At 48.9% G+C, this 489917-nt stretch overlaps 24 protein-coding genes and 1 pseudogene across 57 annotated transcripts; 12 read left to right on the plus strand and 13 right to left on the minus strand.

The window, feature by feature from the left end:
* The first annotated feature begins 784 nt into the window (after window positions 1-784).
* On the plus strand, window positions 785-3102 carry CTRL (chymotrypsin like). Its single transcript, XM_087420077.1, is given in 10 exon segments — window positions 785-949; window positions 1565-1686; window positions 1778-1862; window positions 1972-2053; window positions 2220-2365; window positions 2367-2398; window positions 2485-2517; window positions 2520-2617; window positions 2708-2800; window positions 2802-3102. Coding segments are annotated over 10 exon segments (816 nt in total). The 5' UTR covers window positions 785-893; the 3' UTR covers window positions 2871-3102.
* A 22-nt stretch (window positions 3103-3124) lies between these two features.
* PSKH1 (protein serine kinase H1) lies at window positions 3125-30149 on the minus strand. The gene is made up of 3 exons (XM_004431746.3): window positions 30039-30149; window positions 20320-21346; window positions 3125-5364 (listed from the first exon to the last, which is right to left on the minus strand). Exons 2-3 carry the CDS (start codon window positions 21274-21276, stop codon window positions 5047-5049), a joined length of 1275 nt encoding a protein of 424 aa, XP_004431803.1. The 5' UTR covers window positions 21277-21346; window positions 30039-30149; the 3' UTR covers window positions 3125-5046.
* Window positions 30150-34708: 4559 nt separating this feature from the next.
* Window positions 34709-36362, minus strand: NRN1L (neuritin 1 like). 2 transcript variants are annotated; one of them, XM_087420086.1, is made up of 3 exons: window positions 36139-36362; window positions 35232-35343; window positions 34709-35100 (listed from the first exon to the last, which is right to left on the minus strand). In XM_087420086.1, the coding sequence occupies exons 1-3, from the start codon at window positions 36245-36247 to the stop codon at window positions 34815-34817; spliced, it is 507 nt and encodes a 168-aa protein (XP_087276212.1). In that variant the 5' UTR covers window positions 36248-36362; the 3' UTR covers window positions 34709-34814. The 2 variants fall into 2 exon arrangements, with proteins under 2 accessions (XP_087276212.1, XP_014644076.2); XM_014788590.2 differs by having other exon boundaries at window positions 35232-35364.
* Window positions 36363-36628: 266 nt separating this feature from the next.
* Window positions 36629-47919, minus strand: EDC4 (enhancer of mRNA decapping 4). 3 transcript variants are annotated; one of them, XM_004431744.3, is made up of 29 exons: window positions 47641-47918; window positions 45165-45321; window positions 44649-44760; window positions 44248-44347; window positions 43801-43990; window positions 43545-43692; window positions 43351-43455; window positions 42911-43020; window positions 42743-42826; window positions 42554-42649; window positions 42353-42455; window positions 42056-42236; window positions 41889-41961; window positions 41691-41782; window positions 41423-41610; window positions 41215-41330; window positions 40969-41122; window positions 40199-40632; window positions 40009-40113; window positions 39769-39921; window positions 39648-39684; window positions 39336-39513; window positions 39066-39221; window positions 38843-38958; window positions 38578-38743; window positions 38304-38490; window positions 37994-38213; window positions 37412-37575; window positions 36629-37175 (listed from the first exon to the last, which is right to left on the minus strand). In XM_004431744.3, exons 1-29 carry the CDS (start codon window positions 47723-47725, stop codon window positions 36983-36985), a joined length of 4203 nt encoding a protein of 1400 aa, XP_004431801.1. In that variant the 5' UTR covers window positions 47726-47918; the 3' UTR covers window positions 36629-36982. The 3 variants fall into 3 exon arrangements, with proteins under 3 accessions (XP_004431801.1, XP_014643978.1, XP_087276204.1); XM_014788492.2 differs by having other exon boundaries at window positions 40969-41137; XM_087420078.1 differs by having other exon boundaries at window positions 39066-39513; window positions 47641-47919.
* A 1801-nt stretch (window positions 47920-49720) lies between these two features.
* On the minus strand, window positions 49721-67124 carry NUTF2 (nuclear transport factor 2). Of its 2 annotated transcripts, none has more exons than XM_004431745.3 (5): window positions 66999-67124; window positions 54674-54801; window positions 52208-52279; window positions 52025-52123; window positions 49721-50234 (listed from the first exon to the last, which is right to left on the minus strand). In XM_004431745.3, the coding sequence occupies exons 2-5, from the start codon at window positions 54770-54772 to the stop codon at window positions 50121-50123; spliced, it is 384 nt and encodes a 127-aa protein (XP_004431802.1). In that variant the 5' UTR covers window positions 54773-54801; window positions 66999-67124; the 3' UTR covers window positions 49721-50120. The 2 variants fall into 2 exon arrangements, with proteins under 2 accessions (XP_004431802.1, XP_087276214.1); XM_087420088.1 differs by lacking the exon at window positions 66999-67124 and adding an exon at window positions 58214-58362.
* A 2776-nt stretch (window positions 67125-69900) lies between these two features.
* THAP11 (THAP domain containing 11) lies at window positions 69901-71913 on the minus strand. The gene has a single exon (XM_004431743.3). The coding sequence runs from the start codon at window positions 71522-71524 to the stop codon at window positions 70610-70612; it is 915 nt and encodes a 304-aa protein (XP_004431800.1). The 5' UTR covers window positions 71525-71913; the 3' UTR covers window positions 69901-70609.
* A 3885-nt stretch (window positions 71914-75798) lies between these two features.
* On the plus strand, window positions 75799-81499 carry CENPT (centromere protein T). Of its 7 annotated transcripts, none has more exons than XM_087420085.1 (13): window positions 75799-75959; window positions 77088-77178; window positions 77319-77406; window positions 77514-77610; window positions 77734-77870; window positions 78002-78038; window positions 78259-78407; window positions 79072-79272; window positions 79568-79894; window positions 80141-80231; window positions 80826-80993; window positions 81082-81186; window positions 81267-81499. In XM_087420085.1, the coding sequence occupies exons 1-13, from the start codon at window positions 75847-75849 to the stop codon at window positions 81388-81390; spliced, it is 1728 nt and encodes a 575-aa protein (XP_087276211.1). In that variant the 5' UTR covers window positions 75799-75846; the 3' UTR covers window positions 81391-81499. The 7 variants fall into 7 exon arrangements, with proteins under 7 accessions (XP_087276211.1, XP_004431799.1, XP_087276208.1 ...); XM_004431742.3 differs by having other exon boundaries at window positions 79111-79272; XM_087420081.1 differs by having other exon boundaries at window positions 75810-75959; window positions 77124-77178; window positions 77487-77610; window positions 79111-79272.
* Window positions 81500-81598: 99 nt separating this feature from the next.
* TSNAXIP1 (translin associated factor X interacting protein 1) lies at window positions 81599-96311 on the minus strand. The gene is made up of 17 exons (XM_087420089.1): window positions 96049-96311; window positions 92893-92992; window positions 87901-87903; window positions 87593-87705; window positions 87319-87445; window positions 86089-86182; window positions 85053-85249; window positions 84485-84620; window positions 83876-84045; window positions 83641-83800; window positions 83434-83564; window positions 83146-83271; window positions 82855-83007; window positions 82642-82751; window positions 82303-82429; window positions 82106-82212; window positions 81599-81896 (listed from the first exon to the last, which is right to left on the minus strand). The coding sequence occupies exons 1-17, from the start codon at window positions 96093-96095 to the stop codon at window positions 81662-81664; spliced, it is 2136 nt and encodes a 711-aa protein (XP_087276215.1). The 5' UTR covers window positions 96096-96311; the 3' UTR covers window positions 81599-81661.
* Window positions 96312-96539: 228 nt separating this feature from the next.
* On the plus strand, window positions 96540-160749 carry RANBP10 (RAN binding protein 10). Of its 2 annotated transcripts, XM_004431740.3 has the most exons (14): window positions 96540-96948; window positions 97732-97843; window positions 120586-120638; window positions 143241-143408; window positions 148737-148759; window positions 150713-150897; window positions 152563-152675; window positions 154147-154255; window positions 154366-154514; window positions 154708-154912; window positions 155633-155754; window positions 156260-156405; window positions 156715-156826; window positions 157270-160749. In XM_004431740.3, the coding sequence occupies exons 1-14, from the start codon at window positions 96543-96545 to the stop codon at window positions 157398-157400; spliced, it is 2034 nt and encodes a 677-aa protein (XP_004431797.3). In that variant the 5' UTR covers window positions 96540-96542; the 3' UTR covers window positions 157401-160749. The 2 variants fall into 2 exon arrangements, with proteins under 2 accessions (XP_004431797.3, XP_087276205.1); XM_087420079.1 differs by lacking the exon at window positions 143241-143408 and having other exon boundaries at window positions 96673-96948.
* A 2506-nt stretch (window positions 160750-163255) lies between these two features.
* On the plus strand, window positions 163256-209784 carry GFOD2 (Gfo/Idh/MocA-like oxidoreductase domain containing 2). Its single transcript, XM_004431739.3, has 3 exons — window positions 163256-163436; window positions 196841-197186; window positions 207713-209784. The coding sequence occupies exons 2-3, from the start codon at window positions 196928-196930 to the stop codon at window positions 208609-208611; spliced, it is 1158 nt and encodes a 385-aa protein (XP_004431796.1). The 5' UTR covers window positions 163256-163436; window positions 196841-196927; the 3' UTR covers window positions 208612-209784.
* A 3525-nt stretch (window positions 209785-213309) lies between these two features.
* Window positions 213310-215080, minus strand: C30H16orf86 (chromosome 30 C16orf86 homolog). Its single transcript, XM_087420090.1, has 4 exons — window positions 214976-215080; window positions 214528-214757; window positions 213935-214167; window positions 213310-213858 (listed from the first exon to the last, which is right to left on the minus strand). Exons 1-4 carry the CDS (start codon window positions 215078-215080, stop codon window positions 213422-213424), a joined length of 1005 nt encoding a protein of 334 aa, XP_087276216.1. The 3' UTR covers window positions 213310-213421.
* Window positions 215081-215293: 213 nt separating this feature from the next.
* On the plus strand, window positions 215294-219426 carry ENKD1 (enkurin domain containing 1). Of its 2 annotated transcripts, XM_087420098.1 has the most exons (8): window positions 215294-215366; window positions 215600-215699; window positions 215796-215990; window positions 216592-216764; window positions 218332-218457; window positions 218560-218723; window positions 218824-218960; window positions 219052-219426. In XM_087420098.1, the coding sequence occupies exons 2-8, from the start codon at window positions 215615-215617 to the stop codon at window positions 219210-219212; spliced, it is 1041 nt and encodes a 346-aa protein (XP_087276224.1). In that variant the 5' UTR covers window positions 215294-215366; window positions 215600-215614; the 3' UTR covers window positions 219213-219426. The 2 variants fall into 2 exon arrangements, with proteins under 2 accessions (XP_087276224.1, XP_014643969.2); XM_014788483.2 differs by lacking the exon at window positions 215294-215366 and having other exon boundaries at window positions 215478-215699.
* A 125-nt stretch (window positions 219427-219551) lies between these two features.
* Window positions 219552-221483, minus strand: PARD6A (par-6 family cell polarity regulator alpha). 2 transcript variants are annotated; one of them, XM_004431736.2, is made up of 3 exons: window positions 221336-221413; window positions 220728-220950; window positions 219552-220490 (listed from the first exon to the last, which is right to left on the minus strand). In XM_004431736.2, the coding sequence occupies exons 1-3, from the start codon at window positions 221396-221398 to the stop codon at window positions 219736-219738; spliced, it is 1041 nt and encodes a 346-aa protein (XP_004431793.1). In that variant the 5' UTR covers window positions 221399-221413; the 3' UTR covers window positions 219552-219735. The 2 variants fall into 2 exon arrangements, with proteins under 2 accessions (XP_004431793.1, XP_014643970.1); XM_014788484.2 differs by having other exon boundaries at window positions 219556-220487; window positions 221336-221483.
* Window positions 221484-221829: 346 nt separating this feature from the next.
* On the plus strand, window positions 221830-224940 carry ACD (ACD shelterin complex subunit and telomerase recruitment factor). 2 transcript variants are annotated; one of them, XM_087420099.1, is made up of 12 exons: window positions 221830-222287; window positions 222370-222506; window positions 222644-222737; window positions 222825-222901; window positions 223031-223075; window positions 223187-223227; window positions 223372-223523; window positions 223602-223698; window positions 223781-223867; window positions 224060-224433; window positions 224568-224659; window positions 224740-224940. In XM_087420099.1, the coding sequence occupies exons 1-12, from the start codon at window positions 222189-222191 to the stop codon at window positions 224816-224818; spliced, it is 1374 nt and encodes a 457-aa protein (XP_087276225.1). In that variant the 5' UTR covers window positions 221830-222188; the 3' UTR covers window positions 224819-224940. The 2 variants fall into 2 exon arrangements, with proteins under 2 accessions (XP_087276225.1, XP_014643966.1); XM_014788480.2 differs by having other exon boundaries at window positions 221832-222287; window positions 223187-223221.
* On the minus strand, window positions 224893-237275 carry CARMIL2 (capping protein regulator and myosin 1 linker 2). Of its 9 annotated transcripts, none has more exons than XM_087420092.1 (40): window positions 236872-237275; window positions 236708-236755; window positions 236538-236632; window positions 236393-236443; window positions 236086-236148; window positions 235859-235983; window positions 235632-235723; window positions 235355-235425; window positions 235165-235238; window positions 234946-235021; window positions 234778-234866; window positions 234557-234651; window positions 234387-234473; window positions 234192-234304; window positions 234008-234085; window positions 233803-233879; window positions 233612-233716; window positions 233355-233424; window positions 233138-233219; window positions 232941-233037; window positions 232801-232858; window positions 232490-232662; window positions 232134-232296; window positions 231948-232049; window positions 230788-230916; window positions 230591-230704; window positions 230264-230424; window positions 230090-230177; window positions 229720-229875; window positions 229536-229602; window positions 228875-229110; window positions 227904-228004; window positions 227459-227822; window positions 227252-227374; window positions 226354-226390; window positions 226125-226196; window positions 225791-226012; window positions 225552-225599; window positions 225150-225227; window positions 224893-225061 (listed from the first exon to the last, which is right to left on the minus strand). In XM_087420092.1, exons 1-40 carry the CDS (start codon window positions 236909-236911, stop codon window positions 224949-224951), a joined length of 4233 nt encoding a protein of 1410 aa, XP_087276218.1. In that variant the 5' UTR covers window positions 236912-237275; the 3' UTR covers window positions 224893-224948. The 9 variants fall into 9 exon arrangements, with proteins under 9 accessions (XP_087276218.1, XP_087276217.1, XP_087276220.1 ...); XM_087420091.1 differs by having other exon boundaries at window positions 225552-225632; XM_087420094.1 differs by lacking the exon at window positions 236708-236755.
* Window positions 237276-241076: 3801 nt separating this feature from the next.
* CTCF (CCCTC-binding factor) lies at window positions 241077-289110 on the minus strand. Of its 5 annotated transcripts, none has more exons than XM_087420103.1 (13): window positions 288882-289110; window positions 284729-284845; window positions 272992-273212; window positions 261125-261914; window positions 260604-260774; window positions 256519-256652; window positions 253896-254016; window positions 253161-253310; window positions 248847-249007; window positions 248151-248333; window positions 247435-247570; window positions 243536-243697; window positions 241077-242575 (listed from the first exon to the last, which is right to left on the minus strand). In XM_087420103.1, exons 3-13 carry the CDS (start codon window positions 273073-273075, stop codon window positions 242397-242399), a joined length of 2271 nt encoding a protein of 756 aa, XP_087276229.1. In that variant the 5' UTR covers window positions 273076-273212; window positions 284729-284845; window positions 288882-289110; the 3' UTR covers window positions 241077-242396. The 5 variants fall into 5 exon arrangements, with proteins under 5 accessions (XP_087276229.1, XP_087276227.1, XP_087276230.1 ...); XM_087420101.1 differs by having other exon boundaries at window positions 241077-242581; window positions 288882-289108; XM_087420104.1 differs by lacking the exon at window positions 272992-273212 and adding an exon at window positions 282911-283020 and having other exon boundaries at window positions 241077-242581; window positions 288882-289108.
* On the plus strand, window positions 286686-299058 carry LOC147913114 (uncharacterized). Its single transcript, XM_087419629.1, has 3 exons — window positions 286686-286696; window positions 288043-288338; window positions 289987-299058. The coding sequence occupies exons 1-3, from the start codon at window positions 286686-286688 to the stop codon at window positions 290079-290081; spliced, it is 402 nt and encodes a 133-aa protein (XP_087275755.1). The 3' UTR covers window positions 290082-299058.
* Window positions 299059-301978: 2920 nt separating this feature from the next.
* Window positions 301979-310285, minus strand: RIPOR1 (RHO family interacting cell polarization regulator 1). Of its 3 annotated transcripts, none has more exons than XM_014788468.2 (21): window positions 310169-310285; window positions 309898-310050; window positions 309650-309728; window positions 308921-308944; window positions 308772-308825; window positions 308476-308628; window positions 308325-308388; window positions 308186-308229; window positions 308039-308104; window positions 307401-307549; window positions 307197-307326; window positions 305572-307113; window positions 305366-305487; window positions 304359-304491; window positions 303954-304089; window positions 303669-303830; window positions 303269-303427; window positions 302928-303124; window positions 302754-302837; window positions 302547-302637; window positions 301979-302404 (listed from the first exon to the last, which is right to left on the minus strand). In XM_014788468.2, exons 1-21 carry the CDS (start codon window positions 310270-310272, stop codon window positions 302307-302309), a joined length of 3744 nt encoding a protein of 1247 aa, XP_014643954.2. In that variant the 5' UTR covers window positions 310273-310285; the 3' UTR covers window positions 301979-302306. The 3 variants fall into 3 exon arrangements, with proteins under 3 accessions (XP_014643954.2, XP_087276226.1, XP_014643953.2); XM_087420100.1 differs by having other exon boundaries at window positions 305366-305484; window positions 307979-308104; XM_014788467.2 differs by having other exon boundaries at window positions 307979-308104.
* On the plus strand, window positions 310276-311406 carry LOC147913115 (uncharacterized; annotated as a pseudogene).
* Window positions 311407-343712: 32306 nt separating this feature from the next.
* AGRP (agouti related neuropeptide) lies at window positions 343713-344482 on the plus strand. The gene is made up of 3 exons (XM_004431727.3): window positions 343713-343839; window positions 343999-344084; window positions 344300-344482. Exons 1-3 carry the CDS (start codon window positions 343713-343715, stop codon window positions 344480-344482), a joined length of 396 nt encoding a protein of 131 aa, XP_004431784.1.
* A 791-nt stretch (window positions 344483-345273) lies between these two features.
* On the plus strand, window positions 345274-384267 carry ATP6V0D1 (ATPase H+ transporting V0 subunit d1). Its single transcript, XM_004431726.3, has 8 exons — window positions 345274-345499; window positions 369474-369645; window positions 378016-378194; window positions 379582-379661; window positions 382987-383064; window positions 383189-383365; window positions 383475-383552; window positions 383651-384267. Exons 1-8 carry the CDS (start codon window positions 345370-345372, stop codon window positions 383810-383812), a joined length of 1056 nt encoding a protein of 351 aa, XP_004431783.1. The 5' UTR covers window positions 345274-345369; the 3' UTR covers window positions 383813-384267.
* A 39-nt stretch (window positions 384268-384306) lies between these two features.
* HSD11B2 (hydroxysteroid 11-beta dehydrogenase 2) lies at window positions 384307-390640 on the minus strand. Its single transcript, XM_004431725.3, has 5 exons — window positions 390277-390640; window positions 386436-386648; window positions 386134-386319; window positions 385889-386026; window positions 384307-385680 (listed from the first exon to the last, which is right to left on the minus strand). The coding sequence occupies exons 1-5, from the start codon at window positions 390539-390541 to the stop codon at window positions 385265-385267; spliced, it is 1218 nt and encodes a 405-aa protein (XP_004431782.1). The 5' UTR covers window positions 390542-390640; the 3' UTR covers window positions 384307-385264.
* Window positions 390641-402410: 11770 nt separating this feature from the next.
* On the plus strand, window positions 402411-422520 carry ZDHHC1 (zDHHC palmitoyltransferase 1). Of its 5 annotated transcripts, none has more exons than XM_087420106.1 (12): window positions 402412-402699; window positions 409088-409134; window positions 410529-410771; window positions 415446-415621; window positions 417262-417363; window positions 417746-417870; window positions 417967-418125; window positions 418394-418506; window positions 421330-421412; window positions 421653-421746; window positions 421868-421946; window positions 422021-422520. In XM_087420106.1, exons 3-12 carry the CDS (start codon window positions 410529-410531, stop codon window positions 422272-422274), a joined length of 1428 nt encoding a protein of 475 aa, XP_087276232.1. In that variant the 5' UTR covers window positions 402412-402699; window positions 409088-409134; the 3' UTR covers window positions 422275-422520. The 5 variants fall into 5 exon arrangements, with proteins under 5 accessions (XP_087276234.1, XP_087276232.1, XP_087276233.1 ...); XM_004431724.3 differs by having other exon boundaries at window positions 402414-402699; window positions 422047-422520; XM_087420108.1 differs by lacking the exon at window positions 421653-421746 and having other exon boundaries at window positions 402411-402699.
* A 904-nt stretch (window positions 422521-423424) lies between these two features.
* On the plus strand, window positions 423425-427222 carry TPPP3 (tubulin polymerization promoting protein family member 3). 2 transcript variants are annotated; one of them, XM_004431723.3, is made up of 4 exons: window positions 423425-423586; window positions 426084-426277; window positions 426392-426545; window positions 426661-427222. In XM_004431723.3, exons 2-4 carry the CDS (start codon window positions 426090-426092, stop codon window positions 426847-426849), a joined length of 531 nt encoding a protein of 176 aa, XP_004431780.1. In that variant the 5' UTR covers window positions 423425-423586; window positions 426084-426089; the 3' UTR covers window positions 426850-427222. The 2 variants fall into 2 exon arrangements, with proteins under 2 accessions (XP_004431780.1, XP_014643960.1); XM_014788474.2 differs by lacking the exon at window positions 423425-423586 and adding an exon at window positions 425937-426005.
* Window positions 427223-431360: 4138 nt separating this feature from the next.
* Window positions 431361-485278, minus strand: LRRC36 (leucine rich repeat containing 36). The gene is made up of 14 exons (XM_004431721.2): window positions 485209-485278; window positions 468189-468316; window positions 464971-465163; window positions 464085-464181; window positions 461979-462067; window positions 450118-450245; window positions 447841-447892; window positions 443996-444436; window positions 441221-441510; window positions 438036-438201; window positions 436938-437083; window positions 436011-436134; window positions 433655-433769; window positions 431361-431706 (listed from the first exon to the last, which is right to left on the minus strand). The coding sequence occupies exons 1-14, from the start codon at window positions 485276-485278 to the stop codon at window positions 431481-431483; spliced, it is 2265 nt and encodes a 754-aa protein (XP_004431778.2). The 3' UTR covers window positions 431361-431480.
* Window positions 485279-489917: the final 4639 nt, after the last annotated feature.

Below are 489917 nucleotides of genomic sequence, written 5' to 3' on the forward strand. Positions count from 1 at the left end.
TCACACACACACAAAAAAATAAGAGTGTGGGCTTTGGGTCTGGCCTGGTGGTGTAGTGATTAAGTTTGCATGCTCTGCTTTGGCGGCCTGGGGTTCACAGGTTCGGATCCCGGGCATGGACCTATGCACTGCTCATCAAGCCATGCTGTGGCAGCATCCCATATACAAAATAGAGGAAGATGGGCACGATATTAGCTCAGGGCTAATTTTCCTCAGCAAAGAGGAAGATTGGCAAGAGATGTTAGCTCCAGGCCGATCTTCCTCACACAAAAAAAATGGGCTCTGGAGCCAGAAAAATGAAGGTTTGGGCTCAAATGCACCACCTGCTGGTGGGAGAGTCACCATCTCTAAGCAAACTGTCTCCTGTTCCAAGTTGATGAGGAATCAGTGAGATGGTATCTGTTAGGATTCACAACCTGCCAGAACCCCTGTCCTGGCCACATGGCCCTGGCCCTCCACAGCAGAGTTGGCACAGCTGGACATTCTCTTCACCAGTCAGTCATACCCCTGGGTGCTGAGCAGGCTTCTCTGAGTCTGGTACCCCTGATAGCCCTGGAAGACTTCCATGATCCCAGCCACCAGGTGGTCACTATAGACCTAATTTAACCTAAGCCCTTGGTACCCAGTGCTCAACACTTGGGATGTGAGGTAGTTCAGGGAGCCAGAGGCTAGGCTTTGGAGGGCGGAAGGAGTAAGAGCCTCACACCTGGGCTCTGTCTCATAAGTCCAGGCAGGCCTGGGTTGAGAACCTTGGTCTAAAGAGACCCTTCTGATTAGAGCATGGGGTGGGGCTGAGCCCACACAGCTGGCCTGCCTCAGGCCCAGGACTTTGGCTCAAGGACAAGGAAACCCATAAAGCCAGGCCCAATTTTCTGGACCTCACACCTGCCACAATGCTGCTGCTCAGCCTGACCCTTAGCTTGGTCCTCCTCGGCTCCTCCTGGGGGCAGTGGGCCTGGACCCGCTCTGACTCAACAGCCCTGGGGCCACCTGGCTCCCAGCACCAGCCCAGGGGCTCAGAGAAGGGGCCAGGCTGGCTGGAAGGGAAGCAGATGAACAAGAGTGGGCAAAGGAAAAAGGATGTGCCAGGGCTGGGAGCAGGGAGGAGGAGGGCTGGGAGTAGGGAAGAGGAGGCCAGGGGCTGGCCTCACAAATGAGACAGGAGCTCGGGCCAGGCTCAGGAGCTGGGGAGGGTTTAGGAAGCTGAGAAGTGAATGTTGGACATGTAGTTTAGGAAGAGCCCTCTGGCTGCATGAAGGGTACAGACAGCTGAGGATGGAAGGGGCAGAGAGGCCAGGGAGGACACTATCACAGGGGTCAGGGAGAAAAGTGGCCTGGACTGGAGGGTGGAGGTGGAGTTGGGGAATAGGTTGGAGAGAGACTCGGAGAATGGACAGAACTTGGGAGCTGGCTGGATGGGGGTAACCAAGATAGCTTGGAGGCCCAGCAGCTCAGGGTGAGAAGGGGCAGTGATGAGCTCTCTCGATTTGGACCCTTCTTGGGGGCAAAGCCTGGGAGGACCCAGGAGGAGGTGGGGAGAGGTGGGCTGGGGTGTGGGAAGCAGGTCCTCACCAGCCCAATGGCCAGGCTGTGGCGTTCCTGCCATCAAACTGGCGCTGAGCTTCAGCCAGAGGATTGTCAATGGGGAGAATGCAGTGGTGGGCTCCTGGCCCTGGAGGTGTCCCGGCAGGTACATGTACCCTGGGGGTGGGGCAGAGTCCCAGGTGCTTCATGCCTAAAACATAGCCTGAGCCCACCCCTGCTTCTGACTACTGACCCCAGGACAGCAGCGGCTTCCACTTCTGTGGTGGTTCCCTCATCAGCCAGTACTGGGTGGTCACTGCTGCCCACTGCAATGTCATGTGAGTGCTTCCACTCTACCTGCCCACCTCTCCTCACTTCCTTCCCATGGATGCCCTTCTCTTGTTGCTCTGCCCTCCCTGCGGCTGCCCAACCCCACTCTCGCTGCAGCCCTGGCCGCCACTTTGTTGTCTTTGGAGAGTATGACCAATCATCCAGCGCTGAGGCTCTGCAGGTTCTGTCCCTCTTGTGGGTGAGTGCCTGGGCTGCAGACATGGGGGGAAAGAGTGGGCTGTGCAGGTGGGTGGCCTCTGGGGATGAGGAATTCAGGGCATACCCTAGCCTAGACCTCTCAGGACCCATCAACCCTGGGGGCCTGTGACCACCTCATCCTATATGGCCCCTTTCTGGCTCCACAGGCCATCACACACCCTTCCTGGAACCCCAGTACTATGAACAATGACCTGATGCTACTGAAGCTCACTTCCCCAGCCCAGTACACAGCATGCATCTCACCAGTTTGCCTGGCTTCTCCAGATAAGGTGCTGTCTGCAGGCCTCACATGTCACCACTGGCTGGGGCCACCTCAGCGGCATGGGTAGGAACTTGGGCCAAAGATCCGGGTGGGAGGGCTAGGGTGGGAACAAGTCATCCGAGGTCTAACCACCCACTCCTGGTCCACAGCCAATGTGACCCTGGCGTGCCTGCAGCAGATGGCTCGCCCCTGGTCACTGTGAGTCCGTGCCAGCAGTATTGGGGCTCAAGTATCACTGATTCCATGATCTGTGCAGGTGCTTCAGGGGCCTTCTCATGCCAGGTGAGCATCAGTACTCTGTCCTGTCCTCTGCACTGTCCTGTGGCACCCCACCCCCACCCCCTACGCTAACTTCTCCCCTCCTTCCCTCAGGGTGACTCCAGAGGCCCTCTTGTCTGCCAGAAGGGGAACATGTGGGTGCTCATTGGCATCGTCTCCTGGGGCACCAGCAACTGCAATGTGCATGGCGCCTGCCGTATACACTCGGGTTAGCAAGTTCAGCACCTGGATCAACCAGGTCATAGCCTACAAGTGAGCCCACCACAGGCCCCTCCCCATCTCAATCCAATAAAGACCCCAGGCTCTGGCCTCTTGTGTATTCTCGTCTGTCCTCCTGGCTCAGGGGAAAGGAGAGGCTCTTGGGGGTCCCACTCTCCACTTGGACTTTGTCTTCTGGCACAGCAAGTGTTGAGGAGTCAGGATCTCCCTAAAGTAGCCATGCCCAGGCTGGGCCCCCCATCCCTCCTCCTCCCAGGCAACCCCTTGGTCCACAGCAAGAAGCCTGGGCTCTTGAAATGAATGGGCAGCCTTCCCTGGGGAGGGCAGCCTGTTTATTGAGTACAGAGGATACATTTACAAACTGAGTACACAAAATAAATAACTGCACATTCTCCCTCCATTGTCCATGGCATAAAGGCCCAAGTGGGCCTGTCAAAGGTCCAAGTCTCCAAACTCCCTCTGTCCTACCCTCAGGACCAGTATCCTGGGCAAGAGAGGAAATAAATCGCCAGGGCTTCAGGCCCCCAGAGGCACCTGGGGAAGTGGGGGAATTCTGAGGCCATGGGGCTTGGGCTCTCCACTGCCTTGTGCCAGGGGGCACTGGGTACGGAAGGAGGGGGTATATAAGGCACAGTTGACTTGGCCTAGAGTGGTCTCTTTGGCTTGTTTTCTCGCTGGAGGTGGCACATGCAGAAAGAGGAGGTCCTGGCCCAAGGCTACCCACTGGGAGGAAGTGAGTGAGGGCCAAACCTTCCGTGCTGGCAGGGGCCCTGCAGTCTAGCTAAGGCTAAAGCTGGGCCCTGGCTCCCCACCTACTGAAAGCAGCTGTGGAGGGAGGGGGCTGGGTTCCAGCCTGGTTTATGATGAGGGGAGGCACAATGACCAACATGGGGATGGTGTGGCTCAGGCCTGTGGGAAAGCAGCCACCCAATTCCATCTACCTCCCACCGGAGCTCCCTCCAGCCTGAGATTCAGCAGGGCCCAGACTGGAAGGGTAATGCCGTGAAAGGAAGCAGGGACAGGCTGGACGGGGCAAGGCCAGCTGTGAGAAGGCCAGTGCTCCAGGCACTCAGGGTTCAGAGGCAAGTCACACAGTATGGCTAAGTTCCAGGGGAAGCTGTGCAGAAGCTCAGCAGAAGGGGAGAGTTGAGCAGCCCAGGGACCCTCCCTCAATGCAGCAGCTCCTTCCTTCCCACTTCCTCTTGGAGGATGAAGGGTGAGCATGATGGTCATTCCTAGGCTGCCCATACTCATGCCAGACACTAGATGGCTCCTTCATGCAGCTGCAGAGAAGGGAACAGCAGAGCCTGAAGGGAAGTGGCAATGGGCAGTACCAGGGGTGGAACCAGGCTGACACTGGAATCCTGATGGGGCCCTCCCTGGGAAGCCCCTGCCCTCTGCCTTGGCCCAGGTGCCCCCACCCCCAGGTAGCAGCAGTGGGGCTCTCTTTAATCCCCCACAGTTGGGAAGGAGGCACCTGGGGAATAGAATGGGCATCCACGATGGTGGGCTCTGCAAAGAAGGCACTGAGAGTACTGGGCTGGTGGGGAGAAACTCTCTCATAGTCAGAGGCTGGAGCCTGGAGCAAGCCTGCTACCACCATGGCCACACAGTCCAGAAGGGCCAAGGACCATGCCATGGCCCTACCACCAGAGGTCCTGGCAAGTCCTGGGGCCAGGAGGGGTCCCTGGGGGCACCACGAAGGAAGACAGATCTTGGCTGGGAGATTGGGAGCTGTTTAGACTTAGCCAAGGGCTGCGAGTCCAGCCAAGGCACAAGTTTTGTGCCTACCTGAGCCTCTCACTGGAGCATAAACATGAGGATCAGGATGCCATGGAATGTGGACGGCCAGGGAGGAAAGCTCAGTGGAGGAAAGGGGAGTTCCAGAAGTAACTGTGCTGGAACTACAGGACACCCTCTACCCGGCACTACATGCCCCTTTGGTCTGGGGAAGAGCCAAGAGCTGAGGGAGACTGAGGCCAGGTCCTGCTCTTTCTCCAACTTGGTACCAGAGCAGTTGCCCACCAAAAGGAGCATCAGTGCCAGGCCAGGCTCCCAGTTCAGGGGGCTCACAGCTCCCTGGCCTCCCTCCACTCTGTCACACAAGGCTCAGGCTCAGGGTGAGGATAGGGGCTGCTGAAGGCACAGAGGAGGGGCTGGGGCCATTCACCTACCACTGGCCATAAACAGGCCTATCTCCACAGCCAGGCAGCTCAGCCATTGTACTGCTGCTGGTAGCGCAAGTTGAGTTCCCGCAGCTCCCGCTCCCGCACACGGCGTGACTTGTTGGAGCGTGTAGAGCGGCTGGAACGCGTGGACTGGGCAGATTTGGTGCTCTGGCAGCGTGAGGAGGCACGTTTGAGGAGATTCTGGGAGATAGAGCGGTGCAGATTCTTCATGGATGAAGAGGCTGCCATGCTCACCACCCACGGGTGCCTCAGGGCCTGCAGTGCAGTCATACGGGCGCCAGGGTCCACTGTCAGCAGGCGATCAATGAAGTCCTTGGCCAGGTTGGACACGCTGGGCCAGGGCTAGAGGCCAAGAACAAGCATTAGAGTTAGAGCACTCACCACTGCCCTCCCCATCCCAACAATGCCACCACTGAGCACTCAGACGTGTCCAGCGTCCCTGCACTCTCCCCCTAGAGAGAGAGGTACTGCCCGGCTCTTCCTATGTAGAGCATTCTGGGCCTCCGCTTCCCACCCAACGCTGGCCCAAGCCGCCAAGCAGAGGCTGCTCTCTGGGTGACAAGGAGTCTGACAAGGAGAAGGACCTGCCCCCCTCCCCAAGGAGAAAATTTCTAAGGTGGTCTGGACTCAAAGCCTGGCTCAGGGAGGTGGCCCCTGTCAAGGACCACTATAATTCAGGGGGATTTAAAGAGAATGACCCAGGGGCCGGCCCCGTGGCGTAGCGGTTAAGTGCGTGCACTCCGCTGCCAGCGGCTTGGGTTCGGATCCCGGGCGCGCACCGATGCACTGCTTGTCAGGCCATGCTGTGGCGGCATCCCATATAAAGTGGAGGAAGATGGGCATGGATGTTAGCCCAGGGCCAATGTTCCTCAGCAAAAAAAAAAAGGGGGATGGATTGGCATGGATGTTAGCTCAGGGCTGATCTTCCTCACACACAAAAAATAAATAAATAAAGAGAATGACCCAAACCTTCCACCATATCCTGAGCCAGACTTAAGCTCCAATCCTTGGATGCCCATATCAGGCCACTTAGAGGGGGAACTTCCTAGTCCTTAAGGAGAGAGTCCACCCTCCCTCCAACTGACAAAGTGGTGGTGGGTGACCACTGCATTCCCTGCTGGAAGGCTCAGCCTCCCAGCCATGGGGAGAAAAGGAAACAATTCAAGGCAACTAGGTTCTCCACCCACTGAGAGGGCATGGGGCTCCTGGGGGCCAGGCAGGGACAGGACCCTTCTCAGGGGCATTCTCCAGTCTGCATGACCTCTCAAAGCCACATAGGGGCTCCTGGGAGTGCTCTGTGCCCAGCTCATTTGAGTACATTCTGTCCTCAGGGAGGAACTGCACAAAGCCTCTGCTATATGCACCCATGACTGTCTCATCACAGCCACAACCCAGCAGCTGTCCGTCTCGAGGCCTCAGCCTGCACAGCTTGTCTTCACCTGGCTGAATCCTTAGGTTCTCAGGGTAAAGGACACTTGCTCAGACTCCCTCTTAGCCCCCAGTGCTAAGCAATTATTCCAGCAATTTCAAGTTGATCGTTCCCATTAGACCATGCTGAGCTGAATGGGCCCCAGTGCCTGGTGCTAGGCATCCAGGAGGCACTTAGCAGATACAGGCTCAGTGAGTAAACAATCTGTGGATGGCACCTGATGGGTACCCTCTCCTGGAGCTGCTTCCAGGACGTACGGCTCAGGCAGGTAAGGCCCAGATGTCCTGGGCCCTTGAGCACATCTGCTGGAAGAGGGCAGGCACAGCACTGCTCTGAGTCCCTGCATCTCCTGGGAGGACTATGGCATGGGCTCTGATGCTCCCCAAAGGGTTGGCGGCTAGGACCTTTGCTGAGACTGCTGCAGATGGCTTGGCTGGGATGCCAAGGGCACCATCACCCTCCTTCCTGCCAGCTGAGGTCTGCCTGTTCCACCCCATGGTGCCCTTTACCTTGGGGAACTGCTGAACACACTCTCCAGGGGGCTCAGGAAAATCTGAGAGCCCACATTTGGGGCAGCTACATGCCCATTCAGCAGACACTTACACACTGACTACCACTACCCCCAGTCTGGCTTCCTTGACGTACAACTCTTCCCCTATGCCCTTCCCCACTGATGTACTGGTATGCGTGTTGGGGAGTAGGGGTGGGGAAGAACACACATCTGGAGTCCTGAAGAAGGGGTGGGGCTACTTGTAGTTGCTATCCTTACCTGCCCTTTGGAAGGCAAATCTCAACTTTTACTGAGGTGAACTGGAAGAAAGTGAGACAGAGACCACATTTCCAAACAGCCATGTAACAGGGTCCTCCTCACCAACGGCCCACCTCCCAGTGCTTCCTGGGGAAATACTGGCCCTCAGGAGGAGGGCAGTAAGGGCCTCAGGAACATTCAGCCCAGGGAGGGCCATAAATACCTTGCTATCTGAAGAGCAGTGAGGGAGTGCAGGGAGCAACAGCTCACCTACACAGACAACCTGGTCCACATTTCCCTGCAGGCCTGTGTGGCTCAGGGCTCTAGTACTGAAGCCAACATGCAGGGTGACTGGACTAGACAGTTGCCACAGTAGCTTTTGGCTCACAGTTCAAGAAAGCCCCATGGCTTGCTGCTGCCACCAGAAAACAAGGAGCCACTGCGAGTGGCCAGTCAACCTAGACCACAGACTCTCACTGCAGCCCCCATCACTCATTTAAGAGATGGAAAGAAGTGTGTATAATGGGGCCACTGATGGACACAGCAAATCTAGAGCTGAACAGGCTGGGTCATGGGAATATCTGTGCTGCCCTGCCAGCTTTTATGGTCTCCAAGAAAAGGAGAAATCACTGGGGAACACACTGCAGCCCGGCCTGGCCTGTTGGTGGGACAGCCCCAAGACAGAGCTGGCAGCCCAGGCTAGCCAAACATGGCTGGGACACAGATCCTGCCCCTGCCCCTTGGTCCAGCCAAGACAGAAGAGGGGCAACTCCTCTGCAGGTGACAGAATAAATAATGGTGAAGCTGGACTCACAAGTCAGGAACCTGAACACGAATGGATCAAAGGCATCCCCACTTCACATCCACGCCCAGCCAAACCAAGGCCCCCTGCAGCTTCAAGCCAGTCCAATGCAGTCTTTTGTTTTGTTTTGTTTTGTTTTGTGAGGAAGATCAGCCCTGAGCTAACATCCGTGCTAATCCTCCTCTTTTTGCTGAGGAAGACCAGCTCTGAGCTAACATCTATTGCCAATCTTCCTCCTTTTTTTCCCCCAAAGCCCCAGTAGATAGCTGTATGTCGTAGTTGCACATCCTTCTAGTTGCTGTATGTGGGACGCGGCCTCAGCATGGCCAGAGAAGCGGTGCTTCGGTGCACGCCCGGGATCCAAAACCGGGCCGCCAGTAGCGGAGCGTGCGCACTTAACCGCTAAGCCACGGGGCCGGCCCCCAGTGCAGTCTTAGATGGGCCTCTCACCAGACCCACCCTGTGGGCTTAAGCATCTCCATCTCCAGAGTGGCACAGGCTCACACCAGGCATCAACCCCTGCTGCTCGTCAAGCGGCCAGTCCATTAGTGCCAAAGTGAGCCAGACTGATACACTCCTCCTGCTTCCCCAAACGCTCGCCTCTCCAATTACTTGTGTACATGCAGCTGTGTGCAAAATGCCAATGGACTCATTTGTCTGAGGGCCAGCCCAGCCCTCTCCGGCAGGCCCCAACTCTCTCCATCTTTGAAGGGCTGTGAGCAGTTGGGCCAGATGGATCCCCCAAGCCAATGTGACTCGAGCCATCATGACATGAGACCCACGCAATGTCAATGGCACCCAGCCTGATCCTCCCACACTGAGGAACTTGCAAAGGGAAGTCACACAGGCCAAACACAGGAAGGTGGTCCTCAACCCAGCCCATTGACAGCAGGGAAGTGGCTTAGGTTGACCTCCAGAATTGTGGCTCCTGGGAGCCCTGCTGAGGCCTCCAACAGGGTTCAGAAAGGAAAAGCAAGGCTTTCCACACTCACCCACAGCCACGCTTCCAGCCAAATCCAATTCAGTACCTCCTAAGAAAGCATTCGACACACATAGACCAACCCACCTGCTTCCCCAACATGCTTGGGCTTTTGGAGCCACATGAGTATGTCTGTCAACCTATGAGTGACTGGGCGGGTAGCATTCTGGGCAAGAGAGTAAGAAAAATGATAGACAGTTATGCCCTTCAATTTCCACAGCTCTAACTGCTGGCTCTGGGTAAAGAACAGAACTCTTGCCTCGGTATACTTGGGGCCAGAGCAGGGACACATGTGGGCCTCAGAAGGCTGACAGAAGGGACAGACCCTAGGTACCACCTGGCCAGCCTCCCAGGGGCTTCTACTTGTGGGCTGACATGGAGCATGGGGCATGGAAGGGAATGTTAAAAGGTCAGTCTGTCTTGCCCGTAGGCGCTCAGGTCTCCCTCTGCTGTGGGATGAGAGGACAGCTGCAATACCCAGGGTGACAGCCTACACCCTCCTCCCCACAAGTCTCTCATGAGCTGTGTGGGTAATGGTAGCCCCCAGAGTCCTTGTCCCGTTGAAGGTAGGGTACCTCCTCCTGATGTTGTAAGAGCAGGGAAGCCAGGGCCGGCCCTGTGGCTTGGCGGTTAAGTGCGCGCGCTGCGATGCTGGCGGCCCGGGTTCGGATCCCGGGTGCGCATCGAGGCACCACTTCTCCGTTCATCCTGAGGCCGAGTCCCACATACAGCAACTAGAAGGATGTGCAGCTACGACACACAACTATCCACTGGGGCTTTGGGGGGAAAAAATAAAATAAATAAAAATCTTTAAGAGCAGGGAAGCCAATAGTGGGTAGAGGAGGGACCTTTCCCGTGAGCACTTTCTTATCAGCTTCACCTTCCTCATCCCCCTGCTTCTGCGCGACCAGTCATTCCTCAGCAGGGTAATCCAATTCTCCCCTCAGAGGGAGGCACCAAATAAGAGAGGGCTTTCCACTCCAGTTCAGAGGATGCACTTCCCTCCTCCGAGGCCCCTTTTCCTTGCTCCAGCTCTAGTGTCACAAGGGCCTGGCAAGAACATTACCTACGTCACTACCAGTGGTCTCACCTTGAGCCTAAGGGCTAAGGGAACAAAGGATGGAGCCAGCTCTCTGGCCTAGGCTGCAGAGAAAGGAGGAAGCTGCTTCCTTCCAGAAGCAAACCCAGCTCACAGGGCTTGCCCTAGACTTCCGCTGGCAGGCAGGTCTGACCATTCTCAACCGAGAAGAGAGAAAGGCCTGGTGTCTCTTCTGGATGGCATCTGCGGGACAGATTAAAGTGTTAGGCCGCAAGACTAGTGACCTGAGTTCTAGGTCTACCTGCTCTGTATGACCTTAGAGAAATCAGCCTCCTCGCTTTTATAGATTTTATTTATTTTATTTTTTTCCCCCCAAAGCCCCAGTGGATAGTTGTATGTCGTAGCTGCACATCCTTCTAGTTGCTGTATGCGGGACTCGGCCTCAGGATGAACGGAGAAGTGGTGCCTCAATGCGCACCCGGGATCCGAACCCGGGCCACCAGCATCGCAGCGCGCGCACTTAACCACCAAGCCACAGGGCCGGCCCCAAGCCTCCTCGCTTTTAATATGAAGAAGCTGAATGCAATGAATTCTAAGTCTCTTTCAGTTTCTAAGTCCTGGATTCTTTTTTTGTGTGTGTGTGTGTGAGGAAAATCAGCCCTGAGCTAACATCTGCCAATCCTCCTCTTTTTGCTGAGGAAGACTGGCCCTGGGCTAACACCTGTGCCCATCTTCCTCCACTTTATATGGGACGCCACCACAGCATGGCTTGACAAGTGGTGCATCAGCGTGCGCCCAGGATCCGAACCATCGAACGCCGGGCCACCACAGCGGAGCGCACGCACCTAACCGCTTGCGCCACCAGGCCGGCCCCTAAGTCCTGGATTCTAAGAAGACGGCTCCCCAGGCCGGCCCCGTGGCTTAGCGGTTAAGTGCGCGGGCTCCACTACTGGCGGCCCGGGTTCGGATCCTGGTCACGCACCGATGCACCGCTTCTCCGGCCATGCTGAGGCCACGTCCCACATACAGCAACTAGAAGGATGTGCAACTATGGCATACAACTATCTGCTGGGGCTTTGGGGAAACAAAAAAAAGGAGGAGGATTGGCAATAGATGTTAGCTCAGAGCTGGTCTTCCTCAGCAAAAAGAGGAGGATTAGCATGGATGTTAGCTCAGGGCTGATCTTCCTCACAAAAAAATAAATAAATAAATCAAACTGTTTAAAAAAAAAAAAAAAAGACGACGGCTCCCCATCTTTTTTCCTCATTTGGCTGCATGTGAGAAACAAAAGCAAAGCATCTAACATTTAAGCTGACTTGATCTTTTGACTTCTGTGGGTTCTTTTCCAGCCCATGATGACTCTGGAGAAAGTTCCCTGGCAGAGAAGGTAGACCCACCAAAGAGCTGCCGAGAGTCGGGGCGGGGGGGCTGGGCTTTGCTCCCATGACTCAGTTCTTCCCTCAGCTTTGCCTCAAGATGTATTTTCAGACCCAGCATTCCCACCCTCAAAGGCCTCCTTCCTGCACTTACGTGGGCCTGAATGAGAGCAGAGAAAAGGGCACAGAGAAAATTTTGGGAAATGGAGCTTTGGGTTTACTCAGGAGAGCAGAACTATTAGTATGACAAGAACAGCACACTCCAATGTTGCCCACAAGGAAAAGTGTTCTGAAACATTCAGCAGAATTAGACAGTGTGTGGCAGTGGAGCCAGGATCCCCTCCTCTAGTCAAGACACCCACCACCCTGGGACCCGGATGGGGGTGGGTGGGGGCCGAAGGGCAGAAAAGAGAAGGACACTAGGGAAGAGAGCCTGAGTGGAGAAAAAGAAGGAAGATAATAGAGTTTTAAAAAGAAGCAGAGGTGGGCTGGCCCCGTGGCTTAGCGGTTAAGTGCGCACGCTCCGCTACTGGCGGCCCAGGTTCGGATCCTGGGCACGCACCGATGCACCGCTTCTCCGGCCATGCTGAGGCCGCGTCCCACATACAGCAACTAGAAGGATGTGCAACTATGACATACAACTATCTACTGGGGCTTTGGGGAAAAAAAAGGAGGAGGATTGGCAATAGATGTTAGCTCAGAGCTGGTCTTCCTCAGCAAAAAAAGAGGAGGATTAGCATGGATGTAAGCTCAGGGATGATCTTCCTCACAAAAAAAAAAAAAAAAAAGAAGCAGAGGGACTTGCCTGGCGGCACAGCGGTTAAGTGTGCGCACTCCACTTCCGCGGCCCAGGGTTCGCAGGTTCGGATCCTGGGCGCGCACTGACACAGATGGTCAAGCCATGCTGTGGCGGCATCTCATATAAAGTAGAGGAAGATGAGCACGGATGTTAGCCCAGGGGCAATCTGCCTCAGCAAAAAAAGAGGAGGACTGGCGTTGTATGTTAGCTCAAGGCTGATCTTCCTCACCAAAAAAAAAAAAAAAAAATCATTTCGAATGAAAATAAAAACAAAACGAGAAAAGGAGCGACAACTTAAAGGGTAGTAAAGCTGAGTTTTGAAACTTGAGATGAATAACAAAACAAAATCTTGCGCTCCCACCTGTCTCTGCCCAGAGTCCATAAAGTGAAGGACAGGGACAGGAGGGAGACAGGGTGTAACTCAAGAGTCAGGAAGGATAGTGTGCACTCACTTTGGAATCAGGGGGATGTTGGCAATCTGTGCCAGCAACCGAGTAACGTCTGCTTTTAACAACGTCATGAAGCAACCCTGGAAGGTTCTGGATTTTGAAGCCTGCTGCATAGTGGTCTCTTCTATCTCCACTCAAAGGTTCTGCTGAAGCCAGGTGGTTTCCAGGGCCCAACCTGGCTCTTTTTATTTTTTTTAAACTTCCTCCCATTCTAATTTCTGAGGCAGTTTGGAGCCCTGGTGGCTGTTAGCATGTTACCCACACTGTGGCCTCTGTCCCCAGCAGTCTTGTGTCCCTGGAGCCCTGAGTACACCAGACTTGGCTCAGGGCAGGCACTTGGTCAACATGGGATGGAAGGACGAGAGAAGAAATGAAGGTGACTTAGCCTTTTGCTCCAAGCTGGCCAGGCCACACTGGAGCAAAGCTCAGGTCTGGGTGCTACACTTGCACTGGAAGACAGACCAACTGAGGCCAGGCGGGCATGCATAAGAAGGGTGAGCTTGTGTGTTGGGAGAACTGATCGAAGAAGGAGAGTCTGAAGAGGCATGGCTGGTGGAGGGCAGTTGGGCCAGGTCACCCTGAACCATCCCATCCACCTGAGAGTTGGCTTCTACCTCAGCGGGGACAGGAGGAGGATGAGTGTAGGAGGCCATCAGCAGATTTAAAGAGGCCAGATGTGGGAGAGACAATAGCCACGGCAGTTCCCAGAGAAACTCGATGGCCTAGAAGCAACAGGGCCTGTGAGAGGGCAGAGCAGAGCTATCTAGGTGGAGATAGACAATAAGAAGAGCAGGAGAGGGAGGGAATGGATGGTGTACCAGGAACTGCTCCGAACACAACCCACGATACACCCCCTTTGTTGGAGAGGCCTCAGCAAGGGCTGGGGGTGGGAGACAGCTGTAATGAAAGGAGGCTCTGACCCTGGGTTAAAGAGATGCTGTAGGTGATCAGAGCAAGGGGTTTCAGTAGGAATGGCTTAATGCAGCAATGTGGGGAGATGGGTGTCTGTTTCTGCCAGCACAGGAAGGTACTGCTCTCTGGGGAGTGTGTAACTAGGGCAGCAGGGGCAGAGGGATGCCTAGGGGACAGGGCTCCAGGGATCCAAGTGGAGGCTAAGAGGTGGCACAAAAGGGGTCTCCAACCACAGTGACCAATGAGAGTCCACTGCGCACACCCAGTGGACCAAATCCTGCCACCTCCCAGTGACTAGTCAGGGATCTGGGACTAAGGACATCTGCTCCTGCAGTGAAAGAGGGAGATTTATCTGTTGCAACACCTACTGTGTACCAGGAGCTTTGGTGAGGTAGATACGGCCCTTCCAGAGGGATCCTTCCTGGACAGGTATGGGGGCATCTGCTCGTCCTCATGGGATCCTCACATAGAGCCAGCATCATCATCCAGCACTACACTCAGCAGCCACCAGTAGGCAAGCAAGAAGAAGGACTTAGGAATACCTCACAGTAAAGAATTCTAAATCAATTTGTGTTTTCTTGTGCTGTCAGCCATTAAGACAAACACGAGACAGCCATCCTCTGACTCTGGAAGCAGGAGGCAACCAGAGAAGAATGGTGAGCTGATGGTCCCTCACAGCCCTCATCCACACTGGAGGTGAGAACATGAGGCAATTAAAGACATCCAGCAGAATCCAAACAGGAGCGCGGAAACATACCAACTGCCTCCCTGCATTCCGTTCTGCTGCCTGCACACACATCCAGTCTCCCGCTCTCCCACGTTCTCCGAGCAGCCCTCCTCATGGCTCTGGGGCAAGGTCCTATTCCTGCTCACCCAGCTGCTCCCTGTCAGAGCACATGAACCAGGCTGCACGACCAGCCTCCACAGGCACTGACCCCCTTCACCTAGAGAGCACTGGAACATGCCACATCCGCTGCACCTCATTATTTTGTGTGTGTGTGTGAGGAAGATCAGCCCTGAGCTAACATCCATGCTAATCCTCCTCTTTTTGCTGAGGAAGACTGGCTCTGAGCTAACATCTATTGCCAATCCTCCTCTTTTTTTTTTTCCCTCCAAAGCCCCAGTAGATAGTTGTATATCATAGTTGCACATCCTTCTAGTTGCTGTATGTGGGACGCGGCCTCAGCATGGCCGGAGAAGCGGTGCCTTGGAAAAGCGGTGCCTTGGTGCGCACCCAGGATCCAAACCCGGGTTGCCAGTAGCATAGCGCGCGCACTTAACTGCTAACCCACCAGGCCAGCCCTGCTGCACCTCATTTTATCTTCAACATCCCAGGGCAGAATGGTAAGTGTTAGAGTCACTTTAAGAAGTAGGGAAGAACTGAGATGGCAATGTAAATGTCAACTCTGGCTCTGGGCATTCATCCTACTAGAGGGCTATCATAACTACAAGATGGTCCAACTCATCGCCCCTGAGTGAGTGCCCCTTGGCCCTAAGTGGATAGATGGTCAGCCTGCAGCCCAGAGGTTCACCCCTGGAAAGCCACCTCCCACCAACACAATCCCTCAGATAGTGGCAGATCGGCCCTGCAGGTGGATTTCCTCTCCCATCAGGATTCTGTCCCCTGCCTGGCAGCACTCACTCTCCTCAATAAGGCTCTGGGAGAATCTTTGCCCGAGCCCACATGTTCCTGGTGCAGTTACTCGGGCTCGCCTACAGCTCAGAAACTGCCCAAGCAGAGGGTGACAATTAAAGGTTGTTAAACGCGGTAGACAGCAAAGCTGCTGATGGCATCACTCTGCCATCAAGAGCCTCTTCACCTGTCCCGCCTCTAGGAATAGAACTCTTGACAAAAGCAATAACGTTAGGCTGGCGACGTCACATTTCACGTCAAGTGAATCAAAGAATCTCCAAATTCGTGGGATCATGACAGTCCTCTAGTATGGGTCTACAGATGATGATTCACCTCTGTGTTGCTCCTTTAGAAACAGCTGCACCAGCTCTCCTGTGGCGTGAAGGAAGCCATGACAGGAAGCTCCCTCTCTCAAGGTGGCTCTTTGTGTCTTCAGACTGCTCTCACACTCACACAGCCCTTCCTCACATATGCCAACATGTGTCTTCTATCACTTCCAACATGACACTAGCTAGGTCCTCTCCACTCCAGCACCTCTGGGCACCGGGTAAAAATGAAGATTTCTCCTCTCAGAATCATCTATTACAGACTTCTCCTTCCCAGCACTCCCTCCTCTTACAAGATTCTTGTACTTGCTTCTAAGCAGGTCTGGCCAGCAGCCCCCAAAGCGCATCTCCAGCAGGCTCTCTACTTCTTCCTGGAGTTTAGCCCCCAGAAGAGAGCATTCCCAACCAGCAAGGGCAGCCCTGCCTGCCTGCCCACTAGTCATTTTTGGGCCCTCTCCCAGGGCATCACCAACAACCACTGCTGCTTCCTTCAGAAGCCAGGAGAAAGTACTGGGAACATATGTATTGATACACATGCTGTCCTCAAGGACCCTATAGGCTGGGGAGGAGAGCTATGTCCATAGACAACAGCCCGAGAAAGTGCTGAAACAGACTCCAGCAAGACGCTGAGGCAGGTGTGTCAGGGCAAGCAGACTGTGGGGATGGAAAGGCCAAGAATTCTGAAGCCAAGATAGCCCGGATTCAAATTCCAGGCCTGCCACCCTCTAGCTGTAAGACCACAGACAAGTTACTTAACCTCACTAGCCCCAGTTTCCTCACCTGTAAAATAGGGGGATAACACCCACCTGGCAAGACTGTTATGGAGATTAAACATGTTGGGTGTAGAACCCTCAGCCCTGTGCCTGGTCCTCAGTAGGCACTACACAATGGCAGTGGTCAGCATTATTCTTAATGGAAGCAATCTTTGAGTTGGAACTTTGAGAACTGGTCAAATTTCTGAGACTGACATTGGGAGTAGAGGGAAAAGCCTGAGCAAAAGCTTAGTGTGGGGAGTGAATGGAGCAAACATCTCGGGCCTGTGGTGTGTGAGGAATGGGATGGAGCATGGGGCCAGGGCTGGGGCTGGAATATCTAGAGTAACAGAATCGTGGGGCAGGGTGCTGAAGGAGGACCCACTTGGTGTGCTTCCCTCCACCACTTTCCCCCCACCCCCACCCGGGGATGTCAAAGCAGGACCCGACATACTCTCTGGGTCATAGGACAGCCTGGAGTCCTCTCCAAATCTGCCCTCATAAGCTGATGCTCCTCCTGCACAGATGCAGGAAGGTTCTGCCTCCCACTTCTTCTCTCTCTAAACTGTGGCTCACACATACCACGTGGTGCCCGCTCTCTGGAATCCCTGATCTGCCCAAAACTTCCCCAGGACACTAAACTCCCCTATCCCAAACTGAGATTATTCCAACAGCCCCCAGTGAGTCTTCCTCCTGCTAGTCTCCCACAATCCTTTCTGCTGCATTCCCCCTTCACTAGCAAGAACCCATAGGGCTCTCTCCTCTCTCCCACCTAACACTCCAAATTCTCAAGTAGCTCCCGGCACTACAGAGCTCCCAACAACCAGGCCCGGCCCAGTCTGGTCAACCTCTGCTCCATTACTCCCAAACAATCTCCTGTTTATTCTGGAGCACAGTCAGCAATGTCTCCTTCTCTGAGCCTCCCCTTTCTCAAAGCCCACCTCCTGTAGGAAGCCCTCTATTCAAGTCCACAGAAACCACTGAGCCTAACAGGGGGCTGCATGGACAGAGCCCTCTGAGAACAAGCACACTGGGTAGGGCCTGCTGTACATGAGACACCACTGTGAGAAGGCAGGGAGCAGGAAAAGCACCCCTAGACAGGCACCAAGTGCCATGGGACTCACTGTCAGGTGAGGAATGCATACCTCCAAACCTTGCTGAGCTCAAAGTGGGTGGTTCTTCATTTGCACAAGAAGCAAATCAAAATACCCGCCTCAACATGTCAAGCTCTCAGACAGGTTTTCTGGCAGAGGTTTGCTCACTCAGATGGCCTCTATAACGGCAAATGACCATCATACGGTAGAAGACAGATGTCTGAATTGAGGGCAGGCGCAGGGCCCAGCCCTAAGGAGAGGGACCAGCCCAGCCACCTGACCTGAGCCCCAAAGCCCATGTTCCAGACTGCCCAGGCCCAGTGGCTCCATGCCAAGGCCTCTGCTGGCATGTGTCTGCCAACAAGGGTTCGTTCTGTGGCCATTTTCTAGTCCTAGTCCTTTCTCCGCAGGCAATCTCAAGCTTCATGGGGATGGGAGAACAGGCCTTCATGTCTCTCTGCATCTTCCCCAGGTGTACTTACAGGTAAGCAATGACTAGTAGAACAGAAAGACAGATGCTTGGTCTCCAGCTCAGAGAGCCTGATCTAACAATGAGGCCTCCTCATCCAGGAAACACCCCAGACAAATCCCTCCCAATCTAGAGCTCTCTGCAGATGGTGGTAGAATCTGTTCTTGGGATCAGCCAAGTTCCTGGTAAGACAGGTGCCATCATGGCTGGCCAGGGATGACTCTGGAACTGACGCTTTCAGCTTCAGATAAAGGGCAGTGGGGGCCAAAGGCTGGGTAGTGCCCCCATACACACTGGGAGTCCCAGACTCATGCCCTGTGATTCTACCAGAGCAGGAAGCAGAGTTTCAGGACCTAGTCTTATAGCTACAGTAGGAGCAAGAAGCCTGAGTCCATTCCCCACCCCATTTGTCATTCTCCCACCCTCAGATAATCAATAGCCAGTTAGCAAGACTCTGCAAGCTCCAATTAGATAAACTGATCAACAATTGCCAGAATCAGGAATTCTTGGGCAAACCACGGACTTTTGGAAAGTGTCTTTCCTTTGTCAACATCTCTTGGGAAACCTCCCTCCCTCCCATAGCTAAGCTTGCTACTGCCTCTGCCAGCTGGACCCTCAACAGCCTGGCACCACAAAGCTCCAGGGGCTGGAGCTCCTAGAGCAGAGCAAGCCAGGCAGAGCCTCGGCACAACACTGCTTCTGTGAGGTGGATTCTGGGTCTTCTGACCCGTGATAAAACTCAGCCCAGAGGATGAGCAAGATGGTGTCCTCTGTGACCACCCCACTGCAGTCTGGGCTTCCTGGCCAGTCAGTGTTTGTTTTGTTGAATCCATTTGGAGCAACGAAGAAAATATGAGAAACTTTAGTGGAGTGCTGGAGAATGTACCAGTTTCTCCTTCACCTGGGGCCAGCACAGAGCTGGCCTGAAGAGGAAGGCTTCCTCCCTTCCTCACACCACCCTGACGCACGTGAGCTGGGCATTGCCCTAAGGAATGCCAGCCCCCATCCCCACAGGAAGAAAGTCCTTGGCTGACCCCACAACTGGAAGCTGACATGTCTGGAAGCTGACAGGGAGGATGGTGGAGCACAGAACCTCAAGCACTGAGGCAAAGTGGCCTGAGGCTTTGGGGCGACTCTTGCAGGAAACGCTGCTCTGGGCCAGTTGGCTAGGGCCAGCAAGGGCCCAGTCCAAAATCCTGGCTGCAGAGGGAGCTGGTCCCAGGCTCCGTTCTCTCCATGTGGGTTATTCAGGAGACATGGACAGCCCCTGCAGGCACAGGCCTGAGAGGAGCATTGTAGGGAGCACTCTGTAGGGGGCAAATGGGGAGGGGCCCTCACTGCACTGGCAGAATCCTGTCGTCCTGCAAAGCTCACCTCACCTCTCACGTAAAGCCGGCACACATTCTTTTCTTCACAACCTCTCCAAACACAGCATTATGCTCCAGCCTGCAGCGCTTCTTACCATTTCCTGTGATCAGCCTCGTCTCCTACCCAGTCGGCATCCTGTCTAAGGACCGACCAGCTCTTACTTTATCTGTATCTTCCTTCAGCTCCCAGCTGAAGTGCTAAAACCTAACAGATCTTTTCAGGTATCAGGACCATCAGTGAATCTAAAGACACAAACTGAGAGCCTGCTGGTTGAACCTCGCCCACAGCTTAGCATCTGCTGGCACACAAGGTATTGCTTAAATATGTGAATTAGATTCCAACACTTTAAGATCAGATTTTCTGGCTTCTCTTTAAAAAATGGGAATATCTGGGGGCATGGGGTCCTCTCCGCTGTGTGGCAAAACTGGGCAGAGATGAGCAGCAGCTGCTCCTTTAGACACAGCATGGTCACTCTAGCTTGCCCCAGTCCCCACAGAGCAGATGCTGTGGAAGCCCTGCCCCATGTCCTCTCAGTCCACCTCTGAGTTCACCTGCAGCTGCGATGCTCCTGTGTGTGCTAACAGCTTCCCAATGCCAGTGCCTGCATCTCTCTGCTTCTTTGCCTGAGGACTTTCTTCAGCACTAGGTGGCATTCAGGACAGCCTGGAAGTACCCGGGATTTAACACCCCCAAAGAAATTCTCAACTCATACAGGAGTCAGCAGATTAAAAACCACCTACTTCCTTGCCTCTCAGTGGTACAATTATGAGGCACGTTCCACATGATTATTCACCATGTCCCCAGTGGGACTGAGTTCCAGTGGCCCACAGTGGCAGTCCACTCCTTATATACCCTTTATTGGCTTTCTCACTTTCCCCACCCTTCACTTGTACTTACTAGAATCACATCCCAAATAAACTATCTGCTCCCAAGTCCTTGTCTCAGGGCTCACTTTTGGAGGAACCCAAACCAAGACATCCTACTAGTCTCACTTCATTATTTTTACATTACCTGCCTGGCCCCATCAGCATGGCCCTCAGTGCATGTCCCCCTGATTGAGCTGTAGGATACACCCCCCCACCCAAGGGCCTCCCCAACATCCCCAGGACAGGGCAGACTCACCTCCCCCGAGTAACTGTACTTGCCCCTGAGGATCTGCCGGTATAGCCGGGTGCGGTTGTCGTCCTCAAAGGGCATGGTGCCACTGAGCAGGATGTAGGCGATGACGCCCAGTGCCCACATGTCAACTGAGTTGGTGTAGGGCTTGCGGACCAGGACCTCGGGGGCAATGTACTCAGGCGTGCCGCAGGTGGTCTTCATCAGGCAGTCGTCACCCTTCTTGCGGGCACTGGCCAGGCCAAAGTCGGTGATGATGATCTTGGAGTCAGTGCCTGGGTGGTAGTAGAGCAGATTCTCAGGCTTGAGGTCTCTGTGTGTGATGCCCAGAGCATGCAGATACCGGACGCCATCTAGCACCATCTGCAGCACGCGTGTGGCGTCACGCTCAGTGAAAGAACCCTTGGCAATGATGCGGTCAAAGAGCTCTCCACCAGTGGCCAGCTCCATCACCATGTACACACGTTCCTGCGTCTCAAACACCTCCACCAGCTGGATGATGTTGGCGTGGCGCACTCGGCGCAGCACACGCAGTTCCGACTCACACACCTCCCGCCCTTCTCGGTACTTGGTCTCAATCATCTTGATGGCATATGGCTGCCGGGTTGCCCGGTGTTCCACGCGTACCACTCGGCTGAAGCTGCCTCGGCCAATCAGGGCTTTGATGTCGTACTTGGCCGTCACACGTGGGTCAAACTTGGCCCTGTACTTAGCCACCCTGGCCCTGCGTGGTGGTTCTGAAGGATGCTCTGTGTGGCCAGTAGTGGGGGCACTGGGGCAGGGGTTTGCACACTGACTGGCTGCTGGGAATCCAGCTTTAAGAGGGCCAACACTGTGCACCTCTGTGATGAAGTGCTTGTATACATCACTTTTAGTGCCACTGAAGGGCTCCACCTTCTTGACCAGATCCAGCTGGACATCCTTGGGTGGCTCGGGAAGGACCTTGCTTGTCCCACAGCCCATCACGGACACGGGAGCATCCTCTCCAGCAAGGCTGGCAGGACGTGCTGTGCAGGCAGCGCCCCGTCTACACCTATGTAGACAGAAGAGAGAACAACTCAGCATAGCCAGGAACACCTCTGAAGGGATACCAGCCATCCTCCTTACCCCCTCCCCCTTACCCCTCGATAAACCTAGCCTGAAGACCTGACTCATATGGTTCCCTGGAAGACGGCTTTGTACCCTGAGTGCTCGGAGCTCAGGCTCAATGGAGGGTCTAGATGAAAGACTGGGACTGAGCTCCATGGTCTTGACTTACATCTCCCTGGATCTGATTCTCACAGTGCTCTTCAACCTTGAGAGAGGAGCAGGAACATGCACTAGCCTCAGTTGTCACTGCCCCCACCCTCCTCCCTCCTCTGCCTGGGTCCCTTATCCTAGTTGAAGTCCCATTTTTTAAATTTTAAAATCATTTCTCTTATTACTCTGACTCATCTTTTCTGAAACGGAGGTGTGGAGTGTTGGAGGCCTGTTCTCCAACACTATCACTGACCAGGGCTTAGAAAGCCGCTTTTCCAAGGCCTCCCTCAGGGACATCTTTCCTGGCCCTCTAGGCCTTCTGCAGGAGTTGATCCCCACTGCAAGAACCTGCTCCCCTCCCCCCCACCCCACTGCCCTGGGTCTCTGCTCTAACCTCACTCTTTCCTGGACGGCTCCCACTACTTTGCTAACGCACCATCTTCACTCTGGCAGTTTAATACCCTGTTCCAGGGTCTCTCACTTTCCCAGTTCACCATATGGATGGCTGAAATGGCACATAAGACCCAGAGATGGCTGAAATCATTCCCAGTGAATTTGGGACCACAAGCCTTAGCACACTGCTACCAGGTAGCCACCAAACTAGCCTGGGCTTCATTCAAGAGGCAGAGGGGGCCTTGAGCTCAGAAAAGACATCAGCAGCTTAAATCCAGATGTGACTCAGGCTGTGGACTGGGACACTCTGCTTCCTTGGGATGAGGACCTAGGAGCCTTCCCCATTTGTTTCTGAGACAGAGATGTTCTAACCATTAATACCCTGTGGCTGGTGGGGCCCTGAACAAGGTGAAGTGCTTAAGTATTGCTTCCCAGAGGTCACTTCTCCCCAGGCTGCCCTTCTCTAAGCCTATCTGAGGGCCCCCTGGGTGACAGAAGAGAGCTGAGAATTTCCTAGTAAATATGACATACAGATCTGGAGTAAAATGATCAACTCAGATCAAACATTTATTAAATGTCTATTAGGGATACAGAATGAATAAAACGTCCAATGTAGGTTATATTTTAACACACAAAAAACAAGCAAAACATGGTCAATAAACTCACAGTCTAAATAAAGAGAAAAGCATAAAAATAGATAATTTCAATATAGCAAAGTAAGTGTTAGGCTTGAGAAACAACAGTACTTGTAGAGTGATACAGGGTTTAGGGAAAGCTTCCTGGAGGAGGTGACACCCACACTGAATTTGAAGTAAGAATGAGTCAGGTGAGGAAAAGTGGGAATGGTGTTTCAGGCAGAGAGAATAGCATACTCAAAGGCCCAGAGTAACATCTTGTGCCTGGGAATGGGCAGTTTAGTGGTGTGAAGACAGGACTGGGAGGGCTGAAGTTTTGGAAGGTCATCAGGAACCAGGTTGTAGAGAGCAGCACAAGTTATGGTGAGGAGTCAGGACCTTCCTGGGAAGTGACAGGAAGCCACCAAAGGGTTTATAAAGAAAGAGAGGTGATCAATCTGTGTTTAGAAAGAAGTGTGAACTGCAGGAGGGTCAAAATGGACCAAAAGGGCCAGTGAGGAGGGTGGTGGCCCAGACAGCAGGGTGGAATGGAGAGACGTCAGCAGGAGAACTGACAGGGACTGGAGGCTAAACATAAGGGGTGAAAGGGAGGAGTGAAGGCATCACTCCAGTCCCTCACTTGGGCTCCTGGGCAAAAGGATCAGGAGTGCAGCAGGGATAGGTTTGGGAAGCAGTGGGAAGAGTTCAGTTTTGGATGGGTTGCAGTGCATGTCACATGGGAAAATCCGTGTGACATTTAGTGGGGGTTGCTGGATGTAGAATCTGACATTCGAAAAGAATCAGGATCAGAGGGCTGCCTAAGGGTGGTGCTTGGGGCCAAGGTGTAACATCTACACCCACTCCCACTCTCTTGCAAAGCCGGCAAATGATCCCATCAAAGGTAGCAGAGGGAGACCCAGGCAGGTTTTGCTGCAGTACCTTGGGGGTCACAGAGAGCCCACAGAGGCCATCAGATTACAGCAAGTCCAGGGCCTGAATTTGAGATGGTGATACTGACCAATGTGGCCAACTCTTTCAAGGAACAAACTCATCAGTGAAACATACCCAAGACCTTGATTACCAATCCATCAGATAAAAAAGGAGGAATCTGGAGACCACAGATTAAGGGCTCAGGTTTTAATCAGTATGTCAATATGACTCTCAGCAGAATGAGGTTTATCTTTCCGCACAGGAGAGGAAAAGATCCCTACACCAACACAAAGCTCTTCAGGATCTGCTGCAGTTCTCACCCACACACCCAGGAGATCCCACATAGTGGCTCAGGAAATAATGTTTAAACTAAGGCATGTAGAAACAAGGTTCCTTTTCACAAAGGCCAAAGATTAGAACTGTGGACTTTGGAATTTTGCACACTCATCTCTTCCCTCAGGGAAAACACAAGACCTCAAGGCAGTAAAGGGCTGCAGCTCAGAAAAAGGTTAGCTTTTGGGCCAGGATTCCTGAGGCAGAACGCTGATCCCCAAGATCACACGGTAAGCAACGTCCACCACCATTCAGAGAGAAGATAAACCGCACGGGTGACCCAGCACAGCAGTTCAGATGTCACTTCTTCCTGGTGAGGAGGCAGAAGGCTAGATCCACAAAATAAATAACTGTCTGCAGGCATACACTGGCTCTTTTTGTTTAAATGTGCATACCTAGTCTGATCCTGATGAGAAAAACTAAGGTTTACAAAAGAAAAAGCCTGACTTTTCACTTTAAACAAACAAAGCCTGCACAAAGATCTCAAATCAGCAGTAAGAGAGTCAAGGATTAGCCTTCTCTGACCTTCCTTCTTCCTTCCTGTGACATAGTTTCTCTCACGTTTGTTCTAATTAGAAACTCTTCAAAGACAGGCTGATGCTGGTACTCCACCTTCCCAACTACGGAGCAAGAGTGGAGGAGAAAGGGTGCCAGCTCTGGGAGGCGGAACAGCCAATAGCCTCCAGGTGGTCACCGTTGCGCCACACTCCAATCACATCTATTAAATTCTCTTTCACAGTGGTCAGGTGAAAAGGCAGACATAGGGACAGGGGAGGTGGCAGGCAAAACCCGGGAAGAAGGGTAGGGTGTTTTTCTGTCCCCAGCTCTCCTGTTTATGTCCCCAGCACAGCGACCAGGGTGGGAGTACGGGTGGGTGAGGATGAGTGAGGAAAGCCTCCAGAAGAGACCTCCCAGGAGGGTCACACTATACCAGCTATCACATGACACCAATCCCCACACATCTTGCAGAAAGGACTGAACTCTCTAGAGTCGGCCTCTACACCCTCAACTCCCAGCATGATCCAAAGCACTCCTCAAGGAAGTCAAGTGTGTCGGACAGTGTGGCAGTAGATGTGAGCACTCAGCACCACTGTTCTAACACTCTACAGAAATGGGCTCAGCTCAGGCTCACCTGGTCAAGGCCTTAATCCTTTCTCATACCACTCAGCTGATGAATGAACAAACCTTTACTGAGGACCTTTTCTGAAGGGCCTGTCTTATGAAACCTCCACTCCACGTACAATCTGGGTCACGCTGATCACTGCTGTACTCTAGATTGCCTTTGCTCACTAGAGCTGTCAGTTCTTTGAGGGAAGGGGCCACTTCTCAGGTTTCCAGAACTCTCTGGCACCCAGCAAAGTGCTGAGCTCAGAGCAGGCAATGTTTGTTAACAATGAATGAAAGGTGGTCTGGCCCTCCAATTTCTATTTGCTATGAGGCAACAATCCCAAAACCTCAGAAATTTTCAAGTGGCAGGAAGAGGCCAGACTGGTGGTTAAACCAGAGCTATGCTCTCTGGGCACCTGTGTAACTGTCCTCAACAACAAAGGAAGCTGGAGCTCTCAGGTCTGTTTGGGTCATACGGATTGTTATTTGAACTCCAAAGCAAGTTTGTCCACAAGCTGCCAGACCTGACCCCATGTGTGTGGGAGGCCAGGGGCCTAGAAGCAGTGGGCAAAAATGGATCCTGAAACAATTTCCTGGCCACAGAAGCTAGGCCTGTGGATGCCTCCCAGACAGGCACCCAGCCCTCTCCAATAAACCCCCTAAGATTTTTCTTCACAGCAAAGCTTCACAACCTTTTGCCTGCAAAGATTTCTATATTCTGCTCCCATATTTTGCAAGACTGTCTATCAAAAAGAAGTAGGCAGTAATCTCTCAGTAGTCCCAGAAATAAATAATTGCTAAACAGCATTTCTAACCATCATGAGGCAAGCAGAGATATCAGGCAAAGCAGCCTGTCACTTTAGACAAAAGCCCCTGAACAAGGACTTCTGCAACCTTAGGGGGAACTATGATTCTGCTTTCTGAAACAGGGAAACTGACATAGGACCCGGCAACTTCATTTTCAGAAATAATACTATGAAACCACCTCCACAAGTATGCAAAGATATATTTATACAAGAAAGTTCATGGCAGCACTCTTTATAATAATGAAAAAATGGAAACAACCTAAATATCCATCCATAAGGGAATAACTAAATAGATATATTCATATAATGGAATGCTCTGGAGCTGCTGAAAAGAATGAGGTAAATCCATATATACTGACAAAAAAAAAAGATGTTAGTCACTTACTTTTATTGAGTGGCTTCATGCCAGGATCCATGTCTGTGATGTGTTAAGTAGTTTAAAATAGTATGTAAAGCATATGTCCAATGAGAGACTAAAAAAAGTTATAGACATATATATGGAAAAAAATATACTGGAAGAGTAGAAGAGAAACTGTTGACAGTGATTGCCTTTAGGGTATGGAAATGTGAGGGAAACAAAGAGAAGGAAGGAAGGGGACTTTTACTTCTCACTTTACATACTTCTGTGTTGTTGCTATATTTTAAAATTATCACCACATATTACATTTTTAAAGTTAACAAAAACATATATTGTAGAAACGTATAGACTAGTATTGCATAAGAAAAAAAAGGTGGAGGAATATACACCAAATTATTACAGTGTTTGTGTCAAAAGACACTGCATTATTCACTCCTGTAATGTTTTAACTTTTAATATTATTTCATAATAAAAACTGTTATGACTTTTTAGAATATAGTAACTCAGGACCCCACTTCTCAAGTACTCCAGCTAGGCATCAATGCTCTACATGGTAATAATTAGTGGGCAGAGACTCCTGCCTTAGGGCTAAGAGAGGGAGAGAAGTTCAAAAGTTTGCTGTGTCCTCCTCGTTTTATTGTGACCCCAACACCATAGAAGACATCCCACCCACTGCCCATCCCATCATCAGAAATACAGACTCTGGCAATGTACCTGGGGTTCTCCTTCCAAAAACCCAAAGTTCAACCCACAAATATTTACTGAACTCCTGCTGTGGGCCAGGAACTATGACAGACAACAAGAGGGCAGCCATAGTCTCTGCTCTCAAGGAAGTTACAGCCCAGATGGTTCCATACCAAGAGTGCCTTAATCCATCACCCTTATGATGCCCTGGGAGGCACTTCAAGGCTGGCAGCCCAGAAGGGGTCCCTCTGAGATAATTTTCCTCCAGCAAATGAAAACACCACATTTTTCTACTTTAGCATCACATTAGACACCATGGCAACACAGGGCTGTACCAAGAATTAGCTCAGTGATGACCTAGCCAACACAAATCAGCTTAATACTCACTGAGTAAGATTCTTGGAAGGAAAAGGAGTTCAAATAAATAAGTCTCTCTCCAGCTCTCAACAAGCAGAATTGCTTCCCTTCTTCCAGGGCTGTACTTCTCAAATTTTTCTCTGTGCACCCTGGGGTCAATGGAGACAGCTGTTCTCAGCTATCTGGAAGCTTAAGAGTCAATACTTTGGCACACCTATAGAACATTCACATTATACCTTAGGAAGCTCTGAAGGGGGTCAAAGTTGCCCATATAATATGCTCACATTTATAAATTAAAACAAAAGGCCAAACCAAAGTCTCCCTCATTTGATTATGAACTCGTGACTGACAGAGAACCTCAGTATTTATTTAGATTCCACAGACACTAAGATCAGCAGGGGTAGCCCATTCCAGGTAAGGCACAACTCTAGCTCAGTATCAGAGGCAAACAAGTTTCCTGAAAGCTGCACTTTCTCTAGCTCATTTATACAACTTAACAAGCGCAGGAACTGCAATGAGACCTGGACGATGTGCTTATTCAGCAAACCCACCCTCTACCGAGTCAGCATTCCTAATCTCTTCCAGGGGAATGGCCAACTGCAACTGCCCTGAGTAGAAGCACAGTTTTGTCACAGCTTTCCCTGATGATCAGAAATGACCTCAAGGAAATCACATAACACAAGGAAGCTTCCTACATGAGGCTCAGTCTGAAGAGCAAACAGGCTTACCAAGATGACATTTTTTTTTTTTTTTGGTGAGGAAGATTAGCCCTGAGCTAACATCTGTTGTCAATCCTCCTCTTTTTGCTGAGGAAAATTGGCCCTGGGCTAACATCTGTGCTCATCTTCCTCTACTTTACATGCAGGATGCCTGCCACAGCATGGCTTGATAAGCGGTGCGTAGGTCCATGCCTGGGGTTCCGGGCCTGGGGTTCCGGGCCTGCGAACCTCGGGATGCCGAAGCAGTGCGGGCAAATTTAACCACTACGCCACCAGGCCGGCCCCTGACATCTCCTTTTGACAAAGGACACATTCTGGGAAGAACAGCCATTAGTTACAACAGCAGCTTCCATTTCCCGAGTTCCAACTGTGCTAAGTGTCTACATGCACTCTCACTCCTCTCTGCAACCACATAAAGTAGGTCTGATTATTCCTATTTTGGAATAAGCAAACTAGGACTCAAAGAGCCTCAAGATCTCATAAAGGCCAAGAACTGAATCCCAGTCTTTTCTGACTCCAAAACCCATACCTCTAACCACCAAACCGTACTGCCTCCCCAAGGTATGGGCAATGAGACTGCAACAGGAGTCCACAAGGCACAGCTAGCCCTTCCCACTGGACAAAGAAGACTACACAGCAGTTTCCTGGGGCAATGACAAAGATCTTGATGGAGGGAGTACAGTAAAGTCACATGGGGAGTCTTTTCAATAGAGATTCTTACCAGATTCCAGACCTTCTGAATCAAAATCTCAAGAGAGTGAGACTCTTGAATTTGTATCCTGAAAAACTACCCCAAGAGATTTTAGAACATCAAAGTTGACAAGGCTGCACCAGCTACCACATGCATATGCGTGCATATGCAAACACAAGATACACATTTGCTGTGCTCCTCTCAGATCTTGACAGGTGCTCAACAATATAGCTGAATCTACATCTTCCCCCCCCCCCAAAGCCCCAGTAGATAGTTGTATGTCATAGCTGCACATCCTTCTAGTTGCTGTATGTGGGACACGGCCTCAGCATGGCTGCAGAAGCCAGGTGTCCGTGTGCGCCGGGGATCCGAACCCGGGCAGCCAGCAGTGGAGCGCGCAGACTTAACCGCTAAGCCACGGGCCGGCCCTCTACATCCATTTTCAAACCAGCAACCTATCCCAGTCGATTCAGCTCCTACTTTATGCCAGGCACAGAGCCAGACACTCAGAGCAGAAAGAAAGATACGATCTCCAGACCCACCATCATATGAACATGCTATACTTAACAGCAGTCACATAAATAAAAGTACAGAGAGTCAATGGTTACATATGAAGCAAGGGAGACTTTTCCAAGGAAATGAAATCTAAGGTGGATTTTAAAGGACAGATGTAAATTTTCCATACTGGAGGCTGGAGGTGGGGGTGGGGAGAAAGAAGAGTATTACAAAATGAGAAAATTGTATATGTAAAGCTCAACGGTATTAAACCACAGAGCTAATAGCAGGCTCATGCCCCAACAACAAACTACATAAACACAAGGCAAAAGTGCCCAGGTGTCAACTTCAGGGTTAGGCCTCTACCAGAATGCCTTCCTAAGAAGCTTAGCCTTTATCCTGTAGGCACCAAGAAGCCAGTTTTAGGCAGTGAAGGACTTATTCAGATTTTCAGGTGGGAATTATCACTTCAGCAACTTCATTGCGGAGGAGTAAGTGCGGGGGGTTGGGCTTCCCCTTAGAAGCAGAGGGATGATTGGCTTGCGGAGCTGGACTCAGGCCTGCTTTTTCGCCAGCCTGAACAAGGAAGCGACCAGCTGCCCCACTGGCCCCTGGCGTTCAGTCGCAAAGGAGGGGTGTGGAGTAGGTGCCGGACACGAGAAGGCAGTGAGGACAACCGCGTTAGTTCACCCTGACCGATGCCGGCTGGCTGAACAGAAGGCAGGGAGGCTGACCACGTTCACCAGGCCCACACGACCCCAAAGACGGGCTACCAAGCGCAGCAGCACGTTTCGAGGCCAGTCCAGCCTCGGACACCGGGGTCCCTAAGCAGACATCGCCTGCCCTTCTCCCCAGCCCCGTAGGCCCCGGCATCCTGGGCACGGGCCTAGGGCTCCGGGCTGGGCAAGGACAGGCCCGGTGTCCCAGGAAGCGACCGTGGCCACAGCTCGTCAATCCCTCCCGCCCGTCGGGCCGTCGCCCTCGGTCGGCCAGCCTCACCTCGCGGGGACGGCGGGCTCTTCGCCGTCTCCGCGGCTGCGCTGACCCTCTCCGGGCCGCGGCCACAGCAGCGGCCGCTGCAGCCGCCATCCTCAAGCGTCAGCGTCCCGGCGTCATCACAGTGCGCGCTTGACGCGAAAACAAACTGGGGCCTCCTACGGGGCGGGGCGGGGGCGGACCCTCCGGAAGGTCGGGCTATGCGGTTGGCGGCGCTCCGAGACTGGCCTGCCAATCAACGCCTTCGGGGCGGGGACGGGCTCTCTCCGGGGATGGGGTGGGTCTATCTGTGGCTCAAAGTGGCTCGACAGTAGGCTGACAAAGAGACTTGTGCTGGAAAAAGAGGAGAACTGCGGGAGGTAGAGGAAAATTTTAAGTTTCTGGTTAGGGGAGAGGGCGTACGAGGTTGGGGACGCAGGGCATTTCAACAGCGGTTTCTGGAAATACCTCTGAAACTCCGCAAAAGATCGATTTGAATTTCATTGACAAATCTGTTTTTGAAAACTGCGATTAAAATAATTCAGGCACTCGGATGTGTTAAATTTGACCTCCATCACAGAGAAGTTGCAAATGGTTAATTTGAGGATTGGCGAAGTCAATCTTGGGCCAACTTCGGAGTAACGGTTTTTTGTTTTAATTTTTGTTGTTGTTATTGAATTTAAGTGTATCCTGAGACTGCAAAGCAAGTAGATTTTTAAAAAGTTGTTACCGTTCACAAATGACTTCTCTATAGGATCAAAATTACCTCACTACTTTACAATCAACCCAAATTGCAGAGGAAAAAAATAGATGCCACAGGTAATAAAGGGATTGTAACCTCCATCCATCTTCCTCATTTGTCTGTTCATTTATTCAACAAATCTTTATTTATATTTATTTTTTTTCCCCCCAAAGCCCCAGTAGATAGTTGTATGTCATAGCTGCACATCCTTCTAGTTGCTGTATGTGGGACGCGGCCTCAGCATGGCCAGAGAAGCGGTGCCTGGGTCCGCGCCTGGGATAGGAACCCCGGGCCGCCAGTAGCAGAGCGCGTGCACTTAACCGCTAAGCCACCAGGCAGGCCCTCAACAAATCTTTATTAAGCACTTACTTCCCACATGGGACTGTCTTTAATTGACTGTATAAGCTAATGTTATACTGTAAACCTGAAAATAAATTAACACCGATAAAACATCATTTTGTCTGTTTTATTTAGCAGGGGATCATTAAAGATTTTTAAAAAAGAAAAACTTTAAAAATTGCTTCCAAAAGTCTAGTGTGATGATTAACAGCATGGACTTTGGGGCCAAATAAACTTGGGATCACATCCCAGCTCTGACGCTTCCACGCATGTGTGACCTTAGCCTTCCCTCCTTAAGGCTCATTTTTCTTATTGGTATAATGGGGATTATAATCTTGAGCCCACAGAGTTGTTGTGGGGGTTAAAAGTAATATAGAATTCTGGGGTTGCTGGGGCAACTTAAATGTGTAAAATGCACTCCCATTTTACAGACATTCAGCAAATATTATTGAGCCCTTGCTAGGGGTAAGTGCTTGTCTCTGCTCTGGTGAAGAACGTGAGGCCCTGAGGTGAAGAGGTATGCTGATGCAGAAGGGACTGGGCTCAGGACATACAGCCCCCAGGCTCTCCCGTGAACAATAAGCTATTCCGTGTCCTCAGAGCGGTAAATGTGAGAAACACCACCACTCTGATGCTCTGGCCTCAGCAGCTGTGTCCAGGGCCCAATCAGTTTGGCTATCAGCCCACCCTTCTCCTCCAGCTCTGGGATAAAACAGCACAAAGCTCTTAAGCCCCTGGCCAGAGAGCAGATTCTGTCCCCACCCCCACCCCTACGCACACAGTCCACTCAATTCTGGGGAAGAGCAAGGACTTAGGGAGCAAAAACCAGGGGAAAGTAGGTCACAGCAGGAGGATGGTAATCCCCCTGATGGCTGGCCAGAGCAGTTGGGCCCCTGCTCCTGGCCACCCACTAAGAGTGGCTCTGAGAAGATTCTGGGGGTCTGGAGCCCCAGCACCATCATTCCCAACAGTATGCCCAGGGTGAGGGGGCTGCCCCAAGATGACACATCCTCTGCACTGGGGTCATTATCAGTCCAAGCTCTTGCTGACTGTAACACTTCCTTTGCTGGACTTAGAGATTCCATCTTTCATTCCACACACTCCCACAAGTGCACTCTTTATACCCAGCCCAACGTTGGGTGCTGGAGACACAAAGAGGACCCTTGGAGAGTCCACAGTGGAGAATTCTGACCCAGACCCAGACAGTAACAAGTCAGTGCTATCAGTATTGAGCGAGAAGAGAGCCCAGGAGCTATGTGGACCTGTAGGAGGCTTCAGATTCAGCTTGGAGTCAGGTTAGGGAACATTTCCTGGAGGAGGTGACACTGAACAAGAAGTAGGAGCTCACAAGGAGGAATGGAGGAAGGGTATTCTGAGCACAGAGAATAGATGTACAAAGACCCAGAGGAATAAGGCTGGCCTTCCCTTCTGGAAAATTCTGGTGGTCAAAGGCGGGCAGGTCTAGCAGAGTTTTTTTCCTGAACTTCCTTTCAGGTGATATGAGATGTGTAATGGTTGAGAGAGAGAAGTGGGAATAAAAGTAAAGGTGAATGAAGCACAGGAGCAAAGATAGGGCAGAGAGGGAGTTAACTGAGGCATCTGAGCTAACGGGAATGGGAGGGTGTTTGAGAAGCATGGATGAAGTAGGGCTCCTACACACGTGGGTCGAGGTCTCTGGAGCCTAAGCAAGGGTCCTATCAGGCCTCATTCTGTCTTGCCGGCAGCAGTCTCCCAGCATGGGCTTTAGTGTAAACCTGGCCTGCCTAGCTCTTGGACACCCATCCCTCCCTCCCTCCCAACTGATTCCTTTGGGCCGCTCTTGTAAAACCAATTCCAACTCAGCCCCACCTCTCCTCCACCACTTGTAAGTTTCACATCCTTATCTTCTATCACTCCCTACCATGCTCCTTCTCTGAAGCCTCCCCTGATTGGAGGGACCTACATGAGTAGGTAGATCACTCCTCTGTGCTACTACAGAGGAGAGCTGCAGGACTAGACTGAATAAAGGGTGGGCAGAGCTGGCTTATGCAGGGCCTTGTAGACACTGAGAACGAGCTTAACATCAGGATCAGTTTTTCAATTTAGAAAATGGAGAATAAAGTGGAAGAAGTGAGAGTAAAAGCCAATGAAGAGGCCATGGCAGTGCCCACACAAGTTATGGGGTGGTGGCTTGGAATAGGGTCCTGGCAGTGGTGGTAGAAGACTGATCAAAAGAGGATCTCCCCCTCTCTGAGGCCTCCTCTTTCCCTCAGGATTCTGCCCATGCTGATTCTTGCTCCTCCTCTCCTTCAGAATGAGCAGGGGCTCCTCACACCACACACTCATTCTGGAGCTTCCAGAACACCTTCTGGCATTGTTTTGACTTCATGCAGCACACCTCTTCTCAAAGAACAAGCTTGTGAAGAGCAGAGGCCAGAGGAACCCTCATTGTGACCCCAGTTTCTGCAGCTCCAGGTCACCTCAGGAACTTGAATATAGACTCCAATAGAAGCTCCCCACCTTCTGTTCCTTTTATTTATTTTATTTTATTTATTTATTTATTTTTTTGTGAGGAAGATCAGCCCTGAGCTAACATCCATGCCAATCCTCCTCTTTTTGCTGAGGAAGACCGGCTCTGAGCTAACATCTATTGCCAATCCTCCTCCTTTTTTTCCTTTTTCTCCCCATAGCCCCAGTAGGTAATTGTATGTCATAGTTGCACATCCTTCTAGTTGCTGTATGTGGGACGCGGCCTCAGCATGGCTGGACAAGCAGTGCATAGGTGCACACCTGGGATCTGAACCAGGGCTGCCAGCAGCAGAGCGCACGCACTTAACTGCTAAGCCACAGGGCAGGCCCCCCCACCTTCTATTCTTTTTGTTTTTGTTTTTGGTGAGGAAGATCGGCCCCGAGCTAACATCTGTTGCCAAACTTCCTCTTTTTTTGCTGAGGAAGAATGGCTCTGAGCTAACATCTGTGCCCATCTTCCTCCACTTTGTATGTGGGACACCACCACAGCATGGCTTGATAAGTGGTGTGTCGGTCCGCGCCTGGGATTTGAACCTGCGGACCCTGGGTCACCGAAGCGGAGCATGCGAATTTAACCACTATGCCACTGGGCCGGCCTGCTCCCCACCTTCTGGGACAGGCTTCCCTCAGATGGACCAGAACCCCAGAGAGGGAGAGGACAGAGCACTTAGTCTGAGCTGTGTCTTGAAGGCTAAGGTGGTAGTTCAGCAGAGGGAGGAGGAGGTGAGATGGTCAGGAGCCTGGAGGCTGGAACAACCTGGAGAACGGACTGGACAGGCTGGGGGAGGTGGTGGGGAATGATGCTCCACCACCTTACAGAGCCCCTATGGACCAAGATAGGAGGAGCAGGCAGGGCTAGGAGTGCTAGCCCTGGAGGACAGAGAAAAGCTGTACTTTCTGGCAGATCTCAGGTCACCACAGAGCTCTTGGAATCTGCACGCAGTGGAAAGCTCGGTGCCACCCCTGGGAAATGAGTGTTTGTAAGGAGAAAGATTGAGTCCCCTGTGGCGGACTTCGGCCCCTCCCATCCTGACTTGGGGATCAGCTTCTGGAGGCCTCCACCCCAGCCAAGTGGGCCGCAGCCGGAAGAAAGGAAGGAGCTTAGTACAAATATAAATACCTTTAATGAAAGCGCGTTGCGCTCTGCAGAGCCCCGACGTTAGCTGCTAGAGCAGGGCTGGAGGCAGCGGCGCTGCTACCCGACCGGTTGGCTAGGCCAGAGACCCCAGAAGGCAGGCGAGCGCCAGAGCGGCCGCCAATAGCGGGGGCGCGGGAGCCGGGGTGGGTGCGGGCGCTGTTGCCCGCAGCGTCTCCTGGTTGGTCTCGGGGCCCGCGCCACGCTCCTGGACACGCACAGGAGTGCCGCACAGAGCGTGCAAGTTATCCGGGTGCGGGGCCCGGCGAGCTTCTTGCTGTAGCGACTCCCACACAGCGGCTGCCTCCTCCGGACAGCCCGACAGGACTCCCGAGGCGCAGGTGTGGAAGTCATTCCAAGACCTGTTAAGGGCGTTAGGGTTAGGGGAATTAGGTGGGGCGAGGAGGCTTTGGAATGGTAAGGAAGAGGTTAAGGCCCTGAGGGCGGCGGGGGGGTCAGGCCGCTGCCCTGGCACCTGCAACCTGCCCCCTACCTGCAGACGGTTTCCAGCTCGCCTCCGCGGCCCATGCCGTCCCCTAAGCGGATGAGACACTCGGCGAAGCCCTGGTATATGGTGTCACAGCGGCCTGGGCCCGCTGTGGCTGCTGCCAGGGGAGATACAAGGACTGGGGGTGGGGATGGAGAATGGTTGACAGGATGAGCCGGTCCCACCCCCCAAACCCCAGGGGTTTGTTTACCTGGGTGCGCTCTGGGGACGTGACTCAGCATGAAAGGGGCACAATAATTCCCTTAATCCCAGGGAATTAAGGGGCATGTCTGGGGATCACCTGCCTTGGCCCCCTTCTAGGCAGGACCCCAACAGGATACATGCGGGGGTGGGGGGTGGGAGTGTCGCACCCCAGGGATCCGCTCTTTCTCCCAGCTCCTCGGTCCCCAGGTAGGGTGACGATGGTTCAAGCGAAGGAGTCAGGATATGCTGAAGGGGGGCAGGGTCTGGGGCCACACGGCCTCTGGCATCTCAAGTCTCTCTGCAGCCTGGACAAGCTTTGCTTGGCCTTCCCATCACGTTCCCAAAGACAGGTGTTTTTGGACGGATGAGGCAGGATAGAGGGGGTCAGGATCCAGGCCAGACCCTAACAGAGGACCTCGGGGATCCCACAGCTGATCTAGGAGTCCAGCCAGAGTCCATGTCTCCCTTTATCAAAATGGGGGCTGCAGAATTTCAGGGTGCTTCCACCACAACTAGGGCTCAGTTCATGCCCCTCACTTTCCATCCTGAAGTCACTGGGACACGTTATCCCCTCTCTGGAGCCCTCATACCTCCTCTCCACCCTGGCTCCCAGCGTTCAGAAAAGGTGTGCCCCAGCTCCCAGATATCCTATACCCAGGCTGGCGAGAGGGTATGCACTCTGGGCCAGGTCCAGCACGCCCGCACTCACCGAGTGGTGGCGGCGGCGGCAGCAGCAGCAGCAGCAGCAGCAACAGCCCCAGCGCACGGGGCGGTTGCTGGCGGTGGTGAAAGCAGCAGCAGTAGCAGCAGCGCATCATTCCCGGCTGGGAGCCTAGTGCCAAAGCCAGCAGCTTGGAGCTAGCCCTTCAGCCCAACTCCCGGAAGGAGGGACTGTGATTGGATGGGAGCCGGAGGCGGGGCTCCAAAGCAAGCCGTCGGCCCCGCCCCCAGTACCCAGATTGGCAAGAGAGCGGAACGAACCCCCAGGGGAGAGGAGCCCAGGGCACAGAGCAATGACGAGCTGACCCCCAGGGCCCTCGCCCCGGAAGATGGGGAGGGGAGATCTGGGAGGGCAGTTGTGCAGATGAGGGGCGGTGTCCAGGCTGCTGGGGTAGGTTGGCCTAGACAGAGCTCCACACAAGGAGAAGAGAGGAGACAGGGAACAGAGGGCAGTTAAAGACACACCAAAGACACACCAAAAGCACACACTCCATTTTATTCCAAAAGCATTTAATTGAATTTCTCAATGTTTTTCAAAAACAAAAAGATCCAAATTGGAGGTAAAAAGGAACATGGAAAATTCAACTCAAGTGGTGTCACGATCTCGGGGTCATGCTCCAGGCATGGCAGAACCCAAGAAGGCACAATACCCACCCTGGGCCCAGCCTAAACCTGCTGGCTACCACAACCTGTAGACCACAGCCAGTGCTGCCCCCCTCAAATACCCCAGAGGTGGGAGCCTGAGCAGGTAAAGGGCAGGCATGACCCTGCTTTGGCCTAGGCCTGTCTACTGGCCTTCAGTGCCATCCCACCTCTGGGCAAGGCAGGCTTAGCTAAGGGAGGCTGGGGGTCACAAGGCCATGCAGCATGAGGCTGAGACGCCGGGCCGCTTTGCCAAGTGAGTTGTGTGGCTCGGCCTGCAGGAACTGGAAGAGCTTCTGGCGCACCTGGGCCATGACGGAGCCCATGTGGTCCCGAGTGATGGGGTCACTGTGGTCCAGGTGCATCACAGCCTCTTCCAGGTAGCTGCCGGTGGAGGAAAGGGACAGGCTATAGGTGGGCTCCAGCAGACGGGAGCGCCCCCTGGTGGCACTGAGGCCCAGAGGGACAAGTGAGGCCTCTAAGCCTAAGATGGAGGGTGCAGAGGGGATTGGTGGAGAAAATTAGGGAGGGGAGTCAGGCAGCAGTAGGAGTTTCTGCTTTGAACTGCTCCCGGACTTTCACCTCATCCTATCTCCTGGTCCCAGACTGCGCCTACTTACCTTAGCTTGAGGTCAGTTCGAGTGCCAAGGTCAGAGGCCAGCTGCTGGATGAGAGAAAGGAGCACGGGCTGGGAGAGTGGGCAGGGTGGCTGCCCAAAAACCTGGCCTGGGTCCACAGTTTCACACACATACAGCACTAGGTTCAGGTCAGCAGCTGTCAGAGCCTGGGTAGAGAACAGTATTTATAGCTAATGTTAGGATAGAATGCGTGCTTGTCTGGCTGTGTGGCCTGGGAGGGGATAACCATAGAGTAGGGTACTGAGGTCTCCAGAGGGGGATGCTTAGAGGCCAAGAGAGAGCACTGTAGGGCTGTGTTGTTACTCTAGAGGATCAGGAAATGTTTGCTGAGAAGGGTGGTCATGAAGCAAGGCGGGGGAGGGTGAGGTAGGAAGAAAGGGATCCAGGGTCCAGGCAGAGGGAAAAGCAGGGGAAATGGCCTGGAAGCGAAAGAGGACCAAGAACAGTCCACTGGGGCCAGACCGCCCAGAGCCTGATGGGTAGATTGGAAGGTACCCATGTAGAACAGTATGTGGGCCTTGTCAGGAGACACTGACCCTTACCTGGACCTAATGCCTCTCGTACCTGCTGGAAGGCCTGATTGAGGTGGCCCTGCTGCAGCAGCTGCAGGATATGGGCTTGCTGGGCCTGGCAGTCGAGGTGGGCAGCAGGGACAGGTGTGCCAGCAGCTGAGCGCATGGCCTGCATGATGCTAGAGGTGACGGCAGCCTGCTGCTCCTTGAGTGCCACACTCACCTCACCCTTCACAATGCGTTGTACTTGTGCTAAAATTGACTCCTGCAGGCTACAAAGGGAAGTGAGGGAGATAATGTAAACAGAGCCTGGTCTGGCCCTTTCCAAACCCACCACCTTGCCCAGTGCCCTGCTCACATACCTGCCCACAGCCACGTGCAGCTGGTGCTGCACCTCAACCCGAACGCTGCTGGACACCGTGGCCGCCATCTGCTCAGTGGCACCCTGCAGTGTGCTGACTAGGCCCCGCAGCTGAGCCAATACAGGCTCCCGTGCCTCCTGCTCTCGTGCCTTTCGGCTCTTCATATGGCTCTCTAGCTGCTGCAAGTCTGAGATGTGACCATGGGGGCTATGAGAGGGATGGTGAGGAAGAAGGGGACAGCCCCTCTCACCTTCGGGCATATGACTCCACTCACATTCCTGTGTGCCCAGTCGGAAGCTATCATTGATCTGCTGGAACATGGCCTGGCAGCTCTTCTCAAAGGCAGGCAGCACCACACTCTGGAAGGCTTCACGGTAGGCGGCCTGCATTGGCCCCTGTAACGTGTCTGCAGCTGCTCGAGCGATGGCATCTGTCAAGTTCTGGGGGTAAAGGGAGGGGCCAAGTTGAAAGCCTGAGCCCAAGCTGCCCTGACCAGGCCCACCAACCACCAACCTCCCTCATCTTGGACCCTACGGCACCTTGGACTTTAGCAGCTTGGAGATATTCTCTTTCATGCTACCCTCCACGGCTGTGAGCTTGGTGGCCACTGAGTTGCTCAGCTGGCCTGCCACAGGCTCCAGACTCCTAGAGACACCTGGGGCAGGTGAGGAGGGAGAGGTGGAGCCATGAGAGGAAACTTGACAGGTAGTGGGCGCCACTCCCACCTGGTCCTCCCGGAAGAAGTCTCCATGCAAAACTCACATGGAGGCACCGTCTTCTTGATCTCGTCTCGTATGCTCCGCTCCAACCGCCCAGCCATAGCTGAAGATAGTGCCTGGGACAGCTGTTGCGTCAGCTGCTCCTGCAGCTGCCCACCCCGCTGCTGCCCCTCGGCTAGTGCCCGCTCCAGCCGCCGCTCTGCATTGTAGCTAAGGAATAGGCCTGGAAGAGGTCCCATATCCCTTCCTGGGCCAAGAATGCTATGGCTGCCCCTAGCCCTATGCCATACTGTGCCACCACCCACAAGGATACGCTCCTGCTCATGTCGTGTCTCTAGGGCACGTTCTACGTGGCCCATGACAGTGCTCTGCAGGCCTTCAAGTTGGGTGCACAGACGCTGCAGCAGCTCTTCTTGGCTGTGCCGCAGCTCAGCCAGCTCTCTCTGCTGTTGCCAAATTAGTGCTGGCCAGTCCTCAGGAAGCTCTGCCATCTGCCAGTAGCGCCAACGGTCACACGATGCCTGTTCCACCCATCCTCACACACGAGACCAGGGAATGGCCTACAGCCCTTCCCCACCCTCACAGGGAGGAGTCCCACAAGTAGAAAGGTTGTTTCCTCACTTACCTGGTGCTCCATGAGCAGAGATCCCACGGCCAAATCCCTGCCATAGGCGAGAAGCACCTCAGGCCATGTCAGGCAGGCAGTCTGGGAACCACCCCACCCCCTGGCCCCAGAAACCCCCTACCCATCATCCTTCTTGCCCTTCCTCTTGAGCTTGGGTGAGGTTCGAGGGGATCCCTTGGTCTTCCAGTCCTTGGCCGGCAGCCGTGGAGTGGGAACTTTGGTACCAAAGCCCCCTGCAGCAGAGGCAAGGCTGGCTACCTCATCATCATGGTCACTGTGGGAAGGGGAGGTAGAAGGATAAGCGCCTACCCACTTGCTACCCATCTACCCTCGTGAGAAAATGGTGTGGGGTGGTGCCCACCTTTGCTCAGCACTGGCGTCCTGGCTGTCATGTTGCTGCAGCAGGTGATAAGGTGGTCGGTGGAAGGTCAGGCTCTTGTGCTTTTCCTGGAGGCCATTCCTGGGGCTGGGGAGACAGGCTAACTTATCAGTGGATGACTCTATCTGAAGCCCCTCCCATCAGCACACTTTTCCCCTCCCAAGTTCCTCACCTCTCTGCCAGGCTGCTGCAGGTCTCACGAGTAATGTCTGGTGCCGTAGGCCAGACCTGACTGTCAGAGGCTGTGGCCTCCTGGGTCAAGGCCACCTCCAGGAGGGAAGGGGTACTATGCCGATCCCCATCCCCAGGGCCTCCATCTAGGCCAAGCTGGGGGCCAAGCTCAGGCCCTGGTCGGGGCCGTGGGGACAGTAGATGTAGCGCTGAGGCAGCTGAAGCCATACTGTCTGGCTCAAGGCCCTCAGGAGCAGAGGAGCCAAAGCCACGGGACAGGGCCTCAGATGCAATCTCAGGGATGTCCTGGGATAGGGCAGTGGAAGCTGAGGAGATAACATCCGGGGAGCGAGTGCGGCTAGGGGAAGCCTGGGGTAGCCCCAGGGGCTCCACTTCCTGCAGCTCCAGGGATAGTGCAGAGGCAGCAGTAGGCACCTGAAGTGGGCCAAAGATGGGAACTTAGGTAGTAGGAAAGGGTAGGGGAAGCACAGAGACAAGGCACTGGTATTTGTAGTGATGAGAAATGGGACAGTGGGGAAGAGGGATGCAAGTCAAAAATGGCCACAGCCCAGGAGGAGAGGAGGTGGGGATGGAAAGGCTGAGAAGCTGCCCTCCAGGAAATATGGGAGGCTGAGATGACCTCAAGGGAAACATGGACCACCTGAGGCAGAGCAGGACCAGCAGACAGGGTGCTACGGAAGGAGACTGCCGCCAACCTTCCCACTGCCATACACCTGCTACTCTGTAGTTCACACACACCTATACACGCACCTGCCCAGGCCCCTTGGGAGTCAATTTGTCAGCTGGACCTGGGAGCAGGCTGGGTAGGAGGCTGCGTGGGCTTGCCTGCAGGCTACTGCTACTGCTCATTGTCAGACTGCCATCCAGCTGCAGCTTGGGGCTCAAGGTCAGCTCCTCAGGTGGCCTGGTGGCAGGAAGGCTGAGGAGTAAGCAGCCAGAGCTTGGCATCACTTGGCACCAGCCTCTGCCAACCCCCAACTCTGACTCTCATTTCACCTGGGCAAGGAGGGGTCCACAGCCGAGGTACTGCTCATGGCAGACACAGCTGTAAGAGAGGAGCTGCTGCTGCTGCTGTTGCTGCTGCTGCTGCTGCTACTGGGGGATGCAGTGATCTAGGGAGATGCAGAGAATGAGGGCTTTGGCCTGTGGTTGGGGCATTCTCAGGTCCCCCTACCCTGAGTCCCACACCCCTCCCCCAGCACACCTGCTGCAGAGAGGCGCTAGGTGTCATGAAGGCGTCAGGTGTCATTAGCTTGGGCTTGGTCTCACTGCTTAGACTGAGGAAGTCGGCAGGTGCAGGCAGCTCCACGATGCGTCGGAGGTCAGGCTGGGAGCCGTGAGCAGCTGACCCCAGGCCCTCGGAGCCCAGTTCAGGCCGAGACTCTCCAAATGCTGTGGGGGGAAAGCTGACACTTGAGTCACATTTCAGACCTCGGTCAGTCTAACCTGCTTCTTTCTCACTCCTCACTCACCAAAGTCTTCATGGGCAGTGTGGGTGGGGAGTGGGGCAACCACATCAGGGTTCAGCTGTGGCTGGAAGCGGATCTGCACATCTTGCAGTGCCCTACAAGAAGAGAAGGGGAGAATAGGAGAGGGCTCCAAGGGGCTAGAGTCAGTACAGTGGGGAGGGGCACAGACAGGGCACAGGTGGGTCTCCCCAACACACTCACTTAGTATGCACACAAAAGAGCTTGATGAGCACACCGGCTGCAGACTCCATGGCACCAGCTCCGTGGGTCCCATCTGCAAGGATAGTGTGGACAACTAAGCCCCTGGCCCTCTGTGCCTCGGCACTCCCCAACATACCAACATATATCCCCAAACCTGAGCAGCTCACCAGCCCCTAGGCTGTCATTCTCTTCCTCAGCAGGCAGCACCTCAGTGTGCCGCAGCCGGCAGCGACTCACAACCTGGATACCGAAGCTCAGCACAGGGTGGGTGAGAAGGAACTCAGAGATGGAGCTGAAGCAGGCACGGCCCTCCTCCTGGTTCTGTAGCAGCTCCATCACGTAGAGGACCTGCACAGGCAGTGCATTCATAGCTGAGCTCAGCTGTGAGAGCTGTGGATGTGCCACACATCTCTGCCCTCCCTGATGATACCAGCTCTGCTCAGGGTGTCCCCACTGCAGCCTACCTTCCGTTGTACATCGCTGAGAATCAAGTATTCTGCTGACAGGTCCAGGCAAACCTTGAGGCTGGGGGGCACACTCACTGAGTTGAAGATATCTGGGGAGAAGCTGGGGGCCACAAGGCAGGATGAATGAGACTGAGAGGGTGGAAAGAACCAACAACCCCAACCTTGCCACCCTTGCCCAGCCCCCTAGCCGCTGCTTACCGAATGGTCTGCAGGCAGGTCCAGGACACCGTGCACCACATCTTTAGCTCCCGATTCTGGTCAGCGCCAGTAATGAGGAACCTCCAGAAAGGGACTCTGCAAAGCAATAAGGCACTGAGTGGCTGGCTGGGCCCCCTGCTGGGAGCCCAAGATCCAGCCCACCACCCACCTGCCTGCCCACTCACTCACTCAGGGTCCTGTTTCTTGTGGTTGTCACAGAACAGGAGGCAGGAGAGGGGTCGCCCATCATGTGGCTTCCACTCATGCAGACACCTGCAGGCAAGCAGATGAGGGGCCTGAGTGGGTGATCTGGTTTCCTACCTGGGGGGGTCCCAGACCCCTCAGGCCCTGGCTTACCTTGGCTCATCCTGGCCCTCAATGTAGATCTGCCAGAACTTGACAAAGCCATCATGGCTTGCGGTAGCCAGGACAGTCCCATCAGGGGAGAGTGCTCCTTCACTTAGACGCTGGGAAGAACCCAAAGAGCCCTGCTTTGCCACCTGACTAGAGGTAGGAGCAAGCCCTTCTCAGATGAGGATGGTAGTGAGCTGGGATGACCCACAGTGAAGCCACATATTTGTGTGAAAGAATGAATGAATGGGGGGGGTCATAGAGAAGACCAGACCCGTGGGGTGCAGCCTGGTTAGGTGTGAGCTCCACAGGTGAGGGTCACTTTGTGCTCAGAGTCCCCACGGGCAGAGTGCCAGTAAAGATGCCTCGGCAGCTGTGGGTACAGGGAACAGATGTGGGACATAGGAAGTGGGGAAGGCAGGGGAGGCAGTCAGCTGCGGGCTTACTGTGCTGTGGCCTTTTACTACGATGAAGCCCTGCTTGATTTGGCTGACATCCACAGGCCAGGTGCTGTGATTGGAGCGCAGCATGTCCAGGTCCCAGACCTCAGCCTGGAGGGTACAGGGAGGTGAGTGTTCAGCCCATGCCCACACCATGATTATTCTGTCCCCTCCTCTCCCCCCAGGCCCAGCCCCCTCACCCGGTCCTCATGCAACAAGGCCACCGTTGGGCTGCCCTCCTCACAGCAGTCCTCACTCTCCTCAAGGATGAAGGGGCACCAGATAATCCTGCGGAAGTGGTTCAGTGGCGTGCCCTCTGGCTGCCGGATATGAACTAAGATCTCTTCTCTGAGCAGGGTGTTAAGGGCTAGATAGGTGAATGATGAGGTGTGTCTGGCAGCGTTAGTTCCACCCACCTTTCTTCAGTCCCCCATCCCACCCTAGGGGAAAGGATACTGAATTTTGCCATTAACCAGAGCCAAGCGCCACACAAACAGGTTGCCTGCCTCATCCAGGCAGGCCAGCTGTGGGGAGTTGAGGTGTGCAAAGGCGAGATCAGCCACGCTGCCTGTAAAGCCCTTGAGCAGGGTCCGCTCTGAAGTGCTGACGCTGATCACCCGCACCATCGCTGAGCCATTGTTGGCAGCTGGAATCAGGTGAGCGGTAGGTCATGAGTGAGTATCCAGGCCCAGGCAGCAGCAGAGAAGCCCTGCCCTTGCCTGTATGACACCACCATAGTTTCAAGCTCAGTTTTCCCACTTGGCCTCCCAAGGCTTGGCAGAGTTAAGGACAGCACAGATAAGCCTTCCATCGTACCCGATAAGATCTGAGTGGCCTGACACTGGATCTGCATCTCTGGGGCTTCTAGCAGAACATCTCCCTCCTCCCTCCTGCCCTACTCACCCCGAATGGCATAGGCCAAGAAGGAGTTGGACACAGCGATCAGGTTACCATAGTAGTATTTCTGCTCCCAGTCATACTTGGCGACAGGCTGGATTTTCACCTGAGAACCAAGGGTGAGGAAGGTCATAGAAGCTGAGGGCTGGGACAGCTTTCCTGGAGCCTAGGTGGTCCCCAGCATCCCTGGGGACAGGAGAGGCCACATGTGTGAGCCCAGTTACCCATTCACAACTCTTGGGACCAGATTCCCACCGAGACTTGGCAGCCAACCCTGGCTTCCTGAGACTGAGGCATGCTACCTGTCTATCAAATGGTCCCCATAGGAACTGGCAGCATGGGAGGGGAGAGGGAGAGGCTGAGTGTGCCCCCATCCACCATACACGCCACAACATCCTGGTGCCCACCTTGTTGCTCCCCCGTGCCTTGCTTGAGATGCTAGAGTCACTGCTGGCCACAATCTCCACCTCCTTGGCCAAAATCCCGATGCAGGTGGAGCTGTCGTCTCCTGAGAGGCAGCTGCAGGCAGAGGTGCACAAGCTTGACTCTTGTTCACCCAAAGTCTCAATACGCAGGGTTGGGAGGAGGAGAGAATATAGCTACTCTGGTGAAAGTGTCATGTCCTAGATGCCTAGCTCTGCCTGGTCCATTGGTCCCCAAACCCACAGCTCCCCTTGCTAACCTCCTTCCTGTGAATAGGCCTACTTCCATGCTAAACCAGGAGCCCAAACTTCAGATCCAGGCCAAACACTTGGGCATGTCCTTGCCCCTCAACCTAGTGCAAACTCAATGTGGTTAAATGCTCCACCCCCTGTCATCTAGTGGGGAAGCAGCAGAGGCCTCTCTCTCCCCCATCTCATGCCTTCAGCTAGCAGATGCCCCAAAGACCCCATCATCATCACTGCCATCTCCCAGACACTCACATGACCTGCTTTTCCTGCAGATTAATAGGTGGCATGGCCCGGAGACTAGGCTTGTTTGTTGAAGTACCATCACCTGAGCAGAGGGGGTCTGGGACCAGGAGCCCGTTGAGATCCCCATTGTAGGCATTAGATGGCCGCTGGCTCTCTGCACTGGGGCCTGGGGACAGAAAGGGCCACTCTGATGAGGTTGTTCCACCTGCCCACTGGCCTGTCCTGCAGAGCTTCATTCAAGAACCATGGGGTGCTCTAGGAACACTCAACTGAGGAGAAGGGTCCTTTGTTCATCTCTCCAGAAACACTAATGGTGAACCCAGTTTATGCCAGGACGAAGGATGAGCATAAGGCTCTTCTACCTGTGGGAGGGGGACAAGCCATCAAAAACCCTCTGACACCAATGAATACTCAGGCCCAGGTCAGCACAGAGGAACTCTGTGGGAGGGCATGGGAAGGATCAGGACAGACTTCAAGGGGGAGCCAGTGTGGCTGGAACACACAAACATGGGAAGGATGGAGGGGAAACAAGGCTGCAGAGGTCTCAGGTATGGTGCTGGGGTGCTTAGATTCTCCCTGTGGCAGTGAGAGCCACAAAAGAATTTTAAATGAGAAGGTGATGTGGTCTGCTATGGTCAGAGGACTGACTGCTTTAAGCCAGCATGCAGGATAGTTGAGAATCTGGGCGAGAGATACCAGGGCCTAGACCAAGGTGGCAGGGGTTGGAGAAAAGAGGATGGACTCCTAAGGAGTCAAAGGACACTGATAAGATGTGGAAGTAAGAAAGGAAGGAGCCTACCCCACACAGAAATGGCTCAGAAGAAGCAACCTTGGGCAGGTAAACTTAGGAGAAATGGACATGAAGGAGATGGACAAAGAAGAGAGAAACGAAGAGGAGGAGTTGGGGTAGGGGGTGGAGCCCGGGAACACCACTTCAGTTGTTTGCCATCAGCTGACTTTCAAGCACCCTCACAGGCTCAGACACCACTCCAAAACTCCCAGGTGGCGAGGAGACTAGGGATCCAGGAACATGGCAAGTTTCTAGTCACATAACAGTCTGGGGTCTGACATGGTCCTCCAGTGAGAGGAGACAAGTAAGAACTACTTGGCAAACAGGAGAATCAAGTACCAATCAATAAACAAGGAGTTAAAAGGAAAGCCTCCAGGCCGCTTCGCCCACTCTCCCTCCCAGGCAGGCTACCACAAGGACAAACAAACAAGCTGCACAAGTTGGCCATGTCAGGCTCTACCAAACCTTAGTGGAGTCTAGTCTGCAGAGCAGCTGATGACCATGAGAGGCCCAAGCCAAGCTCCTCAGTAAAGGGACCACACACTCCAGGCCTGGGGCAAAGGGCTCAGTAGTTTCAGGCAGCAGATCAATTCTCTCAGGGAGTAGGGAGTAGCTAAACCCACCCTGAGTGAGCACCAGTGCCTGCTTCCAAAAGCAGCCAGTTTGGGCCTCCCAGCAGGTTTAAGAGCAGGGTCTGAGGAAATACCACTTCTCAGCTCTGGCCACTGCACACCCCCACCACCATCACCAGCCAATCTTCCAACCACTTCAACTTTTCACTGGTCCCTGAACCTGCCAGGAAACTTTGGTACCTTCACACGTGCTATTTCCTCTTTGTAGAATGCCTTTCCTGACACCCAAGCTGCCAATCATATTATAAGACCTAGCCTAAACATTGTCTCCTCTCTCTCTGATCTGTTCTCAGGCACTCTCCAGACCCCACCCCACCACAATACCAAAACACCCCTCTCTTTCAGTGACAACAGCACTACATGACAACCTCCTTAGTTCTCTGTGTCCTGGGGGCTCTTTGAGGGCAGGAACAGCTCTGAGGTATCACTGCAAGCCCAAGTAAAATTTAAATGAATGGAAATAAACTAGGGCTTGCAGATGTTTGTAGCTTAATCCAGTCAGGGTTGTGCAGTCTGTGATTTGCCTTAATCCCACAAAGATCATGGAATTGGGGCTGGTCACATTCCTCCTGAAAATCAATTTCAGAACAGTAGTCCTGGAATCTGCATTCCAGAAGGAAGGGCAAGTTGCAGAAGGGGATCTACGGCTCCTCAGCACAGTGCCTAGGTCTAGACCCAGAACTTGGCATACAGAGCCCAGACTAGGCCTCTGAACTATACGGCAAAAGGGTAGGGAACCCGGGCCAGTCTCAGGAATACTAGAGACCTTGGGGCCAGGACACCAGGGGAGCCCTGCGGATTCAGAGAAGGAGCCTCACCTTCAGCCAAGACGCTGAAGGACGAGGCAGAATGGCCTGGCTCCGGGATGAGAAGGGATCGCACCTGGGGATCTACGCCCTTCGGGGAGCACACTCAGGGATTTACTGCTTCCACCCTCGTCTGCCCTCGCTAACCGAGAGGATGCAGAGCCAGTCCTGAGGGATCTGCGGGCCCTGAGGACTCCCAGGCCTGCGCCGCCCTCCTGCCCGCTCGCCGAGGGCCCACCCTCGTTGTCTTGTCTCACCCCCAGCGGGCCGGTCCAGCTTGAGGATGTCCCGCAGGTGCTGCGTGGCGTCCTCGATGTCGATGCTTGCACAGGAGGAGGCCATGGGCCCAGCCGCGGGTACCCCGTCTGCGGCGCGTTCGTTTCCCTGTCGCCGCGCACCGTCCAGCCGCGCACAGCCCCGCCGGGGCCAGACAACCGAACGCCGGTCACTACACTCGTTCCACCCGTGACCCACAAACCGCCGTCTGCGCCGCGTCCCTGAGCCCCGCCAACCCCACCAACCGCCTCCACTTCCGGCCCGTCCGACCTCGGCTCCCGGAACCTGCGCGGGACGTAGAAGAAAGGTTCCGGACTGGGGGCGGATGCCTCTCCCCTCCCAGAGCCCGTCCCCCTTGGCGGCCCAGGCCCAATGCCGACAGGGTCGGAGGGAGTTCCGCAGGGCTGAGGCAGAGTAAACGTCCACATAAGCGCCCCCCAAAGCCTTACTCGCCTCAGGTTATCCCACCCGGTCCATGTCCAGTCCCAGAGCATGGACTCATAATGGGCCTAGGATGGGGTCAACTCAGGCACCCAGGCTGCAGTCCCTCAGACCCCCCAGGAACAAGATGAATTGGCAGAAGCCTTGATTTCCCCTTTGGGAAGTGGGTCAGTATAACCCAAGGCCTGAGGGGACCGACAAAGGCATAAGGCCCAGGAATTGCAAGGGCAGGGGAGATGGTCCCGCCAAAAACATCACGTTGTTCCCTAACGTCCCCCAGCATCCCTTTGCACGGCCTGGCACTCTCAGGCAGGAAGAAAGAAACCATAGATTACAAACACCTCTTTATTGCAGACATTTCAGGCACAGGTACATGGAAGAAGCTGTATTGCAGATTTTATACAGGGTGGTGTAAGAGGCAGAAGGCATCTACCTCTCTCCCTGACCCCTAACCCCCAAATACACAGCAGCCCAGAAATCAGTCCCATTAAAATCTCCTGAGTATGCCGTCTTCTCAAACAACACATCATCCAGCCCTGTGCCCAGCGTAACCAGGCAATCTGTGGGGGTCTGAAGTCCTTGGCCTCCATCCATAGTGCAGGAGGGAAGGTGGGAGTACAGAAGGTCAGGTACAGCTGTGGTGCCCTCACCAATCCTAAAACCCCTAACAGGGCACCAGCCCAAGTCCTGGGTTTGGCTCTAGCCTGTGGTTGCTACCTTGCCACCAGGTTTACACCAGAGGTCTCAGGGCCAAAGGGCTAGATTCGCACTATGCAATGCCTGTCTCCAAAACTGAGGAGCAGAAACTGCCCCAATAGCTAAGACTTCCTGGGATTTGAAGACAGTGTGAAGGTGTGTGTGTGGTGAGGGAGGGAATAGAAAGAGGAGGCCTAGAGATGCCTTGCAAAGGTCTGAGGGGTGAGAAGTCCTAGAGCACGAATCCCTCAAACTCAGACTCAGACTGCCTTCTTTCATAGCTCTAAATCTATATTCCAATCCAACCAGGCCTGGCTCTGTCAGCATTGGAGGCTGGCTGTTCTGGGCACTCGCCTTTGCGCAATGATTTCTGAAGCAGGTGGTACAGGATCTGAGCTGCCTTCTGCTTGGCTTGGGGTTTGTGGGGCACCCTGGATGTAACCCTGACCCTTCTGGGGATAGAACAGGCCCCTCTCCCTCAAACCTCTGCTCATACTTCTTCTTGCTGAGCCCTTAGTCCAGAGGGCCTGAACCTGATAGGCCACTTTTGCCAAGGCTTCTCCTTCTTCAACAGGATTCTGGGTCATCTCTCCTATTACTAGAGCCCTGACCTTACCTAGTGTAGAGGTCACAGGAGGTGTCAGGACTACAGAGGCTTCAGTGCAAGGGAAGCTTCGGGACAGACCTGAGCTCTTCCCATCTGCAGCTCACCTTCCCAAGACCAGGTGGGCTGAGGAGGGGAACACTAGGCCCTACAGGGCTTCTGAGAGGAGCTAGCTGGTGGTGCTGCTTTAGCAGTTTTCTCCTTGCAACAGGTATTGCTGAGTTGGGGTAGAGGTGGGAGGGTGAGACATGAGAGAACTAATGGGGCATGGTAGTTATTGATGCCCAGCCAACTATTAAACTAATTAAAACAATTTAAACTGTTAAGAAAATTTTCGTGGTTTTATTGTATCATGAGGCATTGAAACATCCGAACAAATCAATATCTGGGCGGTGAGGCAGCTGCTTTCTCCTTCACTTCTTTGGGTTACTAGAGCAACTTGTCAGTAGATTAAAAAAAAAAAAAAAAAGAGAGACAACCTTTTGCATTACTTAAGTCTTTCCAAGGCATGCGCTGGTACAACACAAACTTCTCCTGTCAGATGCAACTAGTCTAGCATCCAAACATCATGCACAACACCTCGGTAGCAGCAGCGCACTGCGCCCACTCCCACCGGGCCCTGCTCATTTGTGTACGATATTTGGAGCATCTGGAGGAGTGTGAATAGTACTGGGAAGAGGAGGGAGGAGGAAACAGCATTAGTGCCTGGCTGGGAGGAGGTCAGCCGAAGTTGTGCAGGGCAAGCCTGAACATGTCATTGGTGCAAACCCAAGCATCATTGATGTTCTTTAATAGGAACATCTGGTGGAACCCCATGATGGGATCTTCATCGGCCTGTGAGGAGAGAGAAAATGATTCAGTATGGGGGCCAAGGAACAGGAAACGAGTTCAGTGGTAGGGTGACAAGGCAAAGAATGGTGATTTTGGGACCAGGCGCTACTGTCCTGGACTCAAATTCCAGTATAACCCCGGGGTACTTGTGAATGTGAATTAATATAATGTATGAAGCACTGCACTGGGCACACAGCAGTCTACAGACGGCAGCTCTCACTGCTATGTGCACTTAAACTGCAGAACAATTCACCAGTTAGCTACAGCAACAGAGCAGAGAACATACCTGCTTCTGAGCCCACGTCTTGGCATAAGTGATCAATTTAGAAAAGTTCTGCAGTGCTCACCACATATCTTAGGGTATCTAAAAACTAAACAATCTTATTGTCTGATTACGCCAGTTAGTCCAATCAGGAGAAGCTACTGCTAATACTGACTGTGGTCAAGCATGTGAGAAAAGGCTCAAAACTGAGTTCACACTGTGATCACAGCTCCATGGGGAGAAAAAAACCAAAGCATTGCCATCAGGTGATCTGTTTCCTGCCACGTAATATATAATATCTGCAATGAAAAAAGAAAGGCAAGAGACCTCCGGCCAAACTACAGAAGACCAGGATGAGGCCTGGTTGAGGTATGAGCCCAGCTAACCAGCACTGTTGCTAACATCACTGGTTTTTCTGGGAATTATCATCAGCAAGGAGGCAAATCAGTCTTCTGGGGGCTCTGAGTTGAACAGAAACAACAGAAAGAACCTGAAGCCAGGTGGGAAGGGGCACTGCTTAGTGACCCCAGCCTGGAAAGTGGGCACAGAGCCCCTTGGGGAGAAATTCCCAAGGGCCTAGCTGAGCATAGGCTCTAGGCAAGGTGTCTTGAACAGGCAGGAGAAACTGACAGGAAAGCCTAGACCAGAAGGCAGGTCCCTCTGGGTCCACTGCAGAGGCCTAGGGGGCCCCTCCCCCAACCCTTGTATTGGATTCAGACAGCCCTGCCTAGCCTCGGGAGAGGCATGTGGGCCTATTATTCTGAGCCCCACCATGACACAGGCCCAGGAGGTTGGAACCTGGTCAACGGGCAGCCAATTTGTCCTGCTTTGGGAAGGGGGAGTAACTTTTTGGAAACCAAGAATCTGGCTTCAGTCTGCTGGAGCACAACAGGCAGGAGTTCCTGGAGAGTTCTTGGGGGGCTGAGGGGCCGCAGGAAGGCTTTGAGGATGACAGGTCTTGAGAAGGAGAAGGGAAAATGCAAAGAGAAGTAGGAGTTCTAGGAATCTGCTTTGCTCAGCAAGTAGAGGAGCCAGCAGCCAGCTCAGGGAGTGGCAGCATGGACTCCAGTGCTACTCAGCACCCAGCTGGCCCGTCCAGGGTCAGCTGCCCACAGAAGGCCCAACTGCACCTCGCGGTGGTGTGAAGGCCAAGTAGCTTGGCATCACAGCCCCATCCTACTCCTAGACCTCTTGCCCCTTTTCCGAAAAGGCTCTACACCAGTGCTTTCCAATAGAACTTTCTGCAGTAACAGAAATGTTCCATGTCTGCACTGGCCAATAGTTAGCCACAAGTAACTATGAGCACTTGGAATATGGCTATATGACTGAGGAACTATATTTTAATTTTATTTCATTTTAATTAATGTAATTTAAAAATCACCACATGTGGCTGATGGCTATTGTACTGAACCACGCAGCTCTAGACAGTCACTTTGTCTGGGTGTCCTTTGATAAGTAGGTCACATCCCAGGGAACGCAGGGGTGCAGGGCTCTCCTCTGCCTGCCCACGCTTCCCCAGCAGCACTGTTACCTTGAGCTGGCCCACAACCATGCTGATGATGCAGCTGTCTGGCGTGGGCTGATGGTCCTGTGCCGTGATGCTGTGCTGGATTTTCTGGAATGGAAGGCTCTGCAAGAGAAAGAGTGGGCAGTGGGCTGCAACCAGCAGGATGGGGAAGGAGCTGCCTGCAGCCCTGCCCTGGCCCTTACTTACAGACAACTTCTCCACAATGGCAGCTTTCCCCTGGAATTGCTGTCCTTCCCACGTAAGGCATGACGCGTCAATCTGAAAACCAGGAAACCCGGAGTCAGAGCCTCAGAGCACAACGAGTATCTCTGAGGCCCTGAAAAGAGTCTTGCTTGGGGAAATGAGTCCACACTTCAGTTTCCCTGTCTGTAAAGGGAACTGAAGGTAGCTTCCAAACTTTATACTATTAATAACTTCTTTAATTACACCCCAAGCTCTGAAAGACTATCTAACAAAACACAAACTTATTAAGTAAGTTCATTTCCTAGTTTTTATTCACAAAGTCATAAGGCCTCTGATGTGCACGAGCCCCAGGCCATATGTGGCCAAGGCTCAGCTAAAAGCCATCCTGCTGCATGGTCAGTTAGTAGCAGTCCCCTGGAGGGGCCAGCCCCGTGGCTTAGTGGTTGGGTGCATGCGCTCCGCTGCTGGTGGCCCGGGTTCGGCTCCCGGGCGCACACCAACGCACCGCTTCTCCGGCAATGCTGGGGCCGCGTCCCACATACAGCAACTAGAAGGATGTGCAACTATGACATACAACTATCTACTGGGCTTTGGGGGAAAAAAGGAGGAGGATTGGCAATAGATGTTAGCTCAGAGACGGTCTTCCTCAGCAAAAAAAAAGAGGAGGATCAGCACAGACGTTAGCTCAGGGCTGATCTTTCTCAAAAGAAATAACCTGGAAGCATTCTATGTTGATGATCATCTCTAGATCCCAGGCTGAGTTCCACTGAGGGGCAACCATGGGGGCACCCATGGGGTCAGGGAAGGCTGGAGGCTGATAATGCTTCCCAAGGCCTAGCGTGGGACCTTTACTACCAGTAACATGCAACCCACTAGCATCATCCCCTCCTCTCTAGATCTTCCCAGCCACAGCATTAGGGGCAGAACTCAAAAGTGCCTCTGCTACTTACCAGCTGTGACTTTAGGCAAGTTACTTATTTTTCTGAGTCTCAGTTTCCTGATCTTCAAAGGGGATGTGATTAGGATTATTTGAAATGACACACATAAAGAGCTTTTTTTTAGGATCTCGCTAACTCTCTTCTCTGGGTCAGGCCCGTTTTAAATGATTTTAAGAAGCAATAATGCAGGGGCCGGCCTGGTGGCGTAGTGGTTAAGTTTGCGCATTCCGCTTCGGTGGCCCGGGGCTCACAGGTTGGGATCCTGGGTGCGGACCTACGCACAGCTTGTCAAGCCATGCTGCGGCAGCATCCCATATACAAAATGGAGGAAGACAGGTGCAGATATTAGCTCAGGGGTGATATTCCTCACCAAAAAAATCCCAAAAAAACAAAAAAACAACTTACTTAAAAAAAAAAGGAAGCTATAATACAGGAGTGCTAGGATCCTGGAATCAGATCATTTCAAGTTTTAAAAATTCTCTATCCAGGGCCAGCCCAGTGGCACAGCGGTTAAGTGTGTGTGCTCCGCTTCGGCGGCTCGGGGTTCACAGGTTCGGATCCCGGGCATGCACCCACACACCGCTTGTTAAGCCATGCTGTGGCGTCGTCCCATATAAAATAGAGGAAGATGGCCATGGATGTTAGCCCAGGGCCTATCTTCCTCAGCAAAAAAGAGGAGGATTGGCATTGGATGTCAGCTCAGGGCTAATCCTCCTCACAAAAAAAAAAAAAAAAAAAAAAAAAATTCTCTATCTATGATAATGACAAATAATACCTGTGCGGGATTTGGCCTTCCACTGGTAAGAGCTCTTTCTTCCCTCCACAATTTCTGAATGGATTCTGAATTTTTGGAGGGAGACACAGAAGAGTTTGACCACAGCCCAGTCAGGCTCTGAGGCTATGCTGGATGACTCCTATCATTCTCGTTCTGGGCAGACCTGCTAGGCATGGCCTGATCAATCACATTTCTGTGACTGAGTCTTAGGCAGGGTCAAATACAAGTAGCTATAGGTGTATATGAACACCATTAAAATAGCAGCAAACAATGCCTGCATAGACGGGTTTCTCAAAGGACATACCACCCTCCCTGAGCTAACCCCATTTGTTTCCCATAAGCATTCAGAGGCTTTTGGCTCCCAAAAGGAAGCCAGACCTGGGGCATCCAGGAGAGCTCAGCTGTACACTGATGGTGATCATGGCTGCTGCCTCCAGAGGGCACCATGAGCCCTAACCTCTGCCTGCTGCTGCCCAGTCTGGAACAGAGACACTCCCAGGACCATGGAATGACCAGCCCAGAACACCCTGCCCAGGGTACCAGGATCTCCACTCTTGTGGAAGATGACAGAAAAAAATGTGCAGACCAGGTAGTTGGGCCAGGCCTCAGGCCCCCTCTCCCATGGACAGAAGCTCAGATAGAAGGGTGTAGCCAAATCCAGGTGAGGGCTGCCAGAACTTGTGAACTGGACTCACTGCCCCAACACCTGAATTGATCACCTGGGGTCCCATTCCAGCCCTAGAGCTGGAGACTTACATAAATTGCGCCTAGTTGGGTTCTGTCGTTATCAAATAACTGGTAGTAATGTTGAATGAAGCTGGATCCAATCTGCTCCCAAATTGGCTTGTCTCCCATTCTGGAGCGTCACCCGGCCTCCTTGAGACCTGCAAGACCAGCAAGACAGGGAGGAAAGTGTTGGTACTGCAAGAGCAGGAGGTAGCCAGCTGCTGTCTCTTCACTGACCTTCACCCCTCTCTGGCATCCTCCAGCAGGGAGTTCTTTGCTGAGGTCCATTCTCCCAGGGAACATGGAGAGGCCCTGGGGAACTGGTAGGAGACCCCTCCCAATACAGACCAGTGCAGGGAGCCCAGAGGTAGACCAAACTCAGCCCCTCCTTTGAGGAGCTCTGGTTGATGAGACAGAGGGGTGCCAGGGTGGTAAAGCACACAGAATCAGTGCTGAGGGTGGAGCCAGGACAAAGGAAGGTCAGAGCAGCCCCTTCAATGCCCAATGAAGGGATGGGCCTTTAAAGAGGAGCTAAGCACTCTCTCCTTATCTTTTCATTTAATCCTCTCAACAACCTGCAAGGCTAGAGTTATTGCTATTCTTCCCACCTTGTAGGCCAGGAAGTACTGATGTCTGTGTGTGGACTGTCTTCTATTGTAGCCCTCAGCTTCCCCCCCGACGCCATCCTGTGGGACTCAGCACTCAGTCCCTCAACACTGCTCCAGGGCTTTACTGGCTGGTGGAGGAAGACCCACTTGGGGGGGTGGGGGGGAGGAGATGGCTCCTCAAGGCCCCACTTGCAACAAAACAGCAAGTGACCCCCACCTTAGTCTTAAGGGGGCAGTTTACTTCTTTGAGGCCAGGTGACACCTAGCTTGGCCCTTTCTGGGGAATTTCTTCATTGATGGGGGTGACCCCTTCAGAGTTGGGGACATGAGTTCAGAGGATCACAGAGTAATAGTGGGGAGGGGAAATGGAGGCTGTGAGGGGGAAACATGTCATCTCTTCATATCCTCCATCCCAGCACTGCCTCCATTGGAAGGGGCTGCCTTTCTCTGGTCTCTGAGGGGGAGGGCAGTTCCCCTCCCAGCTACAGATGCCACAGTCCCAAGGGTGCCTGATGGAAAAACCCAAGCCCCAGATAAGAGCCACTCTGGCTTTCCTAGGCCCCTCCTAGGTAGGGAAGCCCACATCTCACCACAGAATCCCATGATAGCAGACCACGTGTTGTTCTATAGTTGTCTCTGACTGTAGAGGACCCCCTCTCTCCTGATAACAGGGCTGAACCAAAGCAGTGAGGAGGTAGGTTTAACCCCATTAGACAACCATTAGCAGTGGTGGGATCTGATACAAGTCACTGGCCTTCTTAGGGCCTCAGCCTCCTTCTCTGTAAAATGGGAGTGTCACCCCGATGTTGCCAGTAGTTGTGAAGCCTCACTAAGGGAATCTGGTAAAGCCCTCGGCTCAACATGGTAAGTGCTAGTTAGCTCCAGTCTCTGTGATCTCACCCAAAAGGCCAGATGAGCCAGTCGGCAGGGGCAGTGTAGGGGAGCAGTTGCTTATCTCCAATCCAGCCAATCTCCCAGCCTGTGACCAACACTCCAGCCAATGAGGGGCCAGGAAGCTGAGCCAGCTTTATTTTAGGTCCCCTAGGAGGTGGTGGCACTAAAAATAGCTCAGTGCTGGGATGACTAAGAAATGTCCAGGAAAGTCTAAAACAAGCCGAGGAGAAAGCTTGGACTCGGCCACGCCTGCAACATAGGAACACAAAGTGTGTCCTAGTTCATACACACTCTGCCAAGAAACAAATGAACAAGTGGGAAAACCATAGGATAACTGCTAGTCTCAGCTGCTCTGTCTTGGTCACATTTCCATGGGGTCAGACTGTGGTTGTACCCACACACAAACTTGGATTACCAGAGGCAGGGCACAGCCTGGCATCTCCCATTTTTGTCCCTTCCATTCTAGTATTCACTATGCTTGGCTCACTCACTGTGGCCTGACTCCATTGCATCTTATCCCCCACCCCAGCCTTGCCCAGACCCTGAGAGCTCTGGGGTAGGGGGAAAGATGGAGGAATGGATGAGGGCCATCTCTCCTGCCCTTGGCGAGGATGACAGCCTTCAGGGAGGGTCTTGGAGAAAGAGTATGCCAGTCAGAAGAAACAACATAAGCAAATGTCTGGGGGCACGAAAAGAGATAAAGGCAGGAAACTGGGAAGCTGGAGATGGCGGGTGAAGGGAACTAAGGCTAAAAGCTGATGCAAAGACAAGAAAAGTGCCACCAAGTGGTGGGATGGTGAGGTAGAGGAAGTGTGGGGTGTTTTTTCCTTTTTCAACATTGTTCTTAACAGTGTGATAACTTGCTAATACAAAAACTACTTGGCAGAGGTAGTGGTGAAGTGAAGAGGGTGAAGGGATAAAGGGACAGAAGAGTCCTCTGGTCCGGTAGGGTGGGTCAGGGCAGAGTGATCTCTCCTGAGGAAAAGGATAGCTCAGGGGCTCCCAGAAAGTGTGAGAAGGAACCTTCAAAACTATGTGAATTGAGGCCTTTGCTTTAAAGATGCCAAGTGGGGCCCCTGAAGCCGATACCAACCTCATTTGAGGCCTGCTTGACCCTGATGTGTTTATTTCCACGGGATGATCACAAGAGCCATGTGGTCAGATGCCACTGTTATCCCACTAAACAGGTGGGAAAACTGAGGTTCAGCGACGTGGGGAGTCTTGCCCCAAGTTCATCCAGTACATCAGTGCTGACACTGGGTCCTCTGGTTGAGGCCAGTGCTTTCTTTCTGCTACCTTTGCATCCCTGAGCTCTAAACCACAAAGCTCACCAAGTCCCTCCCCTGTAACAGCCTTGCCTTTGGATTAAAGGCCAAACCCCTTAAGCTCCACAGGTGGTCATCCATACCTGTCCCAGCCTCTCCAGCCATTCTCTCCTACTTTGATCCAGCTCCACACACCAACACACCAGAACTCACTTAGTGCTTGTTCACCGTGTTTTTTGCACAAGTGAGTCCTCCTGCAGAGATGCCCTACCTCCCCTCATCTGCCTGGTCAGTCCCTGCTCTTCCTTCAAATTGCTGTTCACACCCCACTTATTTAGGGATTCCTTCCCAGACTCAAATGTTGACCCCCAACCCCATGTGCAAACCCACATCAACACACCCAGTGCCCACCTCCTCCACCTAAACACTGTAGCTCTGGGCTGTGAGGATTCTAGTGTGATTTTTGCCACCCCCTAAATTCCTCCTTCCTCCATCTCCCAGCACAGAGTGTGGCCCAGCCAACCACAGGACTTACAGTCTCTGACTCTAAATCTCTTACAAAGCTTTTAACTTATGGCTGGGAGACAGCATTCCTGAGTTCAGAAAAAGAAGCAGGGTGCAGAATGTCCCTCCCATCTCCATGCAATACAAGGGAGGGGTCTGGGCCAGGCTGGGAGGATGTTCCCCAGGATGGCCAGCAAGCTCTGACCTTGTTTCTAATACAGTTACTGTGGAAAAAACAGCCTGGAAAGAAACAAAATGCCAAGGCTCAGAGGCAGCCTCACATCAGATTGGGGACTGACCTTCATGATGGCTTCTCCTACAGCTCTTCCGAGAGGGCCGCTGACCACGCCATCTCCTGCTTCACCCCAACAGTCCGCAGGCTGACTGAGGCCAGGCTCCTCGAGGAGCAGAAATGACCTCGATGACCTCTCGCCCACTGAGCATCAGCCTTCACTGACCCTTAGGTCTCTGTGGGTGCAAAGACCCTCTAAGAATGTCTCAAAAACTGTGGCCCTCTCCCAATAAATTTGCAAAGAGGCAGAGATACCCCAGACTTGTGAATAATTTCAGGTTTTTCACACTCCCTGAGGTTCAGTCATAGACCCCAGGTTAAAACCTCTGGTCCAGGAGATCCCATTAGACAACAAAAAAATTTCATTTTTATCCTCAAATTCTGAGACAGTGTTTCCAGGAACAAAACTTGAAATAGCAGTGTCCAGCTGATAACATCTCATTTTCACTAACGTGTATTAAGTGTAGAAATGTGCTAAGGGCTTTACATGCATTTGTTCCTAACACCCTGAGTCAACACCCATGTTAGAGATGAGCAAAATGAGGATCAGTGATGTTAGCTAACTTGCTCAAGGTCACTAACCTAATAGATGGTAGAACTGGATGGAACCAGGTTTACTGGACTCCTGAGCCAGGACTCCCAGTGACAATCCGTTTGGAGATAAAAATGAACAGCACCTAGGGATGAAGCCCCAATCTCTGACCTTGGCTTTCTCAGACAGGGGCAAGATAGGCCTGAACCAGGGCTTCTGTCTCCAAACAAAGGCGCCAGTCAGATTTTTACACCAAACAATAGGCGTTTTCATGGGGGATGATCTCATACTTTTCCGAAACCTTCAAAGTCACAACTCCGTTCTACCACCTCAGCAAAGCAGAGATAGATCCTGGCCTAGCTGGACCTGGGGCAAGGACTAGGGCAGGAGAGTGATGGGGAAGAGGACGTCACTAACTTCAGACTGATACACAGAAAGAAGGTCAAATGTTTGAGGGCCCATAACTGAGGCCCACAGGGGATGCCAGTAGATGTGCCAAGCATGTAATGGGGTCCTTGAAATTGGCACCAACTGTGGCCATTACCCTCACACCGACTGTCTGCCAGGCCTCAAACAGCCCTGGAGCATAGAGGCTGGGAAGGACTCTTTCAACAGGTGGGATTGACAGCCAATCCTGGCTTAAACCTCTCAGGGCCAGAGCATAGGTGTGTATTGTGGGGAAAGAAGGGGAATGTGGTAGGATGCAACCAGACAGGAAGACACTGCAGGCTGCCTGTCCTTCAGGAATAAACTACTCTTCTGATTTCATGGTCTGAGGGGTGCTGTGTATCGTGTTCTATGGCCCTCCAATGACTTCTCTTCCCAGTCTCCATTGACAAAGCCTCAAACACTTATCCTGCCTTCAAGGCCCTGGGTGACCTGCCCTCCTGGCTGTCCAACGTCGACTCCTGCCACCCACTCTCTCCCATCCTCCGCAGCCACTCTGGGCATTTTCCTGTTTCTAGAACATGCTGAGCCTATTCTCACCTGAGGGCTTTGCAACTGTTGATCCTTCTACCTGGATCTCCCTTCTCCCTAGATCTTCGTGTGTCTGGCCCCTTGTCACCTATGTGTCAGCTCAAACATCACCTTCTCCTAAACACCTTCCCTCACCATTCAGTCTAAAGTAGCCACCCAGTTACTCATTTCACCATCCTGTATTGTTTTCTTAGGACTTGTCACTGCAAGAGATTGTCACACTTACATATTTGTTTAGAGTCTGTCTTCCTGACCGGGGCACCCCTGTTCCCATGGTGCCTGGCTCAACCCTCAATAACTATTTGTTGACTAAGTCCATGAATGCCTAGGAGCCTGGGCTGCGAGACCAGCCCTTCTTCTCTGGTGGAAGAGTGAGTTCTGAGCAAACCCCACACAATTTAAGTGGCCAAATGACCCACTTCCCCTCCATCCACACCTTCTGTCCAAGTTGCCAGGAAACAATCCTTTGTCATCTACCCAGCCATCTGCCTACCTGAGGCATGTGGCAAGTGAAGCTCGGCCCCAATCCTGGTCACCTGAGGGCAGCTGTGGCTGAACAACAGGCACACAACCCCTCCCCCGAAAGCCTGGCCTCTAACTCCTGCTCCTCCTCTCCCTCATGGTATGACCCTCTGACCCTGTCTCCTCATCAGTAATTGTGGGGATGTTAAAGGCAATCAACTGAGGGTATAAAGCAGGACCAGCTGTAAGGAGTCACTGTCAGGTCCTAGAGGAACACTAGCTCAAGAGCTAGGAAGAAGGCAGGTACCTTAGCCTCCTGTAGGGATGCCACATCATGGAGTAGCCTCAAGCCAGGACTGGCAACTGCCTAGTCCACCACTCCCCTGCCTGAAGTGTGGAGAGAAATCAGCCAAGGTCTGGTACACGGATGGCTGGTCAGGACAGAATCCTTTCCTGGGGCAGACCCCTGAAAGTCTAGGTGCCCCCAGCACCCTGAGGGCCTCTTCCTCTCCTTCTGCTTGGAGGGAGGACTCCAGAGCCTTCAGGCTGCCCTGGCTGGCCCAGAAGCTGAATCCTGAGACCTGCATTATGATCTCTCTGCTCCACACTTAGTCCCTGAGTAGCCTCCCTAGGCTCAGAGATTTCTGGGGCCCCTGTCCTGGACAGCTCCCATCTATGAACTTGCTGGTTAGGTACACAGGGACTTGGATCCCCCAGTGGGGCCTGAAGTCCCTAAGTAACCACATCCCTCATCTGCCACCACCACGCCTGGCCAATACCGCCATGAAACTCCAAGACTGAGATGAGCAGGGTAATAAAGGGATGAACACGGAGTCCCCAGGGTGGTGAAAGGAATGCCTCCTGTAAGCCAAAAACAGTTACGTGTGTTCTCGCATTTGAGCCTCACAGCCCTGTAAAGCTGGTATGACTATCATCACTTCGTAGATGAGGAAACCAAAACTTCAAGAGGTTAAGAAAGAATTCAAGACCACACAAGGCCACTGGCATAGCAAGCTTTAAAATGTCCACGAAATTGGCCTGGACTGGAACAGGTGAGAGCCAATGTCAAGTAGCAGAAAGCATATAGGTGGCAAAATGAGATGGTGAAGAATGGAGCTCAGGCCCTTTCTTCCCCTCTGAAATCAGCAAGCTCCATGCCCCTCAGGACAGAAAGCCCCCAAGTGTGTTCTAAGCACGTGAAAGCAGATTTACACCATAGGGACAACTGAGAACTTGCATTCTCCTGGGCCTGAAGCAACCTCTGCAAAGTCTCTACACACAAACACCCTTGCAGAGGGCAGCAGCTTATGCCCTGGTGAGACCCAGTGACTTCAAGGAGTTATCTGAGGCTTTAAGAAACAAACACTTCAGAATTCCCCCAGTTTATGGGCCGGCCCCGTGGCTTAGCGGTTGAGTGCGTGCGCTCCGCTGCTGGCGGCCCGGGTTTGGATCCCGGGCGCGCACCGACACACTGCTTCTCCAGCCGTGCTGAGGCCGCGTCCCACATGCAGCAGCTGGAGGGCTGTGCAGCTGTGACATGCAGCTGTCTACTGGGGCTTTGGGGGAAAAATAAATAAATAAAAATTAAAAAAAAAAAAAAGAATTCCCCCAGTTTATTGAGGCAAACAGCCCTCAGTTCCTCAGTTCCCAGGTACTCTGAACACACCCCTCTCATGAGGGGAGTTCTCCTTCTCCAGGGTAGCCCCCTCTCCAGCCTGGGGGCTTAGGGAGTTGGCACACAGCAGGCACCAATAACGAATAAGAAGTAAGGCCCAGGGCAGTGAGAGGAAGTTCTCAGCCACAGCAGGTCAGCCTGAGGTGGGAGCCCTGGGGCCAGTGAGCAGGGCCACCCCAGACCTCTTGCATCTCTCCTCCCTAGCCACTAAGACACTTCCCCAGTCACATCAAGACCTAAACAAAGGATTCTTTCTAGAAAGACATATTCCAGCTGATAGAGTGAGAAGGGGGAAGGTGCTACCAAGACTTGGTGGTTGGGGTGCTGACCAGAATGATCATATCACATAGGCCTGGAAGTCACTTCAGGGATAACCCACATGCTGCCTCTCTCAGGGAGGAAGTCAAGAATTTCTGCCACTGGCTGGCCTGGTGGCATAATCTTTAAGTTCGGCACGCTCTGCTTTGGCGGCCTGGGGTTTATGGGTTCAGATCCTGGGCATGGACCTACACCACTCATCAAGCCATGCCGTGGCGGCGAACCACATACAAAATAGAGGAAGATGGCCACAGATGTTAGCTCAGGGCCACTCTTCCTCATCAAAAAAGAAGAATTTCTGCCACATATGGTCAAAGCTAGAGAATCATCAGAGCTGGGTAAGGGGTAGCCAACCCAAATCCAACTCCAGGCCGGCCCCATGGCTTAGCGGTTAAGTGTGTGCGCTCTGCTGCTGGCGGCCCGGGTTCGGATCCGGGCGCGCACTGACGCACCGCTTCTCCGGCCATGCTGAGGCCGTGTCCCACATACAGCAACTAGAAGGATGTGCCACTATGACATACAACTATCTACTGGGGGCTTTGGGGGTAAAAAAAAAAAAAAAAGGAGGAGGATTGGCAATAGATGTTAGCTCAGAGCTGGTCTTCCTCAGCAAAAAGAAGAGGATTAGCATGGATGTTAGCTCAGGGCTGATCTCCCTCACAAAAAAAAAAAAAAGAAAAAAGAAAAAATTAACTTAAAAAAAAAACAACAAAAACTCACCAGGAGGTTCAGCTCAATGCCAGCCCATAGAAATCCTGCCCAACTTTCAAAGTCCATCCTGTGGAAAACTTTTTAGATCCACTCCCCTCTCTCCAAAAGGACTATTTCCTTTCATCTCTGGAGAGAGTGCCTCTGTGTCTCACTCTGGGAAGATGTCCCAATAGGTGCCACTCCAGGAGCACTGGGCACTTAAATAAAAGTGATCTGAGAGGGTCTCAGTCAAAGGGACAGAAGCCACAAACCCAGGCTCCAGGCAAGGAATGGGAAGGCCACAGACCACATAATGCTGGTGAGATTCCCAGGCACTGGGAGAACACTCAGCAGAGAACCTTGGGGGACAGAAGAGCAGGCTGTAGAAAACAGCAGCTAGACTCTACAGCCATAGCAATTTGAAGTGGTGACAGCCTCGCTCAAGGGACCCCAGACCTTCCTGGGCCCACTATCCAGAGGTACATCTTACTCTGTGGTTCCTGCCGGACACCAGAGAGGAGAGTGTGCTCACTAACAGCCTTTCCTCCTAGGTGGTCTAATCATTCAGAAGCCCCCTTTTCTGTGCAGGACCAAGAGCCCCTATAGGTCTCTTCAACTTAGCCCTCAGCACATAACAGCAACATTACCCCTATATCCCCCACTACTGTTACCGCCTTTCCCCAGCACCAGGACTTGATAGGATTCATTTTTCTACCTCCAGTCTCAGCCCAGAGCCTGATACACAGAAAGGGCCCAAACAATGGCTGCTGAATAAAACTGATTGTTGGTGAGAAAGGAGAAAAAAATAATTTCAGGCGAGATACTAATGCCTCAGTAAGGGAATCCTAGAATTTTTTAATATAAGGTGACTTCTAGTTCTAAAATTTGAGAATTCCATCTCTCTCAAATCATTCATCCCATACCAACCCATCAACAGCAAAGACAGCAGAATAAAGTGAGACGCGGCTCAGAGAGGGGAGCTGGGCTCCATGGCAATAAGGCACCTAGTTTTGAGCTGGTTGAGAACTCAGGGATCCTCACGCCCTGCCCCCATGCTTATGCAGCCACATTCCCAGTGCCCCCTGCCAGGCTCCACTTCCCAAGACAACCCTACACGAATAGAGGGTGCAGACAGACTCTGGAGAACCTCGGGGTTCACCTCTTATCTCTAAGACTCAGATGGCCTGCCAAGTTCCAGAAAGGTCAGACTTCTGGAGTTCACGATGCCTAGCAATGACACCAGACACAGAACTTACAGGGAACTTGTAGAAGATTGGAAGAAGAAGGGACCTGAATTCCTCCTACTCCTAGGTAACCTTCAAAAATGAACAGTATCGGGCCGGCCCCATGGCTTAGCGGTTGAGTGTGCGTGCTCCGCTGCTGGCGGCCTGGGTTCGGATCCCAGGCGCGCACCGACGCACCGCTTCTCTGGCCATGCTGAGGCCGCGTCCCACATGCAGCAACTAGAAGGATGTGCAACTGACATACAGCTATCTACTGGGGCTTTGGGGGAAAAAATAAATGAATAAATAAAATTATTTAAAAAAAAAAAAGAATGAACAGTATCTTTTTGACTTTGAAGGAAATCGTTGTAGTGAAGCCACCTAAGGCCTTGGAATGTGCAAACTAATCCATAACCATAAGCCCAGCTCACCAGAAACCAGTGTCCTAGAAAGAATCAATACAGACAATCTAGAGAGGGTCTTAAAACAACTGCTTCTAGGGCCGGCCCCGTGGCTTAGTGGTTAGGTGTGCGCGCTCCGCCGCTGGCGGCCCGGGTTTGGATCCCCGGGCGCACCCCGACGCACCGCTTCTCCGGCCATGCTGAGGCCGTGTCCCACATACAGCAACTAGAAGGATGTGCAACTATGACATACAACTATCTACTGGGGCTTTGGGGGAAAAAATAAATAAAAATTAAAAAAAAAAAAGAAAAAAGCATGAACTTTAAAAAAAAAAAAAAAAACTGCTTCTAGCACTAAGAGATTCCACCACGCCGATCCAATGTGTGTCCTGTGGGTAGTCCCTCTGTTGCCCACTTCGACTGGCAAATCAGGCCTCTCTTGAGCCTGCTGAATGAACCTGACTGCCATGTGCTCTTGGGCCAGGATGTGGACCAAGAGGATTGAGTTCAGAGAGAAGGCAGGTCCTGATGAGGCAATCTGGACAGATCCTTGCCTGTCCTCGTTAACCAGGCAGAATGCTAGACAGAGCAATTTAACTGCAGGAAAACTTCCAAGGCTAGAGCCCAATGACCAGAAAAACATCACCTGGGGAAATACTCAGGGAAAAAAAAATAGTTGAGGTGGTGGCTTTCTGTATCATAGGCCTAACTCAACTCTCCTAAGAGACCTGCTTGCTGCTGAGGCCAGGTCTGCAAAAACTTAGCTGCTTCTTTAGTCCCTGCAAGAACTGTGGCTCAGAAGCCACTATGGGTCAGAGGAATCAAGGCTTGACAAGCTGTCTCTTTCCAAAACCCCATGGTTTTCTCTGGACTGGTCCCTTAATTTATCATCACTCAATCAGAAGTGCCTTTACAAAGCCTGTCAGAAGACTACTCTTTTTTGTGTGTGTGAGAAAGATAAGCCATGAGCTAACATCCAATATCAATCCTCCTCTTTTTTCGCTGAGGAAGATTGGCCCTGAGCTACCATCCGTGCCCATCTTCCTCCACTTTATATGGGATGCCGCCACAGCATGGTTTGACAAGCAGTGTGTTGGTGCAGGCCCGGGATCTGAACCTGTGAACCCCGGGCCGCTGAAGTGGAGTGCGGTCACTTAACCGCCTGCACCACCAGGCGGGCCCCAGAAGGCTACTCTATGGCTAGCTACTCTTCTCCCAGAACTCACTGGGGTCCCTGGAACCATCAATAAGGGCAATTTCCCAAGGCCCAACCAGCAGCTTCCTGCCTGTCCATGGGCCACTCCAGCTGTTGAGAAGTCAGCAAGCAAGGGAGGCCTGACTTGCTGCAGCTTTCAGCTCTAGTTCTACCACCCAGGCTTCAGAAGGGCCCCACAGAGTCCATCTGAGCCCCACAGCCCAAATGTGCCCCTCTCCCAACGTCCCTTCCAGCAGAGCCTCTCCTTTGGCACTGGGCTCATGGATCTCAGCCCTGGATTCTACTTACCTCTGCATTAAATCCCACCTTATCACCATCACTCTTATGAAATCACCCTCCTCTGTGAGAGAAGGGCAGATGACTCTGGGAGGGGCAGATGAGAGGATTAGGCTGTATCGAAGAGATCCAGTAATGTGTTGGGGGCTCACACATCCAACCTCACTTCCTTGGCTTCCTTTTTCCCTTCCTCCACTAACACGATTTGGCCAACCTGCCCACAGCTAGGACCTGGTCACTGATACAGGAGCGGAGGCTGAGCCTACCAGCCTGGAGCCGCCTCATCGCATCAAGCCAGATCCTCCAAGGCTGGCCAGGAGTGAAGTCTCACGTGGAACCCCCTCCCGCCAGAGATTCCCTGACCCTGCCCTCCACGCAGGAGAACCTACGCACGAGTTCCATAGAGTGTGTGTGTGTGGGGGGAGTTTCGTGCACTCCCAGCGGGCAAACAAGCAGAACGTTCACCTACATCCTAGCCGAGCTACGGTCGGGAACCGGGTGACGGTCCTAAGCCCGAGCTGCGGCAGGCGAGCGCCCTTACCCAATGCTGACTCCGGAGCGGGCTGGGTGGCGCTTGCCCATCCCCGGATCCTTTGCAGGCAGGTGGCAGGACGTGGGGCTGGGGTCCGCCCCCTAGCCGCCTGCAGAGCTTGCGGGATTCGGGCAGGCCGGACTAGGCCAGACGGGGCGGGGCCCGAAGAGCCCCATCCGGGTGGTCCAGACCAGAGAAAAAGGCCCAGCCCAGCGCAGGCCGGTGCACCCGCTAGGGGCACAGTACAGCCGGCACAGGCGCCTGGCTGTCTCTTTCAGAGTTTCCCTTAGCCGCCGCCTCACAGGACCGGCGGGAGGCGGAGCCGCGCGCGACACATGGCCCCGGCCCCGCGCGGCTTCGGGCCGCCGGGGGAGATGGGGGGGTGGGAAGGAGGGGCGGCCCGGGAAGTCGCAGCGAAGGCTCCAGGCAGCCCGGAGCGGGGCTCCTGCGGCCCGGCCCCAGCCCCGGCGCGCTAGCCTCGACACTCACCCGAGGGGCTGGCACGATGGCGGCAGCGGCGGCGGCAACCCAGCGCGGTCTGCGACCGACTGTCCCTTCCCCCCTGCCTTCCCTCGCCACCCCGCTGCACTCTGGGAAACGCAGTCCCCTCGAGCTCCTTTCTGGAACGGTGCGCCAGGAGAAAACTACAGTTCCCGGCGTACTATGCGCCAAGGCCCAGGCACGGTCCGCAGCGCGGGAGGTGAGGCTAAACCAAGGGAGGAAGGCTGCTGGGGCGAGCCCCTGAGAATTGTGGTCTAGCGGAAGCCTCTGGAACACCGGAGGTTGGCGCTAGACGAGGGTCAGGGCTCAGTTGTCGCCAGGTCCCGGCTAGTCTGACCCCGCCCAGGCTGCGCAGCCGTTTGGGGTTGGCCCCGCCTCCGTGGGAGCCCAGCCTGGCCCTAAGCTGGGCCAGCCACCCCTCCCTGGGCCCCTGGGCTGTTTCCGCTCGAGAACCCCCCTCCCTTTTGGTGCTCTGGCAGCCCCTTCGGGTCTTCAGATCTGTGCTCTAAGGCCAGCTGGGGCGGAACCCAGAGCTTCTGCTGTCCCGACATTTGTGCGCCGTGCCGATGCCAGTCGGGCCCAAAACCGGTTTCGAGCAGGCGAGGCTTTCCTTGGGCAGGAGACTCAAATACTCCTCAAGTGGGGCTCGGCTGGAGACAAGATTACTCTTACACTGTACAGTTGGGGTCTCCAAAACATTCCCATAGTTTTTTTTGCAGCAGGCGGGGCAGCTAAGAGTTTCATTTTTATTAATGGGGAAAGAAAAAAACGCTCACCCAAAGTTTCCCCATGATTTAAGTGATTAGATTGTCAATAATCTCCCTCCCACCCGTTGCCCTTTCCTTTCAACGCCCATTTTCGTCGTTTCCTGGGCAACACAAACATTCGGAAGCCTGTCTCTAGGTCAGGCCTGTTGGGGAAATGCTCTACAGCTAACCCAGGGGGGACCAAAGGTAAGGGAAATAGCTACAAGTCTGGCAGCTCCATGCCTTCCCTTCTGGCCAGAGATCTCTCAGTACTCCTGTTCTTCTAGAAGAATTCTGCACCTTCATCGACCCTCCCCCCGCATCACCCCATCTCCTGGGGATGGCTGGTAAGACCAGGCCAAGTTTCTGATTATCCCAGGTCTGTACTACTTTGCCTGACTAGATGCCTCTCTTATTACTCAGCGAACGAGAACTCTGCATTGCCCTGCTTGTGGTGCATCTGAAACCTTCCTTGCTCTGAACTGTCCTCCTCCCCGCAAGAAGCTAAAACACTGGATAGGTTGTGTGCGCATAACTTCCAGATACCAGACAATCCTGGCCAGAGCCTGGCCGTCACCCTGTCCTGAGAGTGCTGCTAAGAGGTCAAGTGAGCCAAAGCAAAAACAGTGTAAGTCCCTTCAACAAACAGGAGCTATAGGATACTCTCAAGAGCATGGCCCGAGCCTAGGAAAGCCCTCACTCCTAGTGAAGGAGAGTGGGGACATGTAAAGACTGGCCCAATAGCTGCCTGCAAAGGACTTCAGTCCCAGCTGGCCTGGAAGGGCACTGCTGTGCTTCCACCACCTTATGACTAGCTAGAACTAACCCTAGGAAGGCAGACATCCAGTCCCTTCCCCAGAGGTCTAGTCCCTTCTCCAACCAGACACCTGCACAACCTGTGCTCCACCCCTCCTCCCCACCAGAGACTTGTTTGTTTCTCAAGTCAGTGCCAAGGGGCTAGGAGGAGAGCAGAGATTAGAGGAACATTTTAGAGTCATTCCATTTCGCAGCCACAGGGAAAGTCCCCAGGCAAGCGGCTTTTTCCATAAGTAACAGAGAAGGGAGTCATGTTTTATGAAGCCCAAGAAGTGTCCAATTTGCCCCAACAGCCATAGTAAACAGGGCTAGCTTTAAAGGCATTTGCCTCTCCCCATTAGCTTTTTTGTGTGTGTGTGAGATCAGCCCTGAGCTAACATCCATGCTAACCCTCCTCTTTTTGCTGAGGAAGACCAGCTCTGAGCTGACATCTATTGCCAATCCCCCTCCTTTTTTTTTTCCTCCCCAAAGCCCCAGCAGATAGTTGTATGTCATAGTTGCACATCCTTCTGGTTGTTGTATGTGGGACACAGCCTCAGCATGGCCAGAGAAGCAGCGCATCGGTGCATGCCCGGGATCCCAACCCGGGCCGCCAGTAGCGGAGCGCGCACACTTAACCGCTAAGCCACCGGGCCGGCCCTCCCCCATTGGCTTTTAGCTGAATTAGTTGGAGCTATAGGTAAAAATTTCACCTCATTCTACAATATCCAATCTAAAGAAAGATGGAAATAGCCAAAAAATGAGCCAAGGAGTCTCAAATCCCAACTCCTATTCCTTAAAGCCTTCTATGGATCCAGCTCCTTCACACTGAAAGTGTACTAAGGCCAAAAAAGGTATCTGTATAAGAGTCCTTGTGCCTTCAGGAGCCATGGCTGGCTCCAGCTGTGGTCTTCACTGATGTAACTGCATGCCCATGTATGCCAGATGCTGTACTAAGGCTTAAAGGCTATAATGGTGAGCAAAATTCAACCCCAGCTGAAAATTCATGAGGAATTCAAAACCTTCAGAGAGGTGGGCTGACACAATTGTTTAGTTCTCAGTTGCTCCTTCTCCCTGTTGAAAAGACACAGAGAGCTAACCCATGGACAAACTGGGACCATTTGGTGGTTTCCAAAGTCTTTGGGGTGAGCTGGTCCAGGAACTCTGTGAGGACCTTATGAGGCCAGGTTCCATTTGCTTAGGGCCCCTTTATGGAGAAACCTGGTCACTGAAGCATCTCTACTCTCAGGGTCAGCCTGGTCCTTGAGACCTAAGGCCAAGGCCCTATTTCCCCACATTTCAGGGACACTTAGCTGAATCCTTATAAAAATAAAATGGCGAAACCCAAATAAAAACCTTACTTTCTGTTTAATTCGTTTTGCCAAACAAACACAGTGAAAACTTTAGTCTGACTAATTGTACAGAAAATAGAATTTGTAACCAGTAGCAAACATAACAGGATAAACCTAAGTCCCTGGCAAGCTGGATCTCCATCAGCAGGTTACCTAGATCCCCCTGTAGATGGCCTCCTGGGGAGGGAGGTCCTGGGAGGCAGAGAGATAGATCTGCCAGTCCCCATCAGAATCACAGGCTGCACCTGGGAAGGAAAAGCATGAAAAGGAGAACTGATGTTACTTGGATCTCTTATCACTACATATGGAAGAGTTGTCTCTGATTGCTCGCCAACCTCAAGGTGTTGTCTTCCCAAACCCATAGTCCTTGGGCATCCCACCTGCATCCCTAGGGAGTAAGTTTCAAGTTCACTGGTTCTTAAGCCTCTGCTTAACCAGAACCTGCAAGATAAACTGGGGGTGAGGTTGGGGGGGTAGACAAAGTCATAATTGCTGGTGTCACCAGTGCAGAGTCTAAGGTCCCAGACTTCAGGACCTCGCTTCAGGAGGAAACAGGAGAGGATCACCAGCAAAAGAGTCCAGCTGCCCTAAGACTCAGTACTATCAACCAATGCCCCAGGAGTATGGGGCAGTTCAACAGTGGCGGCCTGAGATCTCCCTAGGCTGGCAAGGGTCCGGGAGTCCCGCAGGCCGCAGGGGCACCCATTCACATTCCGTGCTTCTTGCGAATGACAGCCATGGCCAGCAGCCGATCCTTCTCGCGGAGTTCCTCGCGTAGCTTGGCCTCAGTGAGACGCAGGTGGCGGATGCTGCCCTTCATCTCCTTCATCTTCACCTCCATCAGCGCCAGGATGTCCCGCTGCTCGTTCAGCTTGCGCAGGAGCTCCTCCTCCGTGGTGCCTGACGACAACGAGTATGAGTGGTCGGAACCAGTATCAGGGAAGCCCTCTTCCCCCACCACCACCAACTGGGGGCCCATAGGGCATTCGGCAGCCTCCAGCCCTGCCGTAGCAGCCTCCAGCTCTGACGCGGCGGCTGCGGCGGCTGCGCCCTCTGCGGCCGCGAACTCCACTTGCACCGTCAGGTCGATGGGTTTCACGTCTTCTCCGGTGGGAGTGGTGGGCGCCGGCGGCACGGATCCTGGAGGCTGGCTACTGTCTACAGCGGCCTGAAGGGTTAGGAGCACAGCCGCAGAGGCGGACACCAGGTTCGGCTGCAGCTGGGCGCTCTGGGCAGTAGAGGCGGACGGCGAGGGCTGTTGCTGCTGTTGCTGCTGCTGCTGCTGCTGCTGCTGCTGTTGCTGCTGCTGCTGCCTGCGGCGGGCGGCTGCGGCCCCCGCGGGTCTGCGTGCTACTTTGCGCTCGTTGACGCCGCGCAGCGGGAAGATGGTGGGGACGCGCACCGTATAGGTCTTGCGGCCGCCCTGGAAGTGGACGCTGCAGAGACGGTGGCCCGTGGTGGGCTGGAAGGTGGAGAAGCACCCACTGACGCCAGCACGGGACACGTTCTTGAGCCAGAGGCGCCGCAGCTCAGCATCCTTGGGAAACGTGTAGAAGTGCAGCGCCTTGTCCCGGTGCGAGTTATTGTAGCAGCCCGGCACGCAGCACGTAAAGCCAGGCATGGCTGCGCCGCGCGGCCCGGCCCGGCCCACCGGCCTCCTGAGCCCTTCGACGGCCCAGTCGGTCTGCCGCCGCCCGCCCCTCGACGGGCGGCGCCGCGCGAGGCCTTCAGCGGCCTCCCACTACTGCTGCTCTGCGCGGCCGGCGTGGCCCGGCGCCCCGTGCCCAGAATACGCTTCCCGCCGGCCCGCGCCGCGCCGCCCGCCCAGCCGCCCGCCTGCGCTCCGGAGTCGGCCCCGGGGACGCCGCGAAGGACCGCCTGGAAAGGAGGACTACGCCCCCCACAATGCACCGCGCCAGAAGCCGCTCACTTCCGGAGCGGGGGCGGGCTTATTCCGGCAGCTTTCCAGTGCATCGCGACTGCCAACGCAGAGCAGATTCTTCTCCCCATCTGGGTCATCCTGGGCGAAGTACAAAGGCATAATCGGTTGGAACGCTGTCACCCGTACCGTCCTTCAGAAGGACCCGAAATCCTGACGGGTATCAGGTGGCGCGCGCCACTCCACTGCGCAAGCGCCCTGGGCATGTGCCTACGGAAACTACAAGTCCCGCAATGCCCTGCGCTGAACTGGGCGGCTGCGGCGTGGAGCGCCCCCCAAGGGAAAGGTCGGGTTACTGCTGACCAGGATCTGGGCGAGGTTGTGCTGCCTGGCGGAAGCCGTCTCCCAACCCTTTGGGACTGTGAGGTGACGGCGTTCCTGCGGGAGTGGGGTGGGGAATCCCGGCCTTACGCGCTGAAAGACCTCAGGAGCCCCTTGCTCTGCGTTGGGGACGCTGCCCCGACTCAGCTGCTGCTTGCGTTGACTCATTTATTGACCTAAACATACGTAGTCACCAGTAGGCGCCTACTGTGTGCCGGGCACAGTGCAGGGAGTTGGGAATCGTAAGGAGCCAGACCGACCTGGCCTGACTACCTAGAGGGATGAAGGTCTGACTTTTGGATAATAGATGTGATTGCACGCGAATGAATGTCTCATTACAGAAATAAACGTTCCAAAGGAATGAACAGGACAGAGGATTTGAAAATGGGAGGTGGAAGCTCAGGAAGAAGAAAGTACGAAAATGTTGGGTAGGGAGGAAGTAGCCGATTCTTGCCCCCGGGAACCGGCCTGTAAAGCTCCGGAGGCAGCAAAGAGCTAGGCTCCGCCCATAAAGAGCCTGGAAGGGGGCGGCAAAAGCGCGGAAAGATACTAAACTGAGTCAAGTTAAAAGATTTGGTATTTTATTCTGCAGGCGACTGGGGGCTATTGAAGGGTGTTGAACGAGAGGATGGACGGGATTTGTATTGTAAGAAGACACCTCCCCATTCCGTTGACTTCTGTGGGGAAAATGTTCTAAAGGGCAAGAGAGGCTGTGGAAAACCAGGGAGGAGGCCAGGCAGTCAGTCGTCTAAGGGAATTACCTGCAAGCTAGCCCTCCTTTGCTGAGTTCCCCCTTCCCACTTCTTGCCCTTCTTCACCCTTCCTCCTGACTCTCCCTCATTTTTTTCTCTCCTGATTACAGACCACGGGTATGAAATCGAAGACTAGTATATATTACTTCTAATTATTTGATATAAAAACAAAATCAAGCTATTTAAAAACGTGAAAGAAAAAAATAACACTCCAAATTAACTGTTACCTTTTTTTTGTTTGTTCTTTATTATAAAACGGACTCAAAATGTTTTAGAAAAATACAGGACAATGGGAAAAAAGAGCTATTTTTCTGGTCCCAACACCCAAACATTACCATTGCATTTCTGTTTATAACCAATGCGATCCTTTGTTATTTGTGTGGGCTTTTCAGAGCCATAGCAGAAGAAACTCCCATTTCTCTTGGTCTGGGAAGCTGGGGTCTCCACAGCTTGAACCCCTTCAAATTCAGAAATGCATTCTCTAGTATGTGTAGCCCATGGGGAAAAATGTGCCTTCATATGGGTGAATCATTTATACCACAGTAAAAACATGAATACATATTTTGTTAAATGTTTAAATGTTTATTAAATGTGTACAGTACAGCAAAAGATCATTATATCTGTTATGTATTGTCATCGTCATACAGTTATTGATATGGTTCTACTCCTGTCTCAAGAACTACTTTACTAAAAAAATGTTAGTGAGGGGTCAAATTGATATAATTTCTTTATGCACAAAACATTGAATATTATGATGGATAAAATTCTACCTTCCAGTACAGAAAATCACCTCTAATCTACACTTAATCTACACTCAAGACACATCTGGAATGCATGGCTTTCTCCTCACCCCCACTGCCCTGCCCACTCTCTGTCTTGTCATCTCTGGAGAAAGGCAAGTACCTTGTCACATGTCTCCCTGCTTCCAATCTTGCCTCCCTGACAATCTGTTCTTCATATGGCTGCCAGAGAAAATATGATTACCTCTGCTTAAATCCCTCCAGTGGCCTATTACATTTTTTTTTTTAATTTTTATTTATTTATTTTTTTCCCCCAAAGCCCCAGTAGATAGTTGTATGTCATAGATGCACATCCTTCTAGTTGCTGTACGTGGGATGAGGCCTCAGCATGACCGGAGAAGCGGTGCGTCTGTGTGTGCCTGGGATCCGAACTCGGGCCGCTAGCATTGGAGCGCGCGCACTTAACCTCTAAGCCATGGGGCCGGCCTTTATTACATTTAGAATAATATCCAAACTCCTTTCCAGAGCCTTCAAGACAACATGAGGTCTGGCCCTTGCCAGTGTCTCTCACTTCTCCCTCCCTCACTTCATGAACCCAGTGTTTTGTTGTTTTTTTTTTAACAAGCAGTAAATATAAAGTTTAATCAATTATGTAAACACATAGAATAATACTGTGCAAAAGTAAGCATATTCTCAATGGTTTTGAAAATATTTTTTTGTTTTTTCTGTATTATCCAGCTCAAAGCATGACAGATAGATAGATAGATAGATAGATAGATAGATACATGTGTTGCACTTAAGTGGTTGATAGTGACCATGGAAATGTGCCTGCAAAGGGCTAGCAAATTAAGTCAGATAACACAGAGGTCAGATCTAAATTACGAGGAATATTGATATGCTTTTCCTCTGCAGTTCTCTTATTTTGAGAAGCAAGAATCCAATTTTTTCTTTGCTCTGTTTTTTAACACAAGCACATATATGCCCATGCCTGTTTCCAGTATCTGATACTTTACACCCAGTCTAGAAGCAAACATGAGAACTCCACAGGAGACTCAGAACCCAAGTTCTAATTCAGTTCCCATGAAAATTTAAGAAAAGTGTAGGGGGCCGGCCCCGTGGCTTAGCGGTTAAGTGCACGCGCTCTGATGCTGGCGGCCCGGGTTCGGATCCCGGGAGCGCCCCGAGGCACCACTTCTCCGTCCAACGCGAGGCTGAGTCCCACGTACAGCAACTAGAAGGATGTGAACCTATGACGTACAACTATCTACTGGGGCTTTGGGGGGAAAAACTGAATAAATAAAATCTTTAAAAAAAAAAAAAAAGAAAAGTGTAGGGCTGTAAATTGGTGAAAACTGTGGTAATGGAGTCTCCAGCATTAACAGAACTTTTGAAAGCCAGAATTCATCTCAAAATTGCACGTGTTTGGAGATCATAAAATGTAGCCCCCAAGTCTGCAAACTGATCTCTTCTGATAGACAGATATCCCACAGACAGGGGTTTTTACAAATGCAAATCTGACCAAGTTACATATAGGATAAAATTATTTTTCCTGGCCCAAGTGTGTCTCTCTTCATCTTCGGAGAGGGAGATGGGAATGAAAGACATTCCTTTTTTGTTTTTTTTTTGGTGAGGAAGATCAGCCATGAGCTAACATCCGATGCCAATCCTCCTCTTTTTTGCTGAGGAAGATTGGCCCTGGGCTAACATCCGTGCCCATCTTCCTCTACTTTATACTGGACACCACCACAGCATGGCTTGACAAGCAGTGCGTCCGTGTGCGCCTGGGGCGGAACCCGGGCCACCAGCAGCGGAGCGCGTGCCCTTAACCGCTAATCCACGGGCTGGCCCATGACTGCTATTTATTGATGGCCTGGCTTAGTATTTGTCAGACCTTGAGTTAAACATTATCTCATTGAATCATTACAAGCCCCTTATTAAGTGAGTATCATCCTCAATTTATAGATGAGGAAACCAAGGCTTCCACTGGTTGCACACATTTGCCCAGGCTCACTCCCAAATTCAGTTTGCAAACCTCGCCCCCCACACACACCAAGTTCAGCAAAGCAATGGAGCTGGAACTGCAATTCCCGTGGGGCTGTGCGGTAGCATCGCGAGAGTTGGCTTAAATGCAGCGGCGGGAGGGCGACGTTTGTGGCTAGCCCTGCGGTTGGGAGGGCGAACGGCTGAGGCGATGGCGGACAGTGGCAACCCCGACAGCGAGCCTACGACGCGCACGCTGCTGCGGCGCGTGCTGGATACAGCGGACCCCCGCACCCCGCGGCGACCCCGGAATGCTCGGGCTGGGTATGTGTGGGCGCCGCCCGAGCTCAAGAGCAACCTGAGGGACTGGGTGGTGGGGTCCAGCGCTGACTTTGTTTGGAGAGGGAAGCCGAGTACCGGAGAGGAGTAGAGCCCAGGGCTCTGAGAACTAGCTCCACTCCCCTAACTGGGCTCGGGTCAGCTGTTTGTGCCCCCAACCCCCCGGGACTCCAGGCCGCTTGGGACCACAGAACTCAACTATGCCCGCGTCTTTGGGTGTCCGCCTCTAGAGGCGAAGGATAGGCGCTCAGAATCTGGCCTTCTGCCCTGTTCTCTAGGTCACTTTTCCATGATGTGTCCAGGCATCTGCCCTGAACTGCCTCCCAGGTGGTCCCCACCTTTTCCTGCACATTTAGTCCTATTGTCTCTGTAGCTCCCAGCTGGAAGATGAGAAGGGAGCTGGAGAGCACAGCCTGGGCTGAAGTTGGGAGGCAGGAACTAGAAAGATGCTTTGCGGGCAATTTGGCCTGACTTTGCAGGTGGGAGTGTCAGTTAGAGCTGTGGTGAGCTTATGGTGCAAAGGGTGTGGAAGTTGGCATCTACCAGACTGGGGCAGTGCAGTTCCTTTATAGGCAATGGGAAGCCATTCATTATGGGTTTTAGACCCGTGAGTGATGAAGTGGGAACAGTGCTCTGGGAACATTTATGTGGTTCTGGAATCTGAGACGGACTGGACTGGAAAGACCAGGGCTGGAGTGACCCATGTGGAGGTTGCTGTCAGACGCTGACAAGTACTTAAAAGGTTTAAAAATATTTAAATATCCTTCTTGGATTGTTATTTTAATGTCTAGAATGGATACTCTTCCAATTCTCCTCTTGTCTCTGTGGCTGACCCCTACTTCTGCCAAAGTCACCTCTGTGAAGCCTTCCTCAGCCCCTCTCTCTGGCTGGGTCATGATAGTCCCTCTCTCTTCCCGTACCCCTCAGGCTCCCTTTCATCCACAACCTTGTTGACATAAAACTGGCAACAGGGGCTATGGGAGGGGCAAGTGGTTTCTGGGTCCCTGGCCCTGAAGGAAAAGGACTTCAGGCCAAGATCTCTGATGAAAGCTCAACTCTGCATCCTCTAGTTCCCCCTCCCTGCATAATTCAGAGCTGCTGGTCTTTACACAGTGCCCAGAGAGCCCTGCTTGAAACCCCTTCCTCTAGGAGGTTGAGCAGCCAAACAAAGATGACTGCGAGGCGGCGTTCCCAGAGAACCAAGGTAAGTGCCCAGCCCACTGACCACTACAGGGCTCTGGCTACCTTCAGGGAGCCTTGATGTCTAGCTCTGCTCTGGAGCCCACCTTGAGGGAATCTCGAGGCAAAGGAACAGACTGATTGCTTTGGTGCTTTTGCCCATAGTCTATTGGCAAATTGGCCCACGTTCAAGCCAGTGGACACCTGGAGGAACAGACACCCCGGACTCTGCTGAAGAACATCCTGCTAACTGGTGAGTGAGCACTGGCCTGCTGGTCATAGTTAGGCACCAGTCCTATGATTTCCCTCATTCAAGGCAGCATGCCCTGCCAGCCCACCCTCTCCTTGCTGTTTGTGCAGCCCCAGAATCTTCCATCGTGATGCCAGAGTCAGTGGTGAAGCCAGTGCCAGCACCACAGGTGGTCCAGCCCCCCAGACGGGAAAGCAGTCGGGGCAGGTACACAGTGAATTCCCTCCCTGGGCTGGGCTGTTGGCCAGCTTTGGTCAGGGAGCCTCTTGGGGATCCCAAAAGCCAGAATTGGGCTTCTTGGCCTGTCTGAGGTAAGCTCCATCCTTGTAGCCTGGAGCTGCAACTTCCTGAGCTCGAACCCCCAACAACTCTGGCTCCAGGACTGCTGGCTCCTGGCAAGAGGAAGCAGAGGCTGAGATTGTCAGTGTTTCAGCAAGGAATGGACCAGGAGCTGCCTCTCTCCCAAGGTGAGGGCCTGGAAAACACCTGTGGCCACTGTCTCTCTCCTGTCCTCTGGAGAGGCTCAGGAAGCCTGAAAAAGGGCTCTCATGAGCCTAGGTAACTTATCATGGTTTCTTCTTTTTACATTCTCTTGCAGAGCCTCATGGGAATGCTGATGCCTCCTCCCTCACCAGGTGCTGTTGCCTGTTCTGGGGGTTGGTAGAGAAGAGGCTTGGGGAAAGAGTGCTGACTAGAATGGAATCTGGCCATACTGCCCCCTTCCAGTTTTAGCCTCACAGCATGCTGGCTATGTTCTAAGAGATGAGGGCACCAGGGCAGATGGGGGAATCCTGCGGGGAGAGATGCTGAGCCTCAGGTACCTGACTTTCCTTCGTGCCTCCTCCCTCCCACCAGTTCCCTCAACCTGACCTTTGCCACACCTCTCCAGCCACAGTCAGTGCAGAGGCCTGGTTTGGCCCGCAGACCTCCCACCCACCGAGCTGTAGATGTGGGTGCATTTTTGCAGGATCTGCGAGATACTTCCCTGGCTTTGGCTCCTCCAGGTAAGGCTGAGATTTCCCTTTTCTGGCCTGTGGTGAAAGCACTCCCCATGACAGATAGGAGGTGCTGCTGAGTCCAGGGTTGCTACCCCCTCTGTTGGGTCAAGGACAGTGAGCAAGCCTGGCCAGTAGGTCTATGAGGAGTTTCTGTTTTCTTTCCACAAGGTGCCTCTTGTCTTGGTGGGGCCCAGTCTTAGTCCTCAGTGTTTTCTAGGACCTCATATCCTTGAGGAGCTACAGGGCTGAGGGTAGGAAAAGGGTGTAATATGGTGGCTGGAGCTTGTTGGGAGGTTGAAAGGAGCCAGGTTTCAGGATCAGCTAGCCAGTCATAGCTGACCTGGAAGCCTGATTCCAGAAGACAAGTCAAGTTCATCAGGGTAAGAAGAGGGTTCCAGGCAGAGGGAGCATAGTGAGAAGTAGAGAGTGGAGGCATGGGTGACCAGTTTGGGTGGCGCAAGCTGTGGAGCCTGGGAATGGCAAGCAAAGGAGCAGGAACATAAACAAGGATTGCTTTGGAAGGGAGATAAGGCTTAGAGTACAAGGCAGTCTTCTCTCTCTGAAGGCCACTCGGGGTAGACTCATGGGGCCCACTACCCAGGCCCTGGTGACTGGGTTGCAGCAGGTGGGCCTGGAATACACTGAGTGCCAACTGGCCCTTGATCTCCAGATAACAGCCTCAGAACCCTTGTTGCTACCCTGCCAACAGATACTGTGTTGGAGGACACCCAGCCCTTCTCCCAACCCTTGGTTGGCCAGTCCCCCAGTGTGCACCACTCCCTGCCCTGCCCTTCTCACTCTGGGGCTGAAGATGCTGAGAGAGCTGTCAGTCACAGGACACGGAGCAGTGGGCCTAGGCTGCAGAACAACAGTGAGTATGTGGGGCAGGTGGCCAGGAGCCAAGCCTAGCTTGGGCGAGAATTGGCACTGGTGGTTTTCCCTGCTTTCCCCCACCCCCCACCTCTTGGCTGTTGATCCCTCCTCCATCCAAGAGCAGCAGAGTCAGTGTTGGGCCAGGAGACTCCAAACCAGTACCCTAGGGCTGCCTCTGGCCTTCTCTTTTCCTTGATGTGCTATGATGGTTTTACTACTCCATCTTTACCCTTCTCAGAGCTACAGCCTTGGCCTACTGCTTCTCTAGCCTGTATTCTCTCCTCTTGATTCAGGTCCTGGGAAACCAGCCCAACTTCTGGCCGGAAGAGCAGAGGAGGTTGATGCCCTTGCTATGAGTTTCTCACACAGCAGCAGTAGTATCTTTGGAGAAGTTGCAGTAGAGCCCTTACAGGATGGAGTTGGTGAGGAGGCAGAGGAAAGAATGGAAGAAAGCTTGAGCATGAGCAAAGTGAAGGAGGCAGCAAGAGCACAAGGATCTGCCAGAGCAGAAGAGCCTGAGGGACACACACAGGTGACAGAAGCAGAGGGATCCCAGGGGGCTATTGAGACCAAGGAGCCTGAAGGATCTTCAGGGGATGTGGACACCTCTGGTAGGACAGGTAAGGGGCCCAGTGCAGGGATCAGGGGGTGAGTGGGTAAGTGACAACTGTGTTCAGGCCCAGCCTTGGAGGAGGAGCTTTTCTGGGCACAGGTAGTGTTCGGCCAGGGAGACTCTGAGGGGCCCCTTGCTTGGCTGGCCAGAGCTAGATGGGGCCCTGAGGAACAGGACAAAGAGGCTGTGGGCCTTCAGGGTTGAGTGAGATGGTCAGGCCTCAGCCCCCTGTAACCCTGCCCTTCCTCTGCAGTAAGTCCAGAGTTGGCTGCCAGCACCCCGGAGTTTCTTCAGGCCAAGCAACTACAGTGTCTTGAGCCAGCCCCACCGCCTAGCACTGCAGTGTAAGATCTCACAACCCTGTTCTGCATGGGCCTCTTGGGAAGGGGGCAGGCACTGAAGTTAGCATTGGGCACCACAGGGTTATCCCTCTTCTGATAGGTATGCAGATGATTACCCAGCAGAGCACCCTGAGTTGGGCTGGGTGGGACTCACCGAGAGGGCACATCTGTCATCCTGGTGTCTGCTTCCAGGGGCTTAGAGGAGACTAAGTAGGGGAAGTGCCTAGGTTGGTATGTAGTCAGAGAAGGCTTCCTGGGGGAGGATTAGCGGAATCAGACAGACAGCAGTGGGCCGAGAGGAGGGAATGTCTATCCCGAGGTCTGAGGGTTATGGGCCTGAGCAAGTACCAATTCATATGATGAGCCTAGACTGGGACATTGGGTCCAGACTGTGGAGGATCAGGGCCCCAGGGCAAGACCAGGTGTCTATGTGGCCCCCTGTCCCTACTGCCCCCCCAGCAGATAGTTGGGAGTTGTTGGTCCAGGCTGGCCGAGGAGCACAAGGGCCCCAGTCTTGGCAGGAGCCAGCAAGACTTGTCTTTGATTAGAGGCCTCTTCAGGCAGCAGTTAGCTAACTCTGTCCACTCCTGCACCCAGCTTACCTCTGGAGCCTCTGTCGGCCAGGCTTCCTCCCAGGGCCCGAACCCCTGGCCCCAAGCCCCGTCAAGATCCCTACAAGACTAGACTGAGCCACTATGCAAAACTCTTTAGCTTCTATGCTAAGATGCCCATGGAGAGGAAGGCTCTTGAGATGGTGGAGAAGTGGTGAGTCCTGGACACTCAGGGTAGGGAGTGGAGCCCCTCAGATCATGAACAGTCTGTTCAGTCTGTTCTACCCCAACCTTCTTGGCAGCCTGGACAAGTATTTCCAGCATCTTTGTGATGACCTGGAGGTATTTGCTGCTCATGCTGGCCGCAAAACTGTAAGGCCAGAGGACCTGGAGCTGCTGATGCGACGGTAAGTGGGCAGAAGCAGGGAGGTGCTGGGTGTGGGAGTTCTGGTGTTGATTCTGTGTCTATTTCTATCCTTTGCCGCAGGCAGGGCCTGGTCACCGACCAACTCTCCCTGCACGTGCTTGTGGAGCGGCACCTGCCCCTGGAGTACCGGCAGCTGCTCATCCCTTGTGCATTCAGTGGCAACTCTGTCTTCCCTGCCCAGTAGTGGCCAGGCCTTGATGCCTGCCCTGTCCCTACTTGGGGCCACTTGGTTCCACATACTCTTCCAGGTCTCCTCCCCGCCCTCTAGCATCAATAAAGTTTCACAAACAGAATCTGCTGTGTTTTGGTGCATGTCCTGGGACCAGCTAGGCAGAGACTAACCCCCCTCCCCTCGACTCCCCAGCATAACCTGGAGAATGGCATGGGTTCAAACAATTTTATACTAAAAGTCAGAGGTCAGCAGTACTGGAGCACACAGGCTGCCCACAGTGGCCCTAGCTTGCAGGCTCCTGCTCTCGAGGACCCATGCGCCTGATGTCAGCCATGTGAAGCCGTTCCAGTGCAGTCTGGAGCCATATCACAATGCCCTCTTCCTCACCCTCCTCTGGCACTTCTGTCACAGGGAGCTGGAAGGCCTGGCTCAAATAGCTATTCAGAGTCTGCTTGTCCAGGCTGGGATCGATGTTCATCAGGGCCTCACGTATCTTGGATAGGGTTACCTCATCACGGCTGCCCCACAAGGAAAGAGAGAGACAGGCCTTGATCCCTCCTCTGCACCCCAGACCCCAAGATGCCCTCTACCAGGCTTGAGCAGTATATAGTGCCCAACTGCAAGCTCAGTGCACAGGGAGACCCCAGGGCTTGAGATGCCACCCTGTGGCCCAGCCTGTGGAACTCGCCTATGGCTAAGTGGGCCTTAGGGCCTCAGGATCACTCACAGTTCCAGGCCTAGCTCCTGCTTTAGCTCCTGTAAGTACTCATCCTTTTCATCCATGTACTGTTCCCACAGCTTTTGCACAAAGGGCATACTCTGGCCTTCCTCATCCTGGAAGGGGCCACAAGGCAGGGTGAAGGCCCATGGCCTAGGGTCCAGCAGATGCTAGGGCTGGGCAAGTTCCTGGACCCCCCCACCCACCTCCATAAACAATGAGCGGTAGTTGAGCAAGTCTGCATTGCTGCTGTTGGGATGCCAGCCCCCTGCCTCCATCAGCTCCTGAATTTTCTCTTCCTTCTTGAGGGGGAAGGTGCTCTTGAGAACAGTGCTGTGGGGAGACATGAGAGCCAACAGGGGCCTGGCTGAGGCCCGTCCACCCATTTCTCTGCACCCCTCTGCCAGCCCCACTAGTGCTCAAAAGGGCAGCAAATGTGGAGGCTGTAGCCCTTCTCTCCAGGCTCCCCTTTCCCCAGCACACCTGGGAGCCTGGCCAGAGGAGATGTTGGGCAGGAGTTTGGGGTCGTCAAACGGGCCTCTTACCTTAACTGCTCCATGGTTAGTAGCCCCTCGTTCTGACTGTCAACATTTGTCATCTCCTTCAACAGCTGTGCTATTGTCTCCTTCTGCTTGGTGTACACACTTTCACTCCTCTACAGGGAGGGAAGCATTGACTAACTCGCTGCTTCCCGCAGTGGTGGGCACAGAGCTGGCCTATGCTGGGGACAAAGGGTAGAGGGCCAGGCCCAAGCTCACCTTTCCCATCAAGACTGCATAGAACTGACTCATGACCTCATTGGAGCGGAAGAGCTTGATATTTTCAAAAATGGTGTAAGCCCAGGCCATGGCATCACCAGGCCCAAAGCGACGCTCCAGGAAATTGAAGAAGAAATTTGGAAACTTCTCTTTCTGCAGGGTAAGGGGAAGACTACTTGGTCAGCCTGCCGCACCTTGATTGGCCCTCCTCCCTGCTTCCTAGCACCTCAAAGGAGCCCCCTGGAGGACTCTGGAGGTCATGCCAGGCCAAAATGGCTAGTGAGATCTGACCTGCTCCTCAGCGAGCCGTTCCTTCCAGACATCCTTCAGGAGGTTTACTACATCCTTCTTGGTTGGCTTCTTGTTCTCCACAATACCATCAAACCGAAGGAAAGGGGGGATGTCTTCCCCATAGCCCTGAAAGGGAGAGTGTCAGCTCATCTCTGGGTCCATCTGTGGCCCCACCCTCAAGCAGGGCAAAGCCCCAGATGGTTCCCCAGAACCTCAAGTCTTCTCAGAAGCAAGGCCTGGCTGTTCTGACTCTGGCCCCAAGGCTCCACAGCCCAGGGACTTCCCTACCAGACCAGGGAAGAAGTCTTTCTCCCGGAGCAGCCCCTCGCCAATCTCCTCCAGGAGCACGTCCACCAGCTGGTCGCTGTTCTTGCCCTCGGCCAGCATCTGCCAGCGATCTCGGCCCCCAGCCACCACATCTGCCGGAGAGAAGAGGGAGCTGGAGTCCAGACCATGCACTTGAGCAGTCCTTGGGGCCCCAGTGGTCATCATTACCTTCACACTTGGTCCAGTCAGGCCGTGGCGTGGAGGTGCGCTGGCTCTCCTGCAGCTCAGAATAAAACTGGTCCCGCTCCTTCAGTGTGCTCATGTGCAACTGCAGCAGTATCTCATGCTCCTTGCGGACCTCTTCGTAGTCATCTCTCAGGCTGTCCAGCTGAGGGCAAGATTATGGTCCTCGCTACATACCTGCATGACCCTGCCCTACCCTGCCTGGCCTGCCTACCAGTACCTGCTCCTGCAGATCCCTGTTGGTCTTCTCCTGCATTTCAAAGTCCCTTCTGGGCACCACATCTCCAAAGTTGGCCTTCATGGTGTTGAGTTCCATCTGTGTGCGGGTCAGGTCTTGCCGGGTCATCTTCAGAGCCAGTGTTAACTTCACGGGGTCCTCCCCCCAGATGCCTGCCAGGGGGCCCGCCAGCTCATGTCACCCTGGCTTTGGGGCCTGTAGCCCAGGGCAGGGTTAGAGTGCCCCTCAGGGCATGTCCCAGGTCCTTCTGATCTTCCTGCTTGGGAACCCCTGGGTCTTGCCCACAGCACTACCAGCCTAGGGCTTTAGGCTTAAATAGAGAAGCCCAGGACATGGTACCAGGCCTGTCCTGCCCTCAGGGAGTCTAGGCTGCCTCAGCTGTCAGCAGTTGTTTCCTACTTAAACAATGAGTGTATAATTCTCAGTCCAGCTCAGAAATCCACAGACCCAGGTGGCAGCAGGGACATCTCCCATCCTGAATGGGCACGGAATGAGCAGATATCAGGAGAGCTGAATGAATGAGTGTTAGTGGTGAGAGCCAGACTCCTCTCCAGCACTTCCTCAGGAGAGAGAAACCCACCTCAGGCTTACCTGGGGACTGGGCTAGTGACATGTCTTCCCGCTGGTACCGTAGCTCATTCAGGTCTGCAATGAGGATCTTGCGAGCATCTCGCTCAGTAAGGTAGTGCAGGTACTCCTCAGCCAAGTTCTTTCTTAGTTTAGTCACCTGTTGGGAAGGTAGTTGCATGGTCAGGGGCTGCCTCTGGACCTGTATGTAGCTAGTCACCATAGGGGATGGGATGGGTACTGGGTAGCCCCATCAGGGCCTAGGAACAGGAAAGGTGCAAGAAGGAGGAGATTGGCAATTCCTGAGAATCCAGCAAAGTGCCAATGCTTCCTCCTGTGGAGAAAGTCTGGCAGCCAAGGAACAGGACTCTGCTGGCACTTAGGGCCACTTTGAGCCAGTGCTGAGCCAAGGAGGAGGGCAGAGTGTGGAGGCAGCAGGGGTTCTGGGAGGAGGTAGTGGCTCAGTATGTCATTCCAGGCAGAAGGGTAGAGGGAGATAGGGGGTCACTTTGGTGCCCAAGGCCTCAAGGTCACTCCTGGGGTGGGGGTGGCAGGAATTCAGGGAGTTGGTCACTGCACTACTCCCATTTACCTCACTCTGCAACGAGATCTTCTCCTCATTCTTTTTGTCAATGAGTTTTAGCAAATTCATCTTCTCTTTCTTCAGCGTGGAGATTTCGTATCTCTCTTCAGCTCTCATGGCCAGGATCCTCTCATTACAGTCCTCATTCACAGCGACAAGCTTGGCCTTCAGGGGCTCCAGAGCCCGAATCCTCTCCCTCTGGTGGGCTAAGTAGGGACAGGTGGGAGAATCCCTTTGGGGCCATGAGAACAAACAGCTAGGAGACACTGATCCTAAGGTGACAGTGAGTGGCTATGTCCCTTGCAAACTCCAGGAGTCTCTGCATGCCTCATTCAAAGCATGGCCCCTGCTGAAGGCCTTCCTGCACTTGCTTTTAAACCAGGGGCAGAGTCCAGATGAGGAGTGGGGTTTCACCTATGCCCTTTCTCCCTACAGCCTTTAGTTCTGCAGCTGCACCCTGCCTGGCATCTCCTGAGCCTGGTGAGGGGAGACTCCTCACTTCCCAGATGTACTCACTCCCTCCTGGGCTTCACTCTCAATAGAAAAGTTGCTCTGGGGCCGGCCCCATGGCGTAGCAGTTAAGTGCGCACGCTCTGCTGCTGGCGGCCTGGGTTCGGATCCCGGGCGCGCACCAACACACCGCTTGTCAGGCCATGCTGTGGTGGCATCTCACATAAAGTGGAGGAAGATGGGCACGGATGTTAGCTCAGGGCCAGTCTTCCTCAGCAAAAAGGGGAGGATTGGCATGGATGTTAGCTCAGGGCTGATTTTGCTCACATACACACAAACACACTAAATTAATTAAAAAAAAAAAAAAAAAGTTGCTCTATTTCCTACAAATTCTGCCCCACCATGCTTCCCAAGGACAGGCGATGGTCAGGTGCCCTATCACAGGACAGTGCAAGCAAAAAGGCTGACCAGGGCTTGGTGACCTTGAGGCCCAGTTAGTAACTGCCCCAGCCCTGCTGCAGAGCCCCAGAAGGTCAGAGTAGGATCCTCTCCACTCTTTCCAGGGTGGGCCCAGGCGAGGAGGCTGCAGTCTTACCCAGCATCACCTCATATGCATTCTTGATGGAGGATAGCAATGGCTTGTACGTTTTGAAGTCCTCTATGAAGAACTCAAAAATCTCTCTATAAGGCTGGCAAGAAAAGGGAACCTGTCACCTCCTGGCCTATAGCAGCCACCCTTGGCTTAGAAGTGTTCTAGCACAAAGGTGCCAGGTGACCCACATTCAAATAAATATCCCAGGCACCATCCAAGTCTCTCACAGTGCCAAGGAACTGAGGGGCAACTCTGTCCCTCTCAGCTGCTTTCTGGAGGCCTCTCCTGGTGCTGCCTCTGAGGCCTGGCAGACCACCTGGGTCAGGACCTCCCCCGCTGTACTCAAGCCCCCTCTCTGGCTCTCCGGGCAGCCAGCCCCCTGCATGCACTGTGCCTCAGTTGGCCTCTCACCAGCACCCCCTCCTCAACTTACAGCCCTGTGTGGGGAGGAGATCGAAGGCTATAGCCTTGCATTCTGGCCTCCAAGTAGATGTGTGGTTTCCTGTCCCACTTGGACACACAGGAAGTTTCTGGAGGCAACATTGCATACTGGAAAGAGCATGGGCTCCTGAATCAACCCTGAGTTTTAATCCCAGCACCACCACTTCATAGCTGTATGCCCTCTCCAAGCTTCTGTTTGTTGGCGAGGTACCTGCAGCTTGTGAGATCATATATAAGGCCTCATCCAGGGCCTGGCACACAGATGATGCTCAGCAAATGCTCCTGTCATAATGTCAGGATTCCCTGTCAGCATCCTCGTTTGAGAAGGGTTTAGTGGTTCCCTCCCTAATAAGTACCAGAATCTAGGTTGTATCTAGATTTCTCTCTTTATGTGTCTGGGCTAGTTCCTCAAGCTTGGGGTGGTTGTCACTGGGCTGGTAGACACTGTATGACCCTTGCTTGCCCAACTGCCTAGATTCAGGCTCCATCCACTGATGTCCAATGACCCAAGCGGGGCACTGGGAATCATACAGCTAAAGGGACTGGAGACAGCATCCAGTGCACCTGACTCAGGTGAGAAAACACAAGCCTCAGGTGAGTTTTGGCTCCATATTGACAGCCTTGCCTGCTCACTGGCTTTGTCATAGAACTTGTTTCTCTTACTGGAAAGGGGAACCCAAAAGAGCTAGGAGAGGCTGGTCTCTCCTGAAGGTCTTTAGTGTTCAGTCCTGGTAGGTAAGGTTTCCTCCCATCCTTCCTCCTCCCCTCCCACAGTTATTCTGTGGCTCTAACCTGCAGCCTCAGTTCCTGGGCAGAATCTGTGCCCAGGTCCAGCAACAGGAGCTCCTTGCGTAGGTAGTTCTCTAGTTGCTCCAGGTACCTCGGCTTGGTAGTGTTCAGGGGCTGCTGCTGCCAGCTACTGCAGGGGGTGGTGGGCTGAGATGTGATGGGCACTCCATAGGGCCCTTGCACCCTCAGTCTGGGGGAGCACACACCTCTGCGCTGTCTCTGGGCCCAACGCTGGGTCTGTACCAGCGCTTCCACCATTGGGCTGACCCCGGCTTACCCTGCTCGCTTCCGGTAGTCATCTGAACAGGGCTTTCGATTATGCAGAATGGTCTGGCCACTGGTGTATGTGGGCCATGGGGACAGGTGGCCACCAGTGGAGAACTGACAGGACTGTAGGAAGGGACAGGTGGGATTACCATGGCAACATCGCTCCCCTTCCTGATGCTCCTCTCCATCCTCCCCACTCCATTCCTGATTTTTTTTTGTCAACATCTCTTAATATGGTTCATAAATAAGACCCTGGACCCTAGAGTTAGAGATGGCTTTGATTAAATCCCAGATCTCTCTTATTAGCAATGTGACCACAAGCTAACTTCTTTGATCCTCAGACTCTGCATCTGTAAAATGGGGATGGTAGTAGTCCCCATCACACTGTATTGATGTGAGGATGCAATGAGAAAGCATAAAGGGTGGTTTACACAGACTCAGGCACCTCCTAGGAACTCTGTAGAGGTGAACTAATCTTCTCTTCTGCAGGTATGTCAGTGAGTGTTGAATACCTGTACTATGAAAACAGATGTGAGTACCAATAGGGAGCAACCCTTGTCCCCACAACACAGTCCAGCTAAAGAGGAGGATAGAGGAGGGCAAGGCCAGCCTCAAGCCTGGACGGACACACAGACAGGACTGCAGAGACGCAGCAGGGTGAGCTGTGGACCCTGGGAGGAGACTGAGCTGTATCCCCTGGGAGAGGGGGAGATAGGTGAGGGTGCCCTGAAGCAGTGCAATCTCATTTTGAACCTTGAGCAGGGGTAGGGGGTAGAAGTAGTAGTATGTATGGGCTTGTTTTTTAACCTTTTCATGAAATATTCAAAACATAAGAGAAAAAAAATGACCCTCTGACCCAGTGAATCCCATTTTTAGAGTTTATCCATTCAGTCATTCATTTGTTCATCAAATTTCTCTAGGTCCATAGTACATGCTAGCCTCTGCTGAGTTCTAGGGACATGAGGGAAGCTGAGGGTATGATGGAAATGGGGTGAGAAGTGAACTGATAATCACAAGTCAACAGGTAGTGACTGAAGCCAATGCAGGTTACAGGAGGGTGGGGTGCCCTGACTAGGGGGGCCAGGGAAGGCTGGCCATCTTGCAGGAGGAGGTGATGATGTCAGCGATGTTTAATAAAGCCTGAATGAGTGCATGAGAGAAGCTGAGGTCACTCTGGGAGAGGGCAGGTGGGGGGACACACAGACTGCCTGGGTAGCACCAACCCCTCAATGAACCAGCGGGAGTTTTGAAGAGCTATGAACAGAGGCTGATGCCCAAGGAGAACAGGCCAGCTGAGGCTGAGGTCTGCAGCAGCCAGTGCAGAGGGAGACAGAGATGGAGCAGCAGCTTTATGCACAAGGGTGGTCCTCAAAGCCTTACTTATGACTGTGGAAAATTAGAAAACTCCTAAATGTCTAAAAATAGAAGATTGTGGGGGCTGGCCCCCGCTTAGAGGTTAAGTGCCCGTGCTCCGCTACTGGCAGCCCGGGGTTCGGATCCCGGGTGCGCACTGACCACCGCTTGTCTGGCCATGCTGTGGCGGTGCCCCACATACAGCAACCAGTAGGATGTGCAACTACGACATACAACTATCTACCAGGGCTTTGGGGAGAAAAAGGGAAAAAAAGGAAGAGGATTGGCAATAGATGTTAGCTCAGGGCCTGTCTTCCGTAGCAAAAAGAGGAAGATTGGCATGGATGTTAGCTCAGGGCTGATCTTCCTCACAAAAAATAAAAAATAAAATAAATAAATAAAAATAGAAGATTGTTATGCAGCCATGAAATGTTTACAAAGAGGCTTAACATGGAAATATACTAATGCTATAGCTCTCAGGGTTAAGTAAAGCCTGAAATTAGGGAATAAACACAACCAGGTAAAATGAAAGACCAGAAAAGATGGAGGAAATAATCTAAAAGGTTAGCAGGAATTATTATTCTCATGATAGGCCCATGGGTGCTTATTTTTCTATAACTGTACATTTTTCAAAATTTTCTACAAGGCACATAAATTACATTCAAATTTAAAAGAAGAGTGAATTATTGAATTCAATATTAAAGCCCCCTCTGTGGCCCTGAGCCAGGCCTCTAGGTTCTTCTGGGATGGAAAGGCCAGGCCTACCTCCTATGCCCCACATATTCAGATTCTAGGAGTCTTTCCAGGGTAATTGTAACTGGCTCCTGACCCTCCTAGTGTGGAAAATGCTACTGTCTTCTTGGGCTCTTTGCATTCTGTCAGTTCTGCACATGCTTTATCTCAATCTTGGGATCATTCATTCTTTCCCTAAATATTTATGGAAAGTACATAGGAAGCCTTGTTGCTAGGTCCCAAGGAGGACTCCAGCCTCTTGCAGGGGTCTAGGCTGACCTATCTTTGTACCTCCAGAATCGATGGCATCGTACGTCACACTCTTCACAGTTTTAAGTAACACACAGCAAATATTGTTGAATAAATATGTGATGGAGCACAATAACTTAGCATGGATAAAAATAAAACGTTACTCACTGGGTGTATATGTTTGCACATGCTTTTCCCTGGGTTGAGAATGCTCTATCCTGACAACTCATCTTTAAGATCTCAGGGGTTCTCCCTGATGTTCTTCCCAGGCCCAATACTGTGCACTTTTTCATCATCACTTCCTCATCTTCTCTCAGGGACAGAGACTATGTATATCTTGTTTACCCCTGTATCCCCAGTGCCTGGCACATAGTGGGAATTGACAAACATTTGTTGAATAAGTGAAAATATAGGAGCGAAAAAAGAGATGACGAAACAGAAATTGTAGTAAAGAGTTTAAAGCCCTCCTATCAGAATAAGCTACAGCAGGCAGAGAAAGGTAAAAGACACTAATGCTGAGAGTAATATAATTGATAATGACAGATGAACATATATAACATGCATTAAACAGAAATAAAGAACAGTCTTTTAACATGTAGAAAAAATTAATCATAGGCCACAGATAAGGTCTTAACACATTTTTAAACCAGAAACTATATGTCTTGCATTTGCTGATACAATGCAATGAAAATAATAACTGACAATATAAATATACCTCCAAAACACTTAACCATTTAGAAATTTAAATATAAGTTCATGTTTTTCCTGACCCATTTATTACTTAAAATACAACACGTCATAGGAATAACGTTAAAATTAAAGTTCTAAATGTTTGGGACATGGTCAGAGAGGTACTCACAAGGTATTTAATTGCTTAAAGTACTTGCGCTATTAGGAAACAAAGTCTTAACCCCCGGTTCTGGAAAAGGAAAAGAACTATCAATAATAAATTTTTTAGGGCCGGCCCTGTGGCTTAGCGGTTAAGTGCATCCGCTCTACTACTGGTGGCTGGCGTTCAGGTCCCAGGCCTGCACGGGTGCACCGCTTCTCCGGCCATGCTGAGGCCGTGTCCCACGTACAGCAACTAGAAGGATGTGCAACTATGACATACAACTATCTACTGGGGCTTTGGGGAAAAAAAAGGAGGAGGATTGGCAATGGATGTTAGCTCAGAGCCGGTATTCCTCAGCAAAAAGAGGAGGAGTAGCACGGATGTTAGCTCAGGGCTGATCTTCCTCACAAAAAAAAAAAAAAAAGTTAAAAAAATAATAATAATAAATTTTTTAAAAACAGGAAATAGAAGTAGAAATAGACAAACTAGAATAATGAGAGAAGTCAAACTGTTAAAAATCAAGCCAGAAAGAGTTCTTTTGAAAGACTATCAAAATTGACATGATTTTTTAAAAAGCACAAAGCCGGAAGACGCCCGGGAAGTTGTCAAAGAAGCACCTAACCCTGGCGAGTTAATAAGTTTTTCAGACTTTCAAAAGGTCAGTCCTCGTGTTCTGTCTGCCGTTTCTGCCAGGAGAAAATGTGGTCACCCTACTTTGATTTCTGGGCAAGCGCCGCTTCTTCCGCCTGGTTATTAATAGCTGGGAAGACCTCCGCCAGCGGGTGGCTGGAAGATAGTGTTTCGGTGCGCTCCGTGCTCTCTGCTTCCCTCTGCAGGTGAGAACGAGAAGCGCGGGAACGGCGGGAGGGAAAAACGTCCGCTGCGGGTTGAGAACGGCGTGCCGCTGCCACGCATAAGAAAGAGGGAGCGAAAGCATCCAGCCCCAGGTCCACTGAGTAGGTGGCAGCTCAGGGGAGTGGGGGGCGGGGAGCGGGCGCCCAAAGTCATCGGGTCTTGAGGGGCTGTGGCTGCGCTTGGTTTCCGCAGAGTCCACGCTGATTCCCTTTCTCTCCCTGGAGTCAGAGTCCCCATGTTGGGAGTCCCTAGTCCCCAAAGTATGTGGCCCACCTATCCCCAAATCCTCCACACAGGACACACTCACACAAACAAAACCACCACACAGCCCACAATGCTCCACTGTGAGTTGGAGTTATAAGTTTGCTCCAATGTGTTTTTTCATCTGTGAGATTTGGGCAATGGCTATTTGCTGATTAAATAATAACAATCCTATGATCATATCAACAGAAGCCCCAAAGTACTTAAGAAGATAGAATGCATTTTTATTTATTTATTTTTTCCCCAAAGCCCCAGTAGATAGTTGTACGTCATAGTTGCACATCCTTCTAGTTGCTGTATGTGGGACACGGCCTCAGCATGGCCGGAGAAGCAGTGCGTCGGTCCGCTCCCGGGATCCGAACCCCGGGTCGCCAGCAGCGGAGGGCGCTCACTTAACCGCTAAGCCATGGGGCTGGCCCTAGAATGCATTTTTATATAAAAGCCTTGAAGAACAGGAATGGAGGAAGGACCTTTCCTGAGGCTGGGAAAGAGTCTCTACTTCCAACTCAGAGCCAACAACGCAATGGAAGAACATCCCTTCACTCCTGCCTACACACACCTACTCACAGCATTTATGGAGCTCTCAACATGTTCCAGCCACTCAAGTACCCTATCAGGCACTAGGGCCATAAAGACAAAAAGATACAATTACAGCCCTGAAGGACCTTGGGAGATCTGCTGGGACCATCCCAGCACCTAGCACAATGCCTAGCACGTGGCAGGCTGGATGAAGAAATTAGGTCCACACCAGAATGCTGAGCTGCAGGGGAAGGGTGTCTGTGGACAGGGTTGAGTCTCTTTCTGCCCAGGGAGGTCTGGGAATGATTTTCAGATGAGGTGTGGGCAATGTGAAGACCCCCACTCCTGAGCCTGGTGGGCCTGGCATCTGAGAGCCACATTCCCCTGACTGGGGAGAAGACGCTCTAGGGGGCATGTTTCAGGTGGGTGGTGCTTTTGGGTTGCAGAGAGGGAGACACATAGGGTCTGAGGACTGACATTTGGGGTTCCAACAGGACATCATCACTAACCAGAGTCTTCTGTTTCTGAGAAAGCTTGTGTTTCTGGGTGTTCTTGGTTTCTGTGAAGAAGGAGTCATCTATGGTCACTCTTGAAGGCCGCAGGTGTGTTCTGCACAGAGAAGGGGAAGACAGTGGTGGGTGACAGAGCCCTGAGTGGGAAGGGCACCTCTACCCTTCCCAGATCCATAAGACATGGCCTCCTCTCCCCTCAGAGCCAGGCTCTGGATCTTCCCAGCACTGCCTCCAGATTCCCACTGCCAACAAGATCCTGGCCCTATACCCAAACGATTTTACATTCCCAGAAATCTTCTCATTACCAGGGTCTTGCCAACTCCTGTAGCAGCAGGACACCCTCACCATGAGCCCGAGAACCCTGCAGGCCTACACTTCCATCAGTGTTCAGCTGTGGCTGCAATGAGTTTCATGTATGTGACTCTGGCACACTCTGGGGGTGTGATACCAAAGTCAGGTGCTATAGGACAGGAAGCACAGGGTCTGGGGCCCAAGAGCTGGGGTGCGAGTCTCAGTCCTCCACTTACTGGCTGATAGGGTCCGGGGGCTGACATTTAGGGTTCCAAGAGGACCCACCTTGGGCCAGTAATTTACCCTGTCTCAGCCTATTTTCCTCATAAGGAAATGGAGACAATTCTTGCTTTTCCTATCTCATAAAGTTGTGAAGTTTAAATAAGAGTAAAAGAGATATGCAAAAATAGCCTGTAAACTGCAAGGAGCTGCACAGATGTTAATTATGACAGCAGGATGGGAGAAAAGCGGATCCTAAGGAGCTCTTTAACCCCCAGGCCTATTGGGAGAGCCATCTTTGCTTAAGCTGGGAAGGCATTTAGGGGTCAACAGGGAGGGCTGCATGTAGGCAGGCAGATCCAGGTGGAACAAAAGGAAGAAGTAATTCCAGAAATCTGTAGTGGGGGTGGGTGGAGGTGATATGCTGCCAGATAGACCTGTGTCTTTATTCCCCTTGCTAGCTGGTAACTATGAGAATGCTGTTTAACCTCTCTGAACCTCAGTGTCTTTGTCCATGGAAGTGAGACTATCACTACCCAAACCCCAGGGAAGTTGAGTGCAGTAACATGAATCCAGTTGGGAAACCCTGTCCTGCACGGATTCCATGAAGCAGCTGACACACCAAATTCCAGTTCTCTATTGTCTCTCAATTGGACAAATGTGACCAAACCATGTCAAAAAAGCAGCCAGTGTGGAAAACGAAGGGTTTTTGCCCAGAAATTCATGGATTTGAGACAGGATACAGCAGATCAACCTATCTGCTCACTGGGTTAAGTCAATACCTTCCTGTTAAGACCAGTCGATTTTCCAAACTCTGTTCTTCTTGCTCCGGCTGGAACTACCACATATGGCAAAGTGAGCAAGAAAACTATGAGGAACTCTGCAAATCCTGAGAAGTTGCCAAGTGGAAAAGCTCAGTAGGTAACAGATGTTAGTTTTGAATGTCAAAGGAGACAATAATCAAAAACAGACTTGCAAATAATAATAATGAAAAAAAAAACAAAACACTTGTTAGAGCCTATACACTTATCCAAAACGCTTAGGAGCTTTCTTTAGTATTATATTAAATATTTTACACCAATTCTCAGAGAGGAATGGGAAAGAGCTATCTATATTTCTACTTCAAAGGTAGAGAAAACTCAGTTATTAACTGATGGCAGAAGTGGGTTTGACAGGAGTATGTCCTGGTACTGAGTGAACTCAAGTTGCTGAGTTCCGTCCACCAAGCTACTGTGCCAGAGGTGTGAGGGTGAAAGGAGAAAGCCAATGGGGAGGAGAAACCTGACCCAGGGAAATGCGTAATTCGAAGGTCTCTCTTAGAGGGTAGTAGTGCTAAGGTCTGGCCTATCCTTCATCATCCTGGCCCTGCTCTAAGAGGAGCTGGAGGTGGACACCTACACTGTGCCTCTAAGGAAAACAGTGAGCTTGGCCCAATGTACATCACTAAATACTGGTGAATGAAGAATATTGACAAGAATGAATGATGTTTTATACTGCTACCAAATGCAGCCTTAGCAATTACATTATGTTTCCTTCTTAAAATAGATGGGGATTCTCTTTCTGAGTCTGTTTCATATTCCTTTCAAACAAAATTGCAGTTTCCTAAATCATTTCTGTGCTGGGTAACATCACTCTCAAGCGTGCTGTCTAGTTCTTGTAGATTCATTTAGCTCTGGATAAAACAATCACGTTGTCACTTAATTTCCTGCCTTTTGTAGGCTTTCTCTGTCAAGGCAGCAGACCCTGAAGGATTAGAGTTTAGGTGAGATTAGTTTTTTTGCATGGGAATGAGTAGAAGGGAGAAACTACATTCATTAAACACTTACTGAATGCCTATTATATGCAAGGGCTGTGATGGAGCTTCACATATTCTGCCTAAATTTTCCCAGCAATGTTTGTGAGGTGGGCTGTATCATTCCTATGTTTGAGATTTGGAAGCAGAGGTCTGGAATTTAAGGGCCTTCTCTGAATTCTCAAAGCTAGAAAGGTATTAAGTCAAAATTTTTGTTTTAATATGTATACTTTGTGGCTCCCCTCGCTAATGGAGCTTGTTGTCATATTTTGCAGTGCCTTGAGGCTGCACTCCTGAATACAGGCAGGAGCAACCCTGAGGCCGTGGGATGTGCCTGGGCTGCTTAGAATCAGCCAGCAACTGGACAAACATCTTTGTCATAAACCATTGGATGAAGGGGCAGTTTATCCCTGCGGCTAAGAGCTCAGGTTCAGGAGTCTCACACGGCTGGGTTCAAATCCTAGCTCCACCACTTATAAACACCTGTAAAACACGTGATCTCTCCAGGTTTCTATTTCTTCATTTGTAAAATGGTGATATTACTACCTCATAGAGTTGTCGTGAGGGTTAAATGTGGGTATATAAAGCGCTTGGCACATAACATACGCCCAATACAAATAAGCTGGCTGTTACTAATGATAAAGTGCGGCTGCTCTTTTGCTACCACTTAACGTGGTCTCTGGGCTAAATCAGCCCCTGATTCTAACTGTTTCTGCATCACCGATCCTGTGGGGCTGGAGCCCCAGACCAATGGACAGAGGCAGGAGGTGCAAAGGTCCGGATCAGGTACCATTTCTCTTTCTGGAAGTACTCGAGCCCTTCTCTCCGCCCTCAGCCCGGCCAGCGCCTACCTCGACGAGGTAGCGAAGCTGGACCCCCGCGGTTTCGGGGAGGCCATGACCCTTCCGCAGTCGGGTAGCCAGCAACCGCGGCCTGGGAAGCTGCTGTAGTGTACAGTCCGTCGCTATGGCGACCAGGCCCCAGCAGCCCTACGGCGGGGGCGGGGTCAGGCCTGCGCCACGCCCCTGAGCTCAGTGCCCGTGGGCTGGGAGGAAGGCCGAGTAGCAAAGGTGGACTCAGACCCGGGAGCAGGGTCCCCTCAAAGTCAGTCACTACAGCGGGTTTGACCCTAGCTACCAGAACTGAAGCAGGAGGATAAACAGCGGCCGTAGGGGAGGGAGATGAACTGATAGGCCGGAGCAGCGTTGCCATCGGGAATTGTAGTTTTCGGTGTCCCGAAGTCTCGGCTGCACAGGCGTATGGCTGAGCAGGTTTGTACTACATATCCCAAAGTTCCTCACCAGCCCTAGTTGGTCCGCCTCTGGAGAGCTCTGCATTGTGGGATATGGAGTCCGATATGTGGCGAGGCGTGGCAGTGTCCAAAGAGAGGTGCCGGACTCGGACTCGGTTTCCCTGCGGGCCCCGTTGGCTCACCGGCCATTGGCTGAGCTGGGCGGATCTGGTCCCGTTCCTCCCCGCCCCCAGTGACACAATAGCAGCTCCCTCCAAGATGGCGGCGGCGGCGGCGGCGGGGGACTCGGGAGTTGGGAACCCGCAGGCTGGAGACTCCTCCGGCGGGGGCGCTGGGGGTGGGCTGCCGTCCCCGGGGGAGCAGGAGCTGAGCCGGCGTCTGCAGCGCCTATACCCTGCGGTCAACCAGCAGGAGACGCCGCTGCCGCGCTCCTGGAGCCCCAAGGACAAGTACAACTACATCGGCCTCTCCCAGGGCAACCTCCGCGTCCACTACAAAGGTATCGGCCTGTGTTTCCCGCGGGGGGAAAAGGCCAGAGCATCTTCGGGGCGGCTGTACTGCCTGGCCCCTGCCCCATCACGTCCTTTCCCCGGCCCGAGTGCTCTGGGTTAGGCCTTGGCCCCTGCGGGGTTTCCAGGGTAGTGTGGCTGACCAGGCCGAGGATCGACTGCCTGGTCTCCTCTGCCCTGAGACACCCGATGTCAAGAGAACTGCAACAGGTGTCCAAACCCAGTGCTGGGCTGGACCTTCCACCCAAGGGCCTTCCTTCTTGTCCTGGGATAGCTCCAACTCCAGCTGAGCCCTTCACTACTGCTTAGTTTCAGGAGTGTCTGAAGAAAGGGGTGGGTACATCCCCTCCATTAGCCGGAGGCCCATGAGCTTGCTCACCTGCGGGACGTCCCATACTGGGCCTGGGGTTCTGTGCTAAAGTGTGTGGGGGTCTTCCAGGGCTGCCTCCTCCTCCCCTGCTCTCCCAGGTGGGTTGCCTGTATTCTGGAGAGACTGCCAGCAGCCCTGGGGAATCTCTCACACGCACCCACATTGCCTGTACCTTCATTTGGTTTGTATGGGAGACAGTGTCTCAGGCAGGGCTGCTGTTCTCAGGAGGAGGTGAGCTAAAGGGGGGAGTTTTATGTGTTTACTCAGTTGTCTAATTATTCCTGGGACTATGTAAGGGCTTCCTCTGGCCCTAGAGGGGTGAAGTTGCCATGGAGCAGAGAAGAATGAGGCTTCACTTTGCATTTCTTTCTGATGAAATTTCTTCCTTGCTCTCTCCTATTAGGTCATGGCAAAAATCACAAAGATGCGGCCTCAGTGCGCGCGACCCACCCCATACCTGCTGCTTGTGGCATTTATTACTTTGAAGTGAAGATTGTCAGCAAAGGAAGAGATGGGTAAGCTCTTTGTTACCACCTTCCCCTCCCAACACCGAGCTGTTCCCTGTGGTCAGAGTTCAAGGTCTCCTGGCGGACACTTGTGACTGATGTGAGCTGCTGAGCTGAATGGGTCTGGGCTGCAGAGTGTTGACTGGTGGGCTGCCTTTGTTACCTGACTGTGGGCATGGCCTGGCCTCAGCAGCGACTCTTGATGGCAAGTAGGTGCATTAGGGATAGAGGAGGGGACTTCTCGTTAGTGGTGATGTAATGAGATACCTTATAGGTCAGGGAAATGAATAACAAGTTTACATTAACAATTCAGCATCCAGAATGGGGTTTCCCCCACCACTGTCGTGTGGTGTTTGTGACTTCCCTCCTTTCACATTCTTGCTGCATTCAGGGTTCCTTTTTATTGCATTTAGTCATGTAGAGGCTCCAGTAGGCTTCAAAGGGTTAGTAGAATCTTCGCAGTATTCATCAAAGCTGTGGCAGCCACTGGCGTGTCATCTCAGGGTAAACAGTGTGCACATGGTCAGAATCAGTTGACCTTGCTGCTCATAAACTTGTTTTTTAGTCCGGGGACTTGAACACCAGTTGGACCAGCTGTAGGAGGTCCTCATTAAAGTCAGCATTAGGGAGGCTCCCTGTTTTAGGGTGATCTAAGCAGACACAGGAAATCAGTGGGGAGATTTTTCATTTTTCTTCTTTTTCTCCCATTCTCCCTTTTTTCCAGTGATTGTGACAGAGCAGGTGTTTAAGTTATGAAATAACATGATTGCAACTGCCTTGGAAAGGCTTTCCTCATCAGACCTTAGGTCTGGTGTCGGACATTTGCCGACCCCACCAGTGACCTTCGTGTTAACCCTGAGTATGTGTTATTGAGCATTTCTAATATTTCCTCTCTTCTAGGGACTGTCTCCCTTGGGGTGCGTGCAGAATGCCCAGCCAAGGGGCCATGTTGGGGACAGGACTGCCAGAGTCAGAGCTTTGCCTGCTTCCTCAGTGATGTAATATCCCTGCCTGGGAAGGCTGTGTGGTCGTAGTTGTATTGTGGGGCTTCAGTCTCCTCTTGTGTGCTCTGGGGAGCTAGACCAGCATCTTAAGCTCCCTTTAACCCTAGAATTCTGTGATTCTGAAATTCTGATCATGGCAAGCTATTGTACCTTTCTCCTTTATCTCCATCTAGTGTATTTACAGATAGGAAACTCATATTATTGGAGGCCTTTAAAACTTCTCATTTCCCTTTCAACTCTCTGATAAAAGCACATATATTTAATGTGCTTGAATTAGTGTGAATGAGAATGGCCTCTTAAAACGAACAATGCAAAAATAGTTACAGTGTAGACTGAAATGTTGGTGCTGGAGTCCCTTATTGCCAAAGAAACTGAGGGTCGTTTCTTAAACTTGTAGGAAGGAAAATGGATTGTTTTCATCATAGATAACAGCTGAGCTAGTGAGAGAAGAGAACAACTTTCCGGAAGGGGAGTGTTTAAATGTAGAGACCTGAATTCTTTCAACTGGCTTTTAACATTTCAGTTGTAAGTGGATCTTGCTGGAAAAGACCCTGTGTCTTGTTAGATTCCCTTACTGTAGGTGTTGCCTGCAAATCTAAAGAAAGTTGGGCATCTTCTCATAGCTTCTATTCCCAGCATTTTTACGTGTGGTAAATATAAGTGTTAAGCTGACTTGGAAACCTCAGTTTTAAAAAGGTCCCAGGTCATATATACCTGTGGTGGCCTGCTTTGGGTGACCACTGTCGGATGGCAAGTATATGAATGTTCTCTCATGGCCACTTTATGGAATCCCTGAAAACCTCTTATGGCTAGAATGTTGCCAGATGTTGGTATTGGCCAGGTGTGGTTTTGAGGAGGCCAAGGGCAGTTATAGGGCACACAGTGATCAGCTTGTTTCCTATTGCCAGTCAATGTTGGAGGTGTGTTTCTGACCCCGGTTTGTTCCATCACCCAGGTGTTAACCAGTTGTATAGCTTTCTTGTATTATCTAGTATGATCCTCACAGCATCTTTGGAAAGTGGCTGGAGCCACTTTGATGATGAGATGCCTGTTTTCTGGGTGAGCCCTGAGTCCCTGGGTTGTTTGGTGACCTGCCCTGGTGCAGGGTTTGGGGTGTGTGATGGAGTAGCCTAACTTGTCAGATGCCCTCGCCTGATCCAAGACATGCGTGTCCATGTGCTGCTACCTTTCCCCATGCCATTCCTTCCCTGGATAGAGTGAAGGAATGTCCAGTTGGATTCTTAGGGGATCACAGTGTTCTTAGGGGACGGAGCTGAAAGGTGCTGAGTGGGGACAGAGAAATGTGGTGTGCTCTGGACTGGGCTTGATTGACTTACCATTCCATTAAATCTGTAAACTTGTTTTTCAGTAGACTTGAGTATGGGCCTCCTTCGTAAAAGGTGTTTATGAACCCAGTTGTCAGTGTCATTGTTTTCCAGAAAGGCCTTTGTTCTGATGATGTCTTTTGTAGAAGAACACACTAAGCTGGTCTAATTAGAAAGGTTTCATTTCAAGGGTTCATAGAGTATTTATTCATACCTACTATGTGCCAGGCCCATGCTAGATGTAGGGAGAACAAAGGTAAAGCCAGCACAGGCCAGCCTTGTCCTAAGAGAGCTGTGGCCTACTCAGTAGAGAGTGGACTAAAAGGCTCGCTGTAAGGGGAGGCAGAGCATGGGCAAACTTTTGAGGGATGAGTGGGAATCTCCCAGTAGGTGAGACCTGTTGGACCTAAAATGAGTCTGGTCGGTAACTAGCTTGATGTCAGGGTGCTGGGCTTTCTGGGCACTCTCCAAATATAAGAGAGGGCTGGAGAAGGAGGGGCTATATTTGAGCTAAGAGCTTGGCAGAGACTGATGGGCTTCAGCTGCATTTTGCCGAGTCATCAGAGCTGGGAACCCCAGGAGCAGGTTTGGTGAGGTGAGGAGACATCAGAGCCCTGCCAGTGGTGCCAGGAGATAAGGGCCATCTGGGTGGATCTTGCTAGGAAGCTGGAAAGGCCCTGAAGCTGAGGGTCCTTGGGGGAAATGACTTGCTCAGGCAGAGTTCTTGGACCCATGGGTGTCCCTGGCTCTTAGTGATGACACATGGAGGGTGTGGCTGGCCAGGCTGACAGATGCTCCAGTGTGACCCTCAAAATAGACTGTAACATCATCCCAGCAGCGGCAACCTTCTGACATGTGATGGGTGGCTCTACCCAAGAACACCAAGCCCGGGCTAGAGCACTGGATTAAGTTGGGGGGGGCTCTCCTCTGCCACTGGTGCCCAGGCCCTGAGCAGAGGCCTTTGGCCACAGCCAGCCTGCCTTTGCTTGTTACCTGCAGGTGACTTCCTTTGGCCAGGTGGCAGTGCACTCATCCATTAATTCTACACACTACAATGAGGCACCCATTGTTTTGTCCCAGTCTCAGGCCTGAGCTCCAGGAACACAGGCACAAGGCCTATCTAGAGAGGAGGCAGATGTGCCTGTGCACATGACCTCACAGGGTGGTGTAGAAAGGACCAATCCATGGTGTGTGCCGTACTCAGGGGTGCCCAGAAGTTGTACTTCCTCCTGTACCTGAGTTTGAGGAAAGCCTCATAGAAGAGGTGATCATGCTGAATCTGGAAGGATGAGGGAGAGGGTTCCACGTGAACAAAGTGAGAAACAGATATTCCAGGTAGAAGGAACAGTGCATTAAAAGATGTGGAACACAGAGCATGAGGTAGGCAGGAGCCAGATCGGAAATACTTTGTGTGCTGTGGCCAAGGAACGTGGGCTTTATCCTGAGGGTAGTAGCAGTAGGTGAGGACTTTGGATCTGCCCACGCTTGTGAGGTTGGATAAGGGAGAAGAGACTCTGCTGGTCTGGTTCAGCCAAGCTGTTATGGCTGAGAGCCCTGTCCAGTGTAGGCCAGTGGCTTTAGGTCCTTGACTCTGGACGTGATTTTTCCACAGCAGTTGTCTTTTCTCTCTCTTGGCTGGCCTTTCTCCTGTGTGGTGAGATGCAGAGGTGGGATGTTGAGGATTGGTAGCCAGAGAGGCTTCTCAGAGGTGAAAGGACTGTGTGTGCTGGTGTTCTCTGGTATTTTGGTTTTGCCAAGTCCCATCTGAAAGACAACACTGTCGCATGTTTTATGCCTAAGCATCTCCCTCTCATGGCTCAGAATCACCCAAAGTGATTTTCCATAGAAACCTAGAGAGCTGCTCAATTAAGATCTCGCCTGCCACATTCTGGTCTGGAGAGCCACTTGGGTGCAGGCCCTCTAGCCTAGAGACAGCCTGTGGCTGACCACTCACCTTAGGTCCCCCTACTCCAGTCTCTTGTGCATTGTATAGCACCATCGAGAAGTCTGGCACACATCTGTAGACCCAGGGAAGGCCTTGTCCTGCTTGCCCTGAGAAGTAGGTGCTGTCCTTGCCCAAGGCAGGTACAGATGGTGGTTGTGCCCTGTTCTCCCTGACTGCCCCCTGGGGCTGATGGCCTCATGGAGAAGCTGAGCTTTTGGCAGCATCTCTCCCTAAATAACCCATTGCACTGTTTTTGGAGACATGGAATATTTGGGCTCTGAAGGATCTTGGAGTGTTGTATTGCTTATCTGTGTTGGAGGTTAAAGTCCAGGTTTACCTGGGCACACTGATGTGTAGCTGTGGCATGGGGTGAGAGGACTGGAGTCCACATGGTGTCCACTTTACTGGTAGGATCTATTCCTGTGCTGAGCACATCAGGGCTTCCCTGGGACCTCCCTGCTCGCTGTATGTCACCACCCAGGCTCCAACTGTGAGCTGAGAGTGAGGAGTGTGGCTTCTTTCCTTTATAATTGGGGACTTCCTTGATCAAGGATCAGCCTCTAGAGAAATTCTTAAAATTCACGTCCCATCTCCTCACCCCTCTCCCATTCCCGCCCCCATTGTTTTTGTTCTCTGGAATGTTTGGTCTTTTCCCTAGATGGGTCACCACATAAGGGAGATTCCCTGTTAGAGGGAAAGCAGGAGCTCCTCAAGCTGGAACATAGGAGGGTGGACGTGGCAAGCACAGTGTACCATCCTATTCTGGGGCCATTGGGAAGGAATCAAAGGTCTCTGTGGTTGAAAAGAAGGGACTCATCACTGGGAGAGGGATGGATAACACCATGTCTAAATGCTAGGATGTCCCTCTGGCTCTCCAGAAATTCTGTTCCATATCCGCATAAAATGTCTTTGTAGCTCCAGGATCCTTGGCATTGTTTTGTTGTAGTTGAAATGGGAAGTCAGGGGCCGGCCCATGGCACAAGCGGTTAAGTGCGTGTGCTCCGCTGTGGCAGCCCGCTGCGGGGTTCGCCGGTTTGGATCCCGGGCGCGCACTGATGCACTGCTTGGCAAGCCATGCTGTGGCGGCATCCCATATAAAGTGGAGGAAGATGGGCACGGATGTTAGCCCAGGGCCAGTCTTCCTCAGCAAAAAGAGGAGGATTGGCAGATGTTAGCTCAGGGCTGATCTTCCTCACAAAAACAAAACAAAACAAACAAACAAACAAAATGTGAAGTCGTGGCTCTGTGGCTAGAAATGAGGCTGGAGGACTTCACAGTGAAACAGAGCCCAGCCCCTCTGTTATGAAGGGGCCAGAAAAAGATGCTCTGGACTGCGGAGGGAGGTGAGGGAGGAGTAAGTCTTTTGCACCCCTCTTATGTTCTCTTCCTCTCCTACCTCTTGGACCTTAGAGCTGGCCTGAGATTCTAGGGGAGTTTACTGTAGTTTAGTGATGGCAAATGTCAAGACTCAGATACCCTCCCTGCTCCCTCAGCTTCCATGGCAAACATTACTGATTGATAACAGCACTCGTTCTTGTTGAGACAGAGTCCCAGAAGTTTTCTCAATGCACAATGCGCCAGGCAGCTGCTATTTTTTGGTCAGTTTCATCATGAAACAAAACCTACTGGCCCTCGGGGAGGAGGCAGTTGGAAGATGAGAAGAGGTGGAGAGAGGAGAAGGGCACTTGTGCTCAAATGGTCCGAGGGCTCAGCTTGTCTCTTCTAGAGGACATTGCCAAAGTGGACCTGAACCAAAAGGAAAGAGGCAGAGGAAATCGTTTGCTGAGTAGAACTGGTTATAACCCGGTTTACAAAGCCATGTGTGTGAAATTGGCATGGGCTGTTTTATAGAATGCTCTGTTTTAATAACAACTGTTGTGCCAGGAGTTTATCAGTAGTTACATTTGCTTTTTTTTTTAACCAAAATGTATTTTTATTTTACCTATAGATAGGTAAAATATCTATTGTTTTTTAACTGTAATAATAGATGTTTTTTAACTATAAAAAATGCATAGGATCTTTCAACATCTAACACAGTGTACATTTTAAACTTTATGTATTTATTTATCCCCCCAAAGCCCCAGTAGATAGTTGTATGTCATAGTTGCACATCCTTCTAGTTGCTGTATGTGGGACTCGGCCTCAGCATGGCTGGAGAAGCGGTGCGTCTGTGCGCCCGGGATCCGAACCCCGGGCCGCCAGCATCAGAGCGCGCGCACTTAACCGCTAAGCCACAGGGCCGGCCCACAGTGTACATTTTAAAAATAGACAGCAGAAGTGACAGAGAGATGCAGGTTGAAACCATGCAGGTTATTTCCATTATGTATGTTGTCTCAGTTGAGGCCAGTGCAGAAAACAGAAATCATTCTGGATATTTTAAGCAGAAAGGTGTTTCATACATGGAATTTGATGCTTTCAAAATCATTGGGGCTTAAGGTTTCCATATAATGGTGGTGTATGTTACTTGGATAAGAACCTCTGTTGAAAATAATGAAAGATGATAAATTACAAACCAGCAAACTCAAGGCCAATTTCTGGATGAACACCTGTAACTAGAGAGTTAATGTCTGAGTACCTAAGGGCATTTGCCGTGTACACACTCAGCTGTGCTCCAGCTCTGTAATTACACAGGGCCAGAGAGGTAGAATTTAGCGCCCAGAGCCTACTGGGTGTGGGGTCTGTGGGAACCCTCTCACATTTAGCTGGGGCATCAACTGGCTACATTCTCCGTTAAGGGCAGTGGTACTTGAGATTCTGTCATCCCTTTAGGGAAGGAAGCGGAACCCATAGTGTGTGAGTACCCTGTCTAGGGCCACCCGTGGGGGCTGTTCTGCTCCTTCCTGTTTTGTGGGCTCTGGGTGTTTTGATGGTGCTGGTGGCAGTGGATGTGTGAGGGTCTCTTAATCTGCATTCAGAACCATCTTCCTCCCTACAAGTGCATCCCGAGTCAAAGCCACTTTGCCTTCAGGCCTGTTCTTCCTTGCATGATGCTGGGACTGGGTTCCTTCATCACTGTAATGCCCCTCCTCTCAGTGGGGGGCCTGCAGAGAGTTGGGCTTAGTGGGTGACTGGGTAGCTTCTTGACATAGGAGCTGGGTGGGAGTGTGACTGCTGGAGGAGCAGCTTACATGCAGTAGCCAATGTCATGGTGGATTGTGGCTTTAAGCAGGCCCATCAGACTATGAAATAAAATCCCTAGCACCAAATATTAGCCCTCATTTTAGACCTAAATGTCAGTTGGTGTTTTTCCTGAAACATCTCCCAAGGACCATTTTGTAACCATGGTCCTAGAGATCCCTTCTGTTGTGGAGGTTGTGGATTTCTTTATCTGGGGCAGGTTCTGAGAGGAGCAAGATAGCCAGCCTGCTGAGCTGTGGCTAAGGTGTTAGATGTCAAGATGAAACTGTCAGGTGAGATTCCAGTAGCTCAATGGGAGTCTGGGGCAGGGGGCAGGGGCAATGGTGACTGGCCTTTTCAGCAGAAAATTGGCAGCAGACCTGGTACCTTCCCACAGCCCCTAAAAGCCACTAGCCCTGAGGCTGAGGAGCTTGTCTCTTGTCTCTTCTCTCCTCTTTGTCACTACGTACCAGAGCTCTGTGGGCCTGGAGACATCCAGTGGATGGAGCTTAAATTAAAAATGTTCGGGGGCCGGCCCCATGGTATAGCGGTTAAGTGCGTGTGCTCTGCTGCTGGCAGCCCAGGTTCGGATCCAGGGCGTGCACCGATGCACCGCTTTTCAGGCCATGTGGTGGCATCCCACATAAAGTGGTAGCAGATAGGCACAGATGTTAGCCCAGGGCCAGTCTTCCTCAGCAAAAAGAGGAAGATTGGCATGGATGTTAGCTCAGGGCTGATCTTCCTCACACACACACACAAAAAAGTTCAAGTCCCATAATCATTGTTTCGTATATCTTATGCAACTTTTATTAAAAGTGCCTATGGACTTGCCAGCTCTTAAAATCCACCTTCCCTCTAAGAAGAAATTGATAGAAAGGAAAAAGAACCAGGTCTGTGATCTTTACTCTAGGCGTCTGCTGTGTGCTTGCAGTGAGAGACTTCTTTCTTCTGGTCGTGATGTGAGAATACTCTGATGCTTTCCACTGCACTCTTTGCCAAGGCCTACTTGTCTCATCCAGAAAAGCCAGAGGAAGTTCATGCCGGCATGCAGAGCCATAGGGGTGTTCTTGGTTACTCTTCATATGCATGTGTATGGTAAAACATATATAACGTAAAATATGCCATCTTAACCATTTTGTTGTTGTTGTTGTGAGGAAGATCAGCCCTGAGCTAACATCTGATGCCAGTCCTCCTCTTTTTTCTGAGGAAGATTGGCCCTGAGCTAACATCCGTGCCCATCTTCCTCTACTTTATATGGGATGCCACCACAGCGTGGCTTGGCAAGCAGTGTGTCTGTGCGTGCCTGGGATACGAACCGGCGAACCCTGGGCCGCTGCAGCAGAGCGTGTGCACTTAACCACTTGCACCACTGGGCCGGCTCCCCATCTTAACCATTTTTAAGTGTACAATTCATTGGTATTAATTATATTCACAATGTTGTGCAACCATCACCACTATCTATTTCCAAAACTTTTCCATCACCCCAAACAGAAACTCTGTACGCATTAAGCAATAACTCCCCATTTCCCCCTCCTTCCAACCCCTGGTAACCTCTAGTCTACTTTCTGTCTCTATGAATTTGCCTAGATATAAGTGGAATCATAAAATATTTATCCTTTTATTTTGGCTTATTTCACTTAGCATAATGTTTCAAGGTTTATCTATGTTGTGGCCAGTATCAGAACTTCATTCTTTTTTTACGGTTGTATATATATACCACATTTTGTTTATCCATTCATCTGTTGATGGACACTTGGGTTTTTTCCATCTTCTGGCTCTTGTGAATAATGGTGCAGTGAACATTGGCATACCAGTATCTGTTTGAGTCCCGCTTTTCAATTCTTTTGGGTGTACACTTAAGAGTGGAATTGCTGGATCATTCTATGTTTAACTTTTTGAAGAACCACCAAACTGTTTTCCACAGTGACTGCGCCATTTTACATCCTCACCAGCAATGTGCGAAGGTTCCAGTTTCTCCACATTCTTACCAATACTTATTATAGCTATCCTAGGTGTGAAGTAGTATCTCGTTGAGGTTTTGGTTTGCAGTTCCTAATGACTAGTGATGTTGAGCATTTTCTCGTGTACTTATTGGCTGTTAGTATATCTTCTTTGGAGAAATGTCTATTCAAGTCTTTTGCCTATTTTATAATTGGGTTATTTTGTCTTTTTGTTGTTGAGTTGTAGGAACTCTTTATATATTTTGGTTATTAAACCTTTATCAGCGATATGATTTGCAAATATTTTCTCCCATTCTGTAGGTTGTCTTTTTACTTTCTTGATAAGTAAAACTTTTAATGCATCAGAGGACATTTTGATGAAGTCCAATTTGTCTGTTTTTTTCTTTTGTTGCTCATGCTTTTGGTGTCATATCTAAGAATCCATTGCCAAATCCAAGGTTATGAGGCTTTTCTGCTATGTTTTCTTCTAAGAGTTTTATGATTTTAACTCTTATATTTAGATCATTTATCCAATTTGAGTCAATTTTCATAAATGGTATGAAGTAGGAATCCAGCTTCATTCTTTTGCATGTGGAAATACAGTTGTCCCAGCACCATTGTTGAAGAGACTATTCTTTCCCCATTGAGTGGACTTGGCACCTTTGTCAAAAGTATTTCAGCTGTAGATATATGGGTTCATTTATGGACTTTCAATTCTATTCCATTGGTACCTTATGCCAGTACCACGCTGTTTTGATTACTATAGTTTTTTTTTTTTTTTTTTTGGTGAGGAAGATCAGCCCTGAGCTAACATGCATGCTAATCCTCCTCTTTTTGCCGAGGAAGACCAGCTCTGAGCTAACATCTATTGCCAATCCTCCTCCTTTTTATTCCCCAAAGTCCCAGTAGATAGTTGTATGTCATAGTTGCACATCCTTCTAGTTGCTGTATGTGGGACACGGCCTCATCATGGCCGGAGAAGCGGTGCGTCGGTGCACACCCGGGATCCGAACCCGGGCCGCCAGTAGCGGAGCGCGCACACTTAACCGCTAAGCCACAGGGCCGGCCCTGATTACTATAGTTTTATAGTAAGTTCCGAAATCAGGAAGTATGACTTGTTCAACTTTGTTCTTTTTTCAAGATTGTTTTAACTACTCGGGGTCCCTTGCAAGTCCATGTGATTTTGAGGATTGGCTTTTCCATTTCTGCAAAAAAGGCTATTCGAATTTTGGTAGGGATTGCACTGAATCTGTAGATCAATTGGGGGAGTGTAAACAATGTTAAGTCTTCCGATCCATGAACATGGATGTCTTTCCATTTATTTGTGTCTTCTTTAATTTCTTTTAGTAGTTTTTTATAGTTTTTAGTGTACAAGTCTTTTCCCTCCTTGGTTAAATTTATTCCTAAGTATTTTATTCTTTTTGTTGCTATTGTAAATAGCATTGTTTTCTTAATTTTCTTTTTGGATTGTTCAGTGTTAATGTATACAAACATAATTGCTTTTTGTGTGTTGCTTTTGTATCCTGCAACTTTACTGAATTCTTTTATTAGCTCTAGTAACCTTTCTGTTTATTGTTTGGCATTTTCTATATATAGGATTGTGACATTTGCAAACAGGTAGTTTTACTTATTCCTTTCCAATTTGAATGCCTTTTATTTTTTTTCCTTGTCTAATTGCTCTGGCTGCAACTTTCAATACAATGTTGAATAAGGGTAGTGAAAGGTGGACATCCTTGTTTTGTTCCTGATCTTAGGGGAAAATCTTTTAGTGTTTTACCATTGAGTATGTTAGCTCTGGGTTTTTCATAAATGTCCTTCATCATGTTGAGGAAGTTCCCTTTTATTCCTAGTTTTCTGAGTATTTTTATCATGAAGCGTTGTTGGATTTTGTCAAATGCTTTTTCTGCATCAACTGAGTTGATCATGTGGATTTTTTCCCTTTGTTCTATTAGTGTGTGATGTGGTTTATTATATTGATTGATTTTCTTTTGTTGAAGTGCTCTTGCCTTCCTGGGATAACTTCCACTTGGTGTCATGGTATATAATCCTTTTAATTTCTTGTTGGATTTGGTTTGCTACAATTTTATTGAGGCTTTTTGCATCTATATTTATAAAGGATAATGTCTGTAATTTCCTTTTCTCTTGATATCTTCTTGGTGGCTTTTTGATTGCTATTGCAGGGTCTGCCTCATCTTAGGCTTGCATCTGGGTACAGCACATTTGCACCATTACACAGATGTTACTCTGCCAAGAATTGTAGTCTCTAGGTCAGAGCTGGGAAGGAGCTTAGGAGCCCTTTAGTCCAACCTCTCTTCTTCTGATAGGGAACCTGAGATGTGGGTTGAAATCCAAAACCCACAGTCCTGAATTAGGCTGGAGTGTCTGAGACTAGGCTTCAGAGTCTGGGGTGTTGTCTCTGGAGCCCTGCTGCAAAGTGTTCCTATAACTTTAAATCTCCTCAGATGCTTCGCTTCAGGAGGGAGGAAGGGAATGTCAGACTTGTTGCCAAAGAGGTTCCCTTTCTGCAGGACTGGGTGGAAGATTACAGCAAATGGGTGGCCTCCTCTCCCCAGGCCTTGTTGTACATCTCTGGAGAGTGTGAGAGTCCAGAGGCCTGGTTTCTAAGGTGCTGTCCTCTATTCTCCTTCAGGCCTGCCTGGGTCATGGAAGAAAGTCTAGTCACTTGGAGCTGTGCTGAGTCTGTGTCACTGTAGCAGGGTCTCCTGAGTGTGTATTTTGGGTCTCTCTTGGGATGCACCAGGTGCCGTGTGAGCCAGAGCCCTAGCTCCTCTGCTCAGCAGGGATTTTGACCATTTCCTCTGTTTCTGAAGGTGTGCTCGTATTTATTTTTTATTTATTTATTTTTTTGCTTGAGGAAGATTCGCCCTCAGCTAACATGTGTGCCAGGCTTCCTCTATTTTGTCTGTGAGTCACTGCCACAGCATGGCTGGTGACAAGTGGTGTAGGTCTGCACCCGGGAACTGAAGCCAGGCTGCCAAAGCAGAGTGTACCAAATTTAACCACTAGGCCCCGGGGCTGGCCCCTGAAGGTGTGCCCTGAAGGTGTGCTCTTCTCATGTAGCCTCTTTCCTCCTGTCAAGGCTCAGGGAACTGGGTATACCGAGAAGCTGACCATGAAGGCCAAGTCTCTCAGTGTGTCCTTCTGGCACTGACATGATACCCTGGGACAATCCAGGGAGAGTCTGATGGGTGAGAGCCAACAACCTCCTCAGTATGCAACCATCAGCTGGCTCTCAAAAATGATTTTTCTAGGACTGTCAAAGTAATTTATGTTAATTGTAGAAAATCTGGAAAACCAAAGAGAAAAAAGAAAAATCCAAGCTGACTAAAGTGTGCTTGCATCCCCCTCCACGTGACTGCAGTGGTTTCAGCAGACTGTGCTTTTGTGGGAGAGTCAGCAGAGGGGAGTGGAGGGCAGCATGGGCCCCAGAAACCACTAGTTCATTCTCAAGGAAGGTCATTTTCCAGGGCCCCAGTTTGCCCCCACTGCCTGCAGTGGGTCATGAGAGCCTCAGGGTGGACCTGGCTTTGTGGTCAGCTGAGGGCCTTTGTTGCAGCTGCTGCCCCTCCTCTGTCCTGCTCTCTGGCGGATCTCGACTCAGCTTGATCGGAATAGTGCCCGCTCTCTGCTCTCTTCTTTCTGGAGCCCGACAGAGAGGCAGAGTGACTCTTCTAGCTCTAGCTTGCATTGTGGTTTTGGCAGTGAGGGGTAGAAACTGAGAAGGTAGAAGCTGGCTCATGACCACACTGCCATGAAGAGCTTGTCTGTTGTCGCTCTACCCTTACAGGCTGTCTCACCTCTGACAAATGGTACTTTCCATTTTGCTGCCATATAGAAGAAAGGAGTAAATCAGATGGGTTTGTCTCTTACTTTCAGTCATGTTATGGGATAAATGACTTTTCCCCTAAGCTCCTCAGATATATCCTGCTGCTTGAAAAGAAAGCCCTAGTGGAGATGTGAAGTATGGGGGAGCTAAGCTCTGTCTATTACAGTCATGTGCTTGGGGAGTGAGAGACCCTGTTGCTTCCCTCCCAGGAGATCAAGGCAGCCTCTGTCTGTTAGTGTTCCTAGCACTGCCTGACCCGTTATCAAGAGGGAAGCAACTGCTCACCTCCTTTCTCCTTGGCAATCCCAAGTAAACAGGAATTTGTTTTTAGATGTCCCAAGATCCAGGACTTCGAGAATGGCCTACTTTCCTTTACCAGATTCCAATGCTAGAAGAGCTTGCAGTGCATGAACTAGAGGTCAGTGGGGTTGTCCAGTACCCACCAGCAGCCTTCTTGGTACTTTGCCCAGGTGCTCCTTTGATCCTGTTCGATGGCTGCACTGAGGGCTCTCTGGACTCCTGGTGATAGCTGAGGAGGCAGGCTTTGACAGGCCATGTGACATGCCCTTGGGCACATAGTGAACTCAGTGGCAGAGGTGAGATTTGAATTTGGGTTTGTCTGATATGTTTGCTCTGATGCGGGTATGTTTCCTGTTCAGCTGTTCATGTACAATGTAAATGCCAGGGCTCAAGCAGAGCTGGAGAAAGGCTGCTACTGACAGACCAAGCACTTGGGCTCTAAAGTTTCCAAGTGAGTCTCAGAGAACTGCCCTTTCTTTGGTGACTGGTTGCACTGGACTGCATCCTGGGCAGCTCCTCCCCCACCCAGAAAGTTCATTGTTTTTTGTTTTTTTTTTTTGTGAGGAAGATCAGCCCTGAGCTAACATCTGTTGCTAATCTTCCTCTTTTTTGCCAAGCAAGATTGGCCCTGGGCTAACATCCATGCCCATCTTCCTCTACTTTGTATAGGACGCCACCACAGCATGGCTTGGCAAGTGGTACATCAGTGCGCGCCCAGGATCCGAACTGCTAAAGCGGAGCGCCGCTCACTTAACCGCTATACCACTGGGCCGGCTCTCATTGTGTTCTCAACAGCGCTTGGCTCTCTCCAGGTCTCGCCGTCCCCACTGCTTCTGTCCTTGTCCAGCCCTATCGTCTTCCACTGGGATAATTTTGGTAGCCTCCGGTTTTGTCTCTTCAATCCATTTTCCAAATATCAGCTGTTTGATCAGCTGCACTCTTTCTAAACACGTTCTGCAGCTTCCCATTGACCTCCCATAAAGTTCAAACTCCTTAAGCTAGCATGCAAGCTGTGTGTGAATAGCCAGTTTTCTGCTCCAGCTTTGGTTCTTTTTAGGTCTGCCCAAGCCGTAACCCAGCCGTGCTGAACTTCTCTCAGTTCCTCGACCACGGGGCTGCTTTCTTTTTTAATTAATTAATTATTTTTAATTGCAGTCATAATAGTTTATAACACTGTGAAATTTCAGTTGTACATTATTATTTGTCAGTCACCATATGTATGTGCCCCTTTACCCCTTAGGCCCACCCCCCAACCCTCTTCCCCTCTGGTAACCGCTAGTCTCTTCTCTTTGTCCATGTGTTTATCTTCCACACATGAGTGAAATCATACGGTGTTTGTCTTTCTCTGTCTGGCTTATTTCGCTTAACATAATACCCTCAAGGGCCATCCACGTTGTTGCAACTGGGACGATTTTATCTTTTTTTATGGCTGAGTGGTATTCAGTTGTATATATATACCACGTCTTCTTTATCCAGTCATCAGTCAATGGGTACTTGGGTTGCTTCCATGTCTTGGCTATTGTGAATAATGCTGCAGTGAACATAGGGGTGCATGAGTCTCTTTGAATTGTTGATTTCAAGTTATTTGGATAGATACCCAGTAGTGGGATAGCTGGGTTGTATGGTATTTCTACTTTTAATTTTTTGAGGAATCTCGATACCATTTTCCGTAGTGGCTGCAGTTGGCAGTTTGCATTCCCGCCAGCACTGTATGAGGGTTCCCTTTTCTCCACATCCTCTCCAACATTTGTTGTTTTTTGTCTTGGTAATTATAGCCATTCTAACAGGTGTAAGGTGATATCTCATTGTAGTTTTGATTTGCATTTCCCTAATGATTAGTGATGTTGAACATCTTTTCATGTGCGTATTGGCCATCTGTATATCTTCTTTGGAAAAATGTCTGTTCATATCCTCTGCCCATTTTTTGATCCAGTTGTTTGTTTTTTTGTTGTATGAGTTCTTTATATATTTTGGAGATTAACCTGTGGGGCTGCTTTCTTGCCTCTACACCTCAGCACATTCTGCTGCTTCTGCATGGAATGCACTCCTCTTTTTTCCCCTCATCTCCTTTACCAGGTCTTGGCTCAGCCTTCACTTCCTCTGAGAATCCCCAGGTCACTGCACCCTGATTCTCTGACCCGCCCCTGACTTGACACTGGGAACTGTTGGAGGGCAGGGACTGAATCCAGGCCCCCAACCTTGTGTCCCCAGCACTGTACTGGACACAGAGGATCTTTGTGGGATGGGCGAATGACCACAAGGGCCTCTATAAAGAGAAATTTTTTTGTGTGTATGTGAGGGGATCAGCCCTATGCTAACATTTGCCACTCCTCTTTTTTTTTTTTTTTGCTGAGGAAGACTGGCCCTGGGCTAACATCCGTGCCCATCTTCCTCCACTTTATATGGGACACCGCCACAGCATGGCTTGCCAAGCAGTGCATCGGTGCGCACCCGGGATCCGAACCAGTGAACCCTGGGCCACCACAGCAGAGCGCACGCACTTAACTGCTTGTGCCACCAGGCCGGCCCCTGTAAAGAGAAATTTATCACACCTGTTTTTACTGACTTACTCAACTTTAGCAAGGATCTAACAGCTCTTAACAACCCATTCATTTTTAAGTGTCACCAGATATCAACAGAGAAGAGAGAGTGTCAGGGTGGCTTCCTAATGTCATTCTTCCTTCTCCTTAGATGCAAAGGTACTGCTGTATGTGTCCAGGAGAACATCCTTGGGTTTGGGGTTTTCATTATGCCCTTTCCTTATTGTTTTGCCTCATGCTTGGCAGCCTGTTGGAGAGCTGGGCCCATATCAGTCCAGGACCTGGCAAAGCACTATACATGTCACTAGTTGGTGATTGAGAGAGAACCTCAGGCTTATGTAGATTTTTTTCATGAATGGATGGAGGAGTGAACGTCTGTTGTGCCTGTTACGTCATTAACTTTGCGGTTGTAGGTCATTTAATCTCACAGTGCTGAAGTCCAATGTCAGCAAGAGGAGAGAGTAGTGCTGGGGGTGTTGTGGCTGAGTTCAGAGTTCACTTACCTGTTACATGGCTCTGTTATGATCTCATACCAACTAGAAGCTGAGGTTCCCACTGAAATGTGGCTAGGAAAGAGCTTGTGACTTTGGTGGTAAAGTTCTTCACCAGCCCATGAGTGGATGAACCCTAGGGGTTTGTTGAATGTCTGTTATGTGCCCAGCACTGCTGTGGCTCTGTGCTTTTCCTCTGAGGGCTGGGGGCTCCTTCCTATAGCCCCTTCATCCTGAGGTGGGCAGCAGGCATTACATCTGTGCTGTCCACCATGGCATAAGATATAGGGTTGGAGCTTGTGAACTTAGGCTCCGTCTCTTGTGCTTGGATGTTTGGTTGGGGGAATTGATGTTTGGGGGATATCAGAACTGAGTCAACACATATTCACATGCTGAGTTTTTGGCCAGAGATGTCACCTTTGGAAGAATGGACAGGTAGAAGTATTATCTATCTCCTTGGATCCTAAATCCCCAAGCTTGAAGAGAGGAAAAGGAAAAGACTATCTAATAACAAATGTTACAGCTGGTGATAGTGGGCTTGAACCTTTTTTTTTCTGAAACAGTTGTGTTGATATGTATTCATTTATTTTATTGTGGTAAAATATACATAACATAAAATTTACCATTTTAATCATTTTTAATAGTACAGTTCAGTGGCATTAAGTACATTCACATTGTTGTGCAACCATCACCATCATCCATCTCCAGAACTTTTTTTATCTTCCCAAACTGAAACTCTGTACCCATTAAACAATGACTCCCTATTCTCCCCTCCCCCTAGACCCTGGCAGCCACCATTCTACTTTCTGTGTTTATGAATTTGACTACTCTAGATACCTCATATAAGTGGAATTATTCAGTATTTGCCTTTTTCTGACTGGCTTATTTCACTTAGCATAATGTTCTCAAGATTCATCCATGTTGTAGCATGTGTCATAATTTCCTTCCTTTTTAAGGCTGAATAATATTTCATTGTGTGTATATACCACATTCTGTTTATCCATTCATCCACTCGTCACTAGACACTTGGATTGCTTCCACCTTTTGGCTACTGTGAATAATGCTGCTATGCGTATGAGTGTATAAATATCTGTTCGAGTCCCTGCTTTCAGTTCTTCTGGGTATATACCCAAAGTGGAATTGCTGGATCATATGGTAATTCTATGTTTGAAAATTAAACACTTTTAAAACAGAGTTTAATTTTTTAAACATAGAATTACCTTGTGATTAACTGCCATACTGTTTTCCACAGTAGCTGAACCATCAATGCACAAGGGTTCCAATTTTTCTACATCTTCACCAACACTTATTTTGTTTTTTTTTGATAATAGTCATCCTAAAGGGTGTGGAGTGGTATCTCATTGTGGTTTGATCTGCATCCCTAATGATTAGTGGTACTGAGCATCTTTTCATGTGCTTATTGGCCATTGGTACCTCTTTTTTGGAGAAATATCTATTCAAGTCCTTTACTCATTCTTAATAGGGTTGTTGTTGAGTTGTAAGAGTTTTTTATATATCCTGGATATTAAATCCTTATCAGATATATGATTTGCAAATATTTTCTCCCATTCTGTGGGTTGCTTTTCACTGTGTTGATAGTGTCCTTTGATGTACAAAAGTTTTAAATTTGGATGTAGTTTAATTTACCTATTTTTTCTTTTGTTGCCTGTGCTTTGGGTGTCATATCCAAGAAATCATTGCCAATTCCAATGTCGTAAAGCTTTTCTCCTATGTTTTCTTCTAAGAGTTTTATAGTTTTAGGTTTTATATTTAGGTCTTTGATCCATTTTGAGTTAATTTTTTTAAATTAATTAATTAATTTATTTATTTTTTCCCCCAAAGCCCCAGTAGATAGTTGTATGTCATAGTTGCACAGCCTTCTAGTTGCTGTATGTGGGACGTGGCCTCAGCATGGCTGGAGAAGCAGTGCGTCGGTGCGCGCCCGGGATCTGAACCTGGGCCGCCAGCAGCGGAGCGCGCGCACTTAACCGCCAAGCCATGGGGCTGGCCCTTTTTTGAGTTAATTTTATACATGGTGTATGGTAAGGGTTCAATTTCATTCTTCTGCACATGGATATCCAGTTGTCCCAGAACCATTTGTTGAGAAGACATGTCATTTTTCAATTGAATGGTCTTGGCATCTTTGTTGAAATCAGTTGACCACATATGGGGGCATTTATTTCTTGGCTCAGTATTGTGTTATGCTGGTCTATGTGTCTGTCTTGATTGCCAGTATCAACACTGTTTTTTTTTTTTTTAAACCCATAAAACTATTCTTTTTTATTTATTTATTTATTTATTTATTCCCCCAAAGCCCCAGTAGATAGTTGTATGTCATAGCTGCACATCCTTCTAGTTGCTGTATGTGGGACGTGGCCTCAGCATGGCTGGAGAGGCGATGTGTTGCTGCGCACCGGGATCCGAACCGGGGCAGCCAGCAGCGGAGTGCACACACTTAACCTCTAAGCCACGGGGCCGGCCCTCAACACTGTTTTGATTATCATCACTTTGTAGTAAGTTTTGAAATCAGGAAATTTGAGTCCTCCAACTTTTTTCTTCTTTTTCAAGATTGTTTTGGCTATTCAGTGTCCCTTGAGATTCCATATGCATGCATTGAATCTGTATATGGCTTTGTGTAGTACTGACATCTTAACAATATTAAGTCTTCCAATCCACTAACACAGATGTCTTTCCATTTATTTGTGTCTTCTTTAATTTCTTTCAGCAACATTTTATAGTTTTTAGTGTACAAGTCTTTCGCCTTCTTGGTTAAGTTTATTCCTAAGTAGTTTATTCTTTTCAATGCTATTGTGAATGGAATTTTCCTAATTGCCTTTTTTGATTGTTCAGTGTTAGTATATAGAAACACAACTGCTTTTTATGCATTGATTTTGTATCCTGCAACTTTGTTGAATTTGTTTATTAGTTCTGACAGTATTTTTGTGGAATCCTTGGGATCTTTAACCATCAGGTATGATGTTAGCTGTGGGTTTTTCATATATGGCCTTTATTATGTTGAGATAGTTTCCTTTTATTCTACTTTGTTGAGTGTTATTGAGATGTAATTTAACATACCATACAATTCACCCACTTAAAGTGTACAATTCAGTGTTTTTTAGTATATTCACAGGGTCGTTATAGCTTTTTTACCTGCTCTGCCTTTCTCAGACTGGTTGGATAATAGTTTTCAAGTGCCTGAAGACTTGCTGGAAGGTAGAAGCTTGCATCTTTTTGTAGTTTTAGAACATCATACTTTTGGAAAAGACTTAATGTCACCCAGAGTTGAAGAGAGACTCACTTCCTTTGAACACTGACTCAGCTCCGACCTCATATGAATGTGCAGCTTAGGCTCCTGTGGGGCTGCTCCTTGTGTCATTGACACTCACAGGTAGCATGGCACCCAAGTGTTGGTATTGGTCTCTTCTGGGTGCTCTACCCTTAGCTCATTTGCTTGGATTCTCATGTTGACCCTGGGGTTTGTATAGAGGCTCTAGGCCATCCATTGGTAAACACTGTCCTACCTATGGGGTGGGGAGTCTATGGGAGGTATTGAGGGCTAGTTGCTGGAGGTGGACAAGGCTTCCCCTATGGGGAAGCCTAAGCAACTTGTGCTTGAGTGCATGTGCCTTAGTAGTTCCCCATTCCCATGGAAAGTTGTGGAACCAGAGCCCTGTTGCTGGTGGCTAAGCATACCCTTCCTTGACCTCTCCTGTTTGCACTAGCCTTAAGTGGTGGAGGATCACCCAGGAAGCACATGTGTTCCAAACACAAGCCTTCATCTTAGTGTCAGGAAACCTGTATGCCAGGGATGGGATCATATTTGGTGCTGGGTGGAGGCTCAGGCCCCTCCAAGCAGGGCAGGATAAATGGGCTCGCATCCAAGTCAGGGAACCCCCTGGCTATGTTGCACTTGCATAATTGCACTTGTGGATTGATGACTGCAGGGCAGTTGGGGTGTTGTGGCATTAAGGGAATAGAGACCAGCTTTTGGCAGCCTCTACTACGTAAAGTAAGGAAGCTGATTATTTGGGCTGCTGTTTTTCTGGGAAAATGTGCAGGTTTTAATCTAATGGGAATCCTGCCAGCAGGCTTACACAGCTTCTGCTCCTGAAGGTCCTTGAAGGTCCCATTCTGGCAGGAGGTAGCAGACAGTTTGAGAGTCTCTTAGTCCTTTGAACCATGGAAGTTTCTCTTTTTTTTTTTTTTTTTTTGTGAGGAAGATCAACCCTAAGCTAACATCCATGCCAATCCTCCTCTTTTTTTTGCTGAGGAAGACTGGCCCTGAGCTAACATCCGTGCTGATCTTCCTCCAATTTATGTGGGACACTGCTACAGCATGGCCTGACAAGCGGTGTGTCGGTGCGCGCCCGGGATCTGAACCGCAGCCCGCCAGCAGCGGAGCGCGCACACTTAACTGCTGTGCCACGGGGCTGGCCCCCTGGAAGTTTCTCTTTGAAGTGCTCTTTTCTCCTTTCCCTTCCCTCCTTTTTCTCCTAAACCCTGCAGACCAAGTTATCGGGGCCATGTGGTGGTTGTGTCTTTTCCTGGTTCCTGCCCCGCATGATGGGCGTAGCTGGTTTTAGAGGAAGATGAGTGGGTCAGAGCCTTCCCTCCCTGCCTTATCCTTTATTTGAGTGGTAGAGGCTGCTCCCCCCAAATCCACTGGTGCAGCCAGCCAGAGAAGGGCAAAGGGGCGCCAAAGGGGCACTTTACTGCAGATAAAGGACTCACAGGGACAGGAGCACCATGTTGTGGGGACTCTGGTAGTGTTAGGAAACAGATACATAGGTGCATGGAGAATGCTGGGAGAGAAAAGAAATAGTTCAAGATGGGGAAATGTATATGGAAGGGTTCCTTGCAGAATTACTTACGACAGGGAACAATCAGAGTGTAAATGTACAGCCACTGGGAAATGATCAAAATAAGGCACCCTTATATAATTGCTTTAAAAAACATTTTTTATTGTGGTAAAATATACATAACATAAAATTTACTATTTTAACCATTATTAAGTGTACAGTTTGGTGGCATTAAGTATATTCACACTGTTATGCAACCATAAAGTTATACCTCAGCCCTCTTGGTTGGTGTTTTCAGTATTCTGAGCTCCTCAGCTACCTGTTGACTCTCATATATGGTTAATGTCGGGTATCATGTATGGATTTCTACTCTTTTACTCTTAGAAGGTGATGACTTGTTTCGCTTATTTCTGTTCTTGTGGAAATACCTCACTATTTCTTTGTACACTACAAACATTTAGACTAAAAAAAGTATTCATTTTCTTTTCTGGTCTGTCCTCTCATGAGTGCCACTGAGACATCTTTGACAGAGTTGCCCAGCATGGGCCCCACCTTGCTGTGGCTGGCTTAGTTGTTTAGGCACATGGGGTGGGAGGAGTGGGGGACCTCAGGGGCTTCACACCCTCTCCCAGCTTTGGATGGTCAGGGAGGCCAGTGTGATGTATGGAGTGAGGATAATGAGGTTTTTTGTTTGTTTGCTTGCTTTTTGTGAGGAAGATCAGCCCTGAGCTAACATCCAGTGCCAATCCTCCTCTATTTTGCTGAGGAAGATTGGCCCTGGGCTAACATCTGTGCCCATCTTCCTCTACTTTCTATGGGACGCTGCCACAGCATGGCTTGACAAGCACTGCGTCGGTGCGCACTGGGGATCCGAACTTGCGAACCCTGGGCCAACACAGCGGAGCGCATGCACTTAACTGCTGCGCCACTGGACTGGCCCCAAAGATAGTGAGTTTTGAGACACCCAGAGAAGCTCTTTGTGAGGGGTCTTGACGATCCTGTACAGATCCAGCCTGGCTGTACCTTTTCAGTGTCCTGATCCTTGCTGCAGAGTGGCTTATCCCTGTGGGCTTGATCTTGCATTGCTCTGCCAAGCACTGTCTAGGATTGAGCTGCTTACTTTAGGCACTTCTTAGAAATAGATTCCACCTTAGCTAGAGCCAGAAACCAAGGGACTGGAAACAGTGATTTCAGGAAACTTTCCTCTGAAACTGAAGCCAGTAGTTCGTGGTTACCAACACTACCTCCTGTTTTTCCAGCTGCTTAAGGCATTGAGATGATTTCTGTTAGAATATCAAAGTGTAAAGTTTCTTCAAGAACCTCTAGTATGTTAAAAAAGTCTCTACATTCATTGCTTTTCCTCTTTTTCACCACGAAATATTTGAGAAGGGAGATGCATAATCATTTGCTAATCAAAATTTTTATCTGTGTGCTTTTTTGAAGGTACATGGGAATAGGACTCTCAGCTCAAGGAGTCAACATGAACAGACTTCCTGGTGAGTCACTGGTTAAGAGAGCATTTGTTCTGCTCTCCTGATCCATTTTACAGAGAGTCATAGCAGCAGCCGAGAGGCAGGAGAGGACTTTGTTTGCTGGCCGCCTTCCCTAAGCCAAGCCATTGGGTGGAGGATCCTGAAAGGTGGCCATTGGGCTTGGATGGTATGGGCTTCCATTCCAAAAATTAATTGGCAGGTGATTGTCATTCATGGAATTTGAACTGTTTGCAGTCAACACCAAGTGACCTGAGTTTGCTCCCAGTAGAGATACGCCTCAGTAGCCCTTACTCTCATTGGCCTTTGCTTGACCAGCCTAGGACTCAGGCATGTATGAGGAGGAGGCTACTGCCAACCCTGGCTCCTTTGTTACTTCACCGTGTTAAAGATCACAGTCTTTAAGTGGCATCCCATGTGGAACACGGTTGAGGCAATTTCTTTCTTTCTTTTTTTTTTTGTGAGGAAGATCGGCCCTGAGCTAACATCTGCCAATCCTCCTCTTTTTGCTGAGGAAGACAGGCCCTGGGCTAACATCTCTGCCCATCTTCCTCTGCTTTATATGGGACGCTGCCACAGCATGGCTTGACAAGCGGTGCATCGGTACGCGCCCGGGATCCGAACCGGCGAACCCCGGGCTGCCGCAGTGGAGCGTGCGCACTTAACCGCTTGCGCCACTGGGCCGGCCCCATGAGGCAATTTCTTAATAAATGGGAGGATGTGCGTGAGACTCAAGTTGACAGCAACTCCAGATTTGTAGAATGCTCTGCGGTCTGCAGATGGGCCTTCTCTACCACCAAGGCACCCTTGCAGCTATTTTCTGCCCAGTAGCTTGTGCCCAGTTCTAGACTGGGCATAGTTGAGAGGACAGAAGCTTCTACCACAAGCTGGTGGGTTCTAGAAGATGGTCCTAAGTCCTTTTGTCCCTTGAGTGGCAGAAGTAACATGGTGCAAGCTGCCCTGACACTGTCCTGGAAGCAGGCAAAGTCCCTGTGTTTTTGCCCTAGCCCTCTCTACTCTTTATACCTATGACAGAGAAGACGGCTGGCTTTTTCCAAAGAGGGAGCAGCATGTACATCTTTTCCAATCTATGTTTAATATAGATCACAGATTTTTTTTTGTTATGGACTGATTTTCTTTTTTTTTTTAATAATTTTATTTATTTATTTATTTTTCCCCCCAAAGCCCCAGGAGATAGTTGTATGTCATAGCTGCACATCCTTCTAGTTGCTGTATGTGGGACGCGGCCTCAGCATGGCCGGAGAAGCGGTGTGTCGGTGCGCGCCCAGGATCCGAACCCGGGCCGCCAGCAGTGGAGTGTGCGCACTTAACCGCTAAGCCACGGGGCCAGCCCTGTAATGGACTGATTTTCAATACTGGAAATCTAGACTTGCTCAGGACTCAACTAATTTTCAGGAACCTGAACTTTTTTGGGGAGGAGCTTTGATCTGAGTGAAAACTGTTGTTTTGTTACTGATGAGAACGTGTGTGGCGTGTTTGACCTTTATGTAGTGTGCAGCTGTGATCTTTCTCATACAAGCCCTTGGCCTTGGCTGACTAGATGTGTCTACAGTGTCCATAGCTCTGCCTCTTAGTGAACAAGGAGCTTAGAAAAAGAATTTCCCATCAATGGTAAACTGATTCTTAATCTTGTTCTTGCTCTAAACGTGCTCTTTGAACTTTTACATGCTTTGGTGGCAGAGAAAAGAGGCTTTTGTAGGCTTAATATACAAAAGTAACTATAATCTATTATTAGATGATGCTTTAAGCAACCCTGAACGTTGGTTAAATGAAATTTTGTTAATCTACATAAAGAAATACTATGCAGCCATAAAAAGAATGAGGAGGCTCTTTAGGTACTGATTTGGAGTAATCGCTAGAATGCATTGTTAAGTGAAAACTGTAAGGCATAGAACAATGTATAATATGCTGCCAAATGTGCAAAAAAAAAAAGGGAAAACGAACATATTTTTTGTATCTGCTTGTACATGCATAGAATATTTTTGGAAAGCTACAGAAAAATTTGTAATATTGGCTGTGCCTTGGGAAGGGATAGGGTGGTTGGGGTCAGGACTAGGAAAAAAATTTTTCACTTTTGAAGCTTTAAAATTTTCTTGTGAATATATTTTCTGTTTTAAAAATATAAATAAAATTAAAGCAAAATCAATTAAAGCAAATGCCCCTACATCAAGAAGCCCTCATGTCTGTCTTTCAGGTGATCTTGGAATGTAACCTTTTACCATGTTCTAGGCTTGGTATTCTGAGTTCCACAAGCTTATCTTTCTTTAGTAAGAACTATTTGTGCATAGCCCGTTGCGTTTGAGATTCATGGAGTGGAGCAGACAAGGTAGAAAGAGTTCTATCTGGGTTGACCTGAATCTTTTTGAGATGGGGCCATGTGGAACCGGCCTACTCTGTTTGCCTTGTTCATAAGATGGAGCTTTTGACCCCTCTGGGCTGGTCAGAGGCCAACTGCTGGTCATATGCTTTGATGCTGTTAATGTAACATTCTAGGAAAGTCCATTTTTGGTCCTTGTGAAGTCAGACCCTCCCCAGGCACAGAGTGGGCCTGTGGAGAGAAGGGACTAAGAGACAGTGGACGAAGTGTTAGTTCCCATACTAACACTGCAGCAGAGTCGGCACTCATTGGTGCATCTCTTTTTGTGCAAGAGAAAGGGGCTTCAGTGTTCTGTGGTTATTACACCTGTCTTCATTTTCACTCTGCCTGCCAGCTCCTGAGGATTTTCCTTCCTGCCATATCTGATCATCTCCCTGATTATTCCATAGGGTGAAAGTAGGAATCAGATTGCATCTAGATAGGGACTCTCCTAAGAAGGATGGATGCCCCTGGTTTTCCTAGGATACAGGGCTGGCTGAATGGCTGGTCAGACCTAGCACAGGACAGATGTAGAGGTGGAGGGGAGGCACCCCTCTCACGAATGATGGTGGGCCTGCCACTGTTTATCCCAATGCTGGATTTGGAAGATCAGAATCATCATCCCCTTCGAGGTTTACATTTTCTGGGATCACTTTTTTGTGTGTGATGAGCATATGGTCTCCCAAACTGAAAGTATTGTCGTTCATAAACAGTTGGACCTGAAACTACCTGCATGTTTTGGTGGGGAGGTGAGATGGAGGATGATAGCAGCTAAAGCCTTTCTTTTTTTTTTTTGTGAGGAGATCAGCCCTGTGCTAACATCTGCCAATCCTCCTCTTTTTTTTGCTGAGGAAGACTGGCCCTGAGCTAACATCCGTGCCCATCTTCCTCTACTTTATATGGGATGCCGCCACAGCATGGCTGAACAAGCGGTGCGTCGGTGCGTGCCCGGGATCCGAACCGGCGAACCCCGGGCCGCCGCAGCAGAGCTCGCACACTTAACTGCTTGCACCACCGGGCCAGCCCCAAGCTAAAGCCTTTCTGCCAGCTGCTTCTGATTTCCAAGAGGCCCTTGGTTGATGGCTATTTGGACTGTTTGGATGTATAGTTGGTGGGAGGGGAGTGATGATGGTGGCCTAGGCTGGGTCTAGAGTTTGAGACTTTGGTGTTAACTTCAGATGAGATGTTTGAGGGTTGGTATATCTCCTTGAGAGATACAGGTGTGTTTGGTGGAGGGTAGTGGTTAGGGTGGTTATTGTGGCTTCACAGTGGTGTTTTCAGCCTGGTGTTGACGGGCAAATAGGAATTTGCCAGGTTGTTCTGGGTGATGGTACAGTAAGGCCTGCGAGTGGATCCATAAGTTGTCTAATGTGGTGGCATGGCTTCCTGGGAACAGTTAGGATGAGCCACTTGAGGGAAGAGTCTCATGTTGCATGCCAAGGGGCCTAGAATTCTTTTTATAAGCAGTGGGGGCTGCACGAGTGTTTTGAGCGTAGATGAGATGTGATCAGATTTACTAAAAAGCAACTAGTTTACCCTGACTCAGTGTAGAGGAGGAAGGAGCAGAGGCGTTGAGGCTGGGCTGGGCCTCATGGGCAGTAGGAATTGTAAGAGCTCAGGCATGTCAGGGAACTTCAGGAGGTGGTAGATTTTGATTTTTAAAAAAGACTCCCTTTCCTTCCTGAAATATTTAACTGGAAGCATTTAATCAGAAGTGGACAGTGAAATTTATATAAATGCCTTATGCATGTATATTGAGATAACTCAATATATCTGGTTTAGTTGAGAAGAATCCCACTAGGTCATCGGGAGGGGTTCCCTATTTTCATGACTGTTTATGTAGATTACTTTCTATTTGCAAGTTTAGAAAAATTTATCAGTGAATCCATCAGGGCCAGTTGGTCTTTTCCAGGAGGACATTTTTTGAAGGCTTTGCCTTCCTTTCTTGTTAGGTTGTTTTAAGTAACTTGTTTCTTGTGGCATCACTTTCAGTATATTCTGGTTTGGCCATCTGGTTCTCTTAATTTATATGAAAATAGCTATGATTAATATTGTCAAAACCTAAAAAATGTCTTCATGATTGATCTTTTAGATTGAGTCCATGATGTTAATTTTTAAAAAAAGAACGATTACTGTTATCAATCTTCTTCATTTTTTAATTGATATAATTATCATACCATAAAATTCACCCCCTTTGTTTTTTTGTGAGGAAGATCAGCCCTGAGCTAACATCCATGCCAATCCTCCTCTTCTTGTGCTGAGGAAGACTGGCCCTGAGCTAACATCCGTACCGATCTTCCTCCACTTTATGTGGGACGCCGCCACAGCATAGCCTGACAAGCGGTGCGTCGGTGTGCGCCCAGGATCCGAACCCGGGCCACCAGCAGCAGAGCGCATGCACTTAACCGGCATGCCACAGGGCTGGCCCCAAAATTCACCCCTTTAAAGTGTACCATTCATTGGTTTTAGTATAGTCACAAACTTGTGCTACCATCATCACTATCTGATTCCAGAACGTTTTCATCACCCCAAAGAGAAACTCCGTACCCATTAGCAGTCATTCCCCAACTCTCCCTCCTTCTAGCCACTGGAAACCACTAACCTACTTTCTTTCTCCGTGAATTTTCCTATTCTGGACATTTCGTATCAATGGAATCATATAATGTGTGACTTTTTGTGTATGGTTTCTTAGCATAATGTTTCCGAGGTTCATCTTAGTTACAGCATGTATCAGAATTTCATTCCTTCTTATGGCCAAATAATATTCCATTGTATGGATATATCATATTTTGCTTATTTATGCATCTGTGGAGGGATATTTGGATTGTTTCCACCTTTTGGCTGTTATGATTGATGCTGCTATAAATAAACTTTTGTGTACAAGTGTTGTGTAGACATACGTTTTCATTTCTGTTGAGTATATACCTAGGAGTGAAATTGCTAGATCACATGGTAACTCAGTTTAATTATTTGAGGAACTGCCGAACTGTTTTCCACAGAAGCTGCCCCATTTTACATTCCTACTAGCAGTATGTGAGGGTTCTGATTTCTCCGTATCCTTGTCAACATTCCTTATTATCTGACTTTTTGATTGTAGCCATCCTAGTGGGTGTGAAGTGGTATCTCATTGTGATTTTCATTCTTTTCTCTGATGACTAATGATGTCAAGCCTCTTTTCATGTGCTTATTGATGAGTTGTATATCTTCCTTGGAGAAATATCTATTCATATCTTTTGCCTATTTCTTAATTGGGTTATTTATCTTTTTATTATTGAGTTGTAAGAGTTCTTTGTATATTCAGGATACAAGTTTCTTATCAGTTATATGATTTGCAAATGTTTCCCCCACTTTGTAGGTTGTCTTTTCACTTTGTTGATGTCTTTTGAAGCACAAAAGTTTTTAATTTTGATGAAGTCCAATTTTCTAGTTTTTTCTTTTGTTGCTCCTGCTTTTGGTATCATATTTGGGAATCGTTTGCCAAATCCAAAGTCATGAATACTTAGCCTTGTGTTTTCTTCTAGGAGTTTTATAGTTTTAACTCTTATCGTTAGGTTTTTGATCCAATTTGAGTTAATTTTTGTTTATTGTATGAAATAAGGATCCAGCTTCATTCGTTTGCATGTGGCTATCTAGCTGTCCTAGCATCTTTTGTTGAAAAGACTATTCTTTTTTTTTTTTTCTGAGGAAGATTTGCCCTGAACTAACATCTGTTGCCAATCTTTCTCTTTTTGCTTGAGGAAGATTTGCCCTGAGCTAACATCTGTACCAGTCTTCCTTTATTTTGTATGTGGGTCACTGCCACAGCATGGCTGCCAACAAGTGGTGTCAGTCCACGCCCGGGAACTGAACTGGGGCCGCTGAAGGGGAGCATGCCGAACTTAACCACCAAGCCACGGGGCCAGCCCTGAAAAGACTATTCTTTCCCTACTGAATGACATTGACACCCTGATTGAAAATCATTTGAACCAGAGATGTATAGATTTATTTCTGGACTCTCAATTCTATTCCATTGATTTATATATCTGTCCTTGCATCTGTACCACACTGTCTTGATTACTGTTGCCTTGTAGTAAGTTTTGAAATCAGGAAGTGTGAGTCCAACTTTTTTTTTCTATTTCAGGATTGTTTTGGCTTTTCTTGCAATTCCATATGAATTTTAATTTTTTAATTTTATTTATTTATTTATTTTCCCCCCAAAGCCCCAGTAGGTAGTTGTATGTCATAGCTGCACATCCTTCTAGTTGCTGTATGTGGGACGTGGCCTCAGCATGGCCGGACAAGTGGTGCGTCGGTGCACGCCCGGGATCTGAACCCAGGCTGCCAGCAGCAGAGCGCGTGCACTTAACCGCTAAGCCACTGGGCCAGCCCCCATATGAATTTTAGAATCACCTTGTCAATTCCTATAAAGAAGTCAGCTGGGATGTTGATGGGGATTGCACTGAATCTGTAGATCAATTAGGGAAGTATTGCCATCTTAACAGTGTTAAATTTTCTGGTCCATAAGCATGGGACGTTTTTCTATTTATTTAAATCTTCTTTAATGTCTTTGAACAATATTTTGTAGTTTGAGAGCATAAATTTTGCATTTCTTTTGTCAAATTTAGTCTTAAGTGTTTCATTCTTTTTGATGGTACTATGAATGGAACTGTTTTCTTAATTTCGTTTTTGGATTGTTCATTTCAAGTGTACAAAATATAATTGATTTTTGTGTATTGATCTTGTATTATAAGGCTTTTTGTATGCTACCAGATTCAGTTTGCTAATATTTTGTTGAGGAATTTTGCTTCTGCTTTTATTTTCCTTGTCCTTCTTTCCTTTGGTTTATTACTTTATTTTCCCCCATACCCTAGGTATAGTTATGTCATCATGTCTAATTTTATTGCTAATAAAGGTAGGTGTTAATTGTTAGACAAATTTTTATGTACTACTTTATTTACTTCTCCTAAATTTTGATATACTGTTTTAATTTTAGTTTTTCATTTTTAAGTATTTGTGACATTCTTTATTCTCAATTTTCTTCCTGACCCAGGTTATAGTCAAGAGAGTAGAGTGCCCTGTAATTTTCGCATGACTGGGCACTGTTTAATTATATATTTAATTGGCTGAGCCTGACTTTATTCCATCATGATCAGGAATATGATGTGGTCTGCCTTTTAAAAAATTTACTTAGTTCCGATTTATACTCTAGCACAATCAGGTTTCCTGAAAATGTAGATACGAGAGTTTGTGCCTGATCTATCATGTAGTTTCTATACATTAGTTTTTTCTTATTCATTTGTATAGATTTTATAGATTTGTTACCAGAGGATAAAAAGAATTTTGAAAACGGTATTGCCTGGGACCTTGTGCTGAGCCAAGGGCTTTGGGTTGGAGGGTTTGAGCAGCTGTGGGCCTGATGGCTGGCGCTGGGCAGGGGAGTCAGTGGGTGAGATGTTATGGGGAACCACTGAGGGGTTTGAGCAGAGACATGACCTGCTGAGGTCAGAGGAGCAGGAGGAGGTGCAAGGAGGGCAGTTAGGAGACTGTCTCACTGGCCCAGAAAAGCATGGTAGTGTCTTGGACTAGAGAGATGGGGAGAAGAGGACAGAATTGAACCCTGTGGCAGATAATTTAGCTGGGCTCAGTGTCTTCAGAGTAGTGGGTGATTGGACTGCAAGCTACTGGTGGTGTGCTTTCAGAGTTTTGCTGATAATTTGTTTTAAGAATGCTTTTATTAATAAGATAGCCACTTTAGTTGCCACGTCTCAGTGTCATTAGGAGCAAGTGGGAGAATGTGAGTCAAGCAGCCCTTGTCTGAGTCAGTCCAAGAGAAGGGGTTAACTTAGGAAGTCCAGCCTTGACCTACCCAGCTGCTGCTGTCAAGAAGTACCTGGCCTTTGGCTCTTAGTCCTACCTTTTATGAGTCTTTAGAAGAGAAGCTTGTGAGGAAGGAGAGCCCCAAGTGTAAAACCGAAGCCATTTTTGCTGATCTGGTTGAGTGAAACCAATAAGAACAGAGGATAGAGTGGCCTGCCAGAGTCTCCTCCCGGCTCTATGAAGTAAATGCTTTTTGACTATAGGCGATAACCTCTTTTTCTCTTACACACACACACACACACACTCACACTCCTTCTCTCTCTCTCTCTCCCTCCCCCCCTTCCTCCTCTACCCTGGGCTAATCTTTCTCTCTTACACAGACACACTCACTCACTCTCTCTCTCTCCCCCCCTCCCTCTCCTTCTCCCTCTCTCTTCCTCTCCTTCTCTCCCCTGCTCTCCCTCCCTCCCTCTTTTCCTCCTGTACCCTGGGCTACTCTTTCTCTGGTTTCTTTTGGGTCTTGTTCCTGATTTAGAACTTAAGTACTGAGTGAAGTGGGTGTGGAGCCAGTAGAGGCAGTTCTCACCTTCCTTGAGGGACCCAGAAGATTCTCTGTGGCCTATGAATGGTTGGCTGTGCTTTGCCAGGCCCTGAAAGTACAATTAAAGCACAGCCTGTAGGCCCTCCAGGCAAGAGTGTACAACTCACTTCTGTCTCTACTCTGTCTTTGAGCAGATCACATCTCCAGAAACCTCAATGCTTTGCTTAAGGTCCAGCAGATAGTGAACCCACTTGCCCCAAACTGAAGTTATCTTCCTGCAAAAAATAGATCCTCATGTGTTCCCTATGTCTGCTGACAGTCACTGCCCACCCTGGCCCCCAGGTGGGACTCCCCAGAGTAATCTTCATGCCCTCCCTTTCCCTCATCCCACGGTTCTGCCACTCCCCAGGTGTCTCTTTAATATGGCCCCCTTCTTTATCCCTACTGTCATTGCCTCTCCATTGGGCTGTTTCCATGGCCTCCTGATTGATCTCTCTACCTCAGGCCTTTGCTCTCCACTCCCTGTGTGTGCTTTGCCCCTTGCCTGCCTTGGACCCCTGACCCCTTTGCCCAGAGGACACAGGCTCTCCGGGCCCTGCTCAGCCTCTTCTGCCACCTCTGCCCTCCACACACACCACCCACTAGCATGTCTGTGTGGGGCCCCAAACGTATTGCAAACGTTCCCTGCTCTGCTCCTTGGCAGGTGGCCCTACTTGCCCTCAAGTGTCCTTCCTGCTTGTGACCCCTTGTGCAACCTTGCCTGACCCCCTCAGCCTTGATTGCATCTCTGTGATGACACTTGTCACCCTGCCTCATGTAATTCCTTCACATTTACCCAGCTGTGTCCTCACTGAGTTGTGAGTTTCTTGGGACTCGGACCATATCTTTTTATCACCACTCTCCCGCAGAGGGAGGAGGCCAGTCCTGCATTTGCTGTGCTTCGCCTCAACGTGATGGCTTCAGTAAGCTACTGTGGTTCTGGAACCAGTCTTGAGTCAGATCCCCGCTAGCCTGCAGCCTGCCTTCGGCTAGGAGTAGCCTTCAGTTTGGAGCTCAGCCTCCCCGCACTGCCCTAACTGTTGTGGCACTGATTGTGTGTGGGGGCTCTGCCACCACCTCCTACCTGTAGAAGGAGTGATTGTCCCCCCTTTCTGTATGTCAGGGCTCAGTGTCATTGAACCAACTACTGGCTCACATTTGGTCATGGGAGGAAACCTCCAGGGCTGTGGTTGGCTTATGAAGCAGTGTAGCTCAGTAGTTAAGAACATGGACTCTGGAGCCACACTGTCTACATTTGCATCCTGGCAGCTCTGTTACCTGGAGCAAGTTATTTAACCGCTCTGTGCCTCAGTTTTCCCATTTGTAAAATGGAAGTGATACTAGTACCTAACTCGTAAATGGATGGTTATGAGGATGAAATGAGTTAATTCCTGTAAAGTGCTTAGCATAGTGCCTGATACAAAAAAGGAGTACATAAATGTTAGCTTTTGTTGTTATTGAGAAAGATATTTTTTTCCTCCCTGGGAAAGGAAGTACCTGTACACTTAAAGTTCTTTCATGAATGTTTGTATATCAGAATGGAGTCAGCTATTTTTTCTACCTGAGGAAGGAAGTACCGATACATTTACAAATCGATGTCACGTTTACAAATCGATATCAATACAAAAGATACAAAGTTCTTTTATGAATGTTATATGTCAGAGTGGAGTTAGGTGTAATCGACACTGCATTTTTTCTCCAGTGCTTGTGTTTCCTGTATTTGAGTAGGCTTGTTTTAGTACATGTTAGCTGGAGTTGAATTATGGAGGACGAGGACAGCACAGCAACCAAAATCAGGATGTTGATGTTTCAAGTGTTTTCTTGTAGGTTGTATTGGCTCAGCAGGAGCCCTCTAGGGCTATTAGGGACAGAGGGCAGCTACTCTGGGGGTCTCACTTGGCCCTGGGGGCAGATGGTAACAGAGAGTGCCTCTCGTATGAGGCTGTGGTGCTTAGACTTTCCTGGGAGCATATGGGCATGTCTTAGCTTGCACGGTCAGAGGTTTCTGTTGGAAGATGTGAAGTTTTGATGTTTACCTTTCGTAAGGTGTTTTTGGCCTCTTTAAGTGTGAAACCAAGGAACAGGTGTGGCCCAAAGTAAGAACGTCAGAACCCTTGGCCTAATGGCTTGAGAGCAGGGCAGGATGATCTGCAGGCAGGTGAGTGTACCTGCAGCCACACCCTCCCATCGGTGAGCTGGCAGCCATCCCTGGATTGGAGAAGCAGGGAGAAAAAGTCAGGGGTGTGGATAGAGAATGGGGGTTGGGCTTCTCTCATGTTTGGATGCTTTGAGGGCAGCAAGGGTAGGAGAGATCTTCCTTCCGTGTCTTATACCTTGGACAGGGCCAGGGAGACTCAAGCTGTGTTGATAGGCGGTTCCATCTGCATCCATCAGAGCTGGGCAGCTGAAAACTTCCTCCTTGCCTTTTTTGTGAAGGAGGCAGCTGTTCTCTTGATGTGGCATATATTACCTTAATTACTACAACTCCTCAAAGGAGAATCCAGTCCCATTGAGGCATACTTTCCTTGAACTGTTGGAAAAGAAGCAGCTGGAAGAACTACATCTGGGGATTAGGGGTGGGGACATGTATCCTGAAACAGATGGCACCTGGCAACCAGGCCCTGGTGGGGAGGCAGAAGAGGTGGTGGGGCTGAGGGAACTGTCTGCTTTCCTTCCACAGGATGTCGTATTGAAGTGAGCATCTTTTCCTCCCCCTAGAGCTTACCTTACCAAGCCTGCTCTGAGTGGGCTGTTAAGAGCATGTTCCCGGGAGTGTTTGGGTCCTGATCCCTGTGGCTGGGCCCTGCTTCTACTGGGTGGGACACATTCTGCAAACAGCTGATATTTCATATCTGCACATGCCACGGGAGAGCAACAGCAGATAGCAGAGATCAGGGCAGGACACTGGGAGTCTGTGCCAGGTTCACGAGAGCAGAGACTAGCCCCTGTCAGTGTGGCAGGCACTGACAGTAAATAACAGAGTATTGGATATCCTTCCTCCCTGTCCTCCTAAGGGTACAGCACATGCAGTGTAAGTCTTCTCAGAGCAAATACCAATAGCAGGTGGCTTTGCACAGTGGGTATCTTGAGATAACTGACATATAGGTCGGTTTCCTATAGTCTGGAAGTGCTGTTTGTCTGTACCTGCCAAGTGGACTGTTTCTGGCCCACTCCATGTAGGCTGGCTCATAGCTGATAAGCCTCCACTGTGTCCACCATGAACCACCACCTCTGTTTGGAGCATTTTTCACCCCAGATCTACAGTGCTTCACAGGGATCTGCCATAGGGCTACTCAGTCCCAATCTCCATGAGGGAAGCCATGCTTCTCTCCAGCTGGGTGGGTTGAGCCATCAGGACCCCACTGGTCATCTGGGTGTACCTCCTCCTGATCCCAGCAGAGCACCTGGGAACAGGACTCAGCTCCCCTGGCATGAGTGTAGGTGCCATATAAGCCTCCCAAGTGAGTGCCAGCTGAGGCTGGTAAAGGAGAGAAGCCAACTGGTGATGCCTCTGCAGTTCAGGCCTATAGGGTGCCTCAAGGCAGCCCTGCTTAGAAAAGGGAGTAGCCAGGAGATTCTCTGAAGCCACTAGAACAGCTGCCCAGGACCAGGGCTGTGGGAAGATAGGTTGGAGGTTGTGTGCCTGGTGCTGTCCAACCCCATGTTGGTTTTCTCACTTGGTTGTTTCTCTGTCTGAGATATCCTTGGAAAGTGACCTGGATGAGAGTGGAGGGGTAGGTACCCGGAAGCCTTGTAGGTCTGGCAACAGGTTCTACTGGGCAGTCCAGAACAGAAAGTGGTTTGGCAGTTGGGCCCAAGGACCAGGTAGCTGGTCAAAGCCTCTGGTGGCTCATGTGGTGGTTAATGGTGTCAGAGCCACAGCGTCCACCAGGGTCCCCACTGCAGAGCTTGCTTCATGTACGAGGCCCTCTGCTTCCCTGATGTTCTTCCCTGGGCCAGCAGTGCCCTTGGCCCTGTGGCCAGCCAAGCCTGTGTTCCTTTTCCACGGGCCTCTTCCCTCACCCATGGGGAGACCTGTATTACTCAACATACCAGGGCTGCTCAGCAGCCTTTTAAAGTAAGGCAACTGAGTCAGACCTGGAAATTACTATTCCTGGGCCTGGGGATTTCTTGTCTATGGTATCCTGTTTTCTTCTTCCAAATACCGGCTTCCAGCTCTCCATAGCACAGAGGTAAAAATTCTGAATTTAAGACTGTATTTTTCAGGGCAAGTTAAGTACTTTGAGATAAGAGGTTTCATCGACAGCAGAAAGACCAGCTCTGAAACCCAAGTTTGTCAGTCTTTGAAAACAGAGATTCTCACGTGTCCTCTGGTGTGGCTGGAGGCTGGGGCCACATCAGGGTGGAGCTAAGTGGGGATTAGTTACTGCTCAACCCCTTACCTCCCTAGTGCTGGGCAGAGGGAGTCTGTATCTAGGGGTCCTGGAAGCACTGGAATACCATGCCTGGGCCTCCTTTTGGGAAGAGTTTTGTGCATGCCCATCTCAGGATCTGGCAATGTATGCAAAGTCACAGGCTCCTACATTACCAGGGGTCACCTACCCACTGCCTTTCCCCAGAGGTTCAAAAGGAGCTCAGTGGGAAACAAGGGAAAGCCAAACCTAACCCCAGAGGACAGATACCAAGGCCTGGGAGCTGAGGTTGCACCTCAGTTTTACAGGACAGTACCACCCCTTTCCTTAGCCTGATTCAGCATGGATGACAGACCCAGCCTGTCCTATGGGAGCCTGAGGTGTAGGCAGGTAGCCCTACCAGATGTGCCAGATGCTATTTGAGCCATGTCCTAGCCAGACCCAGCTAGACCCATCCTGGCTGCCCCTTGCCTTGTCCTGGCCTTTAGGTATCTGTTTCTTTTGAGGTGGGGGAGGAGTATGACCTGTGGAAGGCCCCTTTATGTACTGGTGCCTGCTATATAGTCCCTCACTCTGCCCATGGCTTTAAGCTGACACCTGACTCTGTCTCACTGTAGGGTCTGGTGCCCCTACAAGGGCAGGCTCCACCTGGTGTCAGCCCCTGGTGTCAGCAGCTACCTGCAGAGACAACCCTTTTCTCCTGCCCTCTTTGCTTTGGCTTCCATGCTGAGCCACCATGAAGAGAAGACCTCCAGGGCAGCCCCAGCCCCTCTGGCCTAGAGCTCTCAGAGGCATCACTTTAGGGTTGTGTTGATCCTATTTCTTGGTCCCATGGCTCAGGGTAACAGCTGTGTGAGTACTGTGACAGGCCTTCTCTGATGCCATCCCACAGCATTTGCTGAATGAAAAACTCTCTTTTGCTTTCCCATTATCCATTGTCGAGCTGTTCCAGGCAGTGATCCTGTCAGATTTTTAAACATATCTGAGGTTATGGGAAAGGCATCTGTTTGATGGATTTCTGGGGAGGGATGGCTCTGAGAGAGTGACCACCCTTGAGAAGCAGCCCTACCATGAGGTTCCCCATGGCACATATGCTCTCCACTGCAACCTCAGGCCCAGGAAGCACGCTTAGCGAGCCAGCTTAGCTCCTTCCCTCCATAGCCAGCCTTGAGAGTGACATTCTGAGAGCCACTGGGCATGGCTGTTGAGCTCTGCCAAATGCTCCGAAGGTCAGGTTGCCTTCCCAGGAAACTGGGGACAAGCAAGAGTGGAGCAGGCCTGGGGCTGCTGTTGGTGGGCTGTTAGGAGAGGTGGGTGGTGATCAGCTCCACCCCTGCTTGCTCCTTCAGGCCAGAAGAGAGCAGGAGGTCTGAAGTGCCCAGACCTGACCACTGAGCTGGTGTTAGAGATGGAGAAGGAAGGAAAACTCACCAGTGAGTACCTCCTGTGGGCTGGTGTTCCATGTCCATTCTCATTTAATCCTCCCACCAACCTGAAAGAGAAGTTCAGCCGGGGGAACTCAGAGGGGCTAAGAAGTGATGGAATTGGGATTCAAACCCAAGTCTCTCTGACCCCAAAGTCCAGTGATGATCGGGACCCATTTGTTGAGGAGAGATGGCTCGTTTGGTGGCATAAGGGCCAGCGCTTAGGCTAGGTTTGTGAGAAGGGCATATGCTGGTCAGCCTTGGGCCAGGACCAGAACCTAGTGGGCAGGCACAGCACCAGCCTTCTCCCAGGGTTCTGTGCTAATGTGCTGATGATGCGGAAATCTTTCCACTCGGCAGTTGGAATCCTCTCCATTCCTAGCTCCCCTGGGACTGAGGCCTTTAATGTGTCCTGGCAGATGAGAGTGACATAGGGTGGGCTCTTGGAGTAATCATGCTGGACTCCTTGGTACTCCCATGGGGAGTGTCCCACCTCTAGGGCATTGTAACCCGCCTGGGATGGCATCTGGGAGTGCCAAGATGATGAACCATTTCCTCAGCCACCCCCGCACTTCTGTGACTGAGACTTCCCCTCTGAGTGATGATGGAGAGGGAATTGAATCGTGCCAGAGCATCTGAACTGGGTACCTGGGGCCTCTTGGCATGAATGTGGCTTGGCTTCTCCTTGCATCATTGGCATCTGATAGGTGTCTGACGTGGCAGAGGATAGGCTTTTCTGTGTGGGCGCCAGGCTGGCTACCCATCAGTTCTCTCTGGGAGTGACAAGCCTTATTCTCTTTGGAGAGGGAAGAATGGTTGTTTGGGTGGCACTCTCTGTCAAAAGTGTTGTTCTCATCATACAGCCCCAGCCATCCTCTGACCCAGAGCCACTTGGACCTGACTCCCTACAGGGCCTCTACCCCCTTGTTTTCTTCTGGTTCTCACATCCCACTGTCCTCTTAAGACAGCTGGCTTTGGCCCTGTGGTGAGGGTGACAACTCTCATTCCTGAGCACATCACCCCTCACACCAGGCCCATCTAGGGAAGAGTGACTGCTCATGCTGCTAGGGCCCATGCTTAGAAAGTTGCTGACTTTGGCTTCAGCACAGGAGTAGCGGGGTAGCAGGGAGTGGTGGGGCTGGAGGGGAGGTTTGCCCAGGCAGAGGTATGGGAATGACCATCGCTGTTGGACCCTCTTTTTTTTTTTTTTTTTTTTTTGTGAGGAAGATCAGCCTTGAACTAACATCCATGCCAATCCTCCTCTTTTTTGCTGAGGAAGACTGACCCTGAGCTAATATCTGTGCCGATCTTCCTCCACTTTATGTGGGACACCGCCACAGCATGGCCTGACAAGCGGTGCATTGGTGTGCGCCTGGGATCCGAACCCGGGCCGGCTGCTGGACCCTCTTAATGGAAAGGGGGACTTAGAACATGAATTCTTTTGGAACTGGCAGGGATATTTGCATCACCTGCCCTCTTTTCATAGGTGAAGAAACTGAACCCCAGAGAAGTTAAATGACTTCCCCAGGGGTGAAGCCAGGCCTGCAGTGCAGGCCTCTTTCCAGGACCCAGAAGTGGCTTCACCATCAGTCTGTATGAGTAGGGGTATGATGCAAGCAGACAGCTCTAATTTTCTTTTTTTTCTTAAAAAGAGAAACAGCAGGGGCCGGCCCGGCGGGGCAAGCGGTTAAGTGCATGTGCTCTGCTGCGGCGGCCCGGGGTTCGCCAGTTCAGATCCTGGGCGCGCACTGACGCACCACTTGGCAAGCCATGCTGTGGCGGCGTCCCATATAAAGTGGAGGAAGATAGGCACGGATGTTAGCCGAGGACCAGTCTTCCTCAGCAAAAAAGAGGATTGGCAGATGTTAGCTCAGGGCTGATCTTCCTCACCAAGGGAAAAAAAAAAGAAAAACAGCAACAAAACTCCTCACAGGATTGCCCATGGGTGGTTTGTCACAAGGAGGTCTGAGCCATTGACAGTCTTGTACTTCAGGTTTCCTGCCAGCCCCTGGCCACATTTCCCTTTGCATTTCAACATTTCTTGAGCACCTGCTGTGGGCCAGGTGTTATGCAAGGTGAACAAAAGGATGCTTAGATGTGGTCCCTTTAGTCAGAGTACTTTGGTTGCGTCAAGAGAGAGAAACCTATCTCTAATCAGCTTGGTCCACTAGACCTCAGGCAGGACAAACAGAGGAGCCAGGTCTCGGGGACTCAAATGCTGTCTGAGACTTTCTCTCTCTCTCTCTATCTCTATCTCTGTCTCTGTCTCTTGCCTCTACCTTATGCTTACTAGCTTTAGTCTGTTACACTGGCTTTCTACACAAGGTTGGAACATGGCAACACAGAGCTTTGAGACCCACTCTCCTCCCAGCTCCCTTGTAGAAAAATTCTGGCAGGAAAAACAGAAAGCTGTTGTATCAGGACAACACAGTAGGAAAACCTCCAGTGACTTAGGTTTTTTTGTGTGTGTGTGTGAGGAAGATCAGCCCTGAGCTAACATCCATGCCAGTCCTCCTCTTTTTGCTGAGGAAGACCGGCCCTGAGCTAACATCTATTGCCAATCCTCCTCCTTTTTTTTCCCCCCTTTTTCTCCCCAAAGCCCCAGTAGATAGTTGTATGTGGTAGTTGCACATCCTGCTAGTTGCTGTCCCAGTGACTTCGTTTTAAGTTTTATGTCCACACCACTGTTTAGTGAGTGTTCCCCATCACAGCCTTGCTGCCTCTGGGACAAGCCACAGTCATCTCACCTGCCTTGTATAGCCACCCACCTGCTTGGATGTCTAATAAAACATCTCAAACTTAACAAGTCCAAAAGGCCTGCTCCTTCTGCACATCTTCCCTGTCTCTTAGTAAATGGTACCACCATCCACCCATTTGCCCAGGACAAAATCCTAGGAGTCATCCTTTTTTCCTCTCATGCCATCAGCACTCACATTCAGTGAGTCCTGTCCATGGTGCTCCGAGTCAGTCCTAAATGTCACTCAGCTCCAGCCCCACTGGCCACCCTTCTGATTCTCAGACATGCTGAGCTTGTTCCCTTTACCTGAAATGTTCTTCCTTCTAATCCTGTCATCAAGCACACCTCTGCTCAAGGGTCACCCCTCAGCAAGGACTAACTCGACTACTCCATCCTGGTCAGTCCCCATCCCGGTCAGTCCTCATCCCGGTCAGTCCTCATCTCCACTCCCATTTCTAGCCCATCATCTGGTTTTATTTTCTTCAGAGCACATTTTACCTACCAGGTGTTTTCTTTTTTTGTGTATGAGGAAGATCAGCCCTGAGCTAACATCCATGCCAATCCTCCTCTTTTTGCTGAGGAAGACTGGCCCTGAGCTAACATCCCTGCCCATTTTCCTCCACTTTATGTGGGATGCCGCCACAGCATGGCCTGACAAGCAGTGCGTCGATGCGCGCTTGGGATCCGAACCCCAGACTACCAGCAACGGAGCATGCGCACTTAACCGCTACGCCACGGGGCCAGCCCCTACCAGGTGTTTTCTTGTTTGCTTATTGCGTTACTTATTTTTTTTTTTTAAAGATTTTATTTATTTATTTTTCCCCCCAAAGCCCCAGCAGATTGTTGTATGTCATAGCTGCACATCCTTCTAGTTGCTGTATGTGGGACGCGGCCTCAGCATGGCCGGAGAAGCGGTGCGTCCGTGTGCGCCTGGGATCTGAACCCAGGCCGCCAGCAGCGGAGCACGCGCACTTAACCGCTGAGCCACGGGGCCGGCCCTTATTGCGTTACTTATATATTATGTCTTCTGTACTCCTTTCACCTACTTTGTCAACTCCGTGGAGTAGGCCTTTGTTAACTATTTGGTGGTGAGCTGATGATGCTTGTCCTTCGTAGACGATGGACAGTAGCCATAAACCCAGCTGCGGGAGCAGCCACTGTTACTAAGAGATGTATAATAACATTCTGTTTTTAACCCCATGCTGCCTTTCACACAGATACATACACACCTTATGTACACACACAGTCTTGTAAGTATGTTTGGAAAAAATATTGGCTATAAAATGATAGCTTAAATTGTTTTTGTTTTTTTTTTTTAATTATTTTATTTTTTCCCCCAAAGCCCCAGTAGATAGTTGTATGTCATAGCTGCACATCCTTCTAGTTGCTGTATGTGGGACACGGCCTCAGCATGGCCGGAGAAGCGTGTGTCCTGCGCACCCGGGATCCGAACCCGGGCCGCCAGCAGCGGAGCGTGCGCACTTAACCACTAAGCCACGGGGCCGGCCCCGATAGCTTAAATTGAAGATATATTACAGCTCCGTGATTTTCTTGGAAAAGCTTTTAACTTCATAGCGCTTTGAGGAGCAGTAGACAGGGAGCTGAGGTGTTGCTTCTGCGTGCTGATCATTGTAGATGCTTAGTAATTTCTTCTATAGCCATAGGGGACTGTAATAGTGTCCTATTGTTGCTCTAACAATAGTAGTGGCTTAAAATAATCATTTTACAGTTCTGGAGGACAGAAGTCCTAAAATCAGGGTGCCAGCAGGGTGGTGTTCTTTCTGGAGCCTCTAGAGGAGAATCTGTTCCCTTGCATTTTCTAGCTTCTGGAGTCCACCTACATTCCTTGACTCACGGCCCCATCCTCCATCTTCAAAGCCAGCAGTGTAGCATCTTCCAATCTCTTTCTGCTTCCAGCATCACATTACCTTTTCTGACTTGACCCCCCTGCCTCCCTCTTACAAGGACCTTGGTGATTCCATTGGGCCCCCCAGATAATCCAGGATAATCTCCCCCCGCCCCCTTTTTTTTTGTGAGGAAGATCAGCCCTGAGTTAACATCCATGCCAATCCTCCTCCTTTTGCTGAGGAAGACCGGCCCTGAGCTAACATCCGTTGCCAATCCTCCTCCTTTTTTTCCCTTTTTCTACCCAAAGCCCCAGTAGATAGTTGTATGTGATAGTTGCACATCCTTCTAGTTGCTGTATGTGGGACGCCACCTCAGTATGGCCAGACAAGCGGTGCGTCGCTGTGTGCCCGGGATCCGAACGCAGGCCGCCATTAGCGGAGCGCATGCACTTAACCACTAAGCCATGGGGCCAGCCCCGATAATCTTCCTATTTTAAGAGCCTTAGGGCCGGCCCTGTGGCTTGGTGGTTAAGTGCGTGCGCTGCGATGCTGGTGGCCCAGGTTCGGATCCCGGGTGCGCATCGAGGCACCACTTCTCCTTCCATCCTGAGGCCGAGTCCCACATACAGCAACTAGAAGGATGTGCAGCTATGACATACAACTATCTACTGGGGCTTTGGGGGGAAAAAATAAAATAAATAAAATCTTTAAAAAAAAAAAAAAAGAGCCTTAATTTAATCACTTCTATAAAATCTTTGTAACCATGTAAGGTACCATATTCACAGGTAGCATATTCACAGGGGATTAGGACATGGACATCTTTGGGAGGCCTTATTCACGTACCACAGGAACTGTGAATTTTCTTCCTTTGAGCAAATCTATATAATTAATCAATCATTTGGGAATTGGGGGAACAAAAACAGGAAAACTTATTTATTTTCTAGCCAAACTGAGGTGATGGTGAATCCTGAATTGACTCTAAATATTTTATGTTCTTTTTTTTAATTGGATTCTTCAGTTTTTTTTTTAATTTAAAATCCATATTTATAGCTAGAGTTAAAAATCTAAAAATGCTATAGTAGTTTTGTCAAAATAATTATGTTTATTTTTGAAGAAAAGTATTCAAAATACTTAAATTTTTACTTTAGTTCTTTGAAAATATAAGCATCTGTTGTTTTGGTGATGGTCATTGAGCTCCCATACACTGAGATAAAAATATCTCCCAAATATCCTTGAGTCACTAAGTAGGAAATGGTTCTTCCAGGTGATTTCACTAGCTCTGATAAATCAGATGGCCACATTATTATTAGGTTTTCTAGAATATCTACTGCGTCAATCTGAGTAAGCAAAAAAAAAAGAAAACCTTCCAGCTCATGTCTTGTATTTTCTAGACGGTAAAATCTGTGTAAAAGATTTGTCACACAGGATCTTTGTTGTGTGAGAAAGAGGTAGGCTGGTGGCTTGGACTGGTCACTGCAGATGAACACATATACCTATGTTTGCACACACCTGTACCACCTCTCAGACTCTTGATGTGCTGGGCACTGGGGCAACTGGTGATGAGATCATGTGGCCCTGCTCCAAGGAGCTTGTGATCTTGGGATGTGGGTAGGGGAACAGGGACAGTTCCAGGAATAGTGACTGGTGATTGGAGAGGCTCAGCAGGAATCAGGGATGGAACAGAGATGTGGGCATTGTGCTAGGGGAGAAACCAAAAAATGTTATGGAAAACTTCAAGGGCCAAGCGCTGGGAGTGATCATGATGTGCTGGCAAAGGGGAAGGACCCAGTTGGCATCAGCAGCTCTGGGCTTAGTTCTTAGAGGACCCATAGGAACAGCAAGCAGCCCTCCTTGAAGGATTCTTTGGGGAGAGCTGGAAGGGGCAGTGGCTTTACTGGACAGTGTTCCACCACAGCCACATGGCCTTAGGAGGTGGTGATTAGTGGACTTAGCTTTAGGGAAGACTATGCTAGTCAAGCAGCATTGAGGAGAGCCCCATCTTTGTTCCTGGTATCCCAGGCCCCTGGAGCAGAAGTTTGCATTTCTAGCAGCTGTAGGGCACTATAGCAGAACAGCCTATCTTGAGGGATTCCATGTTGAGAATCCCATGGCAATTCACAGGAAGCTCATGGTGAGCATGCCTAGAGCCACCAAGCACAGTCTGAGCTAGCCCTGGAGAGATGATTGTCACGTTGCTCCTCACTGCTGTCCAGATGGTCACCCTTCATCTATGGCCTTCTACAGACTAGGGGAGAAGCGGCTGCTGCCAGGAGCCATAAGGCCTCTTGCACTGATGCCTGAGGAGAGGCCTTGCCTGCGATAGCCTCATCAGCCTGCCTCTCAGTGTGTGAATGGGCATCACTGTGCCCCGGAAGAGCCATTTCCCTGAGGTCAAATGATTTGTATACCCACCAGCAATAGGAAGGCCCCTCCCACTCCTGCGCTTGGGGAGCTTAGAAGTTGGGTTGATGCCCAGAGCAGCACTTTGTCCCCTGAGCCAGGCAGTCCCAGTATCTCTGGGCAATTGGGAAGGTGAGAATAGAGCCTGGCTCCAGGTCCAGGCCTTGGCCCTTCTAAAGCCAGTCCTGAACAGGTCTCAACGCTAGTTTCCTTGTGATGTGGTGGGAAGATGTGGGGAGGGGAGCAGCAGGGCTCTGGGCCCTGTACCCATTAGCAAAAACCATTCAATGTTGGCCTATTCCCCACTATGGACTCTGGGAAATCTTTGTTTAACCAGAGGGTTCCTGGCTAAAAAGACATGAAATCTCAGGGTACACAAGGCTTGGGACAGGTGCTGTGACCATGAGGGGCATCTTGCCCTTGAGGTCATAGGTCCAAACACAGGGCGTAGTTTGCCTCCAGAGTCTGTCAGCTCTACGTCTCTAGTCATGCCCTCTGTCTTCCTTGCCAACTCCTGGCCCTGTCATCCATCAGTTCTCACCCCCTCACCTTTGCTTATGGCCTGCCCACACCCCCTGCCTTCACTCTGCCCACACATGTATACACATATACTGTGAATGTTAAAAAGGGAGAATCTCATTACATGTAAATTTAAATTTAAATTAAATTTAAATACTTAAATTTAAAATATTTATAAAAACCTACCATGATACACCTCAGAGCTCAGTTCAGGTCACCTCTCTTTCACAAGGCTTTCCTTTACTGCCTCCTTGTTGCACAGTCTTCTGGTAAATCCCTTCCAGGTCATGCATAGTTTTGGTTCCTGTTAACCACAGCTTAGGCTCCTTCTTCTGTGGGGCTGCCTCACCTCCTCGGGGGTGGGGAGCTGCTGGACTCACTGCTCTTTTGGCACGGCCAGGACCTGTCCACAGCTGGCTCTGTGAGAGGCCAAGAGTGCTGACTGAGGTGGTGGCAGGCTGGGGAGAGGGGCTCAGGCCTGGGTGGGCTTGTGTGACTCTCTTGCTTCTCTCTCAAGTACCTCTACTCAGCTATTGCTGATCTCTTCCCTCACAGGTTGGGACAAACATTCCTATGGTTACCATGGCGATGATGGGCATTCCTTCTGCTCTTCGGGGACTGGCCAGCCCTATGGTCCCACATTCACTACAGGAGACGTAATTGGCTGCTGCGTCAACCTCATCAATGGCACCTGCTTCTACACCAAGAATGGCCACAGCCTTGGTGGGTGCATAGGCAACCTTGGAGGGTCAGCCCCGTGGAGCCACTTTGCTTGATGAGAGGGCCAAGGGCAGGCCTTAAAGCCAAACAGTGTTGCAGAGCCTCTGCTGAGCTCTGGGGAACTATAGCCATTTCCAGGCATTGGAGCCCTGCAAGGTGAAGGGAGGGTGGCAGGGACACCCTCTTTGTTAATCTATCCATTCAGCAGCATTTATCAAGCCCAGGGTGGGTACTGAGAGAGCAGCAGTGTCCTGGTCATGACCCTGGCCTGTGTGGCACTTGTTGGAGCGGGGTTTGGGATTGGTGAGAAGTTTGAAGGGCCTGAGTATGTATGTATTTGGTAGTGATTTGCATGCCCGCAGCCTAGGCTCAGACTTTGGCTGGCCTTCTGACACTCAGGCCTAACACTCAGGCTGCTGGTTGCTATGGAGCCACAGTGAGGGCTGCTCTAATACAGGAGGTAAATAGACAGGCTGGAGTCAGATGGGGCCAGGTCTCTTATGGCCTGTTTGTGGTTAACGGGCAGCAGCCCAGACAGAGGTATATTTAAAAAGGTCCCTTTGGTGAAACTGTAAAAGATGGACTGGGTTAAGAGCCAAGGGAAGAGGCAGATGGCCTGAGGCAAGGCAGTGGTGATGAGTAGGCAGGCAGGAAGTGGGGAACAGGCCTGACAGAGGCCTAGGGGTGGCCCAGCAGGGCTTAGTGATAGATCAGGTGCATGATAAGAAGGGAAGAAGGGAAAGTGGTAGGATTAGTGGTGCTGTCAACCAGGATCAGGAACCCAGGAGGAACAGCAATCAATGGATGGTGATGGGGGCCCTGGAAAATCCCTTGGAGGAGTAATCCTGTACATGTGTAGAAATTTAGGATTAGAACTTGAGATAGAGAGGGACTTTGGCTATTCTGATGCCGTACTCTACTAGGGCTGACTGGTATTTGGCCCTTGAGTGAGAGGAGTCCGTGGCCATAGTGGCCCTGAGGTGGCACCTAACTGCTGGGCCTACCTGCCAGGGTTTGCAGAGGGTTCTGATCTGGCAGAACCCTACCAGCCATGCTGGCCACAGGCCTTGCCAGGAAAGAGAGTTGGGCATTTTACTTGGAAGTCAACTCCTAGGAGGCCTGCTTTCTTTGGCTTGAGAGGCAGTAAAAAGTGGCTGCCACTCCTTAGAGCCCCTCTGTGGCTTCTGCAAGAGATGAGCCCAGGCAGAATCAGGGGACTTGAGTGGAAATTGGGTTTATTGGTAGCTGGGGCTGAGTGACCAGGAGCCAGCATTCCTCAAAAGGACAATGGATGCCACAGACCGAGTAGGCAGCTAAGAGCAGCACAAACACCACAGTGCAGACCCAGATGCACATGCAGAGAAATGCTCCTCTGACATCCATGCCATGTAGCTGCAGTTGCTGGTATCCAGCTGGTGAGGAGCTAGCAGCTAGAGGGTGGGGCCAAGGTCTCAAGATGTCTCCTCACTGACTCTTATGCTCTCTGACTCCAGCTATTTCTAGGCTCTTGGTCTTTCTGCTGTCAGAATCCCAGGGGCCACTGTTGTGGGCTCTCACTTTTTACCCAAGCCCCCCTTCACCTGTTCCTCTACAGTCAGGCCCAGTGTTGCCCCTCTGCTCCGTATACCTGCCCTCCTCACATCTCTCCAGCTTGTCTACACTTTGCTCAGAGCACAGCACGTGCCATGGGATACAAGGTTTGGGGCATACCCTAGTGTCCCCTCTGCACCTGCACCTCCCTCCTCTGGGCCCTGAATATGTGCTGGGGCCCATTAGCTCTTTGTCAGTCAGATCGCCAGGTTCGACGGGGTAGCTTGTGGCCATCTTAATGTCAGCCCAAACCCTGACACTGTTTTTAAAAACTCATCTCTCTAATGCATGCTTTTTATAAACCCCATACAAGACTTCACATATCTTGTAATTAAACTTCATGTAAATTGCCTATTTTCCTAGCCTGTCAAGATCTTCTTGCTTGTTCCATCTCAAATATTTGGTATCGTTTTCAGCATTGGATAAACCTAAAATTTGTTAAACATGTTTATGTGTGTTTTTATCAAGATAGTGATAAAAAGTATTGGAAGAGAACAAGGCTGAGATTTGAGACCTTCAGCCTACAGTTGAGCTTGTCCAGGTAGACACCAGCCATTGAAGAATTGTTTAGCTTTGTTAGTTTGAAACTCATGTTTTTCTCTCTCGTCTATAAGGATATTACTGAAAAATGGATATGGGCTGTCCCCTGCATTTTCTAGATCACAAAATTTAATGGAAAGGCAGTGAACGTGGAGTGATCGACTACTTGGTGAATCTTCTAATGACCCTGTTTCCTTTTCGCAAGCCAACTTAACAATAATGTGCTTCAGAATCTTGCCTGGGATCAATGAACCAATAAGTGCTCTCTAACCTTAGAATCCTACCCTTCCCCTTTAGAGAGGCAGAATGATGTTCCTGCCTCTGGCCTCGCGGTTCCTTTCCTTTGCTCCATTGTTCCTCTGTCACAGCACTCGCCCTATATGTCATTGGTCAGTTGTCTGTGTAATCATTAGTTGCATGCCATCTCTCTTGCTGGAGTCGGCAGCACTTTGAGGGCCAGGCTTGCAGCTGTTTTCCTAGTGCCTATCACAGGGCCTAACTCCTGGGAGGTCTCAGCAGATACTGGATGGAAGGATGAATGATTGAGTGAATAGAGACAGGTGTCTGACGTCTCATCCACAAGTGGTCTGTGCAATTGCAGAGTCATTTTTATACAGCTCTGTGCTCTCTCACAAGCTCTTTATGACTTCATCCTCTCTGAGTCCTGACCTATGTCTGTTTAGCTCAGGGTACTTCTTTTTTTTTTTTAAAGGTTTTATTTATTTATTTATTTTCCCCCCAAAGTCCCAGTAGATAGTTGTAAGTCATAGCTGCACATCCTTCTAGTTGCTGTATGTGGGATGCCGCCTCAGCATGGCCGGAGAAGCAGTGTGTCGGTGCGCGCCCGGGATCCGAACCCGGGCCGCCAGCAGCAGAGCGCGCACACTTAACCACTAAGCCACAGGGCCGGCCCTAGCTCAGGGTACTTCTTATCAACAACTTTGGATGTTCTGTTTGCATCCTGGATCTTTTTTTTTTTTTCTATAATGTTTTGTTTGTTTGTTTTATTTTGTTTTGTTTTTGTGAGGAAGAACAGCCCTGAGCTAACATCCGATGCCAATCCTTTTTTTTTTTTTTTTCCCCCCTGAGGAAGATTGGCCCTGGGCTAACATCCATGCCCATCTTCCTCTACTTTATATGGGACGCTGCCACAGCATGGCTTGACAAGCAGTGCGTTGGTACATGCCCGGGATCCGAACCTGCGAACCTTTGGGCCGCCGAAGTGGAGCGCGCGCATTTAACTGCTACACCACTGGGCCGGCCCATGCATCCTGGATCTTTGCCTGGGCCTTCTTTCTATGGACAAAGCCAGATCTTGCTGTCACAGTGGCCTTGCAGAGGCTCCCAGAGACATACAGGGCTGGGGGGAGCAGTGTTGCTCTGTCCAGTGCAATAGGGGGTGGAGTAGCCCCTTTCCTTATCCTCCTGGAAGCACCTCAAGGCCTTGTTCTTCCTGAGTGCCATTGTGAGGTAGAGCCAGGCAAGCCTGGTTGGATTATCCCCTACCCAGAAATGTGGTAATTGCCTCACTCTGTGTCACAACTGCAGCCAGCTTGTACCTAGACCTCACAGTTTGTGAAGCAGCTTTCGCGGAATGTCTGTCGCCTTTCTTTCTTGAGGTGTCAGGATTGATGTTACCCCCTTTTTTCACATTAGCTCAGAGAGGCTGGGTAACTTTCCAAAGATCACACTGCAGATAACTGATAGAGCCTGTACTCTCCTTTCTTCGAGGGTTGTGGGGGCCTCCTCCATGAGCCAGAGAGTACAGCAGCAGTAGCCTGGCCACACTAAGATCCATGAGGGCAGCTCCTGTGCAGACCTGGAGGGTGGATGTTGAGGTCTCCTCATGGGTGCACACGGGTTTCCAGATTCCATCCTGCCAGCTCTGTGACTGCTGACTCTGCATGTGGGGCTCAGAAGTGGCCTCAGGCAGGCAGATCATGGGGTTAAATGAGCTTCCCTTATGGAAGAGCAAAATAGCCCGACAAAGAATGTAAACAATCTCTCTGCGCCTTGTTTTTTCCATCTATAAACTAGTGTCAGAGACAGTGTGCATCTTCCAAGGTTCTGAGGATTAAATGGTTCCTTGTAAGACAGTGGGCCCTGTGCTTAGCACAGACGAAGCACATAGTATACGCTGGCTGGGGCTGTCGAGATTCTGGCCCCAGGTTTACTGGGAGACCTATTGTCAGACCCTCACCTGTTCTTCTGACTTGCTGGGTTTCAGTTTCTTTTCAGGGTAGGAGTTTGGAGAGCAGAGTGGGACATGTGAGGAGTGGTTTGAAAACCACTTAGGCCAAAATCTCAGGAGCTGCTAGAAGATATAAGAATTTATCTAAAAAATGGAAAGGCTGTGAGTCCTTGGAAGAGTCTCCTTTGACCTAGAGTCACTTCTCAGTCTGCAGAACACCAGTGCTCTGGTGGATATTCTGACGTGCGTCTCCTGCTTAGGCCTGCTTGTGTATTTGGTGTCCCACTCTCACTTCCGGCTCAAGGCTGACGTCCCTGGAGACGCAGCCCCTTCTCTTGGCAGGAGGGTTTAGTGGGTACACAGGCCAATGTTAACCTGTCAACTTGGAAGCTCTGGGGACTCTGGACAGGTGTGGGCTGGAGGTGGACAGCGTCACCCTCCTGTCTCCACTTCACTGTCAGCTTAGAAATGATATCGGAGTGTTAGATAGGAATGAGTCCAGCCCCACCACTTCTGCTAGTTTTATGACTGTTAGCAAATCATTTAACCTCTGAGGCTTACTTTTTTCATCTGTAAAATAGGGATAAGAAAGCCTGCTCCCCACAGTTGGTATGAGGATCAGATGAGGTAATGGATGGGAAAGGGCCTGGCGTACACAGTAGGTCTCCATTAAATATGTGTCGCATCAAGAGAAGGATCAGTCCTGAAGAGGCCTCAGGGTAGATCATTTGAGTTTAGTCCTTCCTAGGGGCTTTCCCTGAAAGGGTGGAAGAGCTGTGGACAAATACTCAAATATCTGACTTCACTTTTGGCCAAGCCACCCAACAAAGAGAAGGCCAGGGTCTAAACCTACCAGGTGCCAGCATGTGCTTGGCCTCCACTATAGGGGAGATGTGATGACCAGCCCCTCCCGTTGTGATGGTCTGTCTATTGTGACAGACCCCCCTGTTGTGGGCCTGCAGAGATGTAAGAGATCAAGTGGCCTTATGACTGTTCCTTTCCCTCCACAGGTATAGCCTTCACAGACCTCCCGGTAAGTACTACTATTGGATCTCCCTACTCTGGGCCCTTGCGAGCTGCCTGGGATGGGGTTGGTGGTACCTGCAAGTGCCGGGTGTGGAGTCTGGCCCTTTCCCCAACCAGGGACGTGTGCTGTGCTGTCAGCTTGAGGGTACCTGCCGGCCTTCCTCTCCAGTAACAAGGCTTGGTCTTCCTCCAGACCCTTGGCAGTGATTTGTAGCATTTCCAAAGGCAGCTGTGGGGCTAGGGCACGATGCGAGTGGAGATGGTGGTAGCTTCATGGCCCAGCTGGTCTGAGCCAGCTCTGTGTGGCTTAGAGCTAGTGGACTGGGATGCAGAGAATTGTTCCTGAACTGTTAGGGTGTCTGGTCCATGTGCATACCCATCAGAGATCCCTGAGGAAAGCCAGTACCCAAGGGGACTCAGCCTGCTACCATGCAGGGTACCCCTGAGCCAGAGAGGTGAGCTTTGTGGGGTTTTCTTTTCTTGGAAAAGGGTGAGATTTACTGCTTGCTTAGTTCAGGGCTCATCCCCACCTTCTGCACCCCAGTCCTTCTTTATTATGAGTCATCATGGGCCTCATTGCATACAGGGCCTCCACCCAGAATGCTAGGAGCCTGGCCCAGCTCTGTGTGCCCTACCTGGGTTCTGGAAGGAGGGAAGGTTTGCTGACTCGAGTGGCTGCTTTGGGATTCTGGGGACCCCTACAATGCCCTAGGAAATGCCCTTGTGATCTGAGGGGCCTCTGAAGCACAGACTGCAGCAGCCAGGGTCCTGTTAGAACTTCTTGTCTATGGATCAGAATTCTTCCCTCCTACTTGGAGACGCCAGGAGGGGCTATGGTCTTAGGCAAAGAGAACAGACACAGGAGGAGAATTCTTGACCCTGGCTGGGAAAGAGTCTGATTGTGAAGGTGTGACATGAAACAACCAGACATGAATGTGGGCAGTATGTTGCCAAGTGCTAGAATGTGTGTGGATGCCCTGAGGTGGGGAGTGTCACTGAGGGCAGGGACGGTCACAGAAGGCTTGCTGGAGGAGGTAGGCTTTGCCTGAGGCGCGGAGGATGGGAGGGAAAGGAAGGAAGCGAAAGATCTTATGGGTTCAGAGCTCATGGTGTGCTCAACTCAGTGTACAGTAAAGGCACGTGACACTTGGAATGACACATAGCCTGAGGATGGAAGGTGGAAGAGACAACTGGGGGCCTAGTGACAATGGGGAGGAGGCTGGCGAGACACTGGGCAGTAGCAGTGGGAGCCACAGGAGGCACTGAGTGAGGGAGTGACCTGGCAAAAGCTGGTCATGGCAGAGCATCTGTGGAAAGCAGGGAGCCCCACACTCATGGAGGGACATGCCCAAACCTCACTACCCAGAACATCTTCCTCTAAGTGAGCCTCTGACGGGAAGGGCAGTGGCCTCTCTTTGCCCTTTGCCAGCATCAGGGGGTCCAAACCACCTAAGCCCTTTTCTCAAGCTCTCCTCCTCCTCCCCTCCTTTCCTGTCTTTCCACATCCCCTCATATACTCCTTTTCTGTAGCAAAGGGATCCTTGGTCCTGGATCTTTCTGAGAGGAACCATTATCCACCCCTGCAGCAGATGTTCATGGGCATACCTGCAGGGTTATGGAATCCAGCCTACTTCTCAGTGCCTGGGCGAGTCCCGAAGGGGGACCTTGGGCTTTGGGGACACCATAGCCTCTGATGCAGGGCAGGAGACTCCATGTTGAGCCTGGCTTGCTTTTCTTTTGCTTTCTCCCTTCAAGCTTTGGGGAATAGTGTCTCTGATAGGAAGGTGGGCAGAATGTAGCTTAGCCCTGCCTCCTCCAGCCTTGCTGCAACTTGCTCAAAGCTGGAGCAATGGCCTGCAGGAGCCAGCACCTTTCCCCTCTGCACCAGAGGTGAGGTGAGGCAAGGCACTGCTGCCCCATTGCCCTCAGGGCCCGACTGACATTTCATTCTCCTCCTCAGGCCAACCTCTACCCCACCGTAGGCCTGCAGACACCTGGGGAGATTGTGGACGCCAACTTTGGGCAGCAGCCCTTCCTGTTTGACATTGAGGACTACATGCGGGAGTGGCGTGCCAAGGTCCAGGGTACTGTCCACTGCTTCCCCATCAGTGCCCGGCTTGGCGAGTGGCAGGCGGTGCTGCAGAAGTGAGTGCCCTGCTCCCGCCCTTACCCAGCCCTGCCCCATCCTAGGGGCCTCACTCTCCTATAGGCCTCTGTACTGCTATAAGCTGCTCTTATGAACTCCAGTGGGTAGCCTTCCTTCTGGGAAGCACTTCCAGTATGACTCTGCCTGCTGCTTTCCTGCTTCCCTCTTATTGATGATAGCTCCCACTCAGTTCTCTGGAGCTGTTTCTAATTAAACCTTTGCCTCCTCAACTGGATTGGAAGGCTGTGTGTGTAATATCACCAGCAGGGCTATTTTCCTTCCCCGGGTCATTTTGCAGAGGATGTCCTAGGACGCCCTGTGATCTCTTCCTCTGTTGACTTGTTTTCTACCATAGAGAATATCCATCTCTGGCCTGAGGTCACCTCCCAGGGTCAGCATCCAGCTAAGTTCCATGCATTCATGGCAGTGGTGGCAGGAAGAGAGTCCTCCCTTGGCCCAGCCAGCTGGCTCTTGTCTGATCAATTCCCAGACTTTCCTGGAAGCCAGTCTTGCTGAGAATCCCAAGGGAGGCCAGGTTTGGGTCTTTCTTCCACTTGCCAGCTGCAGGCCTGCATGAGGCAATGACCAGTACCCACTCTACCAGGAGGTGGGTTAGCTTGTTAGCTTGGCTCTCAAGGGTGGGCAAGGAAGGGCTTGGCTTCTGCTAGCTCTGGTCATTGCCCTGCAAAGACACTGGGGTATTAGGGTCCTGTGGGTGGGATTGGAGTGCACACTGGGCTCTATGCGCAGCCTTCCTTTCTTGAGGAACTGATGCCGAGGCAGGCCCCAGGGAGGGCCTTCAGACATTGGTGTTTGGCATTTATAATAATGACATCAGACATATACACACATCAAGGTATTCACTTATGTACACATCAGATGTGAGGGCTCATCCTTTTGCTCTACATCTCTGCACATGCACACACACACATGCCGCTGCTCAGCCAGCTTTGGGTGGGGTTAAATGGCTGCTGGGCATCAGGCTTCTCAGGACCATTTCCCAAAGACTGTGTTCTTGTTGGCCGTGATGTTGCCTGATGTCTTGGCTTCTTAGGCCCCTGATTTTTGGTGTTTCATGGAGTAACGTAGGTCGTGGGTTAGCTCCCCATCACTCTTTAGAGCCAGCACTCCTGAGGGCAAGGTTCACCTGGTGAGTTGGAATGCTTCTGCTGGGCAGGTAGGGCAGCCTGCAGAGGAGCTCCTTTGTCTATAAAAGGTACACATGTGGCATGCATCATCTCTCTCTGGGCAGCTGCCAGACTGCTTGGCTGGCTGCCATTCCAGGAAGCCCTCAGAGAAACTCTCAGCCATCTCTGGGCTCGTTGCAGTTCACAGGAGGCAGCTGCTTCTGTAAGGAGATGGTATGTGCTTGTGTGTACTTTTGTTACCATTTTTGCCCGCTTGTGGGCAGCATATCCCAGAGAAACCACAGCCACTCCTCCAAGCTGTGAAGACAGAAGTGGTGACCAGCCCCTTCTCAGCCCGACTGCATGAGCACCGGGGGAAATTTTCATTTTGTTTCAGTCTCTTTATTCTTATTCTGTGGAGGTTGCACCTCCAAGATGTGTTTAGGGAAGACCTAATAGGCAAATAGTCTATCCCATCAGGTGGTCATTGAGAAATGCAGTTCATGAGTGTCACCTTGAGCATTTCCTTTCTTCTAGCATGGTCTCATCTTACCTGGTGCATCATGGGTATTGTGCCACGGCCACGGCTTTTGCCCGAATGACTGAAACCCCAATTCAGGAAGAACAAGCATCCATAAAGAACAGACAAAGTAAGGTTGATTCTCTTCCCCACCATCCCTTCTTCCCTCACCTGTCCCCATCTCTGCTCTCTGGCTCTTGCTAGCCTGGGTCAGGAGTCCATTCAGCTCTGATCGAGGAGACCAGCCCAGAGCCCTAGCCCAGTCTCAGGCCTTGTTTCTGTCCTGCCTTCAAGACAATGCTGGCCAGATGGACAGTCTAGCGGCATGGGAATGTCTTAGTACAGCCTCCCTAATGCACACTCTGATAGCCCGGCATAGGCTGGGGCGTGGCATGGCTGGATCCTACTCCTCCATGTTTGTTTTCTTACCCCTGAATCCTGGATTCTACTCAGCATCCTGTTCATGATCTTCCAGAAAGAGTGTGTTTGCATCTTATCAGACCCGAGCCCTGCTTTTCCCACCATCTACTCAGCCTTTGTAGTTTTGCCTGCTCCTGACCAGAGAGAGCACTGAAGTAGTCAGACAGAGCGAAGGTTGATGCTCAGTGGCTGCTGTGGTAGCACCTTTCTCTACTCCCCACCTCTGGTCTTGCCCTTTGCTGACAACCAAAGGAAAGAGCCAAAGGAAGCTTTCCTGGTGTCCATACTGGTCTGCATATTGTGTTTTCGGGACTCTTTTATGGAAGGAGGGTGTTGGGAAAGAGGAAGCAGAGCCCAGAAAGGAGATAGGAAAAGGAAAGGAGAGCGAGAGAGAATGGGTGTGTGTGGACATGTGTGTCTGTGTGCCTGCTTGCGTCTCTCTGAGCCTGTTGTCTCTGTGTATGTGCATGTGTCTGTGTCTCCCAGAGAAGCTACGCCCAGCCAGACAGATGGAAAGGGATCCCAGACTTGGGATCTACGAATGAGAGAGCCTCAGACCCAGAAGTAGCTCCCAGCAAGACGTACCAGGCCCCAAGGCAAAGAGCAAGATGCTGATGGCCTGAGAGGTGTCAACGTCAGAGATGCCAGTGTGAGGAGGATGACCTCTTCTCCCAGCAGGGAGCATGCTGCCAGCCCCTGAAGACTGCCAAGACATGGGCCCTGGCCCAGAAACCAATGTGCTCCCATTGCCACCCCCCTGCGAGGCCAGAAAGGAGACAAGTCTGTCTGAAGAGGGCTACCAAGCTGCCTGGATGCCCACCCCCAGATCATGCTCCCATAGCCAAGCCCTTCTCCAGCCCAGGTCCCTGGTGACCTGTATTCCATAGGAACAGGCCTCCAAACTCACCCCGCTGCCTCTGGGCTGAGAGTCCCCTCTCTGTTTTCCCCTCTTATTCTTTGAGGACTCCCCAACACTTGGCAGAAACCAGGGTCTATTGTGGAGCTGGGCAGCCGGGTTCTTTCTTCAGCCTCTTCTTCTGTGAGCATCTCAACTGGGCATGCCACCCTGAGCCAACACGCCTGACCATCAGCTGGTCCATGCCCAGGCCTGGCAGTGTACAGGCATGTGGCTGGGAGGGTCTGCATCCCCTTGCCCACTGCCTTATTCTTGCTCTCTGCAGAGATCCAGAAGCTGGTGCTGGAGGGCCGTGTGGGTGAGGCCATTGAGACCACACAGCGCTTTTACCCAGGGCTGCTGGAGCACAACCCCAACCTGCTCTTCATGCTCAAGTACGTTTTGGGCACCACCAGCTTCCCCCTAGCCCAGTCCCTCTCAGCTGGAGGTGGGAACATATGAGCGAGACCAAGTCCAGAGCATTGCCGCTCTGCTCCCTCTGCAGGTGCCGACAATTTGTGGAGATGGTGAATGGGACTGACAGTGAGGTCCGCAGCTTGAGCTCCCGAAGCCCCAAGTCCCAGGACAGCTACCCTGGCTCCCCCAACCTCAGCCCCCGACATGGCCCCAGTAGTTCCCACATGCACAACACAGGTCAGCCACTCTCTGGAGGGCTCTGGGAAGAACTGGTGTGGAGAAGAAAGGCTATCCATTTACCCTTCCCTGGGCTGGGCTCAGGGCTTACTGCTGGATTTGGGGGGAGGGAAGTGGGATCACTGTGGTTGTTCCCAGGGCCCCACTTGATGGCAAGCTGCCTCTCGTCTTCTGACTGTCCCCCGGCTTCCAGGAGCAGACAGTCCCAGCTGCAGCAATGGTATTGCGTCCACCAAGAACAAACAGAACCACAGTAAATACCCTGCACCCAGCTCTTCTTCCTCATCCTCGTCCTCCTCGTCCTCCTCGTCCCCATCCTCCATCAATTACTCCGAGTCCAACTCAACAGATTCCACCAAGTCTCAGCCCCACAGCAGCACCAGTAACCAGGAGACCAGGTGCCTGTCCTGCTCTGCTTCTTCCTCCTGTCTTCTGCTTTGTGCCAGTTGGACCCCGAGCAGCCTGTCCTTGGAATGCACCCCCTGTCCTTCATCCCCCACCTCCATTCCAGGTCTGTGCCTGGAGTGGTAGCTGCTGACCCACCAGACCAGGCATTGGCTCTGGCTTCTGGCCCTACCCGTGATTCAGCTGCCACTTTCCTTGGCCCTGTTTTTTTCCAGAGGCACTGACACTGCCAGGCTGAGAATGTGGTTTCCTCTGAGGAGACCAGGCCTGTTAGAAACCCCAGGGTCTGTACTGAAGGAGCTTTTACTGGGCCTGGTTTGTGGGCAGCCATGTTGGGCAGGCAGGGGTTTTAGGCTGCAGACTACAGGTGGCTTTCAGCAGCCTCTAGGCTTGTCTCAGGGCTGACCTGGGTTTGGCTCCCAGGCTCCAGTCATTGAGGGTGGGGGGTGTGCCTCGGAGGAGGGCCAGAGAGGGGAGGATCACAGAGGCAGCATTGGGACGAGAGTGGGAATCAGGTGACAGGCCTCTGGGGATAGCTGAGTCACAGTAGGGGCCAAGTGTTGGAGCCTCGGAAGCCTGAGCTGCCCTTTCATGCTCCCAGGGGCCCTCGGTTTATCCACAGCAACCTGTGGCAAAAGCCTGAATGGAGGCCCAACCAGGCTGCTCTTAATCACATCCCCTTGGCCAACTCCCACCTCAACCTTTCTCCATAGCGACAGTGAGATGGAGATGGAAGCAGAGCATTACCCCAATGGTGTGCTGGAGAGCATGTCCACGCGCATTGTCAATGGCACCTACAAGCATGAGGACCTGCAGACAGATGAGTCCAGCATGGGTAAGGGCCATGCTCCAGCATGGTGTTCCTTGGGCAGCAATGCTCAGGCTAGATGTCCTTTCCCTCCTTGGAGGGGCTTAGGATGGGCAGGCTTTGGCAGCTTGGGAAGCTGTAGCCAGACGTGGTGCACTGCCTCCTTAAGCAGTCATGAATCTGTGCTTGAGGCGGGAAGGCCCTGGCCTGCTGCCAAGACCAGAGCCCCTGCATTTGAGGCTAGAGGGAGTTAGTGAGAGTGGGCACCCTTATGAGCACCCATGCATCTGTACAGGGTGGAAAGAGGGAAAGCTTCTGATTCCTGTCTGACTCCTAGACCATGTGCTAGGTGGACTAAGAAAACCTCAGCTATAGATGGTCCACCTGCTCCTACCAGCCCTCACTTGCCTCTAGCAGAAGCTGCTGCCCCGCCAAGGTCCTTCTTTCCATGTTCTCTTTGGGGTCCCCACCCCAGTCCTCCCCTTCTCTCCTCACCCTTCCTGATGTGTTTTCTGCTGGGCTCTGGATGCAGATGATGGGCATCCTCGGCGGCAGCTCTGCGGGGGCAACCAGGCTGCCACAGAAAGGATTATCCTGTTTGGCCGAGAGTTGCAGGCACTGAGTGAGCAGCTGGGCCGGGAGTACGGCAAGAATTTGGCCCACACAGAGATGCTGCAGGTATAGAACAAGCGAGGCCCTCATACAGAGTGGGCCCCCATTTGGTGGTGGGGACAGGGTGACTCTGGGGGGGCCTTGGGGACAGCAGCAACAGGACACAGCAGGCTCTAGTCAAGTCTGCAGTGGGAAACAGGACATCCAGGTTGTTCCCCACCTAGACTCTGGAGAGGGCACAACCCTGCCTGCCACTACAGTCAGGGTGTGTTGTGCCCTTACTGGGCACCACACAGGGCCCTGTATCCCTCTGGAGTCATGAAAGTGTGTGTGTAGTGTGTGCCACAGTCCTTTCAAGAGTTCCCTGTCCCTTAGGATGCCTTTAGCCTGCTGGCATATTCAGACCCCTGGAGCTGCCCAGTTGGCCAGCAGCTTGACCCCATCCAGAGGGAGCCTGTGTGTGCTGCCCTCAACAGCGCCATTTTAGGTAAGTGGATCTAACAAAAACAGAAGCTGGCCCATGAGTGCCTGGGGTGGCCCCCTCCCCTCTCTCCCTAGGAATTGCTGATGTTTGTCAGTGAGCTCTGCCCAGGTGTCCTCTGGTGGCCCACAGGACTTTGGGGCTCCTGTGGCTGAACCTGAACTCTGACCTCCCTCTGCCCAACTGAGTTGGCTGGCTAGATCATGATAGGCCCTAGGCTATGACCATGGGACCAGGCCAGCCCATTGCTCTAAAGAAAGCCAAGGTCCTCAAGTTCCTGGCATGGCTGCAAGGCCATGGCCTGGTGCCTGGGACACACTCACATACAGACACATGAACACTGTTCCAAGAGATTCTGTCCACTCCCCCGACCTTCTGCTCCCAAGGGAACTTTGACCTCGCCCAAGCCCTGGGCAGGGCAGTGACCAGGCCTTGTTTCTCCTCTACAGAGTCTCAGAACCTGCCAAAGCAGCCCCCTCTGATGCTCGCCTTGGGCCAGGCATCTGAATGTCTACGGCTCATGGCCCGAGCAGGCCTGGGATCTTGCTCCTTTGCCAGAGTCGACGACTACTTGCACTAGCTGACCACGCTGGCTGGCCCCGCCTGGCCCTTCCTCGGCCCCAGGGCTAGAGCAGCCCTGCCCTCCATAGGCACCTGGCGCAGGGACCTAGAAGCCATGGGCAGAGTCCATTCCTCCTTCCTGGCCTCCCCCTCTCCCTTTCCTCCCTTCCCTCCTTCCTTCCTTTCTTTCTTTCCTTCCTTCCTTTTCCCCCCGACCCCCTCCTCTCTCTCTCTCCTTCACGTGCAGCGGCCTATGACACAGTATTGGCTGGTTACTCTTATGTAACGCCTTCTACTTTGGAAGGGGGGTTTTGTTTTGAGGAGGGGTTGGGGATTTTTTGATCTTTTTTTTTTTCCTCCTGACTGAGCCACCAGTATTTATCTCTGGAGAGTTTGTGCTGAGCTGGTTTCTGCTAATTTAGTGATGAAGCCTATCCAAGTTGGTGATAGCTTATTATTTTCATAAGTAAAAAAAAAAATGAGATTATATATATAAATATATATATTAAAAAAAAGACGCAGTATTTATCATAGTGTTAGTGGTCCAGCACCTCTTAGGTGAGGCTGTCCAGACACCATATGTTTTTGAGTCTAACTCATTAAAAAAGAATCATCTCTGTCACCTCAGTCAAGTGATTTGTTTATTTCAGGCTTCCCCTTTGTTGAGCCACAGGCCCAGCTGCAGCCTAGGGAAGCCCAATAGGCTTTAGGGGGTCCACTTAGTGGGCGGGTCAGGCTAAGCTGGTTTGCAGAATCTGAGAAGTGTGGGTCCCTAAGCCCCTGAGAGCTGGACTGAGCAGAGAACTGCAAGGCCGAGGGTTCAGAGAAGGGACGAGTTGGCCCAGGGCTACACAGCAAAGCAAGAAAGCAGAGAGTCCCTGGCCAGCACGCTGTCCACCATTCTACCCTGCCTCTCACTGCCTACCTTGCCCCTCTCTCTCTCCCTTTGTCAACATCCTGCCCTCCCTTGTTGTTAAGATGGCCAAATACTTCATTTACTCTAAATTGATTGCCTGGAGACTACCTGCCTTTGACCCGAGAGCTGCTGTGTGTCAAGCTGCGGGAGGAGGTCTCCATTCTCAGGACAGAGGCCCTTGAGTACAGGGGTGCCTTCTTCCTTCCTGGATCTTCACCATCTCTGCACAGCTCTGATGGAATCAATGCTTTCTGTTGAGAAGCCAGGACCTTATGGAGGCAGATTCTTGGGCCGCCGGTTGCTGGAGTGAATAGCACCCTTGACCCCCTAGGTCAGACATCACTGCAGCTTGGCCCCAGCCTTAGAAAAGACTGTTATGAGTATTTGCTGGCTGGAGGAAGGGATCTCATGGGCTTTACAAATGTCCCACCAGCCATTTCAGATGGATCCTCACAGCTGGTGGGACAAAAACAGTCCTGGTACTGCCATCAGGGAATCAGGAGAGGAAAGGCTGAAATGACTGCTAGGACTTGGGCAGGCCATCTGTGGAGAGGACTGACTGCCCAGGAGGAGGAAAGGGAGGAGGCCTACCCAGAGGAGCACCAGGAGGGGCTGGGATTTCCCCACCTGCTTCACAATGAGAGGGAGCACACAAGCAGCCCCTGAAGGGGCAAGGCCAGAAGTTTAACTTGCTGTCCCTGCCTGGATCTGGGCTGGGCAAGCTCCCACTCTCCGTCAGTGATCACAGGAATGGTTGGTACAGCCTAAGATATTCAGTGCCCACCAGGCCCGCAGCTGGACAACAAGAAAAGTGATTGAGTTGGACCAACTGCTGGTGATGGGGTCAGGGCCCTGGCCCTGTGTTCTCCCAGAGTTCTGCCTTCGGACATGATCCTATAGGCTGCTGCTTTTTCTTGGGCCCCACCAGGCCCCCAGCTGGCAGCCCACAGACCGTGGCCTGTTGAGAAGGTGTTGTCTGTATAGGAAACTCATCCTGTGCAAGGCTGGGGATGTCTAGCGCCCAAACCCAGAGGTCAGAAACAATTAGACTGTTAAAATGGTCAGAGCTGAGCAGGATTGGGAATTAAAACCAGAGGCTTTTGCAGCTAGAATGGGGTTCAGAGAACAGCTGCTCCACCAATCCTCTCCTTTTACAGATAAGGAAACAGGCCCAGGAGGTTAAGTGACTTGGTCAAAGTCACACAGCAAATTAGTGGCAGAGCCGGGACTAACCTCATCCCTATGGTTTGGGCAACACTGTTTAGTCCTAAAGCTGAATGGCGGGTTAGGGGTTAGGCTGGCGAGGCCTCCAGCAGTGTCTGAGCAGCTAGTACCTTCAGGGGTGTGTCAGGGATGGGGATGGGTGCCTGGGCTTGGGTTGTGGAGCGGCTGAGAAGGCCCAGGAGGGCTCGGGGCAGCTGTGTGCTGCTTGGGGTTGGGTGTCTGGCTGACTCACACTCAGTACCCATGGCCACCTCCCCATTTTCTGTGCCTTATCTCACTGTTTCAGCTGAGTCCAAGTTGTTTACTCTGTTCCTCTCCAGAGGGGCTCTCTGTCCCAGTTGGACAGCTTACCTTTGGGACATAAGCCTTTGCCCCACAAGCCGTGGAGAGGACCAAAACCAAGCTGCTTGAGCCCACTGTCTTGCTGATAGTCCAGGCCTGCCTGCCAGCCAGAGGAGCCCCTTATGCATACCCAGTCCTACCAGCCTGCTTCTGGGAGCCGACAGTGGGGAAGGCACCTGGGAGGAGCCCTGGCGAAGGGCTGGACCTGACCCATGGGGACAGGAAGAAGACCTGGCTCTGCTGGCTTGTTCAGCCTTGGAGGAACAGCCTTCCTTCCTTCCTTTTTCCCCTTGTGCCACCAAATGGTTGCTCCTTCCAGAGCAGAAACTGGCAGACCATGCAAAGAAAGCCAGAACCCCTGATCCTCACCTACATGGGTCTGTAGCTGGGCACAGGCCATCAGAACAGGGATGCCAAGAGATGGAGAAGTGGGGACTGCCCAGCCACCCAGGGCCTTCCTACCCCTTAAGCAAGCACAAAGAAGATGAGGCAGACAACTGTCAGAGCTGAAAGTTCCTTTGGTTGCTCACAACTCAGGTATGCACACCGTGTGGCAGCTGGGCAGCAGAGCCCTAGTTGAGCGCCAGTCCCATGCACCCAGACCTGTGGCCAGATTGTGGACTTTGGCTGCCTCAGGCACTGCCTCTTTGCATGGGGTTTCTCTCCATTAGTAACCACAGCTGAAACAGATGTCCTCCACATTGTGCACACTGGTTCTGCCTTTGTCCTCGCAAGTTGATACTTGGCATTAGCATGAAACTTGTGGGTGTGGGAGGGTTTAGAGAGAATTCTAACAAAACATCCTATTAAATTGTACTTGAGAGATGAAAAAACTCCTGTTGTATTTTGACAGAATTATTTTTATTAAAATACACATCCATGAGCAGTCATGAGTGGTTTCTGTTTTGAGTCTTGGGTTTGGCACCCCTTGTGTGGCATACCCTGTCCTGGAGGGCTTGGCCCCTTCTCAGCCCATCTCTGAAGTTCCCAGGCCCCTGGTGCCCCCTCAAGGACCCTCAAGACTTTGAATGTTTGCAAGACCCCAAAGAGGATAGGTACTTAAGCTTAGATTCTCTCTTCCAAAACAACTTTAATCTGAGACAAAGAAAAAGTAGTAAATTCAGCTTCAAAAAGGTGGGCCACAAGAACTCCTCCCCTCAAAATAAGATTTTAATACATTCCGAATACGCCAACCCCAAACACTGGCCAGTCAGAAAGAGGTCTTCTGAGGGGTATTGAGGTTAGCTTCCTGTTTGAGGAGAAAGAGCTCATGCTCAAAATCCTAGTTCTGCTGTTTACTAACTAGGTGACCCTGGAAAGTTAACATTTCTCAGCTTCAGTTTCTCCATCCTTAAAATGTGATGAATCCTTCTACCCTCTGGAGGTAGAGGATTATAGCATGCATAGGGCAGTGCATGGCACATAGGGATGCAGTACATGTGAGCACCCTGTTCTGCTCATTCTGCTTCCCCTGCCCCAAGGCATCAGGGTTTTATGCAGAGGGATACAGTAGATTATGCTGGTGTCCACCTGAAGGTGGGACCGGAAACAGATTGCAGGCAAAGAAACCAGCTAGGAGGCCACTGCCGTAGTCCAGACACAAGAAGGCAGGTTTTATTTAGGAGATAAATGTTAGCACAACAGAATGAGTGACTGGGTGTGAGGGAGACAGAAGAAACAGGAGACAAGGCAAATGCAGGCTTTTGGTTGGGGTGATGCATGGATAATGGTGCCACAAGATAATATAGGGACAGAAGGGAACAGGTGGTGGCTAAAAGTCACTGGAGTGGGGAGGTTTGCTGAAGGAGAGCATGTGGAACCATATCCCAGAGAGCCATGGTTCCTGGAAAAGGGTTCTGTGGTCCAGTAAATTAGGAAAACTGTCATGGATGTTTACTGTGAACATCACCAGCTAATTAAAAGCTCTAAAAATCCTGTGTTAAGAGGTGTAGCTTAACCCAGCCCTTTCCAAACTTATATTATTATAGAATGCTTCACTCAGGGGCATTTTACAGGACTCTTACTCTATAGAACTAGTATAGAGAGAAGAATGGAGTATTAGATTCAGCACAAAAATCCTGGTTCCATAAGTAAAGCCAGAGTAGATTCATTTCTCTCTAGACTAGTGGTTCTCAACCGGGAGTGATTTTGCCCCCACCCCCCAGGGGTCATTTGGCAATGACTGGAGATATTTTTGGTAGTCACAGCTGGGGTTGGAGTGCTACTGGCATCTAGTGGGTAGAGCCCAGGGATACTGCTAAACATCCTACAATGCACAGACAACCCCCCACAACAAAGAATTATCAGGCCCAAAATGACAGCAATGCTGCTGTTGAGAAATCCTGTTCTAGAGTGAAACTTTGAACAATGACTAAGATCAAACATAAAGACACTTTGATTCTGCCTCCTTTCTGCCTGGCTGTTTAGAATCCAGGGGGGAAAAGAATAAGAGTGATAAAGCCCCACAGAAGACAGGGGTTAGAGAATACGATTTCTCATCACTCATCACTCTGAGCTTCCATGCTCAAAGTAGCAGTGGTGGGAAGTCCTGTCTCCTCCTGCCAAAGCAAGGATAGCCCTGCTGGTCAGCAGGTCTCAGCGGGAACAACTGCCTCAGCTCAACTAACATGTTCTATCATCAAAGGCTGCTCCGGAAAGATGGCCAGGCCGCCCTCCTAATGCCAGCTGAGCAGGGGTCCAGACTCTCACCAGAACATTCAGACAAGCAGGGGTGGGGGCTCCTTATGCAAAAATAAACCCTAATCCCACATTTCAAACATAGCCTATTTTACACTAAGGCTTACAGGCTTCACTACTCTAGCGGACAGTCTGGTGAACCATAAGGGTAATCTTGTTACAAAATGGTATTTACTTGGGGGTACACAAGCTCCAGTAAAGAGATCAGGGGGACTGAGGTCACAGTCCTGAAGAGCACTGATACCTAAGGAACAACCAAAGAAGACCCAGCGGAAGAGGAAACCAGACAGGCACCTGAAAGAACAGAAAAGGGAGAGTCATTAGGAGTCAGGAAGCCGGGAAGTCGGGCGAGCTCGAGATGAACAGGCATTCTGCAAGGCTAGGTCGATATCCAACAGCAGATCGTCCCTCATTACAGGACAACCAAGGCCCACCACAGTTCCCAGAACCCTCTCGCTCTTGATGCCGGGCGGCGGACCGGAAAGAAGCCGAGACTAGAAGACTGCTCGCTCCGCCGCCTACACCGCCGGAAATGAATGACCAGGGCCTCCAGCCAGGCTACTTAACCTCCGCCCCTAAAGAGCGAGCATGCGCAGCTCCCGGTCACGGCCCCTCCCCACGCGAGTCTACTTCCGTCAGGGAGCATGCGCAGATATCTCCGCGCCCCCCCCCCCGCCCACGCCCCCTCCTTGCCCCTCCCTGTTCAGAGCCCCCGGTTCCTTAGAAACTTGGCGGCGCGTTCCCGGTGTTGGCGAGCTAGACTCCTGGGCTTGTGCGTCCCCACGAGCCTCCCTCACGGAGGGCTGGTGGCCGCCAAGACTGGTCCGGACCCATGGTCTCCGGTGCGGAGCGGGGCGGGCGATGCCAGCGTGCCAGGTGAGGGGCGGTCCGCCGCGCGGGTGAGGATGAAGAGGGGCATGGCGCGGCTGCCAGCTGGGTGGGCCGGGCCTCCTCCGCGGCCCGCCGCCCGAGGTCGGAGGCGGAGATACGCAGAGCCCCGGCTGGAGGGGGCCGTTCTAACTGCCAGCACCCGCGCGGAGTTCGCCCTCCCCACCTCAGAAATAGGACCTGCGAGTTGGGTCCTAGGATTGTAGAATTTTGGCTCCTGGTAGGATCTCGGCCATAACCCATCCCTTTACTGTACTCAGAAACCCAGGCTCCCCCGCCCTGTGTGCTGAGCAGACCCCCTACCTGTGTGAGGACCGAGGCTTTGTGAGGTGTGGAAGCCTCGGACAAAGGGCTCGTGGGGTAGCTGGTCCGTCGTCTTTCAGAGCGAGATGGGACTTGAGGGGGTGGTAAATCTTTATTAAAGGAAAGAATGTTCAGGTGGCAGGTGGGAGAAGGGACGCTCCAGAAGGTGCGGGTGGCTCTGCCAGTCCCCGAGTGCCCACTGGCCACATCTCGATGGCCCTGGGCTACCTTTGAAGCTCAGTAAGGGAAGGTGGACTCGGGGAGACAAAAGGTGAAGCACGGTATTCCCATCAAGGCATTATCACATGAATGGTGAGGAAGGAAGAGGGGGCAGAGAGATCAGGACTTGTGAATGGTTGTGTGAAGAGTTTACCTCCCAAACTACAGCAGAATCTAAAGAACGGGACAGGAATAGAAAAGTTTAAAGCTGCGTCGGATAGACACTAAGGAAGGTTATAAACTACTTTATTTATGTTCGTTCTCACAGTGTCCTGCTGAGAGCAAGACACATTAGGAAGAAAGTGGGTCCCCTTTGAGTATCCAGAACCGGGAACAGGCACCGCCCAGAGGACCTTTGTAAGCTGTGGGGCACAAAGGTCTCAGAAGGAAGACCCCTTAGTGTATGACCCTTCAGTTGAAGGGAAAAACTGTTTAAATTAGAGAAGACATTTAATGTGTTATTGTGATATGGAGATGATTGTCTTTCAGAGCGGGGGAAACTAGATTCATTCTTGATAAGGAAACCTATTTCCTTCTGAAAAGCTACACCAGGGAACAAAAGAGTTTTAAAGCTATCCATTTTATAGAAAATGTGAAAAATTTATTACTTTTGGACTAGGAGTTGAGAGAATCTGTCTGAACCAGGAGGTCAAAATTTCCAGCAGTTATGTTGATGGACTTCCCATTTTACAGATAAAGATTCTGTTGTGAAAGGCTTTCTCCTACCACCTGGTTGTCCTACTTTTCCTATGGAATGATTGGTCTGAATCTGATTAGCTATTATTTTTACTTGCTAGGAAAATTCGAATATATGATTTCTATAGTAATACTAGAACCCACTAGTAGTAAGATTACCAATGAGGAAAAAAGCTCCTCCCACCAAAAAGGACAAAGATTTGTAATATGGAAAAAGAAGTGTGTGACTTTTAAAAGATGGTCATTGATTCTAATCATCAAAGTCAACTTGTTGCTAGCTTGATAAAACTAATTTTCAATGTATATTTGACTTTGCAGCGGGTTTTTTTTCCTCAGTGATAAGATACATTGAAAGTATGATAATGTTAATAGGTCACATTAGTTAAGGAAGAGGGCGTTGTCTTAGGTTCATAAATCAATGCCAGACCATAACTATGGAAATTGTGGCTGTGCATATTATTGACTTTTCTTGCATCTTTGGAAATATTTTGTATAAATACCTTGAGAGATATAATGGGGTATTATCAGAAGTGTATGTAATCTGTGGGGAAAATTGGCACTGTTAACTAAATCCTGTCAGAAAAGCTTTATGATCATTGTATTCTGTGTAGGAACCCTCATTACTTAAGTGTTGGCCCAGGGAGAAGGCAGACAGGCCAAAATCAAGGTAAGATGGAAGGGAGCAGTTACCCTCTTTGGAGCTGGATGGGGTGTGCGAGGGTGCTTTGAATGTAAGTGCAAATACTTCCTTGAATAAGCAGTTGGAGAAGATACTGCTTAAATGTGATGAGTGTGCCCCATGGATTTGTGTGCATTTTTTGAGCTCCTCTAATCAGAAAGACACTTGTCTTCAGAAGAGAAAGGTGGATTTAGAAATCCTCAAAGTGTTTCTGCGTTGCTATAGCAATGAAACCTTTGACAAATAATTACTTAACATCCACGCCATTTTCTGGGGCAGCTGAGGGCAGTTATCAAATCTGGCCTGTAATAAAGTAATCAACAGTATTTAACAGGCTAACGTAGCAGATAAACCAGTAATGCTAACAGGATCTACTTTCACTGAACTGATTTTCCAGTTGTATGGTAAGAGGAGAAATGAAATGGTGATGCACTGCCATGTGATGTAAGAAGTTGTCATACATGTATCAGTATTCAGAAAGCACAGGATTCAAATAGAGACCACTAACTTAGAAGTGGGAGAAGAGCCTTTCTGATGCCTGACAAGTCACTCATGCATATTTATAGTGGAGGTCCAATTCTAAGATAAATCCACTGTTGGAATTGGACAGCATCTAGGAAAAAATTAGAGATTTTTCTGTTTTTGAGAATTCATATACAGTATAGTAATGGGACATTACTTTTCTTAACATACAAAAGTAGTAGCTTTGTATTAGTAAACCTCGAGGGTCTAAAAATTTAGGTGTCAGCTGTTTTAAAAAGTGGCGAATGAAAGATAACTTGAAATAAGCTTGGGTTTATGAAAGTCAGACTGTTAAGAGATACTGAGAAAAACATGAAAGCAGTAAGACTTCCCTTTAACACTCACTTATGAATTAGCCATTAGGTCAGAAATGAGCTCAGTAACGCACCAGCTCTTTAAACCGAGACAAAGGAAATGAGAAATGGAGTAAATATTTCTGTCTCCTGGTGATAGGAATGAACACTTAGAAAATAGAGATTAAACATTAAGAAGGAAGAGATGAATATTCCTGCATTACTCAGATACACTCAAGCCCTATCTTTAAGCACTTGTTCTTTTTTTTTATAATTTTTTTTTAATTAATTTATTTTTTCCCCCAAAGCCCTAGTAGATAGTTGTATGTCATAGCTGCACGTCCTTCTAGTTGCTGTATGTGGGACGCGGCCTCAGCGTGGCCGGAGAAGCGGTGCGTCGGTGCGCGCCCGGGATCCAAACCCAGGCCGCCAGCAGTGGAGCATGCGCACTTAACCGCTAAGCCACGGGGTCGGCCCTGAGCACTTGTTCTTTAGTGTCTGCTCTTAGAAGGGGAGTTGCAAGTAGTGCTTTTGTCCTAGCAGTTCTCAAGGTAGCCAATGACAAAATGCCATACTCTTTGGGACCCAGGATAGCCGGGAATTGCTGGAGGGATAGCTCACTCTCCTCGCCACCTCTCAGAAATTCCCACAAATTTCTTCTGTGAGGGTTTCTGTTGGTCCTCTACCATGAAGGATTAGGAATGAAGGCTGTGAGGAGTGGGAACTGAGTACTGAGGGCGGACTTCCTTTCTGGCCTGGGATAACTGCTGCTCTCAAACTGTCAGCTGTCAATTTCTCATGAGAATAGATAACCCCCAAATAGAACCAGAAACACTACTACTTGGCTTTGAGATTTACCATATCGCTTTACAACCTCAAAATTGTTATTATTTACTTTCACAATTGTATTTTGCTTAGAATAATAACGTTAGGCAAATCATGTAACTTCTGGACCATAATTTCTTAACCTGTGTAATTTATAACAAAACAAATTGAAAATGTCTAACACTAGAGAAATGAAAAGCTGGTTCATGTAGTCAGTGAAATATGTAACCCATGGGCCGGCCCTGTGGCTTGGTGGTTAAGTGCACATGCTGCGATGCTGGTGGCCTGGGTTCGGATCCCGGGTGCGCGTTGAGGCACCACTTCTCTGTCCATCCTGGGGCCGAGTCCCACATACAGCAACTAGAAGGGTGTGCAGCTATGACATACAACTATCTACTGGGGCTTTGGGGGCAAAAAATAAAATAAATAAAATCTTTAAAAAAAAAAAAAAAGAAATATGTAACCCTTAAAAACTGTCTGTGATAACATGAAAATTGCTTGTGTCAGGGCTGGCCCAGTGGCATAGCGGTTGAGTTCACACGCTCTGCTTCAGCGACCTGGGGTTCACCAGTTCGAATCCTGGGCATGGCCCGACGCTCCGCTCATCAAGCCATGCTGAGGTGGCATCCCACATAGAGCAACTAGAAGGATGTACAACTATGATATGCAACTATCTGCTAGGGCTTTGGAGAGAAAAAAAGAAAAAAGGAGGAAGATGGGCAACAGATGTTAGCTCAGGCCAGTCTTCCTCAAAAAAAAAATGCTTATGTCAAAATAGTATATGAAAAATATCAGGATATGAAGTTGTGAATACAGTTTGATCACAAGTACATTGAACTAATGTAAAAACTTCGTAAAAAAAGGATATAAGAACACAGTAATTTTCTATAGTGAGTATATATTTAAAAAAACAAACCCCCCTAAAAGTTTCTTGCTGGTGTAGAGGATGATACTGACCTTGTTTTCTCTCTGTGGGGCTTCGCCCCGTCTCGTTCTGACTGTATTAAAAGTGCTGGAGGGAGGGGGCCGGCCCAGTGGCGCAAGCGGTCAAGTGCACACGCTCTGCTGCGGTGGCCCGGGGTTCGCCGGTTTGGATTCGGGGCACGCACCCACACACTGCTTGTGGAGCCATGCTGTGGCGGTGTCCCATACAAAGTAGAGGAAGATGAGCACAGATGTTAGCTCAGGGCCAGTCTTCCTCAGAAAAAAGAGGAGGATTGGCATCAGATGTTAGCTCAGGGCTGATCTTCCTCACAAAAAAAAAAAAGTGCTGGAGGGAGAAGGGTGGCAGGGTCTGGGCAACACTGATGTTTCATATCTCAGGTGTCAGTGAACCAAAGAGTAATGTAGTTACATAGATAATGAATTTACATGTGTATAATTGAGGGGTGACTGTACTGATCTTATGCTGCTTTCTAAGGCTGCTATTTGTTTGGTGCTTGTTGACTGATAGTCTTGACCCTTAGGGTCTCTTTGGTGCTTGTTGATGGATGGTTTTGTAGCACAGCGCCCTAAAGCATATTACAGGCTGTTCCATGTGGTTAATGGTTTCTGCAGCCTGATAGTGGTTCCTGCTAGGAAATGGTTATCATCTCTGAGGGGCCTCTCTGGGGGTGGCTCTGGGAGCATGTGAGATGGTATGTTTGTCATGCCAGGCGTCCTGTGATTGTCAGGGAGATGGGGATTGTAGAGAGATCAGCCATACTTCCCGTTACTTTTCAGCCTTTTGCATTGATATTCCTGTGCCAGGGGCTGAGAAGACAGAGCTTGTATTTTGGAGCAATGGGGGAAATGATTGAACATAGTATTCCTTATCTGATGTTATTTTCAAAATTAAGTCATTGTGCTTAAATGGCTGTTTTTGGTTCCCCCAGCCCTGGGCTAGCTCCTGGTCATGGTGGTTATTCTTTTAAAATTATTATCTTTGTTTCTCCTTCCTTCAATGCTTAATATCCCTGATGTACTAAGATTGTTGTTCAGAGAACATTTAAATGCCTTGAAGTAATTTCCAAAGTATTATAGGAATGTTACCAAAATACCTTGCAGTGTGACATTTCAGGAACCTGTTATCTTCTTAATACCATATAAAATTCAGTCTTGGTTCTGAAACAGCTTAACGTCTCAACAGTGAGACAAGACATTGTGCATCGTTTAAACAGTAATCAAAAAATTCTAAAATACTAAAATAAATGGCTATTTTCAGGAAAGCATATCCTATATATATCCTGTATTTTATAACCAGCCTCCTTCATTACACATTAACCAAAAAAAAAGGAAAAAGAAGCAAGGGGATGGTGTGGCAAAGACTGTCCTGAAATTAGATTATTTTTCACCTCACATTTAACAGCTAAAAGATTGTTAAATCACAGCTGAGTGTGGTCATGGCCTAGTTGATAAGCAGTTTTCTGCGTACAAGTAGGAGATACTTGTGAAAGGCACTGGGCACTTCCAGTCACTAAAGAACTACTTAATCTTCCTGGTGACCAGAGGCCAACATTGAAATCCAGAAGGAAGGCAAATGGGTGACTCTCTAGAATGTTTCTTGCTGCCATAGAAATACCAGTTTTCCCAGGAGCAGAGTACTTGTATCCATTTTGAAGGTGGAAAACACTAAGAAATTGTGTAAACTTGAGTAAATTAGGTTTACACATTTAAAAATGTATATCATTATAATTAAAAACTCACCCTCTTCTTGGGACCACAGGTAAAACCAAGTTATATAATACACCTCTCTCTGGGGTTGGCTACTTCTCGTGCATCATGGCCAAATATGCTTTTCCTCCGTGATTTAAAGGCAAAGGCAGAGTCTTTGTTCATGTGCCTGCCACAGGGAAAGATCTTTGAACACTCATTATGTTCCTTTGTCATATCAGTCCTTGGTATTCAGCTATGGGTGTAGCAAGAAATGGAAACTAGGCTCCAGGGACCTGGCCTGTCTAGATCACTGCTGTGTGTCCCAACTCCTGGCATAATGCCTGACTCATTGTGCTGCTTACAAATATTGGGGAATAAATGAGGAAAGTATTCTGATGACTGGATGTAGTGCCATTAAAGGGAGTAAGGGAGCACAGGAAGAGGTTCATGTTTGAGAGGGAAAGATGAATTTGGGTTGGGAGTAACTGGTAGGTCAGTCGGGTAGAGATTTCTAGTAGACACTTAGAAGTATAGAGCCAGAGCCGGAACAAATTGTCGAGGCTGGAAATCAGAAGTTAGGGTTTCCATGAAAGTCATAGTGAAATTGAAGGATTAGATAAAATTGCTCCAGGAGAGAGAAGGGCTGAGATGAAATTTTCAGGTTGATGTCAATCAGGAACTCACTGTTAAAGCAGTCATAGAAAAAAAATAATCTTCTTGTTGCTAGATTTTCAAAAACAATAAAGAATTAGTGTAGCTCATAGATAAGTACTTTTTCCTACTGTAATCATCAGCTGAGGCTAACTTTTAGACCTAATAGTGATCCAGCTACTTCTTTGGGTGTTAAATTTACTTCCCCTTTATGACCCAATTTAGTTCAGCCTTTTGTACATTGGGTAGTTACACCTCATTGGACAGGTCATTAGCCCCTTCATTAGTGTCCCTCCTAGGACACTGTGTGGAGGGGGGTGGGAGGCCGGGGAACTGGTGTCTTTGGTCAGGGCTAGGTATGTTCTCTCGTTCCATGTTAGCTGCTTAACAGTTTACAGCCATGTCAGCTTGTGGAGCTGGAGGAATAGCATTTCTCTCCTTTGTCCTGTTTGTGTTTTTGCTCTCAATGAGGAGGCAGGAATCTGTGACCATGTCATTGAGTCAGTGTAGGCACTGGTCAAATAAACGAACAAATCATGGGAAAACTAAACCTTCTCCATCGAGCCTCTGGATCTTTGAAACCTAGGGACCGAAACATTTATCATAACTAATTTGTAAAACTCAATACCTGTTTGAGGTATTGAGTTTGGCTTTTATTTTTCAATGGGAACATAAGTGCAGGTAAAGAAACGCTTTCACATCTATCTGAAAGTGGTCCTGCTGAAAGGAATCATGTTACCATTTCAGGCTCTTAAGTACAAGCTGGTCAGTGCGGAGCTGTAACTGTACTGTAGGCAGTCCCTCTGCTATGAACATGCAGTTTAGAACTCACACTGCATACTTGCCCCTGGCCCCTGCTTGGGCTCTGATGATGAGGTGTTGTCTTTCCTCTTTGGGTCCAGCTCTTCCAACCAGGCACTGACAGCCTATCTGCCACACTGACTCACTTCCAGATGTCAGCGGAGGCCTAAAGGAAGGCTGGGGGACAATTAGTCACACCTTCCTAATTAATTCTTGGTACATGACTGATGTTGAAGGCCCCATGAAGACATTCCTCTTATTTTCTCAACAGGTCCTGGTTTTTGCAAAACAAAGATTAAACTTAAAATTGGCCTTTGCATTTTTATCTCCTTTACCATGGTCAAGAATGAGGTTCTCATGTTACAGGCCCTTTGCAACTGGATGTTAAGTCACGGTTCCACGGTATCAGTTCCAGGACATCATTCAAAGTAGCTTAAACTCTTAAGATATTAAAATATCATTTATTTAAAGTCAGAAAGAAGGAATTAGGCAGGAAAGGCTGTTACCTTCTAGTCAGTGCAGCATCCACACTGGCTTTAACCTGACTTCTTTTTTTTTTTTTTTAATTGTGAAATTTTTGTTGTACATTATTATTTATCAGTCACCTTATAAGTGTATCCCTCCACCCCTTGTGCCCACCTCCCACCCCCCTAGCCCTTGGTAACCACCAAACAGTTCTATCTGTCCGTGTGTTGTTAACCTGACTTCTTGATTCATTCATTCCTGCACTTATGCATTCGTACGTTCATTCCTCAGTCATCACGCAGCACCTCCTTGGTGTCAGACGCTGTGCTCTGTCCCGGTGACAGAAGCGTGTGAGATAGGCAAGGTCCTGCCACCATGACAGACACTAAATAGGTGATCCCAGTGAAGTGTGATGGGCGCTGTGAAAGCCAAAGCCCAGGCTCCTTGGGAACTATGAGCAGAATTGCTTAACCCAGCCTAGGCACGGCCTCCCTGAAGAAGTGGCGTTTAAGTGGAGACCTGACAAATCTCCTGAGAAGGAGTTAGCCTGAGGAAATAAGAAAAGATTGTTCCAGGCAGGGCAAACAGCTTGGACCAAAACCTCAGAGCAGGGCTGAAGGAGTTAGATATGGTAGCTGCTAACATGTTGAGTGCAGTGTAAGGGTAAAGTGGAGAGGTGGGGAAGTGTCCAGCTTACGCTGGGGAGATGCTTTGTGAGCCCCATCAAGGAATTTGGGCTTTATCCTAGGGACACTTAAAGGCTGGGAAGGAAATGGTCAGGACTAGGAGAACTGTTGGGTGTCTGTTCAGGGAACCAGAGAGCAGTGGTTGAATTTTAGGGGCATTAGGCTCCAGTTGATGAGATGAGGTGATGGACTGGCTGTGGGGGCAGGAAGGCTTCACTGCAGCCAGAGTGGTTCCTTATGAACTGGTTAGGTTTGAATCACTATCACCTGCTTGAGTCCACTATCACTTGCCTTCCCTTTACGATTGTCTCTTGGCATTTGAACATAGGCCCTAAGTGCTGGGTCATTGTAGTCCTCTAAGGCTTGACATGCAGTATGCTTCTCTGTTAAGAGGGAGGAAACTTTGCTGGAAGGGGGCTGAGCTAACTGATAAGCATGAATCACGTCATGTGGAGGAGGGATGGTAGTTGAAGAGATAGTTCTGGGTGAGGGCACCCTCTTGGCAGGTCAAATTGTAGTTTAAGACTGAGAGCAGCAGCTCATTTTCCTAATCCCAAATGGCAGGCAGAGCTATTCTGTTATCAGGTAATGCTTGTTTTCTTTCCTGAACCATTAAACCAGATTCTGCTCCAAACTACTTAGATTAGCAACATGAGTAATCTCTTTATTACATTTGTGAACATATCCCAAGACCCTACTGAATTACAGTATATACAGTTTTTATGAGTTCAATATATACATCTTGCTTTATTGATTAACTTGGCAGGGACAAGGTCTGAAATCTTTCATTTTTTCAGCAATATTTATTGAGCATCCACTTATATCAGGCCTTGTTCTAGGCACTGGGGATACAGCAGTGAATAAAACAGACAAAAAATTCCCTGTCCTCAAGGAGCATATATTCTAGCAAGGATGGTAGGGGGAGGACATACACTTGTTTCTGATAAGATAACATTTGAGTAGAGACCTGAAGGAAGTAAGAGAGAGAGTAAGCCAAGTGGATATCTGAGCAGAAGAGGGAACTGCAAGTGCAAAGGCCTGGAAACGGGAGCATACCTGGCATGTCTGAGATATATACAGCAGTGAACCACTGTGGCTGGAGCAGAGTGAGCAAGGGAAAAAGAAGTAGGACATAAGGTCAGAAAGATGAAAGAAGGGAGGGGATGCAGACAGACCACCTAGAGCTTCCTGAGTCAGTGGAAGAACTTTGGCTTTTGCTCCAAGAGAGTTGGGAAGCCCGTGGGGGGTTTGGGCAGAGGAGTGACTTGCTCTGACTTACATTTTAATTGTCACTCTCAGTGCTATGTTGAGAATAGATTGGAGGTGCAGCATGGGGGAGAGGGACAGGGTAGAATCTGGGAAACCAGTTAAGCTATTGCAGTGATGTAGGAGAGAGATATGATGGTGACTTGAACTAAGGTGGCAGCAATAGGAGTAATGGGAAGTGGTTGGATTCAGGATATATTTTAAAGGTAGAGAGCCAGCAAGACTTATTAACCGATCAGATGTGAAGTGTGAGGGAAAAACAAGAATCAAGGATTACTCCAAGGTTTTGACTTGAGCAGCTGGAAGATTGGTGTTACCAGTTTCTGAGATGAGGCCATTGTGGGAAGAGTGAGTTTGGTGGGGGGAAATATCAGGAGTTTAGTCATGGACATTTTAGGTTTGGAATGCCTATTAAACACCCACGTAGAGATGTCAAATAGCTAGTTGTTTAGCCTGGAGCTCAAGGAAGACAGCCTGGCTGGTAACTCTGGGAGTCATCAGAGTATAGATAGTATTTAAAGCCATGAGACTGAATAGGATCATCATGTACTGGGCCATGGTTACCACAGTTATCATCAGGAGAAACTAGCAGAGGGGACTGAAAAGAAGTGGCCAGAGAGGTAGGAGGAAACCAGGAGAAATTTGTGTTCTGGAAACCAAGTAAAGAAGAGTGTTTTAAAGTGAGTAGAACCTTCTATATCAGATGCTGCTGCTATCAGCATCAAAGTGGGATGAGGATAAGAATTGACCATTGGATTTTGCAACATTTGAATTGTATTTGACAGGTATCAGGTAGACGAGGCTTGTCAAATAATTGTATTTGACAGGTAGCTGAAGTATTTACGACCAATTATCTAGGGTTGTCAGCCACGATGCCTTGAATACAGAGCATCATAAGGTAGTCGAATAATTGCGGTTTGATGTTCTGAATATTTTTCTCTTTCCTCCTACTTCCTTTAGACCCATTTTATACTGAAGAAATGCCAATAGATAGAGATTTGAACACTGCTCTGGGGGAGGGGAGTGCTTGCCAGTCACAAACTGGCTTTTTAATGCCATTGGACTGCTGTGCTCTTTTCTTTACTGAACGACCAATATGTCAGTGTTTTTTAATCATAATTCAATCCTGGAGTGTGAGTAGTGCACTCAAAGTATGTTACAGATATGTCATTTAATACCTATTTAAATAAGGTTAATTCAAATCCTGATAATTTGATTGTCTTATCTCCCCTGCTAGACTGTAAACTCCATGCAGGCAGAAACTATCTGTTTTGCTCACCATTGTATCCTGTGCTTGGACTAGGCCTGGCCCATAAGTAGGTACTTAATAAGTATTTATTAATGAATTAATTTGCATAAGTTGCAGGTGTCATTTTATACATGAACACCTAAAACACAGACTGTGATTAGCTCAGCTAATGTCACATCTATTTTAAAGATTTTATTTATTTATTTTTTCCCCCAAAGCCCCAGTAGATAGCTGTGTGTCATAGCTGCACATCCTTCTAGTTGCTGTATGTGGGACGCGGCCTCAGCATGGCCAGAGAAGCAGCGCGTCGGTGCGAGCCCGGGATCCGAACCCGGGTCGCCAGCAGTGGAGCGCGCTCACTTAACCACCAAGCCACGGGGCCGGCCCATGTCACATCTATTTTAAAATTCGGCTGAGGTCCCATCTCACTTAATAACTAGAGTCCTGGCCACACTGCTTTCTTTTAGCATATTTTATATTAAGATATAATTACTGAAAAAATTCATCTGCAGAAAAATCTAATTCCCAAACAAGCCCCTTGACACTAGCCCTTTGGAATGTCTGAGGTCAGAGGTCTGTGGCAGTCTGTGGAGGCGCCTCAGAGGAGGGAGGGCTGCCTTAAGGATGCACAGCTCTGCAAGGCTGTTCCTGCTGGGGAACTCCAAGTGTGGGGCTGGTTCTGGGGTGCAGTGGAGGGTGGGCACTGAGTGACGGCTTCCCACCCTTGCGGTGTGCCAAGCCTTATTCCCCAACCTGTACAATTACAACCACAAACTGTTACACATCATTTGTCACTTATAGCCATTGTTAACTTTGCTTGTCTAAAACGATGCAGGAGAAGAACTCCTTTTTGAACCCTCCTTTCCTTAGTATGAGTTGTTCACGAGTGGTGAGGACTTGCCTAACACCAGTGGCTTAGCAGCTCACCCAGTTGTACGTTGGTTAGGGAAAAGTGCCATCTTCAGATACGCTCAGCAAATGCCGAGACTGATTGAATCATTGAGCCTTAGCTTAATGTTGATTCCTCAGAAAACTTATTCTCTTGGCTCCAGCCATTGTCTCTATACTGGTGATATCCCCAAAAGTAAGCTTACATGGTTTTTGTTTTGTTTTAAAGGAAAGAGACTTTAATTCACACACATCCGTTTAGTTTGATTATAGACCTGAATCTGCATGGTGCAAACAGGTTGCTCTGTGCCCTTAGACACAACAACTTATGGTGATTAAAAATTGAGGTACAGGGGCCGGCCCCGTGGCTTAGAGGTTAAGTGCGTGCACTCCGCTACTGGCAGCCCGGGTTCGGATCCCGGGCGCACACCGATGCACCGCTTCTCCGGCCATGCTGAGGCCGTGTCCCACATACAGCAACTAGAAGGATGTGCAACTATGGCATACAACTATCTACCGGGGCTTTGGGGAAAAAAAAAAAAAAGGAGGAGGAGTGACAATAGATGTTAGCTCAGAGCTGGTCTTCCTCAGCAAAAAGAGGAGGATTAGCATGGATGTTAGCTCAGGGCTGATCTTCCTCACAAAAAAAAAAAATTGAGGTACAATTTACATACAATTAATGCACAGATCTTAAGTATTCAATTTGATGAGTTGTGACAGTTGTATTACCATGTAAACACAATGTAACACAAAATATAGAACATTTCTGTCACTCTAGAATGTTTCCTTATGCCCCTTTCCAGTCAGTCCCCGCCCCTGCCCCCCCCACCCCCAACTCACAACTTCTGACTACAGTCACTATAAATAAGATTTGCCTGTTCCTATACTTCAAATAAATGGAATCCTACAGTATGGAGTTTTTCTGATGTGTGTGCCTGGCATCTTTCACTCAACATAATGTTTTTAGGATTCATACATGACGTTGCGTGTCATTTTTACTGCTTTACTGTATTCCATTGTATGACTATGCCATAATTTGTTTTTCCATTCTCCTATTGATGAACATTTGGGTTTGCTTCTTATTTGGGGCTATGATGAATAAGGCTGCTATGAACATCTTATGTAAGTTTTTTTGTGGACATATGTTTTCACTTTCTTGGGTAAATATCTACAAATGGAGTTGCTGTGTCATTGGGTTGATACAGGTTTAACTTTATAAGAAACTGTCAGTTTTCCAAAGTGATTGTACTGTTTTACACTCCCACCAACAATGTATGAGAGTTCCATTTGCTCTGTATCCTCTCCAAACTTTGGATCGTCAGTCTTTTTTCTTATTTTTGCCATTCTAGTGGGTATCTCAATGTGGTTTTAATTTGCATGTCCCTGATGACTAATGATATGGAGCACCTTTTCATATGCTTATTGGCCATTCCTATATCTTTGGGGTGAAGTGACTGTCTTTTTTTGTGTATGTGAGGAAGATTAGCCCTGAGCTAACATCTGATGCCAATCCTCCTCTTTTTGCTGAGGAAGATCGGCCCTGGGCTAACATCCGTGCCCATCCTCTTCTACTTTATATGGGACGCCACCACCGCATGGCCCCAGAAGCGGTGCATCGGTGCGCGTCCAGGATCCAAACCCTTGAACCCTGGGCTGCCGAAGCGGAGTGCACACACTTAATCGCTATGCCACCGGGCCAGCCCCCTGTTTAAGTCTTTTGATACTTCTAAAAATCAGGTTGTTCACTTTTTTTTTATTGATGTCTTAATAGTTTTATAACTGTGAAATTTTGGTTGTACATTTTTGTTTGTCAATCACCATATGCATGTCTCCCTTCACCCCTTGTGCCCACTCGTCACCCCCATTGCCCCTGGTAACCACAACAGTTTTCTCTGTCCATGTGTTGGTTTATATTCCACATATGAGTGAGATCATATGGTGTTTGTCTTTCTCTTTCTGGCTTATTTCATTTAGGGTTGTCCACTTTTTAATTGTTGATTTATAGGAGTTCTTCTGCACACGAGTCCTTTGTTACATACATGTTTGGTGAATATTGTTTCCTAGTCTGTGGCTTATCCGTTTTTTTAATGGTGTCTTTTAATGACCAGAAATTCTTTTAAATTTTGAAATCCAGTTTATCAATGGGTTAGTGCTTTTTGTATCCTGTCCAGGAAATCTTTACCTACCCTATGGTCTTGAAAATATTCTCTGATATGTTTTTCTAGAAGCTTTGTTGTTCTGGCTTTTACATTTAGGTCTTTGATCCATCTCAAATTAATTTTTGTATGCTCAGTGAAAGGAGAGGGGTGAAAGTTCTTTCTTTGCCATATGGATATCCAATTGTTCCAACACCATTTCTTTAAGAGTTTCCTTTCCCCATTGAATTGATTTAATACTTTGACTGTAATCAATTGACTGCATTTGTGTAGCTTGCAGAGTAAAGATAGTATTACAAAGCAGTAACTTTGCCTATAGAAATCCCTAATGGTTCTTTTTGAAGGCTGGCACTGAAAAATAGAAAGCATAATTTGTAATTTTTTTAAAAAGTATAGTTACAGGGCAAACTATTATAGATACATTTTTATTTTTTTTATTTTTTTATTTTTTTTGTGAGGAAGATCAGCCCTGAGCTAACATCCATGCTAATCCTCCTCTTTTTTTTTGCTGAGGAAGACCGGCTCTGAGCTAACATCTATTGCCCATCCTCCTCCTTTTCTTCCCCAAAGCCCCAGTAGATAGTTGTATGTCATAGTTGCATGTCCTTCTAGTTGCTGTATGTGGGACGAGGCCTCAGCATGGCCGGAGAAGTGGTGCGTCGGTGCGGGCCCGGGATCCGAACCCGGGCCGCCAGCAGCAGAGCGTGCGCACATAACCGCTAAGCCATGGGGCTGGCCCTAGATACATTTTTAAATAGCTTAGATGGAACCACCCAGGCTTCATCCATCTGTAGGCCTCTGAAGAGCTGGATGCTTTTAACAGGATCAGGGAGACACAATCCCAGAATAAGTAATGACACTTGAAAAAACCTGCAGTCAGGTCCTGAGAGGGAAACTCATAGCGATACAAGCCCACCTTAACAAACAAGAAAAAGCCCTAATAGGCAACCTTAAATTACACCTAACAGAACTAGAAAAAGAAGAACAAACAAAGCCCAAAGCCAGCAGAAGGAGAGAAATAATAAAAATCAGAGCAGAAATAAATGATATTGAGACCAAAAAAACAGTAGAAAGGATTAATGAAACAAAGAGTTGGTTCTTCGAGAAGATAAACAAAATCGACAAACCCTTAGCCAGGCTTACTAAGAAAAAAAGAGAAAAGGCTCAAGTAAATAAAATTAGAAATGAAAGAGGAGAAATTACAACGGATACCATGGAAATACAGAGGATTATAAGAGAATACTATGAGAAATTATATGCCAACAAATTGGACAATCTAGAAGAAATGGATAAATTCTTAGACTTATACAACCTCCCAAAATTGAACCAAGAAGAAATGGAGAATCTGAATAGACCAATAACAAGTAAAGAGATTGAAATAGTAATCAAAAACCTCCCAAAAAATAAAAGTCCAGGACCAGATGGCTTCTCCAGTGAATTTTACCAAACATTCAAAGAAGATTTAATACCCATCCTCCTCAAACTATTCCAAAAAATAGAGGAAGATGGAATACTTCCTGAATCATTCTATGAGGCCAACATCACCCTGATACCAAAACCAGACAAAGACAATACAAAGAAAGAAAATTACAGGCCAATATCGCTGATGAACATTGATGCAAAAATCCTCAACAAAATATTGGCAAACCGAATACAACAATATATTAAAAAGATCATACACCATGATCAAGTGGGATTTATACCAGAGACGCAGGGATGGTTCAACATCCGCAAATCAATCAACGTGATACATCACATCAACAAAACAAAGAATAAAAACCACATGATTGTCTCAATAGACGCAGAGAAGGCATTTGACAAGATACAACATCCGTTTATGATAAAAACTCTCAATAAAATGGGAATAGAAGGAAAGTACCTCAACATAATAAAGGCCATATATGACAAACCCACAGCTAACATCATACTCAACGGGGAAAGACTGAAAGCCATTCCTCTGAGAACAGGAACGAGACAGGGCTGCCCACTCTCACCACTCCTGTTCAACATAGTACTGGAGGTTTTGGCCAGAGCCATTAGGCAAGAAAAAGGAATAAAAGGAATCCAAATAGGTAACGAAGAAGTGAAACTCTCACTATTTGCAGATGACATGATTGTATATATAGAAAACCCTAAAGAATCTGTTGGAAAACTGTTAGAAACAATCAACAACTACAGCAAAGTTGCAGGGTACAAAATCAATCTACAAAAATCAGTTGCATTTCTATATGCTAATAATGAACTAACAGAAAGAGAGCTCAAAAAGATAATACCATTTACAATTGCATCCAAAAGAATAAAATACCTAGGAATAAATCTTACCAAGGAGGTGAAGGACCTATACAATGAGAACTACAAGACATTATTGAGGGAAATCCACGATGACATAAAGAAATGGAAAGATATCCCATGCACGTGGATTGGAAGAATAAACATAGTTAAAATGTCTATATTACCTAAAGCAATCTACAGATTCAATGCAATCCCAATCAGAATCCCAATGACATTCTTCACAGAAATAGAAAAAGAATACTAAAATTTATATGGGGCAACAAAAGACCCGAATAGCTAAAGAAATCCTAAAGAAAAAGAACAAAGCAGGAGGCATCACAATTCCTAACTTCAAAACATACTACAAAGCAATAGTAATCAAAACAGCATGGTACTGGTACAAAAACAGACACACAGATCAATGGAACAGAATTGAAAGCCCAGAAATAAAACCACACATATACGGACAGCTAATTTTCGACAAAGGTGCTAAGAACATGCAATGGAGAAAGGAAAGTCTCTTCAATAAATGGTGTTGGGAAAACTGGACAGCCACATGCAAAAGAATGAAAGTGGACCATGTGCTATCGCCATTCACAAAAATTAACTCAAAATGGATCAAAGACCTGAAGGTGAGACCTGAAACTATAAAACTCATAGAAGAAAATATAGGCAACACACTATTTGACATTGGTTTTAAAGGAATCTTTTCGGATGACATGCCTACCCAGACTAGGGAAACTAAAGAAAAAATAAACAAGTGGGACTTTATCAGGCTAAAGAGCTTTTATAAGACAAATGAAACCAGAATCAAGATGAACAAACAACCAACCAGCTGGGAGAGAATATTTGCAAAACATACATCTGACAAGGGGTTGATCTCCATAATATATAAAGAACTCACACAATTGAACAACAAAAAAACAAACAACCCGATCAAAAAATGGGCGGAGGAAATGAACAGACACTTCTCCAAGGAAGATATACAGATGGCCAATAGGCACATGAAAAGATGCTCAACATCACTAATCATCAGGGAAATGCAAATCAAAACAACACTAAGATATCACCTCACGCCTGTTAGAATGGCTATAATCACCAAGACAAAAAACAACAAATGTTGGAGAGGATGTGGAGAAACAGGAACCCTCATACACAGCTGGTGGGAATGCAAATTGGTGCAGCCTCTATGGAAAACGGTATGGAGATTCCTCAAAGAATTAAAAATAGAGATGCCCTATGATCCAGCCATCCCACTACTGGGAATCTATCCAACGCACCTGAAATCAACAATCCAAAGAGGCTTATGCACCCCTATGTTCATTGCAGCATTATTCACCATAGCCAAGAAGTGGAAGCAACCTAAGTGTCCCTCGACTGACGATTGGATTAAGAAAATGTGGTATATATATACAATGGAATACTACTCAGCCATAAAAAAGACAAAATCGTCCCATTTGCAACAACATGGATGGGCCTGGAGCGTATTATGTTAAGTGAAATAAGCCAGAAAGAGAAAGACAAACACTGCATGATCTCACTCATATGTGGAATATAAACCAACACATGGACAGAGAAAACTGGACTGTGGTTACCAGGAGCAGTGGGGGTGGGGGTGGGGGTGAGCACAAGGGGTGAAGGGAGTCATATATGTGGTGATGGACAAACAAAAATGTACAACCCAAAATATCACAATGTTAGAAACCATTAAAACATCAATAAAAAAAAAAAAACAAAAACAAAACAAAACAAAAAAAAAACCTGCAGTCAGTCAAAAGCATTCTTAAAGGTACACAGTCATGCATCGATTAACGACAGGGATACCTTCTGAGAAATGCATCGCTAGGTAATTTCGTCACTGTGCAAACATCACGGAGTGTACTTACACAAACCTTAGATGGTATAGCCTACTATGCACCTAGACTATATGGTACTAATCTTATGGGACCACCGTTGTTTATGTGGTCCGTTGTTGACTGAAACATCGTTATGTGGCACATGACTATACTGAGAGGTACATTAGGATAAATAAAGGATAACATGACAGAAAAACATAACTACTCAATTCCTCTATTTCTCCTCTAATTGAAGACCTAGCTGGAAAGAGCAAGTGTGGGGATGGTAGAATACCCAGTTCTCAATGAGTTTTGTTCCCCAGTCTATTTAAGTTACATGCCAGGGCCGGCCCCGTGGCTTAGCGGTTAAGTGCACGCGCTCCGCTGCTGGCGGCCCAGGTTCGGATCCCGGGCGCGCACCAACGCACCGCTTCTCCAGCCATGCTGAGGCCGCGTCCCACATACAGCAACTAGAGGGATGTGCAGCTATGACATACAACTATCTACTGGGGCTTTGGGGGAAAAAGTAAATAAATAAAAATTATAAATTACATCCTGGGGTCTGAGAAAACTACCAGGTGACCATGCTATACCCTCATATACTGTCAATAAACTTTGAGGCATTGTGGAGCAGAGGGAGATGGCAGAAGATGGATGATACATAACATTTGTCCCAGTTTTCAAAAGGTGGGAAAAGAAACACCAGCTGTAGGTGTTTGAGCCTGATGCTGATGATTCCTCAGAAAAACACTAGTACACTTTATCAAACAAATGGCCTCTAAACAGTTGGAAAGAGAACTGTGAACACTGCAAGGAATATGGGTTTATAAAGGACAGTATCATCTAACAGACATTTATTAAGGGCTAACTCTATGCCAGGTGCCTAAGCTACAAACAGCTGGTTGCTGGCCTTGAGGAAATTATTCTGACTCTGTGTGTGTGTTTAGTAACAGTATAATCTTTTTTGTTATGTTTACTGAATTGATTGATCCAGGAGAGAGTCATATATAAATATCATTTACAGTCATATGCTGCATAACAGCATTTCAGTCAACAACGGACCACATATACGATGGTGGTCCCATAAGATTAGTACCATATAGCCTAGGTGTATGGTAGGCTATACCATCTAGGTTTGTGTATGTACGCTCTATGATGTTTACACAACAACAAAATCACCTAACGATGCATTTCTGAGAATGTATCCCTGTCGTTAAGTGACACATGACTGTATTTGGATGTCAGATGTGCATTTTATGTAGCCTCTCATCCCATTGGGCAAAAGGAGAAATGAGAGCTAGTATAGTTAAGTGAAATTGTAATTACTTTAAACACCTAATCCAGAAAATGATGGAGGCCTCAGTTTCCTCATCTGTAAAGGAAGATAATAATAGTACCTGCCTCTGGATATTTTGATAGTTAAATAAGGTGATACCTGTAAAGCACTTGACACATAGTGTATACTCAAAAAAATGCTATTGTTTTGGCTTGAATTGAAGACATAGCCTGCTAATCAAATTTGCAACTGATTCAAAGCTGGTAGGGATAGTGAATAAATATTCAAAAAGATCTCAACTGGTATACAGCCACCCAAATTAAACTAAATGAAATTTATTAGAGGAAAAATTAAAGGTACTGAAAACACTTTAATTTGTACACCCATGTTCATAGCAGCATTATTCACAGTAGCTGAAACGTGGAAGCAACTCAAGTGTCCATGGACAGATGAATGGATAAGCAAAGTGTAGTATATACATTCAGTGGAATATTGTTCAGCCTTAGAAAGAAGGGAAGTTCTGACACACGCTACAACAGGGGTGAACCTTGAGGACATTATGCTAAGTGAAATAAGCCAGTCACAAAAGCACAAGTATTATATGATACCACTCACTTGAGGGACCTAGAGTAGTCAAACTCAGAGAGACAGGGGCTGGAGGGAGAGGTGAATAGAGTTATTGTTTAATGGATATAGAGTTTCAGTTTTGCAAGGTAAAAAGAATTCTGTGGATGGGTGGTGGTAATAGTTGCACAACAGTGTGAATGTTCTCCACTGAACTGTACGTTTAAAAATGGTTAAGGTGGTAGATTTTATGTTATCTGTATTTTACCATTAAAATAAAATAAAATGAAAACCTAACTATACAAGTACAGAATATTTATTAGCATGTAAAACATCCTACTGTGTATCAGGATGACATGGCTGTTTAAATTCTAAAATGAATGTAAGCTGCTTAATAGGAATGTAGTGTCCAGAAAAAGAAGGCCAGAGTATGCTCAGGAGATGGTGTTCACTTTTGGGGTCCCCATTTGAGGGGGATGTTGGCAAACCAGAGCAGCCTTGGCCAGTAGGGTGGTAGAGAGTAAGAGGAAAGCCTGAGGGAATTAGGGGAGTTTGGTCTGTAAAGGAGTTTATCAGTTGCTTTTGTTGTATAACAAACAGCCTCAAAATTCAGTAGCTTAAGACAAACATTATTTCTCATGATTCTTTTTTTTTCCAGCTTTATTAAGATATAATTGACATATAACATTGTATAAATTTAAGGTGTTTACAACATGTTGATTTGACTTCCTCATGATTCTTTGAGTGACCTGGGTGATTGTTCTGGTCTGGGTCAGCTCAGCTGGAACTGGATGGCCTGGGATGGTCTCACTCACATAACTGACGGTTGGCTCAGTGTCAGCTGGGGCAGTGGGGATGACTTGGTCACATGTCTCTCATGACCCAGCAGGATGACCTAGGCTCGTTCACATGGTGATGGTACCGGAGATCCCAAGAATAGCAAGAGAGCAGGCCTTCATGCACAAGTACTTCTCAAACCTATTGTGTCATGTTGCTGATGTCCCATTGGCCAGAGCAAGTGACATGGCTAAGTCCAGAGTCATCATGGGAAGTGATTGACTATCCAATGGCGTGAAACCAAGGAAAGGAATTATTGTGGCCATTATGCAAACAACCTACCACAACCTAGAAAGTTTAGAAGACACATGAGAATTTCATTAGAAACATCGCAGGTAGTTCCACAATGTAGAAGTCAGACCAAGGACTTCAAGTCCATCTAAAGAAGAACTTGCTGACTAAAATGGCCCCAGGAGAACAGAAGTAGGCCACCAGTAAAAGGAGGGCCTTGTCATCAGATGTGTTGGAGAGGCTGTGTGACCTCTTGTCTTTCTGACCAACTTGGACCTGTTACATCATCTCTTTCAGGAAGCCTTTCCTGCTTGCACACCACTTGTGGCCCCTGTAGTTAATGGTACTATTCTCTGTGCCACACACAGGTTTCTCTTGCTCTACTTATGATACCAAATAACAATTTTGTTTACATGCTTGTCTTGTCCATGAAATGGAGTTCCTTGAGGGCTTGGATCTGATTCACCATCTCAGTGTCAATATCTGCAAGAAATTGTGTTCCATCCTCACGTTGCCTCCTGGTGGTCAGATTACTGTGGCAACTCCAGCCATAGAATCTGCATTTCAGGCAGAAAGAAAGGAGAAAGAGGAAAAAAGAGTGCCTGTCAGTTGAGATTGCCTGCTTTAAAGAACGTTTCCATAAGCTCTACCAAATTGTACCTTCTTTCTATATTTATCTTCTTAGACATACCTCTTTACAAGAGAGGCTAGGAAATACAAGTTTTAGCTCTGCATGTTGCATTTGGTAGGAAAGGATTCATAGGCACCTTCTGCCCTGGGTCTGACCTCTACTTGAGCTACCTAATGAATAAGTGACCTCTCTGAAGTTATGCACTAACGCCAGAATTCCCAGAATCTGTGACTCCTCACACACACAGTGAGGTAGGGTGTGTTTTTCTGTATCATAATCCTGACTACCTTCATGACTATATTCTGTCACTTGGAGCTCCTAACCTTATAACCCATGGAATAGGGCAGAGTCCAGCAAACCTTTCCTGTAAAGGGCCAGATGGTAAATATTTTCAGCTTTGTGGACTGTATGGTCCCTGTTGCACTTTGCTGTTGCAGTACAAAAGCAGTCGTAGATAAAGGAATGGATGACTGTGTTCCAGTGAAACTTTATTTACAAAAACAGGTGTCAGGTTGGATTTGACCCACCCCTGAGGCAGGGAGTGGGTCTCGTCCTATGGTTTTGCAGAAGCTGTGGCTCTGTGGACTAGACATACAGAAGATAAGATGATGTTCAGCCAGTCTGGGAAGAACAGAATCCACAAGTCCCAGCTTCTGCATAAGTCTAACAGTCAGGCCTTTTGAGTTCCCCGTTTCTCTTAATGACGCTATAAATTCTCCATCAGTTAGGCTTAGAGCTTCAATGTCATTTTTTAGGGGGTCGCATTTATTGAAATATAATTTACATGCCAGTAAATTTACACTTTTTAATGTACGGTTTTATGAGTTTTGACAGATGCATGCAGTCATATAACTACCACCATATTCAAGATATAGAACAGTTCCCTCACCCACCCACCCCCAAAATTCCCTGTAGCCCATTGTAGTCAACCCATGTCCCCAGTTCCAACCCTTGGCGACTGCTATTTCCTGTCCTATAGTTTGCCTTTTCCATTATGTCATGTAAATGGAATCATACGGTGTGGAGCCTTTTGAGTCTGGCATCTTTCAGTTAGCATAATGCATTTGAGATTCATTCATGTCCTTGTGTGCATTGATGGTTTGTTTGTTTTTATTGCTGAGTAGTATTCCATTGCATTGGAATACTTTGTTTATCCATTCACCAGTTGAAGGACGTTTGTGTTGGTTCCAGGTTTTGGCAATTATGAATAAAGCCAGTATTAGACATTAGAAAGTAGACATTCACATACACATTTTTGTGTGAACATTCGGTTTTAATTTATCTTGGTAAATACCTAGAAGTGGGATTGCTAGGTTGTATGATAAGTGTATATTTAACTTCATAAGATGACAAACTATTCCAAAGTGGCTGTACCATTTTTCATTTTCACCAACAATGAACAGTTGCTTTATAGCCTTGCCAGTATTTGATACTAGGTTTTCTGAATTTCAGACATTCTAATAGGTGTGTAGTTGTATTAAATAAGTTTTAATTTGCTTTTTTAATTAATGCAATCTAATAACCAATCTAATGACTGTTGATATGGTGAATTATAGTAACTGATTTTAGAATGTTGAACCAGCCTTACATTCCTGGGATTAAATCCTCTTAGTCATGATGTATTGTCCTTTTAACACATTGCTGGATTCAGTTTGCTAATATTTTGTTGAGGATTTTGTGCCTGTGTTTATGAAGGACATTGGTCTGTAGTTCAGTGTCATTTTTGGTTCTTCCCTCTCCCCTCATAATCCCAAATCCTATTGACAGCTCTCTGCTCCGTTTTATTCCCTCCCTCAACCCCTCCTTATCTCTTACTTGATATCTGAACTGTGTCTCTGTGTCTAGTGTCTCCTATCCACCTACATCAAATTAAAAAAAAAACTCAATGGTTCTCATTGCTAACTATATTAGTCAGGGTCCAGGCAGGAAACAGCCAGCACACTCAGAGGGTTAATTGAAAAGCCTTTAATGAACAGATTATTTACAGTGGTGTGAGCAGTAAGAGAAACCCACAGGGCCGGCCCCGTGGTTTAGCGGTTAAGTGCGCGTGCTCTGCTACTGGCGGCCCGGGTTCGGATCCCGGGCGCGCACCGATGCACCACTTCTCTGGCCATGCTGAGGCCACATCCCACATACAGCAGCTAGAAGGATGTGCAGCTATGACATACAACTATCTACTGGGGCTTTGGAGAAGAAAAAAAGGAGGAGGATTGGCGGTAGATGTTAGCTCAGAGCCGGTCTTCCTCAGCAAAAAGAGGAGGATTAGCACGGATGTTAGCTCAGGGCTGATCTTCCTCACCAAAAAAGAAAAAAGAGAAACCCACAAGGGATGGTGGAGCACCCAGGGACTGGCTACAGCTGGTAGTGAGTGTTACCACCCTAGGCACAATGGGGAAAGGGGAGGGGTTACAGAAACCAGCAAAAGCTATGGCCATGGGAAAGGGATCCTCTATAGGCAGGGTGACCTTGGTCAAGGAACACAGCCCCTCCCAGAACCACGTCCTGGTAGGGAGAGAGGGCAGAGAATAAATAAATAAATACATCCATCTATTCATCATCTGTCCATCTCTCTTCTTGCTCTCTGATCTCCTCCTAGTGCTTCCCATTGGCTGGACCCAGAGGGAAGCCAGAGGGCCTGGAGCTCAGGTGACATAGTCCTTAGAGATTGGACTTCTGACTCCTGAGAGACAGCAGGACAGAGAGGGGATAAGGTGGGACAGACCAACAATATCAAGCACACCCACCTATCAAAGTCCAAACTCCTTAGGTTAGTACTTGGTACCACCAGCTCTGCCTCCTACTTGCCTTTCTGACTTGTTGTCCTTGAAATTTGGGCTGTCTTTTCATCTTTTTATTCCCACAGCCTCCCTGTTAGGCCCTCAGTAAAGGTGTGACATATGAACAGATCATTATTGGTTTGAGTGGTGGATCTGAGGCAAGCAGTTGCCAAGCCAGAGACCAGAATGAACTTTCCTGGCTCACACTCATCACTAAGGATAAAAGAAAAGTTCTTCCACACATACAAGCCTCTGCTTTTACAGAGGCTCAGAGAAGCTAAGTAACCTGCCCAAGGTTTCACAGCTGGTCGTGACAGATCTGTCGTGCACAGCCACCTGTGGAACCCTGGAAAAGTGACCTAGCCCCTCTGAGCTTCTGTTTCCCCATCTGTAAAACAGGGTTGCATGGACCTAGAGAGATGTACTATGTATATTACACTAAACACTGTCTGGCCTATTGCAGTCACTGCATATTAGCTCAGAATATTATCTTCATATTCCTACATGGCTTTTGAAGAGGAGACATCTAAATCAGTCACAGAAATCTTTTTAAAAATGACCTATGCAGTGACTTACTATGGGCCAGGCCCTGTTATAATTCCTTATAAATATTAACTCATTTAATCCTTAACTCCTCCCTATGAGGTAAATATAATTATCCCCATTTTACAGATGAGGAAACAGAAGCACACACTGATTAAGAAACGTACCTGAGATTACCCTAGCCAGTAAGTGGTGGAGCCAGGATTTGAGCCCAGGCAAGGTGACTGCAGATTCCGTGCCTCTAACCTCTGTGCTCCCTTCCCCGTAACCTGTTGCCTTGTCAAAGTACTGTTATGTAAAGCCAGTCCTGTCAAGGCACTTTCCACCCTTCATTCCTGACCAACATGTGGTGATTGGAATGCATGTGAACTAGGGAGGACTGGGTTTGTGGAGCTCGTTGGAGGCACGTGAAAGGTGTGTACAAGGATGTTAGGGGTGGGCCGGCCCTGTGGCTTGGTGGTTAAGTGCACGCGCTGCGATGCTGGTGGCCTGGGTTCGGATCCCGGGTGTGCATCGAGGCACCACTTCTCCGTCCATCCTGAGGCCGAGTCCCACATACAGCAACTAGAAGGATGTGCAGCTATGACATACAACTATCTACTGGGGCTTTGGGGGGAAAAAAATAAAATAAATAAAATCTTAAAAAAAAAAAAAAAAAGGATGTTAGGGGCAAGAAGTAGGGAAATTTTAGGGGCAAGAAAGGAGAGTCACTGAAATAAATGAGGAAAACCAGCTCTGCCTGCTTAAGCAGGAAATACCTAGTCATCAAGCCTGCCTAGCTTCATGCCATCTGGCTTCCTCAGAGGCCAGCTGATGCCCCATAATGGGTGTTGATGAAGCTGCCCTTTGAGTCAGTGTCAGTAAAACAGGTTATTAAAATTTCTTTTAATCCGTCTGTTGTTTTAAGCCACGGATGCAAACATACACCCAAGTATAACTAGGGCGTGAAAGAATGAGGTGCCAGAGAGGAGGAAGAGTGCCCTGGGTATGAATTTAGAGAGGACATGGACATCCTTGCTTATGGTGGCTGTGTCTCACTCCCTTGGCTCTTATAGCTGTTGGTAATTAATGACCCACAAAACTTAAGCAGAATCTTACTTATCTAGTGCTACAAATTTGATACTCTCAAGCTCTAAGAATATCCATGACCTATAAGTAACAAAAAAAAAAAAACCCTGTACATGCAGAAAGTGACCAAAATAGCTGAAGCAAGTCCAGAACATGAAAATTATAGAAGACACTATGTGACTGACCTATTTTCCAACTAGAAGGGACACCTGTAAGGGCAGGAGAATTATCTGCAAAGAGGAAAGAGAGGTGGCCAAGAGGCCACAGACATTGTTCATCATCATCAGAAAGAAAGATGGTTAAGATAACACCTAATGGTAGAGTGCAGGGGGCATGCCAATTTCCACAGCTCCAGAGAGTAGAAACAGGAAGGCAGGAAGCTGACAAGGTTCTGGAGTTAAGGCAGCCCAAGTCATGCTTATTTCAGTGGTTCACGAAGGCACTGTTGACCTTCAGGGGTTGAGCGATTCAGGATGCTGTACTGGGCTATACTAGTAAACCATTCTCTAACATAGATGTACTTTTCCCAGTACACTTATATCTACAGTAGAAGCAAAAGAGATGCTGGATCTGAAAATGAAATTAAGAAAACAATTCCATTTATAATAGCATAGAACAAAATTAAATACTTAGAAATAAATGTAACAAAAAGTGTGTAACTTACACTGAAAACTACAAAACGTTGTTGAAAGAACTTAAAGATGACCTAAATAAATGGAAAGATATCCCCTGTTCATAGATCAGAAAGCTTAATATTGTTAAGATGACAGTATTGCCCAAATTGATCTACAGACTCAAAGCAATCTCTATCAAAATCCAAGATTGACAAACTGATCCTAAAATTCATAGGAAAATGCAAAGGACCCAGAATAGCCAAAATAATATTTAAAAAGAACAAAGTTGGAAGACTCACTGATTTCAGGACTTACTATAAATCTAAAGTAATCAAGACAGAGTGGTATTGGCATAAGGATAGACATAGATCAATGGAATAAATTGAGAGTCCATAAATAAACCCATACATTTATGATCAGCTGATTTTCAACAAAAGTGCCAAGGTCATTCTGGGGGAAAGAATAGTCTCTTCAACAAATGATGCTGGAACAACTGAATAACCACATGCAGAAGAATAAAGTTGGACCCCTGTACCTCCCAATTCTTCCCTCCCCCCATCCCCTGCCGTTAATTTACTTTCTGTCTCTGTGGATTTGCCTATTATGAACCTTTTATTTATTTATTTTAATTTTATTTATTTATTCATTTTTCCCCCAAAGCCCCAGTAGATAGTTGTATGTCATAGCTGCACATCCTTCTAGTTGCTGCATGTGGGACGCGGCCTCAGCATGGCTGGACAAGCAGTGTGTCGGTGCGCGCCCGGGATCCAAACCCGGGCCGCCAGCAGCGGAGCGCGCGCACTTAACCGCTAAGCCATGGGGCTGGCCCTATTTATTTATTTTAAAATAATGATATTTGATATATTTTCTTGCCATTTTTTACTGGTTAGGGAGCAGTCCAATATTGAAGAGAGTTGACAGTGGGCATCCATCTCTCAATTTCAAGGAGAAAATTTTTTTTTGGCAGGCAAAGAGTCTCCCTGAGCTAACTTCTGTTGCCAATCTTCCTCTTTTTTTTTCCCTCCCCAAAGCCCCAGTAAATGGATGTATATCCTAGTTGTAAGTCCTTCTAGTTCTTCTATGTGAGCTACTGCCACAGCATGGCAACTGACAGACAGTTGGCATGGTTCTGCAACCGGGAAACAAATCTGGGCTGCCGAAGGGGTGAGAGCGCCAAACTTTAACCAGTAGGCCATCAGGGCTGGCTCATGAACCTTTTATATAAATGGAATCATATAATATGTGGCCTTCTGTGACTAGCTTCTTTCACTTAGCGTAATGTTTTCAGGGTTCATCCATGTTGTAGCTTGCATCAATACTTCATTACTTTTTGTGGCTGAATAATACTATGTTGTGTGGATATACAACATTTTTTTTAACTCATTCAGCAGTTGATGGACATTTGGGCTGTTTCCACTTTTTGGCTATTATGATAATTCTCCTATGAACATTCATGTACAAATCTTTGTGAGATGATAATGGTGTTAATATAATCTAAAAGGATCTCAATAAACAACTGTTCCCCTCTATTTAATTCTCCCAGAAAGAAAAACACACTCATCATAGGTCACTCTGAAGCCATTGTTGTCATTTTGAGTAATCGTACCCCAACTTTTAACTGATTTATAGCTAATAATTTCACAGAGCATTCTTCTTACTGGGTTGTCTTAGTTTGTGTTTTGAAACTCACCTCTCTTGGAGATAACCGTTGAAAGTAACCTTGCAAAAAACTAGACCTGTCTTAAGATTTCTGAATCATGCAGGGCCATAAAAGTCATAGGAAAGAATCTGGACTTCATACTGAGTCCAATGGGAATTCACTGAAGAGTTTAAAGAGGAAAGGAGTGATATGATCCCATTTGCATTTTAGAAAGATCTCTTTGCAATTTGAGGAATGGATGAGGGAAGGAAAGGATGGAAACCAGAGAGATCAAGTAGAAGGTTGTTGCAGTCATCTAGGTGAGTGGTGCTGGGGGCTAGACTAGAGTGGTGGCAAAGGGAATGACAAAGAAGAGGTAGATTTAAGAGATAATGAGGGTTTGCCCCGTGGCTTAGTGGTTAAGTGCGCGAGCTCCGCTGCTGGCGGCCCGGGTTCGGATCCCGGGCACGCACCGACGCACCGCTTCTTCAGCCATGCTGAGGCTGCGTCCCACATACAGCAACTAGAAGATGTGCAACTATGACATACAACTATCTACTGGGGCTTTGGGGGAAAAAAAGGAGGATGGGCAATAGAGGTTAGCTCAGAGCCGGTCTTCCTCAGCAAAAAGAGGATTAGCACAGATGTTAGCTCAGGGCTGATCTTCCTCACAGAAAAAAAAAAAAGAGAGAGAGATAATGAGAAGGTAGGATAAACAAGACTTGACAATGAGTTACCTATACAGGTAAGGGAATAGAAAAGTTGGGGATGCTGGCAGCTTTCTGGGTTGAGGAACTGAGTTGATGATAGTGACATTCCATGAGACAGAATATAGCAAGAAAGTGTTTGAGAGAGGGTTTATGATAATTATTAAATGCTGACTATATACTAGACACTTTGCTAGGCACTTAAAACTGGACCTCATTTAATCTTCAAAAGACCCCAGGAGCTAAATAGCGTTAGACCTGTTTTACCCATGAGAAAGATTGCATTCAGCTAAGAAGTGGTGAAGCCAGGATTTGAACCCAGGTTTCTCTGATGCCTTCACTTCATGAGCTCTCGCCATCTCACTTGACTACCTCTGTTCAGATTTGGTCACGTAGGTTTTGTGGAGCTTATAGAACATCAGTGTGTAGTCAGGAGTGGAAAATATGTGTGTAAAGCTCTGGAGAGAAAGCTAGGCTTGTGCTGCAGATTTGGAAGTCACCAGTATACTAATTAAAGCCTTGGACATGAGTAGTAAAGAGAGCATGTGAAGCAAGAAGAGGGTGCCTCTAATAGAACCTCAAGAACCCTTAGCGATGAAGGAGCTGGGGGCGAGAGCAAGGGAGCCTGAAAGCGGCACTCAGAAATGACCAGGGGGGGCTGGCCCCGTGGCTTATAGCGGTTAAGTGCGCACGCTCCGCTGCTGGCAGCCCAGGTTCGGATCCCGGACGTGCACTGACTCACCGCTTCTCCGGCCATGCTGAGGCCGCGTCCCACATACAGCAACTAGAAGGCTGTGCAACTATGACATACAACTGTCTACTGGGGTTTTGGGGGAAATAAATAAATAAATAAAAATTAAAAAAAAAAAAAAAAGAAATGACCAGGGGCCTGGCCTGGTGGCATAGTGGTTAAGTTTGGCGTGCTCTACTTTGGCGGCGCGGGGTTCACAGGTTTGGATCCTGGGCGTGGACCTATGCCACTCATCAGACCATGCTGTGGCAGTGTCCCACATGCAAAATAGAGGAAGATGGGCATGGATGTTAGCTCAGGGCCACTCTTTCTCAAGCAAAAAGAGGAAGATTGGCAACAGGGCCAATTAGTTAGCTCAGGGCCAATCTTCCTCACCAAAAAAAAAAAAAAAAAAAACAAAAAAAAACAAAAAAAAGAAATGACCAGAAAGGTAGGTGGATGTCATGGTTGGGGAGGGAAGAGACGTATGTATCCCTAGTACTCAGAGTTGGGGAATGAAATAGTTGATTATGATGCATTTACAAAAGAAATGCCTTGTCTCCGTTAAACTGACAGATAGGTTGACTGTGATCTGTGAGGAGATGCAAGTGAAGCAATGTTATGCGGATAAAAGTAGACCATCAAAATCATACATTTGGATAAACCTTTTTAAAGCGTGTGATTTGCAGTGACCAAGATCAGAAGTAGTCAGAATTTTTAAGATAATTGGTAGACTAAGGGACTGTAAAGTGTTTATAAAATTATTTAAAATGGTATAGCGCCTGTGGAAAATAGTATAGTGGTTCCTCAACAAGTTAAAAATAGAATTACTGTATGATCCAGCAATTTTACTTCTGGGTATATACCCAAAAGAATTCAAAGCAGGATTTGAGAGAGATTTGTACACTCATGTTCATAGCAGCATTAGTCATAGTACGTAAAACGTGGAAGTAACCCAAATATCCATAGAAAGATGAATGGATAAACAAAATGTGATATGTACATGCAATGGAGTATTATTCGACCTTAAAAAGGGAGGAAATTCTGACATATGCTACAACATGGATGAACCTGGAGGACATGCTAAGTGAAATAAGCCCATCACAAAAAGACGATTACTGTACGATTTCATTTAATATGAGGTACCTAGAGTAACCAGATTCACAGAGACAGAAATAGAATGGTGGTTGTTCGCCATGGCTTAGCGGTTAAGTGCGCGCCCCCCGCTGCTGGCGGCCTGGGTTCGGATCCCGGGCACGCACCGATGCACAGCTTCTCCGGCCATGCTGGGGCCGCGTCCCACATGCAGCAGCTAGAGGGATGTGCAGCTATGACATGCAGCTATCTACTGGGGCTTTGGGGGGAAAAATAAATAAATAAATAAAATCTTAAAAAAAAAAAAAAGAATGGTGGTTGCCAGGAGTTGGGAGGAGGGGTTGAAATGAGGAGTTATTGTTTAATGGGTACGGAAGTTCAGTTTTACAAGATAAAATGAGTTTTGGAGGTGGATAGTGGTGATGGTTGCACAACAATATGAATGTACTTAATACCACTGAACTGTATACTTACAAATGGTTAAGATGGTAAATTTTATGTGTATTTTACCACAAAAAAATAAAAACCAAATAAAAGAAAATGATGATGACACAGCCTCATCCCCACAGTGTGATTTGGTGGGTCTGGGGTCAGCAGTAACCCTAATACACAGCCAGAGTGGGGACCACTGGTTTAGCTAAGGGGGTGCCATATGGGGAACCTGATACCCAGAGCACATCTAAATCTTGTCTTGGTTTCCAAGCAGACTTTTGTTTGGTCTGGTTTTTATTTCATTTTTTTTTTTTTTTTTTTTTTAAAGATTTTATTTATTTATTTTTTCCCCCCAAAGCCCCAGTAGATAGTTGTGTGTCATAGCTGCACATCCTTCTAGTTGCTGTATGTGGGACGCGGCCTCAGCATGGCCGGAGAAGCAGTGCGTCGGTACGAGCCCGGGATCCGAACCCGGGTCGCCAGCAGTGGAGCGCGCTCACTTAACCACCAAGCCACGGGGCCAGCCCTTTATTTCATTTTATAACCCTTATGATCAGATGGAAAAACTCCACAATAAGACATATTCATTGTAGAAAATTTGGCAAAATTCAAAAAACAAAAATCATAATCACATCAACATGAGTAATCATTATTAAATTCAGGTGTATTCTGGTCCTTCTGTTATGTGTGAAATATGTTTATAGATATAGAAATCCTTGTATATTCTCATACATATATACTTCCTTTACACTTTTTTTTAACAAAATTGATGTCATACTTCACATATTGTTTTGTTTTCCCCCTTTTTAATGAATATATGGCAGTGTCTTTCAGGTCATTGAGGGCCATCTACCTCTTGGTTTTCAGTGGCTCCATAGTGTTATTTATGTAACCCATTACTGTTATTGAACATCCAGATTGTTTCCCAGTTTTTCACTATCATAGTCAATGTTGGCGTGAATATCTTTATACAAAAGTATAATTTTAAACATCTTTTTTGTTGCTGCCAGTTTGGTAGTTGAAAAACATTTTTTTGATTTTTTTTTTTTTCCTACTGAACATTTTCCTATGCTTGCTGTCATTAACTTTTTTTTTTTTTTTCATGAGGAAGATCAGCCCTGAGCTATCATCCATGCTAATCCTCCTCTTTTTGCTGAGGAAGACCAGCTCTGAGCTAACATCTACTGCCAATCCTCTTAGTTTTTTTTTTCCCCAAAGCCCCAGTAGATAGTTGTATGTCATAGTTGCACATCCTTCTAGTTGCTGTATGTGGGACGTGGCCTCAGCATGGCTGGAGAAGCGGTGCGTTGGTGCGTGCCCAGGATCCGAACCCGGGCCGCCAGTAGCGGAGCGCGTGCACTTAACCGCTAAGCCACAGGGCCGGCCCCTGTCATTAACTTTTAAATTATAATCTGTATAGCACCTAGGTAATTCTCTTTCATCTTTTACTGGGTTTTGTTTCCCATTCTTCTTTTTCTTTCTGTAATGTAATATCACAGAATCATGAACTTTTACACATAAGACCCTGAAGGTTAAATGATTTGACCAGAGTCACAGAAAATTAAGTAACAGAACAGAGATTTGAACCCCGCTTTACTCATTTTTCATTTTACATTTTTCCTCCTTCCGAGTAGATGCATATTGCTAATATCCTTAAGTCTCCATAGGAGAAGCTTCTGCAGCTTTTCATGGAGCAGTATTCATTTGTGCTTTTGTGGCAGAGAACTTGTTGCTTCCGAATAAGCCCAGAAAGTAGCCTCAGCAGAGTGTGCCCTTCATTAATGACCAGTGTACTGCTTGCTGTTCCAGGAGCCATGTTTGACCAGGACTGTGGGAAGGTCGTATTCATGCTGGAGGCTCTTGTGAGGAGATGAGTTGGTGAAGAGAGAAGTTGGCATGAAGATGCTCCCAGGAGTGGGCGTGTTTGGGACCGGCAGCTCCGCCCGGCTTCTGGTCCCACTGTTGAGGGCAGAAGGGTTCACCGTGGAGGCCCTGTGGGGGAAGACTGAGGAGGAGGCGAAGCAGCTTGCGGAGGAGATGAACATCACCTTCTACACCAGCCGGACCGATGACGTCTTGTTGCATCAAGACGTGGATCTGGTGTGCATCAACATCCCCCCTCCACTCACCCGGCAAATATCTGTGAAGGCTCTAGGTATGGATGATCAGGCCGTAGCAAGGGCAGATTGTGTCTCCCTCTGGGTGGTCCTTCTTGGGCTTGGGTCTGCAGGTAGTAGTACTCTGGGATAGCACTTAACCCTGGAGCAGTGCTGGAGGAGGGCACATTGAGGGGTCTTACAGCTGTGGGAGGAAATGCTCTAGTGGCTGGGAAAGACGCAGCCTTCACCACCTCCCATAGGTAAATCCCTGAGCAAACATTAACCAAATACCTTAAGAGTTGGCCTGTCACAGGGGCTAGAGAGTATTACATTTCAGGCAACGTAAAGTTTGCCTCTGTGAAGTCAGCATTTCAGAGACTTGGGTGCTGGGAAATTGGTTGTGATTGATGCATTTGTTCTTCCATTTCTGTGGCAGGCAGCACCACAGGAAGGAGAGGAGGGTGTGTAACAAGGCTACCATTTCCCATGTTTTATCCGTCCTTGACTAGATTGAGCACACACCCTTCCTGCCACACTTTGCGATCTTGTATGCCAGAGGCAGGAATGCTCTCTGACAGCCCTGGGCTTCCCTGGCGGGATCCACAGGACAGCCTGCTCATATCTCTGCTCCCTTGGGAAGCAGTTGGCTCAGCAACCTCCTGCCCCTGGTGGGGCGTGGCTTGCTGAGCTATTCTCCTTCAGTTCCTGTTGGGCTTCTCTTTCCTGTCCACTGTAGACGAATTCTTCTCTTTGTCTTATATAAATCAGAATCTAATTTAATAGGAAAACAAACCATTAACCATTCATCCAGCAATTATTTTTTTTAATGCCTCCTGTGTGCCATTCACTGTTCTGATGTCATTCTGGACGTTCAGAGCAGGGTTGGATCAGAGTGCTCCCTGCCTTCAGATTTCACAGCCCAATTGAAGAGACTAGAAATAGCACACATTACAAGGTAAATGAGAAAAGACTTAAGTAACAATTCAGGTGGCATGTAATTAATTGACAGAGTAATTGTTTTATTTAAGGTGATAGGAACCAAGTGTCTCTCTGATGCAGTCAGAGATCTCTGGGCCCAGACACTGGTATGCCATGAAGCTGGCCACTACCACAGTGGAGATCTGCTACTTGTCCCTCCGTTGTTCTGAGGATAAGAGGTGTCTGTCACCTCTGGCCTAATGGGTTGGGAAAGATAAATGTTCATTGAAGTGAGCAAGAACATGAGTCTGTCTGATTGTTGATTTGGGGCATGTAAGTTTTGGCCAAAAATTATAGATGATTTGTCTTTTCCAGAAAGCTCTCTCTGAGGATGTGTGACATTGGAGCTATTCATTGGCCCTAGATTCTTAGGAGGGCAGATAATCACTCCTAGATTGAGTTTAGAAGTAGACCTAAGCCAACATTTTAACAGAGGGCTGGTTCAAGGGGAATCAAGCTATGGTGGTCACTTGACTTCTTGCCATCCCTTGTGGCATGAATGCAGGTTGGTGAGGCCAGGTGTATCCAGAGGCAGTTCTAGAGGCTCTCAGTCTCCTTGAATTTTAGGGTCCCCACAGAGACCATTTCCAAGCTATGTAGAAACAAAGAGGAAATCTCAGGGTTCTTTGGCCACAAACCTGCTGTTTTCTGGTTCCTGGTACAGGAAAACGCTAGATTTTGGGCCATTTAATATAAACAGGAAGGACAGGGATGACCAGAGGCTTATGTGTCCTCACCTTCAGTGAAGCAGGGCTGTCCGGGCCGGCCCCGTGGCTTAGCGGTTAAGTGCGTGCGCTCTGCTGCTGGCGGCCCAGGTTCGGATCCCGGGCGCGCACCGACGCACCGCTTCTCCGGCCATGCTGAGGCCGCGTCCCACATACAGCAACTAGAAGGATGTACAGCTATGACATACAACTATCTCCTGGGGCTTTGGGGGGGAAAAATAAATAAATAAAATCTTTAAAAAAAAAAGCAGGGCTGTCAGCCTTCTCTCCACATCTCTGTTGTTAGGAGGAGGAGGGTGTGAATAAGGGTCCTTGGTCTGTTCTTGCAGGTACATGATTCCAGGGCCCAGTTGTTGGGGCTGGGAGAGCTCATGTCAGCTGGACCTGCCCTCAGGCACTGCTCACTCAGGCCCCAAAGGAGTCACTGAGCCTGTTGTGACCATGAGGTGCATTCCTTGTGTGCTTTCAGTTTTTTTTAGTGAGAATTCTGGCTTGACTTTAGCACACATGGAAGAGGCCAGGAGAACTCCTCCAGTTTTCCCAAAGGACTGGGTGTGAGTGCATGAATTGCTGTAGGCAGAGTACCAAACTGACGTTGACGTCAGACCCCACTTCTAGTCCTATTTCTGTCCCTCTCAACCTCTGTGGGCCCCTGTGAAATGGAGGTATCATCCGGCCTTTCCAGCATGATATATGACTGCCTCCAAGTGCTGACCAAGAAAGACGCTGGCATCACATTACAAGGGAAAGCCAGGCTTTCCTGTTGTCCCAAGTGGAAGAGCCAGTTTAAGTTAAATTCATTTTAAAAATAAATAGGATTCTCCTCTGGATATTCATTAGGTAAATGTACACTGAATTGAATGTAGCCTAGAAATGAAACTAACCGTTCTAAGTCATTTCAGATGTGAAAAACTTTTCTGTAGGTTGGTGGAACATGTTTAAATTAATGCCTTGAAAGCAGGACCCATTCCTGCCACTGTAAAGCTCTGAAAGTGTTGGTTCTTGTACACTGTTTAGATGAACAGGATAGGTACATGCATTGATAATTGCAAAAATGCAACATATTTAAAAGTCCTCAGGGCCAGCCCCAGTGGCCTAGTGGTTAAGTTTGGCGCGCTCCGCTGCCACGGCCTGGGTTCTGTTCCCAGGTGCAGACCTACGCCGCTCGTCTGTCAGTGGCGATACTGTCACGGCAGCTCCCGTACAAGAAGAGGAAGATTGGCAACAGATGTTAGTTCAGGGTGAGTCTTCATCAGCAAATAAATAAATAAAAATAAAAGTCCTCAGAGTCAATATCCCACAAGAACCTCAGTGCCATTCCACCTAACCGTGTATTCCCATGTTTGAATTTCTTTATATATGCATGAGAGCTTTTTTTTTTTTGTGAGGAAGATTAGCCCTGAGCTAACATCTGTTGCCAATCCTCCTCTTTTTGCTGAGGAAGATTGGCCCTGGGTTAACATCTGTGCCCATCTTCCTCTGCTTAATATGGGACACCACCACAGCATGGCTTGATAAGCATTGTGTCAGTCCGTGCCCGGGATCCGAACCCACAAACCCCAGGCCGCCGAAGTGGAGCGCACAAACTTAGCTGCTACACCACCAGGCCAGCCCCCGAGAGCTTTTTTTCCTATGTTTTTCTTCCCACATAGGTGTCTCTTCCTTTTTTTTTTTTCTGTTACTGGGGCTGTGTTCTCTTATTTTTCATTAAGGCTATAAGCTTTAGATTCTCGACCTTTTTGGAGCTGAAAAAAAGACATAATTACTTAGCTCTGTAGCTGTTGAAGTACTCTAATTTTAGATCTGCTCTTCCACATCTTGAACCTGTGAGAAGTTTATCACAATCATCTAAAGCTCTATTTAGTGAAGGATCCTTCTTGCATTGTGCTATGCTAAGCATTATAAAAGGTAAATTATAGAAACTGAGAAGCAGTAATGTGAGGCATACAGCACTGATCTTGATTTGCAGATATAAGGATGTGTATGACATAGACTGTTCTAAAACTTTTCATACCAGTCAGTATTACTGTATTTTCTTTTTCTGGAATTCATAGGCATAAAATCAGAGAAAGGTCAGGCCTGTAGAGACTGTGGAGAGAGCATCTAGCCCAGCAGTTTTCAGACTGAGGTCCCTGGACCAGCAGCATCAGCATCAGCATCAGCATCACCTGGGAACTTGTTATAAATCCAAATTCTCAGGCCCCATCCGAGACCTTCTGAATCTCTGGTGGGTGAGGCCTAACAATCTGTATTTGAACAAGCCTTCTAAGTGATTCTGATTCTGATTCTGATGCACAAGATTGAGAACCACTGATCTAAGCCAATGTCTTCATTTTCAGTTACAGAAACTGAGGCCTGGGATTGTTAAGGTTACATCTCACTGCGTCTTAGTGCTATAGGCAAAATTGCTTTTTCCTCAGCTTGTTAGGTCATTGTATTTTTACTTCATTTCTGAGGCCATAAAGATTGTTTCTTGCCATCATTCTTATTAGTTTTTCCTAAAATTAATTCTTGGACTTATCCTCCAGAGGTGTACTTTTCCTATCACAACTCTTTCTGTAGTGTCTTATTTTCTACTTTTGTTTGACCTTTTTTTTTTCCTTTTTCTTCCACCTCAAATTTCATTCTTAAAGCTTTCTCATGAATTCTTTAAAGGAGAGGGAGAGACCCTACTATGTTTTATTTCTCAGTTCAGAAGTGGTTCAGAAAAATATTTTTCAATGTGCAAAGTGTGCCAGCATCTTTGCCACAGTTGAATGTTTTCTCAGATCTGTCACTAAAAGGTGAGTTTCTGTGCCCAGTTCTTGGTACTTATGTGCTTCATTAGAAAAACACTGAGTTTCATTAGAAACTCAAGCTTCACTTGAAGCTTGAAAAACTGAGCTTCATTAGAAAAACACTGGGTTGCCTTTCCCACTGGCTCTTGAGATAACAAGAGACCATTTCCTTAAGCAGCCTGACCCAGATAATTTAATCCCAAGAACACCAGTCCCTTAGGATGCCTTCTCTGACCCCCAGTCAAGGTCAGGTCTCTCCTATACGCTGTTATATTATTACCGTTTATGTCATCTCCACCGCATTAATCACAAGTGCGGTTCTACATGTATTTACATGATAATTTGATTAATGGCAATCTCTCTCACTAGTTGTCTCAAGGTAGAGACCATGCCTGATGTTGTATCCCCAGTGCTTGGCACAGGGCCTGGCACACTGGTTAAATGAAGGCATTCACAAATTCTACCTATGCAAGCCCAGTCTGCTGGTGTGAGCCTGGGAGCTAACATGGGCCTGCGATCCAGGAAAGAGTGGAGAATGGGCTGTGGGCAAGAATGATTCAGTCTGGTGGCTTTCAAACTTACTTTTCTGATAGCAGAACATTTTTTGTTTTAAAAAAAAGGTAAAATGAGGCCAGCCCAGTGGCGTAGCGGTTAAGTGCGCACGCTCCACTTCAGCGGCCGGGGGTTCGCAGGTTCGGATCCCGGGCGCACATTGATGCACCACTTGTCAAGCCATGCTGTGGCGATGTCCCATATGAAATAGAGGAAGATGGGCATGGATGTTAGCCCAGGGCTAATCTTCCTCAAAAAAAAAAAAAAAAAAAAGGTAAAATCCCTGGATTTTGTAAAACATAAAAGTGATGCTCTTCCTGGGCTGCTTTTCTACCCTGCTGTTTGAAATCATTTATATAGTCCCACACCTCTAGATAAGGAAATGGTGTCGTGGACCCAGGGCTGTGAATCCATGGTGTGTTACTAGGGAACAAAGAGGTGGCCTGGGGCAGCTTCTTGGGGCCTCTGGTGCTCAAGGGCACTTCACTCCTAGGTAGTCTGGGGAGTATGAGCTGGAGAGGGGCTTGCAGCTTGAAACTTGTTCACCCTCCAGAAAATCTGAACTAATGAGTACTTAACATCCATGTTTTCTCCATTCCCTGGAGACAAAAAGCAGTTTTCAGCTTCTCTAATCTCTCCTAGCAAGAAAGCTAGATAAACTTACATAAATATGTCTTTCAAGGCAACTCAAGTCTTCCTAAAGGTAAAGACCCTGTCAACTGGCCTACAGGAGCCTGTTGAACTCAAGATGGCCTTTAGCTCCCACACTGATACTACTACTGGGTCATAAGTTCAAAAGCTCTCTTATTGTTCGGGCTCAAGAAAGGAGGTCACTCCGCCTTCCCTGACCTCTCATGGCATGAAGCAGAGATTACTTATCCTGGTTTTAAGACCACCAAACTCTAGCGGCCACAAAACTCCTTTTCCTCCCAGCCTACCTCCTCTCCACCCCACACTGCAGTGTCCACCCCAACCCCTACAGTGAATAGTTACAGCACGAAGGCTCTGTCTTGACCAGAGCAGCAACTCTCAGATGGGGTGTTTGTGTCTGAGAACCTAATTTACTCATTATTTCCCTGGTCAGCCATATGTGTTCCACAGCCAAGTGGCCACATTGGCCACTCCTGTCTCCAGTCCTAAAATCCCACAGTTGTAGGGAAGCTTTGGAGACCCTCCAAGAGCAAATAGTGATAGCAGTGAGGGGCTACTCTCCCTGCGGGTCCCCCCCCAGCCCCCTCCCCTCCCAGTGGACCCCAGTGCAAGGGCCTCTCTCCTTGCCTTGGCCCCCTGACCTGTGCACACTGCTCCCTGCCCTGGGCATATGACACTTGGCTAGCCATTATCCTTTTGTCCTGCCAGCACTTGTAAAGCTTTTGTTATTATTTAGAGAAGAGCAGGAGATTTAAGAGTTTTGTAAAGTGAAGAGATTGAATTATGTCATAGGCTACATGTGTTCCTCCTAGCTATAGCACTGAGGTTCGTAACACTGGGAGTCCATGCCTGAGAATCCCATATGTGCAAATGGCAAATGCTTTGTGGGATTCTTGAGGGTCAGGGTAGCAGGGGATGGGGGGGAGGAAGTGAGGGGAGCTTGGAAGGATCGGCCCAAGGTACCAGATTATCTCATGTGGACTTTTTCAAGATGTGATTCCAAAGGGCTAGGCTGGGCCTAACTCTGTGAGAGGCCTGATAAACAGTACATATAATAAGAAAACTCATCTATATTCATGTTGATTTTAAAACTTCTTTTTTAAAAATCAGATTTTTAAAATACTGAACATTGAAATTATTGGCCTAGAAAATGTAGTTTTTATGTGAGTCTTAAAATATAAGTCACAGTGGGGCCTTTTTTTCTGTATTTGTGATGTCTGCTGGGTCTGTCCCATGGTGATGGTAATAAAATGTACCATTGACAGAGCTGTGCTGGGCCAGGCACTTTCCATATATTGCCTCATTTGACTTAGTCTTCTCTTCTACCCTGCAAGGTGAACATGACTCCCATTTTTTTTTTGTGAGAAAGATCGGCCCTGAGCTAACATCTGCCAATTCTCCTCTTTTTGCTGAAGAAGACTGGCCCTGAGCTAACATCCATGCCCATCTTCCTCCACTTTATATGGGACGCTGCCACAGCATGGCTTGACAAGCAGTGCGTCGGTGCATACCCAGGATCCGAACTGGCGAACCCCGGGCCGCCGCAGCGGAGCACGCGAACTTAACCGCTTGCGCCACCGGGCCAGCCCCATGACTCCCGTTTTACAGTGTAGTAAACCAAAGCCCAGAGCAGTTTAGAAATTTACCAGGTCATTCAGCAATGAAGTAAGAGAACCAGTATTTGAACACAGAAATGTCTGGCTCCAAAGCTCGAGTTCAGCACCAATAAATGGCCCTTCCTGGGAGTCAGCTGTCCTGAGGCTCATCCATCATGTGCGACATCACTCATTTGTATAGTTTTCTCATTTTTTGTTGCAAGATTTATTGCCTATGGTTACCATGCTTTCTGCTGCAAAGTGGCCAGAGGAGTTCCCCTCCTGAGCCTCTGTGAACAGAATCCAAGTCCATCAGAGGAAGCTGCACCCTACATTGGGCCACCAGAAATTATGTGTCCCAACCATTGCTCCATCTGAAAACACTCAGAAAACTTTCAGGGGACCCAGGGAATAAACACCAGGGTTATTGGAGATGCATCTACCCACAGAAGACACAATATTGACCTAGTTGCCTGGAGAATGGACATCCAGGCTTGGAGGCTGCCCCTCCAACTGGAAGTGCCTGTGGAGTGTGAGAGTGGAGCCAGAATGGTCTTGGGGGAGAAACCTAACTGCACACATTGTTCAAGATGGTCTCCAACCAGAAGAGTAAGCACACAACATAGTCCAGTCCAATATACCAGGCGTGGCCCTGCCTGTCCGTCCCCCTCTGTTTGGCGATCATTGCCTTTCCCTGACCACCAGGCCTTTGCGCACAACGGCCCCCATCTCACATTCAGTGGTTAGAGCAGAGTGAGCAGGAGTGGGAACCATAGTAGGCAAAGAGATCAAAAAGAAAATTTTGGAGGGGCGCACAGACCATATATGGCCTGTGGGTAAGCCACTGTAAGGATTTTTATTCAGGGCTGGCCCCGTGGCTTAGCGGTTAAGTGCGTGCGCTCCGCTACTGGCGGCCCGGGTTCGGATCCCGGGCGCGCTCCGACGCACTGCTTCTCCGGCCATGCTGAGGCCACGTCCCACATACAGCAACTAGAAGGATGTGCAACTGTGACATACAACTATCTACTGGGGCTTTGGGGGAAAAAAAAAAGGAGGAGGATTGGCAATAGATGTTAGTTCAGAGCCGGTCTTCCTCAGCAAAAAGAGGAGGATTAGCATGGATGTTAGCTCAGGGCTGATCTTCCTCACAAAAAAAAAAAAAAAAGATTTTTATTCAGAATGAGATGAGAATCCATCAGAGGGTTTTATGCAGAGCAGAGATATGATCTGATCCATCTTAAATTTCAACAGAATTACCCAGGCTGCTGTGTTGAGACTGAGGGAGACCATTTAAGTTACTGTTGCAATAATCCAGGCAAAAAAGAGTGGTGGCTTGGATGAGGAAGGTGGCAGTGGTGGTAGTGAAAACTTTGTTAGATTCTGGATATAGTTTGAAGGCTAAGCCAACAGGATTTACTGATTATTGAAAGTGGGATGTGAGACTTGACTCCAGTGATTTTGACTTGAGAAACTGGGAGGATTTGCCCTTGACTGAGATGGGGAAGATCTGGGGAGAGGAGTGTCAAGAGCTCAGTTTTGGATTCCACCCCCAAACTGACCCCTCCACCTTGAATGTCTTTGTGAGTGATACTACCAACCATTTATCCAATTTCCCACATTGCTTTAGGCTCGGTGTAACTCCTCCAGCCCGTTTCCTAGTGTGCACTCAGGACTTCAGGAATTCCAACTCTTAGCCCTTTCCTACCTCAGTGCCTTTGCATATGCAGTTCCCTCTGTCTGGATGCCCTTTCCCCTTTATGTTCCCTGGAACGTCTGCTCCCTTTAAGATAACGCCAGTGTCACTCCCCTGTGAAGCCTTCCCTGATCCTGCCATCTGCAGGGGAATTGCTCTGTATTCTCTCCAGACCTTGAGCTTGTTCCTTCAAGAAGCCCATGACTTCTTTGAGGGAATTAGGGCAGTGTGGTTTGAGCCGCCATGACTTCTTTGAGGGAATTGGGGCAGTGTGGTTTGAATCGCCATGACTTCTTTGAGGGAATTGGGGCAGTGTGGTTTGAGTCGCCTACCATGGGCAGTGTCTGTACAATGAATAATGGAATAACTGGATGACTAGATACACTAGATGTGTATCTAGTCCATACTGCTTCTTGGGCTTTGTAAGTTTTCTATTGAGAGTATTAGCATAGGGCTTCCTTCTACTTGAACCACCCCAAGCTCACAGGAATACCCCAGGTGTTGGTATCTTATGGCTGCTCATACCCTCATGAGCTTTCATCTTAAAACATGGAGGAGTATTGGTCTTTTTCTTTTCCTCATAAGGAAGCTGCTCAGTCCTCTAGCTCTCTCTCTTCGGGGCTTTGTCTAGCTTTTGTTTTGCTCTCTGGGTGCCTTCTAGCTGCAGTGTACTCAGAATGGGTGTGAGGGCAGAACGGGTTGGTTTCCTCTCCAACTGGAGCCAAGCATTTTCTGACCTTTTGACTACACTAACTTGTTGGAGCAGTGTTTTCAGAGAATGATCTGTGGGAAATCTTAGAGCCCTTTCTGCCGTTACAACTGAGAGTGCAAAGCCCATTCCCTAGAATATAGATTAGATTCTCTTGCCTCAAGCTGGTGAGCTAATAAATGCATAAAGGTACATAGCCATGTCCAAGAAGCATGTCCACCTCTCCAGCCCACTTGTATTAGGCAGTATTCTCCAAAGAAACAGAACCAGAACAGAGAGAGAGGGAGATAGAGATTTATTTTAAGGAATTGGCTCACGTGATTATAGGAGCTGACATCTGAAATCTGCGGGGCAGGGCAACAGGATGGAAATTGCAACAAGAGTTGATGTTGCAGACTTGAGTCTTCCTCTTTGGGAAACCTCAGTCTTTTTTCTTAAGGCCTTGAACTGATTAGATGAGGCCTACCTACATTATGGAGGGTAATCTGCTCTACTCAGAGTCTACTGGTTTAAATGTTAATTACATCCAAAAAAATACCTTCCCAGTGATGTCTAGACTGGTGTTTGATGGGCATCATAGCCTAGCCAGTTGACACACAAAATTAACCATCAACACCACCTCTTTTTACTTCCCATTCCTGGTTTGCGCCTTCTGCCTCTACTGCTTTCATTTTCCCTTAAGAACTTACTCCTCTGCCTCCAGCCCGTACTCTTTCTCCAGTCCCAGTCACTGGATACCATTTTCATCCAGGGTGAGTCACCTTTCCTCTTGTCCCAGGCCACCATCTGGTCTCATAGGAGGCTTTCCTGAATCTGTCTGCTTTCAAGAAGTGAGTTTTTTTTTTTTTCCCCAGTATAAACCCCTTGAAACTTTCAGACTTTCTGTTGTGTTTTATTCTCAGGTATTGGGAAAAATGTGGTTTGTGAGAAGGCAGCAACCTCAGTGGATGCCTTTCGGATGGTGACAGCCTCGCGCTACTACCCACAGCTGATGAGCCTGGTGGGGAACGTCCTGCGCTTCCTGCCTGCCTTTGTGCGCATGAAGCAGCTGATTGCAGAACACTATGTGGGCGCAGTGATGATCTGCGACGCCCGCATCTACTCGGGCAGCCTGCTCAGCCCCAACTACGGCTGGATCTGCGACGAACTTATGGGCGGTGGGGGCCTGCACACCATGGGCACGTACATTGTGGACCTGCTGACCCACCTGACCGGCCGGAGAGCCGAGAAGGTGCATGGGCTGCTCAAGACCTTTGTGAGGCAGAATGCGGCCATCCGTGGCATCCGGCATGTCACCAGTGATGACTTCTGTTTCTTTCAGATGCTCATGGGTGGGGGTGTGTGCAGCACAGTAACACTCAACTTCAACATGCCAGGCGCCTTTGTGCATGAGGTCATGGTGGTGGGCTCTGCGGGGCGCCTTGTTGCCCGGGGAGCTGACCTCTATGGGCAGAAGAACTCTGCCACACAAGAGGAGCTGCTACTAAGGGACTCGCTGGCTGTGGGCACAGGGCTGCCTGAGCAGGGGCCCCAGGACGTCCCGCTGCTCTACCTGAAGGGCATGGTCTACATGGTGCAGGCCCTGCGCCAGTCCTTCCAGGGGCAGGGGGACCGCCGCACATGGGACCACACCCCCGTCTCCATGGCTGCCTCGTTTGAGGATGGGTTATACATGCAGAGTGTGGTGGATGCCATCAAAAGATCGAGCCGATCCGGGGAGTGGGAGGCTGTGGAGGTGCTGACGGAGGAACCTGACACCAACCAGAACCTGTGCGAGGCACTCCAGCGGAATAACCTGTGAGCCTGCACATGGGCTCCCTGCCATGGGGCAAAGGGGCCAGGGAGAGACCGGGAGCCGTGACGAGAGGGCTTGGCTACAGCACAGAGAGTGTCTTTCATTTAGTGAGTCAACTTGGGCAGGGTTCAAATGAAGCCGAAGGTAGCCCCGGAGAAATGCCCCCTCCAGCACTCATTTACTCCTCAGACTTGCAGGGCGGTGACCTTCCTGTTTCCGTGGCTGAGAAGGCTAGCACAACATGCACGGGGTGGAGCTGCCACCAGGTCTCTGCATAGTTAGGCTGGGGAGCAGGGCCTTAGCCAAAGCTTGACTTGGAGACTTCTTCAACCTATTTGTGGTCCTAACTGGATGAGAAAGCATAGCAAGGAGCCAGCTTGGCTGATTCCTCAGGCCTGAGGAGAAATGACAAGAAGCCTTGTTTCCGTGCCCTTCCTGGGCTAGGGCATCTCAGGAATGGTCAGGGCAGCAAGTCATCCCTCAGGGATCTGCATCTGCCCTCTCTCCCATGCAGCCAGGCCCTTCCTGCCTCCAGGCTGCCCCCTTTCCTGGCAGGGAGGAGTTCTTCATTAGGTGAGCTCTCAGGGGCTGTTAACCGAGGGCACAGGGCCCCTGATTTGGCAGAGAGGAGACAAGGGAGAGCTCTGGAACATCTGATAAATGTTAATAAATCAGAAAGTCTGACACTATGACATGTGGTTGTTGGTTGTTTGATAGGTTGGGTTTCTTTAATAATGGAAGGCTTGTTTATTGTTGTAGATTTTTTATATTTTTCTCTTTCCTTGTGGCTCCACAGCAGCTTTGACCTGCTCTGGGTCCATCACTGTCTAGTGGACTACACAGAACCCTCGTGGCCAAATCCCAAGAGCCCTCCAAGCAAAAGTCTTTGCTCAGAGAACAGGACTTAAGACTTCCCGATGGGGGCCCACTGGGCCTGCCATTTCAGGGAGATAGTGGGAGAGTTTGGGGCCTCCTTGAGCTGGTTTTGTTCTTGAAACCATGGAGTTGGCTCCAGGGGACCCCTGGGAGAGGGGAGGTGTGAGGAATGGTTCTAGGGAGGCTGGCTGGGATGAACTTGAGGAGGAAGACTCCACACACTGCCCCTTGGAGTGGGTATGGCCCAGCCAGCCAGTCACCAGCTGTGCTTTTATTGTGTTCTACACAGGGAAATCCTTTTAGAGGTGGGGTGGGGTAGTGGGAAAGGACACATCCACTCCTTTGTTTCTTCTGCCAGCTGTAAGGATAAAGCCTGGACCAAACTCTTTTTCCCTTCTCTAAACTTCCCTCTCTCTGCCCTCCCCTGGGCTCCTTGCCGGAAAAATAAAGGCCCAGGGAAGGCTCCCTCTTCCTTTTGGCCCCCCTTATAGAAGTCACCAGGCCTGTCTTCCTATATTGTTCTGGTTTCAGACCTTGTCCTTGTGAGAGAAAATAACAATGGCTAGTGTTGGAGTGTGCTTATTGCATGCAAGCCCCTCAGGGTAGGCACTTCATATGTATTATTTCATTTAATATCCAAACCACTCTATGAAGTACTACTATTAATATTCCCAGTATTCAGATCAGAAAACAGGCAGAGAGGGGCAAAGTTACTTGCCTCTTGTAAGTTATAAGTGATGGAGCCAGGAGCCTGGTCAGGGTCATCTGACTACAGAGCCTGACCTTGAACCACTTCCCTGGGACTTATGGCTCCTCAGACTCTGAGTGCCTAGGCATTGCCCCTCTCTGCTCAGCTCCCCATCCAGTTTACTGCCTTCTCTCTGCAATGGGAATCGCAGCCTGGCCTGAACTAGGAGGCAGACTGCAGAGAGAGCCCCACCAGGCCAGACTCTGATAGAGTTGAAGAAGGAGAAGCTGCCCCCTTCCTCCTGGGGACAATCAGCTCAGCTCTAGGTCAGTCCCTGTGTGTGTTACTAGGGTGTTTAAATCCCTACTAAGTTTGGGAATTGACCAAGAAAGCACATGCATCCATTGTGTTTGACTCAGATGCTCCTACTTAAGAAAGCGCCACGTTGCAGATCCACAGTGGCACTTTTTATGTTTTTTTAGGGCTCTGGAGCAAACCTCTTGTTTACAAAGATGCATTCCCAGAAGTCCTGGGGTAGACTGCAGTGGGCTTATGAGGACACCAAGTCCTCTGTTGGCAATCCCCAGAAGCCAGGCCCATGGCCATCCCTCAGACATCTTTACCATCATGTGTGTCTTGAGTTGGTCCCAGAGAGGAGATGTACCTTGAAGTGGCCTAGATGCCTGTAGCTAAGGAAGCCAGCAGGGTTCTGGTACCCAGGGGCGACTGAGCCCACAGCTGGTTCCAGGCTTGTCCTGCAGCGCCCCCTCCTGGAGGTAGGCAGCATCACCTCCCAGGATCTGTTTCCCAAATCTCAGGATCTTCCTTGCATCAAAAGTAAATATAAGTTTTTCTAAATCAGTGAAAATGCAGTTAGCTTTTCCTCTCTGATACAGCAGCCAGAAAAGAATTTCCAAAATACCTGTTTCTTATTTTTCAACCCCCAACCAAATCTAGGCCTCAGACAATGGCAGCAGTTTCCTCCCTGGCCCCAGTCTCTCCCTTGGTCTGCCCTTCACAGTGCTGCCTAAACGACCTCTCCAAAATGTCAGGCCAAGATCCCTCCTTGCCTACACCCCTCCTGATCACTCCAGACTCGCCCAACCTGGTCTCCTGATGGCCACGCCTCTGCTTCAGCCACGCTAACTGGCCCTCCTGCACGGGGCTGATCTCTTTCACACTAGCAAGGCTTTGTCCCTGGCATATCTTCTGCCTGGAGTCTCAACTCTCAACTCTGTCCTTCAGGAGTCAGCTGGAGGGTTGCCTCTTTACTACTTCTGCCCTAGGCAAAGTGGCAGTCACCCCCATCACTTGTGGTCCCACTGCCTTGGTCCTTGGCTCTTCCGTGGCACCCGTCTCCCTGTATCGTGCTGTCTCAGCATTTCCCCCTTAGAGTGAGGTTCTAGGAGCAGTAATGGTAACTTGTTCCTTTCTGTGGCTTCTGTCAGCTACCCTGCTTAGATAAGCCTGTCAGGTAATAGGACTCAGGAAATGTAGACCAGTTCTTTCTAATATGGTTACTGTGTATTTTCTTTATCACTTGTTGAAAGATAGGGACAGAGCTTCCTTATCAGTGCTGGCCTGGCCCACACCTCCAGCCCTGGAGACCACACAGAGAAAGCAGATGCTTGGCCTTCTTGGGTCAGGCCCAGGGTCCAAGCAAGAGAGCCCCCAGGTCCACAGATCTGCAGAGCTCTGGAAAGGGCAGGGCCTCCCTGGGGCCCAGGGTGTAGTCTCATGCAAGGCCACTTCTCCAGGCCTCTGCTTCCTCAGTCATAGTGAGGAGCTCAAGCTAGTTATCTGAAGAGCCTTCTACCTCTGAAAAATCCCAGAGAATCCATGCTCATCCCTGTGGACAGTATCTCCTGGGGCAGTCAAATCACTTTCCAAGGAAAAGTGTGGGCAGAAAGAAGAAATATCCTGACTCCATGGCTTACCCTGTGGCCTTGCCATGGGGCCAGTGACCCCTAAAGGAGGGAGCATCCAAATGACCCCTAACGGAGGGAGCAGCCTGGGATAATGCCCGTTTTCTTCTTACTTCTTCCATCTGGGCCTGCCCACCCCATCCCTTCTGATGATCTTGCCAGGCCATTATTCCAGGGGCCCCATACATGGTTCTGGACTTTGGATGGCCTCAGCCTTTCAGATCCTGACCTGTCCCTCTCTGCAGCTTCCTCAGCTCCCCACCTTGGTCTCCTTATCTTGATGCCTTCTATGGGGCCCCTCTGCTAGGTGATACAATGTGGTGATGTGTGCCCTTGAGTTCAGTCTAATCCTTCAAGGTGACACCCAGGATTTTTGCTTGAACATTTGTGTAGATGAGATACAGGAGGAAAAGCAGGTTGGAGAGAGGAGAAATTATTCATTTAGTTTGGAATTCCGTGTGTTTAAAGTGTCTGAGGGACATGTAGGACAATCAGGAGGCAGCAGGATATGAGAGTTTCCAAAATGGCCAGCACTAGCTGCCTCTTCCCAGAGACCCCTGAGGTCAAAAAGCAGTAGTCATCTGGTGGCTTGGCCTCAGGGCTCCAGGGAGAACATACACCTCTACCACCACCCCCTGCCTGTCAGGAAAAAGGCACCATTGCCTCTGTCGCCAGGGGCCACTCTGGGGGCAAAGTCTGGTGCAGTTGTGGTCTGGCAATAAGTGGAAAGCATTCCAAAGCTGCCACTCTTGGAGCAGACAAGTGAACTCTGCCACTCTAGAGGGTGGATCCCAAGTGTTGGTCCCCTTGAGGTCGGACCAAATGCAGGCCCCTTCCCTGGGAGATGAAGCAAGACCAAGCACCTGCTTCCTATGATCTGACAGTCCCTTTCCTTTCTCTGCCCCAAGTTCCTCCTTGTCACCTCCCTCTCCATCCCCACTGTTCTCCTGTCTAACCTTCAGGTTCATCTGAGGAGCCTTTAAATGCACAGAACCGGGCCCCACCTGTGCAGATTCTGATTCAGTTAGATGTGGGGTAGTGCCCAGGAATCTATATTTTTGTCAAATTCCTGGGCAATCCAGATGACCAGTCAGGCTTCAAACCGTGCACTGGGGAATCCTCCACCCTTCTTCCCAGCCTCTCCCTCTTCAGGCAGCTTATTTGGGGAATCATAGTCTGAGAAAAGGAAAACGTTTATTTTCAGCAAGTCCAAGGTCCCAAGTGGGGGCAGAGGCCAAATTCCCCCTTCCACCTGAGGGCCTAGGCCCATAGGCTGCTGCTCTGGTTCAGGCTTGGGAGGAGGGGAGCCACGAGTGGGGCGGGACAGTCACTTGTACTGAGGAGAGAGTGGGGGTACAAGTGGAGCCATACAGACACTTAGCATCTTGTCAATGTCCACTTGAGTTGACTTATCCACCTCAGCCTTGAGGCAGCCGCTGACCCCCAAACTGAGCAAACCCCCAGGCTCCTCTCCAGCTTCCTTTCCCAGGGGAACCAGAGCATGGGTGGGGAACACAAACGTATTGGGGCAGGGCAAAGTAAGGCCTGAGCCCAGCTCACCTGCCACATGCAGCAAGGCCTGCAGTTGCTCCACACCTGCCTCCTCAGGGACCGGGGTCAGCTCCAACTCAGGCTCCACCTCGGCCTCCACCTCCCTGTCTCCCTCCCCTGCCTGGTTCAGCTCAGGGTTGCAATAGTTGATGTACTGGTACAGGGGCCGCAGGCGCTGGGCCTTTCCTGCAAGGACCCAGGGCAGGGCAGGGGCTAGAGTGCCAAGCCGTGCCACGTCAAGGGTCCAGCAGGCAGGGGGAAAGAGGAAGGCCCGGGGACTGCCACTCACGCTCCAGCCCCAAAGTCTCTGAGGGTGCAGACACTGTGCTGGCCACAGCTGGGAGCACTGGGGCTCCCAGACTCTTGCGTTTCTTGGCTTTTTTGTGCTGTTTGGCAGACAGTGACGACTCACTCTGGCTACTCTCTGGCTCCTCCCTCTGCAGCGGCAGCCCCTGTGGCAGCTCAGTTTCAGCCCTAGGATGGGCTTGGTGACTAGGCCCTGGGAGGCTGGGGGATAGGAGGACTGAGGAGCCAGCCTTCAGCCTTGGCTCCTATGTCCTGAGCCTAGGGAATAGCCCTGCCTGCCCACCACCCTGGGACCCGATTCTTGTCCCTTTCCTGGTCAGTGAGGCCCCGGGCTGGTCAGAGGCTGAGAGTTCATGTGAGCTCAGTCCCCTTCAAGGCCTTGAGACTACCTCTCAGGATGGTCCCTACACCAGGGTTCTTGAAGGACAGAAGGGGTGAGGAGTGATGGTGGCAGGGCATAAGGATGCACCCTGCAGGGGTGCAGGATGGATTTAGGAATCCTACTGGATTGTGAGTTGTCGTCCCCCCAGCCCCGCCTCCAGCTCTGCAGCTCCTTCCCTCTGAAAGCCCCCTCACTTGACTGGCTTCCTCTTCGGACCATGACTGAGCCTCACAATGGAGGCCATAGGCCTGGGGCCTCTCTCCTCTAGTGCCTCCACCTCTGGCTTGAGCCTCTCTTCTTCCAGCTTGAGTCGTTCCTGCTGGAGCTCTGGCTCTGACACTGATCCTGCTGGATACTTGTCTGCACCCTGGGTCCGGCAGGCCTCATGGGCTGGCACCAGGCACTGTACTCCCATCACTGGACACTAGAGGTGACACATAGGTAACTAGTTATCATGGCCAGGCAAAGGATACAGGGATCAGTCATTAGACACCTGACATCAGACATCAAATGCGGATGAAGGGCACCAGCCCATGCCCCTCCCAGCCTATGAAGCCTGTCCTGGCAGTTAGGGGGTCATCGCACAGAGTTTGGCCTCCTACAGCGCTGCGGCCAAGTGTTTGAAGGCTAGAGACACCTCACCTCAGAGCTCTGAGCGCGGCCACCTAGCGCCTCCGCGAGCTGTGCTGGCTCTACGGCCGTCCCCTCCTGGGCCCCTGGCCGCCTCTGAGCCCCTGATGAGGCCATGGCTGCGCGGGGTCAGCGCATCCTCGACGGTTGCTTGGTCGGCGGGGGGCGGGCCCCGAGGGGCCGGACTGGTGGACCCTGCGCTGACCTTGGAGATCGGCCGGGAGGCGAGAGCCAGGGTGGGAAGGGCTACTAGCGGCCGCTCTGCCCCACCCTCAGCAGGAACTACAAGCCCCAGAGGGCTTTGCGCCAGGGGCATTGGCCCCTGACCTCAGGGACGGAAACTATTGTTGCCTGGCAACAGCAAACCCGTCCGGTTGCAGCAGCGGGTGGCAAAACGGCTCGGGTGAGCCCCCTGCCCAGGTGTTGCGGGGGAGGGGCCGCGAACCGGGCAGGGAAGTGGGCTGGAAGCCGAGGCAGCGAGGGCAGGCCGGGGTCGGGAGGCAGGGCGGGGGCCGGGAGAGAATGGAGGGCACGGCCGGGATCAGGGGCCCGGTCCAGGGAGGAGGCATGGGGCTTGAGGACAGGGTTCTGGGGCCGGAGATGCGCAGCCCGGCAGGCCTCGGTCCACCGTTGCAGGGCGACGACGGCGGCATGTGCGAGGGCCCGTCCCGCATCTCGGGGCCCATCCCGCCAGACCCTACGCTCTGCCCTGACTACTACCGGCGGCCGGCCTCAGGTGAGTTGGTGGGTGCCGCGGCCAGGCGAGGCTCGAGCGAGGTTCCCGCCCCGCTCCACCACTGAGCCCCGCACTCCACCCCGTCCGGCCCCTCAGCCCAAGGGCGCCTTGAGGGAAACGCGCTGAAGCTGAACCTGTTGACTTCGGACCCGGAGCAGGATGCCACCCCTCCCCGCGGCCCCCGCATGAGCCACGGAGCCCGAGAGATTCTGGAGCGTGGCCGGCGCGCCGTAGGGGCCGTGTTGCTGCAACTCGGGGATATCTCCGGAGGCCCAGGCGCCTCTCCCAAGAGTAAGTTCTGGGCAGAAGGGGCAGAGAGGCGAGTCTGAGGTCAAAAGCTGAGATCAAAAGGGGCTGCTCCTCCTTCCTGGACCTGGGCTCAGACTTTGCCTCTCGGAGTCTTAGTTTCCCCAACTATAAAAGAAGGAGAAAATGCACTACCTCTTCTCAGGAGAGGACTGAATGAGTGATTCCCTGGGAAACCCTAGCTCAGCTTCATGGATTCAAGCATCAATGAAACGTTGTTTGCTGAGTGTCTACTGTGTGCCAGGCCCTATAGGTGCTAGGAAGACAAGGTTGAAGACAAGCATGGGCCATCATCGAGTCAAGGTGGGAGACAATAAACAAGTGAAGAGATGAATATGATATACAAGATGGTTAATGGTATACGTCACAATAAAAATGTAGAAAATAATCAAGGATGGAAGAAGATTACTATATCAGGAAGGGAACAAGGTGATGAGGTGGAATATGTGTATAGGATCTAACTTAGATGGAGAGGTCAGAGAGATGTTTCTGTAGGAGGGCAGGGTGTGGGCCTGTGTGTGAACTGGTATGAGTTGGATTGCCTGGGCTGTATGTAGGGAAGATCCTGGAAACATCTTTTCCGCAGGGAAGGACCCTAAAGACCATGAGAAGGAGAACCTGAGGCGGATCAGAGAGATCCAAAGGCGCTTCCGTGAGCAGGAGTGCAGCCGGGAGCAGGGCCAGCCCAGGCCCCTGAAGGCTCTGTGGCGCTCGCCCAAATATGACAAAGTGGAGTCCCGGGTCAAGGCCCAGCTGCAGGTACCTGCCTCAGGGAGACAGAAGTATTGTCTATCTTTTTTTTTTGTGAAGAAGATCAGCCCTGAGCTAACATCTGTCGCCAATCCTCCTCTTTTTGCTGAGGAAGACTGGCCCTGGGCTAACATCCATGCCCATCTTCCTCCACTTTATATGGGATGCCGCCACAGCATGGCTTGACAAGCGGTGCATTGGTGCATGCCCGGGATCCAAACCCCGGGCTGCCGCAGCGGAGCGCACACACTTAACCGCTACGCCACCAGGCCGGCCCCGGTATTGTCTATCTTGTTGCCCAACAGGCATTTATACCCTATCTGAGTTATGGGGAGAGAGGAAAATCACAGGGGACTAATGTACCAGAGGAGTAAGAGCTAGCTGGTTCTATTTCAGGGTGGGGCTGGGGGCTTTCTCAGAAGTGATGATGGCTGGGTGAGGGGCAAGTAGGAATTAGGCAAGGGGAGAATGGAAGAGAACATTCTATAGAGCTAGAACCTCACAGATAGAAGTCCTAAGACCAGAGAGAGTGTGGCCCGTGGGGAGGCTGTGTACAATTCACTGTGAGGGGAGAAGAGCACGAGGTTAGGCTAAGTCAGCTAAACCCACATCATAAAGGGCCATATAATCCACTTCTCAACCTTTATTTCTTTTTTTTTTTTTGTGAGGAAGATCAGCCCTGAGCTAACATCCATGCCAATCCTCCTCTTTTTGCTGAGGAAGACCGGCCCCAAGCTAACATCTATTGCCAATCCTCCTCTTTTTTTTTTCCCCTTTTCTCCCCAAAGCCTCAGTAGATAGTTGTACGTCACAGTTGCACATCCCCCTAGTTGCTGTATGTGGGACACGGCCTCAGCATGGCCGGACAAGCGGTGCGTCGGTGCGCGCCTGGATCCAAACCTGGGCCGCCAGTAGCGGAGTGCGCGCACTTAACCGCTAAGACACGGGGCCGGCCCCTCAACCTTTATTTCTAAGGGCAGTGGGAAGGGCAGGGACAGGGTTATGGTGGTGGGATTCTGTCTTGGGTAGATAATGGCACCGTTTCTCTATCCAGTGGTCTCAGAAGAAGGAGCAGGATTGAGAGAAAAAACAATAAGGTCATATGTTGTTCTGTTGAAGCTGAAGCATTTGTGGGACTCCCAGGGGGTAGGAGTGTGTCCAGAAAGCAGATGGAGAGTCAGGTCTGGATCTCAGAAGTGAAATCCAAGTGTTATTGAGGATCAGGCTGAGGACAATGAGATCAAGGAAGTGACCCTGGATTTGAGGGCTTGGAGGCCAGCTATCAGTGACCTTGGTGGGGAGAGAGTCTGGAAGCTTGGCTAGGAAGGAGAGAAAAAGAGATTGGTAACTGGAGCCAGGAATGGAGGTAGAAGGAGGGGTAGTTTGTTGTTTTCTTAAAGATGTGGAAGACACATATGTTTAAATGCTGATGAGAAGTGTTCCTTCAAGAGGGAGGAGACCCATAGGGCTGGGATAGAGAAAGATCCTGAGAGGCAGAAACGACAGAGTCTTGGTCTTCTGGCTTGAGACCCTGACCTCAGCCTACATGTTCCCTCTGCTATGTCCTGCCCTCCAGAACCCCAGCCCTGCCTCTGCGACAGAGCCTGCCCACTTCCTACGGGCGCATTCCCGCTGTGGCCCTGGGCTCCCACCACCCCGTGTCCCCAGTCCCCAGCTAACCCCACCAGGTTCCAGCGCTAAGGTGAGAGGATGTGTGGGGCCTGGGAGGTGGGGCAGGGATCTTGGGGGGTTCAGGGATACAACACAGTGCTGTCTGTCCCATCATGCTTGCCATGTCCTGCAGGGGCCAGGCCTGGGTGTGGACTTCATTAGCCACAATGCCCGCACTGCCAAGAGGGCCCGCCAGCGGCATTCCCGCTCACTGCAGGTCCTGGCACAGGTGCTAGAGCAGCAACGGCAAGCCCAGGAGCACTACAACGCCACACAGAAGGGCCACGTGCCCCATTAGTAGGTCCCACTGCCCAACACCTGGGGTGAGGGGCACTTGTGGAGGGTGGGAGCCAACATCTTCCCTGGGATCATCAACCCTGAGCCTGTGCATCTGCAGCTTGTTGGAGCGCAGGAATCTGTGGCGGCAAGAGGCAGAGGCCCGCCAGCATAGCCAGCCGGACCCTGCCATGCCCCCTGGCCACACTCGCATGCCTGAGAACCAGCGGCTGGAGACACTGAACAATCTGCTCCAGAGTGAGTACATGGGCAAGGGGGGGCTGGATGGGGAGCCCACTGGGGACCATGCACCCCTGCCCTGAACTCACTGTTCCTGGGCCCCCTGTAGGCCAGCGCCAGCTGCTGCGTGAGCTGGTGTTGCTGCCTGCTGGGGCAGACTCACTGAGGGCCCAGGGCCACCGTGCAGAGCTGGACCGGAAGCTGGTGCAGGTAGAGGAGGCCATCAAGATCTTTTCCCGCCCCAAGGTCTTCGTGAAGATGGATGCTTGAGCCCTTTTATGGGAATAGTGATGGGGATCCTCACTGAGGATCACTGCATGGTTGCAAAGGGCAGGGTCGGGCCCCATCATAGAGTGGAGTCTGAAGACAGGAGCAGTGGAGTGGGCAGTATCCCCAGAGTACTCTTCCCAGCCACTGGTGGCTACAGAAGGGCCATCCCAGCCTCTTAACCCCTTTGTCAAAATTAAAACTTTTGTACACAGTGGGGTTTGTTTCCATAAGAGCTTTTCTTACCCTAGAAATGCCAAGCCTGGTGACCCTCCTGCTGCTTGACTGCAGGAAGATCTCCCTGCTGCCCTTATCATTCCTGCCTCATGTCCAGGGCAGAAATCAAGATTGTGGGATCAGGGAGGAGGCTGGGGCTGGGACACAGAAGGACCATGACTGCATTTGTAGAAAACCTTTAATGTTCCCCAGACTGAGAGGGCCCTATGAGCAAGCTAAAAACCCCCACTGGGAAAGTCCCTGCCATGTCCCAGAACCCTGGAGTGATAAGGGGCTGCATCCTTGCCTGTCAGAGGCTGAAGCCACTACCATCGCCTCGCATGCTACTCCCCCAGCCAGAGCTGGCCTGCTCCTGATCATCCAGGGAGGGCAGAGAGCTGCGGGCACCGGGAAATAGGCGGCCTGGGCGCAGGTTCCAGCATGGAGGCCCCTGAGACAGCCCATTGGAAGAGGAAGGCTGGCGGTTCTCAATGACCAGATCACTGCTGTCATCGTCACTATCGGGCTCAGCAGGCCCAGGCCCAGCAGAGGGAGGCTCTGTCAGACGCCCAGATGCCCCACGCACCACATTATTGCGCTGATTGGCTGGCTTGACAGTAACAATGAGGTTGTGGCTGTTGGCAACCATCATGTCCGTCACTTGGTCCAAAGTCTTCCCAGCCACTTCAATGCCATTCACCTCGAGGATCTCATCACTGACCGCCAGCAGCCCTGTACTCTCAGCCAGGCCCCCTCGTACCAGGCGCGAGATGAAGATGCCTGGAACCCGTTCCAGGCCCTGGGGAGCTACACGCACGCTCATGCCATCTCGGATGTAGAAACCCAGGGGGCGGTCGGAACCATGCTTGTGTAGCCGCACCCGTCGGTGGGTCTCAGGCAGTAGGTCCACATCAATGACTGAAGAAACCTGGCGGAAATCTTGGGGCAGGCTGATTAGCAGGGGTGGCCGGGTGCGCAGGGGTGCCACTGGCCGAAGTAGGAGCCCTTTCTTGCGCCGCTGCAGCGAGTTGGAGGCAAAGGCCAGGCCGCTGGAGTCAGCTTCTGCTGCAGGAGAGGGGGGCGCTGAGATCAGAGACTCTGCTCTCCCACTTGGGCCCTTTTCCATCAGGCCCAGGCCTGGGGAAAGGGGTATTGTAGCTATTTCCTACCACTTGGAGGTCAGGCCAAGGGCAAGGACTGCAGAGGGTGAAGCCTGGGTGCCCTGGGCATGGACTAACCCTTGTAGACTTGCCCTGTCACCCTACCCCACAAAGGCTGCCCACTGTACCCCATCCTCCTCACCCCGCTTCTGCACTAGCAGGCGCAGCGGCGGGGGCCCACTGGCCAGGGCCCGGTGCAGGCTGTCGTCGTTGGTGAGGGGCAGTAGGTCGCCGTGAGCATCCGTATAACCAAGCAGCACGTCCAGGCCCGGGATCTGGTGCACCGCACGCAGCAACCGCGAGAACTCTTGGAAGCCGCTCACGGAAGCGCGAGGCAGCGCGAAGCGTCGGAACTCGGCGTCAAACTGGAGGCAGGGGGTGGGGGGAGAGGAGGGGTCAGCACGGAGCCCGCGCCCTTTGTCATCACAGGTCCGTGGGTGGCAGGGGTGGGAAAGATAGGGTTGCCGCAACAGCTGCAGCCTTGCGCCCAGACCTCAGCTTCATGGTAAGGGACGCTGTCCAAGGTCTTCTCCCCGCCCTCAAGGTACCCATGCCACAGAGGGACTCTGGAAGCCGGCAGTGGAAGGAAGGAGAATGGATGGGGGAAAGCGAGAAGAAAAGCCAGAGAATGGGACGTGGAGGATGGAGGAGAGAAAAAGATAGTGGGGACCAAGGAGCCAGGGAGGGCAGAATGAAGGAATTGGAAGCGCCTAGGGCCGAGGCCGGAGCCCGGGCCGGAGGGGCCCTTACTTTGCTCTTCACCTCGACGATGCTGTCGGGACTGCGTGCAGGAGTCCTCTGTGGCCTGGCCATGGCGGGGCCGGGCGGGCCAGGGACTGTGCCCCAGGCCGCCCGCCGAGGCGCAGGTGCACAGCCCAGCCGGCCGGCCCGCGCCGCCCCGCCCCTGGCGGTAGCGCTCGCCCCGCCCTCCCATCCGGACCATGACGTCAAGTGGGCAGCGACTGAGAGTGGAACGCGGAGTCCACGTTTCCCAGGAAACGGAGATGGGGGTGGAGACGTCGCCTTGTGCTCTTACGTCATTACGCTACGATCCGCGCATCCCTGGAGTCTGGGGGAGGGGCTCGGCCAATCCAAGGGGAGAGTGAGAGAAGTGACGTTTATTGAATGCTGTCTGTGTACTGTTATTTCTACTGGCCTTACAAGACCGCGCATCTTGTAGATGAGTCATAATATTTGCTAAGCCCCCGGGGTCACACGGCGTTGAACTGGCTTCAAGCCAACTCGCTCGGACCACCCTTGGCCGCAGCCTCAGGCTCCAGATCCTCCCCTCTCCATCCAAGCCAGCTCTTGGCCCCTTCTTGCCGTTGTCGGGAGTCTTGACGTACGGCCCAAACGCCGGGCCTCTGCTCGGAGAGATGCCCGGGTAAGAGTAAGCAGACCGGCATCCAGTCTACCCAACAAGAGTCCACAGACAAGTTTCCGATTTGGACGCGCTCGTGCGCACGCGCGGGCACGTACATGGGCGGGGCCTCGACCTCAGGTCCCGCCCAGGCGTCCTGAGCTTCCTCTTCCGACCAGAGGCGTGGCTGCGGCGCCCGCGGGAAACCGGGTGGATGTTTCGCCGCTGGGTGCAACCGCGGGAATGGCAAGCTTGGGGACCCTTGTCCTGCGGCCCTGGATTCGAGAGCTTGTCCTGGGGTCAGAGGCACTCTCAAGTCCGCGGCCAGGGCAGCTGCTCAAGGTGAGCCCCCCACCCCTCTCAGGGCCCGGAGACCAGGGCGGAGCCCTAGGGCGGTGAGATTGACGCCGGTTGCGGCCGTTAGGTTCTGCAGGACGCCGAGGGCCCGGGCCCGTCCCGCGCCCCTGACAGGCCTGACGTCGGGGCTGCGCTGCTTGTGTCCGACGGGACCCACAGTGTCCGATGCCTGATGACGCGGGAAGCCCTAAACACCTCGGACTGGTGAGAGAGGCTCCCTGGGGCCCGGGAAGCTCAGAGTCCAACGGGAGAGCGCGAGGCCTGAGCCCAAGGTGGGCGGGCCCTGGGCTGGTGGGGCTGTGTTCAGGCGGGCTAGGCAGTGAGGGTCGCGCTCGCCGCAGGGAGGAGAAGGAGTTCGGCTTCCGAGGGGCAGAAGGCCGGCTGCTGCTCCTGCAGGACTGCGGGGTCCGAGTCCAAGTCGCCGAAGGGGGCGCGGTGAGTGGTAAGGCTGGCTTGGGCGGGTTACTGGGCCTGACTCTTCGTGACAACTTCCTGAGACCCGTCCCTGAACTCACCCTTCAGCCTGCGGAGTTCTACCTCCAGGTGGACCGCTTCAGCCTGCTTCCCACGGAGCAGCCCCGGGAATGGGTGACTGGTTGGTAAGTGATGACTCCACCCTCCAACTGTTCTCCTCACCCATGCCTGGCTGGCGTTGGCATAGGCCTTTTGGGTGGGAGAGCTTGGGCCCTTAGTAACACTGACTGCTACCACCCTCCACTTTTTACCAGCAACCAGGACCCGGATGTGCAGAAAAAGCTCTATGACTGCCTGGCGTAAGTCTGGGGTTGGGCTCTGGGGCCAAGTCAGGCTTGGTTGGGGAATGGCAAATCTGTGTAGACAGACCTCAGGATTGTTCCTCAGGCCTGTCCCCTCTGTTTCTGTAGGGAGCACCTTTCAGAATCCACCTCCCCCAGTGCAGGTACTTGTAGGGGTTGTCCAATGTCCCTAACTCCCTGTAAAGTGACCTCTCCAACCATCACCTCTTGTTTCCTTAATAAGCCCTCCTCCCCACCCATGCTACCTTCCTCCTCTTTAAGCTTTGGCCCATCCCCTGGTCCCCTGTCCCCAGGCCTTTCACTGTCCCAACTTCTGGATGAGGTGCAGGAGGACCAGGAGCATCGGGGGGCGCTAGTGCGCCTGGCTGAGAGCTGCCTGATGCTGGCAGGCCCTTGCACAGCAACCCCCCTCACCCGCTGGGCCACCTCACGTCACAGGGCCACGGTTAGTCTGGGGTTTCCCTTGGGAAATATCAGGGTGAGTAGTTGGGCTAGGGCCAGGCTGAGAGTTCATGTCCCACAGGGAGAAGCTGTGTACACTGTCCCCAGCCTATGGCTGCACATTTCTGAGAATGACCAGCGAATCCTGAGCTCTCTGGGCCCAGATCAGAGGGCACAGGGTAAGGACGACTGGAGGGGTCAAGAGGGGAGTACCTGGGGGCCCAGCACCTGCAGTGCTGATAAGCCTCTCCTGACTTCTAGGCCCTGAGCTGCCCCCACCAGACCCAGCTCTGCAGGACCTATCGCTGACCCTGATCTCTTCTCCTCCTTCCTCACCCAGTTCCTCAGGTGAGATGGTGCTCAGGCCACAAGCACTTGCTGCTGTCTATCAGTTAAGTGCCCAGGCTGTGCAGGATGCTGTGAAAAGATGCACAGCTGGGTGGGGGATAAACAGTCTCTACAGGCCTGCCTAAGCTCACAGGCCACTCAGCTGGTCTGAGCTAAGAGAGCTGTGCCCACAGTAAGTCTCCTCCTCCCCAGGAATCCCTGCCTTACCCAGCCACATGCCATCAGAGGAAAGTGGTGCCAGCATCAGCCTTCTGCCTGCCCTGTCCTTGGCTGCTGCAGACCCAGTACAGCAGGGCAGCTCCCAGCCCCTACCAGCCATCTGCTCAGTCCCTGGCCCCCTGACCCCCAGTTCCCCACACCCCAGCCATGTACCCAACTCCCCCCTCATGAGCTATACCCCAAGTCTGTCACCCCTTGGCCATGTCCCCAGTCCACACCAGGCCCACGTGACCAGGACCCAGAAACCCAGCCTGGAGTTCAAGGAGCTAGGGTTGCCCTCTAAGAACTGGCAGCACTCTCCAAGGACGAGAACCGCCAAGGGAGCCCTGGAGTCCAGCCCTGTCTGGGTGAGCATAGCCCCTCTACAATTGGAGAGTAGAATGCGGTGGGCCTTGGGTAGAGCTGGGAAGGGAGCTGAGGTAGCCTTGGATGGAGTTAGGGGTCTTTGTTGGCCCCTGTCCAGACACCATACCCCCTTCAGGATCCCCCAAAGAGGCATTGTGATGGTTCTGCCTTCCAATATGAGTACGAGCCACCCTGCAGCTCCCTCTGTGCCCAGGTCCAAGCTGCCAGGTGAGTGCCTGGGGCTGCCCTCACTCTCTTGGTCACCAGTCCCAGTCTCCATTCACCTACAGCCATGGTTCTCTTCCCAGGCTCCCTCCCCAGCTCATAGCCTGGGCCTTGAACTTTCTGATGGAGCCACAGCCGGAGTCTGAGCTAACCCAGTTGTGAGGGGTCCTGCGAGCATGTGGGAGGATGTGTGCACACAGGTCCACGCCTGGGGATGGACAAACAGTGCTCCACGCTCTGCTTCCTTTGAGTTTTTTAATAAAATAATCTCATGCGGCAGGAAAGGAGAGGGTCAGTGTTTGGGGCCGCCGCCTCTTTGGTCTGTGGTTGGGGAGGGTGGTCTTTGCTCAGGGCAAGAGGGCTCTGTAGGCTGTAGGGGCAGAGGCTCAGCTCCAAGGCCAGATCCTGCAAAGAGAGAGGGGGAAGAGAGGGAGGGTCAGGACTGGACTGAGCAGTCCTGCCACCCTCCCAGTTGACCCCAGCCCCACCTTACCTAGGCTTGGAGACGGGGGTGCCTCAAGCTTTGGCCTGCGCTTGAGGACAGGGGAGCGCTGCAGCCGCAGGGGCCGTTCTGAGAGACACAGAAAGACAGGGTGGGTTGCTAAGGGCTTCTTGCCTATCCCCAACCCCCTCCCCCACCTCACACTATTGCCTTCAGAGCCTCCCTCTTCCCCTGTATCCTCCCACCCCTGGCAGGGGTTGTCTTTTGGAGGTGGAGCCAGGGCCAGTAGAAAGGATTTGTCAGACCCTTGCTCCTGGCCTTCTGGCTCCTGGTTTCTCGACTCGTCACATCACTGGTGACCCCCTCCAAGGACCAGAGCCACAAAGGAAGCCCTGGAGCCCACCCTTCCCCATCTCCTCCACTCAAGCACACAATGGAGGAGTCTCCCCTCACCAACAGGGGCCTGGAGCTGGTCCTCATGCACAGACACTGCTCGCCGCCCTGCCGAGAGAGGCCTCGGCCTCAGCTGGCCATCTGGGGGAGGCCAGGGTATCAGGGTATGATCCCAACAGCTGCCCCTACTCCAGCCCTTGCCTCCCACCTTCAGGGTCCCCAGAGGAGCTGAGTCCCCCAACAGGGACTCCTCCAGTCCCCAACCCAGTATTGGAGTGGAGGCTAGGGCGCCTGCTTACCTTCGTTCCTGGGACCCAAGCAAGGATCCTCTGGGAGGCCCAGGCTGTCCGGGGAGGGACTGGCTCTTCGGGGGCTTGGGCTGGGACAAGGGGAGGGGGGCCCTGGACCATCCTGTTGGCCCCAACCACGGCCTCTGAGCTCTGCATTCAGCTGCTGCCCCAGTGTCTTCCAAGTGGCGGACTCAGGGCCCTGGCCCCCTAGACCAGGTCTGCACGAGGGGTCTACAAGGAGAAGGGTGTCAGCCAAGACTGGGCCAGGCATAGGAGGTAAGCCTGTCCAATGGTCCGACCCCCTCCTGCCTTTCCCCCAACACACACAGTGGCCTTCACTCACCAGCAGACACGGAGTGGGTGCGGGACTTGATTGAGATGGGAGGGGTCTCCGTGGAACTGTCCATAATGTCACCTGCAAGGTGGGGCTGGGGACTCAGACCTTGGGGGGTGAGGGGAAGAAAAACCTGGCCTCTCCCCCTCCCTCCCAGGAGAGAAAGTGCCTTGGGGACTATCTCTAAGGACATCCCCCTCCCCAAAAATGTACTGCCCTATCCCAGTGTCTCACTTACCATCTGAGCCGGCCTTCTTGATCTCTCCATCTTTGCTCTGTAGGAAACAGGGAAGTCAAGCTCGGTCCTGCCCTGCTCCCACCCTAGCCTTATCCTTTTGTTCATTCTTATGCTTGTAACTGCCACTAAATGCCCCCGTGGGCTAGGCAAGAAGATGGCAAACCTAGTCCAGGCTCTCACAGTCTGGGATAGTGGACATTTAACACAGAAACATCCATATGCATGCACATCACACAGATAAGGTGATTTCTTAATTCTATGATAAATTTTTCTTATTTTCCTGAAAAATTATTAAATGGATAGGACAAAGGGCTGTGGTTCTTACTAGGGACTGTGATCAGAGAGTGGCATTAGCAGGGTGGCCACGGAACAGAGTCAGGGAAGGTCCACAGGGAAATGCAGGGATGGATGAGGAAAAACCCGGTGTAACCCACAGGTGGTGATGAGAGGCTGCAGGTGGGGCAGGGAGGAGCTCCAGACAGGAACAGTGTGTAGAGGCTCTGAGATGCCACCAGGGGTGGACAGCAGTGAGCTGAATGCAGTGACGGGCTGAGACCCCCACAGGGCCTTGAGGCAGGGTTAGGAGTCAGGGCAGTGTCTTGAGAGGAAGTCCCTGGAGGGCTTGCTGTTTCAAATGCAGATGACAAGGTCAGATTTCTGTTAGATCTGCATTGAAAGGACCATTCCAGTTCTGAAGAGGAGATGTCAGTGGCCTGGGCCAGAGCAGAAGCCAAGAAGGAAGAAAGGTTGAATCTCATGACTAGTTTCCGGGGGAAGGGGTAGAACGGACAGACTTGTCTGTGTGTCACAAGTCTCCTAGTCACATATGTCACCCACAGACTGCCACAAACCACGTCACCTGCCCCCTCACTTCGCACTTGTGTCCCTCCCAACTCACTTGCTTCCTCTTGCCTTCAGCACTCCCGCTGCCTCTGCTCACACCGATCCTCTGCAGCATCACCTGTACCCGCTGTTCAAATGATGGGGCCAGCTCTGTGTCTCCCCGCTCCAGGGGCCGCCGCTGGGGACAGAGATGACTGAGTGGGGAGAGAGCCCACTGCCCTCAGGTCCAGCAGAGCCCTCACTCCCTGTCATCAGATCTCACCTTGTCAGATCTGGCACCCAGTGTAGCTTCCTCCTCCTCAGCAGGTAGCAGTATCATTGAGTAGGCCTTGCTTTCCCGAGTGTAGCGAGGCCGGCTCCTGCGGGCAGGGTCAGGACTGCCGGTGGTTCCCTCAGCCCCACCAGGCTCCTCACCACGGCTAGGACGGGCTGGTGGCCGCAGCAGGTCCCCAAGTGTGGTTTTTCGAGTGCGGGGAGCTGCCCCAGGGCTGGTCTCTAGATCAGGCCGTGGCCCCCGAGTTGAACGAGGCTTCTTGAAGGCAAAGAGGGTACCCAGCTTCTTTCGCAGTGTACGGGGGACAGGGGTGGTACCCCCCTCTGTGGCCGGGTCCTCCTCGGGGGCCCAGCTGTGGGAATAGCCAGCAGTGAGTGGGAAGGCCCATGAAACATCCCACCCTCTCCCACCCCTGCAACTGCCCGTCACTCACAGGCGATCCTGTTGGATCAGCCTTTTGGAGAAGAATTCCTCCACGCCCTCGTCCACGCGGGCACTGAGCCCATTCCCTTCCTGCGGCAGGGCTGGGGGCACCTGGGGGACACCACAGGGTCAGGGCTGAGTGTAACCATGACTTCTCCCCACCTCCCTTGTCCAGCAGCCTGGTCTGGGCAATTCCAGGACCTGGGAGCTGAGGTGACCCTAGGGGGCTGCTGACACAAGCTCTCCCACTGTCCAGCTGGTGGGCAGAGATGCTGATGTCACATACCCCCTCACCTGAAGTTGGCCCTGGACACACACACACCCAGCCCACACTCATTCTTGTCCCACAGAGTATCCTACACATCCTGAACCACCTAGTCACCAACAGGCTAGAACCCATCCACCCCCTGGGTTACATGTTCCCACTTGCCACCCCCTCTGCTCCAAACAGTTCCCTGCAGTGCCCCCCCCCCACCCGGCCTGCTGCCAGCTCAGCAGCATCAGCTGCTGCGTCAGACCCTCCCCGGGGGGGCCTCAAGCCAGCTCCACCCCCCCTTCCGCCCTGTGCCCACTGCCCGCTCCAGTACCCAGCCCACACATACATCTCCCCACACATACACCCGCCGGACATGCAGTAGACGCAAGATTGTCCCTGCAGCCCAGAGGGCTCAGCATCTTTCAGTAACCCTGGGGGAGGGAGGATAAGACGGACACACATCCACACATGCAGCAGGCCAACCCAAGACGGAGTCCTATACACAGGCCACCCTCAATGGAACCCACACACCCTTGACCCTACGTGGGCATAGCTTGGGGTGGGGGGGTGGGGGGTGGTCAGGAAGAAGCCAAGGCGGGGCTGCATGACCAGGTGGTCTTGGGACCCCACAACCCACCTCCTTGCTCGCCATCTCCCTTGAAGAGCGAACGGGCCACCCGCGACCCCCAATTGCACGAGCCCTGGAATGGGGGGAGGGCCCTCACCTGGGGGCCCCCCGGTGGTGGGCGGTGGTGGTGCTGGCGCCGCGGCCGCGGCCGGGCCCGGGTCGGGTGGCGCAGGGGCTGCCCGGCGGGTGGAAGGTCCATACGAGGCAGCGGGCCGGCCGGGGGCCCGGGGGCCGCGGGGCTTGGAGAGCCACGCGCGGACGGCCCCGCCTGCGGCTCCGCATCTTCTCCCGGAGCCGCCAGCTCGGGCTTCGGCTCTGGTTCCTCAGCAGCACCTGAGGGAAGAGCACCAGAAGAGCACCAAGCGCCGAGCCCAGGGAGGTGGCGGCAAGGAGGCGCTAGGGCAGCGGGGGACCCGCCCAGGGCGCGGGGAGGGGCCCGGCTACGCCGCCCGCCCCTCCGCCCGCCCCACCCCCGCTGCCGCTGTCCGTGGTGCTGAGCGCGGCCCCGCACAGCCGCCAAGCATGCGCGTCCTGGGGGTAGGGAAAGGGGCGGGGGGAGGCGAGCGGAGACAATGTCCCGCTCCGCGCTGATTGACTACAGCTGATCCCAACCTTGCAGGTTGCACGGGGGTCCTGATTTGGCCCAGTCAAGGGTCAGGGAGTTCCCAGTACAGAGCTGAATGAATGTGTCCAGGTCCGCAAGTCTAATGGAGCCCCTGCCCAACCTGGGTAACTCCCTTTCCCCCAGACTGACTTACTGTGAGTGGAAGGGACCAGGTGAAGACAATGGCTGGGCTCAGGCCATTTCTGTAGAGGGCTGTCATCCTGGTGGGGAGGGCACAAACTCAGCCTGGGATGGGGGAGCTTCCTCTCTACCTTTCACACTCCAGAACAAGATGGGAAGATCTCGAGTTCTAGGTCCATACTTCTGGGACCACCTACCTTCTGCTCCTCTTTATCCTCCTCCTTTTCCTTCTCCTCCTCAGGGAAGAAAAGATCTTCCAATTCCCCAGGCCCAAGGGGACTGGGCTCACCTCCATCCAGTGCTGGTATGGCAGGGGGCATTGCCACTGTTGCCTGCTGAGCCAGACTCTCCACCTGCAATACCAGGCACCCCAAAGATGGCCAGGTAGGGCCTCAGCCATAGTCCCACTGGTGCTAAGGGAACCCTAAAATACCTGGCTACATGACCCCAGAAGACATTACAGAACCCCTGCAAGGCAGTAGCCAGGTCATTCTGTGTCTGTGTGTGTGTGTGTGTGTGTGTGCGCGCACGTGTGTGCAGGCGTGCAAGCACACAGTTCCCCCTCACCAGCCGATCCCGGGCAGCACTCAAACCCGCCAGAGCCTGAGCCACAATGCTCTCTGCCAAGGTCCCTGTGACTGACAGCCGCATGTCTCTGAGGGCAAGAGAGGGCAAATGTTAGTGTGCTGTCTCTGCCCAGCCCTGTCTAGCCAAGCCCATCCCCATCCCCATCCAGCCTACCTGAGCCTAGTGAAGGCATCTTGCAGCAGGTGCTCTGGGAGCAGCTCTGGGAGGCCCCTTGAGCCCACCAGGACCCCCTCTAGCTGATCCCTCCACCTGGGTCCCTGCAGCATCTGTGGGCAGAGGCTCCTTGTTGTGTCCAATGTGGCCTGAGTGAAGTCCTGGACAAAGGTCAGAGCACAGTGAGGGTGTGACCAGGCCCAGACTGATTGGCTTAAAACTCAGACCCCCACAGAACATTGACTCAAGGGATATGACAGTCAAGCCTATGGGATGGGGGTCAAGCCTGCATATAGAGGTGGGGCTGGGTCAAGGATACCATCTCACCTGAATGTCCTGGCGGCAGACCTCGCCCACCTGTCCGAGGAGGCCCTCCAGCTTCTGCCGCAGCTGCCATTGATGGCTTGGGGAGCTCCCAGCCTCATATAGAATGGGGAGAATCTGGAGGCCAAGGAGGAAAAGGAGTTGCAAGTTGACACGTGACTAAGAGAGGAAGGGTCCTCATAGCAGGAGGGGGTGCTCACACTGAGAGAGAAGTTGGCGTTTTGGATGGCATCCTCAGCCTGGTGCACAGCGGCTTCACCCTGGGGCCCAGCCCCACAGCCCAGCAGCTCCACATGCTCCTGCACCGACTGACACAGCTCGTTCACTTCCTGGGGAGCATCAGGAATTAGTCCCAGCCTGGTCCCCTCCCAGTCCCCCCCCGACTCTAACTGCCTCCTTTCCAGGGTCTCCAACAAGGTGGGTGAGGGCCTGAAGCCAATATGATCAGGCCAGCCACTTAAGAACCCTATCTGTTCAAGGAAGGAGAGCAGTGTCTCCTTTGGTTCATTGTAGGGACTTTATATGTACTTTCGAAGTGTTCAGAATAGGAAGGAAAGGAGATGTTAGTCATGTCTGTGTTTTAGAAGCTCAGTCTGTTCACCATCCACCTAGAGAATAGACTGAGGGGTAGAGAGAAATAGGAGTGAGGAGACATAGAGGAAGAACCAGAGGAGCAAGTGATAGTGGGGGTGGGGGTGAGGAGTGGTGTGTTTCCCTTTCCAAAGGAAGGACCAAGGAGGACTGTGGGGGCTCCAGTGTGCCCACAAGAAACCTGGCCTGAATCTCTGTCCACAGCACTGGGTGGGTGTGGGCACCAGTGAGATTGGGCTCCAGGGTAGAGAGAAGAATTGGTGGGAGATGACAAGATCACTTGAAGATGTATAGAATGTGAAGCCCCTGCAGGATGTCTGGGTCAAGATGCCTGGGCTCTGGAGCCCGGAAGACAAGTGAGATTTGGGAATGCAGAGGTGGGAACATCTCACAAAGGCAAAGTAGTGGAGGGAGATGAAGCCAGAAAAAGAGTTGCTGGGTTTGGCCACAACAGAGATCAGTGGAGAGGGGAGGGGAGCCCTGTGAATGGGAAGACACAGATGGGGCTACAATCAGGGGGGGAATTTAAGGGAGGATTTTTAAATACCTCCCATCTTTAACAGGAGAGCCTATTTAAATGCTTTAAAAAAGCAGCCAGCGGTGTTATTTGGGGGAGCTATTTCAGGAGCTGTTGGCTCCTCTCCAGACCAAGGAGAAGGACTTCTCTGGGACAGCAGGATTCAGGCACCCTGGCCCCAGGAAAATCAGACCCTCAGACCCAGGCGCCACAGCTTTCCCCCTCCCCTGTCTTGGGGGAGGGGACACTGACCTGCTCAGAGGGGTCCGAGACAAGACCTAGTGGCTGTGGGCGGGAGATGCAGTCAGAAGAGGCGTGGTCTGCGCGGTTGTTCCTCAAGAGACAGGCTTGGATCTGGGAACAAGGGATATTGAGAAGCGGCGGGGGGGCGGGGCCCCAGCACACAGCAGGTCAGGGGAGGCGAAAGCGGAGCCCCACCTGATGCACTGCACGTGCTGTCAGTTCCGGGCGGCTGCGCTGTGCCTGGGCCACGTCGTTCAGTGGCAGAGGCATGGCCTTCAGGCTGCGGTTCTGCTCAAGGGCCTGCGCCACGTCCAGCAGGCCCAGAGCAGACGTGTGGTTCCGGTCCCAGACTACAGACCTGGGCCCGGCCGTGCTTCAGTCGGGGGCGGAGCTCTGCGAGGCCCCACCCAACCCACTGGCCTTGTCCATTTGCCTCGCGCACCAATTCGTTCCATTTGCTTCGTCTCATTCAGCCCCGCCTCTTAGCCCAGTAAGCCCCTCTATACCACGCCCTCCTCCCCCATTGGTCCCACCCCTCTGACCCTGCCCACCGGAGTCTGGTGTTGACTCGAAGCGCCTTGGCCAGCATCTTGGCTCCCGTATCCCCCATGGCGTTGCCACTGATATCCAGCGCCGTCAGATTTGGATTGGTGCCCAGGGCCCGGAGCAAGACGCTGGCACCCAGTTTCAGCCGCGACTCTGCCACGGACAGAGACTGCAGGGGCTGGAGTTAAGAGAAAGCCACTTGTCGTTGGAGTCAGGGGTCAGCAAGGAGGGCAAGTCACCGGGTCTGAGGGAGCAGGAGTCAGAGGAGCCACAGGGGTCCATTGCCTGAGGATCCCGCACAGTCCCGTGAACTCACACAGTCGTCATCCTGCATAAGCTGGACAATCCGGTGCAGGACGTCATCCAGGGTCTCCCTGTGGGCAGGGGCTGCGGTTGGGGGGGGACTCGGGTGGCAGGGTGCTGTCTGGGAAGCCCAGGAGTGGAATGAGGGCTCACTTGCACCGGACGTTGAAGTTCCTTCCAAGCGCCACATGTCGCAGGGACCGACTCCTCCCGATGGCCAGCACCAGAGTGACCATGTCTGAGCCGAAGCCTGGGGATGGCTCGGGTCACACACAAGGCGAGGCTGTGGGGACGGGAGTGGGATGGGAATTGTGTGGAGGGAGGGAGGATGGGTTTCCCGGGAGCCTCACCATTATCCGCCAGATCCAGGGAGCTCACTGCGCCAGCATCGCACACTAAGTCTTGTATCACCTGAGCCCCCGCTGAGCGCAGCTGAAGGTGGAAGGTGGGGCGCGCTCAGGCCAACAGGCCACAGGTGGGGAGGGACGGCCCTGCGCTCCCGCCTCGCAGCCCCACTCCCAAGGTGTGGGCCCACTGCCTGCTCACATTTCGGAACTGGACGCTCACCTCACAAGCGCTGAGGTCCAGGTGCAGGTCGCTCATGTGCGTGTTGAGTGCGAGCCCTTCCAAAAGGGCCCTGGGAGGGGATGTCACAGGGGTTGGCAGGAGCTGGGAAGGGCCCCAGGGTGCGAACGAACAACAAGAAGGAAGGGCCAGGATGCCAGGGAGGTTGTGGGTGCAATAGGAGCGGGATGAGGAGCTGGAGGCCTGGCCTGGGAGGTGGCCGCACAGGCGGGGGCGTGGCTGTGGGCAGCGACACTGACCTGAGAGCGTCCGGCGGCAGCTTGCAGCCCGCCAGGCCCAGGTGCCGAAGCGTCCCCGCACGGCTGAGGAAGAGCTGCAGCGCGGCGGGCGCAGCCCGGGACTTCCTGGGGTGGGGGAGCGGGAGGAGTGGGCTTCCGAAAGCAGGAAGACAGCCCCGGCGTCTCCCCTTGCCCCGACCCGGCCCCCTTACGTGCGGGAGAAGACGTTCCTTGAAGCGTCGAGGTGGGTGAGGTTGCAGCAGCAGCCGCGGGACAGCGCTGCAAAGAGCTGCAGGAGGAGGGTGTGGGCTACACCGGCCAGAGGACTGAGCCCCTCCCCGCCCTCCAGTCTACCCTTGGGCCTCTGGCCCTGCCACCAGCCCTACAGATCATCCCCCCCATTGACCACCCCCTCACAGTGTCCAGGGCAGTGTCGGTGCCTGCGAGATTCAGGAATGTCAGAACATTAGGACGGCTCAGGAAACTATAGAGGCCCTGGTGGGAGGATGGGAGTGGGAGGGAGGGAGTCAGGGATCGCTTCACCAAGAGCTTTCGCTGCCTGCGGTGCCCCCAATCACTGCCCCTAAAGACAGCCACTCACCCCATTGTCCTCGGAGGCCCCCAGAGCCCCGGGGTTCCCGGAAAGGTCCAGGTGGGTCAGGGCAGAGTCAAAGGCCGTGTTGGAAGCCAGTGCCCGGCCCAGAGCCCTCATTCCTGGTGGTAGAGGGGGGAGTGGCTCAGCAATCAGGCAGACCCACCATCCCGCTCCACCTACCCTACCCCATCCTTGGCCTACCCCGCGGCGTCAACCCTGTCTGCGCTAGGCTGAGTCTCCTCAGGGCTCCAGGACGATGCTCTAGGTGTCTGCTGAGGGCAGCCACACCTAGGGGATGGGGGCAGCCATGTGGTTCCAGGTATCACCTTCTCCAGTGCCAGCCCCTGGGAGTTCCCCAGGCTCAGCCATACCTCGGTCATCCAGCAGGTTCCCCGCCAGGCTGAGCTCCCGCAGCCCAGAGCTCGACTGCCCTGCCAGTGCCTGGGCCAGTCGCCGGACAAAGTCTCTGGGGACCAGATAGATGCCAGGCATGAGACTCTGACCCTGGATTCCCAACTCCTCCCCAAACCACTAGCCTCCCAATCCCAAGCCCCTAGGCTCTCCTCCCCAAGCCCTACCCTGTCCTCCTTACCCCCTCAGGCCACAGGTCTCCAGCACCAGCTCCTCTAGGTGGGACGACTGACTCATCATGTGCAGAATCTGTTCCAAGACCTCAAGGCTCTGAGAACCAGAGTGGGGGCTCAGTTGGCTGCACCCTGGACCCCGAACGCTTGGCCCCTCCGTGTCCCTACACTCTCACCAGCTTCATGTCCACACAGGAGAGGCACCGGAACCACAGGTTGTAGGACAGGGCAGCCACACTCAAAGCCAGGTCCCTGGGTGGGAGAAGGGGCAGGGGCAGAGCTCACGGCTCTCCAGCCAGATCCTAGGCCCAGCATCCCCCTCCGTGGAGAGGCTGAGGCCCAGGAATGTGGATCATGGAATCTTCCTCCCTTCTTAGGCCTAGCAGGCTACTTACCGACTGCCCAGATGGCTAAAATCTCCTAGGCTGAAATGGCGGCAGCCTTGACGATGGTAGATGGTGTCCACATCCTGGATGGGTAGAAAGTGTCTTCAACTGGCTTGGGACCACAAGGGGTAGCGAGGGACTCAATGCACATGGGGGATCAGATGTCTACAGAGCCCCCCGGAGAGGGCCATACCCTCACCCACTGAATCTCCTCTCGGAAAGGGAAGCCATTGTAGTCACACAGAGCCTCGTATGTCTCCAAGAAGCCACCTGGGGAGGTGCCAAGGGTATGACGGGGCAAGGGTGTGGGGAAGAGAGAGACAAAAGGTCAGAGATAGAGAAAGATCAGACCCAAGCTGGGTGGCGGCTGTGCCTTGAGTGGCTCTGCTCAGTTTGGGAGACCTCCACATCCAGGGGTCTGGGGCTGCAGGAGGGGGTAGGCTGGAAGCCCTGTGTGGCCCTGCCTTAGCCCTTACCACAGGGGCTGCTGGGTGAGGTGGCCTCTGAGGGGCTGCTTCTCTCCAGCCTAGCCAGCATGGAGGGGGGTGTGGGCCTCCGGAATAGCTTCCTGGGGAGGGGGATAAAGGCGAAGGGGACAAGGTGCTTCTAGCCCCTGGGATGTGAGGCAGCCCATTTGCATCATCCAGAGCATCCCCCCACTGCCCTCCTTCCCTGCCAGCCCCTTGCAGTTGCTAGGCCTCACCCAAGAGTTGAGCGAGGGAAGACCTTCTTGATGGCAGCAGCAACATGCTGGGCCAGCTGTTCCAGGGCAGCCACCCCAGGAAACTCCAGGACCAGCTCAGGCAGGGACTCCAGCTCAAAGGTGACCTGGCAGAGGTGGGCAGCTGAGCTGGGCTCCATGTGTGGGGGCAGGTGCAGGGGGAAGTGAAGACCAGGCTGCAGGCCCTGGTGGGATACTAGGGGTCTCACCTGAGGGGGCGTCTCCTGCAGTGCCATGGCCTGGACCTCCAGGTAGCTGAACGTGCAATCCACCTATGGAGCGCCTGGATCAGCTGGGACCAAGGCCCGAGCCCCACCCTCCTAGGAGCCCAGTCCTTTGTGCAGCCTAGAGCTCAGAGCCAGACCCGCCTAGACTCCAGTCTTGCCTGCTGCTGGGAGCCCAGTGCTGTTGGAAGGGCAGAGCCCACAAGACAAGACAGACAATGCTACAGATGCAGCTCTCGTGAAGGAAGCTTCTGGAGGGCAAGGGGAGTGGCAGCCAGGCCCTGGGACATACCCTCAGAGGAAGACAGGTATGGAGCAGGTAGGCTCTCCATCGTAGCAGTGCCTGGAGGGAGAGAGGGTCTGACACCCTGGGCAGAGCAAGAGGCTTTTTCCGCCTGGGCCCCAATGGCCCTCCCAGTCTCTGCCCCCTGTCGTACCAGGACATGACCTCGATCAGCACCCTCCCGCTCTGGTAGCCAGGTTTTCAGCAGCAGCTCCGCCTCCTTGGGCCACAGGAACCTGGTGATCTCCCCTGTGGAAGGGCAGCCTGCTGGGTGACTTTGGTCCTCCCGTGGAGGTCTGTACCAGGCTACGGGCCTGAGCTCACCTTTGAGCCAGCAAGGAAGGAGTGGAGTGGATCTCAGGCAGCCAAGCCCTCCGGAGGAGCAGAGAGAACCGCTTGGCCTGCGCCCCGGAGCGCTGAGTGGGCCTCTGGTTTGGGGGCCGCACTGCTTCCTCCCAGCCAAATAGAGGAGAAGGGGCAGCGCTTACCTCGCAGTTCACAGGATATGCCGTCAGGGGTCTGGGCCATGGGGCCGGGCCTGGTGGCCAGCGTGGCCCAAGGAGCTCTGACGAGAAACAGCAGCGGGCGGGCGCGCACAGGAAGCCTGGGGCCCCGGCCCGCACTTCAGCCACCTGCTCCTCCTGCAGCGGAAAGTACGCGCTGCTTCCTGCCAGGCCGCCCCCGGCCCGGCTCCTCCCCGCCCGGCCTCTGTGGGCCGGGAGCAGTCGCCTGGGTATGGGGTGTAGGAGGGGGCAGAGTCCCAGCGGCCCGCTCGCCCCGTCGCGCAGGAGCTACTCCGTCAGGGTAGACACGAGGTGGGAGTGTGTGGCCAGGAGGGTCGCGCGTGTCGCGTGCCTCCTGCGGTTCCTAGCCCCCTACTTCCACCCCGCACCGCAGTCCCTGCCGCGAGCACCAGGGGGCGCTGCCCTCTAGGGGATCCGTGAGGCCCACCCCCGGTTTGAACCCTCCCAAGCCCAGCTGGGGAGGTCGACGTGGGGTGGGACGGAGGGGGTGTCTGTTCAGCAAGGAGCATTGGATGTTTCCCAACACCCGGGTCCCAACCTGGAAGACCTAATCTGTTGCTCCTAACCTGGAGTTGGTGACCCCGTCGGGGATCCATAAACTGTTGAAAGAGTGGAAAAAAACACCTGATGGGCCCAGGCGCCCTTCTCTGCGGCCGAGGTTCCTCAGCTTTCATCAGATTCAGGCTGGGTGAGGGCCAGAAGGTGGGGGTGTACCTTCAGGGGGCAGCTTCGGGCTAAAGCCTGAACCCCAAGGACTTCAGGGAGGGGTGGAGTGACTCAAGAGCAAAGGCCAGGTACATGAGGATCCTCCCATGGGTAACAGGAGAGAGTTTGGGGAGGGGGAACCACTAAGGAGAGAGGGAAGCTACTGTCTTCAGGGCTGGGAGGGATCAGAAGGTCATGGAGTGGGGGCCTGTGGGTCAGAAGCATACTGCCTTATAAAAGCCCAGGGACCTAGATTCTGGGGGGTTCACAGGAGGAGACTAAATTTTTTTCTTCCATTACAATCTAATTAAACTCCACTTATGGGATAAGGAGCAGCCCTCTGCCCTGCCCACAGCTCAGCCAGGCAGAGGTGAAAAAACTGTGAAAGTAGGTGAGAGATACTGGGCGGAGTCCCTTGGTTTCCTTCCGAATTCCTAGCTACGCTTCCCCATCTTGGAGCTTGGAGACAGTGGGAGCATCCTTCGGTCTGATCATCCGAACTCCACCCAAAAAACCCCCTCGACAAAATCTCATCTCCCTTTGCTGAGGTCCACCAAAGACTAGGACAAAGTGGAAAATAGAAACTGAATAGTTAGGGGCCGGCCCAAGCCGGGTGGCACGGTTAACTGCGCGCGTTGCGCTGCAGTGGCCCAGGGGTCGCAGGCCCGGATCCCGGGTGCGCACCCACGCACCACTTGTCAAGCCATGCTGTAGCAGCGTCCCATATAAAGTAGAGGAAGATGGGCCTGGATGTTAGCCCAGGGCTAATCTTCCTCACACGCGCACAAAAAACTGAATGGTTAGAACTTGGGGGAAGCCACCTCCCTCAAGCAACAGACTGGTGGTATGACAGCCGAGGGCTGACAGGGGTGGACTCAGGTGGAGAAGGATCTGAGTTCCGCCAACAGAAGCAAGAGAAGGTCCTGCTTTGTTGCCTCCCAATTTGAAAGGAGAGAGTATGGGTTAAGATCTAAAACTCTCTTTCTCCTTTTTTTTTTTTTAATGGAAATTTATTTTACAGTTTTTTTGGTGAGAAAGATTGGCCCTGAGCTAACATCTGCCAATCCTCCTTTTTTTTTGCTGAGGAAGACTGGCCCTGAGCTAACATCCATGCTCATCTTCCAACATCCATGCTCATCTTCCTCTACTTTACACGGGATGCCGCCACAGCATGGCTTGACAAGCAGTGCATCGGTGTGCGCCTAGGATCCGAACCCCGGGCCACTGCAGCAGAGCACATGCACATAACCGCTACACCACCGGGCCGGCCCCCATAAAGTCTAAGACTCTAAGACCACATAGAACCCACAAACTGCGTTTAGAGTGAGAACTCAATAGGTCTTACGCACTTACAGTATGGCCAAGTGGTCAAGAATGCAGGTTCTGAAGGCAGACTGCCTGAATTCAAGTCCTGACTCCGCTTCTTACCAGCTGTTTGACACTGATTAAGCTACTTTACCTTTTTGGGCTTCCAGTTCCTGTTTTGTAAGTTGGAGCTATTAATTTACCTGAAAGTGTTACTATAAGGATTTAGTCTTTAAGAGAGGTGCTCACAACAGTGTCTGGCACTCAGTGAACACTCACATTTGCCAAGTCTACCATGACAACCCTGGGACTCCAAAACAGAACAATAGAAAACCCACCTCACTGAGATTTTTCTGTTTAGAATGACAAGGATGAGAAATACAAGAGGAAATGACTGCCAAAGAGCTCGAGCTGCTCCCCAGGAGGAGGGACCCATGGAGCCAGCAGTCACCCTGGTGGCATCAGTCCGTCTGGTGAGTGCTGTGGGGACAAGTAGGAGGCTGTGGAGGACACCAGGAGCAGCATGGAGATCAGGATAGGGGTGCTGGCTAGCCACATACCTCCCTAACTGCTGGTGGTCAGGGCAGTAGTGACAGAACAAACATAATTGCTATCAGAGACCAAGTGAACCCATGGGACTCAGCTCCTACAAGTGACGACAACTCAGTGCGAGAGGGAGAGGCCTTCAGTTTGACCAGCCTGTCTGTGCTCTAGACAGCATGACACTCCGTGGGCGCTCAGGAAATGCTGAAAGCTCTTAATGAGGAATAAGCCCTGCCTGCTCCAGTAGCACAGGATGAGGACGGGCCAGGCTGCACCTCCCAGTGCTGCCACAAGGCTCCTCCCAGATGGTTTTAAAAGAAGATCCTGACCAAAAGCAAGAGACGGCTCTGTGCTTGCTGAGCTGGGCAGCAGGGGATGGGGCGACTCCAGCCCAGGTGTGGAAAGGGAATAGATTATTTGTTTACTCTGGTACCTACTATGGTTTAACAGTGGGGAAGAGTGCTGCAGACAGGTCAGCGAACTTCCCCATCACTTCTCTGGTGTGTACTAGCGAGAACCTGCTTCTGCTACAGGTTTTTAATCACGAGTCACACAGGATGTATCACAGGCTAGGCAATGGGAGATCCCTTTTTGGCCTGAACTCCCATCAGAATGTCACTTTTCTTGCCCCCTCCCCATCCCAAACAAATCCACTTTTAAACTTTCAATGTGAATGTATACAATGAGAAATGAAAAGCCATGCTGAAGATATAAATGCTCACTGTGCTGCAAAGAGATTTTCTACCATAAATACAAAAAGTTACTTGCCCAGTTTCTGGTAGGGAGTATTCTGGCCCCTGTCAGGGGCTAGCCCATGGATGGGATGGAAACTGACAGCCTCAGGCCACTAACATTCAGTCCAAGGAGCTGACTGCCTAGTTCAGAGTCCCGAAGCCCCAGATGATATGTTTTCCTGGGAAACCTGACTGCGTGGACAGTACAAGCCAGCCAAAGGCTACATACATCTTGTCCTTTGTTACTTCTCACTGAAAACTGGTAAGTTGGAATTCTGGTCAAAAAACCCTATAATTAGCAGCTGAAACTTTCACCAAAATGGGTTTGCCAAAGCAATCTGCCCAAAAATGGCTAGCAGCAGCAAGATGATGTTTCGCTAATGCATAAACTTCCTAATATGACTCCCTCTCCATCCTGTTTCCTGTGGTGCCACCAAGCAGCTCCGCTATACAGGAGTCTCTCTCCACAGCCTGGTGGTGGAACATCTGTCTCCCTTCTCAAATGAACCTCTCTAGAGCAGACTGGGCCCTGCTTCTGTTCCCCTGTACTTGGCAGAGCTTGAGGTACCAATCTCAGCCCTCTTTCAGCTGAGATCCTGAGGACAGAGATTCCCATCAGCCCCTTCTACTCTAAGCTCTGTGGCCCACCCCCTCTGCCACAGGGAACCCACTCTGAACATGGATCATGGAGGCTGGCAGCTGTCCATCCACTCACCTCTCTGCTCACACTTTCAGGGAGTTAAAACTTACAGCAGGATACACTCAATATCCCATCATCTGCCAAGATCATCTCCCATCTGCTAGAGAGTTAGTGGCCATCCCAGCCATGCATGCGGACCCCGCTGCGCCCCTCATTAGACAGGAATCACACAAGACAGAGTGTTTGGAGCACTTGTTAATCTGTTATGATTTATTAGCTGTACAGCAGTAGATCCTCCTCCCCAGCTTTCAACCCCATTACATATTTTATTACAGGTCTCATGTTGGTGTCCTAAAATAATGAAAAATATCACACAGTACAGCTAAGTACAAAATGCATCAACCTAGAGTCTGATAGCTAACTGATGGCTCTCTTAAAAGCAATACACAGAAGAAAAAAGTGTTTGAAATCAGCAAGACTGAGGCTCTCTAAAAAACACATTTTAAACGTGTGACAGTTCATGTGCAAGAATCACTTTTTTAGTTGGTTTTGCTTCACATTATTATTATTTTTTGAAGATCCAAAGTTTAAATTACTGACCTAGTGAATTTTCTGGCCCAGCTTTTAAGGGCTGCTGTGACCCACTCATAATCACCCTTCTGCTTTAACAGAGGATTTATAAAACACAAAATTCAGCTACAAACAGAGCAAAGAAAATGTAGATGGGAAATCATAACTGAAAGTTAATTGTACAAGGTTCAAATGCTGGCTCCATGGGCTGGAATTCACGATCTTCCACGTGGGTGTCCGTCACTAGTGGGCAGCAGTCTGGGTGCTGTTCTGCTACATGATTGTGATCCAATTCCTTGTCAACATTTACACACTACAGAGTCTGTGGTAACTTAATTTGCAAGTAATTAAAATGCTGGGTTTTCTTACACTGCACTTCTTTTCAACCTCTTAATTAATGGAAAAGATTAAAATGTAAAAAAAGGTTATTTACAAGCTTGACCATACCAGAAACTTTGCCAAGAAAGAGGCAAAGCCTTCAGGACAGAAACCGATCGTAGCATGCCATACTACTGGTGTGCAGCTGACTCCAAGGCAAAGGGAGCCAGGGAAAAGCAAAAGCAAAAACCAGTTTAAAAGTCTAAGCCCTTCCCAAGTCTGCATTTACAATTAAAAATTCTCCTGGGAAGAAGACCATAGAACTCTGGGAAACCCGGTGGCCATTCTGGAGTGGTTTACCATAGCAGAGAGAGGGTTCAATGTCTCTGTTTCCTTCTAAGAAAACCAGTTAGGCGTCAACACTGTCCTCAGCACTTCACAGTAAACCCTCAGGGACTCAGAACATTCCATGATTTGCTAACATCAAACAGCAAGTTCTAGTTAAATCACATTTTTCTAACATCATCCTTGAAGTTTTAGTTCTCAGTATGTTTGGTAAAATGGTGTAAAATGATGCTTTTTCCCAAAGCCAAAAGAAAGAAGGGAGAAAAATTAAGATGCGGGCCGTTTAAACACAGCCCAGAGCAGTCCTGGCGATGAGCAAGGCCCCGTCATCACCGGTCCATCATGCTGAGGATCATCTCGGGCGTGAGGTCTCCGTTGGGGGCATCTGTGGCAGCTTGCTGGGCCTCCTCTTCCTCCCCCTCCACGGGCTCTGCGTCTGGCTCTTTTTTGACTTCAACTATAATGTTCTCAATTGCACCTGTATTCTGGTCTTCAACCTGAATGATGGCTGTTGCTGGCAAAGAAGAGCATGAACAAAACAAACGCTCCATTAAAGCCCCCAAAGATTCCAAGGGTCCTTTCAGACTTGACACTAAATGGATGTCAGCAATGTAGGAAAGCCTTAGTAGTGATACAGAGAAAATTAAATAAACCACTTTCTGCAAGAACCTGACATTTTTGATTCTGAAGCTCTCCCACACCTAAGGCCCTCCCACCAGTTTGTTCACTCAAGTGTGTGTAGGTGAAATGGTTCCCAAGATCTACAGTTAACCACTCCTCTGTGATAGACATCTATACACGGGGCTCAGGGAATGCATTGAAAAAAAAAAAAAAGATTAAATCCTGCATTTTTTAAAGAAAAACAAAACAGGACAAAACAAAGATTTTAGAAGATCTAGAGCTACACATGAGTAGAACAGAGACCTGAATCCCCCAGAGCCTGCTGTCACAGGGGCCATGTCCACTACAGGACTGCCCATGGGCATGTGTGGTGTGAGGTGGAGGGCCAACACCTTCCTCTGTGTCCTCTCATAAATCAGAAGGCCAGCAATGGAATCCACAGGCCTAGACTTCTTAGGAGGGACAATCTCAGCAGAGAAATTGCTTTATCCCTCTATCCTTCAAACTTTGGCCCTTTTCCACTCATTACCATATGAATTCTGCCAGGTGACAGTGACTTTGCTTGTTTTGTAAAACCCTCCCACATCAACAGTACCCCTCTTGTAGAACATAAGTACCCTTCTACTCTGGACTTTTTCCTCACTAAAACGTAATAGGCCTCTGGAGACTTCCTTAGATGTTCCCCAGTAAAAACTAAAAAAAATTGCTTCCTGAGAGTTTCTTCCTGGCATGACATTTACTTGTTTTCATGGCTTAGTTCCCATCTCCCCAAAGACCAAAGACAGGTCTGGCTCCCCCATGTGCTGGGAGAGGATGCCAGCCTACTGAGCTGAGACAAGTAACTTACGCTGGGTCTGTTTGGGCTGGTTGGTTCTGCCGGGAGGGCGTCCTCTCCGCTTCTTGGCTGGTGGTGGGGCTGGGGTAACAGGTTGAGGCTCTGGCTCGGGTTCAATTTCCACGGCAGGCTCCTCCTCATCCTCATTGTCATCCAGGTCTGGCTCAGCATTTTCTTCTCACAAAAACAGGAAGAACAGGTAGTGGGGCAAGGAGTAGAGTGGTGGAAGAAAAAACATACAAATAATCACATATTCTGTAAAGTCTAGTTATGTATTTATTTTCATTATTAAAAACCCATTTTAAAAAGTGCTTTTGCTGAAACTTTTGCTATCAAAATTAACAGAGTAAACTGGTATTGTGGCAGAATTAATAAGTAAATCAACTTGAATACTATTATTCATATTTTTATGTGGATTGGATATTACTTTTTTCTTTAGCTTTAGACATCAGAATATTGAGTTTCAAATTCTTAAAAGCAACTCCACCTTATGCCAGCTATATAACAAAACCACCAAGGGTTTAAGTTGAAAATAAAATAAATGTTCCCTCTACCTCTTATACAAGGATAAAGCAGGACATTAAGCCTGAGACAGACACTTGAAGATGTGGTCCTGCTTATCTCTGAGTGAGTGGAAGGTGTGTGTGTGTGTGTTTATTTGTCAGAGAGCAAGACAGAAGCTCTTGATGCACTGTGAGGTCCTATTTACCAGGATAAGCAGCAAGAGTTCTTTTAGGACTGTTATTGATGAGGGTTTTTTTTTTTTTTTTTTGGTGAGGAAGATTGGCCCTAAGCAAACATCTGTGCCCATCTTCCTCTATTTATGTGGGACGCCTGCCACAGCATGGCTTGATAAATGGTACGTAGGTCTGTACCCAAGATCCAAACCTGTGAACTCTGGGCTGCCAAAGTGGAGTGCGTGAACTTAACCACTAGGCCACCAGGACAGCCCTGATGAGTTTTTTAAGGCCAAATTTTTGGTCTTAATGTAATTCCCAGTTGTACCAGACCCAATGGGTCATTCTTAACTCTCTTACCTTCTCCCTAATGTCATAATCACATAAAAGCAGAGGGAACTATTGTAGGAAGAATATTGATGAGGAGCCTGATGATAATACAGCTTTGAGTCCCAGATCTCTTAGTAGGTATGCAACCTAGGACAATGACCACATTGAACCTCAGTTTCCTTGTGTAATCACTAAAGCACTCCCAACATACCTACTAGTGATTGAGGATCAAAATGATTGAAATAAGGCTGTAATCATGCTCTGTAACTTACACTCTATTACACAAACACAGCTGTTATTTACACTGTACATCACAATTTAAAAATTCTCCATTATTCCATTTAGGCTTCATTACTTCATTTAATAAGAGGTGTTACACTCATTTTATAGAGAAAGTGAGAAGCTAAGCGATTTGTAAGGCACAGCTAAGCCACAGCAGGTGGAATTCAAATCTCTGACCTCTGTTTGGGGCTGTTCTGCGGCCCACACCTGCAGGCAGCCAAAGAGCTCGTTACCCCTCCCCCAGTGCTGTGGCACGAAATGTACCTTGCCTGCCTGCCTCCAAGAAGCACAGGTTACAAGCACATTCTCTTTCTCTGGAACCCAATGTTTAAATTTAGAAATCTGTGGGTAAATGCCTGATATTGAGGACAAAATATTTGTCAAATAACTAAAATCCTAAGTGAAAATGTGGGGAACAAACTGGAATGTGGCAGTGTGTCAAGAACGACATGCTTCCCTGTTGAACTTATTTAAGCCCCCTATTGCCTAAGTTGGCCCAATGCCTAGAACACTAAATGAATTTAGCCAGAATTGGGGGGAAAGCACACAAAGAAGGTTAATAGAGTCAAAGGATTATTGGCTTGGAGAGATTTTGGCAAAAAGCTTTGAAAATAGCAGTAAACTTTGCTGGTCAATCTCTGCAGATGGACAATAAGCAGAACTTTTGGTAGGGGACAAATACGACTGTGTGGCCTTCGTAAGCAGTGGGATGGAAAGCCTAGACTTTCCGGGGTGATGAAGAGACAGCAAGTATGAGGCTCAGAACTAAACTGTGCTTTGCAAACCAGCAGTGAAGACAAAAGGAGGGATTGTAGAAATCCATTAGGAACTGTCAGTAAACACTTCAGCTGAAAGACACTTCTGGTGAAGTACAATTAGGGAGTGGAGCTGGTCTTGTTGGGGGATGAACCACAGAAGTGAACAGGGCAGTACCATGAGAAAAAAGGGTATGGGACACTGTCTGTGACAGCATGAGGCTCTGCAACTAAGAGCAGCTACAGGGATCCTCAAGCTCAAGGTTATCTGTAGATCTCTGGTGATATCTGGGGCCTTCTGACATTCCTTGGCAACTCCCTACAGTCCACTCATTAATTTCTTTTCTTTTTTTTTTTTTTTAAAGATTTTATTTATTTATTTTTCCCCCAAAGCCCCAGTACATAGTTGTCTGTCATAGCTGCACATCCTTCTAGTTGCTGCATGTGGGACGCGGCCCCAGCATGGCTGGAGGAGCGGTGCCTCGGCACGCACCCGGGATCCGAACCCGGGCCGCCGGCAGCGGAGAGCACGCACTTAACCGCTAAGCCACGGGGCCGGCCCCACTCATTAATTTCTTAGTCAAACTAAAGGATCCCACAAAGATTCTCAGTAGAGAGTGGTGTGCTTTTATAAAAATTAAGGAAACTGACATTTTAAAGGAGGCCTTCACTTAAAACCAAGAGACTGAAAACACTGCTTTAAATAGATTTTCCACTAAAAAAGGCAGCAAAAAATAAATTACTCCTATGCTTACTGGATGAATATATTCTCCCAGAAAATGTATAGAAAAGTGAAGAATTTATTAAAACGTACAAAAAATAAAAGGGACCTTTTTACAGATCTAAATATGAAAAACCTAGTGCTTTCATGAGAAAATTCTATAATAAAACCAATAAAGTGACTGAAGTTCTCTAATACATTCAATTTTCAAAAATGTCTTTCCCTCCCCACTATTTCTACTAACAAGCAATGCAGAAGACAAAACAAGGAATCCTTAGAAATACAGTAGGCACCATCTATAGTCTCTCTAGTCTGATGGTGCTTCTGAGGAAGTATATTCCCCAAAACAAAACCCCTCTATATCCTTTTCCATAAAAAGCTTAAATCTTCAGTCACAGATGTGCCTTCTCAACTGGATACCAGTAGCCCAAGTATCCACATTATAGAACCTAACACTCTGGAACAAGTTTGTATAATCAAATGTGACTCCTACATTACCAACACTCTTGTTCTCTTTCCCTCTTCATGAGTCTAGCACCTTAAAGCATACCTTCTGCCTGGATTTCATGACTAGAAAGGCAAAAACATCCAAAGGGCATCAATGATAGGAAAATAGGCAAAGTTTTATATTATAAATGGAGTGATTAAAATAGCAAGAGAAAGGCTGACCTTCACGGATTTGATCAACACATCTCAAGGCTAGGCTGACACAGGCAGTCAAACCAGAAGTTGGTCAAGATGCTTAAGCAACCTTCTTCATGTCCATTAGATTCATTGCTCAAATCTAGACCAGCTTCCTAAATGTAAAAGTTATGAACATAGAAAAGAAACTCTGCTGGCCTTAGAATATCACTAATCTGAGTAAACTGAGTACAGATAATAATTTTGCTTTGGCTTTAACTGAACATAACATATAAGATATTATCAAGCAATGAAATGTCATGAGAAAAAAAGAAAAGAAAATTTGCCCCAGAAACAAACTAATTGCTGTTGTAAATATATACATACATCAGGAAGATTAGAGGTTTAAAGGAAGTAACAGTGATTGGCCTATCTATATATCCCAGCATATCCATACATAAGTATACTGAAAACTGGGTAGCAAAATCTGCCATGAGTAAGTAAACTAAGAAACAAGTCACTTACCACTGTCAGAGGAGTCTTCCTTTTTAGATCGCATCTTTCTTTTTCTTCCACGTTTACTTTTCTTCGTTTCTCCTCCATTTTCCCCTTCTACACCATCTGGACCAGCACAATTATCAGCATGTCTTGCCATGGTATTCTAAAACAAAAGGAACAAAACCCCCTTTCATATTATTTAAAAAGTTAAGATCAGAATTGGAAGTTCTCTTTTAGTTTAATAAAATAAAAATAAGGGGGTTTCCATATTAAGTCCGAATGTCCTAGCATCTGTTAAGTATGTCCTCAACATGCTCTCCTTATGCATGGGAAATGGTCTCCATCTGGAGGACGGGACACACAGAGAAGAGAGGAAGAGAGAGGAGGGAGGGAGATGAGAATCCGTCAGATGAGGCTGGGTCATCTGAGCAGACGGCTCAGCAGCCTGCAGGTAGGAGGAGCAGGGGAAGATCAGATCAGCTCCCTATCTGGTGCAGACCTGACTAACACAGCCCCACGGGAAGATTCAGGATAGACCTACTCAAAGATAGGGAGTTCCCCATCAGTGGAAGGCGTTCATACATAGATAGAAGACCTCAAGGTGGGGATGACTGGCTCTTTCCAAACAACAGAGCATCTCTATGGTTATAACCTCAGTGGAGAAAACTGCCCTGCTTTGCAGTGGAAGATCAAGAACACGATATTAAGAACCATAATAGGGGAAGTAAAGTTCTGACTCTTACCCGGCGTGTAAATGTCTTCCCACACTTAGAACAGACGAAGGCTGCAGGGACAAAGTTGGGGTCATGATAGCGTTTGAAGTGCATGTCGAGGAGCTGTTTCTGGCGGAAGGTCTTGTCGCAGTGGCTGCAGGCATAAGGCTTCTCCCCAGTGTGAGTGCGCTTGTGCATGATCATGTGCCTCTCCTGAAAAAGAGCGGGGTGGGGAAGAGGCCTTAGAGCCTGTCACAGGGCCGCTACCCCTGCCACCGCCTGTGTGTGTGTGGCCGACAGGCCTTTCTCTCCCAAGGATCCAGGCTCAAAACTGCTTGTTGAGAGGTTAAAGTTATCTTTACTGGATTGCAAAACCACTTCCATATATCCTAGCGGAGATATGCTCACTCCCGTTGGGCTGTTTCTCTAGATCACTCCCAAGCATCAGGCCCCAAGACCAGATTCTTCCCTTCTCTCAAGTCCTGGCCTTAACTCCCACAGTTCTGAGAAAGAAGCCAGTCGTCTGCCTGAGGTGGAGGGTAAGCTGACTGAATAAAAACATCAGCTGGAGACTGAGATGATACAATCAAGGAGCAGGACCTTTCATGACATTCCTCATAAATCAGTTTGAAAATTCTATCCTTAAAAATAGCCACCGTACAAGGTATATAAAAACCCTCTGATAAAACCTGACATCAACTGCTTTCTAACTATGAAGGTCTCTACCTGTCTGCAAGCGTAATCACACTGGTCACACTTAAAGCGCTTCTCGTTCTTGTGTGACTTCTGATGCTGGATGAGTGCATAGCGCTCATGAAACACAGCATCGCAGTATCGGCATTTCTTGCCTTGCTCAATATAGGAATGCTGCTTTCGCAAGTGGACACCTGAAAGCAAAATACAAAGCCCAGTCTAAGTTGTGAAAATACAAACAAGCATTTCAACAAGTTAATAATACATTTCTTTCTGCTGCTTAAAATAATCACTCTGGCTTCTATAAGGAAAATGAACTAAAAAAGAGGAATAACAAATGTGTGGGGAGACCAGTTAGGATTCTGAAACAGGACAGAAGAGAGAAGATGGTGGCTGGACAAGGGTGATGGCAATGGATATGGAAGGAAGGGGGAAAACTGATGAGAGATCTAGGAAGTTGAATTACCAGAATTTAATGACTGAATATAGAGTAAGGAGGAGGAAGGCGGGTGTCAGGGATGACCTCCAGGTTTCTGGCTGAGGAAAACTGAGTAGACAGTGGATCCATTTACTGAGACAAGGAACAGCGGAAGAGGCTGAAGCCCACGCTGTGTGTGTGTGTTTTTGGGGAGGGGAGCAAGGAGGTTTCAGATTTTCAGTTTTGGACATGTTGAATTTGAAATGCCAATGATAGCAAAGTAGGGAGACGGACGGCAAGGGGCAGTTATATGAGCCTAACTCAAAAGAAAGATCTGGATAGGAATATAAATTTAGGAGTTGTTAGGATTTGACTGAGACTATGGGAGCTGATGAAATCACTAAGGCAAAAAGCAAAGGACAAAAAAGAAGAGTATGGGTCATGCTTTAAGGAATCTATGGGCCGGCCCCGTGGCCTAGTGTTTGAGTTCAGTGCACTCTGCTTTGGCACCCCAGGTTCGTGGGTTCAGATCCCGGGCATGGACCTACACTACTTGTCAGCCATGCTGTGGTGGTGATCCATATACAAAATAGAGGAAGACTGGCACAGATGTTAGCTCAGGGCTAATTTTCTTCAGCAAAAAAAAAAAAAAAAAAAGAAGAAGAAATCGTAACAGTTAAGACCAATGAAAGGAAGGAACAGACAGGGAAATAAGAAAGCCAACAGGATGTAGTACCACGGAGGCCAAGGAAAGAAAGTGTTTCAAGGAGGGCACGGTCCACTAGAAAGAATGCTGCTAAGAGATTAAGGGAGACAGGAAGTGGAATGTTCCCTACATTCAGCAACGTGGGGTCATTAGTGATCTTCGTAAGAGTCACTTTACAGAATGATGGATGGGGTATAAGCTAGATGGGAGGGAATTAGGAGCTGAGGAAAGGAGGCCTGTGAGGGATATAATTCTTCATGAGGGTTGGCTGGGAAGAAGACAAGAGTTAAACCTAGAGCGGAAGAGTTTTTTTTTTTTGTGAGGGAGATTAGCCCTGAGCTAACATCTGTCACCAATCCTACTCTTTTTGCTGAGGAGAACTGGCCCTGGGCTAACATCTGTGGCCATCGTCCTCTACTTTATATGGGATGCCACCATAGCACGGCTTGACAAGCGGTGAGTCGGTGCATGCCCAGGATCCAAACCCCAGGCCGCTGCAGCGGAGCACATGCACTTAACTGCTACACCACTGGGCCAGCCCCAGGAAGAGTTATTTTTAAAGACAAGAAAGAAGTAAGCATGTTTAGAGTTGAGGGGAAAGATCAAGGAGTGAGAAGGTGAAGATGAAGGTAAAGAGGCAATACTTGAGACAAGAGAGTGGGATCAAGGGAAAGGCAAAGGGACAGGCCATGGACAAAACGAGTGATGCCAACTCTCTAGTAGCAGATGGGGAAAGAGGATGAATGCAGTTGTAGGTTTGGTAACAGGAAATTTGGAGTTTCAATCTGTTGCCTTTATTTTTTTCGAAAGCAGGAAAAGAAGTCACTTACTGAGACCAGGGAGGCAGAGAGAAAAGAGGAGGAAGAGTAGAGGTTTAAAGAAAGTTAAGAGTGATGTACCCAACTCTGTCACGGCACCTCTCACATAGCAGGCACCCAAACATTTGTAGAATAAATGAACGAACAAACTCACTGAGGAAAATGGGAGCACACCTGACAAGGACACAAATAGCTGAACTGTCCAGGAGCAATGAGAGCCCAGCTGCATTTGGGATCATGAATTTATGGTGCTGCCAATCACCCTTCAGTGAAGGTACTATCACACCAAACTTAAAGAGGCCAATTCTGGGGAATGGAAATGAGGAAAGGGAAAGGGATGGCTCTCACTTTTTACTCTCTACACACGTTCATTATATGAAGGCCTTTTATACATACATATATTATTTCAATTAACTTTTAAACCTCAACTTTTCTGTTCTGGTCCTCTGATAGAGACCTAACTAACAGTAACATAAAAGACTTTTTCTTTCATATGTTCTTCTTAAATACTTATATTAACAGTCCTGTAAGGTACGTATCATTCCGATACATCAGCTGAGGGAAAAAAAAAAGGCAGCTTAGAGCAGTAAGTATTCGGAGGTGAATCTTGACTCTAGTAGGTCTGTCTCCAAAGCCCATGCTTTCCCGTGTCACCAAGTGATAATTTTTTTTTAACTGAAGTATAACAAAGCGATGAATTTTTACTACTGCATATCAGAGTGAAATCAGGCCTGCTTTCAAGAGGGAACACAAACTTCTTGAGATTGCTTTTGGGAGATAACTATTATTTGACAGCTCCTAGGCAATTATGTGTCTCAGAAAGAGCTCATTAGGTAAGGCCTAAGAGGTACCACGCAAGTATAAAACACCCAGGGTGTTTGTTTATATCATAAAAGTGAATAATTTTTAAAAAATTGAATAATTCAGACAGTGCCCTAATAGCTCACACATATTTTCCTGAGATATTATTGGTTTAGATTTTAGTTTCTATACAAATAGGAAGAGTAAAACTCTTTCATTTGGGCCGGCCCTGTGGCTTAGCGGTTAAGTGCGCACGCTCCGCTGCTGGCGGCCCGGGTTTGAATCCCGGGCGCGCACTGACGCACCGCTTCTCCGGCCATGCTGAGGCTGCGTCAAACATACAGCAACTAGAAGGATGTGCAACTATGACATACAACTATCTACTGGGGCTTTGGGGGAAAAATAAATAAATAAAAATATATATTAAAAAAAAAAAACAACAACAACTCTTTCATTTACCTGAGGACAGTGCCTCTTAAATCTAACAAAGTCCTCTTAACAGCAGAGTAGGACGAACACATGACCCATGGGTCTTATGTGGAGCCCAAAGTCCTCTGCTTCAAACTCATGGTTTGATCTTAAAAATGTATGTCAGTCTGCATTTTGCTCAATACAGTCTATACTATATTAATATAAAAATGTTTTAAGATACCAGTTAAATTGTATAACTTTACTCAAAACCTTTTGAGTAAAACCAATGCTGCAGAAAGACAGGCAATGTTTATGCTGTGGCTTGGAATGTTCCTTATATGACCTAAGTATTTATATATTCCCCAGTGTGAGGAATGGCTCTAGAGGACTCAAGCCCAGCCTTACCACTCATAAACTGTGCTGTGTAGCTTTGGTCAAGACACCTCTGAGCCTCAGGTTCATCACCTATAAAGCTAGAATACATATGCCTTGATGACTTCATATGGTGGTTGTGAAGATCAAATGAGTAAAAGAGTAAAACAAAAGTAAAAGACAATTTGTAAAGTACAACTATTAATCTAAATGTAAAATGTTCACAAAAATAATATTCAGGGAGCAATGTATTTTGGACAGAGAACAGACTGAGGCAATATTTTTATCTCTTTTAAATAAGAAAAACAAAGGGAGAAATTCAGGTGACCATATCTTTCAGTATGGGTCATACTAAAATTTCTACCACTAAGCTCTGCCTCTATATAAACTCTAACTGAATTATGCACAGAAATATAATTATCACCAAACCAATAAAACAGTCCAATTACCTAGAGAAAGTACAAATGTTCTGAAAAAAACTGAAGTGGACTGACCTTATTTGAATCATACTATGTCACTTCCCTATTTGGGGACTTTAACATTACCAATGAAGGCTAATAATTAAAGGTATACTCTGTTTCCTCTCATTACAGCTCCCGTTAATTTACAGATGAGCTATATTCAGGAAAGAATCTTGTGGCCTGACTGTAGTAAGACAAAAAAAGAGATAGAAAAAAATAGCAGCTAATCAATGGCTTTTATTAACTGGCAGGCCATTCACATACACAAAACTTACATGGGTCAAAAAAGGAAGTTATATCATCGTCATATTTTCACAAATCCTTCAAAATATTTTTTTCACTTGCCACTTATTTACTTACCCAAATCACTTTTTCTGGCTATGACAGTGTCACAGTGGGGACAGTGAAATTTGGCCACATTTTCTGTGTGCTTCTGTAAAATGTGCATCTTCATGGTACCACTTTGGGTAAACCGAGCATGACAAATATAACATTCATAAGGTTTTTCCCCTTAAAAGGAAATACAGAATGAACAAATTAGATGAAATGACTAAATACTATCATTTAATTGGAGAGTAACTCAAGTGGCAGATATGCTAAGCCGCAGAGAATCTACAGGTATTACTTAGGAAGGCTGAGGCTCAAGCCCACTGCCTGGCTCATGCCTATCTTCAGAGAAGGCAAACAAGTCCTAAACGGCTGCTGCCAACTCTGCTCTGCCCAGCTTTGCCGTGGAGTCCTTTCACATTAGAAAGAGCAATTCCTACAGCAATGCTTACTTCTAGGGGAGAGTAGAGGGGATGACAGGAGGACCTACCAGTTTTTCTTTTTAGGAAAATATACTACTGAGGAAAACTGAACAAGTTGGGTGAGGTAATTTACCCAGACTTCTTCTAACAGTAAAAACTCTCCATTCTCCAATGTATATTCAGAACAATGAACTCAGAAGATAAGCCAGAGAAGCATTTGTCAAGTATATGTTACTTTCATTCCAGCTTCCATTCAGGTAACCACCAGGGCTTGTGGTGGTTCAGAGTCCCATGGGATCCACTGAAAAGCAGCTCATTAATACAACAAGGAGGGGAGAAGTCCTACCTGAATGGGTTCTCATGTGCCTTTTCAGCTTGTATGTGTCCCTGCTGGCATAACTGCACAAGCTGCACTGGAAGGGACGCTCTCCAGTATGAGAGCGAATGTGACGTTTTAATTTGCTGACCTGAAACACAAAAGCAACCAAACATCTTATACTTCCATTAACATAGAACTTAACGTCTGAGTGTTGTGGGTTAAGCACAAAAGCTTGCTTCTGGGCACTGAAGTTCAGAATACAGAAAAAATATAAAAGGTAGTATTTCTTCCTTTCCATTATTTGTAATCTTCGTTTCTCAAATCCATAGCATAATCCAAAGGAAGAGGGTAAATGAATAGGAGCATAGATGAGTCAAGATTGGTCATTATTCCTATTATTTTTTTTGCTGAGGAAGAGTCACCTGAGCTAACATCTATTGCCAATTTTCCTCTTTTTTCGCTCGAGGAAGACTGGCCCTAAGCTAACATCTGTGCCAATCTTCCTCTATTTTGTATGTGGGTTGCCGCCACAGCATGGCTGCCAATGAGTGGTGAAGGTCCATGCCCGGGAACCAAACCCAGGCTGCCAAAGTGGAGCATGCCAAACTTAACCACTAGGCCACAGGGCTGGCCCCAAGATTGGTCGTTATTAATAACTGTTTAAGCTGGGTGATAATACTATTCTCTCTACTTCTATAAATGTTTAAAATTTTCTATAACAGTTTTTAAATAATCTATACTTATTTACAGATCAATTTTATTCCAAATTTGTTAATCAGCACCTGTTTTAATTCATCTTCCTATCATTAGCATTTCCCAGACAGGCCAGGCTTCAGGGGCCTCTCATTTACCTTCCTCACTAATGACTATGTTTTTCGTATCCTGCTGGGTACCTTCCCAACAAAACGGTGACTTCTAACTTGATGCTAAGAAATGCTTTGAACACTCACTAATGTTTGATTTGAAAATTTAAAAAGTATTCCAGTTTTAACAATAAAAACACCCCTGCACTTGTGAGTGCTACATAGCAAATTTTCATACACTGTAATGGTTAAACAATGGTTCCAGCAGCATTACTAATTCTCTTTCCAAGATTTGCCTACTTACCATATCTTAAATTCCTATATGCACAAGGATCTATTCTGTTCCAACAAGCTATTTATTCCTGCTCCAATATCACACTGTCTTCATTTACTATATAGCTTTACAACATAAACGGCACAAACCCCTCATTCTTTCAAATTTTTCTTAGTCACTCATATTTACTCTTCTTGTTGAACTTTACAATCAACTAGTAATGTCTCTTCTAGTTGAAATTTACAATCAACTTGTAATGTCTCTTCATCTATTCAACTCTTTTGGAAAAGTCTGTGATGCTTTCTTCAGAGTATCAGATGCTTTTTGTTGTTCAGTTTATCCCTAAGTTATTTTACTATTAGAATTTGAACTTGCTTCCTACTATTGATAGTATAAGGTAAGTTACTGATTTCTGTGTACTTACTTTATCTGGCCACCCAATTAAACACTTACTGCTCTAAGTTCTTTAGCTGATTCTCCTGGCTTTTCTCTGTAAGCAAATACATCTATAAGAAATTAATTTTGTTTTTCCAATTATAATTAATTTCTTATTGTATTCTATTAGCTAGGATCTCCAATACAATGTTGAAATAGTAAGAATGGATATCTTGTCTTGTTCCAAATTTTATTTTATTTTTATTATTTTTTTTTGGTGAGGAGATCAGCCCTGTGCTAACATCTGCCAATCCTCCTCCTTTTTTTTTGCTGAGGAAGACTGGCCCTGGGCTAACATCCATGCCCATCTTCCTCCACTTTATATGGGACGCCGCCACAGCATGGTTTGCCAAGCAGTGCATTGGTAGGTGCCCGGGATCCGAACTGGCGAACCCAGGGCCGCTGTGCGGCACGCACTTAACTGCTTGTGCCACCAGGCCCGCCCCTTGTTCCAAATTTTAATGGGAATACTTTCAACGTTTCAGAGTTAATTAGGATGGGTTTACTATAGATTTCTGGTATATATTCCTTATAGTAGCCATTTTCTTCTACTCGTAACTTGCTAGGACTTTAAACAGTAATGATACTAAATTTTACAGTTTTCCAGTAATCTAAGAATGATAATATGGTTTTTATTTAATCTCTCAATGTAGTACACACCAATAATTTCCTAATGTGGAAATATCCTTGCATTTTAGATACACTCTATTTAGTAATCACTTATCTTTTAAAATATTTTACTAAAATTGGTTTAATAATTTTATTTAGAATTTTTGCTTCTCTATGAGAATAAGATAGTTTTCTTTTTGGTAGTATCTTTATCTAGTTTTGGTAACAAGGTAGCCTCAAATAACAAAGGTGATAAACCTTCCATTTTACAAGGCTCTGGGTATAGTTATTTGTTTCTCTGAAGTTTGGTAGACCTTACCTATAATAACATGTTGAAATGGTGCTTTTTTTTAATGGGTAAATCTTTCACACTCATTACAATATTTTCTTGGTGGTGGGGAGGAGTGGGAGTGTTACTCTAGCAACATTTTCTATCTCATCTTAAGTCAGTCTGGGTAGTTTATATCTTCATACTGGAATCACAGTCTTCTTAAGAGAGGAACCAACAAGGAGCTGAATGAACACTTACTTCTACGCTGGCATAATCGCACATGGAACACTTAAATGGCTTCTCATGGGTGTGTTTGTAACGACGATGCCGCACCAATTCTCCACTAGTCACAAAGGCCATGTCACAGTCTGGGCACTTGTGAGGACGAGTACCTAGAGAAAGGAGGGTATAACAGGAAGACAAGATCAAGGGCACAGTTAATGAGTTCAATGTGTGACACAGAACTGCTGCATAAGGCTGGACCCAAGTTATCTCATCAACCCTACACTAGCCTGAGTAGCTCCAAAAGCTATGAGAGGGCCCGGCTGATTTTACAACATTAACATCAGAATATTAGAAAAATGTGGTAAACATTTAGTTTCTTTCAATTACCCACTTGAATCAGCTGCCTTTGAATACAAAATTCTTTTTATCCCTATTTAGTGAATATTCTGGTCACTATGGATTAAAAGTTAGTAGAAATACCATTCTGTTCCAACCCTTGCTAAAAAACGAGGAACATCGTTTTTTTGTGTGAGGAAGATCAGCCCTGAGCTAACACCCATGCCAATCCTCCTTTTTTTTGCTGAGGAAGACTGGCCTTGGGCTAACATCTGTGCCCATCTTCCTCCACTTTATATGGGATGCTGCCACAGCATGGCCTGACAAGCAGCGCATTGGTGTGTGCCTGGGATCTGAACCCAGGCCGCCAGCAGCAGAGTGTGTGCACCTAACCACTACGCCACGGGGCCAGCCCCAGGAACATCTTTTAAACCTTAATGTTTTATCAAGTACAGATCACAGAATTAATAGTTATTTGACTCGAGATCCTCCTGCACATCAAATCTTACTGTATTATGACTATACATATAGGGCCACTAGGCTATCCGTATTCTGACGCTTTTTCTTTTTTAAAAATACAAATACGATAGCTTGTTTTCTTTTTTCTTCTTTTTTTTGTGAGGAAGATCAGCCCTGAGCTAACATCCACGCCAATCCTCCTCTTTTTGCTGAGGAAGACTGGCTGTGAGCTAACATCTATTGCCAATCCTCCTCCTTTTTTTCCCCAAAGCCCCAGTAGATGTTTGTATGTCATAGTTGCACATCCTTCTAGTTGCTGTATGTGGGACACGGCCTCAGCATGGCCGGAGAAGTGGTGTGTCGGTGTGTGCCTGGGATCCGAACCCGGGCCGCCAGTAGTGGAGCGCGTGCACTTAACCGCTAAGCCATGGGGCCGGCCCAATAGCTTGTTTTCTATAAACATTTTTTTGATGTGGAATTCCAGAGATTTATCAAATTTTATGCGATTTAAACAGATCACTTTCAAACATCCATGTCTACTATTCTGTGATCTGAATGTCAATTCATGGAATATTTAAACATTTTTATGAACTAATAATATATTCTCCACATTTCTTGTTGTTTTTCTTTTCTTTTACTGAAAGAATCTTAGACTTCACACTAGACTTCACTGTTTTTAATATGTCTTCACATAGTAGCCCCATAACATACTGATTACCTTAGTGGAGCTTCTCAGTTGCTTTATATTCTGAATACTGCATTGAAAATATCATGCCCAGGTAATAATGACAATAAGGAGGTAAAGCTGACAGCAGAACACGGTGCTGTTTTCATAGACTATTACTCAGAAACTAGGCACCATCTGTAATTGTGGGCTACAGGTAAGGGGTGACAGCAAGGCAATCCTAAACACCAAAACCAAAGGAAGGCTATCTCTGAGAATGGAATTAGGAAGAGTCACAATATAATGAATGGGACCAGCCATCTGCAGAGACGATTCCCCCAGAGACTGAGAGAACCTTGGAGAGGGAAATGTGATTGGAGTATGATAGTAACTAAGAAATTCCAAGGAGGGCCGGCCCTGTGGCTTAGCGGTTAAGTGCACGCGCTCCGCTGCTGGTGGCCCGGGTTCGGATCCCGGGCGCGCACCGACGCACCGCTTCTCCGGCCATGCTGAGGCCGCGTCCCACATACAGCAACTAGAAGGATGTGTAGCTATGACCTACAACTATCTGCTGGGGCTTTGGGGGAAAAAATAAATAAATAAAATTATTAAAAAAAAAAAATTCCAAGGAATGTTCATTTGCTCAATTTGCTTTTTTAGTACCACTAAAATGTAGTGGTACTAAAGGATGTAGGAATGAAGGATAGAGTTCTTGTCTGTGAAAAATGCATAGTCTGGTACAGATAGGTAAGTAAAACAATAGGAGAAGGAAAGCAGCAACCATTTCTGTTAGGACAAGGTAAGATGAAAATCAAGAATTTCCAATGTTTACCTAGTACTACCTAGGGGAGAGAAAGAGGCCTACCTCTGGTAGACATACTCATGGCAATTAGGAAAGAAGGAGACACTGCTGTGGGAGAGGGACTTTCATCAGGTTGTACCACACGCCCACCTACGTCCCTCTGCTCAAGGTTCATGCTCAACAAGTCACCTTTCAATTGCTACAGCATTATGACATAGGCAAGGGCGCCCCCTAGAATGCAATACAACTGCGTCTAGAAAATAAAAAGGTGTATTCCTCCCCATAAACTGATTTTCTGCTATGCATCTGACCCTTGAGGTTTTGGTTGGCATGAATTAGTGCTGCCAAATCAGCTCTGAGTAATCGGAGAGACTGAACTTATTTTCAAAGCTGAGGACTAGACCATGACACGCAGTGCCCACATCAAGGCACTCCCATCTTGTGAAGTCCTATCATGGGGCCAGCTGCTTTTACCTAGTCATATGCCCCTTTCATGGTGTCTTCAAACTGCCAAATAAAATATGTTATATCAAGTGTCTGAGTAGAAACTAGGGAGATGGTGAAAAGCGACTAGGCGCATTAGCGAGAATATACTAATGCACAGCACACTGCTTAAAGGTCAGCCCCCACTTGATCATGCTCATTGAACAACCAGCACATTAAATCAAAAACAAGAGTAGTCATATAAAATGAGTCGGAGAGGGCTGGCCCCGTGGCTTAGCAGTTAGGTGCGCGCGCTCCGCTGCTGGCAGCCTGGGTTCGGATCCTGGGTGTGCACCGATGCACCGCTTCTCTGGCCACGCTGGGGCCGCGTCCCACATACAGCAACTAGAAGGATGTACAGCTATGACATACAACTATCTACTGGGGCTTTGGGAGAAAAAATAAATAAAAATTATTAAAAATAAAATAAAATAAAATGAGTTGGAGAACCTGGATAGAAGCAAGCTACTCTGCACGAAGAACTAGGTGAGAGAAGTTTCTATTAGCACTCGCAGCCAAGTACCAACACTAAAAGTGCAAAGAGCCTAAGGAGAGCTCCAGTGCACAGTCCCTCCACTTAGTGACCCATGGGACCTGACCACAGCCAACATGAAGTTAATATTAGAATATTACAGTATGTATGGAGTGTGAATGAATAAATGTTTGAATTGCTAAAATGGTGCCTTAAACTTTCCACTCTGAGATTATGAATTACTTATTTTTCTTGAGGTGAAACAACCAGAAACCACGGTTTTTACAAAGGTAGGATTTCAATTCTATTTTTTTTTTTAAATAATTTTATTTATTTATTTTTTTCCCCCAAAGCCCCAGTAGATAGTTGTATGTCATAGCTGCACATCCTTCTAGCTGCTGTATGTGGGACGCAGCCTCAGCATGGCCGGAGAAGCAGTGTGTCGGTGCACACCCGGGATCCGAACCTGGGCCGCCAGCAGCGGAGCGCACACACTTAACCGCTAAGCCACGGGGCCAGCCCATTCACTTCTATTTCTAATGTTCTTCCTCATAGTGCCTGGCAATTGTTGCCTGGGAATTTTGGGGGTCATTTTTTGTCACTATTGCCAAAATTTCAGCAACACAATGGTAATGTCTTCAGGAAATATTATAGATTAACTGCCATAGATAATCTTTTTCTGGATCATCCTTATATAATTATTTTCTATAAAATTTTCTTTACACTTGCCTATAATTAACTCCATCTGCTTACAATAAATCAAGATTACAAAAAAGGGCACCATAAAAAAAGGACAAAAATCTTCCTTCTTTAACTTCCCACTGGAACCAGCTTGGAGAGATACTTAAAACCCAAGTTTTAACCTTTGCTATGCTGTAGCCCCCAACATTCTTATCCAGCACCTGTGTGTGTGTTAAGGTGATTCCTCAGGAGGGTGACTGTTCTGAATGCCCTGCCACAAAGATGGCACTTGTGTGGTCTCTCATCAGTGTGACTTTTCATGTGACGATCCAAATTCGAACGCCGTGGACACGTGTAACTGCAAAGCTCACACTGGAATGTCTTCTTTACACCTATATGCAAAATAAAACACTTACTTGTTGCAGGGTTTCAAAGTGTTAAGATTAATTCTAAACTTAAGTCTATATAAATATATTTCATTAGCCTTTTATAACTAAACCTAATCTAAGTCATATTAAGCCATAATTATCTCATGTCACTTATAGATTTACTTCTTTCTCTTCAGGGCTTAAAAAGTACTCAATCTGGAAAAACCTCTTTTAGACTGGCTAAAAAGACTGGAACTCACATCATGATCTTTTTAAAAAATCCATTTACTATAAAAATAACCAGCATATGTACTGTGTTATATGCTTTATCCCAAAATGGTTTTATGAGAGTATAATGAATAAACTCATTTTACCTTTCTTTTTAATTTTTGTTGGTTTTGGAGGCTTCATGTTACCAACCACTTTCTCTGCATTAACCTCTGACAGCAGACCCTCCTGCTGCTCCTCCTCAAAATCGTAGACAGACACATCGACATCTTTGCCCTCCTCTGTGTAACGCAGTTTGCTCTTTTTGGTTTTCTTTGTTTTTTTGGCTGGTGGCTGATAGTCTGGGTCTTTTTGCCAACTAGGATCTTCCTGAGGCGGAAGTTCCCCTTGCTCTAGTGTCTCCACCTCTCCATTGGCCCCCACTTTCACCACTTGAAACCCTTCAGGCAAAGGTAAGGTGTGACAAATCATGGGTTCACTTTCTGCAAGGCCCTCTTTAGACACTTCATTCTCATAAGCCCCCTGAAGTTCTTCTACTGATGTGGTAGCAACAGGTACAGTTACGGGAACAGGTACTTGAACAAGCTGAAGCTCTCCTATGTTTATGGGCTGTTCCTCCATATTTACAACCTGCAAGGTTATGATCTGGGTATCGTCCACAGCAGCCTCTGCCTCTGGAGCGACTGTACCCTCCATTACTTCAGTCTTCATCTGAAGAAGGGTAGGATCCAGCTGTTCCATCATTACCATCTGTACACTGCTATTGACATCCTGGACCACCTCAGCCCCATCAGTCTGGTTCTGGGGTAGATGGCAAGTGTCCTCTTCCTGGCCCCCTTCCCGGCGTCTCTGGTAAGTCTTTCTCTCCTTTCCTTTAATGAAAGTTTCAGACTCCTCCACAATGGCTTCAACCGCCTCACCTTCCATCTCCCCTTCCTTTATTAAGGAAGAACACAGATTGTTATTTAAAGTAAAGTTTGTCTAAATGAAAATATATACAACATATTTTAAAATAAAAAAGATTCCTGATGAATGCATTAGGCATCAATGGTTGTTAATACTACAAAAAGACAAAACAGATATTATGTGCCTCCTGATGGAAGAACAAAACACCACCTATGAAAGTCTTGTCAAACAAAACAAAAAAATCGGAAACTAATCAAGTCTCTAGATCCAACTACCAATTAACAGGAAACTGGCGACAGAGGATGTTAAATTACACTACAGGGATGAAATCAGTGAAATCCAGACTGAAGGAAAGTCTGCAGGATTAACTACCCAGTTTCTTCTGCAAATAAATCACCACGAGGAAAAATGGGAAGGATAGAGGGAGAACCTACAGATCAGTGGTTCTCAACCTGGTGTGACTTTGCCTCCAGGGGACATCTGGCAAAGCCTGCAGACATTTTTGGTTGTCACTACTGGGGTGAGTTTGCTACCAGCATCTAGTAGACAGAGGCCAGAGATATTACTAAACATCTTGCTATGCACAGGTCAGTCCTCCACAACAAAGAATCATTGGGCCCTGAGGTTGAGAAACCTGATACAGACAAAAGACTTAAGAGACGCAGCAATCAATCACAATGTATGGATCTTCTTCGGATCCTAATTCAAACCAATAAATGGTTAAAAAAAAAGGATACGAGACTAGATTCAACTTTGACTGGACATTTGATGATATTAAAGAATTATTAACAAAACCAGTTTAAATCTTATACTTTTCCTATATCTATTTATAAAAACACTGGCAGAGGGCCTTGCTGTTTTTACCTAAATGCTACTTTAGAAAACATGCCCTGTCATAGTATTTTTTCACCCTGTTTTTTGGAGCCAGAATCAGAACTTGAATCCAGACTCCAAAGGCCCTGCTTGTAGCTACCACAAACTACCACCTCCTGTGTCATACCATCAATTTGACATTCATGTATCTCTCTCTCTCCTCTATGAGACTATGAGTTCCTTGAGAACAGGGACCATGTCTAACATGCAGTTTTTACTCTTTAGCACTGTGCTCAGGTTGGTAAGTACTCAATAAATGCTAACTGAATATATAATAGAAAACAGGAAAAAAAAAATCAGCCAATTCATATTTCTGGCTCTTAAGTCTTGTGAGTACTTCTCAGTACTCAGAGTACCCAGATATCTAAGAGTAAAATGGGTCTGAACAATCATCTAATTCAGAGCAATAATGTGACCTAACAAAACCCACACGTACATACAAAGTTAATTCAAAATTAAAATTTAAAGTGTTCTGTATTCTTGCCCTAGTCTCAAAGCTTTTGATACTTCTATTAGAGGCAGATTTCTCCAATTCTCTCTCCAATTCTCTGTCTGGGCACCTTAACATTGTATCCATTTTAGCAGTCAAGAGAAAGCTTCTTAAGCCAGGACCACCTGCAAGGCAGTACAAATACTATAGAGAGATGGGCAAGGCCTGGTCTTGCGTTGTAGGAGTTACTAACATAAGGGATGGAATAGGTACAAGGGTCAAAGATAAAAATAGGTAGGTTTGGAGAACCCTACCTAACCAAGTGTGAGATCAAGATGCTTCATAAATGTGGAATCTGAATGGAACCCCGAAACATAGGCAGGACATTTAAAGGCAGAGTGGTGTGTGTGCATATTTTGCAGGGGAAGGGACTGGATCCTTTCGTAGAATAAATACAAGAAGGAATCGGTTATGAGAAAGAATAAAACAGTTGGCTTAAAGCACAGGACAAAGGAAAGGGTAGAAAGAGATAGGAGAAAGATGTGTTGGTTACGGCCATAATTTGGATGGTCTTGAATGACAAAACATGAAGACTATACTCATATGGTTGGCAATGGAAAACCACATATGCTTTCTGGGTAAGGGAAGTTAAGATTTAATTGTTTCACAAAAAATAGTGCTTAATTTCCTCAACAAAGTGTGTCTCTATTTTTGCAAAAGGGAGAGGTGCATGATACATATAATGCCCCTCCCTCTGGCTTTCAAGGCCCCTCAGTTTCTGACCCCAGATAATCTATTCAGATTTATGACTTGTTGCTCTTTAGACATCACTTTTCTCTGAATGTGTCTGCTGATACAATTACCACAGTATTTTGCACTTAAACTTTTCTCAAAATGATCCATTTTGCCAGCTGGCTTGTGAAAGCTCTTTGAGGGCAAAAGCTAGGCTTGAAGCAACCTACATTTTTGGACAGATTCAGCAAACCCCACCATCTGCATGGAACAAAACCAAAGCTAATGGAAAACCTCGTGGGTTGCTGGGTTATCAGTCTGATTTGTTCTGCCATTATCTACTTTCATCAGTTCCTTGTTCTCAACAACCAAGAGAAATATACTACAGTGCTCAATGCAAAGGCCTCTTACTAGCTGTTCCATTAACAGTGGGGACAAATATAACAAAATGTTACTGCAGAAGGAGAGGGTCAAGGGACATCTGTAGAGTGCTTTATAATTTTTGCCTATAAATAAAAAATGTCTGAGCATCAGTGTGCTAGCATTTTTATTACAAGATCTCATATTTTTGATAGTGAAAGACCACTTTAAGCATGATCCAAACTATAATTACTTTTATACCATCAATATTGTTCTGAAGGATTATTCTTGGGATAGGAATGCTCTATACTAGCATTATCCAATAGAAATATAATGGAAGCGACAAATGTGAGCCACATATGTATAATTTTAAATTTTCTAGCAGCCATATATTTTTTTTTTTGGTGAGGAAGATCAGCCCTGAGCTAACATCCATGCCAACCCTCCTCTTTTTGCTGAGGAAGACTGGCCCTGGGCTAACATCTGTGCCCATCTTCCTCCACTTTATATGGGACACCGCCACAGCACGGCCTGATAAGCAGTGTATCTGTGCGCACCTGGGATCTGAACCCGGGTTGCCAGCAGCGGAGCGCGTGCACTTAACCACTACGCCACGGGGCCGGCCCCGTAGCCATATTTTAAAAGTAAAAAGAAATAGGTGAAATTAATTTTAGTAATATACTTTATTTAACTCAATATGTCCAGAATATTAACATTTCAAGATGTAATCAATATAAAAAATTGAGGTATTTTATATTCTTCTTTCATAAGTCTCTGAAATCTGGTATATATTTTACACCTACAGTACACCTAAATTTGAACTAGTCACACTGTAAATTCTCAACAGCCACATGTGGCTAGGGGCGACTCAGCACAGCTTTTTTTTTTTTTTTTTTAAATTTTTTTTTTTTAATTTTATTTATTTTATTTTTTCCCCCCAAAGCCCCAGTGGATAGTTGTATGTTGTAGCTGCACATCCTTCTAGTTGCTGTATGCGGGACTCGGCCTCAGGATGAACGGAGAAGTGGTGCCTCGATGCGCACCCGGGATCCGAACCCGGGCCACCAGCATCGCAGCGCGCGCACTTAACCACCAAGCCACAGGGCCGGCCCTCAGCACAGCTTTATACCTTTGTTATTCAAAGTATGGTCCCAGGACCAGCAGCACTGGCAAAATCTTAGAATTTGTTAGAAACACAGAACTTCAAGCCCCACCTTTGACCCACAGAATCAGAATTTGCAATTTAATAGATCCCCATATGGTTTCATATATTAAAATTTGAGAAGTACTACTTTATACCATTACTCTTCACACATTTCTTTTTTAAAGAGAGTTTTCTAGGACATGAAGATCCCCAAATTAGTACCCTAGCAAAGATGATGATAATTCCAAATGTTGGAGTTAGGGAACAGAGAAAAAGCCCCATCCACCTCGGTGACACTCTTTGGAAAAGTGTCAAAGGACAAAGAACAAAAATTCACGAGCTGTAAATTCTAATGCTGGCCCTGCCAGAGAATCACTACATAATCCCAGGCTATTTAGGTATCCTCAATAATAAAACTGGGAGGAAAAACATTTAATCTAACTGTGGAGTTTTGCAGCACACAATTTGAAGAACACAGAAAAATCCATCTTGTCTCTGCCAGAATTTGAGAAGTTAAAATGTCAGAAATTGCTTGTAAGTAACCAAGTCTGACCTAAAAGAAGTCATGGAATTATAAACCAGGTAGAAAAAGAATTGGTACAAAGAAGTACAAACTGAAACCAACTGTGTTGCCAGGGAGTTGAGCTGACTATTTTCTCACTGTGAAAAAACACATGGCATAAGGTCGATGAACATCAGCATAGACTCACCGTCTTTAAAGCAGTAGCTTCTATATTACAGAGAAAAATCAGACACAAAGTAGCAAGCCACCAGTCTCTCCCATACACTGCTTAGAAATCTCAGTACATTCCCTCAAGCACTGGATCCCTCTACCTAACTTCCTCCAGCACAAGGGAGTCTTTTCTTTGAATCAATAACTAACCTAAAAGGCTAGGCCAGGTCTCTCTCCCCACTCCGTGGGGACTGTGCTTTCCTAGCTGTGTCACTCTGTTAATAGTTCTGATCCATCTCTTCCCTTCCTCTGTGGACTCAGCTCTGCCTCCTGCTTCCACTCCGGTTTTCTTAGTTAGACTTATACACACACTCTCTGTCTCCCTCCCTCCCTCCCTCTCTCTAATCCCTCCCTCTCTCCCTCTCTCTCATTTTCTCTGCTTTTCTCCTTGCTTGAGTCTGCCACACTTGCTAGGTTTTGTCAAATCTTTTTGTGGACCACCACCACTACAAAGGGGTTTACATTTACTTCCAGGACACATTTGTTTTTTTAGATTATCAAAGTATATTAGCTTATTTATAGAAATCTGAAAAATGAAGCACATAAAAAAGATTTTCAAAAAGTTGTCTGTAATTCCTGTACCTAGAGATAACCACCTAGCACTCTGGTGTTGTTTTCTGTTTTTTTTTCCCCCTTATGGACATGTATTTTTTATAAAGATGAGATCATATTATACATATAATTTGCATACACCTGTAGATGGCCATACTCTCCTAGCTTAACAACCTGTACTTACTAAAAAGGACTCCACTCCCTCCTTAGCCCTCCGTGGTCCCTCTCCTTGGTCCACAAGCACCACTCACTAAAAACTACACGAGCCAACCCAAAGGCATTCCCGTCATTCTCAACTTTCGTTTCTGACATATGAAACCCATATCCCTCCTTCATCAGCCTCTTTTCTCCCTGGGCTCCTGCCTTTCCTAGGTCTCTTCCCTTGTCTCCGAGAGCTCCTCCACCAGCCCCTCAGCACATCAAGGCTCTTTTCCTTTCTCTGCAGCCACTCCTTTCACTAGCCTTTTTACTTCAGCCCTCTCTACACAGAGGTCTCTCAAATCCACATCTGCAACCCCCCAGTTTCACTGCGTAAAGGATATCTATGTAGATGTTTGGCTATCACCTTCAACTCAACGGCACTGGATAAAGAATAAAGAAACTTGGACTCTAGTCCCTAATCCATCACTAACCAACCAAATGAGCTTGGCAAAGTGGGTTAGTCCTCTGAGCCGCAGTATCACATATAAAATGGAATTCTGAAGCACATCCTTCCTGTATTCCCTGTCATCTTGGTGAAAAAGTGAAGCTTAGGAACGTTTTTTTATTTTTATTTTTATTAAAGATTTTATTTATTCAGTTTTTTCCCCCCAAAGCCCCAGTAGATAGTTGTATGTCATAGGTTCGCATCCTTCTAGTTGCTGTACGTGGAACTCGGCCTCGGGTTGGACGGAGAAGTGGTGCCTTGGGGCGCGCCCGGGATCTGAACCCGGGCCGCCAGCATCAGAGCGCGCGCACTTAACCGCTAAGCCACGGAGCCGGCCCAAGGAACTTTTTTTTTTTAATCATCTGATCAACTTCCGGGTAGAGGGTGGGGCAGGAGGAGGTTCCCTCAGACGAAGGCAAGGTGATCCTGGTACATGGGGGTGAGGGAGCTGGAAGAGAGGAAAACTGGCACCTGAGCACTTCCCTGCCCCTGCTGAGTGGCTCAGTGGGAGGATGCAGAGGCCTAGCCTCTAACACAAAGGCCCCTGAGGTCTGCCCATGCTCCTACACCAACAGCCTGGCCTGCATCCCGGGGAGTCTGCTGGATCAGCCCTCCCCCTCTTGCCTCAGTCTCTTCTCTGCCAGCTCTATGTTGCTCAAATCTTTCCCATCTTAAAACTCCCCTTAACCCCACTTGACAATGTAGCATCTGCCATCTCTGTATTTCCTCCATGCTCAACGCCACACTAGCTGTCTCCACCCCTTAATTTCTTCCACGTCTCAGTTCACCACTCTAGTTTCTGTTCTCCAATATTATATTGAACTGCTCTGAGACTACCAATGGCCCTTAATTGGTAAATCCAAAGAAGACTTTTATGTACTTATCTAACTTGACCTCCCTGTGGAATTCAGCATTCTATTATAGGCTTTATCCCAGAATTATGCCAGACTATCAGAAACCTGGGTATACTTGGGTCACATGGCCTTATCCCCTACAGAACAGCTTTTACTCCAAGTTTTGTTTTGGCATCATGCCCTTAGCTTACACTCAAGGATACGTGGGAGAAATTTCATTTGGAGTTACAGGACTAGAAAAGCTTTTCTTCAGGTAAGAAATTTTTTTCTTTCATTGTGAGACCTATGTAACAGGATCATGTTACCATATTTTTAGTTGGCCACACTTTGACCCATTTTTTTTCCTCTTAAACTATGTAATAACTTTCTATTCTAATTTGTATTTTCTGGGGTTATGACTTTATATCATTTATTATTTGTATTTTCTATACACTTCTTCAAATTCTTTGTGGAACAAAATGGGCTATAAATAAACTTGAAATTATATATACATACATATTCAATAAATAGAAAATACAGAAAAATATATAGAAATGCCATTCTTAACCAGCATATCAAAATAAAAATAACCTCAACTCAAAATTTGCAGACCATGGGCCGGCCCCGTGGCTTAGCGGTTAAGTGCACGCGCTCTGCTGCTGGTGGCCCGGGTTCGGATCCCAGGCGCGCGCTGACGCACCACTTCTCCGGCCATGCTGAGGCCGTGTCCCACATACAGCAACTGGAAGGATGTGCAGCTATGACATAAAACTGTCTACTGGGGCTTTGGGGGAAAATAAATAAATAAAATCTTAAAAAAAAAAAAATTTGCAGACCTATGTGAAGATTACAAAAACTCTTACAGGAGGCATAAAAGACCTCACTAAACAGGGACACTACTATTTACATCCATGATCAGAAAAGCCAAACACTGTAAAGATGGTAATTCGTTTTACTTTATATAAAGTAATTTTCAAAATCTATCTGAAAAATAAACAAGATATTGAGGACAGCAATATAATTTCTGAAAAATGAAGGTAACTTTCTATTTCCAAATATTAACATATTATACAGTATGGTACTGTATCACAGACAACCAATTTAAAACAGAAGACAGAACCTAGAAACAACCTTTAGCTTATAAAAAGTTGTCATTTTAAATTAGTGGGGAAAAGAGGATTATTTCATAAAAGGTGCCAGAAAAACTGTAACTATTTGGAAAATATTGAGTTATATCTTTAATCCACTGGGAATACATTCTGTTGTCATACGAGATAAAGAGACATTAACAACCAAACCAAACCAAAAAAATCTTGAAAAAAGAAGTGAATAACTTGATCTCAGAATGAGGAAGGCTTTGTGCTTAGACACATAAATAATAGGAGAAATCAGAGGAAATTATTGAAATTTTGACCACCTTAAAGTAAAAAAAAATTCTTATATATGATAAAAACATGTTGAACAAAATTAAAAAGAAAATGGTCAATAAGAAAAAAGTATTTGCAGTATATATCACAAAGGATTTAACATCCTTACTATATAAGTAATTATAAAATTTATAAGAAAAAGATAACCACCAAAAGACAAAGCTGGGCAAAGGACATAAATAGATGACTCAAAGAAATACAAATGGCAGATAAGAAAAAAAATCAAATCTCCTTAACACTAAAAGAAATGCAAATTAAAATAATGTGACAGCATTTTACCTCTATTAAACTGCTAAGGCTGTTTAAAAGGAAAATACCCAGTGTTGGTCATGGTGCAGTGAAATCAGCAAGGTGACTGGTGATATGAATCGAGAATTTTTATTTTTATTTATTTATTTATTTTTTATTTTTTGTGAGGAAGATCAGCCCGGAGCTAACATCTGTGCCAATCCTCCTCTTTTTGCTGAGGAAGACCGGCTCTGAGCTAACATCTATTGCCAATCCTCCTCCTTTTTTTTTTTCCCAAAGCCCAAGCAGATAGTTGTATGTCATAGTTGCACATCCTTTTAGTTGCTGTATGTGGGACGCGGCCTTAGCACGGCCAGAGAAGTGCTGCGTTGGTGCGCGCCCGGGGTTCCGATCCCGAGCCGCCAGTAGTGGAGTGTGCACGCTTAACCGCTAAGCCACGGGGCTGGCCTGAGAATTTTTAAAATATTCAAACTGTGATCCAGTAATTCCATTTCAGACTTTATGCCCAGAAATAATCAGAGATGAACACCAAGATTATCAGGACATTATTAATCAAAGTGAATAATTATAAACAACCTAATAGTTAAACCTGGTAAATGATGATATATACACAAAATGGAATATTAAGCGGACATTAAAAATGTCACGTTTTGGGGCCGGCCTGGTGGCACTGTGCTTAAGTTCATGTGCTCTGCTTTGGCAGCCCAGGGTTCTCGGGTTCGAATCCCAGGTGCAGACTTACGCACTGCTCATCAAGCCATGCTGTGGCGGCATCCCATATACAAGATAGAGGAAGATTGGCAAGGGATGTTAGCTCAGGGCAGATCTTCCTCACCAAAAAAAAAGAAAAAAAAATCATGTTTTAATATAATACTTAATTTGAGGAAAATGCTCATTCCATATTTAAAAAAAAAAAAGCAGGAGAAGTAGTATGGAATAGCCCTTAAGAGCTTAGGCTCTCCAGCTAGAGACCTACATCCCAACTCTGGTTCTTCTACTTACTAGCAATGTGACCTGTAGTGAGATAGGCTACCCATCTGTGACTCAGTTTCCTTTTCTACAACCCAGGGTTAATAATGGTATCCACTTCATAGGCTATCATAAAGATTAAATAAAACAATGCACACACAGAGCCTGGCTACTGTGCTACTCCGCATACTTATAGGCCACCCTAGAAGGCAATGAATACATGTTAGCTGAACAAATATATAACCTTTCAGTTTCCCAGAATTCTAATCACAGCCTTAGATAAATTTTTCCCACAAAATGACTTCTTTGATAAAACTACTGAATTTCTGTAGGATGAAGGCAGCAATCAGCTGACAGAATCTGGTGACTGACCAAATCCAGGAATGAAAAAGAAAAAGAAGAGCCAAAAAGGAACAGAACAGCCTCCCAGGCTGGTCTCTTACTAGTCTGTCCAGCATATTGCCGCCAGACTAAACCTTCCTGCAACGAGGCGCAAAAACTCATGACGGTTGAGGCTTTCAGAATTAACTCCAAACTCTTCAGCTTTGCTCCCAGAGCTCTGTACAATTTGTTTCCATCGTTTCCACCCACCCAACCTCACTTTTGGGGCATCGTCCACACAAGTGCCTACTGTCTTATCCCCTCTCAGCATAAATCATCCCCTATATCAAAGCCTTCTCAAACTTGACCAGTGCAGACTGACCTCAAGTCTGTTTGTTTTGTTTTCACTGTAGTATACTATTCTATGTCTGTATCTTTCCCCCAAATAGATTATTAGCTTTTGTTAAGGGCAGGAATTATGCCTTTTACTTCCGTATCCTCTGTATCAATGAATACAAAAGGGTATTAGGTAAACAGTAGATACTCAGTTTCGGTGTCACTGTTATATGAAACTGGTATAAATGGTTCCTGCACATGACAAGAATAGAAAGGGAACACGGAAAGACAAAACACTGTTTGTATGCTAAGCAGAAGCTTAACCATACGAATTTATTTCCTTTATGGCTATGTTTGTGTCATTTCTTAAACAGAGAAAAATTAAAAGTCCTAACAACACAATTATAGGTGAGATTTAAAAAATCCTGCCATATAAAAATAAAAGCTAATTGTGAATATACTAATTTTTGAAGACATTAAGACTTAGTAATTAATCACCTGATTATACAGCTGTATAGCAAATGTGTCAGGTATTTCCCAAAGGAAAACAACCAAAATAACCTTTTATACTTACCACTGCAGAGTTTAGTCATTTGGGGAGATTGGTTATTATAAAACATACACATACTAAGAATAATACACGCATACTGAGAATAAGACAGTTGAGAAGGATGATTTCCAGGAGACTATTTTATAAATAAAACCACTACAACTTTTTGTTTAATATACTACCATCCTTTACACGGGACAACTGATTACTAAAAACCCCAACTTATTTCCTGGAGCAGATCAGAAGACTGTCTACACTCTTAGCGAAAAATAGCAGCCCCAAGTCCCCATGAGCTTCCATAAGCCACAGCAATTCTCAAACAGTCTAACATGAAGGTCACCTAATAACTCACCTTCAGACTCCTCAAAACAAACCATCAGATATCATTAGAAGGCAGAGAAGAGAGGAGATATCTTGTATCTTTCTCTTTTCTAGATCTTTAAATTACGAGAATGTTTTTACCCAGGAGACTGAAAAATCTAGTCCAGTATTCTGACTGTAGGGAACACTACGTGCCATTATAACAAGGGAAAGAAAGGAATTAAAAATAAGTAGTTTCTCCTGAGAATGATCAGAAAAGCTAAGGGACTTTCATTAGATGCAGGACACTAGCCAAAAAGAATACAAATTATTCACCCTTCTGGAACAAAAGTTAGGTTTAAAAAGTCAAATAAAATAACCATTTTATTCTGCTATTCCTGAAAAAATATACACCATCATCTTATCTGAGAGCTTAAGATACATCAAAGCAAAGTATCATGACCATTAATTAGCTGTGAACCAGTACCAGGCAAGTTGCAGACTACAATAAAGAATGGGGAGGAGCTGGGTGGAGAGGATGACTCAGTCTAAGAAGCAGAAAAATATTACTGACCATTTATTTCAGGGCGACCAGATACGGAAGCAGCCTTTATCTCAAGTAGCACTCACCTACTCAGTCACATGTACACACCTTTCTCTTGCCTGTTCTGTCTATTAACTTCAAAAAGAGCAGCTGAGGGGCCGGCCTGGTGGCACAGCAGTTAAGTTTGCACATTCCGCTTCGGTGGTCTGGGGTTCGCAGGTTCGGATCCTGGGCGTGGACCTACTCACCGCTCATCAAGCCATGCTAGGGTGGTGTCTCACATGGAAGAAGTAGGACCTACAACTGGGGTATACAGCTGTGTGCTTGGGCTTTGGGGAGAAAAAAAGAAAAAAAAAAAAGAGGAAGATTGGCAACAGATGTTAGCTCAGGGCCAGTCTTCCTCAAAAAAAATAAATAAATAAAAATAAAAAGAGCAGCTGAGGCTTTTTTTTTTTGAGATGTAATTAACGGGGAAATAAAACCGTATCTCTTTAAGTTAAAAAAAGTTAAGAACATCCCAGTTTTTAACAGTCCATTTCAACATTTGCTAATATTAAAAGGTACAGTTAAAACAAAACAATTATTCTAACAGCTACTTGAAAAAAATCTATTTAAGGACTTTTGAACTAGGAAATTACTAATAATTTGTAATGGCAACAGTGAAACTACCACAGAAGGAGGTGAAAGAGTTCTTTTGCTACAAATAATAAGAAAGGCTAAACTACAAGCTGGCCTGGTGGCATAATGGTTAAGTTTGCACACTCCACTTGGGCAGCCCAGGGTTTGTACATTCAGATCCTGGGCGCTGACCTACACACCACTCATCAAGCCATGCTGTGGTGGCATCCCATATATAAAGTAGAGGAGGAGTGGCAACAGATGTTAGCTCAGGGCCAATCTCCCTGACCAAAAAAAAAAAAAGGGAAGGCTAATCTAATAATTCTTTCATCAAAAGATACCCAATGCTGGGTACAGAGAGGTGAATTTCCCTTTGAACTACTTGAAGAAAAAATCCTAACTGCACAGGTCTGGGATCTCAGGGAGCTCCTCATCTGGCAGGGAGACAGAAAGAGCAACAGATTGCAGCTATATAGTATGATGAGTGCTGTAACAAGCATTAACATGCTTCCCACCACACATGCACAAAGGATGGCTTAAGAGGGTGAAGGAGGGCTTCAAGGAGAGGAACTGCTAAAGCTGGATCTTAAAGGATGAGATGCACCTTGCCAGGCAAACTCAAGTAGAGAGGAGCATTCTAGCAGAGGCAACAGTATATGTGAAAACTTAAATATGTATGGAATTAGACAAATTTTGTGCAAAAATATGCAACATAACCGAGTGAAACTGTACTAAACCATCCCAAATTTATTACTGCGACCTGGTTTCAGAGGCCATGTTCTAGCCCCTCATTATGTAGCCTGTTTATTTCACTTACTGAACATTTATACATGAAACAAGACAAAGCTTATCTGGGAGTCAATATGCTAGTGCTAGAGTAGTGACTGGAGGCTGCCTCCCAACCACATGCTGTCCCTTTCTGCTTTCTACAGCCTGAATGACACTTTTGCTGGCATACAGCAACCTACTGCTTCACTTCTCCTTGTTCTCCCCAGGGTGCCTATGTCAGGGACCACCAGATCCCTCCTTGTCCTGCTCCAGGCCCATATCCCTGAAAGCAGCTTAGAGTGACACTGTCTTTGGAGCAGTCCTACAATCTTTCATCACTGGGAATATGAGAAAGGCTAGGGATCTATGGCAAGTCTATCACCGTGAATAAATGAGTGTGTTATAAAAAGGAATAAATTATATACACATAATGTAGAATTTACAGAATATCTAACAGGCACATCTATGGATTTTGGGGCAGATTCTACCTGAGCAGTGGTTCCCAAACCCGGTTGATATCAGAATCACTTGGTCAGCTTTAAAATACACAGATCCCAGAGATTCTGATTCAGTAGGTCTAGGGTGGGAGTGACCATATTTCAAAAGGTCTCCAGGTGATTCTGATATAGAATCTCTGCTGACGATGGCTTGGAAGCGACTGACCTAAAATACAATAGTAAATTCACTCTAAATACGAGTCTACATAAATTTAAGCTACTCAAATACCCATAGTTTTCTACTATGAGAAGTTTTGATTCATTCTTCAGTACAAAGAATTGGTTTATTTAGATAAGTATCTACAAAGCCTACCTCAAAACTAATATGATTCCCATATAAGCAATAATGGAATGTATGACTCAAGAAGGAAGTCCTCAAGTTTCACCTCTATCATGTGTACCATCAGTGTCAAAAGATCTCTCTAGATGGTATGGACCAACAACACATGACAGAAGGAAACAAGGAAAAAAAAAGAGAAATAGACATACATAACAGAGCAAACTCATGTCTTTGCAACGTGTCTCAGTGACCAGGTGGCCAGTGCTCTATGATCTCTATAAATAACCCAGTACTCACTCATGAAGGCTACTTGGTAGAACCAAGACCATTTTTATTTGGTAAATGAGGTCTCCTAAAAGTTCAATGTTAAATCAGAAGCTAACAGCTTAAATTTAACAATGCACACTTGTATCAAAGGCATAACAATGGTAATAATAAATGGCAATGTAATGTCTTTGAACAAAGATCAAGAAATAGTTGCAGTCAAAAAAAGAGTAAGACATCCTTGGTGAGTAAATAGTATAATAGCATAAAATATGGATAACAGTCAAAGTGTTATTCAGTAGACAGAAAGAACAAAAGAAATGTGAAAAACAGAAAAAAGATATTACGTGTATAAGGACACAGACGTACAGAAGTTTAAACAAGAGAAACAAAATGCTACTTTGAACTAAGATTATGAAAACAAGTAATCTGTCAAGTTGGTTACTCTTTAGAAATATGGAAACAAACGTAGGAAAGAAGGAAATACAAGCAATAGCTTAACCAAGAAACTGAGGGGAGAATGATATATTTATAAATACCCAAAAGACACAACAAGGAGAGGAGAAGAAGCAAACAAAGACCTTGTCTGATGAGGTGCCAGAAAGAAAAAAATACTATAAATTTATTCCCAAGAGGAAACCAAGTGACTATTTTTATAGTCTCAACATACAGGTACAACAAAATATTTTAAATAGGAATAGAAACTCATAAGAAACAAATAAAACAGAAACACAAGAAATACTAAAAACAATTGGGGTATCTTCTATTAATAAATAATAGTTCTGTATCATACCTCTGTGAATGTAAAATACCTCGTACCTGCTTTACGATATATGATATTACTATGCTGTGCCAGAGTTTTGTTATACCAGAGTTTATCTAAACAAATACAAAGTAGTGTGCTGAAATAATGTAGAACTTTCGGTAGCCCAACTGGACTATATTAAAAATAGAGGGGCCAGCCCAGTGGTGTAGTGGTTAAGTTCACGCGATCCGCTTCAGCGGCCCAGGGTTCGCAGGTTTGGATCCCCGGTGTGGACGTACACACTGCTCATCCAGCCATGCTGTGGCGGCATCCCATATACAAAATAGAGGAAGATAGGCACAGATGTTAGCTCAGGGCTGATCTTCCTCACCAACCAACCAATCAATCAATCAAAAATAAAAATAAAAAATAGAGGTGCTAACCAACACTGGCCTCCAAGGATGGTCTGTTCTTACCACAGAGAAATTACTGGAGGATTCTGAAAAAGTCCTGGGTTATACAGAAAGAGATGAATAATAAGCTCAAAATCCTAAGAGCCCTGGTATTAGATACCAAACTTTAGTATTAGAGGCAGCCACAGCCTAGTAATGCATTTGCATTGTATACATGGACAAATTTTAAGTTGGTGACAATATTAAAAAACACTGACAACTACATACTGAAAACCTCATGTGTGCCAGTGCACAGGTGTACTATACTCGAGAGCAGTAACGTACAGTCTCCACATTGTTTTTCTAGAGATATACACTGATGTATGTTTCTCTGTCAAAAGAGATCTAAAAAAACCAAATATATATCAAATAATTCGCTGAAGAACCAAATGCAGCAGGATATTCTATGAAACCCAGAGACTATTCAGAGCCAGTCTGGGGAAGAATAAAAAAAGGCAGAAGTGCTTGTCTTACATCCACGACCAGGGTAAATCATTTTGCCTCTTAGCTTTCTTATCTGTAAAATGAGAGGATTGCCAGATGACTTAAAATTTCGTTTGGCTTTAACATCCTAAACTTCTTTTGGGTTATCAATTAGATCCATCCTTATAAGTAAGAAGGGAACAAGTACCACTATTTTCCAGCTAAAAAAATCAGACAGGAAATTGTACAAAAGGATAGAGCAAAAGATGGTTCTCTAGCTTTGCAGCCCCCTTGTCTGTAAATCAGGCAGAAGTCTCTGAAACCTATTTAGATGCAGATGGCTAACGCACACCACTTTACTGAGTGGCATTTACATCTGAAGTCTAAGAAATTTAAAGAGGAATCCCTGCAGCAGGCAAAAATGCCACGAACATAAGATACAATCTACCAGACTGGCTCCTTCCTCCCTCCATTAGGATATGTTTTAAACTAGAAAGGCTGCTCAAAGTCAGGGTATAATCATTGTCTACATAACTCTCTTCCCTCCCCACTGCAAACAGAGCATCACGATATCTGCTCTTTTCTTCAAAAGCTCTCACCCATCTAGGACATTTTAGGACTTTATTTCCTCCTTCCCTGTTGGGGAAGCTAGTATATCACCTACCTCTTTCAAAAATAAGAAATAGAGGATTTAATTTCAGTGTGAAAAATGCTTAGAGCTACAGCTATATACAGTCATGCACTGCTTAACCAGGACATGTTCTGAGAAACGCGTCAGGTGATTTTATCGTTGTGTGAACATCACAGAGTGTACTTACACAAACCTAGATGGTACAGCCTACTACAAATGGTACTGATCTTATGGGACCACTGTCGTATATACGGTCCACCGTTGACTGAAACATCGTTATGGGGCTGTACCAAGAACAGTCGAGAACAGGATCAAAAAAGAATTCTGAATAGATAAAACAGACATCTCAAAATCTATGCACTCAAATTTACAATTAACTTGGCTTTCACTTGAAGTCAGTTTACTCTTATTTTAGAAATAATTCAAACACTGGGGAATAGGAGAAGAGATGAAGTACTAGAGGCAAAAAGCTAAGGCCAACAACAAGAGACAGCTCTTCCCAAAGCAACAGGTTAGAAAACTTAACATCAAGCAATAAGGAAGTACATTCCTAGTAGGCTGAAGTCACATAGGGTATCTAACAGGGAAAATGTTCATAACATATAACATGAAGAAAGGTTACAAAAGAGGATGTAGGATAGGATTTTACCCTAGTTTAACAAAACAAAACAAAATAAGACAAACAGCAATTCTGGTGAGATCCCCTACCTTAAGTCAGGCGGGCATTACACCTTGCCTGGACCAGTGCAATGGCCTTCTAACTAGTTTCCCTGCTTCCCCTCTTGCTCCTTTACCACCCGTTTTTCACAGTGGCCACAGATTTATAACATGTAAATTCATTATCAGCAAGGAGACGTCCCTTCTGAAACCTCCTATGGGAAAACTCTTAGGCTGAAGTCTAAAACCCTTTCACCTGGCCTACTGGGTCCTTCAGGGCCCTATCAGCAGATCTGCATTCAGCCTCATACACTCTGCTCTAATCATACTGAACTAATTTCAGTAGCCAGAACATTCTAGCTTTCTCTTCTCCTGTCTCTGGGCCTTTGTACATGCCATTCCCTCTTCTAGGAATACACAAGCAATTCAACTTCTATGAATTTATCCTACAGATACACTAGTACATGTGCCCAAAGAGCTATATGCAAGAAGGATAACTACTAGAACATCCTTCTCTAACAGCAAAAGATTAAAAACAACTCATTGTCCAGAACAATGCATACAGTATGCTACCATTTGTGTTTTTTAAAAAAGATGACATTTTGTTTTTAAAACTGTATTATATGTGTACATTCCCAGTTACAAAAGCACAGAAAAAAAACCCAACAAAGAACATATCGAACTATTAATAGTGTTTACCCCTGGGGAAAGAAAGTAAAAGGATTCTTTAGGTTCTAGTATAATTCTACAATTTACTAGACTCTTCCAAAGAATGAAACTAAACATTACTCAGATGATACAAAAAAAAGTTTAAGACCAAATAAGCAAAGTTGTAAGAATTGCCTCTACATGGGCCAGCCCCGTGGCTTAGTGGTTAAGTGCAGCGTGCTCCACTGCTGGCGGCCTGGGTTCGGATCCCTGGCATGCACCAACACACCGCTTCTCTGGCCATGCTGAGGCCGCCGCCCACATGCAGCAACTAGAAGGATGTGCAGCTATGACCTACAACTATCTGCTGGGGCTTTGGGGGAAAAAATAAATAAATAAAATTAAAAAAAAAAAAAAAAGAATTGCCTCTACAACTTCAATTCCTTCTAACACTCGGGCAGACACATGGCTGCCAGTACCCTCTCCTCCTGCCTGCACCTCTGCAAGAGAGTTCTAGCAAGGCTCTTGAATCCACTCAAGAAGTCTAGACTTTACTGCCAGAGTAAACGAGGCAACTCCTTTTATTATTTCATTATATTTATCAGAAAGCTTCAATAATACTTTCTACTGTATTAGTTTCCTTTTTCCCTTTAAAAACTATACAACATAGATTGTATAAGAGAACAGATTGGTGGTTGCAAGAGGCGGGGGATGGAGGGTGGAAGAAATGGGTGAAGAGGGTACAAACTTATTTAAAAAACAGAATCTAACTGTGTTACAAATGTATGACATAACTTCATTGAAGGGAGTACGGGGAAATTTACCTAAGTAACTTAGGAAATGAGTAGAGACTATAAGACTAAGGACTAAAGGAACTATACATAACACCTGTACTGTAGTTAATAAAGTTAAGAGTACAGGTCAAGAGGGGCCAGCCCCGTGGCACAGCGGTTAAGTGCTCATGCTCCACTGCTGGCGGCCTGGTTTGGATCCCGGGTGCACGCCGATGCACCTCTTGTCAGGCCATGCTGTGGCGGCATCCCATATAAAGTAGAGGAAGATGGGCACGGATGTTTAGCCAGGGCCAGTCTTCCTCAGCAAAAAGAGGAGGGAGGACTGGCATCCCATGTTAGCGCAGGGCTGATCTTCCTCACACACAAAAAAAAAGAGTACAGGTTAACAATTCTGATACCATTATACATGTCTACTGGGACTGAGCAAATAAGCAAAGAGATGATGAATAGTGGTAAAAAAAGAAGAGACAAAAATTTAGAAAAAGAGAAATAAGTATACCTCAAGTCATTCCTTTGTGCTGTGCCAAAGATAAAACAAAGCCTAGCTCTTTCCATATGGTCACATTCTGCTATACTTTTTGTACTTGATCTTCCCTCTCTGCATTGTAGTATTCCCTACTTAACCTACTAAATTAATTTGTACTCCTCCAAAAAAAAAAACAAAGAAACATAATCTCTCCCAGAAAGCTTGGCTCTGGCAAGGGAAATTCAAGCTTTCAATAACATTGCTTCAGCTAAAAGTTTATAGATTAATTCAGGTAGTAATGTATTTCTCGGTTCTCAGCCATAACTGCTCTCCCCAAAATAAGAAAAAAAAATTATATAGGAGAAAACTCAGATAAGCAAGAATATAAACCTACAGGTTTTATATAAACATTTTGGTTTATATCCATAGTTCCCTCCCCATATATATACATATTTACTCTCACACAAGAGATCATATTGTACATACTATTTGATAATCTGCTTTACGCAGTATGTCTTAAATATCTCTCCATTTCAGTATATTTCTATACATAAGGTAATGGTTTCATGACATTCTATTATACAGACATATCATAATTTACTCAGTCCCCTATTGCTGAATACCGCTATTCTCAATTTTGGTAATTCTGCTTTACTTAATTGAAAAGAAAAAAAGGAAAAAATCTAATTGCATTATAAAAAACTGTGTTATACAAACTATAGAAAACCAAGAAAAGTCATCCTAAACCTAACCACCCTTGCACTACTAGTTTTTTATTTTGTTTGACTGGTGTTTTGATGTCTGCCTGTTTAGTCTTTTTTCCTAGGCATTCAAACAATTACTTACTGAGCTCTTGCTATGTGCCAGGTTTTTGTTTGGGTTTTTCTTTGCTTCTATTCCATAACAATTTATTTTTTTGTACTATATTTCTTAAAAAACCTTCTCATAAGCATTTTGCTGGTTAGTAGTCTTCCCAATCAGCTTTTCTTAGTGGTTGTTGAACATCACTCCCAACAAGGGATGTGACCCTGTTTATTTATCCATTTCTCTACCGATCAACAGTTTTTCTCATTAATCTAATTTCTTCATCCACAAAGTCTCAATTTAGTTCACTTATCTTTTGTATTGTCTAGTGGTCATCACTGTTCAGTTTAATGCAAAATATATACAATGACCAACTACTGCTAAAGTCTAAAGATCATCGCCTTACCTCTATATAGCACATTATAGTCACAGTTACAAATACATATATATCCCCCTAACAATATTTCACTTAACTGCATAAGCCTATAACAAGGTAGATGCGTCATTTTACAAATGAGGAAAGGAAAGCACAAGGGAGTCACCCCTAATGGACTTTCCCAAGGCCATATAGCATCAAGCTGCACGGCTAAGCCTTGGTGCCCTAAGAGGATTAAAATCAAATTTTATGCTTCTTTTGTATTTCCTGATACACCTGGATCAGGGTCTCTCCTCCAGAAAGCCCCACCCAACGTCTTTCACCAACTCCTGTAACTGACCATGCCCCCCTGCACCCTGAACACACTTTTATCAGAGCACCACCAACACTTATTTACAGATCTCTTGCCCCATATTCTTCTTAAGACCCTCAGGAAAAGGATCATCTTTGAATCCCCAGTACCTAATGCAATGCCTGGCACAAAGTAGAAAGGCAAGTCTTCAAAGTATGGAAGGAGCACATTAAAAGTGTCCAATAAATACTGCAGATATTTAGACCACATCTAAATACCCAATTGATCCAATTGACAATATTTCAATGAAAGTTACACTTCAGTCTCTCTAGAACCAATTAGGTTCAAATATAAAACCTGTATTCAAAGAGTAGGCATTATCAATACAGAAAATGTAATTCTTAAGTGCCACTTACATTAAAGACAATACGCTAGTAACAATACTTAGTAACTGTAAAACACAGAAAATAGTTAAGAACAGATGCTTTCAAATAATTATCTTAGGAGTCACAGGGTCCACGGCTTAGGATTCAGCCATTTTATTATGACTTTGACTACTTAAAAACTTGGAGAGGGGAGGTTAACAAAAATCAATAGAGATTTTATTTATTTATTTTTTCCCCCAAAGCCCCAGTAGATAGTTGTATGTCATAGCTGCACATCCTTCCAGTTGCTGTATGTGGGACTCGGCCCCAGGATGAACGGAGAAGTGGTGCCTCGGTGCGCACCCGGGATCCAAACCCGGGCCGCCAGCATCGGAGCGCGTGCACTTAACCACCAAGCCACAGGGCCGGCCCACAAAAATCAATAGAAATTGTTAATTATGCTTGAGTTAATGTGACATTTGTTTTCAAAATTCTGTTTTATAGAATTTACAGTTTTAGATCTGATTTTTCTCACTGCTTCCTCTTCTCTTTGAAATTATAATTCTTATATCATTGGAATGGTCTTGATGACAATATTTCTGACTTGGTCCAGCCATCTAGAACTGCCTAGCTATCTGTGCAGAGCTCTTGTGCATATTGAGCATGTGTAGGGACATGCATGCAACCAAACAAGCACCATTTAATACAATTTAACTTCTATATTCCACAGTATGATACTACAGGGGACAAAGCAAGGAGCTGTTCTATAGCTCAAAAGTATTGCTTCTCAAATGTTTCCACCGTAGTACCTACACAAAGAGTGCTTCCCACTCCCAGGCACTCATGCCCCATTTTTTTGAAGACCTGTGTTATCTTAGACAGTCATACAGAGTTCACATTCTGCTCCTAAAATATATATTTAATGTAAAAATTTTAAAATTACTTACCAGCTAAATAACTTAACTTGCTGCCTCCTCAATGAGCACAACTGAAGCTCCAAGATGGGTCATGTCTATCTTGTGGCTTCAAGAACCCAGGAATCATAGCACTTTGTATCCTAACGGTATTCACATCCCAGTTTGAGAAACAGGGATCTAAACAATTAAAACTAGCCATAACACTTAAAAGTGACCAACAGGTTCCTACAACCCCATTCCCCAAACTCTTTTTTTTTTTTAAAGATTTTATTTAGGGCCGGCCCCGTGGCTTGGTGGTTAAGTGAGCGCGCTCCACTGCTGGCGACCCGGGTTCGGATCCCGGGCTCGCACCGACGCGCTGCTTCTCTGGCCATGCTGGGGCCGCGTCCCACATGCAGCAACTGGAAGGATGTGCAGCTATGACACACAACTATCTACTGGGGCTTTGGGGGGAAAAATAAATAAATAAAACCTTTAAAAAAAAAAAAAAAAAAAGATTTTATTTATTTATTTTTCCCCCCCAAAGCCCCAGTAGATAGTTGTGTGTCATAGCTGCACATCCTTCCAGTTGCTGCATGTGGGACGCGGCCCCAGCATGGCCGGAGAAGTGGTGCGCGCCCGGGATCCAAACCCGGGCCGCCAGCAGCGGAGCGCATGCACTTAACCGCTAAGCCACAGGGCCGGCACTCCCCAAACTCTTAAGGCTAGTTTTCTCAACAGCTTTTCAGAACAGTATTGTTTCTCTTTTCAGCAGCTTATTAGTATGCACTGTGTCAACACTCCTAAAAGAACCTGCAGGGCACGAGTTATTTCTGGAGCAACAGAATAATAGCACCTAGACCTTCCCATCTATCGAGGTACCAAGCTGTCCATTTGGAAAACAGAGATTTGAAAAATAGTAGAGCTTTTACTCCTGTTCCTTCCTCTTCTCTATGTACTCCAGGCTCAGGGTGTAAGAAAAATCTTAGTAGTCACTTAGAGGAATCATTCATATAAATTTATCTAATCTCAGCACTTGTAATTCCCACCTCTATATTCCTTTTTGCCATTACACAAATGCAATTAAACTATTTTCACATGTTCTAGGAGATAAGAAAGATGTGCTCGCTGGTAGCCTGAAAAAAGATAATTTTCACACCGAGAACTCTACTTCGTTGTTTACGAGATCCCAAAGCCTGCCAGAGCCCAACATTTATGAGAGGCCTGTTTCAAGTTCCCTATGATGTCCATTATATTTTATAGCAGAAATTGTAGGCTAAAGTAAATTTTAAGTGCTTTCAAATGCTTAAAAAAATATATTGATGATGACTATAACAACCTGATGCAAACGTGGGTCATCAGCTAGGCTAACTCAAATTAATTAAGACAATTTTTATCCAGGATACCAGCTTGCCAAGAACAGGACTCCATGTATTCCTCATCAAAATTACAAATTACCACAGGTCATGGACTTTTGAGGTCATTTGCAAGAGTCAAAATATACATTCCAAGGGTTTCTACAGAAAACCAGCCACCATTTCCTGAGGTCTTTCTATGCACATGCTCAGAATGGTATCTAATGCTTTATACACATTCTCATCAACTCCGAAAATAGCCTCTATAATCGGTGTTATTCTCTCACAAACGAGGACTGTACGAGTAGAAAGGTTCAGTAACTTGCTCAGTGTCACCCAGCTAGTATATGGCAGTGCAGTTTCAAACCAAGGACTCTGACTATAAAGCCTGTATGCCCTCAATTACCCACCATCCTGCATCTCCTATACCCAAGAATGATCCAGCAAATCCTCCAACCCCAGGAGGGTTTTATTACTCCTATTTTTAAGACCAAGAAATGGAAACAGCATTTACCTCTCCGTGGCTGCAAAGTCAGTTTGAGGAGGGAAAACAGAACCCAGCTCTCAAGCCCCGGATCAGCAATCTGTCCACTAGTGCATCTTGTTCTTTGGCCCCAGGTCCGTGATCATTCTAAAATAGAAGCACAAATCATTTTATGAACACTAAACACACAAGTGCATATATAGCATGAAAAGCCAAATGAGGGCAAGATAAAGACTGATAAAATTGGGAAAGAAACATACCTGTTAATATGACACGTTACTAATGGAGCCATTCCATAAATGTCTATCAAGCCAGTAATAAAACACCCACTTATTTTTTGAGACGTTTCCTAAATATATAAAAGACTAAAGATTTTGATTATCAAAATAGCATCCCATTGCGATCCTGTAACCGATAATGGCACATGTATGTATATTCAAACTACCAAAAAATTAATTCTTAAAGATGCAGTAATAGTCCTTTAACAATTTATTTCCTTATCTTCAGCAAGCTGTGGTTTTACTGATTAAGTTAGTTTATACCACAAGACTGTATATTTTTCAGTTTAATAAGATAACTACGTGGGGAGCTTTCACTGACCTTTGAAAATCCTAGAAGCACAGTAAAGAAATACTTTTTTTTAGTCAAATAATGAAATACTTTTTAAAAGTCAAATTGTTAGCTGCCAAGCTCCAGGCAATAGTAGAGTGGAACTTACCTCCAAGGAGGGGGAAAAAAACAACTCCCAAGTGAGAAAAAGAGCTAAATTTGAATTAAGAGTTTCCAAAGAATTTGGCACATGAAGTACAACTAAGAGGGAATCCATCTCATAATTAACTAAAGCCCACAAAACTAAGCTGATGTAATACTTTCTTAGATAAAGCTGTCTTCTCCATTGCGAGGCAATTTATAACATAAATAGAGGATTAGTGTATTTAGTCCAAAAAACACGTTCGTATTGGAGTCCACATATTGTCACTAGCATGCCTCAAAGGGAATGAAATTTTATGCCCCTGAAAATTCTAAGGGTGATTAAAAATGAGGATTAAGTGTGAAAAAAAATCACTATTCTTCAGTTATACGTTAGCAGTCTATATGCAATGCCACATCTTTGCACTCAAATACTAATCACTGAGAAAATGCACCAAGATACTGCCAGGGAAGATCTGAAGATAGTGACTAGAGAAAGTTTAGGGATGTTTAAAAAACACAAATATGGTATGTCAAATCTACACATCCAATTGCGAACCATGAACTTTAAAGTTATACATTACTTGCCATTATTGTTCTTTCTAAACCTGTATGCTCTAAGGATTAAATCATAACAAATCTTAGTTGTTTGAAGAGGGACCTAATTTTTGGCAAACGAGCGCGAAGTCATCTGGAACCAAGATGGGTAAATAAGGCAGATAGACGGTCAACCAGGTTTCTGGTTTAAAAATATGAAATGGAGCCTATAAAGGAGATGATGTGGAGTGAATCTGACACCAACAGCAACCCTGAAGCAAAAAACCAGTCTCTAGAGGTGATTTTCTGCCAGCAGGCACCACTGTGCAAGGCCCTGCCACAGGACTCCTCCTCAGGCACCTAGTCTGCCACAGGTGGCCTCTGCCACTCCCAAGGAATTCCCCAAGCTACCCAGAGAATTCCTAGGTGGGTGCCCTCATTTTTGTGTGTTCTTTAAAGCAAAATCCTAAAGCTCCTAGAATTTGAATGCATCTTAAGGATAACTTTTATGTCTCCTAAATTTTCTTATGTTGGTTGAATGGATCCCTAAGGATAACTTTCACAGCTACTCTTAAATAAACAGTATTTTCCTATGTGGACAAACATACCTGTTGTAACCTTCCTCATACTACTTACTGATTTAAGTAATATGTTACTCTGGGTAACCTTATATCCTCAATTTATTCTCTCTGTAGATTTAGTTTTCCAATAAAAACAGTATGAATCCTGGCATACAGAAAATCCCAAAAGGATAGCTACCATGTGGACAAGGTCTATACCATTAAAACAGCATAACAATATGAGACCAAGAAGCTGATGACCACATACAGCACAACTGAATCAAGAAGCAAAATACAGTCTGTTGAGCATAACGCTAACCTAGGAAAACAAGCTTTACTCCTGGCTCAATTACAGATCTGCTAGATTTTAATTTTTAACATGTGTGGAGCTTATTTCAATAAGTAAAACATGACAACTGCAATCCACAATTTCAAAGTAAAATAAAACTGAAAATCACAAGAATGCAAAAAATTACACAAACAGACTGATATATCAGACAATTAAGCGTGGTTCTATTCCCAAACCTGACACTCCATCAATACTACTGCGTTTAGTTACTTAGTGCAATTTTATTGTGCAGGAAGGGAAGAAGGAACATCTTGTAGGATTCAAAAAAGGGATGTTGAAAGACTCTCCTATGGAGGCATACTGCTGCAAAATCCTACAAATTGAGATTACACACAGTGGACCAGACAAATTTGCTTAGTACCAGGCTGTTTTAATTTCCTCATAAGCTTAACATAGCTTTCCTTCCAAAAAAAAAAAAAAAAAGTAATCAACCAAGATCTTCTCTCCAAAGCAACCCGAGCTGATATTTCAACTGCTGCATGATACTATATTAAGATAGTAGAATATCTGAAGAAAAAGCAAAAAGAATAAACTCTGGCAATTTAACAGGAAGCTTTTTAATGACGCAAGAAGAGTTCAAGATAGAGTAAACTTAATATACATGCCCCGTTTAACTTCTTTTGCCGCCTATAAGGGATGTGGAATTTTAACCTTCCTAGTCGATATAAACTCAAAGAAAGCATGAAGATTCTACGTCTGCGAATGTTTACTTAACGCTGAACTCAGGGCTACAGGAAGTCAACTACTAAAGAGTAGTTACATTAGGCGTAGATATTTATAAACCAACTGCAGCTAGTAACCCAGGATTCAATTACAACATCAACCTTCATATTTCAGCGTATGGGCAAATTACCAGTGGAGTCAAGAATAAATTCATTCTGCCCTACTGGCGCTTTAGAACGGGTTGCACAATCCTGGGGCAGAACTGCCTTCGCCTAGCCCTAGAGCATCAGGTACTAAGCACTGTACTAAGTTAGCGTCAGGACATTTTAAAGCGGGAGGGAAACTCAAGGATCACCCGAACCAATTAAGCCAACCCATAATCCCGAATTCAGGAATTTGTCACGTCACTTGAGACCAGAGTGAAATTAAGTTTTGATCCCTTTGAGATCTCTTAGCGCACAAAGTCAGGCTATCACTGCAAGGGGAGTCCGACCCTGCCTCGAGAAAAACTACTTGGTGCGGACTCGTGTCTTTTCCGCCCACAGTGAGGGGCCGCAGCGGTCGGGTCGGGCAAGGAGACCCGGCGCAAGTTTGGGGGCGCAGCGGGGCCCGGCGGGGGCGGCGAGCGCGCGTCCCCCCGCCCGCTCAGGCGGCGTTGAGGCGCGAGCAGCTCAGCCAGCCTTGCAGAGGGAGCTCTCGGCAGCTCTGGGGTCCCTCTGCTCGCAGCCGCAGCAGCGCCGCCTGCGCCACTCGGCGGAGACGGAGACCAGCGGCGGCGACGCGCGGACTGGCAGCTACCGCCGAGCAGCCGAGCTGCCGGGGACGCTCGCAGGGCGGCCGGGTAGGTTCTGGGGACCCGGCGGGCTGGAGGATGGGCAGCCCGAGAGGCGTCGGCCACGGCCCGATACCCATACTGCACCGAAACCCGGCTACGGGCGCGGCGACAGTGGGTCGGAACCCTTGAGCGAAGCGGACGCGGAAGCCGGGCCGCGGAGATAGCCTCTCGGCTGAGGCCACCCGCTGCGGGAGGGGCAGAGGGCGGGCCGCGGCCGGGCAATCGGCCGGGCCAAGAGCCGGCCTCGAGGGCAGAGACAAAGGAAGGAAAATGGAGTCGCCGGCGCGCGGGCCTGTGTCGCCGCCGGAGGCCTAGCGTGCCGCCAGGAGGGAGGCCTAGCGGACGGGTGTGGGGACGGGGGGGCTGGCCGGGCCGCGGCGGCGACGGGCAATGGCGGCGGCGGCCGCGCCGCAGCAGGGACGGTAGAGGGAGACAAACACCCCCCGGCGGCGGCGCTGGCGCCGGGCTGCAGCCAGCGCCGACCGGAGCGGCCCCATCGTGACACCTAGAGGCGGCCCGCGAAACCTCCTCCACCCCGGGCCCCCTTACCTCCGCGCCACACCCCCCGCAGCGCCCGCTCCGCCGCCGCTCCACCGCTCCGGCCACCCGGCGTCCCCGGCCAGCTCTGCGCACCCGCACCGGCTACCACCGCCGCCGCTGCCGCCAAAGAAGCAGCTCCGCGCACGGTTTAATCGCTCCACAGGCTCGGACACAAAATGGCGGCGGCGCGGTGCAGTGCGCCTGCGTCGGCGCTGCCGGGGCCGCGGGTGCTGATAAGGGAAGGGACGGGTGGGGGGGCCGGCCGGGCGACGAGTGGAGGGCGGGGGAGGAAAGGTGAGGGGAGGGGTTGGCGCAGGGCAGCATGGGAGGCGGCCCCGGGCGCCAACTTTCAAAAGCGGGCGCGATGGCGTCACGGGTGCGCCGCGAGTCGCGTCACGCCGCACGCGCCCTCCCGCGCCCTCGCCCGGTCGCGCGTGGACTCTGCGAGCGCCGCGGCGTCTGGGCTCTAGCTGGGTGGGGCTTCTTGGGCGGAGGCCGCCGCCCTCCGGGCGGTCCGGGATTCCCGGGCCCGCTTGACCTGGTTTCCCAGCCGCAGTCTCCCGCCTGAATCCGTAAAGGGGGGAGGGGAGGGTGTTTGGAGGAAGCGCGCGCGGGGCTAGCCGTGGGGCTAAGGCGGCTCTTGGGCCGGGCCCCGCCCCGCTCTCCGCCCTAGCCGGGCCGGACCCGCCCTCCGAGCGCGGCACCGCAGCCTGCCACCGAGTAAGGCCGGGTCGGTCCCCGCGCAGTCCCAGCTCTTCAGAAACAATCCAGCGCCCGAAAGCGACGGCAAGAAGGGCTGTCTTTGCCCAGAGGCTTTTGGGGATCTCTCCGCCCTAGAAGAGGGCCTCCTAAAACCGGGTGCGAGACTAGAGGGCGAAGGCCTCTTCTTGGTGTCCCCAGGCCACCTCAGCCCGGAGAGGCCAGCGGAAGACCAGACGATGCTTTTATACGATTCTAGCAGTTGTCTTTTGCCGAAAGGACTTTCTGTATTCAGCGCGGTGTAATTCTGTATTTTAAAACGTGCATTTCTTGTCTTGGCCCTGAGAGCTGTTAAGTTCTCTGTGGGCGGAGTCCTTCAGCCCCTCACAGTGCGGTCGCCCCTCCCCCTCCCCAGGATGCACCTGCCGACTCTGCGCAACCAACGATCAAGTTGATCGAGGGCTGACTGACTGGAAGATGTTCTGGTGGCTCCGGGAGTTGGGAATCTGACTCAGGACCGTATTCTCAACTCCTTTAGATATCACGGACAACAAATGGACCCAGCGTAAAGCGGACAGCTTCTGCTTTATTCAGCTGATTGCTCCATTATGAGAATGCTGCACCAATATTGACAGATCTTTTTCTTTAAAGGGAATTAGAAATCTGGATTTTTAAATGTGAAATCTCCTGATATTTAGATGTTGGCAACTAAATCAGATGTTTTTAAACTGCATGAGCTGATTAAACCACAAATGTGGGCTGTCAGTTAATGACTTCTGACTAGGAGGAAGGAGTGAAGAGAAGTTCCAAGGCCAAATCCTAGGAACTCCAGCATTTGGAGATAGAATAGTGGGGAAGGAGACTGAGAGGGAGCAACCAGGAAGGCAGAAGGCAGGCTCATCCACAAAGTGTTGAGTTATGGAATCCAAGGGCAGAGAAAGTTTCAGGTAGGAGGGGAATGGTCAACTGTGTGTGGTGCTGCTGAGAGGTAAACTTGGGCCAGAGACATGGCTATTGGATTGGTCACCTTGGAGGTCACTGGAGAATATCATTGGTGACCTTGGCTTGATTCATGTTGGTAAATGTGGACCTGACTAGAATGGGTTGAAGAGTGAAAGGGAAAGTTAGGAAATAGAGACAGCACACATAGGCAACATGACAAGTTTTGCTGTGAGGGGAGCAAAGAAATTTAGGGATACCTGTAGAAGGATATGGGGTCAAGGGAGGAGATGTTTTAAAAGATGGTGGGTTCTAGATCATGTTTATGTGCCATTGGGAGTGATACAAGGGGGAGAAGTCTTGCTTATATAGGAGTGAAATCCGTGGAAGGATATAAGGAAACCAGGAGGATTGACCTTGGATAGGAATAGGATGCTTCCACTGTGATAATTAGGGTAACAAAAGTGAAGATGGGGGCCCGCCTGGTGGCACAGTGGTTAAGTTTGCACACTCTGCTTCTGGTGGCTCAGGGTTCCCAGGTTCAGATCCTGGGTGTGGACCTACACACTGCTCATCAAGCCATGCTGTGGCAGGTGTCCCACATAAAGTAAAGGAAGATGGGCACGGATGTTAGCCCAGGGCCGATCTTCCTCAGCAAAAAAAAAAAGAGGAGGATTGGCAACAGGTGTTAGCTCAGGGCTTCCTCAAACACAAAAATGTGAAGATGGATGCAGGGGAGAGGGAAAGCAAGCTTACGGCTTTCCTATAGTTAGGACTGCCTTGGTGGCATTGGGTACCCTTTTGAAGTTTGTGATCATGAGTTTAAAGTTCAACCAGTTGGCCCAGTGTGTGGTTTTTCTCCAACATTCACCTGCTTGGGTACAGACATGAAAAAAAGGATAATTTGGGTTCTCAATGCTAGGACCCAAGTTTTCTGATTCCTAATCTCAGGTTCTTGCCTTATGTGATTAGCTACTATTCTAGAAATGTGTGAAGTATTTGGAAAATTTATATGTGACCCCTTTTTCTAGAAACCAAATGATCTCATTTGTCTCTTATGTACCCCTTAGGACTCAGGCATAAAGAAAAGGCAAACTTAGAGAAAGGAAAATTACCAAATGGATTCCTTTGGAATATCTGCATTTTGCATTTTCTTCAGTCCTCCACCCCAAATAGGTTCTGGTATACTTAGGAACTATGTACTAGAAACAACAAAATTGATTTGCACTTAGCTTCTTTTTCTTTCTAGTACCTTTAATAATCTGATTAATTCACTTTCTCTAAGACTTTACCTCAACCCATCTTCCTTTAAGAATAAGCTACAGGCCGGCCCCGTGGCTTAGCAGTTAAGTGTGCGCGCTCCGCTGCTGGCAGCCCGGGTTCGGATCCCGGGCGCGCACCGACGCACCGCTCCTCCGGCCATGCTGAGGCCGCGTCCCACATACAGCAACTAGAGGGATGTTCAGCTATGACATACAACTATCTACTGGGGCTTTGAGGGGAAAAAAATAAATAAATAAAATCTTAAAAAAAAAAAATAAGCTACAAAAATGTTTTCTAAGGCTTTAATGTGGGCAAATATAAAGCAATGTATTTAGACGGGAAAACCCTCAACTATATTTACAATTGTATTTACAGCTGCTGTAGTCTGAATATTTGTGTCCCCTCCAAAATTTGTATGTTGAAATCCTAATGCCAGATTTGATGGTATTAGTAGGTGGGGCCTTTGGGAGGTGCTTAAGTAATAAGGGTGGAACCCTCATAAATGGGATAAGTGCCTTATAAAAGAGGCTTCATAGAGATCCCTAGCCCCTTCCATCATGTGAGGACACAGCAAAAAGGCAAAGGCTGTGAACCAGGAAGGCGGCCTTCATCAAAATGCAACCATGTTGGTGCCTTGATCTTGGACTTTCCAGCCTCCAGAACTCAGCAATAAATTTCTGCTGTTTATAAGCCACCCAGTCAGTGATATATTGTTATAGCAGCCTGAATGGACTAAGACAACAACTATATTTATATTATAGCAACTATATTTACAACTATATGACCTCTGAGGCATCAGTTAGAAGCCAGGAATGGGGTCCAAGTGGCCTTGGAGCCTGCTTTCTGAAGACAGATCCCATGTGCTGCTCTGACACAGGCCTGAGAAAATACTGAGGATCACTAGGAAGGAACAAAAGGAAATGTTTTCTTTCCCTTGTAGGAAATCGTGATGTGTCCTTCTTCATGGAATGGGCTCCAAAGACCAAGGAACAGAAAGCCAAACCAAAAGGATAGGATGTTTCAGGGTGGATAGAAACAAGCTGAGAGAGAAAAGTAATATCATGAGAGCCCGTGAAACAGTTGGGATGATAAAAATAAAGATGAGTTTGTTCCCTGAAGTACTACCCCAGACTATCTCATCAATGAGAACTACAGTGATTTAAAAGCACTCAGTGGCTTAAAGAAGTGTTCTTCCCAAGGACTGTCTCTTAGGTTTGTAGTCCACAGGAGTTCAGGATATTATCAGCAGAAGGCTCTCAGCTTACCACATGGCACTGGTGAAGTCACCACATTCCAGGATCTGGCCCTCAGCCTCACAGGCAGGACCAGAAATGTAGTCTGTATCCTGAAAGTGGATTGCTTCCTTAGGGATTCGTCAGGTTCACAGGAGCTTGATGGATAAGCCTCTGCTTATCACTGTTTTACTAACTGGCAAGTGGACCAGTGCTCTCATGCTGGTAAAAGGCATGTTCTCTCCCTATAGGAGAGTGTCCTGGGAAGCCAAATTACTAGAAAGCTTTGGTGAGCAGTTAATTAGAGTAAGAGTTGTTAGTTATATAACTTAAATGTTTAATATCGCCCTCTCTGGATGCTGGATTCAGATTGTCCAGCATTCAAGTCTTGTCTTAGTCTCTTATTAGCTGTATGATCTTGGGTAAATTAGTAACAAATCAATTGCAGGTTTCTTCTCTATAAGATAGGACCATAATTGTGCTTCACACAGTGGTAAGTATTAAACGAGAAAATGCAAGTAAAGCTTTTGGCACAGTTCTAGGCACTAGTAATCATACCATAAATGTAAATTATTGTTATTATTTCTCTTTATGCTTCTTGTTACCTACCCTCACTCCCAAATCCACTTTTTAATGGACATGCTCTTTCTAGATTCATTAATAGAATCAGTTACTGACTAGGCTTTCGTTGGCCTGGGAGCCATTCTTTCTGGAAAAGGTGTACTTTGTGCTATAATTCTCAAGAGGACAATTCTATTTCCAAGATCTTCCTTGGCTCCCACTGTTGCTCCATGTAAAGCTTGCAATAATCATGATCATTTATGTGGTTTTTTTGGGGGGAACTCTTTAAGTAAGAGAATCAATAAATGAAGGAGAGAGGTGTTGATTTTTTTAAGAAACAATGAGCAAGAATCTTCCTGCCTGCTTTGGGGATAAGACCTAAAGTTACACTTGAACATTCCTGTTGCCTCTGTATCTCTTGAGGATATGTGTGAGATATAATCCAATTCTGCAAACATTTATTGAGTACCTGCTGTGTTCATCTCCCTGTTCTAGGGCCTGGGGATACAAAGATGCCCCACAATGTGTGTCTTGCCCTTGAACTCAAAGTTTAAGTGGTCAGACTGGTTAGAAAATGAAACAAAACAAAACCAAAAAACAATTAATGCAGTAATTATTATAATGGGAATAAGTGGACTCATAGATAAACAAGGAAATCATTTTCCAGGAGTATCTTGTTTCAGCTGGGTGTTAATCAGAAGGCATTAACAAGCAAAGCAAAGGAATGTAAGGTGAAGAGCCATAATCAAAGGCATAAAACACAAGAGCGTTAGGGGGAGAGCAAGTCATCCCACACCACTGGACTAGGGAGTAAAGTAGTGATGCTAAACCTTATAAGACATTTGGAAAGCTTTCAATGTCAACTGACAAGGCCAGCCACTTTCTCCTAACATTTTAAAGACCTGCCCTTCTACATCCTCTCCTACCCAGACCACAAGAGTTTTTTTCCTTATTGATGTCTGCTTTCTTCAGACCCCTGTAAAAGCCATATTTACTTTATACCTCTCTGATCAAATTACTGCTCTCTAAAGGACTTTTACCTAGACCCACATCTCACATTTGAGAAGTAGGTTATGTTTGTTCTCTGCTCTTACCTGCATTTTTCATGCATGCATTGATCACGCTTTAATAATCCATCTTATCTGTACATTTTTCATTTTTTAAAACACCTTCATATCTGCCCTTTCAATTGATGTTCACAGCTCTATTTGAAGAGCCAGGCAGTTTTGTCCTAAACTCAAGAAATGAAGTGACCTGCTCAGAGTCATCCAGTAACTTGTTGGCAAAACCAGAATGAGTACTCAGATCCTCCAGCCCCACCTTCTCTCTCTTCCTGTTCTTTCACTAGCTGCTCAGAGCTCCTCACTCTGTCAGATAACATTTCCATTTTTATAGGGATCCTCTGAGATGATGCTTTAATTCAGGGGCTGCTTTGGAAGGGGAATGGGAAGGGAGGTCTATCAGGAAGGCTCTGGGCCTCTCTGCTCCCCCATCCTCTTCCACTTCTCCAAATTTTATGTGATTTGTTTAGGGGGAAAAAGGTTTCTAAAAACAGTTGGACACTACTGCCTTAACCCAAAGAAAGGGATTTAATGGTGGAAGTATCAGGCACTTGGAAGGCAGATAGAGGAGGTATTTGGAGTGATGAATTATTAATCTGTCAGTATGTCCTGAATAACTGCACGAGATCCAGGTCTATCCTCCAGGCTAGATAATACTGGAGATAGATGATGTCCCTAGCCCTCGAGTGCCTTATACTCGTCTTATGTTATCTGGAGGGGCCAGACTAAACCTCGTAAGCATTGGTATGTAAAAGCCAAGGATAGAGAGGCAAGTAAAAGGTATGGGCTGCAGGTATGGGAGGAACAGGTTTATCACTGGACATCACAGTAGTCATAGGAGACTTCACAGTAAAGCAAGAATGACTTTCAAGCTTCTGCCTTCAGCCTACTCACTTCTCTTCTTGCCTTAGATCTACATATCCAGCTTCTTTCTGGACACTTCCTCCTGGATAGCTCCCAGGCTACCTCTATGAGCCTTGTCTCTTTCCTCCCAACCTGCTTCTCTAGGGCTCCCCCTTTTCAGTGAAAGATACCACTATCCATCCAACACCCAGGCCAGAAACTGGGCTTCATTCTCTCATCTCCCACATCCCATCAATCACCAAATCCTGTCCATTCTGACTTTGGAATATCTCTTCACTTCACTCTAACCTCCTCTGCATCCACGCTGCCTCCACCCTGGCCCAGGCCACTATCACTTCTCCTAACCACAGCTTTGGACTCCTCACTGCTTCCTGCCTTCTCCCTCCACATACCTGCCAGAGCGACCTTTCCAAATCACAGATGTGATCATAAAATTCCCCTGCCTCAAGCCCATGGATGGCTCCCCAGTGCCCTGGGGGTAAATTCCAAACTCCTCACCACTCCACAAGGCCACCATGACCAAGCCTCTGATCAACTCTTCAGCCTCTTTGTTTTTTGTGAGGAAGATTAGCCCTGAGCTAACATCTGTTGCCAAGCCTCCTTTTTTTACTGAGGAAGATTGGCCCTGGGCTAACATCTGTGCCCATCTTCCTCTACTTTATATGGGAAGTGGCCACAGCATGGCTTAACAAGCGGTGTTTTGGTCTGCGCCTGGGATCCAAACCTGTGAACCCCGGGCCGCCGAAGCGGAGCGTGCGAACTTAACCGCCACGCCACTGGGCTGGCCCCTTCAGCCTCCTTTCTAACTACCCCTTCTGGCCCCTGTGGATTCAGCTCGCTTGCCTCCTCCACCAGTCTGAACTCAGTTCTCCCTTCCTATATTGTCCCCTGCTCAGGCTTTTATTCCATTCCTTAATTGAGATCCCAGTGGTGAAAGCGTGTTCTAAAGAGCTGTGCTTCATGGGGGACTCTGGGGAGTGTTTTCAGTGTCCAGGCTTTTTTCTGCATTAAAAACTTGGTGCTTTCATACTGGAAATGTTTTCAGGTTGTGTTTGAGATAAGACCAAGACATCAGTTAGGGAGCTGGATATAGGCAACCGGGAGCTACAGACAAGTTTTAGAGATATTCACCTAAAACTAATCTTGACCACTTACTCTAGTTGGCCTTGGTTGCTGGGGATAGTAAAGGCAGATGCAGCATGGTTAAACAGAGAATTGCCTGGAGCACATGTTAAAAATACAGATTCCCTTGCCCCAGACCTCTGAATTTGAATCTCTTGGGCCCACCCCATGGCTTGGCGGTTAGGTGCGTGCGCTCCGCTGCTGGCGGCCCAGGTTCGGATGCCGGTCGCGCGCCGAGGCACCGCTTCTCCCGCCATGCTGAGGCCGCGTCCCACATACAGCAACTAAAAGGGTGTGCAACTGTGACATACAGCTGTCTACTGGGGCTTTGGGGAGAGAGAAGGAGGAGGATTGGCAATGGATGTTAGCTCAGAGCCAGTCTTCCTCAGCAAAAAGAGGAGGATTGGCATGGATGTTAGCTCAGGGCTGATATTCCGCGTGCGCACACACACACACACAAAAAATTGAATCTCTAGGGAAGTTCTCAGGTGACTCTTAGAACTAGGTAAGTTGGAAAGACCTAACTGATTTCTTTTATAAGAAATACCCACAGTAAGCAAATCTATAGAGATAGAAAGTAGATTAGTGGTTGCCTCAGTGTTGGAGTGGGGCCAGGGGGATATGGAGGCCCGGGGATGAGCTTTTGGGATTGGTGAAAATGCTCTAAAATTGATTGTTGTGATGATTGCACAACTCTGTGAATATACTAAAAGCCATTGAATTGTACGCTTTAAATGGGTGAATTGCATGGTATGTAGACTAAATCTCGATAAAGCTGTTTAAAAAGAAATAAAACAAAAATCTGGAACTAAGCTCTACAAGGGAAGGCACCAGTCGTCTTCCCCAGACTTGAGTGGTGCCTGTTACCTAGTAGAATAGTCAGCAAATACTTATGGATGTAGGGCCGGCCCTGTGGCTTGGTGGTTAAGTGCGCGCGCTGCAATGCTGGTGGCCCGGGTTCGGATCCCGGGTGCGCATTGAGGCACCACTTCTCTGTCCATCCTGAGGCCGAGTCCCACATACAGCAACTAGAAGGATGTGCAGCTGTGACATACAACTATCTACTGGGGCTTTGGGGGGAAAAAATAAAAAAATAAATAAAATCTTAAAATACTTATGGATGTATATATTGGAGGCTACAAAGTAAATAAGCAATTGTAATCGGGTGTGATTAGTATTATACTAGGGAAAGCACAGGCTCCTGTGACAGGAGCGTAGTGGTGGGGCAGCTTCCCAAAGAAATTTGTGATGTCTGATTGAAGCCTGTCAGGTGAACAGGCATTAGCAAGGCAAGATGAGGGGTGGAAAGAGTGAACCATGGAAGGGCAAGCAAGCCCTGCAAGCAGTTTGGTGAGGCTCCAATGCAGAGTGAGATGTTAGGTGGCAGAAGTGAGGCTGAAGAGGGGAACAGACTCAAAGGGCTTTGTGAGCCAGGATTTGGGGGCTGGAATTTTCCCTAAGAGAAAGAGAGCCTATAGTGGTAGATTTATGTTTTAGAAATCACTCTGACTGCACCTTGGAGAATGGATGGAAGAGGGGCAAGACCAGAGGCAGGAAGCCCATGAGGAGGCAGTTTTAGTGTCTAGGTGAGAGGTCAGTGTGTCCTGAACCTGAGTGGTACCAATAGGGATAAAGAGAAGTGGACAAAATTTAGAAATATTTAGGGCATTTAATTGAGAAGATTCTGATGGCTAGGATGAGGAGACAGAGGCAAGAGTCAAAGATGAGGCCCAGTTGTGTGGCTTCGGTACCTGGGTAGTTGGTAACTCCAAGAGCCCTGGAGGAGAAATGGGTTTTGAGATGTTGAGTTTAATTTTGAGCATGCTGTTCAAAAGGAGGTATCTAGTCAGCAGTTGGATGTGGAGGTCTGGAGGTGAGGAGAGAGCCATGTCAATCATTGGCATACAGCCTCAGCATATAGATGGAAGCTAGAGGAATGGGTAAGGTGATTCAAGGAGTGTGTTTTAAGAGAGGAGAAAAGGGTCTAGAATGAAATCCTGTGGAGTGATGTTTGTAAGAGAATGCTTGAGGAGGAGGTGGAGGAGAAGGCTGTAAGGAGATTCAGAGGAAATAGCTAGAAACGTAGGTGTGAGCCATGGCAATTCATCTGTTTATTCAGCTGCTCTAAGTCAGCATTTATTGAGGGTCCATATGCCCTGGATATATTCAGAGACAAGTGAGACTTGACCGTTGACATCAAACTCAAACCGTGCCATCACTCCATTGCAACTTTCTGAAACAAGAAGCCCTTTTCTTGCAGGCCAATGACAGTCTTATTTCCTAAACAATAGAGTGTTCTTCCTTACCAGTTTGTATAGGTCCTGGAGTCCTTCCCAAGCTCACCATCCTGTATTACCCAGGCCCAAAAGAGCCAGCTCCAGCAGCCAAGCCAAGAGGCTTCTGTCCATGGGGGATGGATGGCCTGAATAGGACACTCCAGGGCTGTCGGGGTGGGGGGCGGTGGAGGGAAAGGAGGGAGCATGTCATATGGGTTCAGCAAATTGTACCCACACACTAGGCACAGAAACACACACGAAAGGCACCCCTGCTCCGCTCTGTGGGCGAGACAAAGAAGCAGTCCTCTTCCCACATGCCAACCCATCTGCTTCTTTGCCTTCACAAACATGCCTTTTTTTTCTTTCTTCTTTTTTTGGTTCTCTGAAGCTTTGAATACATGAGGAAGAAAAGTGGGAGACACGAGGAAAGGTAAGGTTGGAAGAGGGCAAGAGGAAAAGAGGAGAGTGGGGGAAACTCCAGTGACCACCAACACAATAAATCATATCCTGGACTACCTCTGCCTGGTCCGTTTTTTGCAGTGCATGCTTATCAGTTCCCTTTGGGAAAAGCCCCAACAATTGTGGCCAAGGCATGGCTGTGGCCTCAATGGACTTGATTGATGGCGCGCTTCTCACTGTGTCACAGGCCTTGGAGGCCCACTTCCTTCTCTCCCCTCAAAGAGGCTGGCACAGGCTCCACAGGACAGCTGGGCACAGGCTTTCCCTGCCCTGCTGTCTTTGACTCCTGATGGTGTCATCAATCTCCCATCAGCTGGGACAGCAAGCTCCCGACTGTCTGGAGTCGGGGCAGCAGGAATGAATGCCTTCCTGAACCAGCATGACAGTAGGGTAGGAGGTGGGGGGAGTGCTGGGAGCAGCTTTGCCCTGTGGGAAGACCTGTGAGACTATGTGTGTCTTGGAGGAGGGGAGGGTGTACAGGAGGGAGGACAAGGGCTCTCCCTGCCCTCCACCACCTCAAAGACGTGGGCTGGGGCCCGGGTGTAGGAGCCCATCGAACCTGACTTCAAGTCACTGAGGGAGAGGGGTGGAGTGGCTGTTCTATGGTTGACTCACAGTGCTCTGAGCTAGGTAGGCTTGATGGAGCAAAGGCCTGAGGCTCTTTTTGTCTTGGCTTTGACAGTCCTTCACCTGTGTCTGGCTGTGCTCACAGTGCCCACTCTGACCCTCACACTCACCCTTGGCTAGAGCTGAATACTAGGTTCTGCCCTCAGGACCCTCTTTGTAGAGAACAGAAAATTAGGAGCCCTACCCTTTCCCACCATTAGACAGCAGGGATGAAGGGCCACTCAGATTTTCAGTTACAGTCTCAGTTGACCTCTAGCTGGAATGATATTTTTTCCATCCTACATTTCTTGCCCAGGCCGTCCTCTCCTATGGATTAAGCTGTGAGCTCGTGCTGGCCCAGTCACCCGTCTGCACTTTCCCAGGATCTGGTCAGCCAGTGTTCACTTCCTCTTTCCCCACCACACAGGCTACGCTTTGGATGCAAGTGTACAGTCTTGGCCTACCAGTGGGCCTCTTGTGGTGCCTCAGGCCTGAGGGGCTCCTAGGGGTGGTTCTGAGACTGCAACCCTCTTGCAGGGGCCCTTGGGGCAGGCCCAAGCTGTGGCCAGCTTTGGGTGCTGGCTTGGTTTCTATCACTTGTTTACCTTCTCCACTCCCTGCCACCCCAGCCGACTACCCAAAAGGCTGAGCTGCACACTATCCCTACCGTACCACCCTTTAGTGACAGAGAGAGCACAGAGCTGTGTCAATGCGCTGAGAGCTGTTTGCCCGCCCCCACCCCCACTGCCACTGCCACCCCCACCCCCACTAGTCTGGAATGAGCCACCTGCATCCACACACAGGTGTTTCCTGTGCTCCTTCCTGTTGCCGTTTTTTCTGCTCAGCTTGGCTTCCCCAGCAGGTGGTTAAGTGCCCAGCCAAACCTCTTCATACACAGCCCTAAAACACTGGGGGGCAGGGCTCCCTGGGGATCTAGGTCACCCCCACCCCCAGGGGGGACTGTTGGCACCTCATTGGCTCTTCCTGAGTGCAGGCGCACACACTTTCCCCAGTGTGTCATGCTGCTGTGCTACTGCCACAGACATTGGGACACCAGAGGGGGCTGAGGGAGTGGGGAAAGCCCTGCCCGTGCACTGTCTCCCTTGCCCCTGGATAATGAAAGCTCTGGAGGGAGAGGGGAAGGGTGGAGGGCCTGTTTCTCCAGCCTTGGGTGTGGGCCTCCCTCAGGCCCTCCTTAGAACAGGCCTGCCATCCTGAAGTCCCACCCTACCCTCAAGTTCCTCCCATAGAACTCTTAACCTTCTGACGTTTATACACTCATGTGTCAGGCAGCTCTGGGGGAGGTGAGCCCTCTCCCTGGAGCCCTGCTTCCCGAAGCAGCATGGAGCATGGGGCGGGTTGGCCGGCTGTGGGAGGCCACTGGGTTCAGTCAGGTTTGTTATTACAGAGAAGAGGCAGCTCAGGGAGAGGAGGGACTTGCTGTTTAGGGTCACAGGGCAGCCATCCAGTTCTCCTGCCTCCCAGGCCCCAGCTCTTCCCCTCTGCAAGGATCTCCTCTCTCTCAATTACCCAGCCCTCAAGGAGCTCCTTTGCTCAGCCCCCTCTGTAGGAAGCTGCCTGGGCAGAGGAAAGACTCAGAAGCTTGGTCCTGACAGGGTTCTGCTGCCCCCTGGTGGCCATAAGCTCTAGCCACCACCGCACTTTCTTTTCCTGCCTGCTTCTTTTTGCCTCGGGGCAGTCATGGGAAGCTAGCTGCTGGGGAGCTGTTCCCAGGAATGGCACCTTTGGGCCTTCTCTAGGCCAACTCCACAGTTTGGCTCCAGCCCGGGCCTGTAGCTTCTAGACCCAGGGCATGCCCAGCCTGCAGGCTGAGCCTCCTCAGCAACATCCGCCCACCCTCTTCCTCTGCCCTCTTCTCCAAGCCAGTTCCAATCTCTGGGCTCTCTTCCACCTGGATTTCCGGGGCAAAAGCACATACCATTGGAGTGTGGACACACTAGTGTCAGGAAGGGCCACAGCCAGAGGCCACAGCTGGAACAGAGGGTCAGGAGTGCACCAGGCTATGCCATGTAGGAAAGGCATTTTGCTTTATTTTCTGTAAAACTCTGTAAATAAAATACAAAACCAAGGGATGTAATGGGGCAGAGGCAGGATGGCCAGGCCCGGGACACTGACTTGTGGCAAGTGTGCTGAGCCGAGGCTGGGAGGCACTTGACTGCAGGCACTGACTCTACCAACCCCAGGGGCAACAGAAGAATATATTAGATTTTCATTGATTGATAGGAATCTGTGGGGGAGGTTTGTCTGGAGCCAGCCCTCACCCTCCCTGCCAGTGCCTGGTAAGCCCTGCACGTGGGGGAAAGGGGCACTGGGAGCCTGTGGGTAGGGAGTTTAGAATGCCGTGCTGGCCATGCTGCCGGGCCCAAAGATTCGGGGCAGGGCGTCCAGTGACTCCTCCAGCTGTCGATGGGCAGATTGTCCTTCTTCCCCTGTAATGAGTGAGAATGGGGTCAGGAGTAGCTCTAGCCCCATCCTGGTCCTCCTACCCCTGACCCCATCTCACCCCTACTCCCCTCAGCCAAAATGTCCCAAAACTCGACTTAACCGTTATCTCCCATCCCCCAGCCTCACCACACTGTTGCAGGCTCTGCCGAGCAGCTTCCCTCACGGCTTCTGTGTCCATCTGGCACAGGTACACCAGGGGCTCAATGCTCTCGGGAGCCTACCGGGGGAGGGAGCATTGAGGTGGGCCCAGTGGAACAGGTGGGAAAGGCCCAAAGCCCAGGGCTGGGGGCACCAGGAGGAGAAAGAAAGGGTGGATGGGTAGGCAGTCGTCACCTTGATGCAGCCCAGGGCCAGGCAGCCAGCTACTCTCGTCTGCACATCCTCATCCTCAAGCTGGTCCAGGAAACACAGTAGGGCCTGGGTAAGGGTGGGAGGGCACACTTAGCCAGACACTGGGAGCCTGGGACCCCAGCCTTTGCCCTCAAGGTAGCCCTGCCCAACTCTCACTCTTTCCCGGAAGGCAGGGCCCAGTGACAGGCTCCGGAGCTGGGTACTGACAGCAGCCATGACCTTGTTGTTGCCATGGACGAGCAGGGAGCTGAGGGCCCGGAGCCCATCCCTTCGTAGCCTCCCTTCAGGCGCCAACCTCAGGGCCTTCAGCACAACAGCCTGGTCATCTGAGTTCAGATTCCGCACCAGAAACACTGAAAGAAGGAAGAGGGCCTTGGGACAAGGGGGCAGGGCAAGGAGCCTCCTGGGGTGAGATCTTTTGTATACTAGTGTTCTCATCCACACCTTCAGACCCACCCGTAGGGTCAGGCCACTTTGTGATCAGGGCACTGCCTCACCCTCCTCAGCGGTCTCAGTCACATAGCCCTCCATGGAAGGGCTGTCCAAGGATTCGACGTAACTCCAGAACTGGAAGATGGTGAGCTGCTCTCCAGGGCCTGGCTGGGGTCTCCTGGGCAGCTTCTGCCCCAGGACATCCTCCAGGAACTTGACACATACTGTGGGAGGCAGTGCCGCAGGCCTCAGGGTTTGGATGGACCCAGGCCTTAGAGAGAAGAGTGCTCCCACTTCAGGCTCGGGTCCAGGGGCCCCCTGTCCAAACCCTACCCATCCAGGGTATTGTACCAAGGCATGAGCCTTTGCTATTTCTTCCCAGTGCTCAGCTCAGCATGTCTGTGTGGGGAATCACTGGGGATCTGAGAAAGGAGGGCAGAGGGGGCATGTAGGCAGCCCACGCACCAGCCTCTGCTAAGCCTGGCTGGCGCAGGGAGAGACGGGCACTGTATTGATTGCAGAAGGTGAGGAGCACCCGCTCCACAGGGCAGATGAAGGGGCTGAGTCCCTCTGTGCACTGGTCCCAGAAGGTCAGGAAGCCGGGCCGAGAGACTGAGAACTGCACCACTGTGAGGAGGTGTAGGAAAGCATCAGCAACAGAGCAGGCAGGTGGGCAGACAGGTATAGATGTGGTAGGGCAAGGGAGGAGCTTCAGGGGAGACACCAAGCCAGAGCCCACAGGGCCTTTACCTTCCTGGGCGGAGGTGGCAGGGATTTCCCATCGCCTGCTAAGCTCGCATACTGCCTCAATTACTCGGGCCTCCCGCAGCAGCCGCTCCAGGGCCCATGCCTCCTGGCAGCGCAGGGGCCCAAATGTGCCCAGTTTCTGGAGAATAGGGGTGGCCAAGTAGCTCAGACCTCACGGTAGGGCTTAGGGAGGGTGAAACATGGGGACTACAAGTCCCAGCATGCATCAGGAGAGGCTGTGGGGAGCCAGAGTGCAGGAGGTGTTCTATTCAGTAAGATTCAGATGCCAGGACCCTGGGGCATTGGGAGTGGAACTCAAAGGAGGTGTGGAGGGCCAAGATTGAAGTGCAGGGCTCCCTGGGGTAAGAGGCTGCAACAGGAGGGTGGGGGGAATACCACTAGCCTCACCAGCAGGAGGCGACTGCAGTGGTACAGGTGCTGGACCAAGGCAGCGTCCAGAGCTGGACACTCTGTGCTGAGGGGACGGGACCTGAGCGAGTCGAGGCTGTCCTCAGCCCCAGGCTCCGGGCTGCTTGGGGGCCTGAGAGAAAAATGGGGTCAACCACCCCAGGAACATGCATCACCATCTGGTCAGCAGTGTATTTTTATTAAGCTCCCCCCATCCCAGAATGGAAGAACAGACAATGCACAGATAACAGACAATGGATAAGTTCACAGAAGACTTCAAGGAGGAGGGGGCTGGGACCAGCAGATGTAGCGGGGGTCTCTAGAGTCTGCCTGACAGTGCCACCTCCAGCTAAGACCACTGGGACCTCCGGGGCTGGGGTGGGCGGGAGTAGGGTTGCAGGCGGGATGGTCTACGCAATGCGGACTGCAAGGGGTTGTGGCCCAAAGGACACAGGGCACGGGGCCGTAACCTGGGCAACAGCAGAGTGGGGAAGGGCCAGGCATGACCCTTAACTGGGAATCGGCAAAGCCTGCTCTGGGGCAGACAGCTAAGGGGCTGGGTTCTCCGGAGCAGCCGGGATCCACGAGACGGGGGGGTTGATGCTGGGGCACCCAGGGTTGATGGAGAGGCACTGAAAGGGCTTGTTCATAGGGTAAGTCCAAGGTGAGGCCAAGGGAGAGAGGAGGAGCTGGAGGCTCATAAGCTGATGGGGACCAGCTGGGGAGGAAGACATTGCAGGGACGAGAAGAAGGGTGGTCTGAAGCACTGGGGACACACATGGGGTTGGAAACGTGGGCATCAGGACACATGAGGAGTACACGGAAGGAGTGAACACAAATGTACCTGCCAGTAAGTCCATCCCTCCTGCCCACCTCCAGTCTTGCTGCTGACCTCATGTGCTCCACTTGGCCCCACCTCACCTGTTCCCCTTTCTCACCTTTCTTCACCTGGCACTCATCTTACCTCTTCCCCCTCATCTAGTCCCGTCTCACCTAGCCCCCCTCACCTGTCCCTAGGACCATCATGGTCTTCATCTTCATCCTCGTTGAGGAAACTGAAGCTCTCCAGTGCATGCTCCACAGTGATGCTAAGACTGGAGGCCCGGCTTCGAGTCAGGCCTTGTCTCTGCTGGGGTTGTGAAAGGAGTCAGAGCCACCGCCACTGCCTGGCTGCCCTCCCTGTGCTGCTGCAGCCCAGCCCGGCTTTCCTCACCATGAGCAGACTCTCCAGCCGGGTCACTTCCTGCTCCAGGCCTTGCAGCTCAGGGAACTGGCCACGATAGTCATCCAGGGCAGCCATTAGGGCCCCCAGTGCCTCCTCCAGCCTCCTGTCCCCAGCCTCTCCAGCTGCCCCTGGAACTGGGGCCTGGGCAGCCATGGCCAGGCTAAAGTCTGAGTGCTGGGGCACAGGGGCTAGGGATGAGGGAGGAGGGTTTGGGCTCTGAAGGATGGGCTCTTGGGGGTCTAGGGAAGGGCTTGTGAGGGGTTCCCAACTGGAACAGGTATGACTTGGGTAAGAGGTGCTGGGGGCTATGAGGTCTGCCTGAGTGCAGGGAATGGAGGCTGGGGGGCTACAGGACAGGGGATCAGTGCCTGGGAGAGTGGGGTTTGTGTGTGCAGAGGGGCTGGGGAGTGTGGCGAGGTCTAGAGAAGTAGAAGGGCTTACAGTTATAAGGGTGGGGCTTGTGACAGGATGGGTGGGGCTCCTGGTGGTCTGGACTGGGTCCTTAGCATTGGGGATAGGACATGTAGTGGTGTGAGTTGACATCCTGGCTTTGTGAGTAGGGCTTGCAGTAGTGTGGGTGGGGCTTGCAGAAGTGTGGGTGGGGCTTGTGGTGCTCTGGGCTGGGCCTGTAGTATTGGGGGTAGGACCTGCAGTTATAAGGGTAGAAAGCATTGGCTTGTGGGTGGGGCTTGTGGTGGTCTGGGCTGGGCCTGTGATACTGGGGTTGGGGCCTGTAGTACTGAGAGTAGAAAGCATGAGCTTGTCTGTGGGGCTTGTGACAGTATGTGTCAGGTTTGTGACAGTGTGGGTGGGACTTGTGGTGGTCTGGGCTGGGTCTGTGGCACTGGGGGTAGGGCCTGTAATAGTGAGGGTAGAGAGCATGGGCTTGTAGGTGGAACCTGTGGTAGTGTGAGTGAGACCTGGAGCACTGTGGGTAGGGCTTATGGCACTACAGGTGGAGCTTGTAGTAGTGTGGGTAGGGCCTGGCAGTTCAGGAGAGCTAGAGTCTGGGGCCTTATGAACCAAGTCTAGGTGTGCAGTTGGGGCAGGGTCTGTAGACACGTGGGCAGGGCTTGTTGTACTAAGAGTGGGACTTGTAGCAGAATTGCTAGGGTCCAGGGCAGGAGAAACAGGACCAGGGTGTTCCCCAGGTGTGGGATCTGGGTGTGCCGGTGGGCTAGGTCCCCGGGATACGCATTCTAGGCCCACAGCCTCCACTGAAGCCTCAGCCAAGGCAGCATCCACACTGGCCTCACTGATATGGCTCAGAGTCCGGCTGTAGGGGGCATGCCCATTGGCCAGGGCTGGGGCCATGGACCCCTCCTCATCCATAGGTCCAGAGGTGGGGGTCTCAGGCCTACGGAAGGCGACTTGGATGGGCAGAGGCTCAGGCTGCTGTACCAGGGGTCTGGGGGCTGAGGAGTGGCGGGCAGCACCTGAGAGCTGTGGGCTGGATGAGTCATCTGAAGATTCAGATGACAGGGACCACGCCGTCCCATTCTCCAACTCTTCCTGTCGCCTCAGCATATTCTGGAAGAGGGGAAAGTGCATTTCAGGACCACCCCAGGGAACCCCTGAGGGATGGTGAGGCCTGAGCCTGGGCTGTGACTCACATAGAAGGCCTGTTCCCGAAGTGAGGGCGTGTCTGGTGGGCTCTGGCTATAGGTGGAGAAGCGCTTGGTAACTGTGGAGGCTTTGTTGACAGTAGAAGCGGCTGAGGGCTGGTCATCCTTGTCGAAGGGGCTGGGGAGGGAAGAGGCTGTTAGCAGGTGCCACAGGCCCCCTGCCCTGTCCCCAAACCCCTCAGCCCCACCAACCTCCATGTAACTTCCAGGCTGAGCTTGATGGTGCCGAGGTCATTGATATCCACTGCCACAACCTGGGGCAGGGCAGCAAATAGGTCCTTGGTCTCGCAAGAGACGGTGCCTACAACTACGTGGTTGGCCAGGCCTTTCAGCTCTGTCACCTGTAGCCAAGAATGCATCATGGGGTCATGAGATCGTGGGAGATGAGCGGTCTGAATTTGCATAAAGGTTATGTGATGGTGACAGGGTCATGGGGCCATGAAGAGCTTATAGGGATTGGAGTTCTCCAGGTAATGGGGCCATGGAGGCTTGAAGCAGCCTGGGAACATGGGGATCACAGAAGTATGAGTTTGTAAAGTCATTGATGTCATGGGGGTCACAGCCTCATGGGGGTTCAGGGGGTCAAATATTTATAAGGTCAGAAGATCATGAGGAAATCACAGGATCATGAAAGTCATGGGGTCACACATTCATAGGGCCATGGAGGCAGGCAGGGGTCACAGGGGTAAGGGTCTCAGGGTCATAAGGGGTTCAGAGGATCATGAAGTCACAGGATCATGGTGTCCTGTGGTTCGGGGCAGAGACATCACCTTGATGGACAAGAATTCCGTGAGCAGAGGAAGAAAGACGGTTTCCTCACTGTCCCACACCTGCTTTCCGCTACCCTCAATGCGGCCCCGTAGTTTCCAGCGCTGACGCCCATATTTCATGCAGATCTAGGGAACAGACATGATGAGGCAGCCCTTCGTGTCATGTGTCACTCTGCCATCCCAGCCCTTCCTTGCACATCCTCATACCTCATACTGATCGCCCACACACAGTCTGGCGAAGCCGGCCAGCCCTGGGAGTGTGGGAGAAGGAGATGAGCCATGTTGAGGGGTCTCAGGCATACATTTCCGTCTCCCCCACCACCAGTCTGCTCCCACAACTCAGTACCTTTCATGCGGAGATGGAACTCGCCCAGCTGTGCCTCCAGCTCACTCTCCAGCAGACACATGCTCTGGGAGGGATGGGCAGGGACAGGAAGGGATCAAAAACCAGTCCCTTCTCACCAACTCTGCCATACCCTATGCCACCCAACCCTCACCTCTGTGTACTCTCGATGCCCCCGAGTGGCCTCAGCCAGGCTGTCCCGGGCCTCGCGGCTCCCTGGGGACCCAGTGCTGTAGGCACGGACCATGTTGTAGGCACCATCCCGGAGACGTCGCTGGACACAGTACGCCTCATACAGTTCGTCGATCTGGGCAGGTGAGTGGGGTGGCAGTGGGGGAATTGAGACTCACTACTGGGGCTGCTCACCCAGGGCCTAGCATCCTCCCATCTCCTTATGATATCCAATCCCCCACCCCACTCCGCATGCACACATGCATGTTGCACATGTACCTTGCTGGCATGGAACTCCAGCCGTCGCAGGAAGCGTTCAATGGACTTGACTTGCTGGGGGAGAGGTGCATGAGGAGGGGTCTGAGGCCCAGGGCCCTTTACCCTCCCCATGCGCCAACCTCTTCCAACACCATTCTCTATACACTCACCTTGTCCAAGTCATACAGGAAGCCCTGCAGGAGGAGATGAGAGGGGGCACTTAGGAGGTATAGGAAGTATTCGAGCAGGGGCACTTGCCCACGTAGACCCATCTAGCTCCTCTCCTTCACAGCCTTCCTCCCCCTCACATTACAGTCCACAGCCACTCCAATCAAAGCAGGGGCTGACCGCCCCCCCCCCCACATGCCTGGCCCTTGGTGGGTGCTGGTGACACAGATCTGGTCTCCGAGACCCCTCCAGCTCCCTCCCCTGGGATCCCTCCCCTGGACCACCCTCTTTCCCGCAACCCCTAGGAAGAGAGCTTTGTGTCTCTTCATGCATGGTTCTCTCTATTGGAAAACTCCTAGTCATCTTTCAAGACTCAGCAGAAGTGTTTCCTCCTCTGGGGAGCCCTGACTTCTTCCCCAGGAAGAACCATGGCTCTCTCTCAGTACCACTACAACATAATCTCCTGTTCTCTATGTCTACGGAGGTCCAAACCACCCCTCTGAAGCTCCCATGGGCAGGCACTGGGTCCCAGGCGGAAAGTGTGCACAGCTTGGGGAAGCTGAGGATAGAAACCTCCCCACTCTTTCCTGATATCCCCTTTTCTAGTCACACCTGGACTAAATCACTCCAGAAAACAGCTCTGATGTCACCCAGGGCTGGCCCTGCCCAGCCCCCCACACCACAGGGCAAAAGGCATTAGTCCAGGGCATCCTTGCCAACCCTTCACTCACCAGGCGGGAATTCCTCTTGGACTCCCTTATCTGCCCCTGGAGTTTGTCCTGCTCCTGTTGGTGCACTTCCAAGTAGGCCCTGGGGAAAGGGGTGACAACAAGAATTACCTTACCTTTCCAGCCTTCAGATGTCCACGGTACAGACAGTGGGGAGAGGGTGTGGGACTGGTGAAGGTTCCTACTAGAGGAAAGGGGATGGGGGCTTGGGGAGGGATCCTGGGACAAGGTGTTGAGAGGGAATTACTTACGTCAGGCCCCGCTTGAGTGCAGCGTACACCAAGTCCAGCCGCTCAGGCTGCGGGACTTTGGGGGCTGGGTGAGCCACGGAAAACATCCTGGAAACTCGGGAGAGCGCTGGGGGCTTCCGTGGGGGCCCCGGGGGACTGAAGGCCGGGAAGCTCCTGAAGAAGAGGCTACACTCAGCAAGGGACGAGAAGGAGTCCCCCAAACCCTCACTGCACTCCCAGTCCCAACCCCATCTGACTCTCTTGACCCCATTAGCCCCCCTCCGCTGCGTACCTGGGCCCCCGCTCGTGGCTGCTGAGGACGCCTGCGAAGGACTGGCTCCTATTGACCCGGGCGCTGAGCAGGCGGCGCTGCGGCCGCACCGACAGGGACATCATGGAATGAGTCCGCGCGGGGCTCCCTGGGGGTGGCGAGGACGGGTTTCCAGCGCCAGTAGGGCCCTTGAAGCCTCCACCCCGCGGCCCGGCCTCAGTATCTTAGTCCTGCCGGACACGGCCTGACGCCGGGATTCCGACAGCCCCGCCGGCCTTGGCGCTAATGACAGGGCGGCCACGGACGACTCGGCCTCGGACTCAGCGTGGCCTCCGCTCGGCCCCCACTTCCTGCCGAGGTGCAGGCTCCGCCTGCCGCGGGGCAGGAAGGGGGGTCGCGCGGGGACCCTCTCCCGGCTGGGAAGCGGCAGGAAAGGGGCGGGACGCGCGAAGAATGTGCGGAAGCGCCTGTTTACCCGGGGGCGGGGCGCGCTCCCCGGCCCAGCCCCTGACCTCTTCGCCCCAAGTAGACCAGGAGCTCCCGCGCCCGCACCCCGCGAGGCCGCAGGAGGTCACGGGGCGGGGCGCGCTCTCTCAGCCCAGCCGAGCTGCCCCACAGGCCCGACCTGCGCGGGTTTGGCTCCCGCGACCCACCCGCTCTGAGTAAGCTGCTCCCCTCCAGGCCCCACCGGCTCCCAGGCGCCCAGACATCAGAGCCCTCCCTGTGCCCCGAGCCGGGGGATTCCCAGAGTGGGGGGCAGTGCCGAGAAGTGCTCCGCCCCCTCCACTTTCCTGCGACTCGGACCTGGAAACTGAGTCACAGACGGACACCTCCGCCCGCGCCCGTAGCGGGAAGGGATCCTCCGCAGACCTCCAACCCGCTCCAGCGAAACGCGCGTCCCTGGCCCCCAGAATCCGGCCCGCACCCACTGGAGTCAGCCCCGGAGCCTTCGCAGCCCCAGACGGGGTCCTACCTCTCTTCTTGGCGCTCATGGTAGGTCTGGGACAGCCCCCCACCCCCCGCGCTTGCCCCTCCCAGTGTCTCCGCCGGCCCAGGGCCACTCGGTGCCGGCCCGGCTGGGCTCCGCGCTCGCTCCCAGCGACTCTGGCTCGGGCTTCAGCTCCTCCCGGCGCTGCCCCCCGCCCAGTTCCTGCCGCCTGACTCAGCCCGCCGGGATGGGGCGGGACTGGCCGGACCAGGGGGGCACCGAGACCTTGTCCCGCCCGGTTTCTGGGAGGGGTGACTGGGGTTTCCCCTAGGGGAGGAGCCTGACGGAGGTTTTCTCGACTGGGGTCAGAAGTGTGGGTAAGGGGAGTTGAGCTGGGCGGCGGTGTATATGAAGGGATAAATAGAATGAGGACACTGAGTGGGGGCTGGATTGGGTGCAGTTAGCATGGGGGGCTCACAGAGTGGCTGTTGAGGGCTGCTGAGAGAGAGCTGAACAGAGGGCTGAGATTTGGGGTTCTGAGTGTGTGAAGGCTAGAGAGTGGGGTCTGAGAGAGTGGAAGGAAGGGCTAGGGGTGATGAGTGGAGGGACTGTGCCAATGGAGAGCAGAGAGTCAGGCACTGAGCATGGGAGGCTGAGAAGAGAGAGGGGCTAAAAGTGTGGGGCTGGATCAACCCCATTATTATGCGTGGCTGTCCCCAGAAGGAAGCAGAGAAGGAACTGGGTGCAGTGTCCCACAGCCCCATGCACCACCCCCAGCCCTACACCCAAGGAGGGGGTGCTCAGTGTGGGCACTCCCTCTTCCTCCCAGGTCTCAGGGAAGAGCATCAGGTCCCACTGATCAACCAGGGCCTCCTCTCTATCAGAAGCTGCATCCTAGGGCAGAGGCCCCATTCTTATGGCTCCCAGCTCACATGGGCTGAATCCCCTTGGTGTCAGCCCTTTCCCACCCCCACTATTTCTTCCTTGAATATCCCTTGTTCATCTCCAGCCAGGATAGAGGCCACCAGGGCTAGGGTCCATTGGGCATCCTATCCCCTCGGAGGGGCTGGGTGCTCCCCCACTCCATAAACCCTCTTGCTCTTTGATGTTCAATTCTGCCCCACTGGGCTTACTTTCTCCCCATGAGGCTGGGGTGGGCCAAGGGGTCTGCATTTCCAGCAAGCCCACCACCCCCCTACAGATTCAGATGCAAGATGTCCAAGGACCCCAGTTTGAGAAATGCTCTCCTGCCCTTCCTCCTTGAAGACTGGGTGCTGTGCATCCTACACTGGCAACTATGCATTCTGGTAGATTGCCCACCCAATATTGGCCTCTCTGCTCCCTGCAGCCACCCCCTACAAGAATACCCCAGCCTTATCACCTGGCTCTGGAATGCCCCTTTCCTAAATCATAACTGCATTGACCACACCTTCAGGCTCTCTCCATCACCCCCATCTCACCTGCCTTCGACCTCAGACCTCTTGCGGCCTCAGCTCATTTATTCAGCTATCCACTGAATGAAAACCCTGTGCCAAGCATGTGCCAGTCACTGGAGATACAGCCTGGAATTGCACAGACAGCACCCTGCACAGAGCTCACAATCCCCCTCTGTTTCCTTTCTCTCTGCTAGCTCTCTCCCACCTTTTCTTCCCTACTTTCCCTGCACACCCTTCTCCCCAGCCTGGATCCACAGCCACCACTCCATTGCTCGCCTGCTGCTAATATCCCTAGCACTCTGGGCTTCTCTCTTACCTGGCAGAAACCAACTCTGGGCAACCCAACTCCCTGCTTCTCTGCACCTGCACACAGGCTGGCGGGAGCTGCCAGATGCCTTGGCCCGGCAGCTGGGTTGGAACCACAGAGCAGTTCTCAACCTCAGCCAGGCTCTCGTTTCCCACTCAGGAAATCCTCATGTGTGGCCCTGGTCATCTGTCTCCCTTCTCACAGAAGATGAGTGTTTCAGATTTTCTCCACAAGCTTCAAACAAGCTCAAGTCACTCCCACATAAAAAATGAAAACAACCCTGGAAACTATCCAAATACCCACCAGTAGATAATGGACTGCTACACAACAAAAAGAATGAACAATATACAACTACATGCAACAATATGGATGAATCCTACAGATATAACGTTGAGTGAAAGAAGCAAGACTACAAGAGAGGATATATGTACGATTCCGTCGATATGAAGTTCAAAAACAGGCAAAACTAATCTATGGTGATAGAAGTCAGAATAGTAGTTACCCTTGGGGAGTAGTGACTGGAAGCGGGCACAAGGGGGCTTCCAGGGTGCTGGTTATGATCTATTTCCTAATTTAGGGTCTATTTCCTGATCCTATATGGCTGTATTCCCTTGTGAAAATGTATCGAGCTATACACTTAGGACATGGGCCCTTTCAGTATGTACATTTCAATATAAAGTCGACTTTAAATAAATAACTACAAAAAGAAATGACCCCAAGTCTCTTTCTAGCTACCCCACCCCTCACCCTATCTGGCCCTTTCAGAGCCAAGTTTCTTGAAGAGATGTCTACCTCCATTTCCTCTCTACACCCACCCACTCCTCTTCCCATCCTGGTCCACCTTCTGTACCCACCACTCCCCTGACTGGTCTGGACAAGGTTACCTGTGATCTCCCTGTTGCTGAATCCAGAGTCCAGTGTTTAGTTCTTATCCTGCTTAATCTCAGTAAAGCTTTTCACTGTGTAGTTCTCTTCCTCTTCCTTGAGCCTTTCCTTTTCTTGAATTTCAAGAGGAAACATGCTCCTGGGTTTCCACTTCTCTCTCTGGCTGCACATCTCGTTTTCCCACAGAGGATCTGGCTTTCTCCCCATCCCCAAATGAGCCTCATCCTCCCTGCCCTTGGGCTGTGTACATCTCCCACAGCTTCATGCCATCTAAATGTTGCCAGCTTCCTTATCTCTTCCTCGCCCAAACCGCTCTTCTGAGCACCAGGCCTGTATATCTAACTGTCTGCTTGATGCCTCCCCAGAAGCTGGGTGACAATTGGAGTGGGCTATTAGGGATGTGCTGAGTTTGAAGTCTCCAAACTGAATTCACCACCTTCCTCCTCAAACCTGACTCTCCCTGGTGTTCACCTCTTCATGACAGCCCCACGATCTATTTACCCAGTCGTTCAAGACAGAAACTAGGAGTCATCCTGGGTACCCCCTACATCCACTCAGCCACCCACTCCTGCCATCTCTGGAATCTGCCCCCTCAACTCCACCCCCATAGCTAGAATTCAGGTCCAAGTCGTCACCAACTCTCACCTAGAACCCTACAGCAACTTCCTCATGGGTTCCCTCTCTCCACTCTAACCCACAAGGATCCATTCTTTATTCAATAACAACATTGCTCTTAAAATTCCAGTCACCTGACAATGCCAAAAACTGTCCTTTATCAAGTGCATTCTATATGCCAGGCACTGTGCTTAATTAACAAACAACATCTCATTTAATTCTGGCAACAATCCTATGGGGTAAGTCCTATTAGCCCCACTTCACAGATGAGAAACCTGAGGCTAACTGGCTGTGACTTTGGGCAAGACATTTCTAAACCTTTTTGGGCTTCAGATACCCATCTATTAAATGAAGATGTCAACAATAATAAAAACAGCAACTATCTCACTGGGCTGTTGGGAGGATGAAATGAGATACTTCTCTCTATAGGGAGTGTTTGGGGAAGGGAGAATTGTATGTGGGGTAGGGAAGTTGGGGTGGACACACTACCTCATTGTAAGCACACAACAGATATTAACTGCTGTTACTAATAATTACTAATCTGCCCAGGATTACACAGCTGGTAAGTGGCAGGGCCAGGATTCAAACCCAGGTGATCCAACCCTAAGACTCGAAATCTTTAATATCCCTCTATTCTGACTCTTGTGAAACATCCGTGGGTACCCCCCTGCCCCAAGGATAAAGTCCAGACTTTCTAACATGACCCACAAGACCCTTCAGGCTCTGTCCCTTTCCTCATATACCTTCAACTACTCCTCCCCTCATAGTCCCCTGCTCCCCCCATAGTCTTTCTGTTCTGGCTCTTCAGCATTTAAACAGCAGCCCCCACTGCTCCTATACCCGCTTCCCACTACTCTCAGCCTGACCAGCTCCCTCTCCTTTTTCAAGTTGTACCCTATAACTTCTTCCTCCAGGAAACCTGCCCTGGGTTGGTCCCCCCTTTTAGGCGCCACATAGCTTCCACCCTGAGGCCACATAACTCTGTTGTCAGTTCTCCTTTAGGGTCTGTCTTCCAACCAGACTGTGAACTCTGGGGGCTGGGGCCTGTCTGCTTGGATCACTGTTGTACCCTCTGGGCCCTGCACCAGGGCAATGAAGGAGGGCTGAGTATGAGTAGGTGGCTGAGTATGAGTAGGGGGCTGAGTGAACTGGGCTGCCCAGACACAGGAACAGCAGATCCTGAGCTGTTGGAGGGGTAGATTTCAAGTCTGTGTCCACTTCAACTCCCCTACCCCACATACAATTTTCCCTTTCCTTTCCCAACTTTCTGATTATATCAGCAAGTGGAGTTCTACTCCCTTGGGATGGGGCAGGGTGGGGGTCCTCTGGGATTCTGGAACTGAATGGATGGGCTAGACTCAGTAGGCTGACTGTCCCATCAATTTTCTTTCTCTGACTGGGTCTCTGCTGCCACCAACCCCCTAGTCCCACAGGGACTAGGATGTATAACTGTTGGTCCAGACTCTCCCCAAATGACCATCAGAATATCCATCTGAGTGATCATTTCAGGAGGTGGATAGGCAGGATCTCGCCTGCTGGGGGAGTGAGGGAAAGAGCTGAATCCCTTGAGCTAAGGGACAGGGTCCACCTCAACTGGTGAGGGCTGGCTGATAAGAGCCAGGGGACTCTCTAGACTCATGCCAGCCCTGAAATCTGTTCTGGACATGGGAAAGAACCCAGGTCCCAAAGGTGATGGGGCCTGCAGCACAGCCAACTCTGGGCAGCTGGGAATGAAACTCTGGCCACCAGCAGGCTCCAGATCTCGCGACCCCCAATACCTTCTACAAGACAAAACTGGTGCACTTGTGTGGGGCAGGAGGTCCCGCCACCTGTGTTGCCCAGCTCAGTGGTATGTCAGGCCAGCCGCCTTGCCGGGAGTCCCTGGCCCAGCCCCGCCCCGCCGCGGGGCGGCCCAGGACCGAGGTAAACAGGCGCTAAAAATAACCCGGGCCAGGGGCGGCTGCAAGGGAGAATGGGGTCCCTCCTGAGCCTGCCCCTGTCTCCACGGCAACTGCCCCAAACCCGGCTGCTGACGTCATGCCGCAGCTGCGGGAGCAGGGAGGGAGGGGGGCGCGGCGCGGCGCGGCCTGGGACCCCCCACCCCGGAACCGCGCGGAGGCGGCCGGTTGGCCTCACTTCCTGCCGGCCCCCTCCCTGGTCAGCTGGTCACATTCCCGGGCCGGCAGCGCGCTGGAAGCCTGGTGGCCTCCCCTGGGCCGGTCCTGGCAGGGGCGCGAGTCCGAGCTGCAGCGAGGGGCGGCCGTGACTCAGCCGCGCCCTCCCCGCCTGCTTTTCCACCCGGGGAGGACCCAGCCCGGCGCCCTGCATGCTCCCCTCACCCACACTCAAGTCTAGGCTCCTCTCTCCCGCTGCTGCCCCACCGGACCCAGGGCAGCTAAGCGGGCCTCCTTGTGTCAATGGAGTATTTTGCACCCCACTCTCCAATTCTCATCTTCCTCTGCCCTTCCCCTCCATACCACGAAGGTGGATAGTGTAGTGGCAAGAATTCAGATCTGAGTCTAACCCCCACCTCTCTCCAAACCAGCTGTGTGACCTTGAGAATATTACTTAACCTCTCTGGGTCTGTTTCTGCATCTGTCAGATTGTCATAAACCTCCTTAGAAGGCTTTGCCAGCGTGAACGCTGCAGGCCCCACAGATGGCTGCCAGGGCACCGTTATTGTTACATTAGACTGTACACAGTAGGTGCTCAGCCAGCCAGCCTGGACACGCATTAGGAGCAACCCAGTAGAGCTGGCTGGGAAGGGTCAGTACCAGAGGCTGGACTCAGGCCTCAGCGGGGAGAGGAGAACAGAAGGTGCTGAGGCCAGACTTAGCTGGACCCCTAGCCCTGGTGAGCAGACCCCTTCCCCAAACCAGTTCTGCAGGGTGCCCACGCCTGGCCCCTTGCAGAGACCCCACACCTGCCTTCCATTTCTAGGGACAGGGTCTGTTCCCCGCCGCGCCAGGTTTGGGCGAAGAGCCTGGCTCCAAGCCAGCTCGGCCACCTTGGGCTGGGCCCCAAAGCGGCTTAGGCCAGCGGGTGGGGCCAGGAAGATTAGCTCATCTCGCAGGCCAACCTGCACTCCTCGTCGCCCCCTCCCCATTCCCAGCTCAGCGTCCCCCGCGGCGAGGGCATGGGGGGCTCCCGGAGAGCGTCGGTGCCAGGGCCCAGGCTGGCGCCGAGAGCCGCCCTGAGGCCTGGCCCACCCCCGGGCACCGGCCGCCTAGGCCTTGCTGTGGGAGGGAAGGAGGCAGCGCCGGGCGCAGCAGGCCCGGGGGCGGCGGCTTTTGTCCGGCGAAGCCGCGTCCTCTGCGCCCTGGGGGGAGGGGAGGAACGACAGCGCGCGGCCTGGGTCCCGGGGATGGGGCGATGGGGGACAGGGCCGCAGCTGGGGTAGCAGGTCTGGGGCCGAGCGGGCGGCGCTGGCGGAGGAGGCACTGGAACCGCCGCGCCAGCCCTCCGCCCGGACCGCGGCCCCCGGAAACGGCGGGGACACTCACATGGCTGTGCTGGGCTGCGCGGACCTCGCGCTATCCGTGCGCTTGTCGCTGCCGGGCCTGGTCGCGCAGCAGCTGCCGCTGTAGCCGCCGCCGGCGCCTGCCTCTCCCTCTGCCCGCCGCCCAGCCTCCCCGCTCCTCCCCCGGCCCGCTGGGCCCCACCCCCTGCGCTCCCGTGGCTCCGACGCCCCGGGAGGCGCCCAGGGCTCACCCCGCCCTCCCGGGTAACGGAGCAGGCCGGTGGCCGGTGGAGTCCACCAGCTTGCGGGGAGGCGGGACCCTGGAGGACGCCAGGGCGGTGGGAGTTCTCCGCGCTCAGGATCCACCGGAATAGGGGAGCTTTCCGGGAAACGCTCGCAACAGAGGCAGTCCCATTCCTTCCCACGCAGACCCCAAAACCGGGTGCGTCACAGAGCCCCGCTTGCCTGCCCTCTCCTCAGATTCCGTGGGTTCTAGAGACCTTTCAGGCTCCCCTCTCTGTGACCGCCTGAAACGTCCTGGAGCGGCCACTGCTGGGTTGGGTTGGTGGAGCAAAGGATCAGGGCCAGTTTCTGGGAAGGGAACAGAGAAGCCCGAGTCCAAGCCAGTCGGACACCTTCTGGGTCCAGATGCTGCCCCTCAACCCTGCTTCCTTGGCCAGCCTCAGTTTCCCTGCCGTGAGGGCAGGCTGCCCTTACTGCCACCGTCTGGCGGGTAAGTCTGGGCTCTTAGCCTTGCCATGCCTTCACCACTCATTGGGTAATGGTTTCTGGGGAGTCTCAGGCCTTGCTCTCCCAGCATTAGAGAGGACCCTGGCAGGGTCTGGGGACCCTAGGCTTGGGGCACATGTTGGCCAAGGGGGCCAGAGCCTAATCTTTTCCAGTGAGGGGGCTGGAATAGTGACTCTCACCTAAAGTGGGTTGAGGTGGAGCTGAGAGCTGAGCTCACACTGGGGTCAAAGGACCAGCTCCTCTCCCCCACCCCTGCCATCAATAAGACAACACTGGCCCTCTCCAACCCTGAACACTCCAGGCCCCCACCCTTCAGGCTTCACTCCTGTAGTCCTTCACCTTTAGAGGTAGCACAGACATACCCAGGAGTGGTTTGAGGGACTTGAAGAGGTTTCTGAATATCTGCCCCCACTCCTGAGGGTTGGTCTTGACAACCCAGAGCCTGGGGGGAGGCCCTCAGGGGCACTGACATTCTCTCTCTCACCAGCTATTACCAGAGACACCCCTCCCCCTCCCCCAGTTCTCCCACCTCTCCAGCCCTTTCTCTTTGCCTTCCTTTGTAGCACCCCTTTCTCTATAGTGCTTAAACCTGGGGATTACTTCAGGGACTGGATTCTTCTCTTTATTTTCCCCACCCCAAAATATCATCCAGTCTCAGGGCTGCCATCCATCCACCGTTGACCATCCCAAGCCTTCCTCTGTGCCCAGAGCGCTCTCCTGTTCCAGAGGCCCTGGATGACCCACCAGATCTCATGACCTTCCCCAGACAGACGCTTCTTCCTTTGTCCTCATCTCTGTACAGCACCACTGTCTACCCGGGCTCCCACATGAGCCAGAGGCTGGGCCTCTCTGGAGCTCTCAAAACTGGCACCAATTGGTCCCTGCCCACCTCTAAAGTCACCTCCTCAGCAAGGCATCCTCTGACCACCTTCTCTGAAGATAGCCTCTCCTTGTTACTCTCTGTCTCCACATCCTGTGGACACATGCCTTCATGTCACTGATCACCACCAGGAAGCAATATATGCCCATGTGTGCTCACGTGCCTAAACTTGCCTCACTGTGGGTCTCTAAGCTCTGTGGGGTCAGGGGCCATGGAAGTCCTTGTCACCACTGTCCCTGGCTCATAGTGGGAGTTCAAGAAATATTTGTTGAATGAGCCAGTGAATGAATAAATGCATGAACCCTTGACGTCCCCCTCTCTACCCCCACCTTCATTCAGCCTCCTAGTCCTGTTGGTCCTACCTCCTTAACGTTTCAAATTCATTCCCTTCCCGCACCTCACCTCCTACCACCAGCACTCTTTTATTTATTAATTCATTCAACAAACACCCACTGAATACTCAGGGCTAGGCAGCATGCTGACCCTTGGGATGGCAGTGGCATACAGCTGTCCTTGTGCCATTGCTCAGGGCTCTGATGAGGCAGCACTGACTGTGGGGCCTCCCCAGGGCCACTGTCCGAGGAACTCTTTCTCAGTCTGGAATTCTAGAAGTCCACTTCCAAAAAATTCCCACTTTTAATGGATTATTCCCTTGCCCTTCACAGTCAGTCACTCTGTCCTGTGTCTGGCCACATCTCCGCATTGTCTCAGCGGGTACCGAGCCTGGCACCACCATCTTTTCTGGCCTTCCTGCCTCCACCTTTGACCCCTACAGTTGTTCTCTACCCAACAACACGAGTGGTCTTTTAAATCATGAATCAGGTCATATTGGTTCCCCATTGCTCTCAGAATAAGTCCAGACTCTGTAGTGGGGCCTCCAAGACACAGGAGATCTGGCCTGAGATGACCTCACCTCCTCATCTCCCACCCGTCCTGCCAGCCTTTCCTGCTCTGGTTCCACTACACCAACCTACCTGTGTCTCCCTGAACATGGTCCCCACTCTCTAGCCTCTGCCTCTTCTCCCAGCCTCCCTTCTGCCTGGGAGGCTCCTCCTCCTTATCCACTTGGAAAACAGCTCAAGTGTCACCTCCTCCAAGAAACTTGTGTCCTCTGGCTTCCCACTCACCCCTTGTGAGCACCCATTACTGCCTACTGTCCTTGTCTGTGACCAGGCCTGGCTCCCCATCCTGTGACCAGCAGGGCCAGGCCTGGATGGGGCTGCAGTGAGCTGAGGGGACACCAGAGGCTTCACTTGGCCCTCTCCTCCTGCCCAGGGACCTTGAGGGAGGGACAGTGTCTGAGGGCCACAGGATGATGGAGGCCTCCCAGGCCTTTTCCCAATAACCAGTGAGCCAGGTGAGGAAGGACACAATTAAAACCCATTTCACAGAAGTGCCACCTGAGGCTCCGGGAAGACAGAGCCTTTCCATGGTCATGTGTTAGGAAGGGGCAGAGAATGAGCTCCAGCTCAACTCACTGGGTCCTAATCTGCTCGGCACTGAGTCAGGCATCATCCCCTGAGCACGTGCTCTGCCTGGCTCTGGGCTGGGAGCTGGGACAGAGCACCGAATCATCGCCATTTCTAACCTCAAGCAGGTTACATTGCTAAAGGGCTACGCTCAGGCCTGAGAAAAATCCCTCTAATAGACGGCAGAGGGTGGTGAGAACCATAGTGAACCCAGGGTCCTCACATATGGTGCAGCTAGTTCCACTTTTGGAAGTATTACAGTTCACGTCCCCAAACCCAGAAAAACAGAAGCTTCCTTCATGCCACCACACAGCCTCCATGGCTACAGCTCTTCCCAGCTTCCTGTGAGGTGACAGAATAGAAACCTGCTCTTTACTGTGCCTGTGGCCACAGGCCCTAGGCAGAGTGTGCAGCATTCATTCATCCACCAGATAGTTGGCAAGTATTCATGGACCCTGCTGTGTGCTTGGCCCTGGAGGGACCAGAAGTAGGGGGACCAGAGGTAAGGCCACCCAGTTCCTGCCCATGGGGGCTCACTGTCAATCACAGCAGGTACATTCCTGAGTCTCTGCACCTCCTGTGTCACCAATGTGAGAGTGTGTGTGAGTGTGATCATGTTCGTGTGCACGTTTCTGTGTGTGTATGTGAGAGAGAATATGAGTATGTGCTGGTTAGGAAGGGCTCTGCAGGGAAGGGGTCCTTGCATGGCAAGTTGTTGGGGCTCCCTAGGCAGGCAGAGGGTAGGTCCTTGGAGGAGGATCTGGGGCAAAGAGCACAGTAGAGTTCAAGGCATGGGAGAGAGAAGCAGCCTCCTGTGCTGGTGGGGAGCAAAAGCTTAATGTGGCTGGAGAATTGTGTGAGTATGTGTTGGGGATGGGGCCAGTCATGAGGGGCCTTGGGGACTGGCTGAAAAGCATGGATTTTACCCTCAGGTGATGGGGAACCTGGGCTTTAAGCCAGGAAATTTTGGGGTCATATCTATGTTTTGAAAAGGTCACCCAGGCAATATATGGAAGGGGGAGGTAGAGACAGCAAGGAGGCTGATGCTGTTTTCCAGCCAAAGTCATCATGGCCTGGGCCGGGGCGGGGGCAGTGGGGATGGAGAGGAGACATTCAAGAGATGCTCGGGAGGCAGGATGGAGGGCTGAGTGATTGATGGGATGCGGGGTCTGGATAGGCAAGCAGCCCAGATGATGCTGGGGTTTGGAGCCTGGGTGTTGGGTGGATGGTGGTTTTTTAACGATTGGGGAGTCGTGGAGGATCAAGTTAGGGGATGTTGACATGGTCAATTAGGGCAGGTGGCATCTGAGGAGTCCAGGGACCATTCATCCAGGAGGAGGTATCTGGAAGGCAGCTGGCCATGTGGGTAGAGGAAAGAGGGGTCTAGGCTGGAGACAGCTTTTGGAGGGGACAGTGGTCAACCGGCTCACCAAGAGGTCAAGTGAGAGAGTGCCAAAGGTGCCACACCCTGCTAGAACACTTCAGTGAGTGGTGAGGGCAGATGCAGGATGGAGAGAGGGTAAATATGGGGCTTGTGGGTATGCATGGACCTGCCACCAACCTCCATCCCCCTCCAGCCCAAGCCTGGACCCTGCTTTCTGTCATATGTGTTAGAGGGCAAGGGCCAGGGATGCTGCCCCATGTTCAGGTCCTGGCTTTACCACTCTCACCTTGTAGTTCCTGGAGCCACTTCTCTTTTCTGGTGCTTTAACTGCACCCATCCATTCACTCATTAAAACTGCAGTTTGAAGAGGTGCTTGTCTCATTAATAATCAACATAATGCAAATGTAAACAACAATAAGAGACATTTTTTTTTCCTTGCCTCTGAGATTGGCAGTGATGGACATGATGTGTGAGTGGACTCTCTCAAGAGAATGGGAATTGGTTTGAGTGTCTAAGAGTAGTTTTTTCAGGATGTTAGGTGAAAACAACCCTTTCACCCTGCAGTTCCACTTCAAGAAATTTATCCCAAAGAAAGAGTTGTACAGGCAAGAATAGACCTGTGCCTGAGATGTTGATTACTGGCTTGCTTAGTCAGGGATAAAAGGATGACACAGTCTACGTGACCATCAGTGGGAGACGGAGGGCTGAAAGAGGTTCACGTACGCTGAGATGCCGTGTGGCCACTGAAAATGATGTCGGGCATGGACTGAACCCCTGCCATGTGCCTGGCATCATTCTGGATGCTGGGGACACAGTGGCGACCAGACGGGCAAGGTCTCTGCTCTCAAGGAGTTTACTCTCTAGCCAAAGGAGGCAGAGAATAATCAAGTTAACATATATGCAAGATGACTTCAGAGAGAAGGAAGAGCTGTGGAGAAAACAAAGCAAGGTGATGTGATTTGGAGTGATGGGGCTGAGGCGGCACTGTGGTCAGGGTGGTCAGGGAAGGCCTCTTTGAGACAGTGACATTGGAGCCGAGACCTGAATGACAAGAAGGAAACAGTTACAGAATGATCCAGAGAAAGTATTCTAGGCAGAGGGAACAGCAGGGGCAGTGGCTCGGAGGTAGGACTGAGCTTGCTGTATTTGAGTCCAATGGGCTTGGGCCTAGAGGGAAGGGAGGTCTGAGAGGTAGCAGGGTCAGGTCCGGTAGGGGAGGGGATGAGGGTTTTATGTCTGTGAATAGGGAAAGGTACTCAACGAAATAATCACAGAGGAGTGGGGAAAGCACCAGAACAGCCGCCTGATCTCTTGTAGCAGGAGTCTCCTCAGGTCAAACCTGCATCCACTCATCCTGAGAGCTATCAGGAGGCTCACCCCTGCACCAGCAGTGGCCATCATCTCGGGGCATTGTAATTTCACCTGGTTTTATTTTCTTCTTTATATTTACTTATACAAAGAATGATTTGCAATGCATATGTCATCATTTTCAAAGACAACATGGCCATTACTTATTGAGGCATTTCCAGGACAGTCCCTGCACCTGGTGGGTGTAAGTTTCTAGTCCAGGGTCGCCAGGCTGGACAGGTAACTTCCCTGAGGACTCTGCCCCAGGTAGGGCTGTGTCTCTACCATTGTCCCTGCTGATCCAGCTTTGGCCTCCAGGGGGACCTATGAGCAGGGCCATGCTGGGGTGGGGTGGGCTGGGCCAGGAGTCTTTCCTTCCTTCCTGACTCCCTTCTCCTAAGGGACAAGTGGGAGGGACGTCCATGCCTTTCCCAGATCATGGGCATGAGCTGCTCCCCTGGGACTTTTTCAGGCCTGGCCCCCTGAGAAGGCTGTAGTGTGTAATGTGTAGTTTATTTCTGAATTCCTACCTCTGGGAGAACTGTTCTGATAGAGATTTGGAGGGCGTCGTGGTGGGGAGGATCTTTAGCCAATGGGCATCTGGCAATACCCTCCATCCACCAGACGATGACCTTGGGGCGGAAGATCTCAAACTGACCCTTGTCCTGCCCCATCCAAGCCCAAGAAGTACAGCTTTGGTCTTTGGCGCCACCGTGTGGTAAGTATCCACACTGCAGTTATAGGCTTCACAAAATATCGCCCAACTCCAGGGAGTGCAGCCTTATCTCAAGTCCTGTTTCTGTGAATGGATAGTCACGAAGTGTGCAGTGCACAACCTGTTCAGCCCTACGCAGTGGCCCTGCTCACATTCAGACCTGGTTGCATATTATGGTCACTGAGAACCCCACCACCATTAAAACCTCCTCCACACTCTGAAGCCACTTGGTAAGTGCTCCCTGACCCTCCATTTCTCAGTCCTCTCCTCCTTTGACCTGTTCCAGGTGTGTTGGACACAGACGACCCTCCCCCTCTTCTGAAACTCCCTCTGGCTTCTGTGATCGCTCCTCTTGGATTTCTAGCTGCTTCTCTGGCTGTCTCTGTTCATGCCCCTCAGTGGCCTCCTCAGGGTGCTGGGCCCCCTTCCCTCGTCCTTGATACTTTTCTCGAGGCCATCCTGACAACTTCCAGGGCCTTGTTTCCATCCCCACAGTGATGCCTTGAGTCTCAGCTCCCCATCTCTCACTCCATCCCCCCTTAGGATGACCCTTGGGCACCCCAAACTCATTGTGTAAAACTAATTCCATGTCCTCTCCTCAGAACTGCTCCCCCTCCTGGCTCCTCACGTCAGTCTGGTGGTCTTTCCCCTGAAACTCTATCAGCCATCAAGTTGCCCCATTCTCCCCACCCCTGCTGCCCCACCCTTGACCAGGGTACCACCTGCACCTCCTTTCTGGTTCCTTAGTGTCCTCGGTTTCACCTGGCCTGCTCCATTCTCCACAGGGCAGCTGGATGTCCTCTGCAGATTTGACCCTGTCCCTTCTCACTTCCCCACTGCCCCTTCATCTCTCGCCCGTTCCTCCCCAGGAGGTCCTTGCTCCGTGAAGACTGAACCTCTTTGTTCTCTGAATACACTCTGCTTTCCCACACTTCCACGTCTTTGCACAGGCTGTTTATGCATCTTTTTCCTCTTTCCTTCACCTGGCTAACTCCTGTCCAGCCTTTAGGTCTCAGTTTAGACACGACTTCCTCTGGGATACCTTCCCTGGACCCCAGGCTAGGTCAGGAACCTCTTCTTCATTTCTTCACAACGCCCTACACATCTGCCATCATAGCCCTTGTCTGCCTTCCCTTCCAAAAGGGCCACCCGCTCCTGTCCAGGGCTCCACACACCAAGGTCAGATCCAGGTCCAGTCACTCTGTGCCTGATTCCCAGACTCAGAGGTCTTAGATCTCAAAAGCTGTCAGGTGCAGAGAGAGGAAAGTCACACCCAAGGGTCACCACAGTGAATTAGTAGCCAGGCTGGGATAGGACCCAAGACTCTTACCTTCCCCTCCAGGGCTCCCCTGCTCCCCCAGATGCCATTGTGAGCTGAGTCAGGATCCTTAAGGGCCCATAGAACCTTGACCAGCAGGGAGTTGGCAGGCTCCTAGCCTGAGGGCAAGGCAGCCAGCAGCCCAGGCTCTTGAGAGCCCAAGGTGCTGGTAGAGGCTGTCCCAGGAAGGGGGCTGGTGTGCAGGTGACCTCAGGCCAGCACATCTGATGAAAGGATTTAATGAGATTCCTTTCTCCCACAGAGCTGTGCAGTGGGAGTGTGGCCTAGATATCATGCAGGGAGGGTCCACATTCTTGAAGGGTGGTGGTGGCAGCTGTCAGAGTCCCAGGGTTAATTATCTCCAACGTCACACAGAAGAGAATGTGCTGAGGTGAGACCTCCCCCAACCGGCCTTGGCTTCTCGGGGCATGGATCTCTCCAGGACTCATTCTGCTCCTCATCAGATGAAGTCTCAAGATCAGCTGAGTATTCCTTCAGACCTCAGCTCCCTCACCCTACTCCAGCCCCTAGGGACTCCTAGCTCTTCCCTGAGACTGATTTGTGGGGTCCCACCTCTGGGCCTTTGCTCTTACTATGCCCTCTGCCTGCTCCATGGCTGGGCCCAGCTCATTTGCTCAGGGAGCTCAGTAAACACTGGTGAATTGAATTGTTCTGTAAATAAACAAAAAGTGCCAAACAGGCTTCCTGGCACTTAGGAGGTGCACCTCCCCAAATTTTCTAAGCAAACAAATAACCCAAAATGGGAGAAGAGAAAGGACTCATCCAGTCTTTTCTTGGACCTCTGTTCCCAAACCTGCTCTCCTTTCTTTTCTTTTTTTTTTTTTTTAAAGATTTTATTTATTTATTTTCCCCCCAAAGCCCCAGTAGATAGTTGTATGTCATAGATGCACATCCTTCTAGTTGCTGTATGTGGGACGCGGCCTCCACATGGCTGGAGAAGCGGCGCGTCGGTGTGCGCCCGGGATCCGAACCCAGGCCGCCAGCAGCAGAGCACGAGCACTTAACCGCTAAGCCATGGGGCCAGCCCCAAACTGCTCTCCTTTCACTTCTTGCAAACAGCCCTGCTCTCTCTGTTCCAGGCCTCTGCCTGAAATTTAGCCTGTCCTTCTTTGTGTCTGGACAATCCTACCCTAGGTGTCAAGAGGCCTTCTAGGGTCCCCACAGTGCCATCACACCCCTGAACCTTCTTTCTTGTCACTTAGCACAAGTGTGATGACTTGCTCGATGGCTGTGAGCTCTGCAGGCCAGGGACCATATACCTACACTGCTCCACACCCAGTGCCCCTCGCAGGAGCTTGATGGATACTCAATAAATATCTGTTGGATTTTGAACGACTGCAGACCTTGGAACACCGGGATATTTTCTCCCTATCTGAAGCTACCTGGATAATTTGCTGAGTCGGTGCCATCTCAGTCAGTTATTCCAAATTGCCCAAAGGCAGAGAGGCTCTCACTGGAGCTGACTGGTTCTTTCCTATTTCTCTAGTCTTTCTCACTGTTATTTTTCTCCTCGAGTTCCCATAAGAGCATAGAAGCTTGACAATTTCACACTAAAGCTGAACACATTCCCCAAGATTCCTTCTTGCTTATTTCCTGGAATGTGCTTTCCATCTCACTTGGCTTATAAAGCCAGTGACTCATTTACTAAGCCAGGAGTCTCTTCCCCACAGGCTTTTCTTGCAGGAAACGTGTCAGGAGCGGGTGACACCATCTCTCATCCCTATCTTCTCTCACTCCTGGCTTTTCTTATCTAAAACCCCAGATTTGTTGTATCACAAGGGGCAGTAGAATTGCTGGTTTTCCCCTTGACATAGACAGCCCTTATTAAACCAGGGCCCTAGTACCACCAGGGGCTCACCCCAGGGCGTTTGCAGCGCTTCCAAGATCCCTAGCCTCCAGACTCCACAAGGGCACAAAATCATTTTTGTTTCCTTGCTAAGGTTCCATATAATGACAACCTCTGGACTAGAAGTCTAGAAAACTATAGGAATGTTTCTAATGCGCTTTCAAGATCTCAAGCCTTCTCATTCTTCTTAGCCACCAGAAATCACATATGCACATACTTTCTAATTTGCAATAATTTAAAAAATTTTCAAACACAAGTTATAGAGTCTGCAGCCTACACATATGCAGGCTTCATAGCAGCTGTCCCTGGTAGGAGTTTTTCACATCAGATGGGAGGGGAATTGTGTAGACCTCACTCACACTCAGCCAGATGACCTGAGTGTGTGAGCATGCATGTCTGTGTGAACTCTGAGAGAATCCATGGCAGCTGGCTGGAGAGGGTGGATTTTAGGGACTGCTGACGCAAGTGGACAAATGGGGGTAACATCTGAATGAAGGTGTGCAATATCTCAGTGGGTGGGTGTTTGAAGGGCTGGCTGTGTATTTGTGTTAAGTTCCTGAGGGTTATCACAGGCACTGCTTGAATTAAAAATGCTTTGCAAATGGGTCAGTGAAACAAAGCAGAAGGATGGCTGGTGGAGAGTGAATTAACCAGGCTTAAGTGATTTGAAAAACAGTGCTGGAGGAATCTAACAACTCTCATCATCATCATCATCATCAATAACATACAGTGGCGATAGCAATCATTTTTAAGGACTTAATATGTACCAGACAGAGCTGTACACACACACACACACACACACACACACACACACCCCTGGTATTATGGCACAAGAAGTCAAGGCAGTCTTATGTCCTGTGGGTCCTCTACTCTGCCCTGGTCTTGGAAACTTTTACCCAGGACATATTTTGTGAGATTCTGTGCAAAACAAAAATGTGAGCTCCTTGTTCAAAACCATTATGAATTTCAAGATGGCGACAGCAGAGCATTAAACAACCGTGGGACACTTTTGATCAAGAGCCCTGTGTGACCACACAGCTCTCAGGCCTGTGAAGCAGGCTCTGCTTTTGCCTCCAAACAACTGGGTGTCTTGCTCAGACTTTTGTCCATTGAGAAGATCTCACCCCACAGCTGGGGGTGTAGTGCAAGCGCAGGTCATTTTCAGTTTGTCTCCTTCACACCAAGACAATGCATCCTTATACCAAGCTTGGGCTTGTCCCTCTCCATTAGTTCACTGGGCACCCCACATAATGCATGGGTGTGAGCTGAGAGGTGTCAGTGCAACAGTGTTAGGTGACATTGGTGTTTGAGCCGCCTGTTTATATAGATTACTTGTACTATTTGGACCTGCCCAAGCTTGATCTGGGATATACCACATCTAAATAATGATGGATTTGCTGTTTTGCCTGGCCAACCTAATGATTTTGTGGATCTGCCAGTACCCAGTTCATGATGGGCAGTTCTAGCCACATGGTCACTTGATAACCCATGATCATGAACTCAGTCAATACCAAGGTCAGGAATGACTCTTCTAATGTTGTGTTGTTCTTTAATATAGATGGCCTGCTCTTTTTTTTTTTTTTTTCTTAAAGATTTTATTTATTCAGTTTTTCCCCCCAAAGCCCCAGTAGATAGTTGTATGTCATAGGTTCACATCCTTCTAGTTGCTGTACGTGGGACTCGGCCTCACGTTGGACGGAGAAGTGGTGCCTCGGGGCGCGCCCGGGATCCGAACCCGAGCCGCCAGCATCAGAGCGCGCGCACTTAACCGCTAAGCCACGGAGCCGGCCCTAGATGGCCTGCTCTTAACCAGACCTAATGGTCTTTCCTGCTACATTCCTGTTGGGATTTGCCCAAGGCTCCCCACATCCTTCTCTATGACGGGATCTGCCTGATCATTTGGCTCAAGTGGCAAGACTACTCATACTGCAGCCTAGACCTGCAGCAGAGTTCATTCTTGTTCTAGAAATTACTCAAAATTAGCAATCGTCCACGTTATCTGGTAAATGGATCAGAACAGCCAAAACGTTGTATTCCTCCTCTAAAACCAAAACAGGAACAAAGGCACAAAATGGGAAAACAGAAAGCAAATAGTAAAATCCTAGAACTAAATCAACCATATCAATAATTTGTGTAATAATTAGATGTAAATATACTAAAATGCCAAGTAAAGGGCAGAGATTCTCAAGTGAATTAAAAAAGCAAGACTAAACTATATGCTGTCTATACTAACACTCATTTTAAATATAAAGACATAAATAAGATGAAAGTAAATGGATAGATAAAGATATACCAAGCTAACAATGGGCATAAGAAAGCTGCAATGGCTATATTAATATCAGATAAGGTAGACTTCTAGAGAATGGGCGTTACCCAAGCTAAAGAGGGAAATCCATATGGATAAAAGGGCCCGTTCATCAGGAATTCATAATTATCATACATGTGTATTTATCTAGTAACAAAGCTTCAAAATAGTTGAAGGAAAAAACTGACAAAAAAGGGGAGAACTAGACTAATCTATAATAGTCACTGAAGATTGTTACACCCCATGCCCATCAGTGGATCGAATGGCTGGACTAAATAATGAGGAGACACATGGAGAGCAGAAGAACACTGTCAGCTACCTTGACTGTAACTGACATTCATAGGCACTAAACTCAACAGCTGTAGCACTCACCTTCTTTTCCAGCAAACATAGTACCTTCACCATGATAGATCATATGTTCGCCCTGCAAACAGTATTAATAAAACTTAAAGAATGTACAGAGTATGTTCTCTGACCACAATGGAGGGAAATTGAAATCAACAACAACCAGATAGAAAAATCTCAAATATTTGGAAATTATACAACACACATCTAAAGAACCCATAGGTCAAAGGAGACATTTCAAGGGAAATTAGAAAACATTCTGAATGGAATGATAATAAAGACTAAACATATCAAAACTTGTTGGATATACTAAAGCAGTGGTTAGAGGGAAATTTATAGCTTAAAACACATATTGTAGAAAATAAAAATGTAAAGTGGGAATCACATTCAACATTCGCATGGCCTTGTGGTTATAGTGTGGAGCATGAGCATTGCAGGGCAAGGGACTCCTCCTGGTTTCCCTGCCTACAGCCTCCCTATGCCCCCTCCATATGGTAGCCCAAATATAATATTTGTGTTATGAAACACAAATCTCATTGTGTCCCTCCCCTTCTCTAAACCCTCCCGTGGCTCCCCATTGCTTCAGGGTGAAATTCAAAATGGACCCTGGCAAGCTTGCTCCTGCTCACCTTTTTCTCATACCATGCCCTGTTTGCCACTGTGCTTCATCCAACTTCTTGAACTGTCCCTTGAAATCACGAGTTTTTCTCTCTTTTTTGCCCTAGAACTAGAGTTGCCAGATAAAATGCAGGACTCCCAGTTAAACTTGAGTTTCAGATAAATAATGAATAACATTTTAGTATAAGTATGTTCACACTATTGCATGGGACATATGTATATACTAAAAAAGTATTCATTGTTTATCTGAAGTTCAAATTTAACTGGGTGTTAAATTTTTATTTTTTATTTGCCAAATCTGGCAACCTTACCCGGAACTAGCACATGGTGTTCCATCTGCCCTTTCCCCGCTTCTTTGCATGGCTAACTCCTTTTCCCGAGTCAGGTCTCAGCTTAGAAATAACCTCCTCAGAGAAGACAGTTCTCCCTCCCCCTTTCTCAGGCTGAGGCTACAGTCCTCTCATTACTGTGCCTGAGTTGTGACCACCAGGCAGGGTGGGTCTATCTCATTCACTGCTAACTCCTCAGCCCCTGGTGTAGTGTCTAGCATTTGGTGGCCATTCAATAAATACTTGTTGAAAGAATAAGTGCTGACCTAGGTCCTAGCTCAGGAATAAAGAGCTGGCCCACTCCCTGCCTTTCAAGCTTGGGGCCTCCAGTTTAGGGGGGCAGGGGATGCATCAGTTATGTATCATTGCAAACAAACCACTCCAAAAGTTACTGACTTAAAACAACAGCAATTGTGTAGTTTGCTCATGAATCTGCAAAATGGGCAAAGCTCAGCAAGGACAGCTCGTCTCTGCCCCACATAGCATCAGCTGGGACTGGAGGATCCACTTCCAAGATGGCTCACTCACATGGCTTTCAAGTTGGTGCTGTATGCTGCTTCTCTCCACATGTGCCTCTCCATAGGGTGGCTTGGGCTTCCTTATAGCATGGTGGCTGGGTTCCAAGAGCAAGTATCTCAAAAGAGCTAGGAAATGGCAGATGCTAGTTTTTTAAGGCCTGGATCTGGAAACTGGTATAGTGTTATTTCCACCATATTCTATTGGTTAAGCAGTTGCAGAGTCCATCTTCAAGGAGACAGGACATAGACCCCATCTCTTAATGGGACAAGTGCTAAAGAATTTTCTGACTATGTTTTAAAGCCACCTCAGGGGAGTATATTCACCACAAAGAAATTGACATAGCCCATCATCTGCACCCACTCTGTGTGGATGGCAGTCCATAGGGTGCCTTTCTCTCCATAGGTCAGTGGGTAGCGCAGGACCAATATGTTCAGGGCAGCCTTAGAATGAGATAGGGCAGGAGGTGGGCGGTGGGGAGGGAGGGGGGAGAGAGAGAGGGCGCGTGAAAAGTAGGGGGGGGGAGATGAGTCTTCACTTGAAGGATGAAGGACCCAAGCAACTCAACCAATGTAGGCACTTAACAATAATCACATCTGAAAGGAGGCTGCACAATTGGCACCTGTCATGGGTCCTTTGGGATGTTGTAAACAGCAATTCTGAAACTGAATTATTTTCTTTTGGTTTTGAAAAATTTTAAATCTATAGAAAGTTGACAGAAGAGTAAAATGAACAACCCACACGTCTGTCACCTAGTTTCACCAATGGTTAACATTTTGCCACATTGGCTTTTTGAAAGTAAGTTACAAACAAGACATTTCCCTTCCAAATCCTTCAGCTTGCACCCCTCCAGAAGTAGTGTACTCTCTACACCAGAGTTTCTCAGCTGGGAGTGACTTTGTCCCCCAGGAGACATTTGAGAATGTCAAATGGAGACTTTTTTTTTTTTAATTTCTGTTTTTTTTTTTTTAATCTAGTTTTATTTATTTATTTATTTTTTTGTGAGGAAGATCAGCCCTGAGCTAACATCCATGCTAATCCTCCTCCTTTTGCTGAGGAAGACCGGCTCTGAGCTAACATCTATTGCCAATCCTCCTCCTTCCCCCCGCCCCAAAGCCCCAGTAGATAGTTGTATGTCATAGCTGCACATCCTTCTAGTTGCTGTATGTGGGACGCGGCCTCAGCATGGCTGGAGAAGCAGTGCATCAGTGCGCGCCCGGGATCCGAACCCGGGCCGCCAGTAGCGGAGCGCACGCACTTAACCGCTAAGCCACGGGGCCGGCCCAAATGGAGACTTTTTTAATGACATTTTTATTGATAAAAAAACTCACATAATATAAAATTTACCATTTTAAAGTATACAGTCCAGTGTTTTTCAGTATATTCATGATGTGATGCAACCATTATTACTATCTAACCTGACAACCTGCACGATGCTTTTTTGAGCCAACCTTGAAACAGCATATAAAAATTCCGTTTTCTGGCTTTTCATGAAAAATTTGAAGCTCTGGCAACATTGGGCCTACAATCTGCCTGGCATCGGTGGCTTCCCCTTTCAGACCAAGCATGCACTCCACACCTCCCCAATACTGAGTCCAAGTATGGCTTTTAGTCTTGCTCCTGCACCATTGCCCATGTTGAAGTGGAGAACTAATTTTCTGTACCTGTGTCTCTGAAAAAAATGTGACAATAAATGAGAGGTCAAAGGGCCATGTGCTTCAGGGAAAATGGGAGAAAGCATATTTCTTTGTGGAATTGAAGAACATTTCCGTGTGCTTATAATGCAATGAAAGAGGTTTGTGTTAAAAAAATATAAGGGGCTGGCCTCGTGGCCTAGTGGTTAAGTTTGGCGTGCTGCCCTAAGGTGGCCCAGGTTCGGTTCCCGGGCATGGACCTACACCACTCGCCAGGGGCCATGCTGTGGCGGCGACCCGCATACAAAATAGAGGAAGATTGGCACATATGTTAGCTCAGGGCGAATCTTCCTCAAGCAAAAAGAGGGAGATTCACAAAAGATGTTAGCTCTGGGTGAATTTTCCTCAGCAAAAAAAGAAACAGGATGCCAAGTGTCATTGTTTCTTAGCATTGTGGTTGGGGGGTCAGTGGAGTGTCAGACTCCTTGGTTTGACTCTCAGCTCCACCACTTACAAGCTATGTGACCTCAGACAAGACTGTAACAATACCCAGATGCCTCTGCAGTTTAAACCCTCTTTCGGCTCCTCAAATACAGCCCAACTGCTATCCTAGCAACCAAACACCTTGAACACATGACTTTCAAGGCTCTGCTGAGGAAGAATGAGATCCCACACCCAAAATCATTTTTTCTGGGCTGGGACTTTTCCTAAATTCAACACCTGCCCAAGCCAAAAGCCAAACCTGGCTCCCAAGGGCAGATTTTTGGCCCTGACTTTGGCAGAGGGTGCTGGCCCATGTTACCCATTCTACCCCAAGGCCACAGAGGGGCAAGGCGTCTGGAGGTCAGGACTTTTGTGAAAGTCACAGGCTAACCTTGGGGATGCTCAGGGTCTATAAAGGCTCAGCTAAGGTCAGGGGAGGACCATCAGGCCCTGCCCAGATCAGAGGAACTCCTCATGAGTTCTCCAGCCACAGCCTTCAGCAGTGGATGCTAGTGGGATTTCCAGAACAAAGACCAGGGAATTCTAGGACAAAGGTGACTCTCTCCTGTAGGATGTGAGCAAAGAAGCAGGAGGCCTCAGAAGCTACGGGAAGCCAGTTTGGGTTCACAAAGGAAACAAGCCTCAGAATGAAACATTTACCACAAAAAACGTGGAAAAGAGATGTAAAGAAATTGAAGATAGCAGTTGGGAATGTGTTTAGCTACAAGAAAGAGAAAATCTAACAGTAGCTTAAATAAATATTTGTTTCACATTTGTCTCATATCTCCTCAGATATCACGAGGTAGACCAAGGGCAGACCAGGGTTGGTGCCCCTGCTTTACAACACTTGAAGTCACCGTCTACATTTCTTGTCTGCCATTCTTAGCAAGTCAGTCCATCCTCAAGGCTGTTGCCTCATGGCCATAAGTTGGCTGCTACAGCTCTAAGCATTATATTCACATTCCGGGCAGGAAGTTGAAGGGAAAAGATGAAAAAGAGGTACCTCTGCCAAGGAAGCAACTTTCCCAGAAGCCCTTAGCATAAGTCTCATGGGTCACAGTGTATCCCAGGGACACCACGAACTCTTAGGGAATCTGAGGAAGTTAGTTTGCTTAACTAGGCCCTGACCCAAACAAAAGTAGGCTTCCTTTTTGGAGGAAGGAGGAATGGGTATTAAGAAGGCAACCAGCTGTGTCTGCCGTTATAAAATCAAGAGGCATTGCATCAAACTTCATCTGAAACCAGCCCTACTTCTGGCTGTTTCAGTTATATGAGCCAATAAATTATTTTTATAATTTAAGACAGTTTGAATCAAGCTTTCTGTTCATTACAACTGATGTCATCTCACTGGTACTGCTTTTTTTTCCCTTTTACTATTTTTATTTTGTGCTTTTAAAAAATAACAACAACCAGTACCATACTGCTTTTCTTCACATTCATATGGATTTTAGGGAATTATTGTCTTTTCCCCTGGTGAAATAACCTACAGACAAAAAAGAAGTAGCACCACATTGCGAAATCTGGAAATCCCAGAAGTCAACAGCTTGAGGACAACCCCCAGGGGCTGGGAAGAAAACAAGTGTCACGAGAAGAGACAAGCACACAGAAGGACAGAAAGCTGGGGAAACGACCGTTTCAATGCCACTGACCCAGACGGCACCCACCGGCACCTACTGCCACCTCAAAGGGGTGATTTTTGGTCTATGGTCTGAAGAACTCTTTTCAGATGACACAGAGTTGCTTTGAGGAGAGGTGCAACGCGAAAGGTTCAAGTTTGAATAAGAATCATGTCAAAGTCCAAAGTCAGGGAAGAACCCACTGTGAAAAGGACACCCATGTAACCACCACCCAGATCAAGATATAAAACGCCTCCAGCACCGCAGGAGTCTTCCTCTTTCCCCTCCTTCGGTCAGTAATACCCCCTGAGTTAACCAATATTCAGAGTTCTATCACCATTTACTGTAGTTTTGCCTAGTTTTGAATGTTATATAAATGGAATCACAGCGTATTTATTCTTCTGAGGCTGGCATCTTTCATTCAACATTGTCTGTGAGATTCATCCATGTTGTTGTGTATAGCAGTTCACTCTTTTTTTTTTTTTTTGGGGTGAGGAAGATTGGCCCTGAGCTAACATCTGTTGCCAGTCTTCCTCTTTTTGCTTGAGGAAGACTGTCACTGAGCTAACATCAGTGCCAATCTTCCTCTGTTTTGTATGTGGGTTGCTGCCACAGCATGGCTTGATGAGCTGTGTACAGGTCGGTGCACGGGATCCGAACACACGAACCTCAGGCCACTGCAGCGGAGCGTGTGAATTCAACCACCATGCCACCGGGTCCCTCATTCTTTTTTTTTATTGCTGTGTAGTTTCCAGTTGTATGAATATACCATTATTTATCCATTTTCCTGTTGATAGGTATTTGGATTGTTTCTAGTTTTTAGCTATGATGAATAAAGTTGCTGAGAATGTTCTACACATGCTTTTTAGTAGACATTGAACTCATTTCTCTTGGGTTTGTACCAAAGAGTGAACTGCTGGGTTGAAGGTCAGGTGCAGGAGTTATAGTAAATACTACAGTTTTCCAATTTACCTCTTTACAGTTCTAGTTACTTCAGATTCTTGCCAACACTTGGTATTGTCAATCTTTTTAATTTTAGCCAAACTAGTCAGTGTATAGTAGTACCTCAATATGGTTTTAATTCACATTTCTCTATGAGTTAAATTTTATATTGATATTGAGCACCTTTCCCCATGCTTATCAGCCATTTGGAAATCCCCTTTTGTGAAGGGCCTGTTCAAGTCCTTTTTCCTTAATGATTATGGAATTCTTTGTATATTCTGCATGAGTCCTTTTTTGAGTATATGAATTGCAATGTTCACTTCCCAGTTTGTGGCTTATCTTTTCGATTTCTTAATTATCTTTAATTAATGACCAGAAGTTAATTTTAATGAAGTCTAATTTATTAACCTTGGATGGTTAGTACTTTCCGTGTCTTTTATTAATTTATTTATTTTTCCTCCAAAGCCCCTGTAGATAAGTTGTACGTCATAGCTGCACATCCTTCTAGTTGCTGTATGTGGGACGCGGCCTCAGCATGGCTGGACAAGCAGTGCGTCAGTGTGCACCCGGGATCCGAACCCCGGCCACCCGTAGAGGAGCGCGCGCACTTAACTGCTAAGCCACAGGGCCGGCCCACTTTCTGTGTCTTGTTTAAGAAATCTTTGCCTACTCCATGAAGATATGAAGACATTCTGTGTTTTTTTCTAGAAGCTTTATTGTTTTATCTTCACAATTATGTTTATCATCCATCTCAAATTAATTCTTGTGAAGGCTGCAAGGTATAGGTAAAATAGTTACTTGCTCCAACACCATTTATTGAAGATATCTTCCCCCCACTTAAAGAAATTCACATAATTTCCTTTTTTTTTTGCCTCCAAATAATTTATTTTCAACCATTCTTCTTTTCTAATATACGCTCTTAAATATTTGCATTGCTTTAGCTGCATCCCATAAGTTTTGATATATTGTATTTCATTATCATTCAGTTTGAAACATTTTCTAGTTTCCCTTGTGATTTCTTCTTTGATTCATGGATTACTGAGAAATGTGTCCAAGAGCATAAGGACACTCAGCACGGCTCTGGCACCCAACTGAGCCCACAGCCTCACCGGGGCTGAGCTGAGGGTGGGTGGAGTGGCTGCTTGCTTTTGTCTGTGCATCCCCTGGGAGCTCTGCAGGTGGGTGAATGGTTTCCACAGTCAAGAGGCGTGTGGGGCAGCGTGTCTGCTGAACCCTTCACCCCAGTGCACGGGTGCACACACACACACACACCATCCTTCTCCACCTCTAAAACATGCTCTGGGCCATAGCAGGAAGAAAGGAAAGCAAGCCAGCCCTTCTTAGCTGAGTGATCAAAGCTAAGTCACTCAACCTCTAAGCCTCAATTTCCTGATCTGTAAAATGGGGATGATAATGTTTAGTCCAATGTTCTGCTAAGAGTTAAATGTATGTGATGAGAGTCCTGCTGTGGAGCATTGGATAAACTTGTAGCAGGTAAAGGGATGAGGCAGGGAGGAAAACTGGCCTCTATGCCAGATCCTGACACAAAGTCTGGCTTTGGCCAGAGACGGGGAGGAGGACCCCTACCCAGGACTTCGTGGAGACAGTTTACGCAGGGCCTACAGGAGCAAAATTGGGAAGTGGCCAGTGGGGCCACTGGGGGAGGGGCACCCTGTGAGCTCCTTCTCCCATACTGGGCTGGGGCTTGGTGCCTGGGTGACAGCTGTGCCCCAGGGGGACTGGTTTAAGCTGAAAGGTTATCCTTTCTATCCAATGCCCCCAGATGACCGCTCCCCCACAGGACTCAACCCCTTCCCAGTTCCCATACCTCCACCTCCCAGGCCTTCTTTGCGGCTGGAGGCATACAGAATGGGAAGGAGTAAAAGCAGAAAGGAGGGAGTCCAGAAAACCCTTGGAGGTGCCATACCTTTCTCTGCTTTCTCAAGCTGACCCTGGGCTCACCCTGAACCTGTCGAGCCAGGTGTCAACTCACCCCTGTGCCAAGCGCCCTAGGCAGCATCTCCTTGCTTATGTCCAGAGTTCCTGCAGCCTCTGTTCTTACCTGCACAGAACCTGAATGGCAGGGGTGAGCAGGCTGGAGAGCTCCTGGGTCTCTAGCAGAAAGAACTATTTCTAGGTTAAGACTCATTTCCAGGTAGTTCAATGGTTCCTGTTGTGCAAACACCTTTGTTCCTGGGGTTCTAGCTGAGCCACTGAACATCCTCAGGGAGTCGGGTTGCTCCTTCCATGGAGATGGATTAGGAACAGTGCAGGGAACATGATGGGTGCTCCCTCCCTAGCCCAACAGTGCCATGCCTCTGTGGAGGGTTGCTGGGGACTCATATTACACTTCCGCAGAAATCCTGTTATACTCAAAGGTCCTCTCATCACCTGGAATGGGACAAGCTGCTCACCACTTTGTGTGGGATTTCTGTGAGTGTGGGGGCTGATGTCCTGTTTTGAAGGTGTTGAGGGTGAGGACTCACCCTGAGGCAGAAGGTAGGGTGCTGCAACACCTCCGGAAAAAGATTTCACACAGAAAAGTGGGACCTGGCAGGTGGGAGGAAGGACTGGCTACCTCTCCAGGTGTCTCGGGATTTGGATATTCTGGGGTGTAGATGTCTTCAGAAGGGGCTGGCATAGGAGTTTTAGGATGGCCTTTGCCACCTTGGAAGGGCCCATGCGTCCAGATTGCAAGCCACATCTCATGAGTCAGATTGGCTAGGCCTGTTTGTCTTTGTCATGCCTGGGCCTTTTGTGAAGTTTCATCTGAGCACTCGAGCCACAGCTCAGCTGTTCTGGGGACCCCAATAAAGGGCACACTTCCAGCACTGAAAGGGAGGCCTGTGGAGGGAGGGGGAGAGGGAGTTAGAGCAATGCCTGAGGGGAACAGGTGTTCCAGACACCACCTGGCCCCGCACTTCACTCCACACCCTGGCTTGACTCTACCCTACACTCTCATTGGCAACAGGCAAGCCCAGGAAGCCTGGCTGACACCAGAATCAGGAGCTTCAGGTCACCATGGCCTCTGACCTAGCCTCATAGTCTAGATGCCTGGGCATAGTGCTAGTCAGGTAGCATGCACTCAATAAATAGTTCTCGAATGAATGGGAGAATGGCAAGTGCTGGCATTCATGCAACAAACATGACTTTCCCATCTAGGAGCTCCTGATCGCAGTGGGACCCCTTCAGCTGAGGGCTCCAGACACCAGCCTGAAATAACCCTCATCCATCCTGCTCTTCTCCCTGGATGACAGAGGGGACCACGCCTCTCCAGGCAACCTCTGCCTTTTGGAAGTCCTACAGATGAGCCATAGGGGCAGGGACAGTGCGCTAAGTGGGGATCTGGGTTTCAGAATGAAACTGGATTGGGAGAGCCCATTTGTGCTTGTGGCTCTGCTGCCCCCTTCTGGACAAATCAGGAACAGCATGCTTGGGGTTGAGGAGTACTGTGCAGGAAGAAAAAGAAGAGGACAGGAGCAGTGTTCCAGCACCCCTCTCTGTCCTCACACTCGGTCTCTGGCACACAGCATCCACATTTACCCCTTTCTTCTTCCTGAAGTCAGGGTCCCTACGTTCGGAAGTACCCAGCCTCACGAAGTAGGCTCTGCATCTCCCCAAGTCCCCCAAATCCTCCACCCAGAACATGCCATGCATTTCTGCTTCTGCCAACAAGCATTGTCCTGGGAACATCAGGCCAGTTCCTGACCAGTAAAATCACGCACACAATGTTTGTATTCATCAGCAGATGACACGGGCTCCCGAGGCGCCTTTTATAAACTACTAGAGGTAGGCAACTGTGTTCATCTGGAGGAAAGATAAACGTAAGAATCGACAAACCCAAGGAAAGGGAAAATGACAGAAAGACAGAAACCTAATTGTAATGATACTTCATAAATCAAGCCAAAGATTGGTTATTTGCAAAAACTAATAAAATTTGATAAACCAATGGAAAATTCTCTTTAGATATCTATATCTATATCTATATCTATATATAGAGAGAGGAGAGAGCCGTAACAAGAAAACTCACAGGCCACATTTCAGGCCAATTCAGTAGTAGTGGGAGCTGGTGACACTGCGCTAGAGGGCATAAGGAGGATGGGGTGGGAAAGGGCATAAATAAATGTTGATTTCCTCCTCTGGACTCCACTTGGGTTTATGGGTGGCACGAGCCGCTGGGCTCCCGTAGCTATGGTCTGAGCCTGTGCACACTCACAGCAGTTGGACAATGTGAAGGTGGCTACAGATGTTTGCTGACTGACTCACTGTCTGAATCTACTCTAGGGGTAACTGACTCCCTGATCTCAGGTGAGAGAAACGAGTCTACTGACTGTTTACCTGGCTGGGTCCCTTCGGGCAGGAACTGGGCTTGGGGCAGAGCCTGTGCCAGGGTTAAGCTGTATAACAAGGCAACTTGGTAAACCATGTGCCACTACGGGTCCAGGGAACTTACACTGTCCCTTGCCTGGCATCTCCCCAACTCCTATTCAAGCTTCATGACTGAGTAAAGGTCTCCTCCCCCAGGAAGCCTTTGCTAGCCAACTTCTTGCCCCTTCCCTCAGCTCAGGTAGGTGCCCATCCTGGTCCCACATGCCCCTGGGGCATTCCTCTATCAAACCACTTATCCCACTGCATTTTTAAAATTTTCTTTTGTTTTAAATTTTTATTATGGAAAATTTTGAACATATACAAAGTAGCAGTAGTAGGATAATGAAGCTCATGTATCCATCGCCCAGTTTCAACAATTACCAACTCATGAACAATTTTGTTTCATCTATATCACCTCTCACTATCCTCTCTATCTCGGATTGTTTTGAAGCAAATCCCAGACTTCATACCATTTTATCAGTAAATATTTCATTATGTTTCTCTAAAATATGAGTGCTCTTTTTAAAAAAAAGCATAACTACAATACTATTATCACAACTAAAAAAATTAACAAGTATTCCTTAATGCCATCAAATATCCAATGTTTATATTTCTCTCATCACCCCACTGTGTTTTTGTTTTTTTTTGGTGAGGAAGACTGGCCATGAGCTAACGTCTCTTGCCAATCCTCCTTTTTGCTGAGGAAGATTGGCCCTGACGTAACATCTGTGCCCATCTTCCTCCAGTTTGTATGTGGGGATGCCACCACAGCATGGCTTAATGAGCGGTGCATCAGTCTGCGCCCGGGATTAGATCCTGTGAACCCTGGGCCACCAAAGCAGAGCACGCAAACTTAACCACTACGCCACCAGCAGGCCCCCATCCCACTGTGTTTTGATGGTTCATTTTCTTGACTGTCTCCTCCACTGGATCTGACCAGGGACCTGGGCTGCCCCTGTGAATGCCTCAGTCCCCGTCCATCACTGTTCGTGGGGCTGATACACCTGTGTGCAAACACCCAGCTAAAGATAGCCACTGCTCTGTAGGTGAGCAAACACACTGAGTGCCTGGGTGGGAGGAGGGCACCCCACCCAGAATATGAAGAGCTGTCCTTAGCATGGGTGCTGACCAGGCCCAGCCAGGTGCCCAGAGCCCCCACCTCAACTCACCCAGGACATCTTTCCAAAATCTACATGCAGTCCCTGCTCCCCACCACCATCCCTTCAGCCAGAATCTCCAAGGATGGGTCTAGGGCACAAGGATTTGGGGAACATTTGATGTACTGCCTTTCCTGAACCCCAAGTGGCCCAACCATGATGGGGACACACCTGGGTGCCTGAAACCTTCACCCTGCAACCACTCAGAGAAGAGCAAGCCATGGGGCGGGCTACTGGGCCTAGCTATAGCCTCTGGGAGAGAAAGGTCAATGTCAGCTGCCAGGGAGGCTTGATAGCAGGTCTGCTTTGTGGCAGAGTCACCAAAACAGCCAGTACCATTCTTGGGGTAGAAACAGGTACTGGCCCTTTGCTGGACTATTCAGGGACCACCCCCTCAGAAAGGCTTTCTCTGACTCCCCCGTCTGCTCCCCCTGGGCAGTAGGATGCGACCCTCTGAGCTCTTAGAATTGTTACCCTGAACCAACCACCAGCGAGCCCAATACCAGCCTGATCCCAGAACAGATATCAGTGCCCATATGTGGAAGAAGCTGCCACAGGCCCACCCTCTGCAGAGTGCCTCCTCCCCACACACCAATTGTTGGTGAGCGCCCCACACCCCAACACCAATGGTTGGTGCTGACACCAGGCCAAAGTCTGCCAGGTAACAACCTATGGTTTCCACTCGCTGCTGAGAGGACTTTCTCAGGCTTCCTCCTGGTCAGAATAGCCTGTGTGAACCTAGGCCACAAACCCAACAACCTCTTCATCCTCTTCCCGCTGCCTTGGGCCAGCCCAGTTTGTACATTGAGGCTTTGAGGCTGATTCAGCCTGCATCCCTTTCCCCGGTGGGCAAGTGTGTGATAAATAGCCCTCCAGAAGGATGCAGGAAGGCAGGGGCAGGTGGGATCCTGTGTGTCCTACCATCTCCACAGAAGGGCAGTCCTCACTCTGGCCTCGTGCTGATGAGACCAGGCGTGGGCAGAGGCCTGACAACGCAGGGCGGAAGGGAGCAGCCATTAGCACTAATGAGGCAGGCGGCCTGAAAGCTTTTTACTTTGAAGCTGCTCGCCCACCCAGAGAACAGTCTGTGCTGCCTCTTTGGCTTCCAGGAACCCCAGGCAGAAAGGGTTTTAGGGGCAGGAGCAGGGGTGGGGGTCTTGGAGAAGCCTGGAGGGAGGAGGGAGGGGGAGGCTGGGCCAAGGATGGAGGCAGGAGGGCCTAGTTTTGGCTAGGTGGGCTTTTCCTCTCCACTTTCTCCCCCCAAAAAACCCAGGTCTAGGTCTGCACCCCACCGCCACCCCATTCTGGCCACTGGCCCATCACCCCCTTCAATGCCCCTGACCCAAGTTCCTGGAAGCAAAGCAAACAACATGCCATGTAGGGTCTGAGTTAGCATCTCCGGGGCCACAAATTAAATTAAGCTCTCAGGGCTGCCTGCCTTGTTATTGCTAATAGCTCCAGCGGCCCCTCCCCCAGGTCCCTGTCCTGCAGAAATGTGGGGGCCCTGGGCACCCCATTTTGTTCCCAAAGTTTGATTGGCTCCTGGAGACCTCACGCAAAATTGGAGATGGGCACCCTCTTGTAGAGCACCCAAAAGCCCAGGTTACACGGGGAGAGGCCTAAACTGTACCCCACCCTCTGGGGAGGGCCCCTCAAGGCCCTGGCTGCAGGGAGCAGTCACGTGTGGGCCCTTTATTAGACCCTGCCATATAAGCTGAGGGCATAGGGTGGCCAGGAACTCTCGAGGCAAGGATCCAGCAAGCAGAGGTAAGTCCTCAGGTTGGGCAGAGATTCTTACTCTCTGGGGGGCCTCTCTCTGGGGTGGGGCACCTAGAAGCTGCTCCAAGGATGAGGAGGGATTACATGGTGGGTCTTCCTGCTGAGCCAGGCCATGCTGACCGCAGTGCTGCTGAGCTGTGCCCTGCTGCTGACACTGCCTGCTATGCAGGGGGCCCAGATGGGCTTGGTCCCCCTGGAGGGCATCAGGACTGACCAGGCCCTGATCCCAGAGCTGCCAGGTCAGTGTGGGCAGGGTTGGGGCTGGGTGTGGCCTGGACACCCTCTGGCCACAAACTATCCTACCTGGTATGAGCCCTCCTTCCCCTCCTTCCCAATCCCAGGCCTGGGAGGTGGGTGTTTTGTGCATGGGAGTTCTGCCCTCACATCATCTGTCCTAGGCCTGGGCCTGCGGCCCCCGCTGAGGAAGACATCTGCAAAACAGGCAAAAGAGGCTCTGCTGCAGGAGGCTGAGACCTTGGCTGAGGTAACTTCTCAGAGAAAGAAGTGAGGCCACAGGCCTTGGGAGGGGGCATCAGGTATCATCCTCTTTCTCCACCTGGTGACCCCCTCACCTAGGGTGACACTGCAGACCATCCCTCCTCATGCTCCACTACCATCCTGCCTGCATTGAGGCAGGTGAGGTCCCTGGACCTGCCTTCGGAGGCCCATGCCTATGTTTCTGCTCCCCCACCTCCGTAGGTGTTAGACCCGGAAGGCCGCGAGCAGCGCTCCCCGCGTCGCTGCGTACGTCTGCACGAGTCCTGTCTGGGACACCAGGTACCATGCTGTGACCCATGTGCCACGTGCTACTGCCGTTTTTTCAACGCCTTCTGCTACTGCCGCAAGCTGGGTACTGCCATGAACCCTTGCAGCCGTACCTAGCTGGCCGACGTCGGGGTTGGGGTCGGGGCTGGGACAGGGGGGCGCGAATAAAAGATAGGACCAACCTCAAGGCTGTGGCGTTATTTCGAACGTGGCCGTCGGAGGGCGGAGATCACAGCAGGGGTGGGGGTGCCAACCAACCCAAGAAACCACACATACACCCCTACCCCAGGGCCTCCGCTACCCTATCATCTGAGTTACTTACATGCACGCTCTTAGGGCGCCAGGCGCCGTTGGCAGAAGCAGAGGAGGGCGGCACTTCAGCCGTCGAGAATCCTGTACAATAAATGCGGGGAAGTGGAGGGCGCAGCGCGGCATAGGGGCTGTCACTCCTGGCTGGCGAACAAGCGTTAGGCTTCAGGACCTGCTTGCAGCTAACTCGACGTGTGACCCCGCCCAAGAGAAGCCCGCCCCTCACAGGTCCTCAGCTCCCCTCGGGAGAAGGCTGACTCAGTCTGGAATATTTCCAAGTATAAGCAGCACCGCCCACTCCCATCTTTACTCCGTCGGCCCCCACAGTGCCAGGTGCAGCAAATCCGGGAAAGCTAGAGACAGGGCCCAAAGAAATCCCAGCAGCCACGGGCGCCACCACGCGGCTAGCCTCGTACACTCCAAGCCGCTCAAGCCATGACGCAGGCGGCGCTCCTTCCCTCAGCGCGCAGGCGCCAGACGGCCGGCCTCATCCCACACCTGCGCAACGCTTCGGCTAGGAACCACCCGGAAGCTGGGAGCCGTTCAGGGTCCCGCCCCGTTGTGGTCACGTGAGGCGTATGTGTGCCACCTGACGCGGTTGACAGTTTGCTGCAGGCGCCTAGTCAGCTGATCTGGGAGTCGTGCTGCGTGCCGGCCGGTCGGGGTTCTCCGGTCCCGCCGCCCCAGCCGTAGCCATGTCGTTCTTCCCGGAGCTTTACTTCAACGTGGACAATGGCTACCTGGAGGGACTGGTGCGCGGCCTAAAGGCCGGGGTGCTCAGCCAGGCGGACTACCTCAACCTGGTGCAGTGCGAGACGCTCGAGGGTGAGCCGCGGGGCCGGGCTGCCGGGCCTTGAGAGGCCGGCTAGGAGGCTGGCCCGGGCCTGAGGGTTCCGAGGTCGGGGCGTGGAAGCCGGAGGCGGGGGTTCTCGAAGGGCCTCAGAGGGCTCTCTGGGAATCCAGGGGCTGATGGCGGGCGCGCCGGAAGGGAATCTGCCTCCAGCTGCGACTCGGCGCGGGCCGAAACGCAACCAAGGCTTTAAGAACCGCAGTGGTTCGCCTCTACTGGGGCCGCCTCTTCCCCGGTTATGCCCGCCGTGTAGTTTGGAAGGGAAGGTCGCTCGGGAGTGGTTGGTCGGCGTGAGACGTGCGTGTACAAACCTCTTTACCCTAATGCAGCCGGAGAGCTGTCCCGTGGCAACGCGTAGGAAAGCTAAGCGGAAAAGTCTCCACTTCCCTCTAACACGTACACCAAGGCCTTTGGGGTCATTGTGTCTTCGCGCTGGGCGGCGGGGTGAGCCTTCCTGGGGAATTGCTGACCCAGCTTAGTGAGAGTTTCCTCCCATCACCGAACCACTGGCTGAGCAGAGGCAGTGTTTGGGAGAGCAAGGAGTGGCCCTACAAGTCTGGAAGTTCATACACACGTATTTGGCCAATAAGTTCCACCCCCTCAGCGAGAAGGATGCCTGTTGGGACATGGTTTCTTAGCGCAAGAATGGTCAAGAAGCCGAGTTCCCCATTCTTCTCAGCACACACAGCTTCAAAGTAGGATTGACGCCCTGAGACACAGCTGCATCAAATTTACTGAATTAGAGATGTCCCTGATTACAGTCTTCGCGCCTGCTCCTCTCCCAGGTGGTAGTGAAGGGCACAGTAGCTGGGATGTGAGTTCGCATTCCTGACCCCCAAGTGGTACCCTTGAGCTAGCCTTGTGGTTGGTAGCTGGAGGGGAAAGATGGCCAGATGATTCGCCCTCTAGAGAAAATTTTCCTCATCAAAAACTTGAGGTTAAAAGTGAGCTAGCTCAATGAGGGGCCAGCCCTGTGGCGCAAGTGGTTAAGTGTGTGCGCTCGCCCAGGGTGCGTCGCTTGTTAAGCCATGCTGTGGCAGCGTCCCATATAAAGTAGAGGAAGATGGGCACCAATGTTAGCTCAGGGCCAGTCTTCCTCAGCAAAAAAAAAAGAGGAGGATTGGCATTGGATGTTAGCTCAGGGCTGATCTTCCTCACAAAAAAAGTGAGTTCAATAAAAAAAATCAGTTATTGTTTACCTTGCAAACTAGATCAGTAACGTGAAAATAAATACCTTTAAAATTTAAAACTCATTGAAGTTAAAATACAGTTGTGGACTCTATGATTTTACCATAAATGTGTGAAAAAAGTTGTTCACTTCTGTTATGAGAGTGGAGGTGAGGAAGGAGAGGAGAGCACTTGAGGATGCTAAGTTGTAGGAGCCTGCCAGCAACTTGTTTGTCCTCACTGTGGGAAAAGGAGGAAAAACAGACGGAGGCTGCCTGGGGCAGGGCCTGGCACACAGTTGGCACTTAATGTGAGTTTTGTGGACTGACTGGGACTGGAGGAAGATCTTTATTTGCTTAAATCTGAGGATGAACTCTATTGATTATCAATTGGTGTTGGGTAAATTTGTGTCTCTTCTAGGCTTTCTTCACTCTTGCTGCTACCTACTCCCCCCAACCCCCACCCCGTAGAGCTTCTAGGGGCACGGGGTTGCCATCTTCCCAACAGACCTTCCATCCTCCTCCATAAACAAGTTAGGCCATTCTTCCTACAGCATTGCTGAGCACATGGTCCCCCATTGTGGATCATTATCCAGACCTTTAGTGTGGCATTCAGGGATTCCCTTGGTCTTTCACACATACTCCTTTCCCTGACCCAAGCCATTCCCCCAGCTCTTGGTATATACATAGTGTGGCAGACTTTGGAGTTAGACACATCTGAGTTTGAATCCCAGCCCTGCCAATTACTGGATTACCATAGACGAGTTATTTAACATCTCTGGGCCTTGAGTTCTTCGTCTGGGATATTCACAGCACCATCTCATAAGACTGTGAGATGTCAACAAGCTTATTACATGTAAAACACTTAGCCCAGTACAAAGCACAGAGGAAGTGCTGGTAAATGTTAGCTCTTGTTTTCAGTATTACTTGCACCTGCCATTCCCTCTGCTTCCTTCTTGTCCCCATAAAGCTGAGTGATTCCCACCCTTCAAGGCCCAGCCCCAGTACCATCCCATCTTAGAACCTGTTTGTGGCCATGCTTGGCTATATGTTGTTCCCTCCATCCAGTTACAGCTCCTGTGGTGTTTGTGCTGCTTTCCTAGAAGTTTCTTGACACAGAGTTTGGGATTCTTGGGACTCTGTATGCGGGAGATGCTCAGGAGTTTCAGGGCCTGGGGATAACCAGAAGCACGAAGGAATGACCAGAAACCCCAGTTGTCCTCTACAGAAAGGCCTTCTGTGCTTCTGAAGGTGACATCAGAGGCCTGGCCTCTAGACCTTTGTTGCTGGGTGTTTTTGCCTCCCCATCTCCAGGGGAAGGGGGAGGAGGGAAAGGGAGAGGGAGGCGGGAAGGGGAGACCAAGGAAGCCTGTGGTCCATTATCAGATAACATGTTTCAGGTGTTGGAAGGTTCCCAGAAGGCTCATGACTTTGGGAGAAGGGTGTTTATTTGTTCTGCAAGGTAGGACAAGTTTTGACCCTCCACCACACCCTAGCCTTCCTCCCTGGATTCCATTCCAGCAGGGCATCTGCTACTGACCTCTTCTGCTGCTAGAACTCGGTCTCTTAGGACCTCTGAAGCCCGTGTGTCCTCCATTGTCCATCTTGCTTGATTGTCTCTTCTCAGAGGTAGGAGAAAGAACCTGGAGAGATCCTACTCCTTTGGTGAATGGAGGGGACAGAGCTGGGTGGTCCTAAAGCTCTGAGTGTTTCTCTGACAAATGTGTTGAGTACCTTCTGGGAGCTGGGTCCTGTGCTAGGGACTTGTGGGGAAGAGGAGGTGGGTTAGAGATGTACAAAGAGAGATCATACAGTATTACTTTGAATGTTTTCATTCATTCAGCATATACTTACAGAACACCTTTGTTATGCCGGGCACTGCGATAGAAGCTGAGATACTTTGTCGAATGATGTTCTCTTGACCTGCGTAGTCTGGGGGTAGAGGTCAGTGGGGGCAAGGGAAGACATTAAGAGATCAGTGTAGCATAGAGCTTACTACTTCATGGCTGCATATAAACTCTCTGTCCTGAATTTCATCATCTGTAAAATGTAGTAGCCCCTACCTGGTGGGGTGGTGATGAAGGTTAAACGAGATAATCCCTGTAAAGCGCTTAGCATGAACTTGGCACATGGTAAGTGCTGAGTCAGTGTGTTAGCTGCTGTTCTTGTTAAAGTAAACTAAATATATAATTACGTATTAAGGGTGATACCTGTGAAAGGGGCAGTGGAGAAGTGATAGAGAATCACAGGGGAACTTTCTTGAGAGAGTGTGGCTGGTTAAGACCCTGCTGAGGAAAGGGTATTCGAGCTGAGATGTGAACAGTGAGGAACTAGTTATGCAGAGAGCTGGGGGGAAGAGCATTTCAGGCAGACAGACCAGCTTGCAAAGGCAGAAATAGGCCAATCAGAGAGACCAAAAGGAGGCCCAGGTGGCAGAGTTGGGCGGGGGCGGGAAGGGGGGTTGGTTGGTTAAAAAGATCAGGCTGAGCCCAGGTGAGGAACCCCTGGCTCCTTAGCACTGGGTATGGGGCAGAGATAGTGATGTATGGAGCACCACCTTCCAGAGGCCTGCTGAGTTTGAGGTGGTTGGATGTGACTAAGTGAATGTATTTCGGATCATGAGGAGCATATGTAGTGCTACTTTGATGTTCAAGTGTTCATCTGCTCATTCAAGAAACACTTCTTGAAGGCTACTGTGTGTGTGCCTTGGGCCTTATAAGTGAGCCAGGCAGGTGTTTCAGGCGTTACCATAGTTCTGAGCCTGAACTGTCAGCTTTGACCCTGGATTCAGCCTAAAAGCATTGCTATTAATTTGTCTGGTTGGATGTGGGGAATTCAGGTGTGAGTGAGGCTCCAGCTCTGCCCTCCAAAATTTACCCCTTCCTCTTTTCTCTGTAAAACTATTTATTATGGATATCGTCAAACATATACAAATTAAAAGGAATAGTATAATGAACCCATAAGTAATAATCACCTAACTACAACAGCTATCAATTCTTTTGTTACAACAGTTATCAATCTTGTTTTAATAATAGCTCCACTTGTGCCGCCACTCCCAAATTATTTTGAAGTAAATCCCAGACAGCACATGATATCAGCTGTAAATATTTTGGTGTCTCTGAAAAAGATCATGACTTTTTTTTTTTAAATAACTGCAATATGTACTATTATTCTTCCTTTAAAAGAAACAACAGTAGTTTATTAATGTCATCAAATATCAATTTAGTGTTCAGATTTCTCTGATTGTCTCAGATATTTTTTAAATATGATTTGTTTCAATTAGGATCCAGATAAGATCCATACATTTCAAGTGATTGATGCTATCTCAAGTCTTTTAATATATAGGTTTTCTGTCTCTGTTATTTTTCCTTTTATTTGTTGAAGAAGCTGGGTCATTTGATTTATACATTTTCTGTCCATTTCAGTTTCACTGATTACATCCATTCTATATAGTTTAATATGTTGCTCTGTCCTTGTTTTTCCTGTAAATTGATAGTTAGATCTAGAGGCTTAATTAGATTCTGGTTTGATTTTTTTTTTTTTTAAGAACGTTTAATAGATGATGTTTGCACTTCCATTAGGAGGCATATAACATCTAGTTGTTTCTCTTTTTGTGACATAAGGAATCATTGACATTTATTGCCGAGAACCATTATTTCATTAGGGGTTGAAAATTAGTGATATTCTAATTCCGTGTTTCCTTCTGCAGTTGCCAGCTTTGAATACTTCTATACTTGGAAACTTGCAGTAATCAACTACTTGGTTACCCTGAAATACAGTCTATATAGGAGAGGCAGGATAAATGCTTGATTTTTTCCCATGTTTACCAGCTTTCAAAATAATGAGTTGGTTTTCCAACATCCTCCACAGATGATTAATGAGGTTTGTGTGTTCTTCTTTTTGTTTGTTTAGTATCATAACAGGCTTATGGATTTTAATATATTTGTTCAGTCTTTTAAGTTTATTGATACTCAAATTGTCCCTTGGCCAGGGGGAGCTTATTCAATAGGCTGCCAAGTCTTTTTGACACAATCCTGTAGCCTTTGAGAGCTTCCTTACATCTGAGATGATAATATGTTCTACTCTTACCTTGTACATTTCCTGACCCAGACCTAGAGTCTTCATTTCTCTTAGGAGACCTGGTTCTTTTTATTGGAAAATGATATTTAGAGACTATGAGATGAGTCCAAGGGGTTCTCATTTCTACTGGATTGGTCATTGTTTCTAGGATTTTTCTATGGATTCTTACTCAGAAACTTGGAAAATACAGAAAAGCATATGGCTTGCTGGATTATGCAGCCGCAACTCAGCTGATGGGTACCAGATGCCAGTTTCCTAATTTGGAATGGAGGCTCTACCTGATACTTGGACCAGTCAGGACATCTCCTTCCTGTTGTAAAGAAATATAATTAACATTGAGGAGGAGGAGAGCCCGTGAGTTAGATGCTTGGGGACCATAGTTGAAGAGCTCACGTATATGATATGCTGGCTGTCTTCCAGAACACTTTATCCCTCTCTGTCCTGAGTTGTTTGTCTTCTCGTCGTAATGACATCTTTTTCTGCATTTCAACATTATTTCACAAGAGACTGTCTCATATGGGAAGAAGAAAGCAAGACTCCAGGCTGGGCTTGGCCAATTACCAGTCACATGAAACTGCAGATGCAAATATAGATGGTGTCTTCAAAGAGTGGCAAGTCATTCAGCACTAATTGTGGTGTGGTTGGGGTGTGGCTGGAAAGTTAGACAGAGATCAGCTTTTGGAGAATTGCAAAAGCCATGGGAAGTGCTTTGTCTTGAGTGCAGGGGAGGGAAGGTTAAATTACTGGACTTGTACTTTATTTATTTATAAATATTTATTTATTTAGTGTGTGTGTGTGTGTGTGTGTGTGTGTGTGTGAGGAAGATCAGCCCTGAGCTAAAATCCATGCCAATCCTTCTCCTTTTGCTGAGGAAGACTGGCCCTGGGCTAACATCTGCCCATCTTCCTCTACTTTATGTGGGACGCCGCCACAGCATGGCCTGACAAGCGGTGCATCGGTGTGCGCCAGGGATCAGAACCTGGGCCGCCAGCAGCAGAGCGCATGCACTTAACCACTACGACATGGGGCCAGCCCCTGGACTTGTACTTTAAAATGTACCTGCAGTGTGAACAGTGAATGGGAGGTAGGGGCCACGCCAGAGGTGGGAAGAACAGTTCTCAGGGTCTTATAAGTAATCCAGGCCAAAGATGATGACACCTGCCTTCAGGCATTGGCAGGGAACATTGTGGGGGAATTTTAGGAAGAAGAATTGATAGGACTTGGGAGTTGGATAAGGAGGCTGAGGAAGAATGAAGAGTCAAGGCTGATGTCCTCATCTCTGTTTTAGGCAACTGTGGGGTAGTTGGCAGAGTGAAATGATGGTGGAATGTAGAAGGAACAGGTTGGAGAAAGTGAGAAGATGGGATTGAGCAATCTGTGAGCCATTTGAGTGGAGATGTGAGGTCTGAGCTTGGGAGACAGCTTGGGAAATCGGGGAGCAAGTGTGGCCAGTGTCCGAGAGAGCATAGAGTCAGAAGAGTAGAGGCCCAAGATGAGACTCTTCCCCAGAAAAGGCTTCAATTAAGCAAGGGCGGGGGCGAGTCCTTCCAGAAAGGCCAAGGGCATCCCCTGAGAGGAGGTAGCCCCAGTGGAGAACCTGAAAAAGAACGGGGTGGTGAATGCCAGACATGGCCAAGAGATTGAAATAAAGTCAGACAGGGCCGGCCCCATGGCTTAGCGGTTAAGTGCGCGTGCTCTGCTACTGGTGGCCCGGGTTCGGATCCCGGACGCGCACCGACGCACTGCTTCTCCGGCCATGCTGAGGCCGCGTCCCACGTACAGCAACTAGAAGGATGTGCAGCTATGACATACAACTACCTACTGGGGCTTTGGGGGAAAAATAAATAAATAAAAATTAAAAAAAAAAAAAAAGTCAGACAGCTTTCCATCTGGTTTTGCCATTCAGAGGTCGTTGGTGAGCTTAATGAAAACAGAGGAGAGGGGACTAGAAGCTGATGGCAGTGGATGGAGTGAATGGGCAGAGACAATGTATAGACAGAGCAGAGCTCATTGATGAACTAATCCCAGCTCAGCCACTTACTGGCTTTGTGACCTTGGGCAAGTCGTTTATCCTCAGCTGTATAATGGAAATATTAGTAGCATCTCTCCAAGATGTTTGTGAAGTGTAAGCGCGGGGCCTGGTGCCGAGTGAGCAGTCAGAAGCCAGCTGTTCCCACCATGATTATTACCTCCTGTCACTGCCAGGAGGCAGGCACCATGCTGGGCCTCCAGGGGGTGATGAAAACATGTCACACAGGCCTTGATGGGGGCAAGTGTTCCTGTCTAATGGGCAGACTGGTGGATATCAAAACAGCATTGAGTGTACAGTAGGTGCAGGGTACATTTTAAGGAGTGTGGGACCATGGAGGGAATGACAGAGGGTACAGGGTTTCTTTTTGGGGTGATGAAAATGTTCTAAAATTGATTGTGGTGATGGTTGCACAACTCTGTGAACATACTTTAAACTATTGAATTGTATACTTATTTATTTTTTGCTAAGGAAGCTCTGCGCTAACATCTGTTGCCAGTCTTCCTCTTTTTTGCTTGAGGAAGATTAGCCATGAGCTAACATCCATGCCAGTCCTCTTCCATCTTGTATGTGGAACGCCACCACAGCATGGCTAGTGAGTGATGTAGGTCCGTGCCAGGGATCCGGACCCCTGAACCTGGGCCACCCAGGCGGAGCGCACAGAACTTTAAACCGCTTGGCCATGGGGCCAGCCCCTTGAATTGTACACTTTAAATGGGCAGATTGTATGGTATATGAATTATATCTCTGTAAAGCTGTTACAAAAAGAAAATTAGGCAGACCAAGGAGATGGGAAGAAGGAATGGCATTAGCAGTCTCGGAAAGATGAAGCTGCATAGAGTGTCAGAGGAGCTTCAGGAACTGGAAAGAGAGAGTAGAACATGTGTCAAGGATGTGCAGGGGCTGAGTGAGGATAGGTGCATTGAACTGGCTCGTGGAAGGCCTTGGGTGCCTTGGAAGGGGACACAGTTCAGGAGGGATGAGGGTTATGGTAAAAAAAAAAAAAAAAAAAAAGAGATTCTTATGTTAGGTCAAAGTCAGTGTGTGTGAAATGTCTAAGAGTTTCTGTTTATAGTCTTGCCTGGAAATATTTTGTATGTTCCATTTTGTTTGTGAAAGGAGACTGTATTGAATTGGTGAAATTAGATGACATCCATGGCTTGAACAGGAAGATGAGCTTAGCTCAATCCAAAATTCCTCAGAGTCAGATATGATCCAAAGGAAGAAATAACACGATCCTGACAATCCACTGACCACAAGCAGGGGAGAAGAGCTCAGGGCATTGGGAGAAGGGTGTGTAGAAGGCCATAACTCGGGATAGTTGGCACTGTGGAATGAAGGGAACAGGCACGTTGAGTCTCTGAGCTATGAGATCCTGGGCCCCCACACACACCTGAAGTTTTTCCCTCAGTATTTGAGGATCCATGTTGTCCTGACTGCCCTGGGGAGTGGCATCACTGTGTGAAGAGACACAGCGCCCAGTGATTAATGAGCTGGCATGGATCATTGGTGGTGACCGGGGCTGCCTTGACTTGTTCCTCTCCAGCTTGTTGCTGCTGCCCCAGAGGATGAGGCCCCCAGAGCGAGAGTGGAAGCTAGGGATAGGCAGAAAGGAGGTCTCCTGCCCTGAGCCAGCTTGGACTTGGTCTCTCAGTAGATGAAGAAGGGGGGAATTGTGAAGGGGGTGGGGGTTGGTGGTGTGATGCAATTAGAGACTTGGTCTGGGGCTCTGGAGGATGGATTTAGGAGGAGCCAGGCTGGAGGTAGGCAGCTATTCCAGCTCTCCAGGCAAGAGAGCATGGGCTGAACCAGGGCAGGAGTGGCATGAGGGAAGATGAAGGACTGGGTTGGAGACCAGCTTAGAGGATGAGACCCACAAGATTGGGCCAGTTTTCATTAGGTATGTGAGTGAGAGGGATTAGAATACAGGCTTCTGACTTCATAAATGACTGGCTGGGGGCTGGAGCTGCTTCTGAGATGGGGACCACCACAGGAGGAGATGGTTTGGGGCATGGATGGGGTGGTAGAAGGGGAGGTGTTCTGTCTCAGATGTGTTGAGTTGGAGTGTCTGAGGGAGATGGCTTGGTGGGTCTGGAGCTCAGGGGAAATAGCACTAAAGATACCAATCTGGAAGTCATCAGTACGCTGGCTGGCGGCAGTTCAGCCTACACTCGGCCATCTGTTGGCTTGCAGCCAGGCCAAGCCTCCCTTAAAAGCCTAGTCCTGCCCTGAGTCCTGCCAGGAGGCTGGAGAGCAGGCTTAATGGCAGGCCAAGTGGACACAAGCGGAGTCTGACGAGGACATCTGGCATGGAGCCTAATTTGGCAGGCAGTGCAGGGAGAGCGACAGCCAAGGATTCCCCTCCAGATCTCTGCCATGCCTCCTCCGGCATGACTGGGCATGGTATTTTTTTGTTTTCTTTTTAACTAAACATAATTTTTTTTAAATTCTAAAACTGAAGTTGGAAGGGTGACTCAGCGTGGACCTTTTGGGGGACAAGTTTTCATCACCTTGTTAAAACATTGCATGTATATATATATACTGTGTGACCCTATATCCCCACTTAAAGGATTGTATTTCTAGATTAGCACAGGATGTCATATCGCAGTGTTCACACCAGCCTTGTTGGTAACAGCAACCTGTTAGAACCAACAGGATTTTCATTGACAAGGGTATAGTTAAATAAACCATGGTCTATCCTTACAATGGAACACTATGCAAGTGCTCAAAAGCATGAAGTTCCACAAGGACTGACTTAGAAATATATTGTTAGGTGAGAAGTTGCAAAGCATTATGTATAATATATTCCCATTTTGGTAGAATACCATGTGCACATGGAAAAGTGTTTGGAAGCATAGACACCAAGTTGTCTAGAGTGGCAGCCTCTGGAGAGAGGGATTGGAGAAGCTAGGAGGAGGAACATGTCAATCTTCCATTGTTTGAATGAGTGAACAAATATTTTATAATTTAAAACATCCAATAAAGATATCTAAAATAAGGGAAATTAGAACATACAGGTAAGCAAAGAGAAAGTGCTTGCATCCAACAGCCATCTAAGCTGAAACTCCTGCTGATGACCCTAGGCATTAGACTTCCAGATTTTGGTTCGCAGCATTGTAGGGCTGGTCTGAGTCTTAGGGAACCCCCATCAAGCCCCTTACCCTTCTCTTTACACCTGAAGACTCAGAACCCTGGGGCCCCTGTCCAGGTACAGCTCCATGCTCACCTCTCACCTGGCCATTTTTCTCTCCTTCCTTTTTCTCTTCCTCCCCACCCCCACTTCTTGCTTTCTCGTCACTGATTACATCTGGCACTGGTATATACTTTAGCCTGATTTTATCTGGGAAGATGTTTATGGTCAAGACAGTGAGAGTCAACACTGAAACTGATAACCCCTGTTTCATAAGCCTTGCCCCAGAAGTTCAGGTCAGAACTTGCTCTGTGGTGGGTGATAACACACTTTTTCTTGGAATTACTCAGTGAATTCTTGGGCCTGGTTTCTGAGGTGGAGCAAGTACCTGAACCCATGCCTAGGGCCTTTTGAGGTGGCCTCAGCCCCATCCAGGGCCCTTAAAGATAGGCTTTCTGGATGACCAGAGTTTCTAGGTGGCAGTTTAAACATTTTGCATAAAACCCTTCTGGAATGTATTAGTCTCATTTTCCCGCTTTCTTAGCAGCACACACTGAACATATTAGAGCTTCTTCTGCCTTAGGACTGTTAGACTTGAAATGAGATGGAACAGAACTGCTGTCCTTGAGGGCTCAGGTCTGCCTCCAATAATTTTCTCCTTCGCCCCCCTGTCAGGGCACCCATTCACCGTTCCTGCTGTGGTCAGAGTGCCTGCTACAGCACCCTAGACCGCTTTTCTAACTTGTAGCTGTTCTTGTGCTTTGGACTCAGCTGTCAGACACACTCCAGCTTTTTGGGGGCGGGGGAAGGTGTCCCTGTCAAGAATGAACAGGTGTGAGGACCTGAGGTAATGGTCTTTCTTGTAAATCATCTGCACCCGCTCCGAGTCAGGACCCTATGGCCTCTTTGGGTTACTAGGACCTTTGTTGAGTTCTGTGTGAGGCCAAGCATCGGGAAGACCATGGCTCCCTTTCTGGCCAGCTGTGTGGCACTGAGCATGGGATTTAATGCCTTGAAGCTTATTTGCCCACCTGTAAGATGAAACAGAAATCACTTGCAGGTTGTTAGGATTCACCAACACAGTGCCTAGCCAGAGTGGATGCTCAGTAGATATTTGTATGATTGGATGAGTGACAGCTCTTTATTGCTACTGGAAGGGTACTAGGCTTTGGGATATGGGGGAGGAGAAGCTGAGGCCCCCATCCTGCACTGTGTCATAGATTGTTCTGTTTCTGGGTTATTGAGCACTTGCTTTTTTTAGATACAGCATTAGGCAGTAGAGACGGGGTAGAGAGCTGGATAAAGGGATTTGGAGTCTTGGGAAGGTCTGACCGAACTGGAGAACAAATGTAGAGGGCTGAGGATGCCCAAGCTTCCTCTACATCCTCTTCAGTCTTGCCCCTCAGAAGGCTCTGTCTTCACGGATGCAAGATAGACCAGTCTCTAATGACCAGATTCAAGCTCACGTTGTCTCCATTCTGGCTTTCCCAGACTCTTGTCCACCTCAAGCCTAGTCTCTGTTCTTGTGACACATTCCTGCATGGCTCTTTGGGTGCCTGCAGCCTACTCCCCCGGGGATGGATGGCTGGGGGAGATACGGACCAGGAGTCTGAGCTGTGATTAAATTGGAGGGGTGTGTTGAGAGGGAGGTGGAGCGGAACCCCTCGCTGTTGACAGTGCCACCCTCCTTGTGGCCACAAGAGGGTGCACCAGGACCACTTGGCTGCCAAAGAACCGGGGGAAGGGCTGTGGCTAGACCATTGATTCAGATCTCCTCTGCTTCTCTGCACAGCACTTGCCTATGGCGGCTGTCTCCTGGGACTCTGCCTTGGGCCCTGCTTCCATCACCCAAGTCACAGTTGGCCTTCTCAGATTAAGTGGGGCTCGTGGATCAGTGTCTTCTGTCTGTCCATCTCTTCTTTCCCTCACCTCCCTGTGCCCCAGCTTCCTGGGTTGGGAAGAGGAAGGCCAGGGGACATGCCCTGATGCTCTCCACCTTGGTGCCCAGTGCAGGCTGCTCCAGTCTTGAAACCAAGCTGTGCTCATTTACCCTGGGTCATGCTGGCAGCTCACAGAGTTGGAGCAGCAGCGACGGCACAGTGTGATAGCTATGAACCAAGGGTCTTGGAGGCTCCCAGTAGGAGCTTGAGGTTGCACAGGGATCAGGGCCACGCTGCCCAAGCTCCCAGAAGCACCGCCCTTCCCCAAGTAGCCTCCACTCTTGTCCTGCCACCCTTGTCCCTCCAGGAGAGGAGAAATTCATCCTCAGGACCGACTCCTCTCCTGCCAACTTCCTTCAGCACTTTGGGGGACACGTAGGAGTACGTGTGGCACATACAGGTACATGTGTATAGGGTGACTCTGGGAGAGGCCCAAACCAGGCACCCCAAACTTTCTATAGGCACTGTAGGTACACACAGTTATGTTGGGAATGGGGTTGTTATCAAGTGCTTGACAACTCTCCTCCTCCACCCTGCACCCCAGGTTAGGGGGCCTTTCCATTGGCCTCCCTGGCTTCTGCCTCATTCAACAATTACTCCTTGGCTGATTTTTTTAAAAAAATCTATCCTGGAATATTGGCCTTTCTCTTCTTGTAGAGGCAGGAAAATTAAGGCCCTGAAGGGCTGCTTTCACGTAGCCTTAGGCCTGCTCTGCCTGTCAGCATCCAGCACCCTGCAGCTCAAGGGGCTGGGCTGGGGCTGCCCCCTGCATGAATGCAGGTGGTCTTGAGGAGCAGCAGGCAGACTTGTGGTTGGGAGGAAAGGGATGTGTGGAGGAACAGCCCGGACTGGTTGCTGGGCACTGCTTTCCTGGCCAACTCTGGCCTGGTCCTGGACACTTGCCCAGACTTTGTCCCCCCTTGGCCACTCAGGCAATGGCTTTCAGGCCTTGACCTCAGCTGAGGCTTCATATTTGGCTGGCAGATGGGGCTTTCCCCTCTGAAGAGTCATCTGTGGTGTCCTTGATGCTGCAACTTGGCCTTTCCTGCCTGTCCCTGCTCTGATGGCTGCTCAGAGGCTCCACAGCCCCAGGCCTCTACTGCACCTGCTGTCAGTTCTGCTAAGGCTTTTCTGCGACTACTCAGGCCTCTGAGGTTATCCTGAGATCGAGTTGCCCTCGGGCTGGGGTTGCGGAGAGTAAGTGCAGTCCGGGCCTGACTAAAGAGTATCAGAGCTGACCAGGTCCCTGGTGGTAACCTCATCCAACCCTCTTATTTTACTGGGAAGTTTGCTCCCACCTGAGGCCCAAGGGCTTGCTTGTGGTCTCCTGACACCCATCTTGGCTCCTCCTGTCCAATCACTCTACATTCTTTGATTGTTTCCTTCATTTATTCTTTCATTTATTCACTCAAGGATACCTGGACTGTGCCTCTGTGTGTCTCGCCCCCGACTCAGGAAGCAGTGGTCAGGTGAAAGAGGCCCTGCTTCTGGAGCCCTCACTGTTCCCCTGGGCACTTGCCACATGGTATCTTTCTATCTTGGAGATTAAAGGATTAGAAATCAAGGAATACAGGTGAGCTACAACCATGACCCAGCACACAGGGCCCTGAGGCTGCCAGGTCATGGGTTGTAGCTCACCCGTTGTCCCCCACCCTCAACCTCTTAAGCTCCAAGCTAGATACCATGTGTCAGGGGCTGGGGGAAATGAGAGTCCTGGAGTGTTATCTATCCTTCAGGCCTGGCCCAGGCTCCATGCCTTTCTATCACCCCCATCTCTCCATTGGCTTCCATCATTTGGATAGCATCTGCTCTGAGGCTCCGTGAGCAGGCGACGACCGCACTCCCAGGGGCCGGCCCAGGTCCACAGTGCTGATCGTGCTCAGTCTGACGTGTTACTGTTTCTCCTGCACCTGTCCTGCCAGGCCCTTGAGCAGAGTGGGTGGGGGGCCTGGGAGTGCTATACAGGACCAGCCTGGATAGTTACTGTTCCTGCCACTTCCTGCCTGGCCCAAGCCTCTTGGCTCTGCTGGGCATGGGTATGGAATGGATTAACTCTGTTCCTGGCCTGGGCTGCTCTGTCCAGTTTCTATGAGCTGCAGGGAATGAGACTTCATACTGAGAGCAGCATGGCTTATAGCCCCAAAAGAGGCTTGATTCTGTGAGCCCATCCATAAGGCCTAAGTCTAAGCAAAGTGAGTGTTTCCATAGCTTTGGCTCTAGGCCCTGTGGAGCTGGCAGGATGCTGGCAGGATCCAGCCTTACCGTGCTTCATCTCACTGTGAACAGCAGCCTCTGGGGGTCCTAAAACTGCCTTCCCCCCATCCAGGTGAGCTCCAGCTTTCCTTAGTGTCCTTCTCCCAGAGATCTATGCATGTAGAACAGACGTCCAGCATCATGGTTGACAGGGTTGCTCAGGCAATGCGGCCAATGCACCCGGGAGTCAGACATGGGCATGGGCCAGCTTCTGAGCAAGTTCACTGCCACAGCTGGCCTTCCCTCAGCTGCCTGGCACCTGGCCAGGCCAGACCACTTTATCTCTCTCACTCCCACTCAGGCAGACTTACACCTTTGGGAAAATGAAAAGAAGCTCTTCCCTGCAGCCCCAGATCCACTTCAACCTTCAGGTTTTATAGCTGCAGTGGCAAGCATGGAGAAGGAAGAGCTTGCTCAAGGTCAAAGTGCAGGGTAGGAGCAGAGGTGGGTGTGGCCCCTGCCTCCCAAGGCGAGCCTGGGTTGCTAGATTCTCAGGCTGGGCTATGGCAGGGGAACATAAGGAAGCTGCCCTCAAAGCCCTGTGTCTGCAGGGACAGGCTAGTCCCGTGGAGCCCTAGGGCCTGGGTGGGGTGTCCTGTTGAGGGGTTATCCATACGGATCTCCACTCAGTCAGAGGAGAGCTGCTTGGAACTTGCCCTGGGTGCAGCAGTAACCGGTTCTGCCCCTCCCTTTGGCTCATGGGACCATCGCCTGCCTGGCACCCTCCTGACTGTCGGATGGGTTGACTTCCTCATAGGATGTGAGAGATGCTTTCATTCTCCCAGCTGCAGGGACGAGGTGTTCCTAAGAGCATGAGGGTAATTAAATGTGGCTCTGCCACCATCTACCACCTGTCTCGGAGCAGGGAGAAGGGTGGTGAGCCTGGTTCAAACATCCTGCTGCCTCCTTGACCTGGGGAGTGACACTCCCTTTTGATCCTTGTATCTGATGTTGCTGGTAGGTGGTGCCACTGGCCCTTGGTGTCAGCTGGCCACCTCTGCAGATCAGTCCCATCCCCCTTCTGCGAATGCTTACCTGACTAAAAGGCCTCCAGCGTGAAACAAAGTGCTGGTCTAGGGACCCAGGAAGGAGAACTCACTGTCCTTTCCCCGTAAGAGCTCTGCCTTGCGCCATCTGAAACCCAGTAACTTGCATGTGGCTGTGCCAGCAGTAGACTCCAGGTTCTTCCCAAAGCTGCTGGCCCGCCAGCCCGGGGGCTTCCCATAGAGCAAGAGCTGCCCTTGGCTGCACCACCTCTTGCCTGCTCCTGAGGCCCCCAGGGCAGCAGCTCAGGGTGTGGTGGGTGGTGCAGAGTTAGGTCCTAGCCTCTATCTGCCCAGGTCCCTGGGGCTGCCCAAAGCTTTATATTGGTAGGTGAGGTGAGACATGGGCTTGGGGACAGGAGTCCCAGATTTTGAGCCAACTCTGTTCCTCCTTCCCCAGGAGATAGCAGAGTGGGGCCTGTGTGTTTGCATGCCCACGCTACACAAGGGCCCCTACAGCTTTTATGGAGGGGAGAAGGACATGCCAGAGCCCCAGGGCAAGGATCAGGACAGACCATGGGAAGGAAGGGGAGGGGCATTCTGAGGAACACTGAGTAGGACAGCCTGAGCAACAGCCTGGAGTCAAGAACACAGACCACCTGACTGGGGCTGAGAGTGTTAGTTGAGAAGCTCTGGGTGGGATTCTCTCTGTCAGAAGACATGGGCTGTGGTGTGCTGTGCTCAGTTCTCTCTCTATACCACTGCCTCTGTTCAGTGTCTGTGGCAGATGCCCTGGGAGACTGGCTCTGCAGGGCCTTTCACCAGGTGACTGGCCAGGAACCTGGGTCCAGGTAGATTCCACAGGCTGCTTAGGGCCAAGCTGTGGGACAGGATTCAAACTCAGGTCACTGTGGCTCCAAAGCCCAGGTTCTCTCTCTTCCCTTAGAGCCACTCAGCTACCTAAGGAGCAATGTCCTGAAACCAAAGATCTGACAAAATGGGGCTGCAGAGAGGAGCTGGGGCTGTGGCATGGACCAGCTAATGGATGATGCGTGGACCTGCACTGGCCAGGGCAAGGGGTCATGGACACTTTAGTTGAGGGGAGGGTAGTGCCAAGGCTCTAGCTGGGGAATGGCAGGCGGCACCTGAGGGAGGGGAGGAGGACCTGGCATTTGATAGGAAGAGCTGGAACTCAGAGTGAGTCAGTTGGTATTACATGAGGTTTGCGGGGGGCCTGTGATGGGCCCTGGCAGAGGCCTGAGGACAAAGAGGATGCTTAGTCTGTGCTACAGGCCCTGGTAAACCCAGGGTTAATGGTTTCCATGCTATGGCTCCTACACTCGGAGTTCTAGATGTGGTACTCTGACCCTGCAGAGCCAGCCAGCCCGTGCACACATCTGCCTTGGAGCTGATATGAAGAGGAGGTCTCACTTACCTGCAGAGCCTAGGGAGGAGACTCAGGCATAGCACATTTGCCGATGGGGGCGCTGTGGCTCTGTTGGACCACCAGCCTGGCCATCTGTCCACATCTGTGTATATGTCTGAGTTTCTCTGCTTTGATCCCCTGGATATTGCAGCACTGGAGAGCCTCTGGGGCAGAACGAGCACTGGAAGTGGAGCCCAGATCTGGTCCTTTCAAAGTAGACCTTCACCTGGGCCCAGGAGGAAGTGGTGGAACAGGCTCCAGGGCCCTGCCACCCTTGAGAGGAGTAAGCACGCTAGGCTCTAGGGAGCATATTCACACATCTGGTTTCACTCAGTGGGCCACAATTCCTGAAAACCCCTGAGCTCCCCAGGAGAGCATCGTTGAGTGACCTTTGGAAAAGCAGAAGTGAAGTCTGGGAACACACTGTACTCTCACACTCTGCCCTGGCCAGCTGGCCAGCAGGGCCCCTCTGTGGGCCATGAGGCAGTGGGTGAATCTAGAGCAGGGGGGCTGCCCCGCCTAGTGTACTGTGCCAGGAGCTGCCTCTATGCCTGCAGGGCCCCTGGGGCAGTGTGGGACCAACCCCCTGGCATGGTCCAAGACTGTCCCTTCCTGCCTCCCCAGGGCCCTTGAGGAAGGGCTGGAGAGGCCACATGCTGACTGCCCCTGGGAGCGCTGGAGGGGCTGAAAGATCACTGTCAGGGCTGGCAGGATCTGGGAAAGGTTTCAGGAAGTGGATGGGGGCAGGGCTGCCCAGCTGCCACCTCTCAAGGCCTGGTTGGGGCTGGCTGCCAAGCCCACACTTTGTCCCACAGAGAGGAGAGAGTGCTGGTCAGACAAGGAGTCCTCATGCCTTCCTGCTATCAGGGGCTGGGGTGGTAATCAGGGGTGCCAGCTCGGGTCAGAGCTCTGCTGCTGAAGGGTGCTGGCCCTGGAGACCTGGGTTGAGGGGAACCAGGGGGTGAAGGGACAGGTGGAAGCTATGGGGCCAGCTTGAGTCTGGTGCGGCTCTATGAGCCATGTGAGGAACAGCTGTGCCAGGTGGGTGTTGGGCTGCAGCCTGCCCAGGAGCCTTCAGAGAGCTCAGCTGGACCCTGCTGGAGCCTGAGCAGTGGTCTTTGACAGGCAACCAGAAGGTGGAGGAGGGTGGGCAGGAGCTCTCACTTTCCATGCTAGAGGTGTGCCCTCCCAACCCAGCTTCTCTGGCTGGGCCTGAGGAAGCAGCCCTGTTTCCTATACTTGAAGGGCTTTTCTCTAGGGCATCCTGTAGATTTCCCTGGAGGTCTTACTTGGGGCAGAGATCACAGGCAGGTCACTCTAGCTGGACAATAGCGCTGGTAGAGCAAAGTCAAGGGTTGAGCCTAAGGCAGTGCTAGGGCTGAGGGTGTGAGGCCTCCCAGGCTGTGGGGAGGAAGCAGGGCTCTAGCTCTTAGGCCACAGGGGCCACCGGGTAAAGGTGACAATGACACATTGGAGTTGGAGGACTTCATTCTGCTGACAGTGTAGAGAGTGGACTTCGGAGCAGGGAGCCAAGATGTGGGGCAGGAGGCCAGCAAAAGGGGACCGTGGCCGTGAGGAGGCCTGAGCGGTACCAGGAGATGGAGTTGGGGGGAGAGGCACCAGAACATTGGGGACAGGTGACACTAGGAAGCAGAGGAGGTATGGGAGGGTCTTGGGTGGGGTGAGGGGTGCTGAGAAGCAGGCCCAAGGCCCTCAGGGAAGGCTGGAGGCACTGGGAAACTGAGTTGATCGGCTTCCTCTGAGGAGGGCTTTAGGTCCGACTTCAGAGGGAACTTCCTGATAGCAGCAGCATCTTCTTGGACATGAGAAATCAGCCTCTGAGGAAGTCTTGCTGTGAGAGATCCCAGGCTGGCCAGACATTCCTGGTGCTGGGCCATGGATGGGAGGATTTGGGGTAGACAGCTGGGCTTGTGGGTAGACCAGAGTGGTCCCCCGAGTCTGTACTAAACAGAACACTGCTCATGCCTCAGCCCAGGCACATCTGGGGCTCTCAGGGGCCGTCACTGATGCTGTCAGGCTGCTGAGCCCAGGGCGCAGAGCAGAACTAGCCCCTGCCTTCCCAGAGCCCCTGGCGTCCTCGGCTGCCCTTGGGGTTGGGCCAGGGCTGGGTGGCCGGGTCTCTCACGAAGCTCTCAACAAGTTCCAGGCCTCTCCTCCTGTGCTCAGATCCCACCCCCAGTCACACCCCCTCCTCCGCATCCACATCCGTCAGAGCAGGAAGCTGGTTGTGGGGGGAGGTTTCTAACAGCCTTGTCCCAGCCCTGAGGACTGTCTGAAGTGCTTGGGGCTGCCAGCCGCTGGGCCTGAGCGCAGGATTTCTCGAACAGGGTCAGAGCTGGTTCAGAAGCCTGTGTGGTCCAAGCTGAGGGATCAGCTCGCCTGCCTGCCTCAAGCTTGCCTTCTTGGCTGGCAGGCTGTCCCCTCTCTCTGGGACACAGGGAGACACGAGGCTTGGCTAGAGAAAGTGGTCTGGAATGGTCCCTTGACATCGTCCCTGGGGGTTTTAAAAAATGAGTTTCCTGGTAAGGAAGACTCCTCAGGCCTTGGGCAGGATTCTCAGTATAGTCTCCCGGGTTTGCTCTGATCTGACAAACGCCAGCAGAAACCACCCGGCCGTCTGCATTCCAGCAGTGCTCAGAGCTGTGGCTTCCCCAGATGCAGTGTCAGCAGAACGCAGCAGCCAGGGCCCAGGGGTGTTTGCTGTAAGGCCCACGCTAAGCCCCAGGGGTGGAGGGGCATGCAAAGGAGAGCCCACCGCTCAGCTTTGCCCCTTTCATTCACATGCACACTTTCCTAGCTTCTCTAGGAATGATTCACTCCACAAGTGATGCCAGAGGGACTTGTCTGTGAGTCATGACAGTCCAGGGCATCTGTCAGGTGTGCAGTGAGTGTCTAGGCTGCTTCCAAGTTTGTGGAGGCGGCACGCCCTGGCCTCTCTCACCCCTCTGCCACCTGCCTGTTCTGGGACTAAAGTCTTTCTGGGAAGCTGGGTCCGTATGTGAAAGGCCCATCTTGGGCCAAGGGCTGTGGGAGAATGTGGTCAGGGATGTAAAGGGTTGGGGAGGAGAGGAGACCAGGGTTGGGAATGGACAGAATCCACCAGGCCTGGTCCGTGTCTCGGCCCCTCTATGCCTGACTGTGGGACCCTGGACAAGTTTCATGTTCCCTCTGATTTCTCTTTTCTGAGTCTGTGAAATGGGCATGGCTGGAAAGTTTAGCATACAGGGTGCTCCTGGCATGGGGCTGAGTACTCAGCAGGGCCCCGTCTGTTTCCAGTTAGAATGAGTCTTGGCTCCCCCCTCGTGTTGGGGTGCTGACTCCCACTTGACCAGTGCCGGGTGTTGGATGGAGTCAGTGGGGGCTGCAGGAGGAGAGGGTACTTGGTTGTGGGGAGCAAGCCTTCCCAGGGAGAGAAGCCATGTAGAGCAAAGGCAGAGGCTGGAGCAGAGGAAGTTGCACACTGCTGGAGAGCTCGGGAGGCTAGAGTGGGAGGTGACGGCACCCAGGGAAGCCTTCCAGCAATATGGGTGCCTGGGGGAGGCCTGGCCCTTGGATGCTTCGGAGCGTAGGAATCAGGAGGCTGGGCTGGAGTCCAGGGCCTGGACTTGCCGTCCCAGAGAATAGTGAGGCCACTGGCAGGAGGGGCCCTGCCAAGAGGACTGGGTTTTGCCTTGGGGCCCTCCCTGTGCATCTGGCCTGGCCTCTAGGCCCAGCTGTGAGCTGGAGAGGGAGGAGTCTCATCGCCTGAGAAGGGCTCTCGACTAGCTGCGGTGGCTGAGTGGACAAACGGACAGGTTTGGGCTGGAAGCTGCTGCACCAGACGGTCTGACCCAGAACACCACATTCCGGCCAGGACTTCCAGCAGCTGTCTGCTCCACAGCTTCCCCTAGTGGAGATTTGAGCGCCTGCTGTGCCCGGACCAGAACCCCCTGCCCACTTTTTTTTCAAGTATTACAATGTTTATTGATAGATACAAGTATATAAAATCAGGGCGTGAATATGACTCAATAAATTACCTAGACTTAATTTCAGTACTGTAATCAAAGGGACCAATTCCTAGTCTCACCATTTGTTTCACACCCACAAAAACCACTCTAAGGGCATTAATGATCTCTCACAACTGATCGGTTTTGTACAAGTAAACCACGTTTCTTTCATTTTATTTTTTTTAATTTTATTATTATTTTTTTTTATAATTTTATTTATTTCTCCAAAGCCCCAGTAGATAGTTGCATGTCACAGTTGCACATCCTTCTAGTCGCTGTATGTGGGACGCGTCCTCAGCATGGCCGGAGAAGTGGTGCGTCGGTGCACGCCCGGGATCCGAACCCCAGGCCGTCAGCAGCGGAGTGTGCGCACCCAACCGCTAAGCCACTGGGCCGGCCCACCACGTTTCTTTTAAAAAGACTTGTGCACTTGTCCCGAGTCAAGGATATTAAAATCTAGCACATAAAGCCCATTGCTAGAGGTAGAAATACAGGTGATATACTGTTACGGTGACAGCCATCAATTACAGTTAACAACCAAATGCATAATCAAATATTGCAGCAAGTCAAGTATTACTGAGTGCAAAGCACCTTCTCTCCTCCATGCCTTGTTCCAGACTTAGGTGGGCCTTGGCCAGACTGTGGTGAGGATGGGAAGGAATCAAGTGCAGGGCGAGGACTCACGGTAGACGGCCTGGAGTGAGGACATAGGAGTGTGCACACCTCCTGGGCAAAAAGGTTGCAGGGTCCATGGGGCAGAACAGGGAGCTGGTAGCTTCTCCTTGCCCCACCTTGCTGTCTGTTCTGTCCTCCTTTTAGGTGGCCATGGGAGAAAAGTAGATGTGAATGGTATAGGGATGGTGAAGGCAGCAGATGGTGAAGGCCTCTTGCAGGCCTCACGAGGTTAAAGTCCACTCTGTGAGGGCCTAGGAGCCACAGAGGACGTGAATGCTGCCTGCCCTCCGGGTGCCACCCAGAGATGTAGGTGGAAAACGTCCACTCCAGCAGCGTGCATACTCCTTCCTCCCACATACTGTTCCATCTCTTCTTTAGCATACCTGACTCCAGGCTGGGATCATTCTTCTCTTGATGGAGCACAGGAGGAGGGGCATCACAGGAGTCCCCTAAGCCTGTAGAGGGATCATGTGCCTTCCCATCTAAGCAGCTCAGAATAGCATGGCCCTCTAGGCCCATGGACACACAAGGAGGCCTTGATCAAGAGAGCTTGTGGAAATGTTCACAAGTGTGACCCTTCCTGTCATCCTCTGAGCAGCTTCCCCAGGGGATAGAAAGTATGCAGTCACCAGTCAGTAGAAGCCAGCCTCAGCTGTTGGGCCTTCATACACACGTGCACACACAGGTCCCTTCTCAGCCAGTGTCCTTGGTATTGCCATCACTACCACAGTGTCCCCTTTTTCAAAATTCAGGAGTAAACTCTCCTGCTCTCTTCACCAACTCCCTTCTCAGTCTTTCATTCATTCTACAGTTATTTACTGAGCACGAAAACGCACCAGAACATCCTCTGTTCTAGGCTCTAGGATACTGCAGTAACCCAAAGTCCCTGCCGTCATGGAGCTTATGTGTCCTATGCTGGGTGGGTTAAGTGTTACAAAGAAAAGTGGCAGAAGTGAAGGGACAGAGTGATGGGGCTATGGGAGAGGCCTCTGAAAAGGAGACGTTTGAGGAGAGATTATCACTTTCTGGGCAAGGGGACAGGGAAAGGCCTTGAGGTGACGAGTGCAGATGAGTGACATGGTCTGCTGTGTTTGTTTGTTTAGAAGTTTGGATTTTATTTATTTATTTTGTGTGTGTGTAAGATCAGCCCTGAGCTAACATCTGCCAATCTTCCTCTCTTTGCTGAGGAAGACTGGCTCTGGGCTGACATCCGTGCCCATCTTCCTTTACTTTATATGGGACGCCGCCACAGCGTGGCTTGACAAGCGGTGCATCGGTGTGCGCCCGGGATCCGAACCCCAGGCCACTGCAGCGGAGAGCACGCACTTAACCCTACGCCACTGGGCTGGCCCCTGCTTTGTGTTTTAAGAAGATCGCTCTGGCTGCTGTGTGGAGAACAGACTGAGGGGTGGGAGGCAAGGGCAAAAGCTGAGAGACTGTCAGGTTGTTGCCATGATCCCTCTGGGTCTCACCTGTCCTGCCTCCCCAGGACCCCTCTGCGCTGTCCTCTCCTCCCTTTTCCCTCACCCCTGTTCTTAACAGCTCAGGAGAGCCTGTGGGATTGGCCAGCCTGCCTCTAGCCACTCCTAGGGCAAGGCCAATCTTTCCTCTCAGCCTTATCTCCCCCTCACACCACTCATTTGCCGTACAGGCCACTTGTCACTCACACCATCCTGTTAGCTGTTTCCTTTGTATTTTCATGTTCCTGCCCTCTGCTGTGGCCCAGCCTTTCATACCCTCTCATCCTCTTAGTCCTATCTTGGTACCCTCTCCACTTTATTCCCAGGGCTTGTGGCATCTCCTTTGTTTCATCTGCAACATTTCTGCCTGGGAGTATGTTGGCTTGCTCCTCTAACCCTAAGGCCCTGGGGGGCAGGCCCATGTTTTATTCTGCTCTAGGTTAGGGCCATCCTAGAGTCCACCATGCAGAAGAGTCTCAAAGGCTGTGAGTTGTGAATGGCACCTTGGATTGAGGTTTCCCAGGCTGCCTTGTCATTTGGAGGAACAACGGTTCTACTTGTGCTTGACTCTGGGGCCCAGTGTACTAAGCTCATGGCCCAAGGGTCTGGGGGCATCTCCAGGGCCTTGGCCTAACTGCCCTGGAGTAGGCCCTGAGCCAGCAGGGACAGGAGGTCAGGGTAGCAGCAGGACACAACTGCAGGGGAGAGACTGGGACCCAGAGTCGGCATGGGGATGGAGACTTGGGGACCTGGGGAGGCTTAGCGCGACCAGCTCTCACCCCGCCACCCTTGTGTTTCAGACCTGAAGCTGCACCTGCAGAGCACTGACTATGGCAACTTCCTGGCCAATGAGGCATCACCGCTGACAGTGTCAGTCATCGATGACCGGCTCAAGGAAAAGATGGTGGTGGAGTTCCGCCACATGAGGAATCACGCCTATGAGCCACTCGCCAGCTTCCTGGACTTCATTACGTGAGTGCGCCTTATAGTGCCCTCCCCTCCCACTGGGCAGGACAGCTACACCTGCCAGAGTTGGCCCAGCATGGGTTCAGGCCAGCTGCCTGCAGAGTCCTCCCGGGCTGTATGGCTAGGTTGGTTAATCAACAACCCTGGATCTCCAGGCCACCACCCATAAGGTAGGGTCACCGGCTCCTTCACTGCTGGCCAGGAATCTGGTGGGCAGGCAAGAGTGTCCCACGCTGTAGTACCAGATGAAGCCCCTTTCCCTGCATGCCTGGTGTTACAGAGACTGGGGTGGGGAGGCCAGGAGTGGTGGGAGCCCTTTTCCTCACCCACTCAGTAGCACCCATACTGAACACTCACTGGGCTCCCACCCCCCATTGCCAGGGTCAGATGTCAGGAGATGGCAGAGCTCTGAAGAGCCAGGTTTTTGGGGTGGACCATTCAGACTCTTGGGCCCTGTCGGGGCTGAGGCCCATTCTCCATCTTCTCTGACCGTGGCCCTGGGTCTTGGGGAGAAGGGGTTGGGGATGGGGGAGCTGAACACCTGGCTGCCTTTCCCAGTTCTGGCCGAAGCCCCCATGCTTAAGACCTGTGGCTGCCCAGCTTCCCCATCGTGTAACCCTTGGGTGAAGCTCTGCCTCCACTAAGCTCCTGGAGATGCTGAGCAGAGGAAAGGACCCTGGGACCTGCAGGTGGTGGGGAGGGCTCTTGGACAAGGCAGCCTCTGCTTGCCAGGTATGCTTGTGGAAACAGGGAGGTAGAGAGGCCCCCTCTGCAGGGATGGCCCAGGAACCACAAGCCCCTGTAGAGGGCTGCCCTACACAAGTGGTGAGCAGAGGCATGATTGGTGGCTGGCTGATGTGAGTGTGCTCTGTGTTGGTGAAGTATGAGTGTGTGTTGTAGGGAAGCATTTCCAGGCATTCTTCTGGGTACTTTCTAGCTTCTACTATTCCCTAATTGCAGTACCTCCACCCTCCTCCTTGGGACCTAGCACACCTACCCTGCTTGTCCCTTCAGGAACAGGGCTGGATGCCTGCTGCCTGGCCTGATTCCCACCACTAGCAAGGAGCAGCTACTTGCTCAAGATCCACTTTCTCAAGTGGGTGCTGCAGCCAGAAGGGCTCTATTCTCGGATGAGGACCACAGGATGAGACACCTGAAGGGCTCAGGGAACTTGCCTAGGCTGGGAAGCAGGCTGTCTCCTGGGGGCCTCCTTCCCCAGGGGCCTCCCTGCTGTCCTGGCTGGGCCCATAATCACACTGCCCTGGCCCCCGTCAGGGTACAGCCAACATGGTCTTACTGGGACAGGAGGCCAGAGATAGGGTGTGTCTTGTGCTGCTGTGTTGGGCATCACACTGCAGTGCCCCGTTTGTCAGTCAACCCCTGGTCTGGGCCTGTGTGTCCCTTGCCCCAAGGCCAGAGCCAAGGACATACCAGGAAGCAGAGCCCAGCCTTCATCTTGTTTGCACAAGGCTACTTTGGCTTCCTGGTGAATGCTCTGGCCTTGCCAGCTAGGTTGGCCAGATGAGGCCTGGCCCCATCTGGCCAGTGGTCGGAGGGCAGATGCCATCCATCCTGCTGCCTGCTTGGCCACCTGCCTGTGGAGCTAGCCCCTGGCCTATCTTAGTGCCCTCAGAGGCTTGATCTCAGCCTGCCAGGCTGTGAAACCGGAGAGGGCTCTGAGCGTGACTGAGGCCACACAGCCGTGAGCTCTTTGCTGAAGGTTGGCTGCAAGCACCAAGTGGGCTTAAAAGCAGCCAAGCACTGTCCTGTGGCAGGCTGTCACTTCTGCGCCCCTTCCATTCGTGGGTGATTGTGCCTTACAGGCTTCGTATCTCTCACTCTTGCCCTCACTCAGGAAGAGCTCAGCAGCCACATGTTAGCCCATCTGAGCCTGTAGCTGCTCATTCCATGACCTTGTCATCTCCAGTGACCCACTCCTCTGCTCTTGACTTCAGCCACCTCCACCGATAACTGCCCAAGGATATGTCACCACTTGGAAATTCTCCACCCCTGAAATTGCTGAGTCAGGCACCCCCTCTCTACCCATAGCCCTCAGTTCCTCCAGCCCACTCGCAGTCCCTTGTGGGATGCAAGTTCCAGACACAGCAGGACTGGGCCTAGCTTCCTCCCCTGCTGCCCCTTCTGTCTTGATTTTCCTCCCTCCCCAGCTGAGATTCCCTGGTCCATTGTTCACGCACTCTTCTGCCAACATCCGCAGCTCTTTTGGCTGCCTGTCTCATGGTCCCGCCCGGCTGGCAGCCCCCCAACCCTGGAGGAGTCCCAGCAGCCTCCAGCCTGGAGGTGCTCTCCCCCGCCTCTGCTGCCGGGAGCAAAGCTGGGGAAGCCGATGTTGGGCGGGTGATCCCTATTGCCAGACATGCACGCTTACCAGCTCAGCTGGCGTCAGCTTGTCCCTGTCCAGCTGGCTGCTTGCTCTGCCTACTCAGCACCTTGCAGCCCCCTACTAAGGGTGGGAAGACCACTTATCTTAAACACTATCCCTCTTCTGCCTGCAACCTTCTTTCTGTGCAGATGGCCCACCTCCTCCTCCACAGAGACAATAAAAGCCAATTTGCCTCTCATCTCTGCATCTGTACCCCGCACCCCCAACCCCATTCTGCTGGCAGAGGCGCCCTCCTCTTCTCTTGGGTCCTCCTTCTGCCAGTGTCCTGAGTCCCCTACCTACCCCACTCCCTGGGCCTTGAGTGGCCACTCATCTGCAGCCACCTTTCCTTCCAGATTCTTCCCCTCAGCATCTAAACAAGCTCAGATCTCTCACACCATTAAAAACCTGTCTCATGGGGCCTAAACTTTTCATCTGTTCTCTCACCTTCCCCCATCGTTCAAGCCTCCAGTCTGTGCAGTCCCATTACTCTACCATAAAGCTCTGGCTAAGGTCACCACTGACCTTCATATGGTCAAGGTCCCCAGGCCTGACCAGAAGCCACCCTCCACTTGCCCCACCAACAGTCTCCTTCCTCTCGTGGCATCTCTCTGATTTAACTCCTACTTACCTGGCCGTTCTTCCTCAACCACCTCCACCACCTCCTCCACGCTGTCATTCCAGGAGTGAGGAGTGTTGCAGAAAGGGGTGAACCCTTCTGTAGGGGCCTGTCCAAGAGATCTCCCCCAGGCTGGGAACTCACAACTGGCTTCCCAGAGGAGGTGGCTATTTGGCTGAGGAGAATGATGTTTAAAGAAAGAATTGGGGGAGGGACATTCTAGACTCAGGGAAACATACATGTCCTGAGCAGCTGGAGCATGGAGCCCCATACCTAGAGGTGTCCAGAGGAATGTAGCCAGAGAGGAGAGTGTGGTCCCCCTGGTGGTGGAAGCGTCAGTTAGAGGCTCCATCCTGGGTGTGAAGACTTGAGAAAACAGTGCCACTGCTGCCCACAGAGAAAACTGACCCATCTGGGCGGAGGTTGGGACCACCACAGAGGTCACCTTAGCTGCACCCCTCGAGTCTCTTAGTTGCCTTCAGAGCTGCCCCAGATGACTGGAACTGGCTTCCGCGGGAGGCGATGAGTTCCTGGTCAGTCAACGTGTGCAAACGGAAGCTGATTAAGGCCTCCTCTACCCTCCCATGGTGTGAGACGGTGTCCAGTGGTTTTGTAGATCCTAGCCAGCCTTCAGCCAACACTCATGACCAGTATCAGCTCTGGGCCAGGCCCAATGCCAGGAGGGAGGGAGATGTATCAATGTAATGGGGTGGGTGACAGTGGTGGTATCAACAGCTCCTGGAAAGGCCTGTGGGCAGCTGCTACAAATGGAGCCCTGGGTCACAGGAGGCTTCCCAGCGTTGAGAGGACTCCAGGATCAGGTAGGGTTAGAGAGGCCACTTGGGAGAGTGGGTGGTCAGAGTGGAGGCAGCTGCCTGGCATGTGGCAGACAGGCCCTGAGTGAGAGAGGTCCCCGTAAAGTAGACTGTCATCAATCATGTGGTCTTGAAATGATCAACTCAATTTCTTGGCAATAACATGTAATATGTCCCTGTACCCAGGGTTCCTTCCAGGCCCAGCTTGCTGTGTGACTTGAGATAGAGTCTCTATTAGGGTTTATTGGCTTTGGAGAGGATCTTGATCTGGGCCATTCCATGATGGTTTCCCATAAAAGAGTAGACCCTGAAAGGGAAGCTAGGAAAGTTGCTTGTGGGAGAAGTGAGTCTGGTCTCCGGGGATTCCCAGGTGGGTCCCAAAGGCCTTTGTCCTTAAATGAGTGAGCCTCTCTGGAGGGGGCCATCCCCCATGTGCAGCATCTGCCTGTAGCCCTGGTACCCACTGGCAGAGCTGGAGCAGGGTAACCTGCATCATCTGGGGAAGGTGAAGTCTCATCTTTCTCCTGTACCAATACCTCAGTGCTACCAACCTGGAATGGGCAGCTGCAAGGAGGCTTTGTCCCAAGACAATGGCCTCGAGTGCCCAGTGGGCCTGTTAGCACACCTGCCATTCTGCCCAGGACGCATTGCTGCAACCTTGGGCCCTGCTGGGTCACAGAGGGCATCAGGTTTCTTTTGGCCTCCCTATCCTGGCCCTCCAGTCCCCTCTATCCACAACCACTGTTCTGGATTGACGGCAGGGTCTCTACAGGCTGGAGCTCTAGGCCTGTTGTGGTTTCTGGGACCTAGGTTAGACCTGGCTTCTCCCTCGAGGGAGAGCCAGCACCGATACTATTTGCCTGAGCCTGAGGGAGAGCACACGGGAGCTTTTCAAGGCCCAGAAAGCTCAGGTCAAGTGACAGGACCCACCTGGGCCTCTAAGGAGGGGCAAGATTTTAATGAGGAGAAGGTCCGGGCCTTACTAGCTCTACTATGGGCCACACTTCAGTCATTCTGATTGTAGAGGGAAAACTGAGGCTTGACAGGTGGTGTCCTGAGACCGTAGCTTGTCTGTGTTCACTTTCTACCCTGGGCAGGGCTCTGTAGGACTCAGATGTGATTGAGCACAGATACTGTTACTAGCAGCCCTTGCTGGAAGCTGTGGATGGACGGATTGGTGGGGGTACCTAGACCTCGTGGCCTCCTCAGCAGCGCCAGGCCAGCCTCTCAGGCCGGGCCAAGATGGTGAGAATGTGGCAGCAAGCCATGCTTCTCCAGCAGGTGGCGCCAAAGGGCACAGCAGAAGGATAGGGCTTGGCTAGGGGCTCTGAAGACTTCTTGGAGGAAGTGGCTTCCTAAACTCCAACCAGAGACTTCTCTGGGCCCAAGCTGAATCTCCAAGGCACAGAGTGAGGGAGGGCCTCTGGGCAGACGAATAGATACTACCCCACTCCCACCCTACGAGGGCCTCTTTGGCCTGGCGGGCAGCCGTCTGTCCACTCCCCAGCTGTCTTACTCTGGAGGGAGATGCTGACCAGCTGGAGCCTCATTCTCTCCTATTGAGGCCAAATGAGGGGAGGACTGGTGGAGTGGCTTTCTGGGGGCAGGGAGGCAGCTGCTGAAGCCAGGCAAGGAGGAGGAGGATTTCCCTGCCTGCTGAAGGCCTTGGCCTTGGAGAAGCAGACAGCTGGGCCAGTGTCATCTCTGCTAGGCCTGCCCTGTCTCCTTTCTCCCAGGAAAGAGGATTCTGGCTGTCACTGGACAGGAGAGAAAATTGCAGCGACTTTGTAGTTGACGCAGGGGGAGGGAAGTGCTGGGCCTGGCACAGAATCATCCAAGGCTGGCCTCGCCTGGGTTAGAAGGGGGCCTTGGAAGGGGATGGGGTCTGTGATCATAAGTGGCCCCTTACTTGGCTCAGCATTTTCCTTGGTGCCCAACTAGGACTTCTAGCAGGAGAGGCTGGGGGCAGCCAGGGGGTGCTACCACCAGATCCCATATCTGCTGTCAGGGCTGAAAAGTGAATCATAGCTGGCCTGTTCCACATCACTGGAGGGACAGCAGCAAAGCCAGACAGCGGAGTCTTCCCACAGGGCTCTTCTCCAAGGCTGGGCCAGGGCCCTGAGGAGCACCAGGGCACCTCCCTTGGGCCCTAACCCCAGCCCCATTCCCAACATAACCGGATACCCTGAGTTGTGGGCGCAAGGAGTGGGGAGGTTTAGAAAAAGGAAACTGGTTTGTGGGGATTCCTCTAAGAAGACAAGGCTAGATGGAGAGTATAGAGCCCCAGGGCACAGGTAAAGGTGCATGGACATTGGCTATGGAGTCATAGTGTTCCTCTGCCTTATGGTGTGACAAGGTCTGGAACCTTCATTCTCTGTGTCTTATTTCCTGACAGTGGGGCTGGTGATGCTGGTGGTTGTGGGATCAATTAGGTAGTATAGGTCTATAGAGGTAGGCTGTTCTCCCCCTCCCTGTCCAAAGGGTTGTGAGAGCATAAAAGAACATCCTTAGGTTCAGGGGTGGGGGTCTTTGTGGCTGTCTCAGGGAACATGATGGTTAGAGTGGGGCTGGATAGGGTACAGGTGGAGTGTTGTGGGAGGTGGCATGTAGCATGGGTCCAGGAGTATGTGAGATTCTGGAGGCATCAGGGGCAGGAGGGATGTGCTGTTTAGAGTAGAGAACATACAGGCTGGGGCTGGAGACCAAGGCACAAAGCTCTGATGGGCTCTCTCAGGTCCCTCCACTCTGCCAATTCTGTCAGGTCAGGGGTAGAAGGCTGACCATTTGGACCTCTTGGCATGCAGCTGCAAATGGGTCCTGCCTGAAGCCCTCAGTTTGAGAAGGGGGGCCCTGTCTCTTCTCAGCACACATCTTGTAGCTGACCCAGCCGGATTGGGGGTGGAGAGAGGGCAGCTGCCTGGCCCTAAGCCCAGGAGAGCAGAGGTTGTAGCAGGGCGCTGGGCCGGGTGGGGGCTGGGGAAGTGTGCAGCAAGCAGGGGGAGTGGGGGTCAGGCCAGGACAGGAACTGTGGCTTCTTTCTCCTGCCACCTTCTTGGAGGGCCCTGTGGGAGCTCCCACAATGGCCAGCCCTCTGAGCTGAAGGCTGGGCCCTCACCCCCTTCCCTTTCTTCCCTTGGTTTTGGGGGCCGCTTCCCACCAGGGGTCTTCCTTGGACAGTCTTAGCATTGGGTGCTGAAGATATTGTCACAGGACAGGGGCCTAGCCGTGGCCCACCCAAAAGCTAGGGCAGAGCCTGTGCTCAGTGCCCAATTCAGGGCAGCAGCTTCCACCCCAGCTTTCACCCTTCAGTGGGAGCCCCACTCTGGACTTGGAGGAAGCCCTCCCCACAAGCCTCATCCAGCTCCCTTGTGCCCTGAGTTCATCACTGGTGACAGGCTGGAGGACTGTTGTGGCTCTTGCAGCCTGTGGCCTGGGGCCCTTGTCCTTCTTTGCCCCATCCCCACATACATGACTACACAGAGCTCTCTGCCTCAGCCCATTTGTAGCATTGTCTTCATGGTTGGGGTCAGAGCTTGCCCCTTGCCCAGTCTGAACTGGGCAGCCCCACCCCTTCCCAGCTCCACAGCCCCCTCTGCTGCCCATGTACTATCCAGAGCAGAGAGCCTGGGGGAGCCTCGGCCTGGGACTGACCTGAGCTCGTGTCCAGGTCTCTGGGTCTCCTCCAGGCCATCCTGGGTGGGTGCCTGGCCCTGGCCTCAGGCCCTAAAGGAGGAGGCAGTGCTCTGGCTTTGGAGTGGGGCTGCACAGGGCAGCTGTCTGCCTGCTCCGTCTCTGCCTGACCTGGAGCCTTGCTCCAGAGGGGCCCTCCCACTGGTTCCTCTGTGGCCTTCCCTAGAGAAGCTTGTCCCCACCCCACTCCTCAGCCTTTCCTCCCCTTGCCATCTCCCCCTCCCTCTCTGTCCCCACTCAGCAGCCAGAGTGACCCTGACTGGACTGTGATGCTCCCTGCTTACATCCTGCTCAGGGAGCCTTAGTGCTCAAAATGAAGGCAGGACCCTCAGCCTGGCCTGCAGGACCATCCTCCAGGCTCCAGCCTGCTGGCTGCACTGCCCTGGTTCCTTTCCCTCTGCAAACGCTGACCGTGCTCAGTTCCTCGAATGCGTCTGTGACTCAATGAATGCCTCCAGGCCTTGCACACACTGTTCCCTCTTTCCAGAACACACTTTCATCTCCCAGTTCTTTCATCCCCCGGGCTGGCCTGTGTGCCTCACCCCCGTGTGCCCCGGGTTCCTGTGTCCTGCCAGAACACTGTTCACACTGTGGGGGTAGTTACCTGTTTCCCAGTTACTCATGGAGCATGAATTCTGCTGTCTTCCCCCACCAAGGGAGGGACCACGTCTCTTCTGTGGTCCTGGTACTGGAGTAGGGGGCACAGTTTGGCAGGGAGATGAGCCAGTGGCGCTTATCTGCAGCACCCTTGAGGCAGTACTCTGTTGAGGGGCTGGTGGCCTGTGCAGGGTGGGGGCAGGGGCGTGGTCTGTGCTGGGACTTCCAAACCCTCCCTGATGGGCTACCCTGCTGTTGTGTGCCTCCCTCAGTTATAGCTACATGATTGACAACGTCATCCTGCTCATCACGGGCACGCTGCACCAGCGCTCTATTGCCGAGCTTGTGCCCAAGTGCCACCCACTAGGCAGCTTCGAGCAGATGGAGGCCGTAAACATCGCGCAGACCCCCGCCGAGCTGTACAATGCCATTCTGGTGGACACGCCCCTGGGTGAGTGGCTGTGGTGGACGAGGGAGGAGGTGGGCAGTGGCATCAGTGGCAGTGCCTCCGTGTGGGGTTTACAGACCCCTGGGGGCAGCCCTGAGCCAGAAAGCAAAGCCTGCCTACTGCCACTTCCCTTTATCTTCCCCTCAACTTCCTCTCCCATTCTCTCCTCCTCACCCTGCCTTCGGCTCCTTTCATGTTGCTTTGGCTGGGCCAGGCAGGCTACCCCCAGGACCCGACTCAGACCATCTAACTTTGTGAAACTGGCTGCTTTCTCAGAATGCAGAGAAGGGCTGAGCTCATGGAGAGTGGAGAGAGAGTTCTGGTCCCTTGGAGTCTTGGGAGCTCTGACAGACTGTGGCCCCAAGCTGGGCTGGAGTGGCTGGCTGCCTGTGAGGCAGAGGAGGGAAGGAAACAGCTTCACTCGCCTCCGCTGAGCAGGTCCCAGGCGCCAGGTCAGGCAGTATCCAGCAGGATACAGGGTCCATCTCAGAGGCCAAGAAAAGAAGGGGAACTGGGAGCTTCCGGCAGGGCCCCGCCTAGAAAGTGCTTGCTCCTGCCTGCCTTGGAGGCTCGGGAGAAGGCACCAAGGCTGTCACCAGCTAGGGCCCTCAAAGCCAGAGTCCTAGTCCCAGGACACCACCTCCAGGAAGCCACCGGGGTTGAACCACTGGTCTCTAAGCTGTACTTGGTCCTGCATTAAGAGGCCCTAGCCCTATCTGCTGGCCTTATCTGCCATAGACTCTCCCAGTAACTCTGAGCTAGTTCTGGGCTGTTTATGGCTTCTTCAGTTTCTCCATCTTTATAGAAAAGACAGACCAGTGACTCTGCGGGCCCCCTTGGGGGTGAGGGAGCTCTGCTGCTTTGGCCTCTACTTCCGGCCTGACAGTGGCCCCCTGGGTCACTGGTCCGTGCCCACCCAGCTGTCAAACTCATTCCTGATCCTAAGGAGGATGAGGCTGGTTTTCCAAATGTAGGCCCCAGGCCCTCCTGGGGGATGCAGGGAAGTGGGCATCAGGCCCCAACTGCACAGCTGCCCCTCAAGAAGGGAGGATGTCACAGCCTCTTATGCAAGCCTGTCTTTGGCATGCTCTGAGCTTGGGTCTGCCCCAGAGGCGATTAGATCATGTTATGGCTGGCCGCCTCCTTTATAAATCAATTTTAGGAGCAGGAAGGCTGGAGAAGCTCAGGTCAGTGCACATGGCCCAGAGTATTGCTTTGGCCACTTCCAAGGCAATATCCCAGGCCCAGCTAGGGGCCCCCCAAAACCCAGCCAGGTGGGCCTTGTGGCAGGGGCCCTTTGTGCCCTGGAGGGGCAGTTGAACACCAGCAGGATTCTTGCCTAAGCTAAGTCTACTTGCCCACTGCTGACACCCATGTCTTTCCTCCCCAGCGGCTTTTTTCCAGGACTGCATCTCAGAGCAGGACCTTGACGAGATGAACATCGAGATCATCCGCAACACACTCTACAAGGTAGTGTGCCCCTCCCCCCAGAGCGGGGGTGAACTGGCCTGTAGGCAGGCCGGGGTCATGGGTGTGGTGGGCCAGTGATTTATGTGGGGTGCTGGGACACGACACAGCTGCAGCGGGCTCCTATTCTGGGGGCTTATCTGCTCATTTTCTGGTTCCCGTGATGGGCACAAGGCTGCATGGAACAGGTTCTCCATCCCTAGGTGCCCGAGGCAGGCCAGATAAGATCGGCAGGAGTGGCTGGTGCTCCATAGCTTGGCCTGTCAGAGCTGGCTCCTGGATGGCTGCATCTAGGACGGTCATGAGCCACCACTCAGGCCATAGCTCTCAGGCTTACCCCCCTTGGAGTGTTGCCAGCAAGGACAGGCACTTGGGAGAGGCAACTGTGCTCAGTTATGGGGTAGAGGGGAAGGACCCAGCGAGGCATAGCTAGGTCCCCATGTACCTCTCAGGTTCCCGGGCCTAGAGCTAGTGCCATGTCTGACCATCCTCATCCCCCACCCACTGTCTGCTTCCCCCCAGTCTATGGCACAGGCTGGTGATCCCTGCAGATAGAGTGGGCTTGAGATTCCTGGGTCAGCACTGCCCTGACCCAAAGAGGATAGGAGCAGAGCTGGGAGCCAAGGAAGAGGGCTGGCCAGGGACCAGTGATGGACATTTGGGACAGACTGGTCTCCAGCTGTGGTGAGGTACTGAGCTGTGGTGCCAGCACCCCTGATGGGCTGCAGCCAGGAACATGGGTCAGCAGTGGGCAGGCTCCCAGGGGGAGCTGAGGATAGCACTGGCCACGGGCTCTTCTGACCTAACCCTAAGAACATCTGTCTATTGGATCTTTACAGTGAGTCTTCTCCTGCCCTGGTTGGAGCTAGGTGGCCAACACTTGGCTACAGCCTGAGCCCAGGCCTTCCAGTTTCCCTGCAGGAGTTTGAGTCAGAGTGCAGGGAGGGTCTGGTGGAGGTGAAAGGCCTTTCTGGAGGGTAGCAGTGGTGTAGGCAAAGGAACAGCACACGCAGAAGCAAGCATGGGCCAAGTGGCAAGCGATTTGCTGTGAAAGTGCAGATTCCAGGTGGGCAGCAGGAGACAGGTCTGGAAAAAGAGGCAGGCACAGGTTCAAGTCACCCAGGGCCTTGAATGCCAGGCCAGAAGTTTGAACTTTATCCTGTGGGCAGTCAGCCAACGAAAGTTTCCATCAGGGCAGAGTATCATCAGAAAGTCCCTTCTGGCTGCAATGTGGAGGACAGATTAGAGGGGACAAGACTAGAGGTAGGAAGATTATCAACTTCTTTAATCCTCAGGACCACCCTAGGAGATGGGTAGGCATCAGTATCCCCATTTGTAAGATGAGGAAACTGAGGGTTCATAGAAGTAGAGTGGGTTGCCTGAAGCCACTTGCTAGACACTGGCAGCCCTGGAGATCACACCTGGCTCAGCCTGTTTGCAAAGTAAGTGCTCTCATTCACTCCCACTAATAGGGAGGCAGGCCAGCAAGCCAGAGAGAGAGAGTGTGTGCTTGCGCTGAGTGCTCCCGGCTGCGCAGCTGGCCTGTTGCCGGGTTCCTTGCCCTGAGACAGGGTGAGGGGTGTGGCTGTGCCCCCAGCCTCACCCACATCCTCACTGGGCCTGACTGGTTCTAGCTGGAGTCACTGGCAAGCGCTGCCCAGGCACTAGCTCGTAAACACCGAGCCAATGCTGTGGGCGCCATGCCAGGACCGCCCGCCCGTCAAGGCGACGTCCCAGCCCAGTGGCCACAGATGGGAGATTAGGTGGACCCTCAGCCGCCTGCCAGGTGGTTGCTGTAGGCTGCTGGTACAGCAGCCATGCACTGGCAGACTCCAGGGGACAGAATGAGGGTGGGGAGGTGACCTTGGTACCTGGTCCTTTGGGGTCTTGCCAGTTTCTTCAGCTGCCCTAGCCTCGCAGAAGAGTCTGGGCCTGTCCCTCCAGCCTCCCCCACCCTGGGGTCTGCCTCTCTGGGGGTCGGTACAGCTTGGTGAAGGTTCGTGGTTTCCCCCACAGATAAGAACTGCAGGCCCCACTGGGGCCGACCTGGAGATTTGGGCACAGCCATCTTGGCTCACTACAGGGAAGGAGATGGCTGGGGATAGTCCTAGAGGGATTAAACAGTACCACCAAGCCATGGTAGGGTTAGCAGCTGTTTCTGCCACTCAAGCCCTCTGATTCCTGGGGAGCTGCTGTGCTGGAGTCCACTCTTCCCTTCCAGGCTTCTTACTCCCTGACCTGTCCCTAGACTTTTGTTTCCTGTGACCCAAGTGGTTACCTCAGGCCTTCACCTGAGCCCAGCTTGCCCAGTGCTGCTGGCTAGGCCAGGCCTGGGCTCATGGACTCCTGGTTCTCATCTCACCTCCTCCCTTGGAGCAGCAGAGTCTGCGGCCCAAGCCAGCTGGTGGTGGATGGGAAGGTCTCCGCACCTTGGAGGGCAGACCTCGGCATGGAAGGCTTTCTGTGCCTCCCAGTCCTCACCCCAACTCAGAAGAATAGTCTCTGTCCTGTGGAGCCACAGTCCCTGGACCATGCTATACCAGATGGGACCCAGGAGGATGTGAGTGAAGGGAGTTCCCCAGGAGGCCGCAAGACCATCCCCCCTTCCTTGACATAGAGAGGTGTTGGGAAGGAAGCCTGTGCCTGGCTGGTTTTTGAGTGAGTGTTGGGGGGGAACTGGGGCCTGGGCTGACCTGTCTGGTCCTCATGCCCAGCAGATCCAATTTGCCTGGGCAGGAAGTGCTCACTCCGCCAGCAGCACGCGTGTCTCACCATTGCACTGCAGGACTGACGTCTGTGCAGGCAATAACCATTCCTCAGCAGGAACTGGGTTGACAGTTTGGTTCCTGCTTTGTGATGCCTGGGAGCTACCTGGGGGACAGGAGGAGAAGGAGGTGTTTTGTAAGGAGGAGTGCTGAGAGAGGCCATCTCCGTGAACTCTCAGGAGTAACCTGCCCTCACTAGTCCATCGACAGGTGGTTTTCTGAGGCTGAGGAGGAGAGATCTGGGGAGAAGACAAAGCCCCTCTCTGAGCCGGTCCTCTGTGGGATGAGGGCAGCGGGGGCACTGCACCTTGAAGCAGACAGTTGGCCAGAAATTCTTGTCACTCCTGGGTCGGGGGAGGCAGCAGGCTTCTACTGCTTGGCTGATTAGCACTTGGAATTTGTGGATGTTTTCAGGGGTTCTGACATAGGGGCTGCCCTGGCCAGTCCATGGAGGTGGACTCAGCATGAAAGGGGCTGGGGAGGGAAGGAGAGAACTGTGAGTAGGAGGCCTGGCAAGCCCCCATGAGTCTCCCCACCTGGTCTGAGCCCCATGCTCTGCACAGGCCTACCTGGAGTCCTTCTACAAATTCTGCACCCTACTGGGAGGGACCACAGCTGATGCCATGTGCCCCATCCTGGAGGTAAGTGCCTGCCCACCCTTCCGCCTTCTGGTCCCCAGTAGCCTTGGCCTGGGGGAGCCCTGCCAACTGACTGGCCACTGTCTCCCTCCCCCTCCCTCTCTCCTTGCCTGTGCACTGGCTCCAGTTTGAAGCAGACCGCCGCGCCTTCATCATCACCATCAACTCCTTCGACACAGAGCTGTCTAAGGAGGACCGTGCCAAACTCTTTCCACACTGTGGGCGGCTCTACCCTGAGGGCCTGGCCCAGCTGGCTCGGGCTGACGACTATGAGCAGGTCAAGAATGTAGCCGACTACTACCCGGTGAGTGCCCTGGCTACAGGACAGTGGGCGGGCATATTGGTGCCCACATCCCCACCCCACACCCAACAGTGCCCTCATGCTCATGCTTCTCATCACTCCCTTGGGACAGGAGTACAAGCTGCTCTTTGAGGGTGCAGGCAGCAACCCTGGAGACAAGACCCTGGAAGACAGATTCTTTGAGCATGAGGTGAGTGCCGGGCCTGCCCGTCATAGGGAGGGGTTGGTGGCTCAGGCCTGACTCTGCGGTCATGGCCACCTGCACACCATGCCTGCCTCTGTCCACAGGTGAAACTGAACAAGTTGGCCTTCCTGAACCAGTTCCACTTTGGTGTCTTCTACGCCTTTGTGAAGCTCAAGGAGCAGGAGTGTCGCAACATTGTGTGGATTGCCGAGTGCATCGCCCAGCGCCACCGCGCCAAGATTGACAACTACATCCCCATCTTCTAGCACCCTGGCCCAAGGCTCCCCACAAGTGTGTATCTGTGTGTGCTGTAACAAAGCCCACGGCTCACCTGCCTGACCTGGGGGGTAGCACGTTGCCCTAGCAGCTGCCCACCTTCCCTGACCCTCTTTGAGACTGCTCTTGGGCCTCAAAAGGGGCTGGGCACCTGCTCCACCCAACAAGGATGGACCAAGCCCCCTCACCCAGAGCAAGGAGGCCCCCTCAGCCCTATGTTTGTAGCCGCTGACATGTCTGAGAAGCATGTGGTCACGTTTGTGTCCCTCCCTAACCTGAGAACCCCTGGGGGCAGCGTGAGCCTTCCCTTCCCTCTGTGGGTTACCCCAGAGCCATGGCCCCAGGGGGAGGATAGAGTGTGTATGTCCTTGGAACGGGGAGGAAGTAGCTCTGCAGCCCCCTCCCTCGGCTCTGCCTCTGAGACAATAAACTGCCCTCTCTAAGCCAGGCTGCTGTCTTCTCTGGGCCCTAGTACTTCTCCCACAACTTCCCTCGGGGCCCCCTCTTCTGAGGCCACCCGCACCTAAGCCCTCTACCTCCCTCCAGTCGGTAGCCCCAGGCTGGTCCTCTTCCCATGTAGCCAGATTCCCCAGGGTGGGGGGAGTCACTGGAGGATAGCCCTTTCCTCTGCTAGAGGCTCAGACAGGCCTGTGGAGCTGGGTCGTCGCCCTGGAGGGCCCCCAGGCCTTCCTATTTGCTTCATTGAGCCCCACAACTCCTTGGGACAAGATCATTACCCCCATTTCACTATGAGGAAACCCAAACCTATGGATAAATGATCTGCCCAAGGTGAATGAAGGGGGGGTCAGTGAGAACCACAGAGTCTGCCCAGAGCCTTAGCCCCCAAGCTGAGCCCCCAGGGTTCCCAATCTGTCACACAGCCACAGCCCATCACCCAGGCAGTTACCCTCTTTAAACACAGGATTTCCCCCATTCTAGGAGAAATAAAATTTATCTTTTTAAAAAGTGGCAATCAGGCAAGTAGGGTATGCAGCCTCCCTGTGGCTTGGGGTGGGTGGGGCCCTAATTCTTGAGCCACTCAAGAAACAGCTGGGATGAGGCACTGGTGCCAAGAAATAATCCTGAGGGGGTGGTCTCCAACCCACCCAGTCACTCCTTAGTTTGCAGAGGCAAACTGCCTGCAGGATCCTGTCAAAGGCTACAGCTAAGTCTTGCACTAAACTCCCCATCCAGCTGAGTTCTCCAGGCTGCAGGGTGGAGCCTTGTGCCTAGGAGGGTGTATTGGGCTCCTGAGGCAGTAGAGGCTCAGCTGTTCACTGGGAAGCCTCAGCCTCACCAGGCCTGGCCTGGGGTATTAGCAGTGGGTTGGGGCTGGGGTCCTTTGGGCCAGGCTCTAGGGTAGACTTTGGGGTCACAGTGCTTAGGGGAGGGCCTCATGGGACCTCCTCTGCTGGAGCAGCTAGGCTATATGTGCACATTGCTCATCGGGCCGCTGTTGGGGAAGGGCCTGGGTTTGGGTCAGCGTCCTGGGCTGCATCTTGGACGGGACTGGGGCTGGGCTGGCCAGGCCGCAGTGCTCGTGGCAGACAGGGACTGATGAAAAAGGTCTGCAGGAAGCGGCGCCGCAGACCCTCAGGCAGGTAGTAGTGGATGAAGTACATGAGCCCCACGCCATGGCCCGGGTAATAGCGGCGGCGTGGCTGAGCTGCTAGCAGCGCATCAGTGATGGCATCTACAACCGGGCTGAGGTCTGGCAGCGCCAAGCGCAGGGAGTGCAGGAACTGCCCATGCAAGTGCTCGATGTAGTCCTCGCCGTAGGCCTGCAGCAGCTCTCGGGGCAGATTGGCCAGCAGCAGCCGCTTGCGCCGCTCCCAGTGGCCCACATTTAGCACTGATTCTGGGGAAGGAGTGGCAAGGTCAGAGTGAGATCAATTAGGGAAGCCCAAGCCAGATCCAGGTCTGTCTAACCCACAACCTGAGACCTGCCTCCAGCCAAAGCCATGCCCACTCCTCAGACCTGACCCCACCCCAGATGAGACCATGTCCATCCCTCTTTTCTCAGCCCCAGGCCTCACGAAAGCCCTACCCCAAACCCCAACCCTTACCTGTCTTGAAGCAGCCAGGTTGGATAACGCTGACCTTGACCCCCCAGGGCAGAAGTTCACAGCTGAATGTGTCCATGAGCAGTGCCATGGCCGCTTTGGAGGTCCCATAGGCCGCCAAGCACGGATATGGCATGTCTCCTGGGGATGGATTGGGAGTGGGGCAACTCAGCCTGGGCCAGGGGCTCCAGCATCCCTCCCCGCACCTCAGCAGCACCTTTTCTGCTCCAGTGGAGGAGGTCACTCACCTGCTGGGCTGCCCAGAGTCACGATGCGACCCTTCGAACGGCGCAGCAGTGGCAGGAGGCCTTTGGTGAGCTCCAGTGCGCCAAAGAAGTTCACCTCCATGCAGCTGCGGAATGTGGCCACTGGAGACAGCTCCACATCAGCCACTACATCGTTGTGGCCCGCATTGTTGACCAGGCCCCACAGGCCTGAGGACATGGAGTGAAGAGAAAAGCTGTAGGTCAGCTCAGCATCAAACCTCCAATCCCTGTCCCTCCACCCCCACCCAGCCATGCCCTTTCCTGGTGGAGCCACGCCCACTGACCCGTGCTGGTGGTGTGGGCCTTTGTGAACTCCAGTGCACGGCTGATGTCCGCTGGCTTGGTCAGGTCCATCTGCAGTAGCCTTAGGCGAGGAGAACAGCAGGCACGCAGCTCCAGGGCACCTGGGCCATCCAACTCCAACACGGTAGCCAGCACCGTGAAGCCCATGGCGTCTAGCTTTTTGGCCGTCTCCTTGCCAAAACCAGAATCACAGCCTGGCCAGGGCGGGACAGCCAGTGAACTCCCACTGTGGCCCAGTCCAGCCTGAGACACCCTAGGATCCAGGTCTCTGGAAGTCTACCAGAAGTCAGCAGCCCTCCCTCCTTTGCGAGGCCCATCTCTGGCAGGCTTTGCCCCTCTGGCCGAGCGAGCACCTGAGCACTAACTCTTTCACAGCTGTCACCTCCCTGACTCCCCATAGTCACCCCATCAAACATGGCTTATGATTCCCACTTTAGAGATGAAGAAACTGAGACCTAGTAATGCTAAGCTGCTTCCCAGAGTCACTCAGCCAGCAGAGTAAGGTCAGGACTCTGCCACAGGGCAGCCTGAGACCCAGTCCCAGCTCTGACGTCCTTCTGCCTGCTTGATATCAGGGAGATAGCAGCAACCCCTTCCTTCCTTTCTCGCTGCCCTTGCCCAGGCTTCTTCCTCGTACCTAGACAGTGAAGCAGCCTGCTCTTTAGTCCTGTCCCATTTTCCTTTGAATCCTTTCTCTACCTAAGCAGCCAGAGGATCTTTCCAAAAATGACAATATCACTGCTGCTGAAAACCTTTCCAAAGCTCCCACAACCCTCAAGATGAAGGCCAAGCCCTCTGCTCATCCAGGCCCTGCACAACCTGAGCCCCAACCTCCCTTCCCAGCCTCAACACCCTCTACGATTGTTCCAGGCTCCAGGCAAACTGGAGGCCCATCCCCACCTCACCCCAGACCCCCACCCTTGGAATTTCAATCAGTGGCAACAGTGGGGGCATTCTCTGAGCCCCAGACCACTTGCCCCCAGGACAGGGACGATGATGGAGTAGAGAACAGACCTGCATTTCAGTCCCTTCCCACACCCAACAAGTGTGACCTGAGGTCAATTACCACTCTTGGAGGCTTCATTTCCTGTCTTTGGTATGTTGAGAGAGGAACCACCAGGCAGAGCCAGAGTGGGGGTCAGATAAGCCCCTGCTTCCTTGATTGTTCCCATTCTGATCCTAACTCTGTGGGTGGCCAGTGAGGGGAGGGAGAGGGCCAGTGAGGGAGGAGGCTCTCAGGAGCCCACCCCTCTGGTGGTCCTGCTGAGCAGGAGCTGCAAAGAGGCTCTGCTTCCCCACTCCAGGATGGCTCTGCACCCCTCCCCATCTCAGCCCCGCCCCCTCTGCTGAGGCAGAGAACAAAGCTGGGCTGGGGGCTGCGGTGAGCTGGGCTTTGTGTGGCCAGCCAGCCCCAGCTGAGGGGTCCTTCCTGGGCAAGTCTGGCCCGAGGAGGGGAGTGAGCACGTGTGTCCACTTGCCTGAGCTCCGTCCCAGTGCAGACAGGCACTTCACAGGGAAACTGAGGCCTCCCAGAGCCTCAGCTGTGCAGCCCCAACACTCACCCACCTTGCATACCTTCTTGTTCACCTATACACACACAGATACCTGTACATACCTCCGGCCTGCCTGCATATTCACACACAGCCTCACTCCCATGAGACTGCTGCCACCCATCAGCGCACAGATGTGCACGCAAGGCACCTAGTCGCTCAGCCCAAACCCCAGGGCTGAGCTCCGTGAGTAGCCTTGGCCAGTGGTTCTCAGGGCATTCTCAGGGAGGGGTGGGTAGCAGCTCTGGCAGGCTCAAGACCCGGTGTTCCTGGCAGGTGGGGCAGGGCCTAGTCATCTACTTGTCTTGTAGTCAGGTGGTGAGAGAGGAAACCCGAGTTTCGGGCAGCGGGAAGCTTGAAGGCCTACTTTTTTTTTTTTTTTTTGTGAGGAAGATTAGCCCTGAGCTAACATCCGTTGCCAATCCTCCTCTTTTTGCGGAGGAAGATTCGCCCTGGGCTAACATCTGTGCCCATCTTCCTCTACTTTATATGGGATGCCGCCACAGCATGGCTTGACAAGGGGTGTGTCGGTCTGCGCCCGGGATCCGAAACTGCAAACCCCAGGCTGCCCAAGCGGAGCACGCAAACTTAACCACTACACCACCGGGCCGGCCCCAAGAAGGCCTACTTCTGATGCTTAGATGAGGTGGGCTCCCCCATCACAGGGCTTTGCAACCAGAGATGGGGGAGCCCAAGTCACAGAAGGCATTCCTCCACTCACCTCACTCTCAGGCTCAAGGCTAGGAGAGTAACAGCAGCAGACAAAGGCCTGAGGTGAGATTTTAGGAAAGACTACCCACTGGGTCACTAGTACCTGCAGGTGGCCTTGGTCTTGTTGAGGCAGCTCACAAATTAGAAGGCAAGAGGGGAGCTGCCCTGTCCCTGGGGGCAGAGCTCACACATAGTTACTGCTTCATACCAGGAGGGTCTGTCATCTTTCCTTCCTCAAATCCCTGAAACTGGGGTCCGCTGAGGCTTCACACTGCACCCTGAACTCAGGTTTCTCCCTCCAGCCTGAGCCCTGCTCTATCTCTACCCTCTTTGCCGAAGCCCAAAGCCCTCATGCCACCCTCACCCCCACTCCACCTCAGCACAGTCTGGCTTTTTGCCCAGCACTCAAGGCCCCTTCTGAGGAAACAACTTCACATCCCAGCAGCCAGACTGGTTACCGACTGTCTCCTACTCAAGACATGCTCATTCTGCCTCAAGCCTTTGTCCCACACTCTGTCTGATCCAAAACACCTTCCACTTTCCACCTATCACCACTCATCCTCTGAGGCCCAGCTCAAGGATGGCCTCCTCTGGGAAGTTCTCCCAGCTCCACCTCATCACGCAGGGCCCCCTATTGGAACGAGGTCTCTGAGAAGCTAGTCTGGTGGCTGACCCCAGCCCAATCCCAAAGGAGGGCAGAGCCCTGAGCACCTGTCCAAAGTCATGGGGGTTGGGGGAGAGTCTAGGCTGTCCCTTCCCCCATACAATGGAGCCAGTGCCCCCTGGCCTTTCTCCCCCTCCCCACTTCTGGCTGGGCCTCAGCCCCCCTCTCCCTTCCCTCCTTCTGGTGACAGATTTATTCCCTGCTCCAGACAAAGGGAGCTCAGGCAGGTGGCCAGAGGCACCTAAGCAGCTCTCCAAGACCTCCTTCCTAGGCATGGAGGGCCAAGAGGAATGGGAGGTGGGGTGCTGGGTGCAGACTCTAGGTTGGTACTTTGGCAATTTTGGGGCAGGATCTGTGGGTAACATTCAGCTGCCTCTCATGGTGACCTCAAGCTTTTCTGGACGCCAAAGTTCCCAGGCAATTGGAGGGTGAGGGTCCCAACTCCCCATCTAAGTACCTTCCTCTGGCCCCAGGGGAGAGGAGATCGGGTGTCCCACGTGGGAACGTTAGGCAGAGTTCAAGGGGTGACCATCCTCTGAAGTTCCTCTGAGCACTCTCCCCTGTCCGAAGACTGTTGTCTTGGGGAGGGGCACATCATAAACCCCAAACTCCAGGAGGCTCCGTCTTTCTCAGCCACCAGTTTCCCCTGTGCACCTGCCCACTCCCTGCTTCATTTTCCCTCCAACAATCCTCGCAGCGGCAGGTAGTTAACCCGGACTTGGGAGGTGCCCTGCGCTTCCTACTTGGCTCGCTCCTTGCACCCAGGGGAGGGAGGGGACTCTCCCACTACTGCGCTGGGGGGCCCGCCTTGCCCTGGCATGCCCGTGGGGAGCCTTCTGGGTGTCCGGCCCCGCCCTCGAGCCTGGAGTCCCCGCGCTCTGCGCCCCGCTCACTCACCGGTGATGAGCACCGCGCGAGTGGCCACGGGCAGGCGCGGCGAGCGCGCCAGGCGGGACAACGCGATCCAGCCGGCGGCGGCCAGCACGGCAAGTGCGGCCGGCGGGGGCAGCAGGCGCTGGCACAGCCAGTCGAGCGCGGCCAGCAGCGCCAGTGTCGCCAGCAGCGGGCGGCCCAGATGCAGGTCTGCGCGCAGCAGCTGCAGCAGCGCACGGGCCGCTACAAGCAGCCAGGCGCCGCCCGACGGCCAAGGCCAGCGCTCCATGGCGGCCGGGCCGGGCCGGGCTGGACCGGGGCGGGGCGGGGCCCGGGCTGAGGAGCGGGGAGAAGGACTCGGGGCCGGGGCGAGGGGACGCGAGGCGCAGCAGCACACCAGCCAGGAGCGGGAGGGATACTCGCTTTCTCTGTTCGCCCTCGGGCCGAGCTTATAAAGAGCCCCGGGGGCGGGGAGAGGGCGGAGCGGAGGCGGGGACGGGGCGGGGCTTTCCTCCACTTCTCTGCCTGCACCCGGCGCCAGACAGGTGCCCCCTCCTCCGCCCCTCGCCACTGCCAGTTCCTCTTTCGAAGAAGCCGGAACAAAGTCCCAAAGTTGCTGCTCGAGGAGAAGCCGCCTCGCCGCGAGCAGCGCCGGGGAGAGGGCCGGTCGGTTTAGTCCTCGTGCCCTGCATCCGCTCACCCCTGCGCCCCACACACGCGCCCGAGGCTGCTGAGCCGCTGCTCCCAGGTGAGCACATCCAGCTCACACTTGTTCGGAACACTTGAGGACACGCACAACCTCCATCCGAGCTCCCCACTGACAGCACCGCCGCGGCCGCCGGGCCTGCGGGTATTCCGCGGGGAACCAGCCCGCCCGCATCTAGCTGCCTCCACTGCAGCCCGCACACGCGCCACTCCCACGCCGTGCGCCGTGCGCGGCCTTAGGTCCCCCGCACACACGCCCTGATGCGCGCTCACACCTAAGCTGCCCGCGGCCACAGAACCGGCTTGGGGCGGGGGCTTCCGAGAGCAGGATGACTGCTCGGGTTCGGGTTCTCGGGAGTCTCTTGCCCACCTTCTCCCTTCCCTCCACGGCTCAGTCCTGGGGATGCACCAACCCCACCTCCTCCTGCCACACAAGTGTATATGTGTGTTTGCGGGGAGGAGGGGGGAGGTTCAGAGGAAGTGTCTAGGCTCCCATTACTTCCAACCCACCCTCAACCCCAGGGACTCCAAGAGCCAGGCCAATGGGGACACCTGGGGAGTCAGTGAGGGCAGCCTCTAGGACAGAGTGATCCCTGCCCTGCTCCCATGATTCCCCAGGGTATAAAATAAGTGATGTGAGTATGGGTGCATTTCCCTGCCTGTGTGTATGAAGGTCTGTGTTTGTGTGTGGCTGGGAGGCCCGCCACCCTGCCCACCCCCGTGTCTGGCACCCTGTGCTTGGCATCCATGCCAGGGCTCTTCTACGCACTAGGAGTTGGTGCCAGTACCTGGCTGCCAGGCTCTATGCTGAGGGCAGTAGGTGCAGCCCATGGCAGAGGGGGTCCCTGTTTCCCGTGGGCCTCTGGGCCTTGCCCAGTGCCTCATCCATGCCTGAACCAGGTCCAGGGAGGTCATGGCCCCTCCCAGCCCTATTGCCCATTCCCTGTCTTAGGTGCCCAGGCTCTGTGTCAGGGCTTCAAGGCAATGCCTTCTTGGCCACCTAGGCGTAGCCCCCAGGGATGTCTCAGGGAGGCGACTGGGAGCTGGACCCACTTAAGGGGCGAGGCTCTGGGTGGAGGACCTATCTCCTTCCCAGAGCCACTCCTGTGCCCCCACCTGTTTCTCTTATAAGAACAGATGACAGGCTAGCCCTGGCCCTGGGAAGCAGGACTTCCCTGGGGAGGGTGTGTGAGCATGACCTTGGGTACATGACCTTGTGTGCCTGTATTTGTATACACTTGTGTCCATGGGCTCCATGGCTTGTCCATGCACATGGTGTGTCTCTCCCTGTGCCATAACCCTGTATGTGCATGTGAGTACATTTGTGTGTGTTGTGTGTGTTTCCAGTGATTCTCTCTCCATCCATCTGGGTCATCCTTTGGAAACTCAGGAAAAACATTCCTTTTCCAAAACTTGCCAACTCCTGTTGCCCTGAATCCATGGCCCAGGCTCAGCAGTAGACATAGCACCCTTGGACTGGCTTCCTGATCTGAGCTGTAGACCCTGGATTGGTGGGACCCTCCAGCTCTAGTCACACTACTGAGAGTCTAGCTGTGGTTTCTGCAGCTTCAGTCCATTAAGGGCTTCCCCTTGGGACTGGGGAGGGGGTGTAGAGGAGGGAGTGGGGTGGGGATCCTAGGCAGCCTTCAAAGTCAAGGCCACACAGGTAGTATCAGCGCTTGTTAGAGCAGGAGTCGAAGGGTAGGCAGGTGGAAGCAGGAAAGCAAAGTGAGAACAGAGATTGAGAAACGAGATCCTACACTGTCCTGGGAAGGAAACATGTAGGATCCTGACTCATTGGGAAGCCCACAGTGGGGAGAGGGACTTGCTGACAGGGGGTGTAGGGAATTGCTTTTAGCTGTGGAGTATAGGATGGCTAGGATGAGGAGGGGGTGTTTCCAGCTCAGCTGCTGGGACATTGTGCCACCTTGGACAGAAGCATGAGTCTTGTGTGATTTGGGTCTTGTGGGACTGGATGATCTGCCACATTTTTATATAATACTCCCTCCCACCACCACCACCAATTTGTCCCACTTCTTAGGCCAGGAGGCCAAGACTCCTTCCCAGGGTCTATGCTCCAGCCCCCTGTGGCCTCCTCAGCAGATGATCCCTTACTCCTCGTCAGGTGGAGGTGGTCTGGATGTAGAAAGAAGGTGGTTCTGGCAGTCATGGCTTGGAGGGGCTGACCCAGCCCTGTCTAGGCCTGATGCCAGTTCATGCCTGCCCAGGGGCAGAGAACCAGCCTCTGCCAGAACCAAGAGTCTGGCTGGAAGGCCTCCGGGGAAGAGAAGGGAAGGGAGGCGGAGGGCAGGAGCCCCAGCCGATAGGGCAGGAGCCCCAGCTGATAAGGCAGGGCCTGAGGAATGAAGGGCAACCAGCAGGAGAGCCCCTGACCCACCTGCCCCTATGCCCTCAGCCCATAGTCTCCCTTTGTCCTTCGTCCCACCCTCCCACTCCACTTTGGTCAGAAACCTGGAGGGCCAAACCCTTAGCATGCCCCAGGCTCTGGAGGGCCAGAGGTGGGTTGGGGGCTGGCAGGCTGGCTCCGGTCTGTTCCGGCTGAGTCCAGCAGCTCACTGGCACCATCTACTGGCCTTTTTGGGAGGGTGCAGCTCTGAAGGGAATAAAGTGAAGGTGACTGCCGGATTTGAGGACCAGGTGCCAAGTAGCAGTCTCTGAGCTCATGCTCCGTCCCCTGGCCATACCGGGGTTGCTGGAGCCAAGCACTCCCTTATCACCTCTTCCTCCGTCTGTGGCCCAGCTCAGAGGCCGCAGAGTCCTAAGGAGGGCCTGCCCTGCACTCTGCTTACTCCTAGCCCCCCCACTTCTCCCTCTTGCACAACGGCAGAGGGGCCTCTCTTCCTGCCAAATGGCCAGTCCTCCACCCCGGTTCCAGACCCCATCCCTCCCCATCCTCAAATGCAGCTGTGTGCCAGGCCCTGTGTGTATGCTGGGCACCGTGGATTTAATAACTAACCATTGGCCCCTCCCCAGCGGCATGCACACTGGCTCTGGCCTCTCCTACCAGTAACCACAATAAAGAACTTCTTTCACCTCGATCCTATATCTCTTTCCTTAAGCATTGTTCTCAACTCTCCCCCACTATTCTCAGCCACATTTCTCTAAAATTGTCTACTATCACCATCTCCCCTCTCCCCTCTCTCACTCTAGCTCTGAGTCAGCTGCCCCTCCTGACCTTGCCAGAGGTCACCAGTGAATAACATCCTAGTCCCCAAATACCATAGACACATCCCTGCTTTCAGTTAACTTGGCTTCCTCGAAGTGTCTGCCCTGCTGGCCACTCCTCACTGCCCCAAGACCTTTCCCCTTCAGCTCATGTGAAGACATCGCTGCTGAGTTTCCTCCTACCTCTCTGGCTCTTCTCAGCCTCCTTTGCGAGCTTCTCTCCTTGTGAGTGAACCTCTGGCTGTGGAGGCCTCACGCTCGGCCCCTCCCCCCATCACGAGCTCATCTTCCTACTCACATGCTGGCGACTTCCACGCTCCTTTCTAGCCAAGGCCTTGCTCTTGACTCCAGGCCCACGTGTCTAGCTGACCCTGGACACCTCCCTTGGACACCCGTAGGCCTCTTAGACTTAGCATGTCCAAAGCTGGTCTCATCATCTTCCCTAGTTCTGGCAGCCACCCCCTCCCCACCTCACCCTCAATCTCCATTCCATGCATTGGCACCCAGACCTGTTGCTCTGTCCTAAACCCAGGATTGGGTGCAGAAGCCTCACAATAGCCCTTTGTGGTTGGTAGCATTATTACTATTTTACATTCAAGGAAACTGAGGCTTCCAGAGGCTAAGAAAATTGTTCAAGGTCTCGAACTCAGGTACGCTTGAGTTTGTATCTTGCACCAGCCCCAAAGTTCAAACTCAGGTGTACCTCAGCCCAAAGTCTGGGCTCTTGAGAACTATGTTAATGTCGAGCCACATTTGCCACATGTGGCCTCTTAGACTTCATTCTGAGGGCAAAGGAGAGCTGAGAATGCTCTGGAGCAAATGAGACCTCTGTCTGGCTTGCCCAGGAAATGGATTTGGGGACAGGGGAACAGTGGAGGCTGGGAGTCCTATTGCAGCATCCAGATGAGGGACAGAAGCAGAGGTCTGTTTCAGACAAACCAAGGTGCTAATGGACTTGCAAGGGTTGAGCTCAGAGGCAGCTGGATGCCCATGGTCTCCAGCACAACGCTCACGTGGCACAGGAGCCCTGGAGATTGCCAACTCACCTCTATGTGCCCTGGATGTGAACTGAAGGCTTCTCGTTTTTCAAAGTTACCCCATCTAGGCTGTGCGCCTGGAAATCAGGCTCTTTGGTTACCGGGAAGGAGGACCGTGAAACGCAGGAAGCTAGGAGCATCACTTGCGCTTTTAAATTGTGTCTGGCACCCTTCTCTGAACTTCTTTTCTTTTGCCTCCAGGATTGAAGGCAGATGTTTGAGGATTGGGGCCCTTGAGTTTGGGAAACACTAAGGGAATGTGCTCTGAAGGGTTCTCTAGGAGAAAGGCAAGCCCCACCTGAGAGCACTTTCAGGGAGAGCTTGGCTGACTTCAGGTGAAACCAGCAGTCCTGCAGTATGGCTTTGAGTTATTAATAATCCTGTTACATTTACCGTGTGTTCGCTCTATGCCAGTCCTTGTGTTCAGTTTGCTCTTACTTTATTTTACTTGCTATCCTCACACGAGACCAATGAAGCAGGTACTATAATTATCCCCTTCCTATACATAAGACAGACTCGAGAGGTTAAGTGACATGCCCTAGGTCACACAGCTGTCCAGACGCTATGCTGCTACCCAATGGCTGCACTGTCCCCTGGCCTTCAGCCTAGGAGGTTGGCATTATGCAGTGGGCAATACCCAGGCGAAAGACTAGCAACCTTTTTTTGTTTGCTTCTGGATTAGAAACATGTCTCCCCATAGTAGAATTAAGGCAAGTTGTTAAAACTAATTCCAAAACTTGCTTCCTCACAGCTTCCATCACCCCTGATTCAGGCCTTTTCTTGGCAGAACAATTGCAAAAGATACAAAAATTAGTTGTTGGCTGGCTGGTTTAATTTATTTGCATATACATAATTCCACCCCACCCCTGGTGGCTAATACGCCCCCTGGGGAAGCTGTGGCTGTTTTCTGATTGCTGATGGGGAGGCCTGTGTGTGTTGTTTTTTTAAATAAACTGAAACCAGATGGAGGGGGGTTTTGTTCACAGCCTTGCCTACAATTTTCTCCAGCGAATTCCTTGAAAAGCCAACCACCTATGAGTGGTGCCGGCTCTCCTTGGAGGTCCCTCACCGCTGGTATGCAAATAGTGAGCGGAGTTGGGATTTCCAAAAAGTGAAAACAAAAGGAGGAGAAAAAGGGGCTTCTTGGCCCAAGGGCTTTCGAGAATGAGGGGTCATCTCCTGGTGGAGCCCTGATTTTAGGTCTGCACTTCTAGTTTGTGTCCTCACTCTCCCTTCCTCTCCCTTTGAGTTGGGGGTTGGGCTTCGGGGGTTGGGGGTGGGTGAGTCTTGGGCTGGGCTTGAGTCAGAATCACCTGGACCAACCACTTGGTGAAAATATGGATCTCAGATCTCCACATACACCCCATTTGCAGTGCTAACTGCTGGCATGAGACCCCAACTCTAGGGATGGGTTCGATTTTTGAGTCAGTGGAGGTGGTTATCCCCCAGAAGGGGCCGAAGCTGCTCTTGTTTCCATGCTGGGAAGACCAGTTGTTCAAGATGGTTATCGATATATTTTTAAGCACCAGCCAGGTCTAGGGCTTTGTAATGCCCCTCAAGCGCCTCATTAAACAATCCCTCGTTCAGAGAGATGAAGCAACTGGGCCCACTGGTCACGGTGGCAGGTTTAACAGTTTTCTTTGGATCATGAATTGGGTATTGTCATAGTGAAGTACGACCCAGTCCCCAGGGAGGGGAGAACACTTCTTTCCCAGCTCCGACCTTCATTCCTAGCTTAGAACACTGTTCTTTTAGATTCCGAGCCTTTTCAGATAATTGTGTCAGGTTACATAAGGTTTTGAGATATGAACAGTCAAAAGGAAATTCCATGGGGAGCAAGCCTGAGAGGTTCTGGCACATAATTTGCTTTAAAGTATTCGAGGAAAAATTCAGGTGTCTCAGCCCTGCACATTACTGAAATAAGGTAAGAATAGCCAACAACTTTGCACGCATGTACCACTCCCCACAGAAATGAGCAAGCAAAAAAGTAGATTTCATGCTGAATGGACATACCCCTCCCTGGGGAGTCGGGGGTCAGTTGCAAAGAGGGCAGATTTGACCAGGCTGCCATGGAAATCCTTGCCAGCACAGGATACCTTTTTTCCCCCATTTCTGCATCTTAGATAACACATGTGGTAAATACAAGCCATCAGTTTTCCAAGAAACATAAAATAAAAACTGAATTACTGGCAGAAAAGAAAGCTTTAAAATCTTTCATTCCTAGGACTCTGTAGGCACATTTTCCACACACCATGATTTTTATTTCATTTGCCTCCGAGGGACGGCCCTACAGCAGTTCTATTGCATAAGGTGCTGTTTCCAAACACCTTGTTCCCAAATGGAGACACAAAATAAATTTTATCTAGGTCCGAGAGAGTTCTGGAGAGGTGACATCGTGTTCCAAGCTGCACTGGTTATAGTCAACAGTAGGAAAGCTACCAGAGCCTTCTCACTAAGGAAGCTGAGAGAATATTCTCAATACCGAATAGCACTTCTTTCTTCAAGCACAAAGTGGTCGTAAAAACCACTTAACATGGAAAACTTAATGGGAGGAAAATGTCTTGAATGTAGCAAATTAAAAAAAAAAAAAAACTTTACAAGAGACGTGGAAAAAATATTTACTACGTTGAAAGGATGGTAATAAAGTCAATTTTTACATCAAAAATAATTCAACAGATATTATTTACTTTACAAAAGGCTTCACCAAAGAATTCCTATAAGTAGTACCATCCTTCCATTTGTTCGTTCCTTCCTTCCTTCATTCAACAAACATCTACTGAGTGCTTACACTTTCCAGGCTCTGTGCTAGGGAAGCCATGGTGAGCTAGATAAACATCATTCCTTCCCTTGTGGTCTCTCTGTCTGGCTGGAGGGACAGCCCCTAATCAGATCACTATACTATCAAGGAGCCACTGACAGAAGGAACTAGAAAGCAGAGTTCCATGGTGCTCTGGGAGCAATGGCCTCTTCTATTCTGAGAGTCAGAGAAAGCTTTCTCGGGGGAAGTGATCTTCTAGGTAGTAAGAGCATCATATGCAAAGGCCCTAGTATAAAAGGGAGCCTGGTCCTTCGAGGAAAGGGAGTCCATGAGGCTGCAGAGTTCAGTCAGAGCCAGGGGCAGGGGGCAGGGGAGGTCCTGGAGGCTGCAGTGAGAAGGAGGTTTTGATTCTAATTTCATAGTATAGCGAAATACTGCTCCCTGGAGAGCACAGAGAGTCATTGAGGGTTGTAAGCAGGAAGTAAAATAATGTTTGGATCTTTTTTTTTTTTTTTTTTTTTTAAGGGCAGCCACAAACTGTGAGGAGAATGCACTGACGTGGGGCAGGGAGCCACAGTGGAAGCAGAAAGATCAGTTAGAAGGCCACTGTGCTTGCCAGAGCAAGAGATGCTGGTGGCCATGGGGACAAGCCAAATGGATGGGCTGACTCATCCAGGGCCTCTGGGAAAGGGTATTGTGACCCAGACGAAGTGGACCCAGAGAGTGAGATTTGTGGTTGACCACGTCCCACCCCGGCTAATTTGATAATTAAAGTTTAATTCCATTAGTTGATGAAATGGATAGCCTCATTTCCTGGTAGAAAGACAAGTCAGGTCTAGATTAAACGTATGAATGTCTACTACCAACTGAACACTCTCTGTGTGCTTTATATGCATAACTACATTTTCAGGCATCATCACAGCCCTAGGCAGTAGCTATTGTTACCCCCACTTCACAGAGGAGCAAACTGAGATTGAGAGAGGTTAAGGATTTTGCCTAGCTGGTGACTGACAGAGCTGGGATTCAACCAGTAACCAATGACCTGCCCTGGGGCAAGTGACAAGTCTCCGGAAACCCCATGCACACTGGCTCTAATTACGGACAGGCTGCTGGTTCCAGCCCAGGGTGGGATGAGCCGTCTTTGCCTGCCCGTGCTGGAGTCTTTTCTGGCAATTCTAGGAGTCACGTCAGCCAGCTCGTGGAATCTTCTCTCACACATGTGTGCAAGCCCTGAAAACTAGAGTTGGGCTTTTTCTCCCCTTGGCCTGGGATCCTCCACCCTGGGCAGACCTGCCTTGTGGGTTGAAGGCAGCAGCTCTGGGCAGGAACAAGTCCTGCCCGAGGGGCTGACTTCTGTCCCAGAAAACTGTGTTTCACCATTTTCATAGAAATTGGCCAGAGGGGTGGGAGGAGCTGGAACTACACTCTAAGTAAAGGGAACCCTGTGGGAAAAGGCCTGGGTGTGGGAGCTAATGCTGCGGGTTCCCGGAGCTGCACAATCCTCGCAGAGGACAGGGACGAGGAGGTGGACAGGAGCTTGCCGAGCAGGGCTTTGGAAGCCATGCTCTGGTGTTTCAATTGCTCCTAAAGGCAGAAGGGGGCCCTGGAAGTACCTTCAACAGAAGACTGATGACGTGGTGTTTTCATGTTAGGAAGATTTCTCTGCCGTCTGCCTGCCTGGGAGCAGGCAACATGTGGCCTTCCTTAGTAGGTGATTCCCTGGGCAGTGTTGTGTTCTGGATTGGGGACCACACGATGATGACAGACTCAGAAGAACACGATCAAACTGCCTGTGTCTTTAAAAAGCAAATTTGGCCAGAGGGAGTCCTATTCTAAGAAAGCCTGGCTTGGAGTCACTCAGACAGACGTGGAGGGAATCTGAGCTGTCACTTGGATTTTGTTTCAAATGAAACAGCTTTAATTGGTTATGTGTATGTATTTTTAACCCTATTTGAAACCCACTGTATTACTTTCATATTGCTGCTATAACAAACTGCCACAAATGCAGGGGCTTAAAACAATGCAAATTTATTATCTTACAGTTCTGGAGGTCAGAAGTTTGAAATGGGTCTCACTGAGCTAAAGTCAAGGTGTCAGCAGGCTGGTTCCTTCTTGAGGCTGTAGGGGAGAGTTCCTTGCCTTTTCCAGCTTCTAGAGGCTACCTGCGTTACTTGGCCCCTGGTCCCCTTCCGCCATATTCACAGCCAGCAGCATAGTATGTTAAAATCTCTCTGACCTCTGCTTTCATCATCACGTCTTCTCCCACTCTGACCCGCATGCCTCCTCCTATAAGGGCCATTGTGATTACATTGAGTTTACCTGGATAATCCAGGATAATCTCCCCGATCTCAAAATCCTTAACTTAAACATGTCTGCAAAGTCCCTTTTGCCATGTAAGGTAATATATTCATAGGTTCCAGAGATTAGGACGTGGACATCTTTAAGAGCTATTAATCAGACTACCACACACTTTAACAAATAAAGAGAAAGAATGATAAGCTTGGCAGCTACAAGGAGAATGGACTAGAAGTAGGCAGGCTGCTATGAGACAAGAGGTAGCTGCAGGGTCAGCAAGGAACATGCTGGTGGTCTGGGCTGGAGTGGAGTGGGAAGAAAGGACACAGGACATGTTTCTGAAGGAGGATTGCCTGGTTTTGGAGACTGTCTGGGTTAGATGGGCAAGGACTAGGAGGAGATTGGGTAGATAGTGGTGGCCTTCAGAGGGCCCGAGGGGAGGAGCAGGTTTGTGGCAAGGACAAAGAGGGCATGTAGGGATGTGTTCCATCTAGATACCCATGGGACATCCAGGAGACATGCCCAGGAGGCAGGTGGACCCAGAGTCTAAATGACTGTGACTCCCAGGTCCCTCCCCTCCCTGTGGGCATACATGGGCTCATCCTCCACCTTGATTTCTGGGTCACCATCTCTGTTTCATCCTAAAGTCTCCAATTCCAGATAAGAGTTGAGCAGTCATCTTGTATTTCTGAGGCCAGAGTGGCACTGATATTTATTCCACATTGAGTTTGCATTTACTAGTCCTAGAAACAAGAATTTATATTGTAGAGAGATTAAGTCACTTGCACAAGGACCCACAACTGACATGTGACAGAGCAGGAGTTGTTATGTTGCTTTTATTGTATACTTGTGGCTTATTTTAGGGGCAGGGATGTTTTCTTTTTTTTCTTGTAAGGAAGATCAGCCCTGAGCTAACATCCATGCTAATCCTCCTCTTTTTGCTAAGGAAGACCGGCTCTGAGCTAACATCTATTGCCAATCCTCCTCCTTTTTTTTTTCCCCAAAGCCCCAGTAGATGGTTGTATGTCATAGTTGCACATCCTGCTAGATGCTGTATGTGGGATGCAGCCTCAGCATGGCCCGACAAGCGGTGCATCCTGTGCGCCTGGGGTCCGAACCCCCCAGTAGTGGAGCGCGCGCACTTAACCGCTAAGCCACGGGGCCGGCCCCATGGACAGGGATGTTTTGTATCCAGCCCATTCTGAGCAGGTAGCCAGACAGCTGCTCACTGTTTTAGGGCCTTGGAGATATGGATGGGACAGCTGGCGGAAGACAAAGGCTCTTCTTGTCTTTTGAGAAAGCCTGAGCTCACAGGAGAGTCCATTCCCAGTGTCCCCAGGGAGAAGCGGAGAGGGAGCTTTCAGGGAAGTCAGGTCCAGCAGGGAGATCCCCCAGGCAGGAAAAGGGAAGAGAATCTGCAGGCCCTGGAACAGAGGAAGCAGGCACCTATGCCCTGGCAGTACCCGGGCAGCAGGCATGACCCTACAAAGCCCAAACCTGAAAGTCCTGTGGATGGGACAAAGGATGTGGCTTCAGTACCAGAGAGGATCCACGATCAGAGGGTGTTTCTTAGACTCTGTTGCTGCAGGAGATTCTGAGTCCTTGGAATAATCTGGTTTAAGAGGAGCCCAGGGGAGACCAAGACTTAATTTCCCACCAGCCTAGATGATGGGGGCTCCCAGTAGGATTTATGCTTGATTTAAAGGAAGTAAAGAAAGGAGATATTTTGTACTACATATTTTGAGCTCTCATACTTAACACTTTATATTATGGGGCACCTGCATATTTACTTGTCTGGATCTGTCTTCCCCTTAGCCTGTAATCTCCCTGAAGGGCAGGGATCTCGTGGGTGTTCCCCATGGTAGGTCCAGTGCCCAGCACATACTCTCACTAAAGCGTGCAGGCTGACTGGGGGGTGGGGGTCTCCCTGAGAGTGGTGGTCTCAGGGGAGAAACTGGAGGGGTGGGCGCGTTTGGGACAAATTAGGATTTCTAAAAGACAAGCTGTGGATTGGGGGGGTGGGGGGGTGTCTTAGAAGAGAAAGGTTGGAAAAGAATGGGGAACGTTCCGACTGGGGCGCTGGCAGGTCTCTGGCGAGCCCCGCTCGGAGCCAGGGTGCTGGCACCAAGTGACGCAGCGCGGTTTGGCCGCTGCGGGGCGCCGTAGCCCGCGCCGTTGCCAGGGGAACGGGCCCAGCGCCGGACGAGGCCCTGCCCGCCTCGGCCTGGCCAGGCGGTACAGCCAGCCCGTTCAAGCCGGAGCCCGAGGACTTGCCAGCCCAACCTCCACCGCGCGGCCCGCTATGGGGCTCCGCTCCGGGGCGCGCCGCCGCCCGGTCCCGGGGACCGTCTCTGCTGCGAGGGTCTGAGCGCGGCCGCCCTGGGGAGGGTGGACGGCCAGGCGCTTGGGCTGAACCGCTGGGTGACCTTGGCAAGGCTGATCTGGCTCGGCCGCCACGACGCGCAGGTGAGGAGCCCCCGCCGCGGTTCGGTTCTCACCTCAAAGCCTGGCCTGAGCCTCGGCGTCGCGGTTGCCGCCGCCCGGCCGGGGTCTGCGCTCGCCTTGGCCTGGAGCCCGCGGTCTGGGCTCCAGGGACCAGGCAGAGGGCGGGGCTTCCTTCTAGCATTCATCAGGTTCACAGATCTGCACTGAGCGCCTGCTGTGTGCCAGGCTCTGTGCCAGGCACGGGGCCACGGAGGGCTCCAAACAGACGCGGCCGGTCGCCAGATACGCAAAGTGATTTCGTGTCAGGATGAATGCTCTGGTGATGAAATGGAGGGCGGTGGTCAGGGAGGGCCTGCTGTAACAGGTGACTTTTAAGCTAAGACCTGGAGGTTGAAAAGGAGCCAGCATTGTGAAGCAGGGTAAGGGTGTTTCTGGAAGAGGGAAAAGCAAATGCAAAGGTCTGGAGGCAGCAAAGTACGATTAAGGAACAGAAAGGATGAGGGGAGCCTTGAAGGATGTGGTGAGGGTTTTAACTTTATCCTAGCAGGAGGAAACCATTGAAGAGTTTTGATGAGTTTCAGGTTTTGAAAAGCTCACTTCACTCTGGCTGCTGTGGGCAGCGTGGTCAGGACAGGGCACACGGGGAAGTCAGTTGAGGGCCATCCTAGTTTTGCCAGTCTAGCTGTGACTCCTAGAAGAACTTATTTAGTCTCTCTGAACCTCAGTGTCCTCATCTGTGAAAATGGGATGTTATTCTGCATGTTGTTTATGAGGGAGAAAGTGAGGGGCCAGCCACATCTGAGACCAATGACTGGAGAGGTCTATGAGAACAGTTTGAAATGATAGGACCTACCTCAGAGAGTTGTGAGGGTTTAGTAAGTGAATTCCCTCAGAGCGCTTAAAGCAGTGCCTGGCGTGGAATAAGTGCCCTCTAAATGCTGGTAATGGTTATTATTATCTTTGGAACACTGTAGGGGAGCAGTGATGGAGGCTTGGATTAGGGTGATGGCAGCAGATATGGTAAGTGGCTTAACTTCCCTTACTGAAGGAGAGCTGGATTTAGAAATGGGTGAGAGGTGGTCCCTGCTTTTGTGGAACTGGTGGTTCATTGAGGGAGAGGGGTTCGTAAACAGATAATCATCAGGAGATGCAATAAAAGCAACACTGGTGCTTAATTAGCCAGGTTTTTTTTTTTTTTTCTCTTACTTTGTTCTGTCACAACTTTGTTCTTAATGACTGTTTCTTGGTGGGTGTTTCTCAAGGCTTCCTCCTACAATCATGTGAGTTGATTTCCTGGTTAAAATCCACAACGCTTGCCTCCACTCATTGACCTTGTTTTTGCTCCGTGTTGCTCCTTCCTTCTTGTCCCCTTTCCTGGGCTTAACTTGAATCCCAAACAATTTGCTTCAGGAGGAGAATGGCCTGGAAGATGTTTGCAGACCATGTCAACTCAGGAATGACTGAGGTTTCAAGCTTTTCTTGCCTTCGCATCAGACTGTTGCATGCTGTTTATGTGAGGAGCCCAGCTGCATCTGAGACTGGTGATTGGCGAGGTCTCTGAGAACAGTTTGGAGTTCCAGTTTATTTTCTGGGAGTTGTTGTGATGTGCATCACTTAGTCAAACTATAGCCACTTCCCAGAATTTTAAGGCCAGAGACTTCTCTGGCATCTGTGGGGGAATTTTAATAAACAAAGTACTTGCCCTTGAAAGTTCTTTTATAAATGATTTTTTGCACTGTAAAGTAGTGTGCACAGTGCAGCATTTTCTTTCAAGCCTCCCTTTAGGTGGTTAAATTGAGCATCTGTTAAATCTTGGTGAAAATTATTTTAAAAGCACATTCTGGGAAAAACCCTGAAAACTTGATTAGAAATATCCGTAGAAAATCACTTGCATGGCAACCATAAATCCTCTAGCAAAAAGAAAAGATGGTTGGGAGCAAAACCTTCCTGTGGTGTGCACCCTCCGTTTGGGTTCTGGAGTCGTGAGGAGCTGAGCTGGCCTTTGGCCGAGGACTGAAACAAGGTTGTGCTCTCTGGTTGTCTGATTCTGGCTTTGACAAAGACCTCCAACAGCTGGTAGGGAGCTCTGCACCTCCTTCTCACAGCTCTGCAGCTGAACGACTCAGAATTGCTTTCAGGAGTGAGAAAGCATTGAACTAAAACCGAGCACTGGTTGCACGATTGTTAGGGAGGATTTCCTTCTCTGTCTGACATGGTACAGGGCTCTGGATCACACGAGCACCTTTGGTCTGCATGGCAGCTCAATGGGGCCAGGAAAGTAAGAGGGAACACTCTTCAGTTATTTATTTGACATAATTTTTTTTTCGAAAGTAGTACATACACATGGTATAAAAAAATTTCAAACAGCACCAAGGAGTACATAGTAAAAGCAAATCTCTTTCACCCCCAGCCACAAGATCTCCTTTTCAGAGGCTGCTCCTGTGTCTGCTTTCTTGCATTTCTTTCCAAACAGAATCTGTGCATATAGGAACGTAGCAAAAACTTTGTTTTTGCTAACTCAGTAGCATGCTCTGCAACCATCCCATCTTGCTTTTCCACTTAACTGTGTATCGAAGGTCATTCCATCCCTCATTGTTTTTGATGTTGGACAGCATTCCATTGTGTGAATGTGCCGTAGTTTATATTGTTTTTTATCCTTTATTATTACAAACAAGACTGCAATGAATCATTGTGTACTTTGTGAGTTTATGTATAAGATAAATACCTAGAAACGGAATGTCTGGGCTCAAGGGTGTATGTGTTCTAAAGTTTGGTAGATATTGCCAAATTGCCTTCCAGCTAACTTTTTGAAAGATGAATAAAGGAGAGACCCAAAGAAGTGGCTCTATGAAATTTGTCCCCCACCCCTGAGTTCCTTGGTCTGTGAGCAGCAGTGCAGGAACCAGAACCAGGCTTTGTCTCCAGGCCGAGCCCTCTTCCCTGGCTCCAACCTGCCTCTCCCCATTGGTGGCTCAGGTCCCCAGGCCCTCCAAGCCCCCACATCAGCCCTGTCATCTCTCCTCTGACGCCTTCACTCTACCCTCCCAGTTCCATGGCCTTCCCCCACAAACCCTCTTTAGTAATTAAATTGATTCTTTCCTGAAATCCTCAGACATCATGTAGGAATGCTGGGATGCCCACAGCCTCTTCAGGGCTTGTACTTTTCACCTCAGTCTGGTTCTTCTGACAATGCCATTCACGAATCTCAGAACAACATTCCTAAATATTTTTTTGGTAGGAGCGGAGGTCGGCAAGAGGGAAGTGGATCAGTCATGTAACTATTCTACATTTCCTAGAGGGGACTTGAAATGTTAGTATTTTGCTCATTTAAATTAGACATGTAAATTAAGGTAGCCTAACCTTATTTTGAAAATGCTGTCTCAGGCTTTTAGTAAGTGAATGTTAACGTAAACAGATTATTGTCATCCTGGCAATGGCCTTCACCTTGTTGGGACAAGGGAGGGGCCCCCCTCTAGCCCGCCTCAGAAGCCAGGTGGGTCCTTGGCTTACCAAGGTGGCAACTACCTTTGGCCATAACCCTCCATGGGGGCCTCTTTGCTCTTGTTTTCCCTCCGTCTCTGCCAGCTTAACTCTGTGGTTTGTTCTGCAGCAGCAGAAGGTACATGAAGAAACTTTTATCAAAGCCCACATACCTCTCAGCCCACCAAGGATGCAGCTGGGGGCATCGAGGGCCAGGGGGCAGCTTGTGGGCTTGACCTCCACCTCCCAACTCCTCCCCAAGCACAGGGCTGCTGGGCTGCTGCCCTCCCTGGGCCAGCCTGCTGTGATGTCACTTCCCCCCATGCCCTTTCCCCTCTTGCTCATGTCCTCCTCCCCACTGTGACTAGAAAGCTTTCTAAAACATCCATCACCTTTATGTCACATCCCTGCTTTAAACTTCCTGTGACTCTCTGTGGCTCTTGCAGCAAGGCCCAAGCTTCCTCACCTGGCCTCCTAGGCCCGGGGGATCTGACCCTGCAGCTCCCCAGGGCCCATGTCTCTCCCCCCCCACCCCTGCTCCTGTGGGCAGGAGCCTGGTCTCATGTGTGTTTACATCCTTAGTGCACACAAGGGGCTGGGCCCCAGTAAGCGCTGACTGCGCCAAAGTGTGAGTGCACAAGCTGGCACGTTGTCCAGGAGCAGGGCTACAGTATCTTTCAATCTGATCTCCTAGAGAAGTGTCTGGGTGTGGTGACAGTGCTTGGTCTTATCTGCGCTTGTGGCCCCGTCTTGGATTCTCTCCTACCCCCAGCCCTTTTATTTTTTGAGGAAGATTGGCCCTGAGCTAACGTCTGTTGCCAATCTTCCTCTTTCTTTTTTCCTTTTTTTCTCCCTAAAGCCCCAGTTCATAGTTGTAGAGTTGTAGCTCTTCTGTATGGGACGCCATCTCAGCATGGCTTGATGAGTGGTGAGTAGGTCTGCGCTGAGGATTTGAACTGGCGAACCCCTGGCTGCCAAAGTGGAACACACGAACTCAACCACTATGTCAACAGGCCGGCCCCCCTGCTGCCCTTTTAATCAAAATCTTTTTTTTTTTTTTTTTTTGTGAAGATGATCAGCCCTGAGCTAACATCCATGCCAATCTCCCTCTTTTTGCTGAGGAAGACTGGCCCTGGGCTAACACCTGTGCCCATCTTCCTCCACTTTATATGGGATGCCGCCACAGCATGGCCTGACAAGTGGTCCATTGGTGCGTGTCTGGGATCTGAACCCAGGCCGCCAGCAGCGGAGCATGTGCACTTAACCACTACGCCACGGGGCCGGCTCTGAATCAAAATCTTTTAGGCCAAAAGAATGTGTGGCCATCAACTCCACAAGGGAAAATGTCATCAGTTGAGTTGGCTGGCCCAGGCTTTTGGGCCAGGTGGCATGCCTGCTGGCCACCTCAGTGTCTATTCTGGAGTGCTGCCACTGCTGCAAGGGACTTAGACCCAACAGCACTGTCCCCTCATCCACAGTGTCATACAAGTGGTATGTCTCTGGGCCAAGGACACCCTGTTTTGGAGTTGGAGCCACCCCCAAGGCTCTTTGTGGGAGGCTACTGGCCTTAGACGGTGACTCCTCCTGCCTCAGGTATCGGGGATGCAGCCGCGCTGGGGGTCCCTGTGGCCACTGTCAGCCTACTCCAGGCAGCAGGGACGTATCAGCCATGTGCCTCTGCTTGTCTCTTTAAATTTTTTTTAATTTTTTATTTTTCTCCCCCAAAGCCCCAGTAGATAGTTGTATGTCATAGATGCACATCCTTCTAGTTGCTGTATGTGGGACGCAGCCTCAGCATGGCCGGAGAAGTGGCACGTCAGCGTGTGCCCGGGATCCGAACCCGGGCTGCCAACAGCGGAGCGCGCACCCAACCCACCAAGCCAAGGGGCCAGCCCTGCTTGTCTCTTTAGAAACTCTCAAGTAGGGCTGTTCAGGTGTGAGGGTGGCAAAAGGAAAGCTAGAACTTAGGGATCCCAGTTCATGGGCCTCCTTCAAGGTAGTTGCTCTAGTGATGGTGTCACTGGAGAACCAATGTGTGAGCCGGGGATTTGTTGCCCGAGCAGAACCACCTAGCTCACCTGTATTCACAGGGCTTGACCTGATGACCTTTGACTATTTCTAAAAATCAAGGACAAAGATTTGCTACCTCTGGGCACATTCAAAATAAAGTGATGCCAGCTTTTTGATCACCTTTGTCACCTTTGATTGGAGGTGAGAAGATTAGAATAATGATCCAGTGGCCCAGCTCTTATGACAATGTGTTCCTTGGGACCACTGACTTAAGAAAGCAACTTCAACCAACCCCATCACTTTGGACATAAACCTCGGAGAATATCAGACGCAGTAGCCTCAGTCTGGAGATGTGAGGACAATCCAGAGGGCTATTTTCAGGTTAATTATAATGTCTACCATTTAGGGAGCATTTATATGTCAGGGTTTTACCTACAGTGTCGCTGATCTATACACAGCCCTAGGTAGGATCCCCACCCCTTTTTCAGATGAAGAAACTCAGGCCACTCAGCTAGTTAATGCAGAGCAAGGACTTGAACTTTTTCCTCCAAAGCTGGGGCTCTTTATTCACCTTTTGCTGCTGCTTATTGAAGACAAACAAATGACCAAAGGATTCTAGTTGAGTCCCTGGGAGAAAACTAAGGTCACTCCATTTAGCTCTGAGATGAGGCTACTCGGAGGTGACTTCAGATATGCCAGGCTTGGCTTACAGGAGGCTCTGAGCCTCGGGCAGGATGAAGGGCAGAGTGGCTAAGTGGGAATGTCCAGCATAATAGCCAGTGGGCAGGGGGAGCTGGGGTGGGGGGGTATAGGTGCATGGTGGCTGTGTGGGTTGAAGGCAGGGCAGAGTGGGCCAGATGGCTTCAGGTGGACTAGGATTCCACACCATTTACCGTGCCCGCATTTCCTTTTATTTCAGATGTTTTCAAGTCAGCAAACATTTACTGAGCACCTCCTGTGTACAAGGTGTGTTCTGGGTGCTTGGAGGAGGGATGTGGGGAACAGAGGTGAATGAATCACAGTATGTTTGCTGCCCTGGCATAACAGGGAGGCACACTTGGGGATGGCAAAGTGTTCCAAATGGCAGAGTGACTTGCGCAATAAAGACTGAGCGTGAGGGCCCCCTGACTCCGCCTGGGGCATCAAGGAAAGCTTCCTGGATGAGGTGACCCTTGTGGTGGGCTCTGAAAGTCAAGTCACATTTTGTTGGGCTGAGAAGTGAGGAAGGTGTTCCAGGCAGATGTGCTGAGGGGGGTCTGCCATACCCTTTGGCTTAGTCAGACTCCCTGGCCCACGGGCACAGGCTCCTGAAAGGAGAGTCCAACTGCCAGGGTTTTGTCCCTAGCTCCTGGCCTTCCTGCCAAGAGCTCCAAGTTGGCCTGTCTCCCCCAGTATGGCGCTGCCTGCTCAGGCTCTGGTCCCACCTCAGGCCCAGAGGAGACCGGGAGTGGGGCTCTTTCTCCTGTAATGACAGGCCCACCCTGCCTGGCCTGCATGTAACTTTGGCCACCAGGCCAGCTCTTGGGCTGAAGGATGGCAGGGTGGGGGTGGGAGTGCTGCCATCTGGTGGTCTGGCTCTGGCTGAGGCCTGGCCTTCCCTGAGCTCCCTTAAATGAGTCAAAGGGCATCAGCCCACCTTTCTGTTTTCAGTGCACCAGGCCCAGATTTACTTAGAGAAATGTGGTCATTTCTGCTGCTGGAGGGAACCAAGGAGGAATTCTCCCCTCCCTCTTGTGTACTGGCTCCTCCCTAGCCAAGAAGCCTCAGGCAGGCCTTCTGAGGCACAGGGGAGATCGTTCAGGGTCCCCTAGTCCTAAAGGGATTACATGCTTGCCAAGGGGTAGAGGCCAGATCCCCCTTCTGAGCACCCCCACTCCCTGTTTCCCTTAGCAAAGGGTAAGGGGACCCTCTCTGACACTTGCATTTGGGCCTCAGGACAGAGGTGACTAATCCTAACAGAATCAGCATGTGTTCTCATCGCTCTGGCCTCAGCCTGATATTGTTACCAGATGAGAACATGTCTTATTGGGTTTAACTTTGATGGCTGTGGAGACAGCACTTTGAGTAACAGGCAGCCACACTGTGTCCTGAATAAACCCTGCACGCTTCTACCTTGTCCTGGCCAGAGCTGGGGCCAGAGCTTGTTCTGGGGCTTGGAGACCAGCATCCCACTGCCACCCTTCCCCACTGCACGTCTTTGTCATGCTAGGGCCCCTGGTTCCCCTGCAGAGTAGCTGGGAGATGGCTTCCTGTCCCAGCCTGCTCCTCCCCTGCTGAAACCTGGCTGCAGGCGTGGGGCTCTGGGCTCCAGCCCGGGCTGGCTCAGGCTAATGCTCTTTCTACTCTTTCTCCCTCTGGAGATGAACATCTGCAACAAGCCCTCCAACAAGACAGCCCCTGAGAAGAGTGTATGGACAGCACCCGCGCAAGCCAGCCGACCCTCCCCGGAGCTGCACAGCCAGCGATCCCGTCGGAATGGGTGGAGCTGGCCCCCTCACCCGCTCCAGATTGTGGCCTGGCTGTTATACCTCTTCTTCGCTGTGATCGGCTTTGGGGTCCTTGTTCCCCTCTTGCCTCACCACTGGGTGCCTGCTGGCTATGCTGTATCCTTGGGAAAGTGTGGGGCTGGTGCGTGGAAGAGTGAGGGCAGTGGATGGAGGGACACGGCAGAGGCCTGAAGCTGGGCTTCAGAGCCTCAGATTGTGCAGGTGGGCCCTGTCTCTGCCTGGGGGGACCACCTACCTACTTGCCTGGCCTCCAACCCCCATCTGACCCCTCTGCCTGATGAGGTGAGCCGACAGACCTAATGTACCTTGGAGCATTTGAAGCCCCACACAGATGGGAACCTCATCAACTGAGGTACCGCAAGAGCAATTACAGAAGGGAGCCTTAAAGCTCTCTTTAAGCTAATTGTGTGCAGAACTCAACAAGGGATAAATTGGAGAGTCATTATTTCACTTACAAAAGAATTTTTTACTTTTCAAAAATAGTCATGGTAGAATTCTTTTACATAGCAAGTTTCTTGGTATATTTATTTATTTATTTTTAAAAGATTTTATTTATTTATTTTCCCCCCAAAGCCCCAGTAGATAGTTGTATGTCACAGTTGCACATCCTTCTAGTTGCTGTATGTGGGACGCGGCCTCAGCATGGCTGGAGAAGAGGTGCGTCGGTGCGCGCCTGGGATCCGAACCCGGGCCGCCAGCAGCAGAGTGCGCGCACTTAACCACTAAGCCACGGGGCCGGCCCTCTTGGTACATTTAAAATGTGGTTTTATTTACGGACAGATTATTATGCTGTACCCAGAACTGTTCAGGAGCTCATTGATTTTGTAAATCAGAACCATTTAGAGTGAGGTTGAATTGACAACTGGAGGGATAAAGATGCCCTGGAAGCTCTTGGAAACAGTGACAAACATGAACTTGCAGGAGCCTAGTGGTGTGACTGCCCCAGCCCTGGCCACAACCCCCAGGAGCAGAGGATGTGGGTGCAAGGCTGGGAGATTAGGGTACAGCAGGTGGCCATGTGCCCCTGTTCCGAGGGTACCCGTGACAGTGTGCCCTGATGTATATGCTTCATGGAGATGATTCCTTGGGCCTCTGGGGGTGGAGGGCTAGGGTGAGCTAAAGGAGGTTAGCAGGGATGAACTTGAAAGTCTCGGGCATGGTCAGCAGCTGAGCTTGGTCCTACCTCTTTCCTTTCAGGGCTGCACAAAGCTGAGCAGCTTCTGCCGGCTCTCTGGGGCTCAGCCTCCTCCTCTATCTGACAGGAAGAGTTCTGCCTGCTTCCTAGGGTGGGGACAAGGAACATGCAAAGATGTGTGTGTGAGCACCAGAATGCATGAGTTATAAGTGTGAGCATGCTCTCTTGGGAAACTGCAGAGCCCTGGGCTGGTGAGTGGCAAGGGCAGGTGTGTGGAGAAGGTCTCTAGAGAAGGTTGTCATCCTCAGACATCAGCGGTGTCATTGAAGGGCTTCCTGGTTCACTAGGGCGCAAGGCCTAGTCATCAGCTCTGTAAATGGAAAACTGGATTTTCCCTGAGGTGACCAACAATATAACTTAGTCAGTTCTATTAAGTAGACTATTTCATGGAACATTCCTCTCATGATCTGGACTGGGCACATCGCTCACTCCGGATTACCTGGGTTTCTCCCATCATGGTACCTAGGAAGCCCAGTTAATAACCACGTGGTTTGGAGTGAGTAGAATCAGAGCAAATAACAGTAAATAAGAGTAACTAGCTTTTATTGAGCACTTATATGTGCCAGGCACTGTGCCAATCCTGTACATGGATTATCTCATTCAGTCCTCATAATAATATGTAAGGAAGGTATTCTCCCCACATTTACTGATGAAGAAATTGGGGCTCAGAGAGATTGACTTCCTGAGGTCACACAGCTGGTACTCAGTGAGGCCCAAGGGGCTGCTCAGGCAGCCTGACTCGGAGGCAGTGGGATGGTTTGGGGATCATTGCTTTGGGCAGTGTGGAGGCTCACAGAGCCACCTGGTCTGGCACCCCATTTCCAAGCTTGGATAGTCTTCCTTCTGCAGGCTCCCTCAGGGCCCCTGAGGAATGAGGTAGGGTAATGGTGTGTACCAGGTACCCACCTTGGGCCTGGAACTGGCCTGGGCCCTACGTTGCAAAGATGAGTAAGTCAGGGCCCCAGCCGTGGGGTGCTCAGCCTCCAGCTGGAGGAAAGCCTTGTAGATTGGAGATCGTCATGTGGTAAGTATCGGGGTAGGGGCTCATACAGCAGACTATGGGTGCAGGAGGAGGGCCGTCTAGATCAACATCACCATGGCCCCAGATGCACACCTGCTGCTCACAGCTCCCCTCCTGCCCTGCGCCGGCCTCTCCAGGTACTCTTAGCTCTACCCCTTTCCTTCATCACCTCTATCCAGTCAGTCATCAGGCCCTGTTGATTTTACCTCCTAAATAGCTATTGAATCGGCTCTCTATTTCTCCCCATTGCCATCTGCCTCTCTTGCCTAGATGACCATTTCGTTTCCAAACAGGTCTCCCCACACACACTGTCACTCTGGCCAGTCCATCTATGTCTCTGCAGCCAGAGTGCCCTTTCAAAAATCAAATCTGATAAAGTTGCTCCCTAGCTTAACATCCTCTAATGGCTTCTTCCTGCCTTAAGGAATGAGGTTCAGGATCCTCAAGGCTCTCCACGTTCTGAACCTTGCCCGTCTGCTTAGCCTCTTCTTATATTATTTCCTCTGTTGTTTTCTGTTGCGATAACAGTGGTCTCTTCCTGGAAGCCCCTTGCCCTTCTCTCCACCCCAACACCAAGCCAAGTCAGAAGTCAAGAACTGGCAGCCCATGGGCCAGTTTGGCCTACAGATTTTTCTTTTTTAATTGAGGGATAATTAACACACAAAATAGATCTTAAGCTTTCCTTCGGCAGGTGTGTTTTAAACATTATTTATTTCCTTGTCAACGTTTAGAAAATGAGAGACCTCATGTGAAAAAACAGATTCCTGGTTCCTTTTGAAAAGCCAGAATTGGTGACATGGGCCCTCTTTCTTGCATGGCAGCAATGAGCTGAGCTGGAACCACACGCCAGCCACCCCTCTGGTTGGGACTCTGCTTGCTCTTGGTACCCAGCCAGGCCCCCTTTCCTCTTTACATTCCCTGCCAGGTCCCTGTTATCTGTTCTTTTCCAAGTCTCAGCTGAGACGATACTTCCTCAGGAATACTTCTTCATCCCTTCAGACTAGATGAGGTTGCCCAGTTGGAAACTCACACAGTCCCAGTGACTTTCTTCATTATAATCAACCCATTATTTGATTAATGTCTGTGTTTCCCACAAGACTGTAGGCTCCTTGGGGCTAGGGACCAAATCTGTCTTGCTTCTGCCATATCCCTCAGTGCCTAGTGTAGAGAAAGACCTCGGTAAACAGTTGAATGAATGAACCAGGGGGTGGGGATGGGAGAGCAGGCAGGAAACTAAACATTTGCCCACGTTCAGTGTGTCTGAAGAGAGGCTGGAATGGTGAGGAGGAGTGGTTGGTGATCAGAGAGGTTTGAGAGGAGCCAGAGCGAAAGGGGCCTTGGCACTGAGCTGAAGAAGAGGAAACTTTAGCTTGAGAGCCATTGAGACCCATTGTAGAAGTTTAAGCAGGCAAGGCTTTAGATTTAAGTTTTTCAAAACTTGAACTTCAAGACAAAGTGAAGGGCAGACTCAAGGGGACCCAGACAGGAGGAGCAGAGTCGGGAGACTATGGAATAACCCAGGCAAGAGGTGAGGGCCTGACCCACAGCCAGGGCCGTGGGATAGAGAGGTTGTGATGGGTTGTGACTGTCTCTTTCAGCTATGGTATAGCACGTTAGGGTGGAGCCTGGCTCATGCAGACATGTACGGAAATTGGCTGCTGGTAGGAGGAAGAAGGGAGAAAAGGGTGTTGGATAGCTGATCGATGGAGGATGAATGATGGAGGGATGATGTCTGCCTGGCTAGCAAGAGGATGGATGGATGGATGGAGAGAGCGAGGGAGGGTGGATGGCTGCCTGGGTAGAATCTATTGGTGAATTTTTACACGTTCAGACTTTGCGCCAAGTTGTCAGCATACTCATCTCTAGCATTTGGTTCAATCACTGAGCAGGTAGGTCCTGGAAGATCTGTGTTTCAACTCCAGGAATTAGCCATGCTACCCCTGGCCAGGTCCTGAATGTGTCAGGCCATCCCAGGTGCTCAACCCCGGACCTCCAAGTACCTGGACTCCAGGTCGGGGAGGTGGTAGGTATATGAGGCCCTGTCTGCAAGTGATGCTCCATCTGGCCCAGCTTCTGGGAGAGGATGGCTGCTTCCCTCTCAGAGCTGACTTCCTATGAAAGCAAGATAAACTAACTTAGAACCTATATTTTGGGTCTCTCAACTTTAGAGGATGATCTCTTTCAGTCTCACTTCACCATTTAGAATCTGAAACCAGATTAGATTCTGATGTAAGACCAACCTCCAGGGCCTGCACCAGGCCTGGAGCAGTGAGGCCAGAGCCCTGTGTTTGGGCCCCTCAGTGGCAGCAGGCAGTGCTGGCTTGTGAGCTCCATTACCAGATGGCCCTTCTCTTCTTCCATCTCGGGCACAGGTATGCTGCAGAGGTCTGACAAGGAAGCTCTTCTGGGGGCCGGAGGTAGGAAGAGGCACAGGCAGAGGGTCTCTGCATGAGGGAGTTGCATGGAGGTACAGAGCAGTTCTCTGGCCACAGGAAGCAGGGGTGGGGCTCCCAGCTGGCAGAGTGTGGAGTGAGTCTTTAACCTGCTGGGCCAGTGCATGGGCGCCATCTTTGCCGGCCACCTTGTGGTGCACCTGACTGCTGTCTCCATTGATCCAGCGGATGCCAACGTGCGGGACAAGAGCTACGCAGGGCCCCTGCCCATCTTCAACCGCAGCCAACACGCACATGTCATCGAAGACCTGCACTGCAACTTGTGCGATGTGGATGTGTGAGTGCGTGTGGACTGAGGGTGTGTGCGGCGATGAATATTCCCTGGGAAACTGCCAGCAGGAGCTCAAGGCAGAGAGGGGCATGCCCAGGGCCTTACAGTCATCCTGATGCCTCAGAACCGTCATGTTTTACACAGTCCAGGATCTTGATGCAGTGACGTAGAATTGGGTGAAAGAGAAGGTGAGGAGAAGGTGACCGGAAACAGAAGATTAGGAATAGCATTTCCAGCAGTTAAAGTAGGAAACATTTGGCAGTGCCACAAACATTTCTAATGACTAACTCTGCCAGTAACACCCCCTCCCGCCCATTTCTCACAAGCATTCCCAGATATAGGCGAGGAGGGGAGTTAATGCTTGAGTACTTACTGTCTGCTAAGCAGCATCTTTCTCGATTCACAGAGGAGGAAGAGCCTAATGCTCAGAAAGGCTAAGAGGCCTGCTTGAGGTCATATGACTATTGGGCAGCAGAGCCAGATTCACAACTCAGCCTACCTGGCCCCCGAGCCAATACTGTTATCCTCATTTACCCATGAGGAATCTGAGGCCCAGAGAGGCCAAGTGACTTGCTTTAGGTCACACTGCTAGTATGGAGAGGAGTCAGAATGTGCTGAGCCCATACCCCCTTGGCTGGTCCAGACTACTTCCCTAAGACCCTCCCCACCCTCCTGGAGCTTCCCAGTCTCCCGGCCTCAGGTAGGGGATCGGGGATGGGGGTCTGGTTCAAGGCCAGCTCCCCACTTCTAATCTTAAGACCCAGGCAGGCTGTTGAAGGGGGTCTGTCCACAGGACAGAGAAAGAGCCAGCAGCATTAAGGCGCTGAGGACTTGGGCATTAGGCCATCCTTTCCTTCACTAGGCACCAGTCAGCATGTTCATTATTCCTCAGTGGATGCTCTGGCAGTTGCTGCCCATTCCAGGGCTCCGTTCTGTTCTGTGGGGGGAGGGTCACAACTCACTCTTCCACATTCCTTTGGGCTTCCCTGGTCCCTCTCTAGGGCTGGGAGACTCTGGTTTGCATTCCTGATGTGGCCTCACCTCATCTGACCCCCTGTAGCGAACTGCCTAATGCTTACCCAGATGTCAGCTTGCTTCTCTTCCTTTGGCTCCCTTTGGATTAGCCCGGATAGACTGAGGTTTTCTGGAAGAATGCCAGAAAAAATTCCCATAGACTGGCAGGGAAACAGGGACTCAAAAAGTGAAGATGTCAGCGAGAAGCAACGCAGGCCCTGGGCCCAGCAGCCTTGCTCTCTTTCACTTCCTGGCCCCACACCTGCATCGTCTCCTGTCTCGGTGCAGGGGTCCTTGCTTGGAAAGGAAGGCCCATTTCCGTTTCACACCACCATTAGCCGGGTGCGCAGTCCCACAGTGGGACAGTATAATGCCCCTCTACCGCGCCGCCCGCCTCTGGGTCCCGGCTCTTCTGAAGCGCTGCCTCTTCCCGGTGCCCCGCCGCGCAGTGCCGCGAGAGGGCGCGCGCGCTCCCCGTCACCGCGCTCCGCTGTCGGGCGCGGGGCGCCTGGTGGGTACCCTGCTCTGTGCCCGGCGCTCCAGTCCTCCGCGGACCCTGCCGCGCCAGCCAGACCGGGCGGCGAAGGGTGGGACGAACCGGCCGACCGCACTGTGCCCCCTCCCCCCCGCAGGAGCGCTCGCTCCAAGCACTGCAGCGCCTGCAACAAGTGCGTGTGCGGCTTCGACCACCACTGCAAGTGGCTCAACAACTGCGTGGGCGAGAGGAACTACCGGTGAGAGCGGGGCCTGGGCCTCATGGGTGCCTAGGGATGCGCGTGTGTGAATGCGTGAGCAACGGACCTTGAGCCTGCATTTGGGGCGGGGCGGGGCGGGGACTGGGGTGCTTGGAGGACCTGTGCGCTGGTGTGCATTAGTGTGTGTTGGTCTGAGGGTGATGCTCTTAATGGCTGCTGCCTGGGACAATGAGGATAGGTTTGGGGTCTTCCTCCTTTTGGCCCAGGGAAAGGTGGGGAGTCTGATGGGGTGGCAATCCATCTCACCTTTGCCATAAGCCTTTGGGTTCGTGAGGAGTTGGGGCTGTAGGCCTTTCTGAGCTCTGGGCCCTTACCCAGCTGGAGCACCCGGGTGCTGACAGCTGCCCCCGGCTTGGCCCAGGCTCTTTCTACACAGTGTTGCGTCTGCCTTACTGGGTGTCCTGCTCCTTGTGCTGGTGGCTACTTATGTCTTCGTGGAGTTCTTTGTCAACCCTATGCGGCTGCGCACCAATCGCCACTTTGAAGGTCAGTCTGGGCTCCAAGCCCACTCCCACCGCCCAGTCCTGGGCCCATTCTGGTCACTGGTCGTAGCCCTGGCTGAGTACAGTCTGTGCCTTGCAGTCCTGAAGAATCACACGGATGTGTGGTTCATGTTCCTGCCTGCTGCCCCTGTGGAGACCCAGGCTCCTGCCATCCTGGCCCTGGCTGCCCTACTCATCCTTCTGGGCCTGCTCTCCACAGCCCTGCTTGGCCATCTGCTCTGTTTCCACATTTATCTCAGTAAGTGCCCCTGCATAAATACCCACATACCTACACCTGCCTTGCCTGGGGTAGGGGTCCCTAGGTTGCATGGCAATACCCACTTGGGCTGTGAAGCCCTGAAGCCATGCCCCTTCCCAGTGCTGGTTCTTTGTTGTAGCCTGGTCTCACTCCATGGCTTAGTGTATGTGGGGACAGTGGTTTCAACCTGGGGTTGGGTACCCTCCCTCACCTTCTGAACTCCAGGATCCCTTTTCCACTGCACTGAGCCCTCTCCTCACCCCCTCAGTGTGGCACAAGCTCACCACCTATGAGTACATCGTGCGGCATCGCCCACCACAGGAGGCAAAGGGGGCCCACAGGGAGCTCAAGTCATGTCCCCCCAAGATGCGGCCCATTCAGGTATAGAAGTGGCCCAAAGGGCTGAGGGGGTGGGAGATGGGGCCTGGATGTGGGAGTGGTGGGGGGCTGTATAACGAGCAACCCATGATGAGACAGGGCTAAGGGAAGTGGACCTGGAACAGCAGCTGGGGTAGGGGTACTGAGGGCAGCAGGAGCGAGGCCGAGCCTCTGCTGAGCACATGCCTGCTTGCTCAAGTGTGGTCACAAGCCAGAGGGTTTCCCCGACCCCATGTACGCGCCTTTCCAGGCTCCACGCATGTGCTGGAGGGCGTGGAACGTAGGAGCCTGGAAGCGGCCAGGTTGGGGCTACAGAAGAGAGAGGGATGGACCAGCGACTGGGTCACTAGGATGGAGCCATCAGTTCTTTCCACCAGGGACCCTGAGCACTTATGCCCATTACCCTATTTAATCCTTAAAATAGCCTGTAAGGCAGGTAATGTTATCGTACCCATGTTGCAGATGAGCATATTGAGGCCAAGAAAGGTTAAACAAGCTGGGTCTGGGAAGAGTTAAGGTCTCGACACTCTGAAGCAGGAACCTTCCAGCCCAGGCTCGAGCCTGGACAGCCCAGCTGCTGACCAGCCTATCCCCATTCCCACGCCCCATGGCTTCCTGAGGTCAGCAGCTGGGGGTGGGGGTGGTCTAGTCCTTGGAGCCCCCAGGGACTGGGAAGGCAGGGGGCCCAGGCAGGCCTTGCTGGGAAGGCTGAGCTCTGGATCCCAAGTCCTCATGGCAACTGGACACAAACACAGGCTGGTGGGTGGATTGGGGGAGGGCTTGGGACCCTGCCTCTCCTGTTCTCATTGCCAGTGGTGGGCCAGGCTGCCAGGCCTGGGCAGGCCTGGGGGAGTGCTGGCTGTTGGTGGAGACCCCCCACCATACCACCGTGTACCTGCCCTGGTGCTGGGCACTGAACCCATGTAAGCACAGTGGCAGCCATCCTGGGAGTGGGTATCATCCCCATCCCGACTTCACAGAGGAGACTGAGGCTCAGAGAGGTAGGCAAGAGACTTTCTTAAGCTTCACAACCAGTGCCCATTGAGGCCAGGCTGGCCCTGGGATGCCCAGACTTGAGGGCTCTGGACCCCTGCCCTTTAGTCATTGCCTGCCTAGAATTTGGAACCAGCTGTGCCAGCAGCAAGGGCATTTAATATCATCTGCAAATTACCTGAGGGAGGCCTCCCCAGGGGGTGGAGGGCTGTGCTTTTCCCATTGTACAGAGGAGAGAGCTGAGGCTGAGAGGTGCCAAGTACCATTCAGAAATGTGCAAATATTGAAGGTCTCCACGAGGATCCTAGGGACAGCTGTGATGAGGGGAGGGGAGTTTGAGTGGGGACACCCTGGTGACACCCTCAGACTTCCCCAGCTGGCTAGGACCTGGCTTCTGTCCCATCCTGGCCCCTCAGGCTTCTGGGACCATCCTCTACTGCTGCTCCCCCCCGCCTTCTGGAGCCCAGGGGCACTAGGGTAGGATTTGCCCCTCTCTGCTGGGCCCTGGAGGGGTGCTGAGTTCACACTGGGGAAGAGGAAAGATGTTGGGGGAGCATTACCTTGAGGTCCCAGTCCTTGTGACTGGCCTCTGACCCCTTCCTCTTTCCCAGGGCTCCTCTGGCTGGCTCCCCCACACTCCTCCACACAGGGCCAGCCTGGGCAGAGGTTGGGCATGGGGCTTACCGCCGGCTTCAGTCATTGCATCTGTGCAGCCAGCCCATGGCCGGCTGGGCTCTGTCCCCTAGACCTGCTAGGGCCTCACAAGGCAGCCTCCCCACCCCCACCCTGAGAAGGAATGCGGGAGGGGCCCTATTCTGGAGCCGTTGCCCCCAAACATAGGCTTGTTTTAGAGACGGTGTTGCTGTTACAGTGTCATCTCTGCATTAGTCAGGACGCCTGGGTCTCCTTGGAAACAGCTGCCAAGCAGGCGACAGCTGTCCAGGTGCCCTCCCCCTAGTCCAATGAGGGCGGGGTCTCATGATCTAGGCTCCGCCTCACACTCTCTGCACTACGCGGTTCCAGGGCTGGCTTTTTCCTGGTTTTTGTTTCCTCACCTGCAGTCTTGGTGGACATAGCCCGGGCGAGTCCTGCGTGCTGGAGTGCAGGCCTAGCCCACGCCTGCAACCTCCTGGCTTCAGGCCCCTTCACTTTCAGGGGTTGGGTCCCACTTCCAGGGTCAATGTAGGGATCAACGAGTAAACAAGACACAGAACTCGCCCATAAGCCTGGTCCCATATGGGGCTGCAGCACTGTTTTTTCCACCATGTACTGCCTTCTCTTTTGGGGTAGGTGTGGGGGAGCCTGCGCACCGCCTGCTCCCCCAGCAGCTGAGATTGTGGCAGCTGCTGTGAGGACTCAGCTCTGCTGGAGCTGCCGAGCTTGGGTGCACACTCCAGCATGTGAACAGCTGCCTGGTCTCCCAGGCAGGGAAAAAAATTGGTTCTGAGACTAGAGCCCCGAGACTAGGAGAGGGCAGCTCTTTGAGCCTCTTCCTCACCCCCATCCCCCTTGGCCAGAGCAGCTCTAGACTGGGTGCATTGGACTCATGAGGCTGGAGGCTTCCTGGAGGAGGTGGAGTTTGACTAGATGAAGTGAGGAGGAGGCCAGGATGGGGTAAGGTCCAGAAATGGGTGTTTTAATCCTCATCTTGCAGAGGGGGTTTTCCCAGCATAGCCGGGAAGCCTGGAGGAGGACAGCCCTAGACCTCTGTGCCCAGACCTCTCACAGAGGCCAGTGAGGGGGTGTTGTGTCCGGGACAGGGTGGGCTCAGGACCCAGAAGGCCCTGGATCCACACGTGGCCTGCCAGCCTCCCTGACCCCCACCTTCCCCAGGAGATGGAGTTCTACATGCGGACCTTCAGCCATGTGCGCCCAGAGCCCCCTGGCCAGGCTGGGCCTGCTGCAGTGAGTGCCAAGTGAGTGTGACTTTGGTGTGTGCCACCTGGACATCTCCCATTGGCATGGTAGGGCCATCCGAGTTGGGAGAAAGGGGGTAGGCCAAGGCACAGGTCTGGGTCCAGCCCAGCGTGGCCTTGGACAGATCAATGCCCCTTTCTATTGTCTGCTAGGAAGGGAGGCTTATTTCAGGACCTCCAACGGGGTGGGATTTGAGGGAACAACAGCATCCAGAGCTTACCTTCTGGCTTCCCCCTCAGTCCCTCCCGGTTCCTTGCCACCCTCGGCCAAGTGGAGCCTCCACCGCCCTCCTCCCCAGAGACTCTGGCTCTGCCACCCCAGATCCGACCCCAGGTAGGGGGGACTGCGCTCGGCCCCTTGCCCAGGTGGAAGGAGAGGGGAAAGAAGCCTTTAACCCGCCCCACTCCTCTGCTACTTTTGGCGATGTTACTCAGGCTCCCGCCTGTCTCTGCAGAAAAAGAGGAAGCGGTGCGTGTATAAGGTGCCGACTTCTGGGGCGTTGGACCGGGAGCCCCCGCTGCCCAGGCTGCCGGGTGAGCGCCCCTTCCTGACCGGATCCTGCTCGGGAAGCTCCAAGGTAGGGCGCCGAGTGAGTCGCAGCCTCTAGTCTCACTTTCTCTTGCACCCCCTCAGGGCCCCAAGCCCTGGGCCGCCGCTCCAGCTCGTCGTCGGATTCCGCGGACCCCAGCCCGGTGCACGATGCTGGCCCTGCAGGTGCCTACCACTCGGCATCAGCCGAGTCCATGGACGAGATTCCAGTGGCGCAGACGCGCCTGGGCAGCGCCGCTCTGGCCGCCTCTGAGGGCAGAGGCCGAGAGCCCGAGAGGGTGCTGCAGGTGCGTGCGCCCGCCGTTTTCGTGAGCTCGAGCAGCGGCAAGCCTGGGGCACGGGGCAGCCCAGAGGCCGGCCTGGTTTAGCTGGGTCGAGAGGCAGGAGGGCAGAAGAGGCGCGGCCGGCCCACTCTCTATGCAACAACCCCACCCTCCCCGCACCGAGTGCACTTTAGGGGCCCTTACGGCTGGCGGGATCGGTCCCCTCCCCTACAACTCAGCAATACCCGCCCCACTGGCCATGATGCTCCAATAAACTTTTTTATGCTTTTGCGGACTTAGTGCATACTTTCTTAATGGAAAGGGTCACGGGCCCTCCTGGAGCTGGACCATTACCAGTGTCCCTAAGGGTAGAGGGTGGGGGTGGAGGTGGGGGTGGGGGTGGGCCCCCCCGAACAGTGGGTGGCCACCCAGATTGTCATATGGAGGTACGCGAGGACCCGAGGCGCTCAGGTATGGGGTTCCTGGTTAGGAAAGGTCCTGGAAGGCTCCCTGGAGGAAGTATTTTTCTTGAAGATAGAGTTTGCACTTGGAGACATGAGGGGAAGCAGGCTTTGGGCTCCGGGGAGGGAGCAGTGGGAGCAGAGACTGCGAAGCCGACACCTGGGTGGGGTGGGAATAACGAAGGACGTGGACCCGGGAGGTCCAGGAGATTTTCCCTGCCGGTGGGATCGCCGTGGGTGTACCAGGATTCTGGGGTTGGGCACTCGTGATTCGCTCATTGTACCTTCTCTCCCCCAGTGCTCTAGAGTTGTGACCTGGGGATGCCACACGTTCATAGGAGACCTGTGATCTTGAGCTGCCTCTAGACCCTACTGTCACTGAGGGCAGGGACCTTCCCACTCCTCTGCCCCTGCCCCCCATCTCCGTCCAGCTCCTCAAAGGCCTTCGGTTGCGGCTCTGGGAAGCTGGGTCCCCTGGAGGTGGGAGCCTGCTTTAGACTTTGGGCGGAGCCCAAGGGGTCCATCCAAGGACGACCAGAGCTGCAGAGAGCTAGTCTCCCCAGCCGCGAAGGCCGCAGAGCTGCCCCGGGAGCGGCGGGATGAGGTTATCACAGCAGCTCCGCCCCCGCGGAGCGCGGGGAGGGCGGGGTCCGGTGGGTGGAGCCAGCGTGACCTTGGTCACTCTCCCGCCGAGACAGCCCCGGGGGTGGGACTCGCCGTCTCTATGGAGACCGAGAAACAGGGGATAATACGGCGGAACCGCCCGGGCTGCAGTCCCGCCCCGGAGCCGGCAGGGAGCAGAGCTGCGGAGCCGCCTGGTCGCTAACGTCTGTCGGTCCAGTCTTGCGTCCTTCTGTCCATCGAACGCGCATTGCAGGAGCAGCCACGAAATAGAAGCCGGTAGGAGACCCGGGCGCCGACCACCCTAATCAGTATCCTGCACGATATGGAAGGGGGTGGGGTGGGAGCGGCCTGGAAGGCGTCCCAACCTCTGATGGTACCGAGCTGAGGACGCCAGCTGAGCGGCCCTGCCCTGGGCCCAAGCGTTCCACCCCCACCCCCACCTCCTTGCCCGGCTGACTGATGACTCCAGCTGTCCCAGCGGGAGCGAGCGGGTGGCCCCAGTTCACGGGCGTGGCCGCTCCATCCACGGCCTGCGACCTGGCGCCACTTGATCGGCCCCGAGATAACCAAAAATCCATCTTCCCACAGACAGGAGTGAACACTGGATGCAGGATCCTGCCAGTCCCCAGGACATGCATCCTGTGGCATGCAAGCTCACTCGGACTTTACCCTTGGTGAACCAAGGGCTGGTCTCCAGTCCCTGGTGGGAGGTTGCAGCGTAGGAAGAGGGAAGGGGAGTGCAGGGTGGCCTGGGATTGTGGGCCCACGGTCGCTACAATGTAGGAGCTGTGGGTGCTCCCAGTCTCAGAAGCTGCAACTTAGGGATGGGTGACTGTGGTCACTGGGGGAGGGTTTTCAGTGTTAAGGCCAGTGGTAGTGGAAGGGGGGGGTAGTCAGGCAGGGTTCTGGGCCGTCGTCACTGGAGGCACTAGTATAAAAGGTGGAGGTAGAAGATGGTTCTGAGAACACGATTGAGGGTGTGATCAGGAGGCTGCAGTGGAGGAAGTGGTTGTGCTCAACATAGTACCTGGGAGTCTGGAAATGCAAGTCTGTGTGTGGACACTGGGGGGTTTCAGTGCACATCTGAGAGTGTAGCCAGAAGGCTGTGGGTGTGTGGACAAAGGGGGTGTGTGGGTGTGGTCAGGGGCTGCAGGCGTGTGGAGAGGAGGAGAGTTGTGAGGCTCTGGTTAGGGGTCTCAGTAAGGGCTGTGGGTGTGTGGACAGGGGGCCCCAGTACGAGGGCTGCAGGTGTGTGGATGGAGGTGGCTGCAGTGCAGGGCTGAGGGTGTGGTCAGGGAGGCCTCAGTACCGGGCTGTGTTACATGGAGGGAGTTTCAGTACAGGGCTTCAAGTGTGGTCAGGGGACTGCAGTGGGGGCTGTGGGAGTGTGGGGGGGTACCCTTTAGTGCAAAGCTGAGGGGATTATTGGGGGGCCTTGGTACAGGGCTGTTAGTATATGTGTGGGGGGGTGCATGCTGAGGGAATGGTCTGGGCCCTCAGTCCCAGAGCTGCGGGTGTGGCCAGAGGACTGCAGTGGGGCCTGTGGGGGGGCACTTCAGTGCAGGGCTGTGGGTGTGGTCAGGGAGGTCTGAGTACCAGGCTAAGGGTGTGGTCAGGAGGAATAAGGGTGTGGAGGGCCAGAGCTGAGTGCGTACAGCTGTGGGAGCGTGGACTGGTATGGCAGTGCTCAGGTTGTGGCCAGGGGGCCTCCAGGGAGGACTGAAAGTGTAGACACTGGGGAAGTGTGCTTTAGTGCAGGGGGTAAGTGTCAGGATTACAGAGCAAGGCCACAGTCCCACTCACCAACATGCCTCTGGGGGCTCATAACTCTACAACACACACTCAGGCTAGCCCCCTAATCTCCTGCTCCTCCTAAACTCCACGGACTGGGAGGTTACAGCTCCAGTGATTGGTAAGGGGGCAGAAAGCCATGGTTGTGCCCCAGGCACCGGGAGTGCTGGTGTGCCCCACCCGTGGGCCCCTGTTTCCCAGCCCAGCCCAGCCCAGCTGGGAGCTTCTCCCTGAGCTGCCCTGACACCATCCTGCCCTTAGCAACATCTCCAAGCAGCACCACCCTCCCTTAGCAACTGTCTCCAGGCTTCACAAACTGTGGCCAGGCCAGCCTCAAGTTCCTGCTCCCCTCATGTTTTTGTTTAACAGCAAATAGTAACAAGGTCCCTGCTGGGCCAGCTGCACCCCTGCCTAGGGCATGCACCCCTGCCTGTGCTCTGGTTTCCTTCTCAGTCTGGGCTGGATCTTGCTGGATCCTCATGACCCTGACAGAGACACTGTCCTCACTAAATATCTGCCCAACCAGCAGCCTGACCTGGCCCTGAACCCAGCTTGACATGGAACTCCCAGGGAGGGGGGCATACTCTGCCACCCTCACTTCCACCCAAGCAGGCCTTGTGCCAAGGTCAGACAAAGCCATGGCCCCAGCTGCTGCCCTCACAGTCTTTCTGGACAGTGCCACTCTGTTCCCAGCCTGGTGTGGGCATCATGATTTCATCTTCTGAACTCCACTTGGAGCCAGGGCTGGCATGAAGTGATAGGACCTTTCCTCTTGGGGATCTCTTCCCCAGGGTTCTGGGGCCCAGGGACACTGAGTGCTGGCCCCTCTCCCCAGGCAGCTCCATCTCCAACTCTGAGGATATATGGCAGGAGTGCCCACAACTCAGACCTTGCAGATTTTGAGGTAGAGGCAGTGATGTTCTGTGCTTTGGGGATGGGAGGGGCAGCTTGGATGAGAGGTGACCAAGGTGGGTTCCTACAGGGTGGCATGGCAGCGAGCACAGATGTGGCTGGACTGGAGGAAAGCTTCCGCAAGTTTGCCATCCATGGTGACCCCAAGGCCAGTGGGCAAGAGATGAATGGCAAGAACTGGGCCAAGCTGTGCAAGGACTGCAAGGTGGCTGATGGAAAGGCCGTGACAGGGACTGATGTCGACATCGTCTTTTCCAAAGTCAAGTGAGCCCCAGGCACTCTCTGCTTTTCATGTTCCCAGAAGGTGGGGAATTGGGGGGCTGGAACCAGGGAGACATGGAGCAGGGGGAAAACTCACGGTGCCCACATATCTGGCAGGGGGAAGTCGGCTCGGGTCATTAACTATGAGGAGTTCAAGAAGGCCCTAGAAGAGCTGGCAACCAAGCGATTCAAGGGGAAGAGCAAGGAGGAGGCCTTCGATGCTATCTGCCAGCTGGTGGCAGGCAAGGAACCAGCCAATGTGGGCGTCACTGTAAGTGCTCTACTGGTCTTGCGAGGCTACTAAGGGGAACGTGGGGAATCTTGGTGGGGGGTGGAAGGGCTGGGCTCCCTAACCAGGTACCCCTGGGGGAACTCTGTCCAAACAGAAAGCAAAAACAGGGGGTGCTGTGGAACGGCTGACTGACACCAGCAAGTACACAGGCTCCCACAAGGAGCGCTTCGATGAGAGCGGCAAGGGCAAGGGCATTGCTGGGCGGCAGGACATCCTGGATGACAGTGGCTATGTGAGTGCCTACAAGAATGCAGGCACCTATGATGCCAAGGTGAAGAAGTGAGGCCTGGGAAGGCCCCCCAAGCACGGCTGCCCCCGCCAGAGGCTCAGGCCTGGGGCTAAGGGACACGTGGAGCAAGAGAGAGCCTGGTCCCCTCCCTGCTGGATCTGCCACCCAGTGCTTCTTGCCCAGCCCCATAGGGCCAGCCCACCAGGCCTCTGACCCAGATGCTCTGTGTTCCCTTCCCCTTCCTCATTCCTCCCTGACTTCTGTCCTTCTGTCTGTCTGGGGAGAGTCTGTGCCTATAGCCTCACTGCCCCAACCTAGCCCTGGGCGTGGCTAACCCCTGCCTGCTTGCCTCATATTTAAGCTGCTGCTCTGGCCAAGTGCCTAATTCTTATCTAGACCTCAATAAAGATACCTTTTTTTACCAATATAGCCTGGTCAGGTATATGATGACGGGGGTAATGACATTCACACCCCGTTGACCTCTCAGAGTCATCACCCTCCTGCGTGTCACACTGCTGATCCTTCCACTGGCAGCCTTGCCCAGAAAAAGACACACATCAGGCCCTTTCCATCAGCACAGAGCCAGGCTGCCTGAGGATACTCCTGAAGGAAATCCAAAGCTTGTTACCTCAGCCCTGACCCAGAGTCCTAACAGCACAGCTGGCCTTCCTGCAATTAGGTCCTTAGTCTTGGCCTTTCTGCTTTCACAGCAGGAGGTGGGATGAGAGAGCAGACTTGGCCTGGGCCAAGCATTGGCAGGGGCTCAGTGCCAAGCCACGGCTCTAAGCCTACTGACAGGCCACCCCTCCAGGGGCTACCAAGGCAAGTCATCCTAGGCTCCAGCTCAGAACATCAGAAAATACAGGACCAGGAAGAACCTCAGAGAATAGACAGTCCAACTCCCTAATTTTATAGCTGAGGAAATTGAGGCCCAAAGAGTGAAGGGGTTTCTTCAGAATAGAGGCCAGAACCATGCCTCTTGCTTCCCAGGCTAGGCTCTTTCTGGTACAGCAAGCCCCAACACTGATTTCCGAAACTGGGGCTGGATGGCCAGTGATAGAGCCTGGCACCCAACACCAGCCTTTGGCAGGTGAGCACGGTGTCCAACAGTGAAGGTCCTCTTCTTGCTGAGTCCCTCCCATCTGTTCAACATCTCAGGTTGGGAGGAGGGTATGGGCCTCTCTGGTCCTGAGAACTCCTGGAGTTTCTGGATCAACCTTTCCTCCTCTCTATGGCTCTGGGTGTCGGGCCAGAGCTATTCCCAAGCCCAAGGCTTTGGGACCAACTCTCCTTCCTTCCTGCTGACAAGCAGGCGGGATGGGATTTAAGGCCTACCTAGGAGAGGGCAGCTCCTAAGGGTGCTAGAAAAGGCTTAAAAGGCACACGCTCACAAATATCTTCTTTTCCCACCCAGATAACAAGGCAAAGCAACACAACCATTTATTCCCTCATCCCACAGGCTGTTCTGGGATGTTCCTGCCCCAGGTGGCCCCGGAGACCTTTGAGCCCAACTTCACTTGGAGTCGGGGTATACAGGAATAGTGTGGCTCGGGACAGGGATGCTGGAGAGGTGAGGTGGGAATTAGAGGCGGAGATCAGCACTGTCCACAGCAGAGCCTTGCCTAACAGCTGACAGCTGTGGGCTTCTCCTGACTTGGCTGACTGTGTTGCCTTGCACTGCCCAGGGAGGAGTTTCAGAGAGCTCTACCTCTCCTACCAGCAAATAGTAAGAGGAATGATTCCTCCAGCCTTGAGGAATTTGTTTAAATTGCAAGCTTATTTAAATGAGCATAATAGGAGTGAAAGCCAAATCCTTCTGGCTTTCACTTACTAAAATATCCTCATAGTGAAAAAATTTAACTGTATTGCAAATTGGTCCAGGATGTTAAGCCATTAAGCTGCAGGTAAGAGTACCATCCAATGTGTAGGGGAGCAGTGGCTCAGCTCCCTGTGACTGGCAGTGTGGCTTAGAGGAACCCACAGAGAACTGGGTGAACCCCAAAACTCCACCTTATAGGAGTAAAGCCCTCTCTTCTTTTTGAAAGTGGTTATGGAGCCTGAGGGAAATCAAGGTCTGCCCAGAGCCAGGAAGACCCTTAAAGACTGATGGGTCTAGCAGAATCTGGTACATAACAGCAGCTGACCAAACAAGGCCAGTTCAGCCCTTCAGTTATCACTGCTCTACCCCCCGTAGCCTCCTCATGGTGGAAAGCTTTGAGTACCCTGCTAGCAAAGCCAGATGGGCAAGGAAAAGGGATTAGGAGGGATAGAGCCACTAAAACCCTCTATATATAGCTGGCGAGAAGGCCAAACCTGTCAGAGTGGCCCTGCCCTCCTTTTGGGCACAGAACTTCCCTGAGGACCCAGTCTCCATCCCAGCCCTGCTTCCTTCCTTCTCCCAATAGTGCCAGGCCTTGGGTAAGGAATTCCTTTCCACTTGTTTTCCACTTGCTTTTGGGGCCTTCTACCACCACGTTGAGCTCACTTAGCCCCATAGGGCAACAACTCTTTGGCCCTTCCCTTAACACCACCAATCCCTACCTCTGGACCAAGGGTCACACAGGGAAAATCAGAAACAGAGTCAACTTCCCCAGGAGTGGCCAGCAACCCCTAGAGAGGTGCCTTGCCTGGGGCAGTGACAATAGAAAATTGGGTGTAAGGTGACTCAGTCTGGGTCAGGCTCTTTGCTCCTCCTCAAAGGTACCCTGAAATAGGTTCTGGGACTGGCATTATTAGATGTTCATGGGGAAGGAAGGGAGGGCTGGAGTTGTAGAAAGAAGTGCATTATTTTTCCCCCAATGGTCTGTCCAGTAAGTTGACTTGTGCCCTGGGCTGGGACCCTGAAATGTGACAGCTCAGGGCTGCGAGGCTACTGGCTGAGGCTACCCTACCTGGGCAAGGCTTAGGCTCTTTGGAGGTCTAGGCTCAATGAGCCTTAGGCTCCATGGGGCCAAGACAGGCCCAGGAAAGTAGGGGTGGGGGGACTGTTTTTACTAACCTTTCCACAGAGCATGAGCTCACTCTAGCTCCCTCAGAGCCATGCAGCTCAAAGAAATTATGGCTCCTCTGTACATCCTCCTTTTGGCAACCCACATAAAATCCAGAGGTCTGTGGATTTTATTTATAACTTAGAAATGTGTGATCTTGGTTATGATCTTCGTGTCTCATTATTATGGCAATAGCTCTCCTTCCCTGCACAGCACCTGGGTCAGGGGAGCAGATATGCGTCTAATCTTTCCTCCTGCCCCTCTCTCTGACGTGACCCTGAAGATGAAGAGAAGTACCACATGGCATTAAGTCAACAGTCCTTTGCCCTCTACATACTCTCTGGTAACATTAGCTACCTGGGTGACTCTGAAGCAGAAACATACCTAAAGTCATTTTCATTATCTTTTCCCATTGATTTTTAAATGCCCAATCAATCAGGATTAAAGGAAAGATTATGCTTCATGTCTGAAATACAGGGTACTCACGTGTAAAGTGGATGCTGAGCCCAAAGCTAACATTCAGAAGCTGCATCTCTGGTCTGGACTGCACCAGCCTTCTCTCTCATCTCTCCAGCCCCTCTCTGGGCATCCCCCACTCCACAAGGCCATCAATCCATTCTTCTTACAGAGAGAGCTTCTCAAACACAAATCTGCCACTCCTCTGCCTTCCCAATCTAAAATCTTCAAGGAGGCGTGTAGTCTAGTTGCTGCTTATCTCCTCTCAGCCCCTCAGTTCCCTGAATTGACCACGTTCCCTCCCATTTCATGGCCTTTGCATATGCTGTTTCTCTCTGCAGCTCTCCCCTTTGCCTCTATCCTCAGCTGTATGCTTTGCCTGATGACCTCCTATTCATTCTTCAGGTCTCAGTTGAAAGATCATTTCTTTAGGGGACACTTTTCTGCACCAAACCTTCCAAGCTAGGACAGGTCCCCTGGTTATATACTGTCATGGCCCCATGACTCACATCTTCCCTGCCCTATGATCCCTCTGGGGGCTCCAGACTCTTCTATTCTGCACTCTTTGCCTGGGAGGCTCTGCATCCCCTCTACCTGCTACCATTGTACTCATTCTACACACTTCCACTCAAACAAGTCCTCATTGACATCTACTCCAATTCCCCAGAGTAGGAATCACTCTCTCTCTCTCTTTCTAGGGTATCTTTAGGCTTTTATTTAGATCTTTTTAGTACCAATGCCAAGTTTGAGCTCCACATGAGTTTTTGCTTTTCTCCCCGACTAAATTGTTGGCTGCTCCAGGGCAGACATCAGACCTTGTCACCTTTTCACTATGGTGGGAGGAAACTCAAAACATGTTTGATGAACCAATCTATATGGATTCTCTGAAATTTATTCTAACATGAAACACACCTGGCCATGGATGTTCTTTTTTAACCTCCTACCATAGAATTTCAAGTGATACTTGGGAAAAATGTCTAGTGGTTTTTCCTTTTCGACATTTTCAGCCAAATGTTTCTATGTGGTATGATGCCTAGGACTCAGTGCCAACTATATCTGTGGGCAGAAGGAAAAAATGACTTGATGGAAGGAGATAAAAAGAGAAATAAAAAGAAGGGCCAATACAATGTAATAAGAATAATATTTTTTTCTTAATCTTGTGAGTAAATACCACCATACTGGTGGCAATGACACTGAGAGCCCCCTGGGGCCAAGAGGAAGCTGCAGAGAAGGTATTCAGTACTAGCTCCATAAACTAGGCTCTGGGACAGAATCTGAGATGCTCTGTATTAGATACTGACCCGTGTCATGTGTCACTGGTGAGGAGGAAGATAGCGTGCTTTTCCCAAAGGGTGATGATCTCCCTAAGTGATGATTCTTCTCAGGAGGCAGGAGTGCTTTCCTGGAATAACCTTTTTGCTCTTTATTCAGCTGCTGCAGCAGATACTCATTAGTTACCACCAGGGATCTAAAGCAGGGGGGAAAAAGGCAGTCATGAAATCATAAAAGCAAAGTAGATGCCATTAAGACCTGAAATGTTTGCTAAAGACAAATGTAAAATGAAGTGACATCTTTAAATAGAACGAACTGTCCGATTTATGAGTGGGTTATTTTAAAAGCAGGCCAACAGTTTCTTTCTTCATTACAGTTCTGTTTGATTATGTTCCAGACCGAATGTAGCAATAACATAGTTCACATTTCGTATAGTGATTGTTCTGTTCTTTCCAAAGCACTTTCATGATGAGGTAAGTAGAAGCACTAGGAGTTTGGCACCTGACCAGGCCTCCAATTTTTATTCCCAAATCTTAACTTCTACTTCTTCTAATCTATCCTGCCTCTGCAATTAACTAGTGGTGCTAGTCATGATTGTGTTCTTGGACTCTTTATTACCATGTAATGTTAAAAGCCATCAAGAGACTGGCCAAAAAAAAAGAAATGATGCATGCACAATGCTATTCAGCGCAACACTATCTGTGACAGCAAAATACTGTCAACCTAAATGTCTATCAATAGAGGACTAACTAAATAAACACACAGTGGAGTCCTATGCAGCTATAAAAAGGAATGAGAACTAACTATACACCACTGATTGGTGTAGATATCTTAGAACTGATTTCTAAGATAAAATGTTAAAGCAACATTATGACTCTTTTTATATAATAGAAGGAGAATACAAATACACACCCACACCTACAGTGGAAGGCTAGTGGGAGGGAAGGAAAGGATAGGGGAGACAGGTAAGGAAGGCTAGATTTGTCTGAATTTATCTTATTTTGTAGATTTGACTTTGGGACCATGTAAATGTTTTACATAATTATAAAACAAGATTAAATCAAAATAATAAAAAAATTCCATATGACTCAAAAGCTAAATGAAACAAATTGAACCTGTATATTGAATTGATGATTTAACAACACACAAAAGAATTATTTCAAGTTACTTTAAAATATAGTGATTTGACTGTATGTCTCTAAAGAGATATACCCTAATGTTCTCAAAGTGTGGTCCCCAGACCAGCAGCAACAGCATCACCTGGAAACTTATTAGAAATGCAAATTCTCAGTTCACAACCCAGACCTGCTGAATCAGAAACTCTGAGGGTGGGGCCCAGCAATCTGCATTTCAAGTTTTTCAGGTGATTCTGATGTACACCTGAGTTTGAGAACCACGACTTTATGCTACTTGCTCTGCTTTTGCATATGTTTGAAATAATTAAAATGAAAAGTTAAAAAAAAAAGCTATCCAGAATGAGTCTCAGTCTAATCCTCTGAATATGAAGCTATTCCAACGAAAATCAGGAAGAGAAGCTTGGGGCTGAAGGTCTGGGGATGGGGTTCTTATATTTAAACTTCATTGAAAGACCTAGTAAAGGTGTTTGGCAAATCAAAATGTCAAGGGATTCTCTAAATGTACCAGTCTTCTTGAGGCCCCTTCTGAATTGTCTAGCCTGCATCCTGAGGATACTGTTCTTTGAAGAGGCGAGTGCTATTGAGCTCCTCTGAATGGCACAGGTACATTGGATTCTTTCTTTATCGCTCTCTCTGAGTGCTCAATGTCTCTTCTGTGACCAATAGCAGGCAGGCATTTTCCAGAAGAGCCAGATGGCTGATTTTAGGGGCACATAGTGACCAGGGAAAGCTAGCTGACTCAAACAAGGGTCCTGTTGGATTCAGTGAGAAACTACTTACTATTGAGGTGTTGCAACCCACCAATGCCAGCAAAGACATTTAGTCCCTGGTGTGTCCTGGAAAGCAGTACTTTGGTCCCTGAGCTAACTGTCCTAGATATGGGAGGTTTACACACAGAATGGAGTTAATTTGAAAAGTATATAGCTATTAACTTGCCAACTAAAACAAAGGAGATAAAGGAAAGTAAACATCTGCTTCCAGAAACCAGCTAGATAGACCCACTCCTACCTCTGACTTTCATGGAGAAGGGTCACTGTCTCCTCCAGCTTTTTCAGCTGGGCAAGCTCCTGGCTCAGGCAAGCTACCTGCATGTTCAACTGTTGGTTTTTGCGCAGAAGATCATCTAAAAAACGTACAGTAGTCAGTGGTGAGCAGGATTCCAAGTGGCTAGTCTTTGAACAGAGCTTAGGTAGTCAGGTGGACATCTTGAAGAATTGGGGGCACCACTGCACCCACCTTCACACTCTATTCACCATTCCCTCCCTTAGAGATAGCAGATGTGGCAAGCATATGGGGTTTAGCAACAGACAGATCTGAATTAAAATTCAGCCACTTAATATTGCACGTGAGCTCATTTTTCTGAGTTTCACTAGAGCCAATAACCCTGCCCCATAGCACTGTTATGAGGATTCAGTGGGACACCTGTCCTCACTTAGCACAGGCAGTCAACAAACATTAGGTCTCTCTGTATCTCCATTTTAGTTTGCTAATGTATGTCCTTCACTCCCTATGGAGTATGTGAAAACATCTAGAACTGTGTCTGGCACATAGTAATAGCTCAATGAGTGCTTGCAGAAACTGAATTTGTAGCCAAGATACTCATACCTACCTCCCCAAATATGTTACCACTGCCTGCAATAAAGAGGTAGGTAAAAGCACAGAAACTCTGGTCCTAAGGAAGTAAGTCTTCTAGAAGAGGACTTCTTAAACTTTAATATGCTTACAGATCATCTGGGGATCTTGTTTAAAAAAAAAAGATTCAGATTCAGTAAGTCCGAGTTGAGGCCCAATATTCTATAGATCTAACAAGCTCCCAGGTGATGCTAATGTTGCTGATCTGTGCATCACACTTTGAGTAGCAAGGTTCTAGAAGGTGGAAAACAGGGCGGCAACAGCTGTATTTATCACTAGTAAGCCAAAATACAGTACTGGGCCTCATGGCTGATTAAAAGTGGGTATCTAGTGAACAAACACCTACTTATTTTCAGAATAGGTAAGTAGAGATGCCTTGATTATTTGGGCATTATCTGATTGTAAGAATCAGATAGTGATGAGATTCAACTCTGGAAATTCACTGCTGACTTCCAAATCAAGTTTCTCATTTAAATCCAAATGACCATAATGTTTGCTTAGGGGTGCTGAGCTAGAGGTTTAAAGTCAAGGGTAGACTTTACCTAAAATACTAGCCTAAACTATGCTAATAATAAAGTAGTATGAATCAAGATTTCAATGGGATATTATTTTTCATTTAAAAAAATACCCAGTGTGGACAAGGGTGGAGTGAAAAGGGCATTCGAATACACTCATTGCTGATGTGAGTGTAAATTGAAACAACCTTTCTTGGGAGTGATTTGGCAATGTGTAACAAAAGCCTCAAAAATGTCCACATCTTTTGACCCACTAAGTCTACTTCTAGGAATGTCTCCTAGGAAAAGAATCTGCAATATACACAAAGATTTATGTACACAGATATTAACAGCCACATTATTTATCATAGTACAAATATTAGGACTCTCAGCTCCATCAGAAGGGAAGAAAGATAATCTCAGAGAAGCATTTTCATTCTAGGGTCTTTTCTTCCATCTCAGGTTTCTCGAATGTTTGGAAATTCTTTAGAATTACTTATAATATTATAAATAATGGCAGCTTTGTTTATAATAGCTAACATTAAACACAACTATATAGAGGACTAGATAGATAACTGTAGTATATTCATGTGATATTATAGGAAATGCCTATACTATTAAATTAATAACATTAGGATATAGAAATCAGATTGGTGATTGCCTAGAGCGAAGAGCTGGGGAAACTGACTGCACAAGGGTGTGAGGCAACTTTCTGGAGCAACAGAAATGTTCTGTATTTTGAGTGGGCTGGAATTAAATGAGTGTATATATTTGTCAAAACTCATCAAACTTAAAATGTCTGCATTTTGTTGTATGTAAATTATTTTTTGAAAATTAAGGCACGAATTTTAATTTTGAGTTAAAAATATATGTATAGGGGTATGGTGAAAGAAAATATACCAAAACACTAATGGTGGTTATTGCTGTGTAGTGGAGTTATATTTTCTTTATATTTTTCAAACTTTCTATAAAGAACTCAATCTTCTATAATCAGAAAAAACAAGAGTCATTCTCAAAAATAATGACAATAATAACTAACATTTGTATTTGCTTTACACTGACGAAGAGCTTCCTCTGGTAAATCAAGCCACCTGTATTACAACTCTGAGGCAAGATGACTGTTTCCATTTAGGAAGCCATGTGAGCTCTAGATGATGAAGCTTATTAAACAGGTCATCTATAAACAAACAGTGGTCTTGGGTCTTGGGACACACCACACATTGCTTTCCTGAACTTACCGTAAGTGTGGGACTGGTGCCCACTCACAATTGAGGTGGCAGCACCTTCCTCCAAATGCTGGATTTTTTCTGACAAAAGGAGGTTTTCCTCCAGCACTCTGACCAGTTTTTGCTTCAAACTTTCCTTTAGATCCAAAAACAAATTTAAATGCATTAAGAACCTGAAATTCTGAGGAGTGCTTTTAGAAGACTGAAAGACTCTTTCATCTGTTTAGTGATAAACTGAATGGAGGTCAGCATCTCTCTGATTTTCTCACTAGAATTTTAATTCATTGGTAAACAGAGCTCAAGTGCAGCAAATTTATCACATGGAGTTGCAATCTTTCCTGTGAGTTATCCACTACTCTTGCAGAACAAGTGGTCGTTTTGCCAAGTGGCCAGCATTCTGAGTTACCTATCTAAAGTTTCTAGAAATTGAACTTAGTGTCTGAAAATCCTCTAAATGTTAAGAAAAGGGGAAAAAAAGCCTAAGGATATGAGTCCCTTCTTCCTCTCCCAGAGTCAGCAGCCTGATGCTCTAGGAATAGCCCCTGGTTCAAGGCTCTCTGCTCCATCAGAAGGGAGGAAAGACAATCCCAGAGACATCTATCTTCCCTCACTGGAATCAAACCATAACCTTCAAGAACAGGATTCTAAATATGTTCATTCTAGGGCCTTTCTTTTTCTTTTTCCATTTGACGTCTTTCTTTAGAATTTTTGCTTTAGCGTGAGGACTGGGGAGTCATCCCTGCAGAACCTCCAAGCTGTCCCTGTCCTGGCAAGTTTTGTGTTCCAGATTTGGCCCGACTGACTTGTCTGTATTTTGGTTCAGGAACATCTAGGTGTTCATAGTGATGACGATCTTTATGGCACAGAGCTGTTCTAGTCTTGCTGCTCCATCCTTTTCTAGTAAAGGAAGAATAGGAAAGGAAGATGAGAGAGGCATACCATGTCATTAGGGACCACCTGCCCAGCCTCCTTCAGTTCCATCTCCCTCCTGCGGAAAGCTTTTGACGTGTCTTCAGGATGTGAGTGACACCACTGCTGAGAAGGAGCAGGGACTACCAAAGTCAGAAGCAAATCTCGGGCAGGACCTGCCAAAAATTCAGGTTGGGCACACAGGCCAATCTTAAAAGCTAAAGTACAGAATTTCTAGTCAATAAATACGAGCTCTGTAGGACAAGTAGGGTAATCTAACATCTCCTTTTTACAAGAATTTAGTAAGTGTTTCATGATGGATAAGAAATTTTATCCCACATCCTCTACAGACAACCAAAGCAGACCCTCATGAGAGCAGGCTCTGTGCTATTCTCTAGTCACTGATGAGTGGCTCCTGGGGATAACTTCCTACAAAATGAGAGCAAAGGGTCAACGTGGGAAGGAAAGTAACTGGGCTAAGACTTCTCCTGTATGGCCCTTTAGAAATTAAAAAAAAAAAGCCCCACAAAGTTAAGCCCAAACAACTTTAAAGTTCCTAGTTTTTACTTAAATTTTTACCACCACCAAGAGCTCCTTGAATTCTTCTTCCATTAAACAACAAATAAACACGTGGGGGCAACATTTGCAAAACTGTTTTCCCCCAAGTTCCTAAAAAAGAACCCCTAAAAAGAGTCCAGTCATTTAGTCATTCAAGTTTTTCAAATCATAACATTTCAACAGGCATCTCAGAACTCTGATGATCAAACCCAGTTTCTGTTGTATTCATTATTGGCACTTTCCCAAGGATCATAAAATCCTTTTGTAATCATTAACATGGCCACGCTCTATTTTACATATCTCATCACTCTACATATAACTCAAAAACTACCAAAAAAAAGTCACAAGAAGAACAAAACAATTGGTACATGAAGGAAGAGTGCTGATAAAAACAGGGAAGAAGATTATGAGAAAAATGCAAATTTGTCAATTACTGTGTAACTGAGAAATTCTGGTAAGTGATTACTAGAACAATTTTCCATGCAAGTTAAGGGGGCTGAGTGGCTTTTATCAAAACACAGAACAGAAGCAAGGTCCGAGCCCTTCTCCAGGAACTAAGAATGCACTCACCGAGAAATTTCTTGTTAAGGAGGAGGGAGCCGGAGCCGTTCCAGTGCTTATCCACAAGCTCCAGGAGCTGTCTGAGGACAGTGGCCACATGGGAGGTTCTGGCAGAGATCGGGGGACTGTGGTTTCCTGGTAAACCATGCAAACTGCCCAGGTCACTAGAGAGAGGCTCAAGAAAAAAACAAAAAAACCCAACCATTTGTCATTCTTACACAATGAGGGAAGTAAAATCCAGACATTTAAAGTGTTAACATTAAAAAAAAAGAAAGATGGTTTAATCTTTCAGTTTAGATTTGAATAGAATATTATTTATGTCCAATGCAAATACAACAATATATTCAAAGATAACTTCAAAGGTAACAGTACCTTCTATCATAATTTTCCGTAGAGATTTTCAGAAAAAAACAAAAAATGTTTTGACACCTATATCTATGGTTCAATACATTATGTTATGTAATATGGAAAGATCAAACTCCAGAACAGTTTTAAAAAGTATTATATATTATAAAATAAAATGGAGATTAATTTAATAAAAATTACAACTCATAATAAGCTTACATTTAATATATTAATAGATAATAAACATAACTGTCCTATAACATTTTAAATGTTATATGCTAAATATTATTGTTGGACCCAGTACTACAGATACTTTTTATTCAGTAAGAATCTTATATATACAGATATATAAGTAGATCTGTCCAGTAAAATTCGCAATTGTTTTTTTTTTTGGTGAGGAGGATTAGCCCTGAGCTAACATCTGTGCCCATCTTCCTCTATTTTGAATGTGGGATGCCACCACAGCATGGCTTGATGAGTGGTGTGTAGGACCGTGCCTGGGATCCGAACCGGCGAATCCTGGGCCGTTGAAGCTGAGCGCACGAACTTAACCACTATGCCACAGGGCGGCCCCATACAATTGTTTTTTATTCATGCAGACATGAATGAATATATATGTAAACATATATATATTATATCTGAATTAATAAAACACAATTGTGAATTTTACTGGATAGATCTATCTACCAATCTTTTGGGTCTCATGGACTTCAAGAAAGCAGATATATATTAAAAACAAATTATTTCTCAATTTTGGCTCTTTTGATATAAAAAATGACAGATGATTAATTAGCTAATGCTGTCATATCTGACAGCCATGAAGCAGAACACCAAAGACAGTAATATTTATGACTTGAGTCACACATGTAGTTATGATTAACAGGGAAAGGCATTACAAATGGGATAAACGTTTATTCAACAGATGTGTACTGAGTACTGATCATGTACATTGAGAGTTCTGTATAAGAACTGTGAACATATGAAGAGGTTAATGATGAGGTCCTTTAGGAAGTTAACAACCTGATTGGGGAGAAAAGTCATAGAAAATCTGGTTACACCACAAGGCCACTTTAGAGGAACTTGTCAAAAATGAATATTTACTGTTATTGGTTTTTCATGTATTGGTAATTCTGTGTAGCTTTCATTTATCACAATGTGGTGAGAGTTGGGGATAATTTTTATGAACTTTGGAATAATTTTTTTACTTTTTATGAGTCTTTTAATTTTCAGCAAATTATGCCTCATGGCTTTTTTTAAAATTAATTTTTATGATTTGTCTATGATTCTAAAGTCAGTTAGTAAAAATAAATTTTCTAATCACAAATTCATGTTCAGTTTAATTTTGTGTATCATGGGATTATTTTTTATAACTTCTTAAATGCACTTTTTAGCAATTTTCTGACATACCTTTCTAGAAACTGAACAGTGTTTTCTTCTACATTTATATTCAAGCAGCTCTTTTACAGATTTTCATATAAAGAAAAATAGTATCAAACAGGAAAAAAGAAATAAGAGTTTTTAAGATAGTCCAGAAAAGTGCATTGAGATTTTAATTGCTATTTTAACAATATAACATGAAATTGAGGTGAAAAAATTTCCTAGAACATGTCTTATTAATATAGCATCCCAAATATCTTAAGTGTCGCTGTACCTTCACTGTAAATACATTAACACACAGTGCTCATGTCTGGAAAATTAGGCATCCAGTGGCTGAAAATGGAAAAAAAAAAAGGACCAAAAAGCCAAGAAAGTATTACAAGACTGCCCCCTTTGGTGCACAAAAATTATAACCACCTCCAAAGTTTTGAAAACTGAATAGAAAATATTTAAAGAGTCAAAAAAACAAATAACCACCAAAAAAAAAAAAAATCTTGTAAACCCATGCCAATGTGCAAAAAGATTTCCAACAACTGAAAAATAAGTGAGTAGAAATAGTTGCTTTTGACCAAATCTCCTGCTTCTTTACAGGGCAGTAAATGATTAAATGACAAATGTTTCATATGAGAAAGGATCATCGGTTCAATGGAAGAGAGGGTCCTGAAAGTTGTGGTTCCTTTAACTAGAGAGAAGGCTTCATGATGAAAGTATGGCCTGGAGAAAAATTAATATTCAAACAGATGAGAGGAGAGTGGAAGGCCTTCTCCACAGGGATGTATGCAAAGGCAGGGTCAAAACTTAGTGACTAAGAACTGAATAATAATGAAGTTCTGTTGTATAACACTAACTATCATACTACAATTTTATAAAATGAATATATTGTATATGTGGGAATGGTTCTTGATTTGTTGTTCATTCTCTGAACCACTCTCAGCTAAAAATCCCTTGGATAAGCTAATTCATCTTCTGCTTGCTGCAACTTTGGAAAAAAATTGGAATAATTTTAATTTCTAGACAAAAATGCAATGCTTTTAGAAGAATGGTCGCAAACAAGTTAGTCATTTGTGGCCAAAGCAAATGTGTAAACATGATAAGATTATAAACATCAGTGCTACAGAGATCACTCTTTAGCCAACCCTGAGCCACCGGCAACCTCCGCATTGCTTCCTGTGGTCAACTCTGTCCACCACTTCTTATTACCAAAGTGCTTCCCTACCATGGTTATGCTCTGCAAGTAGATTAGGGACCTTTCTCCCTGTGATAGAAATGAGGAAATGCATCAGAGAGGGAATGACTTTCCCAAGGGCAAAAAAATCACAGGCTTTGGCCTGGCAGTATTAACCAGTGGCCTCTGAAAATCCCTTTGAATCTCTATCACTCTTGGTCAGAACCACCGCCACCCCCAACAGAACCTAATTCTGGAAGTGGACTTGATGTGCTTCTTACACAAGCATGAACAAGCCAACACTTGCCTCGCTGCCTGTAGTATCTCTGAAACCATGCTTTGGATTCAGGGTGGCAAGGATATTGGCCTTCTGTTTGAATCCTCTCCTTGATGGGCTTAATGACCTCTTGGTCAAACTCTCTCTATTTTCTGATGTCCCAGAAGGCAACAGCAGTGTCCGCAGAGAGTCTCCCAGGATAGAGTTGTTTGGGAAAGAACCATGTGCTGGTGTTAAATCACTGAGGCTGGTGGATAATTGTTGTTCTACATTGACCAGCAGAGCAGGGTCAGTGTTGAAATGGGTTGTGGCATACAGATCTGTGGAGGAAACAGGTTGGGAGATGAACCTGCCCTTCAACTCTCTCATATTTCACTTCCATCCTTACCCTGGAGTCCAAAGGTCATAATAACGATACCCTCAACTCTCTGGATCCTTTCTCTTTCCCTTCACCTGACAAAACCTCAACCCTGGTTAAATCCAACTGTCCACATATTCCAAGCCTACACCAGAGCAGTGTGATGTGGCTGGAGAACAACATACATTTCTTCTGACTGTCCTCACTTTAAACTCATGACCATTATCTTAACTGGGCCCTTGTACTGCCCAGTTATCCTAATACATTACTCTAGTCAATTTACCCTTCTACTCACTGAAATGACTATTTCACATCTCTTTTCTCGTCAAACTTCCCTGAGAAAAATAGAGGCAATCAAAGCAAATGTCTACATGATACCACCAGTAAATCTACCAACTCACCTGTATTTGTATCCATAAATTTTCTGCCTTCCTTCTTGTTACAATAGATGAACTGTCTGTGTTTCTATCTAAGGCCAACTTCTCCACTGATGGATTAGATTCCATCTCCTCTTGACTGCCCAAGGATTTTTCTTCTTGTAATTGTCCCTTTTTTCTCCTGCATCATCAATTTTCCCTTTACTGGATCATTTCCATCAGGATTTCCTTGATCCCATCCCCCCTCCAGCTACAGTTCCATTTCTCTGCTCCCCTTCGCCTCAAAACTTCTTGAAGGGGTTGTATGTATTCGGTAACTCTATTGCCTTTCCTGCAATTCTTTCTTGAACTCATCTCAATAAGGGTTTTATTAACCTCACGTCTCCTGAAGCTGCTCATTAAAGTATTCTGCGTTGCCAAATATTATAATCACTTCTCAGTCCCAGGCTCACTCCTTCTCTATCAAAGATATCTGATACAGTATTGATCAATCACGCCCTCTTTCTTGAAACACATCCTTTACTTGGCTTTCAGGATACCATTCCCTCTTGAGTTTTTTTCTGCTATCTTATTGGCTACTTCTTTCTTGCTCTCCATGCTGATTTCTCTTCATCTACCCAATTTCTGATTGTTGAAGGATCAGTTCTCAGATCTCTTCTCTACCTATATTGACTCCTTGGTGAGATCTCATCCAGTCTTAGTTTTAATGCCATCCATACACTTATAATTCCCAGCCCCACCTTCTTCCCTGAACTCTAGACTAATATGTCTAATTATCAAATTGACATCTCTGAGAAGTTTTAAAAGGCATCTCAAACTTAAGATGTCTAAGACCAAACTCTTGATATCTACCCTAAAATCTGTTCCTCCAACTCTTTTCCATCTTACTAAGTGATAATTCCATTTTTCCAGTTATTCAGACTTGAAACCTGAGAGTCATCCTTGACCTTCTCACATTTCATCCTCAATCCATCAGCAAATCATGCGGTGTTATCTTCACAACACATTCATAATCTGACTACTTCTCAACATCTCCACCACTATCTCTCCAGCCCAAGCTACCATCATCTCTTATCTGGATTCTAACCTCTTAAATGGTATTTTTAAATTTCTATCCTTGCTTCCCATTGTCTATGCTCAACCCACCAGCCAGAATAATTCTTAAATCAGATCATGTCAATCCTCTACCACAGCTTCTGGTCTCACCCAGAATAACAGTCTGGCTACCTGACTTCATGTATACACTTGACCTCGCTCACTCTGCTGCAACCGCACTGGCATCCTCCTTGTTCTTTGAACATGCCAAGCATACTCGAGCCTCAGGAACTTTGCACTTACTATTTCCACTGTCTAGAAAGTTCCTCCTCTAGTTATCCACATGGCTCACACTCTCACTTCATTCAAGTCTCTACTTTTATGATACCTCATCAAAGAAGATTTCCCTGATCATTCTATCTAAAACATCACATCCTCCTTACTAGCCTCAATATCCTTATATTATTTTTCTTCACAGAACTTACTGTAGCTATATATTAACTTGTTCATCATCTGTCTTACCCCATTAGAATGTAAGTTCCATGAAAGTAGGGACTTTTTTTTTACTATGGTAAAGTACGCATGGAACTTTACTTTTGTTTGCTACTTTATCTGCAGAGCTAGAATAGTATCTGGCACATAGTAGGTACTTAATAAATTTTGTTGAATAAATAAATAAATAACTAAAGAGTGGTCTCCATCACTTACCCTGGAACTAGCTTTTTATGAAAGTAACTCAGAATAGAAGTGACTGTGGCCAGAGAAGACGATGCTACAGGAAATATGTCCCAGGATATATTTAACTAAAGTAACATATAGTTTTGAAGCTCACATTTCTACAAATTTCCTCTAATATATCTATCATGTTAAATTCATACCCTGCAGATTTCTAGAGGTTCCATGGACCACTATGACCCTGAAATACAATTTAAGAAATGCTAACGCAATTTAAGAAATGTTAATTCCAAAATTTCCAGTTATAACTTCCATCATCATGCCTATGAAAAAGGCCTATAAACTGATAGAAGCTATTACCTGAACTAAGCTTCAAAAGCCTTCCGGTGCTGGAGTCAATGTTTGACAGAGAAGTCAGTAAGTCTCCACAGGAATGGGATGTGGTGGCCTTCATGTCATTTGAAGGATTTATGCTATATTCTCGGTAGTTCTTGTTTCTCTGAGGCCTTTTACCAAGACTTCCATGCTGGGATAGAGTTTGAGAATAAGTACCATCATAATTTTCTAGACCAACATCTGAAGGTAACTGATAGGGATGAATCTGGCTAGAATCACCCACATCCAGGCGTTTACCCAACGAAGCATCATGGTTAAGCTGATATGTATCAGGTTTTAGTATCAAGTCCTTTTCTGGAGAAGAACTTGAAGACTTATGGTCCAAAAGAGATATTCGGTATCCTTCTCTATCCATCTTCTCCGGGGATCGGACTGTGGACTGACGAGGTGAGTAGCGTCTGAATTCTAACCACCACCAAGAAAAAAACCCAAAATATAATAAGAATTCTTCTTGGCCCAGTTAGGGTACCTCTGTTCACTGGACATACCTCTGTCTACCAGAAAAAGTTCTCAGGAAAAGATGGTTTATAATTTTGTTAAATGGTAGCATAGTGATGAAAGGACTTCTACATGGAACAACAACAAAACATGTTGGACACTGTGTAAACAGTAAAGAATCTGTAACATTCTAGAGAGAAATTTCATGTCAACCTAATCCCCTAGTAGCTTCTTCCTAAAACTGTACTGTCAGAGTTTTCTAGACACTATTTTCATATCAAAAAATTTGGTGCACCCACACGTGACAACAGTTGTGATCTTATGTATTCAATCTATAGACAACAGTTGGTAGGTGTATGATTTCATAGACTCCTCGCAATAAAGCTAAGCCCACTCCAACCCCCAGTCACACCCATATGTTCTAGGTTCACGCCTTGGGAACCACTATCCTAAGCCAATTAAATGGCAGGGAATGCAAAATCTATGAAAATCCCTAACCCAGGTATAAAGCATTTCTCTCAGACAGCTGTATCTGTCATCTCCAAAAAGCCTCAGAGTGGGGCAAGTAGAGCAGCAGACAGAAAAAGAAGTCTTTGTGCTCTTTGGGGTTTTCAGAGCTTCATATGCTTGAAGGGCTTCCTTAGGAAACAAAAAAATACTATATCTGAGTTAGTCACATTGACTTAAAAGAAGTGGAACTAAGTATATTCTAACTCTATAGAACCTATAAGAATATCAGTGTTTTACCAGGGCCAGCCTATACAGTGGGAGAAAGGTTGTAGAACAATATCTTTATGTAACAAAAAGAATCTAAGAACAAGTAACGAGGTTAGATAATTCAGACTATCCCTCCTGTTGAGGGACATTAAAAAAGGTGGATGATATGTATTCTCAAAAACATCAAAGAGCTAATAAGCTGGTGAATAATTTCTAGACCAAAATCTAAGAAACAGCAAGAACTCATATAGGTAAGTCTAACACTTAAAGTCACTTTTACCCTAAGGAGTTTTAGGGTGACAAGTACAGAAGTCCAAATCTAGGATCTATCCAAGGTGAGGAATATGACAAACCACTCCCTGACACACACCCAGATTAAGATGGAACCCTGAGCAGGATACAACCTTCAAAGTAAAGGTAAACTGGAAATTAACCACCTCTTGTACTGACTGGTAATCCAGGTTTGCATCATCTGGGTGGTCCAGGGAACCTCAAACCTTGAGCCTGGATTAAGGTGATCCCAGACTGATAGTGCCCCAGGCACCTGGTAGAAGCTAATGAAAATCTGATCTGGAAAAGACACCTTCACTTTAAATCATTCCTACAAATAGTGTTTCAAATACAATAGCCAGCAAATAGCCAAAACAAACAAACAAAAAAGGAAACAAGACAATACAAGTGAGAATGAGTAGAAAAAATATAGACCCACAAAACAAACATGGACCCATAAAAACTTCAGATACTAGAATTAACAGATGCAGCCCATATGACAGCTATGTTTACTATGTTTAAAGAAATATAAAAGAAGCTGGAAATTTTCTGCTTATAAAAAGTGATCCAGCAGATTTGAAAAAGAACCAAATGTATGAAAATGAAAAATAAAACAATTGAAATTAAGAATTCAGCAGACAAGCTTAATAGCAGATTAGATACAGCTAAAGACAATGTTAGTAAACTTAAAGATGGGTCAGAAAGAATTATCCAGAATGCAGATCAGACAGAAAAAGATGAAAAATATAAAAGAATAAGAGACAAAGAGGACAAAGTGAAAATCTTTGACATATATTTATTTAATCAAGAGTCTCAGAAGGACAAGAGAGAAAGAATGGGAGACAAACAATATTTGAAGCATTTTCCAGAACTAAGAAGACACAATTCACAGATTCTAGTGTAAAAAATACTAAATAGGATAAATAAAGATAAATCCATGTCATAGTGAAACTACAGAAAACTGCAGAAAAATTGGAAAATCTTAAAAGTAACCAGAGAAAAAAAGATAGATTTTGCAGGAGTGACATACTTCTAGCTGACTTCTCAAAAGCAGCCACAAAAGATAGAATACAGTGGAATACCTTCAATATTCTGAAAGAAATAACTGCCAACCTAGAAATTTATACCCAGCAAAAATACCCTTTAATAATGATGGTGAAATAGAGGCATTTGCAGACAAACAAAAACTGAAAGAGTTCATCACCAGTAGACCCATACTAAGTGAAATTCTAAAAGACATACTGTAAGCCAGAGGAAAATGATCTCAGAAAGGAATTCTGGGATGAAAAAAAGAAAAGAGAAGCAAACAAAGTGGTAAACACATGGATAAATTTAAATGAACATGGGGGGCCAGCCCCGTGGCGTAGCAGTTAAGTGTGCACGCTCTGCTGCTGGCAGCCCAGGTTTGGATCCCTGGTGCACACCAATGCACCGCTTGTCAGGCCACGCGGTGGCGGCATCCCATATAAAGTAGAGGAAGGTGGGCACGGATGTTAGTCCAGGGCCAGTCTTCCTCAGCAAAAAGAGGAGGATTGGCATGGATGTTAGCTCAGGGCTGATCTTCCTTACAAAAATAAAAAATGAACATGGACTGTGTAAAAATATTATCTGTGGGCTTTAAAAAATATAGAAAATTGGGGCTGGCCAGGTGGCGTAGTGGTTAAGTTTGGGTGCTCTGCTTCGGCGGCTCAGGGTTCACAGGTTTGGATCCCAGGTGTGGACCTACGCACCACTTATCCAGCCATGCTGTGGCAGGCATCCCACATATAAAGTAGAGGAAGATAGGCATGGACGTTAGCCCAGGGCCAATCTTCCTCAGCAAAAAGAGGAGGATTGGCAATAGATATTAGCTCAGGGCTAATCTTCTCACACACACACAAAAAATAAGAGAGAATTAAAATCCATAATAATAAAACATATATCAGGAAGGATTAAAAGAAGTAAAGTACTTTAAGGTCTTTGAATTAGAGTTAAGGTATTTATTAATTTTAAAATTGTATAAGTTAAAGACACATTGTAGTTTGGGGAATAATACTAAAAGTATAGAAGTACTCTATAACTTACAAACTAGTAGAAGGAAGAAATGGATGAATAAAAAAATAATAAATCCAAAAGGCGGCAAGAAAGCTAAGGAAAAAAACAAACAAACTAGGAATAGTCAGCCAATACAAAAAGTCAAGAACAAAGGAAGTCAGAATATCCACTCTTCAACCGGATAGGCCTCACAGGTCACTAAGCATCCAGGGCAGCCCTTCATAAAAGCAGAAGAGAGTTGACCACATAGAGCCCCACAGATGAGACATCTCCATTTTCTCCCAAATCCCATCACATCTAGATTTCTCTGATTAGTGTGGAGAAAAATACTCAGTGAGCAAAATATTTACCATCTTCCTGGTGATTGTCACTTGGCATCTCCCTTCTTGCCACTTCCTGCATCTAAAAAAAGTTTGAAAGTTTAGGAGAATGGAGTCAATGGGGGTTCAGATATAAGCTTTCTACAGGGATTCAGAATACTTTCCTATTAGTGAGCAAGTCCATCCCTGAAAACTAGGGAAACAGACCTTCAAGCAAAGGTCCAGGTTTAAGCCTATTTCAAAACAGCCACAATACAAAGAGATTCCAGAGTTGCTTTGGAGTAGGTAGTAGGTAAGGAGACTCCTGAAAATACAAAATATCCTTAGATGGTAAAGGATATACCGATGAAATACTACATTTTCTCTGCTTTAGATAGCTCAGCATAGAAGTTAGATGGCGCCACCTTTTCCAACTTTATTTTTTCTGTTTAAAGAACTCCCATACTTATTTTACCTTCTGGTGAAGATAAATATTGACCACAGGATCTACTGAGAGTTTTAATAGGATAAACATTAATCTCAGGCATAATTAAGCAAGGATTGATACAAAATAGAAAGCCATATAGGGTTTGCTTTTTTAAAAATCATCTTAAAGTGTTCAGTATCTCTTTGGTAGTTATGCAGAGAAAGAAATCCCACTTCCTTATTTTTTCTTCTTTTTTTTTTTTTGTGAGGAAGATCAGCCCTGTGCTAACATCTGCCAATCCTCCTCTTTTTTTGCTGAGGAAGACTGGCCCTGGGTTAACATCCATGCCCATCTTCCTCCACTTTATATAGGACGCAGCCACAGCATGGCCTGCCAAGCGGTGCAACAGTGCGCGGCCAGAATTCAAACCAGCGAACCCTGGGCCACTCCAGCAGAGCCCGCGCACTTAACCACTTGCACCACTGGGCCGGCCACAATTTGATACTGAACCAAGTGGGCTCATTTATTTTTTAAACTAAAAGTATATACAGCAAGCTATTCAGTTTCCTTTTTCTCTCACTTCAAGAACTAATTTCAAAGAAGTTTTTTTTTTTAATCTAAAAAGTGCCATTTAACTTTGAGATTGGAGTATCCTTTGTCTCCATTTCCTTTAAATCAATACTAAGATTTTAAAAAGTGGTAACTGAGATAGTTTCTAAGTCACCCAAGTAGAATCTCCAAAAACAAAGAAATCAACTAAATGCTAATCTGTCTTTTTATAAAATGAAGGTTTTGTATATCAAACTGAAAAAAATCTTACTAACTTTCTACTAGTACAGTGTTGATTATCCAAATTGTGGGTTAATCAGAGCTTTTGCTTCTTTCCTTTCTTTTTCTGGTTATTTTCAGCAATTTCATTACTCATAATTTACCAAATAAAATGCAGACAAAAAGAGAAGTTGAATATAAAGTAGTCACTTCTGCATTATATTCCCTCATACAAATAAGTCTTATACAATGGTTGTATCCCACTCCCACTAACTATTTTCATTAAAAACTTATTCTTAGGGCCGGCCCCGTGGCTTGGCGGTTAAGTGTGCATGCTTCGCTACTGGCGGCTCGGGTTTCGGATTCCGGGCACACACTGATGCACCGCTTCTCTGGCCATGCTGAGGCCGAGTCCCACATACAGCAACTAGAAGGATGTGCAACTATGACATACAACTATCTACTGGGGCCTTGGGGGAAAAAAAAAGGAGGAGGATTGGCAATAGATGTTAGCTCAGAGCCGGTCTTCCTCAGCAAAAAGAGGAGGATCAGCATGGATGTTAGCTCATGGCTGATCTTCCTCACAAAAAAAAACAACAAACAAACTTATTCTTAATTCTTCCCCCATGTTGCATAATCTCTGTCTCCCCATTGCCCACAACTTCTATGACATCTCTACCCCTTAATTTTTCTTTTTTTATTTTCCAATGAAGAGGCAGCTTTGGGAAAGCCACTCAAGATGTAAGATTCAGTAATTAAGAGGCAGAGGTAGAAAATGTAAGGAGCAAGGTAACAGGAGATGGAGACATTGGGTAGGGAGGAGAAATTTTAAAACCAGCCAAAAACTATAACAAGTTGTATTACTGTTTGAGAAACAAAAATATCTGGCATAAAACATGCTAAAGTTCTATATAGAAATATACTACATTTGATAACAGGTTAGTGGGGAAAGAGGAGATTAAAATTAATGCAGAAGGTCCTCTGCATCCTGTCCTGCCCTTTCCCTTTAAAGGGTCTAAAATGCCTTCATCAAACGAGTCCTCTTAGACCTTCATAAATAATTGAGAGTCCACTGAATTATTAGTATTAATCATTGACTAGTCAACAGACCAACAGGAAAGTGAATACATTACCTGTGTCCCCAGTGGGAAAGTGTCTAATTTCTGATCTGGTATACCATTGCCCTGGGTTGCAGAAGTACTTGTTAGGGAATCCTTTATTTCCCGGTTGGGGAAAGGAATAAAAAGTCCTTTGTTTGAGTCTGTGTTAAAAGAAAAGGCATACAATGAAGCACTGACCAGACTTCAAAAGTAACATGTCTTACAGAAAGATACTGGAAGGGAAGTCACAAGATTGAGAACTAGTTCTGGTGCCACCACGTGGAAACCATGTGAATTTGGGTAAATTGCTTAACCTCTCTGAATCTCTCACTTCATTTGTAAAACAATGATGATAAAACCTGATCTGCCTATCTCTTAGAGTTGTGGTGAGGTTTTAACAAGATGGTGGATATGAAATGGCTTCATAAATTATGAAGTGCTCAAAAGAAATTAAGAGGAAGACAAATATTTTGCACATTTCCTAAGTAAATAAATAATGAACTTTGAGACCAATTCAACAATCTCCAGCCACAGAGGGAGAGAGCTGGGAGTAGACTCCTGACATCACATATCTTCAGGGCTGTAATTAGCAGTCTGCAGTGATTCGTGGTTTCAAATTAGCCTCCTTCTGCCTTGATTTCCTCATTTGAAAAAAGAGAAAGACTAATCAGGACCTATTTCATAGAGAAGAATGCTAAATCCTTAGGTCTCCCAGTATTTTTTGCCTATGATTAGAGAAACAACTTCAAAAATAAAAAGGGAAAACAAACAAAAAGTATATCCTAGTCCTGGCCACCCTGGAAACTGTTATCAAAAAGAGCTAGTTAGGGGGCCGGCCCAGTGGCACAAGCGGTTGGGTGCATGCACTCCCCTGCAGCGGCCCGGGGTTCGCCGGTTCGGATCCCAGGCATGCACCGACGCACCGCTTGGGTGGTGGCGTCCCATATAAAGTGGAGGAAGATGGGCATGGATGTTAGCCCAGGGCCAGTCTTCCTCAGCAAAAAAAAAGAGGACGACTGGCAGATGTTAGCACAGGGCTGATCTTCCTCACACACACACACACAAAAGAGCTAGTTAGGATTTCTATTAGATTACAACACTTGTACAAAAGTTTTTGCACATTCCTGGTCAATACTTATTAATTGTGTAATTCTGGGATTTGGGGTCTGCCGGAGGAACCTGGATGAAAATAAGAGTTTCTTTTGTTTGCTTGTTTGTCTAGCGAGGTTTTTTTCCTAGCAGGATTGTGTAAGAATTAAGACAGTTGCAGAAAACTTGGGCCTTAGTCACACAATGTGCTCTTCTGCTAGTTCTCATCTGCAGGCTCTGGCAACAGAAAGCTACTATAAGCCAGGGCAACTGACCGTACAGAGTGAATAAAGGCAGCCTTTTGAAAATACAGCCCCTTAGTCCATTTGGGGCTCTAAAATGCTTCCTATTTCTGAGTTGCCTTCTGGGACTGAAATGTCCTATTACTTCAACACAAGACACTCTTCCACCATTGTACTTGACAGAACTACTTTTCTCCAAGTGACATGAGCTCTCAAAGTTTATGTTCTCTGGTTCCTATTGCACTAGTAATACAGAAAAAACAAGGTGAAAGAGAAATTGCTGGTTTTAATCTGATTCTTAGTAGAAAATGAGAATGGTTAGTAAGCTGTGACTTTGGGTTCAGGGCTCCTCTTATCCTTATCTTACAGAACAACACTTACACTCCCCAGATGTCCAAGACCCTGCTTCATCCTGGTTTTCCTCCTACCACACTAATGCTCTTTTCCAGATTCACAGGTTCTTTTTCTTTCAACCTACCTCTTGGTTCAAGCAAATCCCCCAAGGTCCAAACTCTTTGCTGAATGCTATCATACCTTTTCTTTGGTTTCAGCTAGTACTGAAATTTGGATGACCGTAAATCTAAATCTCTTAATTGTCATCTCTCTTTTGACGTCCAGACCTAAGTTTCTTGAACTGCCCCCACAAGAATACCCCACAGACAACTAAAAGGTCAGTATTTTCTAAACCAAACTCATTATCTTCACTTCCAAGCCTAACTCTGCTGGTGACCCCCACCTCCACCCCCAACCCACATCTTAGTATTGGCATTATTACTCACCCAATTCCTCAAGATAGAAACTTTTTCTTTGACTCACACATCTCAAATCTTAATCAATTACCAGGTTCTATGGAATCACTATTTTTGGAGAGGGGAATCTTTATTTTAACTGAGATACAATTCACATACAATTCACCCTTTTACAGTATACAATTCAGTGATTTTTAATATATTCATAAAGTTGTGCAACCATCACCACTAACTTCATTTCCCAAAAAGAAACCGAATTAGCTGTCACTCTCAATTCTCTCCTCCCCATCAGCCCCTGGCAATCATCAATATACTTTCTGACCCTATGGATTTGCCTATTCTGGACATTTAATGTTAACGGAATAATACAATATTTGACCTTTTGTTTCTGGTTTCTGTCATTTAGCATGATGTTTTTAAGATACACATTGTAGCATGTAATAGTACTTCATTCGTTTTTAGGCTGAATAATATGCCTTATACGGGTTTATTGTATTTTGTTTATCCATTCATCAGATGATGGACGTTTTGGCTATTATGGATAACGCTGCTTTCATTCCTGTACAAAGTCTTTGTGTGAATATATGTTTTCATTTCTCTTGGATATATACCTATGAGTGGAATTGCTGGGTCAAATGATAACTCTATGTTTAACTTTTTCAGGAACTGCCAAACTGTTTTCCAAAGAAGCTATTCCATTTTATTTTCCCACCAGCAATGTATGAGGGTTCCAATTTCTCCATATCCTCACCATCACTTCTTATTTGTCCTTTTGATTCTAGCCATCCTAGTGGATGTGAAGCGGTATCTTCTTGTGGTTTTGATTTGCATTTCCCTGATGGCTAGTGATGTTGAGCATCATTCATGTGCATGTTGGCTAGTTGTATATCTCCTTTGAAGAAATGTCAATTTAATCCTTTGCTCATTTCCTAATTGAGAGTTGTTCATCTTTTTGTTATTGAGTTGCAAGAGTTCTTTATATAGAATAGATACTAGACCCTTGTCAAATATATGATTTGCAAATATTTTCTCCCATTTTGTGGGCTGTCTTTTTACTTTTGTGATAGTGTCCTTTGAAGCACAAAAGTTTTTAATTTTTGTGAAGTCCAATCCATCTATTTTTCCTTTGGTTGTTATGCTTTTCGTGTCATACTCAAGATATAAGCTCACTCCTGAAAAAGAAAAACTGACACCTCACTCTGCCATCATTATGACTAAGCATGTCATATACCACAATCAGGAAAAGCCAGGAAGAAGAAGCAATTTGCATTCTAAGATCAATTTTTTTCTTGTCTTATACTTCAATTTATTTTCTTCTTTTTCTTCACTTAATTCCAACAGCAAATATAATTATGATATTGTTGTCTAGTCCAGGTTTTTACACCCACATAACTAATGTGATAGGACCATAATTCTCTTTTTACCATTGAAAATTGTTTGATATTTGTAATGACAGAGAAATGGCTGTATAATGATGATACAGGTGCAAAGTAATCATAGTTGGATGAGGCCCTGCTTCACATATTTGGCCAAAAACCTTGCAATCCATGTGAGGTTGAAACAGAGATGTACTGCCCAGATCCCTTTCAGAGAAGGACTTATTTCCCAGATCTGGGCAACAAGAGCTGTTTTGCTCTTCAGAGTCTGCCTCAGCTATAGAGAACTATCTCCTGATGTCATGCCCTTCCAGAGGCAGTCCACATCCAGTGACTGAATGAGGCCCAGGCATTTTAGCCTGGGATGGGACATTCTGAGGGGCAGTTCTCGCTGTAGAGCTCTCCCTCTGCTCAACCCTCCCTTCCTCCTCTTCCTTTCGGTGTTGATCTCTAACAAACATCTTGTACCCTATATTCCACTGAGATAAATTTTTAAGAGCAGAAATAACTTGTCAAGCACTAGTCTCCAAAATAAATGAAGCCTTGAGCCATTTCCTTTAAGTTGCTAGTCCCCAGTGAAAACAACTTAACCCCTGACTTTCGAAATATTAATATATGATAACCATTGCAGATATGACAGTCGTGAAAGGAAACTGGTGGGTTTTTTCCCACCATGTACAGACTGCCTGTAACCTTAGTAACCTTGTATTTTTTTCCCCTTAAATATCTGATATGTCTTTTATTCAGAAATTCAACTCTTCTGAAGTTTGGACTCCCTAGCAAAACACTGCAGGTAAAAATACTTAATATTTTATCTCCAGGTTTTCTTCTCATATCCTCAAGTATTTAATCAATTTGTACTTTCTCATTTGCATTCACACTGCTATTATTGCCCTGTGTCAGGACAGGTCCTCATTATCTCCCATTCGCACTACTGCCTCTAGTTGCTGCCCATCTAACTAAATCTAGCTTGAGTTATCACTGTAAATCACGCATTTAATCATGCCTCCCATCTAAAACATCTTTGTTTCCCATTTTCAAGAGAATAAAATGAAAATGATTAGTAAACAGGCCCTTTGCAACTTGGCTTACCTTAGCTCCAGCCACAAACTGAGTCAATTTCCTAATCTGTCACACCTGTATTTGCTGCTGCTGCTCCCTCTCCATTGAATGCCCAACTATGCCCACTGAATTCTATTTGAATGCCCAACTTAGATGTCTCCTCTTTTATGAAGCCTTTTCCCACGTCCCCAGTCAGTACTAACTGCTACTGCCTCGCCCCCATAGTTCTTTATTTCTGCCACAGTTGAACTCTTGTCTCAGCCTGACTTGTAACCTAATCAACTCTGATAAATCTCTCTGGATTGGAAGTATCCGAAGATTTGACACTGTGTCATTTCCTTATATGCCTAGTCTCTAAAACAGGATCTGTCCAGTAGATATACACTTGTTTGCTGAATTGTTCTCATTTCCACTGTGGCAGAGATTTCCAGTGGCCTCCCGCCATATCCATTATTCACCTCTTACAACCCCCCCATAACAGCCCTAGACTGCCCAATATCTGGATTTCTATATGAGAGAGAAATGAACTCCTATCTTGTTTAAGCCACTATTTTGGCAGGTCTCTGCTGTTCAACCCTGATTTCTATCCAACTAAAACACCATCATGGCTAAACCAAGAGAAGACAAGGACCAACAGGTTGAAATGGGATGGATTTCAATGAGTTATAAAGAAGACATTGACACATCTGCTAGACATAGGAATGAGCCACTGAAGGTGACTGTGGTGAATTTTTCTTTGCTATTTTAAAATAAGATATTCATTAGATCAGTATATTTTAGGTGTGATTCTATTTAAAGGCAAAAGGAACTGGCTAAAAAGTGAGCAGGGCCCCTTTCAACTCAAGAGTATATGTGTACTATATGCAAACACCTGCAGGATAAATGTAAATTATCCTTAGTAAGGCATTCATTGCTCTCCAATAATCCGACCTTCTACCCAACACAAACTTTCTGCTCAAACCACATAATCACTATCTGTCTCCATGACCTGCTATGTTCATTACCACTTTCACACAGCTGTTCACACCAATCCCACCAACAACAATGCCCTCCTCTTTTCAGGCCATCCTGCTCTACAGCCTTTAAGGGCTGATGGCGTTGTTTCCATATTTGCCACAAAACCTTTCCCCATCTGCTCCTAGCATGCTCTGAGCTTCTATAGCATGTGCCTATCCACATCAGCATATCTGAAACTCAATATTCTCATAAACTCTGAGAATATGAATACAGTTTGAGAAACTTCAATTTAAGAAACTTAGTATATAAAAAGATATGTTAAAAAGCAGACTATATTGGGCAACAGTTTGGCAATTTCTTACAAAACTAAACACTTGGTATTTAACCAAAGGAGTTGAAAACTTATGTCCACACAAACACCTGCACACCGATGTTTTTAGCAACTTTTTTCATAATTGCCAAAACTTGAAAGCAACCAAGATGTCCTTCAGTAAGTGAATGGATAAATAAACCGTGGTACATCCAGACAATAGAAGATTATTCAGCACTAAAAAGAAAGGGAGTATCAAGCCATGAAAAGACACGGAGGAAACTTATGTGCATATTACTATGTAAAAGAAGTCAATTTAAAAAGGCTACATACTGTATGATTCCAACTATAAGACGTTCTGGAGAAGGCAAAACTATGGAGACAGGGGAAGATGGTAGAGCAGGAAGCACCCTGCATCTGTCTCCCACCTAGGCAACAACTACACTGGCAGAATCTGTCTGATGTAACTAATTTGGAATTCTGAAATCTATTGAAGGCTGCAACTTCCAGGGGAAGGCTTAGAAGGTCAACTGGGGTTAACTTTGGTCAATTTCAGCTCTTAGCAGAGTAGCAACTACCCATCCCCTACCCTTCATGCTAAAGAATGCAGTTGGACCCTTACCTACCACCATATACAAAAATTAACTCAGAATGGGTCAGAGACCTAAATATAAGGCCTAAAATTATAAAATTCTTAGAAGAAAACATAGGGCAAATGCTTCATTACACTGAATTTGGCAATGATTTCTTGGATGTGACACCAAGCAACAAAAGAAAACCAAAGCAACAAAAGAAAAAATATATACAAATTGGAATTCATGAAAATTTAAAAATTTTGTACATCTAAAAACAATATCCACAGAGTAAAAAGGCAACCCACAAAATGGGAGAAAATATTTGCAAATCATATATCTGATAAGGGATTAATACCCAGAATATATAGAGAACTCCTACAACTCAACAACAACAACAAAACAAACAACTTGATTCAAAAGTGGTCAAGGGACCAGTCCTGTGATGTAGTGGTTAAGTTCGCGCGCTGCGCTTCCGCGCCCCTGGGTTTGCAGGTTCAGATCTCGGGCGCAGACTGACATACCGCTTGTCAAGCCATGCTGTGGCGGCGTCCCATACAAAGTAGAAGATGGGCACGGATGTTAGCCCAGGGCCAATCTTCCTCAGCAAAAAGAGGAGGATTGGCATTGGATATTAGCTCAGGGCTAATCTTCCTCACACACAAAAAAAAGTGGACAAAGGACTTGAATAGACATTTTTCCAAAAGAAGATATACAAATGGCCAATAAGCACATGAAAAGATACTCAGCATCACTGATCATTAGGGAAATGCAAATTAAAACCATGAGACACCACCTCACACCCATTAGGATGGTTATTATGAAAAAAAACAACCCAGAAAATAACGGTGTTGGCAAGGATGTGGAGAAACTGGAACTCTTGTGCACTGTTGGTGGGAATGTAAAACGGTATAGCTGCTATAGACAACAGCATGGCAGTTCCTCAAAAGATGAAAAACACAATTACCATATGACCCAGTAATTCCACTTCTGGGTATATACCCCAAAGAAGTGAAAGCAGGGTCTCAAGGAGATATCTGTATACCCATGTTCATAGCAGCATTATTTATAACAACTAAAACATGGAAGCAACCCAAGTGTCCATCAACAGATGAATAGATAAGAAAATGTAGTGTGTGTGTGTATATATATATATATACACACACACACATACACATAATGTAATATTATTCACCCATGAGAAGGAAGGAAATTATGATATATGCTACAACATGGATGAACCTTGAGGATATTATGTTAAGTGAAATATGTCAGTCACAAAAAGACAAATAGTGTATGATTCTACTTACATCAAATCATAGAGACAGAAATCATAGAGACAGAAAATAGAATGGTCGTTGCAGGGGGCTGCAGGGAGGGGGAAATGGGGAATTCTTTAATGGGTATAGTTTCAGTTTTATAAGATAAAAAGAGTTCAGGAGATGGATAGTGGTGATGGTTGCACAACATTATGAATATATGTAATACCACTGAATTATACACTTAAAAATGGTAAATTTTATGTTATGTGTCTTTTATCACAATAAAAAAAATTGAAAAAAGACCCAAAACTATGGAGACAGTAAAAGATCAGTGGTTGCCAGGGATTAGAGGGGAGAAAGGGATGACCAGCACAGAGTTTAGGGCAGTGAAACTATTCTGTATGATACTAAAATGGTGGATACATGTCATTATACATTTGTCAGACTCTAGAATGTACAATACCAAGCAAGAACCCTAAGTAAACTATGGACTTTGGGTGATAATGATGTGTCAATGTAGGTTCATCAATTGTAACAAAAGTACCATTCTGGTGCAGGATGTTGGTACTGAGGGAGGCTGTGTGTGTGGAGGTATAGAGTATATGGGAACTCTTTGTACTTTATGCTTAATTTTGCTGTGAATCTAAAACTGCTCTAAAAAGTAAAGTCTATTTTTTAAACAGCAGACTAATAGTGCAAAAGAGTTATAATTTAGCCTCTGATACACATACTCTGGAAATGGAAAGTGTAGCAATTCCCTGAATCACTTGCAGCATCATTAGGAAAATGAGACAAACATGAAAGAGCTAAGTAACACAATTCAAGGCAGTATATATGAAAATGTCAAATGAATGATACACATCAGTATTCCTCCAACTCAGAGTTGTGGACTACTAGTCCAGGGATACATCTCAGAGGTCCACAGGCAGTGTGAGACCCTTTAATTTTGTGTTTTTGTTTGAAGCAGTTATGAAAAATATTTAAAACATGTAAAGGCAAAAAAACTCTTTTGCACTATTAGTCTGCTGTTTAAAAAATAGACTTTACTTTTTAGAGCAGTTTTAGATTCACAGCAAAATTAAGCATAAAGTACAAAGAGTTCCCATATACTCTATACCTCCACACACACAGCCTCCCTCAGTACCAACATCCTGCACCAGAATGGTACTTTTGTTACAATTGATGAACCTACATTGACACATCATTATCACCCAAAGTCCATAGTTTACTTAGGGTTCTTGCTTGGTATTGTACATTCTAGAGTCTGACAAATGTATAATGACATGTATCCACCATTTTAGTATCATACAGAATAGTTTCACTGCCCTAAACTCTGTGCTGGTCATCCCTTTCTCCCCTCTAATCCCTGGCAACCACTGATCTTTTACTGTCTCCATAGTTTTGGGTCTTTTTTCAATTTTTTTTATTGTGATAAAAGACACATAACATAAAATTTACCATTTTTAAGTGTATAATTCAGAGGGTTTGCAGAAAAAGAAAAATTTTTTTGGTTGAAGAGTCAAAAAAGTTTCACTGAAAAGGATGGATTTTGAATTGAGTCATAAAAGTAGGGCAGGATTTTGATTAAAGCATTCCAAGCAGAAGGGACAGCATTAGTTCAGGGGCAGAGGAGGAAGAAAGGAAGAACTATTTGAGAAGGAGGGAGTGGTTTGGTTTGATCAAAGCATTGGACATTGTAGTTGAGAAATAGGAGATAAGGTTTCAGGTTAGCGTGAAGAGATAAACTATGGCTAGAGTTTAGGGGAGACTTGTATGTCAGATTAAGGAGTCTTAATTTGTTAGATGAGTGGGAGCCATGGAAGTTTTTGACAGGCAATTGTAATTATCACAACTGAGTTTTAAGAGAATTACTCTGACAGGAAAGCACAAAATGAACCTAAGGAAGAAGAGACTGGGAGCCAGCAGGGTGAAATGATTAAGACGACTTTGATGACAGATAGACCAGAGTTTGCATCCCAGCTCTGCCACTGACGGTATAACTAGAGCAAGTTATTTCACCTCTTTGGGTCTCAGTTTCCTCACCTGTAAAACAACGATAATTATAACCACCTTCAAGGTTGTTGTGAGGATTAAATGAGATAATGCACAGGGCCTGGCCCAGAGTTTATACTCAGTAAATGATAGCTATTAAGCATGCTTGTTAAGAGACTATTAGGAAAGGGAAAGGAAGGCTTGTCAACTGTGGACCATACTATCTGGTATGAACATTCAGCTGAGCTTTAGGGGAGGCACAGCATCAAACCCCACCATGGTTCTGAGCCTGAGTAATAGAAAGTGATGGTAACACTGATGAAACCCTAGGAGCTGCTTAGGGCTGAAGGAAAGGGGTTCGTTTGGTTTTTTAACACGTTTAGCTTGAGGGGCTGGAAAGTTATCCAGTGGTTATTCCAAGTGTATGCTACTAGTTGGTCAACAGAAATGGAGGACTGGTGCAGAGAGAGACTGGTACAGGTTGTCAAAGCTAGACCAATATATTTAAGAGTCATCTACAGGGAGGAAATAAAGCAAGCTGTGGAAATAGATGAGATCAATAAGGGCAAACAGTAGAGAAAGAAGAAAGTCTGAAAACACAGCCGAGGTATGCTTATTTTAGTGTATGGAAAAAGAGAGAGGAACCTTTGAAAGAGTCAAAGATTACGTGGTTAGGAGAATAGGATGAGGATCCAACAAAGTGTAGTTTCCCTGCCCATTCTAAATGGTTGGTGAGAAAGCATTGTTTTGAACAACTGAGCTAGTGGGAGCTGTTCTCCAGAATGTTTTCTCCTAACCTGTGGTACAACCATTAACATGGCATAACCACTTTAGTCATATTGGATTACCAACAGTGCTTACAGGCAACACTCTCCAGGGATCTAGCACAAACATAATTTTCAGTGGAAAGCAAAGCTCTTTAACGTTTCAAAGTAGCAAAATAAATTCTATATTAAAAAAAAAATCTAGGCAACAGCTGGAGCTTCCAAGAACCTGTGGAAATGGGCCCTGTGTCTAGTAAAGCAGTTTGTTCTCAGTAGAAATTGTGCACTTTAAAACATTTTAATTCATGGAGTGAATCTTTGTGTGTGCTAGTGACATACTATTACATAAATGAAGTTTAATTCAGCTCATGCAAAAAGAGGCAGTCAAATTATGTTTCAATGTATCTTTGTCTTTCTGGAAACAGATATATAAATGCTTGTACTTAGAAAAAAGACAGGAAGGCTGTATACCAAATTATTAACTGGGATTCTCTTTAGGTGACAGGCTTATGAGTGATTAAAATGTTGTTCATGCTTTTCAGTATTTTCCAAAATTATTCCAATAGCATTTCATCAATTTCGAAACATAAAATATGCTATTTAAAATGAAGTAAGGCAATTCATTCTCCATGACTTATATGCAGTGAGACTTCCAAGAAAGGAAAATAAAAATCATACTTCACTACAGCTTATTTACCATGAAATACTGTCAAAAAGACTTGTCAATAAATGTCCACATGGATAGATAAGTCAGGAAAATAAAATACTGTATGTTATAAACGGAAAACCCTTAATGTCTAAACTACATAGTCAATGGGTTCAAGTTACTGCTGCGATTTTAGGGATTAATTTTTAGAGTTTGTATATAATTCAATAGATCCTCCAAAGGGAAAGAGATCTCGGCACAGAATAAAGTTTTCTCAAGTGAAAGGTCATCTGATGAATGCCAGGTTAATGCATAAAGGTCCACTGTATGAGATTTCTCCAGCAATTTCTCCTACGTGAGTGTGGCACGACCATTAACAGGGCATAACCACTTTAGTCATATTGGATTACCAACAGTGCTTACAGGCAACACTCTCCAGGAAGATAGCACAAACACAAGAGACCCTGCAGCTGCAAAGTTTCAAGATGGAGAAGCCCAGAAGGCCGAGGGTGTGAGCTGCATCGATGCAGATGAGTCGTGAGTCTGGCTAATGAATCAATCACCTGTGCAATGCTCAAGGGTGGGTGGGGACTGGCAATGCAATTTTCAGGATGTACTAATGATATAAAGTGATATAAATGAAATTGAACTGAGTACAGCCTGTGCTTTGATGGGTTCTGGCTTAGGCCTGCTCAATAAATAGGGCCCTTCCGGCAGTGAGAGAAAGGAGGAAAAACACAGCCAGTAAATCTTGTGCTTGCTTCAAATCTATGTTATTTCGCAACTATTTCGTCTTCATCTACCCAAGATTGGCCACGAAAGCTGAAACAACTAATGTTTTAATCATTTTGTGATCAGAGAGAGAAAACTTACCAGTTTCAATCCTGTTGTTAATATCAGCATTGACTTTTGATGCAGAGCTCTCATCTGTCACACAGTTTTTCATTGTCTTCTCCCTAGAGCTGCCACAGAATAATTTACAGTCATGCGTCACTTAACAATGGGGATACATTCTGAGAAACACATCGTTAGGTGATTTCATTGTTGTGCAAACATCATAGAGCGTACTTACACAAACCTAGATGGTATAGCCTACTACACACCTAGGCTACATGGTACTAATCTTATGGAACCACCATTATATATGCGGTCTATCGTTGACGGAAACATCGGTATGCAGTGTATGATTGTATTTAAAACTCAAAAGGCAGCTTCTGAGATCACCAGTAAATGCTATCTAGAAAACATTAATTCATGGTGATCAGATTTTTCTTCAAATGCTCTAGAATATATTAATTACACAAATATTTCAGTTAAAGCCATTTTTTGAAAAGCCCTCATATTTTTACTGGGAATAATAAGAGAGAAGGTCACTATAGTTCAGCCTTTAAAACATGAAAGCCAAAAAATTCAGAACTTAGACACTCTGTTTTCTTGACACAAACAGGTCTGAATGATTGAGGGAATAAGACGTTTTCTTTTGAATTAAAAAACTCATAGTTAGGTCACAGAAAGGAAGGTTCTGCTGCCAAGAATTACAGTGGCAACAACTACAGCCATTAGAAAAACAGACGAGAAAAGTAAGTGTTTGCACTTAATTGACGTAGTACAGTAAAATTGGGAGGTACAGACCTGGAAGTGCAGTAAATACAGGCAGCCTAGTCTATGAGCCAGGCACTTTACATCTACCATTTCATTTCATCATAAAAGCTCACCTATTATCTATTATCTCCATTTTATAGGTTGGGGGAACTGGGATTCAGAAAGGCTTAAAAAAAAACCCATAACCCAAGGTTGGAGAGCTTGTAAGGTATTAATGTTAATACTGGGCACTTGAGTAACCTTTTATCTCTGATTTTGCAATCACTATATGGTAACTAAACAGAAATATGATGGCACTAATTATTTGCCATACTAGAAAGTTTATTCAGTTATACATTAATTCATCTCTGTATTTCTACAGTAAATTATAAAATAAATATATATTTATTATTTTTATTTATACATTTATTATATTATATATTATTATTATATATAAAGACAGACACACAAACCACACACACACAATACATATATCTAAGACTAGGATGATATATACCATAATATATAATTAATGTTTATTTCTGGGTAGTGGGATTATGAGTTGCTTATTTTATTTGTGTTTTTTTCCTATACTTTCCAAATTCTCAACAATAAGCAAGCATTAATTTTATCATCAGAAAAAAATACTAATAGATACATCTACATGTGTACACAGACATCTGGAAGGATATATACCAAACATTACTAGTAGTTAACTCCTGGTAGCAGAATATGGGGTGATTTTGACTTTTTTCACTGTACTTTTCTGTATTATTTAAGTTGTTTGCAATGGACTTCTATTTTACAAAATTAATAAAGCTAAATTTTTTTTTAAAGCATAGGTTTTGGGGTAGAAGATATGGTACCTTATTTTGATAGGATTTTAGTAACAAGAAGTAGAAAACTCTACCATTCAGATACTTTAGAGCTTCAAGGTCTGTTTCCTTTTGGTTTTGTAGAGAAATGCTTCCCTTATCATCCTTTAACAAATCTATCTCTAACAACCCTGCCCATGGTGATATAACCTTCCTAATTCAATAGGAAAAGACCATGTACTGATTTATAACTCTACCAAGAAAGCGTTGGTAAGCATTTATGGGGATAATAAGTTATCTCATAGTATCCCTATCCATAAGCTTTGAATAACAACCCTAGAGAATTTACAATTATATCCAAAGCCGACCCAGTAGTTCAAGAAAGCAGAAATATTCCCACTGAGAGCCAGATTCTCATCATTGAGATAAATCTCAATGTATTGAATAGATACTTTTATTCCTGATCTGAGGATTCTTACAACTTGTGGAGATTTCTGCTGGAAAATGAAGAAAGTTAAGCAGGAATTCACTACTCTGTATGTCCAGAACAAATTTTTAACAATTTAAAAAATAATCTTCTTACCTTTTTTCCACTTCTAAAAGAAAATTTTCACTGTTGCCCAACTGACTAAAATGCAGCTTGGCAGCTTTTCTCTCACTTTCTCGTACAGCTCGGTCATCTGGAGGCAAAAACCGTGGTCTGAGCATGTTTCTTTTTTGGAACAAACAGTAGTGGGTCAGAAAACCATATTCACAGAGTAAAAACTAAAGACCAGTCTCATCTCTTTTGTTAGAGAGAGGTCACAAAACAATGCTATTATGTTGTCATTGGAGCAAGTAGTAACTCAGGGAGACTACAGGGATACCATAGCAACAACTGCCACATAGGTATAACTACCACTGCAGGAAAGTAGAGCTTGGGCAGCAAACAATCCAGATGGCCTACTCTTAAGGCTGAAAGTTACCCTGTTTCTGAAAGACTTTACTTCGTTTCCCTACATTAACTTTCCCAAGGGTATGTGAAATCGAATTTTGTATCAATAAGAAATGTATACTCCACAATAAAATCATAGAGAAACACAGACTAGCTCATTTGAAGGAATATTTATTGTTCCTTGTCAACTAAGCCCCAAAGACTTGTATTAGTTTTCTATTGCTAATAGAGTTGCAAAGTTGGGGAACCTGGAAAAATAAATCTCAACCTGGAAACTTTTTCTTGGGGAGGAAGTGGTGATGAAACCATCAACTGAAGAAAACTAAAGCTGGAAGTAACTGATAAAATCATAGATTGTTATTCAATAAACAATAAAAGGACTCGTCATACATCCTGCCAACACAAAAGAGTTACATAAATATTGACTAATAAACAAATATATCCTGCCAGTACACACTCTGGGCCAACATCCAAAAGGTTAGGAGGCAGCTGGTTTAAAAATTCTGGGGCAAGGAATAGAGGAGGAGGGTCTCACCCAGTTTCTCCAGGGTTTGTAGCGTGTACACAGCAAAGAGCCTATAATCTGTATCTTTCCTGACAACAGGATTGAGTCTCAAATCTAGTTCTTTGAGGAAGGGTAAAGGCTGTAGGCGGGACACCTCCACTAATGAAGGAATGTTGTTATAATATAAATTCAGGTCTTGGAGTGAACATAAATACTGGATGCCCTGTAAGGAAAAGACCACATTATGAAACTGCACCTTGGTAAAGACCAGGAATCTCACAGATAAAGGTGGAAATATATCTATTACTTTTCATCCTTAAACATGTTACCCAAGTCACCCATGAGAAAGGCAGGGTTGAAACTCCCATTTAGTTGCCTGAGAATAAGAATACTGCAGCCTAGGGGCACTGATGTTCTGTATACATTAAATAATTCAGATATCATACATTTCCTCCTTTACAAAATCTGACGTTCAAATATCTGCAGTCAATTCTCTACTTCTATGATTCCCCGATCACTCTGCCAATCCAATCCTTTCCAGCGGTAGCCAGGCCAAGCCACTCTTGCACTTCTCTCACCCTTGCCACAATCACTCTCCTGACCCCAGAAGCACCTCAGTTTACAACAGGAAAGGAGGTAGGCAACAGAGATGGTTCTGAGGGAGAACAGCATGCTAAAGAAAAAAAATTAAGTGTGTGTTGTGTTTTCTCATGTCTCAATACCTCACTTTTAAGGTCAATGGACCATATGGGAAAACAAAACAATGCTATCTCCAAGTCTTCCCACCTGGACCAGTTTGGAATCCCTCTTGTCCTTGTTTCCCCCTTCAGGGTTACTGCCACCACACAAGCTCCCCATCCTCCACTCAGTCAGTTCTCCTTAGTAGAATGTTCTTCCTTCTTCAGTTCTCCTGTGGATTTAGCAATCTCACCTCTCCACTTAACTGGCAACAGTACAATCAGGACTGGGAAACTCGAAAGGAAAAGCCACAATTTTCCTCCTTTGCTGAAACCAACTACTGAAAATAATTGTTTAGGGCTGGCCCCATGGCTTAGCGGTTAAGTGCGTGCGCTCTGCTACTGGCAGCCCGGGTTGGGATCCCAGGCGCGCACTGACACACCGCTTCTTCAGCCATACTGAGGCCGCATCCCACATACAGCAACTAGAAGGATGTGCAACTATGACATACAACTATCTACTGGGGCTTTGGGGGGAAAAAAAAAAGGAGGAGGATTGGCAATATATGTTAGCTCAGAGCCGGTCTCCCTCAGCAAAAAGAGGAGGATTAGCACGGATGTTAGCTCAGGGCTGATCTTCCTCACAAAAAGAAAAGAAAAGAAAAGAAAAGAATTGTTTAATTTTCATGTATTTGGCTAGTTAGCTGCTTTTGCCCAACACTAAATTTCAGGACAATATTTCAAAACATGTACATAAATGTATAATCACATACTTTTAGCAGTAAAAATGCTTACCATAAAAGGAACTGTCATTGAGAATTATTTCAGAAAGGTAAAATTATTTTCCATCATATATTTATAAAATAAAGTTATTATTCTCTATTCATTTAAAATTACCATTTTCTCATTGCAGGAAATTTAGAAAACTGAAAGACATACACAAAACATTTCCAAATAGAACCTTTTGATGCATTTCTTTCTGGATTTTTTCAATTCTGTTAACTTCTATATTGTGACAGGGTCAGTGGTTAGGAATAATTATCAGTGCCTTTGGCCCCAGTCTCAGGGCAGTACACCATTAGGACTGGTCTTTAAATGTGTCTAATGCCCCAGCTCAAGTAATCTTTTAATTTCTCTCAGTGTAAAAGTCAAGGAAACGATTTCTATTCTCTTCTCACTTTTCCCGGTTGGCATGAATTCATGTATTCCCCAAAGTTATGCTAAAAATAATCATAAAATATTTCCTCCCTGAGAAAATTAAGCAAAATGATTCAGAGCTGTTAGAGATGAATATATGAAGATAAATCATAGATGCAAAAAAATGTAGAAAACTAACATCTACTAAGTGCCAACTACTGTATCAAGAGTCTTGTATATGTTATATTTGATTACATATGCTAATTTGATTAATCTTCACAACAGTTTTTCATCCCATTTACAGAAGTGGAAAGAAAGGGAGTACAAAAACAAATTACAGCAATGTTCACTCAACTTTTTTAGCCTGAAAAAGAACAAACAAATAAAAATATATATGAGAATAGGAGACTAAAGCAACGCTGTACTAATACTTTCTGAAATTGATGGGCCAACTACAAATAGGCTGCTATTGATGGGCTGCTACCAAATAGTCTAACGACCTAGTTCAACTTGGAGTTTCTGCTTTTAGAGTCCTAGTTGGAAATTTGATCTTGCTTGGGCTTCCTCTCTCAGGGTCTTTAGTTTTAGACCTTGAGATTGAGTCTGGCTTGTGTTGTTGAACAAATATCCCCTAAGAAGTGCAAAATTGGCGGAATAATCCAGGAGATCATTAACCAATCATGGATAGCATCTGTAATTCTTTCACCTTCAGTCTTGCAAAGAAGGGCTTTGTCAAGACAGGTATATAGCTGGGCGAAATGTGAACAGTGGAAGAAACACCATTTGGGGGTCTATCACAAAGAAAACAAAACTTCCTTCTCCTTGTGTGAGCATTTATGTTTGTAGAGCTCTTTCTGTGTGTTTGCCAATCCTCGCACACTCTGCTTAAGTCTGCTCCCACCTACTTTTCTGCATTGCCCTGTGCTCTATCATCCTCTAATCTGGAAATTTTTCTTTGTTTTCAAGACCACCCTCTCCTCCCCCTCCTAGAAAAAACCCACAGTAACAACCTAGGCCAGTGTTTCTCCATGTGTGTTCCATGCACCAACATCATCAGAATCCCCTGGGTACATCCTGAGCTCACTCCAGACCTACTAACTCAGAACCTCTTTCAGAGTAGGGACTAAGAATCTCTACTTTCACAAGTACTCCACATAATTTTTTTTACACACATGAAAAATTGTACTATCGCCCTAGGCAGTGATAGTTTAATATAGTTTCCCCCGGGTACAGGATTTTTTCCCAATATTTTATAATAAAAAATTTCAAACATAAAGCGAAGTTGCAAGAATTTTACAGTGAATAGTAAAATTTAGTTTGGAAACATTTAAAAGGAAGATCCTATATTCCCCAGGCTGATTATCTATCTTTTATTTCTTCCCATCAAAAAAATAAATTGAGCTGAACTGGCTGGTCATAGAATACAGAACTTACCTTTAGGCTAGTGATCAAATTTCTTGATAAATCTAAGGACCGGAGATTTTTAAAATTTCTGAAGGCATCACCGATGGAATGGATTTTTCCAGCATAAGATCCCTGCAATGAAAGAGACTCCACCAGTTCTGAAAAGAGATCATCAGTGGATATATTATGATCTCTGCTTGGATAAACAGCAGAGTCAGTGAAAACAGGCTTCCTTCCTCCCTTATCCCATCTGTGAAAGGTCCTACATCCAAGGCTCATAAGAAGATCAGATCTTCCTTTTAAAAGCAGCAATATGGTCTAATAGAGTGATACTAAAACTTGGTTTTACAGAAAACTTAGGTTTCTCTAATTACCCTAAAGGATGTAGTAAAAGTCTCCAAAAGTTCTCAAGCACACAAACAAACAAAATTCAGCAATCCTGAATTTGCCAGGATATATAATATATACCACAAGGATTTCACTCATATGTGGAAGATAAACAAACAAACAAACACATAGATAAGGAGAACAAATTGGTGGTCACCAGAGGGGTACGGGGTGGGGGGAGGGCAAAAGGGGTAAAGGGGCACATGTGTATGATGACAGATAAAAACCAGACTATTGGTGGTGAATATGATGCAGTCTATACAGAAGCTGAAATATAAAAATGTACACCTGAAATTTACACAATGTTATAACTTAAACCAATATGACCTTAATAAAATAACCAAAAAGGAAAAAAAAATTATATAGCCAAAAAAAAGAATATCCTTGAAAAAGCAGTAAATGGTAATTTTACTAAATCTTGACCCTTGCGTACATGTCTTTTTTATATTGTGTAACTAAATGGGAAGTATGCATGAAGTACTGAAGTATGGTGGATGCCTTGAGGGAAAACACTTGTGTGACTTTTGAGATGCCATAAAAGAGATAGCCACTCTTTTGTGGAATACAATTTTTAATTGAAAAGAAACCTGACATACTACGATTATTTAGACTTGAATATTTGGTAGGCATTTTCTCGAAAATAAACAAAGTGAGACTTGTCACTTCAGAAAAACAAGTGATAGTAACTGTTATCAATTATAACATTTGAGCTTCCAAGCAGAAATTAGAATTTTGGAAAACTTGTATCTGTCACCATGAACTTGACAGCTCACCAACATTTAAAGATCTTTCTAGTGGGATTGGTGATGATATTAACAAACATGATTTTTTAATGTTATATAATGAAATCTGTCAATATGTGGAAGATCTATATAACTCAGTTAATATTTTTCAAATGACTGACGCATGATGTTACAAAATCATACATAGGTAAAAGATCCATTTAAATGCAAGATGTACCAATGGATTTTAATGTAACAGAGTACAAACAGTTTATTGATATGGTACATACAGTTCACTAAACTTCAAGAAACTACCATATACCCAGTTTTCATGTCATATCAAAGAAGAATATTCACAATTCTCTGAAAAAGCTATTAAAATACTCCTCCATTTTCTAACTACATATCTATGTGAAGCTTGATTTTTTTTCTAATATATTTCAACCAAAACAACATCATAACAGATTTAATACAGAAGCAGATATGAGAATCTGGATGTCTTCAATTAAGACATTAAAAAGATTTGTAAGAATATAAAACAATGCAATTCTCCTATTTTTTTTTTATTTTGGAAAATATAGTTATTTTTCAAAAATATCACTTACGTTAACATGTAATGGGTACGTTATGGTTATCTTTTAATAAATTAATAAATAAGTATTTAAAATTTTTCTCAGTTTCAGTTTCAAATATGGTAAATATAAGTAGATATAGTCTATATTAACAAAAGCTCTTCAAAGTCCTCAATAATTTTTAAGAGTGTAAAGGAATCCTGAGACTGAAAAGTTTGAGAATTGCTCAAAAATGTAAATTAGAATTAGAAAAATTCAGAAATATTATTGGAAAGAAAAGGAAGATTTGAAAATAGATAAGATAGAATTCAAGAAATAAAGAAAATAAAAGGACATCTCAAAAATGAAGATCAGAGTAAAACAAACAACAGAACAATTCCACTTCTGGGTATATATCCAAAAGAAATGAAAGCAAGGACTCTTAACAGATATTTGTATACTCGTGTTCATAGCAGCATTATTCACAATAGCCAAAAAGTGGAAACAACCCAAATGTCCACTGATGGATGAATGTATAAACAAAATGCACCGTATACATACAAAGAAATCTTATTCAGCCTTAAAAAGAAAAGAAATTCTGACACATGCTACGACATGAATGAACCTTGAAGACACTATGCTAAGTGAAATAAGCCAGGCACAAAAGTACAAACATTGTATGATTCCACCTATATGAGGTACCTAGAGTAGTCAAATTCATAGAGACAGAATCAGAATGGTGGTTGCTAGGGGCTGAACATGAAACTGGAGTTATTGTTCAAAAGGGTACAGAGTTTCAGTTTGGAAAGATGAAAAAGTTCTGGGTATGGACGGCGGTGATGGTTACACAACAATGTAAATGTACTTAATGCCACTGAACTGGACGCTTAAAAATGGTTAAAATGATGTTTTAGGTTATGTATATTTTACTACAATTAAAAAAAATAGAGACTGCCTTAAGAGAAATAGATGGGAAGGAAGACTTTTTTTTTTAGATTAAAAAGAAATGAAGTATAGTCATACAATGGAATACTACTCAGGAATATGAAAAAATGAACTACTGATACAAATATCTAAAACATTATATTGAAAGAAATAAGCCAGACACAAAAGAGTATATACTGTATGATTCTAGTTACGTATATGAAATTCAAGAAAAGGCAAAACAAATTTATGATGGTAGAAATCAGAATAGTAGTTGACTCTAGGAGTGGAAAAATGGCTGGAAAAACCAGGAAGGAACTTTCTGAGATAATTAAAATATTCTATACCTTTATTGGGATGTTAGTTACACGGATAAATGTTTTTGTCAAAACTCAAATCATATATCTGATAAGGGATTAAATTCAGAATATATAAAGAATTCCTACAATCCAACAACAAAAAAGCAAACAACCCAGCTAATAAATTGGGAAAACGATTTGAATAGGCATTTCTCGAAAGAAAATATACAAATGGCCAACAAGCTCATGAAAAGATGCTCAGTACCATTCGTTGTTAGAGAAATGCAAATCAAAACCATAATGAGAGACCACTTCACACCCACTAGGAGGGCTATAATTTTTTTAAAAAAAAGTAAAATTGTTAGCATTGATGAAGATGTAGAGAAACTGGAATCCCCATATACTGCTGGAGAGAATGTAAAACAGTGCAGCCACTGTGAAAAACCGTTTGGCAGTTCCTCAATAAGTTAAATATACAATTATCATATGACACAGCAATTCCACTCCTAGATATATACCCAAAAGAACTGACAACAAGTGTTCAAATAAAAACTTGTACACAAGTGCTCATAGCAGCTTTATTCACGATATCCAAAAGGTGGAAACAACCCAAATGTCCATCAATGGATGAACAGATAAACAAAATGTGGTATATATCCATACGATGAAATATTACTCATAAAACGGAATGATGTCCCAGCAAGTTATTTTGTAGTTATCCACAAACTGTTTCTAAAGTTTATATGAAAAGGCAAAAGACGCACAACAGCCAACACAAGATTGAAGAAGAAAAACAAAATCAGAGGGCTGATACTACCAAATCTTCAAATCTTACTTTAGAGCTATAATAATCAAGTCAGTGTGGTGTTGGAAGAAAAAAAAAAAGACAAATAGATCAATGGACAGAATAGTGAGCCTAGAAATAGACCTAAACAAATATACTCAACTGATCTTCGACAAAGGAGCAAAGGCAGTTCAGTGGAAAAAGGAGAGTCTTTCAACAAATAGGGCTAGAACAACTGGACATCTACACGCAAAAGAAAAGAAAAAAGAAGAAGAATCTAGACACACACCTCACAACTTTCACAAAAATTAACTCAAAATGGATCTAAATGTAAAATACAAAACTATAAAACCTCTAAAAGATAACACAGGAGAAAATCTAGGTGACCTTGGGTTTGGCAATAAGTTTCCAATACAACACTAACAGCACAATCCATAAAAGAAAAACTTGAGAAGTGGAACTTCATGAAAATTTAAAACTTCTGCTTTGCAAAAGATGCAAAGACACTGTTAAGAGAATGAAAAGACAAGACACAGAGTGGGAGAAATATATGCAAAACACTTATCTGAAAAAGGACTGCTATCCAAAATATACAAAGAACTCTTAAAACTCAACAATAAGAAAACAAACAACCCAATTAAAAAATAGGCAAAAAACTTGGACACCTCACTGAAGAAGATATACAGATGGCAAACAAACATATGAAAAGACGCTTAACATCATAAGCCATTAGAAAATTGCAAATTAAAGCAACGAGACACCACTATACACTTTTTAGAATGACCAAAATTCAAAACAATGACAACGCCAAATACTGGTGAGGATGTGGAGAGTCTTAATCTGTTCAGGCAGCTATAACAAAATACCACAGACTGGGTGGCTTAGGCTTATAAACAACAAACATTTATTTCTCACAGGTCTGGGGGCTGGAAGTCCAAGATCAGGGTGCCAGCATGGTCAGGTTCTGGTGAAAGCCTTCTTCCAGGCTGCAGACTGCCTACTTCTCAATGTGCCCTCATATGGTGGAAGGGGGCAAAGGAGTTTTCTCTCTGGCCTCTTTTATAAGGTCATTAATCTCTTCTATGAGGGCTCCATCCTCATGACCTAATCACCTCCCAAAGTCCCCACCTCTTAAAACCATCATCTTAGGCATCAGGATTTCAACATATGAATTTGGGAGGGGGCCACAAATATTCAGACCATAGCATGGAGTAACAGGAACTCTCATTCGTTGCTGGTAGAATGCAAAAGAATAGCCACTATGGAAGATAATTTGGCAGTTTCTTACAAACTCAAGTGAGTTGAAAGTTTATGTCCACACAGAAACCTGCATGTGAAGATTTATAGGAGCTTTATTCATAATTGCCAAAACTTAGAAGCACCCAAGATGAACTTCAATAAGTAAATCGATAAACAAACTATGGTACATCCACACAGTGGAATACTAGTCAACAATTAAAAAAAAAGAGCTATCAATCAAGCCATGGAAAGACATGCAGGAACCTTAAATACATGTTGCTAAGTAAAAGAAGCCAGTTTGAAAAGGTAATACACTGTGATTCCAACTATATGACATTTTGAAAAAGGCAACAGTAAAAAGATCAGTAGTTACCAAGGGTTCAGTGGAGAAGAGAGATGAATAGGTGGAGCATAGGGGATTTTTAGGGCAGTGAAACTATTCTGTTTGATACTATAATGGTGGTACACACGACACTGTATATTTGTCAAAAGCTATACAACTGTTCAACACAAAGAGTGAACCCTAAATTATAGGCTTTAGTTAATAATACTGTATTCATATTGGTTCATCAATTATAACAAATGTACCACACTAATGTAAGATATTAATAATAGGGGAAACTGTAGGGGGATGTTGGGGAGGTCTGAGGGGGAAGAGTATACGGGAACTCTCTGTACTTTCTCTTCAATTTTTCTGTAAACCTAAAACTACTTTAAAAAATCTACTTTTTAAAAATAACTTTTTGATATTTTTGACAAACATCCCCAAAATTCAAATCCTAAATAAAGTCCTTCTTCTGACCTAAAAGTAACTTCAGGAATTTTCAGTCGGCCCCTGGGACTTCTCAAAGAATTTGTTCTCTTCTTATAAAGAGGGAGATACTAAACTAATTAGGTTTATGTGGTATGTTAAATTGCATGGAAAGCATTGTCAAATAAATGATAATAAATGCTCTGAGGTTATATTGCGTGGGTAAATGCTATTAATATAAGTATCCTAAAAATCATATAAAATTCCTAAAAATCTGACATGTCCTGGTATAATTCTAGTCATTATCTAAAAATGTGTTTTATAAAAACAACCCAATTTCCTTGTCAATTGCATTATAATGTTAAGTCTTTTGTTGTCTATAGATAGTTATTGTTTTACTCTAATGCTTTTACGAATACATTTAATTTTCACAGAGATTCATGGCAAGGCCTCTGACACTTACTCTAGAAATCAGGTTTCTGATGAACTTTCAGATCATAAAACTGAACTGAATTTAAAGAAATATTTTCTCTTAAGCTATCAACAATTTGGTAAAATATACTTTTTGTGAACAAATAACCCTGGGAAACCACTCCACAAGACCACTTTCCCCTTCTTAAGAGGCCCTTTGAGGAATGGCGATTGGACTTTGTTCAAATACCACCATCTCGAGGATATAAATATATCTTGGTAATGGTTTGTATGTTTTCACATTGAGTTGAAGTCTTTCCTTGCAGAAGAGCAATGTCTCTGACTGTAGGTAAGTTGTTACTGGAGAGGATAATTCCTGTTTGAGGAGTCCCTTCCAAATTACATAGTGACAAGGGGGCTTATTTTACTGAATAGTTAAATCTATTTGTGACACTCGGCCAATAATGCAACATTTTCACCGCGCTTATCATTCCCACTCTTCAGGATTGGTGGAAAGAATTAATGGTACAATCAAAATCCAACTGGCAAAATTTTCAGATGCTTTTAATCTCTCATGGCCGAAAGCTCTTCTGCTAGTACTTCTCAGTCTTATAGTTATACCTTTTGGTAAACATCAGCTGTCTCCTTTTTTTGTGTGTGTGAGGAAGATTAGCCCTGAGCTAACATTCGTTGCCAATCCTCCTCTTTTTGCTGAGGAAGACTGGCCCTGGGCTAACATCTGTGCCCATCTTCCTCTACTTTTTTTTTTAATATGTGGGATGCCTGCCACAGCATGGCTTGATAAGTGGTGCGTAGGTCCATGCCTGGGATCTGAACCTGTGAACCCCGGGCCGCCAAAGTGGAGCACGTGAACTTAACCACTATGCCACTGGGCCAGCCTCCAGTTGTCTCCTTTTGAAATAATAACAGGATGACCTATGGAATTGGATGAGGGAATGTAAGAACCAACTTTACTTAAGGGGGATATATTACACTATTGTCAGGGTCTTATTAAGGCACTTAAGAAAAGGAAAACTTGGTAATTAGTTTCTTTCACAGTGAGCTCCTGGGAGAAGACCTCAAGGATCATGGACTACAACCTGGGGACTTTGTTTATTGGAAAAGACATCAAATAGGGGCCAGTCTGGTGGTGTAGTGGTTAAGTTCACACATTCCTCTTTGGCAGTCCAGGGTTCGCAGTTTCGGATCCGAGGCACAGACCTACGCACTGTTCATCAAGCCATGCTGTGGCCGTATCCCCCATACAAAATAGAGAAGGATGGGCACAGATGTTAGCATAGGGCCAATCTTCCTCAGCAAAAAAAAAAAAAAATACATCAAATAAAGGATTCTTTGCAACCTTGTTGGAGAGGACCTTATCAGGTATTAATCCATGTGCTGCAAAATTAAAAGGAGTATACTCATGGATTCACATTTCTCTCGCTCTTTTTTTTTGGTGAGGAAGAGTAGCCCTGAACTAACATCTGTTGCCAATCATCCTCTTTTTGCTGAGGAAGATGGGCACTGGGCTAATGTCTGTGCCCATCTTCCTCTACTTTATATGCGGTACGCCTGCCACAGCATGCCTTGATAAGCAGTGCGTAAGTCTCCACCCGGGATCCAAACCTGCAAACCCCAGGTCACCAAAGCAGAGTGTGAGAACTTAACCACTACGCCACCGGGCCAGCCCCCACATTTCTCTTTTTAAAAAGGTCCCTCTGGGCCAGCCCCGTTCACAAGTGGTTAAAGTTCTGCACAATCCACTTCAGCGGCACACTCCACTTCAGTGGCCCAGGTTTGCGGGTTCAGATCCCGGGTGTGGACCTAACCCACTCATCAGCCATGCTGTGGAGGCAATCCCACATATAAAATAGAGGAAGACTGGCACAGATATTAGCTCAGGGCTGATCTTCCCCAAGCGAAAAAAGAGGAAGATTGGCAGTGGATGTTAGCTCAGGGCGAATCTTCCTTACCAAAAAAATAAAAAATAAATCAAATAAAATAAAACAAAAAAAAAAGGTCCCTCCACCTGAGTGGACTTCAACTCCTGTTTCTGATACCTGGCTCCAACTGACTAAAACAAACACCGCCAAACCAGGAAGAGAAGACAACATCTTGAGTCCTAAGACCCTGGACCAGGCCTATATATCCACATCTATGACCATTTTAAGATTACTATTGTCATATTGTTCAAATGTCTTTTAAAATTTTCCAGATACTGTGTGTGCGTTTTTTCAATACACACTTGAATGGGCACCTAATAATAATGTATTTTTACGATAGGCCCATTCCTTTGCTACACACACAGTCTACAGGGCCAGCCCTGTGGCGTAGCAATTAAGTTTGTGTGCACCACTGTGGCGGCCCGGGGTTCACAGGTTCGGATCTCGGGGCGCAGACCGACGCACTGCCTGTCAAGCCAGGCTGTGGCGGTGTCCCATATAAAGTAGAGGAAGATGGGCATGGATGTTAACCCAGGGCCAATCTTCCTCAGCAAAAAGAGGAGGATTGGCAACAGATGTTAGCTCAGGGCTAATCTTCCTCACAAAGAAACCCAAAAAAACAAAAGTCTATATTTCTCCCCTTCAAGGCACAGACTGGCAAGCTTTAAAACAATTTATTATGATGGAAATATCTAGTTCAAGCATTAGCAGCATGCCTGACATTACTAATTTTGACCCTGATACCTGGTCAATAGCCTATTAATAATACAGGGCATAACTACTTTTTTTCTGTCGCTCAAACCACTCAATTATCTCAACGATTTGCAATTAAAGCAAAACAACTGGATACTACAATGAGAACCATGGGAGGTTTCACACAAATCTCGGATGGATTTATTTGTCTCATTGCTAGCTATGGAACTTTAGACATACCGGCACCTTTAAGCTTGGAACGAAAATCATTCCAGACAAGATCAACCTAACTGCTGTCGAAACATGGGGTGGATCCCCCTGAGTCGTGCCAAAATACCATTATAGTTAAAGAAAGTGACTAGTTTGGGATGGACTGATCTTGACGACCAGGCATTTACTGGGTGGCTCCTAATGGAATTCAGTGGTTATATGCAACAAACCTTTGGCCCTGGCTTCCACCTAGGTGGTTAGGGCATTGCACCCTAATTTCCTTAGATGCAAGGAAAGCTCATGCCAAGTTCACAACTGTTGCCAATCTCCCTCTCCTTAAAGCCAGATGGACCATGCAGTTTTTCACTGGCATGATCATCTAGCTGCTATATTTGTCCTTTCCATAGGATTAGAAGACGTCATATCATATAGAAGCCCTAAGTTCATCCAATAAGCTTTTAACAATAGTCAAACTGGAATATCATTATTAAATACTGAAATGTCTTTAATGAGAAAGGCTGTCCTTCAAAATAGAATAGCCCTAGATATTATAACTGCAACACAAGGTGGTACACATACAATTATCCAAACTAAATGTGTTTTTTGTTCTGTTTTGTTTTGGTGAGGAAGATTGGCCCTGAGCTAACATCCGTGCCCATCTTCCTCTATTTTGCATGTGGGATGCCTCCACAGCATGGCTTGATGATCGGTGTGTAGGTCCTCACCCAGGATCCGAACTCGCTAACCCCGGGCTGCTGAAGTGGAGCATGCAAACTTAACCACTACACCACAGGGCTGGCCCCTAATATTGTGTTTTTATACCCAATGAATCTTCTGATATGTCGTCTTTGCTAAGTCACATGAAAAAGCAAGTAAATGTCACCAGCGATCCTACACCTAGCTTGAATGATTTATTTAGTTGGCTTCCTACAGGTATTAACACATTTCTGCAGTCCGGATTACAGTTCTTAATTCTGTTACTCCTTGGAATCCTTGTATTGATCATAATATTTAAACTAATCACTGTTTTCTTTACTCAGTGTTATAAAACCAGCATTCAGGCTAGAGTCATGATTGCTCAATGACTTGAGATGATTGACTGATCTTACAACTCCAAACAAACTCTTTCCAGGCAAGGACTATGCCTAAGATTCATTTCCTGACCACCACTTTATTGTTCAAATATGGCCACTTCAAATATTATTGATTGGTTTCTTACTATTGTTAAAACATCTGTTCTATAAGTGTTATAAACAGTGTCATCACAAAAGGTCACATAAAAGCACATATACAATGTTTGTGTGACAATTTGACTTAATTGAAAATATGTATAACCTGTAAAAATACTTCCCCTGTCAGTGCATACCTCTATGATTGTCAATTATATTTGGTTATTTCTCCCCAGTGTGAATTACTGGGCAAATTAAAATAAAGCCCAGCTCCAAGGGATATGATGGACCCAGGCTAGGAAGCAACCACCTTGGTATTGAGGAACTATATTTTGATCATCAATGCTTTCTATCAAAAGATTATTGACTAAAAGGGGAAAATGATATAAGAAATTTTATATTTTCAAGTATATGAGGAAACCATTCTGGTTTGAACCTGATTTGGCCTGAATTTTGTTTGAACCAAAGAAGCCTGACTTAACGGCTTGTCAAACATACATCGTACATCTGCTTTAATTGTTACCCTAAAGTAAAAAATGTACTCTTTGAAGATAAAAAAATCATGCCTCCCTTCCTTTGATGCCAGCACTCTTTAAAGATAAGACTGAATGCCTCCTTTCCCACAGTGCCAAGGCCGTGTTGACTTGCTGATCTGTAACAAAATATCTCCTAGAATCCTTGAAAGAAAGTACCCCCATCATGCTTGATGTACATCTCTTTGTTTGGAAATGGTATATAACTGTGCTAAAAACCACTCTTCTTCAGAGCGCTTTCTTCCCTTGTGAAGGTTGCACTCTGGGGCTATAGTCTTCAGTTTGGCTCGAATAAAACTCTCTACTACAGAATGATTATTGATTATTTGCATCAACAGGTTAAACCTTAAAAATATCATACTAAGTGAAAGAAGCTACACACAAAAGGACACATATTGTATGATTCCTTTTATAGGAAATATCCAGGCAAATCCATAGAGACAGAAAGCAGATTAATGGTTGCTAGGGGCTGGGGGGAGCTGGAAAAGAGGAGTGACTGCCTAATGGGTATGGGGTTTCTTTTTGGGTTGATGAAAATGTTCTGGAACTAGATAGTGGTGATGGCTACACAATGTATTAAGTGACCCTGAATTGTATACTTTAAATTTTATAGTACGGGAATCATATCGCAAAAAAAAAAAAAATTCTTGACTTTGAGGAATTTTTGGTAGTTCTGTAGTATGCAATGATCTAATACCCTTACAGTCTGTTACCATGGGACAAAAGCTAAGGTCAATTATGATTTCCATCAGTGCCCTGCAGCATTTCTCATGTGTATCACAGGAGTCTTTTTTGAAGAGAAGACATTTTAACATTTTTAAAGGGAATGAGAATTATCATTCAAATGATAAACTGCCACAGGGACAGACATTCTTTTATGATTCATATGAAGTGCAGGTCTTAAGAGGTTATGCTCTCAGTTCCAATGTTTATAAAGAGAGTGAAGACAAATGATCAGAGAACAACCCGAACATTGCACATCATAGACGTCAAGAACAACAGAATAATCTTCCAATTTTAGTATATGGGCTATATAATCCCAATGGGCAAAAACATGTTTTATTCATGAAAACAATAAATCAAGTAATCTCTCTACAGAAAACGATTTGCAGCTCACTTGGAAACAGAATTCATAATCTTTAATAAAGCTTGTTTCTAATGATGATGAAAGAGTTTCAAATAAAACTTAAAACAAAAAAGGCCTCAGGAGTCAACCACTAGCCAAAGTTGGGACAAGTTCAGCATCAATTATGAAAGAACTGCAATGGATTGGAAGACACCAAAAATACTTAAATCCATGAGTTTATAATGATATTAAGAAAACAAAACAACTCTCATTGGTCACCTTTGGAGGATGCTAAGAAAACAACTCATTTTTCCAAAAACTGGAAAATAAGGTGAAAAAAATCAAGCATTTATCCTGCCTTTCCTATACAAACTGTACCTCAGGATAACCAAATAGCTGATGTGACGAAATTTCTTTTTATAAAAGTATAACAGCTAATAAAAATGCAAGAATTAGAAAATTACCATTTTGCAACCCCTGACTAATTAGTGTACCCTAGGCAATCATATTCAATGGCTGATAATATCACACAAAGAAACCTACCAAATATTATATACTTCCTGACACAATTATATACCATCACCTATGAAGTAATAAAAAAAAAATCAAACTTGAATCTAATCAAGCCTCATCTAACTATCAATTCATAGGAAATACAAAGGACAGGGGAAAATGTTAAACGTCTTAGGAATGTAATGAGCAAAATCCATATTTTAAGAAACTATTTAGGATAAATGACCTAGGTTCCAAAAACACAATAGAAAATGCAAGGAAAAAAAGAAGGGGGAACCTACAGATCAAATAATATTTAAGACAAATATCAACCAATTGCAAAAGACTTTGTATAGATCCTGATTCCAAATAGAAAAATTTTATAGGACAGTTGGGAAAATGAGAAAACTGGTTGGATATTCGATGATATTAAGAAATTACTGTTAAATATTTTTAGATTTTATATGTGATTATTTTTTAAAGAGTTCTTATCTTTTGAAGATACACACTAAAACATTTATAGGTTAAATCATATACCTGGGATTTGCTTCGAAATAAACAACGTTGTGGGTTGGGGATGGGTAAAGGATAGGTGAGGTATAGATGAAAGAAGACTGGTCATGAATTGATGATAACTGTTGAGGGCGACAGGAGTTCATTATTCTGTTGTCTCTACTCTTGTATATATTCGTGAACCGCCATAATGAATAATTATAAAATAAGCAATATATGCTTATGTATGTAGAGACTATTTCAGGTAAGTTACCCAAGATATTGGTAACTGTGATTGCTTTTAGGAAGGATAACCGGGTGAGGGCCAGAGAGGAGAGGTCAAGACTTCTCACTGTACAATTATTATATTACCCAATATAACAAATTAACTGAATTATTTTTAAAAGCCAAAAAAGTATATAATTACATATTTTCTCTCTCTACCAAATAATTATCATCAGCCTAGAAATATGTTCTAGTATATTGTGTCTTTAAAAAAACTTGTTCTTGGGGCCAGCCCGGTGGCGTAGCGGTTTAGTTTGCGCTCTCTGCTGTGGTGGCCCTGGGGTTTGCAGGATCCCTGGCACAGACCGACGCACGACTTGTGAAACAATGCTGTGGTGTCCTCCCATATAAAGTAGAGGAAGATGGGCATGGATGTTAGCTCAGGGCCAGTCTTCCTCAGCAAAAAGAGGAGGATTGGCAGATGTTAACTCAAGGCTGATCTTCCTCACAAACAAACAAACTTGTTCTTGACCTCACATCATATCCTCCAGCTAACATTCCAGTCCTGTATTCTCCTTTATAGCCAAATTTCTCAGCAAATTTCTTACTTTACTATCTCTTTTCCCTCACTTATCATTCCCTTTTCATCCTACTCCAATCTGGCTTCTTTCCCCCCCCGCTCGCTTGAATCTCCACTAGTCAAAGTCACCTATGAGTTCCATGTTGCCAAATTCAACAGACACTTGTCTGCATTTAATTTGCTCAGCCTGTCAATAGCGCAGCTGTGTCAATGGCACAGCTGACCATTACTTCCTTGATACACTACCCTTTCTTAAATTCTTGACACCACGATCCTCCTCCCTTATTCAACTTCTAAACATTGAAAAACCCCAAGGCTGAGTCTTAAGCCTTCTTCTATTCTCCATCCACATTCTCTAGTTAGGTGAGTTCATTCAGTTCCATGGTTTTAAATAGCACCTATTTGCTAATGTCTTCACAATTTACATCTCTAACCCTGACCTCTCCTCTGAGATTCAGATTTATATATCCAACTGCCTACTAAAAATCTCACACTTGAATGTCTAATAGATATTTTGAACTTACCATGATCAAAACAGCTCTCTTGATTCCCCTTCCCCAAACCTATCCTTTTCATAGTCTTTGCTCTTTTTGCTCTCAGTAAATAGCACCACTATCCACTCAGCAATAACTTAACCAAGACTGAGTGTTGTCTTTGAATCTTCTCTTTCCTCATCATCCACATTCAATTGTTTTGTTAAGTCCCATCCTGCCTGCCCACAAAGTACACGTTGACTCCATCCACTTCTTTTTACGCAACTGTCATCCTCCTAGTAAAAGCCATTCATTATCTCTTACCTAGACTACTGTAATAGACTTCTAATGGTTGAGTCATATTTTAAAAATGAGTATTAGATTAGGTCACATCCCTGCTTAAAATGCTTTCGTGGAAATTGACAAGCTGAATCTAAAATTCTTAGGAGAGAATAAGGGGCCAAGAATAGCCTAGATAATCCTGAAGGAAGAAGAGGAGGTAAAGAGAAAAAGGATACTGATTTTATCAGTTATCAAAACTTACTGTTAAGCCATAGTAATTACAAAAGTGTGATGTTGGTGCAGGGACCGACAATGGAACAGAACAGAGAGTCTAGAAACAGACCCATCTTTATAAAGGACCTTGGTGTATAGGAGAGATCCTACTACAAATAGGTTCCGAAAAAACTAGCTATTAGTATAAAAACATACAATTATACTATGTCACACATCATATATAAAAATAAACTCCAGATAGATTAGATTTAATCTATGAAAAGCAAAGCTGCAGAATTTTAAGAAAAAAATACAGGAGTCTTATTATATCAGCATAGGGAAAAACTTCATAAATAAGACACAAAAAGCACAAATCATAAGGAAAAATAAGCTTGACTACCTTAAGATGAAAATTTTCTGTATGACAAAGGATAATGTAAACATTTATTGGAATTTTTAGTACAGAGAAATATAACAAAGAAAACAAACAAAAAAGGTCTATGATTGCACCACCAAGATTATCTCTTTGGACATTAAAAAGAAAGTAACAATTATTACATAGCCAGAAAATTCCAATAGTACAGAAAAGTAAAAGCCTCTCTCCCCAAAGATGACCACCGTGATTTGGTTTCTTTTTTTTTTTTGGTGAGGAAGATTGTCCCTGAGCTAACATCTGTTGCCAATCTTCCTCCTTTTGCTTGAGGATGATTGTCCCTGAGCTACCACCTGTGCCAATCTTCTTCTATTTTGTATGTGGGATGCCACCATAGCATGGCTGACCAGTGGTGTATAGGTCTGTGCCCGGGATCCGAACCCAGGCCAACTTAACCACTAGGCTACTGAGCCGGCCCCATCACTGTGATTTTTCACAGAACAACTTTACAGAAGAAATGTGCATATACCAGCACATTCATTTAATTGAAAAATATCTGTGTTTTAGTGGTAAGTAAAAAAAGCAATTTTTTAAAGACACCTATGTGTATGTGTGTATAAGCAATGGAAAAGGTATGGAAGGAGGGATAGAGAAGAATATTCTTTTACTTCAGACATTTTGTATTGTTTGAATTGTCAGAATGAGCCCAATTAATTTTGTTATTCAAATGCCTGTACTAAAAACAAGCAAACAAACAAAAACCAGCAAAAAAAAATCTGCCATATATTGTTCTAGCTGGAGAATGGAAGGGGTATGTGCCCCTCAAAAATCAAATTGAATCAATATCTTTTTTAAAAAGGCAAGAAAGGTACAAAACTAGGTAAGCCAATAAAGCTTTTCTTAGCTAACTTATAAAATAGGGGAGTTTGAAGTAGTTTGGATAAAAAAAAAAACAAACCTGAAATATCTACATCAATCTATTTAAACACACACCAAACCATTATCTTTGGTTACCTTGGGGAGGGGGGGATTTTGAGAGGAAGGAAAGATTAGCACCCTCTTTATTCACTCATGTAATGTTTGTTACTAGCATGCACTAATTTTGATAAATTTTAAACAAATAATTTTTAAGTAAAACACCACCAAGTTATTTCATATCCCACAAACAAAAAGTACTAGAGGAAGCAAGAAAGGCAACTTTTTGTTATGGTTAGATCACAGGCTCTGGAATCAGAGTTCTCGGTTAATAAACCCTGGATGCATCACTTTGGGCTGTGAGCCTTTGGGCTGTGCAAGAGTCTAAATCTGTCTTTACTCATCTGTAAAATGACAACAACAACAGCATCTGCCTCGTAGGCTTGTTAGGAGGACTAAACAATGCAGGGAAAGCATTTAACACAGGGCCTGGCATCAATGATATAGTGAATTCAGGGAGAATAAAAGTTGAATTAGGAATGCTAATAACTTTTCCAACATTACTCCTTAGAAACTCAAAAAGCAAGCCTTGTGAGTCAGACCCGGGGTCAAAGGTGGGGTCAAGTCACTCAGCCAGTTTCACCTCTGACCTAAGAGCCTTGAGAGCGCAGCTGCTATTCCCTTCACATCAGGCCCCTTTCTGAGTCGCTCTTAAAAGCGAGCTACACATCCAGATGGATCAAAGAAATGGCCAAGTTCTTGAGGCAGAGACTGGACGAAGAGAGGGGCTGATAAAGGAACACCCTGCCCCATTACACCCCAACCAGGAAAAGGCTTCCTGAGTCAGAAGTTTCAGAAACTGCCAAAATTAATGCCCTTCGTGCCTCCTCAATAGCACCCCGACCTCAAACGCCCTTCTCAGCACTTCCTATCTCCCACCAACGTCCCTTTTGGAGCTCAGTTTCCTTCCACTAGTTCAGACTCTGTCCAGTTCTGTGTTCCCGGCTACAGTGAGTTCCCGTTAATCTTGTTTCTCCTCCACTTCTAACGCCGCTCCTCTCCCTCAATTCCTCGCCCTCCGCCCCAGACTCCCCGGTTACTTCACCTCCACTTCAGTGTAACCCTTCCGCCTCAATTACCCCTCCTCCGCCTCAATTACCCCCTCAGCCTCCTAAATTACCCCTCCTCCTCCTTGTCCTCAGGGACCGCTCCTCCGTCGCCGTCCCCCGCGTCTACCTCAGGTTCCCCTGCCTCCACCTCAGTTTTCTCCCCTCAGCCTCAGACCCCAAGCTCTCCGCCCGGGCCCTCCAGGCCTGGCCCTACCGGGCTGCTCCAGGGTCAGGGCCCCCAGGCGGCAGATGCCCTCCTCGTCCAGATCCCACTGCTCCGCCATCCCCGCCCGCCGCTCACCTGTCGCAGCCCGCGAGACCGCCCGGCGCGCGCCAGGCCCCGCCCCCGGCCCCGCCCCGCCCCCGCTCCCGGGGGCCGTTATTGCCCGGGTCACGCGCCTGCCAGCCCGCCGCTGGAGTCCCGACCATGGTATGGAGCGCTCTTTGACGGGGGCGCCAAAAGCACTAAAGCGGCGAGTGAGGGGGCGGTGTAGCCGAGGATTAGGGCTATAGGGTTAGAGACCTGGCTCTGGGACAAGGGGGTGTGGGGGGACGAGGATATGGCCCCAGCTTTGGAGGGTCTGGGGGCTAGCTCTGAGGAGTTGGGAGGACGCGCCGTTGAGGGATGCTTTGAGGGATGACGTGTTCTAGCTCTGAGGATTTGGGGAACTCCAGATTTGAGGGGTGGGAGATGGGCCTTTTGACGGTGGGGGGAAGGTCTTCATATCTCAGCGCTGGGGGATGTGGACTCGGAGGCAAGGCGGTGGGTAGGCGAGTGAACGAAGCGGGGGTGGGGGTGGGGCGGAGGTCCAGATCTGAGGGGTTGGGTAGGGGGCAGCTCTCTGAGGCAGATAAGGGAGCTACAGATCTGAAAAGTCCGGTAACTTGTCTCTGAGATGTTGAGGTCCTGTCTTTAGAGCATGAGGTGGTTCTAGTTGTGGAAATTGATTTAGATGGAGGTCCTTTGGGGGAGAGGGATCAGTGTGGAAAAGAGAGATACTCTTTGGGATGGGGTGGAGATGACTATACTAGGGTTAACTCATTTCCTGCAGTCAGTCTGTCAAGAAGCCTTTTGTCCTTCAAGTACTGCAGACCCCCAAGCTTGCCTGTGACTGAGGGCTCTCCTCAGGCTGGGATAGTTCTGTGCTAACCAGCTCCTGGGCAGGCTTTGGGAAGAAAACTCTGGAAAGAACAGCCACATCCTTAACCCCTACCCACACACTAGCAGGCACCTCTTGAAAGCCCACCTGTGGATGGGACATGTACGTGTAAGAAGGAGGCAAACTCTGGAGCCAAGACCCTCTTGTCATACTCTATCCTTAATAAGAAAAGAGGAACTGAGACCAGAACAGTGGCTTACCTTCAAGGAGCAGGTTTTCTTTGGCATCCAGAATCTGCACACTTCGAGCAGTTTCACTGAGCTCTCAACCAGCTAGTCACCTTTAAGGAGAACAGAAAGCAAAATCAAGAGTCCTTCCATATTTATGCTTTCTGGTCTAGGGGCCCTTAATTACTCTCAGTTTGTCATGTTCAGCCTTAGCCATGTTAAGGGCCAGAACTCAAAAGGCTAGATTAGCTCTTTAGATTGGGTTTCCAGCTCTGCTTCTGTGAGTCATGACATCATTTTACAATTTGTAATCTTTCTCTTCATGTCTCCTTTAACTCTTCTAGCCTCAAAGGTGGCATATATAACTGCTCTTCTTTATTTCTGAATATTTAGACCAGGCTTATTATAAGAGAAAAGAACCCCACCTGCTTCTTTGTTGTATGCATTTATTTTCCTTCCTCAGCTGTCAAACTAGGAGTTGCAGGTTTTTGTTGAAATGGGCTTTTCCTCTCTTGAGCAATCACCTCTTTAACACTCTTTCCCTCCACCAACATTTTAATGCAAATTTTGAAAGATTGAGAAAGATGGAAAGAATTGTACAGTGAGCACTATGTACCCACCACCTAGATTCTACAAGGAACATTTTGCTGTATTTGTTTTATCGCCTGTCCATCTATCCATTCCTCTGTCAATCCATCTTGTTTTTTGATGCATTTCAAAATAAGTTATGAATATTGGTACATTGCACCCCAGTCACTTCAGCATGCATAATTTTTACCTAGAATTCAATATTGTTTTATGGTTCTTTTTTAGATAAAATTTTATATACAAGAGTATATACATTTTACAAGAGTAGTGCTCCTTGAGAGTTTATTTTAAAATCTGATGGTTTGGGGCCGGCTCCGTGGCTTAGCGGTTAAGTGCGCGCGCTCTGATGCTGGCGGCCCGGGTTCGGATCCCGGGAGCGCCCCGAGGCACCACTTCTCCGTCCAATGCGAGGCCGAGTCCCACGTACAGCAACTAGAAGGATGTGAACCTATGACATACAACTATCTACTGGGGCTTTGGGGGGAAAAAACTGAATAAATAAAATCTAAAAAAAAAAAAAAATCTGATGGTTTGTATATTTGATGGCTTTCTACTTTTCTATAGCGTTAATAAGCTAGGTCATCTTGAAGCAAAATTGACAATTCACTTATGAATAGATAACCTTGAACTTTTAACAATGGGCTGAGGAAGGTTAATGATCTTTGCTGCCTTTTTATAGTTATGTGTTTAATGATGGGGAGATGTTCTGAGAAATGCCTCGTTAGGAGATTTTGTCATTATGCGAACATCACAGAGTGTACTTATACAAATCTAGATGCCATTTTAAAGTGTACAATTCAACAGTTTTTACTATGTTCACAGTTGTGTAATCATCACCACAATAAATTTTAGAACATTTTCATCATCCCCAAAAGAAATTCCATACCTGTTACTAGTCATACCCCATTCCTCCCACAACCTCCTACGCCCTAGGCAACCACTAATCTACTCTCTTATCTCTATAAATTTGCCTATTCTGCTCATTACATATAGATGAAATCATATAATATGTGGTCTTTTGTGTCTGGTTTCTTTCACTTAGCCTAAAGTTTCAAAGTTTCATCCATGTTGTAGCATGTATCAGTACTTCATTCCTTTTTTATTTTTTAATTTAATTTAATTTTTTCCCCCAAAGCCCCAGTAGATAGTTGTATGTCATAGATGCACATCCTTCTAGTTGCTGTACGTGGGACGCGGCCTCAGCATGGCCGGAGAAGCGGTGCGTCGGTGCGCGCCCGGGATCCGAACCTGGGCTGCCAGCAGCGGAGCGCTTGCACTTAACCGCTAAGCCACGGGGCCGGCCCAAACTTCATTCCCTTTTATTGACAAATAGTATTCCATTGTATGGATACGCTACATTTGGTTTATTCATTCATCATTTGATGGACATTTTGGTTGTTTCTACTTTTTGGCTATTATGAATAATGCTTCTGTGAACATTTGTCTGCAAGTTTTTGTGTAGACATAGGTTTCATTTCTCTTGAGTTTATACCTAGAAGTCATATAGTAGTAACTTTGTGTTTAACATTTTGAGGAACCACTGAACTGTTTCCCAGAGCAACTGCACCATTTTACACTCTCACCAACAGTGTATGAGAGTTCCACTTTCTCCAATCGTTGTCAACATTTGTTATCTATAATTTTGATTCAGGCCATCCTAATGGATGTGAAGTGGTATCTCATTGTGAGTTTTAATATGCATTTCCCTGATGGCTAATGATGTTAAGTATCTTTTCACGTGCTATTGGCCACTTGTGTATCTTCTTTGGAAAAATGTCTGTTTAGATTCTTTACCCACTTTTAAATTTGGTTGTCTTTTTATTATTGAGTTGTAAGAGTTCTTTATATAGTCTAAATACAAGTTCTTTATCAGATATATGATTTGCATATATTTTGTTCCATTATATGAGTTGTCTTTTTACTTTCTTGATGGTGTCCTTTGAAGCACACAAGTTTTTAATTTTGATAAAGTTTTATTTGTTTATTTATTTATTTCACTTGTACTTTGTGTATCTTATCGAAGAAGGCATTCCCTAATCCAAGGTCATGAAGACTTTTTGTTTTCTTCTACGGGTTTTGTATTTTTAATTCTTATTTTTAGGTCTGTGATCTGTTTGGTGTTAATTTTTGTGTATGGTGTGAGATAGGGGTCCAACTTCATTTTTTTTTAGCATGTAGATGTCCAGTTTCCCAGCACCATTTTTTGAAAAGGCTATTGTTTACCCTTTTAATTGTCTTGGTTCCTGTGTCAAAATTCAATTAACCATAAATGTAAGGGTTTATTTCTGGACTCTCAATTCTTTCCACTTATCTGTATGTCTATCCTTATGCCAGTAGCACACCATCTTGATTACTGTAGCTTTGTAGTAAGTTTTGAAAGTGGTAAGTGTGAATCCTCAAATTTTGTTCTCCTTTTTCAAGATTGTTTTGACTATTCTGGGTCCATATGAATTTTAACATCAGCTTGTCAATTTTTGCAAAAAAAAGAAAAAAGACAGCTGGAATTTTCACAGGGATTGTGTCCAACCTGTAGATCAATTTGGGGAGTATTGCCATCTTAATTAACAATATTAAGTCTTCTGATCTGTGAACACGGGGCGTTTTTCCATTTATTTAGGTCTTTTTAAATTTCTTTCAACAATGTTTTGAAGTTTTCAGAGTACAAGTGTTGCACTTCTTTTGTTAAGTTTATTCCTGAATATTTTGTGCTTTTTGATACTATTGTGAATGGAATTGTTTTCTTTTTTTTGAGGAAGATTGGCCCTGAGCTAACATCTGTTGCCAATCTTCCTCCTTTTTTCCTTTTTCTCCCCAAAGCCCCAGTAGATAGTTGTGTGTCATAGTTGCACATCCTTCTAGTTGCTCCATGTGGGACAACACCACAGCATGGCTTGCTGAGCGGTGCATAGGTCCACACTCAGGATCCTAACTGGCGAACCAGGGGCTGTGCAAATGGAGCGCATGAACCTAACCGCTATGCCACCGGGCCAGCCCCTGGAATTGTTTTC

Source organism: Ceratotherium simum, chromosome 30 (assembly GCF_057802395.1).
Source record: "Ceratotherium simum simum isolate JZ-2026a chromosome 30, ASM5780239v1, whole genome shotgun sequence".
NCBI lineage: Eukaryota > Metazoa > Chordata > Mammalia > Perissodactyla > Rhinocerotidae > Ceratotherium > Ceratotherium simum.

Bases quoted from the DNA above. Each gene is read 5' to 3' on its own strand.
- PSKH1 (XM_004431746.3), bottom strand. From the start codon at position 21,276: ATGGGCTGTGGGACAAGCAAGGTCCTTCCCGAGCCACCCAAGGATGTC. The intron at 5,365-20,319 runs GTGAGTCTGCCC...CTTGGCCTCTAG, and splicing joins AGTACAGTTACTCGGGGGAG to CCCTGGCCCAGCGTGTCCAA.
- NRN1L (XM_014788590.2), bottom strand. From the start codon at position 36,247: ATGATGCGCTGCTGCTACTGCTGCTGCTTTCACCACCGCCAGCAACCG. The intron at 35,365-36,138 runs GTGAGTGCGGGC...CCCCACCCCCAG, and splicing joins GCCGCCGCCGCCACCACTCG to TCCTTGTATCTCCCCTGGCA. The intron at 35,101-35,231 runs GTAGGGGGCAGG...CGCCCTTAACAG, and splicing joins GAGCTGGAAACCGTCTGCAG to GTCTTGGAATGACTTCCACA.
- EDC4 (XM_087420078.1), bottom strand. From the start codon at position 47,725: ATGGCCTCCTCCTGTGCAAGCATCGACATCGAGGACGCCACGCAGCAC. The intron at 45,322-47,640 runs GTGAGACAAGAC...TTCTGTCCCCAG, and splicing joins GCTGGACCGGCCCGCTGGGG to GCCCCAGTGCAGAGAGCCAG. The intron at 41,611-41,690 runs GTGAGTGAGGAG...TTCCCCCCACAG, and splicing joins CACTGCCCATGAAGACTTTG to CATTTGGAGAGTCTCGGCCT.
- NUTF2 (XM_004431745.3), bottom strand. From the start codon at position 54,772: ATGGGAGACAAGCCAATTTGGGAGCAGATTGGATCCAGCTTCATTCAA. The intron at 52,280-54,673 runs GTAAGTCTCCAG...CCTGGTTTTCAG, and splicing joins CCCAACTAGGCGCAATTTAT to ATTGACGCGTCATGCCTTAC. The intron at 50,235-52,024 runs GTAACAGTGCTG...CTCTCCTCACAG, and splicing joins TGGTTGTGGGCCAGCTCAAG to GCCGATGAAGATCCCATCAT.
- THAP11 (XM_004431743.3), bottom strand. From the start codon at position 71,524: ATGCCTGGCTTTACGTGCTGCGTGCCGGGCTGCTACAATAACTCGCAC.
- CENPT (XM_087420084.1), top strand. From the start codon at position 76,951: ATGGGAGGGGCAAGTGGTTTCTGGGTCCCTGGCCCTGAAGGAAAAGGA. The intron at 77,179-77,318 runs GTAAGTGCCCAG...TTTTGCCCATAG, and splicing joins GGCGTTCCCAGAGAACCAAG to TCTATTGGCAAATTGGCCCA. The intron at 78,039-78,258 runs GTGCTGTTGCCT...CCCTCCCACCAG, and splicing joins GATGCCTCCTCCCTCACCAG to TTCCCTCAACCTGACCTTTG.
- TSNAXIP1 (XM_087420089.1), bottom strand. From the start codon at position 96,095: ATGGCCTCCCCGAAACCGCGGGGGTCCAGCTTCGCTACCTCGTCGAG. The intron at 92,993-96,048 runs GTAGGCGCTGGC...TTCTCTGTGCAG, and splicing joins AGCTTCGCTACCTCGTCGAG to AACACACCTGCGGCCTTCAA. The intron at 84,621-85,052 runs GTAAATGGGAGT...CCTTCCCAACAG, and splicing joins AGATCTCGTTGCAGAGTGAG to GTGACTAAACTAAGAAAGAA.
- RANBP10 (XM_004431740.3), top strand. From the start codon at position 96,543: ATGGAGTCCGATATGTGGCGAGGCGTGGCAGTGTCCAAAGAGAGGTGC. The intron at 96,949-97,731 runs GTATCGGCCTGT...CTCTCCTATTAG, and splicing joins CCTCCGCGTCCACTACAAAG to GTCATGGCAAAAATCACAAA. The intron at 156,406-156,714 runs GTATAGAACAAG...CCTGTCCCTTAG, and splicing joins CCCACACAGAGATGCTGCAG to GATGCCTTTAGCCTGCTGGC.
- GFOD2 (XM_004431739.3), top strand. From the start codon at position 196,928: ATGAAGATGCTCCCAGGAGTGGGCGTGTTTGGGACCGGCAGCTCCGCC. The intron at 197,187-207,712 runs GTATGGATGATC...TTTTATTCTCAG, and splicing joins AATATCTGTGAAGGCTCTAG to GTATTGGGAAAAATGTGGTT.
- C30H16orf86 (XM_087420090.1), bottom strand. From the start codon at position 215,080: ATGGCCTCATCAGGGGCTCAGAGGCGGCCAGGGGCCCAGGAGGGGACG. The intron at 214,168-214,527 runs GTGAGGGGGCTT...TGGCTCCTCAGT, and splicing joins CCGAAGAGGAAGCCAGTCAA to CCTCCTATCCCCCAGCCTCC. The intron at 213,859-213,934 runs GTGAGTGGCAGT...TTGGCACTCTAG, and splicing joins AGAGACTTTGGGGCTGGAGC to CCCCTGCCCTGCCCTGGGTC.
- ENKD1 (XM_014788483.2), top strand. From the start codon at position 215,486: ATGGAGGGCACGGCCGGGATCAGGGGCCCGGTCCAGGGAGGAGGCATG. The intron at 215,991-216,591 runs GTAAGTTCTGGG...TCTTTTCCGCAG, and splicing joins CCCAGGCGCCTCTCCCAAGA to GGAAGGACCCTAAAGACCAT. The intron at 218,458-218,559 runs GTGAGAGGATGT...CATGTCCTGCAG, and splicing joins CACCAGGTTCCAGCGCTAAG to GGGCCAGGCCTGGGTGTGGA.
- PARD6A (XM_004431736.2), bottom strand. From the start codon at position 221,398: ATGGCCAGGCCACAGAGGACTCCTGCACGCAGTCCCGACAGCATCGTC. The intron at 220,951-221,335 runs GTAAGGGCCCCT...CCCTGCCTCCAG, and splicing joins TCGTCGAGGTGAAGAGCAAA to TTTGACGCCGAGTTCCGACG. The intron at 220,491-220,727 runs GTGAGGAGGATG...CCTCTCCTGCAG, and splicing joins CCTGCTAGTGCAGAAGCGGG to CAGAAGCTGACTCCAGCGGC.
- ACD (XM_087420099.1), top strand. From the start codon at position 222,189: ATGGCAAGCTTGGGGACCCTTGTCCTGCGGCCCTGGATTCGAGAGCTT. The intron at 223,076-223,186 runs GTAAGTCTGGGG...CTGTTTCTGTAG, and splicing joins AAGCTCTATGACTGCCTGGC to GGAGCACCTTTCAGAATCCA. The intron at 223,699-223,780 runs GTAAGGACGACT...CCTGACTTCTAG, and splicing joins CCCAGATCAGAGGGCACAGG to GCCCTGAGCTGCCCCCACCA.
- CARMIL2 (XM_087420091.1), bottom strand. From the start codon at position 236,911: ATGGCCCAGACCCCTGACGGCATATCCTGTGAACTGCGAG. The intron at 236,633-236,707 runs GTGAGCTCAGGC...GCCCTTCCACAG, and splicing joins CCTTCCTTGCTGGCTCAAAG to GGGAGATCACCAGGTTCCTG. The intron at 235,426-235,631 runs GTAAGGGCTAAG...GCACCTCCCCAG, and splicing joins CTCACCCAGCAGCCCCTGTG to GTGGCTTCTTGGAGACATAC.
- CTCF (XM_087420101.1), bottom strand. From the start codon at position 273,075: ATGTGCAAACTTAACTGCTGTGCCACCAGGCCGGCCCCTCAGCTGCTC. The intron at 260,775-261,124 runs GTAAAATGAGTT...TTTTGCATATAG, and splicing joins AACAAAAATTAAAAAGAAAG to GTGTAAAGAAGACATTCCAG. The intron at 247,571-248,150 runs GTAAGAGTCAGA...CTTTTGTTTTAG, and splicing joins GGAAGACATTTACACGCCGG to AATACCATGGCAAGACATGC.
- LOC147913114 (XM_087419629.1), top strand. The intron at 288,339-289,986 runs GTAGGTTCTGGG...CCCCCTCCCCAG, and splicing joins GACGCTCGCAGGGCGGCCGG to GATGCACCTGCCGACTCTGC.
- RIPOR1 (XM_014788467.2), bottom strand. From the start codon at position 310,272: ATGATGTCCCTGTCGGTGCGGCCGCAGCGCCGCCTGCTCAGCGCCCGG. The intron at 309,729-309,897 runs GTAAGTAATTCC...CCCTTTCCCCAG, and splicing joins GCACTCAAGCGGGGCCTGAC to GGCCTACTTGGAAGTGCACC. The intron at 308,230-308,324 runs GTACTGAGTTGT...CCACACTCCCAG, and splicing joins GTTCCATCTCCGCATGAAAG to GGCTGGCCGGCTTCGCCAGA.
- AGRP (XM_004431727.3), top strand. From the start codon at position 343,713: ATGCTGACCGCAGTGCTGCTGAGCTGTGCCCTGCTGCTGACACTGCCT. The intron at 343,840-343,998 runs GTCAGTGTGGGC...CATCTGTCCTAG, and splicing joins CCTGATCCCAGAGCTGCCAG to GCCTGGGCCTGCGGCCCCCG. The intron at 344,085-344,299 runs GTAACTTCTCAG...CCACCTCCGTAG, and splicing joins AGGCTGAGACCTTGGCTGAG to GTGTTAGACCCGGAAGGCCG.
- ATP6V0D1 (XM_004431726.3), top strand. From the start codon at position 345,370: ATGTCGTTCTTCCCGGAGCTTTACTTCAACGTGGACAATGGCTACCTG. The intron at 345,500-369,473 runs GTGAGCCGCGGG...CTTGTGTTTCAG, and splicing joins GCAGTGCGAGACGCTCGAGG to ACCTGAAGCTGCACCTGCAG. The intron at 383,366-383,474 runs GTGAGTGCCCTG...CCCTTGGGACAG, and splicing joins ATGTAGCCGACTACTACCCG to GAGTACAAGCTGCTCTTTGA.
- HSD11B2 (XM_004431725.3), bottom strand. From the start codon at position 390,541: ATGGAGCGCTGGCCTTGGCCGTCGGGCGGCGCCTGGCTGCTTGTAGCG. The intron at 386,649-390,276 runs GTGAGTGAGCGG...CGCCCTGGCCAG, and splicing joins TCGCGCGGTGCTCATCACCG to GCTGTGATTCTGGTTTTGGC. The intron at 385,681-385,888 runs GTAAGGGTTGGG...CTCCTTCCCCAG, and splicing joins ACCTGGCTGCTTCAAGACAG to AATCAGTGCTAAATGTGGGC.
- ZDHHC1 (XM_087420105.1), top strand. From the start codon at position 410,499: ATGCTCTTTCTACTCTTTCTCCCTCTGGAGATGAACATCTGCAACAAG. The intron at 415,622-417,261 runs GTGAGTGCGTGT...TCCCCCCCGCAG, and splicing joins AACTTGTGCGATGTGGATGT to GAGCGCTCGCTCCAAGCACT. The intron at 417,364-417,745 runs GTGAGAGCGGGG...GGCTTGGCCCAG, and splicing joins GTGGGCGAGAGGAACTACCG to GCTCTTTCTACACAGTGTTG.
- TPPP3 (XM_004431723.3), top strand. From the start codon at position 426,090: ATGGCAGCGAGCACAGATGTGGCTGGACTGGAGGAAAGCTTCCGCAAG. The intron at 426,278-426,391 runs GTGAGCCCCAGG...CATATCTGGCAG, and splicing joins ATCGTCTTTTCCAAAGTCAA to GGGGAAGTCGGCTCGGGTCA. The intron at 426,546-426,660 runs GTAAGTGCTCTA...CTGTCCAAACAG, and splicing joins CAGCCAATGTGGGCGTCACT to AAAGCAAAAACAGGGGGTGC.
- LRRC36 (XM_004431721.2), bottom strand. From the start codon at position 485,278: ATGGCGGAGCAGTGGGATCTGGACGAGGAGGGCATCTGCCGCCTGGGG. The intron at 438,202-441,220 runs GCAAGTGTTGGC...TTTTTTCTTGAG, and splicing joins GAGATACTACAGGCAGCGAG to CCTCTCTCTAGTGACCTGGG. The intron at 431,707-433,654 runs GTAGGAGTGGGT...CCCCTGCTTTAG, and splicing joins CTTCTCCATGAAAGTCAGAG to ATCCCTGGTGGTAACTAATG.